This window comes from Pomacea canaliculata, linkage group LG4 (genome assembly GCF_003073045.1).
Source record: "Pomacea canaliculata isolate SZHN2017 linkage group LG4, ASM307304v1, whole genome shotgun sequence".
NCBI classification, from domain to species: domain Eukaryota; kingdom Metazoa; phylum Mollusca; class Gastropoda; order Architaenioglossa; family Ampullariidae; genus Pomacea; species Pomacea canaliculata.
The window spans coordinates 5,743,778-6,162,389 of NC_037593.1; the positions used below are offsets into that span (position 1 = coordinate 5,743,778).

A 418,612-nucleotide genomic window follows, 5' to 3' on the forward strand; every position below is an offset into this window, starting at 1 on the left:
AGATCGTTAGGGTCTATGTTGCCTCTGAATGGCTGTCATAATGTGTGCCATACCTGTGCACAAAGGGTTTTTACAGCCATCGTCATGCATAAAACCTTGTCATCCTGTACGCGCACTCGAAGGTGTGTTGAGTGCGTGCATGCACACGAAACAAGATCAGACAACAGTGTAAAATCCAACTGGGGCGGGGGACGCAGTCTACCTCTCTCCAAACAACAATATATGGTCTGTAATGTACTTGTGTTGCAATACAGTTTCAGTCCTAATCGAAAAAAATCACTAAAATCTAATCTTGAAGGCTGTTTACACTTATTTTATTCAATGTATGTTTGCGAATTGCAAGAATAATTATCCTGGACATAGACTGTAATACTAAACCAACTCATTCTGATCAATGCTAATCAGTTGAGCATATCGTAATGCTAATCAAATGAGAGTATCGTAAGCAGTGCCACCACTGAATGTGTATCTTGCACTATGGCAACATTGTTTGCACACATTGCACAATGTCATGGCAACATTGTTTGCACACATTGCACAATGTCATCTTTTTTGTGCTTGTCTTACACAGTGTCAGCATTGATGAAGTGAGCAGGGACTAGACACACATTCGCATTCCCTTTGACACAAAATACAGACTGAACTCTAGTAGTCTTCATCACAGAAAAATAAAGGTTATTACAAAATTGTTTCTGACCAGTATATATCTGTTGCTTACCAACACCTGTTAGCAAAATAAAGTCACATTTTGAGAGGAGAGAGAGAGTGGCCTACAATCTCTCCAAACATAAGCGTGCTATCACACACACAGAGAGGAACAAATCCAGAGGATGATGTGTCCCTCCATGTTTAACCCCAGGCACCGTTAAAGTAGGGCCACACCAACCCTTTTGAGAAGGAAAGGACTTCAGATGAAAAATCATCAAAATATATAGTAGATATTTTGAATAATTAACACATCATGGGATGTAAAAAGGGAGAGGAGATATCTTTCAATTATGAGTGAGTAATGTAACAATAATACAGAGAGAAGGTTGAGAGATAAGAGACATCAATGACATCATTTACAGGCATGGGTAAACGATGACTGGCATTACATAAAGTATGGCGAGGTAATGGCTGAGTTGGTTGTTTGTAGAAACTGTTCAAGGCGCACCTGTATCATAGCCAGCCTAGCCCACGGCAGTCTGTAGTGTATACACTGTTCATCTCAACCTTAAAAAAATAAAAATCAATGTAGCAATTTCTCAAGTTCCGGCATTTACTCAGCGATCCCTGTAGATGGGGATACTGTGTGTCTGGCGACAAGCGGAACTATGTCTATCAATATCAAAGACCTTGCATAGTGGAGATACAATGTCTGGGGTCAATACTGCCGCCGACCTAGCGACACTGGCAGCTGCAACAGATGCCACCAGCATCAGCACCCACACTTTCCTTTGGACTCTTCTTTCGATTTGTCCTCCATTTTCTGCTCCAGCGGCAAGATGGAGGTGGATAGTGTTGGAATGCGAGAGGCGTTCAGAAGGATCTTGTCGATGATCTTTTCCAGGAGGTCGACAAAAGTGTAGATGTGTTCAACGCTGATTTCCTCGTAAGGCAGTCCCAAGTGATTGGCGAATTCTTGAGCTATTGATAAAGTCACCTGACGCTGATTTCCAGTCACGTGACAATTGCAGCCGGCCAGCGCCATCACCATTTCTTCCCAATGGTCTTGATTTTTCAGTTCCTGCAGCCTGTCAAGGACAGGTAAAGGACAAGTAGAATTATTAGATTACTAGACCAGCGAGGCGGTAACTACTTAGTATCGAGTGGAAACAACTGTGAACCCGCCCTCCCTTCCCATTCCACATTCATACATTCTCTCTCTCCTCTCTTCTCTCTCTCCTCCCCCCCCCCCCCCCCCACCAACTCTCTCTCTCTTAAGCAAGTGCAATTGAAAAACTTACCAATCAGAAATACCGTCGAAAGTTGCTTTTTTGGTGACATCGAACAAAAGTAGACAACCGTGGGCTCCTCTGTAGAAGGATGATGTGACACTTCGAAAGCGTTCTTGTCCTGATTGTGTGATATACATAATATTAGCACATAAGATTTGTATCTACACCCCTATATATGATCTATAATATTGTGATTATCTAATACTTTCGTAAGATTTGAAAAGTTTATGAGTGACACTTTTTTTTTTTTTTTTTTTTTTGCACTGAAAGAGGACAGTGACAGTACATGGAAACGTTTCCATTGTAAAGGCCTAGGCCAGTGGAAAAGTCTGGAACGTATCTCAACTACGACCTCACGATGTTGCCCTTTATCTGTGCATGGTTCTATTTGAAGGCGGAAGAAGGGGTCTCCCTCCCCCAGATTTGGGGACATAATATCTTTACTAAGCTTTGTCCAATCATTGGAAAAACAACCCCCCACCACCACCACCACTAGACATTTTACTTTAAAATCGGTTTAATTATGTTTAAGTCAATAAGCAAAACCTTCATCGCATGCATTCCATTAAAGTAAATTTAAAATGATATTATCATTAATTTGACTCGTATTGGGAAGCCCCGCTTTCTTGTAAATCTCTCTCTTCCACTCTCTCTCTCTCTCACACACACACATAACTGATAACACTTGATATTTTGTTGTACCATGCAAGACGGAAAACCCTTGCGAGATACCCGACATACCCCGATCAACATGTGGTTGACATAATGTTAATACTGAGACCGCTGCACCCCAAATAGTGTGCGAATTATCCACCCGTGTTTAGCGCACTGAAACGATATTTAACTTTTTGTAATAAATTTATTAATATATTCCTCGTAGCAAATGTTAAAATAAATTCATAAACATTCTTAGTCGTCTCTAACTTTAATTGTCAACAGTGAGTCATCTGCGATTTCGGCGCAGAAGGCAGCAAAAACTATTTCATTATTGATGGCGAGCCCGTAATCAATGAAAATCACGAAAGTATAATCAACGATTGCTGAGGTCTGAATGAATACAGCAACAAAAATGTTGATGAGAGACCAGTCAGAAATATTCCTCCCGTAACAAACAAACAAACAAACAAACAAACAAACAAACAAACAAAGCAAAAACAAAAGCCAATTCAAATGTGAGAAGACGTTAGACCTCCAGAGCAAAGTAATTAATTAACGTCAGCTAATTAATTCATTAAAAATTACATCATGCGCTTAAAACACTTTATAAAGTACCTCCCGTTTCTTGAATTTTTGCTCTGACTTTTCTGTCGTCAGGGCGCACAAACACCATTTCCAGAAGTCCCATTCTGCGCGGTTCCAGACACCACACCTCCCGGGTGGGGGTCAGCTCCCCCAGCGAACGCATTAGCGCCCCTTTGTTGACTGTGAAATCCCCCAGCAAAATAATCTTCAAGGTGTAGTCGTAGCGAGCCATGGGTCACTCCCTGCTCCTCCTCACTTCACGAAACGTCTGCAGAGCAAAGTCCAGTCGCTTTTCCAAGACTCCAGTTCCTGTTGTCAGAGTTGGAAGAGTTCACTTACTAGGACTACTACCATCGCTTATGGCTGGGCTGTAGTTCTCTTATCAACAAGCTCCATGTTTCTAGTCTAATCAGACACCTGTCCTCTCGGATCACGGATTTTCCCTTGTAAATGGAAACAATTTCTTTCTTAGTTTTATTTAGATATCCAGTTTCTCCATCAATCAGGCACTGTTGTGTTCTTGGCGACGATCGCTGTTCCTCAGGCTTGTGGTGCTCCCTCTCTCTCTGTGTTTTCTCAGATTGTAGATATTCGGCGCTTTCTAGTCCTCTGGTACACCTGAAAATAAACTTTTGTGGTCAGTGTCTTCGATACCCGTGGATAGTGAATTGGTAGTTCAAATAGCAAATCTCTATTAGCCCGAATCAGGCAGGTGTTTCGGCATGCTTTAATACACTGAGTAGGGGGATTCTGTGACCATGTCACACGAATAGGAGAAGACAACAGACCACAATGTGAGAAAAATAAAGGAGTTCCTCTCTTCCTCTTATCGAATATGAGATAAAGCTTGATGATTGGGTCACGAGGTATGGACACAAACAGCTTTTTATACAGCGACTTATAACGATAACTTTCCCTCTCCTAAAAATAACGGCAGCCACGCACAAATAAACATAAACGCTATCGGCTGCTTTTGAAGATGGGTTTACTAGAGACCAGTAATTATTAATATAAATTATTCATAAAACTGCCTGACACTTTACAAGACTTCTGTGTTCATTACGTTTAGAGAAAGAATACCTAAATATTTTGACACGTTTGATAATGTTTTAATTTACTGTTGCTTTTACCTTTGTTATTTTGTTTGCTGCATTAATTTTACGCTTAAAATGTTCATAAAATGTGTATACCCTACAAAGAGCTTGATATCTATACAGGGGCATCATATTTATTTTTATATGAAAATGTTTCAATGTGAATAATATTATTACCAGTAATAAAAAGTTCAAAGTAAAACATTTCATGGTGTGCATTGTGCTACATTTTCAGTCCAATAAAAGAATATAAATTAACTGTTAATCTGCCAGATTCCGGATATTATTAAAAATAATTCTCCAACATTCCAAAAGCAAACTTGTTAACAGAACTCGACTTTATATTTTGAAATAATTTAAAGATGGAATGTTAAAATTATGATATCTTTATAGATTTGTACATCGTACATAAATTGTAACTAGAGAAAAATAGGGGTTGAAATGTCGTTTTCATTATATATTGTTGCACCGATATTTGACAATAAGAATACATGTTGTTACTTAACATTAGTATCTTTACTGTCTGCAGTTTACAACTTCCTGCACACCAAAAATCTGAAACTAAACAGTAAAAGAAAAAAATAAAGCGAGAGTAAGTATTGCCGAGAGCTCTTAATGTGAGGTACTGACACGTACGAATCGTCGAGTGCTCTTACAGAAATACTTATGTGTGTGTTATAGTCAGGCTGATCCTGTTGTCTGCTAAAGCCAAGACATCAACAAAATATACATGTGACATACACACAAACCACAGAGGAAGTGAATGTGTTGTCATTGCTTTCCCCAACCTTCGAGACAAATACGTCAGTGATTTCGCAATCTGTAATAAACGAATTTCTTCCACACTTTGTATCCGGTTCAACCTCGCCCATGTCGATGTGCAGTCGACCGTGGTTTTCAATATCCTAACGCAAGTCCCTTCAGGGAAGCGGAACTCCCTATTCAGTGACACGAAACCGGACTTTTCACTACAAATGTTGTCTGTTATGTGGGTTTCGCACCTGTGCAGGAGGACACAAACTGCACACCCAGCACCTGCTGAGAAAATATACTGTAAATTTCAGACTATAAGCCGCCACTTTTCCCTAGCTTTAAAACCTGAGTGGGAATTTTTTTCTGGATTTTTCAGATTGCAATTAATTTTTTTAGATGAGCTGCTAGGTCAGTGGTTCTCAAAGTATTTCGGACCGCGGACCACTTTACTTAAGTAAAAAATATGGCGGACCACCAAGGCCTAAAAATCACTCTGTACTATGAATTTCAAATTTAAATTACCGCATTTGTTTCATTACAATTCAAAACTAAATGTCCTTTTGTGACAGTAGTATAGTAATAAGTTGACATAAAACTACCTCGTTCTTTGTAATTAAAATATTAATGCGAGGAATACATCTCTTTAAACATCACTTTGCTGACATATGACGACTATCAGCCGCGGACCACCTGACTTCTGCCCATGGACCACTAGTGGTCCGCGGACCACACTTTGACAACCACTGTGCTAGGTGTTAACGTTGTTACAGTGTGAACTGTTCAGATTTTTAAATCAAGGCCGCATACAACTGAAGCATTCAGATCAGTTGCTGAAGAACACATCCTCGTCATGCCGAAATGCCTGCGAGGCAGCTTTAAAGTTGTAGATATCTGCTGCTTGTAAACCAGTGAAAAAAGTATACATATATTTTTTTTACAAAATTTAATGGGTGTGGCTTATATACAGGTGCGCTCAATAGACCAAAATTTACAGTATATCTCCATGTATTTATTTTATTTTGTATGGATGTAATAATAACTACACTGTCTATCCTACATTTTTCTCTGAATTTAACTTGGGAAGGGACCGCATATAAGCTTCATAAAACCAGTGAACTAACTTCACGAGATCAAACATGTTACTCACCCCCACTGATGAAGTTCTCTTGACACCCATACGGTTGAAATGTTTCGAGTGTTTACCGTGTGCTTGTACACCACCAATGTATTTATGAGAAAACTTGGGTGCGAGAGGGGTGGCTGGGTGCGGCGAAATGAATGTAGGGGTGGATAGAGGCGGTGGAGCAGACAAAAATAACCGCCGTTGCGTTTGTATTCGGTCATAACGACCTGGATTTGAGCCATGGGTGTGTTTTCCTATCGACAGCGATCTACCAATAGCGTGGCAAGAATTTCTCTTTTGTAGCAGATACAGGTTCTAAAAACCTTTTATGAGATTCAACCCCTCGAGATCGAGGAAGCAAAGACACGTTTATTCACATATTTATCAAACCTAAGAGAAAAGAATCACAATGACAATAATTGTTTGCCAATCTATGTAAGTCTGTGTTAAAGACTAATTTAAAGCGTATAACTGAATTTTCATTCGGCACTCACCTTGCATGAAATGTTGAAAATTCTAATTCTCAATTCCAAGACAAATGGAGGAAGAAAAAGGCGGGGGAGTCATGGCCCATGCGTGAGATTTTCCGCTCATAATTAAAAATATTAATAACACCTTAGAACCATGTACGCACACCTCTAATACAGAACTTTAATTATACCTTCATGTGAACATGTAGACCAGTTCGTCCACTGAAAGCATAGAAACTTTTATGAAAGAAGAGACGAGTGACCATATGTCGCTCATTCCAGTTGTTAAAACGAGATAACAAGTTTTAAACTACATAGCAAGTTTTTAAAACTTACAGAAGTTGAAGTGGATGTCAACGCCAAACAAATGGAATTTACAGACGTAAGGTATGTCAAATACAGGTATCAAGTACACCGGAGTAGACAAACAAAGTGTTTTCGTTGTAATCCGATCTCTGCCGGCCTTCTTTCTGAGCTCGTCTCACATGCACACGTTGTGTTTCTGAAAGCTATGTGCCCCTATTGATGCTATCTGGGAATTTTTTTAAAAAAGTCTTTTCAAATGTCTGCTTTGACCACGTTTTCTTTCTAAATATTACTTGGTGGCCCCATTTCCCTGGGCGATACAGCGAGGGTTGGCTGTCCTGGATTCGGATCTCGTCTCGGGCACGCTGTTCTTTCTCTACATATGTGGCATATGGCTTGCCGTGATACAGCGTTAATTGCTGGCTCAACTTCCCTTCTGCATCAGACATTCTCTGCCGTTTCCCATATATCAGCTATATATATAAGGTACAATACCACTTTGCCAAAGATCAAACTCTTCAAACACAACACTATAATACAGTGAATGAAGATGTGAACTCATGCGGAACTGCAACGCAGAAACAAAACAAAACAAAAAATACCCCCAAACAAACAGACAACTGTTGTTTTTTTGATCTTCCAACAAGGAAGTCGACAACAAAGCCAGACGTCCCCATGCAATCGGGGACATGTGTTACCAGAAATAGCCCTATTTAATTTGTTGTTGCACAAGCATTGGGAGGAAAAAAAAAACCTATATGTTCATAGAGCTGGCAAATACTTGTCACCTAGGAACACCTACACGCGTAAAACACAAGTATACACATAAAAATACCAAAATTACGATCTCAATTATGTATAAAGAAAAAAAACGAGTTGCAGAGAACTATACGAGAATATTGACTACATCTACACACGCGCGCGTTTCAACTTGGCCGGGGTACCCGTACCCGCATACACAAGATAAAAGAGAGAGTTGCGCAGTCTAACCTAAGGTGTTGTTTCTTACTGACCTTTCTCTACCCTGCTTAAAATTTTCCCAGAACGTTCATATGACACATTAAGATTAATTACAAATGCTGACTGAAATTCGATGAAAGTTAAAATTACAGTACTGATTTGTTATGTCACCGCCATCCATCTATACAAATGTTAGGCAAGAGGTGAAATAAATGAGGAAATATTATCCCCTAGTGGTGACCTTTTGGGCAGGGGTTGTGGTGGAATCTCTTTAAAGTCTGTCAAGAGATAATGTCTGTGAGATAACAGATGGCAAGATAATGAGCTGAGATAGAGCATTTATGCCAAAGGTTACCCATGCGATAGATTATAAGGTTATAGCCTACACCGACGGCTCTCCGCTCCACACTTGCCCAGGGCCCCGCATACTGCTAAGGCCGCCTCCTGTGTGATTGTGACTAGTTTGAGTGCATGATCAATTATTTCTTTCAAAATTTGGATCAAGCCCACATTCCTACCATGAGTGATTATTCTTTTCACTTGTCTTTCTTCATTCTTAAAAAGCAACCACGTTTTTTAACCAACAAAATCTTGAAACAGAAGGAGGATTTATTTGAATCACATGTAACTCACAACCAGCATAAGAACATCATCATGCAAGATAGCAGAGTGTTCTTACTGCAAATGCTTTGATTACCTATTTTGAAGTTATACATTTGTGCAACGCATTTTTGGAATACTATTTTTAGTCACAGCATGCATTTACTTGCATTAGGCATTTTACTTCGATGTGAGTAATGATGCCAGTATTGCTGCATATATACAGATGCACAAAGGATGAAACCATTTATGATTGCATGCATGCACTGGTGTTCATACCTTAATGCAGGGATGCCCAACCTACGGCCCGCGGGCCATATCCGGCCCGCGATGCGGTCTCATCCGGCCCGCGAAACTTCTACCCTCAGTGCAGGAAATCGGCATGTTAGTAATAATAATAATTAAAAAAAAACCTTCAAAAAAAAAAAAAAAAAACGAAGCAAAAGGGAAGAAGAAGTGTTTATCCCTACGTAGGGGCGTCTCTCAATCTTTTTTTCGATGGACGAACATTTCGATTCAGTGCTCCGACTTGGTGTCTCTACGATGCAGCCGGACATTCAGAAGTTGCTTCTTGGAAAACTTCAAATATCCCACTAATTACTACATAATTAATGGTAAGTACAACTTGTTTCTAAAAAAAATAGTATCTGCTCTATTTTATTTTCCTTTTTGTATTTTTGCGGTGAAGCGGCCCGTCACACGCATGTCGGAATTTAAATGTGTATGGCCCCCAGGCCCAAAAAGGTTGGGCAACACTGCCTTAATGCATACCGGAATATATGTGCACAAGCGTGACATATTAATAAGGATTTATGCATGTGGTGGGGCTAACCCCATCCATTAGTTTCAATTTATCACCTTTTTTTGAACACCCTATGAACTGTACGAACTTTTGTATATGAAAGTGTTAGTAAATTTTAGATGACATACATTCCTTCCTTGTGCATAGTAAAGACACATGCTTCTCTTGGTCTTGGGATGGATTGCAGAAGTATTTAAGACTTTCTTCCATCATGAAATGTACAATGAAAAAAAGGAAATTGGTTACTGCATGGGCATCTTTACTGCTGGCAAAAGACGATGTGAATGCCTATCAATATATCTGATATCTCTATGGTCATCAGAGATTATGAAGAAATTTTTAGGGAATGTAGCCCTTTAGGGCATACATATATACAGCAACCAATGTTGTTAAATGCTGCTTAAGCTTCACCGCATTTGTCATGAAATTATTAATCTCATAATACAGCTTCATATTTCTTAGGAAAAGCTGATGCAGTAATATTACATTACTTAAGTTAAATTATACACAATATACCCATAAAAGAGTTTTAAATGCCCACAAATGCAACTGGCTGAATATAAAATTTTGCTAACAACTCAAAAATATGAAATAAAAAAACAGGTTCTGAAGAAACATTTCATAGCATGCTAACAAGAATTCACTCCACTGTGTAGCATTAGTCTACACTGACTTCTCATAGAATGTCCTTCGAGTTTGCAACCCCAAAATTGTTTAGACAACAGTTAACCCAAGCCAACATGAAATTATTGGCTGAAAATATCAAATCACCACGTTTTATTATAAAGTCATCAACAGATGAGTTCATTCATGTATGTACTGTACATGTACCTTGATAGCTCTTTGTGGCCTGTTATATGATTACAATATACTGATGTTGTCGGCAGCAAATGCTGTTAACCATAATACAAATACTACTGTACCTTTTTTCAACAAAGCACTGGTCCACAACACTTAAAAGTTGAAATGGCCGATGCCACAGAAATTCCCCACAAACATTAAAAACTGCTACCATAAAAAAGTAACAATGAATAAAATAAAAAATTGCACGATCCTAAACTAAAAATAAAATATAATAAATTCTCCAGCTGGACAACAGCGACAACACCTACAGTATCTGTTATAGCTAGTGAAAGTAAGAGACTTTTCTAGTCCAGAGATGCACTGGATATTAAGCCCTGGGATAAATGGAAATGGTTGTGATTTGGAATTTTATATGTAGTCTCACATGAAATGATAACAACATGACACCTACAAAAAAGGCACAGTTGACCTAAATTGACATGGACTCTATTTTATCTTGTTAACCAAATGCTCGAGCAGGATAATTTCATTACATGACCTTTTATTAAAATCAATATTTCAAACCCTGTATTACTAAATATTTAGAATCACGCAAACAATATGGCACCAATCACAAATGTGCAATAAATGCCCTTTACTAAAATGCAAAACTAGGCACATTTGAAAACACAGTGAGACAGCAAATCATAAAAAGATACAGGCATCTCTTGAGAGCTTCCAGCACTCTTTTGTCCTTGACTTAAAACACAAAGTATTTGTAATGATAGAGTGGTCTTTAACATAACCATTTCCACATAAACCAAACAGCCATTTCAAAAACCATTAACCAAAGAGAAACTGCAGGCAAATAACCTACATAAGGTGCAGCTATAACTTACAAATACATATAAATTATGTATGAAAAATGTATAAATTGAATAAACTTTATAAAAAAAGATTAAATGAGCATTGTGCATATACAAGAAATATACAGGTAAATCTCCTCACTTAGAAATTATCCTCTATAATTTTTCATAAACATTTTTTTTTTTTAAAGCCACTACATTGAAATAAAAAATGTAATGCCTGTGAATTCCTCTAATCTCTTGTGGCAGCAGAAAACCTATGGAACTGAAATAAATGCACATGATATACTGACTCACAAGTGGCATGTAATATTTATGCGTGCAGCTATTAGCACTGATATATTGCAAGATCTGCTTTTAAAACTTCATCATTACACTGGTGACTCTCCTGCCACATACAACAGACTTTTCAAAACATGAGCATTAAACTGCCACTCCACTTGCAGCTAATGTACTCAAAGACAGGGGAAAATCCCTCTCCAGTTGCATAAAGCATTTCCTGTATAGGGGCAAATGCCATGCTCCGTTAGCTGTCAATCTTCTTGAAGTAGCGCTTGCAGATCACATCACCCACTTTCAGAGTCTGTGCAGACACAAAAGCTGTAAGTCAAGGCACAATATTGCTTTGTTGTTTTAACCACTGTAAATGCCATAGAATTTTTCTGGACTTAAAACTGTACTTGCTTACAAGAAAACTAGGCCTAACATCACAGCATTTGAAACCTAAATATGTAAACTACCATGTTTCCTCAAAAATGAGAGCAGGTCTTATAATAATTTTTCCTCCAAAAAGAGTAGGCTTTATTTTATTATGTACAAAAATCTACATTTATTCTAATACAGTCATCTTCTTCCTCAGAAACATTGCCATAACTTTACTTATATATTAATATCATTATTTTATCCTTCAATACATTTGGAGAGTTTTAATGGACAGACAAAATCTGTCTGTCTGGCTGATGATCTGAACTTGTGCTTATATTGGGGTAGGGCTTATATCATGAGCATCCTGAAAAATGATTCTAGGGTTTATTTTGGGGGAAACATAGTATCTGTATATGTATATATTTTGATGACTATTTTATAGTAAAAGTCTAGCTTTAAAATAAAAGTATATTAATTAATTCTACTATAATAATCTCTTATCTTTTCTGATAGTTTGCTAATGACTGATCATTCTATTAAATATTCTCGAAGTGTTTGTTTTTCCAACAGCCATGACAATCAAGGGATGCTTATGTTTCAACAGTTTTCTTTCATCTTCTGTCATATTCTTTAAGGTCTAAAATTTTTTGTAAAATATTACATATTGATAAATATTATCAATTGACTAAAATGTAAATCAACTAAGATCATGCATCAGTATTTTAATGATAAAAAAAAAGAAAATTCTGAAGCACAAGGCTTAGTACACTGTAATGAGTGTAAAAGTTATCAAGATCTCTGCTGCCTTACCAAACACATATCTCCAGTATCTGTTAGCTCACGTTCAGCATATTCTGGATACGGGGTATTCACTGGATCTACTGGTGTTGGGACAATCCTCAAGCAACCATTCTCATAGGTTGGCATATTCTAACAAAATGAAACATTCAGTACATATGTAAATATTTGACTGATCCTTGTTTGTTGCAATACACTGTCACAAATAATGCACAGCAGGCAGCAGTTTAACAGGTGAAAAGATACTGTCATGTGTGTCAACAAACCTCTTGTCTAAAAATTCCTTATCTGAATTTGTCATAGCTAGAGTACAAACAATTAAATAAAAATAACTTTACATTTGCATGTTTGCATGCATATGCACACATAATTTTAAGCAGTGGGCCAGCCATCAACACTTTTGCCTGCATCAACACTCAGTTTGATAAACACTTTTGTGATTTATTATTCATATAATTAATTATATACTGCTTAGCATATTCTTTACTGTTCACTGCAAGCAAAACTTGTTCTCCTTTCCCCATCACCTCCTTCTCTTTTTATGGCAAAAAGGCTTCAAGCTTAAGAAATGTCCCTGCATACAAAATAATGCATCATCCAACAAACTTAATTATATGCATTGAGTGTACACATGCATCTTTTCTATGCATTATGTGCAGAATTTTTATTTAAACTGTACCTTAAATTTCGTCTTTGTGAAATTGTTGATCTCTTCAAATTCTTCCCCTAGCTTGAACTTTTGTTCATTTTTCATAAACGTGCTGCTCGTGGATATGACAATAGTCCCATCATCTTCAACGTGAATGTCATTTTCTGGCCTGGCCATCCCTGCCATCTTACGTATTAGAAAGTTTACACCTGCAATTGCATACAACGATGAATCAATTAAATGTGCTTATATATAGTAAGCTGTCGATCTACGCATTATTTGAACATATGGTGTGAAGAAGAAATGCTATATAAGTGATCACAAGAAATATAATATTTGATATGGTCATATGGCTATTACTACGGACAGGCATGATGACGAAGCAACTTTTAGTGAACGCACACAAACTCAAATGTCAGTGAATGTGTGGGTAAGGGGTAGCTAGGCTGTATGAGACATGATGACATGAGTTCGTCTGTTCAACTGTATTCAGAGTACTTTTTTATATTTATTGTAGTAAAGATCGATCAGGCGGTGATGCTTATATCGTGTAACAATTAATGTACGCTCTCTTTAGGTGTGATGCCTGTCAGGATAGAGTCGTGTTTATAAACTTATACTAAATTCATGCTTCCAGTTTACATACGATTAATCTATGCATGTGCTCTCATTAATTAAATTGCTCTGAATTGCGCTTTACGTATATGTCTTTTCAACAGGTTTGAATGTTTCTGTGACAGCTTGCAACAAGTTAATATGGTGACACTTATAAGAAAGCACACAGACACTAATATATATTCAGGTCATCTCTCACTCTCCCAAACTTCGTCTGTACTATACTACAATCTGCGACAAACATTTAAATGCATATAATAATTTATATATACCCATCGCTGTCATAAATCCATCAAAGTTATCGCTGTGGTCTAACTTCCACTTTCCGCTGAATTTTTCTTTAATTTCCTCAACCATTGTAAACACAGGTCTCTCTGAATTTTGCGAATTCACGATGTTGTGAGGTTTGCGACACACCCCTTGTGTGAGATTGTGTTTTTAAAAATGATGGTGGTCGAGTCCACTCGCAGGGGGAGGTAAGGCAGCTGGCTCACCGCAGGGGAGATAAACAGATTTACTTGTGTGCAGACATGGTCTACGTGCGGTATACACCACTCCGAGACGGGGTAGACAAACCGCACAGTGTCTTTGAGCAGCGACATGTCAAGCAGAGCAGAAACATGAGAACAGCAGCAGTGTCGAGGGCTGCTGGATGAAAGAGAGACACAAGTTTATTTGCTGGAATCAGCATACTGGTAAGAGGACTTGTTGATGGCGAAGAGCTTCGTAACTGAGTGCGTCATTTCGCAATGATTTAGTTATAGATTGGAACTGATTTTTTTATGAGTGGTAGACGGTGTGGATTTTTATAAGATTCAGACTTAAGATGATGCGATTAAATGTTTTGGTTGTTTGTTTAGTCATGGGATGGAGCCGAACGCGCATGACCGTGTTACTGGCAGCGTTGGCAGGTGCAAGTATTGTACTGTCGCTCCAGTGGTCCCATCTGCAGTTTGTGCCTGGACCAGAAAAGGAGAGGCACGAAAGAGGCAAGGCAGGACAATTTTTAGAGACTGCAGTATATAATGGAAAACGATCTGAAGGCAAACCTCAGACATTATTGTATCCTGTGAACAAGTGAGTTGACATCATTTTTTTCTTCTTCTGAATATACGATTGATTAAAACTGATAATATGACATTCGTAATGATTATACGAGCTTGTATAGTCGTCAGTAAATTATTTAAAAGCAAAAAGAAAATATATACTATACTTATCAAACACCTTGAGTCTACTGAATAGCAGAAAATATTACCCTGTCTATGCCATGTTCAAAACTCATTTACTTGTATACCTTCAGTGCACCCAATTGCATTTAGAAATATAACATTAATCGTATTAGTGGTGTATATTTGAATTTTTTTTCATTGATAATTTGCTGAGCAGGATAATAAAGGAACACAGAAAAAAGTGCAAACAAATTATCGATACTTTTGCTGTTTTTTTTTTTTTTTTTTTTCCCATGTACATATATTTTGAAAAAACAGGGCACATCTCCCATCTAAATTGCCCGTTGGGATTAATAAAGTCGGTTGTTATTGCTATTGTTAAGTATTTATAGTATATAATTAATATGTTTACTTATTAGTGAACAGCAATACTAATATATATTTTTTTTCTAGTAAATGATCAGCTGCATTAAGTGGCTATCATGTGAAAGGTGCATTAATACTTTTCTTGGTCTAATTCTGTTGTTAGTTTTTAAATCATTTCTGATGTAACTTTGCTTGAATTTTACAAACATATGTATAGTAGAACTTCCTGTTGCCCACTTGCTAAAAGTTTCTCATTTAATAATGTGGCAGTTAAGCTCTTCAACAGTGACTGATAAAATTTGGGGTCATAAACACTGGAAAATGACTCATGTATGTAATATAAACTGTCACACAAAGTGTGTAGTGTAGTGCTTACTAAGTGGAATGCACTTAATGAAAACCGGTTCCTGTATTTCTATAGTATTAGTAGTGTTCTCTTGCAGGCAAATCAGACATGCTTGTATACATCAGACATGTCTTCATCGACATTTACATATGACATCATTCATTTCCTTCTCTTTTACTCACTCTTTCGCTTTTTCCCTTTTCTTTCTCTTTCACTTTTTTCTTTTTTCTCTTTTAGTCTCTCATTCCACCAAACACTATTTGCATAAAACTTCAGAGATTTTTAAGCCATGATGGTCATGAAATTTGATAGAGACTGTCTATGGAACTAGGTCAAACAAAGTTAGACTTCATGATAACATCAAATTGTACATTAAATGTATTAAATAATTTAAAATTTAAGTTCAGTTTTGCTGTCACAAGATCAGTGTGAGAAATGTTATATGATGATATTTTTCTTTTTGCTTCAGAGACAAGGCTCTTCCTATTGAAGAATTTGTAGGGGACAGACCACTGTTTAAAGCATGTATTACAAATATAAAAGCTTTGCCATCATCTCCGTCATACAGAGATGGGTTTGTGGTAAGAATTACTTTTTTGAGTAAAGCTGTTTGATAAAAATATTGTAAAAAAATAAAAATAAAAAAGTTAATAAACTCTTACGTTTGGTCAAATATGCATAGTAAAAAAAAAATTGGGCTGATGAAAAGCAAATTACAAACTGTAAACAGTTCTATCTCTACATATGCTTGTAAACAGGCAACCATGGATATGGGTTAATTAGTCCACATGCATGCACACACACACACACACAGATTTTTGTCCCCTTTGTATTTTTCTCTCACTCTTATATTAGCTCCCCCACCCCCATTTTCCTACCCCTGGTCCCTTTTCTCTATCTTATATCTTCCTCTTGCTCTTACTCTTTCCCTCTACTGCTCATGAGGTGTTCATATTTTATGAAGAAGCATACATGACAATCATTAAATTCTTCACCTTAGCAAGCAATAGACTTAGTTTTGTACTCTTCTACTAACCAGACCATATTTAAGGCAAGAACTGTACTGTCTGTCTAAAATCCTTATGAAGTTATCTCAGTCAATTTTGTTGTTTTTCTGTTCTACACTCCATTGTGTAGATTAACCATGATATATTTTTTTTTTTTATTGGTAAAAGTTTATTATTGAGCTTGTGAACATATCATTTCAGGGGCCATTCCTCTATATCTCTCAAAGTAAGAACCCATGCTGGTGGAGAATGACAAATAATACCTCCAGACAACTGAACTGTGTCCCTTACTTTTTTTTGGCTGGTGTCAGCAAATCTGGATCAACTGATATTTTCTTTCGCCTCATGGAACACCCTCAGATAGTTCAACCAAAGATCAAAGAACTACGGTGGTTTGATATTCGCAGATACACAAAAGGTTGGTAGGATTTTTTTTAATTTTTAAAGTACCTAGGTTACAAAGACTAAGACTAATTGTGTTTGTGTTAGGGTACATACCAGTCCCCCATACAGGTACAAAACTCCATCCTACTTAACATACTTTGGTTTCAAAAAAGGAAAACAAAAACATTCAGTTTGAAATATGTTATAACACTTAATGTTAAAACTGACTAAAAATAAAAAGAGGATGAGTGACAAATGTATGCCAGATCAATTTCTAACTAGTTTGATTATTCAGAAAGCAATATGCAGTTTATGGCTAAATAAAATTCTTGAAGTTTTTTGGTTTTTTTAAATTTTATTTTACTGTTTTGATGTATAAGAATGCTTCTGTTGCAGACGAATTTTCCTTTAATTGGTATGTGTCCAACTTTGAAGAAGCTGCAAGAAATATTTCTAGAGATATTGAGGGAAATGGCTATTCCTTAAAAATAATAGGTAAGTTTTTTTCTATTTTTGTAAAAAAAAATTATTTTTTTTTCATTTATCCATATCCATATCCACTCTCTCAAATATTCTTTGTTTCAGGAGATGGCTCGCCAACTTATTTTTGGCGCAATTACTTTTGGAATCGTTACCCAGGTAATGAAGGTTGCACTGAACCTCGGATTGTTGTACCATCTATGATACACCACCTTGTTCCACAGGCAAAAATAATAATTAGCCTCAGAAACCCCATCCACAGGTGAGATGACAGAATTACCAGGGTTTTCTTATTGAAAGCTTTTATCGCTCACTTGTTTAAACAGGTTTATAAAGATGCCTCCATTGGAGACCCAGCTCATGGTTGATACTTTTTATTAAATGTTAATGAGGCAACAGAAATTTCACTTATTATTTGCTGAAGATAGCTCTTTCATGTTTGCTGAAAATACCCATGCAATGTCAGCCTAAGTACATCCAGTAAACAGTTCACTTTATAAAGATCATTCGGAATTTTCCAGATATTGTTAAATTCTGCTGAAGACCTAATCTTTAAAATAATTTTTTTTTTTTTGCTGTATACTTTTTGTCTCATTTGAAAATGTATCATGCTGATTACAAACAAAACATACCTGTCTGCAGTATTTATTCCAAGTACCTGACACTGGCAGACAAAGGAATACAATGTTCTCCCAAGCATTTCCATAACTTGACAGTTGGGCATATCCAGCGTTACTACAACTGTTTCCAAAAGTATGGTGTTCGTAGCTGTGTTTACAACATTTCACTATCCAGTCATTCCATGGTAAGCGGGTGCTCTTATATTCTCTATATCACTGCAAGCACTTCCATAACCATGCACAGACATCCAGATCTATCTGTAGAAGGATTTTATAATCCTTTCACCTTCTGTCATAGAAACTGGCCTTTTTTTTAATGTGGTGCTGTTATATGTGTGGGAATCATTCATTTTATTTATTATTCTGATGGCAAACGGTCCCAGGAAAAAAAATGTTGTATTTAACCTTTTTTTTTTTTACTGCGTGCTCTTCAAAATTGGTGTGTTGTAGTGAAAATAGTTTTACCTGTGTATTATGTGGCATGACTTCACCGTGACTTCAGAATGGTTTTTGTGAATGTGAATGTTTTCTCCTCATGACAGCAGCATTGATTTAATATTTAAACTTTACCCTTTTATCATAGCTTCGACTAGAGAAAGGGATTTATGTGGTCTTTTTGGTCGACTGGTTGAGAATATTTCCACAACAACAGATTCATGTTGTCCGATTTGAGGACTACATTAAGAATATTCCACGCCACCTGTCCAGCATGTTTGAATTTCTTGAGATTGGTATGTAGAAACATTTTAGTTATTTTCTTTTCATGGATGTTATTTCAGCAAACTATAATAATAAAAATGTTGCTTATATAAAAGTGAGGAACAGAAAAGAAAATCTTAGCAATGTAGTACTTTTCATTAACTATTTCATAGTTTAGACTGGCTGAAAATCACATTTTCATTTCAGCACCCATGCCAGAATATGCTCTCCAAGAATTATCCTCCCGTCCTGTGTCCAATCGTGGTCGCCATTACAGTGTGGGCGCTATGCTGCCTGCCACAGAAAAGTTGCTTCAGAAGTTTTATGCACCATTTAATGAGCAGCTTGCAGAAGTGTTGAAAATCAAAATTACTTATGGAGAGAAATATAGCCATGCATTTTATTTTTTCCTTATTGGTACAAGCAATACCAGTTGTGCAATCTGTAGTATCATGCCTTAATGCATTGTCTTAGTGATTATGGCTTTTGTTGTTATTTACTGGATGCATAATCTTTGGGATATTTTAAAACTGATATTTTGTTATATAAAGTATCCTTCACTCACTGGTGATTTTGAACTGGTCATTGTTGTCATCATCATCAGCAAATTATGCCAAATTATTACTTCTGTACAATGTTTGTGAACGTGGTGTTCAGGTTGTAACTAAACTTTTCTTGCCCCTGTTTTCAATGCTTTTTGTATTTGAATTATGCCAAAAAGATGTTTATATCTTTACAAAAATAAATTTTGGCGCTTCATTTGTTAGTGCATGTGATCAACCTGTATATTTGACTTCCATGAAGTCTTGTTTTTAATTGTATGATGATATTTATGTGCTTACAGAGAGTAAACGGTTTTATACTTTTTAAAAGCCTGGAAAGAAAATGTTTTGGATGACATTTTGAGACAATCAGTTGTTGCTGGTGTATGCAGGGAAAGTCAAAAAAAGATGTATGTGGATTTTGAAGATCTTTAAATTACTTCCCCTTGTTTTAGATTGATCCCTTTGGATTGTGGTCGTCAATCCTGAAGAACACTTTAAAGACTGTGTGCATGTATGTATACAAGCTGTCTTAACAGTATTAGTTTAGGCATTAGTCCTCAGTGGCTCCTCACAGACATCAAGCGATGAGGAATTTTTTTTCTCCAGGAAATACAAAATGGAACCAAGCAAGCGTTATGTGCATGCTAGAGAAGTGGAGTAATATCAAAAAACAAAGGAAATGGGAAGCAAAGATATATCTGTGTCAAATCGTTGTTAATTTTGTTTGTCTGAAAATGGGACAACTTCACAGGAAATGCATGATTAAGCTCCCTAATTACAAAGCTGTGTACACTAGCAAGACATGATGTAAAAAGGCAATGTTTTTGTTAAAGGAAAATTGCTTGGTTTCTTCCTGCCAGAGCATTTCTTATCACCAAGAAGACATTTTGAGATCATTAGGAAAAAGTGGATTTCACAACAATTTCCACCATACAGGTTACATCATAGCATGTAAAAAAATTCAGACAGAATGCCTTTCCAGTATGTATTTTAGTTGTATTCCCACCACTAAATCAAAACATAAAAGTTATTTTGATCAAAAATTATGCCTTTAAATAGTTACTGAAGTAAAACTTATAGTTACCCAGTAATTAATTTTTTTTAAATTTAATTTTTCAGTTGATGCAGTTACCTCCCTTCTTTGAAAACAAAGTAAAGTACATTGGGCGCATTCTTTTATAATTTGTGTCATTGTTTTATGCAACTACATGCTATGAAAGAAAGTAAGAATATAAAACCTTACCTATGGTTTATAGTTTTAGTCTTATTTGGCAGTATTATGTGATTTTGTCAAGATATTCAGTGGAGTGCTGTGTTTTTGCATCACTAAATACATTTACTGTTTATTTTAGCTAGTTCCTATGGCAGAACAACCGGTTGGTGTTTAAAGTACTTATTTTATGTATCACTTCAATGTTATTTCTTGTACAATTGCTGTACTTAACCATATGAAAGCAAACATGCTAGTCTTCATGTTAAAAGCCATAAAATACATGCATATTTTATAACTCCCCAAGATTGCCAAAGATCTTGTTTCAAACTGTTATTGAGCTTTTTAGCACTTTGTTATCTGCATGTGCCGTATTAAATTGTGCTTAAAAAGCAAAATCTGAAACAGAGATAAATATATAAGTTTTGCATATACTTTGCCAAGCCCTGTGATGTATATTTTGACTGGCTCTCATTATGTGGTTGGCTTATTTTGTGATCACATTAAAATTGAACATAATTTATTGAGTACACATGTGCATATGCTTCTGTGCATGAGTGCATATTACTATACACATTTTGTCCACATTCACTTGTGTCTATTAAGTGTTGATGCGAGACGTTGTTCAGTTATATTTGCACCTACCTGATGTGTGTGCGTGTGCACGCATTCTTTTGTACACAATGGTTCAATTCTTCATTCCCCTATATCCACCCAAAGCAAACTAATAGCTGAGCAGATATGACTAAAACTAGCTCAGTTGCATATAAATATACTACAGTAAAACTCTCTATTAAGACCGTCCTGATTATGACGGTACCCCTCTTAGTTACAACGAAAAATGTTCATGGATGCATTTCGCTATGTAAACGTCATCCCTATTACAACTACCTTCCCAACCTGACTTCACCACCAACAGTTTGAGTTCTATTATGATCGACTTTTAAGCAAAAATTGCATCTTGAAAATAAATTAAGTACCTTTTTAAAATAGACTGCTTCTGGTCGACAGTTTACCCTATACATATGATTTTCTGCAAAAATCACATAAAATAAGAACATTTTGAAAGAGACTACTATTTCACTGACACAAGTGCAGGACAGTCAATTTTCATTACGATTTTTTACAGAAGTCGTATGTTTATAAAAATAAATTATTGCAACCATCTGTTTGCGCTTTATTGCATTTTTTTTTTTAAATTACAGTTGAAAAATATTAAGAGCATTTTAGGAGAGCTTCTTTGTGTACCTCAGTTCATGTATCACAAACTAATAGCCTATGCATATGTGCAGACTGTGTATATATACTGTATATTGGAGCATCACAGTGTGCATGGATCATTCACCTCTGCGAGAAGGAAAACCACTGTATTTTTATTTGTTTGTTTGTGTACGTGAGAGAGAGAGGGTAGAGCTGTGAGGGTGGGCGATGTCAGTATAGGTGAGCATGTTATATAATTATCAATATTTGTTCCACTTTCAGTTTCCTGTCTAAGCGTAACAAACAATTTGGTACTGAACAATTTTTAGGGAATTTTTTAGCAACCGTTTCAGGTGCTTTAAAACAAACTTTTTCATGGGCTTTCTGATGCCATAGTTATATGTTATATGATGCTCACAGCTTCCCCGTCCGAACTACGACACTCATGCAATCTTCATATCCAGTCAGTGCAAACATAACACTGTTTTTTGTTGTTTTTTTTTTTTTTTTGTTTTTTTTTTGGTCCGATTCCTCTTCCGCTTCTCCCATCCGTAAAGCATGTTCTGACTTTAAACTGCTATAGGAACTTGTACAGACCTCGACGGTGTTCAAATCATGAACTTGTATTACATGCTTAAATCATACAAACCTGACGGTCGTGTTCTTGTAATAAAGATTGTTAATTGACATCCTGCAGGGGCGTAGAACCAAGGAGGCAAGGGGGAAGCCGCCCCATCAAAAAAAAAAAAAAATACTGAAGAGGCAAGAATGTGAAAGTCGTTCGCAGTCAGCATGATCGAGTTCACCCCTTTCCCCCCAAACCCCAAAAACAAAAGCTATCTTCCTACTTCTGAGGCTTAATGGCGGCACACGAGGAAGCGAAAACTTGAGCTGTGAACTCGCTTTGATTTCTCCTCCCCGAGAGTCTCTAGCGAAAAGCGTTTAGCTTCGGACTAGATCCCGTATGTATGTTTTTTCCATGGCAACGTGCGTTCAATTGGTCAGTCTCGCCACATGACACACCACACCCAATCACGCTTCACAGCTATCACGAGAGACCAAGTTCTGATTAGAAGGCAGCAGGGCGTGAAGTTTGAGAAATGCCAAATGATATATCACTATAAGAATTTGACTTGCTGATGGACGCCATGCACTTACTCGATCGACAAATACATATAAGGTGACCAGACGTCCCGCTTTTGACCTCGTGTCCCGCCTGCTCATCGGGCGGAACGCCCAATGTCCCGCTTTCTGGCTCTCTGGCAAGTCCATCAAATGTCCCGGTTGTCTTTAAAAATCGGAATACCGTACGCTGATTCGGTGTTCTTTGACAGTGACGACACCATCATCGGCACGTGTCCCGCTTTCGCCCCCGAAACGTCTGGTCACCTTAACATACCTACACTCGCAGACGCCACTACTCGATCACACTATAATTATTAGCACATCAAAAAAAAAAACTATGCCCATTTCTCTTTCACTGTACATTACCCACACATTTCGATTCACCATAGAAACCAATTAAAAAACACATAAGCGATCGAGCACATAATAATTATTATAGTTCGCGCATGGTCCCGGTTACGAGGAGACCATTAGATATTTTAGCGTAATGGCGTTGCATCTAGTGATGTTAGTTTTGGCAAAAAAGGCTCATGAAATTATTAAAAATAATAAATTCCACTAAGAGAAATTAACTTACATTTTTTCATCACACACACAATATGTACTATGCTATTATTTAGATATTAGTTCGTGCTATTATCGGCATTGGGCAAGAACGGTAACTCTGTTCTACTAAAAACCGGAAGTGAATGGCCGACTTTTGAGTTCTGTGAGTGAGCGCCAAAACCGGTTTGAACTGCTTTATTCATTTGTCCGCCATTTCAAGTACGTCACGTTAGAAGGTAAAAATCTTGAACAATCTCACGCATCAATGTATTAACGATGTTTTGAACTTTGTTAGAAAGATGGATGGCAAAAACTAAGACTGCGTGCTTTATATTTCTTTTATCGATCCCGTTGGCGACCCATATCGTTTGTCATAAACGTTATAAATGTTGTAGATATATTCAGGCTCATTCTTACTACGCATTGTATTTGTCGAAAGAAAGTACACTTTTAATGAAATAGTTGATCAATTATCTGTACAATTTTATTCAGGAATCAAGAAATGGCTTGCGAAACTGTACCAACGTTCAAGGTTTGTCCATTTACGAATTATTCTTATCTATTCTTTTTAAGTGATCGGGAAATCATATGAAGTGTTAAAAATATACTGATCGCATTTGATGTACCATTTATCTTTTGTGCAGCAAATTTATCGTACTTCAATCATAGTTTTTCGAATGCATTTCTAGGTTTATGATATCACATTTATTGCGCGTGAAAAATGATGCCACAAAGTGAGATCTCTGTCGAAAAACATTTTGAAACATCTTACCTAAAACAGGAACAAGTTGTGAAATGATTTACATACAGCATATTAGTAATGTAGGTCTCATTGTGTTAAATGTGGTGTCCAGATGACTTCTCGGGATGGGATTAATAATAAAGTTTCGATATTAAAAAAATGAGGAAAACTTATTGTGTGGCGTGCCAGTTACTAATTTCCACGGTCAAGTAGTAGTAAAAACTTGATATTGCGGCTTATTTAACGTCAACTTGTTTATTGTCTGGATCTAAGTTTCAAGCAATTAACAGCTTCACAATATATTAACCATCAAAGCCATATAGTTAACATTTTGGACTAGAGTTTTTGAAACAATTCAGATTTGGTTAAATCTTCCCTGATTCTCCTCTCTAGAGAGTGCAGGATTAAGTACCTAAGTCTATAGAAACACGACATTATATCTACATTATAAAATATAACTTAGTACATCTTTGTGCTTTTTCAATTAATATCGAATGCCTTTTTAGAAAGAACTTATATCCCATTGACATATTTTAAATATAGATATGCAAGAGTTTTATACAATTTTAAAAACTTCTCACTCTATTTACTACTTGTTATATACATCGCAATAATAATAGAAATTTATAACACACAGCATCACAACCAAGATAGATCACACTCTCTGCATAGACCAATAATGATAAAAAGTTGACAGCCAGTGGACAGTGAAATACATATAGGCACACTGAACAACTTAAAGATGAGGTACAAGAGTAGAATGTAAAGCAATGAAGGGATATAAACAGTGTAAGATAAAATTGTTACCTGATGGTAAGCATGACAAACAGTATTAAGAGTGAGTTGAGAATAGTAATTCAGGGATGGTACTTTGTGAAAAGATTGTGTTCAAAGTGCTTGAATGTAGCCTTGGAATCTGAGTGATGAATGTGATATGGAAGAGAGTTCCGCTGTTTAGCAGCACACATGAGAACATCTGTTGTCCGTATGTGAGTGTCATTTTGGAGGAAGGAATAGAATGCGGGAGCAAATGTTTCGGGCAGGATTGCGCACAGACAATATTTCAGTAGTGGGAGCGGGGTTCACAGGGTCCTTACAAGTCCTTGCCCAAAAGATTTTCGCCATAAGTCCTAATATTTTTCCATGCAGTCCTTACAATTCCTCACACACGTCCTTACATTTCTTTGTGGTCCTTACTAGTCCTTATTTCAATAAAATATCACCACGGATTTATTTTTCGTACCTCTTAAAAACCCCAAATTTATTTTCGGAGTCAACTTTGGCACAAACTAAAGATGATTCGTTGCTTGCTGCTATTTTAATCACATGGCTGCCAAGTTAGTTGGCGACAAGAACTTACATTTCACGAGATTTTAGTCTTGACAGATGACCAAATTTCTTTGTCTTCTTGACGATTCAAAAACAGGGTTTTTACTGCTGGGGAAGTGTTCTTTTCAGGAGACTTTTTAAAGGAAGAAAAATATAAAGACTGGTTGATAAAAGACTCCAACGATAAATATTGTGCACGATGTGCTTCCTGTGGAAAATCCTTGAATCTTTCATCAATGGGTGAAAGTGTCTTGGAGAGACATAAACTGACTTAACGTATTACACCAAAGAATGGCTTTCAGGTCTTGCAATTATTATTACTTAGATTTCTAGAAAACTTGGAACATTAACAGTGTAATCGCGCTAAACAGACTTTAAGTTATCTAAATAGATTGGCATCAAAATTAACTCTTTGATTATTTATTACAAGAATAGTAATACATCTATTTCAGAACATAGAGAAGACCAAAGATTCATAAATAATACGTCCTGACCGCACATGAGAAAAACTTAAGCATTGATGACCGTCACTTAGGTCCTTACAAATGCATGAAAGGTCCTTACTTGGCACCATCTCTGATCCCTGAAATTAAAAGCTCATCACTCTCATCCAACAACAAAGTTATGTCCTCAAAAAACAGCATCAAATAAAATATTTTTTTTCCTAAATCCGTGTTGGCATTCTGTGTACATCCATTATGAACAAAATATATTTTACTAGTAATATTTATGATCCTGTGGGTTTGGTTTTTTTTTATAAATTTTGAGCACAAGCTGCTTATCCAGCATTTGATTCCATTATCTTTAAACTTGGTGACAATATATTTTGTAAATTTCAGTTGGTGCTTGTTGGAGATGGAGGTGTTGGGAAAACAACATTTGTTAAACGTCACAAGACTGGAGAGTTTGAAAAGAAATATGTTGGCAAGTATTTTTTTGTTTGTCGTGTATGAATTGTTAATGTACATTTGTGCTTAGTGAAATGAGCTTTTTTAAAGTTTGTCATTTAAAACTTCCACCATCTGGCAGGAAAGAATGAATTTGATGCAACAGAGGTACTTGCCAGACTAGTGCAATTAATGAAAACCACTCAGGTATCCAGCACTGCATGTGCTCCCAATCTCCTTCCAACCATTGTTTTCTGCCATAGACTAAAAAATTGGCCTTTAGACCCCAGGTACAGGCAGATTATATTCAATGACTCAGGAATGTCTGTATGCATCAGTTGTTACATGCAAATGGTATCTGCTTACAGGGATGGCTTTCTGGCATGATAATAGCCTTTACTGGCTCTTTGAAAAACATTCTTTCCCCACTGTTAAGAAAAATTTAAAGGCATGAAGTATAATTAAAATGAACATGAATGTGTGGGTGTACATGTGCTTTACAATTTGCAAGATGATATGCACCATCTGGGCTATAGCTTGGTATTGTTTCTTTGTATGTCTGATCTTAAAATGGTAGAGTTTTGTAGTGGGCATTGTAGTTAATGTGCATGCATTTTTATCTGTTTTGCAGCAACACTTGGTGTAGAAGTTCATCCTTTAATGTTTCACACAAATAGAGGCCAAATCAAATTTAATGTGTGGGACACTGCTGGGCAGGAAAAGTTTGGTGGTCTGCGTGATGGCTACTATATTCAAGGTATACTTATCAGTGTTTATACATTAGTGAAAAAAGTATGTTCAGGGTTGGGGTTAAGTACAGAGTTCTTTTGTAGTAGCTCGTATATACTGGTTAAAAGCTAAAAATATAAATGTTGTGTTGCTCTTGAGTGTTGTATGGGCAACAAAATGTTATGCTTACTGCTTGAGCCCATTATTTTCTGTATGTGTAAGAGCTGCATGTAAGCTGTCTTAAAAAGAATACCTTGCCGGCAACTTTTTTTTCCCAAATAATTTGACAGGTTTTGTGTAGAGAGTTAACTGTCTTGGTTATTGATTATGTCATTGTATCATGGATGTGCCATATAATAAGACTGGGTGTTTTGACAGGTCAGTGTGCCATCATCATGTTTGATGTGACATCACGTGTAACATACAAGAATGTGCCCAATTGGCATAGAGATCTTGTTCGTGTCTGCGAAAACATACCAATTGTCCTATGTGGCAACAAGGTAGACATCAAGGACAGAAAGGTCAAAGCCAAGACAATAGTCTTTCACAGGAAAAAGAACTTGCAGGTGAGGCCATCTGCATAACACGGTTACCATAGATTCAGATTGCCTGATAAATAAAAATGGGTTGGCTGCGCATTTATAAAAATAAAAAAAAAAGAAAGCCTGCATTTTGGCAGGAGAAATCTGCCAGTAAGAATGCCTCGGGGGTATGGTATTAAAAAAACCATCATAGTGATATTCATGATTTACTATAATAATATTCAGTAAAGGTTTATGTGCAGTTTAAGTCAAGCCTGTAGCTTAGTGAATTATGCAGCAATAATACAAAAATTTGATTTGGCATGCTCTGTGATGATTCATTTGCCATAATGTTCATGTGCTCATTTTATTCAGTACTATGACATCAGTGCCAAGAGCAATTACAACTTTGAGAAGCCATTCCTGTGGCTGGCCCGAAAATTGGTTGGTGATCCAAACCTTGAATTTGTTGAAATGCCAGCTCTAGTGCCTCCAGAGGTTCAGATGGACCCACAGCTTGCCCAGAAGTATGAGGATGAACTAAAGGTGAGTGAAAATTTGATTGCGTACTCTCAGGGCACTGTGTACTAAATATTTTGTATTCAGACATCAATACCAAAGGGACAACAAAGTAAATGCTGTTTTGTGTTTTAAGGTGAGGAAAGCCTTGAGAACGTCACGATTTTGGGAGGCCGACATGCAAACCATTTCAACTGGCATTTTAACCCCATTCAAGTGAAAGGCCTATGCTAAAAAATACTTTCTAAGCTATTGTTAACTACACAAAAAACTAAGGCATTTTTTTATATATTGTTGCAGGTTGCACAGGAGACTGCATTGCCAGATGACGATGAAGAGATTTAAGTGTAGTCCTCCTAACTTTCCGGATGAATGTGACCATGAGAATGCAGTCCATCAAAAGAACCATTGTTGGGAATGTAGTAACTGATCCATGTGGCTTAGAAGTCCTATGTTTTGAATATCACTTTTTCTTCACTTTGAATATACTGGCAGAAGGCAAGAGTACAGAGTGAATGTCTGGACTCGACATTTTCCACAGTGGACAGCAACATCTTTGTGATGCACATGAAAGTCTTCAAGATCATAGATGGATTGACATTTTGCTTTCAAGAACTTGAATGGTGTTGCTCTTTCCTTCACCCATTGATGAACACTACTTACTGCATGTGCTTTGGCTATAAATCATTGCATTGATTTACAAGTTCTGCTTTCAGTGTGATGGGTTTGCACATTGCTTTGGACTTCCTACTGTCTGTAAGTCAAATTGACTTTACCATGAACAATGCAGAATGTTAACATGCATCTCTTTCGGATGAGTACGTTAACTGGTAATAAAGTCTTGAATCTTGTGCAGTTAAGTAGCTTTTGACTAGTCCACACATTGTTTTGTCCTGACTGATGTGTGGTGGTGGCATATTTGTCTAAAGTTTATGGTGAAAACAAATCTTGATGTTGGTGACATATCCTATGATGTGGAGCATTACCACAAAGGAAGTGGCCCTTGTGAAACTTTGGTTTCATATTAGTTGTCTTTCATCTTTAAAAAATTGTTAAAAGTAAAGCTAATCAACATTTTCTGAAATTAAGACTAATTTCAGCCAGACTACCTATACTGATAAAAACATTTTCAAAAGTTCAGACATCGCGTATAATCAGATATCCTATTCATAGATAGAGTCTTTGTATGATTCTTAGTCTACCATATACTAAAATGAGACATTGGTTTAGATCAGTGATGCCCAACCTTTTTCGGCCTGCGGGCCATACACATTTCCGACATGCGTGTCACGGGCCGCTTCACCGCAAAAATACTAAAAAAGAAAAAAAAAATAGAGCAGATACCATTTTTATTAGAAACAAGTTGTACTTACCATTAATTATGTAGTAATATGCGGGATATTTGAAGTTGTTTACCCAAAACCAACTTCTGAATGTCCAGCTGCATAGTAGAGACACCAAGTCGGAAAACTGAATCGAAATGTTCGTCCATCGAAAAAAAGATTGAGAGACGCCCCTACGTAGGGATAATACTTCTTCCTCTTTTTTCGTTTTTTTTTTTTAGGTTTTTTTTTTATTACTAACATGCCGATTTCCTGCACTGTGGGCAGAGGTTTCGCGGGCCGTAGGTTGGGCATCCCTGGTTTAGATGAAAGTGAGGGTGCTTTAAGACAACAAAGCTGGCATTGAAATCATCTTTTTTTGGGTCTAGGAAAGTTTTTCCAGATTGTTCTGTATTCTGTAGTATATGGGTTTTCATGTGGGAGATCTATTTCAGTGTTGAATTTTGGAATAAAAATGTCACTTTTTAAAGAAAGATAACCGGGTCATTCTGGGCAAATGTTGACTGAATGGCTAAAATTTGAAGGCAAAGTAAACTTCCTCCACTGGGTGCTCAAGTCACTTCATTCCAAACAAAGCCTGCATAGAGTACAAAGTAGCCACTTTCCTGTTTGCACTTGAAGTTTTCTTACACTGGTATAAAGTGCTGAGATCTCGGGAAATCTTGAGTTCTCTTTCCTTTTTTCAGCATTCGGATTCACAGCATGGAATGTACACTTCCAACATGCAGATACATGAGACTTCCAAAGATGTATATGTAGTTAGCTTGAGCCTAGCACAGTCTAAAAAGTGGATTAATAGTTGGAAGAGCCATCAGAAAGTGGTGTTGGACATGTGTCCTTTTTTTTTTAAACTTCTTACTTTCGGATCAATTTGAACTGCATTAAAACAGAACTAGTTTTAACAGGGCCACCCAGTCTGAAATTGCTTTCTTGTTTGAAAAGAAAATGTTATCAGTTGAAAAAATATAAAAGGATTAAGGTAAAGTACTGAGGTTTTTCAAGGTTGCAGGATTCCAGCAAAGTTATAAACGGACAAAGTGTTAGCCTAATCGGCTTTAAATTTTTATGCCAGGGAGTAAATTAAAGCGCCCACAGTAAAAGTAATTTGATTTTTGCAAGGAGATTGGAAGCAAGGTGAAAATTAAGCAAAAGCAACCGTTATTTCATTTTTCGCTCACACCCTCCCCTTCCTCCAAAACAGTAGATGCCCCTGACAGCAATAGTGGACGAAAGAAAAATCTCACTGTAAAGGCATGTCAAATTGATACAGAATGGAAAAAAGAGGAAGTATTTGTATTGATGGGTCCCTTGTCTCCTGTAAAGGAACCCCCCCCCTTTAAATGCTTAAATTATCCTCTGGTTTTAAAAGCATTAAAGTTTTTATGTCGGGCACCAATTATGAAAAATGCAGCTATGATTGCTCTATACTTTTTGTTGCTTCTAAGATCAATTTGTCCAAGCAAAAGAAGTGCAGTCACTATATTTGGATGACTTGTTTCTGGTAAAAACCAAAATGAAATAAAATACTTGTTTTTTGTCAGTTAAATAGAATAAAGAAATCTTTAATCAACTTCAAAAGAACTGAAGATGGCAAAGATGCTTTAATTTTGATTAGCCCTGGTTTGTAGGGTCCCTTAGCAAAAGAGATCTGGGTCCACTCCAATTGTAGATCATTATTCACCCCTCCCTCTACAATAGGAAGATATGTAGATGTGCTAGTAACAATGGCAACACTCTCAAACCTCAGAAAACAAAGGACAAGTCTGTATGTCATGAACGTTGCATCTGATGTGTAATTGTGTTGCAAATATGAAAACCCATTCAAACATTCCACATTTAAACTCAGTTTTTTTTTTCCACCGTAAACATCAAAATTTCATGTTTAACATTACCATTCTTTAAAAGAACCTATAATACATTGCTCACATCCTCATAAAGGCACTCATTATCCTATGAAAAATTCACAATTTGGCATTATTTTTGTTCTTTAAGGCTTTGGACTGGTGGAAAATGACTTCATCAGGAAATGGATTGAGTATCCAAATGACAATTAGATATTCCACAGTTCAACAATTTGTGGCTCCACTCATTCCAGTGATGTAAACATTAAAGCCTTGAAAGTCCTTATAGCACCCAATATCAATTCGTAATGTGTACAGTTTCAGCACATTTTGTCCACCAGTATGTTGCCATCCTTGTCTTTCAAACGGAGGCGTCCTGTTGAATAGCGAGTCTCCTGTCGCCCATCATTGTGCAGGGTCTTTACAGTCCCATCAGGATATTCTCTCCTCTAGGGTGTTAAAAAAACAATATTGCCGGTATTAGATTCAAGGCCAACTACCTAATATTTTTTTTTTTAAAGCTCTTCTGCTTCTTTTCATGATCAGCAAATTGTCTAAAAAGTTTCCAGTAAATGAGCACTTCCCAAGTTGAAATTTAAAAAGTTGGTAATTTGTCATTGGCATGAGGGGAGGTGTCATTGCCTGGTATTCATGGTGAGGGCAACATGGGGTACTTCGGAAAAGCATCTTGTTTGGAGAGTTATAAAATGACTTCCAGACCCCAAAGACATTTTATCCCTAAAGTCACAGTTACAAAACGAGGCAAATGTGTCCTAGGATAAACGAACGATGTAGCATCCATGGGGTCTGGACACAATCCTTCATTTGCTCTTCATTTCCCTGGCACAATGGGATCATTTACCTCCTGAGTGATGATGTTATACTTAAACCAGACGACATATATATATATTTTTTTAAAGATTAATGATGCTGGTTTTATAAAAAAAAGAAAAACCCAGACAACTGTGCATGATGGTGACAAAGTGCTCACCTTGTAGTGCTGCGTGTGAATCTCACGCTGTCCATTAGGAAACTCCAGAATGCGCTCCCCATTTTTGTCAATGCGCATAATGGTGCCATCTTGGAATATGCTCTCCTCTGTACCATTGGGGAACAAATACTTAACTGTCTGATCAGGAAAGATAATTTCCTTGGTTCCATCTGGATAGTGCTTCTCTGTCTGGTTGCTGCACATACATACCTCATGACAACTGAACTAGTTTTGATGCGAAAGGTTAACAACAAGCCAGGACTAGAAACTGTGAGTGCCAGCTGGTGAATAAACGGTAAAATAAACAAGTTTGATAACTGTAATCCAAGTAAAGTGTACTCAAGCACAGATGTCTGAAAACTGAAGATGCTGCTCTTTATATTACACTTTTTTCATGAATCTACTATTTTCATTTAAATCAACAGAATTTAAAAAGTGAGGCCAAAAAAAATAATAAAAACTGCATTGAAGGAATTAGCTTGAAATGGTTAATTAATGACTTCATGCTTATGGTCTGCAGCTGTTGAATAACCTCTTACCCATGCAGCAGACTGAAGACCCTAAAAAATATAAAAACTGAAAAAACAAAACACTGCTTACTTTGGAAACTGAAGAACTTCCAGTTTGTCCGGATATGTGGTGTGAGTTGTCTGTGCTTCAGCATAATAGTAAACCTGGCAGCAAAAGAGAAAACATTTGTAAGAAATCAGCAAAACCAGCTCCCACTGGCATGAGACATTGCTCATTTTGGTGGTTTTACATTATAGATGTGTCTAGGTGGCTTCTGTGACAGCTGTCAATATTGCCATAATACAATAAGTATTTTAACTCGGAAAATTAACTCTGTCATCAGTCTGAAATATGAACTCTTGAGTTGTATGTTAGAATTTTGTAGACTGTATGGGGATGTATGTGGCAGGCAGGTGGCTCTTGAACCCAGGCTGTTTGTTTGATAATTACCAAATCTGACAGCAATATTCCTATCAACTATGGCTTGGCCATTAGCTATGATGACAAAGACCAACTTTATTAATCTCAAGGGACCATTATTACTCGGGAAATGTGCTCAGCTATGGAAAAAAACATGCTAGTTACAAAATAAGGATATTGTAAGTGGTGCATCATAGCAGGATTAAACAATGATTTCTGGGCTTTAATTTAATATGCTGCATTCATTAGTTTTGATCTTTATTTCTGGAGCACTACTTACCACTCGCTGATCTGGGAAGATCTGTTTTATATCTCCATTAAAGAAGGACACAACAATGTACTGGCCATCTGATGAAATTTCTTTGCGAGTTCCATTTGAAAATAGGACTTCTCTAGACCCATTGCTATACACATGCTCCACCTGAAGCACAGAGTTTTCTTATGATATTACACACATGCAAATCTGGTAATGACTAATACAGGAAATCAAACAACTGTTACGATAAAAGTTTACTGTTTATCATAAGAATAAAGTACATCCAAATGTGGGATTCAAGACAAAAAGAAACCAGACAACTTCTAAAATAGAAGAATGATACTGCAAGCCTGTTCTTCCACAGCTGTGAAAATTGGTGTTGATGTCTTATCCAGTAGGAATAGGTTCGGTCAAAGCAGCCAAACCCAGAAAGACCATTTAGTGTGGCAACAATCTTTTGACCTTTTGTAAAACCCTTCCCAACCCTTTTTATTGCTTAATCTCCCTCTGTGGACAAACTGGCACACTAGTCAGCACCTTGCCATCCGGGTACTGCTTTTCCTCATACTGCCTGTTGCCTTTATCAACACCAGGTCGTTCTGCAGGTATCTGTAGACTTCCCTGTCTAGCCAGGATGCCAGTACTTTCTCCTTGATGTCCAGTCATTGATGACGAGGAAACCCTGCACTCAGGGAGAAAAAAAAAAGTAACATGTAACAAGTACTAAAACATTTAAAAAAACCCACAAACAAACTCTATTGTGCTCACTAATGTCTTACTTATCTGTAAGGGGTGAAAATAGGATGGTGACACATTGGTCCATCGCTAATATTAGCCATTCAGTGTTTGAATTTCTTGTAAAATTTCAAACGCCACTAATTTCAGTCTTCTCTTAAACTTTTTTATTTTATGACAAAGTTATGTAAGTACTAAACCCCAACTTAAGTTGCAAAATTATTTAATAACTCATTCATTCAGAACATTATTGTCTCACTCGTTACAAGTATGACCATATTTTGTTATGGGACCATCACACTAATGCATGAACCTCCATACCAGGCTTTGATCACAATTATCAAACACTTCCACGTTTTTTTTTCCTCACCCTTCAATCATTGAGGGTGTAGCAGGCTGGGCACGAGGTACAGACTCCCCTCCAGAGTTCTGTGTTACTGGCACAAATGTTGTCTTTCCTGCATATCCTGTGCCATTTGCTACAACCTCCAATGGCAATGAAGTAGTGGGTTGAGAAGTGGTAATGTGACCTTTTGGTTTGAATGACTGTGCAGTGGAGACATCTGGGGTGTGATTACCATTCACAAGAGTTCCCTTGTCCATGTCAGTAGGTGTGCTGCTTCCCTGAGGTTTGGGTGGAGGTACCTGGGCAAAATGGAAACATTGATAAAGGGGACAAGCCTTTCTGGAAACAGCAACATCAGCTGTGGAGTGGTTTCATAATCATCAGGCTTATAAAAGCACAAAAAAGTCTCAAAATCTATGCCAACTTATTTTTAAATCTCTTGGCTATGTAGCAAAAGACCTATATAGCAGATCTGTGAAAGGTCTGGGCAGTAAATCTATGATGATAAGCCTGCATAAAGGTTTTTGGAAACAAAAATGTTATGCTATGAATTAAGGGTGAAAATATATATTGTACACTAGGTGCAAAGAAATCCAAGAAGGAAGAGCATAAAGAATTTAGATGGATCATTGCAGAACTTATAAATAAATGTGAAGATTGCGCAGTGTGTAAAATACAAGGGCTAAAAACAACAAGTTTCAAGAAGCATACACTTGAACCATCAGTTCAAAATTCTTGTTCTGAAAAAGATGGACCCTATGATAAAAAAATGCCATGTACTCTCAAATGTCTTTTCTGTATTCACATGCTTATGTTTCTGCTCCATGCAACATAATGCTACAGTAAAAGTTGCAACATGATGTGTCAGCTGCCATGGTAACATTTATGGCTGCAACCTGCAGATTACCTGAGTATTTTTGGCACCTTGCGTCTGCACCCACTGGAGGCGCCTGCGCTCCAAGATCTTTATCTCCTCACGCAGCTCAGTATTTTCTGTTTCTAGCTCCGATATTCGAGCTTTGAGGCGAGTCACATTGGATGTCCATCGGCCATCTTTTCTTTTTAACTCCTCTTGCAGTTCTGCGAGCTGTGGACAAATGTGTAATCCAAACTCCAAATCACTGGTTTCATACTACTAATAATAATATCATCATATGTATAATGATCATAACCACAATAATAATAAAACCATAGGTATGATAATAATAAAACCATATAGTAACAATAAAATAAAAAAACAAGTGATGAACACATTTTTCAAGACATGGAAGGAAAGATTAAAGCAAAAAAATGAAAAAAAGACCACAAGTTCCACTGTTGGTGAATGAAATGGGGAATATCACTAAATGTCTAAGACAATGTCTCATTATCATTATAGTCTATCTATGAAACCAGCTTCTAGTTGGCCCTGTGGTTAGGGTGTTATTTTCAAGTGAAGCTCACTTCTGTTACGTGACTGATGACTTTTGTTTCAGTTCCTACATTTTGTGCCGTTACCTGTGTTCTCAGCATGTCAATCTCTTCACGTTCTTTCTTGTCCGGCATAGCTCGCACCTGCTTCTGATACGTCTCAAACAGCTTGCGCTCCTGTCTGATGACATGCAACATAGAACCAATCAAAATGATACAGAGCCCAGAAATCTGCACCAAACATACATTTTGCAGTGATTATGATTATGATTATGATGTGACGTATAAATATATATTTCTCAGGAAGGGAAAAGGAGAAATACAGAGCAATATAACTGACAGCTTGACACACTGTACACAATGCCAGCAGCCACAAAATATAAGCACTAGACAGAACTCAATCCAAAGTGACTACTGTTTATGCAAAAGGTTTGCTACAAAAGGACCAAACTATCAAGGAAAATATTGTTGTAAGGTAGCTAGCTACATACAGGGCAGTTCGTGAGACACATATATATGTATTCACTGTAGTCAGCATGTGTATATATATATTCACTGCAGTGAACATGTGTGCAAATACATGTATTCACTGTAGTCAACATGAATGTGTGTATATATATATGTACTCACTGTAGTCAACGTGTATATGTTTGTGTATTCACTGTAGCTAACATGCATATATGCACTCAGCAGTAACATAAGCATATGTAAATATGCAATAGCACATGAGCATATGTAAATCTTGCCTGTGCTTGCCCTAGCCGATTAATAAAGTTGTACCATAAGCTGCCAACAAACTCATATAATAGAAAACTAGACTTACTTTAGTTTCTTGGTTTCCTGAATCTTGAACTCCTCTAATCGCTTGAGTTCCTCTGTCTTCTCCCGGTCAAAGCGTGTAATCTCTTCCTTCAGTTTACCCAGACCCTGAAAAACAGCAAAAAAGAAGACCAAGATAAGTGTCCCTGGCACAGAAACTTCATTTACTGAACATTGTTTTACAACAATTACAGAACATACAGTATAGTCTAGAGAGTATGTTTTATAACACTACCACTAGTACAGCATGTATAGTACTCTAAGGCCAGCATGTAGTAAAACACATGCTACATGATGAGATCATGATCCTGGAATGCAAGTGTCTCCAGTAGGTGCAGACACAATGTGCCTAAAATAAATGTCTATTTACAGAATGTGCAAACAGTCTGCAGAGACAGCAGCTGCACCCTCAGCAACTACTTACTTCCTCTCGTTCTCGCCTGAGTTTCTCCAGAGCAGCATTCTCATTTCGGAACCGTTCAATTTCTGCCTCCAGTTCAGCTAACTTATCTCTCAAGACCTTGGACTGCACTCCATCACCCATAGCTGAATTGGATGCCAGCTGGAATCGTTGCTGTTGCTGAAATGATGTGATTTGCTGAACATGTTCAAATAGATTCAATTAAAGCATAGGTGTGTAGGGAACATAACTTCTTGCACAACCATAAAACTTTTACTGTTAAACATTGTAACTACCCACATTCAAACAGAAAACATTTTTTTAAATGCTTTTGTTTTTATTGTACAAAACCACGGGAAAGACAGGAGAAAACTAGCACAAACCTGTATTTGTGCTTTGGTGGGTTTAGGTTTCAAGTTGGGAAACAGACGAGACACCAATTTTGATGTAGGTGGTGTTGATGAACTATTCAAGACCTTCTGGAAAAAAGACCCAATTTTAAAGTTGGCTCTCTCTGATAAGGCAAAACTAAACAATATGTGTATAAAATCACCTTAGACTAAATTTATATGCACCCTTTAATGAACATACACCTTTGCATGCACATGTTCTGTCATAAGAAATAATGTTTTCAGGTAGCAAGCAACATATATCTTTTCTTATCTTCACGAGAAACTTCTTGGAAACACTATATAACCAAATTAGTTACTTTTTATTTCACCTATTATAGTGGCTTGAGTATTGCTAATGCCTCACCTGTAGGCACACTACCAGTTGCTTGTGGGGCACTGCTTGTCCACTCTTCTTCGTCATCAAACTCCACATTGTTGCTATTATTATTGTTCTGGTTAATATTTGCATTCTCAGTTACACCCTCTGTGTTGGCATTACTACCGTTAATCAGAAGGGCATTGGCATTGTCGCCCCCATCACAGCCATCACCAATGTCATAATCATCATCGCCACTTTCTGCACCTCCATCACTTCCAGTTCTACCGTATTTGCTCTTGGCTTTCTTGTGTTCATTTCTACCATCCATCTGCTTCAGTCAAGCTGTCCTCCTCAGAATCACTGGTTCTGTTGTTCGGATGATCTGTCCCCACCATAGTCTTTGACCCTATAAGCAGAGGCTGGGCATGTTCAAAGACATTCCTGACAGATCATGCTGGGAAACATCTTTGGCAGCCTCCTGAGATTGCAGACTGTTTTGCTCTGTGCTGAACTTTGATGTCAAGAGCCCTGCATGTGCTGACAGTCTTTGTAAGAGCGCTGCTGTGTCGTTGGCAGCTGCTAGTCGTGACTGCAGGGTGGCGACTTTTCGTGTCACAGACTTTGTTGGTGATGGTGCAGTTTTCAACTCGCTGTTTTCTGACTCAGGACTGCAACTCTTCTTCTGATTGAAAAACGAAAACTTGGAGGAGAAGAGCAGGCCGCTGACTCGCTCCTGCACCCCTGTAAGTTCTTCTTGAGAAAGCCCATTTGTGACACCAGCTTTCTCGCTTTCGTCACTGTCATATTTTGCTGTCTTTTTCACTTGTACACTAATGCCCTTGTTCTCTGGTTCCTCATCAGTAGAGGAGTCTGTCAAGGTATCAGAAGACAAATCAGTGTCATGCCTTATGCACTCTGATTTCACTTTATCCTGTTCCTCAACTGAATTCATTTCAGTCTTCTTTTCCTTTGGCTGGCTTACAGGCATTTGAAGAGAGCTTAATGCCATCAGATTGCCTATTGCAGCATTTCTGTCAAATAAAATCTGCATTTTAGCTTCAAATCTTTTTGGTATAATATCTGAGTGTGAAACGACATAAATTGCACACAAATACCTACATAACCATAACATCACAAATGAAACAAAGAATTGTTTTTATGTGACAGACTGAAGTAGTAAATGTAAATGTTTTTAAAAAAAATACTGTGAATGTTTAAAGACAGAAAAAGTATATTACAAACAATATTTTGATTACATATTCAGTTGTAATCATGATGAAATGAAACATTATCACAAACTAAATATAAGGAAAGTCTCCCCAATCAGACAGAACCATGTATACTCTCTCCCCTCCTTCCCAGTCAAGCCACCGTACCTTTCAAAAGGGCTTGAGGCAGACATCTTCTTTTGGGCTAAATAACTTTTTAGGTCGGTCACAGCAGTCTGGAAAGCAAACCAGCATGTCAGGTCAACACAATAAACTTCAACCTTTACTCTCTTTGCATGATCCATCACTCACTCTCCCACTCACATGTATGCACATGTGGACACGCCCACACTGTGTAAGAGAAAGAGGAAAAAAAGAAGACACATGGAGCTTTGCCTACCTTCTGACGTTGTTTGTTAGGTGTTACAAGCCTGGCCACTACAGATGAGTTGCTGACTAGAGACATGTTGTCTGCCACATCTTCCAGCAGCTCAAACTCCTCCAGCTCTTCCACTTCTGCCTGTAAATGATGTATCTTTGATCTAGGAACACACTCTTTGTTATATTACAACCTACACACCTTATCATTTTGCAAGAACTATACATGGTATGTTCTACAAACTTCTCATTTTTATTTATTTACTTTTTGATGCTTGTTTATTTAGTTTCATGATGCTTTTTATATAAATCAAACAAGAAATTGAAATTTCATTATGACTGGTATAGTTTTGGTGGTGGACCAAAAAAGTGTACGTTTAGCATGTATGCTTGTGTGTGTGTGTATCCACACCTGAGGGTGCTTGAAGGAAAAGAAATAAAGAAAAGCAGTGGTAACAGAAATAACACAAGTTACTATAAATAAAAAATTTAGGAAGCAATATCTGGGGTTTTTTTGTGTTCAGTGTTGCATCTGCTAGTCATTTAGTAAAACATGTTTGTCAACATTTTTAATAAAACTATTCACTATCATAACCATTGCTCAATCTTCTGGAATATGTTACTATCTACAGCACAATAAGGGAACTAACTGGGTCAGTTTGTTGACGCTCCCTGAGCCTAGCAATGAAAGAAGCATCATCTGGAATTGTGTCCACATCCTCTGTGTCTGCAGATGATTCAGCAGCATGGTCTGGAACCCTGTCACAGACTTCTGGCTTTGTTTCTCTCTGCACCTTCTTGCCTCCCTCTGACCTCCGCTTGATAAGTTTCAGCATCTCTGGAAGAGGTCTGTCCTCACTGTCCTGTATATCCCATAAACATCACGCCTACAGTGAATACAGTATGTGCCTGTGTTCTTCTTGACACTGGAGGAAAAACACTAGCTTATAAGGTACCTACATTTACAGGAACAAATTCTACATCACACACCTCAATGTTTTAAATACCAATGTGACTTCCTGTTTTTAAAGATCAATGTAAGTGTAATAAGATTAGAGTGAATAAATTACTTTTCTGATGAGATACAAGCCGTCAGATTGAGATTCTTGTCAATCAAAAGGACGTTAAATCAGTGATATTAATGTGGACAATCAATATGGAGCCAGCTCTCCAACTGGCTGCAGGTTTAACAACTCATGAGAGGAACAATCAGGGAATTTTCTTTCAGTTTTTTCCTAGGAACCTGTGTGATTGCGCCAGTCAGTCTACTGAACCAGAAGCTGAAATTTATTAATAAAATGATATTAGCGATCATACTAGACATGAAATAATCAGACCACTAGTGAAAATGTGTAAACTATGTGTCTATGACTTTTAATGAGAATTGTCTCCAAGGCTCTTTTGCAGCTATGCTGTTTGTACTTTCAAACCACAATCAAAGGGGCAAAGCACGATAAATCTTTTCGGTTTGCTTCAAAAAAAAAATCCAAAATAAAACACATGTTGCACAGCTTCACACAAGTGATCTGATTATTCTGTGTGTAAATATCATTCATTAATACACTTGCTCTTCATCACATTACAGTGCACAACCACTCAGGTTCATGCAAAAAAATTTGAAATAAAAATTTTGTTAACTTTCTGACCTGCTCTCACAAACATGTCCAAGTTCACAATGATGTCACATATTCTTTGTTTGCTAATCTCCGAAGGCTTGTATCTCATGAATTTTTAGATGCTCAAAGTTTAAGAAGTTAGTATCTTGTAATGAACTAACCCTTTCATCCAGAATGCAACAAGAGGTAAGCCTTTGTAATCAAAATTAAGGTGCAAGGTTAACAGAAGAGACAGACAGAATGCTTAATACATATATTAGCAATGACAATCTTCTCAAAGTCCAGGATGGCTAAAAAAAAACCAAACAAACAAAAAAACCCACGTAAATACAAACACTTTCAGACAAACATGACAGTTACAAAAACTAATAAAATTACAAGACAATAAAGGTGGCACCACATTTCATTTTCACACCTTTCTTTTATCTTTACTGACGCCTTTTTTATCCAATTGCCTTCTTGGCTGCATCTTCCTCTGTTGTGAAGGCTTCTCGCCTTCATTACCTGCTCCTGGTTGACTTGATCTGCTTGGAATACTAGCACGCTGAGCCTGGTTTGCACTGGATGACTTTTTGGGAGGCGGTCTCTTGGCAGGTTTGAGAAATCTGGCAATGCCCTCTCCTTTGCGAAGAAATGGTCGTTTAGTGGAGCCATGAACTTCTTGTTTTTCCTCCTCCTCTTCTTTTACCTGTTATTTTAGATAAAACAGCTTACACACCTGTTTGAAGATAAGAGTCATAAAGGAGGTAGTGAAGGTAAAGGGCATCCTATAACCTTTTCAGGTCACTGGCGGGTAAGGTAACACCTTCCCCGTCTCCTCTCCCTTGCTTGCCTTACCTTCCCCAACCCTTTATGGAGTCAGGTACCCATTACAGCCAGCTGGGTTGACTTGGGGAAGTTTGCTGCACTAATCAGGTATTGAACCACTGCACTCTCAGTTTGACGCCACCGCTCTAATCACTCGGCTATCTGCTTCCCCATAAACAAGGGAATTTGTTTAAATATGATGAATCTTTGAAAAGGAGTAAAGCTAAAATTCCTAATAAACAACAATTAGAAATGTTTGTTTCTGACTGCCTATGGAAGAAGCAAAGCTTAGTTCTGAAAATCAAATTGCATCAATTATGCTAGTTAGCTTGTATGTTTATTCGTTATTTTCATACAAAAAGGCCACAGAATGATGTTTGCTATTCAATGTGCCAGTGTTATACCCTTCATCACCTTTTATCACTTTTTTTTTACCTTTTCTCTAGAAATTTGCCCCTTCACTTCCAAGCTACTGAAGAGCAAATTTTCTTTGTGCAACATAAGATCAAATACATGAAATCTTTCCAAAAAAACTCAGATGCTGACCTGTTCTTCCACTTTGTTCTGATGCCATCTGTTCCTCCAAGAGCTGTTCAAACGTCATTTTGCCTTGCAATCCAGGTTTGATAGGTCTTTCATCTGGACTGGCAGCTGCCTACCAGCACACAATAAGAACACTGCATAAAGCTCATAAATACCAACACAAAGAAACTGTGACCTGGTTAACTCAATTGCGACATTATAAATTGGGAACTGTCCTCAAAAGATCGTGCATTTTATGACCTCAAAATAAAAAATCTTTATGGTATACACTGACAAAATCCCTATCTCTGCACATAGTGTTTAATCTTGTCACACACCCATTTTCTAACCCTTTCACACATACCATTACGGTCACTTCTAACTCTTCATCAGACTCCTCAGCATCATCTTTCTCTTCTTCTGAGCTTTTGTCCCCATCTTGCCACACCTGCTGCTGCAAGCTCCTCTGCTGTTGCTGAGCTTTATGCTGATTTTGCAAAGATTTTGTAGGAACAGGGTGTTGATACTTTCCAGGAGAGAGATCTTTGCATCGGGGGGCAAATTCATTGACCTGTGCTTCTTGTCCATACCTAAAAGAATCCTGCCCTTGAGTTTCATACATCATTAAATGTCTATGCATTGAAGACTCATCAACACCTGGCCGCAGTTCAGTTCTCTGGCCTTGCTGTAGTGGGGGCTGATGGAATGGCTGTTTGTCGAGCAGCTGGGCTTGATGGAATGGATGTTTGTCTGACATCAGAGGCTGCTCCCAGTGGCCCTGCATCTGAAGATGATTCTCAGACTGAGATGCAGATTTTGAGGACAGTGTGGCAGGCAGGGATGTCTGCTCCATGGTAGCTGAAGTCAAAGAAGAGGCTCTGGTTGGCTGTCGAGCAATACTAGCAGTGTGGACAAGTGAGAAGGTTGGCGATGCAGACTCCTCCACCACTGCCTGCTGCCGTTCATGGAGCAGTGCCTGCTGCTCTTTGGGTAGAAGTCCCAACACCTGAAATCCAGTGAACACAATGGAAAGTTTTCAACAAGTAATAGAATGAATATGTTCTAAACATTGCAACAAACCAAAAGGCAATCAGCAAACAATCTTTACCTTAACATGAAATGAAGTGCTTCTGTTTTATACTGCAGTTTAATTTGGGAACCAACATAATCTTCATTTTCTTGTAACGTTGTGGAATACATCATCACGTTTTCTTTCCAGGACAAGTTAGTTTCTGATGCCTTCTGGTCTGTTCTGTTGCACACAACTTTGTCTGTTGTATATCAGTGCCATTTTCTTTAATATTTTGTACATTAGATTGCTGTGTGTTTTATCTATATCATAGTCAAAGGGATTTTGTTGGTAACTCCACTTCTGGTACTCTTCTTTTAAAAGATGAGTTATGAATTTCTTGTTGTTGTGCACTTCTAAATTTACATTTGTTCTTGGCTTAAAAAAAAAAAATTACCTGCTGCAAAAAGTTTGGTGCAGCATTGTTGAGGAGTGCCTGTAAAGTACTTAAAGAAGTCAACAGATTGTCTCCCCATGGCCTAAAGTGGCTAATCGTGCCAGCTTTGGGTCTGGTGGCACAGGAGGAAGGATAAAACTGTCGCTGCTGGCATCTGATCTACCATCAGTTTGATCCAGATACTGACACTGCTCATCCAATGACTGAAGCTCATCACCTTGAGAGCCAGGATTGCTGAAGAGTTCAGGGTTTGTATATTTGTCTTCATCATTGGATGGAGAGACTGGATACATGATGGGCTTTGGAAGAGAATCCTGCAAGAAGAAGAAACAAAATAATAATCTATGGAAATTTGTTCAAGTTGTGGCCAATGAAAGCTGATTTCTAAATTGTTAATATCTGAATAAAACTGGATTTTTGGTTTTGTGACACAAGCTGCAAACAGAAAAAGTTTAGATTTCCTCAGTCATTTAAATTTTAGTTACAGATGTCAAAACATCCTTGGTATCTGACATCTTGTTTTAGTCAATTACTTACTTGGCTTCTTTTGAAAGATGTCACTGTTGAAAGAAAGCTAGGGAGAATGAGCTCACTTCTACAACATTTCAGCCAGAATCAGTGGAACATAGCATGTAAGTATCAGACAGATTATGATAGAGATATGCAAAAAGCTTGCATATTAATTAATTTATAATTTGGTAAATTTAAGAAAGAATCCAAATCATAATAAAGATCTGCTGGAAAATTAGAAAGACCCTAAAAGTAGCTACTCAGACATTGTTCACATGAGGGTTAAAAAAAAAAAGGCAAGCAACTCAATTTGAAAAGATCTACTAGCCTGTGGTGGTTCCAGTGTGTCCCCCATTGAGGTGACTAAGCCACTGTCTGTGGAGACTGTCATTATAGTTTTGGCAAGCTCTGCTCCAATACCAACACCTCTTCTTGCATGATGTGGTGGTGTCATCAGCAGTGGTGAGGGCTTGTGAAACCCTTCTGCTTTGGTCACTATATGAAAAATATCAATGTCAATTTTCATTAAAAACAGGTACAGCCTGAGTATTATTTTTAAGTGAGTATATTTTTTTAAAGAATCATTATCAAAAGTGGAGACCCAAGTGGTCAGAGCATGAGTGTCGAAAACTGGAGGCATGCACTCTAGCAAGTCCAATACCTATCAAATGCAGTGTAGTTCTTGCAATTGACCCAGCTGTTGAATGGACACCTAACCTCATATAGGGTTAACGAAAAGAAAGAAACAGACAACAGGAGCTGGTACTTCCCTAACAGAGAAGCTGGTCTTGAAAAAAAATGATCTACAACATCAACAACTAAAAGTAAAAGGAATTATGTTTACCATTTTTAAAAAAGTCAAATTTACAGAAATATCATTTGCTGTATTCTGCATAACATAGATAATGTTGGCACTAAGGAAATGAATGCTGACTATTGTTGCAATATCTTCTGAATAAATCTCACAAAATAAAGTATAAAGATTGCAAGTTTATCTACAGCATAAAGTACAGACCTTTCCATCACCCCACTGGGCCCCTCGCTGTGAAGCAATGAGCATCTGCACACGAAGCTGCTCTCCACGCAACACTTCAAGCTGTAGATGCTGCTGTTGCATCAGCTGGTCCTGCTGTTTTTGCTGCCACTGACGAAGTTCACGGAAACGATTCAGCAGCCGCGCCTGCTCCTTTGCCTGTTGCTGCTCCAGAATGTCCATGGTAATATTAGCTAGCAAAAAAGTTAAACAAATCTCTTACTGATCTGAAGAGCAATACTCATATGCTATTCTGCTAATGTTGTAAACTTACAAGAAGATATTTTAATAACGATGCCATGAAAATCTACTGCAAAAATGGGAGTCAATTTAAAGTTCTTGTTTATATAGGATTATTGCAAAAACCAAGATGCAAACAGAGGTTCAATGCTTATAATTATGCAAGGTCAGAGTTAACAGTCTAAAAAAAAAGAAAGCTAATTACGCCACAGAAGGATGCAATGACACTTGACATACCACCTGGATCTGGTGATGAGATGCTGACCAGATCATTGACAGCATTGGAAAACATAGCAGGATCCTTCCCAGTTCGACTTCCCATAGCCATCTCAGGTTTATTTACTGTATTGTTTTATTCAGCATCGTGATTTAGTCGACTGTCCACTTTTGCAGTAACTCTGATTGGCCTAGGGTATCCAATTGAATCTAGCATTGATCTTTCAGAACTCCAAAACTGAACTGGTCGACCTGGGTGTCTCTTGCTATCGAGTGCTTGCACTCAAACTGGCACATGGTTTCTCATTTCATGCAGTCACATCAGCCCACAGTCAGAGGAATGTTTCCAAATCTTTTCATTCGTCTGACACTTTCTCTCATTCATCAACAGAAGTACCGAAACAAGTTACTACACGACACCAACTCAACTGTTGGTCAGCAAATGTTTCATAAAAATGTACTCCAGAATCAATTTCGTTTCGCCATATTTAATTTCTTTTATCTAGTACCTACATGTGTTGACTCAGATATCATGACTAATGCTATAGGTTATGATAAAAACATTACAAACGCCATGTTTCTACGTAAACATTGCAAGTAGCGATACGCTTGCCGCCATTGCTGTACCGGAAGTTGCATTTACAGCAACATTTCAGTTCGTCTGCGGCTTCGAGTTTTTGTTTCACAAGAATTTTTCTAATCAATGGAAACGGGTTCTTCACACAGGACGACAGGGATTTTAACACAGGGGGACGAAATAATTTGAGTTTAGTGATTTTATTACTTGATATTGTTTTACGTTGAGGCCTATTCTTTTGTCTGAAAAACTCGACCGCCAGTTATGCCGACTCGACCACTGTGCAGTCTCTTCATGGATGTGTAATACAAGTTCGTGGTCTCATCTATTTGTCGCAGTCTGTTTCTACATACTATAATCACAAACCTATATTATCTATCTATTTCGTCTGTGCTACAATCGATTTTGATCTAGACTGTCGTTTCTTAATTGACTCTTAAGTGATCGGCATCGATCATGAACCATGCTGCAGGCAGCATATCATTTTATAGACATGAAATTGAAAATATAATGTGAATTATGATGATCTGTTGAGAGAATTTGCAGTAATTTGTTAAGTAGTGTCATAATGGTCTTGAAGGCGTCTCCCATATGGATATGTCACTCCGTTATCGATCATCATGCAGGGACCACAGTTATAAAGCGAGATGATGTTTCTCCAGTACTTTTCCCCATCACCCAGAGTGCGAAATCACCTCGAGGTTGAAGCACTTTCCCTTCCAAAATCATCATCAACAGCAACTTTCTCCAGTTCAAACACCTGGAATTAAATGAACATCTCTACGTACGTTTCTGAAGTTTATAAAGCGGTATCCAGACCCCACGGCCACTAAATCGCCTTTTTTTCCCCCCACGGTATACCTTGCCACAACTTTATATCTAAAGTTCCAGGAATAAAACATCTGCGGGGTCTGGACACCGCTATATAACTTCGGAAGCAAGATGCCTTTTCTTGAGTTCTTCATATTGCCCAGGCTTGTTTATTCACAAAAATATCACACGTTTACGACAACCCCGATCATACTTTTGAATCAATATATTTTAAATGAACAGCAGTTATTGGCTTAATTGTGTAAAGTCCCTTGTAATTTGGACTGCAAAATGATTAACTGATGATAACGGGAGGAAAGGGAGGGGAGAAGTTTGTTTTTTTATCCCTGGTATAAAAAAAATCATCGGTCCCAAGCTCATGTCGACTGTGTATTTAGTTGCAGGATGTGTCATTAAACATGCATTATTTCAAACATCATTTGCTGGCTGGCAATGTTTTGCGGGTTTTTACTCACCGATGGCTAATAATTTTAAAAATTTTATCAAATCAAATTGTATCTGAAATCTCGAGCTCTCTTTCGTTTAAAAATGGCTTTCCTGTAGCATTTATTATACAATAAACATGAATGATGAAGGATATTCAGACCTGTAAATTACTCCGCTTTTGTACACGTCACTTGTCTAACCAGTAATCGCTCCAACAACAAGAAACAATTTAAAAATATATATATTTATTCATAGATTAGTAGTATAAACTAAACGCCGAATAAATAAATTATGAATATATTGGTACTTCCGTTTTTCGTGACCTTTTCTCAGAAAAATAAATCTCGTTTTTGTCAAATTTTCCACAAAGTATAACTGTACATAAAAAATCTTAACAACAAACAGAACGACTCTTGCTTGTTGAAACATTAGCCTTCGTGCGGAGCCCACAAAATAAATAAATAACACTTTAGAGAACAGCCGCAGGTCGCTGTACCGGGGAGACATTGAGAGAATCATGGAGAGTCAACAAGGACACCAAGGACAGGTATATATTTACATCAGGAGTGTGATAGACAGCGGCGTGCAATGTAAACAGACTTCCAGTCCAACTCAGGTCAATATATAGCACAAAGGGCATAACGACAGACCAGGAGGACAGACACACACGAGGACAAAGGAAACCGATGATAACAATACAGTGTCCTCTAATGAAATTTAGTTCTTTGCAAAAACATTGACACCAGGTCTCAGAGCGATGAATGGAAACCAATGGACTTGCCATGACTCAGCTACGTATAATGAAAGATGATATATTATTATATATAGTCTTTGATATAACATACAAAGTACAAAGTACGAACATTATTTATAAAATCTGGAGATTTTAGAGATTATCTTCCTGGCTCTGGAATACCAGCTTTAGTATGCAAGCTGCGATTCTGAGACGATTATCTAATTTGCACCAATACAATATTTTCCCCCATTTTCATGTATGATGTTTTTTGTCAAAAAAATATACATGTATATCTAAAGAGGAACAGAAGAAAAATCTAAATTTGAAAAGACATGTGTGTGTGTGTGAGAGAGAGAGAGAGAGAGAGAGAGGAGAGAGAAATCTTTATTGACGAAAAAGTTTTGCTTTTAGAAAATCTAACCTTCTATTTAAAAAGAAACAACTCAAGCTCTAGGTTACAGCAAAACAAAGACACTACAATAAAACATGAGAGACAATTAGATTATATCATGTACAAAGATGGAGACTGATTTCTCTTTTGGGTGGAAAATTCTTTTTAGTAATTAATAAGTCAGATTATATATATATTCTAAGATCTCATTATAAATAAGGTCTAACCTAGGTCAACTTTTTGTCTGACCGTTCCTGTTCTTTGGTTATGCACTATCAGACTAACTATATATAACTATACATAACTGTGTATGCACGTACCCTTATCACAGTTTACAATGAAATATCAACCTCAGGATCTGAAGTCTCTACTTTGCAAACAGAAGATAGCCTTTATGATGTCATAGGCATTCTGCGTGAGGCCTAGCACAAAGTCAGGACCAACAGCAATGCTGACGTCACAACGGCCGCCAACGTGAGTCTGTCACGGGTACCCTTCGACGTGGCGCAGACTTGGATGCTGACGTCATTGGAGTACACACGCCGCTCGTGCAGCTCTTGAATAGGCCGGAAGTCGCGGCCGATTTTGACTTCCTTCGTGCCGTTGCCATCTTCTCGTACGGTAGTCAGGTTTCTGAATTTGTTGATCTGAAAAAAGACGTTGAGATGGCGAATGTAAACTAGGAGAAAGAAATCTTGAGAAAAATCTGAACCGTGAATGTGAATATTTTTATTTTTGTGTTGTGATCAGCCTCAGACTCTAACCTTCAGCCTAACCCCTATTCCTGACCTAACTCATAACCCTAACCCTAACTTATCGCAGCCCTAGCACCTCTCTATATAACGAGCTTAATCTTCTTCTGCGACGAAAAGCAGCATGTTTGAACCCAATGACCTACCTGATCCTCGGAGATTTGTATGCGGTCCTTGAACAAGGTCCAAATAACTGTTTCGTAGCAAGGCGGGGTGGTGAGGCTGCCGAAGTACCTGTAGTATGTTGTAGAGCCCTTTGGCAGCAATTTCGAGAGAGGAAATGGAGTTATGTGCACTTCTTGGTCTGTTAGGAAAGAGTTAATTAGGAGTCTAATGTCAGTTAACAGGTACGGCAGACGATAAACATGCGCAACCGAAAATAGTCCAACCGTAGCTCATGTACCAAAGAAAATCAAGACTAACCTTTGTAAAGTCAAATGTAAGCTGAGTTCACTAACCTTTCATACTTACATATAATTATACTACTCTCTAGGACCATAGCATGCAGAGGTTCTGCATATTTCTGAACCAGATACTTTTCTGGATTTCCAGCACCAGATTTCCCGAGAGTTTAAATATCCTTTCTCAAGATAAGAAAACACATGTTTTGCATACTGAACAGGACTTACTGTCTAAATGTCTGGATGAAAACAAGCGATACAAGTACTCATGCAAGATGACCAGACAGCCATTTTATTTTTGTAAATATTCAGCGGAGAATAGCACATCACATTGAGACTAATTAAGACTAATTGCAGCACGAACGGCCACAACGAAATATTCGTCTGCCTGATTCTAGTGATGCACATACGAGTATTATTTCTCTGATGAATCAGTTGTGGACAGTGTATTACCTGATGTCTGACTTACCTTTGTGAATGATCTGTGGAAAGTAGTCAAGGAGCTGCTTGAAGTTTTCGTTCTCCTCTCCGATCTGTTTACAGAGGAAGCAGAGACAAGTGATTTATGATCAGAAACGTTTATGGAAGATATGCTTGATTTGGCTTTGGTTTTGCTTTTGAGTCGTGTTAGAAATATAATTTAAAATAAAAGAACTAAAGAGGGGCGAAGTTTTGAGTCAGAGAACCATCCTTACCTCTGTTAACTTTATTTCCTTTCTATATTTACAGTCATAGCAAGCTCTCTGTAGTAATAGCAAGACAGGGACTGTAGATAACCCTGGGTAACCTTACCTCTGCTTCATAAGCACGGCCCAGGATTAGCAAATACAAACTTTATTTAACTTTATTTATAAAGCTTAAAACTGCACCCACAAGGCTTGGCATACACTCGTTTAGCCAGTCCACACCAAGAGAGCAGGCAATGGCAAGATAACACAGAGACATGATAATACTTTTGGACAGCCATAATCATCAGCCATTAGTCATCCGCCATGATCCGTTACTATCATCTTTCTATGTTGTCGGTTATCTGACCCTTTTATTTTCATCAGACGATAACAGTCTTGTCAGTTTCTGGTTGAGGCTTAGCCTACTTATCTTGAGCCTACAATATCTAAAAAAAATAACCCCACATCCTATTTAAAGCTGTTACGCATCTTAACCATTCAGACTTGTTTCAAGATTATTGAGATTATTGTCGAGTGGCTTCGCTTTACTTGACGACAAGGACGTTGGTCAGGTGACCAGGACGCCACCCACCACGTGCTCACCTCGAAGAAGAAAGCGAGGACAGCCAGTCCGTAAGGATGCGAAATGGCTTCAGAACTGTTGTAGTGGTGCATGTGATGGACGATGTGAAGCTGTAATAATAATCATCATCATCATCATCGTCATTTAGCAAAATCAAATGCTATAAATATATATTATATCTTGTTTTTACTTTGCATGCCCACACGAACAACACGGACACGGGCACACACTCACAGTCGCACACACACACAACAAAGGGCTCGAGGTAGGAGGAGAGGCACCGACCTCCATGGGCGCTCGGTGTTTGTCGAGAGTGTGTTCCGAGCCCTCGTCGTCCTTCTCGCCCCAGTGGAAGTGGAACTGGTCGAGTACGTAATCGTCAGGAAGACTGCCCCCCGAAATAATGATCGGGGTACCTGAATATTTGACCTCCGCTAGATGGACAGACAAAAGGATGGTTAGCGTTAGTGTTTCGTTCAGTGCATAACTTCAATGGCCGCAGTGAACACAGGTTACTGTAGACGCAAACACGTACAGAAGGTCGGATGATAAATGTCACTGTTTTGCGATCTTGCTAAAAGTGTTGACCTTAGTTACCCTGGGATTTAGGATATACCGATATACCCTTGGGCTACCCTGATGACAGACAGGTCTTTGCTTGCTAAAGTGGTGGGTAATGGGCAGTAAGTGTATCTGACTATGCAGTGACCAGAGGAAGAACTGGCTTACGAACGTCAAAGACTGGACTGGACGTGCTGACTATGGGCCACAATAGGCAAGAGTAGCGTCCCTGTCAACTGCCGCCTCTATCCATGTGTTCCACCCCACCCACCCCAAGACAGGTATCAAGGATGATGACCATCAAATATGTGGATGAAGTGTGCACATGTCCGTACATCTACATTTATAAATGTGCGTGTATATATATATATCAAGTGCGGTCACTGAGGTTACGAACCTGTGTGACCCCCAACGTTGCTGAGGTTCATTTGCGCGCCATCGTACACGCCATACTTGTTGAGGTCAAAGGGCTGAAGGGAGGGATCGTACAGGATGCCCGAGGTGTTGATGTCGATAGGCGACTGCAAGCGGCCACCACACTGCGGGTAAAGCGCAGGCCATTCCTCGGGACCTGCACCAAAGACAATGGTGAGGAACCTTCTGTTCGAAAAGATATTTACATTTGTTCTTCAAGTTTACACAAATCTCACTGTCTAAAGGTGGCGATTTCACTCTTTAGCTGTTGTAACAACAAACTAAACGTGTATTAGACAAACTGAGATCCCCTACACGCACGCACGCACTCACAGAGGTACACACACAGAGTTTACAGCGAACGGGACAGCAGGGACCACTGGGTTTTCACTTAATACACATCGGGAGTACATAGTTACTATTATTTAATCATCTGAAGGTCGTTAGTTTTATTTTGGAAAGGAGTTCCTGAGGTATTTTAGTATTGCTGTCATTAGACCAGCAAACAAGCTTTTACCTACAACACATTTCTTTCTTATCGTTTGCTCTACACACAGCCTCTCAGCTAAGGTCTCACGAATAGTCTGTCAAATTCTGTCTTCCTCCAGTCCGCCTAACGACCAGGCAAGTTTATGGTATGCATGCTCAATAAGTTCTAACTCAACGGTAATAAGCAAACAAAGAAGTGATTTTCCGCCGTGAAAATTGTTTGCTTGGAGTTTTCAGGTTCTTCTAGTGACTGCGGGGGTTGTCTCAAGGTACACCTGTCTGCTCTCACGCGTTTTGAGTTTTATTTGATTATAAACATACCTGAGTTTATCAATTAATACATGTTAAAATGGCTTCGTTATTTGCCGTGCGACTTAATAATGATGATGCTGCTGCTGCTGCTGATGATGATGATGTGTGTGAAATTAAACATACCAGTATGTTAATGAGCCTGTAGTGTATTATAGTGTATTTTTACTGAGCGAATACTATAATTTACAATTCAAGATGTACGAATCTGCGGGCATCTGATTGCGCTAGCGTACACTTAAAACCTGTATTTGTAAATATGTAGATTTTCACTAAAAGAGTGATTACATATGCGATTCAACACGTTTGTGTTTTCATCTCATTTTTCGCAATATCGCAAATGTCAGCTCGCTGATTGGGTAACGCCTCATTAGCGCAGACTTCAAAATCTCGCACCGGTGGTCTTCACAGGCGTCAATAATTAGGGTTAAGTTCAATAATTAAAAATTCTCTACTTTTTTAACAGCAGGTAATTGTCTGTTTTGGCAACTTAACAGCAGCTCTGAGTTGAACGTTTAGCTAGGGTTACCCTTTAAATATGTCTGTCAGATTAGTCATTGTCGAAAGATTTTAAAGAGGAACTCACCTTCAGGGCCTTCATAATCCCATCCAGTGCCACCTGACACAAAGATAAAGACAGAGCTGTCAGTGTGCCCACAAATAACAAATATTACAAGATGTAGCACAGCTGGTTATGCAGGCTGGTGCGGATATGATACGAATAAAGGTGTGTGTGTGTGAGCGTGTGTGTGTGTGTGAGAGAGAGAGAGAGAGAATGTGTATGGCGGGAGAGGAGATAAAGCAGTACCCAGTATTTAGCATAATGAAACATGATGGGATTAGCGATGAAACCCGAAATGAAATTTGAAGCCACTATTTTCTGTAGGACCTCAGGAAAGGGAGTGAATAAGAGACAGAATACATGGGTGAGGATGGTTGGGGGGAGTTCGGGGAGGGGAGGATAGGATCTAAAATTCTGTACGGAGAATATTTTTTGTAAATCACTACAACTATTATTGGGCACTAAGGTCCCTAGGCAGAAGCTGACAAAATCATAGCGACTATTGCAAGACCTTAGGATTCCTGGGGTGTGCGTTGGCGAAGGAGATAAAGGGGATAAAGGCGCATTTTAGAAGATCGGATAACTTGTTTTTCAAAGTCAGACACAGTCCAGCGAATAAGATGTATGAGACATGTAACAAAAGCGGATGTAAATTTGACAAAACTTTTGTGTATGTGGGGAAGGGAGGAGATGGGGGTGATCTCAGCTAACCGCTATTTACACAACGAACATGTGCGCTGCATGCGATGTTTGTCAGGGAACATCATTTGTAGACATGCTGTGTGCTAGATATATATTTTTTTTTTTTATCTAGAAGGCAGTGTCGATCTACAAACAAACGTTTGTGGTGTCAATCAGCGGCAACGCTCCAGGAGAAAGATTTAACAAATAGTAACGGACCCCATTGCCCAGGAAGGACCGGAGGAGGTGAACGGTGTGCTGCTCACCCTGACTAGTGTGCAAATACAGAATATACAACCCACTCTTCTCCAGTTGCTGCCTTTCACCCTTCCTGATAAATTAAAAACTCGTTAGGCACGTTTAGCCACCTTCTGCTCAAACCCAGACTACATTAACATGGTTTTACGTCTGATCCACCAGAGGTCGAAAATCCTTTATTGCTGTTGCTCATTGTTGTTGTTCTTTATCACTTCAGGGAATGACACGGTATACGTTCGTGAAATCTGACATGCCTCTTAAAGGTTAAGTTTCTTTTTTCACTGTGTTGATTCAAGAAATTCTAGTAAGACCTCAAACTGTTTGCACCACAACCGGGATTTAAAACTCATTAAGACTTGACATGCATACCAGCCCTCGGCCTTATTCCACAATCCTGCAAGTGTTCAGATTAATAAAGAAACTGATACTGCCACCTATGTGTTTATTTTCTTAATGTGTATGTGAACAGATCAGAATACTTGTAAGCATGACTAATATTTATTTTTCTCGTTGAACGACGACCTCGGGGCTATTAGTGACACTAGACACGGTGTGTGCCTGACAGAAGTAAGCCAAGACGATATTAAAGGACTAGTGGAGTGCAAAATGTTTTGAAAGTCTGAGTGAAGCTCAAGTAAAAGATAGCATTACCCAAATCTTGGTGATCCCCTTCCGTTCTCCAGACACTCCTTCAAACATCCTGATCAACAACACAATCAGGATTGTGTATGGATACACTTATGTTGTCAAACTACAGCCAATGGGAGAGCTAAGACCATACGCGACCTAATGACTTAGATAAGGAATATAATGTTACCAACTCGTCCATTGGCTTTACAGCGTGATGACATCCAAGAACTATATTTGTACAGTTTACCTTCTTCTATGCACGGGGATGTTTTTCAGGCGAATATACCAAGAATTGAAGGTGTTTCCTCCAGATATAGAGAAATAGTCACTTGCACTGAGCATTATCCAGTCATAACAAATATTTGCACCCTACTAGTACTTTAAGCCGAATCGTGAACTAAGGGGTGATCAATCACCTTCTGTGAAGCCTGAACATAATCCCGGGAAACATCTGTATAAATCAATCATAATTAGAGAGCTAATTTATGAGATGACAATAAGAAAATTAGTGCATGAATGTAGAGTTATTAATTCGCGCCTAATGCCTACATCTCGCTCCAAACAGAAGTCAGTATGGTCTGAAAATTATACTACTATTATAATATAATTATATAAACAAGAACACCATGCAAATTATATGATGCAAATAAAAACATGTTTATCATGATTATGGATTACATATAGTAGAAAGTCTTTGAAAAAAATTATCAAGCATGTTTGAGAATTAACCGTATAACCTTACTATGAACATTAAGTACGAACGGTAGCGAATATTTAAAAAAATCTGGTTTAAAAGATTGTTAACAGTGTAAAAAAGGTTAATACTGATACGTTGCACATTTTTAATCCTTATCAGAAACTTCTCAGAAAGCGTTATCTTAAAAGCCGTGTTTTAGATCACCAACAATCAAAAACTTTGTACATGACCCCGCCCGTGACCTGACCTGACCTTGTCAAGCTCAGCACTCCAAGGTAAGTGTCGACGGTCAGTGAAAATTCAATAAACTTTAAGAGCCAAAAAATATTAATGCAGGCAATAGGAAATATGTTTGGTTTAGGAATTTTAATTGAAGCAGTGACCTAGGGTCTCAACTTCACGACCCCAAGGGCCTGAGGGCTGACGGTTCGCCTGACAGCGTGTACCGGGATTATTTACTCGTATAAAGGGCGGAATCCAGCCACTGACAAATGTCCGGTTTTCAAGAACGTTTTGGAGAGGACAGTGGCCTCGTTTCTGTACCAGCGGACGTGTACTTTAGTGGTGACGAGGCAAGGACGTTCTCACAAATTAATGGCGGTCGGCATAGAGAGTGAGTGATATTCTACAATCCCGACAAAATTGCTGAAGAAACATTTTCTTTAAAAGTGAAGGAAAACAAAATGAAATGACAAATGTTTGCGAGAAGAAGGTTCATGAAAAGTACATGAAATTTAAAGTTTGGGATCAAGGAACTGTTTATTGGAAATATTCATTTATTTAATGATAATAAACCAAACGTTTCAAGTAAGGCGTTGGTTTAGGAAATCACACTGCAAACATATATCAGCTTAACATGAACTGCAGATTAATTTTGATGGAAAGAGTGCTAGATAAATGAGAAACTATCACAGTCATAATGAAACAATTTCTGTGACAGCAATAGTCTTCAATAAATCAACTAAACATTAACGCTGATTTTTTTGCAAAGAATTTTTGGTAGGATATGAGACCACTTTTATGCACGCAAATCAAAGCCTAAAATTTAAAAAAAAATACTAAAAAAATACTCAGACTGGTCACCATCATTAGACACCCAAGCGCAAGGAACACCCGACTTCTGCAACAAAAACAAATGAAGGGAACAGAGCAGCAAGAAGCGTTAATGATTGTTTATTTCTACTCACCGAGGACAGTTTGTACGCAAATAAAAAGACAGAAGACCAGGAACATCTTACACCACTGTGAATTACTTGAAGCCACAATCAGGACACCTTGTTCACTGTGTGCAGAGCGTGAATGTGTTCAGTCCCAGTCCACATGTCTGATAGCGGCCCACCTACACCTGCCGTCTGCGCATGCGCAGCGATGACGACAGTGGGGGTCCTGGCCTACATTTTTTTAACGCTCGCATGAAACTGAAACTATTTGAAGCCAATCATATTTTTCTCTTTTTTATGCGATAACCGTTACAAAGTCGAAGGAAGGAAAGACGCATTTGTTGAAGCGATAAAACTGTCTGTTGTACAGACTGACAATAAAATGTCGGGGCCATGTAGTTCGACTGCTTGCTTCGTATAAATGATTGTTAACAGGTGCTTTTTCAGGAAGGTCACAAATTTAGCACTGATTACTTCACGAATGTGAATCTCAAAAATACAAGGATTTGGGTTACTTGGGTTACTTAAAATTTGGGTTACTTAAAAGTCAGTAATATTTGTTTTTATTGTCGGTTAGAGACGAGGAGCTGATGCTGTTTTCTTAAAGACTCGTCAAAGAAAGTGAATTCATACTTTCATTCTCGGCTGCTGGACAAAGTTAGTGTATATATGAGCTACGGAAGCTGGCGTGTTTACAGGCTGTGAGTACAGATAGGATGTTTACAGACGGCAAGATCCCTGTGGTTTCGGGACAGACATCTGCAAACATCCTCATACATGGAGAGAGGTCCTAAAATGTTTAAGTCATCAAGGATACCACATATGTCAAGAGTACAACCTTCAAGCTAGTCAGTAAATTTATGTATGTACATGTATGTCTATTGTGAACAATTGTGACAATTGTGACGTCACAGGTTTGACCTTTCCCTTCCTGGTGATGGTTGTAAGATTTATCTCGATAAACTCAGAGGCATTGCTCACTCCAAGTTTAAGAAACAGTATTTTGTAAAAAGAAACCCTCAACTAGCTTTTGTTACAAAAAAAATTGCGCAAATCTTTAACAACCTGTTTGCTGACCACAGAATGTCAAGAAGATGCTTTACAGCCTCCCATTCAAACCCGTCCTCTGTGCGTGCGTGCTGGGAAATCACGAATGCTCTTCCTGGAGCTTTGAATGAAAGGTTTACCAAAGAGGTTTCCTTTTAGAAGGTGGACTTTGGAGCAATTTTCTACCATTTAAAATGACTGGTTTAAGTTAGGTAGGAGTGAACAACGCCCTTTCGCTTGCTAGGACAAGTTTTCAAGAACACCCGTTGCCAGGACAAGGCTCGTCTGTGACGTCACCAAAGCACGTGGATACGTCGTCGACGCCAGTGCAACGAGTGCAACAAGGAGAGCTGAGAGGACGTGGCATTCGGGAAGGTTCAGGTACTTTAGTAATGGGTACCACAGTTTCACCGTTCCCTTTTCAAACATTTCAAACCACAACAGACACGCATGCGCAGATAAGCAGGCCCGCGCATACACAGTGCAAGTTTAGACTGGTGGATATTACTATGAACTTGTATTACTGGACTGCTGGCAGACGATTTTTTCCAGTTAACTACTAAAACGTGGCTTCGACAACAATGCTTCCGGTTTATTCACATTTCAGATTAACTACTAAATTGAGGCATTAGGCTACGAAGCTTCCGGTTTAGTCACATTCTTTGTTTAGGCTCGCCGAGACTAACAGTGGAGAACTTCGCAAGACGCTAAGCGTTGGTCTCGGCAGACAGACAACAGTCCACCAATACACATCCGTGATATTACAGGGAATATTATAGCAAACTCCGGTACAGAGGACGGATCGAAAAGAGGAGAATTATTATTATTATTTTTTTTTACTCAATTTACAAGAAAGGCCTATTAAATATTCATGAGTCTTGATGACTAACTAGCAGTGGTGTTAGATGTTCCCGTTTTCAGCTTCGCCATAATAACCTTTAACTAAATCTTTTAAGTTCATTTCAAGACAAAAGGAAAAACTTATCGCTGCAATTAAAACGAGCATTCTAGTCCTGAAGTATACACAAAATTAACTATTCTAACATTGAGAAATAAACCTTTCTGAGAGAGTGATAGACAGAGAAAGCAAGGAAGGCAAACGTTCTGTATATTTGTTACTGTCAATCCTGTAAGATTATGGAAAAATATAAAGACTTTGATCTGCTCATCATACCAAAAGTACTTTTTGAAAGATGCATGTAAGCGTAAACCAAATGTGATCTTAACAAACACAATGCCTAAATCTATGACAAGTGTCACTGCCATGGAAAATAATGTTCAAGAACATTACACAAACCGCAGTTAATACCAAAATTTCTTTCAAATGAAGTAGTTTAATCTTGAAATACGTCTTCTTTCATTGATATTTCACAATTTGTTGTGGAAAGATAAACTAGGACATTTATAAATATTTTATCTATCATCTAGTCTATTTAAAATGACCCTGTAGTTTAAGTGCAACTCTACCTCCTGGCCGGAGACCCTTGCATCTTGTCCCGCGTGGACGAGCCGAGGAACGAACACTCGCCAGCCTCTCAGTGATGAGGAAGAAACATATTTGACGGCAGGAAGAAGTCTGTTTAAAATAAAGAGACCGGACATGAAAGTGTCATCACAAACACACACTTAAAGGACTAATAGGGTGAAGTTTTTCTGATGTTTAGGGTCAAGATACTCTTCAGTATTTCTGATATTCAGAGTCGATAACTCAGCTTCCATTTCTATGAGAGTGAAGTCTACGAGCATAGTGATTCACAGAATGAAGTCTGTTATGACACAAAGGGAGATGTCTAATTAGTAAATAGTCCGAGCTTTTCCATTGGCTGTAGCCTTAATGACGTAATGGTATTTTGATTAATTAATAATTCCAGGGTTCTTGACTTCCTGTTTATAAAGGAAGCTGCAGGAATCTATGTCAATAACAAAAGGTGAACAAACACTCGGATAATGAGAAGCAAATCTCTTGAACTCAAGATGATTTGGAGACAGTTGACGCGAGTAGACCTTTAAAGATGAAGCTTACTTATGAAGAAGCGAAAACATCATTAGTGCCTGTGAACTGCCCGACGCAAATACAGTTCACATAAATGCCCTTTGAACTACGGATTCTGCATGTCCTTTTCCACTTCAGCAGGCCAGGGTTCAGAAGTAAGTAGAGTACAGCATCCTAAAGCTTCAAAACATCATTGCAAAGTGCGTCTGTCCTTTGGCGGCAAAAACAGATCGAGTTACCGTCTCGTAACCATGCGAAGTCTTTGTGAGAAATGCGTCGTTAGGCAGTTTTATAGCTGTCTGAACATCATGTACACTTTACTTACACAAACACAGTTGAGTATGATCTATATCAAGTAGTATAAACTGTATGCGCTGTACTTTTATAACATGATATTTAAATATCACATTAAGAGTCAAAAGGTTTCAATAACAGAAGTTGTTTACTTCTTTACAGAGTAGAAAAAGGTTGTCCCTGAATTTGATCGGTAAAATGACACCAATAACATGTAAATTAATGTCTAAACCAGGGCGACGCAATGAATGGGTGACGGTTAGTTATTTTACAACACTTCGTATCTCATTTCAAAAATATACCTTGCCGGTTAGTTTTTGTATGTTTTCGTGACCAACTTACCCTGCTAAACATAAAATGGCAAACGCTTAATAATTTTTTAGAAACAAAAACAAATAAACTGTCTTCCTTATTGTTATTATTATTATTATTATTGATTGTGTGACGTTAGTGTATACACAAGATATGCATGACCACTAGCTCCGGTAGATCGCTGTGCAGTAGCCATGCAGCAGGTGAGGGCGAGAACCACAGACCATAACAGACATGACTGTCCACAGTAATGCATTTGTATCAAGTGGTATAAAAATGATAATTATGCTTGAGGGTTTTATCAACAAAGGCAGTATATGCACACGTTTAGCATCAAACCAGCCAGATTTTGGTATTGCAAATATCAACATTTTTGAGAGAATAACTTACAACAACTTAATTTCTTCAATACATAACATATCATGTGAAAATAAATAATGCTCTGTAGTACGGGAATTGTGTTTATCCCGCTAGTCTGGACACTACGTCCACTTCACCGCTGCTTGACCCCAGCAACTGGCAGAATCTAAAGTCAGTCATCTTGGACACATGGAACCCACCTCAACTGTCAACTGATGGATGCTTTGGTTCCGGCGAGACACCACAGAAGGCAGTGGTCTGTCTCCACAAGAAAATTAATTGAAACTTATTTTTTTGCTCTCATTGACACAACTTTTTTTAATAGCCGAGCGTCTGGTCACTCTGTCAAGCTACCTTTGACCTGCATACATGACCGTGGGTGTAATTCTCTCTAATTATCTGTTTGCAAAATGGTTGCCCCTGTGGCACAGCTGAAAGTACGCAAACACAATATGAACGGAAGAGCAATGACGTGAAGATGAGAAAAAATGTTTATTTAGAAAAAAATGGAGAAAAATTTGTTTCTTTTCTCTTGTAACTGAAATTTGCTTATAGGTGGGCATAAGTTCACTTCAAGAGCAATAAAATTTAATGAAATCTTACCCTAATTCCGCTACACATAGAGACGACTCATAAAGGTCAGGACAGGTCAGTACAGTGCGTGGAAATGAACAATGTAGAAACACAACCTGGGGTACCGAGGGCTACGAAGATTCTAGGGTCGAACATCGCGGGCTTATCAAATATCACAATATGTAAATGTCACAATCAGTGATGCAGGTCGATGGTAGACACGTTGTCAGAGTCAGCTCGCCAGATGTCATAATATTACTTCTGGACTGGGAGTCTTATTAAATTGTCATGATTATAAACAGTTGATTGTTGTTGTCGTTAAGAAGGCGGTCTGTCTCGTAAGAATTGTAACTGTCATAGAGACTGTTGGTCACAGGTACTTTGGTCTGTCCTGAGAGATGCCCCACATACCCATTTCTAATTCTGCTTGAAAGGTGACATTTGGATTGTTATAAGTGAGCAGGTTAGATGCGATGAACCACTCCTTGACAGTGCATGAGTGCTGTATGCCATTCAATACACCTTGTCGGCTAAACTTTTATGTTTTTGTGACCTACATAAAGTTTACACTCATCATGCTAAATAGCATTTAATTGCAAATATGGAATAAAGTCGTATATGATATAAACTGTCTTTTTCAGTATTACAAGTCCATTTCCTTAATAAAGTTTACAGGAGAGAATAATTGTTCTTCAACGAAGGACATCAGGTCCACAAAAGAACACGCACGTGCAGCAAAGTTCACTGTGATACTATTTTTACAGACCACGCCTTCTCTGTCACTCACAGCAGACAACACTTTCTTTCAATCTGTGATTCACTCCATCGTACTTTAAGGCTACCCGTTTCGCACGAGACTGGTCGCTACCCGACCTCCATCCTTGCCCGTGAACTCTTAGCACTCAGGAACCGGGTCAACGACACGGTCCGTGACAATAATATTGTATTAATTATAGTATATGGTCGTTGGGTTTGGTGACATCAGCATCATCACTGAGTAGTACTTTACTCTACAACACGACTACGATGTTTATAGGACAGGAATTGTTTATCTCCATTTAATATTTTAGAGGACCAATGTCATATAAGCGGCTCATCGTTAACCAAAACTTTGTTTGGGACTATACAGCAAGGTTGCTCAGTAGGTCAACGATCTTTCTGTCCAGGGTTGTAGAATCATTAGGGGTGTCTGATGTACCCAAGGTTTGTTTTATTTTCCATGAAGGGTCTCCTCGATAGCCTGCTATCTACTGGCATCCCATGTTTGCTTACAGAGAACCCGACGACTTGTGGTTCCGGTCTCTGCTCTCACTTAACATCCGGGACTTCCGCACCATCGACAGGTCATTTCGAGGACACACACCACTTTCATCACTGACCGCCTTATTCACATGTGTGGAGAGAGCTGTGAGTGATCAAGTCGAGGTGACAAGTGCAGATTGTGCTTGAAGTTTATTGAGAACTACTCAAATATGTAAGCCTGCCCTTGTGAGCGAAGACAAATTTCTGTACTGGGTCTCCTGGACAGACAATAAAGTCTGTTTTGATTTTGATTTTTGATAAGATAAAGATAAAAAAAGGAAGAGAGAGGAGAGAAGGGGAGAAAAGAGATGACATAGAGAGCAAATGGTGGCGCGGTTGTAAGTGAAGATCATGGGCCAGGGGTTCGAATGTCTTCTCTGGCACACATACTTTCTTTGCACAATACATGGCTGGTCGTTATTAAAGGATCCCTACAGGTTTCTTCCCGGCGTAGTCTGAGCTGCTGGTCTTGTTTGTCCTATCGTCCTCTGTCGGTTTCGATTCGTTTACTTATTTGTATTTTTTGTAGTACATTTAGCTCTCTTACACACGGGAAAATGTACTCTAAATGTTCATCATCATCACGATCGTCATGCTCATCGTTATTATCATCGTCATGATGTCGCATTGCCAAGTATTCGTAAAATTATATCGTTTTTTCATGTGAAGACAGCAGTGTCGAAGTCTGTGCGAGAGAAGAGATTATTTTACATACCTCCACGCTGGACAAAGGTCACGCAGTACGGTTATCACACAGTTCGACAAAGACTATGGACAATCAGTGACCACCACGTGCTCCTGCCTCCCCCTCTCACAATCCCTGTGCCCCGGTGACCCACTGGCCAAAGTGATAAACTGGCGGAATGAATGATGAAACTGACTGACAAGCCTATAAACCAAGCAATCAACCTAATGACACACGGTTGACAGCCTGATCAACGTTTCAGAAAATGTTACAGCAACTACTTCCTCCGCTCGTCACAAGACAAACCCTCCAGGCGACTAAAGTATACTGCTCTAATAAATTGGAGAACAATCGGCGAAGCTTCAGTTAAAAATTATTATTATTATTAATTATTAATTATTATCATTTATTATTATTAATTATTATTAACACCCCTGACCCGTTTACTGGGCGGTCAGTTGCGTTAAAGTGTCACAAGAAAGTAGGTGACAGATGCCGAGAAACAATCTGGAAGTAGGTTAGACGGAAATCACGAGATTTCAAGAGATCATCTGACAGTAGGTTACACAGTTCAAACTCTGCATGATTCTGGGATATCATACGCGAGTGATTCGTTTAGAAATTATTTATTATGTATATTAAATGGACTACAAGCATCTCAATACCTGTGTTAATAACTACAAAATTTTGCATTCATCATAGCAGGATGTTGCACTATCAGTTAAGGGACAGTAGGACACATGCCACTCACAAACCGCGAACAAATCGCCTTGCCATAATGTAAGTTAATTGCCTTTCACATTTCTAGATATTAATACATAACTATTATCATTGTTTCTGCTAAATTTCAATGTGTCGCTTTTGCTGATAGTGTGCAGGCTGGTTAGAGAGGCGGCCAACCGCAGCTAACTTCAAATATCTTTCGACTAGTATACACGAAACATTTCTATAAATCCGAGTCTTCCCCGCGGTCATGAGAAACTAAGAGACGAAACCGTAAATGTGGCAGATACTTACACACACTTACAAACCATGTGATTATGTTTCCCTGCAGCCGCCAGCCACCTTCCGTTCGTCCGTTGCCATTGTGGCGTGCGTGCGTGTGTGTGTGTGTGATAGGGAAAGAGAGACAGGACATCATTGTTACTGTATGTTAGGATGATTGAGTTAGCTTTCAGTTAATATAATGTACAGTAATTATTGTGTATACAAATCAAACATTGCAATTTTTATTTTGTAACGTCGTCAGTACGAGAACTTTCACCTAGTGACTACTTCCACAGGTCAAAGATTATACAAACATGTGCTGGAAGAAAGTAATAAGAGACACAAAACTATTATATATTAGGTTATTTAAAGATACATACTGTACATACATCTTGTGACTAGTGCCAATGCTCCCACAGAGCGGCGAAAAGACTTAAGAATCTGATTAGTATTATGCTAGTATGTTGGTACTAGTTGGGGAATAGCTGGATAGTCAGTTGTGAGCAGGTCCTGTATGTGACGGCTAGTCCATGTCTGTTTGCTGAAAAACTTTTCTGTCCATCTCAGCTTTCATCACACTCTTCCCAGGAAATTATCTTTGACTTCAGGATGAACAAGCCTGATGAAGTCAGCAGTACTATCCATGATGGTGCCAACGAGATATATAGTCAGCTCTTATAATATTTAAGTACTATCTTCGGTAACCATCTTTAATCGGATGTCAACACTGACAAGATCTTTCATAAGAGCCAGCGACGCCTGTACCTACGAAAACTCAGATATTTTTCTGCCAGCTCTGTCCTCCTCACTTGGTTGTATCGTTGAAAGTCTCATCGCTCTTTCGTCCATCTCTTGGTTCCACAACCTCGAGAACAGTCTTGTCTCCCTTGTTGATATCTTTTCCATGATCAATGGAACCAGGCCTACCAGACCGTGGATTATCATGGACAGAACCTTTTTTTTTAACTTTTTTTTTCATCCTCTTTGATATGGAATTCCTATTTAGTGTTTCTTCCTTGTTCTTGGTTCTAAACCTTCTTTGGACAACATTGGTAGATTTAGTCAAGCCAACCAAAGAACACAATTTACTTTCTCTTCTCGTGAAGCCATGGATCAACATTCATTCTGAAAAAGTTAAGTTTTAGTTTAAATTTTAAAAATAAAGCTTCTAAAAACAAAAACTAGATATAAATCTTCACAGACTTGTACAACGATGTTTATTACCAGAATGCACAATACCGATAGCACAATAATGACTTTGTAAACAATAACTAGTCACAAATTTGTAAAAATCTGTGCAATGATTTGAAAACATGCCGATGTTAACATGAATGTTAACCATGATGGAACGTAGCAGCAACCAGCTCCTTTCTTGTCTGCGGACACCTGTCACCAAGCGCCTGTCGTCATGGAGCAAAGGGCACTAACTCATACTTGTACGGTCATGTCACACAGACGCTTGATTACCTCCCTTCAAACAGGTGTTGGGCTGGTATAATTATTGAGTTCATTCCATTCAAATGCTGTTCCTGGCGCCATACTGATGATGAGGATGAGGATGAGGATGAGGATGAGGAGGAGGAGGAGGAGGAGAAATAGCAACAATAATAGTAAAAACAATTACACAGTAATTGACTGAGGGTCATTGACGGACAAATCAACTAGAGCCTTCCACCGGGTAACCGACAACAGTTAAACTATTTGATTGTTTTAAGACAAACCGAATTAACTTCTTAAGGTCAAAAGTAAGGGGTTTGTGAAAATAAGACTCTTAAAATAATTGAAATTACAGAAATAAAGAGCACACACTAAAATGAAATTTCTTTTACTACGATGACTACAGTGACCTTCTCTAGCTTACTTACCCAGTCAGATTCGCACCTAGCATCACAGACACACTATAAGTCTTGCATTCTTCAACCAGTCTCTGAAAAAACATCCAAAACTGAAGCAGCCTCACACGCACTAAAAGGTTATGGGCAAGGTCTTTTTCAGTGGCATAGGAATCGGGGGACAAGGGGGCGATACTGAAGAGGCAAGAATGTGAATGTCGCTCACTGTCAGCATGAAGTTCCCTTCTCCTCCCTCCCAAAGCCTAGCATCGTCCTACGACACTGTTTTGAATAAAGCTTTGATAGAGCTAAATTGATTCTAGGCCTTCTAAAGGCCATAGCCATTTCTATCCAGATAAACACACAAACACACACAAACAAACACAGTGTCACCACACAAATGATTCTGTCCTTTAGCCTCAGGTGTACAGCAGCTTACCCAATCACAAGCCTAAACTAAACATGATCACAACACAACAAATTTGTTTAAAGAGTAAAATAAAACAAAACTAGGAAAAAAACGAGTTGCATACAGGACAAGAAAGCACGCATGTAGCAAACTGTTGTATACTGATGACTAAGGTCCATGCTAGCCTTTTACACAGTCATGCTGATGATGACATTTAAGAATCGTGAGTCTTGAATAGAAACTGCTCAGTGCCCTTCAGACAACCCGGGGCCTGTTCCACAGCTGCCATAACTCTAAGATACCACTGAAACTACGACTGCAATTCATAAACTTTTGACACTACCACCGCCGCCACCACTACTACCACCACCACAACCACCACCACCAGACAAGTTACATGACGTTCGCGAAAGGAGTGGAGTGGAGGGCACTTCAAGGTCCTGTTCATACACACACGTGCTCGCTCTCTTACACACATCACTGGATTTCCAAACGGCGCCCTACTGCGTCAGCAAATTTAAATATAACGGTTTTTGTTGTTGTTTTTTGTTTTTTCCTTTTCTCCTCATCCCATGCTGAGAAATAATCGCTAGACATGCATGGAGAAAATTTAGGGTAATATTTAAAGGCCTAGTGGGATGTAATTTTCGTGTATGACTGGACAAATGACAGCGGAAATAACATCTTGAATCTATATAATGTACCTCTCCACTTCGGACCTCGAAATACTACAAACATCACCCTGTACAGAAAGAGGCCAATAAAAGGAATATGAGACAAGAAGTTTTAAAAAAGGATATGAACACTTTGTGAGTCTGTCCATAAATTTAAAAAAAAAAAAATTCCCAAATATTGCAGCGTACACGTGACCAACCGCACGAACACCGATTTTTTTTATTTCAATGCATATGTGAATGACCTCTAACAGGGTGGATCAAAGATATCACAGAAGGATACTAGAAAGAGGTTAGTGGAAGAACAGGTAAACACGAGATATACAGGGTCAGTGGTGTGAAACATGTAAACAGTCTGAATCAGTGAACAAAGAGGACCAATGAGAGCGACCACAGGCGGGAAAGTGAAGTCGCGTTGACCCGGATGTGACCTCCTCGTGTTACGGGTATCTGTTAGTGCGAGAACGTCTGGTGGTGTAACGAATCGAAACCTCCGGGCGTATCTAAACGTATGGGTATAGTCTGCGCATGCGCACGAAGCGAAACTTCACTACCGCCTGGTAGTTTTACTTGAAATAAAAGTAAAGGATGAAACATTACGGACATACTAAATAAATGGCATTGCAAAGCAAAATTATACAACTCCTAATATGCTTTGATCTGGTTTTTGATAAATAAACATCAGATGGATTAGTAAATATTTTCTTGGGTTTATTTTATACAAAAACCAGCTCAAAGCATATTGTGAGTTGTATAATTTTGCTTTTGCAATGCCATTTTATTTCGTAATGTTTTGTAATGCTTCATCCTTTACTTTTATTTCAAGTAAACTACCAGGCGGTAGTGAAGTTTCGCTTCGTGCGCATGCGCAGACTATACCCATACGTTTAGATACGCCCGGAGGTTTCGATTCGTTACAGTGGTACATGGTGCGCTGAGCTCAGTTGTCACAACTCTCAAACTAAATGTTTTCAATTATCTTTTCCGAACCTTTCTTTAGTAGATTTAACAAGCTGCATTTATCTTGGGTTAGTAGTTTCACTAGTCTTGTGTTGTCATTGCCGTAGATGTATGAAGTGGGTGCGAACTGTGCTCCCTGCTCTGACCATTTTCAACCAAGCTGGTTCATGAACCCCTCCTTCTTTGTCCCCGTGTCCATCTGCTTCACAGAATAACTTGAAAGAAAAGTCACCTTCGGGACGAAAATGAAAGTAAAAACCCAACAGAATGACGACGACTGTTTCATAGAACAAAAGGTATTGCAAAACACCCAGAAATCACAAAGAAGATCCGCTTGCTTCAAAATTTAAAGAAGTTTACATTTACCGTTGTTGCTACGCAAGTAAGGTTGTCTGGAAGGAAGAACAAAGGTAATAATCACTAGATTACCAACGAGAAATCCCTGGAACTTGCACTCCTGCACCTTGAGTCACACCTTGCGAAAGCCGGGGGACAATTTAACGAGACAAGCTCTGAGACAGACCCTGTTGTCAATCAAGCAGATGCCTCATGGAAAGGATGGGCTAGTAGTCACAAAAGCTCAGCTGGTGATGGTGGCGGAGGACTAGGAAATTAAATTGAGAAAATCTGAACATCTCCTCTACATTGACCGGGTGCGAGCTTAATTTCTGGAATGTTTAGAACAGAAATTGAGTTCGCTCCATGTCCCTCCAGCAAATGCAAACCAGGCAGTCATTGCCACATTCAAATATATTTCAAACTTTATTTCCGACAAGTATGCAAGCGTGAGCGTGACTGTGAGCGTGTTAGCGATACACACTCGTCAAAACAAAGGTGGGGCAGGCTTTCTTTGTAGGTCGTGTTTCTAACTATAGCCTGGGTGGCCGACCACAGAGCAGCCCAACGATGGACGTAGATAGATTCGTGGCCCAACAGCCAAGTGCCGGTGACGTGTGTCCGCGCGTGAAGCATCAACTGCGCATGCGCTCTGAGGGCCGCCGAAAGCCAGCACGCGATGACGCTGTGTGTGAACACAGGTAAGTTGTTTTTTGGTTTTTTTTTTAAAGATGGACCGGAAGGACACAACACAGGTCTCTGGGTTCAAGGATTGCGGACTACAAAGAGGTGTCGGCGTGAGGCGAAAGTGAAGCTTCAGGTCGTGGGTCAGAAACTGGGCGGCGGGGCATTTTGCTTTGCTCCGAGCCAGCCACTGTGGCTATGTAAACAGGTTCTACATGAGAAAAAACAACATGCCTGAGACGAGATGTGAACCCAGAACAGCCAATCCTCACTGGATTGGCGACAAGCGCTAACCGTTTGGCTACGGACCGCGTATAGGGCCAGAAGTGATGTCGCTGAGGTGTCGCAACTCTGACTTCATCAGTTTATGCCTGTATGGTCTATGGCCGATACAGTAAAGCCAGTGACAGACGATGAAAAACATATTGTCTGGAACCTGTTTTTAGTCTCGAGACAGAAACAAATATACATTATATACACAGATACACAACTCTCTCTCTCACACACACACAGACGTTATACATACACAGGCACAAATGAAATGAAGATACAGACAGATATTAATTATTCTTTTCAAGCCTCTATAGAAGTGTGATTAGAGAACAAGCAAAGTGGAGCGTTCCAGTCTGTTAATCATTTCTCTTTCTAGGTCGTGTTGGGTCAAAGATCAGTTAGCGAACTGCTTATATATACACGCCAACCATGTTCAAAGGCACGGATCTCAGCCAATCAAAGGGCACGGAAAGCTCTAATTGACCCGTCATGACGTCACGACCACACAACCAAAATATGTTTTTGTGGCTGACAGTCATTGATGTGTGAACTTCCGTTTGAGTTCATCCGATCTGAGGATTTCATGTTATCATTGTAGGGCAGAACTCATTGAGCTCGGGTAGGTCCTTGTCCTGGGTAACTCAAGGACTCGTTATCTTAGTTCTGAAGTTGAGACTTCGCGGAGGTGACCTTTTTATGTCAATCATCAGTGAGCTTTTATAGCCTGTTACTCATACCACAGCCACGTTTACTGCGGTGTTCAAACATAAATCCTGCAATAAAGATTACCGTCGTTGTTCTTTCGAGTGACATCCTGTTCACAGAAAAAAATGTTGATAAGTCTTTTTTTTTTTTGTTAGTTTTTTTGTTTGTTTGTTTTTTTTTTTTTTGGTTTTGTTTTTTTTTGTGTTTTTGTTTGTTTGTTTGTTTGGTTGGTTGGGGTTTTTTTTTTTTGTTTTTTGTTTTGTTTTGGTTTTTGTTGGTTTTTTGTGACGAAGGTAGAATACATCAATCAATTTTCAGGCCACTGTAGATTAAAGACAATAGAAGAAACCACCGGTAACCATACGTTCACAAAGTGGAGAGAAACCTCATTAAACTGTTCAAGCATATGACTGCCGATGATTTGAAGATCCATCGCAGTGATGACGATGCCAAATAAGGGATTTTCCAGGGATGAAGCTGGGCTTCTTAGAACATCGCAAAAGAAGTTTGTTTACGGTTGTGAGGAAATCATCCCGTTTATCCTTCTAGGCCTTCAGTCTTATCACGAACATGTACATCCGTGATCTGACCCATTTTCGGTTTGGACTAAACATGATTGCAACACACTGCACCTGCATGTATGAACATCCGGGTCCCGAGCTACAGCTCGGCGATAGGACAGTCACCTCTGGCTTCCCAGCCAGTCAATTCGCGGGGTGGACGGAGCTGCATGTAGACACACAGCTAGTGCTCGTCCTCAGAACGGTCAGGATGCCTCCGATGACATGTTGGTTACTTGCCTTCATCTTGTCTGCCACCGTTACAAGTAAGTAGCCTCTTGGTTGAGGCTTATTCTTGCTTTGGGGGAGAAAAATCCAAGCTTTGAAAGAGAAAGTGGACATGGCTATTGGGAAAAAAACCCAGTAGAAGGGTAAAAGTGATTATTGATGGTCATATTTCTTTTCTTTTCTGTACCTGGGTCTCTTTAACCATCTTCATCATATATCTAGTTGTATATCTTCTACATATTGTGTCTTTCAAATAGTAAGACACAAACATAGCGATACAGAAATATATAGTGAGTGTTCAAGTTTCTGTTATATATTCATTTTGGTTTTGAAATAGAAACCCTCATGAACTTGTGACAGAATCTCTAAAGAATTATCTACGTGTAAAAAAATAAGCTTTTGAAACTGTAAATAAAGGGTCCTACATTGTGTTGAAAGAAAATCAAATTGAAATTTAAAGGAATGTCTTAATCGCTACAAAACTCGTATATTAAATTTTAAAAAATCTTAAGATTTGTAAAAGTGAGTTCAGAAGTGTCCACGAGCAGACAATGCACAAAATTTACACCACTGATAGAAAATGGCCGAAAAGTGACCCCCTCGGTTGTCCTGCTTGATGATGTTATTAGATTGCCAAATGAATGTTTAAAATGTTCCCATATATAATTCATGTAACACATGTCTTCAAATAATATCTTATAGTAGTGAGATCAAATATTGGAGTTGTAAATGAGGAAAATCGATATGAGGGTATGTTTAGATATTTGAACAAAATAATTGTTGTCTGGAAAACATGTGCCATGCATTTAAAAAAAGCAAGAGAGAAGAAACAAGAGAGAGAATATCCAACAACCAAATAATAACAAAATATGATATCTTGCAAAAAAAAAATATATGCGATCGGGAAAAATAAGTATAATCATCGTTTTTAATAATTATTCATTATAATAAGGATACAGTTTTGCTCAAATGATCAGTGACCTATTTATATCACGAATAGTTGTCCTCTTGCTTGTAGTCTTTGTAAATATTTTAAAATTTACTTTATTGTTTCACTTTTTGTTCTGACCATATCATTGGTTTCCTTTCATGCCTTGCGTTTGCATGTTTGTGTGTTCATGAGGATGCCGACCTACAACGGTGAGCTCGCGAGCTGCAGAAAGGCGTTATATTATAATAATAATGATGATGGTGATGACGATGACGATGACGATGACGATGATGATGATGATGATGATAACAATCGGTAGCATGTTGTATGAATGTATCACAAGACATGTGGTTGTCTGCTCCTGCACACGTAGCTCATGGCAGAAGTGAGGACTCAAGGTGCGGACTCAGTATTCCAGGATATCGCTGCTCACCTGATGGATGTTTGCTTACTCTTTGTACCCGGATACTGGTACACCAGTTGAATATTCTGACAAGGGTCTTATCGTGCAATGAATGGGTTAGAGCTGCATTCAGGGGGGATGGGGGCTACTGTTTGCACTTTCTAGTCGGACGAAGTCATCGTTTGAATATTTGCTTCAGCGCCGAGTTTCTTTCAAAGCGGTTTGCCGGTATCGGGTTAGTTTGCCTTTCGCCATGTCTAAGTAGACTGGGAATGTGTTTCCATTGTGTGATCGCTACTTAGAGAGGAAGATGAGCTAACCAAGTGTATGAGCACAAAGATAGGGCCATGGATATTCGCCTCAAAAAGAGCATCATGCCGGATCTGTCGAGTCAAGGATCAACAACGAACACTCATCCGACAGACATGCGAAAAGCGAAAAAAATGCTGCTGGAACCAAACGCATTTTTTTTTAATTGTGAAAACGAACGCTTACTGGCAATGGGTAAAAATATACCCACAAGAAATTGAGGACGGCGGCTTGGTACTCACCAAAAGGGCGTGGTCAATGACTAAATCGACTCCACCCTCTGCCTAGAAATCAACTCCAGCATCAACAAGGCCAACACGAGGACTTATCCATGTGCTTAGTAGCGACCATGACCTTGTCTTAACGATGATGAAGCTGCAGCTGAGGATGAAGCACCACCAAGCATCCCCTGAATTTGCTTTGATCGGCAAGATCTAAATGTTGAGGACATTTTCAAAGTGACAATTGTGATAAATTTGCCTGCACTCAAGTTGGTAGATTGTGATATAGACACCAGAGATGTTTACCATCAACAGTCCAGGATGTACTAGGGCGTCAAAAGAAGAAGAAAAAGCTTGTCACGAATGACATCCGAGATCTCTGTGACCAATCAGAAAAGAGAAAGTAAAAGCCGTAAGCAGCTTCCAAATACAAAGAAGTGAATTGTGCCATCAGGACTACGCTGGATATAGAACAATCAATGGCACAGGGTGATAGCAAAAATGCCTGCTCACTACTCAGGACATCTCAGTCATCGGTCAAGGGTGACCACTATCACCTCTGCTGTTCCACATCTTCCTGGAGAACATCATGAGTGAAACCCTTTACGACCATCACAATTCCATTTCTATCGGTTGAAGCCCCATTTCCAACGTACACTTTCCGAACAGACGTCGGTCTAATAGCAGGCACTTAAAAGAATTATATTACATTACAAAACATTACCAACATACCAACAGACAGTTCTAATGTATATGACAAATGGAAGAGGTTTACCGTTTATGTAGACCTCGTCTTTGTCGTTGCCAATAATAATGACAACTTTTGTCAGTGCTAGTCTCTGCTGTCTGCTCAAAAGCGATTTTTAGCCATTTTGAGATTGTGGAATATTATGAATGTTAAACACGTCTTCTATCTACTCTCCAAGTTTTTTTTAATACAAGCATATAGTAATATGTATATCTTGTCACTTAAAATATATTTTCATATTTGCTCTTGCTGAGCGCAGACAGCGAGAATATAGAATGTTTGGGGCATTGATACACAGCCAGCCTTTTGAAAAATGAGTCATACTGCATGGCCTCATATAGAGCTAACATTCAAAGAGGATCAACAAGAGCGACCACTGTTATATGAGAGCTTGAAGGCAACGGCCACCTCCTCGGCAAGTAAACATCCTTCCTGCTCGCGCCTTTGTTTTGAAGATTGTATACTGGCCCCACACACACACACCCACAGTCAGGTGTGCATGTTCTCATACTTTTTTTCTCTGAATCCTTTTAGCAATGTAACCAGCAATGTCAGTTAAAATGGTATCACCAGGAATTGATAGTTCATCTATTGTTGCTCGGCATCAAAAGAAAGTGATCTCCGTCTTCGATGAAGTTGCTTCCTTCACTTCACAGGATGAGACCCTCCACCTGACACAGAAAGGACCATGTCTCCCTCTTTTTCTCTCGTATTACAGAAAATAGGTTTTCTACGCAGTCTTGGTTTAGTCTTCTAGTTTGCAAGAATTTAACCGAATTTGTTTTGCAAACATCGTCCTTCAGTTGAAGCAGGTTTTGTATAGCCAAAGTCCTCCGTCCTCTCAACATTTTCCTCTTCCATGTCCTAAGATAGTTCTTCTTTAATTGTCATTTCATAAAAAGCGACAACAGCGATATCAACTCCTGGCCGCACAGCAGAAACTTTTTGATTGGCTGTTCTTAGAGTTGTTCATGATTGTAGGTTAAGCAGTTCTGTGTGCCATTGGGCTTGTATGCAGGAGGGCAAGTTCCAGAGATTTCTCTTTGTAAGTTGATTGATTACCTTTGTTCTTCCTTTCAGACAAACTTACTTGTGTAGCAGCAATGGTAAATGTTGCAGCAGGAAGATATTTCTTAAAATCTTGAAGCAAGCAAATCTTTGGGATTTTGTAATACCGTTGTAGTCGAAGCAGTAGTCGGCATTTTTGTTGACCTTTGTTTACTTTCACTGTGAACACTCGTTTTGAAGGCGACAATTTACTCACACTAGTCTGTTCCGCAGCTGAAGTGAATGGTCCAGGGAGAGCACGGTGACATGTTGCTGACAAAATCAGGAGTTCAGGAGGGTTTTTTTTTTTTTTTTTTTTTTTGCATCATCATATTTATTACCAGTTCCCATAACTATTACCAGCTAGGTAAAACTGTTTTACAAGTGATAAAACTTTGCTTATGGTAAAAGTGTTTGGATGTAATATATTTGGATTATTTTTGTTATTACTAATTCTTGCTGTTATTTAAATGTGTGTGCAACTGATAATTTCGTGAAGGCTGTTTTGGTGTAGTGAAATTTTTAATTAGCCATGAATGAACACTGAAGATAAATCGAACAGACGCGCAATCAAACGGACACGCGCAGGATAAATTATGAGCTGAACAGCGAGCAGGAGGGGGACGACCGTTAACAGCTCTCTCAGGGAAGGAGACCGGCGATGGCGATGTAAACAAGCTGGCCGGAATCGTAAACACGGTCGGGTCAGGTCAGGTCAGGTCACGAACCTCAGGTAGCCTGGCAAAAGTGGGTCACGGGGGATTGAATTCTGCGAATTAGGGTGTAATGCTGGCTACGGTTTGGGAACAGGATTCGCATTTCCGCACATCTAAGAAGGAAGGTTGTTGGACAGGTGACAGCTTTACGACTTGACCGCTCTGTAGAAATTGTAAGGTTGACTTTTGGTCAGGAATGGCTTCCAGAGGTTGGGGTGAATGTAATTGTCTCACGCATGGACGTGTATAGGTGGACTGCTGTCTGTCTGCCGAGTCCAACGCTTAGCCTCTGGCGAAGTTCTCCGCTGTTAGTCTCGGCGAGCCGTAACAATGAATGTGACTAAACCGGAAGCTTTGTACACACCAGCCTCGTTTTAGCAGTTAATCTGAAATGTGAATAAACAGAAAGTTTGTAGTCTCATGCCTCGTTTTAGTAGTTAACTGGAAAAAGTCGTCTGCCAGCAGTCCAGTCATACAAGTTCGTGTCTCATGCTATTGCGGTTGGTTGTACCGAGATTGAAGCCTAGAAAGTCAGTAACCACCTGTCCATCATGCACTAGCTAGGCAGTGATTGGTCGTTGCTTTATTACTGCTTTAACTTTTATTCTGAGTTAGGTATCACATTAAGTTTAGCAAAGACTACGTTCTAGGATCTTGGTCTGAGTGTTTGTGATATTTAGCGTAAATAAGGTTCCGCTGTTTCTTGAACTTTATCATGAATTAGTTCTGGACATTATTTTATTTTCATTATTTTTATTTTCAGTCCCGTATTTGTAGGAGGATACATATAACAATACCATGGAGTGCACCAGTCTGTAAACATATCTGTGTACATGTCCATGTGTTCCTTGTGTTCCAGACATCAACGGCCAGTGCGGCAACGACACAACAAATTCTTCATACTTAGCGCCTGGAGCAAGGAACGTCTTCTTCTCGCCGGACTACCCGGACCCGTACCCGAGGTGTGTTCACGGAGTTACCTGTCTTGTCTCCACGAACAAGCGAAGTTATGTGTGTTATGTGAAGTTATCTGTGGTGTCTGTGACGTCATGAGCTATCCGTGGTGTGTCTGTGACGTCACGAGCTATCCGTGTTGTGTCTGTGACGTCATGAGCTATTCGTGTTGTGTCATGAGCAATGCCTGACGTCATCAGCGGCTTAAAGGAGCAGTTGTGTCAGTGACGTCAGCCATGACGTGTACATGTCCTCCCCTCACTTTATTTGAAGGAGAGACGCATATTTAGCCACATTGTTATGTCAACTGTTATCTTTATCACTCGACATAAGTAAGAAATCACGATTAAACATCTTTAATGATCTGGAATCACAGAACTGGTTATGGCTGACAGTTGTGTATATCCGGTTCTAGCAGGTTACATTTTAGGTTAACAGTTTTTTTAGTAGTAGGACAAAAGGGAATAAATTTTCTACATAAATGACTGAGAATTTTTTTTATCCTTTCGTCTTTCTTGTAATCGACAGTGATGTTTATTGTCGCTGGCTCCTTGAGACCAACGAGGGCTACAGACTCCGCCTGAGGTCGACACAGTTCCAGTTGAGAACTTCTAACAGTTCGTGTGTGGACATCTTCAGGGTCTATGATGGTGAGTGGATGAGACCGTGCGTCTGACCTTTGGCCATTCACTTGTCTTCTTTTCAGCTTTCGTTCGAATGCTAAGTAAACGAAATTAAGAGTATGTTAAATGGCAGTCAGTAAACTTTTTAATGAACTTCACTCATTTTACAAATTTTTAAAGCCCTAGGTATTTTTTTAAAAACACTCCTTAAAACTGCTACAGTAGAGGAAGAAAGTATATTGAGCAGGCATCACATCATGATAATTAAGTTTAAACTTAATGGAGCTAGATAATTATTATTTATAATTTTTATTTAAATAATTATTTTAACGAGTTTAGAGGTTGCTTAAGTGATGGCTGCTTGAGATATGGTTAACAATATCTATATACACACAACCGAGAGAGTTGTCCAGCTTGGTTGAGTGGCTCATTGGACCATGTCTTGCAGGTGACAGCGTCCTGTCTCCTCTCCTGTACTCCTCATGTAATGAAAGCTTTCAACCAATCAACAGCAGCAGCAGGTACCTCCTGGTCACTTTCACTTCAGGTATCTCCCAGACAGAGTCAGAAGGAGGCTTTCTTGTCATCTACGAGTCCTTTAAGTACATCGGTGAGGTTGTTTTTGGAATTCTCGAACGATCCTTAGCGTAGAGACCACGTACAGTTATCAAGATTTAATTGTCAGGTGGATATTGTTATCCTCTTTAATGGCTTCTGAAGGCTTTTTGGGCAATTTTTTGGCGCAGTCCCATGGTCTGTAACTTGTCCCAAAGCGTTTTCTGATTAGTCCACAGAAGTTCTCTTTTCATAGGACGATTGGCCAGCGTGGCGAAGAACAGTCTTCAGTGTAGGAGAATATCTACAAGTATACTCTTGTGAATCTAAGTCGCTCCTTTTGTAAAAAAAATATTCCAGTGTTTAGCTTTAGAGAAACATAGTTTGAAGGGTTTTGTTTGTCCGGCATGGGTCCAACAGGAATGGACAAGTTAACAGTGTTCAATGCGGCATGCAACTAGCGAATTCTTTTTCAGATCTTGGGAATTGTTGTCTTATAATGAAATAAACCAGGTGTAGCTTTTAATTTATGCTCAATGCTTAAAACAAGAACAAAAATCAAATATCGTGTTCATGCTGAGTACACAAAATCATGAAATAACCAGAAGTGTACGTGTGTTCAATAGTTATATTTTATTTTCTTTGTGTGTGCAGTGACAACAACTACATCAACTACAACTGTTCTGCCTACTAGAGGTACATAAATATATATTTTTTGCACTTTACTGCCAATCTTTTAAAATAAACTATAAAACATAAGAACACATAAAGATAAAATCTTTCGTAGCCACTACAAACATCAAGGTATTTATTCTGTCACAAAACGACGATCACGTGATTAGCGTAGACATGCTTTTCACTGACCACTCAGAAGACATTGTCTTTAAAGCTTTTGCTAGATAATGGTCTTGTGCAACTTTCTCAACCCCTGTCCTTTTTACACTTTAATAATCCTAGTTAAGTTTCTTCCAGGTAGAAAAAGCAGACAATCCCTCATCCGACCTCTGCCCACTCGACCATCCCTGGCTGGACGGGTGCGCCCATAGCGAGGCTCGGCTCTTAAACAGGAGGCCGATACCTGCAGAGCTCCTAATGTTATGCTGTACAAACACAATGAATAAATTTTAGTCTTCAAGTGACAAGACCTGACGAGGTTTATGCAAGGGGTGCAGCACACCTGAAACTTTCTCACGGCTTGCAATCCTGTTGGCCACAGCTTGTGAACCGTGCACATGTACCCTAATTACATCCTGTTGGCCACAGTTTGTCAAATGTGCACATGTTCCCCTAAGTTCATTAGTATGCACAATAGGAGGATACAATGGACTTGTAGTGTGGAAATACCCGAAGTTACTCCACAACTGGGAAACATAATTGTTTATGACCTTCTATACAATGTCTTTAAACTGTCATCAGTCCCCTTGATGACTTCTATATTCTTGAGCCTTTCGTTAATGCCCTCTAAAGTACTAATGGTCCTCATGACTAGATGTGACTATGTTAGCCAAATGTTTGTAGGTTACACCCAGGTTATATAAATCTTGCCAGTCAGGGATTTTACAATGCTTGGTCGGGTTGAGTTTAACATTTCATTTCGTCATTTAGAATATTTATTGTAGGTATATACAAAGATAATTTTGTAATTGTTACAAAATAGTGCGCAGCAGTAATTGCAAACTTTTTACAGGCCGCGATTTAACCAGAATATACCAAAATAATAAAGAAAAGTTGCAATTACAAACTGTTAACTTGTTATGTAAGACACTAATATAAGGTGACCAGACGTCCCGCTTTTGACCTCGTGTCCCGCCTGCTAATCGGGCGGGACGTCCAATGTCCCGCTTTCTGGCTTTCTGGCAAGTCCATCAAATGTCCCAGTTGTCTTTAAAAATCACTTTTTTCGGCGTTTTTTGACGGTGACGACACCATCATCGGCACGTGTCCCGCTTTCGTCCCCGAAACCTCTGGTCACCTTACACTAATACATTTTACCAGCTACAATATAATGGTATTTCGACTGCAAGAGTTCTTTTGACTGAATCAGTTTTCAGAAACAAAACAAAATAATTTTCACATGCCTGTTTTATATTTTTATGTCTATAAATTATACGGATTGTCACAATAATTTAACCACAGGACTCAACTTTACCTAGTCATTGGATATAACTTATTTCATTTTGATGTTTAATGTATGTGTGTATTTTTACCTGTTTTCCATCTACTCCCATCGGAAATTATTTCTACATTTATTGCATTAAATAATCAAGGCATATTTAGAAAAAGTTCAAATCAAAACATTTTTATTTGCCATCCTGATTTGACAGAAGCGGTCCAGTGTGGAGCTAACAATCTGACGGCGGAAGCGGGTGTCTACGGGTACATCACATCCCCGGGTTTTCCGAATGCCTACCCGAAGTAAGTAGAGTGAAGATGGTATCTGAAGATCTTTCTCGAACAGGAAAATGTCTAGTTTAACCAAGTATAGCAAAGCTGGGTGTAAAGGTCAAAGGAAACTAACGGTGTGAGGAGAAGGATTGGGACATCAGAACTTTGGTCAGAGACCAGACTGGTTGCCAGGACAACGCGAGTTTCAGACTCTTCCAAGATTCGACTTCAGCACTTTGCCCGTTAATAAAGGCCTTAACTGCACGCGCTGTTCTGAAATATAATGTATGTAATACCAGAAAAAATAAGACTAAAATATAAAATTAACAATCAGACTACCACAATGGAGGAATACAAGTTAGAATTCTAAAAACTGGCTTTGAAGAATGTCGAAGTACTACAATACCAGAATCCTAAGATACTAAATAACGAAATACTAAAATTCTTAACAGATTTTTCTACTCTTGCTGACATTTATATGCTGGTCGTCCTCTTTTTGATTGTTTAATACTTATGGTACTGCTGCTGTAGTTCTCTAGACACATTGCAGACTGTTTGGAAGGAGTTTTCGGGGAGTTGGGGGGAAATGGGTGGTGCTCTAGAGTTTTGTATTGATGTTGTTGCCTCTAGAATGCTGTTGTTTCATTCTATACTTTCTGACATCCGCAGCGACGCCACGTGCACGTGGTCTATCATGGCCGACAACTCTTCCCTCCGCGCCGTGCGCCTGGACATCGTGAGGATCGACCTGGAGTTCTCGCCCAACTGCAGCCTCGACAGCATCACCATCTACGATGGTCAGTGAAGTGGTCTGTCGGTGAAAATGCAGCAGGAAGAGTGAGAGTAGGCTATATATATATTGAGAGTAGGCTATATATATTGAGAGTAGGCTATATATATATTGAGAGTAGGCTATATATATATTGAGAGTAGGCTATATATATATTGAGAGTAGGCTATATATATATATTGAGAGTAGGCTATATATATATTGAGAGTAGGCTATATATATATATTGCTGACACCAAAGATGTTATTTTGTGATCGAAAGGGTTTCTTTATTCTCTAAACAGTGTTCTCTACACGGCGAGAGGAGGTCAGGAGGTTCTGCTCCTACCTGGAGGAGCCTGTCGTCAGCAGAGGACTATATCTTCTGGTGATGTTTACCTCCGACTCTGCCTTCAGTGGCCGGGGCTTCCAGCTGAGGTACACCTCTGTGGCAAGACCTACATCGACATCCACAACATGTAAATGGTCTTTTGATTCTTGGAGTATGATGGCGCCTGCTTTTTTGTATATATTTTTTTATTTGACCACACCCCTCCACCAAGTGCTAGACGGTTCCACTACTGCTGTGATTACCAGATGAAACGAGAATGATTACGAGATGACTACGAGAAGTAACGATGAAACAAATTCTCACTTCCATAGTCTGTAGATTGTATTATTCTTTGTGTTTTTCCACAGCTAGTACCCGGTCTACAAGTACCCTTCCCACGACAACACGACCGTCAGCGATCAGTGTAACTTCGCCATCAAACGGTAACGCGGCTTGTCTCCCTTGTATGGAACATTTGTACCATCTCCTGTCATCTCAATATATATATAGATACACTTCTGTCTTTGTGTCTAGATTAGCACCTGCAGACCTCTTCTATCTCTCGACGATTAGCGTGCTTCACGGTTAGGACAGCAAATATTTTATCATGGATTATTTTCTGTTAAAAAGAAATTCAGCTTTATGTGTGGCACACAGCTAACACTGCTTTTATTATTCCATCAAAATTACTTTTATTATCCTGTCAACATTTCATTTATCCTCCAGACTCAGAATGCTCGTCCACACCTGTGTCCCTGAGTGTTTCCAGTGGAGAAGTAGGATACCTGCAGTCTCCTGATTACCCCTATAGTTCTTTGAAGTAAGTGGCTTCCCATATATTTGTTGCTTTTCGATAGACTAGACAAAAAGTGTCATGTTTGAGAACTATATAAATTCTAGAAAGGACTTTCATCTCTTCCTTGTTTGCCTCCATCGTCGCAGTTATCTTTAACACAACTCTCGTTCATCGACACATTGTATTGACCATCATGGCGACCGTCCTCTCCAGTCCTTTGGTGTCTGGCTGGGTTTTGCAGTTTATCTTTCTCCGAGCTTTTCTTTGATTTAACAATCTTTTACTATTTATTTGTTCAGTATTTTATATTTATGTATGACCTTAAAATTGCTATTCCATCCGTTGGTAGTCTCCCCCCTTGTGTAGCATCGCTGGAACGACTTGTTCTTGGACAGGATCTTGTCAACATGTTTTCACTTCCGTCCACGTCCTTGTTGTTTCCACGAAGTTATAACTATCAGCCTGCAACTCTAATCCATTCATAAATATCTAATATATTTATCAATGCCTATCTCTTTATTGTCATCGGTTGTTTCACAATTATCAAGCCTCGTTTTTATTTTTCAGCGAGTCTGAATGTAACTGGCAAATTTCTACGGACAGCAACTCTGTCATAAAAGTGACAGTTCAGGGTCTCAACCTTGATTTATGTTCACCATGCGGCGACTGCGACTTTCTCCTGATATTTGACGGTATGTTAATCAGAACTTATTAATTAATGTTTGTGTTAAATAAGCATTGTTATTTTGCTGTTGAGAACGATCAAACAGATGCTTGCCAAAGCGACATTTTCTGTTATTTGTCATCGTGAAAGTTATTTGGAAAGTCTGGCAGCGATCCAGAATTAATTTTTTTAATTAATTTGACAATTATAATTAATTAATGACAATTTTTAAAAAAAAACATTTTTTCTGAAATTGTTGCATTTTGGGAGGAAGATGACAATCTCAGTCCTTGTTTCATTATATTCTTTTATATTTGTCTTTTATTCGTCATCGGTACTGTTGTTTATTCTTCCGTCGTTCATGTGTTCGTTTGTTTTTCTTCTGTCCCTTGTATGGTGTCCATGTCTCATCCTTGTTCTTAAGCTTGTGAGTATGCACTATATAAATTTTGTGTTGTTGTTGTTGTTGTTGTTGTTGTTGTTGTTGTTGTATCGGGAGGAATCATACTTCAACAATTTTCTTCGCTTACCGTTCATTCATATTTCTCGTAATGAATGATTTTAAATAAGTGTTCAATAGGTTGAGAACTTGTCTTAATTGTTATCAGACATGACGGTTGCATTTTCTGACAGATGTTATAGCCACACTGGTATGTTTATGTACTAAGGTTCACACATTGTTTACAGTATTTGTTGACATGTACTGACAAGGGTCATTTACTGTCTGGTTGACCTCACATTGTCACAGGACGGTCGGTCTCGAACAGAAGTTTGGGCAGAGTGTGTAACACATACTTTCAGACAGTGTTCTACAGTACTGGACCTTACCTGTACCTCGTGATGCGCACAAAACTCTTCTCCAGAGGATTCAGTCTGCGATACGAGGCTGTGGATGTGAGGAGGTCTCCGACACCTGGTGAGTAGGAGACTTTGTAGGATGAAGGAGTTTCATACCCTGCAACATTTCTGTCACAGTTGCACTGTTGAAGGCTGTAATTTAAGCAACGACAGTTGATAATAAAACATCATGAGACCACTTGGGTTAGTAAAAGACTGTCAGGCTAGGTAACTAATCCCAGGTTGTACCCTACAGGTCCCCATCTTGAGTCCGGTCTACATCTGTGGTTATTAGCACTTACATCATAGCAATAAGACAGTAACAGTTTACAAATGTTTACCATGACAGCGGAATTTATTGAATATTTGGGTTCTTAGTCTGTCGATTTTATTCTGCACTTTTATTTTCACAGTTACTACTCTTTCCACGACAACACAACAACAATCTTCCAGTGGAACTATGCCGTCCTCTAACGGTAATGTTGTTTTCTTGTTTGTAAATATAACATCTGTACCTACTTCTGTCAACTAAACATCTTATAGCTAACACATAATTTAAACCACTTATGACAACCTATTCAGTAATCATTTCTACATTCAGACACTAGCAACCTTTGTTATATCTCGAGACTGAAGATACCTTGTGTCCGGGACTCATACAGAGACAAACACTATGTCCACGTGTAGTCTTCCAAACAACAAAACAACAAAGATCTGTCTGTGGGATTCCCAAAGTTTACGGTTCAGCTCCCAAAACAATAATTTTGTCTTCATAATTTTACTGAAATAAATTAGCAGAAACACATAGAAGTACATAAGATGTAGTTGTAGTAAGTCAAGAAAAATCAGCTTTTAATATACACCTTACACAGGTAATCGTCCTTGAAATTATGGGAATTTTTCATAGTAATAGTAATTGCAATTAGCTATCATTGCCGAGTCCTCGCGGTCTACTTAGCATCTTAAAGTCACTTTAATACAGCCTGAGTCTATGTTTCAATGATATACTTTATTATCCATTAAAACTGTAAAATAGAATTATAATTTTTGTTGCCTCTAGAGTACTGGAGCTCGTTAGGTTCATATTTAATGTAAGACGGAAGTCAGTTTCGATCAGCAACTGTCAAAAATAACATTTTCGTGTAGTAGTCAATAAAACGTCCAATAAAAACTTTCCTTTTTAAGTTCTAATAACATTAGTCTATGGCGAGGAGATAAACACACAATATCCCAGGGTCCATGAAGTATCTTAAACATCTGAATAAAGTATTTCCCAATCCTCCTGTAAAGGTTTAAATCCCTCAATTTTTGTTTAACGGCTAAAAGTGTTACTCTTATGTCCAACAAGGATGATTCCCTTAGATAAAAGTATTCTGACATAGGATGTATACTATTCACATCTTCCGAGAAAAAAAAAACTTTAAAGTTCTTGTCCTTTCATCATCACCAGCCAACAAGCCATCCTTCTGTTTCGTGTATAAATAAATACACATCTCAGGGCGATAGCATTGGTCTGACAGCCTGCTGTTTCACTTTAGACACAGTTTTCTTCCATTGATGCTCAGAAGATATTTTATCCTAACGACATTTTCTGTTCAAGAAAAATATAGCCTAGTGTGGTGCAGTTTTTTAAAATTTAATATCATCTAGGATCAGTATTGTAACGAGGGAATAGTGAAGACCAGTCAACATGATTTGTATTCTCCAGGCACAGTTTGCTCGTCCTCACCTGTTCCCCTGTATGTTGATATCGGACAAGTACGATACCTGCAGTCTCCTAACTACCCACAAAATTATTTCAAGTAAGTGACTTTCCCACATACAACCTCCATGCAATGCTTCATATTAGTAAAACATTTAGTTTCTCATCTACCTCGTCTATCCATGTGCTTCCCCCAACGACCGGTACGAGCCGAGGGACAAATAAACGAATGAACAAATGTCTTGGATGCCGACAAGGTGGCAGAAGGTCGTGATGGAGTGTATGGACAGGTCACGAAGAACAAGCGCTGACCCTTGACCCATGTCCAGGTTGTTGGGGAGGTCAGAAGTCATCATCTGTGTACTGTGATAGAGACTGAAGTACAGACGGTGGCGTGTGAGGTGTTCACTGAGCTAGTCTATCAGCTTGGACATGGAAGTCAGGATAGGAGCAGGATGGTACTTTTCTATTTCATTTCCATCAGGGAGGACGTCTTCAGCAGGGCCGTCCAGAAGCAGCAAGGAACAGAACCAGCGGGCAGGAAGGTGTTCATGATGTGACTACCAGCTGACAAAAGCTTGTAGAGACACCCAGCAAAAAGAACATTTGGCAGCGGCTCGTGTTCACATATTTTGATAGATATCTTGCTGAGAACTCGTTGACATTAATACACGGTGACTAGATGAAAGCTTTTCAGAGGAGATCCAGTCCCCAACAGTTCACCCACGCAGACGGACATACTTCTGGATTCTAGATAATTCATGACCATCATCTTGCATCTTCAATCTGTTTATAAATACCCATGGCTTGTTAGCTATAGCTCTAGATAGTCATCAACCAAGTTTTCTGTTTTCAGCAATGCCGACTGTCTATGGCGAATTTACACAGACAACTACCTTGTCGTAAAAGTGACCGTTGAGGAAGCCCACCTCGAGCAGTGTTCATTGTGCGGCAACTGCGACTCTCTCGAAATATTCGATGGTATGTTGATAATACCTCATTAATGAATACTTGTATCAAACAAACACAATTTCTACTGTTCCATGATGAATAAGATGAATAAGCAAAGGTTGGCGAAAACTAAAGTTTGTGTTAATTTTCATTTTTATTAAAGTCTAGAAGCCGAAATGATGTCTGAGATGTACTCATAATCTAGTTCAGTTTAGTAACGACTGGTATCACTACTGGGTTTGTTGTTGTTGTTCTTTCGTTTTGTTTTTATTGTATTTAATTATTCATTTTAATGGAATACTTTCCAAGCGATCCAGAAATAATTTTTTCTCATATGTAACTGTCATCAAGCCCTAAAAAGAAGTTAAGTAATGACAAAATGTTCGCTATGTTTTTTTAAACCTCCAATTTCACAGGGTCATTGACTTTGGCCACCAAGCTGGGCACAGTGTGTGGCACCAGTCTTCAGACAGTCTTCTACAGCTCAGGACCTCAGTTGTACCTCAGGCTCCGCACCGACTCGTCCGTCGTCTCCACGGGATTCAGACTCCGATACGAGGCTGTGGATGAGAGGAGGTCTATGACACCTGGTGAGTAGGAGACTTTGTAGGATGAACGAGTTCCATACCTTGCAACATTTCTGTCACAGTTGCACTATTGACGGCTGTAATATAAGCAATGACTATTGATAATAAAACATCATGAGACCAGTCAGGGTAGTAAAAGACTGTCAGGCTAGATAAAAGTAATCCCAGGTTGTACCCTACAGGTCTCCATCTTGAGTCCGGTCTACATCTGTGGTTATTAGCACTTACATCACAGCAATAAGACAGTAACAGTTTACAAATGTTTAATATGACAGCGAATTTATTGACTATTTTGATTCTTAGTCTGTCGATTTTATTCCTCACTTATATTTTCACAGCTGGTACTGTTTCAACAAGTACTATCTCAACAAGTTCTCTTTCCAAGACAACACAACAACTTTTCGGTGGAACTACGCCGTCGTCGAACGGTAATGTTGTTTCCTTGAATGTAAATACAACATCTGTACCTACTTCTGTCAACTAAACATCTTATAGCTAACACATAATTTAAGCCACTTATGACAACCTATTCAGCAATCATTTCTACATTCAGACAGCAGCAACCTTTGTTATATCTCGACACTGAAGATACCTTGTGTCCGGGACTCATACAGAGACAAACACTATGTCCACGTGTAGTCTTCCAAACAACAAAACACAAAGATCTGTCTGTGGGATTCCCAAAGTCTACAGTTCAGCTCCAAAAACAATAATTTTGTCTTCTTCATAATTTTACTGAAATAAATTAGCAGAAACACATAGAAGTACATAAGATGTAGTTGTAGTAAGTCACGAAAAGTCAGCTTTTAATGTACACATTACACAGTTTTCTTCCATTGATGTTCAGCAGATATTTTATACTAACGACATTTGCTATTCAAGAGATATACACCCTAGTGTGGTGCAGTTTTTTATTTATTTTTTTTTATTTTATATAATCTAGGATCAGTATTGTAATGATGGAGTAGTGAATACCAGTCAACATGATTTGTATTCTCCAGGCACAGTTTGCTCGTCCTCACCTGTTCCTCTGTATGTTTATTACGGACAAGTACGATACCTGCAGTCTCCTAACTACCCACAAAATTATTTCAAGTAAGTGACTTTCCCACATACAACCTCCATGCAATGTTTCATATTAATAAAATATTTAGTTTTTCGTCTACCTCGTCTATCCATCTGTCTATCAACGACCGGTACTAGTCACGGGACAAACAAACGAACGAACAAATGTCTTGGATGCCGACAAGGTGGCAGAAGGTCGTGATGGAGTGTATGGACAGGTCACGAAGAACAAGCGCTGACCCTTGACCCATGTCCAGGGTGTCGAGGAGGTCATCGCTTGTTAGCTATGTCTCTAGTTACAGTCATCAACCAAGTTTTTTGTTTTCAGCGATGCCGACTGTCAATGGCGAATATACACAGACAACATCTTTTACATTAAAGTGACCGTTGAGGCCGCCAACTTCGAGCAGTGCTCAGCGTGCGGCAACTGCGACTATCTCGAAATATTCGATGGTATGCTGATAATACCTTATTAATAAATACTTGCATCAAACAAACACTATTTCTTCTGTTCCATGATGACTAAACAAACAATGGCGAAAACGAAAGTTTCTGTTATTTGTCATTTTTCTAAAGTCTAGAAGCCGAAACGAATTTGCCTGAGATGTACTCATAATCTAGTTCACACGGTTGACAATAATTGTTGATGACATGCACTGGAACTGTCTTATTGACCTTCCACTTTCATAGGATCATCGACTTTGGCCACAAAGCTGGGCACAGTGTGTGACACCAGTCTTCAGACAGTCTTCTACAGCTCAGGACCTCAGTTGTACCTCAGGCTCCGCACCGACACGTCCGTCGTCTTCACGGGATTCAGACTGCGGTACGAGGTGGTGACTACCACCCCCTCGCCCTCACCTTGTGAGTAAACAAACAGTTTCTTCCTTACGGGGACATTTAGATCCTCTAACAAATTAGAACATTTCCCTTCACTAGCTAACAAACGAGTAAATATTTACATTAGCTTCTCGACAGACCAACTAATCCGTGATATTCTTACAGTACTACTGAGTCAGTATTTTTATTTTTTTTAATCGTAAAGATATAAAAGCTTGAGGGTAAAAGGGATGTGGGTACTAGATGGTATGGTAGAGATTGAGATTGCTGCCACAACAATCAAGTGACAGCCTGATACAAGATGGCAGCTCTCCAGCTTGAAGACTCTGTGTGGCTGCTCTTCTGTCTGTCCAAGTCATGTTATCTGATATTTTTCAGTTTTCGTTGGTGTGTGGGAAGTAATTAACATAATTATTGAATCTTTGGAAATGTGTGTGTGCGCGCATGTGTGTATATGTGTGTGTGTGTGTGTGTGTGTGTGTGTGTGTGTGTGTGTGTGTGTGTGTGTGTGTGTGTGTGTGTGTGTGTGTGTGTGTGTGTGTGTGTGTTTATTTCAGTGTGCAGCTCAACATTTTCTTCTTTGACCTCCTCCTATGGCAGACAAAAGCTGCTCCGGTTTGAAAGCTATGCAAACCAGAGAAGCAGGTAAACGAAGCCATGTGCTACATCCCACATTACAAATAAAAATAAACATATTTCTCATGGTCATACATTAGGTTCCCCATGTTGCCCTCGCTTCATAACTACGGTCCCAGGAGAGGAGATGGGATTATATTTAGCTCTATATATATATGTTTGATAATATTTGATAAATCTACAAATATATATCATCATACATAACATACGCGGTATAAAGCTTTTTTTATGAACTACAAACAAATTTTAAAAGGACAGAAATATTTTTAAAATGTTTATTGCAAAACGTATTTCTTTAAGTTCATTTTATGCTTATCTCGATATATCTCAGGTTTGTATTTATATTGTGACCATGAGTGAATTCTGCTGTCGCAGTCAGACCTGCAGCTGGGTCATACGGAGCGATGACGCGAGTCACGTGGTTCGCTTCAGCTTCGACTACTTCAACATGCAGGACTGCAGCAATGGCAACTGTGACTGCGGCTACCTCGACATCTTCGATGGTGAGCATTGTACAATAATAAGTAATCTGTTTAGATGATGATTTGTAATAGAAGCCAATGATCACACCGTCTGATGATCTCATCACAGCTTTGTGTTGGTACAAACAAAACTGGACGCCCACGACAACAATGTACTTACTTATTACAAACATCAGGAAGACATCATGGTTGTGATGTTACAGGACATCAGTGCAGTTGTTTTGTTTCAGATGTTAGTACACCGTGTTTACCTGAACATAACCCTGAAAAAAATTGTTCAGGATGCTCGTGGTTTCAGTCCGACCCTAAATATGAGACCTAGTGAAGATCGTCAGCCTGATGGATGGATTTCATTAGTCCGTTGAAACCTATGACCAACCTATTGTTTTATGAAATAAAGATATCAAAATATAAATAAATAACCTTATGGGTCACGACAATGTAGGTTTTATACTCTGATACATCTTTTAAAGAAAAAGTTAACATGAGACCCAGGGAAACATGTTGGTAGGGTGAGCAGGTAACAGATGGCAGCAAGCAGCTCCATGATTGTCTGCCTTGTTGCAGGTATGTCGGAGTCATCTCCCCAGCTGCTCAGGTTGTGTGGCACTAAGGTCATGCCCCTTGGTTCTGTCAGTACCGGCAACTCTCTCTACCTCACCTTCAACAGCAGAGGAACATGGAAACCTAAGACATTCGCACTCCAATACGAGAGTGTAGCCAGGGTGGTCCAGTCACAACCATGCAAGTCTTGCCTTTCATCTTTCAGTTTCATTCACACACAAAAAATAAATAAATAAAACCACGAGATCTGAGAAAATGTACTTTCTTTCTCTTGTTTGTAAAGCCGTTCTTCCTTCTTTTATTTTGTCGGATTATTCGCTCTTCATTTATTTATTGTGGCATTTTCTCTCTCTCTCTTTTTTTTTTTCGCTTGTTCATTTTTTGTTTGTTTCATTTGTGGGTTTTTTTCCACTTTTTTATATTTTTTCTTTCATTTATTCTTTCTTTTGTCGTAATTTCCGTTTTTCTTTCTTACCTTTCTTTTTAGCTTTTCATCTTTCTTTTATTAGTTTATTTCCTATTTTGTATTTCTTTACTTATTAGTTCAGTTTCTAGATCACTTTAATTTGTTATTTAGTTGTTCTGGGTTTTTTCTTTTCTTTTTTTTTTCTTTTTTTTTTTTTTTTACTTTTAGATTGACGAGCGTAAAATCAGTCTAAGAGGTTACATCTTTCATTGTAAATCTTTATGCCTCTTTGCCATTGTCAGTCGTCTGATCCCCTAGTCATCCTCATCATCACCTTGAATGTTTGCTTTTTGCTTCATTTCAGTGTTTCCAGGAGTAGCTCCACCGACTTCAAGTAAGCAGTTACTTTATTTTCTTTTTTTATTATTATTATTATTATTATTATTATTATTATTATTATTTATTATTATTATTATTATTATTATTATTATTATTATTATTATTATTATTATTATTATTCCCTGTCTGCCAGTATATAGTCCATCATGGCTACAACTGCATGTTTCAGATGTTATAAAGAACATTTTCAGGTACCATTGTTATTTTGTGTGCAGATGCATGCAGCACCCACCCTGTGAGACTAAAAGCTAAGGACATCTCTGACAGACTGGTTCTTTCTTCAAGTTCTCTCCCCCAGTCTTCTTCTATGTGAGTACAGGTTGCCTCATTATGTTATTACAAGGCACAGTGCAAACATGCATGTAACAGTCCTCATGTGTTCGTCAGCAAAAGACAAACAAACACCTGCCAATGGGCTTCTCTTTGTTTTTATCTGAGCACAACTAATTGTTACTTTTCTTTCTTTTTTTGTTTGCTTTTCTTCAAATTCAATTTGTGTCATGTAGGTGGTTAATGACAATACAAAGTTACTAGCTTTCATTATATCCATGACAGCTTAATTGACACACTTGGCAATCAGAGAACATTTACACCGAACAGTGAGGAAGGGGTTGTTGATTCGGGTTGTGGGAACTACAATTGTGTTCAGTACTGGCATTAAAAACATGTTTTGCACTGGGTTGGACTTCATCAGCACGTGCAAAATAAAGTCTCAAAACTGACCACAGACATCGTCTTGTCGGACATGACTGGTGTATTGACAACAACACTACAGCCACCATTTTCTTGTCACTTTTAGTCACACAACCCTCCATGAAAATAAATTAACATAAACCTCATATCAGTTTTGATTGCTTTAGGCTTCAACTATACAAACAGCAAGATCAAAGTAGATGAACATCAAATATCAGAGATTCTGGCCTGCGTTTGTACTAAACAAAACACTAACTAAACATGTTTCACTGACTGCCTGGCCATTGACTGCATTTGTTGCATTCATTCTACAGCAACTCTTACTGTGACTGGCTGATCACCTCTGACCCCGGCTACGTCATCCAGCTTATAACCTTTACTGCGAGCTCGGAGTACTGTACGAACTTGCGATTGTCAACGACTTGATGTATTTGATGGTAAGACCGCCTTATACAATTGTTTTATTTTTATATATACACTGGTATGTTGAGATAAGTAAATCCAGCCTTATAATGTAAACAGTGATATGCGCAGTGTTGTCCATAGGAATGGGAACCATGGGAATCCCATGGGAAACTCCCATGGATGGGAGGGACGGGACAGCACACACTTGTATTCCCATGGTAGTCGATACTTGATATTGCAAAATAAATTTACTGTTATTTCATTCATCAAGATTTAAATCTTTCCTCTGAATCATCTATTGTATGTGAAGTAGCAGGAATTATAGAACAAAGCCGAAAGTGGTTTTTCAGTGTTGTCCATACATGGGAATCCCATGGGACGGGATGGGAGGCATAAAATGCCATGGGACGGGATGGGATGGGATAGAAAAATATGTCCTGCGAGGTAAGGCTACATTTCTGGTAGCCTCTGTATAAGCTGACATACACGAGATATGATGGGAAAATTTTTTAAAAAATGATATAAATACAACCCTGTGAAATTGTTATGAAGATCTCTCTCACTACATATATATCACGAGATTACTATTCTCTATAGAATCATGAACTAGTCTTATGATAAAATCAGCGATTTGTCTATGTATCTGTCTATGTTATAACTGTGTAACACATTTTTGACTGCAGTACAATTGTAATTATGTCACACATTCTGTCCTGCTGTAACTTTATATATAATCATGTAACTCATTCTAAACTGTTTGTGTGTCTGTAAGTCCGGAGAGACAGGCTGGTAGGAAGCTGTGCAATCTGCAAATGTTTTAACAATCTGACGAATCAATCAGCTCGAGAATACAAAAGTTTGGCTGCACTTTGCTGAACTGATCCCTAGTTTCTTTGTTTATCTGATTGTCTCAGGTCCAACAAATTCCAGCATGAAACTGGTGGTGATATGTAGCCGCATCACGCAGCCAGTGACCAGCACTGGGCAACTGATGTACATCCGCTTCTCTGCGGCTAGAAACTCTGGCTTTTCATTATTGTACCATCAGATGTTACAATCTGAAGGCAAGTATAGCATAATACATATCAATAATACCCAATAATAATAATAAATAATAATCATAATAATAATAATAATTCATCATGTGTTCATCCTGAGTTGTTAGAACATCATCATTTAGCTCATCATCGACCTGTGTGGAGGTGAGTAGCATGTGCATGGGAATTCTTCAATGCATGATACGAGACAGGTGCACAACAACCCCAGATATGGAGTTTCTATTTTATTTTGTTTTTGCTTTTTGGAGATTGTAAAGCTCACCTTTTTTAAAAACTAAAATAAACATTTCTATTACTCTTGTATTCTAATTAAGACATTAAATGCAAGATTTAGGTAATAGCTGATTGTGAAATTTGTTTGGAAAAGTTTTCTTATCTTGTTTCTTTGATTTTATGTACAAAAAACAACTCATAAGTAAATTGGCAATCCACCAAAGCAGCTGACACTTCAAGTAGCTGAATGCATCTGTTTTGTATAAAACGAGAAATCAAAAGATTTTGCACTACAAAAACTAATTATTGGGAGAAGTAATGGGATGTCCAATACCACCAAAAGCATAACTGGACCAAGATTGACCTAAGTTTGGGACAACATGAGCGTTAGATGAGTGATAATGAAACTCCAGGATATAACCAAGATTAAGCCAATATATGTCCAATCATCTGCCAAGATAGGCGATATTTCGGCGCTCTTTAATATGACCATATTCAACCAATCTAAGGCCAATACTGGGCCAATTTTCACTCACAATCTGAGGCCAATATTGCAACGTGAATATTAGACCCAATAAAGCACCAAACAATGTCAATTTTGATCAGTTTTGCTGGGTAAGGAGTGGATTACCTGCAGTGATTAAGTGATATATTTTTGAAAATATATATATATAGCACATAGATATTAAACATTTATCATAATAAATAAATATTCTGTGCAGGTCTCACAGATTCATCTAATTCGAATTCTGGTAAGTGTGTGTATGTATGTGTGTGGTGGTGGTGGAAGGCGTAAATTTGTATTTTGTACCAGACCATGGCTACATAAGAGAATAATGAACATCGTCCCCTAAAATCAAGACAACTGATCCTCACTGTATTGATGACGACTGCTACTGTCGTGATAGTTACGTTCCTCTGTTGCCGACATCTGCTTGTTTCTGTTGCGAACAGCTGCTTTCTTTCGTTGCATATTCCTACTTTCTTCTGTTCCAAGTAACTGCTTACACTAGGTACCCAAAGGGTGAAAAGGTCTTTTGTTATTAACTTTTGCCCCTGTTTCAGATCGCGACTTTAAGCTGACTGGACTGGTTGGTGGTGTTCTGGGGGTCACTTTACTCTTCGTCACTCTCGCTCTCATCTTCATTTTCTGCTACAAACGACTATCGAGGAAACAAAAGCAGACTTCGAAGACCAGCGGCAACAATGGAGGTGATTCAAGACAGTCCATCAACCCCACCGCGCTTCCCACCAGCGATGACGAGGACACAGGTCTGACCTCTGGCCCGTCTACCTCGGATCCTCCTACCTCCACTCCGGCCACTTTCGCCCCTCCTACCTCTGCTCCATCCACTTCTGACCCTCCTTCTTCTGATCCACCCATTTCTGACCCTCCTACCTCTGCTCCACCCATTTCTGCCCCTCCTACCTCTGCTCCATACACTTCTGCCCCTCCTACCTCTGTTCCTCCCACTTCCGCCCCTCCTACCTCTGTTCCAACCATCTCTGCCTCACAAACATTTTGTCCCGCCTACCTCTACCTCGCGCACAAAGAAAGAAAAGCAGACTACGAAGACCCGCGGCAAGAAGAGACCTGCTTCAAACCACATCCCCCTCAACCCTACTGCTCCTCCCGCCAACGATGAGGAGGACACAGAGCCCACCTTTGCCCCTCCTACCTCACAGTACGCCAGTTCCTTGTACCCGAATCTCTCTAACATCAACCAGGAGGACTACATCCAAGCAGCGCGGTCTACGGGTGGAACGTTGGCTGTACCCGCGGCTGTCCCGTTAGTCTACTATGTAAGTGTTTCTCTCATAATGCGCCATGTTTCGCCGAAAATAATCACTAGAATGATTTGGGGATGCTTTTGATATAAGCCCTACCCTACACATAAAGATGGTCTGCCAGATGGATGGATTTCATTTGTTCCTTGAAACACACGACAGACGTATTGGTAGATAAAGTAATGATATGAACAAAGAACTAAGTTTATGTTTTGAAGAAACGCTTGCTGCAGACCAATCGCTTTTTTCTTAATATTTTCTATTCAAAAACTGTACTGTAATCAACTGTACTGGGATAAGAGTGAAATAAATTCTCTAGAGTTAAATTTAGTTTGAAATTTATTTCTTATGTAAGGTCACTGAGGTTACACGTTGTAGTCTGCAAGTCCTGGTAGAGGCACGAGAAACACAGTGAGCTCTGCTTTAGTAATAAGCATGAGTATAAATTAGTAAGCATTAGTAAAAATAATAATACAGATGACAAGTAAATGAGGTGTCCAATATGCAGCTGTGTTTATTATTATTAATTTTTATTTATTTATTCATGTCTACAGCTTGAGACCGGAAGGGATAACCCCGCATTTATTAACGACCCATCCACCGCCGGTAACCACACTTCGCCCGTTTACAGAGGACACTCCGATGTATGAAACTGGATTTTTCGCTGTTTTGCTGAATTTCTGTCACAGTTTGGTGATCCTGCAATAAAAAAAATTTAAAAGCCAAACATTTACTCGCTCAAACTGTTGTAACCAAAGAAGATTTTAATTCTCAACGTGTTCAATGTGTGGGTTTGCGGAGACAGGATGGAGCTCCACTACTAACTGAGAACGATGTGTGTTTTGGATAGTATCTGTACAGGAACATTGAAGTGTAGCTCTTACAGAAAAAGAAAAAAAATAACCAGGTTAATATATGGATAGATTTTTCACAGATTCCCGTCGTTGCTAATGTATCGTCTCTGGTCACATACACTTCCTAACGGACTAACGTCTCACCATGGATATCATGTCTCTGATAACACACACTTCCTAACGGACTAATGTCTCACCCCGGATGTCATGTCTCTGGACTGTGGACAGTCTGCTGAGAGCAGCTCTTAGCCTTTAGTAGCTGTCTGATCTCAGTGAGTCCTTTGACAACTAATATCCGGAACCGCAATGAAATTCTTTAAATCAACAAATTGATGGTTTTTTATTTTGATTTATTTTTTAGAAAAAGTCGTCGACCTCCAGCTGTAAACTAGTCCGTTCCCTCCCCTAGTGTTGGCAATTTTACTGTCCATGTGTAAGCAGTTGATGGTCAAGAATACGAGCCCTGATATGGTGTCGAAGAGTCGGTGTTCTGATGGACTAAGAAAACGTGTCACAAATTATGTGAGCGTGACAGTAGGAAAAGTCACGTGGGAGACGTCACGTGGCCCACACGTGCCATGTTGTTCCGTTTTGTTACGTCACAGTGTCTGGATGCACAGGCTACAACGATGGGAGGCATCACCTTCAAACTCACGACAATGCGCCTTCTGTAAGGTTATAGTCGTATCGGGAGACTGTGATGATGGAGCTTGGAAAACGAGGGGCGATGGCGTGGTAGAGGAAGACGACTGTCGCATGATGCTGTAACTGATGAGGCACTTGAGACTTTAAGTTAAGCGAGGTTTCATAATGTTTGTGGCTAATTATTAATTAACCCACAATGTTTTGAAATATTTTCTTATGAACGATAGTATAGCATTTAAAAACTATTTCTACAAAAACGTTTAGTAAACATAGAACGAACGCTTTTAAATGTCACTGAAATGTTTCTAGGCAAACAAAATGAAAATGTTATTTTAGTGTTGCAAATAAAACGATTTTGAATTTATTCTATGTTGATTAATTACCCTTGTTCAGTTAACATTTGAGCATCATTAATTATCAATGTAAAGTGAAGAGTGGTAATTAATCAAGAGCTGTTCTCTTTACACTGGCAATTAATCAAGCCGAAAAATCCGTGCGCTTGTACTTTAAACTGCAAGCACCAAAAAATTTGGAAAATAGACAAAATCCCCTATAAAAATCCTGATCAAACTATTTTATTACAAAAAGAAATTTCTCCATGCGGTTATTTGCAGAATTATGTTTTCTGATAAAAAAAAAAAAACAAAAAAAAACATATAAGATGCCAGTATCAGACAGACAGAAACTCAGCTCTAATCAACCAATTGTGATTTATTGGCGTGCTAAAATTTTGGCCTTTCCTCCGGCAAGAGAGAAAATTAAGACAACAATTTACATAATTTTAACATTTAAACCAATAACACAGTTTCGGGAATCCAATGCTCGACCAAGGGACGCTACTCGTAAAGAATTGAGTTACGTGATAGTATACGGTGTTTGTTCCCTTTGATCGCTTTTTCATTGTTCACTTTGTGTATGCGAACGCCTTTTTTTTTTTTTTTAATCACATTTACTACTTCTTTACGAGCAATGAAGGGCTGTCAATCTTCCAGACTCTAAAAACCTTATTCTGAGTGCTCATTTTACGGATATTTTAATCTTTAGACAATTAACTAGCACAGGTAATTATAGACTACGTGCGCAGTTCTTATTGGAATCTGCTCAATAATTACATTCGTTGCATAATAATAATCACGGACATATAAACTATGGGCTATAATAATTTTGTAACACAATCCTGCAACATAATAATTATGCAAGAATCATGACATGCAATACTGAGTTGTGTTTGCTGCCCTCGCTGCAGTCGCCTTATATAGTTAGCTGGCACGGCGTTAAAAACAAACAAACAAACAAAGCCCTCGTTGCATTATTTGCTCAGTGTGGTGTAGACAGTGTGTAGACGGTATGTGTGACTATCTGCACCAGACTGGCACGCGCAAGCACGTAAAATTATGCATGAGTTCGATAGTCAGATTGTCTACACAACCACAGGCTACTTGGTTTGTACATAATTACAAATGTGCCTGCCACAGCTCCTTTTGGGGCTCTACTAATAATATTGTACAGTTTGCATTTTCCTGCGTTTTACATCACCCTGCACCTTCACAGACAAATCAAAGCAACAAACAACTACGTTTTGGAAAAAAGAGGGGAAGAAGGATAAACAAGAAAAGAACGAGAGCCTGGAAGGGAAGGGCCTGTGATGCGTGTTGGTTAAAGCCCTCAGAAAGTCAGCTTGCTGACCCATCTTCTCACAGCCATGGCAAAAACCAGGACAGGGACCTGAAACATCAGAACCCTATATGAGAGAGGGAAATCAGCCAAGGTAGCCCAGGGAATGAAGAACTATGACATCAAGCTCCTCGGCCTGTGCGAGACAAGATGGAATGGCAGCGGCCAAGCCAGACCAGACTTTCGTTAAGGGAGACTATCATCTACTCTGGACATAAAGACCAAGACCATGACTACACACAAGCAGTAGCTGTATGATGACACCAGAGGCTGCGAGAGCACTAATAGCATGGAAACCAGTTTCCACACGACTCATGGCAGCCCTTGCGGCCATATGCTCCTCTGGGGGTGAAAATAAATCATAATAAAAAAATTATTATTCCTAAATTCGTCTTATTTTTTTAAAACCAATTTCTCTTCTCTTTCGCCATTTTTTTACCTTATCCACTCTATCTCCTCATTTTTTTCGTCCTAGTGTGTCTGTCTGACTTCTTGCCTTTCCCCAAAAAAATGTTCTGCGAAGAAGTCCTCTGAGAAAGTAAATCAACATTCGCTGCCTGCCCATGCTGGCTACCGGAAGTTGCGTAGAATTTGTCAGCTCTCGACAATTTGTCTGCTGTGAAAATATGGCAAACCGAGAGGACACTCACCACAGGAAGGCGAACTAATGACGGGGAGGTTTGTTTTTTTGGTTGGTTTTTTTTTTTTTTTTTTGCACATCGCACCCTCTCCTGACTTCCTTGCTCATACCTTCTTGTTTAAAAACGAAGTGTGACAGTCCATATATCAATCAATAAATCAATCAACAACAACAACAACAACAAAATTGTCGCTGTTTCTGATGCTCGCCTTCCCTGGTGCTGCTGGCTATTCCCTGGTGTTCGAGGACCTTGGTGCTGATGATTATAACCGATGTGCATAGAACAATCAGAAAAGTACTCAGGGCTCTTGTTTAGTGCTCTTCTACAACCACGCATTGTGACCAGCCACAGTCAAAGTAACGTCAATAATGATAGCGATGACAGCGACGATGACGATGATGACAACAATAACGGTTACGATGATGATGATAATGATGACCTTTAACTCTGTCATTAGCTGACGTCACGTGACACACAGTATGGCGCGCAATCTAACGCCTGGCGACCCTCAGCGCCATCTGCCACACTGAGAGCAAAGTGAGGCGTGGGGAGGATAAAAGGGGGATAGCATTACAGGCATCCTGCACCAGTCTGTCATGTGTGTTTGACAGCGTGTGCCACACCACATAGATGTCTGTGTAAGTGCACTCTGTCTACATTCTCTCCGAGGCAACAACAAGCTGACTCCGTTTTCAATGATTGGATGTAATTTCAACCTTCCCTTTCCTTCCCAGCAAACCTTCATCGGGGTGGGAAGAACTTTTGTGAGGTGATTTCATGGTCATCCATTTCAAACTATTCTGCCTCAAATTGTTGACACGACTTTCAAGCCACAGTCAGCAACACATTTTGTGATGGTCAAAAGTATGGAGGTATTCGCTCATATTTGGGGCAATAGTCGCCTGCACTAAATTTTGCCCTCAACCCATTAGTCAACCACATGCTGGGTGATCGCCATGACTCAGGCACGTCAGGCCACGTGTTTTCAGCCACCTAAAACAAAAATTGTGGTCCCTGTCCCTCTCTTTTGCCTTCTGACAGTCCTCCTCCTCCTCTTCCCCCCAGATTCCTTGTGATTTAAACACGTGTGACGACATCTACTACTCTAGCAACAGACAGCAAGTCCGTTGTCTGTTATTGTTTGGGTTGAGAGTGGGGATCTTGAGAGGGTAGCTCTTCCCGGTTTCCGCTCTTTGTGGCGAGTGATTTAGGGGTAGTTTGTTCTCTCACTATTATCGTGTCTGGGTGGGTGGTGGGGAAATGATTGTGTCATCCTCCGCCGTAACCTTTAAGAGATTTCTCGCAGTCCTCCCCTAGACTCCCACTTACTCCCCACGCAACACCCGGTAATATTTTCGCAGTGCAGTCACTTAACACTTCTTCGCGGTAAACACTTGACAAAGCTCGACAAAAAATGGATGACGTCAACAAAATGCCGGGTAAGGGGGCGGGGTGATTGAAAATAAACAGATGATTGATGTTGTTGTCATTAAAGGTGTAGTGGAGTGTATTTTTATTTAATAACTAATGTCCACCACACACGATAAAAGATTTAACTCGTGACTCACGTTTGCACATATACTTTTGAAGTTCCCGTCCTGTCATTGGCTGTAACCTTGGTAACGTATTCTTTTACAATCTTGATGTACGGGCTGTTAACCCCTTTTATGAATAGTGATATTTGTAGAAGTGTATCTCGAGAAAGGAAAGGAGGTATTCGCCAGTATTTGTGGCAATAGTATCCTGCACTGAGTTTTGCCCTCAACCCATGATAAAAAAAAGTGCACCTCACTAGGCCTTTAACTCGCAATGCTGCACGCGAGGGGCTGGACAATCAGGGACTGGGTGGACAATCATAGTGAGAGGCAAGACAACCATCGGGGTTTGACAAGGGAGAGATTTGTGGAGCGTCGAGAGGTCGAGAGGCGGAAAAGGAGTTTGCGGCCATATCGCTGAGTTATGACAGCCTGAACTCTCCTCACTAATCACCAACTCCATCTGAAAGTGGTTGGGCGGGCAAACAAGGGCCGCAATGATTGCATGCGAGGATGAAAGCTGCCGTCTGGCGAGAAATCTCTTCTCGGGATTAGTTATAGAGATTAGTTCTAGAGTTCCCCTCCACCTCTCCACCTGGACTTCCGTCGTCTGCTCTCACTGGCAGTTATCTATCCCTGCATCGTTACCATCTGCCATTATTTTCTGTATTACAGACTCATGGCATGTTTGTGACATAAAACTTCAACATTTATGACTAATGTTTTATTAACTTTTGTTGAGAAGTGGAGACTGTGCGGTATGAACAAATTTTGACTTTTTGTTAATTAATATCAACTGATTTTGTGGAACCGCATTTTATTCTGGAACGAGACGGTATCGTATTCTTTGACGGTTCTACCTGGCTGACCTGGCAGGTGGGATGTTATGTGTTTGTGAGAGAAGAGACAGGTGATAAGAAAACTGCGTTTTGAGAGTGGTCAAATAACTGTACATTTATAAGTAAACAAGATAATGCACGGAGCGGCAGGTCTGTTTTGTTTTTGATGTTGAATGAAAGGACACGTGCATGACGTGCCGCATGCTTGACTGAGCACAGGTGACATGACACGTGCATACTGTCAGCACAGTGTTCTTTCTACTCTTTCATTCAGACTTTCATCGAGGATAAAATTCCTCCATTTCTCCGCAACGGTCATCAAGTTAGCTTGTGTTACTATCCTGCCCTCCCACCTTTTGACCTTCTTAATTTGCGTGTGTCGCACCAAGTGAGAATGTTTCCCGTGGCAACAGATACCACGTGTTCCGGGAGGAGTGGAGGAGTGGGGGAGAGGCGGAGCGTGTGGCTTGAGGCTGGCGGACTATAAAAGCTCGAGTTTGTCCGCCATCGAGCACCAGACGCGGAGGTTGAGCTGGAGGCGACTGACGAACCCGAGATTTGAATAACGGACAAGAGATGGAAATTCAGTCTGACTGGGAGGCGACCTGTGCTGAGCTCAAATTTCTTGTTGTGCCTGAGTGTCTATCATTTCTGTGACGTAAATCCGTGGTTAGTATATTTATATTAGTACATTTGTGAGAAGGTCTGCTTCAACAGAGAGGGATTGTGACGTGCCACTCACTACCAAGGAAACTAACTCCATAACTTGGAAACATGGGATGTCACAAAATAAAATTTCACGAATTCATTGAATGGTCCTCGGTATCAGCCGATAGGGGGAGATACTCTGTTAGGATACGTACAGCGATGACGACAGCTTTTTCACACATACATTGAAAGTTTTCTCACAATCATGATTGCCAGTTGCTGGGATCAAACTTTTGCGTTAGTCATGTACCGAGTGTTGATGACTTTTGCACCTGTCAGTTGACCTTTTCTGTGAATTTGTTTATTATTTTGACATCACTAAGTCCCGCAACTCATACTGTGGCCGTGACGCCGACAGAGTCGTCTGTCCGTGCAAGTGTGACGTCCATGGCTCGAAGAAGCCTCAGTCGGTCTGACCCCGCCATCGCCAGGGCTCACGAGCTGGGACTCCTGCAAGACTTACTGAAAAGCTTCCATTACGGAACGAGGCAGGTACCCGGGGTCTCGGACGAGGACTCTTCAGGTCCGGGAAATTCTCGCGCCCTGGAGGAAGTATCGCTAACCAAGTACAGGAACTCTGTCGTGCGCTACAGCTGTGACTCTGAGGGGAAGGTCACGTCACCGGCACCGGAAGTTAGGCAGCACCGACCGTTGAGGAGGACAAGGAGCTGGGAGTACGTGTACATCCCCAGCCTCCCCTACTTCCACGAGGTGAGTATGCTTGTCTATGTTAATCTATCATGTCGGGCACTTTACAGACTTTGCTTCACTGAGTAGACGGTCTGTTTGTCAGTGTGTGTGCGTGTATATCCTATCTCTACCGTATCGTTCACAACTGTTTGCCGAGAATGGACAGATCCTCCGCTGCGTCATCACCGACTCCCGAGACTTGTGTTCATGTACTGATTGTCATAAACCTTGACCTGCAATCATCCTCCATTGTGTCGTTAAGTGCTGCCGGTAGCCCATTCCGTACAGTTACTGTGGTCAGGGGCACGTAATTCTCCACAACATGTTTTGCAATTTGAGTAGTCTGCCCCCAAACCCCACCGTCACGTTAGACTGCTCTCGTGTCGAAATGGTCGCTCAGTAGGTGCGAAGATTCTTCTCTGTTGCATGAATAAAATGATTAGCAGTGTGTGTTGTGAACGGCAAAAAGCGACGGTTTAGTGGGCGCCATGGCAATGACATGTAAGTGGCTCACCGTCTCTAGAGCACATGAGGGAGCCATACCCTCCTCCTCTTACACCATCCGCTCACGCCTGCACTCAGTAAATAAGGTAACCACGGACTGGGCAGGCAGAGAATTGTTTTTTAATTACCAGATTTAGTCCATCTGCACCCAAACTTCTGCTCACGAACCAAGTGCAGACTCCATGCAGGGGGAACCAATCCTTTCCACTCGAGAATGTGAGGGACTGTCCGGTTTTGATTCCTGGCCATTTTGAAACATCCATTTCCTGAACATTGATGCGGACAGGGAGTCTGTCCTGACATCCACCCATTGGTACAGAGTTTGCAAGCTGTCCTTCAGATGCCTTCTTTGAAACAAATGAAAATAATTGGTCCAAACTTGTATTTCTCGCAGCGCACATGTTTAAATGCCAACCCCAGTCTAACGAGAAATTAAAATAAAGGATTTTTTTAAATTTAGGTTGCAAGAGTCAATATTAAATAACTTGAAAGTTAATTCTTGAAATCTTTGCCACACGATAATTTTGTCCTGGGGTGAGCCTTTAACATCCACGTTTCCAGCGCGAAGTGTGATGACCTCTGAATGTCTCAGACCCAGTCTTTGTTTAATATCATTTTTTTATATTTTTTCAAGATTGAATGTATGAGTCATACTAAAGATAAAAAACTTACAGTCTGGCCGAGAAAAAGTTGCTGGTGTCCTTGTAGTAGCTTTGCCCTGATTAACCCCTCTAATGACATGTGCTGCTCTTAGCTCCAGTAAATAGTTGGATTGGTTTCTGAGAGTGACAGTGTCTCAATGTTGATATTTGTTTCCATGGATATAATTATGTTAATGTTAGTGTTACTGTAAAGCTGCGACACTAAACAGCAGCAGTTGTGTAGAGCAATTCTGTATGAAAGTTTAAATTGGATCAAGTCTACGATGATACGAAGCCGTTAGTTCTGCAGTAAATAACGAACATGCGTATAGTCCCTCTGTCTACACATCATCGTCCACCCTGTCACTCCTACCCGCACCACCAACACCACCACCCCCCCACACACACACAATTAAAATTCATCAAGACCACCCTCACACACACACACACAACTTTCATAAACAAATAATTGTGTCTAAGCGCCATCTATCTTCCTCGCCGGCTAATATTTACAATCCTGCCCAAAGCCCCTTCCTCATTAAACGATCAACGATTTGCATGCTATATTCAATAATGAATCCATCATGAATATTGTGTGCCAGGCATGTTTGTTTGTTTTGAGGCGCTGCTCTTGACATCAAAATTGCTATTCCAAGGCCATCATCATCAACAGTCCCGATGGTCCATAGTCCACGGCCACTCTAGTCCCGGGAGGAGGACAGGGACCCTCGAGATCCATTATAGCATCTACTTGTCTGACACACGCGCCTAGTCCAGTGACTTTATCGTCCAGGACACACCCATCATGGCAGATGAATTGTGCCAGTTTATCTTGATCCTCTGCCAAGTGGCGGGGCTGGTCACGTGGTCTCGTGGTATGTGAAGTATGTCGAGGGCGATCCGCTGCTCTTGTTTTTAATATGTCATGAATCCTCCTCGGTAATTCTTTAATTCTTTAATTCATGGTGCAGAACAGTTCCCTGACACCACGTCTCCCATTTACTCGAATATTCTACGTCAGTTTTGTTTGTTTGTTTGAATTGAATTGATTTCATTGATTTTATTGTAATTAAGCTTAAGTCTTATACGTGGATCACAAGAACCTTGACCAAGATGTCCAGAATATGCTATCGAGTGCATTTTTGTGTGTACTATAATATATCACGAAAAAAAACATTTAGAAATAAAGAGAAAGAGAGAGAGAAAGTTGAATGCTTGTGCGAGTGTAGGTGTTTATATGTGAGAGTATGTGATGTGACAGATTGTGTGATCAGACTGAATGAAAGATGTACGAAAAAAAAACGAAAAAAATAGAGAATAAAATAAACAGAAAGAAGTAAATAAAGTATGAATGAAAAAAACAAACTAAACGAAAGAACTGTCACACCTGCCTGGGGCTCGATCGGCTCACCTTAGCATCACCTGACTGTCGTATGAAGATGTCTGTCTGTCTGGTGGGACTTCCCCCATGTTGGCGGATGACACGTGACCTGGCGCTCCTTTTGGGGGTCTGAGCAAACACTGGGGAGGCCCTCGACACCTGCGGTCTCCACACGGGTACCTTTTATCGGGTGGTGAGGCAAGCTTGTGCAATCTCGTGCGGGTCAAGCCGGTGTGTGCACGAGGGCCACTCGCCCTAAACTCGGGCCCCTGGCGTCTGACTGTAGGATGGTGCAGAAGCACAGGTCACACGACACTGGTTAAACATTAATATACACAAGGATGTTTGAGACATGGCCGCCAGGTTTGCTCAGTCACTGATGGTGAAGCTCGGAAACCAAAGTCGTTTGTCACGACCTGACTCCGGACACATCACGGTTCAAAGGAGAGTAGCACGTGAGTGGCTTGCCAACCCTGCATAGGTAAATTTAAACAGGTTTAGCCAGAGCTTTGTTTGAAAAACCTAATCTTACTGTCGTCTTAATGAATATAAATTAGCAGTAGCATCTTAACTGGTAAATATCGCAGCGATTAAAAACATTTAGAAAATGTTGAGTCGGTTCTTGAATACTTGTTTATGAAAAAGACAAAGTATACAAAATATTATATAGTATCTTATACACGCTTAGTTAGTTCTTAGTTACCAACTAAATCTCGTCATATCTTCTATAAGAATATTCATATCAGACCGTGTTGATGATGACGTACAGGACAGTTAATATACATCGTGCTGGCAAATTAACGGAACAGAACATTCATAGTAAACAAAAAATCCGTCATGAATTTCCTACATTTACAGAAAATTCCATCAGATATTTATAGAAAATTGCATTATATTGTTGGCTATTCTGGCTTAAATTATTATTTCTGGCATCACTGAAGGCCGCATTGTTGTCCAATCAGAGAACTGACATTTCGTGACGTCACTTGAGGTCTTCGTCTCTTTCCAAACTGCAGGTGAAAATAATTTTGCGCTGAATTAACGGTGAAAGCTACCTTGATGGAGCAGTTAATGAAGACATGTGTGCCTCGGGCAGGTCTACAGGGTTTGACCGACGCCCGACTTGGGGCCCTGCCTGCTGAAGGCTGTGGCAGGCGGCAAGTTGTGTCTTGTCCAGTCTACCTGAGGACAAGTGCTTGATGGCCTCCTGTAGTGGCCCTAACGTGTCAGTCTAGATTGTTGTCCAGGTGTAAGAGAGGTATTTAAGTAGAACTGCATGTGCTGGGTATAAGGTTCGCACGTGTATCTCAAATCCAAAGCATTTCTCCTCAAAGACCTTCTGCTTGGATGTCTGAACTGTGGCGGCCTGAGTATGTTCCTTTTGTCTCCGACTGTAAGAAACTGGCTTTGGAACAATTTCAACCTTAACGGTGATTTTTGAAACAAGGAATCGTTTAAAATGTGTTTCATTATCAAAAGGATTTCTTTCAGAGGAGTTTATATGTTTGATATGTTACTATCATATGATGTTTATCGCCAAAAAATGTTTACCAGGATCGGTAATAAACTTAAATGCGGAGTCTGTATATCTGCATCGATGAAGGAAAAGAAACGGCTTCTTTAAACAGACCAGTTATGGGATGGACTTCTCAGCTACACCAACCTTCTTAGTCAATTTGTGAATGGACTGACTACCTTTAGTCAGTTACATTGTTTACCAAACATGACAGAAGGTAACAAACTGTATCAGTGACCAGAGACAGAACCAAATTTCCGAGAGAATCTGACTTGAGTGTCTCTCTGGCCTCCAACCTCTACAACTTCTACACTTCACTTGATTTCTCCTGCAAACTCGTTCATTTGCACCTGGATGTGAAGGTGAAGGGCGCGAGTTCTTGTGTACAAACCATCATGACGGGTATAGACGTGGATGTCCCACCTCCCCCGTGACAGAGGGCAGCCCCTGCACCTCCCAAAACATCCTGACCAAGGTCTTCCGCAGGTTCAGTCTCAAGCGGAAGTCCAGCAAAAGTTCGCTGCGCAAGAATTCACAAAGCCCGACGGACGGATTGAACCTGGACGGCTTCTTCTCGGAGGTGGGGCGCAACGTCTCCAACGTCGACACCCATACGTTCTTCAACGTGGAGGTACGTGGTCTGTCGATTGGGCTTGATTGTTTGGATCGACTTTGGATCAGTCTTCTTCGAGCTCTGAGTAGCTGAGTATGTGCATGTATATTTGGGTTTGTTTGTTTGTTTGTTTGTTTGTTTGTTTGTTTGTTTGTTTGTTTGTTTGTTGGTTGGTTGGTTGGTTGGTTGGTTGGTTGGTTGGTTGGTTGGTTGGTTGGTTGGTTGGTTGGTTGGTTGGTTGGTTGGTTGGTTGGTTGGTTGTTGTTTGTTTGTTTGTTTGTCAATCTACTCATATCATAGATGTTAAATGTTCATCACAAGAGTCCCCACTTCCATATTTATAATATTTTTATATCAAAAACCCTGTGGGTGGTGGGGTTGTTGCTGTTTTGGGTTTTTTGGTGGGGATACATGTAGATGGGTGGGTAAATGTTCCTTCGCTCGGTCGGCAAGTGTGGGTGGGTGTAGATAAGAGAACGTGCACAATGCGTTGGTGCTATTGGTGTGTCTGTGTACACCCGATAACAAGCCACCTGTTTGAGTTGCTACCCTGATCAGATTAGCGATACAGCAAATATCTTTCCTTCCCCAGAGTGACTCACACTCTGTACACTTCCGCCACACACAAAAAAACCAACAACAAACAAACGAATGTAAGAGGCTTGCAATGACATAACAGATGACAGACACCCGTACACACACAATGTACAACATTCTTTAGCTCTCTCTCACACACACACATTGCAACACAGACTCCTACCCGTGATAAAGGTGGTTAGCTCAGGGTGGAGATAACACACTCCACTGTGACAAACACACACAAACTCGGGTAGAAGTCAGGAAACACCGCGCATCGCTCTGCGCAGGTCGTAAATCAAAGTCGAGCAAATCTCAAACCGTTGTTTATGGTTGTGACTGAGGCAACACTGGAGGTTGCCTCACCGACTCCCATGAGTAGCCCAGGGATTGAGTTTCAAGTCGGCAAACAAACTCCGAGCCACCCTAGATGTAGGTGTGTCGGTGACGTACGTGGTGTCGGTGACGTACTTGTGTCGAGAGGATTGTGCATGTGCCGAGGGCGGGAGATGTTCCAGACACACGGGATGCTAGTCACTGTTCATAGCAAACTATCTGGACAACATGGCGTTCGCGGTGGTCTGAGTGCATTTCTGAACACTTTCTCGTGCAGGACGCGTGGTTGGTGTAGATGACAGGTCAAGCAATGGTACGTTACGATTGGCTGTTTCCATGATTCACACACGGCACAATAATTTGTTGTTTCTCCTTGTATCTCATAGCTCGACACACCGCCCGAGTCGAGTGCAGACAGACTGCAGTGTTGCCTGTGGTTGGTCTGCCCTCCTCCCCCAGTAGATTAAAGTGTGAAGTGGTATGAATTGTAGAAACATGTGTAGAATATGATATGAGTTTACAGTATGTGTGTAAGTGTGAGAGAGATAGAAAGGGGTTTATGTTTGTGTGTGGGTGGGTGGAAATTTAAAATATACATTTCATTGTGAACAAAGATTCGCTTGAGTATCTCCCTGTGACGTATCGTTTCTGTAGGAGGACCACGTGTGGTGTGTAGGGAATATACCGACTTTTCCATCTTTGTGTCATCAAGGGTCGATTCCAAACACTCGGCTCGAGCAAAGATCGACAGATGTGTACACACATATCAAGAGTACAAAGTTCATTTTTCCCCCACAAAGGAGTTCTTGTGTCAACTTGACCTTTTCTTGTTTTCTTTAAACGTATTTTGCTTTTTTCACGTGTTGTATGTGTAATCCGTCTTTCGCGATGTATAATTATTATATACACACATGTACATACATATAGGTTGTGGTGTAGGTACACAAGCTGCAAATGTAACGTTCTAGATGTTATTACAAGAATGGGGTGAGGCTTGCTACAGTACACAGGCCATTGTTGCACGACAGGTTAGACACGTACGTCACCACCACCTACCCGCTAGTCAACACCCACCTTTTCCGTAAACATCCCTCCTACCCTTTCCCACCATCCTAGTCCCTCTTCACACCCTCCCTGCTCGTCTTTATCACGTTACTCTCAGTTCTTGTTATTTGATTCCTCTTTGTGTTTTCTGTATTTGATTTCATTCTGCGTTAGTACGGTTGTTTATTCTCTGATAGTTGATATGTTGTTTGTTTGTTTTCCTGTCCCTCGTATGCTGTCCATGTTTTGTTCTTAAGCGCTAAAAGCATGCTCCTTAGGAGTCTGAGTATGCTCTTTACAAATTTTTTATTTATTATTATTATTTACACTACTGGTGTGACACGTACGTCACAAGCGCTGTCTCACACATCTGGACAAAGTGACATCACGAAGCTGTCATTATTTTATGTAAGATGTGTGTGTACCAAACCGCCTCACTACTGTTGTTTTTGCCGACCCCACCGCCACCTGTCTGCTGTTGGGTTAGATGTCAGTGTTTATCGGTTGTGACAGGAAATCTGCTCATTAGCGATGTCGTTGTGGAAGCTCGTGCACTTCCGGTAAGGGTCAGCGACCTTGTCTCGTGATGTAATCGGATGCTGTGACGTACGAGTCGTATGTAGTTGTCGTTTTAATCCAGGTCTCATCATCAATCATCAGTCAATCATCAATCAATAATCCATCATTATCAACCATCATTAGTTCTTTCTTTGGGAGGTCAACATGCTCAGGTCACAGGAGGTAAGTTCGACTCCAGCAAGCTCGAAAGTGTGACCGAATCTGACCAGTGAGAAATGCGAAACTTTTGACAAGATATATATATATAGCTTAAAACACCAAAGGAAATAAATTAAAGATCAGTTAAACTAATTAAAACAAACACCATTCTAAAATTTTGTTAACATTTTGAATTCCTGCGGTCGCCATGAGTGTTTTGTGAGGTCACCCAGAAGGTTTTACCTGTCAGGTATGCGCAGTAGGTAACTGAACAGTAAACACAATCAATGGCTGAACTGTGACTGAAGTTTGTGTTCACAACACGTGACCGATGTTCAGTGTATCCACAGTGACTGAAGGATGCGATTCGTGACTGCACTGTGTTGGCAGTGCCTGATGGAACCTTCCTTCCATTTCTTTTAAACTTTGGTTTGTTTGTCGTCTATATATTTAACGGATGCTTTTTTCTTGTTTTTGTTTTCCCTTAGAACGAAAACCTTTACCGGGGAATTCTGAGATCCTTGCTTCATCCTCTCGGGGCGTCCGACACACAGACAGGTCTTCGACCTGGTGACCTCATTGACCATGTTCGCCAGGTGAGTAGGTCAAGGTGAGTTTCTGTATGACGGATTTTTTTTTTTTTTTTTTTTTTTTAATAATTCGGGCCTGACTTCCGAAAATTGTCTCAATCCCTCTGTCAGTGCTCATTATAGGAGTCCGACAATTAATTACCTGCACTTGAAGGTGTCATCGCACTTTTACTCGCGAACATTCTTCTTTCCATGTACGATCAACCGTATGTTAGTGAGTGCATTGGGAAGCCCATGAAATCAGAATTATTATCATTTTGTTTTGAAAATATTCCTTGAATATCTTTGAAAACATTTTTTCGTGATTGGCAGGTGTTTGACATTGACCAAGAGGACCACGAGTACTTCATCCGAGATGAGATACAGAATAAGGTAAACACTCATTACTCACAAGTCGCTCTCTCAGCCTCTCACTCTCAACTGTTACAGCCATTAATGTCTGGCAGGCTGGCTGGCTGGTTGTCTGCCTGACCGACTGTCTTGTCTGTCAACAAATTAAACACGTGCATTATTAATGTGAGAATTTTAACTTTGTCTAACACTAGTTGTAGAAACATTTTAAAAGTAAAATGTAGACAGCAAGGAAAGATCCGAAGAACCAAACAAAACTTCAGACGATCTCTTGATTGTTTCAGCCCAGGCGCGTGCAAGCTAATGTCACAGTGTTGGAAGCACGTGACCTAAAGGTCATGCCAGGTAAAGAAGGTCAGTGTCCTGCTTTTATTGCAGTTCACCGTTCTTTTAAATCCACCAGTCTGTTCACTCATTCTCTCATTCATCTGCCCAACATTATTTCATCTCGCCATTGTCAACGAAGAAAAAAAAAGGAGACACTAAACTGTCCAACTGTTGAGTGCTGCTTCTTGTGGATATCGGGATCACGTGACTTTGCTTGTATCCCTATCGTTATCGCTTGTGGATATCTGTAAGCTTTATCATCCATGATTTCTATATAAGAGAGAGAGAGAATCCGACAAAAGGACTGGGGACATTTTTCTGTCACAGACTCTAGCCCCTACTGCCTGCTAACCATGGTGCAGCCAGTCCTGAAAGGCCTCAAGAACTCCTCCCCTAAAGGGTCGCCCAAGAATTCCCCGAAGAACTCCCGCAAGGGCAGTCCAAAGGTCAAGAGAAGCCCTCCCAGGTCCCCCTCCTTCGATGCGGGGGATGTGTTGAGGTCGCAGCCCGCCAAGAGCTGCAGGGACCCCAAGTGGCACGAACACTTCCAGCTGTGAGTGACGTGTGCGAACGTTGTACAGGGAGCTGTAGTGACGTGCGAGCGTTGATCGCGGACACGACTGATTCCTTTGTTTCTGTTTGTGGAGGGTTTAATCTTTTTTTTTTTTTTAATTTCTGTTTCAGGGATGTGGAAGATCCGTTAGTCGATGAAATCAACCTCTGCATCTGTCACCATGACGACAGCACCACGTTTGGCGAGAGCAGTTCCAGGAGTCAGTCGGAGAAGACTGGAGCTCTGAAAGGGTAAGCGAGACAAACATGGATGACTAACAAGGTCAAGGTACACACACTAAACATGACTAAATCAGCTAACAACACTGATGGTGAGATTAACTATGTATAATACACACACAAAAATCAAAGTGCCGAGCAAAACAATCTCGAAATTTTCCAATCGACTCAGTTGTTGACTTTATGGTGTCTGTGGTGCTTCCTGCAATAAAAGACATTCCGTAAGGATATGGAGGTAGAAAATACACACTCTCTCTTTCTTATACTTTCAGGTTCTTTCGCAATATTCTTCAGACTACAGACAGCGACCATTTGATACCCGGATGCATTGGAAGAGTTATCCTTCCTGTGAAGGTTTATTAGTTTTTTATTGGTTTACCTTACCTGTGTGTCAAATATTGTATTTTATATACCTACCTACCTATCTTCATCTCTTTCTTTACGATGTTGACTCTATCGAGAAGCCTAAGCAACACGTTCTGTGCACAGGAAGTACCCAGCCATGGATTTGACGGGTGGGTGAACGTGTACCCGGTTCCGGCCTGTTCCCGGGCCAAGCCTGTTGGACAGTGTCACCTGCATGTCACCCTCAGCCTTAAACAGGTAGAGCTGGACAGTTACGGGATTTATCTGGCCTTTTTTTTCTCTTCTTTCTTCATTCATTTTTTTTCGATCTGTTTCCAGTTCTTGTCTCCGGCTTTTCTTTGTTTCTTTTTTGTTTTGTTTTTGACATTCCTTTTATTCTGGTACACATCATGTATACATTATTGCACACATCTACCATGTATCTACCATATATATGTGTGGATGTTTGTTTCTGACCTCAGGACAGCCCATCAGGCTGTACATTCACTGCTGAGGATTATCACCTGGCGGCGTTGCTGTGCTTTAAGCAAACCATTCTCCATCTTAAGGTCAGTAACTGGCCACCACGAGCGCCACCTACACAGTAGCAGATGTTCTCCTCCTTCTCCAACATCTCTCTCACACACACACACACAAACACACACGCTCTCACACACACACAAACACACACGCTCTCTCTCTCTCACACACACACACACACGTTCACACACACACACTCACATACAGAATAACTCGTCTGTAGGTTACAGTTGTTGCCATACTTTGAAGTTTCGCTCTCAGTTACTCCGAGAGCCAGAGTCCGATGTTCACAGTAGCAGTCATTATTTTGTCTGTTTCAGTACTGACAGCAGTATTTATTTTATGTGTTCGTTATTTTTTCTTTGCGAAGGATTGTGAGAGTCAGGAGCTAGTTCTGTCCCCAAAGAGCAGAAGGATCCTGGATATTTTTGCTGTGCTCAACGGCATCTCAAGGCTTTCTCAACGATTAATGTAAGTTCAACGGGAATATTTTATGACTAACAGGTGTCGGGAAAAATGTCTGACGTAATCAATCTGCTCTTTGAATCATAATCGATTGCCCCGGCAGGGGATTGAACCCTGGATCTTCGGTTTACGAGACCGACGTCGGCCTTACCACTTGGCCACCGAGGCTTCGCGCTTCTCGATTCGCATGTGTATGAATACCTATATGTATTTTTTTTTTTGTGTGTTATCCGTCATGCACGCCTATTTGAGTGTACTATATGTACGTGTTTTCCAGGGAGCTAACAGTTCTGCTGGAAATGGCCGGTCGTCAGACAAGCATCGTGACAAACAATGTTCTCCACAAAGGACTGGAGGACTTACAGATGACCTGGGTCTCCCAACATATTTGTTGCCAAGGATGCAAGCAGAAGATGCCACTAACTGATACAGAGGTGCGCTCTGCTATCAATCATTGATAACCACTAAACAGACATCTATTATACATATATATATATAAGTTGTAGTGAGCAGACATCGTGCTACAGCCACTTCTAACACCCAATGAACAGACAGGTCCTATAACACCCAAATGAACGGGCAACAGTTGAGCAAGTGTCGAGTTCATATCTCTACCCAAATGATCCTGAGCAACTAGAAATCAAATTAACGGCAAATTAACGGCACAGTGTGGAAGAAGTATCAAGCCAGAGACTTTTTTCTAACGCCATTTCATTCATTGTTAGACGACTACATAATTATTATTGTTAATTTCTGTAATGAATAAGTCATAAATCAAGCCTAGTTTCTGATGCAAATGATGAAGGGCGTGTGACCTATGACCTATAACCTGTGATACAGATCTGCCTGTACCGCCAGGCCTGTCGTCGCTACGTTGCTTTCGTCCTGCAACAGGTCGACAGTCTTCCGCCATTGTTTCCGTCCTCCACAGATGGCTTCGCAGCCTTCAAACAACGGTTCAGGTACATTGGTCACACCTGTACACATGTCATCTCCACTTCTGCCATCTTGAATATCGGGGGGACAACTGTTTGTAGCCTTTTCTTAAATACTCTCCCTTTGATTATTTGCTTTAGTGTAAACACTAAATGTGTAAATGGTTTGATCTATAGAGTGTGTGCTCTGTGTAAGTAGTAAACATCTTAAAATAGGTACAAATATGTCGGCTTCTGGACAGATTATGTATAAAGTCATATAAATAAAATACTGATAAATAAATAGAATGATAAATATTCAAACAATATTTTTAGAGAAAGAGAAACTTTTCCGGATAACGATAAACTTCAAAAAGGGAGTAAACTTTAAGATAAATAATATTTCCTAAAGACTGAATGCTTCAGTGTGATCGCCGAAGAAGCTGTGAAGAATACCTGTCTGTTACCAGCATTGCTTGCCATCTTCTAGAACTGGACCTGTGGGACACCGACACGTCACCACAACGGGACCTGTCCGACGCCCTTCTGGCCAAACTTCAGGTAGGAGACCAGTCGTCCACTAGAAAGTGTTACTTAGTAGAAATGTAGTCTGGTCTCCCTAAAGTTCAGCTACTATTTTCAAGTCTGGAAGGTGCCAGGAACTTTTCGGAAATCTTGTTTCTGTGTTGCTTTGTTATTTTTCTGTCTTTCTTTCCTCTTTCTTTCTATCTTTCCTCATCCCTTAAATTAATCAAATCTCGTTCATTTAACACTTTATAATTTTACTGTTTTCCAATCTGTAGGCGGATATCGGCAAATGGATGGAAGTGCACCTGAAGACGCTGGAGACCCATGACCTGGTCAAGGACGCCATCATACCAGAAGCCGAGGCACTGGTCGGGGTCATCACAACCTTGACCTCCCATTGCACTCCTCTCGGTGTCGTACAACAATGTTTCTCTGATCTCGGAGTGAATTACTACAGAACTGTCTTCCTTCGAGACGGAACGCAAGGTATGTAGTGGCGGGTAAGTGGGGGGAGCGGGGGAGTGCGTGTCGGGGGCGAGGTAGGAGTGTGAGGGAGGAGTGTATGTACCCGATCTACCCGAATTAATGAGACGTCGGTTTAAATTATTAGTGTTGTTTAGAGTATAAAACTTGTACCTGGCTGTTTTCCAGACGAGCAGTCCCCACGTAGGTCAAGGCGCGCGTGCATGTAGACTTGCAAAGCAGCAGAAAGTTCACAAACAATTATTTGTTGCTTCTGCAGGTGGCGAAGGTGGTCCGAGAGTTGATGATGGGGATGGACAAGTATCAGCTGCGCTACCACGGCTTCCCAGTCAACATCGAGAGGAGCAGCAGACTGTCGTTATCTCTTTTCTTCGCCGTCCGCAACTTCTACCACACCGTCAGGGACAACCTGGCTGACAGGTACTTGATGTTTGTCACTCCCTGTTTGCCTGCATGTAGTCATCATCATCATTGTCGTCATCATCATCATCGTCATCGTCATCATCGTCATCTTGTCTGTCTCTCTGATTAACCTCATCAGTGTCAAAGGTCTGTGTCCGTGACAGGGACCTCTTCCGCCTGACCATCGGCCAGTTCCAGGGCTGGTTCCTCGAGTCCCTGGTCTTCTGGCTGCGGACTTTCAAGACAGAGTGCATGTCCCGGATGGAGAGAGCGTTGGAGATAGACAAAGACGTGAGTAGCATGTAGTTTTGTCACGTGGTCCGCTCTCGAGCTCCCCCTGTCGAGCGAGGACCGATACTTGGAAAAGATGACTCATAACCAGAAATGAGATAAACAGCCTCCAGGACCAGAGAGGTCGGGGTGGGGTGGGTGTGTGTATGAAGTGGATGTTGAAGTAAAATAGTTCGAGCAGAAAGATTCGAACCTGCAGGCTGTTATACCTACTGCATCAAACGCGATTGTGCAAAACTACAATTGTATTCTGACCTTTGAACTGAACCGTCTGATTCGACTTCTATTTCAGATGGTTGTGGTCACCTCCCTGGTGAAGTTTTCAAACTCTTCCGTGGATGTCCTGTCGTGCTTTTCCAAGGTAAAGTTACTCGAGCCATCTATCTTAAGACTAATTAAACTTTAAGGAATATATTTATATTAGAGTTTAGGGATCCAATAAACGAAAACATCTGGTAACAGTTGCAAGGTGCATTAGCACTCAATAGCTATAAATTTAGTGCACGTGTACTGTAAGTAGTCACGTGATATACGAAGCTTTGGTGCCGACATATTTGTACAGTTACCGTCACGTGATCTGATAAGTTGGTACTGACATACTGTGTGTTAGTATGTACAAAAAAGTTGAAGCATGTTCAGAAACAATCGTGATCATTCCAGATCACAGAGGAATGGCGGATGATCGACTTCCAGGATGCTGACTCAGCCGCCATGGGTGTGACCAAGATCACAGACGTGAGTACCACCCCCTTGAATCATACCTCCATGGAGAAATGTGGTTGTTGTTGTTGTTGTAACGAAGCTCTTTGGCAGTCTTACGAACATTCTGTGTATATGTGCAGCTCATTTGTGATGGAGCCCGGATGTACGCAGAAAAAGTTCATTCCATCCTGGAGAGAAACTGTTACTACGACCAGGATCATGGCCAGTTTGATGTCACGGACAGAGTGAGTGAGCCAGTTCTTCTTCCCTTTTGTCCCTATTCTCTCTGTGTTTCGTTCTTTCTCTCTTGTTCATCAGAAATTTGAGGGTTTCCCCTTCACCCTTCAACCTCTCCTTACACCCCCCCCCCTGACAACTCTCCCCCCACACTCACACACACTGTCTCTGTCTCCCGCAGCTGTGCATCACCCTCAACAACATCGAGCACGTGCGCCAGTACCTGAACGAGTTGCCGCAGCTGCTGAAGTGGGCCGCTGTGTCCGCCCACCTGTGCACCCGGCACGAGAGCGAGCGGGTGGGTCGGCAGGCGCTCATCACACTGCGGCGCCTGGTGAACACGGCTCACGCCGACATCCTCATGAAGTCCTCGCTCCTGCTGCGAGAGATCGCCGAGAAGATGAAGGCGGACCTCCAGCGCTACATGGACGAGTTTCTCTTGAAACATCCCGAGAAACGAAGCGTGAGTAGTAGTTCAGCTCGCCCTCAGCCTCTACCCTACATCTTCATCCCACCCCGTCTCTACTACTACTGCTTAGATTCCATTTGTCCTACTCTTAAAGGGGTAGTAGAGTACTTCCTTTTCTTCCTTCTCCTTCTCTCTTTTAGTCCTCCTCCTCTTTATTCTCCTCTCTCTCCTCCTCTACCTCCTTTATCCCCATCCTAGTTTTTCTTCTCCTTTCCTCTTTCTCATTCTCCTTCCTCATCCTTTTCTCATCGTCATCTCGGGTGTAGAGTGTGTGGTGACGGATGGGAATGACGTTGCAGGCCACCGATGACGTCATTGGGTACCTGGACACCAACCTAGAAACCCTGCACGCGCGCCTATCAGCGACTATCTACCCGAACATGATTCAGGAGCTGTGGGGTGTGGTGCTGGGTATCTTTGACACCACCATGCTGTCTGGGGTGAGAGGTTACTTTCCACACACCTTCTGTCTTTGAGGTTATAAGGTCATAGGGTCAGATGGACAGAACGGCGTAAACTGGATGACTAACACGTAATACTGTGCCAACAACTTTAGCCAGCCATCTAGCCAGCCATCCAGCCAACTAACCAACAGCTAGAGCTGCACTGTGCTCCCGACTCCTGGTGGGAAATAAAATCTTGCCCCGAGCTTTAGACTTTATATTAATGTTAACATAATTGTGTCTTTATTTCATTTCTGCATGTTTCCAACGTTTAAACATTATGCTGTTATCTATAAACACAATGATAGTGAACAATGGCATCTAAACAGGAATGAGAGAAACACAAAGATGATTGTGGAATAAAGATCGTGGAGATGTAGGACTGGATGTTTAGAAGTTTAGAGACCACTACATGTGTACCAATACTAATCTTTTTTTCCAGAAAAAACCAGAGTATTATGACCACATGAAAATGGTAAGCAACACTAATTGGTAAGCTATAATAATTAACAGGATAGCACTGATGATGCTCTTGTACTATGTTCAGAAACTTGTTGTCCAGTTCCTTGCCTTTTATTTTATAAGTAAGATAATTTGTAACATATGTCGTTTTCACAGCTCAGATGTATGTACATATATTCGTCTGTATAGCTGAGTGTACATCTTTCAGTGCATGAGTGTTTGCGTGTATATATATATATCTTTATTTATATGTGAGTGTATTTCAACGCAAGTGTATTTAAATTTGTGTGTGCGTGTTTGGAACTATGCTTTCACCTTTTAAAAAGAAATTCGGATCAAAGAATCATTAACAAATGTTTATCTGTTTCAAGCATTTAAAAACAGTGGCAGCCTTTTTCATTTCGTGTGGACTCGACGAGGAAAAGGAAACGAACCCACTGGTTACAGATCTGAGAAGCCGGGTGGACCTGAACTGCTTGTCTTCTGAGCAACTGGTTCTGGAGTATTACAACTCACTAGCCAACTCCATGGTGAGTTGCAATGAACATCTTGTTCATCCATCCTCACTGAACTCATGTTTTATATTTTTTTTTTAATTTGAAGCTTTTTTTTAACAAGTGTCAGCGATTGCTTTGCCCGTTACTGAACGCTCTGTAATCTGTGCACAGGGCACGCCCCTGGAGTACCTGGGACATCTCGCCCTCAAGATGGCCTACGTGGAGGAGACTCGGGGCAATGTCACGAATTTTTCTTAAAGGTGAGTCTGTTGCCATTGTTTTTCCTATCGGTCCTTGTTAGTTGTATTTCCAGGCCGGCCATCAAGGTGGACCTCCATAGTCTCCCTGTAAACTGTCATCAACGTTGTTCAGCTGAGGCTGCATCCACTGAACTTCACCACTTTAAAAAAAAATAATTTACTCTAAACATATTTTCCTCTTCTATTTCTACAATCGTTTTCTATAGTGGTTTCCCCACTCTCGACAAGAAACATCCATGACACTGAATGTCGTGATTGCAGTGATCAACGGCAACGACCTCCCAGGTCTTGACCGCTCTGGCCTCAGTGACCCGTATGTGTCTGTCAGTCTCCAGCCCCGATGTTTATTTAGCCACAAACCACAGAAGACGAAAGTCGTGGGACAGACTGTACAGCCCGTGTTCAACACCATTTTCCAGTTGTAAGTAATTTTGTGCGGTTTTGTTTGATGAACATTGTATTCATAATATGAATAAAACTACAACACTATATTTTATATTTGTGCGTGGTGAACGCTTATACAACACTTATATACGTATATGTAAAACATGTTTTGCTGGTTAAAAACTCGTGTTTCCTTTAGATATTAAGTATAAGACATACAGAATCAACGGTCCATATTGTCAGGTAGCAGAAACTCAAACGAAACAGCACATCCAAGTTTTGTGCTTTTGATGAAACCGTCTTCACAGTTGTGTCTATGTTCAACCCTCATTCACATGTCACTACGTAGTACATGTACATGTCTACACTGTGTGATGATCTGTGCTGTAAACAAAAACATTGTGTACAGAATATTGCTGTCTTTCTCAGCCCCAATGTACCCAAAGAGTACCTGGCCATTCAGGGTGCTGTGCTTCTCCTCAGTGTCTTTGATTACGACCGGTTTCGTGAAGACGATTTTGCAGGTAAAACTTTTCACTTTGTTTTTAAATTTAAGAAAGTCTTTGTATCAGACGTGTCTAACTTTTGCTACATGTTCTGTCAAATTAATAATTGCCTCTAAAAATTATTTCTAATATTGCATCTGATCATACAAACCTTGCCTTGAGTATTCAATCCCATTTCTTAATTCTGAGCATCGACCAGAATAAACATGACCTCACATGACCTCATGACCGCGTTCTTGTGTCAGGTGAGGTAGTGCTTCACCTGTCCAACATCCCCCGCATCTCCATGGACAAGGGGGTCGACTCAGTGCCTGTCGTCATGATGCCGTTAAAACGTCCAGCCGACGATGCTAGAGGTCCTCTTGAGGTGAGTTTCCACTTCACTAGGGTGGTGTTTACAGAGCGGAAAAAGTGGAAAAAAAGTGACTATTATTACTTTTGTCTCCTCGTTATTTTCCAACAGTGAAAATTCCTCTGCGTGATCTCAATTGTTTTCAGGTGATAAGAGACCGAGCGGAATGGGATCCTCTGTGCAAAAGCTTTCTGCAGGAGAGAAGCAAGTTCATGGACAAGAGGAAGAAATGCTCTTTCGATGGCTGGTCGTTGCGCAGCATTTTCAACACCTTATCGCATTCTCTGTCCTGGTTTCGTCGAGGAGTGAGCAGCAAGACTTGAAACTGCAAACCTGTCACGTGGGAGCTGGCCATCGACGTTGCATCACGTGATTGACGTGTTTGTCACGTAAAGCCTGCAGTTCAAACACTGGGCGACTGTTGGAAAAAAAAATCACTCTACTTCTCCAACCCAAACTCTTCCAAAAAGGACAGAGAGACTGAAATAAACAGACATAAATATCACCGAGAAGAGTGATGGGAGAGGAGCATTGTTTGAGGTAGCCTGAAGTGCTGCACACATACCTGTCTCAAAAAAACAGTTGACCAGACTGGAAAAAGTGTCACGTGTTAACGGATCCCTCACAGGTGTGAAGGTTTAGTGCTCCAGAGAGTTGCTGCCTCGCGGTTAAATGAAGACAATATTTTGTATTTGCGGGTGAGAGGTGGTGTGACAAAGTTAGCGATTACAAGTTAATATTAACGAGGACGTTGAGCACGTGCAGTGTCGGGAGCCAGTGTGGAGGATGTGGTCACTGCATAAAGAATCTTATACACCTCGACATTTGTTTAGTTCGTGGTGTGTACAAACATTGGGCATTTTAACAATATTTCTCGGTGAATCTCCGTTATACTAGCTTTAATCTTTACGACTGATTGAGAACCACAAGAAGCAACAGAGAAAAATGAAAAAAGTATCAGAAACATTTCTTTGGATTATTTAATATGGAGCGGCGATATAGTCTACTGTAGTAAGGCTACAAGACACACACACATATGCATGCACGCACACTTTCTTTATTCTGAGCTATGTATCTGAGGGCAGAATACAGTTTGGAAAGCAGAATTTGGAACTTTTGAAACAGGACAGAATCACTTGTAGTCCAAACTTAAATTCTGACAAAAATTGAGTCAACATGAAAAACAAATTGATGACACACAGTTCAAAATCTAATCAAACATTTATTTTTTTTATAAATGAAAGAAAACATTAAACAATAACAAAACAATCTTTCAGGTCATAGTAACGCAACAAGGGAGTAAAATGAGTAGAACAAGCTGATGATCACATTTAACTGAGAGATCTTACTGTTGGAAATCTTAATAGCATGAACACAAAAATAGCGATGAACACATCTTTAAAATGACACGAAACCCGAAATATAAGTGAAACATGGGAATTCTATAGACAATAATTCTTTCTCCAAAATAATTTATACAAAAAGACCCAAAAGTGTATTTATAGTATTATATACACAGTTTAACAACTGCATAACACAAACAGCTATAATTTTTAATAACCTATTAAAAAAAACCTTTAAGTAAAATATCATTCTTAGAATCCAACAGACAAAAATGAAAGCTATATATGTGCACTTGCACATTAAATGCTGAATGTCTTTCTCATCTTGTGAAAATATGTGTCTCCTGCTCACAAGCACCAAGTCTCAAAAAACATTTTAAACAGTAAAATCACTTTTCAGTGACAATAAACCAGTCAAATGCTGCTGAGTGCGGCAAATTGCACTTTCAGCCACAGAAAAACAAGCGTTTGTTCAACATGATAAACACTAACAAAAAAATAATAAAAATAAAACCCAACATCCAACAAGCCATAATTGTGCTTTAGTCAGTTTCTTGGGTTGGAAAAAGTGAAAAACACAATGTGCTTAAAGTGCCCATGTAAGGCTCAAATACTTTGGACAAGAAATATCATATCATATATTCAGCATCATAAGCATTGCTCAATACAACAAAATATTCCAAAATAAAACTGAAAATAATTGTAAAATACACTTCAATGCACCCAAATAAATAAATGATACACTCTGAGAATATTTCAAACAATTACACTGCAAGGTGAAATACATGAGAAGACTTACTCCACAATTTTGTGCACAGAATTGTTCTTGTTTCTGTTACCTTCAGTAATTCTTGGAGCACGTAAAGCACTAAATATCATCCTATGCTAGTAAAACCAAACAACTGTTTCTCCCATTGATACTTGTATGGTATCATTTTTGTAGAGAATCTCAATATTTACCTTCACTGACAAGGAGCTAAAATGATTATAAAAATATCATTTTAGTAAGAAATTTTATAAGATGATTGGGGATTCCTAAGAGGTATAATAATGAATTTCATGTCACATAATGCCCAATATGGTGTCCATTCCATCCACAGTTCGTTTATGTCACTGACCAGACATAAAACATAACTTTTGTTAGACTGAAAAACAGAATTAGCATAATGTAAAAGGATTAGGTAACACCCACAAACGCACCTTACAACTTCAGAACACCACCATACACCGGGTCAAAGACTGTGAGCACTAAAGAATTTCACAGCAAAATTGTTGCAAAAACAATATACAGATGATGTACAGCTGATACAGAGAATGAACAGATGATATACAGATGAAATGTCTTTAAATACTTGGCAACAGTTTTTACCCTATTTCTTGAAAATTTGTGAATTTTTACAGTTAACATCATACAGAAATTAAACATTGGTGCTTTCCTTCGTTTTCACAACAACAAAAAAAATTAAACATATTTACAGCTGTTGAACTTTAGCAACATTTAAGGTAGTATCGCTTAGTTGATTATTAAAATAAACCTGTACACATAAAAATCTTTTTTCACTTTCTTCAACTGTAAAATTTACACAATATTTTTAAAGATTAAAAAAATAGAAGCAATCATTTAAAAAAATTTCACGTAAAGCCTCGTCAATGCAACTTTCTTTCAAGTGGAATGTGGCGCCATGACACATGAGAAAGGATTTAATGGAGGATTGTTGGAGAGGAAGAAAAACAAAAATCTCTGAACATATGCTGTTGCCTGCTCTCAACATTTCGCAAGATTCTGCAACTGCTTACAACATATATAAACTGAAGGGAATATTTTGATTCTTAGGGTCTTTGAAATGAATAAAACTATTTTCACATGAATAAAAAACCATGTAAGAAATGGAGCATATTGTTAAATCTTGCTACGCAGTGCTCTTCCCCTGAAACAAATTACTTGAGCAGGTAAAATATCTATCCCTCCCTCCTCCTGCCCACCAAAGAAAAACCCAAACAACTAAAGCCCAGGATTTGAGTGCATGAGTTTTATTTCTGTGCTAGTTATCTATAAACTTACATGTCAGCAACATTTTTGCCAGGTGAAAGCAGAACTGCTGAGTTACCCTGAAAAACTCTACCATAAATATATTAACACATCCATGTCACCATATTGAAGACTACAGCTATAAATTCAACAGCCATTAAATTGTTAAAATACTAAGCATAATCTTCAACCTAATTAGTAACCAGAACCAGATATCCATCAAAGCCTTTTTGAGATACAGAATAAGAATCCTATGCATAACTATAAGAAACCAACAAAGTGCTTAAAAAAAACCCACAAAATACTACAGTTGAAAAATGTTTTCTATTCGGTTCAACCTATGCAGCACCCACTCTAAAATAATCTTGATAAAAGTTTTCTTTTCCTTGGCTGACACAAAAGACTGCTGTTATTCTTTAGCTTACAAAAATTTAAGCTCTTACAGCAGCGATAAAATGTTCTCTATCAAAATAGAAATTCTGTAGCAATTCAGCATCACTTCTCTAGCATTCCAGGTGTCATGTTCACCAAATTAAATGAGTTGCTGTTCTCAGAATTAGCTGGAAGAACACATCGCTGCATGTTGAGTTAGTGTAGCCATCAGTTCCTCAATTGAAGGCATGTACGGAAATGCTGTCTGTGATAAACCTTTTAAGTCTTTAAATGATGATGTTTTAACAATGTTTGCCATTTCACACAGTGTTTTCCATTTTCTGTCAATTGTATGCACTAGAAATGACTAGTGCTAGTGTGAAAAAGCAGAAACATCGGAAGAAATGCCTGTGCTTTCATAGTTCTTCCAGCCTGGATATTTTTTGTCAAGATATGCAGCAAGCATGGTTGGGAAATCTGTCATAACCCCTGTTACTCCAAGTCGAAACGCGCGATCAAATTCTTCTTCATTGTTCAGTACCCATATATATGTCTGGGGAGAAAGAACAGAAATGCGAGGCTATAATATACGTTAATAAAGCGATCATCAGAATAGAATAAAATTTCTGAATATGTGAAAGTCATTATGCCTAGGAACTGGTTGCAAAAACAAAATCCGAGCCAACCCCTTGCAGTTTATGCCCATACAATCCAAAACTCCACATTTATCTTTAAAGATCTAAATTAAGTGATGATGAGGTATGGCTTTATCACTGATGAGTAAATGAATCATCACGAGCACAGATATCTACAACAGTGGATGTGCTGCTTAAACAAAGTCAACAAAGGAAATGTATTGCTAAAGAGAGGGCGCAAAGAAATTTTCTCTTTTTGCAAACATTTCTACACTTAGCAACTACACTAGATCTTGAACAAAGCAGTGAATCATATAAACAGATAAGAAAAATACAAAAATCTAAATAATAGAAAGGGATACAAAGTCAATAAAAATCATTCAAAAATATTAACTTTATACCTGTATTCCTCGCTTCTCAAGGTGTTTTATAAGAGCAGGTCTCATCAGTAGACTGTAAAAGAAATGTCACATTTTCACAGCCATATTTTTTAATTAAGTGGTCATAAAGATGGAAGCAAATACATTAGCGGTGGAAACAAAATTAAATAACTGAAAATATTACCCATTAATTTGAAGAAAAAGGAGAAAAGCTTTTGGAAATGTATTTTATGAAAATCTGTCTTACATATCCATCAATTTGAAAAGCAGGATCTGTGATCTTGAGAACTCTCTCTTGAAGTTTCGTTTGCTGCAAAAACATATGAGCAGAAATTTTAGAAGTTAATAATGATCATGCTATCATACAATACTGATATTATTCTTTAGCAAAAGAAAAACCCAGCTTTCAACTCTCTCTCAAATCAACATAATCTAAACAAAGATACCTTTAAGTTCTCTACCCTCCCCCAATTCTTCTTGTGAAAGTATCAATAATCATACAAACGAACATAATCATTTAAATTTAAATGTTCTAGTGGTCATTTGTAACCTTGGCATTCATAACATAGATAAAATATTGACATTTTTGACAATCCCTCTCCATTTGGACTATTCAAATCGTGTTACCTAGAAACTATGCAAGCCATGCATAACATTCTGTTCTGCACCTTTCCTCTACCTGAACCACTTACTCGAGAACAATGGTGGGCATAATGACTTCTAGCAGCGACTCCTTGATTGGAACAAAGGGAAGTAATCCTGTGTAGAACAGGATGAGAAGCTCAACAACACGACGCAGTGAGAAAATCAGGGGTATGTTAGGATTCTGTGAACAGAAGCATGCAAGGGAAATCATGCTTTACATGCTATGAGTGTGTAACTTTAAAGAAACTGACAGCATGAGCACTCTTTATATAACAACACCGTCTGAATTTCACCGTCCAAATAGGGCACCAAATGCTTTAAGCAGAAACAAGTCCATGCATAAAATGGAATAAAATTAATTTTGATCAGTATTTAATCATTTAATCTGAAATGCACACACATCTGACAGCACTGAAACACCCTATTCTTTTTTATTTGAACCAGTGAGCGCACATCATTCATGTGTCTAATACTTACTGTTTTATATAATTTTTCTACAACTGCAGAACTATGGTTTCCCCAGGCTGTGATATGCTCCCTCTTAAATTCTTGTATCAAGGCATTCACCTGAAATTGTCACACAAACAGTCACAGCTTAATGCAGCTGTATCTATGCATGCAAGTACCAGTGTACAATAATAACTGAATTTCTAGAGCGTATTGTCCCATGTAAAGGTGACCTCAACATGAAGTGAATGACAGACTACAAATGAGCCAACAGTTTATAATAAAGAAACAATAAAGAAACACAAGCATAACAAACAGATGGTATTTTGACAAAGTTCAGTGTATGTATGAAGAAGAGTTTGTCAGGAGAATGTTGTGTGTGTTTGCATGTACATATATACGAGTGCAAAAAGGTGTGGTATGCAAATATATGTAGGTTAACAAAAGGCTAAATGTTTGGATTGCTCTCTTACATGTACTCATATTTAGAATTATTACTGTCTTCTGCACAGTTCAACATTAGTCTGTGCATAAACCCTGTTAAATATCGAAGAATTACTTAATGATTCTTTGCTCTTCCAAACAGTTAACAGAAAAAAATTCAATTTATATGACTGGCTGGTTGAAAGTGCTTCCACCTAGAGATGATTTAGCTCTGAGAGGAGGTTGGGGAGAGGGAAGGAACTTCAGTACCCAGAGAAATCACAAAATGTAAAGCCCTACAAACAGGTGACCACACAGATGAGATCTGAACCAGGACCTCTCATTGTAGTGATGGCAAAAATGTTTTAACCATTACACTAATTAAAATTATATCCACACTTGTTTTGGCCTTGACAAACCAACACTCAAGGACAAGAAAATGTAAACAGGTAAAGGAGAGATTCATAAAACATTGATCACCTCTTGAATCAACTTGTCATCATTTACTTTGACATCAACATTTATTGGCATTAGTGGAAAAGCTGCAAACACATCCCTTAATAGTGGAATCTGTCTGTCTTCCCCACTCACTTGATGATCTGCATGAAAATTTAAAATGGTAAATGTATAAGTAAAAATTCAGGTTAAGGAGACATCCATAATAAGACAAAAAAATAATGGCACCACACTCTGCATGCTCAGTAAGCACATTACACATGGCGTTATTTGTGACTGTTTTACACAATGAATCAATGCCTTGACAAAGAACTGAACAATTATGGGTTTTCAATAGATAAAATCCCCCCAAAAAAACACAAAAATACAACTTTATTATAGAATTTTAAAAAATACACTTACAATTATTAAAATCAAGCTCAAGTGTGTATTTCAGCAATGGAAGATGCTGAAACAAATGAAAATTAAATGCTGTACAAATGACAGTATATAGGTGAAAAAATGGCAGAATCTTTTCTCTTGGGTAAGGTCAATCTCATATATTTGTCAAAGAAAAACTGTCTGAAGCTTTGCAATCTTTATATAGTGTTTTGAACTACATTGCGTTGGCCAGTAACTATTTTGGTCCTTTTTTATTTTTTTTTTGGGGGGGAGGGGGGGGTCCAATTTAGATATCAAATAACCTGTGTAGAATAATTGTTGAGCACCGAAAGCATAACATTTATTAAAAAAAGCCAGTCCTTCCACATGTTGTACTGTACAGTATTCAAAGACTTCTTCATCCAGAGTACTACCTTTTAAGATGATAACAATCAACTCCTCTGGACCTTTGTCCGTTCTTTCCTGTTCTCTGTATGAATATGCTTAATCGTTATTTACAAATGATCCTAGTTTTCAACAAATAATATCTACTTGCATGTCTATGTGTATGTGTATGCGCACAAGCAAAGATGCCTAGATGTTTGAATGAGACACCATAAAGAAGTGGAAACATTCTTATTCTTTTTCCAAATTTTCCCATATGCTAGATTTTACAAACATATTCTCTGACATAAATGATCAGAATGTCAAATAACACACACCTAATTTTCTAAGTCTTGCCTTTTAAATAAAATAAAAATTTGGCTTTTTTAATCCATTCAGTAAATTGCAGAGAACAGCCCAAACCTGAGAAAGATAACAAGAGTTGGCCAGATGCCCCTTTGGCCAATCAGGTCTAAGTGATAAAATGATGATTTATAAAGAACAAAATTACTTACTTCATACTTTGTTTCTGCAACTGCTATGTCTTCACCACATGTACGAGAAAGTTTGACATCGTGTGACACTACAACTTGTCCATCAGCTGTTAGGTGACAGTCTAGCTCTAGCATTTGGGTGCCAATCTTAGCTGCACTGTTAAAAAAAAAAATCTAAAAAATATTAACATCTTGCGCAGTTAGTGCACACACATTCTCTCATCCAGTTAAGGTTTTCTGACAACCTCGTCCAAGAAAGGCATCAATGAATATACAAGTAAAATATAACAAAAATTTTGACGGCCATTAATATAAACAAAAGCAATGAGAATACCACCAATAAGAAACTTACTGACCATAAGGCTACCTTAGAGGTCCTCATTTTCAGTCCACTGCATGCTACAGACTAAGAGGTTTCCTGGGACTATTGTCAAGACTAAGGCATGCTCTGAGGCAGATAGTTACCTCTGTTTCTTAGCTACATTTCATGTGGGTACAGACAGCTAAATGATAAATTTACTTACTGTTTAAAAGCAGTCATTGTATTTTCCAAGTTTTCTGCAGCACCTTTTTGGGACAGAAATATAAAATAACTTGTAAAACAGTAGAAGCATAAGCATGGTCATTGAAACACTGACATCAATGATCTAGGATTCATGTTGTACGATTTCAAACAAGTGTACAGCAAGAAAGAGCTGAGCGAAGTCAAGAGGATTGGATGACAGAGAAAGCCTGTGTTGCCAAATGGTGCATACTATGCCACAAATGAGGGTCAGTTTGTTTTTCATCAGGAAAGAGTGTGAAACATAGTGGCCTTTTTCTTAACTAGCGCACAGCTAAGTTTCAGATATGACTGTAATGACATGACTCATCTGAAACCTAAAATGAGAGTAGAAATGATTTAGCACCAGGATTATTGTTTAAACCAAATTTGCCATTTCTCTTGCCTTTTTCTTTCTAAATCACTTTAACTGAGATCAATCACTTTCCAAGAAAAATGAAGCTAGATATGGTTTCACAAATAAGATATTCAACTAAAACTAAATCACTGAAAGTGTGACATCACATTGCCCTTCTTACAAATTACTCACTAGTCATTAAATGGTAGGTAGTTTAGGTTTCTCAATCATTCAATTCTCTTCTCTCTCTCCCTCACACACATATACACACAAACACAATGTTAGAGATGTGCTAATAATGCTGTGTATGTGCCATTTCTGTGTAAAGACTCAAAAAGTCTACAACATAATGTAATCACGAGTAGACACTAGTCACAAGTCTACTGATGAGTCAGTGATAGTCGTGTTTTTCGGGGAATTTCTCACACTGACACTTAATTACATTGTACGTGGTACACTAGAAAACTTTAATTTCAATCTACATCATGAAATAAATCAAAAAATAATAAGTACGTTACCAGACTTACCAAAAAGCTCAATCAATGCAAAATACATACGATTAATGTTAATATCATCTTTATGTTTAAATCAAGTCAAAGCCATTGATGACTGTTATGCATGAAATATAATTATCGGCATTCACATTTGCATTTTTCTATTTTCAAACAAGAAAAAAATAAACGAATAAATGCTGATAGATCGAGTCACTCGATCTCCTCGAACAAACTATACCAAAAAACAAAACAAAGCCAAGAAATCTGACAAATCATCAACTATATGAACGTGCAAGTCACGATTCTACCAACGATCCATAATGAAAAGCTCATTTAAAACTAAAATATATTATATATACTTTATGCTAATGCTTACCTCCTCTGTGGCTGATGTGCTTGGGTCTGAAAGCCAGCACCTTTCTTTTGTGGATGAGATTGGGATATTTGAGGAGAATGAATGATGTTATAACATAGCCCGCTACCATCGCTACAAACACCATTGTCGCCACCAGTGTGTATGTTTCCATCTGCTTTCCCGGAGATTCTCGAACGGTAACGTGACTAACACAGCACAGTCTCTTACACGGAGCTTCCACGGGAAGAGGGTCTGTGTAGTGACATTGTCTGAGTGCTGGGGGTCAAAAACCAGTGATCACATGGTCGACATGTGATATGTATATGTCGCAAAATATCGTCTGCTTCTCGCAGGCAATTGTCCATTCCATGTTTGATTACTTGTGAAGGGTATTAATTAGCATTAGTGTCTAGTTCTTTGTGCTTAGAATAGAAGATTGGGCTATGTAGATGCTTTATCTTCTTCTGTATTTATGATTATTTCAAAATATACATAAATGTTCATTAGCTGCACTTATTACTGTTGTTTGTCAATACCCATTCCAACTAACCCCAATTCTCGGAGACAGAGTCACATATGAAGGTAGCTGATGACCCAAAGCTGATTGAATACACTCTATTTAGACTCATACCGTGTGACATTTAGAAAGATTTACACGTCGGTGTACATAATATAGGATTTTGGAAGATACATCGAAGTATATATAACGTTTTCCCGCCACTTATGTAAGCAGTTCTTCCTGGCATATGTGAGGAAACACGAGAGTCTGTGCGACTTCTAACATCTTTGACGAAGAGTACGGGAATATGTGTCATCTTCTATTTACATTTTGTATTTTCCTAGTACACCACTGGAACCAAGTGTCGTAACAGGATTGCGCAACCGGAAATGGCACCACCACCAGCTTGCTTTACCCGGTTTCGTAGTTAGGCACATGCAGTTCGAGCACGGGGATCACAGAAAAAGAAAAAATATATATATTGTTGGAGCATCCAAATAATGGAGACGCTTCAAACGCAAGACGTTAATGATGATTACTCTTTCAGCGACGACGAGAATCACCCGCAGGATGAAGCGTGGGGCAGGCTGTTCCCACTTGGAGAGAGTTTTATCGCTGTTGGTGAGCTTGTATCCGAAGTTTAAAAACTTGCTTATCACAGTTTTATGATAACATTTTTTTGTTGTTGTTGCTTTGACACCGTTGAAGGTTGCACTAATGCTGATCTAGGCATTGTTTGATCTCGGAGTGGGAAAGATAAGGCAACAATTTGTGAGCTTAATGAAAACGTCCTAATCGCATAGGCAATTTTTTTCGAACAAGGTTTCCTAAGAGACTCCACACAACAGATCAGTAATGCATTTCCTAAGATAATATAAAGTTGATGAAAGCTTAATGGCTGAGGTTAATATTTGAGGTTTGCACGCTTGTAGGCGCTTGCATTTGATGACAAGTTTTATAATGATTTTCTAGTTAGGACGAGTAAAGTGTCGTTATGTGTTTGATAAACCTTTTTTTTTTTTGTAAAATTGTCATCCCACTAAATCATTTTGTTAAGAAAAGCAACAAACTTATCGAGAAATTCAGTTGTTAAATATATGTACATGTTCGCTATTTGTTTCAGACCTCGTCAAAGACGACTACACATTTGGCAGGGGAGATGACTGTGATATATCATTTAGCAGCACAGGAAAACGTCTGCAGTTCTTCCAGGCCTGCAGCAAAATACATTTCAAGCTTATTCGAGTAAGCATAGAGCAATTAGTCCATAATATCGTTATCAATTTTATCATTTGTCTATTTCAGTTACCAATCTGTGTTTCTCTTTGTGGATTTGTTTTTCTTGCAGCATGCGTGTGTTTTGATAGTAATGTTTTTCACAGTAGCATTGTCTTCAGACACAGACTAGTTTTTATTTTTATTTTTCTCTCTTCTTGAGTTCTTGAATATGTTGATGAAAACTGCATATATTATTTCACTTTAGAAAATCTATTTTAAATCTATTCTCTTTATATAATCTTTGCATGTTTCACATCATATTTTGTAGCTGGGATCTTGTCAGCCATGGCAACGTAATGCTTCAGCATCACAAATGATGCATGATGATCAAACCAAACTTTTAAAAAATATTCTTTGACTGATTTGATTCCTCCTCTTTGCTTTTATCATAAGATAGGCAGTCCAGTGGTTCAACGGTTAGCATCTGTGGCCAGTACAGTGAAGATTATCTGTCCTGGTTTTAAGTATTTGTTGAGGCATGCTGTTTTGGGGTTTTTTTGCTTGTTTGGTTGGTTTTTTTGGCATCTGGTACCTGTTTAGAGGGTTGACTGCTTTGCTGTAATGTCGCATCAGTCGCTGGCTCGGTGTAAGACAGATTTCTCTCCCGTTTCCCCTTAAACTAAATCTGTTTGTATCCCACACTTTCTTTTTAATTTACTAATTTAGTTTTTGTTTGATCTCCAGAAAAACACAAGTACAGGGATGCATGTCTTTCTTGAAGACACTAGCAGCAATGGTACATTTGTAAATGGAGAGAAAGTAGGTATGTGAAAAAGAAGATAGTCAATTTAAGCTGGACAGGTTCTTTCTTCTTGTATCATTCAGATGAAAGCACATTTCTCTTACAAATTACAAGTTTTGCAAACTGTTTTAAGTGAATGATTAGCATATGTAGACTCAATATAAGTAACTGGATTTATAAAGAGTGAGTTATGCATCAGCAAGAGGACCCATGAAGCAGTATTTTATTAGTTCTTAGAGAAAAGGAAAAGAAACCATCAAGAGTAAAGGTTTCCAAGATTAATGAAGTCCATTTAGAGGATAGTTGAAGGGTTATTGTTATCAATGATTGTGAATATGGTTAATTGACTAGCAGGCCCATTCTTAGCCCCCGCGGATCTTGCGGCATAGCCCTCAACACCATGGTTTTAATCAAAAGCATGGGGCCCCTGACGACTATCAAAAGCGCGGGGCCCTTGACAGATGCCTCGTCTGCCTGCCCTTAAGCACAACCCTGTTGACTAGTTTGCCTGCTCATCTGCCTGCCCCTAAGCACAGCCCTGTTGACTAGTTCACCTGCTCATCGTCTTCTGCAGATTTATGGCACTCTCCATCCTTACAATATTTCCTTTATTCCTTTTTTTGTCTTCTGTGTTTGTCTTTTATTATCTGTCTGCATATATGTTTCTCCTTCTGCCCATCGTATTCTGCATGTGTCTCCTACTTGTCTTAAGCACCGAGAGATGCTCACCTGTGAGCAAGATTAGGTACTTTATAAATATATCTATTATCATTATCATCGTACTGAAGTTTCTTTTAAGAGAGGTAGTAACTTTGGTAGCTCCAACAGGTGTTACAAGGTATTGACCATCTTACGTGATGACTCCAGAAAGAGGAACAAACTAACTGATAGTCAGGTTAAAGTGAGTTTTGGTGCTGTCAGTACAAAACCATTCTTATTCTCTGGTCATTCAGTATTTCTTATCATACACTATCTTAGTGATTACTGTTAATTTTGTGATGGGTTATTTTTTGTGTGTGTATTTGTGTTGTGAATAAGTTTTTTTTCTTTTGAATGTGTGTGTTGGTTTTTTTTTTTTTTTTTTTTTTTTTATTGCTCTGAATCTTTTCTTATGGAGAAATTTGGTTAGGGAATTTGAAACATAAAGCTGTTACCAAACAAAATGCTGTAAAGAGTAGTGCTACATTAGAGAAAAAGATTGCATAGTTGAAAAGTGAATGTCAGTTCAGAAATGTTGTGTTGTCCACTGAGAACATGTAAACCATAGAAAATGTAGGGTAGGAATGTTTCAACAATTATATTGTATTTTTAACTTATCTCACCTTTTAAAATGAACAGGAAAGGGAAACAGACAAGTCTTGGGCAACAATGATGAAATAGCTCTTGCCATGAAAAAGAATAAAGGTGAGAGCCCAACGAGGCTTTGGTAATAAATAGCATGGTGTCATGCAAGCAATTTAAAGATTTCTGTTTAGTCACCGAAATGGGATGCACAGATTGATAAAGTAATTTATTTTTCAGTTTTACAGAACATATGCTGAACATCAGAAGAGACTAAGCATTGAACACTTTTAATAATTTTGCAGTTCTTCTTACAGCAATCACCTCATTATCATCAGTCTGTAATGCTAGCTATTTGATCGATTTTGTAATGACAAGAAATTTCATTTTTAAATGATAAAAGTAACCCTAAAAATAGGGTGAGGGATTTTGTTCATCATGCCAATTTGGTTTTAGAATGGTGACTAGAGTATTGGCTTGTGGATGTTTCAGCGATAAAAGTGAATGACTGCTAAAATTGTAGACTTCTGTGATTTTTCCAAAGAAAGAATTTTTTTTTTATTGATTTTTGAAGCTAGAAAATTATTATGTCTATTATGTTATTCCATTTTTGGAATTAAAATGATTATTCCATTTTTTTATATTTAAAATACATTTTGCAGTAAATCAGCATGTTACTTTAAAAGAAAGCCCTGTAACTTAGATCTAGTGAACCTTTGTCATTATTTCAGCATACGTATTTATGGACCTTACTTCAGGGGAAGATGTAGATCTCCCAAAAGAACTAAAAGAAAAGTACACGTTAACAAAGGTCCTTGGAAGGTATGTTGCATACTGTTTAGCTTTGTAACGTAAAATCTGAGGAAAAGGTGTTTTAAAAATAGCATTTATGTTGTTGCTGTAATATTGGGTGGCAGAAACAACATGTGAAACATCATCCCTTCTACCACAACATCATCATAATAATAATAAAGTTAATTTATATTTCGCTTTACCCTACTATCTAAGGCTAGCACAAATTACTTTGCAAAGAAAAAATATGAGCACAGACAAAATAATAAGAAGAATCCTGTTGTTGCATTCATTTATCAAAGACCTTTTATGTCTGTTGAGGTATTTCGTGCACAGTGGTTCTGAATTTATGATAGCATAGCTGATTTTCTTTTTGTTAAGCAGTATGGTGCATGACTGTAATAGTGTGGCAGACTTTTCTGCCTGTTGAGCCATATCATGCATGATGGTTGTGATTTTTGTTTTGTTTTGTTTTTTTTAGCTGGTAATATATCTGAGTTTTCTGTCTAGAGGGGCTTGTGGTGAGGTGAGGCTGGCCTTTGTCAAAGGAACATGTGATAAACTGGCTTGTAAGATCATCTCCAAAAAGAAGTTTTCTATTGGAGGAAACTCACAGATTGTGAGTAAAACATTTTCTGACAATGAGTTTTCAGAAATTTATTGGAGTAGTTTCAGCCAAATTTAAGCACAAATAATTAATTAAAAATGTAATCATTATAGTATTTTTTAAATTTTTGCTTGTATTCTCTGCTATTCTTTGCTTTTTTTTTTTAATGAAGGGACAGTTTAAATAATTTATCCATTTTTCATGATTGCCAGTTAATATTCACAGCTTCATTTTACTCATGATCAAAACATCTCTGTTATACACTTAAAATGACACGTTTGTGATTAAATGTATCTCTTGTTTTATTAGCCAACTGTTAATAGACCATTGATTTTTGTTTAGAATATGACCTCAAAGGTCATGGAGGAAGTGAAAATTTTGAAAAGCTTGAAGCACGTAAGTGTTTGAAGAAAAAGGCTTGATTGCAGATTTTTGGTTTGCTGTCTAATCTCATCTCTTGTCTGTCTTTCATTTCCTGTCTTAGTGGAGCTTTTTGTAATGAATGCAATGCAAAATGAAGGTTGAATGGTATATCAAGAACTATGATGTAATCATCCAGCTTCGTGCAGATAGCTAGGATTTGGCCTGCCTGGCTGGCCAAGTACAAACACCCAGCACCCTTGCCTGATCAGCTTTGTATACCATCAGTGATGGACTTAAAATTTCTTAAAATGAAGCAAGACCATTATCATCATTCATGTACCTTACATTCCTTATCTAATTTCTGCAGTTAGAAGTTCAAACTATAAAATAATCTAAGGCTACAGCAGAAATCCACGAAATTAGTTTTCTTAAAATAAGTAAGCTGTTCTTACCAACAGAATATTTGTAGACTGCTTCACTCTTGTCCTGTGCAGTGATTAAATAGTTTTTTATTGTCTTCTTGTGTGTTTCAGCCATGTATTATTAGCATTGAAGATGTGATTGATACCCCAGACATTTTATACATACTACTGGAGCTGTAAGTTCTGTTTGTTTTCAGGCTTCTGTGATGAATTATTTTGTAATCATATCTTTCCTCACAAGGAGTTCATTTGGCTTCAGTTACTATTTTTGCAACATTTTCAGTTATACTAAGAAAATTATTAATGTTAGATCTAGTTGATTAGTACCTGAGAAAGGATGTCTTGTTTTTAACAGAAAACTTTCATTTGTTTCCCCATTGCTTAGTTCCCAAATCAAGGATATCCATAGATGATCATAATTTTTATCTTATGTTGTACAAGCTATTGAAAAGTAATTAAAAGTTTTGGTGCTTTTGAATTTTTTTTTCCAGAGTGGAAGGAGGAGAGCTTTTTGACAAGGTGATCAGCATTGAAAAATATCCAGAGCCAACAGCAAAACTTCTCTTCTATCAGATGGCATGCGCATGCAAGGTATGAGGTGTGAGATATAATTTGGCACTTGGGCTGGATAATCCATAACCAGTGGCTTTTGCAATGCCTCTTTCACGTTTGAAGAATATTGTTCATGGTCTTAAATTATTAACAGGTTTAAAATGTATTGTTATGGTCCCAAACAAAAATGATTGTAGACATTCAGGTTGATAAAAGGCATTTAATTAATATGGCAGGATCTGAATTTTTTTTTTCTTTACATTAAGTTGGTTTGTTTTGGTTTTATTTTGTGGGGAGGGGAGCATGGTTTCATTGGTTTTACATCTGGCTTTTGAATACACATGTAATCTATGTGCTTAAGATTTGATATAAAGATGTTGTCAAATTAAATCTTATACAATTTGGTAAATTACTGTTTATATTCAGCCTAATATTCATAGGAAAAAACATTTGTGAATTTTTCTGATTTACCCATTCACCATGAAGAAATATGGGGATTTTTTTAGGTCTTTATCTTTTCTCTTCTTTGACAGTATCTACATGATCAGGGCATCACACACAGAGATTTAAAGGTAAAAAAGCTTCTTTTTTTTAAGTTGGAAAGGTTGATTTTGACATATGTGTGTGTCAGAGAGAGAGGGGCTGAGAAATAAAGCATATTTCCATTAATCCTTCCTAATGTTTAGGGTTAGTGTTCGATGCCCTTACATTAAAATTTTTCATTTCAGCCAGAAAACATCTTGTTGGCAACTGATTCTGAAGAAACGCTTATCAAGGTTGGGTCACACATAATTTTTTATCAGTTTTTGTTGTTGTTGTTTTTTGTTTTGTTTTTTTTCAGATTCTGTAAAACTCATTTAACCATCTTTTCTTTCTTCACTAACTTGAATGAGTTGCATAGCTTTAATTATGCACTAGCACTTGGGCAAAACGAGTGTGAAGAAGGGATATATTTAACCTCACTTGCTGTACTGTGATGAGGTGCTTAGCAAATGGTACTGTAAAATATTACAACCTCTAAATTTCATCATATTGTAGCAACACCTCAACACAATTTTTGATGTGCAGTTAATATTTTCACTAACACACTCGTGTCATAAATACATTTTCTTTGAAGGTTACAGACTTTGGTTTGTCAAAGTTTGTGGATGCTGGCTCTATGATGAAAACGTTTTGTGGTACGCCTACCTACCTGGCACCAGAGATATTGGTAACAGCAGGTAGTGGAGCCTATACAAAAGCCATTGACTGCTGGAGCTTGGGTGTTGTCCTTTTTATCCTGTAGGTGCATAAGTGTTTGAGACAAGTATTTGCTTCAGAATATTTTATGCAACAGTATTTCCATTTACAATGGGTTTTTTTCTGGCATTCACAAAGTTAATCTGTTCCAAATGGCTTACACTTGAAAAGATCTAAGTACTCTTAAAACAAAGTTTTAAGTATAAACTGTTTAAAAATGATCTTGCAAGTTTTTCATACCTTAAAAAACTGTTTCTACTCGCTGGCCTGTGTACATAACCTTGAACTGTTGACCTGCTGCACTGTTGATCACATTAACCACTACTAGGCTGTATTAATTAAAGCAGCATTACACGTTTTGAACCTCTGGAGAATAACTGCTATATTCCACTGTTTAGCGAATAATTATTTCCCCCTCCCACTACTTTTATCTTCTCTGTCTCCTAATGTTATGATATTATTGACTGTATTTTGAATCTGTAAATAAGGCTCCATAGTGGTAAAATGGGATTCTACATCGAAATTTCACATGGATGTGTTTAAAAGAACTTTCTGTTGACAGATTATCTGGATACCCACCATTTTCAGATGAACGCAAAGACATGGACTTACCTAAGCAAATCATGGGAGGACACTACACTTTCCCAGCGCAGTACTGGAAGGATATATCAGAAGATGGTAATTTTGTTATTTCTAGAACTTTCATGGCTCAATTTTTCTGTTCTTTGTTTTCCAGTGTCATCACTGAACTTCAATCAGTTCAACATTCTGATTGCAACATAAACAAACATCATTTGTTTTGATATCTTTGTACAGTTATGGCCACTAGACTGCAACATTAAACATGATGCTTTCTCAACATTATCAGTTAACTGTTTTTAATTGTTTAAGGCAACCATTATGTAAAAGATTCCTTAATATAAAAAAAACAATTCCAGTTAAACATGTTTTCATGTATTATGAATGACAAACAGCTATCTGTCTAACGCAATTAGGTTTTGCTTGCAGCCATTGACTTGATCAAAAAGCTGTTGACAGTTGACCCAAAGAAGAGAATAACACTCACAGATGCCCTTGGTCACCCTTGGCTAAAGGTAACTGGTCTTTATAGATGAGATGCCCTGTCAGAATTATTTTAGATCATTGCTTTGGTTTCAAGACAATCAGTGATCAAAATCAATGTAGATAAAATACACTTTAGCAAGTTATAGCTATTTTAGACCCTAACTTTAGATTCATCATAATCTTTACCCACCCAAAAAATAGGCTAGTTGAAGTGTTAACAATGACTATAACTGTGTGCGTGTATACAGAAGTGTATGTATGCGTATGAACCCATATATTGACTATATGATTATAATCCACACTGTGGTATACATCTTATTGAGATGAATGCATGGTAAGTAAGACATACTATGCTCTGTGTCTGTAGTTGCCTGAAGTTTCTTTATATATATGACAATGTCTTTCTCTCTATATAGGATGAAGAGATGAAAAACAGAGCTAACAAACTGATGTTTCCAGCATCTGATGGCATGGCACCACCAAACATTGTTGTAAGTTGATGATCGTGCCTATTAAAATCACTCTTTTCGAGATATGTTCATTAATTTATTCAGACATCTGTAGTTTTTTTATTAAACAAGTATGTAAATAACAAATATTTATGAGGTAAACTTCTCCTAAGCACCTTGATCTAAGTACTTCTTTATTTTCTTTTGACTAGTCATTGTTTTACTCCAGCCAGGAGCAATGTTATCAAGGGTATTTATATTATATGAGCTTTATCTTGCTTTGTTTTTTGTCAAGTTTGTCTAGCTGGGTTAGGATTAGGACTGAAAGACAATTTGATGATTATTTGTTTTTACAAACATTTTGTTGAAAGTGTGACAAAGTCAGCATTAATGATCCTGTCTGTACAGCCTTGTGGCAAGAAGAGAACACTTGACAGTGTTGAAGACACATCCCCAGAAGCAAAGCGCAAAGTATCCTCGGATACCAGCTCCCCGCCAGAAACACCATAGACGCTGAGGATTTACTCAACTTTAGTCCACCTTTCGATCAATCATTTCATTGTATTTTACCTTCGCCATTTCATCTGCTATTTTCAGGAAGAAAATATGCAATTATATCTAGAATCATTGTCATTTTATATTTTTTGTCCACTTAATGTGTGCCATTCAGTGTGCATTGCTCAGGATAGACACATTAAAAAAAATAATTAAGCTTTATTTGAAAATGTCTGTCAATTCATCTCATCAGTGTATGAAAGTTCTGCTTTTGTACACTGCAAAAGTCAGATAAGTGGTTGAGCATAGTTGAGATTTTTGCAGCCATCAAAAATTCTTGTTCTTGTCACAGTGGGTTTGGTTTGACTGATTTCGCTGTTCTGGATGTAGAAAATCTAGGGCCTTTTCCTTGCATTATTATTTGCAGTTGTTTTCTAATTCATCACAATCTGATGTTGCTTTCTATGAACTTCTGTTAACAATGCCATCAAGCCTGTGTTTCTTCTTATGGACTTTTTTTTTTTACCCCTGACGCTATAACTGTAGCAAAAGTTTATATACAGTCAAATCTCTCTACTATGCCACCCCTCTACTATGCCAATCTCGGTATTATGCCATTTTTGCTCGGTCCCGACTATAAATTCAATGTAAGAAAAAATTTACTATGCCACCCCTACTCTCTCTACTATGCCACTTTTTTGTGACTGTTAAAAGACACAAGTTGTAAAATTCCACGCAGTGCTCGATTATTATACTGTACGGTAGTGTGGGACATAGCAGTTAGTGGCGATGGAACATAGCACGCACACAGGGAGGGTGGAGGCTGGCGATGTGGGGAGTAGTGGTCGCTGGCTGGGTGACATCCACGTGATGGAGGGAAGGTGTGAGGGGGTCGACTAGCGACAGGATGCAGGTGCGCGGATGTGGTTGGGAGGGGTGGAGGATGAAGAGGTGAGGGGGAGAATGAGAGGAGACAGCTAGCGAAGCCGACGATTCTTGAGAGCTTTGGACCAGACTTGGGCAAAGGCCTCCTGTCTCTGACCATCCCGCCCGCCAGTATATATACTATACATACAGTATTGGGTAAAACTGAGTTAACTATATTAGTCCGGCCCTCTAAAACCATCCCAATTTCTCATGCGGCCCCTTGGGAAAATTAATTGCCCACCCCTGCTTTGGACTGACGGGTAACTTGAACAAATAAAGCCGTTTTTACAAACCCTCTCTACTATGCCACTCTCGCTACTATGCCACTTTTGCTCGGTCCCGGTAGGTGGCATAGTAGGGAGATTTGACTGTAGTAGTATATGTTTAGTTTATTCCTTGTCAAGGAGAACAGGACCACAACAAGACCTCGCCAGTAGACCCTGTTTTAGGCAGCACCCTTCAGTTGGGCCCATGTGGTTCCGATGTCTTTTGCCTCGCTCTCTACTGTTCTTTTCCAGGTTTAACTACAGATTCACTTTTGCCTGGATTTTCACCTACCCTCTTCTTCATCAGTTCTCTTGACATGCTTCAGTTGGCTATCAATTGCTTTAGGATAGGAACTACTGCATTTAAAAGCACAAAAAATTCTTTACAAATTTTTGTAACTTGAAATTTATATATGATGTGTCATGATTAAGTTTAGGTCACAAGTGTTGACTAATCAGCATGACCACATTTAACTGTTAAAGCTGTTTGTGAAAAGAGAGGACGGTTTTTATATTGAATGTCCCATGTTTGTCTGTCTTGCTCTTTTACCACAGAAAACTGTAATGATCATGCCCACGTGGATGAAAATGCTGATTAGCTAGGTGCGAAGGAACCGCACTTCCATTTTGAATGTCGACCATGTAATCTATTGTTGGCTTTTATTGTGAGAGCTAGTATGCTTTTTTATTATTTAAGTTGACAAATGAAAATTTTTAGTATCATATTTTGTCACTATCACAGTGTGCGTGATTTTTTTTTTCTTTACTCGCATCTACACAAATCAAACTTTGAAACCAGTTTTTGATGCCAGTAATATTTGATCACCAGCCTGGCAGATCTGTGATTTGGTGACTTGGGTATTACAATTTTGCAACAAATTTTATATGATGTTAAATGTGTACAGAACTGTTCATTCCATTTAATATGGAGAGATATTTCTCTAAACTTTTTTTAATGACGTTTTGTGTAGTACAGTTTTTGAAGATTGTCGGTTTTAGCATCTGTGGTGAGAAATTTGAAAGTGAACAAATGGCTGTTTACAAATATCTTTTGCGTTATTCTATCACATACTGTTATTTTAGAGTAAGGGAGTTGTTGAAGAGACTTGTTGCTTGGCGATCTAAAGTGATCTTCATAAGTCTTATTAGTTTCTTTCTTGTGTGTATCTTTGTTATGAAACGGTGAATAAGTACACTTGCTGATACCTGCACAGGAATTGATTGCAAGGTAAATAAATCAAATGAATGACATGTTGATTTTTTCATCTAATTTCAGTGGAAGATTTTTGTGAGTCGAAATTGGCTATCAGACTGGTCTGCATTTTGAAAGAACAAGTTTATCCTTATGATTACAAAGAAAGCTTGGAATGTATGATAACAGACTAGCAGGACACAAACTATGTATAGAAAAACAGGAGCGCCTCCATGTCACGTGGGAGCTTTGCAGTTGTGTCTGTGTTCAGAAAAATCTCTGATATTCAGCAAGAGTCCAACTCCCCGGTGCAGCAGCTGTCGAGACTTTGGCGAAGTTTCCATCGGAAGTTAGGTCTAGAAAAGCCCGAGGAGGGCGAGCTCAGTTTCGTGTTGGACTCTGGATAACCTTTAAGCTGTGTGCGTGGCCGACGGCTGGAATAAGACGGTTAGTCCCCATGGCTGCAGTGTTCACTTGTCTGCCCACCATGATCAGTAGTAGGTGACCTCAGTTTAGTAACACATAGATAATTGCAATGTAAACAATTTTTAGTTTTTTTGTTTTCTTTTTTGCTTGACATTTTAGATCCCCCTCTAATGAGGCCAAAGAAAGGAGAGGGACCGACCTTTCCCTGTAACACGAGAGCCTGCTGGGAGCAGCACACCTTCACCTCTGTCCGGGACCTGTAATTCTCACCGTCGCCGCGCTGTCGTATGTCCACCAATCGATCGGCCACATCGCAGGGGCTGCTGGTGCCAGACTCCGCAGCTGATGGAGCCGGAATCATTTGTTGGGAGGTCGATGCATAGAGCGAGCGATGATCATAATCATCTACTCCTCTTGCTGTTACACGTCCATTGCAGGCGTGCTGATGGGCTGTAACGATGGGTTGATTCACCGTGTGTTCGCATGAACTTAAGAACAGCCGGGTAGCGGATCGGGGTGGAGAAGAATGAACAAAGGAACGAACTTTATTGATTAGGCCATCAGCCCATTTCGGGTGGTTGGTGGTTTTACAAGTATAGGGTTATTAACAATTATGTTAATACTAATAAGGACTAGTATCATGCATTCACCCGTGAAATGTGTCCGGACTTTAAATGGTACCGTTCTCAGGTTTTTGTATGGTGAACAGGTTGAGACTCCTGTAAATCATCTTGCACATGTGTGAAGAAATGGTTTCTACCATTTAAGTGTTAACATAATTTTGACTAACCCTGTATTTAAAGAGATAAGCTCTCAAATCACACACAGCCAATTTGCAAACTCTTATTAATTATTAATTACACTCACGATTCTCTCTTCTAATTCGATAGACATTCCAGAAACATCCACACGAAGTTGAAATATTGATAAATTGGAGATGATTTTAGCGTTTGTAGTGCTTTATAACATAGCTAACTTAAAACTTGATGGCCATCTACAGAACTTAACGGGGTTTTTTTTTTTTTTTTTTTTTTTTTTTTTGCCTTTTGGTAATACTAGCGTATGCCGGACAAATGAAAATAAAATGCAATTCTGACTGCTCAGTATCACTACAGACTGGGCACTTACGATTCATAATGCCGTAGTAGTGTAGTGAATGTAGTGAACCGGGGTTCACTACATGCCTTAGGGTGTGTGATGTTATGGGTGAGACGCCTAACTGAAATGTAGTCAGGGCGCTCCGAACACCAGCATTTGGTAAGCTACATATTTATACACTGACTGAAGAAGACGTTAAAGATCGATAGACTTCAAAGAGGATTTTGACATAATTTCTTGATTGCCAATCTTGATAACAACCATGAGACCTCTTTAAAAGCAGAAAGAACAAGGCCAGGGTCTATTAACCAAACTTGTCCAAAACCGTAACTAAACAGCACACAGAAGAAGCCCACATCATTTAGTCTGGGTTATATATATAAACAAGATATTGTAGGTTTTGTTTTATAATCTAATTACAGACATACATAAAATATGTAACCAATACTTTCTAGCCTTTTTACCTCGGCGATCGTATCGCAGGCAAGATTGTCCTCGCATTACTGTAACTTAGACAAGGAAGGATGGCGGTGGGGAGGGGACTGGCGGGTAGGTGAGAGGGAGAGGGGGCGAGTGGCGGCTGCAGACTTTCCGACGTTGTGGGAGTGGGAGAAGGGATAATACCTGCGAAAAAAAAATTCGAGGCGATTTGTTTCGGTTGCTCGGTGGTGGATGCTGATGCTCTTTAGTGCCGCTCGCCTGGCTCTGGCAGGGATCAGCTCGTAGCGGAAGCCATCATTGCGCCTGCGCGTTGAGGATCTCCAGAGCGACAGCGGCGCCTGGTGGCGCGACAGTGACGTCATTGGCATCGACCTGACCAGTGGCGTGGCTTACGTCAAGGACGGACAGAAAAGTACAGAGGGTGAGGGGTGGAGGAGGAGAGGGAACGCTTCAGATCTTCACATCATGTCTTCTTGTTTTATATCGCAATATATCTGTTTCACAACAAGTTTCCATAACATGTTCCAAGTAAACATTTGAAGACAGCGGTTATATAGATATATATTCTTTGAAATGCAGATATAACTGGCAAACATATGCGCGCACACACACATAAATTCATATCTACATTAACGCATATATACATTCACACAATTTACATATACACATACATGCAAATACAGATACTGTATATAAAAAACACACACATATACTCTCTTTTTCACACAAACACGCAGCATCGCGCTGGAAAGTGGTGTGAGACTCAGTCCCTCTCCTTCACACATATTTCAAAAGGTTTGGGTCGAAGCACGTGGTCGTAGGTAGAGGAGTCCAGTCTGAAGGCGGGGTGGGCCGGAGTCACCCTCAGCTGATGCATCACGTTGGCAAAGAAGAGGAAGAGCTCCACGTCCGCCAAGCTCTCTCCAGGACACTGTCGGCTGCCAGCGCCGTATGGCAAGAAGTGGTCCGGGATATCCAACACATTGTCCTCTGTCAGGAACCTGCCGTCAGAAAGATCGTAAGCGAACCCACTTTTCAGAGGAGAATGCTCGAGTGTCAGTGATGTTGTCTGTAGGTGTGACGGGGTCTCCCCCTTTGAACTGCTCACCTTTTGGGGTCAAACTTGCCGGGGTTGGTCCAGTACCGCGCGTCGTGATGCAAGGACCAGACGTTAAACAGTACGATAGAACCTGCTGGAACTTCGAAACCTGTAGAAGACAGTGAAGTTTAGTGTCAGTCTACCTGGCTCTGTGATGTAGTCTCTCGTGACTAAAATTATTGCCTGTCACCCTAGTATGATCACTGAGACTAGCATTGTGTGGACTGCTGTTAGGCGTAATGCTCAAGGAAGAGATGTGTCTTCAGATTCAATGGTGGGTATATGGCGGATATGGAAGGTTTCTCTATTTTTTTTTAAAGGGGAATATGTACTTCTGCTACTATATAAATGGATGGACCGGTCCACAAGCACTGCCCACCCTGTATGAACGTGGTCGCACGTGCCGCATGAGGAATCAAGAAAGGCTTTATGGAAGACAACCGCTGCACTTCGTAAATCACAGCTGCCGTCAATGGGAGGTAAGGCTGGTCATCTAAACAAGGGAGGCGATCCCGGCCAACAACCTCGTCTATTTCCTCGTGGACCTCGCTCTGTATGTCCTGGTTCAAGGCCATGTAGCCTAGCAACCAGGCCAAGGTCACGGCCACTGCCTGAAAGCCGTTGCCCACCATGTCAAGGAGGATGTTGTCGATGTCCTCCGGCTGGAACAGACCCCGCTCCTCGCCGCTCTCCAGGAAGAACAAGAGCTGGTCCGTGAAGTCACGTGGTCGGCTGGGGTCGTACGTGTCCTTGTGGAAGTTGAGGAACCGGCGATGTAACTCCACCTGGTCACCCGATCGGGCCCGGATGTATTCCGGGTGGTCGTCAGTGGTAAAAACATTTAGCAACGGCAAGAAATCGACGGCGTTGAAGGAATAGACACTGGACCTGAGAAAATAATGAGCAAATATAGGTAGTGTAAACAACGCCTCCAAATAAAACTCGGCAACAAAACAAAATGAAAGATTCAGGTAAACTTTGTACTCTGCCTCGCACACTTCACAAACCATACAAGCATGAGATTAGCTGGTTGAGTTTTACGCCGCTTCAGCAGCAATCAATGCCCAAATCACACCTACAAACGTTTAAGCAGGAAAATTAACGGTGAAACAGACAGGAACACACAAAACCTGTGTTCAAATGTTCTCCACATCTCCTTGGCCACGCGCCCCGCAGGGTCGAATCTCTGGCTGAAGGTCAGGCTGAGGGAGACATTGAGGCAGGCCATCTCCAGGACAGGGGCGGGGTCGAAGGGGCGCTGCAGCTCGCTGAAGTAGTTGATGATGTCGACGATCTCCGACGACAGCTTGTCCTCTATGCGAGCTGCGGCGGAGCAGTAGGCGTCGATGGCGGAGTTGGCGAAGTGCTTGCGCAGCAGATACTGCTCGGTGACGTCCGAGGTGCACAACCCTTTGGACAGGCAGTGCGTCACTAGGTGATGAGCATGTCACAAGGTGCAAGAAAAGAGATATATCTATTAACTTCAATCTCTTAAAAGTCAAGGGAATGCCGTTTTAATTATAAATATATATATAAATAATATTTTTTTAAATCTCTCATCATTAGCAACTGTGGTGCCAGGGAGGTAACTCTAAGGAAGAAAGACACGTGCTAGACTTCTGGATACGAAGCGAACACACAACATCTTGTCTACCGCATTGTCTTCCGCCCTGGTACAGAGAGTTGTAACTGTCCAGCTCGGGTCTGCAACTAAGAGCATCCTTCTTGTACACCAGACCCTCCATGATGGCTTCAAAGGAACACAGGACTACGATTCTCCGACACCCGGCCTTGAAGCTGTACACGTCTCCGTATACCTCGCGCAGGTGCGACAACTGCAGGTGCGGCAGGTGCAGCAGGTAGTTCAGGTTCCCGTAGAATGGTATCCCCCAAGGTCCTGGAGGCAAATTCCTGTTCCGCCACCGCTGGAGCAGGAAGAGGAGCACGGCCACGGCGACCAGTGAGCAGTAGTAGTTGTTGGTGAGGAGGGAGAAGAGGATTCTGGGAAGGTCGTGAAGCCACTCGGCGCGGTACGGCAGGGGCAGGGTGGAGACAAACGGGTGCACGTGGTTCTCGTCGTCAGAAAGTGAGGGTGTGGCTTCCGTGTGTCCAGGGCCGTCCCCCATGACTGCTCGGCGACCGCTGCGGACCGACCAGTCATCAGATTTCAACCGCAGTCTGCAGTACATATCACAATCTGTTGTTCACAATCACGGACTTTCGCAAAAAGAACACCAAAACAAACAAACAAACAAACACTGTAGTACATGTATACAATCGTAGAGTGTCGTATACCGCTACATTCTGTCTTAACCAGCTTCATCGTATGTCCCAATAAAGTGTACGCTGTAAAGGTCTGATGTAAGCGGACATTGATTATGATTATTATGATTATGATTATGATTATGATTATTATTATTATTATTATTATTTGGTAGCCTTAATGGGGAGGTATCACCCCAATTAGGGTATCGGGTGGATTGTGTGCTAGCCAGAGACCTTATGCAAGAAAGAGGGGGCTATGTGCAGTGGAGGGGTGTGATATGAGGGAGAGGTGTTACACGTGGGAGACAGCCCTGAGTGGTTCTAGCAGCCAAGCGCGACCAGCCGGCTGGCAGAGGTGTCAATGACACCTAGGAAAAGAGTGACACTTTAGTCACCTGTCCACCACACCACTACAGGAGGAGCGGAGCGTCAGTAGGGTGGTCTTCTAACCCTTCTAACCCCAACCCTTCTCTTGTCGATGTTGGCCATTTGGTTGGTGAGTGAGTGAAAAATGGCCTCCCTCGCTATATGTGTGGTTGCAAATGTGCACCGTAAAATAGGGAACAGAGAACCAGCATACACTTCACGGTACAACTTCAGCATCTCTAAGGCCAACTTCATTGACTGAGTCTGAAGCCAGGAGGGCGAGACTCGGGAGGAAGGACGTTGGGTTAGAGAACCTTCACCAAGGAGGCGAGTCAAGGACGAGGAACTGTCAGGACTGCCTGCTGCGCCGTGGAAATCAAATGACTTCGTGACCATAACTTGCCATACTGGTGAGAGGACGGGCACTTCCTGTGGGAGGACTTGCACTACCTGTGGGAGGACTTGCACTACCTGTGGGAGGACGTGCACTACCTGTGGGAGGACTTGCACTACCTGTGGGAGGACTTGCACTACCTGTGGGAGGACTTGCACTACCTGTGGGAGGACTTGCACTACCTGTGGGAGGACTTGCACTACCTGTGGGAGGTAGACGTTCCACGCCAAGGCCAGAAGTCGTTCCCAAGGGAGGAGAACGTCTGCTGGGTGGACACCATGACAAAAATGAAGGAGTGTACAAATGAAGATAAAGAAATCATGAAGTGTACTGAGCGTGTCATACAACAACACTTTCTGCTGTAATTAGGTTTCTAAACCCTTGAACACTAGAGGAGAAGGACGAGACCAAGAAAGCAAAAGAAAGGCGCGACAGGATGATTACTATTATTCAAGTTATGATCCCCGACAAGCAAATCCGCTATCCCAATCTAAGTCATTAAAAAACAAACAAAACTAGAAATCCGTTTTCACTCCCATAGTAATGAAAAACAATTTAATTATCACTAAAACAGTTATTAATAAACATTTCATTACCCCAGTGTCAGTCATCGATAAACGAACAATGCCAGTCCCCTTATAATCATTGATAAACATTGCTCCACTATCCTCATCGTAGTGCTTGATAAACAGACTCCACTACACCATCGCCGTGATAGTTATTGTTAGACAAACGCACGCCCGATCAATGGTCTGTTGCCGTGAAAACTCTCCACTCGTGATTACGCGTGCGTAGTGCCAGGCGCGTGTTACGTCACGTGCAGAAAAAAGTCACGGGCGACACTGGGCGTTGGCTCCCACACCCTTCCTTTCCTCTTTCTGACACACACATAATCCCTCACACGCACGTACACACACACGTACGTAAGCACATATGTACATAATATGAATATTTGTACACAATATCTAAGTAAATCCCGTACAGACAGAATCACACATACACACGCATACGATACGTAAACAAACACCCAAACACGCAGACTAAATGAAGCCAAAGGTGGTGAGAATGTCTGTGTGTGAAATGAGACAAAGTACACAAGACTAAGGACTCACTCAAGTTTCACCTGGCGCTGGTGTCACTGTACTCGCGGTGTCAGCCAGTCTGCCAACCACACTGCGTGGAGCCAGAAGAACTCTGTCGATCGCACGCCACGGTTGTCATGACAACGCTTCCCAGCCTGCTAGCGGTGGTGCGAGAGTCGGGCAGGCGTGCGGTGGGTTCCTCGGGCACTGCGAGTACCCTTGTTCACCCGGACTCTTTTCGGGTGCAAGAGGCAAAGGGGGCACAACTGGCAGGATGGCGGTCAAGGCCGCCGGAAGTTAGACAGCGGTTGTCCTCTCGCCGTGATGGCGGTAATAATGAACGAAATTGTTTGTGTGAAAACGAATCGATCGGCACAACGGATGACAGCTGCTTTTGCGCTAGAATGTCTAGTGTCGGTGAACCAGTCTTTTTTTTTTTTCTTTGGAAGCTTTCACGATGCCATGACAACAGAAATGGTTCTTTTGATTAGGAATTGGAAATTGTCGATCGCTTTTCTCTTGAAAAAGAGGAAATTTGAAAACTAGCAAATTACTCTCCTATACTGAGTTCTATTAGGCATCTGTTGTATTCGTAAAGCGAGTCTTAATGTCACCACAATCTGTTAAACAAATAAACCAGTGTGGTGGTGTGTGTTAGCGGATCATAAAACCTATGCATAAATCATACTGGTCGTCCGATCATCAAATTTGCCAGGAACATGTTTATCGATGGTCGTGACTACTGTCTGGTAAACATTCTCTCTCTCTCCAGGGATGGAGGAAAACTAGCGAGCTTCAGTCGAAATGGAATGAGACAATTTTTTTCATATTTAGCTCCAGTCAAATGAAAAGATAGACTGAAATTGTGTTGTAGCATCACAAGTGGATCGAAGAATCAGCTCAGAAGAATTCAGGTACCCAGGCTAATAAATAAATCAGCTAAACTACACGTGAAAGTGTGAACAAGCCGATGAAAGTTCTATTTAAAAAAAATCAATGAAAGCGAATGGTTTTGTTGAAAGAGCCGAGCATAATTAACCAACGAGGATGTCGACAATTGACTGGTATGCCAGCTTGTGAAAAGGGACGTTACTGTGTGTGACAAGCAGCCGTAGTTCCTCAGTTGTTTCCCTTGCCTGTACAAAGCATCGCGGAGGGAGAGACATTTCGCCAAGCTGGCGCATGCGCTGTGAGTGCTAGACAAATGCCAGCAGTAGAGGTTGTTCCAGTCAGCTCATCCACACCTATTTATAACTAACGTAAAGGTAGACACTTGACATTTCGGTTGTGGCGAGTGAGAACCGATTTAGAGTGTGGTGGTGGTGGTGTTGGGGAGATCCCGCTGATCTCAGGGGGGAGCATCTCTGCGAAGGAGGTATTCATCTTTGCCTTGCTACCTTTCCTGGGGTCAGGTACCATTTATTTATTGGATAAACTAGCTAAAGTATGCTGCGCTGAACGGGTATCGAACCGGCGAGTGCGAATCCGCGGAGAAAAATAACATATATGGCATAGGCATCGGTTGGTAAGGTTCTGGAGCTTGTTGTTGATGGTGTTTGTCCCTCTCCCGGTTTCAGAACCATACAGTAGGACTGCCTTTATTAGTGTTGAAGATGTGGGTCTTGCTGCTGAAGGATAATGCCTGGCCTGGTTGATGCGGTTTTTGATGTCATCGTCCGCCCCACCGTCCTTGTTGACAATGCTCTCCAGATACACAAAGCGATTTGTTTCCAGGATGTTCTCTCCTTGAAGTGGGATTGGGAGTTCCTGCTTGTTGATTCTGGTCACTTCGGTCTTCTTTCTGCTGACCTTTAAGCCAGTCTTCTCCGTTTCATCTTCTAGCTTGCTCGGTTTGGTTTGAGCATGCTGCTGTCGATGAGATAGGAGACTAATGTCATCTGCAAAGTTCAGGTCCTCTAGCTGTTTGGGGAAGGTCCACTGGATACCGGTGTTGTTGTCTTGGGTTGTCTTTCGCATAATCCAGTCTACGACCATTAGGAAGATCGTCGGTGATAATATGCAACCCTGTCTTACTCCAGTCTCCATTACGAAAGGTTTAGTGAGTTTGCTGTGCTGTTGTGGGTAACTTGTAAATATTCCGTAATATATTATCTAAATATGTGTGTGTGTGTGTGTTTTTTAAAGTCTCCTTCTCACCCGAGAATGCTGTAATTTCCGAGTTTAACAGTATTTGCACGCTCGTGTTGCGCTCTCACACACTGTATTAATTCCATCTCCGAAACGGGATCAGGACGAGCTATAAATCGACTTGTTTGCTGTGTAAATATTTCATTTACATCATTTTCTCTCTCGGGACATTTCTAAAACCCTTCTGGGCTAATGCTCACTGCCAGCAACATCACTTGATGCGCTGCCATGGCAACCACGCGGTGGTCAAAGACGCGCAGGTAATTTGCGGCTGGGGACACAGGGTCGGTAGGTAAGGCTGGGGGTAGGTAGGGGTGTGGCTCTCCAGGTCACCCAACGACCCACACAGGCAGTAAGAGCCAATAACTCTACCATCTTGTTCAATAAAACCTTGGGAAAGTCGAGACGTAAAATTAATTGATAATTAATTTTTAATTTTTTGTTTCTTTTTTATGTGATTTCTTTAATCCCGACTTTATTCAGTTAATGTCGCTGTGGGCCTCATTTCTCCCTGATAAACTGTCGATATTTTACGGGTGGAGACTTCACTGACTCTGTAACAAACGTCTCAAACAGATTCTTCCATCTCCACCCCTCCGTCTCTTTTTCTCAGCCTCTCTTTCCTATATGTCCTCTTCTCTTTCTCTCTCTTCATTTTTTTTTTCTTTTTCTGTTTGTCAGTCTGTCTCTGTCTCTCTCTCTCTGCTCGCTTGTTTTGACCGTTCTGTTTAGTTTGTTCTTCAGACACTCCATCGTTTTCCAATAAATCTTTTTTGCGACCCTCTGCATGTCTTTTCCCTCTTTCCTTACAACCCTCTTGCAAGCTAATTTTGGCTCAGCACTCCAGTCAGTTTGTCGGCCTGGAAATGGCAAACGACTTGCAAAATAAGGTAAAAATAACTAGGTTGCCCCGTATCCATATTTTATTAAGGTCGTTTGGGAGATATGTTAGAGTCCTCGCCTTCTCCTGGGCCATTTCTGTTTAGTGAATGCGGTCACTCGTGTCCTCTTCTCTCTGCCTTACCTACTCAGTTGTGTCGACTCGGGAATGTTTTCATGCACTCTGTGCTTAAGACAAGTGGGAGACATGGACAACATACGAAGGACAGAAGGAGAAACAACTATGCAGACAAGTAACAAAAGACAAACAAAGAAGACACAGGATTGAGAATGACATCAACCTACAAAGGAAGACGAGCAGGTAGACTATTCAATTGACTATAATCACAACTATTGACAACCATGTTGATTGGTGTGAGGAATAATCCTCATGGAACAGATGTGCTTTTATTGCACTTACAAAAGATTCGATGGTAAGGGACCAAAGTCCTCTTCACGATAATGTTGATGTCCACTTCATCACCAAGTGATGTCAGAGACCAGTCGTCCTCAACACGAGGCTCAAAACTTACCACAGGTCTGCGGGCAATCTGTCTTGGTCCTAGTCTCTCGCTGACTTCTCGTCATGCTAGCACAAGAACGAAATTACCGGTCGTTTTCTGAGGGGAGAAGGTTGCCTCTTCAGTTGACTGCTAGAAGAATATGGATGATAGAGTCAGGACCGGTGATCAGCGCTCTATCAGACATAGTGAAGACCCTGTAGAGTGTCCCTGTCCTGCGTTGACTCACTATTCTAGTAACACGAGTTCAGACTAAACTGGAAGCTGCGTGTTGCTAATGGACTATTCAGAGAGCAATAAAATATCACCTGACAGTCCTCAGGCTGCAATTGTCTCCGCTCCTACTAAACGGTCAACGCCCTCCCGGGCATTTCTTCGACAAGCGCCTGAAGTTACAAGGGGAAGGAAGCTCTCACTTGGTGGTTGCTACCGTTCACCAGCCGCCCACGTCCATGCTTGTGTCAGTTCAAAGGGAATCGAGACTTTTTCCACAGCTCCAACTAGCCAGGTGTAATGAATGCTAGAGTTCTGAGATGAGATCTGTTACACCTGGCATTTCACACGGTTTTACCCCAGTATGAGCGCCATGTTCTTAATGAGTGGTTCGCCGGGAAAATCTCTTGTGACGTCAGCACCACGCTCACAACCACCGGCTTTTCTTTTTTAAAAACATCTGTGGCAATGAGAGTGTAATGTTTACAGCGGACACGCGCACGAACAATCTTAAACACGCGCACTGCTATTCATACAAGCACGTACAGACACTCATGCGCGCTCGTAAACACACATGCATGGTTATACACGCGTGTGAGCACAAACACACACATATGCACACAGACACAAGCAGTATAGAAAGGTAACAGAGGGAACTGCACTGTATAGCACTGCACTTTATTGTGTAAGCCACCAGTCCATCACAAACGACATAAGAGAGAGCTTGCAGTCATCATTATGTAAATAAAACCAATAATCTGTTTTCTGTCTTTTTACTGGGCAACAGATTTTATCAGACGGGGGGATGGACGTTTCTTTTTCCATCCCTCCCTTGCTCCCTTTTCCTGAAAGAAGGCGTGGCTAGCGCTTGTTCATGAACAGTCCAGGGACGGGTTGTGGGAGTGGGTGGATATAATGAAGAATTAATATCCACCATGACAGGGTCTCAGAGGAAGCAGCAATCAATCCTTAATAACAAGGTGGAATTACACTTTGGGGAAGAAATTTCAATGCACCATGCAGCCTGCAACTGTAGATAAAAAAATAAATTTTTGATGACAGCCATCTGTGATTGCTGTTGCCACGTAATGCCGTATGGCAGGACAACCATCTCTGGACGTTACTGTCACGTAAAGATACCAGTTTTGTTGTTTTATTTTGTTATTTTTAATGTAAGACATCTACAATGCCGTAATTAGTTAGGTCAACATTTTCTATTCATGTCACAGCTTTCCGAAATTTTCAGGATGTTTGCTTGTCTGCTCGCTTGTCCGGTTTCAGTCTCTTTACTAGTTTGTCTGTCTGCCTGTAGTTTGTTTTCTTGACAGAGTCTGTCTGTTTACCTGATTGCCTGCGAGCACACTTCCCGGGTATCATTGCCCGCTGGGATTAATAAAAGTGGTCATCGTCATCGTTATTATTAACTGCTTATTTTTCGCATAATCTTTCCCCCTCTCCAAGATAAGATATCACGTGGATAACATTTTCACAGATTAAGCAATAATCACACTTAACTAACAGCAGGGTTAGAGGAATTATAAGCCGGGTCTTCATACTTCTTTTTCTTTCCACTCCGAGCTGAGAGTCGAACCTGATCTCTTGATGTATGGCAAGTATTCTTGTTCTCTGAGGATTGTTTATTATTACAAAAAGAATTTTAATCTTTCTCTCTCACACACTTTCTCTTTAATAAGTCAAATTCCTTCTCATCTCCTTGAAGTACCTCAGTGTTTGCCTTCCCCCTCTACTGCAGTAATAAATAAATGTAATTACATCCACATCCCTCGCCTCTAACAACATGGTCTGTGTTAAAGAGTTATTATTATTTTATAAAGTTTTACAATGCACCCTTTTTCAGAATTGCCTTTCATACCTAAAGCAGCTTTTAGCTTTGTTGTTTGCTCACCTACCGTAGCTGCTGCATTTTACTGGAATAGGCTTGTCTGTGAAGACCTTATAAATATTTTAGGATTTTGGACAAAGGATTTGCTATGTATCTACCTCATTAGAGCTGTAAAGTGGAGCTAGAGTGTGGGGAAAATTTAAAATTTTAAAGCTAGTAACGACAATATACATCCTACTTACTCCAAATAACGGACCATAAATGTTTTCAAGTGTTGTGAGTAATGAAAATAATCAAAATTTGAAGCCGATGGTTACTCATTTTAGTGAGGTGAGCAGCGCATGACAAAGAAATCTCCCAAGGCCCGGTTATCAGGCTTTGGAAGACTTTTAACTGTGGAGTTAATTTGCCATCTGTGTTCGTTCTGGATTGATTGCGGGATGGCAGCACTTATCTGTATTCACCAGACCTTGAGGATCGATGGGGTGGACGACCTGCGCGCGCAGCTCCGGTACATGCTTGCGTCCCGACATGCATTGCGCGGTCTAACGGCTGACAACTCGCCCACACTCGGTTTCTTGTTGTTTTTTGTTTTCGTTTTCTTTTTATCTCGACCGCCTGCTGTGATTACGCTTTCCACCCAGTTTCTAAACAGAATCAAAAGGAAGTGATGGGGTTTGTTCTGACGCCGTAAGTGGCTGAGCTGATTTTATCTGAAGCACCACCGGAAGCTGGTTGAACACACACACAAACACACACAAAATCAAATGTTGTAGGCGTGTAATTCTGGTTTTTTAAAACTGGTCGTTCCCAAAGTTTTTCACCATAAATTAAACAAAAAGTAAAATGCGCGAGGGTTCAGCGTCCAGACACATGTTTATTTTTCACAATCGTCTTGTACCGCTGTCTGATCACGAACTTGTATTACTGGACTGCTGGCAGACGATTTTTTTCCAGTTAATTAGTAAAACGAGGCATGAGACTACAAAGCTTCCGGTTTAGTCACATTCATTGTTTAGGCTCGCCAAGACTAACAGCGGAGAACTTTGCAAGAGGCTAAGCGTTGGTCTTGGCAGACAGACAGCAGTCCACCTATACGTATCCATGGTCTGATGGCTAACATTTTCTACCTTCTTCTTCTGAGAGTTACATCATGACACTCTCACATTTAGGCCCTACCTGTCTTTGGGGCTTCTTACATTGTCTCCTCTCACTCTCTCTTTGTATAAATAAATAGCTCAATGTATTTTTATTTTGGTTTTTTTTTGTGTTTGTCTCTGTTTCACACACTCATTTTCTCTCTCAACCTCTCAACTCTTGTTCACTCTATTGTTTATCTCTGTACGCGAATCTGTTTCTCTTTCACACACATGGTGCCTCAGACGCAGCACACAGACAAAGACAGAGTGGAAAGAACAACCTCCCGATAAAGTGCACGAGCTAGGGAGATCAAGACATGCAAAGTTGGTTTTTTTGTTTTTTTTTTTTGTTTTTGTTTTTTTTTTTCTCCGACTGTTCCTCCCAATTAATTTCACAGCGAAAGGCTGTTGTACCCGGCTTCAGGCCACAGCAAGAGGTCAGGTGACGCAAGCACTGAACGTTAGTGATTTGACCTGCAGACTTGATATCATTACAGCTAGCTTGATTTTATTACAACTACCTTGATATAATTACAACTAACGGTAGCACCACACTTAGTTTTATATCATCACATTTGCTTGATATCATTTCAAGGAAATGTTTTGAATGTGTTGCCTGAGTGTTGTTGTCTTTTCTTCAAGCATCAATCTAGCCTCAGGCCCACAAAGGTCAAGTAGCCAGCGGACACTGTGAGCTCTTTAATGGCGGAGACGAGAACTGACAGCTCGTCATGGTCTTTAGCGAACACCTTTGTTTTTGAGGCACCTTTCTATTCCTATTTTCCAAAGGAAGCTGCACTTAGGGATTCATCAGACATTCCTGAGCAAACGACATAAAAGGTTTAATTGTTTCTCCCATCAAAATATATTCTATAATATTATCCTATTTATCAAGATTTTTCATGTAGAGATTTTTAAATGCCTGTTAGAAAGTATAATCTATATGTCTGACATGATGTCTTTAAACATTATAATTAAATTATTAAAAGTTAATTACGCTAAAAATATTTTCCACAAATGCTTTTTTTTCGAAAAAAATTTACGGTTGATTGCATCTTCTCTCTAATCTGTAATTTAAGAAAATTGTAACATCGTGCAAAATGTGAATGTGGGTGCGTGTGGGGTAGAGGTAAATGTGTGGGTGGATGGGTGGGTGACCCATTGTCAAATATGTGACTTTGTTTGCCAAAGTGGTATGTGGCTGTCATGTACAGTTTGCCAAACATGGTCACATCACTGGCAACACGCAGTCCGGGACAAGGAGGATGGACAATGCTGTCACGTGACATTTCACGTCTGGAAATGAGAAGACACGAAGACTGTATACACAAGTATACACAAGCATTTAGTAAAAGGCAAATATTACAAGAAGCTGTCTTTCATGAAACATTGACCTTTGCACAAAAAGAAATGAAGAAATTTCCAACAAAGTCTCTGTTATCTGTTATCGCACCTCACGCTTCTCGTTCTCACCTGCAGCAAGCAAATAGATAATAAATTAATAGATAAATTAATTAATACTGCGGTCGGTGGCTCTGCTTCCATGCCTTGCTCACAAGCCTTAAGTAATTGTCATTGATGAAATAAGCAACTGTGTCCTAGCAAAATAATAAGGTTCCTTCATTGAAATAAGGTACAGCTTATTTAAAATAATAAGGTTTCCTCATTAAAATAAAGTACAGCTTCTTTAAGCAGTCAGCACTGTTTACACCAAAATATATCTTTGTCGTGGAATCACTTTTTTCTCGTTTCTGTCAATTGCAGTTGAGTGACGAATATTACAACAATATATACCACGTATTAGCGGGTATCTTTAATATCTTATAACACTTGGACGAACCGAGAGCTTGTGTTGAGATCACTTTTCATGTCCTTAGCTAACCAGTTGCCTAGTAACAAGTTCTCAGGATTGTCTTTCCCATGGGGGGCAGGGAAACAACTCGCGGGTCATGTTGAAAGGAATAACATGGATGTCCCAGAAGAATATTCAGTTTATCTTGAAATTTCAGTTTGGGACAATACCTAGATATATTTACCACGCACGCGAGCACACACACACACGCTAACACACACACACACATCACGCACACACACACACACACACCTTTACAACCTGTACACCAGCTGCGACCGTCGTCGTCTGTCACTCCTATCAATGCCCGCGAAGCGCAGGTGACCACCACCACAAACACGCATGTCCGTGTCCAGCACCCTACTTCCTCCTGTTCTCAGACCTTTGAGGTCGCTGTCGCTGCCCCTGCTGCTGAAGCTGTTGTGTCCGTTTTCGCTGAGCCTGGCACCGGCGGAGGCGTGGGAAGGGTTGGTGAAGGCCAGGCGGTACTTCTCCACCGGAAGTCTCGAACGTCGGCGACCCCGGAAGAAGATCTTGACGAAGATGTCCCGGAACTGCTTGCCGATGGCGCAGTACACCACGAAGTTGGAGGCGGAGTTGACCATTACCATGGTGTCCGAAACGGAGACGAAGTGGTTACAGGGCACAGAGCACTCGAGGTACACGTCCTTCCCTCGCACCAGGATGAGCGAGAGAGCGGGAAAGAGCTCGCAGACGAAGAAGATGACGGTGACGGCGATAACCATGGCCGTGAGACGACCCTCGCGCGCTGATCGTCGACTACCAGGCTTGGAAGCCTCGGCAGGGGTGAAGGAGCTGCTGGCGCGCAGCGCTCGGATCATCAGCACGTTCAGGACGACGATGACGACGAAAGGGACGAGAAACTCGCAGACGAAGTTGATCCAGACGACGAACCAGTAGTTGTAGAAGCGACCCAGGCCGAACTCGGTGCGGTAAAAGACGATCTTGCTGACATTGTTGGTCGGGTCGTGGACGCGCTCGTTGGTGTAGGCGACGTACAGCGGAATCTGGAAGAGGACGGCCCACAGCTGGGTGACCACCACGGCCCGCCAGGCCCACTTCTTGCTGCACACGCGCGAGGCCAGAAGAGGTTTGGCCACGGCGATGTAGCGCTCGATGGTGATGAGAACCGTCAACATGGTGGTGCCAGTCTGGGCGATGTGGGGGACAGGATACAGCAGGACATAGATGGGCTTAATGAAGATGCGGTAGGAGTCCGGGATCAGCCCCGCCTGGCTGAGAGTCGTCAGGGTCTCCAGCATCATCTCCGAGAAGAGCAGCAGTGTGTCCACCATCTCCAGGCAGATGAGCAGGAAGGGCGCTGACGAGCGTTGCCGGAAGTGACCCAACACGATGATGGAGATGGTGTTGCAGAACATCCCGAAGACGGCCACTGCCGTGCCCCCGATCCCGAACACCCCTACCCGCGTTCCCCAGATATCGTCGGGGATGGAGTAGGTCTTGGTCATGTTGACGACCGAAGAATCGTTGGTTAACGACATGTTGCCGGAAATCGTCTCCTCCAAGAACCGCACGCGCCATGCTGAGAAGAATAGCATGTCTGCCTGTCCTTAAGATATATATATATAGACTCACTGAGCACCCTCCGAGGTGAGAGCAGAGTGAAAACTTTCTATTGTTATGAGTCTGATTTACTAATGTAGACTTAAATTTGACAAAAACTTTATACTGCTCACGATGTGAATGCTGTTCATTCTTGTGAACATTCCCTGTTCAACACATCCACAAAGTATTATTGCAGTTTCGGTGTTTACTTTCACGAAAAACAGATACAACACGGGCGACAGGGTGTATAGTTACACCTGCACGAGGTGCCAGCATTTTCACGCCCACCCGCCAAGAATTGATGCTGTTTCTTGCGGGTCTTCATTGAAGTAGATACTTGATACCCGGAGTTCCTGGGCGGACTTCTTCAGGCGAGATGCAATAACAACTGAATTGTAAGAGTACATGCGTTGATAAATAAATTGTTGTTTGTTTATTCACTCAAATTATTTTGGACTTATTTGTTTTCATCAGGAGCTCAATCAGGCAGCAAGTATAGGTAATAGTCTCATCAACTCTTCTTTCTCGATAATAAGTTTTTAACACGAACAGTCCTAAAATTTCAGTTTATGAACAAAATATTCCGAAACAGTTTGATTATTATGAAACTCTTCCAAGAGGAGGATCGTTCATGCGCTATTTGCTGTTAATGGTCTCCCATATCGTCCCCCGATGTAGGGAAACTGTAGACTAACCTTTATAAAAGTATAACTGAAAACGATTGTGGATTTTTGAAGACTCTTCTGTCATATTCCTGGCTAACGAAAAGAGGGTTTGAAGGCGTGAAGCAATGAACTACAATTTCTTGAAAACACTTCACAAATTTCTTTCAAGATAAGTCATAAACCTTGGTCATCGATGAGTCCAATGTTTTTCACTTGTTTAACCTAAATACCAACGCTCATGAAAGGAGGGGACAGCTAGCAGAAAAGTTGTGAATAATCATATAATCATCAAGATGTATAAGAGTTATTTTGAAAAAAAAAAATCAGTTTGGGGAGGTGGGGGACAAGGCGACTGCGGTCGGAGAAGAAAAGTCGGAACTGACTGTCAGAACGACTGTCTCGTCCACAGCTGTCCACGCCAGGTCCGAGTCTTTCCCCCGAAGAGTCGGTTGTCAACAGGGTCCTTCTTCATTTGTGAAGACAGACGATGTTTTCGCCTTCCCGCGTCGGCCTCGCCGAAGTCTCGTGGGAAGAGACGCTCCGAGACTTTTCCGGTGATGGTCCAAATCGGGGAAGAGGTTGGTGGAGAGCGGGTTTGGGGCTCGCCTGGACCTTATAAATGTTTCTGCTTCCGTGAGGCCGGCTGGTAAAGATACCTTGACGACAAAGAGACTAATTGTTTATCGCAGGTGTGTCCGGGAGATTGGTCAGGGTGGGGCTGGAGGGGATAGAGGACAACTGCTGACGCTGCAGGTGCTGTTGATCAGTTTGACAGTCCACGGGTCTGTCCTCCGTCATGCGAGCCAGGTGAGTGTCCACGATGAAAGCTTGCTTCTGTCACACTTGAGGCAATAATATCCCAGAAGGCCAGGTGGGGACAGCGCCAGCGCACATTTCCTGTAAGGCGATCCAAGTGGGTTATCCTCGACAGATCTCGTGACGTCACCGCAGGGTAATCAGGATAAATGAGGGTAAGCTGACCTGCTGTGTGGGCACACGATGAAGTCCCTTTGACAGAGACCAACAGACGGCGTTACTATTTTTGTCTTCTAGCAATCACAGACCTGAAAAAAATAAACGAATTTTTTTAAAGATGAAATTGGCTGTGTAAAAAAAATTTTCATCGCAAAATACGGCTTTTCTGCTATATTTTTTTTTTTTGGACCAATGATAATTTAATAATTTGATAATTTAGTAACCGTGAACCAGAATGTATTTAACAGGTGCTGGACACTCTGACTCACATACACACTCATCTACTAACACCCACTCGCTAACCCCACTCATTCTCTCAGCCACCCAGCTCATCAGCCAGACAGACTTGTTTGCACTCTCCAAGTCCCCACCGAGACTGAGTGTGGGGGAAGGGAGGAAAGGGATGATGGAGGGGTTAAGGATTCCAGACATATTCAGTTAGTCTTTTTTTTTCCTCTCTCCTACGATGGTCTGGCTGATTGACCACCCACAGAACTCGGTAACCCGGGGTGGCCTCGGACTGATGTCTCGTGCAGTTTGTGTCGGGCGGGTAAACACGTTTCTGTGAAGACTCACACCAAAAGCTGTGTTTTCAGTCTGCACCCAGACAAGCATCAAAGCCATTAGTGTCAAGCTTGCAGGCAGATTTCCGTAGAAGTGCATCGAGCCAATCGATGATGTATTTATTTTTACCCTGATGATTTGATTTGCATCGTCGGTTTACTTTCTAATTATTTGAAGGCCGCGTGTCACTGCGGGCTCCAGTCTTTACACTGTAGACATTGCTTATTAAGCTCCATTACAGGAGATGGAAAAAGTTGCTGTTGTAGTTTCTGTTTAATTTCTAACGCCGACTTTCTAATCTCACTTTTCTTGGGGCCAGCTTTACGATAGGGCGGTGCGTATCCCCTTTCCCTCGATGCCTTACCTTTTCCAATCCTCTGTGGAGAGGGTACCCATTCCCAACAGCTGAGAAAAAATGAGAAAGCTGGATGAGCAACACGGGTATCAAACCGGCGCGACTCTCAGTTCGGACGCCAGCGCTCTAACTCCTGCTTATCCTTCCACCCCGAGATCGTCTACCCACAACCCTCCCAAAGCATATCTCTCTTTTTTTTTCTTTTTACATCCGGAATAACAGTAAACACGAGTCATTCATTCATCAATCAATTATCCCTTCATATTTCCTGCTTGCAAGATTGCTATTTCTGTACTCGACATTTTTAGTGGAGTATATAATATGATTGGCGGGGCGTTCAGTGCAGAGTCACATACCCTGACAATATTGAAAGCTTACACTAATGTGTTATTCAAGAAAATTAAACCAGAAGCTGCGTGTTGCACCGGTCACAACTCATTAAATTATTGGCAACAAAGTCTGGTCATCACAAGATGACAACAGCACAATGTGCGTGCGTGCGTGGGTGTGTGCGTGTGATTTATTTTTAAATTGCTGAAAACATTAAGGGGTACAAAATTAAATTAGAATACTAAAATATCAATGAAGATTAATGACACTTTAATAATTATTCAGCGCCCACTCGCTCTAGCAAATCAGTTCGCAAAGTAAAGGTTACTGTGTGTCTGGCATCAACTCTGTATCGACGGAATCTCTGGACCAGAATTATGTCCTCCATTCCGTTTGCTGAGTCCCCTATCTTGTAATTGAATGCATTAACTATCCTGCTTGCTGAGTCTTTTTTTTTTTTTTTTTTTTTTTTTTTTTGTCTGGAGGTAAGGTTGTAATTATTCTTCCAACCAATTTAAAATGATTGTAAAGCCACGTTTAGAAAGATTGGCTTCTATAATTCTGTAAACATGAACACAAATAACATCTGCAACTTACTGGTCGCTAAAAGAAAACTTTAGAGTTTGAGAAATACTGAATAAATTCAGATCCAGTCCAATACTCTTTAGGCTTGGCGGTCTCATATTTTCTATTCAACAAGTAAGACATAGATATACCTAGAGAACAAAGAACATGCCTATTGTGCTGACAAGTGGAGTCAGGGGAGAAACTTCTTTATGTTTCTGTCCTCACCCAACTGCTCTGGTACCAAGATATTCTGTCATTACCTGAAATATCATTTGATGAATAATAGTAAATATCAAAGCACACAAAAAATTAAAGCAGTTTCCTTTTAACAATATCTTTGTTGAATTATGGTTTATATAGTCTTTCTTTCCTTGATAACAATCCTTTATATCTTGCTATTGTTATGTAAATGTCTCTGCTTGTTTGTTATTTATGTATTATTCCCTCATCAGTCTGCAGAATGCCATGTTCATGATATAGTATTATTGTATGATATATCCTTGCACAGTTCGGCTTACATCTAACGGCTAAAATATCCCCTGGCTTTCAAGCTCATGCCATAAACAAGCAAAAAATGAAATTATTCCAGCAGCAGGAGTGACATTAATCACACGCTCATATAGAATGAAAACAAACTCATACTCCCACATAAAAATCACATTAACCAGATGGCAGTGTATAAGTATTTTTTAAAAAAATTCCTCCACAGCCTAGAGAAAAATAACTTTACTCATCATATTTCTTACAGTATAGGGAAAGAGGAAACCGGCTTTCTTGACAATCCTGTGGTATGGAACTTTTGTGTTTTGAGGACCACCTTTGTGATGGTCGCTTGCATAGCATCTCAGCATCAAGGAAGATGATTAGGACAATGAATATGACCCTGAACTCTCCCCCTCCCCAAAACATGTTCATACAATCTATCCTGCAGACAATCTACTACAAAGCAAAAAAATAAAAACCTTAAAAAATTCCTCAATGATACCACCAATTAAAAGAACAAAAGGTAAATTTCAACACAAACATCAGATGATGTTTCCCAATCTCTCAGAATATTGAACGAGAATCGACAGAAACAGATCGCAGACAACTCAAGTGCAAAACATACCGCGTTCAGCTTTCCGCACGGTCGAGGGTCGATGGTGGCCATCGGTGCCGGGGTAAAAAAAATAAAAGTTGTTCAGAAACTGCTGTCTTGTGGGGTGGCATGAATTGAACCATTCATCTTGCTGGCTGCAGGGCAGCTCCTGGCACAGTGACGCACGGACTTGACGTGGTGCCACGTGCTAGCCAGCGCCTGCCTTATCTAACTCCACCTTCCAGTCTCGGAACCTCACTTCCGGTTGTGCAAACCCTCCCGGTCCCTCCCAGACACCTCTCAAGATGGCCATATCGAACGCAAACTTTTCTCGCCGCAGGTCGGGTGGCTTTTTAATGCGAAACGGAATGCATCGCCGTGCATTCTGGGTGTCAGACTGCGGGTGCTGTATGTCAAGGTGAGTGACGGGGCCACCAGATGTCGCCATCATTTGGTTTGCGTCACGTCACATCCGGGAGGCTGTTTTACAATACTGCGGCATTTGGAGATGGAAATCAGCGTAAAATAAGCACTTAAGTGTAGACCAAAAGTCGGGACTTGATTCGATTAACAACCTCACATTCAAATTATTTTTTACCAAAATAGTTTTGAATGGTCCGGTGCGTTGTGTCTTGGTTCTCCATTGTGGAGTACAGGGAGGTAATCACGTCGCAGCATGGCTTGTGTCAGCCATCGGCTAAAATGAAACAGGGATGATAATTGACTGATTCGTTACAAATTGTTACTTCGTTTGCATAAACTGAGGTCTGTACGCATCTAATTAGCAGTCAGCCCTTTTTTTAAACAAATCGTGTAGGGTTTCCAAAATGTGGTTCACAGTTGAATATGGCGACTAACTACGCCCACTTGGTACTTAAGTGCCCTTCAGCAGTGGATAGTTGCCATCAGCCTTCATTTACTTCCTGAATTTCCTTCCTTTTCTAAAGGATTTAAAGAAGGCTGCGACATCTTCAATGCACAGATCAATTAATGACCAGTTTTACAGAGAATAAATAATCCTAACGAATCCTAATGAACGAATTAATTCAGCTAATTTGAATATTTTTTTAATACATTTTTGGAGAATGATTTAGAATGGTGTAGATGATAAAACACTGTTGCCCTAATACTTTTTTCTATTTAGTTATAACGAATGTTATATGAGAATAAAAAAATGTATTTTGACGTTTGGCTTTTTTTTTTTTTTTTTTTTTTTGGTTCTTCCTTCCTTTTTTTGACATTGTCAGACACAGGTGCCTTTACTTTCGGGGTCAAATGGAGAATTCAAGCTACCAAATGGTGTTCAGACTCTGGTGTATATTCCTTTCTGTTACTTTATCCCAGTACATCTTTGATATGTCTTCCTAACCGTGGGCTCGGTGGTAAAGCAGCCTCTAGGGTCTAGACACAGGCTTTGTAACGGAGACAAGACCCTTGGCGTTGATGTTCCCATAATGCCCCACAGCAAGGACCATGAAAATGTTCTTCCTTCATGACTGGGTCCTCTTTCTAAAAGAAAAGTTCAAAGTGACATTTTACTAATTATTCTACTTACTGCCATTCTGCATTCCCACCACACCACAGGACACTTGGGAGTTGTCTTCTACAGCAGCCTGAGGCCGTGACCTCCAGTGACCTGGCTAAGAGTTGTCTCCTGGTTGAAACTCACTTTTTAAAATTATTGTTGTTGCTCCCCCTAATTTGATCTTTCAGCTGGAGGTACGTTCTTTGGCGTCTTCCGGCTAAATATAGCCGTGGGCAGGGAAGCCAGATGCAGGCTATTCGCGTTTAGAGTTGTTCGATCCCCATCTCCGCCTCCCCCGTCCTCATCCCACCCACCCACCGGTCTGGGTCAACTGTTCTTCAGTTTCAGAACTCGTTGGTCTCTAAGGAACCCGATAGTCTTAATCGGGGTTCAGCCGTGTTGTGTTTCAAACTGTTTACCTTAAATACCTTAGTCGTCTGCTTTTGTTTTGTTCCAAAGATCAACCTTGACATCGTCAGAACTGTTTTCCTTTATCTTCCCTTTACTTCCAGTATCGTTCAGCCTTGCTCACTTCTTCAACCTCCATTTTTCAGCTTCCTGTTGTTGTTTTTTTTTTAGGATTTTGTTTTCTTGACACACGTTTGATGTCTACAGGTGTGTCAAAGCTTCGAGAAACGAGTCAGGTAGTAATCTTCTTGCCCTCTTGGTTGATCTCTTGGAGCTCAGGTTTCAAATGACAGTCTTGACACCCGTGTACCCGCTTACAACTTTGAACTTATCCCCGTGGTTGACAGACATATTTCACTTACCTCTTTCGTCATGTCACCTACAGTCCCTCCGCACCGAGGCTCACTACTGAAGTGATGGATGCAAAGGTGTTCTGCGTGCTGACCGTCACAGGATAAAAACAAGTTTGTCATTCCCCAGATATATCTTCTTGAATCACGGGGAGGTACCAAAGTATCTGATTATGGAAGCAAATATTCACTACACTAATCTGAAGCTGGAATATCTTTCCTGGATCCGTTACTTGACCAGATATTTTTTGTAAATATTTTATGGAGAAAACAAGTCACATCGGAGCAGACTTAAACAAATCATCTATCTTCTCCAGGACACCTCTCGTCCAAGTTTTTGCGCCCGTCTCCCAATCCGAGATCAAAGACATCTTTACGAGGTCTCCACAGAACTGCTGGTCTCTTGATCCTGGTCCCATCCACCTCTTCTGTGTGGATAATTCCAGTAATCACATCCATCATCAACATTCTTTGTCACCCGCCACGTGACCTCCTCTTCCTAGCATGCTGCTGTCATCCAGCTGCTAAAGAAGTCCAAAGACTCAAAAAATAATCGCCCTGTATCAAACCTCCATTTGTTATATAAAATACTGGAGAAAGCTGTGCTTCGTCAACGACACCACCACTGTGAAGATCATTAACTACCAGGGCCATCTCCTTCTCAATCTGTTTAAGTGAACTCAGTTACACAGAGACATCTTTGCTTCGTGTGGTCAGTGATTTGTTTTACCACCACACACCACTCGGACGAGTGGATGAAAGCAATCAAATTACTTCTGAATGAAGACAAAACGGAGCTTCTAACTGTAAGCATGAAGTACTCCACCTTCCACCACTATTACATTATCAGGTGTGAGCACCCTCCTCTCCCAGGCGGTGAGAACTCTCGGTGTGATCATTGACACACCACTCTCACCACTGAACCTCATTAATGCAGTCTGTAAACCAATTTTTCTAAAGCATCGCAGAATTAGCCAAGACTTTCATTTATCGTTTCTGCCACCAAGAAATTTAAGTCTGTATTTGTTCTGTCCCTGGGGAGCTATTCCAGCTCCCTGTTTGCTGAGCTTCCCGAGCTTTAAAGAGCGCCACACCGAGCTGCCCGCATTGTCTTACATAAGTCTGATCACGTGACATCCCTCCCTCCGTGAGCTGCACGTGCTGCCTCCCCATGTGCTCTTTGAATACCAGGGGGGAACCACACTCTGTTCCCGTTGTTTTCACGACCTAGTCTCGTGGTACCTGAGTTATTAATACCCTATTAATACCCTATTAATACCCTATTAATACCCTATTAATACCCTATTCATACCCTATTGCTCCCTTGTTAAGACCTTGTCAGTCCAGTCGTTGCCTCCTGCATGCGCCACGTATCAGACAGGATAAGTTCGGGCGCCGCTCTTTTCCTCCCATGGCCCCAGTGTCTGGAATGATTTGCCACCAACCGTCACTTTGCACAAGTGCCACCGTTGATGCTTTCAAGTCTGCCAGCGCCACCTTTTGTGGGAACACTTCATTAGCTGGCGGCTTTCTCTTTTCTCTGACCCTTGCACTCCTTGTGGTAATGTGTTTTATTTAGGCGCATGTGTGAGACACACAGACAGACAGACAGACAGACAGACAGACAGACAGACAGACAGACAGACAGACAGAAAAAGAAAAATATAAACTGATTTTTGTCAAAGTGCAGTCAAGAAAAGGCTCCAAAGAATTATTCTTTTAAAAAAAAAGAATAGAAGGACCTCTTTGAAAATTTATAGCAACATTTTCCATTCGGATCTAAACTGTGGAAACTTTTATTTTCTTTCCCTCCCCAAAATTATTTTGTTGATCTCTTACAGAATTAAAGACATTAAAGCCGGCCACAGCAAGCGGAGGTCAAATCTCACAGGTTCAGTCTTCTTTCAACAAACTCGTATTTTACCTCTCGCTGCAATAATGCCGAACACTCTGACAGTTGTTTGAACCTTCTAATGACAAAGAGGTAAAAAAAGAGGTAAAGAGGTAAAAATCTTCAGTGCCAGGGGAAACACTAGGACACATGTTAGAGAAAACCTTTAGAAGTTGTTAACTCGGGTATCCTAGGCAACGAGAAGAACAACTAAGAAAACCCTAGAGAGAAGGAGAGGTTGTGTTACTTCACAGAAACTGTGCTCTGAGAAACATAAATTTCATCTTTAGGCATCAAAACACAAGTTCTTGATGGAGATATGGCGAGGAAGGGAGAAGGGACAAACAATCATCGTCAATGAGGTCGATGGGAAAGTTTGCATGAGCTGAAAGTCTTGGGAAACGGTAAGGTGAGCTGTAAACGACCTGAGTTTTATTTACCAGGTTGTCTGTCCGTAGCAAAGGTCATTGTCAGATGGCTGTTGCATCTGAGTTGCTTTTCTTTGTAAATTGTGAATTTTACTGCTGGATGCTAATTGTTTGTAACACTCGAACACGCGCTCACACGCACGCACAAGCGCGCGCCACTTCGTACTTTCGGGAAAATTCGATCAACAATTTTACGCCTTGTGACCGATTTATCTGCCTTCATTTCATCTCCATTATTTCCTCACGGACCGAATTCATCCTACCGAAGCTGTAAATGAGACGCCTGGGAGATGAACTTTTTCTCCCTCCACAACTCACTCGTCTCTCTCTCTCTCACACACACACACACACCTTCACAAAATAAAACAAAAACTCCTCAAAGTCAAATTTCGACAGATCGACTAAATTTATCAAAAAGAAAACACCAACAACAAACCAGAATGGATGGCTCTAATCAGCCAGGGCAAAGAAAGACGAGATTTGAAGGCTACGAAGGAAGCAGTGTCATTACTGGTAATTTACCGACTGACAGCATCTAGATGGCAACTGTCTATCAGTGAATAAGGTTCAGTTAAAGGCTAACCCGAGTCAAACAAATTAATCTGAAAGTCACTTAGAAGTAAGACGAACAGCATCTCTTCAAGAGGTTACTAGAAAATACATTGAGAATTTTCTGGATGGGGTTAGGGAGATAAGAAAAGTACTCATGAGCTGCACGAATTAACCTTTATTTTGCCTGCTGACATTACAGCCATTAGAGAACTTCTAACGAGAGATTGCTGTGGGCTGCAAGTAGAAACTCGCGAAAAATAAGGTCTTGGCTCGTTACAAAACTCAGGTGAAAAGTGTGATCTACAAAAGCGAGTACCTCCCTAGCGGAACTAGGTGTCTTTCTCGGCTCCGATTATGGGGAGTTAGTATTTTCTTCTTTCTTCTTGTTCCTAATGTTCCCAGTGGAGCTGAAGCCGCGAGACATATCTTACAATAAGTTAAAGCCACTCGTCTAAAACAGTTTTGCTCTCGGGTTAGCATTTAACCGACGCTGGCCGAAAACAAAACTAGGAGCATCAGAAACACATGGTCCCTGGGCATTCTTATTTAACATAAATAACGGTTTGGTCTGCCGGTGCGTGATATAAAGAGAATAGTCTCCCTTTGGCGAGTTAACTCCCGTGACACCCACGGATGAGCTGTTTCCGCCCACCACGGGAGCGCGATGTAGACTGTAAGCATTCGTTCATGGAGTGCTTGGGAGAGCCGCCTGTGCAGCCAACAATTTCCCCAAACTGTGGTCAATACCACATCAATCAAAGCTGGCAAACAGTCCACTTCCTGATCTGCGCCTCGGCACCCAGTGCGCATGTCTGTTGCTTCGGAGCTAATGCGTGTGTTGCGGTTTGGTCTGGAAGGAATGGATGCTGGTTGTTATGAATTTTACTTTCAACAGAATAAAATGGTTGTGTATTCCTTTGAACAGAAGTTGTTGTTGTTGTTGTTGTTGTTGTTGTTGTTGTTGTTGTTGTTGTTGTTGTTGTTGTTGTTGTTGTTGTTGTTGTTATGGCTGCTGCCAGGTTCCTTGGGACCCTACTTATTTATGAAACAAGAGAAACCCTAACCCTTGGACAACATGGAATTCAAGGGAAGCGTCTTCGCAGTCATGTAGCGGGGTCCAGACCCCGTATCTTGTAACTTTACCCCTGGGGCTGTAGCTATGAGGCAGTGGCAAGGATGTAAAAGGTAAAGAAACAAAGTTATTTTGCAGATTCTGAAACCTTAATAACTTCAGGGACCGGATATAAGACATTCGTTCTATTTATTGACCCCTTGAGGAGCCTGGACAAATTGACTATGCCCAAACAACAGTTCATCATACAATTTCATTTCTTAAAGCTTGAATAAATATGAATACATAAAAGCAAATATAGGACAGCAATTATGTTAATATCAGTTAGGCATTAAACTGACTTAAACCAGACATTGTTTATCAAAACTATTGCAAACAATTTTGATAAATTTGACAAGTTTTCTCAGTACATGCTTTGTACGAAGCAGAAGAGACTTCAATTTTTCCCAGAATATTTAAAATAAAATTAAATTAAGGAATTTCTTTTTTCTTTCATTTTTGAAGCAATCACGGACTAAAATTCGTCTCCAAGAAACCAACAGTGTTGTCCATAGGAATGGGAATCCCATGGGAATCCCATGGGAAACGTCCCATGGGATGGGATGGGATGGGACAGCACACATTTGTATTTCCCATGGTAGTCGATACTTGATATTGCAAAATAAATTTACTGTTATTTCATTCATCAAGGATTTAAATCTTTCCTCTGAATCATCTATTGTATGTGAAGTAGCAGGAATTATAGAACAAAAGCCGAAAAGTGGTTTTCAGTGTTGTCCATAGGATTGTTAATACCATGGGAATCCCATGGGAAACATCCCGTGGGATGGGACGGGATGGGACAGGCATAAATTGCCATGGGATGGGATGGGACGGGATAGAAAAATATGTCCCATGGACAACCCTGGAAACCAAGCTTCACATTTATTAACACGCTTGCCCTTGCTTTCCCCATATTTCCCCCCAGGACAATATTTCCCCTTGATTCAATAACTAGTCCTGCAGGCTGAATGGCCTGTCTCCCCGCCACCAGATGAGATGCAGGGCACTGGCACAGGACATGGTGTAAGAAAGCACTCACAGCACGAATTAAGCATTTCCATCTCGACCCACTGCACCGCCATTATCAAGACGAAGACTGCAAGAACTCATGCTGCGGTCCATAACAGGATCGAAGCCCGGCCAGTAACGATTTCTGTAAGTCGACAAGCGCTGCCCGACGGCGAGGAGAGATAATGAAAGCGATGTGTTTCTATGTCGGTTGTTGCTAATGCTTATGTCAAATCGTTTCCACCAATCAGCGAGCACGTCTGTTAATACAAACAGGTTTTGTAAAAGCGTCAACAGTTTCTGCCAAAAATCTTTTTTATTCTAGAAGTATAAAGTTTTATTTCTCTAAAACCATTTCCCACCCACTCATCCACCCCCATTCACTTTTTACTTTTACCTCCTTTCCCTACCCTTTGACCTTTCCAATAAATCTTCCCAGGTTTTAACCCCTTTGTCTTTAAATCCCTGGTCATTTTTTTATCATCCATAAATCACTGATGATCAATCGATTGGCTGTCAGTTAAGTCTGCGCAGCCATGATGACAAACTGTTCTTTTTTTACTATTTGTTCTACGTTTTGTTATTTGCTTGTTGCGTACGAGAGAGTAAAAAAAAAGGAGAAGCCGACTTGATGGGTTTGTACTTATGCGGGGCTCGTAAGTCCAGTCCCTCAATTTACCCTAACTGCGGCTGGTTTGTCGTTCGAAAAGTAGCATTAAGGCAGCCCCTAGAATTATTCGTGAACTTTCCATCAATTTAAAGGAGTAGTGGGATGCAATTTTGTTTTTCGAATGATCAGGTAAAGCTTAATAGATATGCTGTTTACCCAAATCGGGGTGAATACCCCCATTCAACAATACAGAGGTCAGGACTAACCCTAACCCTAACACTAACCCTTCCTCTCCGTAACCCCATCGTAAAGGCTTGAACCAATGGGAAGTCTGAGACCGCATTTTAATCATGCGTAGTTGGGTACAAACGTGACGTCACGATTTGTTGACTGTGAATGATGTTTGTATCTCCAGAACGGAAGCTCAGAGAATATTCATCCAGATTTGCCAAACAATAACTAGAATTAAGCTTTACTCAATCATTAGAAAACAAATTACACTTCTCTAATCCTTTGAAGACTACCGGAGAGCTCGACAAATGTAGTGACAAGCCACAAGACCAAGAGATTAACAATGAAAAAGATCATCCCTTGACAAACACAAATACACAAGAGTATAATAAAACAAACACGATAACGATCTTGTGCAAAAGCATGGTAGCTCGATTGATAATTTTGTGAAAACATGGAGGACATGTCTAAATCGAGTGTCAGACGACCGAAGGCACACATGATGAAATTCATTCCTATATTTGTAATTACAAAAAGCAATAACTTCAGGTTCAAATAATCTGACCCGCTCTGACAACTTCTCAATCCCCTTGCCTCTAAATGATGTTCTAGCATGATTGTTTTCTGCCCGTAATAATTATATATATTTCCTTTTAGCTTCCTCATTTTATTTCTCCTCAATCACTATTATTCCATGTTGTCCACGTGGTGTTTTATTACAGGCTTGTTAGGACCACGAATCTTCATTTTGGCAAAAAGAATCTTGAATTGAGTTTTAACCCAAAAAATTGCACACCTCAAGTTCTTTAAGTTCTGAGAATCCTAAGGGCTGCTTTACTTCAAAATTATGTTTTTTCGGTCAATAAAAAATTTTAATAAAAATGAGAGGAAAATGGTTTACTAGTATAAACGGCCCTTGAGCCCAGGTTAAAGCCCATCGAACATCAGAGACAGGATGTTGTTTCTAATTACTTATAGTTACCTAATGAACATACTTCATACTAAACATTATATTTTTTCAAACTTTCAAGATAAGTGACGATAAAAGGTCATGATATTTAACAAAAATAACTGCAAAGTTGGAGGAAGTCTCAAGAACTAAGAATGAATAAATGTGAATCATCATTGTGATCATCCTGAATATCATTATGATGATGACAATCGTCCTTGTTTTTTTCTGTATTGCAATAATGCTTTGGTAGTCATCCGGGAAGTCTAATACATCTCCAAATATATTCCTAGAAGTTAATTTCCTTCTTTCATGAGCCTGCGAGAAAGTATTGAACCTCCGGATGACATGCATAAATGATGGCGACACACGCGACACTCGAGTGACAGGAGAAAATAATCTTCAGCAAGAATTCAGCAAGAAATGAGAAACCTGCCACAGGAACAAGCTGCAGGAAAGAAAGCTGGAGAAGCCATTACAGCAGATGTTTTGTCGGGTACACCACGGGTAGCTAATCATTAGTCTCGCTTTCACTCTCTCTCTCTTTCTTTGAAGAATTACAATTTCATCGTTTCTGTCTTATTTGGGGAGTGAGAGAGAGAGAATACTTATTAACAGGTTGCTGTACAATAAATGAGAATCACTTTTTAATTTAGTTCAAGCTGTTTAAAAATTCCAGCAAAGTGTGAAGCTCTCAGAATGTGAACATCTACTAAGTGTAGGTTAACCTTTTGAACTCCTGGAACATGATGGCTGTAGACAACTATAATAGTTTGATACTGAGTTAAATTTCAGAATTTTTCTTATAGCTTACTCCTTGAATATATGGTATAAAGCCTTAAAATTAGAAATTGATAATTAAGTTCATGATAATTCATTTCCCTTTGAACTATTCACATTGGAACCGTTATTAATAAAGAAGGCTTTTTTTCTTCTCTCCTTTTCCCTTTCTTCTTCTCTACCACTCAAGCATCAATTTCTTTCAGTCTCTCTCTGCTGAATCTTATCATATTTATTAATTGCTCTTTTATTTCTTTCTTTATATCTCATATAAATATAAACTATGCTATAGTTCAAAAAAATGACAAGAAGAGGTTACTAGCCTTATTATTCTGGCATCCATCAACTGACGACACTAAAGTCGTTTTACCAAGACTCACTCAAAGAGGACAGATAATCAACTTACATCAGCCTCTCACGGTATTCCAGTTCCTCCATCCCTGAGAACAAGACTCCTTGAGAGCCCGCGGCGCATCCATCTTTGACTGTGCAGGCCGTCAGACGAACTCCTTCACTGACGTGGCCGTCCCGCCAGCCGACCGACCAGCCGACCAGCCGACACGCACAAGGTAGAAGCTGCAAGCGTGTCCTCCCGTCCTCCACTTCAATCGCTGAACTCTCGGCTGACCTCGCGGCTCCAGATCAGCTTCCAAGTGAAATCTGATGTCTGCCAAACCGTCTCCATGGATACCAAACCTAGTCTCAACTCACCCTAGTAGCCAAGCAAACTGTCTTCATTTCCAGTAACTTCATCAACTCGTGTTCTTTCCTTTTTGTCTTTCTTCAGAATGACCTGAGGCAGGTCCAACCACGTAGTCTACACGTGAACTCCAATGACAGTTGTTGAAAGCATCCCGAGACAGTTGAAGGTATGGATGGAAAACGTTTTACCTTTCCAGATTTTTTTTTTTTTATTTAGTGGAATAGTTTCGAGAGAATGTGAATGCTGCAGTGAACATGGAGCATCACGCTCATTCCTGCCTCGGGGTCCTTCAGCAGCGCGGCATAACTTCAGTGGTTAGGGTTGCAGTGCAGCGGTGACTGCTGCTGCAACGGTGTACGCTCCTGCAAGATGCGGCACTGCAGCCTGCGGACACCATTAGCTGACGTCTGCTCTGCTCCCTCTCTCCTCCATCTCTCCCTCTCTTACTCTCTCCCTCTATCGCTTCTTCTCTACCCTCTCCCTCTCTCTCCCCCTCTCAGACTCCAGCGCCCTCTAGTGCACGGCCGGCCGGACCGTCGTCACTGCGGCTACTCGCCGCCCGTCGTCAGGGTGTCTGCGTGTCTCAGTGACCACGTGTAGCATCCCCACCGTTCTTAACAGGGCAAAGTGCGGAAACCTCACACCTCAGAAGTGCCCCAAATCCCACTTTACTGGCATTGGTTTTAGAAACAAGTCCTGGCATTGGTTTGGGAGATGGACTTGGACTCGGTTGACCGTCGTTTCCGTCCTCAGCGTTCCCCCAAATAATTTGTTGTTTCCTATGACATTCGACCACAAGTTTGGTAAACTTGGTCAAACATTTGATGACATAAGACTGGTTATTTTTAGTCATGGGTGGTTGTTAGTAGATAGTCCCATGCTGTACTTGTTTGTTTACCACGTGTGATATACGGAAGAGTGTAAGAATGTCGCTGTTATCACGAGTTGTAGACAGAAGTGTGTTCGAGGGGTAAGAATGTGTTGGTGTTACCACGTGACAGGAGGACAAAAACTGTAACACAACCTGCGTGACTCAAAAGATTAAATGCAAACGCAGACCGTCCTGGGAAAGTCGATGTACCATTCCCCCGATTCGTCATTCCAGCCACCCGCCCGCCCTCCACCTCACCCCCCAGTAAAAGAAATGAAAGAAAACTGCCCGCACGTGATTTCCTGCTTCTGCCTCTTTAGGACGCAAGGCGCGTTAAGACTTTTCTATGTTCCCCCCTTACCAAACACTCCCACCCACACCCACACCCACACCCACCCACACCCACACCCACACCCACCCACACCCACACCCACACCCACACCCACACCCACACCAACACCCACACCCGCTCTAATCCACTTTCTACCGCGTGCAGTCAAAGACGTGAGGCGGGCGACAAGGGGAGGTCTACAGCCCTCCACTAGATTCCAGCCACAGGGTGAGGCGTCACCCAACCTTCCTCTCACCCTCCTCCAACTCCCCACTATCCCCATGGCTACCCTCCCTCTCCCTCAGCCGTTATTGACACGTAGTCCGCACGTCCGACGCTCTCCTTACGATGAGCAACAATTCATCCTCTCTCCGCCATTTTTTCGGTTCGTTTCCTTTTTATTCTGCTTCGTTGTCGTGATCTGTTACACAAGTAAGTTTTTGTCAGTGTAGCAATGCCAAACGATAATTCGGTCATTAGGAGCTGATGGCCGTGAAAGACTGACCGGTCAGGTTTGTTCCTCCCCTCCTCTCTCTCACTCCGTCCTTCTGCCCACTGGCTTGACTAACACGGGTCAGTCTTGGAGTGACAGGCCAGGCCCTAAGTTTCCAAATGTTAGGGGTTGTCACCTCCATCTGAGTCATCGTTTGGACAAATAGGATGTAGTCAAGGCCCTCTACAGAGCGAAGGAAGCTTCTTAACGACCTCATTAACTGTCAACGCAAATAACTCCATTGTTTTCTTACCTTCTGTCTTTTGAAAAGTTCTTCTCAAGCCTTCCATTCTCGATGTACGATAAAAGTTTTCTCAGCTAACATGGCTCTGAGAATAGATCAAGTCCGTCTGGGCAAGACAATGATAAAATAGCAAATTCTGGCAGAAAGCTTTGTTGATGTTGTGTACTGTTGGTGTGGTGAGATTATTTGATTGCATCTTACCTAGCTTTCTCTTCAGATTTTCTAGAAAAAGTGAAAAATCGTGTCTGCTCGCATCAACTCGCTGCTGGCAGTAGGTGTACAGGATGGAGGGAGGTGGAGGCTTGGCATCAGATCGAAGGGATACTGCAGGTGGCGCTGTGCCCCACACTGGAGGCCATTTTGTTTCGGAAATCCAGTCTGCCAGTCGTTCTACCCGCAGACTACAAAGCTTCTCCTGTGCAGCCACAGGTTGGAGGTGTGAAACAATAATAAACAAAAATAAACAATAACAAACAACACGGTTTTTGATGAAAACCAAGCCTTGATCCCATCACGTGACGCCAGCAGAAAGGGGACAGCACTCTGCAGGAAGCTGTAGATAACACCGTGTGTGTGTGTGTGCAAGACATCGTTTTATGGGAAGAACATTGAGTTTCCCCGCATGATGCCCCCAGAGACACTCAGCCTGCCCCTGTAGTAGCCCTATTACAGACTAGTGTTGTCAGCCTCACATCACCCAGAAGGAAATAACGGGCTGCACGTGGTGGGAGCGGTTGTCGTTCTCTCGTCTGAGAACCAGACACCTGTAGCGCCTGAAGCTGTCTCGCAAATAATTGTCTTTGTGGCAAGACTTTCAGACGCTCAAATGGTATACATCCATCAGGAATGTGTCCTTGTCCCCCACCACTTCCACCTCCAATCCACCCCCAATACATGTTTCACCAGTTTCACTATTTTGTTCTTACTTTGTGGTCCTGATTGGTTTATTGGCATTATGCAATCTTTAATTTTTTTTTCAAAAGTGACTAGGCAGAAATGGCCAGTGTGCTTCGTTAACTAACTAATTATTCTTAACTCTCGATATAAACACTTCATTATTTTCTCTACAAAACATTTATTTTTCAATTTATTCTCCATGTGTTCTCCCAGCTTTCTTCTCCCTTGTACGAAGGAACATTTGCAGTGAGTTTTGCTCTTGTCTCTTATCCATGATCTTGAATTTTCTACCCTCAGTTTTAAGTAAGTTTAGAATGCTATCGTCTGCCGTTTGTGAACATTTCCTTTCTGGGTGAAAAACAAAGAAGCTGGCATGTGAAGTAGACCGATTTGTATCATATATACTTATTATATAGCATCGATATTCTCACATATACACATGACAATGGTTGTCTCTTCAAAATTGGATGAAAGTCTGTTGGCAGCCAAGAGGTCTGCCACATGTGTGTGGTCACAAAGATCCGAGGGACATTTAAAGAAAGACAAACAAGAACTTGGGGACCTAAAGATGGCGCCACTAGCTTCTGTTTGCTAATCTATTCCTTAACAGAAAAGAAGTCCAGGATGGAGTATTTTGAAGAAGACATGAGTTAATCTTGCGAATATCTTTTGTAGTTTATATCTCCAAAATATAAATGATGATCGAATAAGTCTACTGCTGTCCTTTTTTATGCCTTTGATAGTTTATCATTTTCTTACCCAGACGGACTTGCCAAGACGGTCTGATCTGTTCTCAGAACCATGGTAGTAGGACATTTGTATCTTACATCGTGAATGGAAGCCTTCAAAAGAACTTTTAAAAAGACAGAAAGTCAGAAAAACCTAAAGCAAGTGGAAATCAAGGTGATCAAGATCAGGCTGAATAATGATGATGACTAGTTTCAGTTCACATCCTTGAAAGAGAGGTTGATGGAGAAAGATGATGATGTCACGGGTGTACTGGGGCTGCAACGGGCGATGTGTCATGCACGCTCGCGATGTCAACACAGAGTGATGGGCTGGGTGAGTGTGGAAAACATATCAAACAAATAAAATCTGCAGCTCACGTGAAGTATTAGTGTGTGCATCAGCAAAACACTATATCATTGACCGAATTCTCACAACTATGTGTGCGTGCGTGTGCGTGTGCGTGTGTGTGCATGTGTGTGTGCACTTTTATCGTGTTCATTGCTTTTTTCCCCTCGTCAGAAATCGGTCTACCACGCAAAAGCAATAGGACTTCCCTTCTTCCTTTTTCTAATTTGTTATTTTGTCACAGTGTCTTTAGAAGTTAATTTCTTTGATCATGTGATCTGTAGGTAGCTATTCTCTTTTAACCCCTTACATAATGTGAACCAATATTTGGTTGAAAGAGAACATTTTTGTGCGTCTTGTTCGACTCCCTGACGACCTGCCCCTTGAAACCTTCTTGTCTCTCACTATTCCAGTTCAGTAAACTCGTTTATCTTTCCTAACTGCTCGGGTTCATAAAAGTCGTCTTTGGAGACTTCTTCATTTCACGTGCTGTCCAGTTTCTAGACTAAAACGACGGCCTCCTGGTAGACACCCGTAGAAAGACATAACAGCTTCGTTTTAAACTTGCCAGTCACTCCTGGAGTAGTCTCCCCTTCTTTGGAAGTCTCCTGTGGGGAAGGTGGAATCGAATTTTTTTTTTTTTTTTGTCATTTATTCACTGTTTGTCATGTTTTGTCCATTTGAGAATGAATGCTACTTAATCAGATTTTGTCATGCTCCGTTTAAACCTGGGGATAAGAGTCTAATTCCACCAATAATCGGAAACTGATGGATAGACCTGCTGGCTCTGCTTGGTATCGGCAAACTTCCATATTGGATCTCGTTGTATTTTCCTATTTTATATAGTTAAATTGTCATTTTCTCTTTTTTGTTTCCTTAAACTGCTTCAGTTCTTTGACTTCAAAGCTGAGAAGGAGGATGCCAATCTGTGTTCAATTCTAGTTTATAAGACATGAGGATGATAAAGATGGCTGTGGGATTTCTTCAGCAAGTTCTATTACAGGGTGCAAGATCTATCCAACAGGTTTAAATTAGTGAATTTCTTAGTTGTATGATTTCTGTTGTTTTCCATGGAAATCCCGCATGTACCCAGGGACACGACATATAAAATGGCCGCCTATGTGTGACCGAGGTCTGCACTCACATGCTACATGTAATCTTGCCTCACCCTTCTCACCCCCAATTCCTGTTAGCCATCAGTATATCATCCTCATCATCACATTACCGTGGAAGACCTAACTTTGTGGAAATGTGTACTTACTAGCTGTAATGTTCTTTCGTAGATGCCATTTCCCATGCCCACCAGCGCCCTCTGGAGCCCAAACAAACAGCTGCCATTATCAGGTTGCCATTTATATTGGTCTATAGATGCCTGTCGGACATGTGCCAGTGTTTGCTTTCTCATTAAACTTTCTGCTGACACCAGTCCTATTGATCAGTCCATTCCTGGACACCGTCTCTTCCGCAGACAACGAGTTGCAGTGAACCATCAGTCCTTGTCCTTCAGCATTTGTTAAACAAAGGAAATGTCTAGTAACAGTAGACATTGTGGCCTGCAGTTAGGGCTGAAAGGTTCATCCTGGAAATTAAGTCTGGGGTGTCAACATTTGGAAGCGTTAAGTAGGTTAAAAAGATTGATGACCAGAAGGCTAAAAGGTCAAGGTTCTGGGAGGACGAGGTAGACTTTGAGAAGGCCGATGTGGGAAGATGAGGGGAGGTTAGTTGTTGCTGTGTTTAAGAGGGAAAGTGTTTCCACCTACAGACGATTTTGGAAGGTTATTGTTGAGAAAATTAGTTTTCAAAGTTAATATTAAATAAGATTTTTATTAGGTGCTGAGAAGTTAATACAGAAAAGATCGCGAACTGAGAGTCAAAGTGGAATGTTGACAAGGCTAGAACAGTGCTTGAGACAAATAATCTGAAAGATAACAATTCTTGGCTTTGACAACATTAACCTCCATGGTCATTGGTTGGCTGAAAGTTTCATCTTTTCTTTAATATCTTAGAGAGACAGTAAAGAGTCCCAGAGAAAGTAAAGATAGCAGAGGATGATAAATATTTCAGTTTATTTACAGAAAAACGAGGCCAGACGCAAGCAATTGTCCAATTTTCTTGTCCACAATGAAGCATAGAACCATAAACAACCACAACAGATAAACAATCGACTGCGCATGCGCAGTGCTGTACGGCCCCGGATGTAGGTCACGATCGCCAATGATTGTAAAACTCTCGAGACAATTCATCTTCATTCTGTTCCTGCAGTTCCGAGAGTGAAGGGCTCCTGACATCTGTGCTGGGGCTACAGGTCGCTGTTGAGGCTGTTTTATTAAAATTTACTAATGATAATTAAAAGTAAACAGAATCTGTGACGCCGCTCTGAGAAAACATGTCCTTCATGTTCTAGCAGCTTTTTCCACCGGACTCCATATGGGTTAATTCTAAGTGGAATAAATATCGTCTAGAATGTTTTTATCACAAAGATTTCTTTCGTGAGCCCTTTGTAGACTGCCTGTGACAGTTTGTTGAAGTGATACACCAAAGCTACGAGACCTTCTCTTGAATCTGAGGCCTTAATTAAGAGGAAAGATACCTTTGAACCTTTGAACCGCTCTGTGTGTCGTGGGGGGGGGGAGTTAGAGAGAGAGGGAGAGAGAATGTTAGAGCTATAATTTCAGAGAAGATCAGGGCTGTTACATATTAACAAGTTGCCTGCTTTGCATAAATCAAGCAACTCGTTCTGATCGGACTTCTGTTTTATTTCGTTTGCATTTTCCAAAGCCCAACTCTGTTTAAATACGAAAAAAAAACCCCACCAGGAACCAATATTTTACCATAAAAATATTTATTCTCGCCTTTCTCGCTGGCCAAGAATCATTTTCATGCTTTGTAACGAGTATCCAGGAATGGTCCCTGCCATCAGTCGGATCTGTAACCTGACCACGAATTTCATCTGTCTGACCTGTAAATGTGTGCTCTTCATTTTGAAATGTTAGCTGCTATCCTATTCCAGTCTGTGGCAAGACTCTAGCTCTTGCATTATTTGGTGAATTATCTCCCTGTCTCCCCCAGAATAGCAACTATTCACCACGTGACTCTCTTAATGCGATTTCTAAACGACAGCAGGAAGCAATTTCTAAATCCGGTTTCTAATTAGACCTAACTAAAAATAATCTCTATGGTCCAAAATTCTCTTGAGAGGAAGCCCTATTTTCTGCTTTGGAAACCGAGGGGACATCCTCAAACAAAACCTCCCGCCATCATGGTCTGCTTCTCTTACAATCTCTCCTCTGTTCTCTTCACTGTAACAGACAGAAATGTACCCATACAGGTACCCATATCGGTATGTTTATTGTGCACTTGATAGATTAGAGAAGGCGTTGTTATGTTTAAAAAAAAAGCTGGTGTGTCTGACTTTTATTATGAGTCATGGCGGACGAATAACGCCCTAACCGCCAAAACACGTCACACCAACGTACAACACTTCCAGCAGCCTGTAGACAATGTGCTTTAGTTTCTAAAGTAACAAGTCTCACTCTCACCAAAATAAATCAGATTTAATCCGTTGTTTCATCAACACAGCTGTAATTAGTTCATCTAAAATGTCGCTCATTACTTAGTTTCAAAGAAGCCTTACTCCTCTCCTATCCTAAGATCGCTAATTAAAACTTTTCAGACTTCTTTCTAGGACCACCGATGTAATTTTTTTTTTTTTTTTTTTTTTTACTTTCTGCGTCGTCTTTATATGAAGCCAACGGTCGAATGTTTTGTGTAGGTCGGAAAGGACAAAGGGAAAATCGAAGCTCAGACAGTTGAGATGAAATAACTTCATTAGAGGTAAATGCGCAACAAACAGGTAACAAGAGGAGGCGGCGCCTTTGATTTTCTCCAGCCTCTCGAATGAATAATCAGGATCTACAAGATGCCGAACCTCCTTAAAGCAACCAGATATTGAAGATTTCCTCTTTGAGAAGCTCGAATAGAACTAGTAGTTAAGTGTAATTGTCACAAACCTATTAGATATACACCTAGAAGAAAGAAAACAAGATGGTTATTGCGCTTTACCACATTATCAAAGGCAGGCTCAAAGGGTTTTACCAAAAAAATAATGTTGCAAATGATGATGATGGTGCTGATGATGATGGTGATGATGGTTGTGATGGTGATGGTGGATGGTGATGGTGGATGAGGATGGAGGAGGATGATCGATGATCGATGATGATGTGGAACTGGTCTCAAAGTTCATCGCGGTAGTGCAACTACAATGTATTCGTTTTGAGAAGAAGGCGAATGCCATCAGAGATGCGATCTGAACCTCACCATTGCAGGAAATCTTTCTAAAATCAATAAGAACATTCTGGTTGCAAAAGTTATGATGACATTTGTGTGGAAGCTCAACTCGCGATCTCTAGTGCAGTAGCTAACATTGGCAAACACAAATACCATTCCATCCGCACAACGGTTTCTACAGCATCACACTAACGGTCATTTGTCAGGCTTGCTTCCTGCAGATGCACCCTGGCAGCCATGTCAGACATGCGCACGAGGCTTGCTGTAGCAGCTCATCAAATTTTTCTGGAGCAATTGCAGAAAAAGAATCAGAATCTGAAATGGACGCAGCTGATGCATACACTTAAATTGTAAGAAATGAGAAAATGACTCAGAAGAGGAAGTAGAAATAAACTAGTCCAAAAAAACTAAGAATGACACAGAAACACAAATCAATCCAGGAACGAGGAAGAGAGAAAAAGAAAAGATAGAGAAAGAGAGTAGGTTAGTAAGCAGGAGTAGTGCTCACTGACAAAATGCGTTTTTAACGAATGTTTCAACGTATTCACGCTATAAATAATTGAGAAAAGAAATGAGCTGTTATCTACAAATGTTAGTGACCAACATATTTTGTTTTTAGTGTGAATGTGTGTGAGAGTGACAGCTTTGAGTGACGTTGCAATAGACTGAATAGACCAACGTGGAAAGAGATACGAGGTCTGTCTGAAAAGTAACGGGACTAATGAAAGTTTATTTTTATGGAATTGAAATAATTTGTTGTGATGATAGTTCTGTCACTTTTCAGACAGACCTCGACAGAAAACTGACACATCCCTTGCTTCTTCCTCATCTTTGTGTGTGATTTTCCACTACATTCGCCATTTGCATAAACAAACTCCTATGCACCCACAATGCACTCAAGATTTAATAGACTCCACCGCTCCAGACTTATCTCTCCTACCTCATCTTCTCTTTCTTCTAGGGTTGGGGGACTAGGGTGTACTTAAATACGTGTGTCGCTTAGTCACCTCTATCTTATCAAAGTAAATACTAATTCATCAACCTGTTGACCAGAGACAGCGGGTCGTTTCATGCTCAGTTTATCTAACACTCGCGAGGCTCTGAGCTGTCCTTGACGAGTTCATTTGTCTTAAAGATGGCAGACAACAGAAATATTACCAGCAGCTGGCTGTAATTTTATTTTTATGTCACTTGTATGGGGATTGGGGGACAACCAACATTCTATAAATCGCTGACACTCAAATGATGGCCGTACACAATGGCGGTGTCGGCGAGGGGGTCACCGGGGTCACAGCAGCGATACACCACAGTGACGTCACGAGGCTAACGGTGCACCTCGCCCACGTGCTGCTGGGTGTTGGAGGATCGAGGAATGGTCTGGAGAGGGGATTCTTTCTCCTTCAAAAGGGCTCCTACTCAATTATTCCACACCGGAAAAAACCCGTAATTCGAGTTTACAATGAACAATGGAGATTCACAAGTCGTGACTCAGGCTCGTCTTCCTTCGCTATCTCTGGCCTCAGTACTTTTCCAACCTCGTTTCCGCCGAACATTCTACGGCTGAGCAATGTTCACCAAATACTTGGTTTCATGGTTAACCCTTTTCCCCTCTGACATTCTCATTCATTCTTCCATACATGCTTTCTTCTCTTGCAGTTCAGAAGTAGCGAAGGGGTTAAACTAACCTAAACCCGTGGAGGCACGGACTGGTCCGTGGCAATCATATAAAAATAAAGGCTTCCCGATAAATAAATCATTTCTTGTTTCCCAAGACTTCAGCCCGGTCGGATCTTCACCTTCAGCTGCGTACAGAGGTAAGGAAGATGGCAGGCGAGGTGAAGGATGGTATGGCGGGTAGAACAGACTATTGGACTCAGGGTTGAGTATTTACATAGTTTATTTACAGTAAAATAACTACAGATGCATAAATAACTAGTGTTCTGTAGATATCAAACTCTACATCTGTCTATCGTCTGCCCCACCCTCCCATTTCTTCTTTCTGCAAATTTTTTGAAGTTATTTTATTTATTTACAAATTTATTTGGGATGACATCGCGACAAATAAAATGTTATATAAACCCCTCATACTGGACCTAAGTTTCGCCGGGGAATATGATGGAACCATTCATCAGTTCTGAATTTCGCACACCTGTGCCAGCAGCAGACAGGAAGAAACATCCGGAGGGAAAAATGTACAGTCGTGTTCGTTTAATGCCACTTGAAACTAAAACCTCTATGGTAGTGTCCATTTATTTTATTCAGAAATGTGAGAACTAAATGTACTTTGAATGGATCTCTGTCTGCAAATCACGTGCTTTCAATGTTTCTCGTCCGTTGATTCTCGTCTTGGGAGAGGACTTGCCGCCAAGTGATGAGGTCGGACACGAATCTCCTCTCAGCAGGCGACGAGTCTGTCACTCGGGTGGCCCCTGTACACAGGGTGGTATATGGAACCGACAGTAACCTGCGAGAACTTTGTGGTGTTGTTAATTCATGCTTAGTGAAGCTATTATTATTTTAACACTTACCCCGTTACTGACCTGAGAATGAACCGCATTGGGTAACCCCTGACCTCCTTATAGCGTCTGGGAAACAATTGTGTTTGTTTGTTTGTGTGTGTGTTTATGTTTTTGTGTATTTTTGTTTGTGTTTGTCTCTGTGTTTGTTTGTTTGTTTGCTTGCTTGTTTGTTTGTTTGTTTGTTTGTTTGTTTGTTTGTGTGTATTTTGTTTGTGCTTTTGTGTTGGTGTGCCTGCATGCGTGTGTCACACGTCAGCGATTTCTCAGTTATCGCACAGAAAAAATATCACAGCCATTAGAAAATTCTGAGATATATTTCATGATTATTTCAAACACTGCTCCATTCTGAGACTCTAACTTATCTTCAACGCAAAAACCACTGGGTGCATTCAGTATGAGGTCGTTGCTGTTGTATGGGTACCCACTTGTAAAGACACGTACCTACTTGTCTTTAGTCTATAATATATAGGCAGTAGAGCAGCTGATGCTTTCCGCTCGGGTCAAGAACCCATGCAAGAAATATTGATGCAAGATAATGTCAGATGAATCACTTGTATGTTCTAATCATTTTTTTTTTTATTTCCAGCATGAACAAAAGAAGTAAGGCTGGGGAGGTTTATAAAACGGCTCGTTCTCCCAAAAACTGATCACACGACGGGTTAAACGCACACAATGGCGGACACGCGTCTGTTGGTGCTTCTGTCTGTCTGCTCGTCTGCGTGGCTTCCTCTGGGTTCCTCCAAAGGCATGCTGTACCCGCAGGACTCCGAGAGCAGGGTGGTCAAGACTCTGGATGGCATGTGGCGATTCCGGGTGGACACATCGTCGTCCCGCAACCAGAGCTTCGTTGATCAGTGGTGGACACGGCCGCTAGCAGAAGTCAGTGAAAAAATAGAATTTTCAATTTGTTTACAATGTGCTTTACTATGGTATTTTTACATGTTTACTTTTAAAATTAATTTGACGATCTTTTTCCTTTCCAACCAGGATGTTTACAGCATTATAAAAAACTTATCCCCTTTTCTTAGTCTGCGTGAATTCATCATCTTTAAATGTTTTGTGTAAACAAAAATTTGTCGGTATTTACTGCTGCTTACTATACTCATTTTTCGTTTGTCAAAGTGCAAAACCTCTCTCTTCCCCCTTTTTCTCATTTTTTTCTTTCTTCCCCTCTTTCTCAATCGCTCACCAATATTTTTATTTATACCCCGCTTAATGTGAAAAGAGAAAGATGATGTCAGTCAAGCACCTGCTGCAGGCAACAGAAGAAAGTGCAGGGATCCGTGTAGGCAGTCACGCAAGTTAGATGCTCGGGTCTAGCAATCAAATAAAATTCATTTACAATAATTATTATTATTATTAGCAGCTTATAGTTGACTGCGAGGCTACCGGCCCCTGGTCGCTAACGTTTGTACAGTGACGTCAGAGATCCTCTAGAGCTCCGGTCACGTGCGATGGTCGTGTCTGGAAGATGTTTCAAAGGCGAGATTAAAGTGGGAGACGAGAAACAGAGGCAACATTAGAAAATAAAAAACATGAGAAACATTTCAAAAAAGTATCCCAGAAGATCCCAGCGGGATTTGAGGCAGGAGGTGTGTGCAGGCTGAGGGACAACCCTTTGCTTATTAAACTTACAATGGATTTGATGGCTACCTTAGAGATAAATTGGAGGATATACTTAAAGGTGAATCGATGGGTACCCTGATGTGCACCTGAATGATACACTTAGAGGCACCACAAAGATGCATTAGTGCAGTGATCGAGCAAGTCTGTACCCGACAAACCCATCTACCCTGTCTTTGATTCACTAAGCTGTGGGACACTTGGCGTTGAAATTTCTAACATCTAGAGGTCGATTCCTTGTCGCGCACTCCACAGAGATGCTTGGTCTCTCGCAACAAGTGCGCTTCGTCTGTTTTTCAGAATACGATGTCACAGAAAGCAAAGGGAAACCCTGATTTTTATAAGGGATCGTAATGTGACAATACAATTTTCGGATTTCAGACTGGACCTGTTCTGACCATGCCAGTCCCATCCAGCTACAACGACATTACTGTTGACAAAAGCATCAGAGACTTCATCGGATGGGCTTGGTACGATAGGCAGTTCTTCGTTCCAGAGGAGTGGGCCAACCAGCGGGTAGTTCTCCGATTTGGGAGCGTTCATTATCATGCAATTGTGGTGAGTTGAACTTGTCTCATAAAACTCGACTAGAACCTGAACTTTGCTGCTCAAAGATAGATTCTTAAAGACCATATATATATATAGTAATGCCACCAATTTGCAAGGCTAGGCTGAAACGCCATGACAAACCTGATCTAGGGTAAAACATCAGCAACCCACTAACCTTTCCTGTACAAATCTGTGTTTGCTTTTAAAGTTACATGTCACTGCTATGTATTCTGTCAGTATGTCAATAAATATGTAATGACACGTGTCAATAGTGTGTTTTGTCAGTGGTCAATGGAAGCACGAAGTGACACAGGTGTCATGTATATTGGCAGTGGGTCAATGGACAGTATGTGATGACACATGTCGGCGGCCACCTTCCCTTTGAAGCTGAAATAAATGGGGTGGCGAATTTCCACGGAGCAAATCGGGTGACCGTTGCCGTCAACAACACCCTTTCTCCCACCACACTGCCACCCGGATCTTTGACATTCGGGAGCGACCCTCAAAAGTGAGCCATCCATCCGCATCGGAATTTTTTTTTTTTTTTTTTTTTTTTTGGCATTTTGTGTGGAAAGTGTCTTTTGTTTTTCTGCAGGGGATGTTATTGTTACCTCAAGGTTTCTTGATAAGCAATTTTTTACATGTTTCCTTAAGGTTTCTTGAGTAGCCTTCTTCTGGTCTGTGCAGGTATCCTCCAGGCTACGTCATACAGGAGATGCAGCACATGGACTTCTTCAACTACGCTGGCATTCACCGCCATGTACACCTGTACACCACCCCACGATCCTACATCGACGACATCACTATTGTCACCTCATTTAATAATGTTGGAGATAGTGTGGACGGTATGGATTGGAAGGGAGACTCCATCTTTTGATTAACGTGCAGCTCTCTTTTCACAATCTTTTGCAATCACTCTCATTCTTCCATAGTCCACTAACATCATCATCTTCAGTTACATTGCTTAGTTATTAATTATGTATGATGAGATCCCCCTTTCTGGCCATGTCCCAGCACCTCATTGTAATATCCTACTTCATTTTTTTTTTCATTTTACACTGTCCCATTATGTCCTGTGCAGGTATTGTGACCTATGACATAACCACAATGGGAGGTCAAGCCAGAGCAGCAGGAGATGTGCAGGTGGCCATAGTCAACAAGGACGGGACGGTTGTAGCGCAGCAAAGCAACCAGCTTCAGGGCACCATCACCATCACCAACGTCCACCTGTGGTGGCCCTACACCAGCAAGCCCAGCAACCCCGGGTACATGTACACGCTTAAGGTCAGAGTTCTCTTGGCCGTCATTGCATTGAGGGTCACACGAAGGTTACAAGAATCTGAATGGCTAAGAAATATTTGCTGAAAAAGTGGGTGGGAGAGGAATCGTAACCCTTGCGCATATTTCCCTTGGTCCATAATAAAGTTCAGGTCGTGAAAATTGAAAAAAGTGATGAAATTGAACGGGTTTGCCATGGAAACGAGATTCGCCCCTGTTTCGTGCATTTATTGGCATACAGGACACATCGTTGAAGAATTTCAAAACTTTCTAGCAATGCTCACAAATTACACCTGCTACGGGATCTGTATTCCTTACTTAATTGAAAAGGAATAACTTACAGTGTCTTTACAGCTTATATTTCATATTAAATGTAAGTTTTAAAAAAATCTTCCTACTACCTACCTCTGACCAACTACCAATTAAACAAAATATTGGGAATTTTAAAAAAAAGACCCAACACAAATATACAAAATATGTCAGTACCGTTACTGTTCTCCAGCACTTTACAGTAACCGTAGTTGGTTCATGATTGATGGTTGATTGTTGATTGTTGATTGTTGCACTGTGAACCCGTGACTGGTTGTGCGTATGCAGGTAAGCATCTCCGGTGACGTCTACCGTCAGCCGTTTGGTGTGCGGACAGTCGCCGTCACCGACAGCCAGCTGTACATCAACGGTCGTCCCTTCTACTGTCTGGGTGTGGGCAAACACGAGGATGCAGATGTATGTATGTTAAGTGTTTGTGTAACGCATACAACTGTTTATGTGCCGGAAAATTGCGACAATAAAAATTGTTTATTCACTCAGTTTAACTGGAGAAGGTAGTAACAATAAGAATCTTGTACCGAACTCACTAGTCATCTGGAAAAAATTACCTAGCCCGCTGGACCTCTTAAATTAATTTTGAGCCTGATTATGTTTTTCCCCTATCGTCAGATTAGAGGCAAAGGGTTCGACTATGCTCTGACTGCGAAAGATTTCAACTTGATGAAGTGGATGGGCATCAACTGTTTCCGCACATCTCACTACCCGTATGCAGAAGAAATCATGGACCAGGCTGACGAGCAGGGAATCGTCGTTATCGATGAGTGTCCAGCGGTGAATATTATAAGGTCAGTGACGAGACATCTTCAGTTTGGGCATTTGAACCGTGTAAAAAAAACGTACTAATGCACTCCATGTCTGGAGTATCATCTATAAAATTGTTATATAATCCTCAAATGACCTTTCAAAGTACGACCAACAGATATAAATATACATAATTTTCAAAGAGTCGAAATATTAAAATTGTAAATGAATTAACTTGATGTGGTGCTTTATTTTCATTTTCATTAAATAAACTGCTGATTCACGTATCAATTACCATCAAGACGGTCATTTCCCCTCATACCTTTTTTTTTTTTTTTTTGAGTGATCCACGTTTTTATACAGGCTAAACATTTTTTTTTCATAAACAGTGCTGCGAACATGGGTCCTGCCTCTCTGGCTCACCACAAGGAGGTGATAACAGAAATGATACAGCGTGATAAAAATCGACCCTCTGTCATCATGTGGTCAGTAGCCAATGAACCCTCGTCAAATCTTCCCGAGGCAGAAGACTACTTCCGGTACGAATTTATACCTCACCTTCATTTGCTGCTTTTCTCATTCCTTCTTTCCACTGAGCGTTTTGTTCTATGTTCCTTGATATAACATGACTGTGTATATAACACAGCAAGAATTTTGTTTAAAACCTTTCGAAAAGGATAATGTTTAAATCTGTTTAGAGGTGATCGTGGTTTGTAAAGAGACAATCATCTCTACTGACATCAGTGATTATACGAGGTGTAGAGGGCTTTCAGTTGGTGTAGTAGTGAGACACCACGTGACACCATCTTTACATCTGCTACTGACTTGAAGTAATTAAAGCTTCGCCCGGTAATCATTACTTGATTTCTAATGACTTGGGGCAGTCACTTCAAACACCAAGCATAAAATTACTCCATGGGCATATTAAACTGTAACCGTCTGCAGTAAAAGTGTTATCTAATTTCGTCAAAGCTGGATCTGTGCAGCCGCGGCCTTTGGTTATTTTATCTTATTTTTTTATTACAGAGGGAAGGTGTAGAGGAAATTAAATATGTTCAGGAGGTCATGCCATTTTTATTGTTGTCACCGTCATTTTAAGTCGCACCGTGTGAGTCTGGCATCTCGTGACATGGACCCAGCGGTGGTACTGGGACCTCGTTAGAGGGTCATTGAGTCCTGCTTCTTTTTAAAATCGAATGAAATGAAATTTCTGCAAGCTTAAGTTTATCTCATTAAATCTGTATTTTTATTTTTTATCCCATTTTTCAACAGAGATGTGGTAGCTCATACCAAAAGCATGGACAGCGCGCACAGGCCCATCACCTTCGCTTCCAGTGTAGACTCCAACAGCGACCTTGTAGTGAGTGTCAGAAGGTTGTTTTTTTTCTTTGTGGGATCATAAAGGTGGCAAAGCCAGAGTGTTGCATTCGGTTCTCAGACAGATGTCTATGGTACAGTTGTTGCGTTCACATGACGCCTGGGGAAGACGTGCGATCTGCACATCATTAAAATATTTTTCCAGATGTATTTTATCTTCTCTTATTTCAGTCTCTTAGATAGCTATATTTAACAGCGACTCTTCCCACTCTGTCTCAAATTTCTTTGTTGACAGACGCCGACAAAGACATGGACAGTGATGTTCAGATGACACCAATCAACATTATTGTCATTAGCTGTTACAGTCAACGGTCTTCCTCTGAAGATTTGTGAAACTCTCCAACTCATGTTTGTATTACGTTGCAGGCTCAGTTCGTTGATGTAATCAGCATTAATCGTTACTATGGATGGTATTCGGACACGGGACACGCGGAGGTGATTCTGCTACAACTAAGCACCGAGTTAGAAGCCTGGCGAGCTCGCCACCGAAAGCCGATCATTATTTCCGAGTATGGGGCTGATACTATTCCTGGACTGCACCAGGTTAAATATATTTTTACTTCATTCTCTTTAGGTACTTGTCTATCTGAAGGCCGGGCCAACAATAGGATGGCCAGGTGGAAACACTAAGCACGAGGTTAAATGGTGCCTTGAGAGTCTAGTCTGTAATTAAAGTAGAGGAAATTTAATATCTTACTGCTAGTGATGAACCAGCTTCTCATCGCTGTGGTTATCGAGGTCCTAATGGCCGAAATTAGAGTTGTCTGTAGATGATTTGTTTTAGTTTTGGAGTACTTGTACATACATTTGTGGGAACTTTCATATTTGTTTCAGTATCCAGAGTTTGTCTTCTCAGAAGAGTTCCAGACTAGCTTCAGTTCCGAGTATCACAAGACTTTTGACAAGTACCGCTCCCAATTTTTGGTAGGGGAGATGGTCTGGAATTTTGCGGATTTCATGACTACACAGGGTAAGAAAATGACTGCGTTTCATTCTTACAGCAAAGCAAACAAGTTGTTTTGAAGACTCGAGGAAGGAAGACAATAAAACTCTGCTGTACAAAAACATAAACTGTGAAACCTTCTTATTTTTTTGCCAGGTTACTCTCAAAACTATTGTTGTATTCATCCTATACACTACAAATACAGCTCATCTATAAAAAAATCTCTAGAGACAACTTCAATAGTGTTCTTATACTAACATAGTTGCCTATGATTATCAGGTATAATGTATATATTTGACTGTCACTACCAGGCAGGGCTTGGTCAGCTTCATTACAATCTTATAAGGGACCACCATCACCAGGTGATATGAACTGTTCCGCTCTTTTATAAGCTTATGGGCCACCATCGTATATGCGATCCGTCTTTGACCAAAAGAGCATTAAATCAGCGCATGACCGTGAATTAGAGAGCTTTACTCTGATTGTTTATTTAATGATCTGTACATGTATTTCTTAACATTTCATCCAACATCTGACACGTGTTTATCTATTGAGAGACTTATTTATTTGTTTGCAGCTATCATTCGAGTCGGAGGAAACAGGAAAGGGGTATTAACTCGTCAACGCCAGCCCAAGGCAGCCGCTCATCAGTTGCGTGCCCGCTACGTCGCCATAACGAACAGCACACAACTCAGCAGTTGAACAGCTTTGTGTTGGCTAGACGTTTAGAATGAACAGAGATCCCTTTTTATAATTCGATCCTTCGAAATCTACTACTTTGTACTTCTAAGCATTAGCGTCTCCCAACTTCTAGTTTCGACAAACATTTAAAACATTTCTTCCGCGTAATTTGTTTCGCTTTTTCATATCATGATATACAATTCCAGAAATCTCTAGATCCACTGTCAAATGATGAGCCTTGGTTATTATAATTGTGTTATAGCCCAGCTTATAAACCTTTGTCAAACAGTGAACATATTCACTTCCCTGGAAATGACACGATTTTGTTTAAACAAATCAAACTCGGACTGACTCAATGGCATATCGTGATAGATAGAATTCCTTTCTATTTTTGAACTACAATAAATCACTGCAAAACTAAAGCACAGTCTTATATAAGAATTATATTTTGTTGCTATAATTAAGAATGTGTCTGGTGATATTTTTCCGAGTTAGGATAATTGAACAGAAACATATCGCTCCGACTACGAACTTCGCGATTCAACTTTCCTGGCGGTGACAGAACGACCCATTCCACGAGAATAGCTGAACCTGATCTATAAATAGACTGGTCACGTGATCACATGACAAGCTTCAAACTTCAAAATGGTGGACGGGTGTCGGCTGCTATTGCTTTTTGCATGCATTTCAACGTTATTTGATGTAGTTTTACTGAAAGGTATCCTCTATCCTCGAGATTCTGAAAGTAGAACGGTTAGAATCTTGGATGGCATGTGGAATTTCAGAGCAGATGCGTCAACGTCACGAAACCATGCAGAGTTTTGTGGATCGGTGGTGGGCAAAACCACTTCGGGTCTCTCTTCTCCAAGAGAGATGTTTAAAATATTCTCATTTCGGCCTTTCAAAATCATCGGCAAAACTTCAGTTTAAAGTAACAGAAGTACGATCCCACTGAACAGAAGGAAGTGCATGGGTACTGCCAGTGATCTGACTTCACTAGATCATGCAGACGATAAGGATAAATTAACGGTGTGTTGTTGTTGCATATTATTTACAGACACAGTGCATAAAATTGTTTTAACAATTGCACAGTAACTCTGTATTTGCTTTTCTTGTGCAGATGTAAAACGTGTATAGATAGAAAAAGAAAAGGAGTTTTGACACGGCAACGGCAGCCGAAAGCTGCGGGTCATCTACTGCATCGAGCACGTTACCTCTACTTGTTCAATAACACAACTCATTCCTAGCAGGTTTTCTTGTTCTTAGCAGGGTGCCAATGTTTCTTCCATTTTAAATTTTTCTATATAGTCTTGCATTTTTATTTTATATAAACAGAGCGGAAAATATTTGAGTGGTGGGTGAAAGCCAGGCTCATTCATATTGTCTAAAAGCTGTCCATTGTCATAAAGGCCAAAATATTTTTGCCAATTACTCTGATTCAATTTTTGGCATCATATATTTGTGTACAAATGGCTTCATTTGACTCATTTCTAAGTTCCATCAAATAATTCTACTTTTAATCTTTATTGCAGGATCATTAAGTAGCTCAAATGCTACCCTCTTTACTTTAAATTAATAATTATTAGCAAACTGCATCTTTTCCTTTTTAATTTGTCAAGACATGTTTGTGCACCACTTTGAAATTCATGACATTTAGAACGGCTTTTGCAAATGTAAATGTACCCAAAACAAGTTTATTTTTGTATCGTTTTAAAATGGGGAACATTAATTCTTCGAACTAGGTCCCAACTAGAAAGGGATGCCCAGGACCGGGTCCGATGGCGGCGTGTGGTTGCGGCCCTATGCTCCACTGGGGGCGAATAGGACAGAAGAAGAAGAAGAATTCTTCGATGATTTGTTGCAATATTCTGTACAATTCTAAAGTGCATTTCCAATGTTATGAGAGTATTAACGCAGAGGTTGTGCAATTTCTGCCAAACTTTTACTTCTGATTCTTTACCATGTATGAATGCCAGCTAATAAAATTTTAACTATGATCAATAAAGTGTGTTAACAGTGGTGCTTTGTCTTTCCAAAATGTGGATGAAGTACTTTATCTGCATCATCAAGAACTGAATACTTAGTGTAAAGATATCACTTTAAGCCACTCAGCACTTTAATCACGACTGCAGAGCATGAAAATATTCTTTTGTTCATTTTATCCCATTAAATAGCTGTCGATACATTCCCCATGTCATCCACAACAAGGAGGTGGAAATTGTCCCTGCTTTTAAATACCTGGATACCATCTTTGATAGGAGGTGGAGATTCGAGCCCGACTGGCGAAAGCCAGCCAGGCCTTCGCCTCACTCAGGAGCACATGGAAGGCAAAAAACATCAGCCAGAAGATCAAACTGAGAATCTTCAAGTCAAATGTGATCAGCACCCTCCTTTACGGATCAGAATCCTGGAAGATGACCAAAACCATCAGTAACAAGCTTGACGTCTTCTAAAACAGATGCCTCAGGCGCATACTTAACATCTTTTGGCCAAATACCATCAGCAACGAAGAACTCCACCGAAGAACTGAAACCGAGTCCATCACCACGCAAGTTCAACGAAGGCGTTGGCGATGGATTGGACATGTGCTCCGCCAGCAGACAGCAGACCTTTCCAGAGTCGCCCTACGATGGACTTCAGACGGCCGAAGAAAACGAGGCCGCCCAAAGGAAACTTGGAGAAGAACAGTGGAAAGGGAGATGAAAGGAAAGGGCTGGACATGGGGTCACCTAGAGCGGGTTTCAGCCGATCGACATCGGTGGCGGACTCTGGTTGAGGCCTTATGTGCAACCTGATGCACGAAGAGGAATAGATAGATAGATCTTTGATAGGAGACTTTGCTGGGACTCCAACACTCAAGCTGTCATGAAGAAAGCTCAACAGCGCCTTTTCCTTCTTTAGAAGCTGAAATCTTTTTCTCTCTCAGCCTTTTCTTCAGCTCTTTTATAGATTGCACTGTCCTTCTCGTTTATCTGTTTTAACATCAGATTATCAGAACAGGTCAAGAGAAGCTTACATCATGTTGTATCCAACAGCCCGAGTCATTGGGACAGCCTAGAGTGCTCTTCATACTTTGTATAACAGGCAGACACTTCTGAAAGTGTCTGAAATCCTTCGTGACAGGCATGTCGTCAGAAGAATTTTTCAAACTCCCATTGGGCTTCCAATTTTTGTGTACCTGCATGCAGGACCAGCTGAGGCTTTGTGAATGTTGCTATGTTTGAATGAATGCAGCTGTCCGAAACATGAATGCATGAGTTTGTCAAATACGGATAGGTTATGGTATTGTTTTGTGCTTTCACCTTGAGCTGCCCTGAATCGCCCTCTGAGATAAATTGTTATCTTAATGATCTGTGCATCTGTGATATATTTTAGCACCTGATTACTACCTTACTGATCACACCCATCCTTGTAGGCATCACATCGCTTGCTCATTCAAACTATGGGGTGCCTAAAGGCTTTGTTCTTGGGCCTCTTTTTGCAGTGTATGTAGTAGCAGGTGTACTATCTAATTCTAATCTAAAATTGGACACAAACATGTACATCACAATGCACAACAGGCAATTGCACCAGGGTGAAATAAAACCATCTTCCATCTGTAACCGAATGGTGGGGGGGGGGGGTGTTTGAGCAGTGACCGCAACAGTCCAACACCCAAACCAGAAAGGCAGGAACCTGTCAGAAGTTGCACAACTCTTTAATGCAGGCTACAACAGTCATGGCTGCGTCGCTTGTCTTGCGCCTTCTCTTCTCAGTTTTCTCCCCTACTGTCAAATGTCTACGCTCTCTCTGATCCGCCGACGTCTCCTCCAAAACTAACAACAACGCCGGACTACCGGCCCTCTACACATCTATAAAATGAGGGTGTAAACCAGATCAAAATGAGCATCACCACTTAACAATACTAATAATACACTCTTTAGTTTCTACACATTATCTTTATTAAATTATACCGGTAGTATTATCAAAAGGAATACTAACTGCTATTTCAGTATTTTTACTAATTTTGTTACTCTACACCCTTTTGTTTTGTTTACTAAACCAAGTAACCATGAGTTTTCACATATACAAAATCTTAATCACCACTCAAATACCCACTTTGTTTCATTTCTCTATACAATGAAACAGCAAAGTCAGTCACTTAAAGCAATACCATTCTAAACATTCTTGATCATAGTCATTCTGACTTTTGGTTACTCCCATTTATTTCCTCTCTCTATGTGATTCAGAAGATCAGATGTGAATTTGTGAGGTAACATTTTGGCAGCGCTTTTCTCTGATTTGATCTGGATGAATGATGGCGAATTTGTAAGCTGTTTAAATGCTTTCGTATGACCCTCACTCTCTTCCTGAAAAATCATATTATCATTATTACTATACTGTTATATTTACATATTATTTTCATCAAAAATAATACTTGAAAAGGCAATCTGGTGTGGGAGGGAGGATTCCAGAACCCCAAAGTTTACAAAATTTATTCCTAGCAGGTAGCCTTGACACTGACCTGTTGCTACCCTGATTCAAAATAAATAAAAATGAGTTGTAAGCAATTTTGTATAAACAAGCACACAATCTCAACTATGGTCAACAATGTAAACCTCAGTTCAGTAACATTCTCACCAGAGTAAGGTACGGCTTTGCAAGTAGTTCGACATTGTCTTGCTCAAGAAGAAGCCATCTCAAGGCCTGGCGCTTTAAACTTACACTGATATACGGATATGCTCGGTTCTTTCTGGAAAAACAAAACACAGACACACAAACAAGTTAAGGCACAAAATGTTTGTAGTACAGATGCATGTGTACTTGGGATTGTGTACCTATTTTTTCATCTAATATGGTATCTTTGGTTTATACTACAGTAAAACATTTGACTATCGTCAATATAAGTTATAGCTGGAGAAGGAAATGTAAATGAAATTAATCGTTTGATCGTGATCATTTTCTAGTCACCATTGCCGGCTACACGAATTAGAAAGAGAAGGAGAATGTTTGATTACGAACAATACGAAGGAGAAGATGTAGGAGGAAGAAATGCCCAGGAGGATTTCCGCATCAACTGCTTCAACATGATAGTGGATACAGCAATTGCGTCTCTTCAAAGAAGATTTGAACAATTAAGGAATCATAATCAAATTTTTGGATTTATCTGCAACTTCAAAGGAGTTGCCAAAGTCGGTGCTGAAGTCATGTGGGAAGAATTTGGAAGATGTGTTAACACATGGAGAAAGCCGAGATGTCGATGGATACATGCTTGCCGAGGAAATGGACGCATTGAAGTATGTTTTTCCAGATTCTGTGCATGGAGACCTTCGTAAGATGTTGACTTTCCTCTCCATTAAAGGACGATCATTCGATTTTCCGAATTTATGGATTGCCTTAAGAATTGCCCTCACAATACCTGTGACAGTAGCTTCCGGAGAACGAAGTTTCTCGAAGCTGAAATTAATTAAAACTTACCTGCGGTCAACGATGTGTCAAGATCGGCTGAGGAACATGGCCTGTGGCCATACTCTCCATCGAGAACAGTGTTTCTCGGGAATTAGATTTCAGTGAACTGATTGATGATTTTGCTTCAGTGAAGGCCAGGAAAGTTCACTTGTAAATATTTTTTAGTGTTGAAAACTTACATGTTACATTATGCCGTATGTTTACGTGTTGCTATGTTATTTGGTTACTAAATCTGAATGTCTTTCGCATGTACGTGTGTCGGTGTGTGTGTTGTGTGTTACTTAATGGCGGATGCAAACCCATCAACTCAACCTCAACTACTGTAGCAGACTGTAGGGTTCCCTTCGTTGTAACCTATTGACGAACGTTACAAATAAATTAATCGTAGGCTTATGTTGTAATGTGTATCAGCGTGCTGTCAATGATAAAAGACAAGATATCCCTGAGGAACAAAGTGACATTAGATCCCAACTAAAACCGTGTGATCGTGGCGTGAGGGCTCCGCACATGCACTTTGCCTCGGGCCCCGGGGGGACTAAGAACGGGCCTGATATCGCAGATACCACTTCTCCTTTCCTCAAGGTCACAGACCCTTTTCCACGAAAGTAGCTGATCTATAAATAGACTGTTCACGTGATAAAGCTTCAAACTGCAAAATGGCGAACGGGTGGCGGCTGCTATTGCTTCTTGCGTGCATTTCAGCATTATGTGATGTAGTTTTGCTAAAAGGAATCCTCTATCCCCTAGATTCTGAAAGTAGAACGGTCAAAACCTTGGATGGCATGTGGAATTTCAGAGCAGATGCATCATCGTCGCGAAACCAGAGTTTTGTGGATCAGTGGTGGACAAAACCACTTGAGGCGGTAAGTGCACAGTAGCATTATTTCCGAAATAAGATATATTATGTGCTCTTTTGGTTATTTGCTTGAATTTCGAATAATTCTGTATTAATTGGCTTTCCGAATTTGCAGCCTTCGAATGTTTGCTTTTCACATTGATCACGCAATCAAGATCTAGCTAGGATCATGCCAGTTCTGCAACGTACTGTATAAATAAAAATAAATCTGATAACATATAATGAAACCGCTGAGCACACAGTTTCTAACACGATATTGAGACGCAAGCATTGTTGTTAAAGCTGTTATCTCCCGTTTAAAGTAATCAATATATAAAACGTATACTCAGCAACTAGCATTGAACTCGACCTATATATACTTTGCGCAAGCAATAACAGCAGGTCTTCACAGTTCCTACCTTTCTTTGCACCTATAATTACTTCACGTTGTATGAACTTTTAACTATAGTACATTTGATATTCTTGGATTTGCAAAGCATGATAAAAATAAAAATTCGTGGTTTTTTTTATTTTGCTTTTTAGACAGGACCTGTCCTCACTATGCCAGTGCCATCTAGCTACAATGATATTACCACTGACAAAAACCTAAGAGATTTTGTAGGTTGGGTATGGTATGACAGAGAATTTTTTGTTCCTGCAAACTGGATCAACCAACGCATCATCCTGAGATTTGGGAGTGCTCATTATTATGCCATTGTGGTGGGTCATGTTTGCTGTGACCTTTCGGTCATGATTTGTGCATTCTTATATTTCTTGTGTCATATTTTTCCTTAAATACAGATTAAGGTTGTGATCGATGGTTCATCAATCAATTTATTGATTGAAAATAAAACGTTCCTGTTCCTCACAATTAAAACATGGTTAAGGTAATAAAAACAATAAGGTATGTGAGAAAAAGAATTTATTGAACATGGGTGATGTCAAGAATGTGAGGGTTTCATTCTGATAAAATGAGGAGTATATATCGTTTGAATTTGAATGCTTTAAGATGTTTAAGAAATGGAATTTTACAACATAGAGAATAAATCCCACAATGACAGATTGCACTCACCATTTATCCTTCTTTTAGTGGGTGAATGGACAGCAAGTTATGACCCATGATGGAGGTCACCTTCCATTTGAAGGTGCAATAAATGCAGTGGTGAACCTGAGTGGACCAAACCGTGTGACTGTGGCTGTAAACAACACTCTGTTGCCAACCACCCTTCCCCCTGGATCCTTAAGTTTTCAACATGATGTTAAAAGGTAATATAAAGCTGCACGATATACACTCAATGTACAATTTTTGTACAACAATTTAATTGGTTCAAATGTAAGCTAAAATTAAAAAGTATTCATAGCACTATCAGTGCTCTATATTTATATGTGATATAATTTATAAGTTTCAATAATGTAATATTTTCTATGTGTAATAATAATTGTAATAGTTGTATTGAACTTTATCACATTGATTATTAATATTATGCTATATATTGTTATATTATTCATCAAGAATGAGTGACTTTTTTATATTTACTCATGTATGATATGTTTTTCCTATACATTATTAGTTATCAGAAGGAGAAAACAAATGATAGCAGAACAATAATAATTTACTAACTTTTTTTTACGACAAATAGAACAAATTATTGCAGAAGAAAATCTTGATGATAAATATTGATATAACAAAATCATCATAAACAGTGACATCAAAATCTCTACTGCAGTAGATATAATTTTTGATTACCTGCCTCAGTTTGCAATTTTATTTGCAGAAGTAAGCAAATAATTAGTAAAGTGATAAAATCGCGTTTTCTTTTGTGATGGACAGGTATCCTGTAGGCTACTTCACTCAGCAACTGCAGATTGACTTTTTTAACTATGCTGGCATTCATCGCCATGTGCATCTGTACACCACCCCACAGACATACATTGATGACATTACTATTGTCACCAGCATTAGTGGTGGAGATGGTATGGACTTTAGCCTTCTTATCTTTAAATAGACATAAAGAAGGACTACTTTGATCATATTCAGGTGTCCTGGAACTCTACAGTACTAACGTAAATTATATCCTAATATATGTACCTTGCCGAAAATTGTAGACTTTTTCTTGCTTTTACACACACACACACACATGCAACACACCACCACTACCTCCCATTAACACCCTACAGCCACACACACACATATTTGCTGTTTCTCATTCTCTATTGAGCAATACTCCTTTTGATAAAATATCAACTGTTGATAAGTGTTTGAACTATTTCATGGTCAGGGATAGTGAATTATGAGATCATCACTGCTGGAGGTGCACCAGAAGCTGTTCAAGTGTCCATAGTCAGCAAGGAGGGTCAGACTGTGGTGCAGCTGTACAACCAGCTTCAGGGCACTGTGACCATTCCTAATGTCCGTTTGTGGTGGCCCTACACCAGCATGCCCAGTGATCCTGGATACATGTACACACTAGTGGTAAGATTTTGGTTTTTACATAAGAATAATTTTTAAAAGAATCTGAAAAACATGGACTTTAACATTATTTTAGATAAAAGCAGTTCACTATCACAATTTATAGTCAGCATAATGAAATAAAGTAAAACTTGCACTGAATGACGATAAATGATAATTTTGGAGTTTTAAAAGAAGTGTGTTGTGCTAGAACTACAGTATAGCTTTTTTTTTACCCTATAGACATTAATCTTCTAGATATTTTTACATATATTTTTATTCTGCATAACTTTTACTAAATAGGAAAATAGAGAATATGTTAATACATTTTGCTACATTTCTCTTTTGTATTCAACAGCTTTAGACACTATGATAACACACACAAAAATGTTCTGTGTAGTATACTTCTGTACCCTTTGACAGGATGTAACATGTGTCTTTCACACATCGGGAAGCATGTGCCAGGCGACTGGTATTTGTAAATGCTCCAAATGAAAAGAATATATACTGTCTTCTTAAGTATTTGAGCATTGTTACAGGTCAATGTCTCTGGGGACATATACCGACAACCTTTTGGGGTTCGAACAGTGGCTGTGACTGATACGCAGCTGCTTATCAATGGACGCCCCTTCTATTGCCTTGGAGTAGGCAAGCATGAAGATGCAGATGTATGTACTACTGTCTGTTAGCAGTGAGTTATCTGATAATGGCAGATAGGGATATGTCATAGTTAAGATCCCATGGCCACTGTCACTGTTTGTGAACCATGTGAAACATTCACTCTTTTTCAGTCACCTTTAGTTTGACCTGCAGCCCTATGCTCCTTGAAGAGTAACAAAGACCAAACTAAACTAAACTTAGTTTGACCTGATCAAATAGGTACCCATTGTAGTTTTTGTCCAAACCCAGCCATCTACTCTCCAAAGTTAGGTCTGTAATGCTTAACCTAAAGAACTCTTCTGCATCTGAAGAGATTTTATGCTGAATTAGTAGCCTCACTGAACTCTGCTGTGGCATCAGACAGGACGGAAAGTTGAATGCACCTCCTTGGTCTCTTTGGGCAGTCCGTGTGTAGTACAATTTAAGTCTGTGAGTGTGCATCTATTTCTGTGTTTGTGCATGCTCATGTTTGTGTTTTTGTGTGTCTCTACATTTCAGTAAGTCATGAAACTGAAATGATGTATAATGTATGATCTACGTGTGTATGAAATGATGTATAATGTATGATCTATGTGTGTATGGAGAGTGGGGAGATGTACATGTATTTGTGCATGGTGTGTGTGACTGCATGGGTGAAAGGTAAGGAATGTTTTCCTATTTTTGTTTTTACATAGATGTATATATAATAGTTCATGTAGTGCCATCTTTAAGTGTGTGATTTGTGTTGTGAAAGTGGTGATGATCACTGTCATGTTCCTAGTGCAATCTCACTTTAAAAAAAAAAAAGGAATTCTTATCTGAGGATAGTAGGAAAATAAGGTTAAGGTCTAAAGTTGTGACTGTTATATCTGCTAATGTTGATTTTTAACCTGATAAGATTGGTAGGAGGTCATGGTCATGGTCTCTCAGCCAAGTGGCTCTATTGGATGTGTGGGGTATGAAGTTAAAAGCAAAGGGTCCACCATGTCAAGGGCACTATATTTGCATGTCACAGCACAAACTTCTATTAGCAGAAAAACTAAGGTGGTAGAATGCATTAATTGTTTTCTTAATTGTCCTTATTACTGCTAATATAGTCTTCCCTGGAATGATGCAGATTTCTATCAACACCTTTTTTCTGGGGTTTTCTCCTCCCTCAGATACGTGGCAGGGGGCTAGACTATGCATTAATAGCACGGGACTTCAACATGATGAAATGGCTGGGTGCTAACTGCTTCCGCACATCTCACTACCCGTATGCCGAGGAAATCATGGACCAGGCTGACCTGCAGGGAATCGTTGTTATTGATGAGTCTCCAGGAGCAGGAATGTCACAGTAAGGAATATAATTACGATGTTATGAAAATTTCAGACTCTTTTGCATGGATGATAGACATTTGATGGTTGAGCTGTGGAATGTGGAAAAAGAAAAGTTTGATTTTAAAATTTGCAGAAACACATTGTAATTTAATTTTTAATTGCAAAATTTTGTTTTCTAGTGATATCTTTTTGTTATTTTGAGGTCTGTGTTCGTTGATATTTTGTGGGGTTTTTTTTTCTATTTTTAGCTTTTTCCTCTCATCTTTTTAAACTGCTTTCTCCTTCAAACAAGGGTTCAAAATTTTGGTCCCATTTCTCTGGCCCATCACAAAGATGTCATGACAGAATTGATACAGCGTGACAAAAATCGGCCATCGGTCATCATTTGGTCAGTAGCAAATGAACCTGCATCAAATCTCTCAGAAGCAGAAGCTTACTTCAGGTAAGCCAAAACTTCTGTCAAATTTGCATGATGAAACAATCCAATGAGCATCACTACTTTTTAACTACATGACAGCATTAAAATTTCTGTTCCATTGTCAAAATATTTCTGTCACACGGTGTCATGTGTGAAGGGGTGTAGCGATGTGTGGGTCATTTTGTGTGTGTGTGGGTTGGTAGGTAGGTGTGTGCTTGTAAATTTTAGAGGTGGGGGGATTGTTGTTAACAGGTAAAAGAAATGAACTTTTCATCTGGGGTTGTATGATAATTGCTCTTTTCAGGTGTATTTGTCTAGGTTCAAACATCTGCTCACATATATTCATATATGCATGTATCATTATGCACATGTGTATGTTTGTGCATACAAGCTCAACTACATAACTTGTGTATTGGATGTTAGATCAGACATGTCTCTGGAACTTTCTTGCACAGAGATGTGATTGCCCATACAAGAGATGTGGACAAAGCCAAAAGGCCTGTGACATTTGTTACAGATGCTGACTACCCCAATGATGTTGCAGTAAGTCCTTTTTTTAAAAAAATTACAAGGATAATGAGTTGATCCCCTCAGCTGGTGCAATATTTTGATGTCTTTATTGAAGTTGTTTTATATCTTAATTGCAAAGTCTTTCTCACAATCATCTTAGTATTTTCTATTATAGGGCTTTTAAAAAGAGAGATTTAGCTGTTATCTGTTATCCTGTTAGTTAGAATTTAGTCTTCAAAGACAATCTCACAGTAATTATTTTTACAAAAGGTCATTTTTTTACACATAAATTGATACTAAATGAATGATATTTTTAGACCACCAACAAAATGTGTCGAGATGTTTCTACAATAACAATAACAATAGACTTTATTAATCCCAATGGGCAATTTAAACATGGTAGCTGTGCCCTGCGTCCGAAATATATGTACATGTATATGGAAAAACACACACACACACACAAAACACACACACATGCACACCTACCCATCACACACACGCTGATAGTTCATCTGTGATTGAGTAGCTGAACTTCGGATGGCACAAAAGATTTTAGATGCCTATTGGTTTTGCATACTGGCATGGCATAGCGTTTACCGGAGCTTAATAAAACAAATTGTCCCGCTAGCACGTGTTCAGGTATGGACAGAATGCGGGAAGCTTTCCTAACTAATTGTTGATCACAGAAGGAAGTCAAGTCCCTCTGTTTAATACCAATTATTTTGGAACAGATGTTGACAATACTATTCAAACTGTTCCTATCATGAACAGATAAATTATGAAACCAGCATACAAATGAGAAGGATAAAAGACTCTCAATGAAAGACTGGTAGAAACGACCTAAAATTGCTCTGCTAACGGAGAAGCTATTTAACTTCCGCAAAAGGTACATTCTTTGCTGGCCACGTTTGACAATGTGTTCAATGTTAAGAGTCCATTTAAGCTGGCAATCAAAAACAGTTCCCAGGTACCTGAAAGAGGTGACAGTTTCAACAGGTTTGCTATGTATCACACTGGGAGCAACAAAATCATCTTTGATTCTCCTAAAATCTATGTTCAATTCTTTTGTTTTGTCTGCATTTAACTCAAGAAAGTTCTCATCGCACCACTGTACAAAGTCAGTTAAGGCATTACCATGATCTCTCTTATGTTCTTGTAAAAGAGTCAACAGTGCAGTATCATCAGAAAACTTAATGAGGTAGCTATTCTCCTCCATACTTCTGCAGCTGTCGGTATACAAGATAAACAACAAGGGTGATAGACAACAACCTTGTGGGGACCCGGTGCTTGTGACAACAATGTCAGAATAATTACTATTAACATACACCCTCTGCTGTCTGCATGTCAAAAAATCCACAATCCACCAGACCAGTTGGTGTGGTAGATCAAAAGCAGATATCAATAGAGCTCAGAAGGTACGGCTGCACTGTGTTGAATGCAGAACTAAAATCTGCGAAAAGTAGTCTGGCATGTGTCTTGGGCTTTTACAGATGTTTATAAAGCGTGTTCAAAATAAACAACTTGGCATCATCAACACCCCTACCCTTCCTATAAGCAAATTGCAATGGGTCCAATTTACTCTCTACAGATGTTAAGATAAGATTTTTGACAATCTTCTCAAGGGTTTTCATTATGAGGGAGGTTAATGCTATTGGCCGAAAATCATTAGGTTGACTAGGATTAGCTTTTTTGGGGAGTGGGATGATATTAGACAGTTTCCAGAGTGTAGGAATGTGCCCTGAGTCAAGAGAGAGTTGAAAGAGGTGTTGAAACACTCCACCCAGTTGAACAGCACACCAATGCAAGACCCGCCCACAAATTCCATCTGGCCCTTGCGCCTTGTTAACCCTAACCCGCTTAACCGCTTAAGCAGCTTTGTCACATCAACTTGAGAAATTACTATGTTATCATTAGGAACAAGTGACTGTCTGAGTTCCCTAACTTTATCAGAAAAATCATGATTCTCAAAACGTGCATAAAAGTTGTTCAAAACATTTGACAAGTCCCGATCATTCATGCCATTAAGTTTGACTGATTTTCTAGTACAGTCTACCTTCTGATTAACAGAAGCCATAGACTTAATCCCCTGCCAGGCATAACGAAGGTCGCCGGCACAGTAACGCAACTCTATCTTGTCTTTATACTCTCTTTTTGCTCTTTTTATTGCCTCCCTTACCTCTTTATGCACAGATCTTTTTGCCAATGCATCGCCAGTGAAAAAGATCCGTTTTTACCTGTTTAGAACACTCTTCAGGCACCTGGTAACCCACGGTTTGTTGTTAGGGAATATTACAATGTTTTGACAGGGTATCACAGAATCAACACAAAAGGAGATATAAGAAGAGATGACATCCGTCAGTGTTATAAAAGACATCCCACAGCATACAATCAAAACAACCTCGTAAACATTCAATACTATCATCCGTCCAACGCTTCACTGACTTAACCACAGGTTTCATACGTTGACACACAGGCTTGTACACGGGGGCCAGAAACACACTATGATGGTAAGAAGCCCCGAAAGATGGCATAGGCTTGGCTACATCTGCTAACATCTTTTTATATTTGCATGACAAACAAATATGAACTTAAGGATAGTTTATTCATTTATGTTGCAGACACAGTTTGTTGATATTTTGTGTGTGAACCGCTACTACGGCTGGTATACTGACACAGGCCATACAGAGGTCATACAGCTACAACTCAGTGCAGATTTAGAGGGCTGGCGATCTGTTCACCAGAAACCCATCATCATTACTGAATATGGTGCTGGCACTGTGTCTGGCTTACATGAGGTGCACCTCTTGTTTATATATCTCTCCTTTATTTAGCTTTTCACCAGAAATCAATCATCTTTACTGTAGTGCTGACTCTGTTCCTGATTTAAAGGTACACAACTCTCTGTTATTTATTTATACGCAAAGGCAAATCTTGCATCTCTTCCAAACACTCTTGATTCATGCATATAAACAGGCACCTGGAAGTGATGTAAACCAAAGTAAATAAACTACAAAAACACTCATAATCATTCATAAGCTTTATCTCAGTGACAGGAAAGAAACAAATAAGAAAGAATGTATTGATTTGTGCATGTAACTTGTACTTCTCTTGGGTTGCAGTATCCTGAATTCGTCTTCACAGAAGAGTACCAAAACACATTTATATCTGAGTATCATAAGACTTTTGACAAGTACCGTACCCAGTTCTTGGTCGGGGAGATGGTTTGGAGTTTTACAGACTTCATGACACAACAGGGTAAAAAATGTTTGAAATTGTTTGTTTCTTATGATTACATGCATTATACATGTATGCCTGCACATGTGCATGCTCACACTAAAGAGAAAACCCTACCCTGGTTTTTTCTGGGTATTCCAATTTCTTCCTCTGTGGTGTGTGTGTGTGTTTTATGTTGTGTATTTGTTTTGTGCATGTTCATGTATGTAAAATGCTTTGAGCCTGGTTTAGGGGTTAAAGTACTATTAAAATATTTGCTGTCACAGAACATTTGTATAGGTGACCACATCTCCAAACTGAGTGTATAGAGAAGCAGGGTGTGAGGGCATCAGTCTTTATCATACTTTAACTATTTCAAATATTTTCCTCAGATTGCAAATCCTTTCCACAATTTACATTTGAAACTCGAGTTCCAGGCAATGCGAAACTATGATCATTATCTTTTTTTGGGTGCAAGCTTACAACTTTACTTGGTTTTCAAACATGTTAAGGTAGTCACACTCACGTCATTTATGAAAATCTTTATTTTCCACTAGCCTTCATAGCTCTTCTAATACTACACTTGTAAATTTGTCATCCATGTCATATAGAGTGAACACATTGTAGCCAGAATCCTCCTGCATGTGTGCATTCTCATCCAAATTAAACAGAGCATTAAAACCTTATTGTAACCAACAACAGTGCTTTGATCAAAGTGTACGAACTCTAATTGTAGAGTTTACAGAGGTAGCACATGAATACATCTTTACAATGGCTGCTCTCACTGGTGGCTCAGCAAATCTTTTTCTTTTTTTCTGCAGAGGTCAGACGTGTGGTTGGAAACAAAAAAGGTGTGTTGACACGTCAACGTCAGCCAAAAGCTGCTGGTCATTTGCTGCGAGCACGTTACCTCTCCTTGTCCAACAGCACTACTCTCTATTTTCAGTCCCACTAGGTTTACTAGGTCTTTGCACAGGGTGCCAGTGTCTACTTTAAACTGTGATTTCTCAACGCATCATGGGGAGTTATTCTTCTTTTCTAGGCATTATTGTTAATGACACTCTTTGCATGACTAAGAAATCTAAAAAATTTATTATAAAGTCTTGTATTTTTATAACTTCATTTTTATTTTATATAAAACGAACTGAAAACATTTGAGAGGTGGGTTAAAGCCATGCACATTCATATTGTGTGTAAGAGGCTGTCCCTTGTCATAAAGGCCAAAACATTTCTGCCAATTACTCCGATTTAGTTGATCATATAATTCCACTTCTTTATTGCAGCTTAAATTTGACAACGGACATAAGAACTTGACATTTTATATTTCCTATAATTTACCCCGGTACCCTTTTATTCCATCAGATTAAATAGGCCAAACTTCTGTTTTCTAGCATGACTTATTTTGCACATACAATTGACATAGTTTTTAAAAACCATTTTTGTGATGCACTTTTGTTGTCTTAAGCTGGGTGAAGATATATAGTTAAATGCACCTTTCTATACATGCTTCCATTAAATTCACTTGTCATATATTTTCCCAAGTCCCTTTTTTATTCAGTAGGCACAAATACATGTCACGTATTTTATTTACGTGCAAGTTGGAACAAAACATTACTCATTTTTGTGGGAAACCACAAACTGCAAAATTTTCTAAGAGAATACTAGGTATATATAAAGTTAATAAGGAAGAAACCCTAAATCCTTTTTACAAAAACTTTCCAATACTTCCTATTTAGAAAATTTGACTCTCACTGTCAGAACTAAAACAAATAAGATTTTAATTTCTGGGATAAACAGTTGTTATTTGACTCATCTTTCAGAGAATATGATTCTTATGAAAAAATCTTTTTAGATTATTTAAGGGCTTAAAATTTTTAAATGATGCTTGTTGTTGTACATGTTTGAGATTTATGACATTCAGAATAGCAGTTGCAAATTTAGCCAAAGATGAGTTTATTTTTGTATTGTTTTAAACAGAGATGCCTAATGCTTTGATGATTTGTTGCAACATTTTGTACAATTCTAAAGTACATTTCCAATGTTATGAGGGTATTAATACAGAAGGTAAGTGCAATTTCCAAACTTTTTTACTGCTGAGTCTTCATTGCATATCAATGGCAGTTAATAAAATTTAAATTATTATCAGTCTGCCACATTAGAGATCATGCTTTGTCTATTCAAAGTGTGGATGAAAAGTGATGCACTTCACTTGCATTATCAAGAAATAAGCACTTCGTGTAAAAATAAAGATTGAAACAAACATGGCCACTTCACTTTCATCTTGATTTTCAAAATGTTCTTTATTTATTACATCCCATCAAATATTAAACAACTGTTAATACATCCAGATTATTGATGCACCAATACTCCTTCATTTCACTGAGGAGCATGTTTATTATGTTGATGATGCCATCATCTACAAGCATTTGACTGTATTTATGAGTCAATACAAATTCAAGTTGTTGTCTCTTCTGTAACTACCTGTCCAATAGCTAGTTTTACAGTTTATACAACTAAATCCATGCATGAACAATGTGCGAGTATATTTGGGATTGAAAAAAAATCATTTTCATTATACCTGAAAAGTGACACTTACACTGATAAACCAAAAACAAAGCACAGTGAATGTAAAATGTGGGTGCTTTCCCGCAAGACGGTTGGGTTTTTTTTTTTGTTTTTTTTTTTTTTTAGCATCGGATAACAATGACACATTTTGATAAACTACTTCTAACACTAAATCTTTCACAGCACTGAATGGAATGTTAACAAATAAAATAACTCATCACAATGCTGATAAGGTTTCTTTTTTGTTATAATTCATCACACAACTTTTACTTAGACACAAATAATGGCTAGATGTACATGTTTCTAGCTCAAAATGTGCAGCCTGTTGTCTTATTCACTGTCCCTGACAGCCACCAGTGCTGCTTTAGCTGCACCAAATGCTGAATCGCTAGCATTGCCATGAACAAGCTCCATATGTTCACCTAGAGTGTCTTCCAGCCTTTTGTGGACCAGAGTATTTTGAGACAAAACTGAACCAGAGGCAATCACTCTACTTACTCCATGCTTAGCCAATAATTCTGGAGACATCAGATGAAAAATGTTGTCCACAATGCCCTTTGAAACTGCTCTGAAATTTGCACCAAGTGAAGCATTACATGGACTGATCCCCAAAACCTGAGCAAGCATGTGTGGGTCGTGACGTTCTCCAAGCACAGTAGGCTTTATCTGCAGGGAACCTGATGGTGAACTGGCTTTACCAAGTGACAACATTTTTTCAAGCAAGATTTTGTCAGGAATAGATTCATCCAAATCTGGAAGAATAATTTTTTTTTAAATTGACAATGGATATTACGATAATACTAGAACACAAAACTGTTTCAACAAAAAATAGTATTTAGTACTTCTCTTTAAAACTATAAAAATTGTAACATCTTGGGCTTACACTTTTCAACCAATTTGTTAATGCTCATGTTCACCATTGTTGTTTATTCAAGAAACTAGAGCGTTCATTATCATGCGATTGTGGTGAGTTGAACTTGTCTCATAAAACTCGACTAGAACCTGAACTTTGCTGCTCAAGGATTGATTCTTGAAGACCATATATATATATAGTAATGCCACCAATTTGCAAGGCTAGGCTGAAACGCCATGACAAACCTGATCTAGGGTAAAACATCAGCAACCCACTAACCTTTCCTGTACAAATCTGTGTTTGCTTTTTAAAGTTACATGTCACTGCTATGTATTCTGTCAGCATGTCAATAAATATGTAATGACACGTGTCAATAGTGTGTTTTGTCAGTGGTCAATGGAAGCACGATTTGACACAGGTGTCATATATATTGGCAGTGGGTCAATGGACAGTATGTGATGACACATGTCGGCGGCCACCTTCCCTTTGAAGCTGAAATAAATGGGGTGGCAAATTTCCACAGAGCAAATCGGGTGACTGTGGCCGTCAACAACACCCTGTCTCCCACCACACTGCCACCCGGATCTTTGACATTCGGGAGCGACCCTCAAAAGTGAGCCATCCATCCGCATCGGAATTTTTGTGGCGTTTTGTGTGGAAAGTCTTTTTGTTTTGCCGCAGGGAATGTTATTGTTATCTCAGGGTTTCTAGATAAGCAATTTTTTACATGTTTCCTTAAGGTTTCTTGAGTAGCCTTCTTCTGGTCTGTGCAGGTATCCTCCAGGCTACATCATACAGGAGATGCAGCACATGGACTTCTTCAACTACGCTGGCATTCACCGCCATGTACACCTGTACACCACCCCACGGTCCTACATCGACGACATCACTATTGTCACCTCATTTAATAATGTTGGAGATAGTGTGGACGGTATGGATTGGAAGGGCGACTCCTGCCCTTGATTAACGTGCAGCTCTCTTTTCACAATCTTTTGCAATCACTCTCATTATTCCATAGTCCACTAACATCATCATCTTCAGTTAACATTGCTTAGTGATTAATTATGTATGATGAGATCCCACTTACTGGCCATGTCTCAACACCTCATTGTAATATCCTACTTTTTTCATTTTACACTGTCCCATTATGTCCTGTGCAGGTATTGTGACCTATGACATGTGTGATGTGTCCTGTGCAGGTATTGTGACCTATGACATGTGTCCTGTGCAGGTATTGTGACCTATGACATAACCACAATGGGAGGTCAAGCCAGAGCACCAGGAGATGTGCAGGTGGCCATAGTCAACAAGGACGGGACGGTTGTAGCGCAGCAAAGCAACCAGCTTCAGGGCCCCATCACCATCACCAACGTCCACCTGTGGTGGCCCTACACCAGCAAGCCCAGCAAGCCCGGGTACATGTACATCACGCTTAAGGTCAGAGTTTTCTTGGCATTGAGGGTCACATGAAGGTTACACAAATCTGAATGGCTAAGAAATATTTGCTGTAAAAGTGGGTGGGCGAGGAATCGTAACCCTTGCGCATATTTCCCTTGGTCCATAATAAAGTTCAGACCGTGAAAATTGAAAAAAGTGATGAAATTGAACGGGTTTGCCATGGAAACGAGATTCGCCCCTGTTTCGTGCATTTACTGGCATACAGGACACATCGATTGAAGAATTTCAAACCTTTCTAGCAATGCTCACAAATTACACCTGCTACGGGATCTGTATTCCTTACTTAATTTAAAACGAATAACATGCAGTGTCTTTAAAACTTATATTTCATATTAAATTTAAGTTTTTAAAAATCTTCCTACTACCTACCTCTGACCAACTATCAATTAAACAAAATATTGGAATTTAAAAAAAAAAACCCAACACAAATATACAAAATATGTCAGTACAGTTACTGTGTTCTCAAGTTCTTTACAGTAACCGTATTTGGTTCATGATTGATGGTTGATTGTTGATTGTTGCACTGTGAACCCGTGACTGGTTGTGCCTATGCAGGTAAGCATCTCCGGTGACGTCTACCGTCAGCCGCTTGGTGTTCGAACAGTCGCCGTCACCGACAGCCAGCTGTACATCAACGGTCGTCCCTTCTACTGCCTGGGTGTGGGCAAACACGAGGATGCAGATGTATGTTAAGTGTTTGTGTAACGAATGCAACTGTTTATGTGCCGGAAAATCGCGACAATAAAAATTGTTTATTCACTCAGTTTAACTGGAGAAGGTAGTAACAATAAGAATCTTGTACCGAACTCACTAGTCATCTGGAAAAAATTATCTTAATAATATTATATTAACTCCCATTGGTCTGCCGATTTTTGTGTACCTGCATGCAGGACCAGCTGAGGCTGCTCTTCGTTGTTTCGGCCATGTAACTTGTGAATGTTACTATGTTTGAATGAATGCAGCTGTCCGAAACATGAATGCATGAGTCTGTCAAATACGGATAGGTTATGGTATTGTTTTGTGCTTTCACCTTGAGCTGCCCTGAATTGCCCTCTGAGATAAATTGTTATCTTAATGATCTGTGCAAGTATTTCCTAATGACATCATCCAGTATATGACACACGATATATTTTAGCACCTGATTACTACCTTACTGATCACACCCATCCTTGTAGGCATCACATCGCTTGCTCATTCAAACTATGGGGTGCCTAAAGGCTTTGTTCTTGGGCCTCTTTTTGCAGTGTATGTAGTAGCAGGTGTATTATCTAATTCTAATCTATTGGACACAAACACGTACATCAAATTGCACAACAGGCAATTGCACCAGGGTGAAATAAAACCATCTTCCATCAGTAACCGAATGGTGGGAGGGGTGTTTGAACAATGACCGCAACAGTCCAACACTCAAACCAGAAAGGCAGGAACCTGTCAGAAGTTGCACAACTCTTTAATGCAGGCTAGAACAAAAGTCACGGCTGCGTCGCTTGTCTTGCACCTTCTCTTCTCAGTTTTCTCCCCTACTGTCAAATGTCTACGCTCTCTCTGATCTGCCGACGGCTCCTCCAAAACTAACAACAACAACGCCGGACTACCGGCCCTCTACACATCTATAAAATGAGGGTGTAAACCAGATCAAAAATGAGCATCACCACTTAACAATACTAATAATACACTCTTTAGTTTCTACACATTATCTTTATTTAATTATACCGATAGTATTGTCAAAAGGAATACTAACTGCTATTTCAGTATTTTTACTAATTTTGTTACTCTACACCCTTTTGTTTTGTATACTAAACCAAGTAACCATGAGTTTTCACACATACAAAATCATGATCACCACTCAAATACCCACTTTGTTTCATTTCTCTATTCATCATGAATGCCTTTCATACTACCATTCAGGAGCACTCAGAGTATACAATGAAACAGCAAAGTCAGTCACTTAAAGCAATACCATTCTAAACATTCTTGACTTTTGGTTACTCCCATTTATTTCCTCTCTCTATGTGATTCAGAAGATCAGATGTGAATTTGTGAGGTAACATTTTGGCAGCGCTTTCCTCTGATTTGATCTGGATGAATGATGGCGAATTTGTAAGCTGTTTAAATGCTTTCGTATGACCTTCACTCTCTTCCTGAAAAATCATATTGTCATTATTACTATACTGTTATATTTACATATTATTTTCATCAAAAATAATACTTGAAAAGGCAATCTGGTGTGGGAGGGAGGATTCCAGAACCCCAAAGTTTACAAAATTTATTCCTAGCAGGTAGCATTGACACTGACCTGTTGCTACCCTGATTCAAAATAAACAGAAAAGAGTTGTTAGCAATTTTGTATAAACAAGCACATAATCTCAGCTATGGTCAACAATGTAAAACTCAGTTCAGTAATATTCTCACCCGAGTAAGGTACGGCTTTGCAAGTAGTTCGACATTGTCTTGCTCAAGAAGAAGCCATCTCAAGGCCTGGCGCTTTAAACTTACACTGATATAGGGATATGCTCGGTTCTTTCTGGAAAAACAAAAAACAAAACACAGACACACAAACAAGTTAAGGCACAAAATGTTTCTAGTACAGATGCATGTGTACTTGGGATTGTGTACCCATTTTTTCATCTAATATGGTATCTTTGGTTTATAATACAGTAAAACATTTGACTATCATCAATATATAATAAGTTTTAGCTAGAGAGGGAAATGTAAATGAAACTAATCGTTTGATCGTGATTATTTTCTAGTCACCATTGGCGATCTAACGAATAAATCCAACCTAAAAATCTTAGCTCATTATGGTCACACAATTTTTAGTCTACTGCATTAACTACAGTAATATTTTTTGTGCTAACAATCACTAATATATAAATAAGCACGTTGGTGCGGCAGTTCTCTATTTACCCTGCAAATAGAAGACCTGGGACTCGACGATATCTTTTGTACAGTTGAAGAGTTTTTGTCAGGAACATATTTTAGCAGTTTTGTGCCCCCTGTCTCACCACGATATATTTACCTAGTAAAGACTGACTGAATAGCTGTTTGAAAAATAGACAGATAATATCGCAGATACCACTTCTCCTTTCCTCACGGTCGCAGACCCTTTTCCACGAGAGTAGCTGAACCTGATCTATAAATAGACTGTTCACGTGATAAAGCTTCAAACTGCAAAATGGCGAACGGGTGGCGGCTGCTATTGCTTCTTGCGTGCATTTCAGCGTTATGTGATGTAGTTTTGCTAAAAGGAATCCTCTATCCTCGAGATTCTGAAAGTAGAACAGTCAAAACCTTGGATGGCATGTGGAATTTCAGAGCAGATGCGTCATCGTCGCGAAACCAGAGTTTTGTGGATCAGTGGTGGACAAAACCACTTGAGGCGGTAAGTGCACAGTAGCATTATTTCCGAAATAAGATATGTGCTCCTTTGGTTATTTGCTTGAATTTCGAATAATTCTGTATTAATTGGCTTTCCGAATTTGCAGCCTTCGAATGTTTGCTTTTCACATTGATCACGCAATCAAGATCTAGCTAGGATCATGCCAGTTCTGCAACGTACTGTATAAGTAAAATAAATCTGATAACATAATGAAACCGCTGAGCACACAGTTTCTAATACGATTGAGACTCAAGCATTGTTGTTAAAGCTGTTATCACCCGATTAAAGTAATCAGAAGGTCGATCTTCACAATTCCTTTACCTTTCTTTGCACCTATAATTACTTCACGACGTTGTACGAACTTTTAACTATAGTACATTTGATATTCTTGGATTTGCAAAGCATGATAAAAATAAAAATTCGTGTTTTTTTTTTTATTTTGCTTTTTAGACAGGACCTGTCCTCACTATGCCAGTGCCATCTAGCTACAATGATATTACCACTGACAAAAACCTAAGAGATTTTGTAGGTTGGGTGTGGTACGACAGAGAATTTTTTGTTCCTGCAAACTGGATCAACCAACGCATCATCCTGAGATTTGGGAGTGCTCATTATTATGCCATTGTGGTGGGTCATGTTTGCTGTGACCTTTCATGATTTGTGCATTCTTATATTTCTTGTGTCATATTTTTCCTTAAATATACAGATTAAGGTTGTGTTCGATGGTTCATCAATCAATTTATTGATTGAAAATAAAACGTTCCTGTTCCTCACAATTAAAACATGGTTAAGGTAATAAAAGCAATAACTTGTGTGAGAAAAAGAATTTATTGAACATGAGTGATGTCAAGAGTGTGGGGGTTTCACTCTGATAAAGCGAGGAGTATATTATATCTTTTAAATTTGAATGCTTTAAGTTTTTTAAGAAATGGAATTTTACAACATAGAGAATGAATCCCACAATGACAGGTTGCACTCACCATTTATCCTTCTTTTAGTGGGTGAATGGACAACAAGTTATGACCCATGATGGAGGTCACCTTCCATTTGAAGGTGCAATAAATGCAGTGGTGAACTTGAGTGGACCAAACCGTGTGACTGTGGCTGTAAACAACACTCTCTTGCCAACCACCCTTCCCCCTGGATCCTTAAGTTTTCAACATGATGTTAAAAGGTAATATAAAGCTGCACAATATACACTCAATGTACAATTTTTGTATAACAATTTAATTGGTTCAAATGTGAGCTAAAATTAAAAAGTATTAAGAGCACTATCAGTGCTCTATATTTATATGTGATATAATTTATAAGTTTCAATAAATGTAATATTTTCTATGTATAATAATAATTGTAATAGTTGTTTTGAACTTTATCACATTGCTTATTAATATTATGCTACATATTGTTATATTATTCATCAAGAATGAGTAACTTTTTTATATTTATACATGTATGATATGTTTTTCCTTTACATTATTAGTTATCAGAAGGAGAAAACAAATGATAGCAGAACAATAATAATTTACTAACTATTTTAACAACATATAGAACAAATTCTTGCAGAAGAAAATCTTGATGATAAATATTGATATAACAAAATCATCATAAACAGTGACATCAAAATCTTTATTGCAGTAGATATAATTTTCTATTATCTGCCTCAATTTGCAATTTTATTTGCAGAAGTAAGCAAATAATTAGTAAAGTGATAAAATCAAGTTTCCTTTTGTGATGGACAGGTATCCTGTAGGCTACTTCACTCAGCAACTGCAGATGGACTTTTTTAACTATGCTGGCATTCATCGCCATGTGCATCTGTACACCACCCCACAGACATACATTGATGACATTACTATTGTCACCAGCATTAGTGGTGGAGATGGTATGGACTTTAAACCTTCTTATCTTTAAATATACGTAAAGAAGGCCTACTTTGATCACATTCAGGTGTCCTGGAACTCTAGGGTACTCACGTAAATTATATCCTAATATTCCTTGCCAAAAATTGTAGACTTTTTCTTGCTTTTACACACACACACACACATATGCAACACACCACCATTAACACCCTACAGCCACACACACATTTGCTCTTTCTCATTTTCTATTCAACAATTCTCCTTTTGATAAAATATTAACTGTTGATAAGTGTTTGAACTATTTCATGGTCAGGGATAGTGAATTATGAGATCACCACTGCTGGAGGTGCACCAGGAGCTGTTCAAGTGTCCGTAGTCAGCAAGGAGGGGCGTACTGTGGTGCAGCTGTACAACCAGCTTCAGGGCACTGTGACCATTCCTAATGTCCGTTTGTGGTGGCCCTACACCAGCATGCCTAGTGATCCTGGATACATGTACACACTAGTGGTAAGATTTTGGTTTTTACATAAGAATAATTTTTAAAAGAATCCAGGCAACATGGACTTTAACATTACTTTAGATGAAAGCAGTTCACTATCACAATTTATAGTCAGCATAATGAAATAAAGTAAAACTTGCAGTAAATGAAGATAAATGATAATTTTGGAGTTTTAAATGAAGTGTGTTGTGCTAGAACTACAGTATAATTTTTTTTTTTAATGTAGGCATTAATATTCTAGATATTTTTATATACATTTTTATTCTGCATAACTTTTACTAAATAGGAAAATAGAGAATATGTTAGTACATATTGTTACATTTCTCTTTTGTATTCAACTTTAGACACTATGACAACACACACAAAAATGTTCTGTGTAGTATACTTCTGTACCCTTTGACAGGATGTAACATGGGTCTTTCACACATCGTGAAGCATGTGCCAGGCGACTGGTATTTGTAAATGCTCCAAATGAAAAGAATATATACTGTCTTCTTAAGTATTTGAGCATTGTTACAGGTCAATGTCTCTGGGGACATATACCGACAACCTTTTGGGGTTCGAACAGTGGCTGTGACTGATACGCAGCTGCTTATCAATGGACGCCCCTTCTATTGCCTTGGAGTAGACAAGCATGAAGATGCAGACGTATGTACCACTGTCTGTTAGCAGTGAGTTATCTGATAATGGCAGATAGGGATATGTCATAGTTAAGATCCCATGGCCACTGTCACTGTTTGTGAACCATGTGAAACATTCACTCTTTTTCAGTCACCTTTAGTTTGACCTGCAGCCCTATGCTTCTTGAAGAGTAACAAGGACTAAACTAAACTAAACTTAGTTTGACCTGATCAAATAGGTACCCATTGTAGTTTTTGTCCAAACCCAGCCATCTACTCTCCAAAGTTAGGTCTGTAATGCTTAACCTAAAGAACTCTTCTGCATCGGAAGAGATTTTATGCTGAATTAGTAGCCTCACTGAACTCTGCTGTGGCATCAGACAGGACGGAAAATTGAATGCACCTCCTTGGTCTCTTTGGGCAGTCCGTGTGTAGTACAATTTAAGTCTGTGAGTGTGCATCCATTTATGTGTTTGTGCATGCTCATGTTTGTGTTTTTGTTTGTCTCTACATTTCAGTAAGTCATGAAACTGAAATGATGTATAATGTATGATCTACGTGTGTATGCCAGGGGAGATGTACATGTATTTGTGTGTGGTATGTGTGACTTCATGGGTGAAAGGTAAGGAATTTTTTCCTATTTTTGTTTTTACATAGATGTATATATATGTAGTGCCATCTTTAAGTGTGTGATTTGTGTTGTGAAAGTGATGATGATCACTCAGTCATGTTCGTAGTGCAATCTCACTTTAAAAAAAAAAAGGAATTCTTATCTGAGGAGGATAGTAGGAAAATAAGGTTAAGGTCTAAAGTTGTGACTGTTATATCTGCTAATGTTGATTTTTTAACCTGATAAGATTGGTAGGAATGTAAGGTCATGGTCTCTCAGCCAAGTGGCTCTATTGGATGTGTGGGGTATGAAGTTAAAAGCAAAGGGTCCACCATGTCAAGGGCACTATATTTGCATGTCACAGCACAAACTTCTATTGGCAGAAAAACTAAGGTGGTAGAATGCATTAATTGTTTTCTTAATTGTCCTTATTAATGCTAATATAGTTTTCCCTGGAATGATGCAGATTTCTATCAACACCTTTTTTCTGGGGTTTTCTCCTCCCTCAGATACGTGGCAAGGGGCTAGACTATGCATTAATAGCACGGGACTTCAACATGATGAAATGGCTGGGTGCTAACTGCTTCCGCACATCTCACTACCCGTATGCTGAGGAAATCATGGACCAGGCTGACCTGCAGGGAATCGTTGTTATTGATGAGTCTCCAGGAGTAGGAATATCACAGTAAGGAATATAATTACGATGTTATGAAAATTTCAGACTCTTTTGCATGGATGATAGACATTTGATGGTTGAACTGATGTAAGAATGTGGAAAAAGAAAAGTTTGATTTTAAAATTTGCAGAGACACATTGTAATTTAATTTTTAATTGCAAAATTTTGTTTTCTTATAATATCTTTTGTTATTTTGAGGTGTTTGTTCGTTGATATTTTGTAGTTTTTGGTTGTTGGTTTTTTTTTTTTAGCTTTTTCCTCTCATCATTTTAAACTGCTTTCTCCTTCAAACAAGGGTTCAAAATTTTGGTCCCATTTCTCTGGCCCATCACAAAGACGTCATGACAGAAATGGTACAGCGTGACAAAAATCGGCCATCGGTCATCATTTGGTCAGTAGCAAATGAACCTTCATCATATCTCCCAGAAGCAGAAGCTTACTTCAGGTAAGCCAAAACTTCTGTCAAATTTGCATGATGAAACAATTCAATGAGCATCACTACTTTTTAACTACATGACAGCATTAAATTTCTGTTCCTTTGTCAAAATATTTCTGTCACACGGTGTCGTGTGTGAAGGGGTGTAGCGATGTTTAGGTCATTTTGTGTGTGTATGGGTGGGTAGGTAGGTGTGTGCTTGTAAATTTTAGGGGGTTATTGTTAACAGGTAAAAGAAATGAACTTTTCATCTGAGGTTGTATGATAATTGCTCTTTTCAGGTGTATTTGTATAGGTTCAAACATCTGCTCACATATATTCATATATGCATGTATCATTATGCACATGTGTATGTTTGTGCATACAAGCTCAACTACATAACTTGTGTATTGGATGTTAGACATGTCTCTGGAACTTTCTTGCACAGAGATGTGATTGCCCATACAAGAGATGTGGACAAAGCCAAAAGGCCTGTGACATTTGTTGCAAGTGCTGACTACACCAATGATGTTGCAGTAAGTCCTTTTTTTAAAAACTCCACAAGGATAATGAGTTGATCCCATCAGCTGGTGCAATATTTTGATGTCTTTATTGAAGTTTTTTTATATCTTAATTGCAAAGTCTTTCTCACAATCATCTTCGTATTTTCTATTACAGGGCTTAAAAAGAGAGATTTAGCTGTTGTCTGTTATCCTGTCAGGTAGAATTTAGTCTTGAAAGACAATCTCACAGTAATTATTTTTACAAAAGGTCATTTTTTTTACACATAAATTGAGACCAAATGAATAATATTTTTAGACCACCAACAAAATGTGTCAAGATGTTTCTACATCTGCTAGCATCTTTTTATATTTGCATGACAAACAAATATGAACTTAAGTATAGTTTATTCATTTATGTTGCAGACACAGTTTGTTGATATTTTGTGTGTGAACCGCTACTACGGCTGGTATAGTGACACAGGCCATACAGAGGTCATACAGCTACAACTCAGTGCAGATTTAGAGGGCTGGCGATCTGTTCACCAGAAACCCATCATCATTACTGAATATGGTGCTGACACTGTGCCTGGCTTACATGAGGTGCACCTCTTGTTTATATCTCTCCTTTATTTAGCTTTTGACCAGAAATCAATGATCTTTACTGTAGTGCTGACTCTGTTCCTGACTTAAAGGTACACAAGTCTCTGTTATTTATTTATAAGCAAAGGCAAATCTTGCATCTCTTCCAAACAATCTTGATTCATCAATATAAACAGGCACCTGGAAGTGATGTAAACCAAAGTAAATAAACTACACAAACACTCATAATCATTCATAAGCTTTATCTCAGTGACAGGAAAGAAACAAATAAGAAGGAATATACTGATTTTACATGTAACTGATTGTACTGCTTTTGGGTTGCAGTATCCTGAATTTGTCTTCACAGAAGAGTACCAGAACACATTTATGTCTGAGTATCATAAGACTTTTGACAAGTACCGTACCCAGTTCTTGGTCGGGGAGATGGTTTGGAATTTTGCAGACTTCATGACAACACAGGGTAAAAAATGTTTGAAATTGTTTGTTTCTTATGATTACATGCATTATACATGTATGCCTGCACATGTGCATGCTCACACTAAAGAGAAAACCCTACCCTGGTTTTTTTCTGGTATTCCAATTTCTTCCACAGTGTTGTGTGTGTGTGTGTCTTATGTTGTGTATTTGTTTTGTGCATGTTCATGTATGTAAAATGCTTTGAGCCTGGTTTGGGGGTTAAAGTACTATTAAAATATTTGCTGTCACAGAACATTTGTATAGGTGACCACATCTCCACACTGAGTGTACAGAGAAGCAGGGTGTGAGGTCATCAGTCTTTATCATACTTTAACTATTTAAAATATTTTCCTCAGATTGCAAATCCTTTCCACCATTTACATTTGAAACTCAAGTTCCTGGCAATGTGAAACTATGATCATTATCTTTTTTTGGGTGCAAGCTTACAACTTTACTTGGTTTTCAAACATTTTAAGGTAGTCACACTCACGTCATTTACGAAAATCTTTATTTCCCACTAGCCTTCATAGCTCTTCTAATACTACACTTGTAAATTTGTCATCCATGTCATATAGAGTGAACATATTGTAGCCAGAATCCTCCTGCATGTGTGTATTCTCATCCAAATTAAACAGAGCATTAAAACCCTTATTGTAACCAACAACAGTGCTTTGATCAAATTGTACAAACTCTAGTTGTAGAGTTTACAGAGGTAGCACATGAATACATCTTTACAATGGCTGCTCTCACTGGTGGCTCAGCAAATCTTTTCCTTTTTCTCTGCAGATGTCAGACGTGTGGTTGGAAACAAAAAAGGTGTGTTGACACGTCAACGTCAGCCAAAAGCTGCTGGTCATCTGCTGCGAGCACGTTACCTCTCTTTGTCCAACAGCACTACTCTCTATTTTCAGTCCCACTAGGTTTACTAGGTCTTCGCAGGGTGCCAGTGTCTATTTTACACTGTGATTTCTCAACGCATCATGGGGAGTTATTCTTCTTTTCTAGGCATTATTGTTAATGACACTCTTTGCATGACTAAGAAATCTAAAAAATTTATTATAAAGTCTTGTATTTTTATAATTGCATTTATATTTTATATAAAACGAACTGAAAACATTTGAGAGGTGGGTTAAAGCTATGCACATTCATAATATTATTGTGTGTAAGAGGCTGTCCCTTGTCATAAAGGCCAAAACGTTTCTGCCAATTACTACGATTTAGTTGATCATATAATTCCACTTCTTTATTGCAGCTTAAATTTGGCAATGGACATAAGAACTTGACATTTTATATTGACACTTTAGAATAGATTTTTTTTTTTATCACGTTTTAATTTACTTTATGAGACACTGATGTTTGATGGACATGACATGGTTTCCTATAATTTACCTCGGTACCCTTTTATTCCATCAGATTTAAATAGGCCAAACTTCTCTTTTCTAGCATGACTTATTTTGCACATACAATTTACATAGTTTTTAAAATCTATTTTTGTGATGCACTTTTGTTGTCTTAAGCTGGGTGAAGATATATAGTTAAATGCACCTTTCTATACATGCTTCCATTAAATTCACTTGTCATATATTTTCCCAAGTCCCTTTTTTATTCAGTAGGCACAAATACATGTCACATATTTTATTTACGTGCAAGTTGGAACAAAACATTACTCATTTTTATGGAAAACCACAAATTACAAAATTTTCTAAGAGAATACTAGGTATATATAAAGTTAATAAGGAAGAAACCCTAAATTTTTTTTTACAAATCTATCCATTACTTCCTATTTAGAAAATTTGACTCTCACTGTCAGAACTAAAACAAATAAGATTTTAATTTCTGGAATAAACATTTGTTATGTGACTCATCTTTCAGAGAATATATGATTCTTATGAAAAAATCTTTTTAGATTATTTAAGGGCTTAAAATTTTTAAATGATGCTTGTTTGTGTACATGTTTGAGATTTATGACATTCAGAATAGCAGTTGCAAATTTAGCCAAAGATGAGTTTATTTTTGTATTGTTTTAAACAGAGATGCCTAATGCTTTGATGATTTGTTGCAACATTTTGTACAATTCTAAAGTACATTTCCAATGTTATGAGGGTATTAATACAGAAGGTAAGTGCAATTTCCAAACTTTTTTACTGCTGAGTCTTCATTGCATATCAATGGCAGTTAATAAAATTTAAATTATTATCAGTCTGCCACATTAGAGATCGTGCTTTGTCTTTTCAAAGTGTGGATGAAAAGTGATGCACTTCACTTGCATTATCAAGAATTAAGCACTTCGTGTAAAAATAAAGATTAAAACAAACATGGGCACTCTTCACTTTCATCTTGATTTTCAAAATGTTCTTTATTTATTACATCCCATCAAATATTAAAAAGCTGTTAATACATCGAGATTATTGATGCACCAATACTCCTTCATTTCACTGAGGAGCATGTTTATTATGTTGATGATGCCATCATCTACAAGCATTTGACTGTGTTTATGAGTCAATACAAATTCAAGTTGTTGTCTCTTCTGTAACTACCTGTCTAATAGCTAGTTTTACAGTTTATACAACTGAATCCATGCATGAACAATGTGCGAGTATATTTGGGATTGAAAAAAAATCATTTTCATTAAACCTGAAAAGTGACACTTACACTGATAAACCAAAAACAAAAAAGCACAGTGAATGTAAAATGTGGGTGCTTTCCCACGAGACGGTTGTTTTTTTTTGTTTTTTTTTTTTGTTTAGCATCGGATAACAATGACACATTTTGATAAACTACTTCTAACACTGAATCTTTCACAGCATTGAAAGGAATGTTAGCAAATAAAATAACTCATCGCAATGCTGATAAGGTTTCTTCTTTGTTATAATTCATCACACAACTTTTACTTAGACACAAATAATGGCTAGATGTTCAAGTTTCTAGCTCAAAATGTGCAGCCTGTTGTCTTATTCACTGTCCCCCACAGCCACCAGTGCTGCTTTAGCTGCACCAAATGCTGAATCGCTAGCATTGCCATGAACAAGCTCCATATGTTCACCTAGAGTGTCTTCCAGCCTTTTGTGGACCAGAGAATTTTGAGACAAAACTGAACCAGAGGCAATCACTCTACTTACTCCATGCTTAGCCAATAATTCTGGAGACATCAGATGAAAAATGTTGTCCACAATGCCCTCTGAAACTGCTCTGAAAATTGCACCAAGTGAAGCATTACATGGACTGATCCCCAAGACCTGAGCAAGCATGTGTGGGTCGTGACGTTCTCCAAACACAGTAGGCTTTATCTGCAGGGAACCTGATGGTGAACTGGCTTTACCAAGTGACAACATTTTTTCAAGCAAGATTTTGTCAGGAATAGATTCATCCAAATCTGGAAGAATAATTTTTTTTTAAAATTGACAATGGATATTATGATAATACTAGAACACAAAACTATTTCAACAAAAAAAGATGATTATTCACTATAATAGTATTTAGTACTTCTCTTTAAAACGATAAAATTTGTAACATCTTGGGCTTACACTTTTCAAACAATTTGTTAATGCTCATGTTCACCATTGTTATTTATTCAAGAAACTAGAAAGAAATTGCCTTTACCTAAATCCTTCAGCCACTGCTTCAACGTTGAAACCAGACAATCAATAACATTGCCCCCGTTCAGTCCCGCAACAACTGCAAGTAACTTTGAATTGAAGTAAGGGACAACATCAAGTGCTGGGCAGCAGTCTGCAAAAGACTTGGCTTGACCAATGTCCTCCACAACTGTGCTGATCTGAATGGAGGTGCTGATGTTCATCACTGAAAAATAACATTACTCTCGATTATTATTTTTTATCAAATAAATCTTCCACAATTTTTAAATTGCCACAAAACTATTTGCACGTCATAATGTTATGAAAATAATCCTTTAACAGTGCCAAAATATTTTACAGCAAAGCCAAATATGAAAATAATAAAAACATTCACAGAAAACAATTCAAGAGTAAATCTGATGGGTTTTCTCATCAAAACGTTCTAAACACACAAGTGGAAGACAAAATTTACATGACTCCTGGCTCACTTGCATCTGTTGATTGCTGGACAGCAGAAAATACAGCACACTGCATGTCACCCATGGCAACTAGAACAGGTGTTCCTGCAGGCACATGATGCAAGCCTTGATGTAAATGCCCTGCCATAGTGCCAGCATTTTTCACTTCTGGTAGCATAGATACAGGAAACCCACTCTCCTTCAAGCTGTATTTCAAAAAATTTTAAGTTTTATATTTCACAATCCAGTAATTTTTTAACAACCGTCACCCAAATTATTTCATGTCTTTCTTCCACCCAAACACCTGCTACATGGATGACTTACATAAATTGATTTCATGCATTTTGTTTTCAATCAATTAAATATACTGTACCATATTGACTTTAAAAAATTTAGCTAATCAATCTGTATATCTGTTAAAATTGTTTTGGCTAAGGTACAAATGGTAATTAAATAAACCTCACTCATCATCTTTTTCACCATATTACATCTGAAAACTTTGTCTATATACACATGTGAGTGTGTGTTGCAGGCATGTTTGTACTTTCAAACTGTTACCTACATATCAAGATCCCATTTTCCAGAATGGATATTGTAGTAGCCCATGCTTGCTGCTAACTGGTTTGAAGTCACAGGTCGCTTTAAATCGCAAATGGCTGCAACCACAAAATCCATAACAGTACCAACGCAGTCAAACTGTCTCTCCTCAAGGTACTGTGGTTTATTTTTCAGCAACCAAAATAAAGTTGCACAGCCATAGCCTGTTGACACTTTTGAGGATGGATCTGGTTTGGGCAGTGAAGACAGGAACTCTAGAGTACACCTGCGATCTTGCCATGTGTACAGATTGCTAACATTGTCCAACTTGATGTTACGTGCCTGCATATCAACCCATTCCCATGCCTGTCCATGCTGCCATAACATAACACCATGCATCTGGCCTGAGATGCCAATGCACTGCACCTGAAAAAAAAAGATCAAATTTAACATAAGCTTGATATATATATAAAACAGTCTTTGAAAAACATGAACTGTCATCAGAGAGCAGAAATTATATTACAGCTTCTACTGCACACTACTTACGTGTAGTATGTAGTATAAAGACTAATAAAGATTAATCAGATTTCACAAGATAGATGGATGCATACTACATGTAACTTTGTTACCTTAACTTGGTTTTGAGTGGACAGCTGACGCATCCCAGCCTGCAATGCTGACCAAACAGCTTGTGGGCACTGTTCGGCCCCTAGGTCACCGACATCGCTGACTACTGCTGCTTGTGAGGGCGTAGTCACATTCTCTACCACCTCCCCTGATGCATCAATAATTGCGATTTTGATAGAAGTCGTGCCGATGTCTATTCCCATGGCATACGACTGTGAAGCCTTTCCTGCATCCATGTTATCAAGCTCCTGTGGTAGTCACTTCGCAAAGCACACTAGGTACAACCACCCTCGTCCAAAGACAAGTCCACAAGGCAGCCTCGCAGTTGCGTTCTCTTGCTTGCAGAAGCTGCAGCAGATATATGACAGCGCCAGTCAGTCGAATGCTTACCAAAATAGCGCTGGTTCCCTGTTTATTGACAGGCAGTATGTTTAAACTGCACGTGTGCAGAATGTCAGGCATCACTGGCACTGGGCGCGGTTACCTGTGTCTCTTCTGTCGTCCTCCTGCATCGCGATAATCCATGAGCAGGGGAGGTAACAAACCAACTAGGTTTAGCATATTTTAATACTAGGTACTTGCTAGGGCATTAAATTTATATTTTTTGCGAATGGGAATTCTAAATTAAGAATAAACACAGTTCTTCTCCTTTCGAAAATTTCGTTAGTGATAAAAGATTTATCAAGCGACTTACTTACCTCCCTTTATAAAATGGCAGACGACATTTGTACATTAATTTGTCGACAACCTACAGTTTTCTGTCTTCCTCACACATCCAGAGGGCACACAAATGTGCTAGCATTTCCAGGAAAGCACTGCAGACATCTTCTTGCTGCAGTATTTATTGATTTTATCGTTCTAAACGTTATTCTTCATCCTTAAGCTGCGGCGGAGGAAAGAAAAAAAAAGGCTTTAACTTTTGTACGTAGACTCGTGACTTATCTGTGGGAATATTAAACGTTGATGGAGTAGTCAGTTTATAAGCAAGCTCTGTAACAGACAAATTACCTGTAGTGTGCTACAGACGACAAGTGGACCCATGACACGACCCCGCAGGTTGTCACTGACATAATGACAACTGCTACGCTTTGCAGATAACAGAATGTGAGCACGCGTCTGAAGCAGCAAGGGTGTGTACGTGTGTGTTTGCTTAGTTATACTTGATAACAAAGAAAAGATGCATGAACTGTTTATTTTGGAATTGACGAGCTGATTAATTCACGACAGGGCTGCAAGCAAGGGATCAAACGATCTATACAAGTACCATGCATGCAGTTACCGCGGTGGGTGGAACAGGGAATACTTTTTTGCCCCACCCCGCTCGTCATTAAGATGTGATTTTTCACAAAATGCTAAAAAAGAAGAAGAATGGGGTGAGTGACTTGCGATGGAGATTCACATGATTCGTGGTGATCTTTCACTTTTCTTTACTGTCTCTTCTACTATTATTCGGTGATCGGGTAGGTACGTGCCGTCTAAACATTTCAGCTATCACACTTCTTTCCATCATTAGCTCACAAAAAAAAAAAAAAAAAGAATTAGGTGACCAACACCCCACTAAATACCTAATTCGAGTGTGCTTGTTTGTGATATATATTTTCTATCAGTCTGTAATCGGAAGTGAGAGGCTGAAAGGCTTATTTTTGTTAGTTTTAACTAATCGAGTTCCCAAATAGTATTCTCCACATACACATGTACATTCATGCTCAACCACAGGCATTATATTAGCTCGTGTATGTACACAGCTTAAAAGTAAAACACAAATTGTCCAATACTATAGTTTTTTTTTTCAAGGACAAGGAGTGTATTGTACTATTGTTAACACATTAAAACGACATTTATCTACAATACACAATCTTTACGTCACTAACATACGAGTTTAGAATTGTCTGGGAAGCGGAGAGCTTATTAGTGGTTAGAGCAATGGAATACTCCACGGTGACGTGACGGGCTAACGGTGCTTCTAGCCCAAGTTCTGCTGGGTGCTGGCCCAAAGGCGATCTTCGGGAGATTTACATGTGACTCAGGCAGGTCTTCTTCCCTTGGTATCCCGGACCTCAGTAAATTTCCTACCTCGTTCCCGCCAAAACCTACTGGTGAACCAGGTTCACCATACACTTTCTGTCACAGTTAACCCTTTCCCATCTAATGTTCTCATCCATTCTTCCATACATTCAACATACACTTGCAGTACGTATAAGTCGCAAAAGGGTTCAAATACTCTCAAAACCATGGAGGTGGACTGGTCTTTGACACAGCATGGGTAATGAAACGGGCATTGCCCTGCCGAAAGCTGGTCTAGAGATAAGTGATATTTCTAACACCACACTCTCCGACAACCTTGACTACACAACCTTGGCCTTTTTATACGTACCTTTGTTTTACTGGTGTGTCATGAAAAGTGATACAAGAGATGGGCGTTGTTCGAGAGCTATGTATGGCGTAAAACACTTTAACTTCCAGTCTCTCTCTCTCATCCGCCTCTATCGACAGTCACGGAACAGAAAGGAGAACAACATAATCAATACATACTGCCAGACAATGTCTTCATTACTTTCTTGGAAATATTCCAGTTCGTATTGTTGTCTGCCCTAAGATGAGTGACCTGGCGAACACACTATGCTTTTACTAAAACAAAAATTGTCTGCAATTTTATGAAGAGGGATAATGAGCTCTCATTATGTTCGTAATGACCATATTTATTTGAGCGTGCTAGCTTCTGCCGATGATTTCGTGCGCCTTTCATTGCAGCATCAATTATTTAATTGCGACTGATTTGGACTAATGCATTCCATGGTGTGCAAGCATCCGGTCTGTGAGTATCAGCCACTGTTGCTGACTCACATACCTTTCTGAAATCGATCTTCGGAAAAAATGCAGACTTCTTGCGTTTGCATGAAACATGATTTGTCATTTTATCAGAGACACATGCACTTATCAGAAATGTAACTAGAAGAAAGGTAAGGCGACGCTTCAGTCAAAACTTGGTGACAACAGTTCAGTCAAGATGTGGAGGTGACACTGGTCAAGTCAGAGAGGTGACAATTCAGTCAATAATAACAGTTGTCGAAACATCGGTCAAGACACTCACAGAGGCGACAGTTCAGTCAATACATGACAGTTGTCAAACATCGGTCAAGACACTTACAGAGGCGACAGTTCAGTCAATACATGACAGTTGTCAAACATCGGTCAAGACACTCACAGAGGCGACAGTTCAGTCAATACATGACAGCTGTCAAACGTCGGTCAAGAGATGTCCTTATACGGGGGACACAGCCTACGATGTATTGATATTTCAGTCATGTCACACTGTACCAAGGTTTATGACTAAATATGGACCTACATAAAAAAGTTGTTTTCAATAAACTTTTATTAAGGAAATGAAAGTTTCTGCACTTTAGATGTTTTCTGCATTTTTTATACGTGAAGGTGAAGGGGGATGTTTTATGGATGCAGCGGCCTTTTTCTGTATAATTTAGAACAAAGTGGGTCGGAACATAATCTGTTTGTTATGAAATGATTTTCGAAGTATCAACTGAAAAAATCCTATTTTTTTATAGTTTCCTTTTATATATTATTCGGTTAAAACAACCAAAATTGCTATAAAACTAAGAGAGAATTCGTCTTTAAGGAATTCAGACTTGACCATATTTTAGTTAATTGGTACTTTTAGAAATCGTAATGATAAGTGTTCCCTGAATAAAGTCACTATATTTTCATCTACTTAAATCCAGTTTGATTGTGTGTGTGTGTGCATTAAAGGTAGGTAGGAGGGCAGGATGGTTGGTCGACTGTTTGGTTTTTAAGTTGTACCAGCATCTCAGTCTGTATCAAGGCCAGGAGAGAGAAAAGAGAGAGAGAAGTGCATTCTCCCCTTAACCATCCTCTTCCTTTTCGGATTGAAGTTTTTCCTGTCACAAGCCCATATTTATGACAGACAGTTCTTTGTGTCACTTGATTTGCGACATAAATCGAGGCTAGTAAAGATTTCCACAACCGCAACCGAAGCTTTTAATAAGATGAAGAAGTTTTGATACGTTAAAATTTCAAGTTCCGCACAATTTTGTTTCGCCTGACACAAACAAAAAGACAGTTGTTGTTGATTTATGACAACCAAAGTTTCAAATAAACTGTAGAGTATTGTTATAATATGCACTAGCAGGTACAATAACCTCTGTTGCTTTGTAAGAATGGAGTGGGAGGTAAAGGAGAGGAAGGGGCACAAAAGGGCAGCGAAACCTGAAGGATGAGAATGTGTGTAAGTGTGCGCGTACGCACGCTTTTGATTATACATCTTCAGTGTTAGTTTGTAGGGTTGTGTGAATAGTTTTTCCCATCCTAGCAAAACTACTTTCACCATCGACAACATTCGTGTACTAGGTTGGATCCGGTGGGTGCATTTGTTCCAGAGTCTTTTTATATTGATGTTTGTTTCAAATTTTTAAACAATATACACACAAAAGATGCCATTTCAGATGGTACCATATGGGAAAGAAACCGACTAACACCGTTGGTTAGTTGGTTTATTTAGTAGGAAAGTGCTTCCACCTTGCGGCGATTTTGCACTATAGGGGTAGAAAATCCCCGACGCCCAGCCCTGTGGACAGGTGGAATAACGGCAATGTTTATCTCTCCTTCAATAGAAACTTCTTGCGCTCGCTATCTGGTGTGGACCGAGCGTTTACAAACAGGATATAACTACCCCTTTCTAGACTTATCTTCTTCTTTGACGGTAGTTGTGGTAGTATCGGTGGTAGTAGCACTGGTGGTGGCGGAGGTAGCAGCAACAACATTCTTAGTGCTAGTTGTACCACCAGGTAATATTCGTACTGAGCATCGCTAGATACCTTTACTAGTCCATTAATTAATTTGATCAGAGTTAGGACGTTCAGTGTTTTTTTTTTCCTTTTTTTTTCTTTTTTTTTTTTTTTTCATAAGCAGAACTTTAGTGGCAGTTGTACTGGGGTGATGCCACTAAAAACCTCAACTAATAATTGTACATTTTGCTGCAAATTGTGTGTGTGTGTGTGTCCTTGCGCGTTGAGTACTTTATCCGTTCTTTGTTTTGCTAATAGCAGGAACACCCGCTAGAAACTTTCTTTTAATAACTTTCTTCTTCTTCTTCTTCTTCTTCTTCTTCTTCTTCTATATCATTTCCTTTTCCTTCCATTAAACATATTTATCAGGCAGAGCAAATATTCTCGATACAAGAGCATTAAAACCAACTCCAGAGAATTGTATTTCAAATTATTAGTTTAGTTATTACAAGAAACTGATTTTTTTTAAATCTGAGCGAATAACAAGTGAACAAATACCCCTGTGCAAGATACAAACACCCACGTGTACACATTATGTAAGGGGTGTGTGACGTCATTCATAGGTAATTAATTAGCTTTTTCCTTTGGCCATAGCCTTGATGTACTTATTTTTCAACACAAAGCCACAGCTTTCAATTTTATGAGCGTGTTGTTTCAAAACTCTGTCTCGTGGCTAGGGAGCAAAATGACCATTTCTAGGTCCGCGGGGGCTTGTGTCTGGAAACCCATCTAGTCACTCACCTAAAATAAGTACTCGAGGTGTCGAGGAAAGTACAGGTGCTAGAAGAAGAGCATCCTTGGTTCACAAAGTATACATGCAGCACGATGATGACCAAAAAATCACTAGAGTATATATTTCTCTGTCTCGAGAGCGAGAGGAAGGTCCCTCTATGAATGGATAAGTAAAGGGCTGATTGGGAGGGGTAGAGGGTTTGGACCTGTAGGGTAAACGGAACCCTATTCCTGACTGATTTTTATTTCTTTCTTGAGGTCAGAACAAGTTCTGCAAAGGAACCATGCAGGCGGAATCGTCTCAATACCGAAAGTCAAGTCGACCCAGGCCTAAAAGACGAAGTCACCTATGACAGGAGTAGCTATTAACGGCAAATATTACCAACAGACTCATACGTTGTTTGAACAAGTTCAGCCACTATATCTTACCAAACGAAAATTACCATTCGTCAATACACAATCAAAGAATGACTCGCACAATAACGCATAAACGCAATGTTCTCTTGAATCATTGGGATTTTTAATGAAAAAAAAAGCCTATGTAGTCATTATTCTTTCTTTAGGGGCTCGTACTAAATGTATATTTGCAGACGTTTGGTTAAAATCTCTCTCTTAAACTTGATTTTCTCTAAATTAATTTTTTAAAAGGCTTTGGTCGTCATTACTCTTTAATTAGAAGTTATTAATAATTGTATACACAGACGTTTGGTTAACATGAAACGGTGTCACTGTCCGGACATTCATTTAGCTTGGGTCTGGTCCATGACTTGCGATGTTGCGATGATGTGGTCTAAGGTGGGGCGATATATGGTCCACATAGTCGGGGCGACACGGCTCATGGTTGTCTCTGTACTTGCACACATCAGTCTATTTTTAGAAGTCACGTGTTTGTAGTAAATGTAACAGTGTATATATATTATTACATTCCAATTATTACAGAAAACTTCAGGGCATAATTTTAGTAAGTGCCTGGCATCATTATTCCTTTAGGGATTGTCCCAAGACGACTTGGTTGTACTGTCTTTATGACTTGAATAAAAATACTGTAGTAGAGTTACAGTAGCTAGCGCCCTGTTGGCGAGTTTAATCAGATGACAGTGACTGCAGGGCGGTGTCACTAAGATTCATTCTGTAGCCAAGTACATCAAGTACATCCAGGTGACATTGTGTATAGTGGCCGTAGTAAAGGTGTGTTTCAGTGACTATTGTGAGATGACACTGGTTATAGTGCGATGACTGAGGCGACACTGTGACTGGACGTTGTAACGATCGCAGAGTTGCACTGTTCCAGTCTCACAATCGAGAAACAGGAAATTGTCAAAATAAGCAGCTAAATGTAACAACAAAACAAATTACACCCACAAAGGATGCGGAGGCAGGTGAAAACGAAGAATGTGAGGAGAGCCATCCCAAATCACTCGTCACTCGAGGACGACACGTTAGCACTGCCCGCCCTACCACCACCACCACCACCACCTGCAATTCCTCCCTCCCCACGTGCCCAATGCCGCCATGTCACGACACTCGCGGGAAGTGCGAGAGAATAAAAGAAAGGTTGTCGTCGTCGTCAGTCTGTGTCCGTCACATCGACGCAGAGACTACATCACCATGATGTCCCTGATGAGGATGGCGCTGCTGCTCCTGTCGTCCTGGCTCGTCTGCCACTCCATCGTCAGCACCGTCCCTGCTGTCTCCTCAGCCACCCGCATCTACAGTCGCAGGCACTCGTCCGCACACCGAGACCGCCGTGATGCTGTCCCGTTACAAGATGAGGACTACTCAAGGATCTCCGCTGACTACGAAGCAAATTCTCAAGAGTTGCCAGGTAAGTACTTGTGCCTTTGTTGCGGCCCTATGCTCCTCGAGGAGTAGCAAGGAATAAATTAAACATGTGCCCTCCGAAGTTGTTGGTTTTTTATCTTCTTTTTTCTTTTTTTTTTTTCTTTTTTTTTTTTTTTAAAAACATATACATAACAGCTGTCCATAAACTCCGTGTGCAATTTAAAATAGTAAGTGATAGAAAGAACTCGTTAAATGAATCAGAAAGCTTGATGTAGTAAGTCTTTTTGGTAATTACAAGTTTGAAAAATTGAACATAAAAATTACTTATTTTTCAGAATCACTTTTGACCCATGGCTTCGAGTAATAAGCCATTTTATTTTATTTTTTGATAGCTATTTAGAAATGCTACAAAATTAGTTTATTCCTCAACTTGAACAATTAGGACTGATGGAGAATACAGTGTTTCTATAAGACGGTGCTCCTTGTCACGTTGCTTTGCATGTCAGACAGTTTCTACAGGAACAATTCTCTAACAGATGGATTGGAAGAGGTGGACCATGTGCTTGGCCTCCACGTTTTCCAGATTTGACTCCATTTGATTTCTTTTTATGGGGACACGTGAAAACTTATTGTTATTCAACGAGATCTCAGTCTATACTTGCATGACTTAAGCTAGAATAACTGATTTGATTGCTAGTATTTTTGAAAATCACCTTGAAAATGTTTTCCGAGAACTACAGAATAGTATTACCCTTTATATTAGAAATAATGGTGGACATGCTAAAAAATAACAAGAACAAAAAACATTATTTATTGTTTCTACATTTATTGCTTTTTACAGATTCTTTCCATCACATATGCAAAGTTACAACTATTCTAAATTGCACACGGACTTTTATAGCAATCCTGCATATATATATATAAAGTTATTGTGTTCATCCAGCCAGTATAACAAAATTTCAGGGTTTTTTAGCATAATGTGTGCGCAGATGGTGAGTTCGCCCGTCGGTGGGTTATTCCCCGCATTCTAATTAACAAATCCCTCCCTGTCTCCCTTAAAAATTCACATTTTGAACAACACCAAGAGCATCTCTTGGAATCGAGACTCAGCATGTTGCAGCTGTTTTAGAAATCAACTTTTCAAAATATATTTCTACTTTAGTCATATTCTGATTAATAGTACTGCACATTAGATATGAGTGTTTTGAGCGTGCAATGCTCAGCTTTATTTATTTATTTTGTTTGGCTGTTTAATACCTGCCGTAGGTGAGGCTCCCCAAAGCCGTTCTCCATCTGCACGATCCCGACTTAGCAGGGACCCCGCTCGTCAGATGGGCATTGAAGTCCAAGTCCGAGATGATGAAGGAGACACAGACTACCAGGGTAATACAGGCACCCAGGATAGCAGTAGTCGTCTGCAGTTGTTACAATCACGATCTGTGCAGGCTGCAGGTCACGATAATGCACATTCATGTCTAAAAGTAGCAGTCACACATACTGCTGCATGTAGTGTAATCTTTCGATCTGCTTCTTGTGTGTGTTTTAACTATGTTAATCAAGCAATTGGTAAAAGATAATTAAATTCATTAAGTTTTTAATTATTCCTGTGCTCAGTTGCTCACGCGGGTTCAGTCGACCCTCGACTGCTTGACAGACCTTCCCCGGACTGGGATCCCGCCAGGATGGGAAGTTCGTCACCTACCATTTCGTCTCATTATGATAACAGCGGTATGTATCAGGTGATCGTGTGTAGTTCTATGTCTGGATATGTGTACGGATGTTCTGTGTATGTGAACCTTGTAAAATCACATTTTGAACAACACCAAGAGCATCTCTTGGAATTGAGACTGCGTGTTGCAGCTGTTTTAGAAATCAACTTTTCAAAATATATTTCTACTTTAGTCATGTTCTGATTGATAGTACTGCACATTATAAATGAGTGTTTTGAGCGTGCAATGCTCAGCTTTATTTATTTATTTTGTTTGGCTGTTTAATGCCTGCCGTAGATGAGGCTCCCCAAAGCCGTTGTCATGAACCCGCCGGGTTCAAGCCAGAACAACAGGGCGAAGCGGAGTAGATAATTATAGGTGGACGACGATCAGGGGAAACGGACGACAGGCCGCCTTGACTTAAGGAGGCGATCGAGGCCCAGGGTCGGGGGTGTAAGATGGTGCAGTTAGGGGAATAGCTCAGTAGGCAGTAGTTCCCTTAGTGTTAGAGCGATAGCGTCAGGGCCGGGTGGATTTGGTGGTGAGAAGTCACGTGTTCTATTAGTATATAGTTTAGGGTAGATGTGTTGTCTGGACTTTTTCCCTCGTCTTCCAGCAGAGACGTCGCTCTCTGGGTGATCTTTCAGTCGCAGGCAGCAGGTCTGAGAAAGAGAAGACCGTTCCGTTTAGAACTGGCACTTGCGGTCTGGTTGTGTAGAGAGGAGAGAGTGTGGTGTAACTAAGAGGCCGATTCTCCCAAGCGAGGGCGCTAACTGCGTCCGGCAGCAAGACTTGCGAGGCAGCGGCTGGTAGACCCCACCGTGCCACCGGTCCAGTTGTCGTCGTCGCCAGAGAACAGCAGACAAGTTATTTCCACCTTTGAGAATCGTCGCTGCAGTCCATTGCCGAGGGCAAGTGTTGCGGGGCAGCGGCAGGAAATCTTTCAGTAGGCAGAGTGTTTGCAGCCAGTTGTACTCATCTTCAAGAACAAAGGGCAAGGTAGCCGAGAGGTGCTATCAGTGCCAACGAACAGGGACAGTTCGTGTTCGAGGAAGACCTACTATATTCCAAGACTGTGAATTGTGGGTCAGGGACGGACCGCGTGTCCGGACATATGTGCAGATACTGACGTAAGACCAAATTATCTCCTAAATCTATTATTATGTAATTGTTTACATGTCAACAAAATTTGCTTTTCTGTTTTAATTATAATTATATAATCTGTGCAACTGCCTTGTCAGCTGTGGTTGCGCACGCGGGTGAGTGCGACTGATAGTCACTACACGTGCGGACATGTGAACAGGCGGGTGACTGAGTGTGAGGGAGAAAGTCGGGTGGAGCGAGCCGACTAAAGTGACTGCTTCGTGTGTGTGTGTGTGTTGTTAACTGTGTTAATTGGTAGGAGGTAATTAAATTCATTAAGTTTTTAATTATTCCTGTGCTCAGTTACTCCCGCGGGTTTTGTCGACCCTCGAGGGCCTAACAGACCTTCCCCTGTCTGGGATACCGCCAGGATGGGAAGTTCGTCACCTACCACTTCATCTCTGTTTGATAACAGCGGTATGTATCAGGTGTGTGCGTGTGTGTGGTTCTATGTACTGTGTATGTGAACCTTGTAAAATCACATTTTGAACAACACCAAGAGCATCTCTTGGAATTGAGACTGCGTGTTGCAGCTGTTTTAGAAATCAAATTTTCAAAATATATTTCTACTTTAGTCATATTCTGATTAATAGTACTGCAAATTATAAATGAGTGTTTTGGGCGTGCAATGCTCAGCTTTATTTATTTATTTTGTTTGGCTGTTTAATACCTGCCGTAGGTGAGGCTCCCCAAAGCCGTTCTCTGTCTGAACGATCCCGACTTACCAGGGACCCCGCTCGTCAGACGGACATTGAAGTCCAAATCCGAGATGCTGGAGGAGACATAAACTACCGGGGTAATACAGGCACCCAGGATAACAGTAGTCGTCTGCAGTTATTACAGTCACGATCTGTGCAGGCTGCAGGTCACGATAATGCACATTCATGTCTAAAAATAGCAGTCACACCTACTGCTACATGTAGTGTAATCTTTGGATCTGCTTCTTGTGTGTGTGTGTGTGTTAATTGTGTTAATCAAGCAATTGGTAAAAGATAATTAGTTTTAATTATTCCTGTGCTCAGCTGCTCACGCGGGTTCAATCGACCCTCGACGTCTTAACAGACCCTCCAGGTACTGGGATACCCCCAGCAAGGGAAGTTCGTCACCTACCAGTTCCTCTCATTATGATAATAGCGGTATGTATCAGGTCTGTGTGTTAAAACAGCAACTGTGTTAATCAAGCCAGCGGTGGAAGACGATTAAGTTTGTTAAGGATTCAATCATTTGTGTGTTCAGTTGGTTGTCATGTCTTGTCACCAATACTCAACTCAGATTGTAACGCATAGACATAACATTTATTAGGATGCAAACTTCATCGACTGTCCCCCGGCTCATCTCATCTCTCACGGTCCAACTGTCTCCCCAGCTTCCCACCTCTTTAGACTCTAGATACAAATCCAGATACAGACAGGGTCATAGGTCACCACTGTCTAGACTCTAGACTATCTAAATATCGTCCTTTCTCTAGGATACGTCACTGGTCACTCGAGTTTACGCGACCCTCGACGACGTAACAGACCTCAACGTTACTGGGACAACCAAGGGATGGGAAGCCCGACTAACACCGGTATGTATCGGTGTGTATGTCTGGATAGATCATTCTAAGTCTGGTAAGTGTATCTCTTGGAACTGAGAGTCTGCGTGGTGCAGGTTCTTGAGAAATTCACTTTTCAAAATATGTTTCTGCTCGAGATCATAGTCTAATTAATAATAAAGTATATTGGTGATGAGATCTTTCTTTTCTTGCGTGCAATGCTAAGTTTCTTTTCTTCCATTTATTTTGGCTTATTTGTTTGATATCTGCCGTAGATGAGGATTCCCGTCGGCCATCTTCCCCCTAGACAACCGTCTGGAATACCATTCGACAGACAGGGCCGTCGAGAGCCATCGCTGCCTCGGAACAGATGACTAAGAAGACCTTTCCAGGCCTAAGCATTAAATTGTGATCGTATATCAGCTTTTGTTAAGTATAAGTATGCGTACAAGTGTCAACTGCCTTTATCTACATTTAATAACTCAATATCGTTAGCGAAGTGACCGAGGAAATGCACACAACATGAGCTCAACATCACAACATGCTTTGTAGATGTTCTTCGCTCGGCCAAGACAAACTGGAAACAATGAAAGAAAATGAAATAAATTTGTTAATGCTGATGCCTGATCTGTGTTGTCTTTGTTATCTGAAGAACTCGAACAATCACACTTAGGTTTAAATCTACCACTACCACTCACCCGTCCACACTCAAGAAAAGGTCGTTCTCACAAGAACGACAGAAGACTAAGGTAAAGCACATTGATGACCATGATTAAGCTGGTTAAAATCTTAGGTGGAAGCCTCTGTGGTCTGAGAAATGAGAGGAGTTCATCTGCGCGAAGTCTCTCTGTTTCGTGATGCAGTTCTGATAGAGAAAATCGCAATCACTTCCATGTCAAGCAAATGCCACCACATTCAGAACAATAACTGTATGTCACAAAAGTATAATTTAAATTAATGTTTAGGTCTTACACACCCGGCGAACAGTAACTACACTTCTCAGATGAATTCCTGCATGTATACATTTCTAACTAGAGAAGGGTTAAGCAACTCTTGAAGCAAGGCACAGGCTGACGAAAGATGTACTGAAAAAAGTGTTAAAAGATGTCGCGAAGGAAGGGACGAATGTTTTGTATTAGAGCCATTGCATGGGCGGTGGCTATGAAGTTGGAGTAAGTCGTTTGTGCAGGACAAAATGGAGAAGTCAATGAGGAGTCTTGTTTCCAAAGTTATGAGACGATGCCCAAACCCCTCGGAGACTATTTGTGTTTCTTTACCATGTCCCCTTTGTCACTGCGTTGTGACTACGGTTACGAAATCTGCACGGTTTATACTGTTGGACACGAGCTCACCATTGCCTCAGGAGGACGACTTACCTATGCTTCATAACTACGGCCCCAGCAGCCCCGTGAGCTTGTCTTTCGTTGTTGGGTTAAAAGCTTGACCCCCAGGGTAGACGGCACCACATGACTAACACTCATAGTAGACGACACCACATGCCTGACATTCAAGGTAGAAGGCACCATGTAACTGCCTCACCTTTTGAACTTTTTTCTTGAATACGGTAGAGACAGCAATAATTCATATAAAATTTAAAAAAACTCAGCCTATGCAATGTTTCATTACTGAAAGTCCACCATATGGAAAGATATTACAGAGATATCATAGGACCGACAGATGGGATTTATTATGAAAACCATACAATAAACGTCTGCTATAACGACAGTTGATGCCGTCGACAATGGGACCTCCAATCTCTTCTTTTAAGCTACTGCTATGAACACAGCTGGTGCCATCAAACGGAGAGAAGTTTCATTACTAAATAATCCACTATATGGAAAGATATCAGATTTCATAGGACCGACAGATGGGATTTATTATGAAAGCCATACAATAAACGTCTGTTATAACGACAGTTGGTGCCATGGACGACTGGGCCTCCAATCTCTTCTTTTAAGCTTCTGCTATAAACACAGCTGGTGCCATCAAACTGAGAGAAGTTTCATTACTAAATAATCCACTATATGGAAAGATATCACAGGGTATAGGACCGACAGATGGGATTTCTTATGAAAGCCACACAATAAACTTCTGCTATAACGACAGTTGGTGCCATGGACGACTGGACCTCCAATCTCTTCTTTTAAGCTACTGCTATAAACACAGCTGGTGCCATCAAACTGAGAACCTCAAATCTTCCTATGCCACTGTGTAGTCTGTAGAATTGCCAGTAGATCCCAGACCGTGTGGTAGTAGCTAACCCGGGTAGCAGCGACTTTGTACAGAGCGACACACGAGTGAGCTGCAAGCCATGCAGTGGCGTAGGAACCAGGGTAGGGAGGTAAGGGGGCAGCAACCCCCTAAAACAAATGCTGAGGAGGCAAGAATGTGAACGTCGTTCACTGTCATCATGGCGTTTGATCCTCCACACCCCTGAGCGTCTTCCTACACCACTGCTATGGATGATGCCTCTCAGACCAGCCAGACACGGGATGGCAGGCTGTTGGGGCGACTCAGGGTCAGACGCTCCTGTCATCCTTTACAAGAATACTGGTTCACATACACACACGAAGACCGATACAACTTTAATTTGTTGGATCTTTTATGTCTTGCTCATTTCACAATACATTTAGCTATAAATGGTTGACCTGAAATACTGTTATTTCAACATAGAGATGATGGTAGTGATGATCAACAATTATTGATGTTTTTGTCATAAACATCATAAATTCACACCTGTACTGACTAAACTATACCTGTAACTGTACCTGTCTAAACTATATATATAGTTTTTTACATATTGTAATCATTCTGCACTATGTAACTTATTTATAAGGTAAATCTCCCTCAAAAGAATAAAAAAATCAGGAGATGAATTTTGTGCATGCAACACATGACCATATACACTAATAACTACACATAACAAAAATACCAACTTAAAGCTTTTTCCTTCCATCATAAGAGATAACATGGTCAAGGATGAAATTAACTTTTCTTTTGAAGACTGCTGTGAATTGGTATATCTTTATCAGACTATTCTGATGAAGATGCCATTTCAGAAATCCTCTCACACCAATATTCACAAAATGCCTTATTTTTATGAACACAAGTAAAGAAATAAATAAAATGCATAAAGAACATGTTTCATTTTAACAAGCCTTGTAGAACCATGAAAAATAATGACTTATTAGCACTATAATTCCTCTTCGAAACAAACTTATTGCAGCACAGCTCCAAAATGCAGAAAACAACAATGCGGAGACAGTAATGTACAATTAATAATGAAAGACAACAAATTACTAAGATACACCAGCATACTCCAGTAACTGAATGTACATGAAATGAAATGCCCTAGTGGTGGTGGTGGGACCTAACAGACAAGTAATCACTGAATGCAACATAAGAAAAGCTTCCCACCAAACAGTCTCATCAAAGTTAAATGCCTTCACAGATTCTTGATATGAACATGATTGTTAAACTTGTACTTCTTCTCTAACAACTTCATCTTCCGATCAGCCTTCACCTTCTGTCGGATGACCTTCAATGTTGTTAGAAAATTCCCCATGAAGAGCAGGATGTGAATGATGGCCAGTGCAAGGACCTAAACAAAGGAAACATGATTAACTAGATAGGAAGTAAAAGCCACCTGCAATGGAACAAGAATAGAGCAACTTTCTACAGTTCGCAGGAGTTCTAAATGCAATTAAACAGTTCCAAAATAAATTACAGATCAAAAACATTAAAGGAACTGAGGAAAGAAAAGAAAAGGTATGGGAGATAATTTGTAAAGGAAATAAGTCGGTACAATTAATGCTTGGAAATTCTGACTCCCTGCCTAGTGGAATTGTGAAATGGAACTCTACCTTTGAAAACATACCATGGAAACTTGTATTTAACAAATGCCATAAGACAACATCTGATAACCAACTAAAATGGTTCCAGTTAAGAATTCTCCATAGAATTTTGCCAACTAACAGGTTTCTCTTTATAAGAAAGATTGTTGATTCCCCCAAATGTGCTATATGTCTTAATGATGAAGAGACAATAAGTCATCTGTTATGGCAATGTCAACTTGTTAGTGCTTTCTGGAGAGATTTACATTCAGTCATGATTAGTAAATGTACAACACTAAGAAATTTTAATTTTTCTGAAAAACTTATTTTATTTGGTGTACAGGAATACATTTGTACGGACAAAGTGTTAGACCTAATTATCTTGTTAGCAAAATATTACATTTATGTATGCAAATGGAAAAATGATATACCCTCTATACATGCCTTTTTACAGATTGTAAAATACAGATATAATATAGAAAGATACCATAGTATTTTAAGTAATAAATTAGACCTATTTGAAGTTATTTGGAAACCATATCAAAAATTATTAATATAAGCGCAGTTAGTGGGAGCTGGGATGTTCTCTTTCATTTCTTCTCCTCATCTTTCCTCTTTACTCTGTTCCCCCCTTCTATACTGAATGAATGTAGTAATCAATGCGATAAATGTCATATATGTTGTGCTATTGAAAAAAAAAGATTAGAGCAACTGTTACAAAAGTTAACTAGTAAAAAAAATGAGTAAATACTTCAATCTTATCGAACATCAGGAAGTAGATGACAGCTTTTACATTACATTATAGATAATCACACTGAACAAGATCCTCATTTTTTTTCTAAACTATAAAATAAACGAATACAACTATATATGTGGACCAGTACCTGCCATTCTCTGTAGCCAGATGAAATTGATAATCGCAGCAATGTGTAAGCATTATACAACTGAAAGAACTGAAACATGGAAAATAATAGCATTAATAGAACAAATATGAACATTGAATACAATTATGCAAAGGACTATGTGTACATGTAAATTTTCTCTTTCATGCACAACTGCGCAGATCAGATTTTTTGCAATTTTTTGTTTATCCACCTCCCATCATCCTAGAGGTCTGAAATTTTCACTAGTTACTCATTTACGGTGACAACGCAATATTAAATCATTTCCAGTAGTCCACAAGTCGTAACATATTTTTTTAAATTTTAATTTTGTATGAGAACTTACAGGCAGAATTAGGGGAGTTAGGCAACTGTTGCCCTAGGGCTAGAAAATTATTTTGATATCTCCTTAATCAGCCTACGAAAAGGGAATGTCACCAAAAAAAAAAATCTATAACATTGAAAAAGACTAAAAAGTTTAAAATAAAATAAATGGAAAAAAATGTTAAAAACACGCTTTCATTTGATATACACAAAAATGAGTAAAATAATATTTTTCTTATGTCTTGGGATTTCCTTTAATATATATAACTTAAAATATAAGCATGTGAGGGGTACTCTTGGAACACTCCAGGGCTCATACTTTTATTATACGTATTAAAGAAAATTCCAAGAATTAAATAAAAAAGTGTTCTATCTATTTTAATGTATTTCAAATAAATGCGTGCTTTAAAACATTTTTTATATTTCTTTTTTTAAAGCTAAAACACACTATCAAAAATTACAGAAACTGGTTCTTCCCCAGGCCACACTCTTCCCACCCTCCCAACACTTCTTTAAAAAAAAAGAAAGAAGAAAGAGTTTTGCGAATTTTATTTCCATGCAGTTACAAAAGACAATGGTAATACTTACATAGCCAAAGAAAAGGAAGGGCAAGAGAAAAGCAAGGCCCTTCCACATCCAGGACATGAAGCCTTCTGCAACGAGACAAACAGTTCTAGAATTTCCACTGACTACTCACTTTCTACAAGACAAATAAAACCTTGCTTTATACGAGGCTAGATGTAACCTGACCATGAACACTAGTTTGAACCTCAAACTGACAAGCAGTCATGGAGACCTGGTATGATCTTGCCTGTAATATCCATAGGAAAATACTTTTCGAGATCAACATGCCTGCTCACATCCTTAAGAAAGCAGGTTATAATGCCGTCAAGCATACTCTAGCGTAAAGCAAAGTTTGCACACTAGTCCAGAAAACAGGTACTGATTTGCAATTAATGTTGGTATGATAAGCATCAGCATCAATATGCTGAGCGCTTACCAACAGTAATGTCCATGGTATGGCTCTGTCCTAGACAGCGGAGGCGGTATAAGCAGCCCGACTGGTAGTAGTACTGCAGCACATAAACAATGCCTACAAAAAAAAAAAAAAAAGACAATTACATCAAAAGACCTTTATTTCATTACCACCACATGAGTTATTCTCATCATTGATAACACTGACGACTATGTCTTTTCTGAATACCAACAGGAAACCCAACCAGTATAGCCCTGCTGATAATCAGTTAACAACAGAGAAAAAAAACAATCCAACTATAAAAGTGCTTCTAAAGAACAGAAAGCAAAATAAAATCACTTACTGAGATACAGTGTAAACAAGACAAACTGCATGCGGAACTTCTGGTAAGTTTCACCATCAGGCCTGCATAAAAAAGGGTGGGACATAAAACTTGATGGTCAATGCATAAAAATCACTTTTGATATATCTGTGAGCTACTGACAATATTTTATGACTCTAAATAAAAGTATGAAATATACAGGGCTTTTTGCCCTTAAATGTATTTTTTAAAGGGGGCAGACTTTACGTAATTTATTACAAGCATGTTTTATGTTGGAAGAATCCCTCTAAGAAACTATTAAGCAGAAATCATCGTGATTACAAAAAATGATCCCAGAACTGCCTGAAAATCTCAATATTTTGAAGACTGCTAGCAGTGAAAACTGAGCATTTGTATGTGTGTGCACTTGCACATGTATGTGATAACAGTTTCACTGTGAACTCTTGGAATGCTATGAGCTATTTAGTCTGTAAAAAATAATAATAATTACCAAATCAAGCTGATTCCTGCACAGACAGTGGAAATGAAATGATGTGTCAACCACCATCCTTTTATTCTGAAATTGATAGTGAAAAATAATACTAATAGCAACATTATTGTTTATAATAATAATACAAAGTATTTATATAGCTATGAGTCCAGTCCTCTCTTTCTTTGGTCTGCTAACCTCCCTGATCCTATCAGAGACACAGTTTATTTAGTAATCAAGTTTCTACTACTAGAAAAATGACATATGATATTAGCAAGAAACAAAGCATTTATCAATGATTTTTCTGCATATATATATATAATGGCATAGGAAAATGCTCCGCTTTTTGGAGGGGGGGGGGGTTTGCAAACTTCTTACTGACTAAATGACATTCACATTCTTGTCCTTTTCATATCTTTTTTGATAGGGTGGTTACTCCCCTTGACCCCCTGGTTCCTACGCCACTGATATATATATATCAAACTTATCTGTTTACATACCTGGACCCATTGACAGTCAGGATACTCTCTCGGATGGTGAGTGTACAATAGTACCAAACAAGCAGAAAGTTTAGTATGGCATCAAAAGCTCTGTAAAACACATTCCAAGCTGTGCATCACTTGAACAAAGCAATTTAAGTCCAAAAAAAAAACAACCCAAAATATTTGTAGCAGGAAAAGGCAATCTAAAATTGTGTCTCCTTTTACCTGCCCCACACTGTTCTGACTATGGTCACTGCTGTCTTTTCACACAACCTTAGAACTTAAAAGTTTTACATTTTTTTTATAGTATTAGTATGCATGAAATGCACAGAATTCCTTCACTTCATACATTTTCTTAATGTGGCCCAAGTTCCTTTAACATCTGACAGTGTTTCATCCATTCAGGAAGATATGCTCCTCAAAACAATCCAGCCTTTAAGATTTATCAAATTCATGGTAGTGAGAAGAAAAACAATAAAAGCATAGAATAATATGAATACAGAATGACCACTAGTCCAAAACATGCCTTTCATCATGTAAAAAAAAACCAAATAAGACCAAAGTACAGACCTGTATCCACTGAAAAAAGTCAGAAATAAAGCTTGGCACATGATGACATAGGTAACAGTCAACTTGAACTTTTCATACTCTTGTTTATAGCGGTATCTGAAAGGAAAATCAAACTCTAAATCAAGACAACACTTCATATAAAGCCTTCATCTGAAGATAAGCTTATTTAACTATACTTATGTGAAGCACCATCTTGATGCACCTTTGTCTACATTTTTCTTGTCTCAGTTCAGCTGCACATACTGCCTCTTTTCCCTGCATCCCCCTAACAATACCACAAGATGTTGTTAAAAAATAAATAAATACACCATCTTAGTTTGCTGTGCTATTATAACAATGCTCTCTGAACCATTTGAGGTTTTTTCCCCTAGCAACTCTCAGGAGGGAACAAACATCAATGAAAATCAAAAATAAACTCCACCTATATCTTTACAGTAAAAAAAGGTATTAGCCAGTGTTAATCAAGTGACCTACTTGTCAGCCTTGTCAAGCAGAGATACACTGACTTGTCCCAATATTATGCTCAAGTAGACACTGAAAAAAACACCCATCAAAAACTATATTATTTTGATTGTCATCTGGTAAACCTCCACAGCATCGTGGGGTTCTTTAAACATGGTTTATGTCGGCATACACACACAAACACACACACTATTATCAATATTATCTGCTTTTGGAACACAAATCTGAAAATATTACTTACTTAAAGTCAAATAAAATATCCTTTCAAAATATTGAAATAGTATTTCTGATATGTTGAATAAAAATTCTGAGCAAGTTGCAATACAAATTTAGTATATCTTTACTCCATGAGAAAATGAAGATGGGCAATCTGGCAGGATCAAAGATGCAGACTGCAATACAATACCCATTTTTGTGAGGAAGGCATTCTTCCATTTCATGGAAGGCATCTTTGCGATCCTTCATCTTTTGCTGCAGTTCTTCTGCTTGTGCCTGCTGCTCGGGAGTCAGACTTTTGGAGCATCTGTGCACAAGAGTAAATACAAGTTTATCATTCGTAAAGCAATTATTTAATAAACCTTCCCCAACCCATTTATGACAGTTGGGTCCAGAGGAAAGTTTATCATATCACACAGATATGGAACCAGACACCTCTCAGTTCAAATGCCAGTGCTCTAACCATTCAGATGTTCACTTCCCCATGCACAATATGTATGCATGCAGATGAGACTCTCTTTTAACACATTTACACATGTGCATGCATCTCAAATACAAATACACACAGGTATGCATTTTTTAAAAGTAATCTAGTCTGCATATTTTTTCTAAGATTTATAAGACAAAATATATTCTTTTTTATTTTATTAGATTAAACTGTTATATTATTAAATTATTTATGTTGAACAATAAAACAGAGCTGAATTAGAAATTTTCTATGCCTGCCAGCAATAAAACAAAAGAAATATGCATCACCAACAATAACCACTGCTTGCTACATCATTGTTTTATAATTAGTAAGATGAAAGCAAATGAATAATATCAACTCATAAACAAAGACTTATCACTGAACAACTTTAAACTCATCAGTAAAACAAGAAGATAATAATTACAATGACATGCTTACTTTTTCAGTGATTCTGTTATACGTCGAAGTCTGTAGCGTTGATGTGCAATACCAGCAAGACATTTTTTCTGGGCAACATTCATCTGCTCTAAAGCTTTAACATATTGCTTATGGTCTTCCTGAAGACACAATTTTACAATCCTTTTTTAAAAAATAAATGCAAATTGTATTAACTGTATTAAATTATTTTAATTATCCTGTCCTTGCTGTATCAGCTTAAAATAGAACCAGTTTCAAATATATACACACTGATATATATGTTACAATTAAAAAAAGCACTAGTGTGGTATGTGTCATAGAATGGTTTCTTCTGCGAGGATCTTATGATGTGCTTAATCAAATGGTGACAATGATAAACAAAACACTGCACCTTTCCTATCCATCCCAACTTTAAAAAGAGTGACTGTCACTTACATTAGCAGTGTATGCACCAAAGAAAGAAAACAGATGTTCCACTTACATTAATAAATCACAATTTAATTGAAATATGCATCTAGAAACATGCATTTTTGTAATGAGGGCTAAAAAGTATAAAAATTACCTGTGAGCCAGTATAAATAAAACAGAAGCAAACATCTTCATGGTCTGCCTTATTAGAAGTATGCATGTTTTAAAAATTTGTTCCTTAATGGCTACTCTCAGACACATTGTAAATGATTTCACTGGCACAATATATTGCCCAAAGAAAAAATGAATTCATGTCTAACTTGTAATGGGTAAATTATTACATTTTTTTTTAGTTGTTTAGAGACCATCATGAAATAGTCTGGTCTTTTTTTACAATGCAAGGGTAGTGGTATTCCCCTTAAAGTTACTGCTCACCATTTTCACATTCATTTATGAAATTCAATAAATCTATGAAGTCACTAAACAACTACAAGATCTGTAAACAACATATACAATATTTTTTCAGGCAAGTAGTCATTTTCATTGCTCCTGCAGTGAGACTAAAGTTAACATGTTGGAATTGGAATGTGCAATAATAACAGGTTACATTTTTAAAATAAAAATAACTAATTCAAAATATGATTTTTTTTTTTAGAACACTCTATTCCGGTCTCCTTTTTTGTGCAGCTTCAAGCAAGAAAAAAATATTGTCCTGAATCGAGGACATAGGTTACTTGAAAAGGAGGGTTAAGGCCGAAGTCCAACTCAAAACTCCTGCAAATGTCTATCGGTTTGAACGTACGTGGAACTCATGTTACGGACAGAGACCTTGCTTTCAAACAGAATGAAACTCGTTATCTAACCGTTCCTTTCACTAGAGAAAATCTAAATGGCCTTTTCAAAACAAAAAACAAAAAAATCCTAAATAACAATATATGATCAAGCTCGACGATAAAGTGTGCATGAACACGAAGCTGGCAAATAACAATTATATTACTATTAAATTAGGAACAAGAAAAGTTTTTTAAGTCAGGAGAAAGAGCTTCAAGACATCATTTGAAAGCATGCCTTTGTGCTTTATATGTGGCAGCAATCACACGTTGGTCTGTGCATAACTTATATAGATAGTAATCCCTCCTGCAACGGAGCGAAGAAACCAGAATGAGAAGAAACCATACAAACCTCCAAATGTGTAAACTCCTTTTCTAAGTCTTCCCAGTCTTCGAGACAGGTTCGAAAATCGCCGTAGGACATCTTCAAGCCTTCTTTATTAACAGGAACGAAGATTATAGAGAACAAGAAATTATTTTGATTGTTTCACATTGTCGACGCTGCTAGTGAAAGTCATCATGCCTCATTCCTATCGCGTACCAAGGGAGGCCACTGGCTGGCTTACAGCGACTTCCGGTGTCTTCCAGCGCCTTCCAAGCACCGACTTCATTTACTGGATAAGTGTCTCACTTGTTACCTCTTTGCCCTATCATAGCAGTCACCAATCGTCACAAACCCTCACAAAGAAGGGCAACGAAGGTCCGTGGTTGAAATGTTATCGTAAAGAGCACACTTCGTTCTACGAAGCGAGGTACAGTGAGCAGCAGCTGTGAAATACATGTGATAGCTATGTGGCCTGTGAGTGTCGTGTGAGTGGCAGATGCATGCGCAAATTCTTGGGCCGAAGATGCAAATTTCCCGTCTTTTTCTTAGAATTTTTTTTAAAACGCGCAGCGTTTCAGCGACCATTGAAGTTATTATATTAAAAGTTTCATGGCAAGTGAAATCTTGCACGCGCAAACCTTGAAAACATTGCAACGTGAGAATAGCCCCTAAAGTATTGAAAATGTGAACAGTCTTTGTATTATGCATGACGACCTCGGTTTGTATTCTCTCTCATTCACCCTCCCACCCATACACACAAGAACTTGCGCATGATTTATGATTAACAACTTGTCATTAAGGAAATCGCGGGCGACTCAACCATCAGGACCCTTTCATCTAACATTCAGAGATTTTCTGGAAATAAAAGATTTTCGACAAAATCCTATTGCAAGCCCGTATACAGTCGTGGCTACAAAAATCGTGAGATCGAGTAGCTGGAGAGAAACGTACCAACCTCGAGGCCCAGATCTGAGACGTAGAAATAAGTGCAACTGAGAGATAAAGCGTAAAACCAATTTCGCTGGCTCAAATCTGCATCAACCACTTTTATCCTTACACCCCCTCCCCACCAACACCCACGCGCGCATTTACACCACTTACACTCTGTCCCAGACATCCTTTTAAATTTCTCTCGCAGGAGAATACATGACTGTATGGCATTCGCATGTAAATCTTCACGTCCTCAAATTAAGAAGTCCTTTCATTCCAATAACCGTCGTGGGAAACATCAGTCTAATTATTTTTCTTGAATGAGTTGTTAGGCCAAGTGAAGTTCTAGCCGATCGGATCTTTTATTCATCACCATGTTCATCGCTTGTGCATCGCAACTATTCTACGTTCAGTTCAGATTTTCTTTGCTTACACATCCCCCTGCTGAAACCCTAGCTATATAATATATCAATGTACCCCACTGTATATCGTACCTGTAACGGATAAGTATTTAGTAGAGGGGGTTAGGAGGGAAGATCGACAACCGTGGTTGATCTGATTTAGCGTAGTGGGCTGGAAGTTGTTTGCCCTTGAGCAAATGACGTAAACTGGGACGTCAAAATAAGGTGACGTAAAAGATAGAGGAAAATAACGTTAGAGAAATAACGGTGGGCAGAGAGCAGACGGCGAAACAAAAGTTGGAGCTGGTGGATTTTTCTCGGGACTTTCTCGCAACTGCTGCGACAGCGGAAAAAAGTATTACGGGAAGTAATACCGTGGGTAAACTACAGATGGATGTACTTCACAGGTCGTGAGTCACTGTAGTCCGTGTTCGCACCGTGGGGGAGCTCTGTGGCTTGGGCATCCCGCAGTACAGTGAAGTACTGGCGTGAGCGAGAAAAACAACGGTCCCAGAACGGAATATGTATTACGGGAAGTAATACCGTGGTTAAACTACAGGTGGATGTACTTCACAGGTCGTGAGTCACTGTAGTCCGTGTCTGCACCGTGGGGGAGCTGGAAGGGACAGTTCTTAACAGCCGGAGAGTAAGCGCCGGTGGAGGAAAGGTTTCCTCCCGGCCTTCAGCTGATCTAACAACATCCGGCCAAACATCTAGGAGGTGGCCGCATGCGCAAGATCGAGACGTCTGCTTATAAACTGTGGGTACTGTGAAAACCATTTATTTTCAATAATAAATAGACTTCGTGGAAAGAAGATCAGTGGGACTAATTGGATTAGAGGACTTGGGAGGGTCTCGGAGACTTTAATATAAGAGGTTGATGTTTCATCGGGAGCGAACATTTTGTTTTATTCTTCATCAGTGACAATATTTTATGAGAGTCGATTTCATTGTTAACTTTAATAGTACGTGGGATGAATGATGACATATTGGTAATATATCTTGTGTGGCGAATGAAGGAGTGAATCTATCAGTGTGGATATTTTGCCTTTGTTTCATTTGACTTTGTATTTGATTTGAATAATTATTCGTGCCTCTAAGAGAGTACGCCCACCCTCAAGCGATCAGGATATTTTGGTTTGTGGAAAGAATGCGCGTGTCTGCGGACGTTCCGTGACAGTACCACACTGTGTGAATAAAGTGTGGATATCTATCCGTCGGACACATCTTTAGATTCACTGTTGAGGTCAGTCACTCGCCTGTCTGCTCAGCAGATGACAAAATCTACCACGTGCTCGTTTCAAGCCAGCAATCATTGATACTGCCACTAAAAAAAAGATTTTCGTTTTAAGTTCTTAAATCATTTTCTTTCTGGAAGCGAGGACAGTGGGGCTGCTACTGTGAAGACGATCTGTATTATCAGGGATGTGATTCCCCTTCTGGAATTCACTGTTTTCTGCCAGTGAGTAACATGATACGACTAGAGGTTGCCAGTTCTCCGACAGCAGCTGTTTGGGAGAGTCACTGGAAAAAATATCACACCACACGCAGAGAAAAAAACATCGTGTCTGTGAGACCGGAATCCAGGATATACAATCTCTACCGCATTTGTGGCTTTGTGCGCGGTGTAAAAGGTAAAGGGCTGGTGGATAGAAGTGAACAGAAATAACCATAAAAATGTATAAACAATGTATTATGCACACCAAAGTCCATGAAAATGACAGTTCTTTGTGGCAAAAATAATCATACGAGAATAGCAATTTTTGAGTAAGAGATGCAACTAGAAAATTTATTTTTCCCTCTATTATTTCTAGAACAGAAGAAGAAAACAGTGCACAGTGGCGTCAGCAGCAGTAATAATAATTATTTTGTAGTAAGTGGATGTGTAGAGAACGTGTAGTGAAGAATTTAGTGCGCTGCGCACGAATGACTGTGAGAGTAGCACGTGGATAATAATAACACCGTGACAAACACGAACATAATATGCCTGAGCATGGTCGAAAATGAGTGAAAAATAAGCAGAGGGTATCAATTATGTACCGAAAAAAAATCTGCCCTTGAGAGACAGCTTATGGTTATGGCTACTGTTACAAGCGAATTATTTTTTATCAAAAGTGCTTTAGTGGGTCGTTTAAAGCTCTCTCCCCCCATCTCCCCAATCTTCCGCATTCTCCACGTAGCACACGCAGGCACTGACACACACACACGCGCGCGCGCATGCAAATCCCGCAGATTGTATTCAAGTTGGTCAGTTGTATATAATCCTATATTTTAAGGTTCCGTGCTCATTGTGTGTTAGTGTTGTAAAAGAAAGACAAACCATCATATGTAATTCGTGGCAGCAGCAGCTTTAGTGCAGACGAGTCAGGTATCTAGGGCATCGTAAAGCTCGGCACACACGATCCGACTCAGGACAGTTCGCGTGACCCTGGTCGTCTACACTCTACATGAAACAACAATCAAATAAGAAAAAGAAATGTTCGATTTAATTTTGTTACACCAAGCGGTAAGGCGAACAGTTGATATGCAGCTTTTGAGAGATATTGTGCGGAATCAGATTTGTTGCCGTAGTCGGACTATATCTGTTGGTCACCTCTTCAAAGTTGAGCTTAGTCGTCATACCTTATAAGAAAGACATTTCAATATATGTAGCGCTACAGACAATTCATTAGTTTTTTTAACAATAGATCATTATTGAACAAAATATGTTCAGAATATTAGCAAATCCAGCTGTTGGGCATCAACAAACTTTCAGGCCTTGCTCAAACTGGCATATCCGCGTGTGAAGTCAGCTGAAGTAAGCCAAGTCCGTGGAGTGAGGGGATTGGACCAACTCTTGTTACACAAACCACAGACACTAGACCTCTTATCTGTTCAAGGCCTGCCCGACTTTTTTTTTTTTTTTCTAAACTACGTGAACAGTCTTCCCTGCATACGTTGCGCAACCGAACACCTGACCTGTACTTTAACTTTTTTTTTCTCTCTCTCTCACACACAACTCTCCTAACGGGCGAGATTATATCTCTGGTGCTGCATAGCGCGTTGAAAAAGAGTCGTCCATCTTTTGCAGACGACGGTGACGACGGGAGCAAGGACAAACGCCATGTCGGCGGCTCAGAATCAGTTTGATGTCATCGTCATCGGGGCGGGGGTGGAGGGCAGCTCCTCGGCCTACAGTCTGGCCAAAGGTGGACAGCGGACACTGCTGCTGGAACAGGTATTGCCCACCTTGAGGGCTGAGAGTGTGTATGACCTGCGCAAAAGGCTGTTGATATGTCGAAAGGGTGCAGGAGAGTGAACAATGTTTTGTTTTCCCTGCAAAGCATCATGTATATGCCAGAATATTGTACACCTGTGTATATCTGTATAGCTGTGCATATAAGTGCATATAAAATGTTAGTGTAAGGCACTATTTATCTATCTCGTGTTTCCTTAGGTAGTCAGGTAGAACAATTAATCCACGTGTGACCAAGACAGTGATAATCAGCCAATGGCCTAAGCAATAAAATATGCGGTTTGAAGAAGGGCCTTATTGGCAGTCTGTTTGCAAACAAGTTTCCATTGGCCTCAGCATGTTGACCACAGCTCCAATGTCCCGAACCAGTGGTCTCCTGTGATCTTCACACCCAACTTAGCCAAAATTGAACAAACGTTTGACAATATTTTTCCGGTTAAGAAGGACGTTTAGATATCAGCATCACACACACAAATATTTTAAAAATCCACAAAAGATGCAGGCGAGCGAGAAAGAAGCAGGTAGAGTGCAGTGGTGTAAGCTGGAGGGAGAAGGTTTGCAACTCGGGGAATGCTTGAAAAGAGATTCTGTGCTGGGTGACAGCTTAAAGAAAGAGGGTGGGAGAGACTTGGGCGAAAGCCGGAGGACAGTTACTCCAGCAGCTTTCTCGGCAGGATGCAGATTAAGATATCTGTAAATTATTAGTAGAAGTAGTAGTAGTATGTATTAGTAGTAGTTTTTTTAAGGAACCGCAAATTTCTGTTCATACCCAGATTAACTTCTCTGACCTAGATGTCTCTAGCTTTAGGTGCAGTAAGGGACACATGGCTCGTGGATGACATGTGTGTCATGATGATAATGGCCGTAGGAGGGTTGAAATAGATTTTACGGTTTAAAGACCCACTTGAGTCTATGATGAGTCATTTAGAAAGAAAAATTTATCGGGTTTGTCTTTAACATGTTCATTGGTAAATACGATGTTTCGTACGAACATTCATTTGTTTTCTTTTCGTTTATTATCTTTGGAATTAACCTGTTGATACGACGTCTGTTGCATGCAAGCGAGAATAATATTGTCATGAAGATTCCAAGTAAGGAAATGATGCTGCCGACCATGTTGTCAGTAAGGCAGTGTTAAATGTCTTCACCCGTTGTTGTTGTTGTCGCCAGTTCCCGCTGCCCCACAGCCGCGGCAGCTCTCATGGCCAGAGCCGCATCACGCGCTACTCTTACGACCAGCCCTTCTACACCCACATGATGCTGGACGCCTACCCCTTGTGGAGCACACTGGAGAATGAGGCGGGTGTCAGCCTGTACAAGTGGGTACTGACTTCTTTACTTTCACGAGACACTGTTTCTGATAACTAGGGCCACAAACAGGATAGGAATTCACGTCTATGGCTGGTCCAGTCAATCATCGATGTCATGCGAAACGACCACGCAACGCATTCGTGAGTCGACCCGGGGTAGCGTAATGGTCTAAAGGTCGCTTGCTACCTCGTCAGGAAAAGCGGGTAGCTCAACGGGGATCTGAACGCGAAGGCGAAACACTAGAGGGGATTCGATACCAGTATGATCAGTGTACCTTAGGAGTTTTCTTGCTCAAGTTGTTGCGCATCATTGTTAGTACCTCAGTAACATTTCTGATATTTGTCTTTTTCTAACAGGCAATGCGGAACCCTTATTTTGAGTGAGCCAGGTAGCGAGGTCCTCAGGGCTGTCGAGTCATCCCTCAGGCAACACAGCGTACCCTTCCAGACCTTATCGCCAGAAGAGCTACAGACACGATATCCCATGATGAGTTACTCTAAAAGTCGTGCTGCCATTTTGGATCCAAAGGGAGGCATTCTTCGAGCAGAAAGAGCTGTTGCCGCTTATCAGGTCCGCGTCATCTATAGTTGTCTGACATATTGTTAAAGGAATACAACGGGGGTTAAACTTCGTATAATTACAGGAGTACCAGAGGTTTGCAACTCCTATGTACCACATGCTAGTATTTCCTTTATTTAAAAGCTACCACAGGGTTATAACTTTTATGCACACTGTCATCTTGTGAATATGCTGCTTGTCTTTGGGTTAATTTCAACAGAGCGTGTTCAAGAGAAACGGAGGAGTGGTCAGAGATAGTGAGAAAGTGATATGCATCACCCCGGGTGCATCTCAGGTGTCGGTACAAACAACAAGGGGGACCTACCTGGGGCGCAGTGTCGTCATCGCTGCTGGCCCCTGGGCGGATCAGCTTCTGCGACCTCTAGGGCTAGAGCTGCCCCTCAGGGTAGGTAACAGTGTCTAGGTGATTAATAGTTACAGCTGAGTGGTGTGAAAAAGCGTTTGATGTGTATAAAGTAAGAGTTGCAGAACTTGATGGTGGGGGGGGGGGTGTTCTTTCTTGATTTAAAAAAAAGAAGAAAATGTCTGGCTTCTTGTCGAATATTGATTTTCTCAGAAACATATACTTACTATGTCGTAGGGTAGAGTTTGAAGTTGATGTATGCACACGCACACTAACTGGCTATCTCGTTGTTCTCTCACTCACACACACTCGATCTTGGCCATGCGGTGGAAGAAAAATTGCCTCTGATCACATCGTTCAAGCACCCCACCATCAGTTTGGGATCTTTAACATGGCAGCATTCACTAGGCGGTCAACGCGGGTCAGATTTTAAAAGTCACTCTAATTTTCCTTTTTTTTTTCAGCCGAAGCGCGTTGCTGTGCTTTACTGGCAAGAAACCGAAAAAGGCATTTATTCCAGTGACACCTTCCCATGTATGATCGACGAGGCAGTGTCACCGAACTTCTATGCCTTACCCAGCGAGGAGTACCCTGGGTATGTCAAGGTAACATGACGCTAACGTTTAAAGCCCAGGTATCACATTGGTTAGTGTTAGCTGATCTTCTCAGACAAGAACAGCTTTGTCATGGAAGTAAGAGAAGTTCCTGAGGATCAGATAGACTGACCTCCCTAATTTCGGTTGCATTACGGTGGGGATCATTTGATCCTTCCCGGCTAAGGCGAGAAAGTTAAATTAAGTGAAACATAAGAATAAGGTTAATTTTGAGGGACAAGCAAGGAAGGTCCACTGCGGGAGGGACAAGATACCTACGAATACATAATGTATTTTCAAGGCACAACAACAAACAGAAAATTAGGAAAAAAAGGTTTTAATACTTTATACAAAATTGTTTGACATCTGTGTTCTTGCATCGTCACATTGTTGTAAACGTCCATTTGGCATCCAGGTAAAGATCACAGGGTACCTCCGGACTTTCAGTGACGTCTCTACACAGGACACCACAGAAGGATATCATCCGTTTAACGAGATCCTTAGTCATTACATACATTAGAAGTGTACATCAAACTTTAAAAATTATCCCAACTGGACCTCAGATATTTACGCGAAACACATAGATTGCTTATCCGGGCACATCAACACCTAAAATACATTTGCCAGTGTTGCGGATGGTCCAGTGGTGTAACGGTTAGAGCCTCTCACCAATAGAGTGAAGGCTGGCTTTCCTAGGGTTCAGCTCTCATCTCGGGCACGCTGTTCTTTCTTTGCACGTGGCACCTGTTTACAAGGCTTGCTGCTCCCCTCCCTGCCAGTGTTGTGTCTGTTACAGGTAATTATGCCTGACTGCAAGCACGTGTCACAGTACGTAAAAGAAAACGTTTGAAAGTTGGCAGAGGTCTCCTAAGAAACCACTAAAAACGTTTGTAAAGGAAGTCTTATTCATTCGTCATCGTCATTCATCCCTTGATTGGTACCAGTTGACGATCGGTTATGCTAGTCCTGTACTGGTTGTCGGGAGGTAGTAATGCGTGGGGACAATTGTATAGACGCATATCGAGGTTGAGAAGACTCGCTAGCTAAGCCGTCTTGAGAGGTGGTAGGCAGGATTCACTCCTTTGTGTTGTTCGTAAGTAAATATTATAGTTCCTTGGCGCAAGCGTTCTCAAATGTTTCGTTCGTAACAGGTAGCCCTTCACACCGGCCCTGATACAGACCCCGATAAAAGAGATCAGGTAGGCGACACCTGGGTACGGGAAACCGTCGCTGCTTACATCCGCAAACATCTGCCAAAACTTAGCGACATGCCTGGCATCCTTGAAACCTGCATGTATACAGTAAGTTATAAAAACCCGCAAAACTGTGAAAAACTTACCTTTATATTGCAAGTCAGTATGGCTTAAGGAGCTTGTAAATATGCATTTGCCAAGTCGCTGTAGTCTTTTTTTATACTGGCTTTGATGATTTCCAAGCACTTTAATTTATACCGTAAAGGCGTAAACTATTATTGGGACTATTATTATCCAGAGAGCCATTACAGTACTGGTTCGCAACAGATTCTACACGGATTCATTAGAGTAACCGTTTTTTCTTTTGGAGTTTGTTGACATTTAAAAAATTACTTTCAGTTGATGTTATTCCTCGTACTAGCAAATCATTTTCTACCCTTAGAACACCCCGGATGACAACCCTATCATCGACAGACACCCCAAGTGGAAGAATATCATCGTTGCTGCTGGATTTTCGGGTAGGTTGTCACACACTCCATTTTCCAAACACATCCACCCTCCCCTACACTACACATACACCTTCACACAAACACACACACAGAGCCACATTGCCAAAACATACTCCTTCACACAGGCCTGACGAGAGGGGGGGACAGGGGGGTCTGGTGTACCCGGGCCCGCGGCTGTCAAGGGGGCCCGGGCTTGGTCAGTGGATTTTTTTATTCTTCTTCTCTTTTTCTTTTTCTTTTAAAGAAAGGTCTAAGGACAGAACACCCAAGCATTACACATGCAGAAGTTGAGTTTCAAGTCTGTAGAATACAATTTCGGGGTACTGATTACAAGTACAAGGGGCCCGGAGAGGTCGTCTGTCCCGGGGCCCGGACTGGCTCTCGGCGGCCCTGCCTTCACACACAAACACAAACACACAGCCACATTGAGCCTCGTTTTTAAGACGGGCTGCTGGTTCAGGTCACTTGACTCAGTTCCAACGCCAGCACAAGACAAACAGCCTGAGCCACATCCGCTTTATGCACACGACGGAAGGAATCCCAGGGCAGGCAAGGAAAGGATGACTCCCGGAAGCCATCACAAATTTGAGACATAACCAAAGTTTGATGAAACGTCACCACAATATTTACATACCAAGAGTTTTATTAAGCGTCACTCACGAAACGCTAAGTCACTTTAGGATTTACGAGTCTTTAGTTACACTGGCTGGCTGTGATTATTTCCAAGCACTTGAATTTATACCGAAAGCTAGTACACAAGAAACCAAACACAAGAAAAATGTCCTCCAGAAATCATATGACAAAGTTACAATGCTGATATAACGTAGGAAGGGTTTAGAGACGTATATCAAGCTTGTTGATATTGAGAACGGAACTCGGAATATCATGGAACGCCAACGAAGTGTCCAGGATGGTTGAAATCTTAGCATCTGTAGAGAAAGAGTGCGTGTGTGTGTTTATGAGACCTCTATGAAATTCATAATTGTTTTCCATCCTGATGTGTAAACCTGTTTCGGTCAGCTCTGCTACTAAAACTGGCGTTCGACGGTCTCTGTTGCTACAGGTCACGGGTTCAAGCTGGCTCCGGCTGTAGGCAAGGCTGTACGCGAGCTGGTCACAGGTTCTCCCTCGTCCTACAACATGATGCCCTTCAGAATCAACCGCTTTGGGTCGACATCCAAGCTCTGATTCGACCACACCACTGGGATATCTATTCCTTGCTTTGTTCTCTCAGACTTAAGGTCTTATCTTATCCCTGACCTGGGACTTCGGGGTTCCAATTATAAACCAGATGTGCAGTCTGCAGGTTCACGTTTGCAATTATGATGATTAACTTGTGATAGATAATATATACAAGAGGTGGGTTTCTGCGTTACCTATCTTGAAAATGGTAGTGACGTATTCGGACACAATTTTGATAGATCAGCTATCCAGAAAGTACGATTGATATGCTGATTAAATGTGTTTGTATGTTTCGTACGTCACATCACTACAGCGTAAAGTCAGTAGATGTCAAGGTAATGATTATCATGAGTGCAATTTCATCATAGAATGATAAGATGCTCGTCTGCGACTACTACTGTACCAACATGTCTCATGCCGTCTCGGTTACAGTATACACCACGGTTTCGGTAATCAGACACTAAACAAAACGAAACTTCTATTTGAGAGGAGATACTTTACTGGGCTGTTCCACTAAATCTTACCAAATGATGCCTGCTGTACTCTGCTTAAGCTATATTTTGTTAGTGAAGATAGAAATAAAAAAAATGACTTGGCCTTTTGCTGGTAAAGCTCGATCGAGTCGACTATTTATTTAAAGTGGATGCATGTGGAACTATATAGAAGTATAGCTTATATATATATATCTGGACAAGGGCAAAGAACTATTTTCTAGTGACCACAACCTTAACTATAAATTTTCATCTTTACATGCAGAGAAATGTACACCTCTCTTAGCCAGGCAACCTTTTAAAACAATGTGCTTTCCTTTGTTTGTGTTTATTTTGTATTCTTTTACAAAATGATGTTGGGATCACCTTGTCCTATTTTCTGGACACGGGCAGTTTTATTTTTTTATATATATCTCCCGTCAGTTAACCTGAATGTCAAGGTTTGTACTTCAGTGCACAGGTCGTTTGCTATCGAAAACTGACTAATCTTGACCTTTGACATTTTTGTGCTTGTTACTTGACTTCCTGTCAGCGTTTTAGGTCATGATAGGTTCTGTCGACAGTGATCGACTGAGCTATCGATCAGACAATTAATGCAGTTCCCTGTTAGACAATTCTCTCGATAAGACTATAAAGGAATTAGTCACACAAAAAAAATATTTAACACACTTGAAATGCCCTAAAAACGATACAATAATTTTTTCTTGGGTATTAGAATTTTCTTTAAAAAGTATAACAAAATATAAGAGAGCGAGGGGCTCGGGCTATTACAAATCTGATCATCAGTGCCCCTCACAATTTCATAATTTCTCCTGATGCTTTTGCCTCTATTTTTTTTTTTTTTTTTTTTTTTTTGTCTTTTTCTTTAAGTTGCGATTTCACCCATCTGTGTTCTCACTTAGAATGTTAAATGATTTAATATTGTAGTTTAATGAGTTAGTCTGTTAGAGGGTCGAGTGTCGTCTCAACGTGACGGTTGCTTATTTCGCACCCGCCTATCTCACGCGCCGCATTCTTTTTATACACGCTTGCAAATTCTTGACACCTGGGTGACCATCATGTGAAAAGCACGGGCTGCACACAAACACTGAGAGAAACCAGAACAATACTTTCACGTCCGTTTATTTTCGAAGCTGACCAGGACTCGGTGTGACGGTGCTGCAAGCCAAGGTTATTTTACATCTTTAAAGGTTTGCTTCTTTATTAATGTTTTTGTTGTTCTGTTTTGTGAAATGGAGGCATCCGAGAGAAGGCCCTGTTGCAAATTTTAATTTTTTTGGTCGATGCTTTTCGTTTTCTTGACTTCATTCCCTTCTTATAGACCGAAAGGGGAGATAATCTATAGCTGACTAGTCCTATAGCAGTAGCTACCTCCCCTAGTTCATGTAAAGACAAGTTACATGTTTGCTTGTTGACTGCTGGAAATGCTTTAATATTGCATTGTCACTAGAAATGAGTAACTGGTAAAAATTTCAGACCCCTAGGACGCTGAGAAGGGGGGGGGGATTAATCGATTATAAAAATTCCACCGACACACACACACAGTGAGTTAAGTAGAAGTGAGTAAAAAGGAGGCGGTAAACAAAAACAGCTACATGTATAAGGGAAAACACAGTACATGTAGTTACAAGACTCAACAAGTAATAGGTGAGAATAATATTAATAGAATAAGGTCTTCGAGATTCTGTCAGAATGTACCGTTCCACTAAATGAAACGTTTGGCAAAGAACTCGATCGTCTATCCTCATGAAACTTGTAAACAATATTTAATTTCGTTGAAATTGCATCAAACCGTCTGAGCAGTCGTCGTTTTTGGCAACAGTTTCTGCAAAGTGAAGTTGAGAAAAATCCATAGAAGTGCTATAGAAGAAAAATCTACAGAAGTGCAAGAATTCTTTATTGCTGGCGGGCACATATACAATCGCTGCACACCTGTGGCAGAGCGCAAGACAATAGAAATTTCTCTCTCTCTCACTATAACACAATGCAATACGATCGCCAAGGCTCCATAAACAGGTCTTAAGGTAGGCATTACATGAATTATATCTGCCACAAGCCGAGTCACGAGACGTGTTTACCTGAGATAGCGGGCACCTGCCTGACTATCACATGATATATTATGTTCACCCTCTTCGATATACAGTTTTGAATCTTTGCTGCAGCATAGAACCAAAAACCTTCAGAGACACAGGTTCTGGACATTAAGTGCCCTTCTTTAGATTAATGGGTATTTTCAGCAGACGGCAAGTCGTGAATGCGGGTCTGTGCACGACTCCACCTCCTTACATAACTGCGATTTAAAACATAAAAGGACACCGCATTCCTGCTTGTACAGATACCCTTAGTAATGACTGAAGAACATGAAATCTTTGATGTACCAACTGTTCGCCCTCTTCTGCAGTTTAGAACGCCTGTTGGTGAAGTTGGCGATGAAAACTACAAGTACACCGGAGATGAGGAATTGCCTAGCAGCACTTTTACAAGTGAGTATATGTAAAGTCACAGTCGGCACGTGAATATCATGGGGTGGAGAGAGAGAAGTCTGTTGATTTTTATGTTGCTGATTTACTAGATGTGTGGCACTGAAAACTAAAGCAACGATAAAGAACACAGAAAATGATCATTGAAAGTTTAGTCTACGCAAACTACACAAAATTCACCAGTCTGTCATTACCACAAACGTTTAGGCAATAGTTTCTTTCATGTGGCATTAATCTTAAAACAATATTTTTCCACTGCTCATCCCCCCCGCCCGAAAAAAACCCACAATTTTTGACTTTATATCTCAAATATCCAGACAGAAGGCAAACGTCAATTGCAAAAACAAGTTTATTTCTGATGTGGAGTTTTAGCTGTTAAAGAGAGTTTACAGAATCATGTCAGTCCACTTACCATGAAAGCATGGCATCATTCTTTCTCTCAGGCACACAGTATAATTTAAACCGACATCCAAATCACATACAAATGTTTATCTCAAGTTTTTCAAGTAAGCAATAAATCAGATTTAAGGAGATCAAAAATAGTTGTATCATGATAAGATTGTGCAGAATCCTCTTCTCCTTCCCTGTTGTCTGCAATCAGTTATGAAACATTTTTCTTTTGTTCCATATTAATAGGAGAGAAATTACAGAACCGACGGTCCGGTTCATAAATTGTAAAATTATGGCACAAAAAAAAAAACAATATAAAAATCAGGGAAATAAAGAAACCAATTCAGGAGAATTAAGGGGCTTTTTTTGTTTTTGTTTGTACAATGATATTCTACTATTGTTTCAGGGATGACCCAAAATGCAATCAAGCATAAACTTTTTGCTAAACTATGAAAATATGATGGCTGCTATATATTCTCCTGGCAGAGACAATTGAGATTGTTGGGTTAGGATCTCGCCATTACATTAACATATAATCTTGCCTTCCAGACTACTTTTCTGGAAAAATGATAATTTGAAAAAACACTCATTTGCTGAGGGAAGGAAATAGGAGTATGGAAACAAGAGGTATAACGTTGGGTTTTCTGGGATGTGAAGTATTGAATCTGACCGGGTATCTGCACTATATGTGCTAAGGTTTTTTCATCATAGGTGCATGATGTACATAAAAACAATCCTTTATAACTTCAACGCACTTTGATTAAACATAATAACAATGCAAGGACAATATCAAGCATTTGTAATCTTAATAAAATGAAAAGTGAAATCAGAAAAAATATGCAAGGTGACATTTTTTATACTAACAAATACTTCAACATAAATTACTGAAATAAAGGGAACAATCTGCATTGATTTTATACACCTTTTTATACTTGGCAAGCTGGTTTCTGCAAATAAGCATATTTGAAAATAATAGATTTAAAAAAATGTTCAAAGTGAGGTCTTACCCATTATTACGCGTTGACAACAATGTCATAAGAAAAAAATTCTCAATTCATTAAGCAGCACAAGTATTAGCATTACATGCTTATTAAAGCATTTTTTTTGCATGAGCTTTTTCAATATATCTGATTCCAAGCATGTGACAACATTTTAAGCAGTGTACAAGTATTATGGGTTCTAAGTACTTGAATGAACAGCATGTTTCTAATATCACAGCATGATATTTGCCTGCCCACAAGCACCTCAGTGGACACTGTATTTTTTTTACGAGTGTAGTTTTAATTACATTGCACTCCACACAGAACTTCCTATCTGTATCACCTGGAAGTGATGAAATTTGAAGTGAATTTATGTGCTAGCAGCACAATTTGTTTGATGGTCTGTAAACCCAAGACAACTCAAAACCTTTGAGTTTTGTCATCTCACAAAGCTTTAAATTAAAAAAAAGAAGAAAGAAAAACAGAAACGTGGCAATTAGGCCAAAAAAATAGTGTGCATTATTTCCAACCTGTCAATAATGTAACATTCATAAAACCATCCTCTCTCTCCTGAGTCTGAGTAATCTTAAAAAATTTCAGATAATTTTTGCTAAAACTGCTCGTGACTTTTTCTCTTATTTTTTTAGTCATCCCAGAATTCAGTTCAAAAAATGCTCTTTCATTTTTGTAAACCCTCCCTGTTCCGTGTGTGTGTTTTCATGCACGTGCCAAGTCTCCATACATTTATTTGTTTTGGCCTTTGTCATATCCCTAAACATTTCATGGTGAATGTAGGACAGACTTGAGCATATATCAGGTACACATTCTCAGTGACTGTCACTCTCATTCATCATCTGCTCACCAACATGAATGATTAGAATAGGACATTTTACAGATTAAAACATCTGAAAAAGGCTAAGTGCTTGGCACATATTTTAGACCTCAAATGTAAGGGCCTATCTGTGGAATATACTTGAAATGTACATGCTCCAGATATCTACATTATATATGTACTACATTTGGGTATCTTTGTAAAATTAGTGGGATTGAACATCCATCAAAGTTAAATTATTCAAAATTTTTAAAACATTTATTAATTATTAATGATTATTAACAGGATTAATATGGAAATGATTATTCCTATTCTTAATGTCTATCTACTTTCCTCAACTCTTAAAGTGTGATACACTTATGAAAGCCATCCCGTTCCTAACTTTTGTTTTTCTCTTTCACAGAGAATGTTAACTGCTTTTTAAGTACACTTTTATTTTTGCAGCATAAACAACAGAATCTAACTTCGTAATAGCCCACATTTTTCTTTTAAAGTTAAGATGTGATGCAGTTATTAACTGAAAATAAATGCACACATAGTAAATAATATGAAAATTAAAAATAAACCATTAACCATTTGCTAACATGACAAATTACATGTGTTATTTTAACATGAGACATCTTAAAGAGCTTTAAAGTTATTTGCAGGACACCTCAGCACATTTCAACATGTGCATGTCACTAAGAACTGCCAAAGGTAATAATATTACGTTACTTTTATAGACTTCCTACGAAAGGTGAATATATTGATGATAAAAATATCAGAAGTATAAAAAAAAATTTTTTTACATAGAAAAAGTATCTTTCATCTTTTATCTCCCCTCTGAAAGTGTCACTGGTGTTTTCCTGCAACTCTTTCCCCTTGATAATGACTGAAAATATCTTCGGCATGCTGAATGCAAGCACACCTGGAGGATGCAGCAAATACATCTTAATTTTTAACATGCTGCTTCCCTTCATGGATATGACACTACAGTAGTGAGTGATTAGCTGGGGTTCTGCAAAGGTGATTTCCCCCTCAAGAACAGCATTATGTACACACATAATTCTAATTTTCTAATTTTGATTTGCTATGCAAAACTCTCCATGTAAAGCTTATTGGATATACATAAAGAGAGGTAAAACCTCAACTGCTAAAATTTCTAAATAATCAGCTGTCTTTATCATGAGAGCATCTGACAACTGCAATCAACAAAGCCATACAGAATCATTATCTCATGCAGAAACTTTTGCCTTTAAGATAAGCATGACTAGAACTTGGATTAAAAAACTTCTGCAATTAGTTGCAACCAAAGACTTTTTCCATGGTAATGAAATCCATGACAAATTTGAATGAGATGATTATTTTTAGAAACTGTCTTGAAATAAAGAAATGGTGACATAAGAAATATGAAATGTTTATATATATATAACAGTTACATGAAACTTTCATTTTTAATCTTCAATGAAAACATCTCACTAAAAAAAGTTCTATAAAATGATGCAAATGTATGCATGTTCAGATCCTGAGTTGAAGGCATGGACCACACTTCCTACAAAAGGCCTTTTGAAACTGTGGTGGAGAATAAAAGCAGATGGGAAGACTTGATCTGATGTTAGATTAAGGAAAAAAGTATAAAAAAAAAATTCTTCTGAGTACCATCTAAAATCTCTGCCACTAAAGCAGGTTTGAAACAAAATGAACATATAATTGAAGCCAGTGGTAGGCTTCTCAAAGAACTTGAAGCAGAGAGAAATCTGCATCAATGAAAACAGTCACATTAAAGAAAAGCCACAAACGACATGTAAATATATCCACAAGCAGCTATAAAGAGCTATCGCTTAAAATACTCTTTTCCTTAGATAATAATAATATGTACTCAGAGCGACGTGCTTGTGGTACTTCTGTACTTACAGGAAAGGAATGATAGTTTCGCTGACACTAAGTATGACGACCAAATCTCTACATCCAGTCTACACCTAAACTCCATCATAAAAGCCATGCACGATACAAATATACCTCATTGCAACTTTGATACATGATCCCTAGGGATCATCAAAAAGTTGCCACATCTTCAGTGTGCAGCTTTGGTTGCACGTTGTGAAGATGACAATGTAAACAAATTCAGCACATAAGCAAGATATGGCCACTTTGAGACTGCGTACCTGTATTACCATTTTTAAACAAAATTCACGAATCATTGAAACCACAATATCAATAAAAGAAATGCAATAGAACAAAAAAGACAAGACATAAGAGAAAAACCTACAGAAAAACAGGTAAAGTGACCGGTGGTCACAAACTGCGAGTGGTTTACAGTATCTAAGGCATGATGTGGAATGTGGATTCCTAGTTCCCTTTAAGATAAAGTATCGCCACTTACTGCAAAACATTTCTTGATGCAGCAACTCCCTTACTCTCAAAAGAGGTGTAATGCTTACAAAACTGAAATTTTGTTCACCTTTACATCTTAAATTTTTGCCATCCATCTAAATAAAATGCACAATGAAAGCCTTCAGCTGCTGGCATTTTTCAAATGGTGTTCACAGGCATGTGCACAAAGCCATAACATTTTGAAATTTTATCAACAACTGCCACTTTCTGATCACTCCTGAGACTAGTATTTTTTTTTTAACAGTGAAAAACATTTGATTTAACCAGGTGTTCTAACATGCCCTAAGTTACAGTTACTATGTTACTGATTAAGGCATGCTTTCCCAAAACAATAACTACAGTCCATTTCTAGATGACAATGGCATACACAAAATGAGACCAAATATTAATGAGAAACAACTAAAAAGCTATAAAAGATATCATGCTGGCTTTGTGAGTAAAAGAGGATGAACATAAAAAGTAATTTCCACTCATCAACAAGCCCCCTAAGATGAAGATGTTTGAAACCATGTCCACAATGTGAACATGTAAGAATCTTGATACATTTAAAAATCCAAAGACCAATCTGCGAAGTTGTGAAGTCCTGTGACCTCGGGTTAGAAATGTTGCACTGGTCCCATCTTCAAGGTCTACAACAAAGAAAGATTAACAAAAATTCTTCTACCTGCTCTTTGGCCTCTCTCACACACACCCAAGAATGCAAATCTGAAGCAGCTAAAAAGCTCATGCAACTCTTACAAAACTGCAAGCATGTGAAAGAATTTTGAAATAGCCCTGAATATCTCTGAAATGGGACTCCAGACCTTTTTTTAATATTTAAAACATTTTAAATAAGTGGGTATGTGCACATGAGCAAACAAATTTTTTTCCACACCTACAGATATGTTGCATAATAGTGCATTTACTCTCAATATACATTTCCATGGTCTTCCCCTCACCTCCCCCAAAAGCTAAAAATGATTTATAAAATTCTATTACAGCTTATTCTTAAGTGTTCTATTTGATTTGTTTTTGAAAAACAGAATTAGGAATACATTGGTGAAGAGACGGTAGAGATGCTGACTTGAATGTTCAAATACTTAGAAGAGTACACCAAAATTTCATGACAGAGGGGACCACAAACGTCTGGATAGTTCCCTATAGCCTCCCAGTTAACTGAGAACACTTTGTGCATACACACTACCACTTCTGTGATAACAGTTCAATAGACAAGGAAGTCTAGAGACATTTTATTCATCCAGAACAATACTATATTTTGGCTACATGAAGTTCAGTGCAAGACTATGTACACAAATATGCAGCCCTGATTCCTGTTTTTGCAGAATTTCAAACAAGCCTTCACGGGCAAGTATAAAAAGAAAAGACATGCACTATGGTATTGGCATTAAAAGGTAAACATACAAAAGCACTGTCTTCTTGAACACTGACAATGCATGATTAGCACACTAAGCTTAATTTTAGCATCAACACATAGTGCTATTGCTATCAATAACTGTTAATACTTAGTCTTATTGCCATCAGTACCTATTAATACTTAAAAAGCAGTGTCCATATGAGAGATGGTAGTTGTAAAGTAAACATCAAAATTAAAATTTTACGAAAGCCCAAAGCAAACTACCACTAAAGAGTAATACAAAAAGCATTAACAAGCTTAGTTGATTTTTTTTTTAAAGTACACGATATTACTAGTCATAATCAAGGGTAGAATTTCTGGCCTGTTCTTTGTAGTCTACATTGGTATTTGGTATGAATTCGATAGAATTTTGTCACTGCAATGGATGCTAACTCTTCACTTTGGACACAGCTTCAAACTGCCAAAGTTCAAACCTAGCTTCAGCCATACATAAATGCACTTTTCATTTGTTACTTATCATATTAGAGCTTTAACCCAAGGTAAGTTGGAAAAAGCATCCCTTAGTCTTAGGACAAAGCTAACTATAAAACTTATCATGCAACCACAGAATAATACATTCTGCTAAAATCAACTGATTGTTTTAATGGGAAAGAAAATCTGATGCTATGTCTTATATGAAGTCATTATTTCTTGGGTAAAGTAAGCGGAGGAAGATTTGCTCTGCTAGAACCAAAATATCTCAAATGAATTTAATGGTTAAACATTAAAACTTTCAAAGTTTATTCTTCTTAAAAACTAAATGACTAAAACAACGTTTTAGAGTTAAAGAGAATGCTTAGCAATAGCCCAGGTCAAATGGTCTAAATCAACTACATGCAAAAAAATTTGCTTAGCCAAAAAATAAAAAAAAAGGCACTGCTGTATATGTAAAACAAAAAAACTACTGCCAGCTGCAACCTGCAACACTTCTAGAATTATACAGTTTTCTTTTAAAGCCACACAAGAAAGCTGACTACAATAAGTGGGGAGTGTTTGGGAAAATGGCAAAAAAAATTTTTAAATCGTGCATTTTTTACTGACAACAATGGGCACACTTTTTTGCCTCACATGGATTCCTACTGCGCAATAAACAACCCACAGCACATCCAAATTCTAGGTATGCATACCACTTATTAGTGCTACAAATTTTAAAAACTCAGTTTTTTAAAAATAAGGAAAACAAAACAAAAAAAACTACAACATCAATCATTGTTCCTTCAAACCCTGCGCAACAAACTTACCGCTTAAATAGCCAACCAGACTTTTTCACTTTTTTGGGCAACCTGAAATCATGAATAATGACACTAGTGACTCCTGATTTTGTTTCTTACCAATTTTCTCAATTTTTCTTGATGGTGCAAACATTCCTATATTTGTGTGGTGACTTTTTATGTCAGCTTCAGCAAATTCAAATAATCCATAATTAATCTCAGAACATATCTGATCATATTCAAAAGCACAAGTGCATCTAGAAATGTGTAAATATTCCCAATAAAAACCACACTGTTTCAAACGAATATACTTCATTGGAACAAAGAAAAAAATGAAAGCTATCTTGACAAAACATAACACCACCTCCAAACAAACACAGCATTAAAACCCTGCTTTGAAAACAAAAGCCAAAATTAAAAAAAAAAATTTCCCGAAATGCAACAGAGCATCATAAACTCCCAAGAAACAGCTTTTAAGGCCCTGAACGAGATGAACAAAGGCAGGCAGACAGCCAGATTACACAAGCATGAAAAAAAGCAAGTGCATCAGAATGTATAAATTACTGGGAAAAAATGCAAAGTTTGTATTGTAGCCTATCAAAAACAATTTCAATTATAATTTTTTTATGTCAAAAAGCCACTCCTGACTTACTATGTTGCTTTTAAAATGCTATTTAGCTTTATTTTTAAGCACTCTCCAATGTGAGGACATTTATAGCGTTTCTGTATGGTTTCAAGTTGCAACTGGCTTCAGGTAGGTTCTTTGCCGACTGCAAAAAAATTCCCTTTCTGTAGGGCTGGTAAGACAAGATCTCCCTCCACTCATCCACAAGTTCATCGTTTGTAAGGTTGTTTTCTTCCTATCAAAACATTCCTGAAATCTGAAAATCACGCCCTCTTTTCCCACAATACTTTGTTACCACAAGCATGCAAGTACACAAACCAAGATTCGCTGGCTGGACTTTACAATCCTTAGTCTACTTCTCTCTTTTTAATATATAACTTTGTCTTTACTTGGGTTCAAAATATGAACATGATGAGAAAAAGCAGAAAGCATACAGGTGCACTGGATTTTACATTTGCTGAAGCCGGTTTCAAATGTGGTTCCCATGCAAACACCACACTAACCACATGCTTCAAATACATTGTTAATGCAATAGTCATGCATAAGGGTTACATTGCACATGCAAATGCCACAATAATGAGGCACCCATTCATTAGACACATTGGTACGAAATTCTTTGTTTTAATCTCTGATCACTACTTATTTTCAGAATGCTGCTACTTTCAATAACTTTTCTCATCAGAAATCCCTTTGTTTTACATTTACTGATAATTGGAATCACCTCCTCCCCTGAAAAACAAGCCAGCAGCCCCATCATCACTTTTTTTATTTTCTGCAGCCAGTTAGATGGCTATAAGAACAGCGATGAGTAAAGACAATCCACGGTCAGACTTCCTGTATTTTGATAGCAGGGGTGGTTTCAACAGCTTCCTATTATGCTTCTGTTTACCATGCATCAAGAAAAGCCGATAAATGGCAATGGTGAATCTTCAAGTGTAGAAGAAATAATAACAGTTCCAAGAGACCAATCAACAGAACAATCCATAATTTCCACACCTGCAAGCCCAATTCTGGTGTTATCTTCCCTCTGTACAAGTGCCAAAGTGATAAGAAGTTTTACAAAAAATAGAAACACTCAAACCAAAAAATATTGAGAAAACTTCAAACTTTCCTTCCAAATAAGATATATAGATATATTCCTGCTTGACAAGGAGTATAATACCCTTAAGCACAATGAGCAGCATGTGGAATAAAAACAGTAGCACAGACAATAAACTACAAAAACTAAAGGGAGGAGGGGTAATAGTACAGAGAGGTAAAGACAACAAGCTACTGGAGATCTTCATGAAAAAAGTAGGTCTCAAGGCAAGCCTTGAAAGTTAAGGTGGTCACTGCATGTAGCCATAAAGAAAAGCATTCCAGACAATGAAGTCAGATTACAAAAAAGAGTGGCAACCGATTTTGGTTTGTCTGACATACAGGAAGTCCACAAGAAAACTTCCATAACCAATATTTTTTATGTATTTACACACATAAAGAGGAAACCCTAAAATTTAACAGCAGAACAGCTGGGTTTGGGCTTGGTTTTACTCATTTTAAACTGACTCATTCTACACCTATTTTGTACCCACTGCAGTCTTATTTTTAAATCGCAAAGCAAACATACACATACAAGCAAAAATATGGCTCATACAATGCTTTTCTCAAAATAATCCTTTTAAATTTTGAAGAAAAATACAAAAAAAACCCCCATGTTTTCCTTTTTTAAAAATACTATGAACTTTTATGAACATTTATTTTTGATAAACTGTCTGAAAGTCACAAGACATAAAATTTATGTTAAAGGCTGAACTTTTAGCTTAAGTGAAACAGAATTGTACAACCCGAGAGGGAGGTAAGGAGCACATGCAGTTCTAGTGACCATAATGCTCATTCTTCACTAGTTGCTTCCACCTGTCCCAACATGTACCCTAACCTCACTCCATCGGATTAAATTCTCTGCTTTAACCTGTAGCCCTGATCAACATTATCCCAGGTACCAACAGCAAATCATTAAAAACCAGTCATTCTGACACACAGGAAACCATTAATGTTGACACCAGCAAATTACTAATCATACCATATAGAAAGCTATATGGAGTTTTTCAGCTACTTCAATGCAGTCATTTCTCTCAAAAATGTTGAGCACACACATATCTTGTGTGGGTCATGCTAAAATCACTTCTCTTACAATGCATGTGCACACACAGAGTTTATGTTAAACTTCCTTCATGTCAGCGGGGAAAACTTCTGTAAACTGATCCCTAGGTGACCCAAACCCAAACAGTCCTAACCCTGACCCAAAGACGAACTCAGCAGTGACAGAGAATGTAGCACAAGCAAGAACAATGTAAGAGTGCATCCCTTTTTAAGTGCCACTCTACTGCTTGCATTTACAGATTTAGGGGAATGAGATGGGCAAACCTTCATTTATCTGAAGGCAAGCTTTTTTTTTCTCTCTCTCACTTGCTACACTACCTTCCTCAATCTTCCACAGGTGCCCACCCAACAGTTGGGTCAACTGAGAGAAGCATGCTACCTCAACGGGGACCAAACTAGAGCAAGTGTCTACCCTTTCTGGTTTGGATCCTGTTGCTGTGACTACCTGGCTATTCATTACCTTGATGTAGTCAACAGCAATGTGATGCATGTTTTATAAAGTGACAAGAATGCTAAATGCAACACACTGATAAATTCTTAAAAATGGTGAAAGTGAATTGCGAGATACTTGAAGCCATTAACTCCAGAAGTCATTTTTAAAGAACATGGCTTTGTCATCAAACGGACAGTAATGACCAAGGCTTTGGGAACTGAGCATGACTTTTATTTATTTCTTTCTCTATTGAACTCTTTGGAAGACATTTAAATTTTATAACATCAAGATCTTGGTCCCAATTATACATATGTACATAAACTTTAATGTTACAACCATACATGTCCTCAAGATTTCATGATAATAGGATTACAGAAATAAGTGAAGTTTGATTTCAAACCCAACGCCAACAACATCGGGGGAGACAGAAGCAGAACAGGCACACATCAGAAATAGTTCTTAATTTAGCACCCAACAGTATTCGATATAATCTCAGATTAGCAATTTATTTTTTTTTCCTACATTAACTTGATCGTAAGAGATGCAAAACACTTCATGAAAAAGCTTGACGAAGCAAAGTAAACAAAATTAAAATTTTTCTACGAGATACAGCAGCTAAAGAGTTATTTTTATTATTTTCCCTCAAGAGTATATGTTTATTTTAATATTTATTTTGTTCATTTCACTCCAAACAATAGTGGTTTTTTAGCTTCTGCAAATGACAAATGAATAAGACATTCTGATTCGGAGCTGCAGACAGCATTCTCAAGAAAAGCAAAGGAACTGGCACCTGTGCGACAGCTGCAAGAGTATTAACTACACTAGTGGCAGGGTACAGCAGAAGGAATATACAGATAAATGTACAGTGTGATCAGCACAGGAATAAATAACAGTTCCACAGTATTTTACACAGAAACAGCTGTTGCATCCACATAGACTTCAAAAGACATAAATTAACACCCTTTTATTCTACATACATAAAACTGGCAAACAGCTCCCCAAGTTGACAGGAGACAATGCAGATCATGATCAAACATGTCAATGTGTTTCCAAACTCAACGGTTCATAAAACACAATAATTATAAATAAGCAAAATCACAGTTTATATTATTCAGCTCATGGCTGTGAGCAGGACATCAATGTATTGTGAATGCCTCTAATCAGGCATCCTCAATTCACTGAAAAATATTGGCAAATGCATGCACATTGGGTAAAGGAATTACTGCAGTTTAGAGATCTAAGATAAGTTTATGATCAAGGTGTTGGTTTTTGTATATGTCTGTGTGTGTGTGGGTGATGGTGGGGGCAGAGGAGCGAGGAGTTAAGGTAGGAAAGCATCTCCCACACACATTGCAACAAAAGCAGCATTTTGCAGTGACCTTAAGAGATGACCAGGGAAGTGATGACTGAGTACTGATCATCATCTAAACCTTTTTTTTTCCTTTTAAAACATTCATGTGTAAAAGTACGCAAAATGAGAATTTCACCTACTGTCTGCAGAGAATACTGGAGTTTTGAAAACTTTTTTAATGAAACTATGAAACTTCAAATGGAAACCAGGAAAGAAATCAATAATGATAGCGAATAAAAATCCAACAATAACAACAGCAGACAGTTGATGTTTCACCTGCCATTTGAGGAAAGACGATGGTAACTGTTTACTGTCAATATAGTTGTCTCTAATGACAAGAATGGCATTTTTATGAGCTTTTTAATTTTCTATGGAACCTAAAGTGTTTCTGCTAAAACTGTTCTCAAGTGGTACTAAATAAATGTTTAAACCTTGTAAGATCTGTGACCGACTTCTACAAGCCAAGCTGGGCATTCCAAGGTGGTCTGTAGAAATGTGAACAGACTAACAAAAAATATGGTCCAGTCAGCCAATTTTTCATTAACTGGCCATCAGCTACTTGATGAGAACTAAAGAACAAAGTGGCACATAAAAATCTGCCCTGTTTACCTCTCTAATCTCTTACCTGTCTAATCTAGACAAATCTAGGCAATACATTCAGTTCTGCTGCTTTTACACATCATACACACATGCTGCTAAACAACTGGAAGTAACCCTTTGATTTAATTCTAAAATGGTACTCTTACTCACTTTTCACATCCCATATAATGAAATCCTTAAAAATACCTTTAGTAGCCTAAAGTATGTGTCCCTAAAATCTGTACATTTGCTGAGCAAGCAATACAGCCTGAATGTGAAAGTATGGTGAAAATCCTGATATTTTTGAGCTGAGCATCTCATGCTCAAATTACACCTCTGCAATACAAAATTATCCAATGTTGCAAGGTGCATAATTCATGTTGCTGCAGACGAGGTGAACCTCTAGATACACCTCAAAGAATCAAGCCACCTAAAGATGCATAAATAGGTCTGATACAAGATAAAAATGGGATGTCAAATCATGCTGTTGAGTATTTACCACCAGAAATGAGTGCTCTTAAAGCAACTCACAGGATGTGATAAATTTCATGAAGCCAAAGGGCTGCTGTGGGATGCTGGAAGATAAAAATCTTAAGTCACTGGCTTACTAAGGTATCACAGTGGAGGGTAGCAGGCTCAATGTTTTCAATGCAGTCTTCCACAAAACTATTTTATGCAGGCTCTCTCCCCCTCACCCTTTCATTTCCACCGCTTCAATTTATCAGAAGAGCCTAAAAATACTGTAATGAAGTTTTTAACAGACACAACACACTGCATGCAAGAACGAAGGACATGTAAATGTCATAGCTGAAGACTAGTTTATTTTTTTCATGTTAAAATGAAAGCTGCAACACTCGTGTGATGCCTGATGCAGTGAAAGACTTTATATGGCTGGTTCACTATGGAAAAAAATAAAAAATAAAAAATACTCTTTAGCAAAAGGATTATGCCTGTGGCATCACAGATGGATTTCGCTCACTATTCAAGTAGTGTGTAAAAGCTGAAATCAACATGGTTGCAAAGGCTCCATAGTTCTCACTTTCTCATGCGACCTTTGTTGGAGTCTCTGTCTGTAGACTGACCCAGACATGCTGTCAGGTGCAACATACTTTGGTCCAGATGCTTGCACACCCCTTCCACCACCATGCATGCATCTAGGTGAATGTCTTCGCTGTGGAATGGCTATAGCACTAGATGAAACCACGGAACTCTGGCTGTTAACCCAGCTACTTCTGAAGGACTCATGACCTAAAGGGATCTGATGCCTTGCCTGCTGAGTATTTCTAGAAATGTCAGGTCTGGAACTTAAATTCATTAAAGGAACCTTTAAAGAGCTGTTCATATACAGTTCGGGAGAAGAATGGACTTGGTGTATTCGATGAGGAGTACCTGCTGGTTGAGATGGCTTGAACCTATGACTAACATTAACACCATCATGGAATGGGTCTTTCCAATGGTGCATGCTTGCTATGCCACTAAAATGTAAAGGATCAGGAAGGTTTGGTTCAAAGGATGAAGAAGAATGTGACCTGGCCGGCAGGCACCCTGCAGAGGTAGTGTCCATCTCTTCAAAGTCACCCGTGTGGCCGTTGATGTGACTGTTGGGAGCTCTTCCCATGCTGGAGTAACCTTCCATAATAGCAATGCCTGGCCTGACAACATAACAACAAGCAAGGGTTAATGTCTCAAGCCTCATCTGAAAGCTTTAAGTGAGAGATGCCGAGAACAAGTCTTTAAACCAATAACTAGGGGATGGGAAAGTGTTTTTAAAATTTAAACAGAATATCATGAGTTGTAAAGTTTTAATCTTCTTTAAAAAATAGCAGCGCAAAAGATGCAAAACTTCATGGAAACACATGAGAAGGTTATTTGAAAGTATCACTTTCTCACTCATTCTTTGAAACAAGGAAAAATAAAACAAATTGAAAATTTAGAGGAAGTTACTCTTGCTTAAACATCCAAACTCCAACACACCAGAATCCATCGATTCTTTAAAAAGTTGGTAATTTTCTGATGGACTAAGTCTTTAGAAGCAGTTGTCAGCAAAGTATCTTCAAGACAACTGAGGTATTGATTCATGTCTCAGTCATTACACTGGAACTTGAAAAACTGCACCATACATCCAAAGTGGTGTGGGCGTCAAAAGGTAGGTGGCATCTGCTGATCTTTGTCACTGTCATGTGCATCCTCGTTATGTGATGATGTATACTGTCATCACTTTTCAGAACATTCTCACCAATTTCAATACCATGTAGCATTAAAGGTAACATCTGATGGAAGAGGTCTCAGAGACACTTGGTGAAAAAATATCCTATTGTTGGCATTTGAAGAAAATGCAACCAGGGATAAATCACTCTTAACTGAGCATTTCCACATCATGGAAATTTGAATTAACCCCAGACACCAAAGTTTGCTTCTCTGGTCAGCTGCAGGCAATGTGGATGAGGAAGGAATGGGGGAGGGGGAAAATTGGGTTTTTTATGCTGAGCCAGCAGCTAAGACTATATCACAGCAACCAGCCCTGCAAACAGATGTCACATGCAGAGAAAAAACAGTGTGCCCAAGACGAGAGAATGAGTATGAGGAGCTTCTGCACATGCTTCTAGTAAATGGTCATTATGGTTTTGGTGATACCAATGGAGGACAGCAGTGCAGTTCCACCCTAATGTTCTGTAGCAAAGTAGTAGGTTGTGTATGGGCAGATCAGTTGCTGGCCATAAGGATAATCTTTCAAAATCTTATGCTTTATTCAGCTGGGTCATTCAAGCTTTTCTGTTCACTTCATAGTTGCAGGAGAAAAACATTGTTTGTTGTATTGAAATTCATTAGATCAAGTTTTTTCTTTTTTTAAATGTTGAACTCTATGAGAATCTGCCAGGATTTTGGAAAAAATTTGTTCTGTTGAAAAAATAATTTGTTAATTTGAAATTGTTACATGAAGATTCTACATGGGAGAGCAATACTTCATCAAATTTGTGAAGTATCACGAGTTGGTTTTCTCCCCTTGTTTGAGAAATCTTTAAAGCAAGTAGGCCATGCATGACAGCCTTTAACCTAAAATCAAGTAAAATATTATTAATGATCATAGCACTCAGGAATGCTAAATTCTGCTTTATTTTAAAAGTCAAAAGCTTTCCAAGATACTGCAGTCTGTTTACCCTCACATTTCTTCAGTATGAAGTTCACCTGCAGAGAAATTCATGTGCACACACACATATGTATGCACATTTGAAAAATTACTTACCGATGATGACCCCTGTGTTTACGAGGAGAGCGTGGCTCTAACCAGTTTGATGCTTTCATGTCTTCAAGGATAGATGGAGCAACATAGGTAAAACCCTGAAAACAAAAAGAGAACATGATTGCCTACATGCGTATAACTTTTAAGTATGTTCTTTGCACATAAAATATTACTTGCCACACAAAATTTTATTTTACTAACAGAAAATACACATTACCTGAAAGACCCTGTTCACGCTGTCACTGAGGACTGTATCATCAGGAGAATCAACTGGTGTCTGTCTGGTAAACTTTATGTCAAACTGACTTGTGTCTTCTTCACTGGTCTGCAAGAACCAAAAAAAGCAAAACTATAAAGACATTTACACACTGGGCTGGTAGCTAGTTTTCTCAATTTTAAGAATAAAAGATTATGATTATGTGGTGAAAGGTTAGTTTTACACATTTTTTTTCCAAATGGCCTCATCTTCACTTTTGAAAGAGTTTGCTAGCTTGTTGGTTTAAACAGCGAAACAAAATGAACTAGTTATCTGGTTTAGTGTAAGCAATAATAATAATAAGATATTTAGAAAGCCCACATTCTTGCTACAGCAAAGGTACACATGAACTAGCATACCCCAACTACCACACACACCTACATTATGGGAGGAAAAAAAGGCAAGTTTAAAGAAACATCAAAGTTTAAACAAACATGTTATGCAATTGATATGCTTTGTTATTCAAAACATGTCAGCATGGTGCTCTATTTTTACAAGGCCAACTGCTTTATCATGACATAACCTTAGGTAAACATCAATTTGAATTACCCTCCATGCCTACCCTAAACAGTGCTTAGCATCAATTCATACACACAATTAAATGTAATCAATTGTGCTGATTCAAAATGCATCTGAGCAACGACAGATTGATTTTGAGTTCACATTGGCATCATGTCAAGTTAATCCAATTATGCAGTTGTGAAAGGCATGCAGCATTTTTTCCCCCCAACAAGCCCTGAGCTGCCATGTTTTAATTCTCTTAAATGAAATTCTTACCACATCTGGCTTGTATGGTGGTTCTATTTGCCTTAAGGCTAGTTTAGTCCAGTTAATCTGCCTGAAAAAAGGATGTGCCTGTAAAGATAAAGATTATTTTTAGAGGCATGTCAATATAAAAGAACTGCTATACATGGATTAACAGCACATTTTGCATTTTTGACAACCCCCTCCCCTCAAAAAATCCATTTTAAACAAACAAGCAATAGATTAAAACTAAAGAATGAATAATGTGACATCACAAGGGTAAATACATGTCTATAATACCACAAATTTAGATTGCATTAAGTAAAACAACCAAATCTTAAAACTGTTTAAATGTACTCATCATGACATGAAAATGGCTTATATGGCTGGCCAGATAGTAATGCAAGTCTCAGCTGGTAACTCAGATTAACTTATTGTTACTATGCAAACTTTTCTTCTCCAGTGATGTTGCCATGATAGCAAAATTCTTTAACCCATTTGTCACCTGCCACATCTAACCTCTTTTATCTAGCTCAGAACTCCAGTTTCAGAATGGTGTGAGCATTTACTACTGGCTAGTGGGCGGAATTACGGTCAGCACAAACATTTTCTACTCAATAACTATTGACCACTCTGGGGAAAGTAAAAGTCTTATATTTCAGCACACTTTGATGGAACAATGTTAACCTTGATAGGTTCACTATCATCAGGACCACCACCGAGTCGCTCTCCAGGATTTTTTTTCAGCAGCTGAAAAATAAATTTTCCAGAATGATACAAACCCCACTGGAAGACAATCAATGGCCATACTTCTTCAAGCATAAGCATTTAAAGAACAGGACACAACAGATTCACAAAAAAATGTTTTAAGTCTTTGCCAGAACAGCTATTTAAGCTTACATTGGGACAACATTTGATCTAATAGGTTATTCAATAAAATAAGTGAAGCTTGAAATAAGAGTTTGTTAGTCATATGCATTACTAAAAGACTAAATGTCAGTTACCTTCCTTATTAAACTCTTGGCTTCTGTTGACAGGTATGGGGGTAGACTCAATTTTCCTTTCAGAATCTGAAATAAATTTAATTTAGTGTGATTTGTTCCATTCACAGCAGGCTCAGAGGCTCTGGTGCAATCTTCATTCACCATGACCATAAGTGATAAATTTTAGAAAACTTTTTGACTGAAAAGTCAGAATGTCATCTTCAACTGAATACAAAAGGAACAAAAAATGTAATGTAATATCTTACTTTATCTATAGTTTTCTTTCTGTTTTCAGCAGTAAATGGAGGCTGGAAATAAAAACATTCTTGGAATAATTCATCACATTAACTTACACAAAAGTAAAAAGAATGCAGTTTTTTTAAATATGAATGATGCTTCTCCAGCACACATATTTTCTATCTCATTAAAAATATAATCTATGACATAAGGCATTTGCACTATTCCTTTATCAAGAATTTGCTGAACACATTTCTGCCCCTTACCCTCCATCGCCACCCCTAAAATATCAGAACAATTTAAACAGTTCTGCAATTTTCAACCAGACTAAAGGCTTGGGCAGTCACTTCATCAAATAGCTGTTTGACCCAGCTAAAACTCCTGGAGCTATAAATCCACACTTGTTTTTGATTTGCTCTATTACAAGTTACTTGAAGTAGTGCTAATAAACAATGTCTACTTCTTTCTGTTAAAAGACATCATCAAGTCAAAACTCACTGATCCTGTCTGCATATCATACATCAGAGCCCCAAGACTCCACCAGTCAACTGCTTTTCCATGACCATTGCGTGTTAAGATTTCTGGAGCCCTGCAAAACGCAGAGTTTATTTCTCAACAGGTTTAACAAGTTTAAACTTTTACATTTTACTAATTGTATAAAAATAATGAGTTTTATTGTACAACTATATCTGTTTGTTGAAACTTTTGAAAAATTACAGAGAATTTCACTGCTTAAAATCTGGTTTTAACACATTTACTCACATATATTCGATTGTGCCGCAGAAGGTGTGAGTCAAAGAACCTTCTCCAATGGCTTCCTTGCACAGACCAAAGTCTGTCAGCTTTACATGGCCTGAAATAAATTTCCGTTCTAGAAAATAACAGTAATAATAAACTAAGTGTACGAAAAATAACCTACTTTGGGTAGCTTCTTTAACACATCCTTTTCATCCACACAACATGATCACTATCCTTGAATACAATCGCTGGAAATAAAAAGAGCTGCAGGTTTAATACTGATGGAAACTATTTCAATATACTGCCAAATGTTTTACATTCACATAAGTGAAACATAAAACTTGCATTTACTACAATAGTAAAGCAAAAAATAATAATAACAACAAATAACAATAATGATAATAATACCTGCTTTATCAAGAAGAACATTTTCTGGTTTGAGATCTCTGTAGATAATTCCTTGGCTATGAAGATGTTCTATGGCGAGAACAATCTCAGCTATGTAAAAACTATGCATTAAAAAAAAAAACCCAGTAATTAACAAGGTTTAAAACTGACAGCAACATCTGTAAAGAGCATTATTTTAAATCAGTTTTAGACATTATGCATTGAATCAAATAAAAACTCAAAATTCCAAAGTAAAACTGTAGAACTTAAAGCTTCTATGTAAATAAAAGATTATAAAAAATGCAAACATACTAAATCCATAAACATTATTATTTGTAGGCTATTTTCCATTTGCAATTTTTCTAGATTCTGTTTCAACTGACCAGGCAGCATCCTCCATCAAAATGCCCTCTGTATCAAGTCGTGTGAACAGCTCCCCTCCAGGCAAGTATTCTAGAATTAAGTACAGTTTACCATCTGTCTGGAATGCATACTTCAGCTCCACAATGAAAGGATGCTGTAAAAAGAACATTTCTATTTTGGCTACACATAACTTGAAAAATCTAGATCAGGACAAACTACAGTAGCTTAAGTTGATTTTGCATAGTCATTATAATTAATACTTGTACTCCTATCTATTCCACTTTTGTTATTATTGATGTTTTGAAAATGCTTGAACTTCATGCATGGATGAATAGCAAAAGTCAGGGCCCCAGTGCTATGTGTAAAGGCATATAACTTACCTTTACTCCCTCCAGTATATTCCGCTCTGCTCGGGTGTGTGCAGCATCTTTAGCATTTCTTGCAATGGTTGCCTAGTAATGTTGAGAAACAGAGATGATATAATCTACAAAAACAATTTTACACAAATTAATCTTACTTTATGAACTCCTTTATAAAGAATATTTTCATACATTTGGCAGACAAAAGTTTGTTAAAGAAAAAAACTTACTTAAGCAGAGATATATTATGCTCATTGCAAGGTTAACAAAATTAAGTAAAGGATAAAATCAAATACAAATAACGAGACCTGAACAGACAGAAGAAATAATATAATGAAAATGAAATAAAGTTAAATAAGCACACACCTTCTTCAAAACCTTCATTGCAAAGATTTTTCCACTATCTTGACCTGTTAGCTTCCGAACTTGCATGACCTGCAAAGAGGGTTACCAGGGAACAGTAATTAATAAATGCTAATTCTGTTTTATCTCACCTCTCAAAGTGTAAATGCTAGTTCTGTTTTATTCCACCTCTCCAAGTGCTTCAAAGTCTGTACGACACTGTCCCTCCTCCACTATGACCCAAACAGCAGTTAGTACACCAACCTTCATTTGCTTTTACCCCTCAGAAATCAACTTTTTCAACCAACAATGCAGCTTATTTTATGAAATCTTATATCAGAAACAGACACAAAGTAAATCTAAGTGTTGAAAGGGCAGCAAGTGATTTTCCATGAAATTTCAGGAAAAAGACAATAAACTGTATAAACTATTTATGTTACAGAGTAACACGACAAACTTAAAAAAAATTATACTGGTAATTCTAAGAAAGAGACATTGTTTCTCAGCAGCTAAATTACTAGAATAATTGCTGCCTTTATGGTTTTGTCAAGTTACTAACATAGTCAAGAGGAAAAAAGTTTCCATTAAAAGATTCCATTAAATCAGAGCAGGGATACATTTTCACACAGCATTCCTGACTTTTGATATATCCCCTATGTGAAGAACTATTTCGCTCGCTAAAAGTAATTTTTGTTAACTTATTGACAGTTATGTGACCATGAAGGATTCTTGACATGAAAATAAATGACTGTTTGTAATGCCCTCACAACAGATGTGTGTCACAATTACATACAGTATTCCGATTTCCTTATAGGGGCATTAACTTTTTACTGCAATGATATAAACTGATTATTTTTGTAAGTGAATCAACCCCTAACAAAGACTATTTCTCCACTTGCAACTTTTGCAGGGGATTCTCTCAAGAGCATGCACATGTACACAAACGAAGAAGCAAACAGAAAGATGCCTACTTTGCCATAACCACCTCTGCCTAATGTCTTCAGGAGTTCAAAGTCCTGAGGTTTAACCTTCTCCTGAAAAGGGTTGACTGTCTGTGCCGAGATCTCCACTGTCTCCATTTCTGATGGCCTGTGACACAATCAATTAAAGCTTGTTTTTCTATGAAAAAAAGAGATCACTTCAGACATTAAGCCTTTAAGATAAATGTCTGAGGAAATAAGTACGAGTACTCATATTGATGACTGCTTGATGATCTTTGTAAGGATGGAGAAAACAGAGCTAAAAAGTAAAATTAAGAAGAATTCCATCCTCAAGAATGCCTTATCTCAATCCAATATTATTCTTACTGTCTCACATTTCCTTCTCTCTCTTTCTCTGTGTGTGCATGCACACACTCATTCTACAAACAGTGAGAGGGAGAGTAGTAGTTAAAATACTGAATGCCCAAGCAAACTGTCTAAACAGAAATAGTATACACTATTGAACCAAGAGATTTTCAAGCACACATATGAAGAAAGACACCTAAAAGATACCAAAATCCACGAAATTCAGACAAGAGTTTTCACTCACGCCTAATAATAATATTTTTAGAACTTCTGAAAGATTAAAAACTATAAATATATTCAACAATGCTTGAAATTAATAACCTATTATTTTTATTTAAAAATAAAAAGACAAAACTGCAAATATTTGCCTTAAAGCAAATATTTTTGTAGTCTTGTTTTGCCTACCAGAATAACCCCCAACAAACATAATCAAGAAATAAACATCAACTTACTCAGCAGCATCTTCAACACCTGTGGGCTGCAACAGATCAACAGATCTATATGTTGCAATATACATCATGATATTAAGTTCTAAAAAAACAAACAAGGAATTAACTAAATTACTTAAAGGAGTGTTATTTAGAGATAAACTATTTGTTTAATGAATTTCTCTTATTAAAAACTTATTAAATCAAAACCAAGTATTCTTTTAAACATTTCATGGTCAGTCTGCTTCAAGTGATGAATCATGTTGAAAATTAGAATGCCATATGAGATGAAAGATATGTGTAACCAAAAGCTGCTCCCAGCATACACATTTCATTAAAATAATTGTAATCCAGGTTGCAAATACTCCTTTCCACACCACAGACCCAGTCATAGTACAGATCTCCGGAAGGCCTACTTGAAAACTCAAAATGAGTTCACAAGCCAATGGAAAAGAAGCAGCGCAAATCCAGTGATATAATAGTTTCAAGACATTAAGCTGTTCATCGTCCTTCATGAGTGGCAAAACTAAACACTTTTATTTCAGTGAAAAAAACTGTTGAAACACTGCAAACAGTCTTCAGCAGAAAATCATTTGTATCATCAACAGTTAACTGTTAATTTCTTCCTTCTTTAAACCAATTTTCAGTTAAATTTCTTGGATTATTCATATAGATTTAATGACTTTTGTTCTTGCTTTTACATTTGCTAAATTATTTGAATGCCAAGGTCTTAGTGACCTCAGCAGTTACCTGATAGTAAACAGTTATGACGGTTTCTTACATCTGGTCCTTGGCATGTGTCTAAAGAAAGTAATGTTAACATCAGAATGAAACACGCGCATTTAAGGTGCCAATTTATCTTTACCTTTTAAATAAAATGTGGAAAAACAGTAATAAAAATTAGTATAAACCAAGCAGCACTGGTTTCATTGCTTTGTGGATTAAAAATTACATTAAAGTACTGCTTACAACAAAAAATTTCAGGCCAAACCAATCCTTGAAATTTAAATCCTTCTTTTCAGTTATTGCTGCCACTCTTGGGTAATTACGTAGATAGATGATCTATATATAAATGGTCTTAGTAATTTACTGGATTTATGTATATCACAAACATGTACACATCTGAATAAATGAAGTATTTCCAACCTATTCCAAAGTGGAATGCATGGCATCCTGCATTCATTAATTTACAATATCAGATATCAGTTATTTTTAAAAAGTTTAGGAAAAGGCGGTTAAAAGATTCTTGTATGATGGCACAGATCGGCACTGCCTGGTCTGACGAAAATTTATTGTGACGATCACCTATACAAGGGATGGGAAACAGCCAGCACATATACAGCCTGTGAAATCCTTTGATCTGGCCTGCCAAGACAATCACAGATTTCAGTAAATCTATAGGCTTTATTTATAGCAACATATATGTATATTATGTAAATAACAAATTTTGAAGGACAATCAAGGAGCGCCCATTAGGAGATAGACAAGACACATAGTTTATTTCTTCACTGCACAACTACAGACAAAAAACTGTCCATCAGAAAAAGTTTTGTTACTACAAAAGTGTATTTTACAGACTTCATTCTGCATTCAGTTGATTCTGCAGAATATATTTTGTGATAATTTTTAAGTAGATCATTTTGCATGGCTCACAAATGATGTTATGAATATTACAATGTCCCTTGGAGGAAAAAAGGTTACCCACTCAAGATCTTCATGATGCTGGTGACAGATTTTTCTCTAAATACTGCACCATAGAATAGAACAAGAACTGACCAGCAAGATGTCTAATAAGGAGGGCATCATTATTCTTTGTGATAAATTGACAAGACAGCTAATTTCATATCTGCTTATTGTACTTGATGTATTCTTGTGAAAAATCTTTGTGCTATTTGTTCATCTGAAGATACTCAGTAATGTAGCACTGTTGTGAGGGTGGTGTTGTCCAACATCTTTAATACACATTGCAAAAAGCGGCATACAACACTGAGAATAAAAGGGAAGGTGGGTTGCCAGTTCACAAATAAACTTTTCATATCTACAACTTTGTTACCAGTTAGTGAGTGAACATTTTTAAACACAATTAAGGTAATTTTTGCAAACTAAGCAGTAACATAATATTCGTTCTCGCAAGTATTTTAATAGTCTTTTAGGTAGATTGAACATCATTGTCTTGAAGTTCTTGTCCTAATTCTCTATCTCACCTTACCACTAGTCTTTAAAAAAGTCAAAATATAAAACTGCCAAAGTCGTTTTGAACATACGCCCTGATTAATGATGGAATGATCACTAACATGGCGAAACAGAATTTTTCATTTCACCCATTTGTTTCTCGAGGTCGACAGAGACAAGACATAACAAATGTTTTTTAAAAAATACAATATGGCCTGATAAGTTACTAAGTTATCCTGACTGTCTGCGGGGTTTATAATAAGCTAAAAATATCCTTTCATTCTACTCAAAGGGTCGCATGTCGTTCAGAATGAGAATGGAAAGACGGAGAAACAAAGGTTACTAGTATTTCAGGAAATTAGATCCTTGGCAGCTTCTGTCGGATACATTTACACTCAAAGGTAACGTGGCCTTTCTGAAAACAGTTTTAGATCATTAACAATGACAGTAATGAAGATGAGAGATGAAAGAATGACCCACGAGTTGGCGAGTGAAGAGATTCCATACCTGATATTCGTCAGGATCGTGAAACTCTTCGTCGGACAATTCATCTTCGCATGAGTTTGTTTCGTGAAGTTCTAAGTCGAACACACCCGCCATCATTCAAACTTGAGTCGTCCCTCGGCTTCATACACCTGCTGAGTAGTCTTTTTATTATTATTATAAAAAAGGATGAAAGAACAGGTAAGAGCTACCACCCTACCGGTCACAGGCTGTATCCCGCAGGCCCTCATGCAATCGAGGGATTCCGTGTGACGTCTTACCATGTGATCAACTACTTCCGTCGATATTGACCAATAGCAGGAGTTGTCTCGATCCTTTCTCGATGCTTTGCATATTGGGTTCGCTCCTGGGAATCCCTTGTGCGGTGTCAGCGATAGACCCTGGCGAGCGATGGTTAGCTACGGAATGACAATCAATTATACGCATAGATACGCGCCTCATATACTCGTATTCATTTTCAAGTTTGTATTTTGCCGCAAAGCCACAAAACTATGTAAAACAAAGCAGAGCACTGGTTCCCGATTCACTTTGATCCAGGAGCCGACATTTTGGATTATAGTGGACTTTTGCGGTATTACTATTTATTCCTAAGAATACAGTTTATAGGAAACACGTTGTAAGTGCTGATCGACAGCACACGTAGCAAAATTCACTAAAACCACCCCCATGTGTGATGAAAGAAAAAAATCTGTCATATATATATATTGCTGATCAATATGCATTTTGATTTCATCGCTCACCATCGAGGAAGAAAGGGGGAAAATTTGCAGTAGGAGCTTATACGATGTGCTCCAGTGTTTGACCAGTCCGGTTTTATTTCCAATTTCTGTACACTAGACGTTACCGAAATATTGCACAGCAAGCTCCAGAAATAAATTTAAGCCGTCATCTGTTAAGAAAATGATATTATTATATAAGTTGGCACACTATGTGTGCACGTGCATGCATATTGTAATGAACAGTTTATGTATATAGAACCTGGTGCAATATAAAAATCATTACCATATCATAGATAGCGGAGATCTATATACGGTATTGTGATTTGGGTAAGCAAAATTCTTTTACTGTCAACCAGGTACAACAAATCAAAAATTAATCGTTGACCTTCCAAGTGACTCATTTAGGAATCAACATTTTTTTTAAGCCAGAGTATCCAAGTTATGGACTTAACCTGATGCACAAAGTAAACCTATATCCATATATATATCGTTTCTACAGAAAGGTCGTACACGTGTGGTTGGTGTGTTTAGCCTATTTAGTAGGATTAAAGTGCTTCCACCTTGCCCCGATTTCGCACTATGGGAGTGGGGGGATGGTGGAGGAAACCGGAGAAAGTGTTTTTGGTCTGTATTTTTCACTTAGTAGAGTATGTTCGTTGTACCCTTAGTAAGACATCAGGGGTGGTTCTCAACTACAAAATCTGCGCAGATTAGATTTTCACCCCATTTAAGACCTTTTGTGAGATGCAACTGGAGGAGGCGCGCGGGAGAGCAATCAATTTTTCTCATCCAGTGTCAGAAAATAGGACAGACGCGTGCTTCACCGCGTTCTTTATCTCGCCGTCACTCAAAACATTGTCTTCTTCCTCTCCTGTTGCCCGAAATGAGTTGTCACCCTCTCGAAGTCGACAATGGTAGAGTACAAGTGTTTCACTCACTATCTCCAACCAACGGGACAAAACGTTGTCAACGGAAAGTCGACAGTTAAAGGTGTTCTGGGCAAAAATCTACCCGGCCAAAGCCGCTACTTTAATTTTTAGGCAGTTACTAATGATTAGGTAATTTACAATACAACTTTATTGATCCCAGGGGCAATTCATTTGCATCCTTGTAACGGTTATCATGCATGAGATAGCAAACCATGTCAAACTTAATTATGTCAATAAGTGCAGTTTTTAAAAAAAACTAATACCGAAAAAGATAACCATAAACTCTGCTTCAAGGCCGAACCTTTACCGTCCGGCAGGAAAGAATGGACTAAATCCAGTGGAGGGGCTTTGGGGAACTTGTCGGGCAATATGGAAGAAGTTAACAATTACCCACCGAATTTTATATAATGTAACTCCGTGGTGAAATTACTAGTGTCGCCGGCATTCTGTCTAGCCATAAAAGTTCCGCCTTTAACACGTAACAATGCATGGCCTACAATACTCCTGATAGGACTTTGGGATGTTTTGCTGGATTAAATTCTTTACATTCAAATAGCAGCCATAAATTTTACGGGTTTAGCAAATCCTTCAGATAGTTTTATATGAAAAAGATATATCAATGCTTATGCACAGCAGTCAGGCGTTTGAGGACACCAATTGTAACTTGATCGGTACCTAGCAGGAAAGTGTAATCGAGATAAATGTTGGATGTACAAATCATTCACCATGTGGAGAATGCATACCAGTGCAAATGTACCTGTATCCCTTTTATCTCCCAAGTTTATGGCCTAATATAAATGACTAACTCCAGCGCTGTCCTGCTATCTTAGTTTTTTAAAGCAGTCCTTTTAATGACATTTGAGTTCATTAAGGTCGCAATTGCATAATCTATTGTTTGGACTTCTACAGTACCAGTTTTTAAAAATAGACACCAACTCACCTGGAACAGTTGGATGCCAAGAAATGTTCTTAACTGTGAAATATGCACTGTTCCTTGGCAATTACTGTGGTGTGCATCTACTGACAGACTGGGTTTAAGTGCCATGTGACATGTTGCTAGCTTTATTTTTTTATGAACTGCTCTAAATGCTAGTCTAGTGAAACAATCTCAGGTGATGACAAAAGGAACATGCTGCTGAATCCCTTCACACAGTATGAAGTAGATTTGCTTAGAAGTACTGATATTTTATTTGTAACAATGGTTCTTGGCTTTTCCTTTAGGCTGTTAAAATGGTGTCTGCTGTTTTTGTTTTCTTGATTTTTCTTCTTAGTCCTAAACAGTCATGTTAAATACTGTTAAGATCCTAGCTGAAAAATGTTGAGTCCAACACAACATTTTTTTTCCAGATAAGTTTTTTAATTCATTTGGAGAAACGGATTCCCAAAATCTCAGAAAAAAAAAAAAACAAAAAAAAACAAACAGATGTAAGATACAAGCCTTAAACATTGCTTTTTTAACATAGCTTTTGAAATGTGTCATGGCCTCGTTTTTTGTGACAATGCAAAAGTAGGCTTGCTGATTGGCTACACTTCTATAGCATAATTTTAACTATTCTGCATTGATGACAGCCTTCAGTGATGTCAACAGTTGCACTCAATCCACATTTATTTTTCTATTAAAATTAAATTTACTTTGTGTCTAATAATGATATCCCCTGTAAACTTGCAAGCGATTTCTAGTTCAATTTTTATATCTGACATGGATCACCCTTAAAATTTTACTGAAACTGCTACTCTGGGTCAATACACAAATTTCAAGCCACCAAAAACAAACACAACAAAGCTATACTAAAAAGTACAATCTATGCTCATCAACATATTCTTCTATTTTGAAATTTAATGTATGTCTTCACAAACAGCATGTCAAACAAAATCCTTACTCTCTTTAAAACTTGAAGACACTCGACAGGCAATCTGAGACAACGCATCGTTAATATATTTGACTAAACATGGACTATGATGCTTTAAGATAAAATAGACTTCAAAACTGATTACACAATTCAAAAATGAGCCCTTGAAACTTGACATCTGGAAAAGCAGCAGTAATATTGATGTTTCAATATTGCCTCTTTCAACACATGGCTGAAACTATTTCACACATTATGCAATACACAATAATGTACAGTATTGCAAATATCTGCTGACAGAGGGATTTAAAGGCTTCAAAAGGTCAAAATTCATGTCTGATATGCAAACATTTTGTGGGAAATCACAAAGTCTTCTTAGCACAGGAACTACTTATTTTTAATTGATGCATGCAATGCAAAATTTTCCTCTCCTGAAGTCCTTTTCTCCTTTTTGTGGAAGGCAGTAATTTGGCAACTTATAATAATTTGCAATGCACAACATTTATGTACAATACAATCAGATCTTTACTGGTCCCCCAAAAGTGTACAATTTGAAGCATTATTCATATACATCTAACTAATACAGGCTATATGAAATAAAAGCTAAGAATATTATGTACAAGGAAAACAAACAGAGTTATAACTTTCCATGCTCATTCATCTGGAGGACAAGTTTCTGCAGGGAAAGGGAGTAGCCATATCCATGCCTGCATTATAATTGCTATGCCACACTTCACGCCACTCTCACAAGCATGCAGGTTATTACTCAAGGATGACAACCACTTGATGCATTGCATTTTAGTCATCATTCTGTCATACACCATATCAAATTCTTTACACCAAAAAAGCATACACAACTCATCAAAAGAAAAGCCCTAGTCATCCTAAGAGCATGAAGCAGTTCACAGAACTCCAACATTGCATTATATAAAGAAGCAACATATCAATACATGAGGAAGATCAAGTCTGGACTCCTTCCTATGCAACTTGGTTATATAAGCAGCAACTTAAGTTTGTGACTCCAGGTATAATATGGTCTAGACAAAGGAAACATTCATTTCACCAACTCAAAGCCCCATCACAGACATCCACACCAGCCTATATAAGTAGGAATAAACTCCATACTAAAACATTTGCATATGTATTTAAAGTACTGGCCATTTCTAGACAGCAACAGAAAGTGTGTGCCGAGCGAGAAAGGGCAAGGGATCAGATCGAATAAGAAAAGGCACAACAGTAGGAATTCATCGGATTTCTATCAGAATTAAAGCACATATATATTTGCTTCCATAGTAACCAAGAAAGTGAAAAAAGAAAAAAAAAAAAAGATGGCACTACAAATGGAGATAAGAGCTATACTACAGATCAAAACTACATTAAAGAAACTTGTTAAAAACCACTGCTGTAAATGCATAAACAGCAAGGCAAACTCAGAGTGAGGTGTTGTTGTTAAAAACTGATCAAATAAATATACATGTGTATATTTATATATATAAATAAATATATATTTAAAATAATTAGTCTCCTGCCTTTTATCTGTTCAACTTAATGCACTCACAACAGCAAACAATCGACCAGATTCACCAAAGTTCCCTTCCTGAGAAAATGAATTACTGGTCAGTATTTTGAAAACAGTTGGTCTGTTAACAGAACTGTAATATGCAATAATGATGATGATAATGCTGATGAAAAAGAAGGGAATCAGACAAGACACAAGTCAGCAAATTTCATTTAGGCAGCAATGTAACCTTGAAAGATATTTCCCTCCCTTTGCCAGGATGGATCAAACACGTGTATCAGAGAAAATGCTCCATCTATACATAGGACTTCAATCAGGATTTCTGTTAATTTAAGATGTGGTCAAAAGGAAAGAAAACACAAGTTATGAAGTATCACATGATAACAAACCAACAGCAATGAAACATAAATAAATAAGTACAAATAAATTAATAATTGAGAATACTTAAGGGTGGATGCCCAAGTTGCTGACTAGATGTTCTGCATGTGACAGATCTGAAAACAACAGCAATAGTAAGACAGCAACACTTAGAGCTGGTCAGTCCATGACTGATAACAAGCACACTGACCCTCAACCAATCCACCTAAGAACTATGCAAGCATTTATTTTTCATTTTTTTTCTTTGGAGTACTATTTAGTCTTTCCTCATATCATTTCCTTTTTTTTAGTGAGCAAATTGAATACCTAAAATATTGTCATAATTAGGTATTAAAAAAGATCTTTAACACAAACTCGTGGGATTCATATTTTAATTTAATAAGATCATGGACGTGTATAGGTGGATTGCTGTCTGCCAAGACCAACGCTTACCCTCTTGCGGAGTTCTCCGCTGTGAGCATAAACAAAGAATGTAACTAAACCGGAAGCTTTGTAGTAGCATGCCTCGTTTTAGTAGTTAACTGGGCAAAAATCGTGTGCCAGCAGTCCAGTAATACAAGTTCGTGATCAGATTTACTTTGTGTATGCAGATGCATGCATGTTTGTGGAAGAATCAGTGGAACATTGAAAAAAAGTGTATAAAAATAATATTTGTTCAAAAAACTACGAGACCCAAAAAAAAAATAATAAATAAATAAATTAAGGGCTAGGGGTCAGTGTGTACAGCACAATAATGGATTAAGAGATCTACACTGAGCTCTCACATGAAAGAGTCATAAAGTGCATTGCTGAAGAATCTATAGAAAAAATAATTATGCATTCATAAATAGTAACAGAAAAAAAGCAGAGTGAAGCAATGAAACACATTTAGCATCATAATAATCGTGTGCGGACGTTCAGCCGATGGACGTTTTGGAGCCGGACGTTTTGCCGACCGGACGTTCAGCCAACGTATGTTTCGTCAACGGAGGTTTCGTTAACCGGATGTTTCGCAGACAGACTTTTCGACGCATTATGTCAGAGAGAGAGAGAGCTTACTTACTTCTCAAAGAATGAAAGTAACTACTAGATTACACAACAATTCTTTATTTCAAACAAATGTTGGGTGTGTGACAGACATTCGCTTATCAAAGGCACGGTGCCAGCCTTCGACCGAGTTATTAGTTCTGGGCAGGTTGTCTCCCACACGATTGTAGACGTTCCACATGGCGACGTCGAGTTTCGGGCGTCGACGGCGTCCTCGCTGCACAATGCCCAGCCATGTACTTTCAAAGTAGGCGAGGAAGTCTGAAAGCGTCTCGTCAGTGTCGGCATCCAGCGAATCCATAGATTGAAATCCATAGCTGTTGAAACGCCTCGATGACGTCAGGAGGCACGAACAGAGAGAGATGCTTACTTACTTCTCAGAATCTTGCACATGAATGAATGAAGCACTATCTCGAGGGAACGTGAGACAGATGACAGACAGAAATATTGTCCAGGTGGCAGGCCAGTTCTTAGCCCCCGCGGGGCCCGAGGCAAAGGGCATGTGCGGGGCCCTCACGCCACGATCACACGGTTTTAGTTGGGATCTAAAGTCACATATCAATCAAAAGCGCGGGGCCCCTTGAAGCGCGGGGCCCTAGGCAGATGCCTCGTCCGCCTGCCCCTAAGCACGGCCCTGCCAGGTGGAAGGTGAACGTGAGAACTGGCAGAGACACACATTAATACAATGGCGAGAGAAATGTATGAGCTAACGGTTCACATGAGGAGGGATAGTGAGAGAGAGTTCACTGATACATTGATACAATGGCGAGAGAAATGTGTGAGCTAAGGGGCGTCACACACTTGACTTCGGCTAAAGGTCCCGCCTGAAATGCCGAAATGTTCGTCGACAAAACGTCCGTCGGCTAAGGGCCAAGCGCCGAAATGTTCGTCGACGATACCTCCCTCGTCCAAAGATCCGGTCGCCATAACGTCCGGCTCCAAAACGACTGTCGGCGAAACGTCCGCCGTCGAAAAGTCCGAGTACCATAATAACATACCTCCTAATTAAATGGATTCAGGTACAGTAAAAGGTTTTTCAAAAAAAAAACAAAAAAAAAAAAAACAAAAGAAAGAAATTCTAAAAATTCACAGAAACATGCCAAGAAATTTTGATTTACAAGAACATGCAAGTTTATATACAACAAACGAAGGCTTCTGATTTGAGAAGAAGAAGTTTTTTAAATATCCTTAAAATGTGGACCCTGACAGAAATGGAAGCAAGGGTCAAGCTTAACTAAAATAAAGAATTCTGCCACACCTTCATATGAGTTCAGAGCAACTCGAACTAAAAAAAAAGCTCCAATGATACCTATAATCATAAATAATGCTAATAATAACCTTTCAGTTCAGAGACATCATTCAGTAAAGTTTTCATGATTAGATACTCTATTTAAACATGACTTCCTTCTCTAAAAGTACATGGATGTGATTATCAATTAATGTGAAACTATATACTATATCCTTAAAGCCTACTGTGGTACAAGAGTTTGGTTGTTCAGCAGCAGGCGTATGTCAAGTATGTTTTCTATCCCCAGTGCTATTAAATATCTTCTAAGAGAACATCATGCTTGAAGCTCTCCACAACCATAATAACTCCATCTCTATTGGTGGAAGACCGATCTGCAACCTACACTTTGCAGATAACATAGATCTGTTAGTAGGCACAAACAAAGAATTGCAAGACCTCACTGACAGACAGTTCAAATGCACATGGAATGAAGACGTACGCTGAAAAGAGAAAAGTTAAGATCAATAGCAGAGGCAAAGAGGAGATCTGTATGAACAGAGTACAACTCAAGAGGTAAGTAGCTTCAAATACTTGGGAGACACCTTTTTGAAGGATGGCAGTTCAATGCCAGATATCCGCATCAGGATCGCAACAGCAACAGCGGCAATGGTTAGAGTAGACAGGATCTGGCATAGCCATAAGATAAGGTTTACTACCAAGTATAAGGTGTCAAAAACTATCCCCCAAGGCACCTTGGAGGGTAGCCGACACCATGGCAACCATAGAAAGAGCTGGCTTACGAATGTTTAAGACTGGACTGGTAATCCTGTACAGGACCTACTCGCTATCACCTACAATAGAAAATAGTGGAGGGGCCCTGTCAGCTCCCACGTTTATTCATTTGCACCCCTACGACAGTTCCTCGTCAAGGGATGACCGAGTGACTAATATACTGTATTGATAGCATAAAAGCTCATAATAAGGATGATAAAGTGTTCAAGTATTAATAGCATGTCCAAATGTGTCATCGTATATTTTAATTGATACTGTCAGCATAAATTCAAAATAATTCAAGTGCTTTCTTAAAATATTAATCATTAAAATAATTATTTCAAGATCTTTTATCACAGATCATTCCTTAGCGTTCAGGTATATCAAACACTTGCCTTTAAAAAGTGTTCATTATTTTTAGAGTTCAGCTGAATATGGAAAGTAATATATAAAAACACACACACAACTGACTGCAAACTATAATAAGCCTTAACTCTTTACAGTTCAAGAAAGTCATTAAAACCCCAGGCAAGAAACTCTGAATTGTAAACAGTTAATACTTCCTTATTGTTATTCTTCAGCCATGCTAAAATAATTTCTATCATACATAAAAAGTATTTTAAATAAACTCAAGATTATTCAAGGAAAAAAAATCAGATTCTCAAACTGAAACTACATGCATTTCATCTTGTTAAAAACAGCTGCATTTTCTATTAGTGCTTATGAGTATTTAACGAATGAGCTAAACATTTGTAAGGCAGTTCACACAAATGTGACAATATCATGAAGCAAAAATATGCCATCACTATAATTTGAAGAAAAGTTAATTTTGCAAACAAAAAAGGCAAAGGGAAATAACCTGTTTGTATCCATTTAAAAGCAAGGTTACTAAATTGTAGATATTCTTAGATCATAACTAAGAACTTCTATGAAAGCAACCTGGTCACAAGAACAGTTCAACCATGATCAGTCTGAGGTTAAGAAATCAACACCAATAAATTTTACCTTGATTTCTCACTTTGTCAGCAGCATGGAGTAGCTCTCTCTAGAAAAAAAAAAAAAGCCTGCATCACTAAAACGATGCAGGCTACCATGTCATCAATTTCTCATGCATCCCTTTCCTTGTTTTCTACCGCGTCGTCTACCATGTGCAGACCCTGATGCAGTATCCGATGTTACAGCAATCTGTCCACATGCCCCAACACCATTAAAACCACCATTGCGAGTGCTTTTGTTGGAGGATTGCTTACGTGGTGGTATTGCTATGGCACCAGATGGCTTGGGGCTCAAGCATATCTCTTCAAAAGACTCTCTCATGTACATTTTTGGGCCTGCTGGGGCTTTCTGCTTCCGCTGTGGAATGTCTATAGGGCTGGATGTCTTGAGGCTCTGTGCAAACATATCTCCAACATCGGTTTTGATCTCCAGGGGAGCTGAGTTCAAACCAGGAGTCTTCAAGTCTGCAGATGTCAGTTCTGGCAGATTGCACTGAGTCAGGTTCACAATGCCGTTACAACAAACAGGAGCAGAAGGGTTGGGGGCTGAAGGAGAGTGTAGGATGTCTGGCAGGTACCCTAAGGTGTTGACATCCATCTCTTCAATTTCACTGGTATGACCATTAAGGTGTATGCCAGATGATGTAGGAAATTCAGAGGACAGACCTTCCATCACATGGCTGCCTGACCTGAGATGCACAAAATAAGACAAATAAGGTCTTTGTGTGGGTGTGCATGTGCAACATGCATATTTTTAACAGACAAATATTAAAAGGAACAGAAAAAAGAAGTTAAAATGTATAAATGCCAAGAACACTATTACAGAAGTGGAGCCATGACAAGAATGATAAAAACCCACATTGTGAAGTCTGAAAGTTTTCTACAGGTAAGCAATTTTCTGAGGCCAATTTGTTCAGCACAAGATCTCATCTTTTTTTTCAGTACTAATTCTTAGATCCAAAGTTTACAGAAATACATTAAGGAAAACTGGCTGGAATGGAAATCAGCTGTGTAGTTAAAAAAAAAAAAAGGAGAAAAACACTCATAGCCCATGCAAGCATCATCTTTCCCCTAGTTTAACCAGCATGTCTGTACGCAAATATGCATGGACTCTCATACACATACACATGCCTGTAAAACAACCAGTAGTTTATCAATTCTGCTTACTGGAAGTGCATCCGTTGTTTGCGTGGAGAGTGGGGTTCTAGCCAGTTATGAGCCTTCATATCGCCAAAGATAGAAGGAGCAACATAGGTAAAACCCTGTAAATAAAAACAAAAATGTAAATGCAATGATGCCCATGTATCTTTAAGTGTGATGCTCCTGTATCACTAAGTGTCCTAGAGGAAAGAATGTTAATTGATATCTGAGTAAGTCAATCAGCAATCACATCACTGGCTGTTCATAATATCAATGACCATATGAAAAGGGATATCTGGGAAACTAACATAAGAATGTTTCAGTGAAGGGCTAAAAAATGATCTGACTATGGACCTAATAATGTTGGGTGCAAAACTAAAGATATTTTATGAAAGATGGCGTTATGATGTATAAATTAAGGAGAGGTATTTGACATACCTGAAAGACATTGTTCAAGCTAGTACTCAGGAATGTATCAACAGGAGAATCAACTGGCGTCTGCCTGGTGAACTTGACATCAAACTGACTAGTGTCCTCTTCACTAGTCTGAAAATACAAAATATTCAATATTTACAAAGGATTACTAATAAAGTGTCTTGATCCCCCTTCTCCTTAAATTCTTAATGCCCTGCAAAGTACGTGAAAGTTGACGCCTAAGTCCATGATTTACATTATCGACAAGCCAGGTGCCGATCAATGCTAGGTGGACAGAGAGAAATTCCGAATCCCTGGTCCCAGCAAGCCTCAAACTCCCAGTCTTCCAATGTACACTAGCCACACACTTACAAAGCTCCCTTTCTGCATAGTATAGGTGCACGAATCTGAAACTCAAGCTCCAACTGCTTATGCATGTGTCTTCAACTCACTAAACATTTTGTTTGGTTACTTCTGAGTATGGACGAACACCAGAAAACACTCACCACATTTGGTCTGTAAGGTGGCTCTAGTAGCCTCATCTCCAGATCATCCCATTTCATGTGCCGGAAAAAAGGATGTGCCTGCAATGGTAATCCTTAAGAGCTCAGAAACCCTAACTTCTATAGTTTAAAAAAAAATTATACATAGAGAAAAGATGGACGTATTAGCCAGTTTGATAGCTGTGCAGCTGACTTCACCTATTGATCAAGATATGGAATGGGTTCTTCACTGTGCATAGGACTAGCAAAAAGGCAGCTGAGAAGATGGGCCACTGTCCTCGCAAAATGAGCTGGTTCCAAGGTATGGTATTGGTAAAGGTTGTCCCCTGACCTTTTAAGATGGTTGGGAAGAGAAGTATTAGAACTCACTTTTCTTGGGGCCAGCGAAGTGAAGGCAGTGTCCATCTTCTCTCCTTAGCTGCCTTACCTTTCCCAACCCTTTATGCAGTTATGTACCCATTCCTGCCAGCTGGGTCGACTGGGGGAAGTTTGCCATGCTACACAAGCATCATACCAGCATGCCTCTTGGTTTAGATGCCAGAGCTCTAACCACTCAGCTATCTGCTTTCTCAGCTCCAAAATAAGTGTGGTCTTAATCCAAAAGATCACATGATTACTTTTACCTTTTTACTCATACAGAAAAGCTAACTCAGCAAAAACGGGGTAATGGTAAAGCTTTACAAAGACCATGTTAGCATCTGTGATTAACCCAATACTGGAGGACCATAGTAACAGCTTACAAAAATTACTAGCAAACAAACATCAAATTAGTATTTAATCTGTTTGCTTGTCATTCAATGGTATTCAGGAAGTAAGCTATAACTTCATTGCTTGGCAAAGGATGTCAGCTGCATCGACTTTGTTAAGCTTAACAAAACTGCTATCTATATAGATGAGCTAAGAACTTAAAATTTCCAAATTGCTGATGAAACATTAGAAAAGCAACTGACCTTAATGGACTCACTGTCTGTGTGACTGCCTCCAAGCCGTTCACATGGATTCTTTTTCAACAACTAGAAAAGACATTTTATAATTATAACCAGGATAACCCATTTACATAACTGGCTTTAATATTATAATTGTTGCTGCTGAAAAATGCTAATTTGAGGAAGAAAAAAGTGCCTCAACTGTTATGATTCCTTACCAGTATAAATCCCTTTAAAAACAGAATGGGCCCTTACTTTTTTATACAGAGAGTAAAGTAGAACAAAATAAGATGTCAGGACTAGGTGAAGATGATCAAAGAAAAAAAAAAAATACCTATTGTTCCCTTGCAAGTCCCTCACCAAATGGTAACAAATCCCTCCCTTAATTATACTGCACAATGCATTAATACAAGCAGGGCTCAGTCCTCTCATACATTACCTGTCTGATTAAACTTTTGGCTTCAGCAGACAAGTACTGAGGTAAAATTAGCCTTCCTTTTAAAATCTGAAACACACACAATCGGAATGTATCCTTCTGATAGTCATGATTTGTGTACTTTTAAGTATAGGTGTTTTCTTAAACTTTTGTTGTGGTTTTTACTATTGTTCTTTCTTATTTTCAGATTGTTAGCGTCATATAGGCTTTATTAAAAAATTACTTTCTTACTTTTTCTATGGTTTTCTTTCTGTTTTCTGCAGTAAATGGAGGCTGAAAAAAAATGAATGAAACTCATTCATATAGCAATACACTTTTGCATAGACTGAGTTACATCACTTATTAAAAAAAGTAATGAAGTATTTACACAAAGGAGTACCATAATCTCATAGAACCTAATTCAGAAAAATAGAAAACTGATGGTAATCCTAGCCCTGTGATCTGATAGCTACACAGCTGCAACAAACAGCTACCATTGGTACTCTGGGACTACACATACTTAGGATGTCAGATAAGACTTTATAGCGCTGTACCACAGCATTCAGAGTTTCTTTGATTGCATCTCCTTTTACTTTCACTTAAAGTGTTTCACAGAATTGCATCATATAAGAAATGTTCAAATAATGTAGAGAGAAATTGCCAATAAAGGCATGAAAATATAAATACATTTTGGCTGACAGTCTGAAAATATAAGATATTTTGCAATAAACAAGACAGATGAAATGTGATATTTTATCATTATTTGTTACAAAATTTCAGCGGCAGTTTTATATATAAATAAAATGTCACCACTAAAATTTGCTGAAATCCTAGAATTGCCCTCTGGGATAAATAAAGTATTAAATTTACAGATCAAGATCCCAACAATGTAAATAAAAGGACACTGATGTGTATTTTTCAATGAAACCTACAACAATAGTATTTGGAAATAAGAAAAGTCCCAACAATGTTAGTTGGAAATCTAAAAGAATCCCTAGCATACTCATCATAAGGTAGAATCTATCACACCAATGCAAAACAAATCATACTGTCATATGTCACAACCTCTTACATTACACACCAGAATGTACAGGAGGTAGATGGAGGTAGCTTTTGGGCCCAAAATGTGCTAGTCTGTCGCTTGATGGGATGTCCAGTGCAAAATGAGAGGGTACAATACGGGCCTTAATTGCAGGCCATCCACAATGCTAGTTAGGCAAACCTCAAAGTGAGATTAATGTGAACGCCCTTGTTCCTCAGACTGTTGGGCCAAAAGTCGAGGAAGATTCCAAAAAAAGTTACTACCCCATAATGCCTCAGGCACATTATGCTATTAATAAAGACTAAGGCAGCTTATAAGGCAGGGATTTAGTGATACAAATATTGTCTGTGCAGCCATGCGAATGTTTGTTCCACGGAAATTCGCGCCAAATCTCTGGGACCTAAGCTCATACAGGTAGAATGTTCCTTAACTTTTTTGAATGCTACTCTGTGTGTATATATACGAGGGGACTTTGACATTCGTACTGAAGAGATCGCATGCCGGACTGCATGTGCCAGTTTCCTGCCTTGACAAATGCTCATGGCTACTTTCATGTTGAATAGTGATGTGCTAGCTGCAGCAGGGAAAAATAGTGCCATTGGGATCCATGGTGAAAGGCAGTCTGGACACCAGTACCAAGGCAAACATTTACGCCCATTCACTGCACATTAGAATTTGGGCATACCATAAGCCGTTGTGCACGAAAGGTAGTGGGGGATTTCATGGTTTTTTTACCTGTTCTGGTCAGTGCGAATGGTGAGTGGCTGAATTTCTGTCCACTTAAATGTAAATATAGATCATGCTCATAAATTGTATTGTATGTTGTCCCCTTGTAAAAAAGGGAAAATGCAGGAGGTATGTTTCAATCAGTAGCAGATGACGTATGTTTGGCTGAATAGAGGCGCTGAAAGCGGAAGCAAATGCCATCATTGTGGTTATTATTTTTCCTTGGGCACCTGTTCATGCTAACCCTGGTCGGACCTCTTTAGACACAAGTTTTCTTTCATTTCCTAAGGTAAAGCACACCGGGTGACACAGTAGGATTGGGTCTGTGTCTTATTGCTTTTGTGCATGCATAAGTATGATTTGCTTTTTTTTTTAACCTTTTGTTTGTGTTGTAAACACATGAATGTCCTTTTGTCCACTGAGGATCAGCTGGCATTGTTTGTTTGCAGTAATCAGGTGAACACTGTGTGTGTTGAGTGTGGATTGGCAAAAAGCCCAAAAGCGATGGCATGTGACACATACATAAAATGAAAGATAATTATAGACCAAAAAAGCAGAAGACAACTTACAGATCCTGTCTGCATATCATACATGAGGGCACCAAGACTCCACCAGTCAACTGCTTTTCCATGTCCACATCGTGTCAAAATTTCTGGAGCCCTATTAAGTAAAGAGACAATATAAATTGAGAATGAAGTGTTTCACAACAACCTGCCATAACATTAAGCAAAAACAATTTTGCTGGAAGAAATAGTACTCACATGTATTCAATAGTGCCACAGAAAGTATGAGTTAAGGAACCTTCTCCTATGGCCTCTTTGCACAGACCAAAGTCTGTCAGTTTTATGTGACCTGAAATCAGCATATACGCCTGTCAAAATTTTAAATCTAAAACAAATATTTCTAAGCTTAATGTTCTCATAATATACAAACTTTGGAATATAAGACCAGCAAACATGGAATCTTACTGGTAAGTATTAGAGCTAGAGAAATGGGCTCTTGTTCCCAATAATCTATGCTACATGAGGCATGTAAAGGGTTGGCAGCAAAAACATTTTAGCGAGTTGCATGGATCTTGTATGAAGCAGTCTTTTTAAATGCATGCAAAACTGTGTTTCAAAAGACTGGGTTGATTTTTAGTACAAGATGACATGTCCCAAAATCAGAGTAAACATCCTCCTTTGTCCTCAAAATACAACTATCCAAACACAACCACGTACAGACTCTTAAGATCAAAATTGTGGCATATTAAATGCCTATGGATACACCTAACAAGAAAATGGTCAAAAACTGTTACATCCCAAATGTCCAAGGATATACACCTAATAAACAAATAATCCCAACTACTCTAACCACCCAACTCTTTTACAACATTAGCAATGATGCTGGAAGTTTTGTGCACAATGTTTCTAAGCTTGTATTGTCACACTGAATTGACAGTATGTTCACTATTCACTTCAAAAACTCTACCTGCTTTATCCAGAAGAACATTTTCTGGTTTGAGATCTCTGTAGATGATTCCTTGGGCATGAAGATGTTCTATGGCAAGAACAATCTCAGCTATGTAAAAACTGCAAATTAAATATCAGCAAAGGGTATTGGTATTTTCCTTACTAAAAGCCCTCAATTTAAAAAAAAAACAATTTTGATACAGATACTGGACAAAGAAGATAACTGTGTAGAGTTGACGTGTGGGAAAGAAAAATGTGCATCCGAAATATCCAAGCATTCCATTTTAAAAGCATCACCTAGTTCATAAAGTCTTCCCTGTGGTAAAGACATCTGCTTGTAAAGACAGGAGATTTTTAAGAAGTAAAATATATTTCCGTGGGTCGTTGCAGAGGACAATAAAAGAAAAGGCAAGTCCCTGAGAAACTCTATGTTTATAGCAGCTGAAAGCTGACTGACCAGGCATCGTCCTCCATCAGCATTCCCTCAGTTTCTAGTCGTGTGAACAGCTCCCCTCCAGGCAAGTATTCCAGGATCAAGTACAGTTTGCCATCTGTCTGGAATGCATACTTCAGCTCCACAATGAAAGGGTGCTGCAAAACGTCTCAGGTATGCTTTAACTAAAACACACTCTTTATCTTCCACCCCCAGAATGTCTAAATCAGCTACACAGACCAAACTAGTCTTAAGGCACTATTCACTTCAAATTAGTAACATCAGTGGTGTTTTGTTTTCAAGTACTGGGAATCATAATTGATGATAAATAGGAAGCAGAACAGAAAAATGTAATCATAGTTTCTTTTGGAATTAGAACACTTTGGGTTTGTACAAACTACATAAATATTTTCCCAATGATCATGTGATGCCAAAAATAAATCTAAATGTTTACAGCAGTGGTCATGTGATGATAGAATTCAGTGATATTAATATTTCCTGGATATGATCAGCATACCTTGACTGCCTCAAGAATGTTTCTCTCAGCTCTAGTATGTGCAGCATCCTTGGCGCTTCTAGCAATAGTCGCCTGGACAACAACAGCGACATTATGATAATTCCAGTATTTTAAAACCCCGCAGAATTCTATACTGGCATACGATGAACATAATCATGTGCAACAACTCAGTGCCTCCTTTTAACCATTTAAGTTCCTCCAATTATGCATAATCATATTTATGATTGCGAAGTCACCACCTGTTGTGAGCTTGTTACTGAGATAAAATTGTCATTATGTTCTTTATAACTGGGATGTTATGGCTAAAAATGCCCCTGGGCTTATAGCCATTAAATAATGTTCAAAAATGTTCAAAAGAGACAATATTTAAAAATCTGTATAACTTAAGGTACTTGTTAGTACACCTGTCTATCTGTGTCAACAGCATTAAGCATTGCCTCTCGATGTTTAGCTAAGTACTTTACTTTTTCATTATAGTAATAAACCTATAATGTAACAAAAACAAAAATAAAACAGGAAAACATGCCTTTTTAAGAACTTTCATTGCAAAAATTTTGCCACTATCCTGGCCTGTTAATTTTCGTACTTGTATGACCTGCAACAACAAGAATATACAAACAGTGATCATTACACACATTCCTCAACAACCACACATATATGAGAGGTGAGATGAGACTAAACAGCCAGCACAGCGAGAGTGGTCGAGCCGCCTCTGTTGCATGACTACGAGAGGCCTTTTTTTCTAAGTGGGAAAGAAAGGGAGAAGACCGTTTAATAAACTGTTGCAGGCCAGTGCTTTACTTACCAAGGAGACACGGTAAGGGAAGAAGGGACACTGCATGTAGAGTGGAGACAGTGTCTGCCTAGAAAGGTGTAGTATTCGTATTTTTATCTCAGGTTTTTGAGTATTTCGGATTTTTTATGTATGTTAATTTTTCATGTATTCCTTAAAAGATATAAATAAGAATTAGTAATTTGTTTTGTTTTGTAAACTGTCAATAGGCTCAGTTTTCAGGGTCGGGAGAAGGGCCATGAGTATTTGGGCCTGGCAGATGCCATGGAATACTTGTAGTGTGTTGTTGTTTTGCTAGTTAAAGTTGTTTGATTTTGTCCTGAAGTATGTTGAGTGGCTCGTCCCCAAAGACAGCGCCATTTTGTGCATGTTGTGTTGGGTCACTTTGTCCTCAGAGGCAGCACCATTTTGTGCATGATGTGTTGGGTCTCCAGGGGCAGCCCCAGTTTGTATGTCTGACCCAAAGTGGCAGTGTTTGTGATGGAAGAAGGTTGGGTCATTCATCAACAGAGACAGTGCCATTTAGTGTATAACATCTGTCCCCAAGTGGAGCCGTAGGTGTTTTCTTTGATTGTTTCTATGGGATAAGATAACTTGTTAGTGTGTGTGTGTGTGGAAGAAATATATGTATTTGGATTATGGATCATTAGTACCCGGTAACTGAAGTTAAGAGTATCATCCAATTAGTTATCAGTGAAACCAGAGTTGTGCCTGAATATAAACTTTATTATTTTCATGTTTAAATTTTCAACCAAGAAAACAACTCTCTTCCGGAACTGTGTTAAAATCAGATATAATAGATAGCAGTAAGGATGTATGTATGCATTTTTTTTAGTGAAACTGCACTTTCTTGTAAATCCAAAAGAAATTAAGGATATCAAATTATATTTTCAAAAAGAAAATTTTGACACCGAATTATGCACTATCAATCATCACTGCGGACAGTGCATTTTTATGGTTATAATGATGAAAATCAACTTTAGTGTCAGAAACAGGCTTAATAATTATTTTTTTTAAAATCACTAGGTGTCTTTGGATGTGCACTTATGTTGTCATCATTACCGCCAGAAAAATTCAAATCTTCTAACCACGGACGTACATAGGTGGAGTGCTGTCTGTATGCCAAGACCAACGCTTAGCCTCTTGCGAAGTGCTCCACTGCTAGTCTCGGCGAGCCTAAACAATGAATGTGACTAAACCGGAAGCTTTGTACACACCTGCCTTGTTTCGGTAGTTAACTGGAAAAAATCGTGTGCCAGCAGTCCAGTAATACAAGTTCGTGTTCTAACGTCTTCCTGTACCTATGTTAAGGGATGTAACTCTTTCTGAGATGTGATTTACCTATATCTCGCCAAATGACAGGATTTCGCCTTTTTGTTTATAAAGTTTTGTAGCAAAAATTACTAAATATATGACAGACACAGGTGGGCAGCCTGGATTTAACAGATATTGAAAAGGCCAAACATATTAGCTGGCCCAGTCTTGATGATTTAATATCTGATCAGGTCATTTAGTACCTAAATAGGTTTGTTTAGGTTACTGCTGTCCAGCAGTTATTCTGATTTCACTGACAACAATGTTAAGCCACAAGAATCTACATCACAGATGCTTTACTCAAAGATGTGCATATGAATGTGACTCTTTAAAAAAAAAAGTAACTTCTAACTAAGCACCTTCTAACCAATGACAGCAGGCTTGAATGAAAAGAACTCACTTTGCCGTAACCACCTCGCCCAAGCATTTTTAAGAGCTCAAAGTCTTTTGGCTTTATCTTTTCCTGTGATGGATTAACAGTCTGTTCAGTGATTTCAACTGTTTCCATTTCTGCAGGGCTGAAATAATGGAAGGAAATAATATACTAATAAATATTTGAAATGTTTCATCTCAATAAATTCTCTAGAAAGCTGATGAACAGTTGAACACTCAACACTTTGATATTGATGGATTCGCATTCTCTTCTGATGGCTTGTAAACTCATTTTGGTTTTTCAAATAGGCATTCAGCAAGCAACCCCCCAAAATCCCTGTTAGATCTGTTGTATGACTGGACAAGAACATTTGAAATCTCAGTCACAGTTTTTCAAATGATTTGCAAAGTTTCATTGGTATTATCCAGAATTCTCTAGACAACAATGTTGCATGCGTCCTTGTCTGTTTGAGGTGCTGTTTGTTTTGTAATGTGCCATGAGCCTGTCCATAGGACTGGGATATGGCGCTATATAAATTCACTATAAGATTTCTTATCAGTAAGTAAATCACACATTAATTTTAAATTTCACAAATCTGTGAATCTATTATTTAATAAAGAACTTGTGTTTCATACTTAATATACATATATTTATTTTCACTTGCAATTATAACTGCATATGTTGAGCATGTTAAATAAAATTTAATTCACAAAACCTTAACAAGTAAATATATTATATCACGCATCACTTACTCTGTGCGATCTTCATCACCTGTGGCCTGTAACCAATGCAAAATAAGAATATACCATTACACTTAATTGAAAAATAATGTTGCACACACACATATATATATATAAGGGAATTATTTTTGAATCATGTCATCATTCTCATTATTCAGATTAAGATAATAATAATTAATACACCAGAAAACAAAATGTACACATAAACTGCACATTTCAGGCATGAACACAACCACTAAAACAGTTTTTAACATACTGCTTCTGTAATTGAACATGTTTAGTTGAAGAGCGGTGTTTTCTGATTTGATAATGATACCACTGTACGCTTCATTCATGGATTTATTTATTTTATTTTTTGTTAATCGCATTTTTTTCACTTCTATAATATTTTTTTGTAAGGAATGAATCGGTGTTCTTTAGCTTGCATTACAAGCTGGGGCATGGAACCAACTCACAAAGCATCTTCGATTTCTTTGCATTGCCGCTACTACGCGAAACTCGAAGTGCCGCTAGTTAGACAGCCAGACTTACACTCAAGTGACAGTACCGACATATTATGAGGAATTCAATCAACAACAACAATACAAAAGCATCGCGAGACGTCATTTAACACATTTCAACCAGATTGCTCTGAATACGGGACACCGTCATCGTCATGACATTCGCAGATGACAAAATCTGTCAGGGATAATTGTTCAAAGTAATCCTATAACTCTTTTTTTCGTCATACATTTGATAAAACAGAACCGACATCTTTCTGAAAAAAATATTTTGAACCACAAAACCTACTGATAACAGTGACTAATCGCGAAGAACTCGTAACAGACACGAGTGAATCACGGAGTCTGAGAGTGAGAAAGATTCCGTACCTGATGTTCCTCGGTAACGTGGAACTCATCGTCAGAAAGTTCACAGCTTGATTCCTGAAATATTAAATCGAACGAGCCCGCCATCGTTCAGGTGTGGGTAGTACCTCAATCTCTCATACCTCTCAAATCTTTAAAAACGGACAGCGTGGATCCGACGGCACATTGTACCACTACCTGCCACAGGTTTCGGTCGCTCATGCAATCGAGGGATTCCGTGTGACGTTGTATCATGTGACCGCGTATTTCCGGCTGGTTTGACCAATCGCCAACAAGTCGTCTGCCCTCTTTGCAATCTACTTTGCATATGTTGGTGCGTGGGAATCCCTAGATAATGTTGATTATGTCATTTGCCATTTATGTGGAAAAAGTGTGTGTAAATATATCCTCTGTCACAATAATTCTTTAGCTCTGAATAAATGTAAATAAATTTGGACATAATTTTAAGGTAGTCGGATTTTTTATGTCTTCAATGTTATTATTAGGCAATCCGATCGTTTAGTATTTTTTTGTGTTACATAAGTCCATGCATGGTTACTGTGTATGGAGCCACGCACGTGTTATTTTGCGAGTCTTGTTTGTCACAAAAGGTGAACTTAGAAAGCTATATATGAACATGCAGATACAGTTTCGTGAGGGGGCTGTAGTAGCTGTTTAGAGGTATTTTAAAAAAAAACGCAGGTAGCAGCATTTATGTGGGAAGGATGATAACAAAGCAAATGACCTGAAATAAGGACATCGATCGAGTGGTTGCATTCTAATGCGGGTGGAGTACTAAATAAGGATCGAGGTTGCATTTCTGTTAAAGACAACAGAAGTAATACCTATAGCGAAATTAAACCCAAGAACTTTTCGGGATTTAGTGAAATATTTTATAATATTCTTAATTTTGTGTCACTTGCAGAAGCTTCAATTAATATAGTCGAGGTGTAATTGTTTCACCCGATTTTTTCAGAAAAGTGTGGTTTCAAGGATGGAAGATGTGTGTACCCTAGTCCAAAATACGCTGGGGAGCACAGACGCTCTGTTGCGTATCGAAGCTTGCATTAAAATATGAAAAGATTTGTATTCACGGTGATTTCAACTATACCTCCTGGTCTCTGGAATGGAGTGTGGTCAATAAAAAAAATATAGTCTAAAGATTGTGAAACATTGGATTCTTTTTTAGTGTATTAAGTGAAGAAACCTTCTGGATTAGGTCAGAGGCACGCTGGGTGATTGGGTATTGGTGAATGGGGATATCAATAATTTCCAAAGTGGGGCATTAATTCTGACCCTGTTGTCAACAGTGTTGGTTAAAGTGAACATGTTGGGTTATGGTTTGATCGAGTGACTAGTGCCACGGTAACAGCCATAGGGAGGATTTAACCAGGAGCAGCTGAACTGAACTCACACCAGCAGGGCCAATCTTGCGCCCTCATGAGATCTTCCAGTGAACAGCCTGTCCACTCTTCGTCTAAAGCAAGCCATCATGTCGGACATGACTGAACCACTTCAGTTTCTCCTGCTTGACAGTAGTAAGTAAAGACTTGATTGTGGGGGCACACCAGGCAGGTGACTATCAGCTGTGTACGAAGTCCTTTGTCTTTTGCTCCTTCTAAGAGTCTCCTAAAACATTTCATCTCTAACAATTGGATCTGTCGCTCTCGCTCTGTAAACAAATTCCACGTCTTACAGCCGTACAGAATGATTGGCATAACGAGACTTGTATAGCCTAAATTTGGTAAATTCTGTTTGGTCTGGTCATGGCCGCTATATAAATTAGGTAGCACTAATTATGAAAAATTAGAAGTAATGATTGGTCCAGGGCAAAAACAATATCAATACAAAACCTGCTGCCACAGGAAAGTGTATAGCATAGAGGCATAATGCTGTGAAAGTTCATAATAAAAGGAAATTAAACCAGTGTGGATGGATAGGACAGTTCTGAGAGTCACAAAAAAGAATTATAAAGGTATTTACATTTTAAATGTGATAACCATATGGTCCATATAAAACTTATGAGAACAAGTATCAGTTGAGAAAAGATGGTTTATTGATCATTAAACAATGACAAAAAGGCAGAGACCTTAAATGAAAATGTTTTTATAAAGGAAAGGTTTTCATTCAAGGAGAGCATTCTTGGTGGACATAAGAGGAATACCTTTAGCCATTGAAAAAAAATTAAAGGACTGAAATCCTTACAAATCTCTGTCATGACTTGACATCCCCAAGAATTTTAAAAGAATTCATTCATTCCTGTTCCACTGTGCTGTTTGTTTAATAAGTCATTGGAATCAAGGGATTTACCAGATGATAGGAAGACAGCAAAGGTAATAATTTTGTTCAAGAAAGGCTTGAAGTCCGACCCTGGATATTATAGACCAGCAACTTTAACATGCATTGTGTATAAAGTTTTGGAGAGTGTAGTCAGAGATGCTATAATTAAAAATTTTGTAGATAACAGAATGCCACACAGTTTCAGGGAAAATAGATCTTGTGTGATGTACAGCTGCTTGAGGATGTAACTTCATTATTGAATGAGAGTGAAGATGCAGATACCTTACACTTAGATTTTAGATGGACTTTTATGTTCCACATGAGAGATTGTTAGTCAAATGAGCTACATACAGAATTTGTGGAATTTGCTATGATGCTATTTGCTTTTTATTAGGTAGAACACAGTATGTTAGAGTAGGATCTGTGAAATCAGATAAAGCAAAAGTGGAATTCCTCAAGGAAGCAATGCATAACAAAGCTAGAAGGATTAAAAGTGATGTTGATAAATTGCAAGTGGGTTGAACAACCGAAATTATACTTCAATATATCAAAGTGTGGCATTATGCACGTTGGAAAACAAATTTTGAGATGCACACATAAAAATGTGTGCAGTTAACTTGTGAAGAAGGATCTGGAAGTCAATTTTGATTGCGAGTTGTCTTTTGATTCATGTATCCGGAAAGTGGTAGGCAAGGCTGGTTGGTTTAGTAGGAAAGTGCTTTCAACTTACGGCATTTTGCACTATGGGGGTAGAAAACCGGAGAAAACTCCAACACCCAAGCCTTTGGACAGGACATAGTATCCTGAGACACGACCTGAACCCTGAGCCACTCACTGCAGTGGTGACAAAAGAGTGTTTTAACCACTATACTACCGGGCAGACCCATAAGCAAGGCAAATCAAATGGTTGGTATCAGGAGGTCTTAAGTATTTGGAATGGGTATAGGTTTTTTAAAATTTTACAAGGCACTTCTGTCTTCACCTTTTGAAATTTCGTTATTGAACAGAAAATAGATATAAGTAAAAAAAATATGCTCTTAGTGCAATAGACTGAAGTCTTTAAAACTCCACTCTTTGAAGGGAAGGATAATGAGAGTCTTAGAGGTACAGAAGTTTTGACCTACTTTTGTGCATGATAGCACTAGAAGGGGAGTAATTTAGCTTAAGTATGGGAAGCTGGATCTTGTTGAATTATGTCCCATTATTTTAAAAACTTATAACAAGACAAAGAACATGATACAATTCTGACAGCTCAAATTTATGAAAAAGAATAAAATGTCTAATCATTAAAAAAAATTACAATTAAAAAATTGAAAGAAAAAATGCTGTTACAAGAATTACAACAATGCCAGATGCAAGATGCTTATGTCTGGGAATATGACATCACAGACGACCAGGACTTAGGAGCAGAAAGACACAAGACTTCTTTGCAAGAGAAAAAGCACAAGCGAAAGTACTAACATAGTGCACCTGCATACACACAGTCTCTCTCCATAGCTTTCTTTTCATCAAACTCCAGAAAATACAGTGTGGTATCATTTATTTGCCATTCTCTATACAGTCATCAGCAAATAGGCCAGTTATCAATCAAACGCAGGAAAACATACCAGAAAAAGCAGACAGCTAGACTCATACTCCCCACAGCTTTCACAAAATAATGAACAGTCATTCACTCTGAACATACCAGTCTGTACCTGACTACCTGAACCCTCGATGACAAATTACTGGATTTTGTTCCCCAAATCTAGTGCATCCAGCATATACTGCTTCCTCAATTTTTTGAAATTTAGAAAGAAATGGGTTTACTAACAGAAACTACCAAAAGCTGCTGGGAGGATACATTGCATGTGCATGTTCCTACCCACAAAATATAAAATCACAAAGAGAAATGCACCACAAAACAGCGCTGTTTTGATACAAATGTTTAAAATTCTTAACTGTATCCCAAAAAAGATAATCATGATGAAAACAATTAACTCCTTCCAAACCTGCTTTCCCCCCCCCTAAAGAGCAGACAACCAAGAAACTGAGGAAATCACAGGTAACAAATATCACGTCCACAGTAATATCAAGCTGTCCACTGGATAATAACATGTCCACTTTCACAAGGAGCACGTCATAATTACTAAATGTTGTGTTTAAAAGACTGACAGTAAAAAATAACAGCAGACCTTCTCAAAACTGGTTTGCACAAGTATTCACATCTTTTTTTTCCCTTTTACTTTTTGCTGAAACTAAGGATCAAATTTAACCAGTGAATAGACTCTTCAAATACTCAAGCAACCCAAGCCTTACCAAGTTCCCAACTTGAACTAATGATGTGTCACTTTCAGTAATTCAAAAACTAAAAGGAATATGGGGGCATTCTTTTTTGCAATCACAAAAGGAGCAACATTTTAGGGGCATTCTCATTGCCATGATTTTTAAAGCCTTGTTGAGAAATGGGCACATTTTATTTTGAAATTAATGGAACAAGACATTTAAAAAAAAACATTATTAAAAAAATATTGGAGAGAACACGCCTTCTGGATTTTAAGCACTTTTAAAATGTGGGGAGTCACTTTATCATTTTCAAAATGAAAGTAATTTTAAGTTTTCATAAATCAGAATAATCTAGTCCAGAAGCAAAAGAATCTTTTAACTTACAAAGATAAATTCTTGAAATAAATGGCGCAAAAAGGCAATTATTTTCCCATAACATATTTTATTAAGCTAGATATCAAGCACCTCCGCATGACATAAGTCAGTAACTTGTCACGACTGCACATTTGATGGTAAGACAATAAGACATTTGTAGACATTGCTGGTTTTTTCTTCCAAATAGTCAAATGCCAAAAGATGCTTTCTTTTTTTTAAAAAATTCAATTCAACTCAACACTATGAAATCTTGAAAGGGATGCTCAAGAGCAAACTCTTGCTTCATTAAAAAAGTCAGAGACCCACGCAAGATCTCTTGCAGTGGCTGTACACTACTTGTGTTATCCTTCCCACAGAACACTTTACTACAACATGCTTCTTCTTGCAAGTCGCATGCATGTAGCAATCTGAAAATCCACTGCCAGTCAGGGATCCGAAGATATGGATCTATACCGTCATCCCATCTGCTACGAGTGAAGTGTTTATCTCAGGACGGTGTCATCAATGTTATCGAAGCCAGGCTCATTCTGTGAAGCCAGTTTCTTCAGAGATTTGGTGTAAACTTCCTTCAAGGAGTCCTGCATCCCTGATTCCAAAACTGATATGGTGTTCTAGATGAAAGAAACAGTGAAAGTCAGCAATGAGCGTGCGTATGCAGCTGCTGCTGTTAGCCGCTTCATGCTTTGGTAAGTTAGCACTGGAATGAATTTCTCAAAATAAATGTAAAATGGCAAACACTACTCAATGCTAGGCAACCCTGTCAGCTGTCTTGTTCCCCACCCCACCCCCACCAATCCATCCTTTATGACCATGAAGAACAAAAAACAATGCAAAAATATCACAAGACTGAAATAGATGACAAACTGTTACATCCCTAAACAGCATCGCAAAGACAATCCCGCCATCATCCTAACTTGTAGCCTCCAACTATCGTGGTCTCCAGATTACAGTATATACAAATATATCCCCTAACACATACAAACCACATGAGATAACAGCTATCAATAGAAGTGGTTGTGACAGATCTAGATGCTGATCTTTTCAACCACAGCAGTCCGTTTACCTGATACAGACTGTCCCCTTGTCTCAGCTGCAGCAGCGTCACCAGTGCTGTCTCACACGCCACACGGACCATGGTGTTCTTCTCCTTCGTTCCCATCACCAAGGCTGGCACCAGCATGCGGAGAATACTGGTGCTAATACAAACAGTCCCATCACCTGTGCCTCTCCCACTGCTGGCACCTGGCAAAGCAGCCTCACCAACATAGGTCAGCATCTGTCCTACCAGTTGTTTGACATCGTTGGCATCAGACTTGAGGCTCTGAAAATAACAAGGTATTAGATTGTTAACATTATCACTTTGTAAATGTGTGTTTAAAAAGTCTTTCTATGTTTAAAAAAATGCACATTTGAGAGCAAAGTATTTATATACCATTGAAGAAATTATTACCTTGACTAGAATTGCAACCAGTTCTGAAATATCTGAGGAGTTGTCCCCCTGTTCCACCAAGTATCTGAGAAGAAAGCCCACACTTCTCACCCCACTGAGGCAAATAGGAATCTGAAAATGAAACAGGTGAAAATACCAAATGAATGCTAGAAAATGCCAATAATTGACCTTTTCACCTAGATACTTAACGTTTCTGTGCCTTCACCAATCTGTAATAAAATACACTTTTAAAGGGCATATTAATGGCCTAGGTTTTTATATCACAGTCCCTTTTTTGTACTTTAATTAATTGACATTTACATGCCAACTGCACAAGCTTTGTACTCCAGAAATACTGGTGCTTTAAGCTTTTGATATCACAGAGTCCAAAAACAGCCATTAGTAAGCTTGTGACAGCTTATAATAGACACTTTTTCCCCCCAGATTTTGTTCTGAAAATCTATATGATACAGAAATCTTGTGACTCACTCTGTCTGCATTAGCTAGCTGAGTCACAGTGTGTGTAATCGTCTTCTTGAGTTCAGGTGTCCATAATCGTTGTGGGCACTCCTTTAAAGCAACACTTAGGGCACAGCTGCGGCCATGCCTTAAAGTCCAGTCAGTACTGGGATCTATATCTTGTCAGGCAACATTAACAAAAATATGTTATGCTGAAGGCAGTCTCCATTAATAGCCATAACATGAAATAAACAGAAATCAGGGAAAACAGAACATGTGCACCTTTATAGAACATTTGGAGCTTTTCACAGAATTTACTCATGACAAAACAACCATCAGTCAAACCATGTTTTTTATATTTTTATCATCTTATACAACTAGAAGAAACTGCTCTTATCTACTGCATCTAAGCAATGAAGATCCATTTGAATTTATTTATGTAGCTATATTGGTATGCATTGTTCTAATGGGATGTTGTTCTTACAATCTGACCACACCTGCTTAATCATAACCTGGGCCACATATACCTAATAACTGGTCAATCATGACTTCAGACAGTTCAGCATCCGGTAAGACTGTACAAAGCGAGCCAAAACATCCTGCAGCTGTTGTGCGTGTGCTGTCTTCTGAGAAACTGAGCAGGGACTGCAGAGTCTGAAGAATTTGCTTCCTTAGAGTATCAGCCATCTTGGATCCAGAACCTTGGATGCAGTACCGAAGAGCTTGTAGGAAAGTATCTCTACAATGTTTGGAACAGAAACATTGCCAGTTCAGACCAACAGCCGTTTCATGATTTGCAGCACATTTACTAAGCATTGTTGTGGAAACTTTGACATTTTCTAGAAAGTGCAAAATTATGGGTTGTTGCTGCCTTCATTACAAACCTACTGCATTCTAGAAGACTAATCACTTAAAGCCAACAGAGAGATAAATATTAAATAAACTCACTTGATGCTTGCATCATCTGCTGCTTTGACACCTGTATACAGCTCAGTGAACAGTGGGTCCACGCGTACATGAATTACGATAAGCTTGCCTAAAGCAGCAGCTGCCATAAGTCGCACAGACCGGTTGGGGTCATTCAGGGCTTTGACAAATGTGGTCTGCAGCTGGGGTAGGAAAGGCTTTAACATCATGCCAACCTGACAAAGACACAAGACATGCAATTATAGCTCACAATGTCATAATCAATCAGATCAACCTGAAAGCTGTTGAACCTGACAATTTTTGTTTGGAATTTAACGACTGACAGAGTATGTTAAAAAGTTATGGACGCAAAAAGCAGAGTTGTGACTATCAAAGAATAATCGCCCATTCAAAGTGAATCATCAATGCCCTAAACTTTATTAAAGCTGTTTTATGAAAATATGAGTGACATGACACCAAAGCTTTATTATTCAAGCCATCCCTCTTTTTTGTCCTAAGGGGTTAGTCCCATACCCACCTTGCTCAGAAGCAATGTCAGTGTTTCCAGGACAGCCACTTTCACGTTCCATGTGAAGCGATCACCAAGGATACGAATCAGTGGGCCTGTGATATTGACCACAGATGGTTTGAGAGCTTCTGCACTGGTCAGAGCAATCAGTTCACCCAATCCGATAGCAGCTGCTTCCTTGATTTCTTGTGTTCCATTCAGGATACCTTCTCGAAACAAGGGAAGAAGTGGTGCTATGCCCTGCAAGTGAATAATTTGTAATCATTATTACACAAAAGAACCCATGATTGCAATAACACATTCCCAAAGTAGAACTTTTAGGTTGATAATAATTATTGAAACATCTCCAAGAGACAATCACACTATGGAGTAACTCTTTAAAACAAAATAACAATTGAAGCCATGAGCAATAATAAAGAGGCACTCTATTTTTTAATACCTTCAGGAGCGTGAATTGTACTATTGTAATAAAAATTTAAAATGTAACTGACAGAGCAAATGTCTTTACTGTCAAGAAATACGCACAAAAATACCTTCTTAGGGATGCTGAACCCAGGTAATTCTTTGCCCTTGAAGTCAGAAAGGGCAAACTTGACAGCCTGCCGTACGCTGACAATGTGAGATACCATATCACTAGCATCCAGTTTCTGCAATTGACTGGCTTAAGTCAGAATATGACATTTATACCCACCATCGCAAGGATATTCATCTTCCTACTAGTGAATTTCTTCCCCAATCCCTCCCTTTTTTGGGTGTTTGAAATATTAGAATTTAAAATGATATACTTGCAGTTAATGTCAAGAAAGAAAATACCAGGAATGCAGACACATTTCTTTTTAAGTTATATAGTGACTGTAATGGCTAAAGACTAGGTTTATAATACTATCAGTTATTCTTGGCAAAAAAGTTACTACTTTTTTTTAAAAAAGTGAACAAGATTAGAGAATGTAAGTTCAAAAATTTTCTTTTGTAATAGCACTATCTTAGTAATGGTATCAAAGTCTTCTTTAAGTGAAATCAAGGTACAACCAAACTGTTGGCTCTGATTACACTGGTTCTGTTACAGAAAAGCCACATTAGGAAATATGCCTGATCATACCTTCACGACAAAAATCTCGTAAGGCAATAAATATTACACTACCTGCAAAATAACCAGCATCATACCTTTGTGATAGCATCAAGACACGACCAAGCTGCCACCAGCAGCGGTTCATCTGTCTGAATAAAAAGCTGGATCAGACCACGGAATAGTTGTGGTAGATATTCAGAGTAATCTGCCTGTGTGTGACTACAGAAAGCCTGTAGCATTGTCACAGCTGCCCAGGACAGTGCAATGTGCTTTGCATTTCCAGAGCCAGCTGCTGCCATGGTGCTGAGCAAGTCTTCCATAATGGTGCGGACCCCAATATCATCATGCACCGACAGCACCACCTTTTTGCAGTACTCAAGTTCCTGAAGGATAACAATAAGCAGAAAGCATGAGATACTGCTTGAATTCCATTTGCTCATAAGAAAAGTGGCACATTTTTCATGCAAACATTTTTCTCTCTCACACACATTTTATCTTTTATCTTTTTTCTTTTTCTGTGGGACATAAATGTTCCTATGGGCCATAAGAGAACCAACTTTTATGCTGCGCCTTTATCCTTTGTGTTTTAGAAATAGATGCAACAATGACTGAAATGAAGAACCCAATGCCCTTGAGATATTCCAAAAATCCTGTGATTTTTCTGACTTGATAGCTCTTGCTGATGAGCAAAGTACATGTAGCAGAAATGGATTACTTTCCAGACTGATGCGCAAGAAATCAGTGTGTTCTTGGGAATGAATTTTGTAATGGGATATCATGTGGTTCCATCCTTGAGGGACTACTAGTCCACTGAACCTGATCTGCAGGTGTCATATGTTGCTAATGTGATGCCTCAGAATAGCTTTGAAGTAGTTTTAAGTAATGCCTTACACTCTGCAAACAATGAAGAGATGCTTCTGAGAACAGATCCCTTTATTTGCTGCTTTAAAAAGGTACGAAACCCAAGCAAACAACAATCAGCTGATGAACTGATAAAATGAACTGATAAAATTCAAGGGGACAACACAATGAAGCAATAAATAAAAATCCCAATAAAACAGAAATTCGAGATGTTGTACAGGCATGATTCGAAGACCAGATACCTGTATCAATTCTACGTGTACTCAGGGAAGAAAACTGAAACTGAATATGGACTAGGAAAAGGAGTGGTTGTTATGCTGACTAAACCACTTGAGAACTGGTGTTGTGAGGTTTACATTTATAACTTCTACAATTCACCATTTCTTCAAATAAAGTCACAAGAAAAGGAAATATACTTGTGCAGAACTATGTGTTGATGTGCTGAAAAAAATCTCAAGAAAGACAATGATATGAAATATGTTGTCAGCATATGATACTACCTGTGTCAGGTGGATGGACAACAGATCTGCTGTGCCTTGTCCTGAAATTGTTGTTACAACTAATTTATAGGAAACACAGATCTCATGGATGAGAAAAAGATTACATATGTTGGACATAGCAGTGAACAATGCTCAATGTATTTATGTAGATGAATCAGGAATTTGATCCTGAGTAAAAGGGAATGTCACAGCTTGAGTGCAGAAAAATGATACCAAGAGTGCAAATGATTCCAATTTATGCAAACAGGAAAAGAAATAGTCCATCAGGACCCGTTCAAAGCAGCAAAAAAGATACCAACCCCATGACCTGAGCATAAGTTGGTCAAAGAAGAAAAACCCAAGAGGTCATTGTGCAAAGGACAAAACTGAAAGCACGACTGACAATCCGTGTGATATTCTGTATAGTTTGTTTATTGGTGTTTTATGCCATGCCAGCAACTAAGGCTATATCATGGCAAGATATTCTGTATAGGCCTGTATGCGTGTTCGTTTGTGCTCCACAACAACACTTAGCTGTTTTGAGAAGTACCATTCATAAATTACATTACGTGTATAAAAGATGGATCTTTGTTCACATCAAAGTGTAATATCATTTCTGATGTTTCATAACAACACTACAACGTTTGATCACCTTTCAGATAAAAATATTGATAAAACCCATACCTTGCATTGTTTAAGACACTTTTCCCATAAGGACCTTTTTGTCCCATGCTGTATCTCAAAAACTATGAGGAATATCAGTTTCTAATAAACATTTTTGGAATCCACAGATCATTTTACCCCTAAATATGCCAGAATAGCTATGATAGTATGCATACAACCCTTAGAGTCCTCAAAAGGTTAAGTCTACACTGTGCCCCTCACCTGCTCTTCATCTGGCATGCCAATCTTCTGGCTCAGGGAAGACATGAGGGCTGGTAAGATTTTACCCAGGTGGCGAGTTAAAGCATCACCTGCTGCTGATGTCAACAGTGACAAAGCTTTTGTGTTAACAGGAGGTGCCGTCAGCTGCAAACAAAATATCAACATTTTCTGCTTTGCTATCCATATTTTTTTCTTACATGCACTTACAAATGCACATGCATGAGAATACACTTACACCACACAAACATACACAAAAAACACATGCATGACCACCTATCCACCTACTCCAAACACAGGCACACATGTAGATATCTTAACAAAATTGTGCATGATCCCATTTCTCCTTATCAAAGAAGTGAACTTTCATACAAAAATTAATCAAAGAAAATAAAGAGACTAAGGAAACAAAAACAATGTTACCTGGAAAAGAATTACGAACCTGAGGGACGAGATATGGCAGAACAACCTTGCTCTTGACTGACATGACTTGCTTCAGCCCATCTAATGCACGGTCTGACATACTTTGATTCACCTTTTTTGGGGTAGAAAAAAAAATCCAAGACATGTGAGATACACATTAAACTAAAAGCACAGACAAAGAAATATATCCAATAATCTATAACCCAAACAACCTCCCTTTCTGCTTACCAGCTGCTCAAGAAGGTAAGGAAGGATTTCATCTAGAGCCCTCTGTCCAATGTTAGAATGCAGATGGTCAAAGGTATGGGAAGCCACCTGCCTAACCTCAGGTAGAGGGTCACACAGTGCACGACGAACTGTTGGAATCAAGCTGTCAGCAAAGACGATCACCTGCAAGCAATTATTGGTCAGGGTTAGACAATTTACAATTTGATGTACAGTGTGGAACTCAAGTCATTCACCTCTCCATAACTATCTTTAATAGTTAGGAAAACAAGGTTACTTGAATCTTTACAAAAGCATAAAATACCACGTCAGCAAAACTGAGGATGCTGTCCTCTGAAAAGTGAAATTTGGGTTTAGTTTAGAAAGTAGCAGGCTCTCACATGATCACGACTTGTGGAGCCCATGATTTCTGTAAGCCCAATGCAAACTCCTTGACGCTGGTCAGCCTCTTCTGAGTCGAGACCTTTCTCCAGGATAGGGATGATTTCTGGCAGCACTCGCTCTCCAAGCTTTCGCACTATGTCTCCTAGGGTTCTTGCAGCCACCTAACAATAAAAAATCCATCTTCCATCAAATACCACAGCACTTGCAATCAAACACATAAATGTAATCCTTAGACACTTTAAAGATATATAGCAGAACAAATTCATCTTCTTCCACTCTTTCTGGTTGTCATAAAGTTTGTATCAAAGACTTAAATCACGATTATCAAAAAAAAAAAAAAAAAAAAAAGAACATACCGTGCGTTTGTCATGACTGGTGCTAGCCAAACAACCCAGAAGCAAAGAGAAGAGGGTTGGCAGGATTTCCTTCAGAGTGCGAGGTGTGTTGTGTACTATGACCTTCCACACATGCAGGGCTGACTGACGCACCATCAGCGCTGTGTCAGAGCGACCCATGTACAAGCCAGACAGGACACGATTGCGGCGATCAGAACCTAAAGCTCCCATTATGGCCTACCAAGAAAAAGCATTAGCAATGTTATGTTTCATTTTAACCATTTTTGCTGTGTCAAAAATTTCATAACAAGAGTGTGATGCCAGGAAATCCCAAAGCTTAGAAAATAATCAAACCCTAACCACAATAAGATGATGAGGGGAAATGCTGTGCAATTTTTATCTGTAAACTTGCTCCTAGATTTTTACAGAATTGTTTATGTCATAGCTTTAATATAATTTTACCACTTAATATTTTACACAGCATATAGCAGATCATACACTTACCTGATGAGAAGACTCTGTTCCAAAATTGTCATCTTCATCTGCTGTTTCTGTACTCATTTTACCTGAGACGCCTGATGTGACAAAAACACATTCCATACAGCAAAGAGCTAAACATTTCTAACTCTACTGTTGCTGTGATGTCAAATTAAATACATCTGTTATCAAGTTACCCTTTAAGTTACCCTTTAACTGGAACACCTGCCCTGCCAAAACAACACAAGATTTTACCTTTCATTCATCCATAAGCTGAACAGTCCACAAATTTCACACTACCTACCAGAAACCTTGTACAGCAGATCTCCAAGCAACTGCACAGAAGAGAAGCGAATGCGCCAATTGTCGTCAAACAAGCCCCGCTCTAGTTCTGGCAGCAATAATTCAATGGCTGTGTCAGCATACTGTGAAATTATTCTCTGTCCAGCACGGAGTGCTGTATCTCTGACAAATTCACTCTCATCCGCAAGAGCCTAAGAATAAGAGAAAATGTAGAGAATTAACTTTCTTTGAAAAACAACAACAACAACAAAACAAACAACAACAACAAAACAAAAAACAAAAAGCCACACACAAATTAGCTGTAAAATTCCATGAAAATATGCTGTGGAATAGAAGTCAGTGTGATGGGAATGATGAGCTGTAAAATTATCCAGGCTCAAGTGTAAGTGATGTTGCAAATGGGTGCAGTTAATCATAACAACACTCATACACTAACACTAATGTCATTGACAAAAACAGCAAAAAATAGCTCCTCCTTTATATATCAAATTAAACAACTCAACAGATCACAACTAAGTATGCAAATCATTCACCCTAAAGAAAATTTTTAAACCATCTCTAACGCTGTTGCAGCTATAATAAAGTAATTTGTGGATTAATGATGATGATAATGATGATGATGATGATGATGATGATGTCTATTTGTAATGCGCAGGTATCCATTCAGAAGAATGCTCATTGCGAGTAAAAAAACAACAACAAAAAAACAAAAAAATAATAAAAAAGAAGAAAAAGATAAAGTGAATAAATATATAAAACACCAGAAAAGTAAAAATAAAGACAGAAGTGTTGCTTGGTTGTTTAAGTCATGTGCACTTAAATAAATAAAAGCAGAAAATGGAAAACAAACCTGTAAAATGGAGGGCAGAATTGGGCCAACATACTGAGCAAAGTCAGTGCCAAAGACAGCCGGCAAATAAATGTAGGTCATGATATAGCCGTCACGGACGTGTGGCATCAAGTCCACCCGTTCGGCGGTCGTGATGATGTCACCCATCAATTTCTGCAGTTTTTCCAGTCCCATGCCTCCTATCACCTCACTGAGACCTGTGATGCAGAGAGTAGGCACAAAAAGAAAAAGCATTAAACCCTGTGAACTAAGAGTAGCAAGAGGTTAGAAACTTTTCAGTAACATTTTTAGTGTCATGTAAGCCAGGTCTAAGGTTTTAAGAATATGCACACTGCACTGCATGAATTAAGAGATATCTGCACATAGTATCTCATAAATTTAGAGACATATGCACACAATATTGCATGAATTTAGAGATACTTTCACAGAGCATCTTATTAACTAAGAGATACGACAATTTCACAAATTCAACATTCTATTGTAAGCTAAAGACATCAATAATGAAAAAAGGTACATCATTTTCCGTAATGAGTAATACTTTTGCAGCAGTAAAATATTTCAAAGCAAACATTTGGGCTTTTTCTTTTTGTCACAGATGGTAAATGATCAGAAAGCAGAACACAGAAATGACATTTATGACATGAAACACCACAGGCCTAATCAAGATTAACAAGATGTTATCATCATATCAGTTATGCATCTTGATACACATCTGCTATATCAGTAGTCACCTTGGGCAGCTCCAGATCTGTCTACGGAACTGTTTTCTGATACTAGTTTCTCCATAAGCCAAGGAAGAAGGTCATCAAAAGTTCCCTCGCCCATGCCTTTAACCATGGCACCCAGCGCCCGGGCTGATACACTGCGTACCTCTGGTACAGGATCCAGCAGACATTGCTTTAGACCAGGGATGACTGATGGAAGGTAAGGCGCCAAATCCTGTTGAGAGAGAAAAAATAAGGCAGCAAAATCTGCACTTTCAAAATTCTGGATATGCTTAGGGAAACTAATATACATTTTTGTGATTGAACATGCATTGAATGTTTCTGTGTGCATTCGCATGCATATGTGCCCATACATAGGTATTTGTGTTTTAGACTGGAAGCAAGTAATTAGAACAGGAAGACAATGTGAAACATTTCTCTCAAGATTAGAAAAAAATGTGGTTTTTAAAGTGCAAAAAGATCAAAAATTCAGATTTGTCTCTTCTCTCTCACACACATGTAGACAAACAAAATATTAAATCTCTTCTCACGCACATGCAGACACATGCATAATACTTAGTTTGTCTCCTCCCTCTCCCTCACATGCACATGCAGACAAACAATATGTTAGATCTGTCTCTTCTCTCTCACACACATACATTCATGCATGCAGACAAACACACAAATAGAGACAAACACTTCTCCTTTCCCGGATCTCCCCTAAAAGTTAGACAATTTCTACCTTCTGATCTGTCAAAGAGTACATGTTGCCCATGATCTGTGCTGCCATTTTACGTGTCTCGGTAACACGATCCTGAAATGCACGCTGAATAACTGGCATAATGAGGGCAAGAGAAGGAGCGTCTACGAAATGCACAAATTTTGTGGCCAGCAGCTTCTGCAGACACACTGTTGTCCTCTTTGTGGGTTCCTGCAGTGCCTCCAGCAGGATTGGGACAATGGCTGCAACAACAATGTTCACACAACAAAATGACTGAAAAAGGCACATAAATTATACAGAAAAGATAATATACAATTTGATTTTGATCTGGTTTCAAGAAATATAATCATTATGAGCAAAAGTGGTACACATTTGTTTTGCTGACTTTGAAAAGATGAGTCTTTTTCCAGCTCTCTTAAATCATTGTAATCAGGAGAAAGAAGATGAATTCTTATTACTAAATTCATAAATTTTTTTTATAGTTTTGATGGTCTAACACAGCAGGCAGGAAGTTCTAATCCACAATATCCTGCTACAAGAAGGTACATCTTTCATTTCTAAAGTTACACCTGTACTAAACCTCAGCACGTACTAACTATAACTGGTTTGTATCACAAACTGTGTCACCTTGTATCTCAGGGTTCCTAATAACAGATCCAATCTGTTGCAGTGCCTGGGATCCTGCATGCTGCACCTTGACATGAGAGTCTGTCAGCACCTCTGTCAGTTTGGGTACAATGCTGGGAAGACATGCTGACAACTGCTTTGGTGCACAAAATGCCATGGCTCCCAGCAGCTCCACTGATCCTGTGTTGATCAAGGATTGTAATCATGAATGCTTCCTCCCTCAATGACTTCATTTTACACTCTATTAATCTAACATTTTGATAATAAATTCTCCTTCATTAACCCTTTATCTCCTATGGTCACGTCATCTGGTAAAGTCAAACAAAAACTGCCCACTGGACTATACAGGAGAAATAAAAATCTACTCTGCCTTTGACAAATTTTAACTGTCTGCATCTGGCAAAGTATGATATTTCTGTAAACACTCTTCTTGCATGCAATGTCTGGGGCACCACATTCAAGCAGCAACAGATGTTACACAAGCAAAGCTGTGATTCTGCCTTTGGCATCTACTTTAATACATTATGCTGCTAACTTCTTCGACATCTTAACTACATGATGCTGTTACTTCTTTGACATCTACCCAAGAAAAGTGGAAATCCTTATAATCGTTCCTTGCTTCATGAGGCAAAGCTATGATGATAGCAATGACTTTGAACTAGATTAAATGGTTAATTAAATCCCAATATCCTAAAATCATTCTTCCAGTGACATTTTCTTGCCACTTGAAACATTTCAAATATCTGGTTCCTGACAGTGAGCTGACCAATTTTCTGTGATTCAAAGTGAAAAGACTTCAAGACTAACCAGCCTTTGTCCTCCATGAGTCTTCCTCAAGTCCACGAAGCAGAGAAGGCAACACAAGTTTGACACCATGTGCACTTAAGTTCCGCATCACAGCTTTGGCACATTCATCCGCTGCCTGCAGGTAAACACAGTCAGGTAAATACCCATAAGTATAAATTAAAATAATAATATAAAATGTAATTAAAACTGATTGGAGTTAATCAATTAGATCTAATTAAAATCTTAAAATCTACATAAAACCATAATACATTTTTTATTTTATCACATAAAAGCATTTGCCTATAGGAAAGATATGGAAAGGAAAATGTATGTGAACAGGCAAAGCAAATCAAATGTGCACAAACATCATTAGATCGGAAATGAACAGGCTCTGAAGCAAAACAAAATGATGACATGCATGTCTCACCTCTCGGACATACTGGTTACCATCACCAAAGCACAGCAATAAATGCTGGATGATATGCACAATGTAAGGCTCAAACAGACGACCCAGCATATTGCACAGCATCTCGAATGCTAGCAAGGCTCCTGAATGAAAAATATTTGTATTACATAGTAAACAGCTATAAAAATGTATGGTCTATCATTCCTTTGCATCACAAAATTTTCAGTAAATTAAGTCATCAAGATCTGCCCCCACTTCTTTATTTGTTAACATAGAAAACAGCAAGGTCTCATTAGTGGCATTAACTTTTTTTAACCCTCCCCCCACCCCAACACATACCAACACTTCTTAATACAGAGGAGAGCATAAATGTTCTTGCTATTTGGTTCCTCTTTGTGTTTTCTGTATTTGACTTTATTCTTCATTTAGTACAGTTGTTTATTCTTTTACAGTTCATGTGTTATCTGTTTGTTTTCCTGTCCCTCATATGCCATCCAAGTTTTGTTCTTGTTTTTAAGCACCAAGAGCATGCTCCTTAGGAGTGTATGTGCTTTACAAATTTTGCATTTATTATTATTTTATGAGAAGGGAGTAAATATCATACAAGCTAAAATCCTACATTTTAATAGGACAACAATAATAGCTGCACAGTGCATGCTGGCACACACCTTCTCTTTTGCGGGGACTCTTCTTGTCCTGAATTGCATTGGTGAGCGTGTCCATGACCTGCTGCTGCTTTAAGGCCAGAATGCCCATGCCCTTGACCAGGCCAGCCAGGCCATAAGCTGCACCTTTACGCTCACCAAAGTTGTCCGACTCCAGCAGCAACATCAGCAGTCGCTGCACCAGTTCAGGTGCACCTTGCTTGATGGACGGCACTAATGGTGGTAAGCAATTAGCAACTGCTTCCTGAACCTGCATGAAAAAAAAAAAAAAAAATTAATTGCTGCCTTCAGGCTAGAAGCTTACAACCTGGGAAGAAAATTTCACATGGTTAACATGCAAAGAAAGCCATGCACCTTCCATAATCATGCTGTCTGGTAAAAGTCAATGAAGAAACAAAGAAACTCTGCTTCAATGGGACATTGTTATGTAATATGAATACATGGTCCACAGACAATTACAGTCACATAACCTTTACTACACTGGGAAGGTAGGTTAAAAAAATCCACTATTCTCAGGGCCCAGCTTTTCCATGCAAGCAGTGTCCACTTCTTCTTCAGTGCCTTTCCATCTCCAAGTATCCATTTAAAAGCTGGGCACATTGTACTACACAGGGCAGACAAGTTATCAAACTGGCTACATGCATGCCTTCTGCCTTGCACACGAGTGTCTAAGGCTTAGCTCTGACCTCTTGAGAGGGAGTTGAAAGTGCAGAGATCAGCTGAGCAACGATTGGTCGGACTTTAGGGTTGTCTGGGTCAAGATGCTTGGCAAGGTTTCCCATGAGGATAACAATGCTCTGCCGCACGGTGTCATTGCTGGCTGTGTCTGGTGCAGTTGCAAGGAAGTTTTCAAACACTGGTAGGAGCATGTTGACATTCTCCTAAAAAGACAAAATGAACCAAAAGTTGACTTTTCAAAACTAGTCACGAGAGGAGAGTTTGCCAGATGATTTGCATGTATTCATATCAATCTAATAATAGTGCAAACTGTACATTTTACTCGGAAATTCAACATAATTCTTTTGATGATTGGGATTGTTGTCAACTGCAGGAATAATGAATAAGTGAGTCTATTGCTAAATCTACGTATTCAACTTGAAATGCATAAAAGTGTAATTTTAAGATTTTTTTTTTTAATGGAAGACATGCAGACCATAAATATAAGCGAATTAACAATTTTTTGAGTCATAAAAATTAACCAAAGACATTTTTAACTCAGTGATCACTTCCCTTTCAGGCAAAATGTCTACCAAATATTGCCACATCTTGCACATAAAAAAAAAACCTAAATAATTTTATGTCACAAAAATATAACACACTGCCTAGACATAATTAGCTTGCTTCACCACAAAGGAATTACATTTGCTGAAGACTGAATATCCTGTCATAAGTAACTTGAAGAGAATTGATTTAGTTTTTAAAGCAGAATTTACCTTCCTTCTAGCATTAACCATTCACACATCATCAGCTACAAAACACCAGTGTGTTTGTGTTGTGTTAAGGCAGTGGTTTAGGGATGTAACTACCGAGTATGTACAGCCTTTAACCTCTTTAACACTTCTTTCAGTGAGAAAAGGGGAAATCACAGATGGGTGATTCAACGTTTTTACCTTGCCATGAGAATTAATTGTCGCAAGGGCAGCATCACGCATATGGGAGCGTACTTCTGGTGATCGATCACCCAAAGCTGTTGGAACGAAGAAATCAAACAGAGGTCGGATCTGGTCCTGAGGCAACAGTGGAGCCAAATCAGCTAGGGCCAGAGCAACACCTGATCTAGATGTCCACTGGTCAGGGGATTGTTCCTCTATCTTGCGCCCTAGTGGGTCTAGTTGTACAGGAGGCAGCTGGGACAGTGAAAAGCACAGGAATGTGATTTTATTTTCTGCCCATGCATTACCTGCATCTTATTTACTTTTCTTATATATCTTTACTTTTATTCCATTGTCTCCCTTTCCTATACAGCAGGATTTTTAAAATTTTAATTGCTTCAAAACATTTTAAGCACCCTTTATAAAATTCTTTTTATTTTTAAATAGTGATTTTTTGCACATGAATATGGCATGGTAACATCACATGAAGCCAACAAGCCTTCTCTCTAAAAATATATTTATACACAAACAACAACAAAAATTTCACTTTATATAGAGAGGAAACTAAAAATAAACTTTGAAAAGTTGCATTTTAGGAAAGGTCTTAGCCTGCAGTCAAAACTCACATAGTTCTGCTGGTTATACAGGTCAAGCAGCTGCGTCAAGACAACCGGCACCTGGTCAGGATGTTTTGTCAATGCTTCAGCCAGAGCACCTCCTGCTGCTCGCCGAATAATATCCACATCATGGCTGACGTCCTCGATGATCATTCCACTCAGTTCTGAGTGGGCCTCTTCCATCTCAAGGTCAGCTCGCAGGCTAAACACAAAATAAAGTGGCTGTACTGTATGAGTAACAAATGCAGAAGATGGCTCAAATACTTCCTTGAAATCTGCTGTCAGAATATTTTTGACAACCAACAAAAGAGGACTGATACTTGTTTCTGAGCTGATACCTCATTTAGAATGACGCTCGAAATCACTCACAATGACATTCAAAATCACTCAGATACATGACAGTTGTGAAATTATTTTTAACTCGCACCAAGAGATTTCATCTAGGTCATAGCCTGGACATCTTGCACATGCCACAATTCTATCGTCCACCACATCCACAAGAATACAGTTTTATCATCTGATACCAAAAGATGATGATGATGATGATGATTATTTATAATGCACAGGTATCCATTCATAAGAATGCTCTTTGCGCAATAAAAACAAAATAAATAATGTAAAACAAGTCATGTTGTATGAAACTGTGTTGTATGAAGATATGCAATTAAAGCAACTTACGATTTTGCCAGGCTCTGGATGGTTTCATCTACATCATGACAAGCAATCCAAACTCGTTTAGCAATTTGAATCCACATAGTAAAGTCCTCATCCATTCCAGGAAGGACTTCATGCAGCTCTTGGAGGCACTGCAAAAGCACAGGAATACTTCTCTGCAGGCTGCTTTAATCATAATGAGTGAAAAAAAAAAAGCGTTTTTACCATGACAAACCACATCAAGTGACCTTGATTGACTGCTAACACTTGATCCCAAGCTCACCTGCAGAGCTGCCTCTCGGACTGCCATGCAAGGAGATTCCAGAGCTTTGAGAAGCTCAAAAATTTCCTCGTTGGTCACTGTGGTGGCACATTCATCACCATTGGCACACCTGGCGAGTTCTGACAATGCTGCCAAGGCTCCTTGTTGTAAGCCCATCTCCATGGTGCCGATGACATTCAAGCACAGTACAATCAGCTTCTGCCTTGGGAGCAGGTCTGGATCCATCTGCGCAAAAAAAGTTTGAATAACTATCATAACTCAAACAGGAATCTTTTGCTATTTTCCTTCCAGAGAACTAAAAAATAGCAATAAGAGTATTTGTGATTTTACTGAACCAAACATCTCAGTTTTTTGGGGTATTTTTTTTTTTACCTCTGATATGTTGTCTTCTTTATCCGAGCTCCTCCTCATGGTGGCATGCAGTCTCACAAACTCAAGAACTTCTGAACAAACTGTGCTATCTCCTCCAACTACCTGCACATGTGAAGTCAAAGGCCACTGGACAAACAGTTTTTTATTCTCTCTATATGATGTCAAAGGTCATGAGACAACAAAGATTTAATCTTCTTCAAACCTTTCTTCAGTCTGTTTCACAACCCTAATTTTAATCTATAAATTACCTCAGTAAAGAAGTAATCTATGAGTAATATACCTTTCCCCCAGTTTTCAGGATGGAGGCCAAGAAATAGTACAAAAACCCAACAGTTGGAGCAGGAAAGAGGTCAGGGTTTTCTGGGTCAACATTGGTGCAGGTGAGAAGTAAATGAAGAGTCCTCGTAGCCTGCTCGGCCAATGGCTCTTCACTCCACTGGCTGGGTGTGCTGCAGACTGGCTCCAGCAGTCGTAGTGTCACGTTGCTGACTAACGTTCCTGGGCAAAAGGAAATGATATTGTTCTTGATGCCAAAAGCATGCAGTTCAGAACCAGCTGCTCAGGGGAATACCACTAATTCTGAATACAATACCCCCACTCCATCCTAAACTTTGCAGGCTTGAACCAAACAGTCATCTTATGCAAACCAGGTTTGAAGCCAACATTCAACAAAGAATGCAACTTCCCTTCATCATGGGGAAGCGGACAGCCTAGTGGTTCGCATCTGAATCCAAATGCACAAACACTAGCTGGCTCAATAACCATCGGATCAAGCGCACTTCCCCCTACTGACACAACCATGGGATCAAGTGCATTTCCCCCTACTGACAACCATGGGATCAAGTGTAGTTTCCTCTGCTGACACAATCATGGGATTAAACGCACTTCCCCCTGCCGACATGACCATGGGATTGGTGCCTAGCACTGCAGAGAGTTGTGGAAGGTAATGCAGCAAGGGAGAGGAGATAGGCACCACCCTCACCAAACGCTAGCCCCAAGATAACTGGGGTGCTGTGGTCTCTAATACACTCTCACATGACCATGGGACTACCTTTCTCATAATATGTTAACAACATCTTTTTTGGACACACATCCCATAACATTTAAAAGACCATCCTAAAAGAAAAACTCTAGATGGCATGAAGCTATATAAGTAATGATATAAGCATTTTTACAATCAAATTCACTGAACACAAAACAATAACCCATAAACCCTGTAATTACACTGTATTTAAATTTGTGAGTAGGGACAGAGGGTGCAAGTGGGACTGTGACAGTAAATATAGATAATGGAAAATAGTAAGTTACATTTTAGGAGGAGTTTTTAAATGAATTTTTCTTTAACACAAACTTACCAAGCTGTTTGTCATCAAAGGCTGCCTCGCCAAGTCGTAAGAAGACTTGGCTGGCACGAGGCCCTGCCAAAGGAGAGGCAAGCAGTGGAACAAGAAGATTGCAAATGGCATTCATGTGGAGACGACAAGCCATGGGGTTTCCCAACAGAGCTGCATCCAGCAGACTGCAGCCACAGCAAAGGCGGTTGTACATCTGTGGTAAGCATGCAAACATTGATGTGTATGTATGCACACACCCACACACGTGTATGTATATCATTATTTTTGTTCATGCATATTACAAGCAAGTGCAAAACCATATCAGTATCACACCATGAGCAAACTAAACATCTGGACATTGTCAATTTAGCATTACAATTCTCAACTCTCACATTACTGTACAACAGTATTATGTTAGCTGTAAAACATTTAAATCAATTCCTTTTTAGATCTGACAGCATGCTTTAATATGTCAGTTATTTTACGTTGAACTCTTATAACTGAAGAAAATGTTAAAACAATGCAAGAGAGTAACTCTTTCATGAATAGCCTCATCTATTTTAAGTGTTATTCATGTGAGATTTGAATATAACCTCAGTGAGTCGTTGCCTGGTTTCTGATTCTCGCAGGCGCTGAGCTGCCAGAAGTTCCTCCTGTTTCTTGGACAGTTTAGGCATTTCTTCCACCTTCTTCCCCCTTTTATGCTCAATTTCCTAAACAAGGATTGTCTTTGAGTGACCAACAAAATGGGAGCATTAAAACCATACTTCTCATACAACTTAAGCTGTTACCTTGACCCTGCAAGTCGTGTGTTGCATCAATATCTTGAGTGTATTACAGACATAATCTACTGTGTGGTGGACAATTTACCTTCTCCAGCAGATAAAGACTTACCTTTCTCAGCTCTAACTCTGCCATTTGTTCCGCATAGGAGTACAGTTTGTTCTCCCTCTTAACATTCTGTTCTTTGGTGGTTGACTTCATTGCACTAAATTTCAATGAAAAGAAAATACATTTTACTTATTCCTTTCTTATGTTCTGCCACAAAACCGTAGATGCTGTTTGCAACTCTAGAATAAACAAATGAGCTGTTGTGCAGCTAAATGACCATCTGATAAACAACATATGTATATACACATGGATAGAATGACAGAAAAGTGGGCAGCACATGTAAAGACAAGCTACTGCATTAAAAAAATTTTTTTTTACTCTTTGTGGTCTAAATGATCAACACCCAAACCCAGTAAAAAAAAAAAACAAAAACCAAAGCATGTCTCGAGCTAAAGAGTTCCCTTTTATTATCAACACAGCTCTGCAAATTTCTGTTCTCAAAGCAAGCTGGCCTTACTTCTCAATGATGGTGTGATCATACAGCTCCCCTTCGGGCGTGAGGAAGATGCCATACTCATCTTTCGTGACCTGATCAAGGCCTGTGTTACTGATCAGGCTGGCCACATAGTCAATAAGAGGGCCCACAGTTGATTCAGCATGTATTCTGCACAGCGTCATGATAGCTTTCTCCACATTCTGCAACCAAGATTTGCATATATATATAAGGGGCAGTCAAATAAAAAGTAGCAGATGCTGGGCAGCCCAGTCTCTGCAGTATTTTGTTTGTACTTTGATACAACTTTGAAGTATTGTTTTTAAAAAATCTTAATAACAATACTTATAAGATAAATCATGGAAGTGAGAATAACTGCATGATAAACATCCACAGATTGTTGATAATCTATCTGAATAATCGATAAAAATGTACTCATAAATAATTAAAATTTTTAATATACCAGTAAAATGTCAGAGCCAGCAATTAGATTACCATAAATTTCAGACTATAAGCTTGACCCTGAGGCTTAAACACAGATGCGGCTTGTTTGCGGACTTCTCAAATTCTAATGAATTTTTTATGAGCTCTATGTTACTTTGTTAACTGTTAATGTTGTGACAGTGTTAACTGTTCACATTTTTAAATCAAAGCCGCAAACAACTGAAGCATTCAGATCAGTTGCTGAAGAACACACTCTCATCATGCTGAAAACAAGCCGAAATGCATACGATGCAGCTTTCAAGTTGTATATATTTGCGGCTTATAAACCAGTCCAGCTTATTTGTGAAAAAAGTAGTTTTTTTTTTTAATTTAGTGGGTGCGGCTTATATACAGGTGCGGTCAATAGAATGAAATTTACAATATGTTAACCAACAACGCAACAGTGATAAAAGAAATGTAACATACAACAAAAACTTACTGGAGCTAGCATCTGGGCAGTTTTGGCAAATGTCAGACATTGGGTGGCATGCTTCTCTACAAAATAGCCTGGGTCCAGATTGAGCTTTTGCAGTATTTCTACCCACATGTCCTGGTCGCTGTAAACTGGTGATGAAAGCAAAAAATAGTCAGATGCTGTTATCAGTCAAAAGCTGTCTCAAATATTAAGCACACTAAAGAGCTAAAATGGAAACACTATGATAGAGCCTTACAAGTTTTATAAGCTGTTCACCCATTTCCAAAAGAATCAGCATTTAACTCAAATCAATACAGAAGAATCCATGCAATAGAGCTGTAGCTATGAAGACACTCACATCTGCGGATACAAAATATATAGGAAAAATTAACATGCATTTTTGGTAAAGATGTGTATTTTCAGTTTATTGAACACAATGCTACAAAGTTACACTGAAAATATGTTTCTTTTAGGCACACAATGTCCCTACAGAAAGAAAGTGATGCAGGAATGCTTTTTATTTATGACTTTATAGTTACCTAAATAAGGATGATGTGCTGGCAAAAGTGTGGCCATGGCAATCGCCTCAGCATTCTGTTTATCAACCTTTTCCACCGAGCACACAGACAGCAAGGCCTTGCAGAGAATCTTGGGATTGATAACTTTGGACTCTTCATTGCCTTTCCCCTCATCATCTTTTTCCATTTGCAGTCTTAGGTCTGACAGCTGACAGGATGATGGAAAAACAATGGACTCATATAACAGCTTGAATTAAGTAACAAGCAATTACTTAAAAGGTAAAAATAACAAAAGGCACAGTAAAATTATAATTACTATCTATTCATGAAATATGTGCAAAAGCAAACGAGAGTTAATAATTTTGTACTTTTTTGAAAGAGTTTTTATTACTTTTTGGTTACTTTTTTGTTTGAAAACCAAAAATAGATTTAATAGATAAAATGCATGCCAGTCTTAATACAAAAAAGCATAAACTGCAACTCACGTTTTGCGTTTCAAGAACAGATTTGAATTCAGAAACAAGAGAGAGTGAAATCTGAGCTCCTCCTAGAAGGGATAAGAGCCTGCGTGTTGTTGACAGCGCATGGCTACGAACAGTCCATGAACGATGTGTAAGGCAGAAGATGAGAGCTCGATAGTATGGCCGCAAGATCACTTCTGTCATCTTATGAGGAAAGTCGACAACAAGTCGCTCCACTAAAGAAACCAGGCTGCACAAAGCTGGAACAGAGACCGTGGATGTGAGGTCTTGAGTAAACTCAACCTGCTTTCATTCTGTTCATCTAATGCCTGGTGGTCAGAATTAATGTCCTCTTTCAAGCCGTGAACGTAGATATTTCCTGCTATGCTAACCTCTTGTATCCCACGAAGTGATGCTATCTTGAGAGGTCAAGATAATTTTGTGACTGTATGGTCATTTGGGAGTTAGGTGTTTACAATTCCATTTATCTTAGGGTCAGCCTTTTGTGAAGATTGTGCCATCCCCTTTTTTCCACTATCTTACCTTCCCTAACTCTTGCAATGGTACCACACAAAAAGAGGAAATCTGATAAGCAAAGACCAAGCATCAACAGATTCAAATCAGTCACAAACAGAACACAGAATCACATAAAACATATAGATAGCGGAGATCGATTGTAAAATTAATTCAATGAGGATGAATTTCTGAATGTACACAAATACTGGCACTTAACAATTCAAGCGCTAAATGATATCTGATGAGAGATTATCATGATACAAAATATCTTGATAAAATCAAAATAATTGAAGACATTTTTTTTTAATTACTAAGATGAAATTTTCCTTACTGCTCATCTCCACCAGAAGTCTTAACTTGGTATCTAAAGGTAAATCTGCCAGCCTATTAAGTTTTGATTCAGTCTCATCCCCCTCTTATTTGACTAACCAGGCTATTTGTGAAATTCACTCTAAAATGTCTTCCCTTTCATTGAGGTCTGGTGGGCAGCTGATGTACATTTCTCTCTCTCTCTCTCTGTTGTATCTATGATTTTCTTTTTTTAAAATACTGTATAGATTGTCTGCTCTTCTTTCACTAATCAAAGTAGTTGTGATTGCTCTTACTAAGACATTAAACATGACTACTTTTGATTAACACATTCTGCATTGCACCCTTATTGCTCAGTCCTCAGTTCTTGGTGTTCTGTATAAACTGTTTTGTTTTCAGACACAGTGACTGTCTTAATTTAGTCCTCATCTTCTCTTGGTTATGTACCAAACAGAACTAATTGAACCAGTTAGTGTGCATGCCTTCAGGTTCTAATGCTGTCTCTTTACCCATGCAAGGATATACACTTGCTCAGTGTTTCACAGAATAACACATGCAGACCCTTTATGTTCTTTGCTACTTTGCTGTATAGCTCAACTATTTAGCCCACCACATGCATTTCTGATTTATGGCATTACCCCACAAGCTCATTGACATTGATCTTGGACTTACAAAACCTGCCATGTAAAGCTTATCTACACACTTTTGATATAACGGATGTAAAATGATACTGAATGGCTTTATCATGTGTTCAAAGACTGATGACCATCTTAGCAACTCACTTTCGCAGGTAGCAGAGGTGAGAAACTTTTCACTGACAATCCACTGCTTGCTGTTATCGACCACCATACTCCAAAATGGGCCCAGCTTGGACTCTGCCATAAGAGAAACAAAACTTCCATTAAAGAACTGAAATACTATGTGAAAAATCCCCGTCTTTAAAAAAAAAATAAAAATAAAATAAAACTGCATGATGAACATGCTTAGAAACATGCTTCAAAGAATGTTCCTAAACAGTCTTCATAACAAAATAAGTTAAAAAAATTCATTTGAAATGTACTAAAAAGGGTCAATTTAATTTTTTTTCATTAGGTCTCTGGTGTTTTAATACATATAACTTAAAATACGAAAGTCTGAGGTGCACTTTTGAAAATATCTTTTGTTTTATTTCAATGTTTCTAAGAGTGCCCCTTACACTGCTATATTTTAACTTATATTATTAAAGAAAACCCTGAGATGCAAGAAAAAAATTATTTTATCCTTTTTAGTACAAAAGTGTGCGGCCCTATGCTCCACTGGGGGCAAATAGGAACAAGAAGAAAAAGTACAAAAGTGTGTTTAAAAAAATTATTTTATACTTATTTTATTGTAAACTTTTTAGTCTTTTTGATTTATTTCATTTTACTTTATGAATTTATTCCCTTCTGTAATTCAATATGAACTACATACATGCTACGAATATTAAATCTAAACAGAAACTGTGAGAAGACACATCCATCTTAGTCTTCTTCTGTTCCTTTCCTCCTCTTACATTTGATTCTTTGTCGTCTGCTTAGGTAACTGCTGCTCTAGGACGAGTAAACTATAGCTATCTCCCCTGATTCAACATATAAGTTCTTGTACAAAATTGTACAATTATTTTACTATTTGTGGACTACTGGAAATGATTTAGTATTGTATTGTCGCTGTTGAAAATTTCAGACCTTTAGGACAACGAGAAGTGGGTGAAAAATCAATGACAAAAATTCCAACCAGACAGAGTTAAATAAAAGTGTGAATAATAAAAATGGTTCATGCCAACCTGCATCAATATCAACTGAAGCAAGCCTGACTAGTATTCGTGAAGCTGATAGCATCTCAGTCACCAACTGTGACTGGCCAGGCATCTTGCTGGTCTTCTCAACGGTCTGCAGCAAGAGAGGCAATACACGGGATGCCTGCAGCAGTGTGTCACCTGCACAGGTGCAAAATACTCTGCTGTACTGTCTAAGCACACACCAAACCAACAGACTGTAAAAGCAATAGAAATTTCATACTTACACTAAAGGTGTTGCCAAAAACATAAAGTGCATATGCTATCCCAACAAAAGATGACTGATAAATCACCAAAAAGTCTGCATCCCAGTAAAAGACAGTCAATAGATAAACTAGCACAAGTTCAGCAGTTTCTTACCATGGAAACAGGCATTCATGCAAAGGAAGTAAGCACTGCGAACTGCAGAGGTAGATGTCTTCAGCGTCAGGCCTTTCTGTAAAAGGTGTTCATCAAGATGCCAATGTCAATGAAATGATAAGCAAAAGATATAGAAAGATTTACTCTAGTACACATTGTAGTGCAACAAAAATTATTATTTCTCTCTAAAACTCTACCAATACTGGACAGAAAGACAACAGTGAATGAGTCTCATAGACCAGCTGCAGAGACAGTGAAATGGTTTACTGTCTTGGTATAGCAAAGTAGGGAGACAGCCCTCTCCTTTCCTTTAACTGTACCATTAACATACTAAACAAACATCTATGCAGTTAGTAGGGAGCCCAACACTCTCTTTTCTTTTAACTCTACCTTTAACATATTGAACACATTTATACAATTAGTTCCATAAGCATATTGCTCATGCAGTGAAAATGTAAGGGTGGTGATGGGTATGTGTGCTCACACTATGTGTAAGGAAACCATAAAAAGTGACCCTCTTTTTCCATGAAGAATGTAGCTCACCTCAAACCACTGGATCAATTTGTCTGGCACATGGGTGTAAAACTTGCTGCACCATAGTGACATCATGGCCAGGGCATGTACCAGTGTTCCTTCATGTACTGACAGACAAATCATGAAATTTACACAACACTTTCACAAAAATCATTCTCTAAAAGAGATTTGACATAAAAATTAAGACACACGACAATAAATGAAAAGGCTGTCAAAGTAGATAAAAGTGCATCTATCATAACATAATAACTAAGGACTAGTACAGAATGACCCTGAAAGACAAGAAAAATATGGCAAAGATCTCACAAAACCCCACTCAATTATTTTTGAATGCTCACCCTCTTGCTGAAGTGTAGGCAGGAAGAGTTCTGTCACTTTGGTTGCTAGTTCCTGCAGTGAGGAGGTACCACTGACTGTGTTATAGAACAGGTTTCCAATGCCCTGAAGAACACTCACTTTCTGATCAGCAACTGCCAGTTTTCCCTCAGACCCTGCACGTTGAAAATGAAAAAGTGGCATCAAGTATTCTTTGTGACTTGTGTGCAGGTGGGGAAGATAAAGAATAGTTTATTTCGTTTTGCTTAGAACAGTGGTTGTTAAAGCTATTACATGATTGCTTTGGAGATCCTATATCGTCTACGTGCAACCTTTGCACACTTGTCATTGCAATAGAGGACAGCATTACATGGTAACTCATTACTCACACACCCATCAAAAGCTACGCCATACTTTACACTTTTTTATTTTTGTTCCTTATTAAATAAAAATTGCTAAAGAACTTTTAAAGCTACAACAACAGTTAAAAATTCCCCTAGTTTAAGGCTTACTGCTAAGGAACATGGTTCTAAGAAGTGAATGCCTGTGCTCCTGTCACTGGAGAGGTGATAACCCTAGTAATTTTGTTTTAGAGTATCCCAAAGAGTCACTGTTCTGTTACTGTCTATTTGCTAAACGGCAACTTACTGCAAGTTATTCTTGCAGAGGAGGCCTATCACATTATCGCTGTACCTCAATCATCTCAACTATTGCTACTATCACTATCACCAATATCCAGCAAACATCAATTTGAGGATTACTCCATCACAGGATTACATTCAGTCATCTGTTTAACAACCTTGCATTCGTGGCCATGGACATTTCATCCTCAACATCACCATTGTCACTTATCAAGACAGTGGTCCCCTGCTACAACATCATGGGCCAGACCATTATAGCAGGAGTGTGGCAGTTAAGTGACAGTGATGCAGCAGTGTCCTAGATCCGGGTCACTCGCTACAGGACACTGCTGTATAACTCTCACTATCATTTTTATCCATGGTCACTTTAGTTCTCATTTCTTTCATTTTAGACATTAAACATGTTAACAGTTGATTGACCCTTTTTGTTACTGAAGAAGGAGAGGAGTGTAGCGTGGGTGTGGTCACACATACAGGAGCACATATGCCCCACAAGCAAACATTTGAGCACTCCTCATTAGAATGTACAGTGAGTATGGTGAGAAAGAACAAGGTCATCCCAGTAAGTGACCAAAGTACAGAAGAGCTAAATGATTAAATTTATTGCATGACATTATGTAAAATACTGTTGAATCTAACCTTAACTACAAACAGCAGTGCAGCAGCTTACCATTCAAAACACCAAAAAAGTGGACGACTAGCTTTTCTACAGCTCCAGGATCACTACACTGACCGGCCAGGTTCCTGACAGCATCCACCGCTATTTTCCGTATTGCCTCATCTTTTGAAGCAATGGGTGCTGTACAAAAAACACCTATGTATTTATTTCCAGTCTGTGTTGACATAAAATGACACCAATTGTCACATATTCATGACCTTAACAATGGCTTACAACTACTTTTCAATGCAAACATGACAATCTATGAGAAGTGAACTCGCAAAAAAGTTGTACTGTTTTCATCTCTACAAATAAAAATTATTTGAAAATACCCCAAACTCATTCCTTTTTAAATGCAAAGCTGAATACACCTTTTTAGTTTTTTAAACAATGAATCCATTGTATACATATTATGGAACTGTTCATTAAATAAAGACTTTTGGGTACAACTATAGAATATGTTAAATAAACCTATTAAGAAAAAATTAGGTTATGTGATGATGTTATATTTGGTATTGGCAGAACTCTGAATGTTGACAGCTTTGAACTTCATTATTCTTCCAGCAAACATTTTTGTTTGTAAATGTAGATTTCTGAAAGCCATACCAACAGTGGATAAGTTTATTCTTTTTCTAAAGTCATATAATGTGGAACAATATGTGGCATCTATTAATAACACACAAATATCCTTTTAGAAATAGTGGCTCCAATTTAGTCATTTCTTAAATAATGGTATTATTTGTTTAAAAAAAAAGGGGGTAGGGGGCATTTTGAAAGCAACTGAGGGTGGCTTAGAAATAACTGCAGTATACAGCAGATGATAAAACCTGATTTCATTTGTGTAAGTTTAACCAGTCTATGGCATCTGCCTCTTTACTGCACAGGGTAGAGGGAGATGGACGATTAATGAAACTTTTGCTTATATTGTAGAAGATGGATTGCTGTTATTTCTATTATCTTGTGTGTATATTATATTGTTTGTGTATATGTATATTGCTTAATCGTAAACTATTTTTTAGGAAAGAAAATAAAGAGTACATTTTTATGAAAAAAATGACAGCAACACATTTTACCTGTCAACAAGTTTAATGTTGGACTGATGTTAATATTATTGTTCTTATTCATGAAGGGAGACAGCGATATACTTTGGAACAAGCTGACAGATGTTTAACAGACTACTTACCTCCCAGAAGCTTTGCAATGTCTGTGGCATACTGACTGAGGTCAATACTCATATCACTCAACATCTTACTCACAGCTGAAAATATAGTTAAAAACACACACAATTCAGCATATTAGATGAGACTTGGAAAAAAAATTTTTTTTAATTGTCAAGCTGTCTTGAGCACATCAATTAGCCCCCTCATAAAATGGTGGCATTAAACAGAACCATACTGAAACCCCAGATATCTATGACTTGCCACCATGAAATAAGTCCTAACTCAGATGCAGCAGTCTGGTAGCAGAGGCCCCGAAAGGTGTAAAGTGACTAGGACTAGGTTCTCTAGATGACCGGTTGCCTCTCTCAAACAAGAAAAAAACCAAAGGATGCATCATGTGCTGCCCTCCAAGGGAGACAGTGCATTCATGTGATCAAAACCCAAGCCAATGCAGTCATTCGTCTGGATCATCACTATCCGCTCCAGTGAGAGGCAGACTCTTTTCCTGCAGAGGAGGAAGTGAATTCCCAAGTGGGAGAACTCCTGTGATGAAAGGAGAGGTGACTACTTGAGCAACAAGAAACCAGTGAGCATTAAATGTCTATCCTTTCTCCCTCTTCTTCTCTTATATTCTTGTTATGCACAGAAAAAGGTTGGCTCTGGCAGCAGCAAGTTGTCCACGTAGGCTTCCACAAGGACAGTTATGACCGGCCTCATTGCAGACATCACGGTAAAAAACCCACAGTGCAATGGATAGCCTGAAGGGTAAGGCCACAACAGGAATAACCTCCCTACTTAGGCGAATTGGTTGGAATGCTTCCCTTCTTGGGTCTATGTTGACGGTGTAGTCTCTCAGATAATTTGCCTCTCGCACTGACCTGTTTCCATATCCATACCCCCTGGGGACTAAACAGGTCTAACATGACCTCATGAGATGCATCTCACATATGATATACAGTCTAATAAAATGTGGAACTTTACAAGATGATGCAATTGAATAAATGCATCATTACAAGGCCCAACACAGATGAGCAAACATACAATCTTCCATACAATATACAAGCTTGACATGCAGTATTTTTAAGATCCCTCATCAAAGAATCCTGCATGCTAGATAATACACTGGGCATAATCCAGCAATAATGCATAGAACATGGAACAATTCAAGACCAATTAAGAATGACAAGGCATGGAATACCTATAGGATCCATCATACATGTAAAAACCAGCTTAATGGTGAGAATAATAGTACAAAGAATTATTAAGAGATCTGTCACAAACTTTTAAAAAACCCTGCTTACTGCCAAGAATAATTTCTGGATTGCGAAGCATCGCCTTCTGAACAGCTGGCAACACCTGCTCTTTAAAGTCCTGGTGAGTACACTGTCGAAGGATTCCTCTGGATGACACCTGGTTGAAACATTTGCAGACAACACTGAAGTGAAAGATCTTATATCCAGGTAACATTACCTTTTAATTTTGTACACAGTTTTAGAACACTAAGACCCCTTATCACTAAATACAATCTTAAGGAAAGTCTGGCAACTCTGTAACTGTCACAACCATTCACTTCTCTTAAATGCTCTTCCATTTTCTTGCTGGACATGCTACTGGCTTTCAAGTCTGCGCTGAAACCAGAGATAATGGACAGATTGAGAAATCCTGGCATGGTTTGTGCTGTGAAAATCATGCTCAAAAAGCTGCTTCTAAAGCATCCATTCTGAATTCTGAGGTGCACAAAAGGTGCTGGACAGCTTTATGCAAGCTTCATTAGATCCAAATTTTCTTACCAGAACAGCAAGTGGTGGCTTGGTGCGGCTGGACAGGACTTGCTTCAGGTATAGATCCAAAAATGTTCCCTGTAAATCAAAGATCAATTTTGACAGTATATATTCCATAGTATATTTTTAAGCCAGTCATAAATTTTTGATCATCAAAACATGACCCCTTCCCCCACAAGCAGGCAAATATTTTACATATAAAATGCAACATCCAACCACACTTGAACACAAGACCACAAATCAGGCTAACTTTGTATAGATCCAACAAAGTTTTGTTTTTGGTGGTTGTCAAGTACTGCAGAACTAAGGCACAACAACACATGTTGTGATCTGCTGGCTCCACTTTCTCCAACAACTGCAGGAACTTCTCCACAGAGCCTGGCACCTGTCAACATCCCATTATAATTTGAAAGTGTGCATTACATGAAGCAAATGCTTTAAACACAGATTTGTATTTAAAAGACTATGAACTATACTTCTAGCATCAAGAATAATCTTGAAATGCTATAATGAAACATCACTACAAAAAGATTCTCAGATCTCAAGTGATCATTTTCTCCCAGAGCAGGAGAAAGAAACTGGAGTTTTATGGTGAGCCAGCAACTAGGGCTACATCTTAAAAAAGTAGACGAACTTGTTAACAGGAGTCAAAAACAAAGAACAGCATGCACAAGACAAGTTTTGATCTTCACTAAATCTCTGAACCACCCAACCACCCCAGAACAAAGCAGTCAGGAACACTAAATTTGTCAAATATATGTCCTTTTCTATAAAAATATACTTGCTTTAAAAAAAAAAAAAGCTACAAGGATTAAAATACAGAAAGAGATACTCAGTATGAGCTTTGTAAGCAAACCTCCATCCACACGTGTCTGAGTTTACGGTAGGCAGCTTCATTAAGTACTCTCCTGTCCACTGAACAGGTACCATATACAAGTAGACACTGCAGACCAACCTACACAAAATTATAACAGAATTATTATTATGAATCTGAGATACAGCTGGAAGTACATGAAACATTTTTAATGCAAAAGAAGTTTTAAAAGCTTAAATCAGTTTAATCATATAACAGGAAGTCACTTCAGATAACTACAAACTCTGGATGTTTTTGCATTTCTAGAAAGTCTTATTTAAAGTTGTTGTGAAACTTAAATCTGATGAACAAAAAAGTCTAAAAAGACACTTCTGATATTTAACAAAATGTGGACTAGTACTGATTTCTAACAAGTGTACAACTTGACAACAATTATCTCATTAAGACCAGCATTATTACTAATGTCAAAATCAGTGTGCTTACATGTGCAAATATTTACCACTATATCAAGCATTTTAATTAACCTCAATCTAGAACATACCAGTTGCTGCAGGCTTTGCTCTGAGATGTCATTTTGCACTAACCCTTCTCTCAATACAATACAGGTCCAGCTCAATGCAAATAATGCATCCCCCGAAGTACTTTTGCTAGAAAAACAAGACTGCATATAAATGTTTATCTGTATTCTTATATACACATTAATATTTTCACTTATAAAAACTGCCACACATAGGTAACTAATATCTAATAACTCGGATGCACCAGAAATCCATCAATGCTCTTAACACAATCAAAAATAAAAGAGGAAGAACAGATACTGATATTGCTAATTTATAACAAACTATAACAGATTAAAGTACCATTTTGTGAATATAGGAGCAATGTAAAGGTGATACTATCAAAGAAGGCTAAAAGTTTAGTCAGTACAAAGTAGCTTTTGTGCCCCTGCACTTTCTATGCATCAATGTGACCACTAATATGATGAGAACATGCTGTGTAATGAATAAGAATTTTTTTCATACACTGTTAAGTCTTAAGAAATTGATATCTCTTTGCCTTCTCCAGAATTTAAAAAGTATCTGACATCAAAATTATTACAATTATCTGCAGCCACTGTTCTGCAGATTACATTTAGTACTTAACCCCAAAAGAAACTCACTCAGGATGGTATTTCTTTTTGCAACTTTCAGCAAAACTTGACAAAGCTGACACTATGTTTTTAACACTGGATTCAGGGTAAGCTTTTGTGACGGCAGAAACAAGCTTGAATGAAGCACGTCTGGATCCTGCATCGTGGTAGCGACCGAGAGCAGAAGTCAGAAACCTGAAAATTCCTTTGACTGCAGGTTCTGGCAGATCTAGAATGGAAAGCATCATAATATGATTAGTCTACACTATGGTACGTTCAAACTAATGATGTATGGTGTTTGATTATAACAGATAAGCATGATGTGCTAACAGGCCATCAAGACTTGTTTGCTGGCATTCAGTTAAAGGTCTTGGAGAAAATGTCAAAATTTCTGGAATGTATAAGGATTAGGATGTGTTCTAATTAATATGTACGTGATTGGGATAATGCTTTTGACGAGTGGCTGAGATAACCGTTATTGCTATTAGTCAAATGAGTCGTTAACCTTTTCGCTTGTATTCGCCGCTTTGCTCCAAGAGCAGTTATAGAGGACGAATCATTAGCTCAGTATAACCACACATATCACACTAACGATAATTTTATAATTACGGTATATAATTTATTGTTCAGTATTCCGGTTTTTTTTAATACCTCCATTAGTGACGAATTTTACAACATCTTGTAGAGCGTTTACGCGTTCTTTAGTGCTGGAGACAGCGACTTTCGCAGCGAAACGTTTCAGTGCTTCAGCACTCTGAAAATATAAAAACAGATTTAATTAGACGCTGATAGCCTTGTTTATAAATTTCCACACGAAAGAGTACGTTCAACGATATTATGGTGTGACTGATATCCACGTGGGAAACTTACCGAAGTGCTGGACCCCGCCATGTTTGTGGTGCAATGATGTTGTGGTGCACTCAAAAATATTGTATGACTATCTTTATTATATCAAAAATCAGTGTACATCTTTCACTAAACCCGGGTATTCTGGAAAGTTCAGGGATTTAACTGAAGCAAAAAAGGTCTAAAACAGTAAGGCAAACATATTTTAAAACGTCTTATTCGGGTTATGTAGCGTAAGTACACTTATACCATAGAGAGCTCCACTGGAGTTTCAGCTAGCCGATTTGATCCCTACAGAAGATCGAGGTACAGATCCGATCGCGAACTTGTTTTATAAACGTCCGTGGTACAGATTGTGTGCAAATATTCACAGACCTTATCTGGTTCATGTCAAAGTCGTCGATAAATTCACTGAGACATGGTATGTGCATCTATTGCCGTGTACATCCTGTATGCCACGCCCCCACATTCTGTTGATTCGTTTTTCTGTCAATGTGATTTACACAACAAAACATTAACTTCTCAGTTTGATTGTATATATATATAATTTACCGCAAGAAGACGTTGGAGAAGTAGATGTGGCAGAATAAAGAGAGTGATTCATCATGATATTCTTATTCTATTTAAACTCATTTTTTTGACTTCCCTTTAATGACAAGACAGCGAATGTGTGTGTGAGAGAGAGAATAAATAAGAATTATATTGATGCATAGATATGTATGCTTGTGCGCTTTTTCTGGGTTGGGGGTGGGAAAGGATTGTATATATCTATATCGAGATCAAGTTAAATTTATACCTCGATCAGTGGTTCATGCTGAAATTTTAAATAAAAATTGCTACCGTTCATATTTACTGTGTTTTGAATGCAACCATTGCTAGTTACATGTATGTTTTTTAAATATTTTTAATCCGCTGTTGGAAAATGCCAGTGTAAAAAATGTTTTGTAGTAATATAATTTCATTATAGTCCTTACTAAATTTTGGTAATGTATATATAGATTTCAGCCTTGGAGTGTTCTGTGAATTTACAGAAATACAATCACTATCACATGTATGCTTAGAGACAGACCAGATATTCTCTACATCATATATAAATTGTACACCTGTATGCAGTAGTATTACACTCATTTACATGGACTGCATTCAAACAAAGGCAAGAGGGCAAACTTTTGTATATGTATTTATTTTAAAAATCTGTGCCACATAACCATAATACTCCCAATCTCAGTTCTACTGGATACATTATTCCACATGCAATTTATCTTATACAAGCAATATTAAAGTTCAAAGCTCTGTATTTCTGCTAACTTTTATAAATGTAAAGAACTTTGAAAAATTTTTGCCTGGGAACCAAAAATAAGAAATAGAAAGTATATGTTGAATAGGAAGACAAGGCCATACCCAACCCTTCACTATCCGATGTCTGATTCTTATCTCTCTGTGTCAATTTTCACAAAGTTCATCTCATTGAAAGAAAAACTATTCCTGTTAAAAACTTAACAAGTAAACTGCAGTCTCTTTGTCACAACCTGTTTAATGGACGAACAAGTACCATACTGATATTTCTGGGAGCTTTTCAGGGTCTAAGTTCTGGCAATAATTTGTCAGGAGATTGATAATTCCATCTTAACCTCTAAAACATCTGATAAAGTCATCTTAACCTCTAAAACATCTGATAAAGTCATCTTAACCACTAAAATAACTGATAACGTCTGCAAGCATGAAAAATAATCTTTCACCAACTGAGTGCATACTTTTAACATTATAAGTTAAAGATGGTGCCAAACACAAGGAATTTTTCACCGTCACTTGCAATGATATGAAAATTGCAACCAAACCCAGAAAAAATGTTTTTATCATCAAGTAAACTTTCACATCAGCACTGATTTTAAGGATACAAGGGAACATTGTGTACCTTCAAATAACAGCATACCCTTTTTCACCTTCACATTACAAGAGTGAACAGCTGTGATTTTCTTAACAGACATCAGAGTACCTATCACATTTCAAATCATCAGTGATTTCATGCATACAGAAGTAGATTTTGACTGTCACAATCATTATCTTAAGTGTACTAATCAACTCTTCACATAACCCCCACATCATAAAACACAGTTGAAACAATTTTTTCCAACATCAACACAAATAAATCTATTGTGGATAAATCTATTGTGAGAAAAGATAGTACAAATCTAAGAAACACATTTCTATTAATGATTAACCCTCTTAATTGTACCCAAAATGAAATTGGTCATTGGTTTGTCACTTCATTCGCCTCAGCAAATACAAGTTTTACCAATGTGCATACCTTTCTATCATGTGACAACAGTAATGCCATAATGATCCTATCATTGCTATGGTGAACAATGTCACAAAGGAAGCCCTCTTCCCATTTTCCCCCAAGGGTAGAATAAAATGTTGCCACATAACTCTTGCACAGGAAACACCATCTTTTAATCTCTATTTTACTACTACTACTGTTGGCTCGCTGGAAAATGGAGAGACTCGTGTTCATTCAGGATAACAAGATCCTCAATACTTACAAGGAAAGATCTGGTCACCTGCCATTAATGTCCCTGCAAGACAGCTTGTACAGTCCTGAAGTGGAGATACACTGGTGCAGCTCCTCAAATGGAGCCCAAATATAAATTGCAAATGACAGCAGCAGTATGTAATGGCGCCTTGAATGTACTTAATTCTGTCATGAAATTCTACATTTATGTTTTAATTTACAACACCTATGTAATGATTGTCCTTTTCTCTGGGTGCCCAGAAAGAATATATCTCAGCAAAACCGGTTTAACGTCCTGTATCAAAATTGACTAATCAAGCAAGATCTACAAAAATTGGTGTATGCCATTTCAATATGTTCAAGATCCCAAAGCTCTCAACTTTTTCTGGATCACAGAAGTGAGCATGTTCCTTTGAAGATGGCAAGGTATGCAGTGCCAGTATCAGAAGGGTAGAGAAGTAAACACAGTCCCCACTTGTTTTCTCATCACCATCCATTCAACACAAATATTGAGCCAGAGGGGAGGGTGGGGAGGTACAGGGAATATGATCCATAACATAAGAGTACCTGTAGGAGAAATCCATTTTACCACAACATCTGGTACATGGTGAGGTTGGCAAGGTAATGAGTTAGGAGTTCGCTTATCTTCATTAACAAAATCATACATCAGCAAGATAGAAGATAAACTTTAAATATCATGGCTTTTACTAACTGCATCACATTCTATTATATAGAGTCAACATGATAACCTTTATGATCTTGTTTTAGTATTGTAAATCAGTCATTAAACCATACAATTTTTTTTAAGTATATAAATGTAAAGAACTGATTCCCTTCTGAATATAACAATTCTTTCCCATAAGCAATCAATAGTTTTCATGTTAATATAACAAATTTTTTAGGTAAGCCAAGCTGTTGACTGGCAGCAAAAGGTGTGCCCTTCTGAAATTGCTATTGCAGTGCATTGTGACTGAGTTAATCCAGTTACAATTTTAAGAAAATTCTTCTATTACATATTGTGTCACCAGTCCGCAACATTGTTTCATATACAGGTCTGGAATTCATATATAGGATTTCCATGTGATAATGTGACTATTACAAATTCTTGAACGATGGCTATTTGTCATCCGTGTTTATTGCTGAACAATATTGCTGAACAGAAGCAAAATAAATATTGCTTTAAAATGTACAAAACCCAATTCCAAAGAGGAAAATGGGTTATCATTTAATCTTCATACTATAGACTTTTGTATAGCATACCAATGGCCAGTGTACTGTCCCCAAATCCATCACCTTTCATTCTAGTACAGTTATCATGTCAGAAACAAAAATATATGCAAATAATTGTTTCTTTAATATATATGTGGTGTGTATAGTGTTGCTTTAAAAAATGGTGCAAGAAATATTTTTTGTCACTGTTGTTGATTTGAAATGGATCAAAGTTCTGAATAACATTTTTTTCAACATTTGTGAAATTAATAAGTAACACATGGGTAGCTTTACTTCTGTCATGCCCTTGGACTCTCATTACCAACTTCCTGTGAAGATGAGGTCACCATATTTTTTGGAGTGACCTGACCCAAGGTAAACTACAAAGATTTTCTTAATACACGACTATTCAGCTGGTGGGACTAATATCTTCAATGCTTTGCAAATTAAGACCTTCTCCCAGTGATGGAAGTACACTGAAATCCGTCTTCTTCAGAGCAAGACTAAGGGGTAATCAGCCACTATTGATGTGAAAGAGAACCCTTTTGTTCATTTGCATCTGTGCATTCAGAGAAAATTCAAGATTTTAAGCCACTTATTAAAGGCATGCATAAAAATGAAGAGATGTGCATCATCACACTTGATGCCATATTGTTATGTGGCATCATCTTGTCCACTGAAACAGGACACAAATAAATCAACAAATAACCTGAAGTGCAAATAAGCAAATCATCATGCAGAGAACAAAAAGGAAAATTAATGTGCCCTTGTGTATTCTCTCACAATCTAAATTAGGTAACTTCAAAATTTGTAAAACATCATGTCAGAAAAAATGACTAGGAGATAAGAGCAAAGACTTGAAACAGATGGACAATGCTGAGAGATGATTCAGCTTCAGGCTTTTATTGTCTGTAAATGTACCACATAGATCACCATCAAACATGATCTTTTCACACCTCTCTTGCATCTGCTTTCTTTTTTCATATGGCAAAGTAATAAACCACCTCCACTGACATAATAATAATAGAACTTGTATATTCCTTTGTGGAGGTGAGCTTAATGCACTATGCACAAAAGATCATAACTAAACAGACAGTTAACCATTCTCTGATACTAGACAATCCAGAAAACTCAATCAAAACTATAAAGTATCCAAGCTTGATTTTGTATATGGCCAGAATACATCATTGCATAAACAAATAATTAGATCAAGCCTTATCGTCTTTGCCCTCCATCCTGTTGTCTCCAAGCATTCCATCCAATCCCCTTCTCTGATACTATTTATAAACCTTACAAAAACAAAAAGAAATGTCAAACTCATAAAAAAGATTGTGATAATTCTTGGTCTTTACACAGACACATCTGACTGCACAATAATGCCAAAAAGCTCAACATAAGCTCTTAGATACAAGTAAGTTTGGGGTATTAAACTGGATGTAGTGACAAGAAGACATAACATCACACAAAATTCAATGATTATGGAATGCCTGGGTCAATCACTCAAACTGCCTGTACAAAAATGCTAAAAATAGAAGTGATCTCAAGTAAATTCTCAATTTTCAAAATATTTCATGTCTAACTATTCTTTCAAATGTGAGTTTTCTTGAACCAGAAGTTGTGTTTCACCAGACTATTGACACTTGACTACAGAAGCAAAATTCAATGTTCACCTGTCTTTTACTTCATTCTTAACTTAAAAAATCAACAAACACCCAAGACTTCCTCAAAGAAATAAAACAGGAACAAGAAATTGCAGGCAATTAACATTTTATCCAAAATATAATTACAGTTATGGATATAAATATTGGTCAAGTAGTTTGCCAGTTTATATAATACCACACACAAGGCCAAACTTTGAGATCATAATATTAGCAGAAATTGATGTTGAACAGTTTGCGTTCAACCAGTCAATCTTACCAATAATTAATGCCCCCCTCCCCGAACCAAAAAATGAATCACTCCAAAAGTAAACTTGTAGCTGGTCCATGACACTTTGTATTTAATAGAGACGTGCGAAATTTAATAAAATATTCTTCAATATATCAATAACATTTTGTGATGATAGTTTTAGCTCTTAGGACACCGTGTTTTTTTCAAATTTTGCTTCCAATTAACAGCACACTCACATGCATGCTCACACATGAGCCTTTCCTTTCTCCATTACAAAGCTCAAGCGGGTGCACAAACACACACCTTTATATGACTATGTGCATGCACATTATGTTCTTGCTCTCAAAAATAAATATGCACTTTATATTTTAATCATGTACACAAATGAACTTGAAATAAAACAACCTCTTATGTATATACAACAAATACTGACACCCCTCTCATCAGTATACACAAATGCAGTCCATCACACATCTTGAATAATTAGTAATTAGAATTATGATGTGCCTTTACTCTGAAATAATTCAGAAGAAAAATATAAATGAAAATACATTATCTATGACTTTTATATGACAATGAAACTCACACAAGTTTAATAATACTTATGTACATGCCGCATTTTCCACGTTATTATGTATGCATCAAATTGTCTCTTGTTAGTGTTGTACATCCTATACAGGTTTTTCTCATTATTATGTGAGCTTATTGCCTTTTCCAGGTTTTTCATGTATCTGTTTCAGATTTGCTTTCCTGACCACTACTTATCTGTTGCATTTTCCTGATTATTGTCAATGCACTACTCTTTTGCATAAAATAATGTACAGATGTAAGACCTCAAGCTAAAAGACTTGTACCAAGTAAACAAAATACTTCAAACTGAATGCATTTTATGGGACTATCACACCAAAAACACTTCTACTGATTTTGTGTGATACAATCAGTCTTTAAGTTTTTCTCAGTAATTATAATGACTGTAAGCATAGACATTTCCAACAATTCCTACTAAATGTTTTATGTCATTGGTTATTATTTTCTCTAGTAAAGAGTTTTTTCTTCAAATGATCTAGTTTTACCAAAGCAGTATGCAGCCTAAGAAACTCACATGGGATCTGATTATGTTGCATGCATCCAAGTATGTGTTGTTATTATTACTATTCTGTGTTTACACTTACAAGTTCTTTGAGCTAGCCTCTGATGGTGGGATTATCTCTATATAAATTAACTTCATTATTATTATTTACAGGATGTAAATATATACAAAACCTACCATTAATCAAGTTTGGAAGGTTATCCTAGTGGAATGATTGTGAGAAAACATTAGATTTCATACATACCAGTTCATTTTAAATGTTCTATGAAAGACACTTGCATGAGCACAGCTGTGGAAATATAAACAGAACAAACGAAACGAAGATCACAAAATTAAGGAGGCACTGTTTACAGGCACCAATAATACCAAAACCTAGTAGAAAGCCATCCATGTGGTCTGACATTTCTGTCATCATTCAGAGTGATGTCATCAATTTATTAGCATCACAAGATGCACATATTATATCTATGACTGTTACATCAACTGAAGGACATGTGAACACAACCCAAACAAAAGCATTTTCTCTGGCATTCATCTTCCAACTTATTTACATATTTATAAGAGAAACAAAAAATAAAACAAGAAAAAAATCCCACAACACCCCATGAAAGAGACGAGCTTTCACAATTAAAATCTTTTTATGTTAAAAAATGGACACAGAGGAAAGGAGGCTATAGGAATGAAAAAAAGTAAAATTACAGAATACAAGAACAAACTGTGTGCGTAATTACAGAATACAAGAACAAATTCTGTGTGTAATTACAGAATACAAGAACAAATTATGTGTGCAAATTTTGGGGGTGGTAAACTGGAGGAGAGAGGAGAAAATAAACATTTACTTTTTATTCCTCTGAAGCATAAAGATTTGTGAATCACAAAGCCTGTCAATCACAGCCTCACAACAGATCAGGCAAGCGGAGAGCTGGCAGCATAGAGTCTACACAGTTGACCCAAAAGTTTGCACACGGTGCATGGTACTGGCGTCCCCCATAGGACAACTTAGCCATTATGTCACCATTGCTGTTTGGCCCTTGTTGATCAACATCCAGAAGACAAACACCACAAGCTTTCTGTTGAGCAGCTGGACCATCGCTCTTAAGCACAGCATAAGCAAAGTTAAGAGAAGTTTCGTCAGGCTGCAAACAAAATTCACTACATTCGATGATTTCTGTAATGAAATTATTTGTTTGCTTGGAAGATCATCCTGATTTAAACATGGATAATTATTAACTAGAATTGTTTTAGAAAAAAGAACTGTAGATGTGATGATAAAATGCCAGTCAGTAACATAAAAGCAGGGACATGTGAAAAGACTGGACGCCAGAAAATGGTTGTCATGTTTACTTTTTTCCCACTTTTCTTGGTTTCACCTTTTGCCACATTCCAACTTTAATAACTCCCTTAACAGTATAGACAGAGCTAAGAAAATTTGCAGGCTGGTTGTTTATACAAAGTTCTTCAAAATCATGCAAGGAAAATTAACAAGGGTTATCAAACACTAAGTTATGATGTTTCAGTTGTAGTTTTTTGTAATTTCTTTACATAAAGAGTTGGAAAAATAATAAGTTATAAGAAAAATAGCATGCCAGCGTGTTAATTTATAGGCATTGCATACCATAACAAATAGCAGCAAACAGATTTGTACTATATAGTCTGCTTATGATGCCATTAAAATATAAAATGTATTGTTCCATGGCAAATGATATTAACTATCAATATATAAATAGAACAGTTAAAAAGCTCTGTGACAAAAAATTACCAAGTAATGCTGTGTTCTCTCTTAAGTCAACCTGGAAAATATACTCCAAAGGCACTACAGATTTCCAAGTTTGTAACTCATGGTCATAATAATGGAAAAGAAATTTAGTCTTGGACATACCAGGAGTGAAGCACCAACCAGGAATGCTGTTAAGTTATTCCAGGCCAAGTCAATATCCTTCAAGCTCCGTTCTATAGTTGGTGAATTGATAGCTGCAATCCAAACATCTTTGTTAATACCATGTTAAACAGCACAAATGAGTCTCATTTATGAAAGGTCACTTCTTATTTATGCTTTACTGAAATAAACCGTAACATTTTGAATAGTTAAGATTAATAACATTTTGTTCTGTCACTGAGATAATCTTTTCTAAGCTTTGCATCATCTTCAGCAGACAGGATTCAGCCAATAAACTTCCCATCCACCAGTTATAAATGACATTTCAGGTTGTGATGCTGCTATCACAGGCCTCTTACTGTAGGCCAAGCATCAAAATGCTGATCAAGTTTACATCAGAAAAGATGAAAATGAAGCCCCCTTGCCTTCATGTCAATAAAACAGGTAAAAACAGGTCACTAAAGGGAAGAAATAGAGATTACCTGTAGTTGATAGTGCTGCTATTACTCTGCACACCACACGGTAAATTTCAATCACACCTAGAAAGAAGAATGGAATTTTTAAAATTAAAAGGGTACTTTTACTACCCAGTCCAGTTAGATGAAAGGGATTATAAATGTACGATCAAGCTTCTTAACTAGGTCACCTTGCTAGTTTGACTGAATAACAGCTCACCTATAATGTAGTCAGTGCCCTGTGGTGAACGTAATACCTCATTGCAAATGGCTGAACTGCTAATGGTATTAAGGATGTTGTTGGCATCATGGATCAAGCGAGAACAGCTTGACAAACACCGCTCCCACTCAAAGGCATAGCGATCGCTACCCTGTGTGATAATGAAAATTTATAATAATAAAGTATTTACAAACCACCAACTCTTGTTACAGCAAATCATATTAACCACATACAAGCACTCATGCATACTTGCCCACCCACACCCCTAAACACACACAAAAAGGAATGTTAAAGTTATGACAAGATATCAGAGACACTTTGATATATTTATATATACACATCATACAAGAAGATGCATATGCCCTCACAATACCCATATATGGTTACAAAAAATTAGGAGGTTAGCCTCAGAATGGTAACCTAAATTAGAGATGGGTATGAATTAGATCTGAATTAGAGATGGGTATGTGTGGTGGATGGATGGGATGAGGTGTGTGCATACTAGTATCAGTTTGAGAGGTCCAGATATTGGAGGAAGGATAATATCATGAGTCTGCAGATGTTTATGAGATATGCTATAACACATCAGCTGACAGATCATTCTTCTCTTTGTTCTTCACCCAAGCAGCAATGCATCAGCAGTAGGCACAGAGAAAATCCCTACCCCCATCTGTCCACCAATACCACGTTGAAATCTTTCTTCTCATGCACTAGTTGTCGGCACAGAATCCATTATATATGCTGCTCCTTGTCTTTACACCCAAAACGCAGGTACAGGCAGATTATGTTGGAGGGGAATATATATATATGTGTGGTGGGTGGTAGGGTGTTTGCCTAGGATAGTCAACAAGTGAAATCTAAAGATGATAGGGTGGAGTGAGAGGTCAGAGAGACGTTGGAGAGTGACTAAAAATAGAAAGCTGCTGGAAGAGAAAGGGAGAGAAAACACAATGTTAATAAAAGTGGATTAAACTGAAAATAAAAGATTTTGGAATAGACATGGAGTCAAAAAGATAGAGCCAAATGGTTCAGGAAGAGAAATGGACAGAAAACAAGACTTTCCATATCAAACAGAATTATGCTTCTACATGAGATCCTTAAAGATCCACACTGTATAAAGCATACATTTCATGCAAGTAAAATCAGTTTTTTGAAATAGGGAAAACAAACAAAGTCATGTAACTTGATTCTTGTAAAGTTCACTCTGTTTGGAGAAACCTGGTTTGAAATAGTAAGATATAGCGGAGATGAAGAAATACTAACCTCTGCCTGTCCGTCGATGTTGTAACGGTCACCAAGTATTGGTACTTGACCAAACATACCTGATATGCCTGGGCCTGTGCTGGTCCTTCCATTTCCTGGAAGAAGATGTTGAAGTTTTCTTTTAAGCGATGACATCACAAACAATTACTGGCGGCAAGCACTTCCTGAGGAAATTGTTTTCACTCAGTCTCTTTGACTCAGCAGGATTTCTCTTTTTTTTTCTTTTTCAGTTCATGTCAACATCTTGTACACCTTTAAAATAATCCAGTCAGATGGTCATGCCATGCCTTAATGTTGAAAGATGCCAAAACTTTACATTAGTCCAAAAGCTCCATGTATCTCCAGCATAAGGGGAAAAATATTTCTGTTTCAAAGTTCTGTGTATCTAAAGCTGATAAATTTATATCTGGAATTTGCCATACATTGAGAACTACTACAAGAATGAATACTTATTTCTAGAATACTTTGTAAACAGCTCTTGAATCAATAGTCCTAAAATTCGCAGTTAAACACAAGTGACCTCGCAACAACTGAGCACAGCTAAATTGTGAGGGGGAGGGAGTGATGAAAAAAACTTTGCTTAAAAAAAGAAGACAGAGAAATCATCTTTAGTTGAACATAAATGCATCAGTGGCAATTACAAAAATGCGCCCTCACAATGTGATCCTTTCACATCTTAAAATTCTACATCTGAGAAATTCCACAAAGAGTATTTACGGCAAGCACACTGTTTCTGTCTGCGAGGTTCTGTCAACTCCAGCAGACAAAAACAGTAGCAGCTTGTGTAGTAGCATTTACATAGTCAGCAAGCCCTTTTCAGATCAATAATAATAACCTGCCCCCTGCAATTAATAGCCTGTGTAACATAAGCACGAATTCCTTCCGTGAAAGCAGAGCAACACAAGAACTAGTCAGTTTGTGGCTCAGCTGAAAGAAGGCCAGGTCTCTGTACCAAGATAATCTGCAGCCTGGTCTTTTATTTCTTCCTGCCCTGAGATTTCACTACTATGACCATCTCACTGCTGGCTTGGTTCACTGATAAGACTGTCTACATGCAAGCGCTTGGCTGTTTGTGCTAGGCATTCACTTGGCTGTGGCTATGAAGTGCAGTATAATACAAGCTGGTGAAAAAGTCCATTAACCATCTGACCCACAACATCTGTGGCTATATGCGACTATGTAAAAATGGCTGCCACCACAGGATAAAGTATTTTATGGGAAATTTTTTTCTTGTTTTCTTTCTGCATCTGGTAGACTGATAGGTAACAGCTTGCTCGCAGGACAAAAAAGACTGAATGAGAAAACTGCATTTGCAAAGGGACTGAGTCATATTTTTTGTGTGCTTTTATTAGCATGTAAGATAGCTTGAAGGCTATTTAAATCCAAGTTTCTCCATGCACACATACACAAACAAAATCAATTCATATAGTAACATGAACATGCATTGCAATGATTAGTTCCCCCACCAAAATAAAGATCAATTTACACATGCAGTCAGTACATTTCCTAGATTGCTGTGGATGAAAAGACTGACTTCCACGTTAAATAAGCTACACAGAAAGTTGTCTCAAATTTTATTCAAATTCTGTAAACTGATAATGCTCCAGTAATGTGGTCATCTATGAGAGCTTAGCAACACAATGCATACATGAACATTTAAGAGCAGCTTTACTGAAGTATCATGGAAGATACTAGGGTGGGGGTGGGGGGAAGAGAAAGGGGCACTCACAGAAGCTGACAGAAAGAGGTAAGTTAGAAAATACTGGGTGTGAAAGAGACAGACACTCAGACAGACAAAGATATGACAACAGACTTGACAAGGAAGGAAGAAGAGGAAATGGGAAAAAAAGCAAGATAAAAAAATGAAAGGCAAGAAAAAGAAGAAGCAAAAAAAAATCAACCACGCGAAAAAGAACAACACCAAGCTAAAACTAAACAGACAGTTACTTACTTGCATCATCTTCAATATCCTCTGGCTCCATATGATCACTGCAAAGATCCAAGCTATCAAGTGATTTTGACTCTGCAGCAATATCTCCTCGTCCAGAGCGTTCAACAGCACCAAACTCCATGCTGGAAACAGACTGACTGTCTGTACCACCATTGTCAGAATCACGGTGTGCATCAGCAGGTATCCGAGTGGCAGGTAGTTCCAGACTTGAGATGGACTGGGAATCTTCCTTGAGAGATGAGATCCTGTGAGACAGGCTGTCTGACTCCCCTGAGTCAGGAGATAAGCTGTGGCACCGAGTCTCTTGAGTTCCTGGCAGATGCGATGAAGCCCCAGACATTTTTAATGAATGGCGTTCTACTGTAATTAGTGCCTTCACTAATATTTAAAGCGTTTAAGGTTCAAAGTTCCTGGCAAATAAAACTTTAAATAAGCAGACACAAACATGGGGAAGAATGACAGACAGACCAGCAGGTGACTAAGCAGATGGTTGTGTTATCTCCAACATCTACTAACAAACGTGTTTCTATCAAATAATCAAAACAATAAATTTCTGTTATCAGCAACTGCAATCTACTCAATCTACTAAATAAAATATCTACAATCTACTAAATACTGACAAGATCATGCTGTATTATTATCAACAAACCTATAAACACCACCTTCTTATCTCTATTGATCTTTTTGTTACTGAAATGAAGATAGAACAAAGCAATGACAATGAAATAACAATGATCTCAAAGAAAATAAGAAAATATGAGTAAATAATGTAAAAGATGTAGTCTTTAACTCTATGCATCTAAAAATTTATAGATCAACAGCTAAGCAGATAGGTATTTTTGACAGGCATGATTAGAACAATGATAATGGGCAGAAGATAACAAAATGGCTACTGTATTGGTGTTGTGTCCAAGCCTGGAGGCATTGTTTGTTTGTTTTTTGCAAGTGACTAGAGCTATATCATGGCAACAAAAAGTAATCTTAACTTTGTAAACAATATGTAAAAGAGTGGGTAAAGTATAAAAAGGAGTGGTGAACCCCCAAAAGACCACCAACAAATCAAAAAACCAAAAGACAACAGTTATCAGGACATAAAATTCCTAAAATCTGATGGTCTGATGGTAAAGTCCTATCCTACTTAAAAACGTAAAGACTGCTGACAATGGGATGGACCTGAACAAAGAAAACAGAATTTTCTGTAAAAAAAAACCTCACAAACTGCTGGTGGATACACTGGAGCTCAGGACAAACAATCATAACATGTATCACACTAAAACTTTCTTTACACCATGGACTAACTGGTGGTGGTTCACCTCATAGGTATCCTTGCGTGGCATAGGTGTGTCCTAACTTTAATCTAGCAAGGACCACCTCCTCCCACTCAGAGGATGACAAGAAGGTAGGCGGTCAGAAAGACAGGGATGGGGGGGTGGGGGAATTGGTGTTTTACGCCGTGCCAGCAACTGAGGCTATATTACGGCAAGCAGCCAGCCCTGTAAACAGATGCCACATGCAGAGAAAGAACAGAGTGCCCGAGACGAGAAATGAACTCTGGGCAGCCAGCCTTCACTGTATTGGTGACAGGCGCTAACCGTTGCACCACCGGACCGCTACAGAGAAAGACAGGGAAGGGTAGCATGTAATTTATTTTGGCCCAGAGTGTCCCAGCAGCATTGCCATAGGGACTGAACGTAGGCTGTAGGCAAGAAGGTAGGTTTACAGTCTGATGATGTCAATGACTGTAATTTGCCTGAAGACTGACATGCAGCCTTGGCAGCTTAGTCTGAAGAAAAATATGATCTTTAAAACTTCCTTCCCTGAAAACCAAAAGGCTACAGGACTACTTTTACCTTCTTTTTTTTTTTAAACTGTAAAATGTTGATCCCCCTCCACCTTCACAAAAAAAAAAATAAAATCATCTAATGCCTAGATTCTCCTCACCTGCCCAGCCTCCCTACCCTATAAACACATATCATATCTACAAAGTCTCTGCTCAACCGAACCTGAAAAAAAGTAAAGGTATATTTTTACTCACCTTTGGATGCCCTGGTGGTCTTTGATATGACAGAAGATGTGTATCTGCTGCTGGCTGCTCCAAAACCAAAGGGACTGTACACAGTTGTGGGAACCGGCTGGTGCATCATGTCGTCAAGGTCATATCCACGAGAAATGCCATATTCATGCTCATCATCATAGTCTTCGATGCTGTCTAGAGGTGGTGGCCCTGCATCATCCCCATCTGAGGAAGCTCGTCGGTCTTTGCTTCCACTTCTGCTTCGCTGATGATGGACAGAATCAGCATGGTGGGCCTTTTCTTCCGGATAGACATGTTCTGAAACATGCCTGGAAAGCTCATAACTGGACAGCGTAGCAGGGTCACTGCGCACCTTGAAAAGACCTAGGATCTCTCTTGTCTCCAGGTTTTTCTTCTTGATAGTTACAACAGCTGACTGGTCTTTGCCCACATAAGTCTCACTAGTGTGTCCTTCACTTGACACCGAAGAGCCCTCCTTAGTACATGCCGATTGTAAACTCTCAATTCCATCTGTGATTGGAGTATGAGACACATTTTGTGCAGGGCTCCCTGGCACTGCAGTAGCAAAGTCTGCCCAGTCATCCTCCATGTTTTTGTGCAGAACTGGTGCTGAACTGTTGCCACGAATAGATGCTACAGGAAGGGTCCTATCAGCTGCATGTTTTTGACGGATGGGAGAAGGGGACTGTAATCCTGGCAAAGAACTGTCTCCTCGAAGTGATGATGTAAAATAGCCTGTTTCAAACTGCACGGACATAAAACCACTTTTTTCTCTTTCACATGTTGGTGAATTTTCCTCAGCCATTTCAAAATTAGCCCAGCCATCTTCTTCAGCATCTTTTAAAGGAAGTCCTGCCCCAGCAAATGCTTTCTCACCAGATCCTGATGAAGTAGAACCAGCAACACCAGAACTGGGTGCAGCAGGACTAGAGAAGTCTGCCCACTCCTCTTCCTCCACCTGCTCTGAATGAACGCCAGGCTTCAAGAAAACAGAAGAGTTATTCTGATCACCTCTCTGTTCAAAAAGAGAAGGCTGATTAGAAGTCAACCCCCTAAGAGCTCCATATTTATCTTCCTCACCAATAAGAGGCATATCCCCAACTGATCCTGGTGGCACTTCTTCTGGAGATGAAGCTGATGCAAGTTGCATAAATTCACCTTTCTTTGAAGTGGGACTTCCAGCTGATTTAAAATCAGTGAAATCATCATCACTGGTCATAGCTTGTGGAAACGATCCTGTAGGTGGGCCAGCACGATTCATCATGGGTGGCAAAGTGGGGATTACAGGCGGTACAGCATTTCTTGTAGCCTTCATTTCCTGCTTTGATGCCATGACTTCCTGACCTCTTGTCGTTATAATGCCTGCAGAGGTAGAACTTCCAATGTCCCCAGCATTACACATACCAGTTGACTTTTTTGGAAATGGGCACTGCAGAGCGCTGTGTGGAGTCTGAACTTCACGTTTGCGACTTATCTCTTCTACATAGTTTTCGAAGGCTCGTATATCCTCATTCTCTGATTGTTCTGATGTACTGACCTGACTGAGACTGTCGTGGCCATCTGTAAAGTCATCTTCATCTAAGCTGTTTGGTGTGGTATGACCTGAATGTGTAGACATGTTGCAAGAATGAGTGCGTTTGATTCTTTCACTTTTACAGTTAAGATAAAAGTTTCTCAATGTTGGCCCCATAAAACTGTCTGTACTGGGAATTAAAAATAGCATTGATAACAAAGATCATAATAGAGGCCTTTAAAGAAACAAAACTGTTTTAAATGAGCATATCAAAAGGGTGTCACATTATTGCAATTCTAAGTTAATGTGAAACCACTTGAATCAAGACTGGTATTTGTGAACTTGAAGCAGATGAAACTGATAAAAGCTGATAGGAATATCCTGACTAATCATTCTGAAATAACTTTAATGTCAAAAATAATTCCAAAACAAAAAATAGTCAATGTACTGCTTGTAAAACTACACTATGACCATCCAGCAGCAAAGCATGTAAAGTTGGTTTCTATTCTGGATGGTCTGGATACCTAGGTGTTCCATGTATTAAGGAGAAAAAATAATTTACAAGGGGGGAAAAAGGAAATTTTCAACTTATATTTAATAGGGTTTCTGCTGAGCAGGCCATTACAAGGATTGCTGGTGTCTTTTCTAGTCTTATAGAACTAATAATAATATTGTGTAACCTTGCCAAGTTTTTATATTTAGCAACAAAGAAAAGAAATGCTACTCTCCATTAAAAATATTCTTCATCTATTGTGTATTATTGTATTATATATTTTCCCTCTAATATGTTTTACATTTGTCTTTTTGAACAGGCCCAAGCTAAATAAACTATTTGTATTCATATTCTAAGAAAACTAAGGAATAGAGGATGAAAATCATTGACTGAAGCAAAATTATTTAGCCTATCTTAGCAGCCAGAAATGTTAATACTTATGAGTTAACACTATCAAGCACAAACATTTCTAACAAATGACTGAAATGAATGAATAAAAGTATCATAACCACCACCATTATCCCTGCTGAACATCACATGCTGTCAGTTATGTCCCCTGTTAAACACTGTTTCATGCTGAACATATTGTGCTGTTTTGTACCCTGTTAGACGGACATTGTCTCACCCTGAACATAGCATGCTGTCAGTTATGTCCTCTGTTACACATTGTTTCATGCTGAACATATAGTGCTGTTTTGTACCCTGTTAGACGGACATTGTCTCACCCTGAACATAGCATGCTGTCAGTTATGTCCTCTGTTACACATTGTTTCATGCTGAACATATTGTGCTGTTTTGTACCCTGTTAGATGGACATTGTCTCACTCTGAACATACCATGCTGTCAGTTTTGACCCCTGTTAGACATGCATTGTCTTGTGCTGAACACACCATGCTGACAGCAATGACACCCTGTTAGAAAGGCACCATTTCGTGCTCTTCCTTCTTCACATACTTTCATTAGACAATTCCTTTTGCTGAGGCATAGGTCTCCAAAACCACAAAGAAACCAAGTCCTTGTCTTATTATAGACATGCATACAAAGTGATAAAATATTGCTAAGTAATCTGAATTTCAGTCAACATGTACAGCATGTTGTATTGTCAGAGGGACAGCAGATTGTTATATCGTTAAACAAATTACAAGACAGACAGACAGGTAGACAGAGAGAGATACCGCACTTAAAATGCTTTAGTAGAGGAAGTATGCATGCTTTACATCTATACATTCTGAACGATAGGTACTTGCTTAATATGCTCTATATCAATATGTAAGGATGCTTTACACCTACACACTCTAAACCATCTTGAATCATATGCTTCACATCTGCCACTATTCCCCAACACTGGAACCTTGGTCACTCCATGACTTGGTGAAGATAATCTCACAGATCAGACATTCCAAACCACCAGATATGTTAGGTAGACATAACAAGCCTTACACAAAAGGGATATTACTACTTATAAGCTCTCACCAAAATAAAAAAAATTTCAACAAAATATAGACCAACCATACTAATCAGGAAACCATTTTTTCAAAAGCTAAACTGAAATGTAAAAAGTTCTAATACTAATGGAAAACAGTTTAAGAAAAATCGAGAGAAAATACCGAATCTTTATCAGAAGAAAAACAACAATACGTTCTACTACACAATAAAAAGTACCTTTTAAAAACTAAACTCATATAGTTAAGTGATCACCCCTCACAAAAATAAAACAAACTTATGAAGTACACTGTGCACTCCGTAAAGGTGTTCATACTCCTTCCACATTGTCTCTCTTCTCCTATTATTTTCAACTACTCCTCACATGATGATGAAAGACACCTACTTTTCCAATGTACTCATGTTAAAGACTTAAGACATAGATTCCTGCCTTTGATTTATTTAACTCACCAATCTGTCTTTACCTTCTCAGCCTTATTCAATGACACACCACTTATTGCTTCCCTAGCTAGATATCTTTACCACTGTTTTTAAGCACTGTAAAACTATATCAGTAGCTCAATAAAGGCAAAATATTTTTCATATTGTTACACTCTAATGATACAACTGTGCATGCAAACTTTTATCAACATGATGACTGGACCTGTAATATTTTCTCTTTAAAACTGTGTGCACTGTGCTCACATCCTGTGTTGGTGAGGCCACATGACCTAAGCAATAAATTTTGTTCATTTGTTCATTATTATTTTCAATTATTTGACTGATCTGTTTCTAGAAAAAAAAAATCAGAGATTGAAAAGCTAGCTACGCTATCTTTACTATAACATAAGAAACCAGCCACAAATTTTTAACATATACATCAAACATGGCCCTTTTTAACTTGTTTCACCATGATAAATAGGGGAAGTATGTAAAGATTCATAACAAGATAAATCCAAGATTATTGTAGACCTTAAAAGGGTATTTTGGAGTGTCAAAGCAAATTAAAAAAAAAAGCTCAATAAATAAAACCTGAGGAACTCTCTCCCTTGTATTCAAGAGTGATTACTAGTAATTCTGTTACCAGTTACACGGTGAATCAACCAAGCTTCCACATGCAAAGGCAGGACTGATTAGTAACCTGACAGCATCAAGCTTTAGATGTAAATAATTCTTGGTAAACAAATTGGGATGCATAGTGGAAACTTCATGGCTTACGTGGTATCTTCAAAGTAGAATGAAAACCCACTGCAATATGCAAATGAAAAGAATCTTCCTTGACAAGTGCTTTATGCTGTTTACAGACCGCCTTTACAAGACAAACAACATTTACATAAAACAAACTGAAGAAATGAGAATAGCTTAAAAATAAAGTAACTGCATATGCACAGCTGAAAATCAGGTTTAGGGTTAAGAAACAAGAAAACAAAGTGACAACATATTACTAAGAAAAACAAGCAAACAAAAAAACTAGCAAATCAACAATATTCCAAAGTATCTAGCAGTGCTACCGATAGCTTTTGATATCTTCTCCACAGATCCCCTACTATTGCAACTATGACATATCTAACATTTCTCCTACCAAGTGTCTAGTGCAGCCAGTTGCTTGAAAGGATATAACCCTAAGAGGAAGTGTACATCATGCAATAGACAGGAAGAACCCAACAATCACAGAAAGCATTGTGTCTACACCTGTTGTGACTCTCTCTCTCTCTCAAAAGAAAAAAAAAGTTTCAAGAGCTTTTTGATTTCTAAAAATGTGACAAAACAGGGCTTCTTTGACTGGTTTAACATCCCTTATGTATGATAACATATTTGTCTTACACAAAACTCAAGTTGCAACTGCTTGAGTCACAGTCAAATAGATGAGACTTAAAACTATTAAAGCTTGTTCAAAATAACTTTTACAACAGTTTATGTACAGGCCACATGAAAGGAGGACACCACTGAGTGAGCAAGAAAACACACAAACTGATAATTTTTTTCTTAAAAAAAACCAACAATATCTGAATGAAGAAAAAGTCTAAATTTTAATATAAACTGCACAATTAAAAGATGAAGATATAAGTATTTATGAATTTGTACATGAATTTTCTATTTTTCTATTGTAAACATTTTCTGTGAAATCTAACTGACAGAGCAATACAACAATTCTAGGCTACCAGAAAATTAGTTTGCTCATCTCAAATTCAGACCTTTACAAGGTGCTATGTAGGGTGAGAAAACCATTTTTTGTAAATCATCCCAGACACACTCAACAGAGACAAAAGTCATATAAGACTACAGAAAAAGAAAAAAAATCACCACCATTATCAACAATGCAATAAAACAAGAATTAATAAAAGAGACAGCAGTAACAAGACCAACACAAATAAACTGACATTTCTATTTCCTGTTTAAAAATGACAGTCCCTGAAATTCCTTATGAACCTACCTGTGGAAGAATCACTGCTGCAGAAGAAACTGCGTACATTGGAAGCATACTTGTCCTCTGTGGAAATACTCTCAAGCTGCTGTTTGTGAACATACTGTTTCTCCATGTACAAAGTCTCCAGCCTTTCAGCAGCTGCAGCAGGAGCACTGCAAAAGAAAATGCCATAATTAAAAACTTCAGCATCAGTAGCAATATTCCGAATGCTAACCACAGTTCCAATATCTTCAATACTACATACATTCATTTTAAACTTTTGAATGCTTCATTAACATAGATTATCTGATTTTACAAACTGTCTAGAAGGGTACACTGAAAAGTTTTTGCCAAAATGCCTTTATTTAAAGAGTATTATTTTTAGTGGTCACGTAGTCTTGTTTTTGTCTGACAGACACACTTACCTTGGTAAGCTGTGATCTGTTTTGACAGCTTTGCTTCCAATGGTGAAATTAACACAGTTTTTTGAAGGTGAAGTGCTTGAGACTGTGGCTACTGTTAACTGTGGCGAATTGGATGGTGCTGCCTGAAAATCTGCAAAGTCATCCTCTGTTTCTTGCGGCTCTGTTTGTACAGGAAGCACAGCAGGAGATCCAGTTGTGACTGTGGTTTGCACAGGATGAGGAATGTGTGTTTGACTTGGGTAACTGCCATCTAATTCAAAACATAAAAATATGTTTAGTGCCTTAATCCTTGCTGTGATATCATTTAAGGAAAAAGACAGGCATAATTAGCAAAAGCTTCCAGCCCTCTCATTGGCTATAATCTTGATGATGCATTAACTCATTTGAGGCAATTTGTCATGCCTGTAATAAACTTGCAAATGATGGCCTAACATTATAAACATTTGTCAGAAAAATTATAAAGGAAACCAAAACTCTCTGTGCTTTTGTGGTCTGGAGGATTGACTATTGTAATTTCCTTTTGGCTGGCATTTTGGCATATCTTCTTGATAGACTTCAAAGGATCTAGGGTGTGTCTGTTTATGAATATATGTATAGATGTTAGCACGAAAGTTTATTTAGAATTGGCCTGTTTGCTGTTTTCTTACTTGTGAAGTCCTCTGAGCAAATTATTTTAAAAAAAGCACCATGTAAATGCACATTATTATTATTATTAATAAAAGCATAAAGGAAAGCAATCTTTGTAAATTCTGGCAGGAAAACCATTTCTGCTAACATGATTCACTTCCCTTTACATTAACATCCTAATTCCCTTGGACCACAGAATGATTGGATTAAGTGTGCACTTTCCCCATAGTGTACTTGTTCACCACCTACTCATTCTTGATGGTGGACCGATCAGAACATGTTTATGGATTGTATTTTATATAGAGTAGCTGTCTTGATAAATGGTAATTTCTATGTGATTTGTGCCCATTGTAGTGCACTTAATGACTTTTTGAAAATGTCCTTTCATATAGCTTGCTCAGGAGCAACCTACAATCCTAGCCAAAGAAAAATGGTCCACTGCCTTGGGGAAATCTTGGGAAAGATAAAGATTAAGGAAGTAAACCCCTACATAAAATCCTTGACATGATGCTAACATAGCATCAGCGGCGAAGACTTTCCATGACAAAAGTACCAACCAATGCCCAGCGCTTACATGTTCTTGACCAGGCTAACCCATCGGCTGTGGTTCACTTGATAATGCCCTCCTCACCAACACAGAATTTAATCTAATGTTGGCTGTGACAATACTTACATGAAGTACTACCCCCTCCCCTTTAAGAGAAATAAATTATTATTTTTATTTCATGAGGTGTAAGAACTGTGAGTGTCAAAGGAACTTACAGCTGGCATGACTTTGTGGAACATGCTCGGGTTTGTCAATCATTTCTTGGACCCTGGTGCCTGGTGAGATGGGAGGAGCACTAGCAGCAGAAGTGGAGTTATCAGCCATGTTTGACGCATGTACTGAAGGTTGAGCCAAGAAGGGCACCGGAGCCTGGGGGCAACGTTTCAGGATGTCAAGGGATGTCACAGCAAACTGGTTCTGAGAAAGCAAATAGATATAGGTAAAACATTAAGCACATACACTCCTAAGGAGTATGTTATACTGACAATTGTCCTCTTACAGCTTCGGGTTTAAATCACACAGATTCTGTTTCTTTTCTTACTATGGACCTAAGCTCTGGAATTCATTGCTCTATGATGCTCATCCTCTATCAGCCTTCAACTTGAATCAGCCTGACTTTATGAGAACCTGTTCCAATAATGCTATTTGTAAATGTGACAAATGTTTGGTATGGAATGAGTATGTAACGACTGTCATGGCTGGAAGGCAGTGTTTACTGTGCTTTACAAATGGTGAACATGGCTGAATGAGTGTGCCTAGTACCTGTAAAACTGGCATCTTATAAATGCTGGTCATTATTTTTATTATTACATCCACATATGTATATGGAGGCACATACCAACTAGTCTTTCAAACAATGTTACAGATAACAATTTAACACTCAATCAGTCAAAGGATCAGACATCACATATACTTTCTGCAGCACATAAATTTGATAAAGCCACAAAAGATGTAAGTTCAACATAGCTTATATAATACTTGAGTTACAACTGGCAGTGACCTATGCAATTATTTGTGCATAAAGTAAGGTATGTACCTGCACAAGGGCTATAAGAGCCAGCAACATCCAGAGCTCTGAACGGATCAGCTGCCCTGGTGTTTGGGTATTGACCAGGTTCCATAGCTGTCCAAGCTGTTCCCGTGGTAACTGACTCAAAAGAAGAATTGGGTACAGGCGTGCAGTGATTATTTCCTCTCCCCTGTTTAGAAAAAAACAAGGATGTTGTCTGGTTTGAAAACAACAACAGACAATTTGCCAATTCTACAAGTTTTATCATATGATAAGGTTTCAACACCCTTTTAGTGTTATCTTCAAGTATAACAAAGAAACAGATCAGTTTACATTGCTTACAAAAGTGTTGACATGAAAGATAACATTTTTCCAGTTTTAAATGCAATAATACCAGTCTGAAACACAATTTGTCACATTCAGTTTGCTGTTAAGATTCTAGGAAAAACATCAATTCCCAAGAACATATGCAACAAAATAAAGGAAAAAAACTTCTGCTCATTAATAGATTGTCAACAATATGGAGGAAGAGCAAATTCCCCCACCACTATGAGACACACCCCCAAAACAGCATCCACAGCAACGATCTATAAGAATCTTTGATGACCTACTCTGAACAGGCTTCGAGGACTTGTCTGTACACAACAGGTAAATTCTGTCCTGAGTCGCAGCACCATTCAGGCAGTGCTCTGCTGCTCTTGAGACCAGTCCCTTTTGTCTGATAGTGGTCTGCAGAGAAGGGCTGAGCTTGAGTTGCAATAGTGGGGTGGTGGTGAGAGGCAGAAGGCAGGGAAGTAGTGAAAGATTGGGGTAGACCAGCAGAGGGGGGATAAGCCGCTTCCACATCATGAAGTGCAACTCCTGCATGAGAACCAAGATGTGCAGAGGAAGGGACTGTGGCGGAGGAAGGAGATGGTGGCAGTGGCACTTCAGGTGCGTGGTTTGATACTGTAACTGGCACTGTTTTGGAACGTGCTGGAAAAATGAAAACATTTAATCTTCTTGGCGTTACGTTTATCCATTCTTAAAAAAAAAATGAGCCAAAATATTGCCATTAGATGACAAAACATTGCCCTGAGCAGTGCTTGGATGTAATGCTATATCTGGATTGCAGTCAAGTCATTCGAGTGCCACTCACAGTTAACTAATTTTACATAAAATACCAACTTCAAGTAATGCTTGGGGATTACGCCAAGGAGGTTAAAAATGCAACAAAGGTGTCAAGTCCTATGATTAAGGTAAGCAAGAAAGAAGGTAAGTGGGGTTGTCAGGGGGTGGGTGGGAAGGGTTTATTGCACACAAAGATGATAAGGAATTTGTTTATTGCAGCACTAGACTGTAGACTACTAAGTACAACCTGATGGTTAGACAACTGAATTAGAGCTATAAGGAAAATGTATGACTGTCACGACTCCAGACTTTAGAGCCAAATTATTGTTAAAAGTGTTTTATGCAACAAATTTATATTAGACTATTTTATTTTAGAGTAATGCATATCTCTTGACTACCCACCTCCACTTGCAAGCATATGCACAGAAATATGTATGATAGCATCCATGCAGTCGCATGTACAAAAACAAGAATTCCAACTCCTTTTACAGTTCACCATTAGCCCACATCCTACCCTCCCATAAAAAAACTGCTGTCTAGTTTTGCTTTCAACTTGTAAGCAGGTCTATAAGTGTCTTCGGAAATGTTTAGCATTTAATAGTTCTTCTCATACAGCAGTTTTATACATAATTTTTAAAAGTGACTGTGGTATCAAATTATTTTCAGATCGAACTGACAGGGTTCCTGTTGCAGAAATAAACTGTTTTTAACTCCCTGAAGCTCTCACTTTTTTGCTTCTCATCCTGACTTCTTGTTATATCATGTGTAAATTATAAGCCAATAACACAGCACTGTGGAAGACTGAATGTAAAAAAAAATTTTCTTTGCCCCTAATAATCCATGCCACAATTACTTTCAATAGTTCTGATTGATGGTCCTACCTTGTATTTGTCTGACCTTTATCTTTTTTTCTCTATTTACATTTTCTGTTTTTGAAAACTACTCTTTGTATTTCTCTTGTATGTTTTGCCTACAAAGCCAATATAACACTTTTGCACTTGTTTATGCTCACACTGGACCACAAATAGGCCTTCAAGATCTTCAGTGCTTGTCCATCTTCGTGCATGATCACTTTCATGAAACACAGGTGCTCGTCCACCATGATCACTTCCTGTTCTTTGCACCTCTATCAATGAAGGTTTGTGGAAGCCTTTTGCTTTCTGAGGGGCTTTGAGGTCTGAGCATTGCATCATCATTGACATGAGGTCTGTAACAAACATCACACAAACAGCACACAGACTTTTTATCAGTTACAAACTGTTATGACTTTCTTGATTTCTTTATCTGAACCCAGCTAGTGAATATTTTTTATGGCAAATAAACACAAATGCATGTAAATGTACTCTCTTTCTCCCTTAGAACACACTCACACACAGTGTATTTTTGTTCAACATTGTTATAAACAAAATTTACAGAATTTACAATATTTTGTGTGTGTGTGGGGGGGGGGGGGGGGGTGAGAGGAGATGTATTAAAAAAGAAAGTGAGAAAACTTTAATTGTGAGATATGTGACATGCAAAACTTCAGAATAAATAACAGTCAAAGAACTACGAAAAGTCAATTTACGCGAAATACCAGAGCTATCTACCTCATTATTAATGAAAAAAAAATAAGCCTTTAAGACTACAGAGGCAACTGTTTACCTTTTCTCTCTACAGTTTCTCTTGGTAAATATTTGTGATCTGCTCCTGGAGCTGCTGCATTATTTACAGGACTGCCAGCAGAAAATGAGGAATGTGAACTTGGTGCAGGTTTATACTGCAAACTAGTATCAAGTGTGGTGTTGGGTAGCTGGGCAGATGTTGATGGTCCACCAAGAAAGTCTCCAAACCCATCATCTTCATCTTCTGGCACAGAACATAATGCTCCTAATGAAAAAGCACTGAACAATCTGTAAACACCTGAAGTTAACTTAAAAGGATTTTCAATAATTTAAAAAACTATAGATGAGGATGACAGAATTCACAATTGTCTGAAAAGCAGCCAAAGACCAGGTGGAAATATTTATTAATGTTCTATGTTTTCTACAAGACAGAATATCATTCTATAGTGAACTACACATTTGAAAAGGCCTAACATATGTGACCTACTGCTGAACTAAAAACCAGGTCTACAACAAATTATGACTAAAACTTTGAAAATTTGAAAGCTGCAAGTGTTATGTCATTTATCAAAGTTTGGCAAGCAGCATGACTAAGAGATAATGTCATGCTTCTAAGTTTAGGAAAGTCAAAATATGTGACTTCCTTTCAAACTTTCTGTCTGGCGCAGATATACCCTGCACAGCATCTTATAACACCATCATGTTGTGTACTATCTTGTTGTATTAGGTTTATAATCAGATGCCATCTACTTTTCTTGCTATCTGTAACTAACATTCAGGTGTATACCTGTAATAGGTGCTGGTACACCTGCTGACTGAGGGACATTTGAACCCTCAACGATGTGGCCAGTACCACTGTGATGACCAGGATGAGATTTTTCTGTTTTCCCAAACATATTCTCTATCAGCTTGTTAGCATCTGCAACCGGGGCTCCTGGTTTACCAAATTGTCGCAACCTCTGTTGCTGTTGTTCAAAGTAACGTTCTTTTTCTGTCTTCAGTTTCATTGGCCCTCTGGGCGACTGTAAGCTTGTCGGTGACCTATTAAAAAAAAAACTGAAGTAAACATAATGTATGGCAGGGAGTCTATATGACCAAATGCTGGCAAGTGCTAAATTTATTGGAGCATAAATATTTTTTTTAACATCCACAAAATTCTACGCTAGCATTAAAGAAGCTGTGAGACACGACTACACTGATCTATATATATATATGTGTGTGTGTGTTATATATATATATAAAAACATATCAGGCAGAAACTTGATGTAGGCCAGTTTACATCTTACTTCATTTGTTTGTGCATCAGAGGCTGATGATGATCATGACTTTAGAAAAAAATAAATAGAATAAAATTTTTTAACAAATTTAAAGGTCTAGCATCAATGGCGATGGATTTGGAGGTGCCTGATGAGGCCAGAAGTGTCTCACACATGTAAAGCATACCTGAGAAGGAATTGGTGTGGACATTCTGATGAGGGGTGTCTGTTTTGCTGCCCTAATGTGCCTGATCTCAGCTGCATAAGTTCAATGGGTGAGGGTGAGGATGGGTGGTCAAGGGTAGTGGCCTCCCAAATGGCAGTATTGATGCCATGGTCATTAACAGTGGCTGCCAGTGGCAGAATGAAGCATGATTTAGGTCTTCATGGGATTGATGGTCAGACTGAAATTGTCACAGCACCGAGAGATGGTTCACCTATGACTGCATCTTGAACTTGATACTGGTGTTTAGAGTACAGTCATCAGCAAGCAGTAGACTCCTATTTATGTTCACCTTAACTCTGCTCACTGCCTGGTATCTGCAGCCTCCATAGATCGAACAGTTTGCTGTACATTTGATATCTGATACCCAGACTCTCTTTGCAGTCATAGAAGGCATCGGTCATCATGGCAGAGAAGACCATACTGAAGAGTGTTAGGGTGAACACTGCTTAAAACCACTGGTGAGAGGGAAGGCTGTTTAATTCCTTTCTATTTTTGAGGACTATTACCATCATCCCATCGTGAAAGTGCCGGACAAATCTAGTGAACTTGTGTGGGCACCTAAACTTTTCCTTTATCTTCCAGAGGCCATCCCTGCTGATTTGGTCAGGTCAGTGAAGGTTGTATGGAGATCACGGTGCTGTTCTTGGCACATTTTCTGGAGTTGGCAAGCAATGAAGATCATGTCTGTGGTGCCGCTCCCAGCATGGAAGAACGTGTTGGTTCTCATTTACAAGCTTTGTCCCATCAGAACATGACTGTAAGCCATATAAAGCTTGGAAGTAATGTCAAGGTGCCTGAAGACATAGTTGTCAACATAGTCTTGGATTTTGTCACCATTCCTCCTGAGCCTGGGACTGCGTATCTTGCAAAGCCTTTTCTGTACTTTGCCACACATACTGGAGTATGCTGCCTTTTTGTGGGATGACATAGGGTCATTCTGGTGTGCAAGGAAAATGAAACAGTATGGCCTGAATTTCTACATCATTCTTGTTTCATAATTGCTTTCTATTCAATCACAAGACAATACTGCTAGATGATGATGCGTATCAGTGGCTATCTTTATTCAGAAGAGAAGAAGAGAAGGGAGAAATGACAAACACTCTCAAGGCAGCTAACATAATGTCACATCCCCCAGTTCTTTGAAAAAACAGTATTGAAAGAAACAAAGTTATCAGAACGTAACACGTCCAGACCAAAGGTATCATTATTAAAATAAAATAATTCTTTTCAATTATATACAAAGTCTTTCATTTTCGTTGGCCTGATCTCCCACCCAGAATGGGTGGTTTGGACAGGAATCTACAAAGGGCTGACTAGTGCAGCAGATTTATGTGGAGTTGTCTTTGCTGATATTTGTGGTACCAGTCTTGATGTCAGCAGGTGGTCCAGAGCAAGATGACTATATCTTAAAATTCCATTGCTCCTGAATGCCAGACTGGACGCAGTGGACGAAAACTCTTCTGAATTTCTGTTCATCTGCAGTTTGGAAACATAGAGCCTCCTTGCATTCTTCTATACCTGTAGTCTTTTCTTTGGCAAAATGATGAGCTTGAGCTTGAACATGATGAGGCTATGGTCAGTCAAGCAATCATCCCCACACATAGCCTTAGTTACATGCACATTTCACCAATCCCTCTTTCTGGAGATGACAATGCTTGGAGCAGGGGTGTAGCCATGTCTTGATGAGGTTGGGTAAGTGAAATATGGTATTGGTGATGACCAGGTCTAGGTGTGCTTTACTTATTCCCCTTCCTTCTCCCACTATTAACGTGTAACGGGCAAGAACTTGAAATAATTTTGATTCAAGCAATAACTGAACCTTTTGTGATCACACAGTTTCTTGGCATTTTTTTTTTTAATCAATCAACCAGCCAACCTAATTTTAGCCAGTAGGCTAATCAATCCATGCTCATAAAATTTTCTCGAGGTATCAGAGCCATATGTCAATAGCTGTAAACTTTTTATGATGCTTCATTTGCTTGTTGTGCAACATGCATCTCTATGTTGTAGCTGTTGAACTGAGCATGAGTGGCACTGTATGTATGTTATTTTCTGAATATATCCGCTGCTTGTGTTGGTATATGCATTTTATTTTCCAAATGAGATAATATTCTCTGTATGTATCATGACTGTAAATCACATTGAACAGTGGTAATAGCACAATATAAAAGTGCTTCATGATTATCATTACTTGCCTGGCTTTGGCTTGGTAGGTGGCTGCAAGCTGTGGAGTGTAAGGTGGAGGTGGACCTGCTGGAGGTCTCATTTGCTATATTGGTAACAATTTAGACATTAATATTTAAAGACTTACTTATTTGCTGGATTAATCTTACAGAGTTAAGTGCAATATTTTTAACTTTTAAGAGCATCCTTAAATAGCATCATATCAAAACAATTTAGAGAGTCAAGTAACTTTAAAATGAACACTGAATATTCAATAAATGTATAATGCGTAAACACTTTATTGAAAGATATAGTTCGTTTAAAATGTTTTTATTTTCTAGCTCATTTAAATTATTCATGTATTTTTAAATAAAAAACTTGGTCCTTCATGCCATCAAGAGTAGGTATTTCTTAACTTTAAAAGAATTTTAATTAATTTACCTGCACAGGAAACATAGCTGGTACCACAGGAGATACTCTCATCATTGGAGCGGCCATCCCTGGAAAAAATCCAAGGTGTGGCTGCTGCCCACTAACTGACTGTGCCCCTGGACCTCCAAAAACAGGGTTTACTACCATTCCAACTCCTATACCTCCCTGAAGGTGGCTAAAACCTTAAAAGAGACATTTTTAGTTTAATTGTAAAGTACTTATATCTCACTGGTGTTGAGATATGGGTAGAGAGTACACAAGCATGTTTAACTAACTGCCCTTAAAAAATACATGATTTGATATTATATTGCAGAAATGCTTATAATGACTTTGTTTAACTGTGATGTGATACTCAACAGCCTGCTTACAACAGGCTTAACACAGCTCAGAATTTATAGACTTGAAAAACATTAATGTCAAAATCTTGTCTGTATAAAAATTGTGAAATGGCTAACATATTGCTCATCCCTTTTATCTGTAATTAACAAATCTTCTTCCAGTTTCTGTGTGTAAATCAAAACAGTACCATCACTAAAGATCTCACAAGAATGCAGTATACATTGTAAACTTTGGGATACTTATCCAGCAATTTCATATCAATCATATTTAACATTTAGTCCTATCCATATAAACCAATGATCACAAACAGATACCATATCTGATAAGATATGACTTTCTGACCCTGATGTGGGAAGGTCTGCTGAATGGCAATAATTCTGAACATAACGAAAATGTGCTAATGAAGTCAGATAACACTTTAATCAGGGCTTCTGCTTATGCAAAAAATTGTGTACAGTGCGCACTAAAAGTTCGGAGGACCCCTTCAATTTTCGTCAATGGGGTCCCAGGGGACCCCTTCAAATTTGGGTGAAGAACAGAAACAAAATTGGGTAAGTGTAGTGTCTGACATCGTAGCCCAATCTATTGTTGTCATCTGCTACAAGGTGAGAGTTACTTCCCTTGCACTGAGTTTTTTCCCTTACCGGGAAGAGTTCCATTAACCTATTTCCAAGATGTCCTTGACAGCGTGGTTAAAATCATCGTCTCAGAAACAGAAAGAAAGTGAGCACCCCAAGTACAGTGAGCATAAGCTCATCACAGATGCTTGCACAGACTTCATGGCACTGAAATCTCGCCGTTTCTGACTAGACATTACAGTGCTTTGTGTGCCTGAAAGACATTTAAACAAAGTAGTTGATTTGTTGGGTTGTTTTTTTTCAACTTTGTAAAGGGACCCCTTAGAAATCTGAAGAAGGGGTCCCTGGGACCCCAAAGAATTTACCCTTAGCAGAAGCCCTGTTTAATGAAAACCTATTTCTGACTTCTATTGCTATATTTGCTGGTATTTTTCATTTAGGTATACACTAACATGAAAATTATTCTTGTTACATAACTCATGCATATTACCTGGCGCTTGATGTACACCTCCTTGTCCCACCATATGAGGCAGTCTTTAAAGACACATAACCAAATATAAACATGCATTTCCCTTTATATATAGAGAGATCTAATTGTGTTATCATTGTGTATATAAGCAAAAACTTTATTTAGGAGGTTAGAATAGAACATTTAAACATTCAAAGCTTCCAATATAGTTAGCACGAAAATACCCCAGGTTTTGTTTTGATTTACATAAACAATGGGACAGTAACAGTTACATTGACTTAGTGGTATAACAGATTTTAAAGTAGACAGTCCTTCTTAAAAACGTAATCCTCTTCTAATCCGTACACGCATACTGAGAGCGTGTTTTGATATTTATTACATTAATTGCCACGAGTATCGCTGACGTAGTACTGTGCAAAGTGTCTAGGTAGTTGCAGCGAAGCACTAGCAGAGGGCTCATTTACGTTCACTTCCAATTACCCCAAAAAGGATCTAACCACTACAGGAACACCTATAACCAGTATTGAGATCATTCATTATTATTATGTGTAAATTTTGATAAATTTATCTGCTCATTTAAATGACAACTTGATCGTACATGTAACATTTTAACACACCCACTCACTAACCTGTTGTCTGCCATATTGGAAATCTTGTTCATCGAAGATCACGTTCGGCTCCCTCTCCAAGGGAGATAATGTGTAATTCACCACGTCCGTGATTTCCCTAATCACAGCTCGTTAATTACAACACGGATCCTTCTTTTTCCGCGTTCGAATGAATGCAAGTTATATCCATTGTTTTGTGTGGGCAGCAGACTTTGCGGCGGCTGATCCCATCATCCCAGAACCCGACATCTGAGGAAGTATTTGGGAGCCAGATTTGTTCTTAGGGGTAGAGCGGACAGGACTGCAGAAAGTATTGTAGAGTGCATGGTCCGTTTCTCTTTTATGCCTCTCGAGATTGCTGTGTCCGGTCCTTAAGCAGAGGATCATGTTCATGGCTTGGAGGAAATGTGAACTGCCGCCATTTTTGGTGTAGAACTGCTTCCTTAATTTTGTCTGCAATTACTGTTTAATACTTGCTTCCTTGTATGGCAAATAACATGGATACTCCTTACCCTGCCTTTCTTTGCCAGCTAGTCTAGTCTCTCATTTCCTGCAATCCCTTAGATCCACTGCAGAAAAATCCTGGGATGGGTTTTTTTCTGTCATTATGTTGATGTTGTTAGTGACTAGTGCCTGGTCGGTCTGGCTGAGAGGAAGATTGCCTTCTAGACCTTAGCTGTTGTAAAAGTTTTTGTAGCGACTCACCAGGGCAGTTGTAGTGGCTTCCTCTCTAACAAGTATACAGCTGAATACATACAAGAAAAAAATGCAACGGAAGTTGTGAATCAAACTAAAACTTTAAAAGTGATTTTAAAGCTTTACCATCTTTAATAATAATAGCTGTGAATAAATTATACAATGAGCCAGCTGTAAAACACTGCTGGTAAACATGCCGGATGCCGGGAAAATAAAACAGTAAAGTCTCCCAGACGCCATGAACAAACCATGAACTTGTATTACTGGACTGCTGGTAGACGATTGTTTTCCCAGTTAACTACTAAAATGAGGCAGTTGTGTACAAAGCTTCCTGGTTTAGACACATTCTTTGTTCAGGCTCGCCGAGACTAACAGTGGAGAACTTCGCAGGAGGCCACCTATTTACGTCCATGAACAGACTGATGTGGAAATGTATGGCATATGTGGTGTCCTATGTTGTCTGAAAAGGACAACTTCCTCTTGCCAAACAGAACAGCGAGGAAGAGAGTGGGCAAAAAGACAGGGAAAGATGGCATGATATTTATTCTAGCCCAGAATGTCCCATTGGCACTAGGTCAAAAGGCGAGACTTAGCTACCATCCAGAACCAGGTGATTGGCAGGCTGCCTGGCCTTGTCTGGTCGAACATTTCCTGGGATGCCACCATGACCGGGAACCCAGACAGTGTCCTTATAATGAAGAAGAATCAAATGAATAGTATGGAAATGGTCCACAGAGAATTACCAGACTGATAAAGAAGAAGAACTTGGAGGGCAGATAATGAGCCAAAAGTGAGTTGGAAGTTCTGCTTTGGATACTGGTAAGCATGAAGCAAAATAAGCAAGACAGCATGAAGCTCCACCAAGAAAATGGAAGAGTCATCAGAGACAAGCACAGGATACCTATTGTGCTGAAGAAAAGTTATGGGCTATGTTGTCACCCAAATGAAATAATATTCTCTGTAATGGGAAGGCTAGGTATTGGGCCTTCTTTTGCACTCGTTGAGCTGTTCGGCATTCACATGAGAACCATGGAACTCGAAGTTTTCCATAACTGGTTGGATCTGGTCTCCATTTGCAGTAAGGTAGCCAAAGCAATGTCATTAAATACTGGGGTAAAATGTCTCATGGGTGATCCTCTGTGTGGGACTTGGCTGCACCATTACTAGGTTAAAACTATAACCTAGAGTCAGGCGGTGCAGAGGGCCTGAAAAGTTGGCCAGTCTGCCTTTAACAAGTTCCACCTTTGGTAAATGACTGTGACATTCTGTGGTAGGAAAATGATCACTGCCACAAGTCATTACGAGTTCTCCAAATAAAGTCCAGCAGTACAGTAGGGTTGACAACTAACAAGTCCACAGCAAAACACAGCTCTGCTGTACGGTCTGCTAACCTATGTGAGCTAGCATTTAAAAGGGTGGCCCCCACTGAAGTCGAGAAGGAGGTTGGGCTAGAAGATCATCCAGGTTTTGCTGGGAGATCCAAACGGGAGGTGGAAGATGGATACAGCAGTGATAGTTTTGCCCATAGTCACCTGGACTAATAGCTTCGAAAGGAGTGGAGAGCGGAATTTGGCTAAATAATAGGTGAGAGTAGAGAAGGCAAAGAGAGAAGTGTCGCTTGTCTTCATCCATTTCTTGCTCTCGAAGAGCTGTAAGGCGATAGGAGACAAAGTAAAGGAGGTAAAGGCAGTAGTTTCAGCTGTGATAGCCCCAGATGAGTGTTTGCATGGTTTGGATTTTTCTGGAGGTGATATTGGAAGGGTCTTTGTTGTGACTTGTGGTGGAGGGTGTTTTGCATTGGCAGATTTTCCTGATGATGTATTGCATGTTTATGTGCGGGTGGTGATGCTTACAACGGAGTCCAACAAGGGGATGCGACCGAGCGGTATCACCTAAGGTATTTCCAGCAGGGCCGCAGAAGGAACAAACTAGCCTACAGAGATGGAAACCAGATTGACCCAGACCACAGCCTTTTAGCAAAGGCAGGGCCCAAGAAGAAGGGCCCACTAGGGCTCTTTCTATGTTATACCTTTTGCTGTTGTAGCACTTTATCAATTAGGCATACTTTCCCTTCTTTAGGGTGAGGGAATGATGCAAAAATAGAAGTTTTACCACCTTCATAAACTAAAATTGTCACTGTCATTGTCCCTCCCCAAAGGACACAAAACAACCAACAAATCAGTATTACATCTAAGTGAAAAACCTTTTTTTTATTATTAAAAATACATTGAAATTATCACACTCTGCCTCAAGTAGACCACTACAGGTATTACTATTTTCGAAATATATATTGAAAGCAGCAATGAATTAGATTATGTAAGAACCATTTACAACTGTACATAATAGTAACCATTAGGGTCAGGAAATACAAATGCAGATTATTAAAAATAGCACTAACATTTACATAATTTAGAGCAGACCTGGGCAAACGCCGGCCCGCGGGCCGGATCCAGCCCGCCTCCTGTCTCTGACCGGCCCGCCCGCTGGCCGCCCACCAGTAAATATACTATATATACAGTATTGGGTAAAACTGAGTTAACTATATTAGTCCGGCCCTCTAGAACCATCCCAGTTTCTCATCCGGCCCCTTGTGAAAATTAATTGCCCACCCCTGATTTAGAGTCTATTTTTCGTACTAGCATTAACATCAACAGTTAAATTTAACATTAACACATTTCTTCTGGTAGAATATCCAGCCTTTCCTGTCTTTTGAGGCCACTTCCATTCAGGATTCCCTAACGATGTGATGAACTGTAATGGAATAACCAAAAATCAGTTTAACTGAAAAATGATATTTATCCTATCAAGTAGCCTTCAATAAAGTGGACAGCATTTCCCAGATATGAAAATAGTAATAATAATTAGTAGTAATAGTTGATGTAAAACATGCACCTTGCCTGCAACGGTATGGTCATGTTAATGAAAGCAATGATAATGAAAATACCAATTTTTTTATAGTTAATATAAAAAGAAACTCAACAAGAGCAGCTCACATAGAAGCTGCACAACATGGTCAGTCTTTTGCTTCTGGAGAATGATGCAAGCACATTGTTAAGCTTTTTAAAGCTTTGAAAGATGGCATTTGGGGGTAAAATTAAAAAAAAAAAAAAAAAAAAAGCCAAGTAGTCCAAACAAGACAATGCAAATACAGAATAGCACTTTAGTAGATTCAACTGTTAACAATGAAGGTCTGGTAGTGCCAATCCTGTTCAAAGAAGATGGACCTGCCACCTTTACTGAACAGGCAACTTTGTGCACATCACTAAATGAAGCCAGAAGTGTCTCTCATGTGCACACACTAACACACACACACCCCACGTTCACTGTATGCTAATAAAAGGCACAAAACACATCAAAAATCACCTGAAAAAATTTTCCCTATCTTATGTAGACCATAATTAGCATAGTTTTTTTTAACAAGATCACATCATGGGTTCATGAACCATAAAATGTTCCAATAACAAATTATATAATTATTTATTTACATCTTGTAACTTTTAATTCACAAAAAAAAAAAATAAATAAACTTGATCTATCCTTCAACAATTAAAAATACATTAATGCTCTGGCAAACATCAATAAAATAAATTTACATTACTCTGACCTATCAGCAAGGCATTAAAAACAAAAAAACTGATATTAGTGACAGGCCATCAAGAGAGTAGAAATAAACTGGAAGAAGTCTTCTTTAAAAAATAAAAAATTTACAGAAAATTGTTTTGAAAAGTGACATTCCTTTCAAACAGTCTAACAACTTTATGAAATGAAGATTAAAAAAGGACCTAAAATATTAGTTATTAATATCAAGTATGCAAATGTTTTGTAAATACTTAAAAATAAACCCTTTCTGGAAAGAGCAGGATGGGGACGGATGGCATAGATTTACTCTGTTGTATAGGCAAACTGTTAAAAATGCAGTATAGAATAGATGTTGAGGATCAAGGCAATGGTGATTTTTGAACAAAAGTTTCTAGCATGTTTCTCTTGTGCCTGTGTAACTCTACAATGGCAGCTACTTATTGAAAAATAAGAGTCAATTGCTTTAATGTTACCACAATGTTGAGTATCAACTTTATGACAAAAGTTAATGACTCTATCACTTAGAATAATCAAAACTTTTTGAAAGACTAAAACACTGTATAATGTATATTGCCTACTTACATAAGGCAGCCAAAAACACTTTAAAAACTGACACATGGTTTTTCAAGAGTGAATGTAAGCTATGCTGTAAGTAAATGCTCAGTCAAATGCATTGTCTTTTGCAAGTTATATTTTCATGTTTCATATTTTTCCCATCACAAATGAAACAATGTATATTGTTAAACATAATTAGAAATAATTTATCAAAAAGCATCTTCCACAGCTCTAGCATCTTCAACAGTAGTTTCTTTTCCAATCTTTGAGCATTTTATGTTTGCCAAAAAGTGTGACATGATATAGTGCTAATGTAAGAACCACTCTTCACATAACGCTTGTATCCCAGTGCCTGTCACTATCTGTATTACTAGAACTGAAGTCTGGCTCAAACACCGGGGACTGCATGCTAAAATCCTGCTCCAGTGCATCAAGGTCTGCCTGACTGATGTTTCCCGTTACTTCCAACCAATCAGCCAGCAGTGACGAAGACAAAGGACTCAGCTCTGCTCGCATGCTGCAAACAATAAGAGCATTTGCTTTATCCAGAGCAATTCTGGATAGTTGAAGAAGTGTTTGCTATCAATTACGTCCTTGAAGAGCATCTAAATGTTCTCTCCCAATATGATGATGGCAGAAAAACAACCACATGCACTCCTGTACTCCCAAAAGAATGTGTATGAATGCTCACATACCTGCATACGCACAAAAACATACAGAGTACACAATCCCAGTTAGCATTACCAACCTGTTGTTTGTATCCAAGGTATCAGCCATCAAAAGATCAAGGTCCATTCCCACACCATAGCCAGCACCAGTTCCTCGGGGAGTCAGTGATAATGCTGGTGGGAAAATACTCTCAAGCTGTGACTTGGACAGCTGTTTGCTCAGCATGGCAATCAGGTCGGCGCTGGCATCCTGCTTTGGGGCTGACACTCGCAACCCGGGACCTTTGTTTCTTGGCAAGTGGTGCTGCTGTTGCTGCTGCTGGTCTTGGGATTGCTGTGGTTGCTGTGGGTTTTGTTGAAGAGGCTGTGTCAACAGTTGCTGCTGCTGATAGCAATCAACCAGAGGGCTGTGATGCTGGTGTAGCGCCCCCTGGTTGTGTACATGGACATGCTGCTGCTGCTGTAACATTTCTGACAGCATCTGTTGCTGAGGTGGCTGTTGCTGCTGTGGCTGGTGATGATGAGGTGCGATGAGCTCTTGAGGCATGCAACATTTCAAACTCTGAGTCTGGAATATTTGACCTACTGCAAATGAATTCTCTGAGGCTCTCCGTGGGGAATGGCTCTCTACCATGTGTGCATGCACCAGATCTGGGTGAGACCCAAAACAGGGACATTCAGACATATCAAAATTTGACTGGGTGATTGGCACTTTCATGCCCTGGTAGTCGCCAGTGCTTTGCACAAAACTAGAAAACTGGTCAGCCAGGTGAGTGGAGCCAGCAGCAAGGTGTCCAAATGACAGACTTTTTCTATTCTCTTCATGCTGAGGTCTCTCGCAGTGTGAATACTGCATGTTTTCTCTCGGCATCATATAAAGATTGTGACTGTGAACACATGCACTGTCAGCCACTTGCTGGGGTGACAAATGAACACTACTCACACTACTCATGCTACTTGCACCACCTGCTCCTGCAAACACTGCCCCTGAGAAGCAAGTATTTGTGGACAAAGCAGTTGGTGTTGCAGCACTATTGTTATATGAAGGCTGAATGCCAGCTGGTTGGCTGAAGAAGACTTTGCTGTCTTGGGAATGTAAAAGCGAAGGAGAGGTTCCTTCAATCTGCTGTGAGAACTGTCCACACTGACTGAAGGCATATACTTCTTGCTTGGATGTCCTATCCTGGCTACTGGTCACAAGAGAAAAAGGTGACTTTGATTCCTTCATTCCCATCATTCCTATGGGATCTGTGTCTCTGTGGAACACGGTTGAATCAACACGACCTTGGGAGTCTGTACAATGTCTGTCTAGAAATTCTGAGAGATCTTGAGGATCATGGGGTCTGTCAACTACAGGGATATCTGCGGCAGATAGGGTAGTGACACTTGCTCTTGAAAAGGAGTCGGGAGTGCTAGCATGGCAACCGAAGCTGCTCTCAGGCATAGTGGCTTTTCCTGTCTGCCCATACTCTGGTTGCGTCGTCTGGAAATGTGTCTGCTGAACATGTAACGACAGTCTGTTTAGGTTTGTGTGGGCACTGACACTCTCTTCTTGCACATTTACACTCACTGGAGAATGAGCGAATCCTGGACTAGAGGTTCGCTGGTTCAGTGCCAATGGAGGCAAAGAAACTGCAGGACTGGTCTGCTGACTGGAGCTAAAGGGACTGGCACTTGATGTCATGGAAGATGGCAGAAACACAGCTCCTGCAGGCGTCACACCTGCTTGAACTTGACTGTCACTGGCAGTGGACAAAGCCTGGTCTACATGAAGAGGTGTGAGTGAGCATCTGGAGTTAAACCCCTCTCCATGATTTCCTCCAGACACAGCTGAAGGTGTCATTTTTAAAACCTCTTTTAGAACCTCTGCCTGCTCCTTTGTAATGTGAATGCCATTTCCTTCTTGACCTTGCAAAGTGAGAATAGGCATCATGCCCCCTTCAAGAAAAGATGATCTTGAATTCTGTTGTTGCTGATCAGATATTGGTGCCAAGCTGTGTATTGCTGTCTGCCCCTGGACAAGATTCCCTTGAAGGCTAACCACTACTGGATTGTTGTCAGGACCAACAATTTGTGCCAAGCCAGATGACCCTTGGGGCATAACTATGGGTCCAGCTATTATAGCGACTTGACTCACATAGTCACTATGCACATTTGTGGGTGACGTAGATGATGACCCAGGATGAGCTGGTGAAAAGTTGGATGTTGACTTTGTCTGGCCTACTGAAGAAGAATTAGCTGGAGCAGGCTGAATGTAAACCAGTCCAGTGCTTGAAGCTGCTGCTGAAGTGGCCTGTTGGTGCTGCTGAGTAGATGTCTCTTTGGGCTGATTTTTCTGCATTCCTGCCCAGCGTGCTAAAAGTTCCTTGTCAGCATCTGACAACTGCACTGTCTGGGTAACAACTACGGAAAAGGTAACAAATAATTTATTGATCACACTTAACAATGAACTATTCTGGCTTACCCTTACCAACAAGTAGTCCTTATAGGCTAAAACTACTACAAAACAAGATGCTCAAGCATAAAATAATTGGTATCTGGGGACCAATGCAAGAAACCCTACTGAACCTACCATTTGATACATCTCAGATGTTAACTAAGTGCATAGAAAAGGCAACATTTTCAATATCAAAGGATCAAGCTCGTTCAAATTTGGTGAGTTTTACGATTTAAATATGTAGATTTTTACACAAATTGTAAAATCATAATGAAACGCACTTTGAACAAACATACCTTTCTTATCGCGTATTTTTTTCATCTTTTCTCTATCTTTCTTCTTCTTTCTTTTTTCTTCACGTTCTCGCTGTCTTTGGGCAGCTGTCACTGCCCTTGGCTTATCTTCTTCTCCACAAGATTCTGAAAAAAAATTTAGACTAACCCTTTGGTACAAGCTGTTTACAAAACTCAAGTCATAATGTAACGAGAAATGATGACCTTTTTGAAGAAATGCATTTTGCCATGTTCACTGCTTAAGTAAACATTCAATTAAAACTACAGCCTTGTCATGTAAACTCATTCCATTAAATTTGAATGCTCACAAGATTACCAGTACACAAACAAATAAACAAAATGTTAAAACACAGACATAAACAAGATGAAGCAAGTAAAAAATTTACTAATTTTTTGATTGAAATTCTGTTATATGAATCTTGCAACTACCTGTACGATGTCGATGACTTAGAAGAGCTTGTTTGACAAGGGCTTTTGTGTCTTCTGATATCGTCTTCTTCTCACCAATTTTTTTCTCTCCTGATCTGTTGTCTTTCTCTGGCTCATGCTTGAAAGGACACAGAAATTATTTTGTAGGGGAGAAGACATATGAACATCAGACAGAGTTTGTGATAAAGCTTTTCAGATATCAAATTTTTACAGTTTACTCAAAGTGTATTTTAAAAAAAAATCTGCAAAGTAATAAGTTAATGAATGATGATAGGCAGAGAAAGGCTAAAAACTAGTGTGAAATTGTAAGTTTTAATAATTATGTAGATTTTTACACACCAGAACCTCCATACGTTTATTTCTGTGCTATGAAAAGCCTCCATTTTAAAAATTAGCCACACTTAACTCATTTCTTGGTTAGCTTGCATTACAAAATGGAGAACAAAAGTAATGAAATGTGACAAAAACTAATAATAAGCAGAATAAAGATCAACCTAAAGAGCTTCATGGCATAGACTTTTTTTTAAAAAGAAGAAAATGTCAGTGGTTCTTGATATGTGGTACATGTACCTGTTTCTCAACTAATGGGGTACGTGGAGTCTGCATTACTATTGCTTTGCTTCCATCTGTGGACTGAGCACTAAGCATCTCCACATCACTGGGACATGGTAACTGCAGATTAGATGTGTCTACAGACACAGGTGATTTCTTTGTTGTGGGTTTGTCCCCAGGCTTCTTGAAAATTTCTGACTGCTGCAGCTGATTTTGCTGGTGAGTGGGTGTGGTATTCCTGCTGTTGTCTGGGCATTTTATGACCTCTTCTGTTATGGATGGACTCTCACACTCTATTTGTTGGAAAACAAAATATAAACATCCAGTCAATCCATTTCAACAATGTAATCAATTATAGAAAAATGAATATAAATACCACTCCTATGAAAGCAGGTGGCTCTAAGGAATATATGGGATAAACACAACACATGGAAAGAAATAAGAAGAAACACACTTAGGGTTTCATCTGTCTTTTCGCCATTCTGGGTAGGGCTCTGGTTCAAAGCACTCATAAAATTCTGGAAATCTGTGAATGATGGTGGCAGACTTGTATTGAGTGGAACATTGCATGCATCTGGTGAATCTTCTGCCTTAGGAGCTGGCCGTAAACAGGCAGAAAAGCTAAGAGTTGGTGTTCGAGGCTGATGAAATTCCATGATCTCTTTATATATGACTTCTCGCAGTTGATTCTGGTCCATGTGGAGCAGCTGTGGCACAAATTATTAATCACACTGTCATCATAAATATCATCAGCAGCAGAAAATATCACACAAAAAGAAAAAAAAAGGAAAATACAGTAACTATTGCTTCAAAATAAATTCAGTAAGCATTTCACTAAAATTTTTATTTCAAAAAAAACCTTTCAGACCACCATTTCTTCTTTAATTGCCATAATGATCTCTAAATTCAGCTAATATACAAATAAAAACTACTTTTACTTCAGAAAGAGTGCTTGTACTTTATACCCAATCAAAAAAATTATAAGATGTTCTTACATTTCTATGTTTAAAAAAATGCAAACTGTAAAAGATATTTATGATTCACATTGTATTCTACTTTTGAAGCTTTCTGAAAAGCAAACTACTTCTAAACGATATCATAAAAAGCAGAAATTATGTGTAGTTCTGTGCCAAGAAAACATAAACAAAACTAAAATTAGTCTGAAAATAGAGTAAAAGGAGTAAAAACTAAAAATCTACCAAATTTTTACTTAGATATTTTCAGTTTGGAGCCAATAAATTCCCACAAAATTGCAATGAAACAATGGCTGTAGAGGGCAGTGAAATAAATATGGTTTAACAAGTATATGGCATGGTATGTGAAGCCCACCCCTCTCACTTTTACCTTCCATAATAAATCAGGACTCTTCTTTTACTGGACAGGCAGAAAGCATTTCCAGTCAATAGTACAAGTCAATGTTAAACTGGCAACCTTCTTCTCTAAGCTGTAAGCTCATATGCACTAGCCACCAACCTAAAGAACCTCATCAAATGAAGTTTTACAATTACAACAAAAGTGCAGAACAAACCTCCTTCTCAAAATCAAACTCAAAGGATGGTACACATATGGGTTCATCATCAGGGTCATGATATTTGGACAGAAATGGGTGCTGCAGGGCTCTGTCCACAGTGACGCGTTCAGTTGGGTTGATAACAAGCATTTTGCCCAGCAGATCCAGAGCCTTCTTACTGGCTTTTGGGAACAGTGAAGTCCACGGCATTGGTTGGCGATGTCCTAGACCTGCAAGCATACACAAATTTCACGAACTCCTGTGCAAGTAAGATACATGATTTTTAAACTCTTTTGCATGTCCTTTCAGCAAAAACTATAGGCACAATGTCTAAAAATGTTTTCTGAATGATGAATACACATCAGTTTTCTATTTTTGTTTACTATCCATGCAGAAATGAAGCAGGTTAAATTATAAGGATCTCAAATACACACACCTTTTATAATTCTGCAGAGAATATCATTCTGACAATTTTTCAGCACTGCTTGCGATGGAGTTCCCAAGATACCCAACACAAGTTTTACCTGATGAAGATAATCTTTTCCTGTAACAATTATAACATTAAAGTAATTAACAACAATTCTTTAACATTCACATGTTTTTGTAGCTGTTAATAATATAATCAACTTTTCTACATGTATCATTTTATCTGTCTACATATGTTGCAAGAGTGAAATAAATAAACACAATAACACAATAAAATAAAATAACACAATAAATAATGCATTAAGAGCAGCAGATTTGCCTTTGATTGAAGTTTTGAGTTAATAACTAACTTTTCATAAAATATGATTGAAAAATTTAAATGCATTTTTTGGGGAGTTTTTTATTTTTGATTTGGGAATGGATTGAGTGCTTCAACAAAATACTTAATTTCACCATTGCTGTCAAGGCCAAGATGTGATGTAAAATAGAAATTTAATCACCAATTTAGATTAAACATTACTTATTTACAGTTTTGTGGAACTCATTTTTGCAAGAAGTGCTTTCAATGTATGATAAAAATATTTCAAATTTTTACCTGGGAAAAGATGCTTTCGGCCCAACATCTCAGCAAAAATACAACCAACAGACCACATGTCAACTGCTGTGCCATACTCCAAGAGAGAGAGAAGAATCTCAGGAGCACGGTACCATCTTGTTGCCACATACTGAGTCATGTAATGAGATGGCTCTTCAGGCTTACAGTTGACACCACGAGCCATGCCTGTCAAGAAAACATGAGATATAATGCCTCAAACTTTTTGATGGTAATGTACATGTTTCTGAGTGCCAGTCATGACTGAATCTTTCTTTACAAGAATCTGTCATCATCAAGAAAGGTAGGCATTCATATCTGCTTCATCTTCATCCTCTACCCTCAAACCTTATTCCCATCCCATGGAAAGAATCTTGCCATTTTGTCCTCAAATATTGTGAAATCTTCAGAATTAATGCCAATTCTGTTTCTCATCAATTCTGCTACACCTTTCAAATAGTTTAATGGGAAAAAACTATAAATGCTTCATTTCATCTTAATAGAAAAGTTTTCCAAGTAAGAGGTAGTATGGTAAGACTGTCTTCTTCTATTCTCCATGTATATGAAAGATTAATATCCAAGACAGACTAATAAATAAGGCAAACATATCAAGCTATGATATCTATGGTACACAGAACTTATACAAACAAGTTTGCAATACTATGTTGTCACATTTCAGCTTACTTTACTTTCTTGCTTTTTTCATATTTTTTTTCTTATTGGATGGGGAGGTTTGTAAGCTGCACCATGTTTGTGGAGATGGATGGACTCTTCTTGTGGTGAACATTATCATGATCAATATTTTTTATTAAAGAAATAAAGTTAATGATGTTTTTTTCACTGATGGTGATATTTAAATCCATTTTGGATGCTCCTCGAGGAGTAACAAAGACTAAACTAAACTAAACTTGGATACAAATATTAGTAGCACTTTGAACAATACTGCACCCAGAAACATATAAATATTTTGAAAGTCAAATGTTCAATTTGCAACTCACAGTCTGAGCTCCATTGCAAGAGTTCCACAATGAACAAAACTGTACAACATTAAAGCACTTTTCCACATAAATGTCAATGAAATTTTCCAAATCTAGCAGACAGCTTTCAAGCAACTGACTCTTTCTGGGCCCACCATGGTGGCAGGACCTTAGACTGCCTTCTTTAGCTCATCTTCCAAAGACCTATAATCCCAAATCCTCACAAAATGGGACAATAGGATTCAATAATAGAAGCTTAACCTTGACATTGTGTGCATGTGGATTTTCACAAGAAAACAGTTTCTTTAGGCACACACAGATCTGAAGAGGAAGGAAGTGAAGAGTGAGGAGGACAGGGTTAAATATTTGATCTGTAAATCCCTGCACAACGTCCTGCAGGACTGAGGTTTGGAATACAAGAGATGGTTTTAGAGATGATGATAAAAGAAAAAAAGATATACAGAAAAAGTAGCAGAGATATTATTCAGTTATAATATCAACTAGTTCTGTACAAATTACCTTGGTTAATTTTGTAAAACACCAGCTACTGCTAATGCAATATGACACTTGTTAAGATATCTTCTGTTTATACAGTCGCTGAACACCTTGCCTCTATACATGTGTTATTCCCCACTTTAGCCTGCATCAGTGTGAAGAATAAGCCAGTGAAAAATATATGAAATTATACCATTGGCACAAACTGAAAATGTGTTAAAACTACTTGAAGTTTAGCAGCAGACAGTGCAGCAATGCCTGAAGGACAAGGCATTTTGCTGACAGCTGCCTGCTCACCTTGAAAAAGGCAACATGCAAAAGCAACATCCTGCCAAAGGTTCTCTCATGTGATTGGCTTTGAAGAATGAGCAATCTGGTAAAGATGTTCCTATCCTGGGCTCTACAGATACATTTTGTTTGTTCAATATGACCTTGGTACCCAAAATGTATGCTCAAAGTGACTTGGTTATCCTGAGAAGCAAACACTGCAGAATCTATAAGGAAAAGAACTACGTGCTCATATTACATCACAAACATTAAGAATGCATAATCACTGATCGCTGGAATTAAAGCTAAAGGAAAGCAATGTAGACACATGTATATAAATTGTATGGTGACAGAATATTCCTAACATTCTGTAATTGCACTTGTGACTTAATAAAGTTTATTACTGCTAAATACATGTAGTAGCACCCAGGTCAGGCAAATCAAAACCCCCAAAACTTGATATTCACTCAGGTGTCAAAATGAAGCATTTAATTTAAAAATCAAAATAAAAACCAGAAACTAAAAAATGTAACTTTCTACATGAGGCAAAGTATGTTACATAATGTACTGATTTGATTTAAAATAGTGACAACTTTTTAAAAAAGACCACTTTGTTTCTTTGTTTCTTTTCTTTATTAACTCTATTTTAATTTGTTAATGGCCAAATACCAAGTTGTTTAATAAGACACCTATTTGATATCCTATTATTAGTTTAGTCCTTGTTACTCCTATTAGCAGGTTATAATGATTAGACACTATGCCTCTAGGAAGGGAAAAGGTTGTCAGTTTGGGTATTACACAAAGTACCAATCAGCTGAGGTATTAGCATTAAACCAAAAAACCTCAAACAAACAAAAAAACTCCAAAGGTTTTGATCACAAATTCTTTCCAATTCTTTTTCACTCTCACACTCATACACACATATTCCTCATTGAAACAGAAATATTCCCATATAGCTACATTCACATTTATCATGACTTACCAAAGTCTCCAATGCGGACATGACAGTCCTCATTGACAAGTAAGTTGCTGGGCTTTAGATCTCTGTGTACAACATTTGCTGAATGGATATACTTCAGCCCACGTAAGATCTGGTAGAGAAAGTACCTGATGTGCTCCTCAGTGAGAGCCTGTTCTGAGTATATGATGCGATGCAGATCACTTTCCATAAGATCAAATACCACATAAATGTCCTTGAAGTCTTGGTAGCTTTCTTTTGGCTTGAGAATCTCTCGGATTGAGATGATGTTGTCATGCTTGAAGTGTTTCAGAATTTTTATTTCCCTGTATGTTCGTTTTGCAATAGCCAGAGCTTCAAACACATAAGGAATTTTCTTCACAGCTACCTTCTCATTTGTTCCGGTGTGAACTGCTGAACACACAACACCATAAGCACCTATCCCAATTTTTTCTATTGGATTATAGCCTGTATTATCAAGATCAAATTTTATATTGAATGATCTCTTGGTTAAGTTCTTTTGGATGGCTTCCAGTTCTTTAGCCCTATTGTCCCCAGACTTGAGAACTGTCTTTCCCTGGCTTGGTAAGTTCTTGGGTGTGGTTGACATTTTCTTTCTAATAATGTTCTGAAACATAAATATGGTTGGCAGCTATAGGTCAAGAATTTATAGCTATTGTTATAATGTGCTTCTAAAATTGAAATGTTAATAAGTAGTTAACTAAGACATTTCAATTCCCACACACTTGAATATTTTCCATGGAGGCATATTACATCAAATACATAAATAACATTTAACAACCTAATGTAATAATAAATAGAATTCAAAACTATGCTATCTGAACACAATCTAATAAAAATGTCATCTCATTAGAAGATTTGAAAAATAATTAAATTACCTAAGAATAATGCACAAAAAGCAACCTGCCATAGCTGGAAGTCTTTATTATTATTATTGTTGCTATTTTGATGCTCAGTTATGCTTCCTATCACCATCTGAAGTTATCAGTATATCTGGCCGTTCATGTTCTCTTGCAGCTGCTACATTGCCATTTCACTCCCCTGGATGAATAACTACATCTTCTTTGTCTTATTCTTCTCTGATAATTTCACATGGCATGAGGCCTTTAAATATCTTATCAAGACCAGATATCCTCTAGCCATGTCCAAACCATTGTAAACTGAGTTGCTTGACAGTGACCAAATCATTTAGTAAAATGGTGGCTAACATATTTGCATGGTTCTGTTTAAAATAGGTAGCTGAGCTTGTGTATCTCTGTTGTTCAAACAACATATGACTCTTTTGGTAATGTTTGACGTTAACAGCTGCTTGTTTCATCGGTGATTGATTTGTCTTTGGGCCTGGGATGATTTCACTTTTCGGTTTTGGGGCGAAATGGGCCTCAACCTGGCTGAATTAACTTTTGCTGCCTATTAGTTTGATCAGTGTAAGGGAACACTCAATGAGTTATTTCCGTGCTGATTAATGGGATAAGTTGTTCCCTGTATTTGTTGATGCACTGTCAGTTCAAGTTGTTTTTAATGCCTTTTATACCCAATGCTGATTAAGTACTCGATTTAATACCTGCACCTGTGTGGACTGGGGTGGTGACTTCAGGTCTGTCCTAATACTTCTGAACTTCATCTATCTTCACAATGATGGATTGTTTTTGTAAGCTTCGGCAAAGAATCGGACGTTAAAGAGTTCTATTAAGTTTTGCCACTGAAACTTTTGTGTGTATATCTTGTGGTGTGTGCGAACTAACACCGGAAAGAACAAACAAAAAGTTTTATATGATGGCCTCCAAAATGAATAGACGTATATTACTTCATGGACATGATTACTTCCAGTAAAAGAGCACATGGATGAAATCTATTATTAATGCAATCATTGTCAGACTTACCAGTTTTCTTCCAGTGTCAAGATAAAAGAAAAATAAATTAGGAAGACGGATACCTTAATATGGTAACAGTTGACTACGAATCACCAATTAGTAAAACGATTGTTTGAGGGCATGTTTACATGCAGGATTACGGAAGTGACAACCCTCGCCAAGAAAAGTGCACTCTCACCAATGAATATCACAACATTAGAGTTACCTTCGGCCGAGGCGTAAGGTAACTCTAAAGTATTTCTCCGAAGTGACACTATTACTACCAACAATAATAGTATTGATGATGGGGACCATATTTCTAATAAGGGAACATTTATGATTATAGTACTTTTAAAGAAAACTGATTTTTCAGCTGAAGGCTACAGGGAGAACCAACAATGTCAATAATAACACTGCAGCTGGGGCAATGTGGCAACCAAGTTGGAGGTCAACTTTTCTCCTTTATCATGGATGATCTTCATGCATCAGTGTCATCTCTTAACATCCCACCAAAAGCTAATGGCGAATACATACATGAGACACAAAAAACATTTTTCTCAGAACAGAAAAAGTCCCCAGTCCCTGCAGCAAGAGCTGTGATGGTTGACATGGAGACCAAAGCTGTTTCACAAACTTTGGCAGAAGCAAAGCGGAGTGGCAGGTAAAGTCTGTGTCAGTATTACTACAGTAGATATCTGTGTTGCCAGTATGCATCAATGGCACTGTCATACCACATATTTATTTATAATATAAATGCCACAATCTGCATATTACTATTATTTTTGTCTCATAATTTCAGCCCACTGCTTGTTTGTTTTCATTAAAACAGTTACTTATTTAGCCTGGCGCATATTCTGTGTGTGCAAGCACATACCCACAATCTACACATGCATGTGCCTGTGTGCTTACATGAATGTATATTACAAATTCCATGTCAGCAAAACTGATGATCTTATGGATCAATGCAGATTCTCACAATTTTTATTCATTTACGGTGTGAACTCATAAAGAATCGCAAACTCTTTTTACCAAATTTTCCAATTTTGTTTTTTTTTTTTAATCCGTGGTAATATAATAAACACATTCTTCCTGTGCTCTACAATTTTTTATTATAAGATCAAGGAAGATTTTACTTATGTCAAAAAACATGTTTGGAAACAAGTCATTTAACTTGAGAACATAAATTTAATTATACTAAGAATTACATGTGTTATCAACATGCAATTTTTATGTTAGTTTATGACATACCAAATTATATTAACGTCTGTATTTCAGTGGGTTCTCTGTGACTACCTTTTTCTCATCCTTGTAGATGGATTTATCCAGAGAAGAAGCAGCTGCTTCAGAAAAGGGGTTCAGGGAACAACTGGGCTCATGGATTCTGTATCAATGGTCCAGCTGTGCGAGATGATATTCTAGAAATGGTCCAAGGCGAAGTGGAAAAGTGTGATCGTCTTGGAGGTTTTTTGTCACTGCTTAGTTTAGCTGGAGGTACAGGATCAGGTGTTGGGGCCTTTGTTACAGAGATTCTTAGGGAGGAGTTTCCATATGTGAGTTCTCAGCTTGCAACATCTTGTTGCATTAACATGTCAACATATGTTGTTTAAATCATCTGCTGCAACAGTTGTATATTTAATATTTCTATAAAAAAAATACATTCAAACTTACACTGATGCTTTTAACATTAATCACTGTTAAAAACAGATGTAAAACATAACCTGTCTATATCATGTTGGCTTGAGAGGTATTCAAATTTGGGGAAGGAAGGACTTTTAGCATGTTGCAGTAACTTAGATTTGCTTTTCATCCACCACCATAATTAGTCATCATCTTTTAGTGTCATATCTTCTATCTTTATCACAGTAATAAATATCCTGTCTCTATTCCTCACTCATTTCTGACAGTAGCTGTTCTCACCCTTTCAAGTCCAGATTGTGCATTTGTGTAATGTGTGTCTGTATTTACTCTGTCGTTGTGTCTGTTACAAAATTACATGTGTGTATGAATGTTAGTGTATAAGTTTATATAGGATGTGTGTGTTTTGTAGGCATTTTATTTGTGAAGTGCTCTGATAAAATTATTTCATCATTATTATTATACATCCTCCAACAATATGGTCATTTCACAGTATCTCTCTTTGTGTCTCTCTTTTTCTTGTTTTCTATAGCTCTCATGTACTCAGTCCAACACTCTTCTCTGATATTAGATTATTACCTTTTTATGCATCACCATGGATAATGCAGTGTATGCGTTTATTTACCCTTCCTCCAGAAAAAGGCAATTTGATTAATAATTTTGATCTGTAAATAATGTTATACAAAATTTCTTCTTCTTTTTTTTTTCGTGGAATAAAAAATCTAAAAATTATAATAACGAATTATGCACACATAATCATTCTTCTGTTTCAGGCGTTCATGATGAACCAAGTAGTATGGCCTTACCAAACAGGGGAGATAATTGTGCAGAACTACAATGCAGTGTTGACACTATCAAACCTTTACCAAACAGCTGATGCTATAATGGTGATGGAAAACGATGAACTGCACAAAATTTGCACACAGCTTTTGGGCATTAAGGTGTGGAATGTTGAACTGACAATGTATTCATATTGATATTATGGGTGGGTTACTTGCTTGTGTTCACGCTTATGCATATTTGTGAGGATGAGTTTGTTGGGGTTTTTTTTTTAAGTGCCTTGCATTTAATAACGTGTGTGTTTTTTTAAAAATGTTTTTGGCAAGGTCGACAAAAGTTTTTTTCCTGTCTTTTTATTCATGATTGAAAAGAAATTTATAGTGACAGTATAAGTAAATAAAGAGTAACATACGTACCCAGGCATATGAAAAGCCATCAAAACATAGTTTAATAGTAACATTACAGAGAAAAATCAATATGTCACACACTGATAAGGAAACCGTTACTCTTCACAATTTTTACATTGCATAGTCATAGTTGTGTTGAATTTTTCAGTTTTATATTTTTTTATAAGATCCAGATAAATGAGTGGATTGGTGTGATTTTATTTCATTTTAGAAGAGTGATATGTTGCTTAGGAAGGAGTAAAGTAAAAGGAAGCAAAAAATTAGTCTCTGTGTTAAAATTGCTGGTACATCCAAAAAGTACAAGATGTTCACACAAATTTGCTCACTCAGCTATTATACAGCTTTTTTCCAAAATCAGTTTCTTTGTGTGGTTCTTACTAGGGATGTAAGAATTCTTTTGTTAACCTCACTTATGTCAACATCTCTATAACTATTGTTTATTGAAGAAGTCAAGATCAAGGCAAAAAAATAGGTCAACAATGTACCTCATTATGCCTCTATCAAAGAGAACAAGCAAAACAGAATCACAAGAGCATAGATCTAAACTGCACAGCGCCTTACAAGCTCCTAATAGCCCACACCGACTAAACATAGCACCACATCAGGGACACAGTACTAGTAAGAATATTTCTTAGCAGGTCTAGTTGTAGTGAAGCCGCCATCATTATCACTTGGGTGTCAACGTGCGGGTTGAAGTTTTTTGATACGGCGTGACTTATTTCTGCCAAATTTTTGTCTAATTTTTTTTTCTTCATTTCATAAAACTGCCTTCATGTTATGTTGATAATGTGTTTCAATCTGATTTTCTGTGTTACACATACAGGGCTAAAACACATCATCTATCTTTACATCCCCGTATTTGCATACTTCCTCACTGCTCGTCATGTGACAAGCAACAAATTGGTTTAGCTAGTGTTTAAAAAGATTATTAGTCCCAGTTAAAATTGACTTAATTTGGGGAGTTTGTTGAAGTGTGTCCACACCCTAGGCTGAGCAATCGCTCACCAGGATGAATATTTTTGGTTCATTTGTAAACGAAAAACCACCTATAAAAATTTGTGATTTAAAAATCATTTAAACTGTAAAAAAGAAAATTAAAATTGATGCTAGAAGTTATGTCACGTGGCTTCTTACAATGTGTAATAATGGAGAAAATGTTTAGGTTTTCTTGTTGTCTTCCTACAATAAGAATAGTAAATAAACATACTTTTATGATTCTTTTAAATCGTTCTCAATTAGCCATTTTCTATGCATTCAAATTGCAGAAGATATCTTTTAGAGACATCAACAAAGTCCTTAGTCACAAGCTTGCCAGCTTCCTTTTACCAGCACAGACAAAGGAGTTCCCTTTGGGAAGAGAACTTGGTAAAAAGAATTAATTTTTGTTTCTTCCCTATGGTTTTGCTATTTTAAACTTTTACTATATTTTACATGCAGCAGAATCTAGTTAAAAGGACAGTTAAAAGGCATCTTTAATGATTAAATTAAAGCTAATGACTAATTTAACCAGTTTTACACTGGTGTGATGTTAAAATACGAATCACATCCCCGGATATGAAGGGAAAAATAATTTTTCTTCAGAATCACAGCTTTGTTCATATATCTTTTGTGAAACATCTTTTTATAGGTATGGTAAAAAAATTAAGTACATTAAAACAGACTGCTTTACCCTACATTACGATTCTCTGCAGAAATCATGTAAAATAAAGTACATTTTGAAAGAGACTAGACACTGGGTCACTGGTCATTGTGACTTGAACCATATCACTTCAATCATATCTATCACTGGCCTGAGTCTAATCAACCCTGTAATGACCATATCGTCACAGCACTGACGATCGAATCCATCCAGGCCCAAAAAAACAAATCGATCACCAATGACAGGTGTGGCTATTAATATCAAAATTACCAACAGAGCCATGTATCGTTCAACCTAGCTCAGCTACCATCTTCCTAAATAAAAACGACCGCTTGGCAATATGTGTTCAGAGAACAAATCACACAATTAATTTTCGGTGTTGGAACGAAGTGGTCTTATGTGAGGCGGTATGGTCATGGCAGCGTCGATATAGCCAAAGCAATATGGTTTTTGGTCGAAAGTCACTTGTTTATAAAATAAAATTCTTGTGACATGCTGTTTGTGCTTTATTGCGATGTTTAGCAGAAATCACGTTCAAGAATATAAATTGTGTATTTTAAGAGAGTGTCTTCGTCTACCACGGTACATGTGTATTCATCGATTGCACTAATCTGGAAAGTTAGTTTTCCCAATAAATCTTCAGTCAAGCGCAACAATGACAGATTAAGCTTGAGAAAGTAAAAGCGAAGACGTTTAAAAAAGCATTATAAGGGTTTTTTTTTTAAAAAAAGAGTTTTCTTTCAACTTTTAAATAAATTAACTTTAATGTATAGGTGCTTATAGTCATGGTTTCTAGAATGATCTGGTCTGTACTTAGTGCATGAGACATCTATTTCACTTCACTTTCACTTCAGGGTGTCTCCTTTTTTTCAGGGTGGAAATTGCAGCACCTAGCGCCACATCCTGATCATAAACTTCTTACGATTCGCAATATCCCTCAAATGTCAGAAAGAGCACTAGAATTTAGCACCTACCAATGGGCGGGGCTGCTTAAACATCTGCGACAAATGCTGATTGCTGATGCCCCCATGGAGGAAGGTGAATTATTGCAGCTTTGTATGACAGCGTATGAATCATATACTATATCTTTTCCCTTTGTTCATATTTCTCCATCTTTTCTTGTTTTTCTTTCTCCCAGTCTCTTTCTCTCTCAGTTTGCATGCACACTGGGCTGTACATAAATACAGTAACTGTACACCATATGAAAAGCTTTTGTAAATAACAATCCAGTGAGAAGCTAGAAATGCATATGTAAAGATGTGTAATACAGTCATGCAAATGCAAGAATATACTATAGAGATAATGAAAAGGCGGTAGTTAAAAACTTTATCTTTTATGATGATGGATGACTTAAGATGATTGAATTTGCAAAGCACATTTTCCTATGTAGAGGCGTGCTTACATTTTTATTAGGAAAAACGTTGAAGGAAAAATGTATGTCTGAAGGTCCAGCCTTTACTATCTTAGGAGATGCAATAGGAAATTCATTTTTGACTGAGGCAGACATACAAAGCAAGATTGTTTTTTTACATTTAGTAAGTTTTTTACCAGTATTTCAACAGATTTGATGTGTTTTAGGTATTGACTGGCAAGTGAAAGTGGAGGAAACACCCCGAGGTACTGCAAGACACAACCGTTCTTTGGCAGCATCTCTCATCTTGCGAGGCAAAGACTCCTATTCAGCTGATCCTGGAATTTTTCGGGATCAGAGCCTCTTCACTCCTTGGATGTCACCTGACATGGCTTTCAACGTGGCCACGCAACCTCGATCCTTTAGTGGCTATGAAAAAAGTGCAGTGTTAGTCAGTAACAGTCGCTCTGCTATCAGGCCCCTTGATCAGATTTTAGAAAAGGCATGGAACATGTTTGCCTCTCGGGCCTACGTACACCAGTATATACAACGAGGTCTTTCAGAAGAGGATTTTCTGGATGCCTTCGTTATGCTGGAGCAAGTTGTGGCCAGTTACAAAAAACTTTAATATTAGATCAAGAAAAATATAATTAGACTTTTGTTCGCTTTCATCACATTTCAGATTTCTGGTTAGTATTTAAACGCAAATGACTATGCCTAATATATACTGCATTATGTTACACCTGTTCCCAGAGATGTTTAGAGTTTTCACTCACTACTAATACACGAAGTGCTGGTGAAGTTATTATCATCAATGGTTCTTTCAGACAGCTGTGCAAGAAAGGGTGATGATTCTTTCACTTATATTGCTTTTGTTGTTTCTCTTTGAGGATCTACTTTAGTTTGGTTTTTTTTTTTTACAAATGATACACTTGAAATATGATACAATGCGGGGAATGAATGTGTGATAAAAACAGAAGTGTCTTTCACAGCTGGCTATACTTAAATTTTATTTAAGATTTTTATACCTGACATTTTTTCAATATTATAGAACTCGTGAATAAAGAATTTATTTGTATGGTCCACATTACAAATTAAAAACTATTTTCTGATAAGAAAAGAATATCATCTCCTGCTATATATTTCACTCTATTGTGAATACTATTGTGAAGTTCTTTCAGGGGTAAAATTTATCTATACTGTGTATTTAGGAAAAGTAATAACTTACTGTGATAAGTAATTAGAGTTTAATTCTTTCTACATTCTTCTTTGTTTTATATATGTGTATGTGTGCTATGATGAGGCCAAAAACTTTTTGTTCAGCTCTCCCTGATCCTGGACTCTAAGACCAAACTAAGAAGCCTTGATGGCACTTTAACGGATTGTAAAGGCAAAAATAAAGTTGCTTAAAATCTCGTAAAGAGTAGGACAGATGACTGGGATGTTTAATTTTTAATGCACTGTTGGCATAGTAAATTTTGCTCTTTGGTAAACAGCTGGGTTGGCCTGTAGCTGGATGATGCATAGAAGTCTGACAAACTCCTTATTTTAGCCGATTGCTTCGCATTAACCATCAGGCTACGGTGTAGTAGCCTGCGGGGCACCCGGCCTAGTGAAGAGGCGCAAATCCGAAGATCACCAAAAAAAAGAACACCGAAGAATGGGAGATAACAAGCAAAACTTTTTTATGTGTCTTACGTCCCTTTGATTAGTTTATTCTCTGCCAGTTTGAATGAGTTGTTTAGTGTGGCGTCTATGCACGTAGTCAAAATGCTCAGGTTATTAGCTTGAGTATTCTTTTAGTAGCTTAACTAAGTAAATTGAACAACATTTTAATTCAGGTGGACCTTTGAAAACCTTATCAAAGAGACTGATATAAACTTTACACCAAAATTTGTTTGATTGTTTTATGGTTAATTGCTGTTTATTCGTTTGTGCTCAGCGCATTGAGATCACCTCCACACAAATTATTTGTTTTACAAATCTGATTATTAATATTTAAGGAAGAGAAATACAGAGATAGAAACGACAACAGCAAGAAATAAACTTTAAAGCTTTACAAGAATGTAACAATTGGAATCTACAACCACCAAGACCATAAACCAGAGACAGGCTGTATTGTGGAATGACAACATGCTTAAAACGCTGTTTACCTTGCAGAGATACTAACAAGCCGTAGACAAGTGACTACACCTATTAGCAGCATGTAACAGCAGATAGAAAGACATCAATGACAGGAACTCGAAATCTTTATGTAACTGATGCGTGAATGTATTTGGAATGAAGTCGGGTGGTAGTGGTGGTGTCTGTGTAACAATTGTGTGTATGACTAAATAATAAATGGATTGTAAAAGCGTAGGTTTACGAAAGATTTTATAGAAAAAGTCGCATTTACTTACTGGTATTTCCAGCAAATTATTATTATTATTATTAGTTGAAGATACACGATTACGTCCGCATGCCTAAACATTCTGTTGGCTGTCGCTCGGGAGTTTACGTCTGACGACGAAATCATTTTTATTTGCCACAACATTACAGTTCATGTCGAGGAAAATAAAGGACTTGTGAACCAATCCGATTTCGCGTTTGTTTTCCATTGAAAGAAAATTATCATGCTGTGTGATCCTCATAAAGATTTCAACGAAACGAAAATCTTTTAATGTCTATTTAACTCGTGCGTCTGTCTCCCGTTTCTGTCTATTTATTCTTTTTGTTTGCTTGCGTGTGTGTGTGTGTTACAACTAAGAACCTGGGTTGTCGGTAGCGGTTATCTCACACACTATCACTGCTAATAACCGACTCGATATCAAAGATATAAACTATTATAATTAAAGACATGGTTGTATCTGGTGTAAACGTGACTTCATCTTTCAACAGAAAAGAGTCAGAATGTAGACGGAAAGACTAGGATGAATAAATGAACAGAAAAACTCAACTTGTGCATGCTTCCTTTTCCAGTGTGATTTACTTGTAAACAAAAGTTTCCTTAGGATGCATCTCGATAAAGGTAACAAAAATTCAGACCAATTAAAATAAACAATTTAAAACAGTGAGAGACTAATACTTTTTTCTTCTGCTTTAATATATTTAATTTTGTATATCTGTATTTTGGAATGACAACATACCTTACACGCTTTACATCTTAAAGAAGGATAATGTTGTTTGTCAGGGAAATGACTTATTTCCCGTGTGAGCGTAGTTCGACAGTGTGTGCGAGTGTGTGCAAGTGTGTGCGAGTGTGTGCGAGTGTGTCTACCACGTGAGAATAAAAGAGAACAAAGGGTGAAATTCGTAAACCCTGTGCAGGAGCATAACATAACTGATGGCACGTGACACTCGTGACGACAGCTCACCTCCAGGTGTTTCGCTCAGTGAGCAGTGTGTGACATTCCCAACGCAGCCGCCGAGACGGTTGGTCCTACCTGTGCAGGTGTGAATACAGACAGCGGAGTCTGTGCATTTAGTTCCTTGCCGAGTAAAGGTAAACAAATATGTGTGTATATTGTCCTGAATTCTTAATTCTGATTTCACAGCAAAAGTATTGTTAAATTGTTTCATGAGAAAAATCTTAATGTTCAATAAGAAATCACGTGATGAGTTTAACTCAGGGAGACTAATAGTAGCAGTGAATGGTAGTCTCATTAGTCATTAAGTTGCAGGAACTAATGAGGAGGAATAGTTAAAGAGGACCCTCTGAGACAGATCCCTAACTACAGGAGGGCCTGAGAGACTTCTTTCTACACCGGACCCACCCAGGGGTGACTGTCAACCGAGGGAGGGCTGGGTAGCTCGAACCTATCCGGGTAGCCCTGGAGTTTCTTCCCTTGTCGGTCGTGGAGGAATTGAGCATCCTGTCGACGTTTCCACTAATGTTCTGGCCAAAGATTCTGGAAGTGTCTACCAGCATTTGTGTTTCCATGGGAATATGTGCGGTGGCGTGTTAGTGTAGTTGCTAGTGTGACAGCGCACGTGCCTGGCAGTGACTGGGTGGAGGAAGAGCATTCCTGGCGCCGAGGTTCGTGAGAGCATCGTACATCGAGATGGCAGATGACGGGAATGGTAAGTGTTATCTTCGACTTATTCTAATTTTTCAGTGTGACCACTGTGGTTGTCCGTGACAATTGGTGACCCCGACGTGATTGCGGGGCTGTCTGTCTGTCACGTGCCTCATGTGTTTTTCGAACTGTTTAACCCCTTGGTGGCTCAGTGACTAAACGTGTTTGTCGAGTGTCTGTGGAATGTAAGAGAATATTAGACTGGAAAAGGTTAAAAACGTGACAAGTTGTTAGTGAACACTGGTCACCCATACGTTTGGCCAGACAGAGCTGTAGAATGTTACTCACGCCAAAGATGTAGAGAAGGAAAGACGTGGTGAGTCACGAGTGGACAAGAGAGAGTTGTCTGTTGTGAAGGGTGGTGTCCATCAACTTGCTTACGGCGCGGTACTCACGCGTTTGTGGAAAAACCTCGCCTAGACGAGGCATGGCAACTTTTTGTTGGGTTTTTGTTTATGGACTAGTAATACAACTTATGTAAATTTTGAAGAATGAACGTATGAGGAAGTTATGTGGATTAGAAAATATGGTTGAAAATAGAAATATAATGTAGCTTCGAGTTACAGGTTGTAGGTGTCTGGACCACAAGAGCCGGAGTTCTACTGGAGAGAAGAATCGCCTCTTAGAGCATTCCGGGAGCAACAATTTTGGCTCCGCATCCAGCAGACGTGAGCTAGGCGCTACGTGACGTCACTGACGGTTACCTCCCCTGTGGCCTGTGTGTGGACAGCCAGTGTGTACGGCCAGTGTGTGTTATTCATACGTGACGTCACTGAAGATTACCTCCCCTGTGGCCAGTGTGTATGGCTAGTGTGTTTTATTCATATATCTGGATTCCTGTTGACGATACCTGTGAAGAGCGGCGAACTGTAAGTAGAATTTTCAAGAGTGGCAAGAATACTTGTGCAATTATAAACAATAAGATAATAGATTATAGGTAATCAAGTTGGAACGGTTTGCCTTGTAAGCTTTAGACGAATTGTTGTAGTTATCTTTAGCTGTGTGTCGCCAATAGAACATAGTGGCTGAGGCGAGCTGTGAGCTGTATGTTTGCATGTATGTTTGCATGTATGTTTGCATGTATGTTTGCATGTATGTTTGCATGTATGTTTGCATGTATGTTTGCATGTAAGTTTGTAGTGTGTCAAGTCCCGAGCCCCTCAGCAACTTCATTCCATGATGTGGACAGCCTCAGACGATCGTTGTTGAACGAACGCGTGCGAACGTCGTGTGTGTGTTGCTCGTGCGTCCGTGACACTGTCTTGTAAACAGTTGTTGTGTGGACGGATTGTCCTTTGAGGAGTTTTGTGGCTTTTCTGTTGATGTTTATGGTTCATTTTCACGTTTTATTCCCCATCTACAGCTCCAGGGGTCCACGGGTCTGTAAGGTTCTACCCGTAGTAAGGGCATAGCCTCTGTCTTTGCTGTATTCTGTCTTTCTTTCCCTGCTACCTTCACCTTACCCTGAGTGTGTGTTTATTGGAGGAAGCTTGGTAGTGTGTGAGCGTGTGGTTATCTCCCCATTAGGTACTCTATTCTATTGTTTTAAGAAAAACAATTTTGGGTTGTTCCTCAAACTACATGTATTGAACTTGAAATCTTGATGATTAGTAGTGTTCACATTATTACATTTGAAGAATCTGAATTCTCTTCTTCGTTTGCTCGTTAGGATTGCTTATGTGTTTACTTCATCTTTACAGAGAACTTGCCATTGTGGGCTTTGTTGTGTTTACTGAGATTTGGATTTGAGATGTGTGTGTACACCCAATGCTTTGATTGATGATTGAGTATAGTTGTTTCCTGACTAGTCTTGATTGAACTAGGGCTTGTTGTGACGACACATGCTGTGATTAAAGTATTTGTGAGATAATTTTGGGTGATTTTCTTTTATACCTTGTTGGTATATTAACGTTGTTGATAGTTGTTATTGATGGTTAATGTTCATGGTTGATGATGATAATGATGATTGATGATAGTTTTGATAATGATTGATGATTGATGATAATGATTGATGATGATGATTGATCATTGTTGTTGAAGGTTGTTGATGGTTGTGATTGATGATGTTATTGGTTGATGATGATGATGATGGTTGAGGATAGTTGATGATGATATATAATGGTTGATGGTGATGATGGTTGATAGTGATGATTGATGATTGATCATTCTTGTTGATGAAGGTTATGAACGGTTGTTGTTAAGTGTTGTACGTTTTTAATGATTGATTGATGATGATGATTAATCATTGTTGTTGAAGTTGTTGAAGGTTGTTGATGGTTGTGATTCATGATGTTATTGGTTGATGATTATTATTATGGTGATTATGATGATGATGATTGATGATGGTTGATAATGATAATGGTTGATGGTTATAATGGTTGATAGATCAATCTTGTTCATGAAGGTTATGGATGGTTGTTGCTAAGATTGATGATAATGATTGATGATGATGATTAATCATTGTTGTTGAAGGTGTTGATAGTTGTTGATAATTAATTATCAGCGAAGAGCGAAGAGCGAAGAGCGAAGAGCGAAGAGCGAAGAGCGAAGAGCGAAGAGCGAAGAGCGAAGAGCGAAGAGCGAAGAGCGAAGAGCGAAGAGCGAAGAGCGAAGAGCGAAGAGCGAAGAGCGAAGAGCGAAGAGGCGAAGAGCGAAGAGCGAAGAGCGAAGAAGCGAAGAGCGAGAGCGAAGAGCGAAGAGCGAAGAGCGAAGAGCGAAGAGCGAAGAGCGAAGAGCGAAGAGCGAAGAGCGAAGAGCGAAGAGCGAAGAGCGAAGAGCGAAGAGCGAAGAGCGAAGAGAAGAGCGAAGAGCGAAGAGCGAAAGAGCGAAGAGCGAAGAGCGAAGAGCGAAGAGCGAAGAGCGAAGAGCGAAGAGCGAAGAGCGAAGAGCGAAGAGCGAAGAGCGAAGAGCGAAGAGCGAAGAGCGAAGAGCGAAGAGCGAAGAGCGAAGAGCGAAGAGCGAAGAGCGAAGAGCGAAGAGCGAAGAGCGAAGAGCGAAGAGCGAAGAGCGAAAGAGCGAAGAGCGAAGAGCGAAGAGCGAAGAGCGAAGAGCGAAGAGCGAAGAGCGAAGAGCGAAGAGCGAAGAGCGAAGAGCGAAGAAGCGAAGAGCGAAGAGCGAAGAGCGAAGAGCGAAGAGCGAAGAGCGAAGAGCGAAGAGCGAAGAGCGAAGAGCGAAGAGCGAAGAGCGAAGAGCGAAGAGCCAAGAGCCCAAGAGCGAAGAGCCAAGAGCCAAAGAAGAGCCAAGAAGAGCCAAGAAGAGCCAAGAAGAGCCAAGAAGAGCCCCAAGAGCCCAAGAGCCAAGAGCGAAGAAGCCCAAGAGCGAAGAGCCCAAGAGCGAAGAGCCCAAGAGCCAAGAGCAAGAGCCAAGAGCCAAGAGCCAAGAGCCAAGAGCCAAGAGCCAAGAGCCAAGAGCCCAAGAGCCAAGAGCCAAGAGCCAAGAGCCAAGAGCCAAGAGCCAAGAGCCAAGAGCCAAGAGCCAAGAGCCAAGAGCCAAGAGCCAAGAGCCAAGAGCCAAGAGCCCAAGAGCCAAGAGCCAAGAGCCAAGAGCAAGAGCCCAAAGCCCAAGAGCCAAGAGCCAAGAGCAAGAGCCAAGAGCCCAAGAGCCAAGAGCCAAGAGCCAAGAGCCAAGAGCCAAGAGCCAAGAGCAAGAGCCAAGAGCCAAGAGCGAGCCAAGAGCCCAAGAGCCCAAGAGCCAAGAGCCAAGAGCCAAGAGCCAAGAGCCAAGAGCCAAGAGCCAAAGCCAAGAGCCAAGAGCCAAGAGCCAAGAGCCAAGAGCCAAGAGCCAAGAGCCCAAGAGCCCAAGAGCCAAGAGCCAAGAGCCAAGAGAAGAGCCAAGAGCCAAGAGCCCAAGAGCCAAGAGCCAAGAGCCAAGAGCCAAGAGCCAAGAGCCAAGAGCCAAAGAGCCAAGAGCCAAGAGCCAAGAGCCAAGAGCCCAAGAGCCAAGAGCCAAGAGCCAAGAGCCAAGAGCCCAAGAGCCAAGAGCCAAGAGCCAAGAGCCCAAGAGCCAAGAGCCCAAGAGCAAGAGCCAAGAGCCAAGAGCCAAGAGCCAAGAGCCAAGAGCCAAGAGCCCAAGAGCCAAGAGCCAAGAGCCCAAGAGCCAAGAGCCAAGAGCCAAGAGCCAAGAGCCAAGAGCCAAGAGCCAAGCCCAAGAGCCAAGAGCAGAGCGAGCCCAAGAGCGAGCCAAGAGCCAAGAGCCAAGAGCCAAGAGCCAGAGCCAAGAGCCAAGAGCCAAGAGCCAAGAGCCAAGAGCCAAGAGCCAAGAGCCAAGAGCCAAGAGCCCAAGAGCCAAGAGCAATGAGCCAAGAGCCAAGAGCCCAAGAGCCAAGAGCCAAGAGCCAAGAGCCAAGAGCCAAGAGCCAAGAGCCAAGAGCCAAGAGCCCAAGAGCCAAGAGCCCAAGAGCCAAGAGCCAAGAGCCAAGAGCCAAGAGCCAAGAGCCCAAGAGCCCAAGAGCCAAGAGCCCAAGAGCCAAGAGCCAAGAGCCCAAGAGCCAAGAGCCAAGAGCCCAAGAGATGGGGGAGGTGCCATGCCAGAATCCCCAGCCCTGTCTTTCAGCCAGGTTGGGCTCTGGACCTGGCGATGGGGGAGGTGCCATGCCAGAATCCCCAGCCCTGTCTTTCAGCCAGGTTGGTGCTCTGGACCTGGCGATGGGGGAGGTGCCATGCCAGAATCCCCAGCCCTGTCTTTCAGCCAGGTTGGTGCTCTGGACCTGGCGATGGGGGAGGTGCCATGCCAGAATCCCAGCCCTGTCTTTCAGCCAGGTTGGTGCTCTGGACCTGGCGATGGGGAGGTGCCATGCCAGAATCCCCAGCCCTGTCTTTCAGCCAGGTTGGTGCTCTGGACCTGGCGATGGGGGAGGTGCCATGCCAGAATCCCCAGCCCTGTCTTTCAGCCAGGTTGGTGCTCTGGACCTGGCGATGGGGGAGGTGCCATGCCAGAATCCCCAGCCCTGTCTTTCAGCCAGGTTGGTGCTCTGGACCTGGCGATGGGGGAGGTGCCATGCCAGAATCCCCAGCCTGTCTTTCAGCCAGGTTGGTGCTCTGGACCTGGCGATGGGGGAGGTGCCATGCCAGAATCCCCAGCCCTGTCTTTCAGCCAGGTTGGTGCTCTGGACCTGGCGATGGGGGAGGTGCCATGCCAGAATCCCCAGCCCTGTCTTTCAGCCAGGTTGGTGCTCTGGACCTGGCGATGGGGGAGGTGCCATGCCAGAATCCCCAGCCCTGTCTTTCAGCCAGGTTGGTGCTCTGGACCTGGCGATGGGGGAGGTGCCATGCCAGAATCCCCAGCCCTGTCTTTCAGCCAGGTTGGTGCTCTGGACCTGGCGATGGGGGAGGTGCCATGCCAGAATCCCCAGCCCTGTCTTTCAGCCAGGTTGGTGCTCTGGACCTGGCGATGGGGGAGGTGCCATGCCAGAATCCCCAGCCCTGTCTTTCAGCCAGGTTGGTGCTCTGGACCTGGCGATGGGGGAGGTGCCATGCCAGAATCCCCAGCCCTGTCTTTCAGCCAGGTTGGTGCTCTGGACCTGGCGATGGGGGAGGTGCCATGCCAGAATCCCCAGCCCTGTCTTCAGCCAGGTTGGTGCTCTGGACCTGGCGATGGGGGAGGTGCCATGCCAGAATCCCAGCCCTGTCTTTCAGCCAGGTTGGTGCTCTGGACCTGGCGATGGGGGAGGTGCCATGCCAGAATCCCCAGCCCTGTCTTTCAGCCAGGTTGGTGCTCTGGACCTGGCGATGGGGGAGGTGCCATGCCAGAATCCCAGCCCTGTCTTTCAGCCAGGTTGGTGCTCTGGACCTGGCGATGGGGGAGGTGCCATGCCAGAATCCCCAGCCCTGTCTTTCAGCCAGGTTGGTGCTCTGGACCTGGCGATGGGGGAGGTGCCATGCCAGAATCCCCAGCCCTGTCTTTCAGCCAGGTTGGTGCTCTGGACCTGGCGATGGGGGAGGTGCCATGCCAGAATCCCCAGCCCTGTCTTTCAGCCAGGTTGGTGCTCTGGACCTGGCGATGGGGGAGGTGCCATGCCAGAATCCCCAGCCCTGTCTTTCAGCCAGGTTGGTGCTCTGGACCTGGCGATGGGGGAGGTGCCATGCCAGAATCCCCAGCCCTGTCTTTCAGCCAGGTTGGTGCTCTGGACCTGGCGATGGGGGAGGTGCCATGCCAGAATCCCCAGCCCTGTCTTTCAGCCAGGTTGGTGCTCTGGACCTGGCGATGGGGGAGGTGCCATGCCAGAATCCCCAGCCCTGTCTTTCAGCCAGGTTGGTGCTCTGGACCTGGCGATGGGGAGGTGCCATGCCAGAATCCCCAGCCCTGTCTTTCAGCCAGGTTGGTGCTCTGGACCTGGCGATGGGGGAGGTGCCATGCCAGAATCCCCAGCCCTGTCTTTCAGCCAGGTTGGTGCTCTGGACCTGGCGATGGGGGAGGTGCCATGCCAGAATCCCCAGCCCTGTCTTTCAGCCAGGTTGGTGCTCTGGACCTGGCGATGGGGGAGGTGCCATGCCAGAATCCCCAGCCCTGTCTTTCAGCCAGGTTGGTGCTCTGGACCTGGCGATGGGGAGGTGCCATGCCAGAATCCCCAGCCCTGTCTTTCAGCCAGGTTGGTGCTCTGGACCTGGCGATGGGGGAGGTGCCATGCCAGAATCCCCAGCCCTGTCTTTCAGCCAGGTTGGTGCTCTGGACCTGGCGATGGGGGAGGTGCCATGCCAGAATCCCCAGCCCTGTCTTTCAGCCAGGTTGGTGCTCTGGACCTGGCGATGGGGGAGGTGCCATGCCAGAATCCCCAGCCCTGTCTTTCAGCCAGGTTGGTGCTCTGGACCTGGCGATGGGGGAGGTGCCATGCCAGAATCCCCAGCCCTGTCTTTCAGCCAGGTTGGTGCTCTGGACCTGGCGATGGGGAGGTGCCATGCCAGAATCCCCAGCCCTGTCTTTCAGCCAGGTTGGTGCTCTGGACCTGGCGATGGGGGAGGTGCCATGCCAGAATCCCCAGCCCTGTCTTTCAGCCAGGTTGGTGCTCTGGACCTGGCGATGGGGGAGGTGCCATGCCAGAATCCCCAGCCCTGTCTTTCAGCCAGGTTGGTGCTCTGGACCTGGCGATGGGGAGGTGCCATGCCAGAATCCCCAGCCCTGTCTTTCAGCCAGGTTGGTGCTCTGGACCTGGCGATGGGGGAGGTGCCATGCCAGAATCCCCAGCCCTGTCTTTCAGCCAGGTTGGTGCTCTGGACCTGGCGATGGGGAGGTGCCATGCCAGAATCCCCAGCCCTGTCTTTCAGCCAGGTTGGTGCTCTGGACCTGGCGATGGGGGAGGTGCCATGCCAGAATCCCCAGCCCTGTCTTTCAGCCAGGTTGGTGCTCTGGACCTGGCGATGGGGGAGGTGCCATGCCAGAATCCCCAGCCCTGTCTTTCAGCCAGGTTGGTGCTCTGGACCTGGCGATGGGGGAGGTGCCATGCCAGAATCCCCAGCCCTGTCTTTCAGCCAGGTTGGTGCTCTGGACCTGGCGATGGGGGAGGTGCCATGCCAGAATCCCCAGCCCTGTCTTTCAGCCAGGTTGGTGCTCTGGACCTGGCGATGGGGGAGGTGCCATGCCAGAATCCCCAGCCCTGTCTTTCAGCCAGGTTGGTGCTCTGGACCTGGCGATGGGGGAGGTGCCATGCCAGAATCCCCAGCCCTGTCTTTCAGCCAGGTTGGTGCTCTGGACCTGGCGATGGGGGAGGTGCCATGCCAGAATCCCCAGCCCTGTCTTTCAGCCAGGTTGGTGCTCTGGACCTGGCGATGGGGGAGGTGCCATGCCAGAATCCCCAGCCCTGTCTTTCAGCCAGGTTGGTGCTCTGGACCTGGCGATGGGGGAGGTGCCATGCCAGAATCCCCAGCCCTGTCTTTCAGCCAGGTTGGTGCTCTGGACCTGGCGATGGGGGAGGTGCCATGCCAGAATCCCCAGCCCTGTCTTTCAGCCAGGTTGGTGCTCTGGACCTGGCGATGGGGGAGGTGCCATGCCAGAATCCCCAGCCCTGTCTTTCAGCCAGGTTGGTGCTCTGGACCTGGCGATGGGGGAGGTGCCATGCCAGAATCCCCAGCCCTGTCTTTCAGCCAGGTTGGTGCTCTGGACCTGGCGATGGGGGAGGTGCCATGCCAGAATCCCCAGCCCTGTCTTCAGCCAGGTTGGTGCTCTGGACCTGGCGATGGGGGAGGTGCCATGCCAGAATCCCCAGCCCTGTCTTTCAGCCAGGTTGGTGCTCTGGACCTGGCGATGGGGAGGTGCCATGCCAGAATCCCCAGCCCTGTCTTTCAGCCAGGTTGGTGCTCTGGACCTGGCGATGGGGGAGGTGCCATGCCAGAATCCCCAGCCCTGTCTTTCAGCCAGGTTGGTGCTCTGGACCTGGCGATGGGGGAGGTGCCATGCAGAATCCCCAGCCCTGTCTTTCAGCCAGGTTGGTGCTCTGGACCTGGCGATGGGGAGGTGCCATGCCAGAATCCCCAGCCCTGTCTTTCAGCCAGGTTGGTGCTCTGGACCTGGCGATGGGGGAGGTGCCATGCCAGAATCCCCAGCCCTGTCTTTCAGCCAGGTTGGTGCTCTGGACCTGGCGATGGGGGAGGTGCCATGCCAGAATCCCCAGCCCTGTCTTTCAGCCAGGTTGGTGCTCTGGACCTGGCGATGGGGGAGGTGCCATGCCAGAATCCCCAGCCCTGTCTTTCAGCCAGGTTGGTGCTCTGGACCTGGCGATGGGGAGGTGCCATGCCAGAATCCCCAGCCCTGTCTTTCAGCCAGGTTGGTGCTCTGGACCTGGCGATGGGGGAGGTGCCATGCCAGAATCCCCAGCCCTGTCTTTCAGCCAGGTTGGTGCTCTGGACCTGGCGATGGGGGAGGTGCCATGCCAGAATCCCCAGCCCTGTCTTTCAGCCAGGTTGGTGCTCTGGACCTGGCGATGGGGAGGTGCCATGCCAGAATCCCCAGCCCTGTCTTTCAGCCAGGTTGGTGCTCTGGACCTGGCGATGGGGGAGGTGCCATGCCAGAATCCCCAGCCCTGTCTTTCAGCCAGGTTGGTGCTCTGGACCTGGCGATGGGGGAGGTGCCATGCCAGAATCCCCAGCCCTGTCTTTCAGCCAGGTTGGTGCTCTGGACCTGGCGATGGGGGAGGTGCCATGCCAGAATCCCCAGCCCTGTCTTTCAGCCAGGTTGGTGCTCTGGACCTGGCGATGGGGGAGGTGCCATGCCAGAATCCCCAGCCCTGTCTTTCAGCCAGGTTGGTGCTCTGGACCTGGCGATGGGGAGGTGCCATGCCAGAATCCCCAGCCCTGTCTTTCAGCCAGGTTGGTGCTCTGGACCTGGCGATGGGGGAGGTGCCATGCCAGAATCCCAGCCCTGTCTTTCAGCCAGGTTGGTGCTCTGGACCTGGCGATGGGGAGGTGCCATGCCAGAATCCCCAGCCCTGTCTTTCAGCCAGGTTGGTGCTCTGGACCTGGCGATGGGGGAGGTGCCATGCCAGAATCCCCAGCCCTGTCTTTCAGCCAGGTTGGTGCTCTGGACCTGGCGATGGGGAGGTGCCATGCCAGAATCCCCAGCCCTGTCTTTCAGCCAGGTTGGTGCTCTGGACCTGGCGATGGGGGAGGTGCCATGCCAGAATCCCAGCCCTGTCTTTCAGCCAGGTTGGTGCTCTGGACCTGGCGATGGGGGAGGTGCCATGCCAGAATCCCCAGCCCTGTCTTTCAGCCAGGTTGGTGCTCTGGACCTGGCGATGGGGAGGTGCCATGCCAGAATCCCCAGCCCTGTCTTTCAGCCAGGTTGGTGCTCTGGACCTGGCGATGGGGGAGGTGCCATGCCAGAATCCCCAGCCCTGTCTTTCAGCCAGGTTGGTGCTCTGGACCTGGCGATGGGGGAGGTGCCATGCCAGAATCCCCAGCCCTGTCTTTCAGCCAGGTTGGTGCTCTGGACCTGGCGATGGGGAGGTGCCATGCCAGAATCCCCAGCCCTGTCTTTCAGCCAGGTTGGTGCTCTGGACCTGGCGATGGGGGAGGTGCCATGCCAGAATCCCCAGCCCTGTCTTTCAGCCAGGTTGGTGCTCTGGACCTGGCGATGGGGGAGGTGCCATGCCAGAATCCCCAGCCCTGTCTTTCAGCCAGGTTGGTGCTCTGGACCTGGCGATGGGGGAGGTGCCATGCCAGAATCCCCAGCCCTGTCTTTCAGCCAGGTTGGTGCTCTGGACTGGCGATGGGGGAGGTGCCATGCCAGAATCCCCAGCCCTGTCTTTCAGCCAGGTTGGTGCTCTGGACCTGGCGATGGGGGAGGTGCATGCCAGAATCCCCAGCCCTGTCTTTCAGCAGGTTGGTGCTCTGGACCTGGCGATGGGGGAGGTGCCATGCCAGAATCCCCAGCCCTGTCTTTCAGCCAGGTTGGTGCTCTGGACCTGGCGATGGGGGAGGTGCCATGCCAGAATCCCCAGCCCTGTCTTTCAGCCAGGTTGGTGCTCTGGACCTGGCGATGGGGGAGGTGCCATGCCAGAATCCCAGCCCTGTCTTTCAGCCAGGTTGGTGCTCTGGACCTGGCGATGGGGGAGGTGCCATGCCAGAATCCCCAGCCCTGTCTTTCAGCCAGGTTGGTGCTCTGGACCTGGCGATGGGGAGGTGCCATGCCAGAATCCCCAGCCCTGTCTTTCAGCCAGGTTGGTGCTCTGGACCTGGCGATGGGGGAGGTGCCATGCCAGAATCCCCAGCCCTGTCTTTCAGCCAGGTTGGTGCTCTGGACCTGGCGATGGGGAGGTGCCATGCCAGAATCCCCAGCCCTGTCTTTCAGCCAGGTTGGTGCTCTGGACCTGGCGATGGGGGAGGTGCCATGCCAGAATCCCCAGCCCTGTCTTTCAGCCAGGTTGGTGCTCTGGACCTGGCGATGGGGGAGGTGCCATGCCAGAATCCCCAGCCCTGTCTTTCAGCCAGGTTGGTGCTCTGGACCTGGCGATGGGGGAGGTGCCATGCCAGAATCCCCAGCCCTGTCTTTCAGCCAGGTGGTGCTCTGGACCTGGCGATGGGGGAGGTGCCATGCCAGAATCCCCAGCCCTGTCTTTCAGCCAGGTTGGTGCTCTGGACCTGGCGATGGGGGAGGTGCCATGCCAGAATCCCAGCCCTGTCTTTCAGCCAGGTTGGTGCTCTGGACCTGGCGATGGGGGAGGTGCCATGCCAGAATCCCCAGCCCTGTCTTTCAGCCAGGTTGGTGCTCTGGACCTGGCGATGGGGAGGGGAGGTGCCATGCCAGAATCCCCAGCCCTGTCTTTCAGCCAGGTTGGTGCTCTGGACCTGGCGATGGGGAGGTGCCATGCCAGAATCCCCAGCCCTGTCTTTCAGCCAGGTTGGTGCTCTGGACCTGGCGATGGGGGAGGTGCCATGCCAGAATCCCCAGCCCTGTCTTTCAGCCAGGTTGGTGCTCTGGACCTGGCGATGGGGAGGGGAGGTGCCATGCCAGAATCCCCAGCCCTGTCTTTCAGCCAGGTTGGTGCTCTGGACCTGGCGATGGGGGAGGGAGGTGCCATGCCAGAATCCCCAGCCTGTCTTTCAGCAGGTTGGTGCTCTGGACCTGGCGATGGGGAGGGGAGGTGCCATGCCAGAATCCCCAGCCCTGTCTTTCAGCCAGGTTGGTGCTCTGGACCTGGCGATGGGGGAGGGGAGGTGCCATGCCAGAATCCCCAGCCCTGTCTTTCAGCCAGGTTGGTGCTCTGGACCTGGCGATGGGGAGGGGAGGTGCCATGCCAGAATCCCCAGCCCTGTCTTTCAGCCAGGTTGGTGCTCTGGACCTGGCGATGGGGGAGGTGCCATGCCAGAATCCCCAGCCCTGTCTTTCAGCCAGGTTGGTGCTCTGGACCTGGCGATGGGGAGGGGAGGTGCCATGCCAGAATCCCAGCCCTGTCTTTCAGCCAGGTTGGTGCTCTGGACCTGGCGATGGGGGAGGGGAGGTGCCATGCCAGAATCCCCAGCCCTGTCTTTCAGCCAGGTTGGTGCTCTGGACCTGGCGATGGGGGAGGTGCCATGCCAGAATCCCCAGCCCTGTCTTTCAGCAGGTTGGTGCTCTGGACCTGGCGATGGGGGAGGGGAGGTGCCATGCCTCCCCAGCCCTGTCTTTCAGCCAGGTTGGTGCTCTGGACCTGGCGATGGGGGAGGGGAGGTGCCATGCCAGAATCCCCAGCCCTGTCTTTCAGCCAGGTTGGTGCTCTGGACCTGGCGATGGGGGAGGTGCCATGCCAGAATCCCAGCCCTGTCTTTCAGCCAGGTTGGTGCTCTGGACCTGGCGATGGGGGAGGGGAGGTGCCATGCCAGAATCCCCAGCCCTGTCTTTCAGCCAGGTTGGTGCTCTGGACCTGGCGATGGGGGAGGGGAGGTGCCATGCCAGAATCCCCAGCCCTGTCTTTCAGCCAGGTTGGTGCTCTGGACCTGGCGATGGGGGGGGGAGGTGCCATGCCAGAATCCCCAGCCCTGTCTTTCAGCCAGGTTGGTGCTCTGGACCTGGCGATGGGGGAGGGGAGGTGCCATGCCAGAATCCCCAGCCCTGTCTTTCAGCCAGGTTGGTGCTCTGGACCTGGCGATGGGGAGGGAGGTGCCATGCCAGAATCCCCAGCCCTGTCTTTCAGCCAGGTTGGTGCTCTGGACCTGGCGATGGGGGGGAGGTGCCATGCCAGAATCCCCAGCCCTGTCTTTCAGCCAGGTTGGTGCTCTGGACCTGGCGATGGGGAGGTGCCATGCCAGAATCCCCAGCTGTCTTTCAGCCAGGTTGGTGCTCTGGACCTGGCGATGGGGGAGGTGCCATGCCAGAATCCCCAGCCCTGTCTTTCAGCCAGGTTGGTGCTCTGGACCTGGCGTGGGGGAGGTGCCATGCCAGAATCCCCAGCCCTGTCTTTCAGCCAGGTTGGTGCTCTGGACCTGGCGATGGGGGAGGGAGGTGCCATGCCAGAATCCCCAGCCCTGTCTTTCAGCCAGGTTGGTGCTCTGGACCTGGCGATGGGGGAGTGCCATGCCAGAATCCCCAGCCCTGTCTTTCAGCCAGGTTGGTGCTCTGGACCTGGCGATGGGGGAGGGGAGGTGCCATGCCAGAATCCCCAGCCCTGTCTTTCAGCCAGGTTGGTGCTCTGGACCTGGCGATGGGGAGGTGCCATGCCAGAATCCCCAGCCCTGTCTTTCAGCCAGGTTGGTGCTCTGGACCTGGCGATGGGGAGGTGCCATGCCAGAATCCCCAGCCCTGTCTTTCAGCCAGGTTGGTGCTCTGGACCTGGCGATGGGGAGGTGCCATGCCAGAATCCCCAGCCCTGTCTTTCAGCCAGGTTGGTGCTCTGGACCTGGCGATGGGGAGGAGGTGCCATGCCAGAATCCCAGCCCTGTCTTTCAGCCAGGTTGGTGCTCTGGACCTGGCGATGGGGGGGGAGGTGCCATGCCAGAATCCCCAGCCCTGTCTTTCAGCCAGGTGGTGCTCTGGACCTGGCGATGGGGGAGGTGCCATGCCAGAATCCCCAGCCCTGTCTTTCAGCCAGGTTGGTGCTCTGGACCTGGCGATGGGGGAGGGGAGGTGCCATGCCAGAATCCCCAGCCCTGTCTTTCAGCCAGGTTGGTGCTCTGGACCTGGCGATGGGGGAGGGGAGGTGCCATGCCAGAATCCCCAGCCCTGGTGCTTGTGAACCTTGTGAACAGTGCATCGCCATCATGTGTGAGAGGAGTCAGCGGTCAGCGTCGCCATATTGTCATGGACCTTTACCTGTCATCAGTTTAATGCCTTGAGTGATTTTGATTGTCTTATTATATTTAATGCAGCTCTTCATAGTTTTTAATGGTTGTTGAATTATCGACAGAACAGTTTTTATGACTCGCAATGATTGAAGCAGAAGGCCCCTCTTAGCGCCGATTTCAGAGATTGCCGAAGTCTCCCGAAGTATTACTCTTCACTGAGACCTTTACAAAACAAAACAAAAATCAGCGGCCCGGGATGCCTAGTGAAGAAGTGGTGCCTGAGTCACGAGCTGTAAATCTTCCTAGTTGGGATTTGTGTATAGTAGTAGAGCAGTGTCTATCGATAGCGCGGTAGTCCCCCGTTTTTGGACTAACCTCACCTAAACGACGTATGACATCTTTTTCTGTATTACTTATGAAATTGTATTAATGAAATGTTTTGTGAAATTGTAATGGAATATTAAGAAGGTTTCGAAGTCGTTAACATAATAATAGGAGAAAAAGATGTGAGAACTGGAGAACATTGTTTAGAATGATAGTGTAGTGTAACTTCGAGTTTCAGGTCTCAAGTGTATGGGCTGAACAATTAGAGCCTTCTGGATAATGAAGAATCGCCTCCCAGGACCATTCTGTGATCGACGGGATTTTGGTTCAATTCCCCGTAGCACGTGCTGGGAGCCCCGTGACGTCACCGCGGATTACCTCCCGTGTGACCT

The 418,612-nt window shown here is 39.6% G+C and overlaps 29 protein-coding genes, 1 long non-coding RNA gene and 1 other non-coding gene across 53 annotated transcripts; 14 read left to right on the forward strand and 17 right to left on the reverse strand.

Moving 5' to 3' along the window:
- Window positions 1-297: 297 nt before the first annotated feature.
- Window positions 298-7,338, reverse strand: LOC112562970 (ras-related protein Rab-18-like). Of its 2 annotated transcripts, none has more exons than XM_025236615.1 (4): window positions 6,959-7,338; window positions 3,213-3,800; window positions 1,950-2,058; window positions 298-1,736 (listed from the first exon to the last, which is right to left on the reverse strand). In XM_025236615.1, exons 2-4 carry the CDS (start codon window positions 3,412-3,414, stop codon window positions 1,421-1,423), a joined length of 627 nt encoding a protein of 208 aa, XP_025092400.1. In that variant the 5' UTR covers window positions 3,415-3,800; window positions 6,959-7,338; the 3' UTR covers window positions 298-1,420. The 2 variants fall into 2 exon arrangements, with proteins under 2 accessions (XP_025092400.1, XP_025092399.1); XM_025236614.1 differs by lacking the exon at window positions 6,959-7,338 and adding an exon at window positions 6,177-6,613.
- Window positions 7,339-9,528: 2,190 nt separating this feature from the next.
- On the reverse strand, window positions 9,529-14,114 carry LOC112561745 (myelin P2 protein-like). The gene is made up of 4 exons (XM_025234407.1): window positions 13,919-14,114; window positions 13,062-13,240; window positions 12,395-12,514; window positions 9,529-11,522 (listed from the first exon to the last, which is right to left on the reverse strand). Exons 1-4 carry the CDS (start codon window positions 14,001-14,003, stop codon window positions 11,466-11,468), a joined length of 441 nt encoding a protein of 146 aa, XP_025090192.1. The 5' UTR covers window positions 14,004-14,114; the 3' UTR covers window positions 9,529-11,465.
- A 45-nt stretch (window positions 14,115-14,159) lies between these two features.
- On the forward strand, window positions 14,160-22,424 carry LOC112561743 (carbohydrate sulfotransferase 15-like). The gene is made up of 9 exons (XM_025234405.1): window positions 14,160-14,341; window positions 14,507-14,723; window positions 15,997-16,108; window positions 16,736-16,952; window positions 17,315-17,413; window positions 17,504-17,660; window positions 18,041-18,203; window positions 18,602-18,749; window positions 18,925-22,424. Exons 1-9 carry the CDS (start codon window positions 14,299-14,301, stop codon window positions 19,176-19,178), a joined length of 1,410 nt encoding a protein of 469 aa, XP_025090190.1. The 5' UTR covers window positions 14,160-14,298; the 3' UTR covers window positions 19,179-22,424.
- Window positions 22,425-23,461: 1,037 nt separating this feature from the next.
- Window positions 23,462-28,930, forward strand: LOC112561744 (GTP-binding nuclear protein Ran). The gene is made up of 7 exons (XM_025234406.1): window positions 23,462-23,579; window positions 23,836-23,875; window positions 26,254-26,338; window positions 26,933-27,058; window positions 27,409-27,596; window positions 27,927-28,097; window positions 28,371-28,930. Exons 2-7 carry the CDS (start codon window positions 23,846-23,848, stop codon window positions 28,413-28,415), a joined length of 645 nt encoding a protein of 214 aa, XP_025090191.1. The 5' UTR covers window positions 23,462-23,579; window positions 23,836-23,845; the 3' UTR covers window positions 28,416-28,930.
- Window positions 28,931-29,635: 705 nt separating this feature from the next.
- LOC112562446 (centromere protein J-like) lies at window positions 29,636-38,261 on the reverse strand. 2 transcript variants are annotated; one of them, XM_025235728.1, is made up of 12 exons: window positions 37,898-38,261; window positions 37,525-37,617; window positions 37,166-37,321; window positions 36,746-36,849; window positions 36,010-36,103; window positions 35,420-35,599; window positions 34,537-34,811; window positions 33,969-34,113; window positions 33,456-33,596; window positions 32,846-32,919; window positions 32,246-32,441; window positions 29,636-31,703 (listed from the first exon to the last, which is right to left on the reverse strand). In XM_025235728.1, the coding sequence occupies exons 1-12, from the start codon at window positions 38,000-38,002 to the stop codon at window positions 31,575-31,577; spliced, it is 1,692 nt and encodes a 563-aa protein (XP_025091513.1). In that variant the 5' UTR covers window positions 38,003-38,261; the 3' UTR covers window positions 29,636-31,574. The 2 variants fall into 2 exon arrangements, with proteins under 2 accessions (XP_025091513.1, XP_025091512.1); XM_025235727.1 differs by having other exon boundaries at window positions 37,525-37,620.
- A 3,261-nt stretch (window positions 38,262-41,522) lies between these two features.
- On the reverse strand, window positions 41,523-46,475 carry LOC112562447. Of its 3 annotated transcripts, none has more exons than XM_025235730.1 (5): window positions 45,873-46,475; window positions 45,376-45,586; window positions 44,688-44,856; window positions 43,850-44,163; window positions 43,089-43,389 (listed from the first exon to the last, which is right to left on the reverse strand). In XM_025235730.1, the coding sequence occupies exons 1-4, from the start codon at window positions 45,958-45,960 to the stop codon at window positions 43,909-43,911; spliced, it is 723 nt and encodes a 240-aa protein (XP_025091515.1). In that variant the 5' UTR covers window positions 45,961-46,475; the 3' UTR covers window positions 43,089-43,389; window positions 43,850-43,908. The 3 variants fall into 3 exon arrangements, with proteins under 3 accessions (XP_025091516.1, XP_025091515.1, XP_025091514.1); XM_025235729.1 differs by having other exon boundaries at window positions 45,870-46,475; XM_025235731.1 differs by lacking the exons at window positions 43,850-44,163; window positions 44,688-44,856; window positions 45,376-45,586; window positions 45,873-46,475 and adding exons at window positions 41,523-41,742; window positions 42,408-42,516; window positions 43,492-43,689 and having other exon boundaries at window positions 42,748-43,389.
- Window positions 46,476-47,910: 1,435 nt separating this feature from the next.
- Window positions 47,911-64,626, reverse strand: LOC112561483 (carbonic anhydrase 1-like). Its single transcript, XM_025234009.1, has 11 exons — window positions 64,606-64,626; window positions 63,571-63,623; window positions 59,489-59,597; window positions 56,898-56,934; window positions 53,573-53,605; window positions 52,172-52,345; window positions 51,499-51,647; window positions 51,234-51,323; window positions 50,432-50,495; window positions 49,708-49,865; window positions 47,911-49,456 (listed from the first exon to the last, which is right to left on the reverse strand). Exons 1-11 carry the CDS (start codon window positions 64,624-64,626, stop codon window positions 49,232-49,234), a joined length of 1,113 nt encoding a protein of 370 aa, XP_025089794.1. The 3' UTR covers window positions 47,911-49,231.
- Window positions 64,627-70,769: 6,143 nt separating this feature from the next.
- On the forward strand, window positions 70,770-93,254 carry LOC112562644 (cubilin-like). 2 transcript variants are annotated; one of them, XM_025236021.1, is made up of 27 exons: window positions 70,770-71,226; window positions 76,423-76,525; window positions 77,046-77,167; window positions 77,589-77,750; window positions 78,350-78,391; window positions 80,020-80,110; window positions 80,750-80,877; window positions 81,154-81,327; window positions 81,548-81,622; window positions 81,906-81,999; window positions 82,543-82,667; window positions 83,388-83,555; window positions 83,890-83,952; window positions 85,185-85,278; window positions 86,035-86,159; window positions 86,546-86,719; window positions 87,055-87,144; window positions 87,718-87,811; window positions 88,110-88,234; window positions 88,472-88,645; window positions 89,179-89,266; window positions 89,633-89,760; window positions 90,307-90,483; window positions 91,074-91,103; window positions 91,324-91,417; window positions 92,116-92,238; window positions 93,121-93,254. In XM_025236021.1, exons 1-26 carry the CDS (start codon window positions 70,971-70,973, stop codon window positions 92,225-92,227), a joined length of 3,108 nt encoding a protein of 1,035 aa, XP_025091806.1. In that variant the 5' UTR covers window positions 70,770-70,970; the 3' UTR covers window positions 92,228-92,238; window positions 93,121-93,254. The 2 variants fall into 2 exon arrangements, with proteins under 2 accessions (XP_025091806.1, XP_025091807.1); XM_025236022.1 differs by lacking the exons at window positions 86,035-86,159; window positions 86,546-86,719; window positions 87,055-87,144; window positions 87,718-87,811.
- On the forward strand, window positions 93,126-97,128 carry LOC112562645 (proline-rich receptor-like protein kinase PERK10). Its single transcript, XM_025236023.1, has 4 exons — window positions 93,126-93,270; window positions 94,200-94,229; window positions 94,543-95,280; window positions 95,820-97,128. The coding sequence occupies exons 1-3, from the start codon at window positions 93,138-93,140 to the stop codon at window positions 95,121-95,123; spliced, it is 744 nt and encodes a 247-aa protein (XP_025091808.1). The 5' UTR covers window positions 93,126-93,137; the 3' UTR covers window positions 95,124-95,280; window positions 95,820-97,128.
- Window positions 97,129-101,958: 4,830 nt separating this feature from the next.
- On the forward strand, window positions 101,959-121,339 carry LOC112561484 (protein unc-13 homolog D-like). Its single transcript, XM_025234010.1, is given in 29 exon segments — window positions 101,959-102,872; window positions 110,668-110,775; window positions 111,082-111,141; window positions 111,405-111,474; window positions 111,775-112,000; window positions 112,132-112,251; window positions 112,512-112,593; window positions 112,729-112,842; window positions 113,067-113,153; window positions 113,495-113,595; window positions 113,867-114,023; window positions 114,430-114,551; window positions 114,974-115,064; window positions 115,307-115,495; window positions 115,497-115,517; window positions 115,774-115,934; window positions 116,081-116,207; window positions 116,500-116,568; window positions 116,868-116,942; window positions 117,050-117,154; window positions 117,328-117,609; window positions 117,915-118,055; window positions 118,501-118,533; window positions 118,892-119,050; window positions 119,189-119,270; window positions 119,539-119,698; window positions 120,091-120,185; window positions 120,413-120,534; window positions 120,666-121,339. Coding segments are annotated over 29 exon segments (3,660 nt in total). The 5' UTR covers window positions 101,959-102,548; the 3' UTR covers window positions 120,843-121,339.
- Window positions 113,682-113,757, reverse strand: Trnat-cgu. The gene has a single exon. It is a non-coding gene; the product is annotated as a tRNA-Thr (tRNA).
- Window positions 121,340-121,721: 382 nt separating the features above from the next.
- Window positions 121,722-130,519, reverse strand: LOC112561835 (lysophospholipase D GDPD1-like). Its single transcript, XM_025234605.1, has 10 exons — window positions 130,257-130,519; window positions 129,012-129,054; window positions 128,509-128,644; window positions 127,652-127,697; window positions 127,274-127,392; window positions 126,401-126,490; window positions 125,971-126,104; window positions 125,526-125,588; window positions 125,300-125,351; window positions 121,722-124,816 (listed from the first exon to the last, which is right to left on the reverse strand). Exons 1-10 carry the CDS (start codon window positions 130,405-130,407, stop codon window positions 124,637-124,639), a joined length of 1,014 nt encoding a protein of 337 aa, XP_025090390.1. The 5' UTR covers window positions 130,408-130,519; the 3' UTR covers window positions 121,722-124,636.
- Window positions 130,520-130,696: 177 nt separating this feature from the next.
- On the forward strand, window positions 130,697-140,698 carry LOC112561834 (serine/threonine-protein kinase Chk2-like). Its single transcript, XM_025234604.1, has 16 exons — window positions 130,697-131,355; window positions 131,858-131,979; window positions 132,697-132,775; window positions 134,093-134,158; window positions 134,767-134,857; window positions 135,338-135,446; window positions 135,777-135,830; window positions 136,331-136,395; window positions 136,711-136,810; window positions 137,305-137,343; window positions 137,500-137,547; window positions 137,889-138,052; window positions 138,573-138,688; window positions 139,019-139,104; window positions 139,492-139,566; window positions 139,933-140,698. The coding sequence occupies exons 1-16, from the start codon at window positions 131,235-131,237 to the stop codon at window positions 140,032-140,034; spliced, it is 1,437 nt and encodes a 478-aa protein (XP_025090389.1). The 5' UTR covers window positions 130,697-131,234; the 3' UTR covers window positions 140,035-140,698.
- Window positions 140,699-141,894: 1,196 nt separating this feature from the next.
- LOC112561833 (cytochrome P450 1A1-like) lies at window positions 141,895-150,108 on the reverse strand. Of its 5 annotated transcripts, none has more exons than XM_025234602.1 (6): window positions 149,617-150,108; window positions 147,123-147,646; window positions 146,599-146,878; window positions 145,848-146,356; window positions 145,478-145,577; window positions 141,895-145,370 (listed from the first exon to the last, which is right to left on the reverse strand). In XM_025234602.1, the coding sequence occupies exons 2-6, from the start codon at window positions 147,592-147,594 to the stop codon at window positions 145,133-145,135; spliced, it is 1,599 nt and encodes a 532-aa protein (XP_025090387.1). In that variant the 5' UTR covers window positions 147,595-147,646; window positions 149,617-150,108; the 3' UTR covers window positions 141,895-145,132. The 5 variants fall into 5 exon arrangements, with proteins under 5 accessions (XP_025090387.1, XP_025090385.1, XP_025090383.1 ...); XM_025234600.1 differs by having other exon boundaries at window positions 147,123-147,610; window positions 149,606-150,108; XM_025234598.1 differs by having other exon boundaries at window positions 149,606-150,107.
- Window positions 150,109-156,175: 6,067 nt separating this feature from the next.
- LOC112561263 (FMRFamide receptor-like) lies at window positions 156,176-174,672 on the reverse strand. Its single transcript, XM_025233633.1, has 2 exons — window positions 174,544-174,672; window positions 156,176-161,486 (listed from the first exon to the last, which is right to left on the reverse strand). Exon 2 carries the CDS (start codon window positions 159,748-159,750, stop codon window positions 158,425-158,427), a length of 1,326 nt encoding a protein of 441 aa, XP_025089418.1. The 5' UTR covers window positions 159,751-161,486; window positions 174,544-174,672; the 3' UTR covers window positions 156,176-158,424.
- Window positions 174,673-174,882: 210 nt separating this feature from the next.
- On the forward strand, window positions 174,883-195,096 carry LOC112561259 (beta-glucuronidase-like). Of its 2 annotated transcripts, none has more exons than XM_025233624.1 (13): window positions 174,883-175,006; window positions 186,143-186,435; window positions 187,561-187,737; window positions 188,061-188,236; window positions 188,416-188,573; window positions 188,810-189,012; window positions 189,604-189,732; window positions 189,946-190,121; window positions 190,467-190,616; window positions 191,350-191,437; window positions 191,821-191,997; window positions 192,289-192,424; window positions 192,975-195,096. In XM_025233624.1, exons 2-13 carry the CDS (start codon window positions 186,229-186,231, stop codon window positions 193,097-193,099), a joined length of 1,902 nt encoding a protein of 633 aa, XP_025089409.1. In that variant the 5' UTR covers window positions 174,883-175,006; window positions 186,143-186,228; the 3' UTR covers window positions 193,100-195,096. The 2 variants fall into 2 exon arrangements, with proteins under 2 accessions (XP_025089409.1, XP_025089408.1); XM_025233623.1 differs by lacking the exon at window positions 174,883-175,006 and adding an exon at window positions 184,760-184,851.
- Window positions 195,097-198,338: 3,242 nt separating this feature from the next.
- On the forward strand, window positions 198,339-210,063 carry LOC112561261 (beta-glucuronidase-like). Of its 2 annotated transcripts, XM_025233628.1 has the most exons (13): window positions 198,339-198,676; window positions 199,274-199,389; window positions 199,905-200,081; window positions 200,452-200,627; window positions 201,193-201,335; window positions 201,641-201,834; window positions 202,350-202,478; window positions 203,610-203,785; window positions 204,062-204,211; window positions 204,643-204,730; window positions 207,316-207,492; window positions 207,817-207,952; window positions 208,732-210,063. In XM_025233628.1, the coding sequence occupies exons 2-13, from the start codon at window positions 199,309-199,311 to the stop codon at window positions 208,863-208,865; spliced, it is 1,761 nt and encodes a 586-aa protein (XP_025089413.1). In that variant the 5' UTR covers window positions 198,339-198,676; window positions 199,274-199,308; the 3' UTR covers window positions 208,866-210,063. The 2 variants fall into 2 exon arrangements, with proteins under 2 accessions (XP_025089413.1, XP_025089412.1); XM_025233627.1 differs by lacking the exon at window positions 198,339-198,676 and having other exon boundaries at window positions 198,708-199,389.
- A 149-nt stretch (window positions 210,064-210,212) lies between these two features.
- Window positions 210,213-214,629, forward strand: LOC112561266 (beta-glucuronidase-like). The gene is made up of 4 exons (XM_025233637.1): window positions 210,213-211,941; window positions 212,102-212,259; window positions 212,560-212,765; window positions 213,342-214,629. The coding sequence occupies exons 1-4, from the start codon at window positions 211,787-211,789 to the stop codon at window positions 213,477-213,479; spliced, it is 657 nt and encodes a 218-aa protein (XP_025089422.1). The 5' UTR covers window positions 210,213-211,786; the 3' UTR covers window positions 213,480-214,629.
- Window positions 214,221-215,836, reverse strand: LOC112561267 (ribosomal protein 63, mitochondrial-like). Its single transcript, XM_025233639.1, has 3 exons — window positions 215,694-215,836; window positions 215,199-215,310; window positions 214,221-214,927 (listed from the first exon to the last, which is right to left on the reverse strand). Exons 1-3 carry the CDS (start codon window positions 215,759-215,761, stop codon window positions 214,772-214,774), a joined length of 336 nt encoding a protein of 111 aa, XP_025089424.1. The 5' UTR covers window positions 215,762-215,836; the 3' UTR covers window positions 214,221-214,771.
- A 90-nt stretch (window positions 215,837-215,926) lies between these two features.
- LOC112561260 (beta-glucuronidase-like) lies at window positions 215,927-224,612 on the forward strand. Its single transcript, XM_025233626.1, has 12 exons — window positions 215,927-216,168; window positions 216,616-216,792; window positions 217,164-217,339; window positions 217,905-218,047; window positions 218,338-218,531; window positions 219,043-219,171; window positions 220,263-220,438; window positions 220,725-220,874; window positions 221,293-221,380; window positions 221,771-221,947; window positions 222,272-222,407; window positions 223,190-224,612. The coding sequence occupies exons 1-12, from the start codon at window positions 215,962-215,964 to the stop codon at window positions 223,321-223,323; spliced, it is 1,887 nt and encodes a 628-aa protein (XP_025089411.1). The 5' UTR covers window positions 215,927-215,961; the 3' UTR covers window positions 223,324-224,612.
- A 128-nt stretch (window positions 224,613-224,740) lies between these two features.
- Window positions 224,741-228,749, reverse strand: LOC112561262 (sedoheptulokinase-like). 4 transcript variants are annotated; one of them, XM_025233631.1, is made up of 6 exons: window positions 228,609-228,749; window positions 227,603-227,948; window positions 226,999-227,399; window positions 226,467-226,642; window positions 226,004-226,204; window positions 224,741-225,776 (listed from the first exon to the last, which is right to left on the reverse strand). In XM_025233631.1, the coding sequence occupies exons 2-6, from the start codon at window positions 227,834-227,836 to the stop codon at window positions 225,355-225,357; spliced, it is 1,434 nt and encodes a 477-aa protein (XP_025089416.1). In that variant the 5' UTR covers window positions 227,837-227,948; window positions 228,609-228,749; the 3' UTR covers window positions 224,741-225,354. The 4 variants fall into 4 exon arrangements, with proteins under 4 accessions (XP_025089416.1, XP_025089415.1, XP_025089417.1 ...); XM_025233630.1 differs by lacking the exon at window positions 228,609-228,749 and adding an exon at window positions 228,299-228,438; XM_025233632.1 differs by lacking the exon at window positions 228,609-228,749 and adding an exon at window positions 228,085-228,134.
- Window positions 228,320-239,963, forward strand: LOC112561264. 3 transcript variants are annotated; one of them, XM_025233636.1, is made up of 10 exons: window positions 228,320-228,437; window positions 228,828-228,973; window positions 233,411-234,977; window positions 236,201-236,317; window positions 236,549-236,662; window positions 238,090-238,203; window positions 238,466-238,582; window positions 238,809-238,922; window positions 239,255-239,353; window positions 239,596-239,963. In XM_025233636.1, exons 3-10 carry the CDS (start codon window positions 234,665-234,667, stop codon window positions 239,625-239,627), a joined length of 1,020 nt encoding a protein of 339 aa, XP_025089421.1. In that variant the 5' UTR covers window positions 228,320-228,437; window positions 228,828-228,973; window positions 233,411-234,664; the 3' UTR covers window positions 239,628-239,963. The 3 variants fall into 3 exon arrangements, with proteins under 3 accessions (XP_025089421.1, XP_025089419.1, XP_025089420.1); XM_025233634.1 differs by having other exon boundaries at window positions 228,381-228,521; XM_025233635.1 differs by having other exon boundaries at window positions 228,381-228,521; window positions 233,416-234,977.
- Window positions 239,964-241,890: 1,927 nt separating this feature from the next.
- LOC112563274 (transmembrane protein 120B-like) lies at window positions 241,891-250,551 on the reverse strand. Its single transcript, XM_025237117.1, has 12 exons — window positions 250,332-250,551; window positions 248,763-248,881; window positions 248,046-248,162; window positions 247,652-247,711; window positions 247,178-247,273; window positions 246,626-246,715; window positions 246,147-246,212; window positions 245,678-245,739; window positions 245,359-245,451; window positions 244,947-245,011; window positions 244,038-244,106; window positions 241,891-242,921 (listed from the first exon to the last, which is right to left on the reverse strand). Exons 1-12 carry the CDS (start codon window positions 250,401-250,403, stop codon window positions 242,766-242,768), a joined length of 1,065 nt encoding a protein of 354 aa, XP_025092902.1. The 5' UTR covers window positions 250,404-250,551; the 3' UTR covers window positions 241,891-242,765.
- Window positions 250,552-250,587: 36 nt separating this feature from the next.
- On the forward strand, window positions 250,588-261,191 carry LOC112563272 (peroxisomal sarcosine oxidase-like). Its single transcript, XM_025237116.1, has 9 exons — window positions 250,588-250,731; window positions 254,706-254,852; window positions 256,041-256,189; window positions 256,538-256,751; window positions 256,960-257,145; window positions 257,568-257,708; window positions 258,848-258,997; window positions 259,332-259,407; window positions 260,462-261,191. The coding sequence occupies exons 2-9, from the start codon at window positions 254,739-254,741 to the stop codon at window positions 260,584-260,586; spliced, it is 1,155 nt and encodes a 384-aa protein (XP_025092901.1). The 5' UTR covers window positions 250,588-250,731; window positions 254,706-254,738; the 3' UTR covers window positions 260,587-261,191.
- A 1,941-nt stretch (window positions 261,192-263,132) lies between these two features.
- On the forward strand, window positions 263,133-276,446 carry LOC112563275. Its single transcript, XR_003099000.1, has 2 exons — window positions 263,133-263,554; window positions 273,832-276,446. It is a non-coding gene; the product is annotated as an uncharacterized LOC112563275 (long non-coding RNA).
- On the reverse strand, window positions 263,883-288,158 carry LOC112563271 (ribosomal protein S6 kinase beta-1-like). 3 transcript variants are annotated; one of them, XM_025237114.1, is made up of 18 exons: window positions 287,901-288,154; window positions 285,246-285,271; window positions 284,479-284,596; window positions 283,532-283,600; window positions 283,187-283,258; window positions 282,827-282,960; window positions 282,465-282,565; window positions 282,081-282,171; window positions 281,817-281,907; window positions 281,348-281,389; window positions 281,103-281,168; window positions 280,786-280,848; window positions 280,132-280,209; window positions 279,316-279,423; window positions 279,102-279,196; window positions 277,387-277,509; window positions 270,761-270,802; window positions 263,883-268,755 (listed from the first exon to the last, which is right to left on the reverse strand). In XM_025237114.1, exons 1-18 carry the CDS (start codon window positions 287,994-287,996, stop codon window positions 268,749-268,751), a joined length of 1,422 nt encoding a protein of 473 aa, XP_025092899.1. In that variant the 5' UTR covers window positions 287,997-288,154; the 3' UTR covers window positions 263,883-268,748. The 3 variants fall into 3 exon arrangements, with proteins under 3 accessions (XP_025092899.1, XP_025092900.1, XP_025092898.1); XM_025237115.1 differs by lacking the exon at window positions 270,761-270,802 and having other exon boundaries at window positions 287,901-288,155; XM_025237113.1 differs by lacking the exons at window positions 263,883-268,755; window positions 270,761-270,802 and having other exon boundaries at window positions 276,659-277,509; window positions 287,901-288,158.
- Window positions 288,159-291,362: 3,204 nt separating this feature from the next.
- On the reverse strand, window positions 291,363-309,224 carry LOC112562590 (ribosomal protein S6 kinase beta-2-like). Of its 2 annotated transcripts, XM_025235913.1 has the most exons (18): window positions 308,966-309,224; window positions 308,109-308,134; window positions 307,384-307,501; window positions 305,403-305,471; window positions 304,877-304,948; window positions 304,384-304,517; window positions 303,946-304,046; window positions 303,237-303,327; window positions 303,045-303,135; window positions 300,960-301,001; window positions 300,732-300,797; window positions 300,317-300,379; window positions 299,370-299,447; window positions 298,888-298,995; window positions 298,477-298,571; window positions 297,565-297,998; window positions 297,320-297,359; window positions 291,363-293,405 (listed from the first exon to the last, which is right to left on the reverse strand). In XM_025235913.1, the coding sequence occupies exons 1-17, from the start codon at window positions 309,047-309,049 to the stop codon at window positions 297,337-297,339; spliced, it is 1,695 nt and encodes a 564-aa protein (XP_025091698.1). In that variant the 5' UTR covers window positions 309,050-309,224; the 3' UTR covers window positions 291,363-293,405; window positions 297,320-297,336. The 2 variants fall into 2 exon arrangements, with proteins under 2 accessions (XP_025091698.1, XP_025091697.1); XM_025235912.1 differs by lacking the exons at window positions 291,363-293,405; window positions 297,320-297,359 and having other exon boundaries at window positions 297,379-297,998; window positions 308,966-309,223.
- Window positions 309,225-312,744: 3,520 nt separating this feature from the next.
- LOC112562164 (eIF-2-alpha kinase activator GCN1-like) lies at window positions 312,745-347,147 on the reverse strand. The gene is made up of 52 exons (XM_025235227.1): window positions 346,332-347,147; window positions 346,113-346,215; window positions 345,492-345,690; window positions 344,874-344,979; window positions 344,375-344,473; window positions 343,769-343,903; window positions 343,528-343,596; window positions 343,039-343,147; window positions 341,761-341,835; window positions 340,590-340,718; window positions 339,302-339,454; window positions 338,973-339,070; window positions 338,430-338,505; window positions 338,058-338,210; window positions 337,039-337,131; window positions 335,456-335,691; window positions 334,992-335,178; window positions 334,477-334,601; window positions 333,579-333,757; window positions 333,125-333,218; window positions 332,824-332,943; window positions 332,252-332,444; window positions 331,177-331,394; window positions 330,897-330,998; window positions 330,525-330,749; window positions 330,266-330,393; window positions 329,597-329,789; window positions 328,989-329,225; window positions 328,065-328,259; window positions 327,382-327,628; window positions 326,735-326,856; window positions 326,329-326,443; window positions 325,522-325,701; window positions 324,916-325,136; window positions 324,201-324,408; window positions 323,470-323,666; window positions 322,621-322,810; window positions 322,344-322,414; window positions 321,861-322,076; window positions 321,501-321,665; window positions 321,124-321,285; window positions 320,915-321,007; window positions 320,476-320,619; window positions 318,346-318,633; window positions 317,715-317,828; window positions 317,191-317,421; window positions 316,695-316,888; window positions 316,274-316,485; window positions 315,777-315,925; window positions 315,309-315,419; window positions 314,922-315,179; window positions 312,745-314,469 (listed from the first exon to the last, which is right to left on the reverse strand). Exons 1-52 carry the CDS (start codon window positions 346,350-346,352, stop codon window positions 314,341-314,343), a joined length of 8,067 nt encoding a protein of 2,688 aa, XP_025091012.1. The 5' UTR covers window positions 346,353-347,147; the 3' UTR covers window positions 312,745-314,340.
- Window positions 347,148-347,471: 324 nt separating this feature from the next.
- On the reverse strand, window positions 347,472-380,777 carry LOC112561283 (synergin gamma-like). Of its 3 annotated transcripts, none has more exons than XM_025233662.1 (20): window positions 378,058-380,777; window positions 377,450-377,493; window positions 376,052-376,224; window positions 375,643-375,716; window positions 372,753-373,006; window positions 372,006-372,206; window positions 371,374-371,568; window positions 369,863-370,226; window positions 369,279-369,441; window positions 368,458-368,659; window positions 367,069-367,318; window positions 366,671-366,816; window positions 365,455-365,484; window positions 360,809-362,410; window positions 358,774-359,085; window positions 356,823-356,917; window positions 355,560-355,710; window positions 355,367-355,423; window positions 354,888-354,979; window positions 347,472-354,144 (listed from the first exon to the last, which is right to left on the reverse strand). In XM_025233662.1, exons 1-20 carry the CDS (start codon window positions 378,087-378,089, stop codon window positions 353,905-353,907), a joined length of 4,677 nt encoding a protein of 1,558 aa, XP_025089447.1. In that variant the 5' UTR covers window positions 378,090-380,777; the 3' UTR covers window positions 347,472-353,904. The 3 variants fall into 3 exon arrangements, with proteins under 3 accessions (XP_025089447.1, XP_025089446.1, XP_025089450.1); XM_025233661.1 differs by having other exon boundaries at window positions 372,006-372,209; XM_025233665.1 differs by lacking the exon at window positions 365,455-365,484 and having other exon boundaries at window positions 372,006-372,209.
- Window positions 380,778-380,916: 139 nt separating this feature from the next.
- LOC112561284 (mitogen-activated protein kinase 7-like) lies at window positions 380,917-394,527 on the reverse strand. 2 transcript variants are annotated; one of them, XM_025233666.1, is made up of 11 exons: window positions 394,375-394,527; window positions 392,495-393,098; window positions 389,777-389,962; window positions 389,192-389,299; window positions 388,774-388,985; window positions 387,700-387,952; window positions 387,264-387,538; window positions 386,694-386,811; window positions 386,268-386,390; window positions 383,615-385,937; window positions 380,917-383,383 (listed from the first exon to the last, which is right to left on the reverse strand). In XM_025233666.1, the coding sequence occupies exons 2-11, from the start codon at window positions 393,078-393,080 to the stop codon at window positions 383,194-383,196; spliced, it is 4,374 nt and encodes a 1,457-aa protein (XP_025089451.1). In that variant the 5' UTR covers window positions 393,081-393,098; window positions 394,375-394,527; the 3' UTR covers window positions 380,917-383,193. The 2 variants fall into 2 exon arrangements, with proteins under 2 accessions (XP_025089451.1, XP_025089452.1); XM_025233667.1 differs by having other exon boundaries at window positions 394,428-394,526.
- Window positions 394,528-394,572: 45 nt separating this feature from the next.
- Window positions 394,573-402,731, forward strand: LOC112562859 (tubulin delta chain-like). Its single transcript, XM_025236429.1, has 6 exons — window positions 394,573-395,005; window positions 395,657-395,894; window positions 396,753-396,920; window positions 398,432-398,531; window positions 399,679-399,843; window positions 400,384-402,731. Exons 1-6 carry the CDS (start codon window positions 394,743-394,745, stop codon window positions 400,782-400,784), a joined length of 1,335 nt encoding a protein of 444 aa, XP_025092214.1. The 5' UTR covers window positions 394,573-394,742; the 3' UTR covers window positions 400,785-402,731.
- The last annotated feature ends 15,881 nt before the right edge of the window (window positions 402,732-418,612 follow it).

Bases quoted from the DNA above. Each gene is read 5' to 3' on its own strand.
- LOC112562970 (XM_025236615.1), bottom strand. From the start codon at position 3,414: ATGGCTCGCTACGACTACACCTTGAAGATTATTTTGCTGGGGGATTTC. The intron at 2,059-3,212 runs GTACTTTATAAA...TCACACAATCAG, and splicing joins AAAAATTCAAGAAACGGGAG to GACAAGAACGCTTTCGAAGT. The intron at 1,737-1,949 runs GTAAGTTTTTCA...TGTCCTTGACAG, and splicing joins TTCGACGGTATTTCTGATTG to GCTGCAGGAACTGAAAAATC.
- LOC112562645 (XM_025236023.1), top strand. From the start codon at position 93,138: ATGAAACTGGTGGTGATATGTAGCCGCATCACGCAGCCAGTGACCAGC. The intron at 93,271-94,199 runs GCAAGTATAGCA...TATTCTGTGCAG, and splicing joins TCAGATGTTACAATCTGAAG to GTCTCACAGATTCATCTAAT. The intron at 94,230-94,542 runs GTAAGTGTGTGT...CCCCTGTTTCAG, and splicing joins TTCATCTAATTCGAATTCTG to ATCGCGACTTTAAGCTGACT.
- LOC112561283 (XM_025233661.1), bottom strand. From the start codon at position 378,089: ATGAACAAGATTTCCAATATGGCAGACAACAG. The intron at 366,817-367,068 runs GTAAGTGTGTCT...TTTCTTTTGCAG, and splicing joins ACAGATCACAGCTTACCAAG to TGCTCCTGCTGCAGCTGCTG. The intron at 355,711-356,822 runs GTTAGTATTTCT...ATTATCACACAG, and splicing joins ACATCGACGGACAGGCAGAG to GGTAGCGATCGCTATGCCTT.
- LOC112561262 (XM_025233631.1), bottom strand. From the start codon at position 227,836: ATGGATGCAGGAAAGGCTTCACAGTCGTATGCCATGGGAATAGACATC. The intron at 227,400-227,602 runs GTAACAAAGTTA...TTTTTTTTTCAG, and splicing joins CCACTCAAAACCAAGTTAAG to GTGCAGTGCATTGGCATCTC. The intron at 226,205-226,466 runs GTGAGCCAGGAG...GTTATTTTTCAG, and splicing joins CCAGCAATCAACAGATGCAA to TGATGAACATCAGCACCTCC.
- LOC112561263 (XM_025233633.1), bottom strand. From the start codon at position 159,750: ATGCTATTCTTCTCAGCATGGCGCGTGCGGTTCTTGGAGGAGACGATT.
- LOC112561743 (XM_025234405.1), top strand. From the start codon at position 14,299: ATGAAAGAGAGACACAAGTTTATTTGCTGGAATCAGCATACTG. The intron at 17,414-17,503 runs GTAAGTTTTTTT...TCTTTGTTTCAG, and splicing joins CTATTCCTTAAAAATAATAG to GAGATGGCTCGCCAACTTAT. The intron at 18,750-18,924 runs GTATGTAGAAAC...TTTTCATTTCAG, and splicing joins GTTTGAATTTCTTGAGATTG to CACCCATGCCAGAATATGCT.
- LOC112563274 (XM_025237117.1), bottom strand. From the start codon at position 250,403: ATGTCCTACGGCGATTTTCGAACCTGTCTCGAAGACTGGGAAGACTTA. The intron at 248,163-248,762 runs GTAAGCATGTCA...TCTTGTGCACAG, and splicing joins ATAACAGAATCACTGAAAAA to ATGCTCCAAAAGTCTGACTC. The intron at 245,012-245,358 runs GTAAGCGCTCAG...GTCTCGTTGCAG, and splicing joins TACCATGGACATTACTGTTG to AAGGCTTCATGTCCTGGATG.
- LOC112562590 (XM_025235912.1), bottom strand. From the start codon at position 309,049: ATGGCGGGCTCGTTCGATTTAATATTTCAGGAATCAAGCTGTGAACTT. The intron at 304,518-304,876 runs GTATGCTGATCA...GACGTTTTGCAG, and splicing joins ACATTCTTGAGGCAGTCAAG to CACCCTTTCATTGTGGAGCT. The intron at 297,999-298,476 runs GTAAGCAGAATT...TGTGCATCTCAG, and splicing joins AAACAACGGATGCACTTCCA to GTCAGGCAGCCATGTGATGG.
- LOC112562447 (XM_025235729.1), bottom strand. From the start codon at position 45,960: ATGGCTATGGGAAGTCGAACTGGGAAGGATCCTGCTATGTTTTCCAAT. The intron at 45,587-45,869 runs GTATGTCAAGTG...CTTTTTTGCTAG, and splicing joins CTCATCACCAGATCCAGGTG to CTAATATTACCATGGACATT. The intron at 44,164-44,687 runs GCTAGTAGATCT...TTCTTCTTGCAG, and splicing joins ACACACTGGAACCACCACAG to GATTCTCTTCCAAAGCCCAT.
- LOC112561260 (XM_025233626.1), top strand. From the start codon at position 215,962: ATGGCGAACGGGTGGCGGCTGCTATTGCTTCTTGCGTGCATTTCAGCG. The intron at 217,340-217,904 runs GTAATATAAAGC...TGTGATGGACAG, and splicing joins TTTCAACATGATGTTAAAAG to GTATCCTGTAGGCTACTTCA. The intron at 218,532-219,042 runs GTAAGATTTTGG...GCATTGTTACAG, and splicing joins GATACATGTACACACTAGTG to GTCAATGTCTCTGGGGACAT.
- LOC112562859 (XM_025236429.1), top strand. From the start codon at position 394,743: ATGTCAATAATAACACTGCAGCTGGGGCAATGTGGCAACCAAGTTGGA. The intron at 396,921-398,431 runs GTGTGGAATGTT...TTCAAATTGCAG, and splicing joins CACAGCTTTTGGGCATTAAG to AAGATATCTTTTAGAGACAT. The intron at 399,844-400,383 runs GTGAATTATTGC...GATGTGTTTTAG, and splicing joins TGATGCCCCCATGGAGGAAG to GTATTGACTGGCAAGTGAAA.
- LOC112561266 (XM_025233637.1), top strand. From the start codon at position 211,787: ATGACACATGTCGGCGGCCACCTTCCCTTTGAAGCTGAAATAAATGGG. The intron at 211,942-212,101 runs GTGAGCCATCCA...TGGTCTGTGCAG, and splicing joins TTCGGGAGCGACCCTCAAAA to GTATCCTCCAGGCTACATCA. The intron at 212,766-213,341 runs GTCAGAGTTTTC...GTGCCTATGCAG, and splicing joins ACATGTACATCACGCTTAAG to GTAAGCATCTCCGGTGACGT.
- LOC112561259 (XM_025233624.1), top strand. From the start codon at position 186,229: ATGGCGGACACGCGTCTGTTGGTGCTTCTGTCTGTCTGCTCGTCTGCG. The intron at 188,574-188,809 runs GTATGGATTGGA...TGTCCTGTGCAG, and splicing joins TGTTGGAGATAGTGTGGACG to GTATTGTGACCTATGACATA. The intron at 189,733-189,945 runs GTATGTATGTTA...CCCTATCGTCAG, and splicing joins GCAAACACGAGGATGCAGAT to ATTAGAGGCAAAGGGTTCGA.
- LOC112562164 (XM_025235227.1), bottom strand. From the start codon at position 346,352: ATGGCGGGGTCCAGCACTTCG. The intron at 318,634-320,475 runs GTGAGGGGCACA...GTTATCCTTCAG, and splicing joins GCATGCCAGATGAAGAGCAG to GAACTTGAGTACTGCAAAAA. The intron at 316,889-317,190 runs GTGGGTATGGGA...TGTCTTTGTCAG, and splicing joins TGACATTGCTTCTGAGCAAG to GTTGGCATGATGTTAAAGCC.
- LOC112561267 (XM_025233639.1), bottom strand. From the start codon at position 215,761: ATGTTCCTGACAAAAACTCTTCAACTGTACAAAAGATATCGTCGAGTC. The intron at 215,311-215,693 runs GTAAATAGAGAA...TTGTTTTTCCAG, and splicing joins CCAGGTCTTCTATTTGCAGG to AAAGAACCGAGCATATCCCT. The intron at 214,928-215,198 runs GTGAGAATATTA...ATGATTTTTCAG, and splicing joins CAAAGCCGTACCTTACTCGG to GAAGAGAGTGAAGGTCATAC.
- LOC112563272 (XM_025237116.1), top strand. From the start codon at position 254,739: ATGTCGGCGGCTCAGAATCAGTTTGATGTCATCGTCATCGGGGCGGGG. The intron at 256,190-256,537 runs GTGGGTACTGAC...TTTTTCTAACAG, and splicing joins GCGGGTGTCAGCCTGTACAA to GCAATGCGGAACCCTTATTT. The intron at 256,752-256,959 runs GTCCGCGTCATC...TAATTTCAACAG, and splicing joins GAGCTGTTGCCGCTTATCAG to AGCGTGTTCAAGAGAAACGG.
- LOC112561483 (XM_025234009.1), bottom strand. From the start codon at position 64,626: ATGGCAACGGACGAACGGAAG. The intron at 59,598-63,570 runs GTATGTAAAATA...TATTTTAAACAG, and splicing joins GACCTTTGTCCAGCGTGGAG to ACTTCTTCCTGCCGTCAAAT. The intron at 49,866-50,431 runs GTAAGTCAGACA...CTTTCCTAACAG, and splicing joins TCCACAGATCATTCACAAAG to ACCAAGAAGTGCACATAACT.
- LOC112561833 (XM_025234602.1), bottom strand. From the start codon at position 147,594: ATGGGGGACGGCCCTGGACACACGGAAGCCACACCCTCACTTTCTGAC. The intron at 146,357-146,598 runs GTTTTGTGTGTT...TTATTTTCTCAG, and splicing joins TGGAGAACATTTGAACACAG to GTCCAGTGTCTATTCCTTCA. The intron at 145,371-145,477 runs GTGAGCAGTTCA...TTCTGACGGCAG, and splicing joins GGCAAGTTTGACCCCAAAAG to GTTCCTGACAGAGGACAATG.
- LOC112561745 (XM_025234407.1), bottom strand. From the start codon at position 14,003: ATGGTTGAGGAAATTAAAGAAAAATTCAGCGGAAAGTGGAAGTTAGAC. The intron at 13,241-13,918 runs GTATATATAAAT...ATGCAATTGCAG, and splicing joins TGGATTTATGACAGCGATGG to GTGTAAACTTTCTAATACGT. The intron at 11,523-12,394 runs GTAAGGCAGCAG...GTGTCTGCACAG, and splicing joins ATACTGGAGATATGTGTTTG to ACTCTGAAAGTGGGTGATGT.
- LOC112562446 (XM_025235727.1), bottom strand. From the start codon at position 38,002: ATGCAAATATTAACCAGAACAATAATAATAGCAACAATGTGGAGTTTG. The intron at 36,104-36,745 runs GTAAGTCTAGTT...GCATGTCATCAG, and splicing joins CAGGAAACCAAGAAACTAAA to ACAGGAGCGCAAGCTGTTTG. The intron at 31,704-32,245 runs GTGAGCACTTTG...TTAACACCCTAG, and splicing joins TTCACACGCAGCACTACAAG to AGGAGAGAATATCCTGATGG.
- LOC112563271 (XM_025237113.1), bottom strand. From the start codon at position 287,996: ATGATGGCGGGTGTGTTCGACTTAGAACTTCACGAAACAAACTCATGC. The intron at 283,259-283,531 runs GTGTGTGCTTAT...CAACATTACTAG, and splicing joins CAATGAAGGTTTTGAAGAAG to GCAACCATTGCAAGAAATGC. The intron at 281,390-281,816 runs GTGAGTTTTGAC...TTTTATTTCCAG, and splicing joins ATGATATGCAGACAGGATCA to CCTCCATTTACTGCTGAAAA.
- LOC112561834 (XM_025234604.1), top strand. From the start codon at position 131,235: ATGGAGACGCTTCAAACGCAAGACGTTAATGATGATTACTCTTTCAGC. The intron at 137,548-137,888 runs GTTGGGTCACAC...TTTTCTTTGAAG, and splicing joins CTGAAGAAACGCTTATCAAG to GTTACAGACTTTGGTTTGTC. The intron at 138,053-138,572 runs GTAGGTGCATAA...TTCTGTTGACAG, and splicing joins GGTGTTGTCCTTTTTATCCT to ATTATCTGGATACCCACCAT.
- LOC112561835 (XM_025234605.1), bottom strand. From the start codon at position 130,407: ATGGAAACATACACACTGGTGGCGACAATGGTGTTTGTAGCGATGGTA. The intron at 128,645-129,011 runs GTAAGTAAATTT...TTTTTTTAACAG, and splicing joins ACAATGACTGCTTTTAAACA to TGCAGCTAAGATTGGCACCC. The intron at 127,698-128,508 runs GTAAGTAATTTT...CATTTGTTTCAG, and splicing joins TTGCAGAAACAAAGTATGAA to CATCTTCCATTGCTGAAATA.
- LOC112562644 (XM_025236021.1), top strand. From the start codon at position 70,971: ATGTACATCCGTGATCTGACCCATTTTCGGTTTGGACTAAACATGATT. The intron at 81,328-81,547 runs GTAAATGGTCTT...GTTTTTCCACAG, and splicing joins TACATCGACATCCACAACAT to CTAGTACCCGGTCTACAAGT. The intron at 86,720-87,054 runs GTGAGTAGGAGA...ATATTTTCACAG, and splicing joins GAGGAGGTCTATGACACCTG to CTGGTACTGTTTCAACAAGT.
- LOC112561284 (XM_025233666.1), bottom strand. From the start codon at position 393,080: ATGTCAACCACACCCAAGAACTTACCAAGCCAGGGAAAGACAGTTCTC. The intron at 388,986-389,191 runs GTGTGTGTATTT...GTATGCTTGCAG, and splicing joins TCTCTGCAGAATTATAAAAG to GTCTAGGACATCGCCAACCA. The intron at 387,539-387,699 runs GTGTGTTTCTTC...TCCAACAAATAG, and splicing joins AAAGACAGATGAAACCCTAA to AGTGTGAGAGTCCATCCATA.
- LOC112561261 (XM_025233627.1), top strand. From the start codon at position 199,183: ATGGCGAACGGGTGGCGGCTGCTATTGCTTCTTGCGTGCATTTCAGCA. The intron at 203,786-204,061 runs GTAAGGAATATA...CCTTCAAACAAG, and splicing joins CCAGGAGCAGGAATGTCACA to GGTTCAAAATTTTGGTCCCA. The intron at 204,731-207,315 runs GTAAGTCCTTTT...TTTATGTTGCAG, and splicing joins ACTACCCCAATGATGTTGCA to ACACAGTTTGTTGATATTTT.
- LOC112561744 (XM_025234406.1), top strand. From the start codon at position 23,846: ATGGCTTGCGAAACTGTACCAACGTTCAAG. The intron at 23,876-26,253 runs GTTTGTCCATTT...TGTAAATTTCAG, and splicing joins AAACTGTACCAACGTTCAAG to TTGGTGCTTGTTGGAGATGG. The intron at 27,059-27,408 runs GTATACTTATCA...GTGTTTTGACAG, and splicing joins TGATGGCTACTATATTCAAG to GTCAGTGTGCCATCATCATG.
- LOC112561264 (XM_025233636.1), top strand. From the start codon at position 234,665: ATGTCACGACACTCGCGGGAAGTGCGAGAGAATAAAAGAAAGGTTGTC. The intron at 238,204-238,465 runs GTATGTATCAGG...TACCTGCCGTAG, and splicing joins ATCTCTGTTTGATAACAGCG to GTGAGGCTCCCCAAAGCCGT. The intron at 238,583-238,808 runs GTAATACAGGCA...TCCTGTGCTCAG, and splicing joins AGGAGACATAAACTACCGGG to CTGCTCACGCGGGTTCAATC.